The sequence below is a fragment of the Pseudorca crassidens genome, chromosome 10 (assembly GCF_039906515.1).
Source record: "Pseudorca crassidens isolate mPseCra1 chromosome 10, mPseCra1.hap1, whole genome shotgun sequence".
Lineage (NCBI taxonomy): Eukaryota > Metazoa > Chordata > Mammalia > Artiodactyla > Delphinidae > Pseudorca > Pseudorca crassidens.
Genome location: NC_090305.1, coordinates 95,588,940 through 96,165,655, shown reverse-complemented (window position 1 = coordinate 96,165,655; position 576,716 = coordinate 95,588,940). Strand labels below are relative to the sequence as shown.

The 576,716-nt window shown below is 43.0% G+C and overlaps 3 protein-coding genes and 1 long non-coding RNA gene across 16 annotated transcripts in view; 2 read left to right on the top strand and 2 right to left on the bottom strand.

The window, feature by feature from the left end:
* BHLHE40 (basic helix-loop-helix family member e40) overlaps window positions 1–600 on the bottom strand; it is a 5,673-nt gene extending 5,073 nt beyond the window's left edge. The window contains exons 1-2 of the mRNA XM_067755274.1: window positions 239–600; window positions 8–77 (exon numbers count right to left, since the gene is read on the bottom strand). Coding sequence (XP_067611375.1) covers window positions 8–77; window positions 239–318 — 150 coding nt within the window. The 5' untranslated portion in view covers window positions 319–600. The remainder of the gene's footprint in view (window positions 1–7; window positions 78–238) is intronic.
* A 117,167-nt stretch (window positions 601–117,767) lies between these two features.
* ITPR1 (inositol 1,4,5-trisphosphate receptor type 1) lies at window positions 117,768–437,390 on the bottom strand. 8 transcript variants are annotated; one of them, XM_067755266.1, is made up of 62 exons: window positions 437,152–437,390; window positions 436,207–436,283; window positions 412,295–412,402; window positions 407,921–407,991; window positions 319,400–319,515; window positions 310,735–310,821; window positions 308,574–308,732; window positions 306,321–306,419; window positions 305,101–305,184; window positions 304,857–305,003; window positions 300,695–300,790; window positions 298,980–299,024; window positions 295,249–295,403; window positions 288,933–289,032; window positions 287,783–287,943; window positions 287,121–287,262; window positions 284,368–284,526; window positions 282,086–282,258; window positions 280,093–280,212; window positions 278,892–279,086; window positions 276,554–276,805; window positions 275,893–276,034; window positions 275,010–275,163; window positions 273,792–273,979; window positions 269,927–270,065; window positions 269,359–269,417; window positions 268,282–268,443; window positions 268,003–268,173; window positions 267,429–267,494; window positions 266,345–266,482; window positions 262,786–262,911; window positions 260,436–260,636; window positions 258,579–258,830; window positions 255,659–255,784; window positions 253,542–253,670; window positions 248,093–248,213; window positions 245,636–245,820; window positions 241,599–241,747; window positions 240,541–240,652; window positions 236,297–236,329; window positions 228,223–228,258; window positions 226,959–227,009; window positions 221,430–221,562; window positions 219,552–219,742; window positions 190,185–190,365; window positions 188,511–188,764; window positions 182,058–182,258; window positions 180,442–180,552; window positions 178,128–178,223; window positions 175,479–175,601; window positions 174,395–174,499; window positions 171,293–171,485; window positions 166,490–166,612; window positions 160,936–161,111; window positions 156,323–156,487; window positions 150,286–150,481; window positions 148,845–148,937; window positions 147,544–147,683; window positions 146,809–146,974; window positions 143,828–143,988; window positions 127,146–127,307; window positions 117,768–119,127 (listed from the first exon to the last, which is right to left on the bottom strand). In XM_067755266.1, the coding sequence occupies exons 3-62, from the start codon at window positions 412,384–412,386 to the stop codon at window positions 119,041–119,043; spliced, it is 8,250 nt and encodes a 2,749-aa protein (XP_067611367.1). In that variant the 5' UTR covers window positions 412,387–412,402; window positions 436,207–436,283; window positions 437,152–437,390; the 3' UTR covers window positions 117,768–119,040. The 8 variants fall into 8 exon arrangements, with proteins under 8 accessions (XP_067611367.1, XP_067611368.1, XP_067611369.1 ...); XM_067755267.1 differs by having other exon boundaries at window positions 226,959–227,006; XM_067755268.1 differs by lacking the exon at window positions 298,980–299,024.
* Window positions 194,554–210,997, top strand: LOC137232682 (uncharacterized). 3 transcript variants are annotated; one of them, XR_010947138.1, is made up of 4 exons: window positions 194,554–194,673; window positions 199,260–199,420; window positions 204,230–204,531; window positions 204,623–210,997. It is a non-coding gene; the product is annotated as an uncharacterized lncRNA (long non-coding RNA). The 3 variants fall into 3 exon arrangements; XR_010947137.1 differs by lacking the exon at window positions 204,230–204,531; XR_010947136.1 differs by having other exon boundaries at window positions 204,230–210,997.
* Window positions 437,391–463,938: 26,548 nt separating the features above from the next.
* On the top strand, window positions 463,939–575,633 carry SUMF1 (sulfatase modifying factor 1). 4 transcript variants are annotated; one of them, XM_067755261.1, is made up of 9 exons: window positions 463,939–464,226; window positions 473,078–473,251; window positions 476,430–476,504; window positions 517,897–517,979; window positions 520,011–520,133; window positions 520,890–521,004; window positions 535,262–535,378; window positions 565,262–565,321; window positions 574,534–575,633. In XM_067755261.1, exons 1-9 carry the CDS (start codon window positions 463,957–463,959, stop codon window positions 574,642–574,644), a joined length of 1,128 nt encoding a protein of 375 aa, XP_067611362.1. In that variant the 5' UTR covers window positions 463,939–463,956; the 3' UTR covers window positions 574,645–575,633. The 4 variants fall into 4 exon arrangements, with proteins under 4 accessions (XP_067611362.1, XP_067611363.1, XP_067611365.1 ...); XM_067755262.1 differs by lacking the exon at window positions 574,534–575,633 and adding an exon at window positions 571,092–574,191; XM_067755264.1 differs by lacking the exon at window positions 473,078–473,251.
* The last annotated feature ends 1,083 nt before the right edge of the window (window positions 575,634–576,716 follow it).

Below are 576,716 nucleotides of genomic sequence, written 5' to 3'. Positions count from 1 at the left end.
CTCTTACCTTGCTATCCTCGCTCCGCTTTATTCCCCGCCGCGACTTGTACACTTGGTACATATGGGCAAAATCCATCCTGCAGGGAAAGGGACGAGGAATGGCTGTGACTTGCGCACCGGCTGCAGGAGCCCTGGTTGGCAAGAACCTCCGGATGCGCCCAGAACTATTCCGAGTTGCAAGCCGCGCACAACGCAGGGCTGGAATTGAGGCTTGAAAGGGCCGGGGGTGCCAACTTACCCTGGTAGGTCTCCGGGCTCCAGTCCTGGCGCTTTGGGCAGGCAAGCGGGGGGCGGTTGCGCACTGGGGATCCGCTCCATTGCGCGGCGAGCCGGGGCCACTGTGCGCCCCTGTCTGCAGCGGCAGAGTGTCGGGTGAGGACTGTTCTGGAGAGGGTTTCGGAGGTCTCTTCGCCGGGGTTCCTCGGACTCTGAGCTCCTTGAAATCCGTTGGGCTGCCGGGAGCTGCGGCTCTGAGGTGCGGCTTCAGTTGGGGGCGTGCATGGTGGACCCGCGGCCTCGGGCTCCGGCTCTGCGCACAGACTGGCAGTGTGTGCTCCCTGCGCCGTCTGCGCCGTGTGAGCCAAGTGAATGAGAAGTGGGGCGGGCGGGGAGGCGGGAGGGAGCGCGGTGGGGGGGGGGCCGGTTAGGGCGGGGTGGGGGGGGGGCGAGCCGAGGAGTAATGGAGAGGCTGCGGGCTGGGTTAAATGGGAACGAGTGGGTGGGTTGGAGCTACGTGTTCTACCCTGTGACTCCAGGCACGTCTGGCCGCTGCCGGGGAGGGAAGGAGCGACCTGCCCGCCCTCCCCCGGCTTCATCACATGAGTCTCACGTGTTGGACGACGCTCCCGCGGCTGCGAGGGAGCCCCCGCCTCCACCCCCGGCCCCCAGGTGTCTGCGGCTGCCTTTCCCCGAAGAGGGGGTGGCAGCGCAGACCGGGTCCTGCCCAGCCGGGTGGGGGGCGCGAAAACTGGAAGGGGCCGGAGAGGTGGGGGGAGGTTGGTAACGTGGGCGAACCTGCCCCAGGGAAATGAAGTAAGTTCCCGTCTCCTGGGAGGGAACGGGGGAGGACGGACCCGCCCGCGTCTGACTCAAGCCGGGAGAGGAATATCCCCTCGCTAGTTCCAGCCCAACCCTCTTCCTCCTCCCCCCGCGCGGCCCGCTCGGAGGAACCGGCGCACAGCGGAGGGAGTCGCCCGGCTCCCCCCCCCACCACCACCCCGGCGCCTTCCCCAGAGGCTGGGGTTTCTTTCTGTGCCGGCTTCCCTGCCCCCACCCCTCGGCCCCGCGTCCAGGAATCGCCCGCCGTGGGGAGGGGCCGAGGGGCGGGGCGGATGTCACCCCATGGGAAGCGGGCTGGCAGCCAAGCTCAGGGGCAGCCGAGGCCGCCGCCGAGCACGCTGCGCGCACCTGACCCGCGAGGCTGTGCGCCGCGGGCCCCTGGCTCCATCGGAGCTGCGTTCCCGGGCACAGCCCGCATGCCGGCGTGCACCCACTTAAGCACCCCCCAGGGTGCCCCAGTGCCCCCCCTCCCCGCCCCGCACTTGGGCTAGTCAAGCACAGAAAGATACAGGGCGCGGTGCCCTGCGTCCCCTCCCTCCTCTGCCCCCACCGGAGCAGGACGCATCCCCTCGGGCCGCAACGTTACACAACCGTAACCGCAGCGACGCGCCTGCCCTGCAGCAGCCCGGGGTGTGACACTTCACGTGGCCGGGGCTCGGGCCGCAGCGTTCCCGACTGCGAGCCCCTCTGCCCTGGCCGGGGGGCCGAGGCCCCCGGGCTGCGGTGTGCCCGCCAGGGTTGACCATCTCCCTCCTGCCGGGGACTTCGGGGGTGCTGTGTGCGGTCTGCGCTCGGAGGAGGAAGGAAGAGAGAGACTAGGACAAACTGCCCATCACAGTGACATCTTAGCGTTCATTCATTGGACACATATTGTTGAGCCCCCTACCCTGTGCCAGGCGTTGTGCCCGCTGCTAGATAAACTGTGGGCGAATCGAACACAGATTCTGCCCTTGAACTCACAGGAACGTCTGAGAAGAGGTTCCGCTGGGCAGTGAGGGGAAGGCAGCCCTGGGAAAATTATATCGGTGCCACCGACGGACAGAGGGGGAAAAAAAGAAAAGATAGGAAGTGTGTGTGGTTTTGTTTTTATTAAAAAATAATTTTTAAAAAATTTAATACGAACAAAGACGCCTGGGCAGAGGAGGAGAGGGGAGAAGTTAACCCATTGCCCGGAGCCTGGGGCAGAAAGGCCTCCTCCAAGCGGCCCCAGATCTCCGCAATCTCACTTGGGCCGCCGCCGGAGGCCCCCCCCCCCGCCCCACCTCCCCCGGAAAAGTCCGGCCTCTGTGACCTTCTAACTGCCTGGAGCAGGGAAAACAGCTGAAACTCTAAGCCCGCGGTGTGAGCAGCGCTGATGCAGTCAGAGGAGGGAGCCAGTGGAAATTCATGACTAAAATAAGGCCTGGCTGGGGATTTCACTGACCTCTGTGCTGCCCTGCCCTGCAAGATCGGGGAGTTGAGAGATGACTGTAAGCCTTTCCCACCACGCCTCGGGTCAGTCACCCCGCTGCGGAGTGACCTGGCTGTGGGAAAGATAGAAAAAAATGGGGTTAACGCTGGGCGCGGGTGAAAATTAGCCTCGGCTGCAGTTTGGGGGCTGGGGTGGGGGTCAGTCTTAATTGGCAGTGCCCTTGACAACCTAGAGAATTGGGATTCACACTTCGACCAAACTGGGAGTGGATTTCCTTCAGGTCGTTTTGGAGAGCTCCCACTTCCTGTTTATGTTTCACAAGCGTCAAACTCATTAGCAAGTGTGAGAAGTGCCTCCTTTTCTAACTGCTGACTGGCTTGACCTCACTTGGCGGTTCAGCATCCCTCCCTCCTGGAATGTACTTTTACTGGCTTTTGTTATCAACCGTCTCTCCGCAGGCTTCCTGCAGAGAGGTGGGCAGCAGGGCCACAGGCAGGAGGGGACTAGAGTCGCTCCTGGGTTTGTGCTTTCAGTCTAAGGGGACCTGCTCCATTGTGAGACTTTAATAGGGGTGAAGAGTTGTCATGACTGTGTCCAAACCACAGTTCCACAAGGAAATAAGTAGTGGAGAAGGAAGGAACATATGTCCCCACGGCTGTCACCACCACCCCCCCGGCCCCGCCCAAGCCAGGAGTGAACCCAAACAGTTCAGATTCCATGGCTCAGGGCTCAGTATCATTCCTAGAATGCTTTGAAGTTATCGATACTTTTTGCCCTTACCTGACCTACTATTGGAAATAACAAAATATATCATTTCCTACTTTTTGTTTGTTCCACATGTACTCTCAAGCATCAAGAATTCTCCCCACTTAACCAAAGTTCTACCATATCCAGCTTATGTTACTTTTTAAAAATAATTAATTAATTGGTTTTGGCTGCATTGGGTCTTCGTTGCTGCGCAGGGCTTTCTCTAGTTGTGGCGAGCGGGAGCTGCTCTTCATTGTGGGGCTCGGGCTTCTCTCTGCCGTGGCTTCTCTTGTTGCGGAGCACAGGCTCTAGGCGTGTGGGCTTCAGTAGTTGTGGCACACGTGCTCAGTAGTTGTGGCTGGCGGGCTCTAGAGCGCAGGCTCACTAGCTGTGGTGCATGGGCTTCATTGCTCCGCGGCATGTGGGATCTTCCCTGACCAGGGCTCGAACCCGTGTCCCCTGCATTGGCAGGCAGATTCTTAACCACTGTGCCACCAGGGAAGCCCCGCTTATATTACTTTTAATGTTTTTCTTTTCTCAATAGCTTATGATTATTTTTTATTGATTTAAATAAAATAACTCCTTCCCCTCATGCATCTTTCCATCCAGAAGAATCTTAATATTTCAGTCTGTCATCTTTTGTAGATAACTGTTTAGTGCTTACTGTGGACTAGTTTTTGGACTGTATGTAAAAACATTGCACATGTTAATTTACTTCTCACCACCACCTTATAGGGCAGGTATTAGCTCATTTTTGCATTCATTTAACACATATTTATTGAGAACCACTGTGTACCAGGCCCTGAACTAAGTCCTAGGAATATATAACATGTCCTCTTGAGGAAATTGAGGCTCAGGGAGGTTAAATTACCTGCCCCAGATTGTATAGCCTGAGAGTAGATCTGGAACTAGACCCCAGGTTTGTTGGGCTCCAAAGCTTGTGCTCTTAATCACTGTAGTTACGGCTGCCTGGTAGGGTTGTCTGGGTTGCACACTGCTCAACTCCAGGGGGAGCCATTCACATTGCAGTCTGTGTGAAAACATCCTCTAGAGTTGTGCAAGGCAGCACTGAGCAGCTGCTCTGAGTAATCCTGACATTTTGTAGCCCTCTCCTCTGTTTTGTTTCTTCTAAGTGTACAGAGAACATAATTTTGCACAAGGAAGGACGAGATTTTTCTTTTCTGTGCTAGTGAGGCTCAACATTTCGGTGGTCTGATGCTGTGTGTTGGGAAGAGTTAGGCAGGCCCTTCCTAGCAGGAAGTTAGAGCCCACAGCCCCCTCCCTGTACGTACCCACACCTTTCTTGCCCAGATATCTATCACTTTTTGCCTATTGATGAAGTCTCACAATCTATTTTATCACAGTTCACAGTAAGAAATACATTTTACATCATGACTAAACGCGTACACACACATGCACCCTCGTGTACGCGCGCGCGCGCGCGCACACACACACACACACACACACACACATCTGAAGCATGTTTAAACATAGAGCCGCCAAGACTTGGCTGGGCTATAGTAATAAGCGACCACTATTCTGTCTCTCACACTCTGAGCAACGATTGCTCACTTAAAGAAAAACTTAAACCGTTTAGGAAGAAGCCAACCCAATGTACTTCAGATGAAAAATTTACAAAATAGTATCTCTTTGATATATTCTTTCTGATATATTGTGGTCTTGTCTAGTAAATTTTAAAAAATATTTTGATCTTACTGAATTGATTTTTTAAATTAATTAATTTATTTTTGGCTGTGTTGGGTCTTCGTTGCTGCGTGCGGGCTTTCTTTAGTTGCGGCGAGCGGGGGCTACTCTTCATTGCAGTGGCTTCTCTTGTTGAGGAGCACAGGCTCTAGGCATGCAGACTTCAGTAGTTGTGGCACATGAGCTCAGCAGTTGTGGCTCGCAGGCTCTAGAGCGCAGACTCAGTAGTTGTGGTGCACGGGCTTCGTTGCTCCATGGCATGTGGGATCTTGCCAGACCAGAGCTCGAACCTGCGTTCCTCTGCACTGACAGGCGGATTCTTAACCACTGTGCCACCAGGGAAGCCCCTGACTTGATTTTTCAGTCCACCAATAAATCCCGATCTACAATTTGGAAATATGCTCTGCACTAGAGATAGTGCTGGAATTTGGGCTTGTCCCCACCAGAAAAACGTCAACAGCATCTATACACTTGCAGATCTTCCTAAGGTACTTATAGAAATGTTAAATAAGACTGCAGATTCAGGATGAATTCAACGGTATAGATGTCTCCTTTCAGGACATCTTTGCTTTATGCTCAATTGTAGGAGTAAAATATTCAGAGTTTTGTCAGTATGTATCATGTTATGTGTTGGTGAGACATAGTTCCTTCATCCAGTTGAGGAAGTTTTCTGCTGTTGCTAGTTTGCTGACAGAGATTATCATAAAAGGATGTTGAATTTGTCAGATACTTTGACTGCATCCAACGAGATAATCATGTGGCTTTTCTCTTTCATTCTGTTAATATCATGAATTACAATTTTTTTTAGCGTTCAGTCAACCTTGAATTCCTGAGGTAAGCCTCTCTTGATCAATGTAGTATTTTTATTGTGAGATTTAATTAGCTAATAATATATGTTAAGGATTTTCATGTCTATGATTGTGAAGGGTATTCATCTGTAGTTTTTCTTTTCTTGTAATCTTTGTCAGCTTTTAGTATCAAAGTAATGCTGGCCTCATAAAACAATTTGGGAAATATTCTATCTCTTTTCTGAAAGACCTTAAGTAGGACTGGTACCATTTCTTTCTTAAATATTAGGAGAAGCTACTTGGGCCTGGAGTTTTCTCTGGGGGAATGTTTTTGCCATGAATATATTTTAATAGATTTCAGCCTATTGAAAATTTTTATTTCTTCTTTTAACAGTTTTGGTAATTTTTGTTTTTCAAGAAATTTATCTCTTTCATTTAAAGTTGTGAATATATTGGTATAGTGTTATCCTTTTAATGTTTGTATAATCTATAGTGATAAACTCTTTTTACTTCTTTTAACATTTTTGTTAGGTTTTTTCTTTCTTTCTTTTTTTTTTCTTAATCATCTTGCCAAGAGGATTATCAGTTGTATTAATCTTTACAAATATCCAGTTTTGGATTTGTTGATTTTCTCTGCTGTCTGTTCATCTAATATTCCATCAATTTTCTCTCTTATTTTTCTTATTCCCTTTCTTCTGGTTATTTTATATTTAATTTGTTCTACTTTTTCTAGTTTCTTTTGATGCAAAGTAATATTGAGTTTAAATCTTTCTTCTTATTATAAGTATTTAAAGCTAAAGAATTTCCTCTAAGCCCTGCTTTCACAGCATCCCACAATATTTGGTATTTGTATTTTCCTTATCATTCAGGTCAAAATATGTTGTATTAGCCTTTGTGATTTTTCTTTGATTCATGGGTTATTTAGAAGGGTAATGTTTAATTACCAAATATTTCTGAATTTTCCAGATAACTTTTTCTTTTTCCTTTTGAAATAATTTTAGAATCACAGGAAGTTACGAAAATAACATAGAGAAGTTTCATGTATCCTTTACCCAATTTCCCCCAATGGTAACATCTTACATGACATGACACGATATTGAAACAAGGAAATTAGCATAGATATAATCTACAGAGAGTTTTCAGTTTTCACCAGTTTTACATGCACTCACTTATGTGTGTGTTTGCGTCTGTATGTGTAGAGTTCTATGGAGTTTTATCACGTGTGTAGATTAGTATAACAACCACCCCATCAAGATACAAAACTGTCCTATCACTATGAAGTCCCCTGTTGCTACCTCTTTATTGTCATACCTATTCCCTTCTCTTCTCCCATCTCTAATGTCTGGCAACCACTAAAATGTTCTCCATCTGTAGTATCATGTTAAGAATATTATAAAAATGGACTCATATATTATATAACTTTTTGAAGTTGAATTTTTTTTTCTGCTCAGCATAATTCTCTTGAGATCCATTCAAGTAGTTGTGTGTATCAATAGTGTTTCTTTTTTATTGATGAGTAGTATTCCATGATGTAGATGTACCACAAGTTGTTTTAACTATTCATCCGTTCAAGGACATTTGAGTTCTATTTTTTTTTTGGCTATTAGAAACAAACCTACCATGAACATTTTTCTACATGTTTTTATGTAGACAAAAAAAGCTTTCTTCTCTGGGGTAAATGCCCAGGAGTATAATTCCTGGTTCATATACTAATATATGTTTGTTTGTTTTTTTTTTTTACCGTTTTTTTGTTTTTTTTGGTACGCGGGCCTCTCACTGTTGTGGCCTCTCCCGTTGTGGAGCACAGGCTCCGGACGCGCAGGCTCAGCGGCCATGGCTCACAGGCGCAGCCGCTCCGCGGCATGTGGGATCTTCCCGGACTGGGGCACGAGCCCGTGTCCCCTGCATCGGCAGGCGGACTCTCAACCACTGCGCCACCAGGGAAGCCCTGTTTGTTTGTTCTTTAAGAAAATGACAAACTATTAGCCAGAGTAGCTGTACCATTTTATGTTCCCAGTGGCAATGTTTGAGAGATCTAGTTTCTCTGTATCCCAACCAGTATTTGGTATTGTCACAAAAAAAATTTTTTTTTTAGCTTGTCCAAAATAGGTGTGTAACGCCAGGTATCTTTTTATATTGGTTTCTAATTTATTACCATTGGGTCAGAAGACATACTCTATTTTATTTTAGTTCTTTGACATTCGTTAAGATACCTTTCATTGCCCAGCATATAGTCTGTGTTGATGAATATTTCCTGTGGGTTTGAAAAGAATGTGTATTCTGTAGTTCTTGGGTGCAATATTTTATCAAGTTATTTGGGTCAAATTGGTTGACAGTACTGTTCAAATATATCTCTCTACTGATTTTTTTGTCCATTGTCCTATAATTCGTGAAATAGGAGTATTAAAATCTCTCCAACTATGATTGTAGGTTTGTCCATTTCCGTCAACTTCTGTTTTATACATTTTGGAGCTCTGTTCTTAGTTGCGTACACATTTAGGATTAGATAGGTCTTCCTGATGATTTTATTCCCTTGTCATTAAAATTTTTCCTCTTCAGTAATATTATTGTTTTGAAGTATGCTTTGTCTGATATTAATATACCCACACTTGCTTTTTTATACTTAGTGTTTGCATGATATATGTTTTTCTACTCTTTTGCTTTCAACCTGTGTCTTTATAATTGAATTGTATGTTTGTAAACAGCATATTGTGGGATTTTGCTTTTATAGCAATCTGACAATCTCTGCCTTTTTATTGGAGTGTTTAAAATATTTATATTTGAAGTAATTATTAATATGGTTGGGTTTAAATCTCCCATATTGGTATTTATTTTCTACTTATCCCATTTGTTCTTTGTTTCTGCTCCTACTTTCCTGCCTCCTTTTAGATGTGTTGAATTTTTTAATCATTCCATTTTATCTCCTGTGTTTAAGTACGCTTCTAATTTATTTATTTGTTTGTTTGTTTATTTATTTATATTTTTAGCTGCCCTGGATCTTCGTTGCTGCTCATGGGCTTTCTCTAGTTGCGTCAAGCGGGGGCTACTGTTCGTTGTGGTGTGCGGGCTTCTCATTGCGGTGGCTTCTCTTGCTGTGGAGCACCAGCTCTAGGCACGCGGGCTTCAGTAGTTGCAGCACGCAGGCTCAGTAGTTGCGGCGCACAGGCTTAGTTGCTCTGCGGCATGTGGGATCTTCCCAGACCAGGACTCAAACCCCTGTCCCCTGCACTGGCAGGTGGATTCTTAACCACTGTGCCACCAGGGAAGCCCTAAGTACACTTCTTTATGGTATATTCTAGTAGCTGTTGTAGGGCAGTAGTTCTTAAACTTTACCTGCATTAGAAACAGCTGGAGGTCTTATTAAAACACAGATTTCTGGGCCATACCCCCATAGTTTCTTATTCTGTGATAGAGCTCAAAAATTTGCACTTGAGTTCTCAGATGCTGATGATATATATCTGGGAAGCATACTTTGGAAATCTCTGCTCTAGAGATTATGCTCTGTATCTTTAAGTTACGACAGTTTACCTTCAAATAGTATGCTAAAACTTGCTACTATACAACTTGACAGATGTATAAGAACCTCACAACAATATAATTCTATTTATTCCTCCTCTTGACCTTTGTGCCCTTGTTATCTTACACTTTACATATGCTATAACTGTCACAATATTTTGGGTTTGTTTTTATTGTTTCTTGTTTGCTTTAAATAGTCAATAGTCTTTTAAAATGTTATTCATTCACAGATAGATATAGACGTAGACATATTACTTTGAAAAGGTCTTTGCCATTTACCCATGTATGTATCCTCTCTGATGCTCTTCACTTCTTCCTGCAGTTCTGAGTTTCCTTCTGGTTTCCTTTCTGTTCATTCTGAAAAGTGAATGTTAGCTTTTCTTGAAGTGTTGGTCTGCTGGAGATGGAATTCTCCCAGATTTTCTGCCTGAAAATGACTTTATTTCATTTTTACTTTGGAAGTATATTTGAAATATAGTTTCACTGGATATGGAATTTGACAGTGTTTTTCTTTTAGCATTTTAAAGAGGTTCTATTTTCTGCTGGCCTCCATTGGTTCTACTGAAAAGTCACCTGTTCTTGGTATGTTAGCGGTAAATTTATGTCTTCTTTTCCCCTCTGGCTGCTTTGCAGATTTCCCACTTACTGTTGCTTTTCAGCAGTCTGGCTCAATTTATTTAGGTGTGGTTTTCTCTGTGTTTAGTCTATGTGGCATGTGCTGAGTTTCTTGGTTTTGTGAGTTGATATTTTTCATCAGTTTGTATAAGTCTTAGGCAATAAAACTTCAGTGATTTCTTCTGCCATGTTGCCCCTCTTCTCTTATTTCTGGGAAGCCATTTACATGTATGTTGGGTTGTTTGATATTAGTTCAAACATTGTCAGATGCTCAGTTTGCTCAGTTTCCTTTGCTGTTGAGTCAGCTACTAAGTTTATATAATGAATTTACTTGTGATTTTGTGTCTTTCATTTCCAGCATTCGCATGTGGTTCTTTTCTCTAGTTTCCACTACTCTGTTGAAATTCCCTATCTCTTCATGCATATTGCCTTCCTTTCCATGAGATCTTTTAATAGTTTTCTATCATAGGAATTTTGTATTTTAATACCCCAGTTTGATAATTTCAACCTCTGAGCTATTTCTGGATCTGGTTCTATTGTTTCTTTCTTATATGAACCATGAGACACATTTGCTTCCTTTTCCATAGGTCTTGAATTTCTCATTGCATGGTGAATATTTTGCAGGAAAGAGAAGTAAAATACAAAGTAAATAATATATACCTCCAAACAGAGCAAGCCTCTTCTCCCATGAGAGGCTGAGCCAATCTAACCTGTACTGGATCTGGATCTGGACTTAATTGTAGCTTGAATTTGATTCACTTGACGACTGCTTTCAAATGTTTTGAGGGTGAGGTAGGAGTTTCCCTTCAGCAGGGGCTGGGATCTGAGCACGGGCAAGATTTTTGAGATCTGCCTATTCTTCAAAACCAAGCTAACAGGTTTCAGACCTGTGGGAGGTCTCTCCCTGCTCTACTTACTGCCCCACGTGCCCGTTTTTATTTTTTATTTTTTTTAGTAGCTAGATTCCTGTATTGTGTGAAAATTTACATATGTTTTACATATGTGAACACTTACATAGTGAGTTTATATTCACGTGAGGTGAGTGTCCCAGTTCAAATTCATATTCCCTAAATAAACAAGGGGGTCTCTCCGAGAAACACTGACATGAGTCTTCACTGAGGAAAAATGAACAAATTAAAGCAATGAGTCTATTAAGGTAAATACCAAATACCGCCTCTGGGAAACAAGGGGGCGAGGAAGAGATGGTGGGGTGGGTAACACTTAGAAATACAGGTGGGGAGGGGAAGGAGGGAGTGGGTAGGAGGATGGGGGAGGGGAGTGAGAGGGGAGGGGAGAAGGTTAAGGGGGGCAGGGAGGGAGGAGACAGGAAGGGTGAACAGAGAGATGAAGGTAAGGGGGAGGGGAAAGAGTTGATGTAAGAGATGAGGAGGGAATTTTAGGGGAGAAGGCGGCAAAGCAGGGTCCAAAATGTTCAGCAAATTCCATGAAGATGTTTCTTAGGTCCTATCTGAATGGAACCATGTTAGACTGGATTTGCATTCTAATAAAAACTTGGCCCAAACCCAGAAAAAGCCTGTTTTAAGAAATGTATAGGGGCTTCCCTGGTGGCGCAGTGGTTGAGAGTCCACCTGCCAATGCAGGGGACACGGGTTCGTGCCCTGGTCTGGGAAGACCCCACATGCCGCGGAGCGACTGGGCCCGTGAGCCACAACTACTGAGCCTGCGCGTCTGGAGCCTGTGCTCCGCAACAAGAGAGGCCGCAGTAGTGAGAGGCCCGCGCACCGTGATGAAGAGTGGCTCCCGCTTGCCATAACTAGAGAAAGCCCGCGCACAGAAACGAAGACCCAACACAGCCATAAATAAATAAATAAATAAAATTCTTAAAAAAAAAAAAAAAAGAAATGTATAAGTTCCTCTGTCATCAGATGATCCACGTACTTAAGAGCTTTCGCCACAGGTACATGCGGTCTGCCTTACAGCTGATAGCTTTTTGATTTCTCTTTGACCTTTGTCCCCTGCTTTCTGCGCCCCCTGGAAATCTCTTCCAGACTTTTTGTTTGTTTGTTTGTTTTTGTTTTTTTTGTTTTTGCGTTATGCGGGCCTCTCACTGCTGTGGCCTCTCCCGTTGCGGACGCGCAGGCTCAGCGGCCATGGCTCACGGGCCCAGCCGCTCCGCGGCATGTGGGACCCTCCCGGACCGGGGCACGAACCTGTGTCCCCTGCATCGGCAGGTGGACTCTCAACCACTGCGCCACCAGGGAAGCCCTCTTCCAGACCTTTTGCTCCTTGCAGGCATTAGCAGCTCCCTAGACTCTGTGAAATGCCTCAAGGAGTCCTCCTCAGCCCTCCCTCCCTGCCCACAACTTTGGTGAACTACTTCCAACCCTGTGTGCGGGCTCCGAGGACAGGTTAGGTGCGTAGGTGCAGACTCGCTTTGTGGCTACGGCTCCTCGGCCCACAGGCAGCCGTTACAAGTTTGGTGAAACTTCAGCTGAGTTCATCTTATCCTCACGGATCACAAACTCTTCCTCCTGCCATTCCACCAGAGGCAAAAGTGGCTCTGGGTCTCTTTTCTCTTATGGAGAGCTTGTCACTTTGAGTTGAGTTCATTTAGATTTTTTGGTGCCCTCAGTTCTCTGATGGGTTTTAAAAGCCATTGATTATTTTGGGCTTACCTGGCTTGTTTCGGTTGTTAGGGTGAGAATGACAGTCTCTTGCAACTCTATACCTCTGACCTGTAAGCAGAAATCGCCCAGATAACTGCCTCTTATTAAAGATGAGAAGGTGTGTAGCGATCAGAAGGAAGAAACGAACTGGTAGTAACTGAAAATTTGAAAGATGAAGCCAGCGCAGGGAGCTGACAAAATAGGGGATAGTAAAGGTTTGCACTCAGATCTATCAAATAGGTGCTAAAGTGCTCATCTCACACACACACACACACACACACACACACACACGGACACACACAGGCTAAGGCAAAGAAGGAAGAGATGCTTTGGGCACCCAACAAGTGACATTATTTAGAAGAAGAGACTTGCAACGAAGTCTGTTGTTTCCTCTTCGGAGAACGTCCCCCTCCCTCCGATGTCTCTTAGGGCAGTGATTCTCACATTGCACTCTGCATACAGATCTCTTGAGCATCTTATTAAAATTCAGATTCTCTCCTTCTAGATCTGGCGCTGGGCTTGAGATTCTGCATTCCTCACAAAGCTCCCAGATCATACTGATGATATATGAATAGCAAGGTCCTAGAGAATGTACACCTTCATTTGTGGGTGGGAATAAAAATGGAACTTAGAGTCATGCAAGGTGCAGAGAAAAGTGACATTTTAGTATTGAGGAAACCTTGTGAGAGGCAGGCTTCTTTGGATGGGTTTTTTTTTTTTTTTAGATGTTGGGGGTAGGAGTTTATTAATTAATTAATTAATTTTTGCTGTGTTGGGTCTTCATTTCTGTGCAAGGGCTTTCTCTAGTTGTGGCAAGCGGGGGCCACTCTTCATCGCGGTGCACGGGCCGCTCACTATCACGGCCTCTCTTGTCGCGGAGCACAGGCTCCAGATGCGCAGGCTCAGTAGTTGTGGCTCACGGGCTTAGTTGCTCCGCAGCATGTGGGATCCTCCCAGACCAGGGCTCGAACCCGTGTCCCCTGCATTAGCAGGCAGATTCTCAACCACTGCGCCACCAGGGAAGCCCTGGATGGGGTTTTAAGTTTTTCTTGAAGTGGGCAGCTGCCATGCTGGGAGCTAGGGTCAGAGGTGGTTCATTGCCATAAGAAACTAGGCTTTTTACACCTCTGGGCTCAAACCTGCCTAAGTCCGTGGAGCACCACCTCCATGGGGAGAGAACGACGAGGAGAGGATATGGGGAGAGGGTTTGGGTAGCATTAGGGAACCCAGCCAAGTTTGGCTGGGTAGTGCCAGCACTGACAATTGCAAAGAACACTCATTGAATGGTTATAAATTAGCACCTGAATCCCACCTCCCCTTCCAGTGACCAGGTTTGTTTGTTTATTTCCACCAGAAGAGACTTACCCATTGAAATTTTATAGCTCTGATATTAGCTATTGGTCCTACGTTATATGCAGAACTAATTCATGCATCGTAAAAAGAGAGAATTAATTTTCCCTCATTTTCTGAACTTACCAATGCAGCGCTAATGTCAAACAAAGATGATTAGGGTCCAGACCACCTTTTAGGAAGAAAGCGTGGAGAAATCTAGAAAATAATGACAGACTAGCTGAAGATAAGGATTCAATTTAATAAAACTTTACCACTCACAGACATGCAGAGGGAGGTAGTCTGAGGTTTGAGTAGCAGCTAATTAAAGAAAATTTAAGGGGTTGTAGTATTTATTTAACCAAAACATTTACAGTCAGCCCTCTGTATCTGTGGGTTCCACATCTGCAGATTCAACCCCACCACCGAAAAAAAATTCCAGAAAGTTTCAAAAAGCAAAACTTGAATTTGCTCCTCACTTGCCACTGTTTACATAGCATTTACATTGTATTTGGTGTCACAAGTAATCTAGAGATGATTTAAAGTTTACAAGAAGATGTGCATAGGTTATATGCAAATACTACACCATTTTATATAAGGGACTTGAGCATCCTCAGATTTTAGTATCTGTGGGGGTGGGAGGTGTCCTAGAACCAATCCCCAGCGGATTCTGAGGGAGGATTGTACTGAGAGTTTTCCACGTACCAGACATAGGCTATGTGAACAAAATTCTCATGATTGGACTCTCGAGAAGCATACAGTTCTCATGGATGATTTTATTACTTTGAAGCATATAAGAAACTTGAACTAGGCTAAGTGAATATTGCATACATTTCCCTACGGCAACTGTTTAATGAGTAGATAAGAATTATTCAAAATTGTCATGCTTTTTTTTTCTCCTACAAACGGGCATTTTAACTGGAAAATAATTTGTTCTCTTAAGTACTTAAGCCAAGTTTTTTCAGACATCACTCACACTATTTGTTTTCTTGAGTAGGGCCCTTTCTTTTCTCCCATGGCAGGGACAAATTTAAGGCTGACCGGTAGCCAATTATCGCAGTGTTCTAGAAGGGTAAGACTTTCATTAAATGGGGATTGATAAATGAGGCTACGAGGTCCGAGAAAGCTGGATAATATTGTTAGAGGTTAGAGCCAGTACTTTGGTGCAGTGAGACTGACATGGATGAAAGTCTCTTGTGCGTTCCTTAAAGCCTTAGTTTGCTCATCTGTAAAATGGGGTAATGATAGTAGCTACCTCATAGGGTCGTTCTGAAGATCAAATAAGATCAGTGTTTAAAATCCTGATGACAGTGCCTGGCACATAGTAATGACTCTGTTAATATCTGTTGACACCGTGTATTTTTCTTGGTAGCGTGCCAGTAATAAGCTAGCATATCTAAGCCTTTAGGCCCATAGATGTAATTTGGATATTAATAGTACAATCATTCTCTCTGCAAAACGTACTGAAGGTGACCTCAGATTCTAAGACTGGGTGCGTGTTCTATACAAACTCTTGATTGCTCTTTGGACCAGCAAGCAGGGAAACAATTTCAGAGTCCTGAGCTTCTTGCCCAGAAAAAGATAACATTGACCTATGTCACCCTTCCCCAGCACAGTGATGTTGTCCAGAATAACCCACTAGACTTTTCTTTTAAATAAATAGGTAAAATCTTAAGTTTTAGATTTTAAAGTATATTAAAAGATAAATTGATGATTCTGAGGAATGTGAATGAATGTTTATAAGGATTGTGACGACTAGAAAAAAAGTAGACCCATTTTTAAACTATCTTCCCTTAGAATCTAAGGTAAGTCATGGAAATTTTTAGAATAAACCTGTATAAATTCATCCCACAAAGAATCATGCAGTTCCATGGAGGTGTTCAGAGCTCTGTGGTTTTGTCTACATGGTGCTGAAACTTTTGAACAATTCAAACAATGGCCCAGTATTTTTTTTTAATAAAATAAAATAAAAGCTCTTTGATGGATAAGCCTGGCTAGTGACAACATCTGATCTGGTAGCCAACTGTGCATATGGACTTTGCCTGGATGTATCTTTCAATAAAGTTTAGCAGTAACAGGAATTTGTGATAAGAGTAGCAAAGAAAGGTAGGCGTGTGTTTAATAAAGCTCCACATCACAATGGACTAAAAAAATAGAGTCTGAAACCCTGGCCAACTGACACTTTAAAAAATCATTCCAGGACCATTCAGATTATAAAATGTAGTTAACCGTTGATTACATACAGGAGATCATATATTCATTCATTCAGCAAAGATTTATTGAATGTTGTATTAGTCTTCTTGGACTGCCATAATAAAATACTATAGATTGGGTGACTTAAACAAGAGAAATTTATTTTCTCACAGTTCTGGAGGCTGGAAGGCCAAGATCAGGAAGCCAGCATGGTTGGTTCCCGGCATGAGCTCTCTTCCCGGCTTTCAGATAGGTGCCTTCTTACTGTGTCCTCACAAGGCAGAGAGAGAAAGAGAAAGAGAGAGAGAGTTAGTTCTCTGGTGTCTCTTCACATAAGGGCACTAATCCCATCATGAGGGCCCCACCCTCATGACCTCATCTAAACACTAATTACCTTGTAAAATCCCACCTCCAAATGCCATCACAGTGGGGGTTACAGCTTCAACATATGAATTTGGAAAGGACACAATTTAGCCCATAGCAAGCGCCTTCCTATGTTTGGTCCTGGAAATACAAATATGATCTCTGTGTTCCTGGAGGGAGGAAACAGACTATAAATTAGTAAACAAAGAAAGTCAATTAATTTCTGAATATGATGACTGCCATGAAGGAAATGAACAAGGCTCCTAGAAAAATAATGGGGCAAGAGATGAGGAGGCCACTGGCCCTTCTGATGATGGAATGTTTAGGCTGAGACCTAAGGAATGAGAGGGAGCCAGCCATTGGAGACTAGCCAGGAGAAGGGCATTCAACAGAAGGGACTGCAAGGGCAAAGGCCCTGAGATAGGAAGGGGCTTGCCATGTTCTAGGACCAGTTACAAGACCATTGTGATTCGAGGGTCATAACTAAAGGATGAGTGACACGAGAAGAGGTTGAATTGGTAGCCAAGGGCCAGATTATCTGCAGTTTATTTAATAGTAATACCTAGGTGTTTTTTGGTACCTTGGCATTTGTTATGAGTTAAACTCAATCATCTACAATGCTGTAGAATTTTGTTTGATAGTTCGGCTTCCTCAATTCACTTTGCCTAGAGGGATACCCTTTGAAACCAAACCGTACACCTGTGGTAATTTAGGAAGACGCAAGATGTGCAGTGCCATCACCAGCATGGGACAAGTTAAGCCAAGTCAATCACCTGAGGCGGTTTTTGTTATTGTATTAATACCAGATTCTTAGAACATCTGATACCACACTGAAATCACTTGAGGATAAACAGCCATGCAAAATGGTGTGACCAATTAAAAACTGCCCTTCTTGGATGGGAAACCAACCCTTATGAGTTAAGGTGCAATGTGACTCGTCAGAACTGAGTCAGCAAAGCAGCGCACGTGGGATTAAAACCCATGCTGTTTGCCTCCTTCCATAAACAAGTCAACTCAAACTCAAAGGGCATATTTCCCTCCTCATTTGGCACAAGAGCCCGAGGAGGTCCTTGTACACAGCCTTGATGTTACGCCAGCTACATTTTTGAGAGGTGGATAAGATTTGCTTCATGGGCTTTTGGTAAATTCATACTTTCACCCAATACCACCCATTGTTCAGGAGTAGAATCCAAGGTTCTTCTCACGCGGAAAGGTGCTTCCTTTCTCTCTGCTTCTATGTGTTGCTGTGAAAGGGTCCCTGAAAAATATGCAAAGATAAAATGCAAGAGCAGCATATAAAATGGACAACTTTTTGGGCTTCCCTGGTGGTGCAGTGGTTGAGAGTCCACCTGCCGATGCAGGGGACACGGGTTTGTGCCCCGGTCCGGGAAGATCCCACATGCCGCGGAGTGGCTGGGCCCGTGAGCCATGGCCGCTGAGCCTGTGCGTCTGCAGCCTGTGCTCCGCAACGGGAGAGGCCACAACAGTGAGAGGCCCGTGTACCGCAAAAAAAAAAAAAAGGACAACTTTTGATCTCCACTGTTTGCCGTTTGGAGGGTAAGGTTTAGTGACTTTTAAGGGCTGGGTATGTTGCATGTTTCCTCAGTGATTCAACCACGTGATTACAGAAGGTATTGAATATGTTACTAGCATCATAAGTGCTAGATGAAATGTTTAGTCACGGAGGGAAAATGTGTACTGTTACTTAAAAGAGTTTGATCTCATAAAATGCAAATACTGAAAAGAGAAGGAATATTAGAAAATTTATGAGGGGCAAGACAAAGTGATCATTTCATGTGACAACACAGGCATAGCCACCATTGACACCAATGAGTCAAATTAGGTCCTGAGAAGCACAGGGGTTCTTTCAGTTTTCTCGACCTGGAGTGTGAAAATCCTAATGGCACCCTCTCAGGAAACCCAAATTCCTGCCCAGGGAATATATAGATATTTAGTAAACGCAGTAGCTGTTTTAATTATACAGATATGCACTTTCTGCTTCTTAGTTCTTCCATGAACTGGACTATAATGTAGAACTATCTCCTATCACTTGCTTGTATTAGAGTCTAATTAGATTGATAACCAAGCAAAACTTTGTTTGTTACCTGATATTTCAGCATGCCGTTTGAAAAGCTATATATATTACTACATTTATTTGGATTGGGTTTCCCCTGAAGTTTTTTTACTTAAACCAAAAAAAAAAAAAAAAACAAAAAGAGGGTATAAGAGTTATAGTGACATTGAATTCACGAGTATCCTAAGTGCATCTGAGTGTATGCCACTGTGAAACTTTCAAGATGATTGTTTTCATGGGTTAAAAGAAACAGGAAGAAAGAAAATGGGAGAGGGAAGGAAAGTGAGTTTGTAGAATGTACACACTTTCTTGAACAAACAATTTGTTCTCAGGCTCTCTGCCCCAACCAGCTTTAGTCATTAGCTGTAAGATCAAACAGGGCTTTACCCTGGGAGGGACATTGAGGAGAGTGTACAAATGGAAAACAGCAAAGATCTAAGCAGAACATGTGGCTCAGAAGAGAGACTCTAAAAAGAAGGCAGGGGCCTCTATCTGATTCATATGTTCATACATTCATTTATTCACTCATTCATTCATTCTGTTTATTGAGCCCCAAACATTGTCCTAGTCATTAAGGAATCATTTATTGACTTTCTCTTCGTCTGCTGTTTTCAAGAATGAAAGAAACAGAGCAATCAGTGATTTCCGGTGTGTGGAACAGACCAGTTCCATTTGGACTTCCTTTCCCTGGACCAGCTCAAAGGGGCAGCCTGGCTCTGCTCAGAACACCATCTGGGTTCTGGTGCCCTTGGCCAGCCCTCCACAGAAGGCTCTGCCTCTTGGGCAGGGCCAGGAAAAGACTCCACAGCCCCTAAGCTGAGCCAGAATCACTATAGAACATGTGGAAGAAGGTCCAGAAATGTTTTTGTCATCTTTAAAATGATGACCCCTGACTAGATACTGCAAATGAGGAGTGGCCAGAGAACATTTCCCTAATCGTGTTTATGGCAGAGTCCTTTCAGTGGTCGTATCGGGCATTCTTTCTGTTGTGGGGCTTGGGTGAGGCAGTGAGGCACCTAGGGTGTGACACTGAGGGACGTGCTCACTCTTGGGTTGTGCAAGTGGTTTTGCACAGGCGGGGGCTTTCTTTTTTTTTTTTTATTGAAGTATAGTTGATTTACAATGTTGTGCTAATTTCTGCTGTACAGCAAAGTGATTTGGTTATGCACATATATACGTTCTTTTTTTTAAATAATTCTTTTCCATTATTGTTTTTCCCAGGATATTGGGTATAGTTCCCTGTGCTGTACAGTAGGACCTTGTTGTTTACCCATTCTAAATCTAATAGTTTGTATCTCCTAACCCCAAACTCCCAGTGCATCCCTCCCCCTCCTCTCCTCCCCCTTGGCAACCACAGGTCTGTTCTCTATGTCTGTGAGTTTGTTTCTATCTTATAGATAGGTTCATTTGTGCCATATTTTATTTTATTTTTTAAAATAAATTTATTTATTTATTTTTGGCTGAGTTGGGTCTTCGTTGCTGCACGCGAGCTTTCTCTCGTTGCGGTGAGCGGGGGCTGCTCTTCATTGCAGTGCGCGGGCTTCTCATTGCGGCGGCTTCTCTTGTTGCAGAGCACGGGCTCTAGGCGTGCGGGCTTCAGTAGTTGTAGCACCGGGCTCAGTAGTTGTGGCTCACGGGCTTGGTTGCTCCGCAGCATGTGGGAACTTCCTGGACCAGGGCTCGAACCCATGTCCCCTGCATTGTTAGGCGGATTCTTAACCACTGCACCATCAAGGAAGTCCTTGTGCCATATTTTAGATTCCACATATAAGCGATATCATATGGTGTTTGTGTTCCTCTTTCTGACTTACTTCACTTAGTATGATAATTTCTAGTTGCATCCATATTGCTGCAAGTGGCATTCTTTCTTTTTTTATGGCTTAGTATTCCACTGTATATATGTACCACATCTTCTTTATCCATTCATCTGCCAGTGGGCATTTAGGTTGTTTCCATGTCTTGGCTATTGTGAATAGTGCTGCTACGAACATAGGGGTGCATGTATCTTTTTGAATTATAGTTTTGTCCGGGTATATGCCCAGGAGTGGGATTGCTGAATCATATGGTAAATCTATTTCTAGTTTTCTGAGGAACCTCCATATTGTTTTGCACAGTGGCTGCACCAACTTACATTACAGGTAGGGGCTATCTTGAATGTTGTGCCCTAGGTGTCTCACTCACTTCACACTACTTCCAGCCCTGCAATTAACTCTTTTTTTACTCCCCTCACCCCTTCCTCCAAAGAACCTACTGTCAAAGAAATTTGGAAAATATTGCTTATCATATATGGTATATTCTTCATTTCCCCATCTGCATCTTTTGGTTTATACACAGTACACGGTACTCTATTATGGGCTCTGAGTATTCCTGCAGAAACGAAATCCTGTAATCCTACTGAGCCCTGCATTTCCCAGATGTATTTGACTGTGGAATTATTTTCTTTTTTAAGAAAAATGTATTAGCATCTCGTGGGACATTCAGGGAAGTTGGTTAAAAAGTACCTCAGAATGGTTGCATATGGAACATACTCATTATTTTGAAAACTTCTTTTGCTGAATAATAGCTGTGTTCTATTTTGGCTTTGGGTTCATTTGCAAGTTGCACGAAACCCTCCAGCCTCTGAATAAGGAAAGGGTTAGAATGTTCATTCATACCTTCCAACTCCCAGATGAACAGTTCATTGATTCAACCAACATTGATAAGACACCTACTTTGTGCTAGGAATACAAAGGTGAGTGAAATGGTTTTCCTAACCCCGAGGGGGCAAAGGAGGAGCAGAGACCTACACAACTACAAGTCCAAGTACTATTGCTGTAAAAGTGAAACACAGATAAAGAAAGTAGCTCACAAAAATATCCTTTTATGATTTTACCTCCAGACCAAATGAACTGCTTCTAAGGAGAGAGCTATTTATGATACTTTTCAATCTTTCCTATAACATCTAGCAGGGAACTAGGCACATAAGGGGTGCTCGATAAATATTTGTCAAATAAGTAATAGTTGAGGAAACATCTTGCAACTTAATTGATATACATTAGATTATAATATCTATTAAGGATCACTTACAAACACACTTCAACAACTCAAACAAAAGGTTGTACTAATGCTTCTAAGTTTCATTTCCCCATCTGTCGAGTAAGGATAATAGTACTGATTTCAGAGGGTTCTTGAGAGGATTAAATGAGAATTACAAAAAGCAGCTATTATGTTCCCTGGCATGTAACAATTTGGGCAATAAACTACAGTTATTATGATTACAACACACTGTGATTTTCATCCAGAAGGTTACCATAAGCGGCACACTCTGATTTGGCGAAAAGCTCACCTAGAGCTTTATGTGGTCCCATCAGCACTGTCCCCTTGCTGAGAACATATGGTTTTGAAAGGTTGTTGTGAACGCATGCAGGTCAAGAGCCCTAGGTAAGGCTGTACATGCACACACACTACAACACACCCACCGCACACTCACACTCCTCTGTCACCCCACATCTAGCTCCACCACAAGGCACCTGCAGCAGCTCCCTAAATGGCCTGATTTCCCCAGTTGCCAACGTGAACTTGTGAAATAGTCAGGCTGAGTCCTCCCTCTGAAGGCACTGTTTTGAGACACAAAGCAGGCATGATAACCAGAAGAGAGACCCCGCGAGCACCCATGAGCAAGAGCCCGCCGCACGTCGCTTGCGGTTAAGTTTAGATTCCTCCGCTGACGCTCTGCAGTGTTCGCTTTGGACGCCTCGCTGATTTCTGCTGCGTTCGTCCCCGCTAACCTAATGCCCCCTGAGAAAAAGCTCTGAGCCGCGTTCACCTGGGTTTCCCTGGCTCCCCCTGCAGTGTTTTCCAGACTGGAATAGGCATTGGGTGACTTGTTAAATACACACAGAGTGTCTCCAAAATCTCTAGGCGTGGGCCCCACAGAGCCGTGTTGATAAGCCTTTTGGGGGAGTTCTTGGCAATCAGGGTGGCGTTTGGGTCCCCGCCGTCGCACAGCGCTGCATTCCATGTCTGTTCACGGTTGGTCTTCTATGTTTATTGAAAGAATGAATGACCTATGAGAGGGTAGGGATTCGGCAAATAAGAAGGCGTTTTGCAGAGGAGTGTGTATGTGTGCTCACGTGTGCCCACATGCATATGTGCCGCGTGATCTATAAAATAGAGCTCAGTCTGTGGCATGAGATGCTGCCTGTATAGTAATCCCCCTTATCCTTAGGGGATACATCCCATGACTCCCAATGGATACCTGAAACCACAGATACATGGGTACCAAACCCTATATAAACTGTTTTTTCCCTGTACATACACACATGTGATAAAGTTTAATTTATAAATTAGGCACAGTAAGAGATTAACAACAATAACGAAAAATGGAACAATTATAACAATATACTGTAATAAACATGGTGTGAAGGTGGTTTCTTTCTCTCTCTCAAAATACCTTATTGTACAAATTTAAAGCCTTTTCCGTCTTAACTAAGCATTTATCATGCACTGTGGCTGTAACTTTTGCAGTTTGAGGTTTGAGACCCAAACTAGCATGAATTTCTTTTTCCTTCTTCACAGTTTCACCGATAGAAGAGTCATTCTTACCGTAGATCTTAGCAACCTCAGCAGATGATTTCTCTTCCTTTCCTCATTAAGTGGGGGACCTTTCACCTTTTCACTTAAAGGAAGAACTTTGTGGCGTCTCTTTGGCATTATCCGAATTGCCAGCATCATTACTTCTGCGCTTTGGGGCCATTATTAAGGAAGATAAGGGTCACTTGAACACAAGCACTGTGATACCTCAACAGTAGATCTGATAACTGAGAGGCCTGCTAAGTGGCTGACAGGCAAGATACGCTGGACAAAGGGATGGCTCGTGTCCTGGGAGAGATATCGCGAGATGGGGCGAGATGGCGTGAGATTTCATCACGCTACTCAGAAGGGCATGTGATTGAAAACTTATGAATTGTTGGGAAGTCCCTGGCGGTCCAGTGGTTAGGATTCGGTGCTTTCACTGCTGTGGCCTGGGTTCGATACCTGGTCAGAGAACTAAGATCCCACAAGCCACACGGTGCAGCAAAAACAAAAACAAAGCAAGAAACAACCCCCCCCCCCCAAACTTATGAATTGTTTACTTTGGGAATTTTCCACTTAATATTTTCAGACTGCGGTTGACTGAGGGTAACTGAAACAGTGGAAAACAAAACCGAGGGTAAGGTGAGACAACTCTAAATCAGGACCAGGTGACCCAGCAGTCACAAGGTCCACGAGGGAACAGTAATCATGGAGCTGCAGTGAGTTGAACGATGATGCCAAAGCAAAGCCAGCACCTCACTGTGCAGCACAGCACAGCAGCTGAGCGTGGTGGTCTCGACTCTTTTTGCTGCTGGAACAGACAGCTCCAGATTTTCATTATCCTGTCCAAAGGAACCCAGAGGAAGGTGAGCACCCATTAACAAAATATCAGGATAGGAGCCTGATGGACCCAGCTTAGGTCACATACCCTTCCCTGAGCTAATCTCTGTGGCCACGAGGCTGGGGTCTGTTTTGGCCAGTCTTGGATTACTTATTGATCCTTTGGCTAGGGAACAGGGTCCCATGGTTGGCATCTCCAACAGAAGCACGTGGAGTGCGAATCCCAGTTCCTCGAAGGAATAGTGGCTACTGCCAGAAGAACTGGAAGAGACGGCTGTGGAGATGAAACACAGGTTCACTCCCAGCAGTGACCTTGACCTATTCTAATGAACTGAGGCATCCAGCCAGCCCCAAAGGGATGCATCCTATCCCCACCCCCCACCCCCGACCAAGCTCCTTGAACCTCCCCATGGAAGGACTGTTCACCTTGAAGTGACCTTGAAGGTAGTGTTTATTTCCTGGGGGTCTAGGGTCTTAGCTCAAAGCAAGCATGGTCAGTCTAAACATCTTTTGGAAGTCTCCTGTTTGAAACGAAAAATAGTTTGTGACTTGTATTGAATCCATTTAGTTTAAAAATAATGTTCTTTCCCAAATGTTTATTTTGAACCTACAGAACAGTTAAAAAGAAAATAGTACAATCAACACCCATTTTCATCAGATGTGTTGTTAACATTTCGCCACATCCACTTTATTTCTCTCTCTTCACACATACCTATGGAAAGATACACACAAAAGAACCTAAAGATATTTCCCTTTTTTTCCCTCTAAACTAGTTAAGAGTTAGTTGCAGGTACAATGACACTTCATCCCTAAGTACTTAAGGTTATACCTCCAAAGAACAGAAACATTCTCTTATGTAACCACAGTTTAATTATTATACTCAAGAAATTTGACATTGATGCAATAATATTATCTAACATACAGCTTATATTCAAATTTCCCCAAGTATCTCAATAATGTCCTTTAAAGTGTTTGTTGTTTTTTTCTTCCCCTGCTCTGGGATCCAGTCAAGGATGACACATTGCATTTGGTTTTCCTATTTCTTTAGTCTCCTCTTTTTGTCTTTCATGCCATTGATATTTTTGGAGCCCAAGCTCCAGTTGCCAAACGTCCCTTAAATTGGAACTCTCTGATTCTTTCCTTATGATGAGATTCAACATTTTTGGATGGAATACTATGTACTTCTCAGTGCATCCCCTCAGGGACACATGATATCGGTGTGTGCAGTTATTGGCAGTGTTCACTTTGATCAGTTGGTTAATGTGGTGCCTGCTGGGTCCACCATTATAACAGTACATTTCCCCTGCATAATTAATAAGGAATTCATATGAGATCACGTAAATGTCCTGTTTTCCAGCAGCCTTCTACACTACGGTGATTTTTGTCTGAATCAGTTATTCCTCTGGTGATTATAAAATGGTGATTTTTCTATTTCTATCATTTCTTCTTACAGTTTTGAGTTGGTATTATTCTATCTTTTAAAAAACCTTTCCCTCTATGCAACATTTAGTTCTTATTTTTAGTAACAATAGGGACTTGTGGATTTTTAAAAATTTAATGTGTTATAATCTCTTCTTGTTTTTATGCATTTTGATGCTCACATTGTCTGAAGTTTGGCCAGAGAAAGTTCCTTCACACCACCTCCTCTGTCCTTTTGAGATAGCTACGTCAGTTTTTGAGAGTGCTCTTAATGTCTGGCAGAAGATATTCCAGACTGACCTTGTACTTTCTCTGCCTCAGCCCTGGAATCAGCCATTTCTCCAAAGGGCACTGATTGTTTTTCATGAAGGATGGTATTTAGAAACCAAGGCATAGGTGGTGGGTGTACTCATTACTATTGGTATGACACTGCTTCCATGCTGTCAGAGCCAGGGAATACATCTATGTATATACATGCACATACACACATATACCCACACATATTCTACATCTGTCTATACATATTCAAAGCTGTGAGTTCACACTGATAGCTCCAATTCCAATCAAACAGCCCAGGATTCATTCTATCCTTCTCCCTTTCCATATTTGCAACTCCATTCCTCAGCAATGAGAAACCATATGGAGGATAAAATTTAATTTTGCAAACATTGTGTTATATGCATAGAATGGAATTGTACTCAGTAATAAGCAGAAATGAACTAATGCTCAACATGGATTAATGGATGAATCAAAAAAATTATGTTACAGCAGAAACTAACACAACATGGTAAAGCAATTATATTCCAATAAAGATGTTAAAAAAATTACGTTTAGCAAAATAATCAGACACATATACAAAATAGATACACATAATGTATATTCCATTTACACAAAGTCCAAGAACAAGCAAAACTAATCTATGGTGATAGAAATCAGAAAGTGGTTGCCTCTGGAGCGGGTGGGAGGGCTGGCTGGAAAGGAACACAAGGGGATTTTCTGGGGTGATAGAAACATTCTAGATCTTGTTCTGAGTGGTGTGTACGCAGATGTATTCAATTGTCAAAGTTCATTGAACTGAACACTTTATATCTGTACATTTTACTGTATGTAAATTCCTTCATTAAAAAAGGAAGATATAAAAATATGCAAAATGCTCTTGAACAAATGAAAAGATTAAATTTCATTCATAATAAGAGGATGCAAATTAAAACTGCACTGAGATACCACTTTCATTTATCTAAGTGGCAAACATTCAAAACCTTGACAAGACACACTGTTGGTGAGCCCATGAGAAAATAAGCAATAATATCTAAAAGTATCTAAATATCTAAAAATAACTATATTTCCTCTCTGCCCCATCAATCTCACTTCTGGGTATTTATCCTGAATATATAGTCTAGTGCTAAATTTCCATATATACTTGGGTCTGTTTCTGGACTTCCTATTTTTTCTGCTAGTCTGTCTATATTATGCTCCAATATCACACAGCTTTAATTATAGAGGTTTTATAGTATGTTTCAATGCTATTAGAGCTAGTCTTCCCTCCTTGCCTTTATTTTTCAATTTTTCTACCTATTCTTTTGCACTTTATTTTTAAAAATATATATGAAGAGATACGGGAACATATGTATATGTATAACTGATTCACTTTGTTATAAAGCAGAAACTAACACACCATTGTAAAGCAATTATACCCCAATAAAAAAATATACATATAGATGAAGTTTAGAATCAACTTGTTCAGTGTCAGAAACAAAAACTTATTAGTATTTTTTTTGGAATTGCATTACATTTACAATTTAGGGGTAGGTGACACATTTATGATGGGTGATACTTCCCAAAAGCAAGGAATGTCTTTCCATGAAATATACTTTTACATGTTTCAGGAATGCTCATATGGGATTTCTTCTTATAACTTTTACACATTTCTTGTTAATATCTAAATATTTTATCTTTGTTGTTGTTGCTATTGTAAATGGGGTTTTGTTTTTGTTACCCCTTTTAGCTGGTCATTGTTTGTGTATATGTACCTATTGTTTTCTGTAGGTTAATTTTATATCCTGCTATATTATTGAACTGCTTTTTTTGTTTAAGTTAGTTTTATCTTTGGACCACTTGGCTTTTGCAAGTATAATATCATGTCATCTGCAAATGTAGTTTTACTTCTCAGTTTCCAATTTTTATAATTCAAATTGCTTCCTCCTGTCTAATTGCATTGGCTGATACCACACATATGGTGTTAAACATGTAGTAGTAGAGATAGTTGGCATCCTTGCCATATACCTGACTTTAGTGGGAATGTCTCTAGTGTTTCCCAATTAAATAGAAAGCTGGCTTTTGGACTTAGGTATTTTTTTATTGTGTTAAGGAAATATCCATCTTCCTATTTTATTTAGTATTGGAATGAGTGTTGAATTGTATCAAAAGCCTTTTCAGCATTTATTGAAAACAATCATACAAATATCCTTCTTATATTAATATGGTCAATTACATTAAAGGATTTCTTAATATCGAACCATTCTTGCACTCCTCATATAAATTCCACTCAATCATGTTATTGGATCCTGTTTGCTAACGTTTTATTTAGGTGTTTTTTTTTTTCGTATCAATATTAGTGAGACTGATCTTTAAGTTTGTGTATATGCTATACTTATTAGGCTTAAGTAGGAATGTTAATCTTGCTTTATACAAAAGTTAAACATTTCTGTTTTCTATGCTATGAAATAATTCACATAGCATTGCGATTACTCCAATTTTCAAGATTAGGTAGAATTCCTCTCTGAAACTATCTGAGTGTGATGATTTTTTTATGGGGTAGTTCTTTAAAATGTCCTTAAAAATTTTAATGGAAATATGTCTGCTTAAGAATTTTCTTTCTACTGGGGTCAATTTTTTAAAATTGTATTCCTAGAAAGTTATTCATTTTATCTAAGTTTTCAAATTTGTTTGTGTAACAATTGATTGTGCAATGTAGTCTTCCATGATTTTTAAAATTTCCTTCATGTTAAGACATTTCTCACTTTTCTTTTTTCTATATTTATGCTTTTTTTCTTTACGTTAGCCAGTGTGCCCCTCACCTCCAAAGAACCATTTTCATCTATTAATTAGTTCTCTTATTTTTCTGGGATTTTAATTTCTGCTTTAATATGTATTACTGCTTTCCTTAAGTTATTTGGTTGACTTTTTCTAGCTTTTTGAGCTGGGGTGTCATTCACTTGTTTTATCTTTATGGATATAAGTATTTGAGGTTATGAATTTCTCTTTGACCACTGCTCTAATGTCTGCCAAAAATTCTCATATATAGTGCTTTATTTTTTTAAGAAATACTCCTGTTGTGGTTTTTATTTCCACTTTCACCTGACTGTTTTTTAACCGAGATTGTTTTAATTTTCACCTGTAAAGGCCTTTAAAATATTTTGTCATTTCACTGTATTGTGATAAAAATTATAAAGTCCTCATCAGTTAAAATTTTTTCTCCCAAAATATTAAACTAAAATTGACACGGGGAAGATGAGATATGTTCACCTGGTAGTGTCTTGTTGCCCTGGCATACAACCACACATCCCTGACAGCATGTTTAGTAATTTTTGGTCATAGTTTTAAAGGGTAGAATCAGTTCTTCTCGTAGGTATTCAAGTATTATTTTCTTATCAATATAATGACAGTATTTGATTAAAGTAGTCTGGATACATCAAACCATATTGGTTCAGTAGAATATCAACCTAAAATTATGTATATGCACTCAGTTCTCCTGTGGTTCAAAAATTTTATGATAATTAAATTCCTCCCTTTTTTTTTCAGTCCCCTGGAAATTATCTGATTTCATGCAGTCTTTGTTTTACTGTATGCTCAAGGTTACCTAATAGGTTATCTGCCTGCGTTAAGAACAAGGTGATGGCTGTAATCACCACAACGCAGTAAAGATCTAACAGTTAATAAGTGTTCAAGAAATAATTTTTAAATTGATGAGAGAGTAAATGAATATTTATTCATATAGATTATAACATAACTTATGATTACATATAGAACATATAGATTATATGTTCTATATGCATGTTACATGATATATTACATATGAATATAATATATAGAACATATAGATTATAATTCACTTACTTTTGCAAAATAACATCACTCTGATAGATCTTCAAGTAGTTAAGTATGGATGTTTTCATCTTACTACTAATACCCCTTTTGTGTCATGCTCATCATCTAAGTTTAATGGGTTGTGCTTTATAGCTTAAGTACAGTGTGTTGGAAATTGCATTTTCAAGGGTGGGTGTCAGGAGACCTAGAGTTTCTCAGGCTAATGGAAAGGAAATAATTCCTCAGGCTGTCTTAAAATAATAAGTCATACAGTCTTTCAGTTGATGGTACAAAAAAAAATAAAGAACTCTTGAAAGGATTGATGATGGAAAGGATGGCTTTACAAGTCACCGAGTCTTTTCCTTAGGTGAGGGTCTCTAGATGGAATGTACAATGGAGCACAGCTTTAATAAGCAAAACTCTGCGAGTTGTGTGGTTGTCTGTTACATTTGGTAGCCTCCAGTGAACCATGCCTCCTGGTGTGAAAGTTCCAGGGCTAAACCTTAGAAGCCTTGTCAACGTCCGCTTTTCATTCTTGGAACCAGCCACCGTGCTGTAACAGCCCAAACCACATGCAGAAGCCACACTGAGGAGTAACAAGGCACTGCAGCAGTGAGCCGCCTTGGATGTGTCACCCTAGCTCAGCCCCTAAATCAAGGGTGAGAAAACTATGGCTTTCAGCCAAAAGTGGCTTGCCATCTGGTTCTGTAAATAAAGTTTTACTGGAACACAGCCATGCCCATTTGTTTATATATAATCTATGACTGCTTTCTCACTACAATGGCAGAGTAGAATAGCCATGACAGAGACCTTATGACCCGCAAAGCCTAAAATATTTACTATTTGGCCCTTTATAGCAAAGTTTGCTGACTGCTGCCTTAGATGACTGCAACCTCATCTGCCATCATGTGAAGCAGAAGAACCGCCTGGCTGAATCCAGCCAACTCACATCGTGAGTGATAATCTAATTGTTGCCGTCTTAAATCATTAAGTTTTGCGATGGTTTGTTATACATCAACAACTGAAACAAACTGTAAAATCTAATATCTGTATTTTATAAGCTTGATGATTTCATGGTTTAAATTTTTCTTTTCTTTTCTCTTAACTTTCAGTAAGCTCTGTTGAAATTTTTCCTATGTGTCTCAGCTACATGTCACTGAAATTTCTCTCTCCAAGGTGAACACATTCTATGTTACTAAATCCACTAGATGTCTTTCAGTCTTCATCTCATGTGACTCTTGGTCAGCATTTGACACTCTTGACCACCTCTTTGTTCTTGAAACATCTTCTCCCTTTTATTCATTTAAATCATAATCTCCTAATTTTCTTTTGTCTTTCAGGACATTTCTTGTCAATTTCTTTTGCGGGGAGTGGGAGGGGAGAGGTGCGTGCTGATCTTCTGCCTAACATTTAATGTTCAAGTCCTCAGGATTCTCTCTTAGATTTCATTTGACAGTCAACTAATATATATTGAGCCTACTGTATGCCAGGCATTATTCTAGGTACTTGGGACACATTAGCAAACAAAACTCCCTGCACTTGGAGAAATTTGTAAGTGTACACATAATAAAATAAATCATTACAAAACTAGACGTTAATAAGTGTTTCAGAAAAAATAAACAGAACAGGGGGGTAGGGAGTATAGGGTAGGGGGAGGTGGGAATTTAAAGAAAGAATAGATCAGAATAGGCATTTCTGAGATTATGATATTGGAGCAAAGCCTTAAAAAAGGGAAAGGAACTGACCTGTGGGTATCTAGAAAAGCATCCCTCTAATAATTAATGACGTTGAGCATCTTTTCATGTGCCTCTTGGCCATCTGTATGTCTTCTTTGGAGAAATGTCTATTTAGCTCTTCTGCCCATTTTTGTATTGGGTTGTTCCATGTTTTTGATATTGAGCTGCATGGGCTGTTTGTATATTTTGGAGGTTGATCCTATGTCCGTTGATTTGTTTGCAAATAATTTCTCCCATTCTGAGGGTTGTCTTTTCGTCTTGTTTATGGTTTCCTTTGCTGTGCAAAAGCTTTTAAGTTTCATTAGGTCCCATTTGTTTATTTTTGTTTTTATTTCCATTACTCTAGAATGTGGGTCAAAAAAGATCTTGCTGTGATTTAGGTGAAAGAGTATTCTTCCTATGTTTTCCTATAAGAGTTTTATAGAGTCCGGTCTCACATTTAGGTCTTTAATACATTTTGAGTTTTTTTTTTTTTTTTTGGCTGCGTTGGGTCTTCTTTGCTGTGCACGGGCTTTCTCTAGTTGCAGCAGGTGGGAGCTACTGTTGGTTGCGGTGCATGGGCTTCTCATTGCGGTGGCTTCTCTTGTTGTACAGCACAGGCTCTAGTTGTGTGGGCTTCAGTAGTTGCGGCACGTGGGCTCAGTAGTTGTAGCTCATGTGCTCTAGAGTGCAGGCTCAGTAGTTGTGGCATACAGGCTTAGTTGCTCCACGGCATGTGGGATCTTCCTGGACCAGGGCTCGAACCCATGTCCCCTGCATTGACAGGTGGATTCTTAACCACTGTGCCACCAGGGAAGCCCCTTGAGTTTATTTTTGGGTATGGTGTTAGGGAGTGTTCTAATTTCATTCTTTTACCTGTAGCTGTCCAGTTTTCCCAGCACCACTTATTGAAGAGACTGTCTTTTCTCTATTGTATATTCTTGCCTCCTTTGTCATAGATTAGTTGACCATAGGTGCGTGGGTTTATCTCTGGACTTTCTATCCTATTCCATTGATGTATATTTCTTTTTTTGTGCCAGTACCATACTGTCTTGATTACTGTAGTTTTGTAGTATAGTTTGAAGTCAGGGAGCCTGATCAAAACTACATGAGGTATCACCTCACACTGGTCAGAATGACCATCACCAAAAAATCTTCAAACATTAAATGCTGGAGAGGGTGTGGAGAAAAGGGAACCCTCTTGCATGGTTGGTGGGAACGTAAATTGATACAGCCACTATGGAGAACAGTATGGAGGTTCCTTAAAAAACTAAAAATAGAATTACCATATGACCCAGCAGTCCCACTACTGGACATATACCCAGAGAAAGCCATAACTCAAAAAGACACATGCACCCCATTATTCATTGTGGCACTGTTTACAGTAGCCAGGTCATGGAAGCAACCTAAATGCCCATAGACAGAGGAACGGATAAAGAAGATGTGGTACATATATACAATGGAATATTACTCAGCCATAAAAAGGAACGAAATGGGATCATTTGTAGAGACCTGGATGGACCTAGAGACTGTCATACAGAGTGAAGTAAGCCAGAAAGAGAAAAACAAATATCATATATTAATGCATATATGTGGAATCTAGAAATATGGTACAGATGAACCTGTTTGCAAGGCAGAAATAGAGACATAGACATAGAGAACAAATGTTTGGACACCAAAGGGGGAAAAGGGGGTGGGATGAATTGGGAGATTGGGATTGACATATATACAGTAATATGTATAAAATAGATAACTAATGAGAACCTGCTGTATAGCACAGGGAGCTGCACTTTGCTGTACAGTAGAAACTAACACAGCATTGTAAAACAACTATACCCCAATTAAAAAAAAAAAAGAGGACAAGTGAAAAGCATCCCGGGCAGAGAGCACAGAAGTGCAAAAACCCTAAGGCAAGGAGCGAGCCTGGGGTGTCTGAAGACAGGAAGAATGACCCCGGTGGTGGGATGCAGTGAACCCTAGGATGTGAGGTCAGAGAAGCAATGGGGTCCAGATCCTGTAGTCCTTGTAAGCCATTGTCAAGACTTGGTCTTTTCTCAGGGAGATGGGGGTGGACTTTGGGGAGTTTTGAGGAAAAGAATCAAGTCGTCAAAAGGACCACTCTTGCTGCTGAATTGAGAAAGAATGGAGGTGGCCGGCATGGCAGCAGGCTCTGGGAGAGAGGCAGACAAAAGGGTACCAGCAGAAGCCAAGAGGAGCGATTCTCTCCTCTAACTGGACACACTTTGCTTGGACAATCTGAGGTACTCATGCTGTCCTGGTTCCAGTGATCATTCATGGGCTGATGCTCCCAAGTCTGTTTTTTTCCAGCCCAAATCTCTCTCCTGAGACTCAGACTCACAAATCCAAAAGCCTACTGGTCATCTCCCCTTTCCGTGTTTTGTGGGTGCCGCAGGCTCTGCTTTTTCATCTAAAACCTTTGTCTCCTCTGGTGGTCCCTGGATTTCGCTACTGAAGCCATGCAGCCATGCCTTCTTATCAAGGCTTTGTCTTTAAGAGGCCACTGCTAACATATGTTAGTGGACAATCTGTGGTGGCACATAAATGCTTTGGGTTCCATTACCACATCGTTATGGTTTACCTTATCGGGTTTTCTGCCTATAGCGCTGGCTTGAAGGATTGGACATAGAATAAGTAGGTTTTAACTGGGACAAGATGATGGAATGCTGCCTTAGATGACACTTGAAGGCAGGGTGCCATAGTGGTAGGGCACTGAATACCCAGAGGATAGAGGATCGGAATTAGAGTGGATGCCTTACATTTTGCAGTTTTGACCAATAGGCGCCTTGCCATTGGGTAAGTAATTCTGAATTTGTCACTTTTGTTACAATAGTAAACTTACCGTGTAGCCAGAATGCAAGAGTGAAGGCTCCATAGATATTATAGAATTTTAATATGTGAATTCAGTTTTCTTCCATCTCTCTTGGGAATTTTTTTGTCTACTCCCCATTATAATTTTAGAATTTAGTATTCATTCTTTTGACTTTAAGCAAAGGAGTTATGGAAAATGTTTTATTAGAAGGGTGTGTGATTCCTTTTTCTATGATCTTTTTTAAAAATATATAATTTGTGTGTAAAGGAGCTTCAGAAATATCTTAATCTTTTTTGTCTAACTCTTATAAGTGGTTTTTAAAAAGCAATAATTTATACAAGGCAAATAAATCTTCCCAGATTATTTTTTTCCATATCACACTTGTATGTGGGAAAGAGTCTTGTAAAAATCATTAGTGTGAAGCTAGGCCAGTGAGAGCTATTATTTTTTATTAAAAAATCAACTTCAAAATGAATGTTTAAATGCAAGCTTAACGTAGTTAAAAATGCAATTAAGTCTCATTCCTTGACACTTGAGAGCTCTTTTTATTTATTTATCATAGTCAACAAATATTTTTCAAAGGCTTGCTCTGTACCAGGCAGTATGTTTGCGCTAGGGGTAGCCGGTAAGCAAAACAGAGAAGGAAGTCGCCACCGTGGAACTTACTTCCATTGGGGGAGGTAGACAAAAAAATAGTACAAGAGAATTACTGCCTGTGGTAAATGCTAGGAAGGAAATAAAGCATGGAGGAAGAGAGACAGACAGACCTACCTAAGAGGCTACCTAAGGAGGGTCTCTCTGAGAAGGTGAATTTGAGTTGAGGCTTGAAGGATGAGGCCGCGTCCACCAGGAGAACTGGGAAGCGCCTTGGAGGGAGGGACCAGCAGAAGCAAAGGCCTAGAGGCAGGAAAGGCTCAAGGTTCCAGAAGGAGGAAGGAGGCCAAAGTGACCAAGAATGGCAGAGGTGGAAAGACGGGCGGGAGCCAGATTCTGCAGGATGTTACAGGCCTTGGTGAGGAATTTGAATTTTATTCTCAGTGTAGTAGGAAGACAATGAAGGATTTATGCAAAGGAATGATGTGACCAGATGCTGTTCTTTGCTTTTTAAAAAATTGTGGCAAAATATACGTAACATAAAATTTACCATCGTAACCATTTTTTAAGTGTGCAATTCAGTAGCATTAAGTATATTCGTGATGTTTTGCAACCATCACCACTATCCGTTTCCAGAATTCTTCGTCATCCCAAACAGAAACTCTGGATCCAGTAAACAGTTACTACAGGCTGCCTTATATGGGAATCATTTTCTGTTCCTTTAAATTTTGCATGCCCGTGATGACTTTTCTTAGAAACTCTCCCTAGGGAGAAGTCTTTCCGCCCAGGGAAAGCTATCATGGTGACTCCAGCAGTTCTGTCCCTAACCCTTATTATCCTCACAGCTGTAATCCAGACTGAGGCTCACTGAAGGGCAGGCTAGTGCTTCTGGTTGAGTAGAAGGTAGCAGCTGGGTTTTAGACCAGTTCCGAGCAAATGATCTTCCTCGTCTCAAAAACCGGCCACACCACTTTGGAAGATAGTTTGGCAATTTTTCAAAAAGTTAAACATGAAACTACCATGTGCCCAGCAGTTCTACTCCTACGTGTCTACTCAGGAGAAATGGAAACATGTATCCACAGAAAGAATCCCACCTGAGTGTTCAGAGAAGCTTTGTTCATAATAGTCCCCAACTAGAAACAACCCGCTGTCCATCAACTGACGAATGTATGAACACAATGTGGCCGGTGCATGCGACAGAATACTTTTCAGCCCCAAAAAGGAACAAACTACGGACACGGGCTATGTCAGAACCTCAGAAACGTGATGCTAAGTGAAAGAAGCCACACACAGGCGAGCACATATTGTATGAACATGAAATAACCAGAAAATGCAAATTTCTAGACAGAAACTAGATTAGTGGTTGTCTGAGGCTAGGACTGGGAACAGAGATCACCCGTAAGTGGGCATGAGGGGGGTTCTTAGGGGAGATGAAACTATACTTAAACTGACTGATGATGATAGTTGCACCATTTGGTAAAGTTACTAAAAATCATTGAATTATACACTGAATACGAGTGAATTTTATGCTGTGTAAAACATACGTCATCAGGGGCTTCCCTGGTGGCGCAGTGGTTGAGAGTCCGCCCGCCGATGCAGGGGACACGGGTTCGTGCCTCGGTCCGGGAGGATCCCACATGCCGAAGAGCGGCTGGGTCCGTGAGCCATGGCCATTGAGCCTGTGCGTCCGGAGCCTGTGCTCCGCAATGGGAGAGGCCGCAACAGTGAGGGGCCCGCGTACCGCAAAAATAAAGACAAATAACCCGTGGTCGGGGTCAGCTCTCCCTATCAGAAAGTCAGCCCGCTGTTCTGGCAGCGACCCTTCCCTTAAAAAAACCAAAAAAAACAACAACAAAAAACCATACGTGATCAGTAGCTTGGATAGAGTCTGATACTCAATGCTCACTGGAAGACAGAAGGTTCACCTGGACCAATATAGAAACCTTTTAACTGAGCAGAATGGGAAGGAAAATCTGTCCTAGTATTGCTGATATGCCTTGCTTTATCTGTGACAATTCTATTTTGAATGGCTCTCAGTCTCTCTATTTTAAAGGGAATGAAAGTCTCTAAAGCCTTTTTCAAAAGCCATAATTACCTAAGGTTTTCCCTATAACTGTGCAATTCTTATTTCCTTCAGCTTTTCCTACTAGGACTTCAGATCTGAAATAATTTCTGTTCCCTGAACTGTTATGTCTGTTCCCAAGTAAACTGGTTGTATCAAAGATTACTACTGAATATTTCATTTTTGGTGGCTTTGAGGAATTTGAGGAATTTGTTTTTTAAATTCTCAGAGAAGCTTTTGGTCCTCAAATGGCTGAAAGTTTCTGATCGAGATAACTTCACAAGATAACTTGGCCAGTGTTTGTTCAAATCCTGTGCTTGGCTGTTTTTGGAAAAATATCTTCAAATTAATTTTTGTTTACAGGGTATGGTTAGGAAAAGAATAACTATGTTATAAACATCCTTTTGAAAAGTAGCAATTTAGGAAGAACCTAAGAATCAGGACCTGTGGCGTGACCCTGGGTAAGTCTCATTACCTCTGTTTTCCCTCTTTTCTCATCTTGTACCCTGGGGGCGGTATGTACCTTAAAGACAGCGACATAGAGAAGCACCTAGAACAGTGACCGCCAGCTAGGAAGCACTCCATAGGTGTTTTCTTTATTCTCGTGGAAAATGACCATCGGTAGTAGTTTGTATGGTATTTCTTTGGATGTTTTTATTTTTGCACGATCATTTCTTTTCAAGAAGCAGAATGAAAACCATTGTATATCTTGGGTTTTGAAAGAACAAAGCCATCATCACCATCTACATTATCATCAGCAGCAACAAACACTTATAAATGAAGGGTGGTGTTGTGGTTAAAAGAGTGGGAGCTGGGTCAGCCTACCTGGGTGTGAATGCCGGCTCTGCTGTTACCAGCTCAAGTGACCTTGGACAACTCTCTTAGCTTCCCTCGGCCTTGTTTTCATTAATAAATTGGGACTCATAATGGTACCTTTGTCATAGGACAGAGATTAAATGATAGAATATGTGAAAAGCACAACACTGTAAAAATGGGGCTAAATGATGACTCTTAGTAATTGTAGATGCTTCGACTCTGTATGAGAGACCATCCCCATTCTTGACCAGCCAGCAATCTCTGCACTTGAATGCTAAATTTTATGTGACTTTAATCAGTTTAGAGTTGCTAAGAGCTCAAATTTCCTTACTGGGAAATAGAAATTGCTATTGTAGATTTAATGAAAGGCAGAGACGTGTATTGTCTGGCTCTTCCGTCCTTTGGATTTAAGGAGGTGTGTACAGTAGGTGAGTCCAAGGAAAAGATCTGCATTGGGCAGTGTTCATGTCTTTGAACCTCCTCTTAGCAATATTCTCTCACTTCCCCTCATCAAATTTGAAGCCTCTTCTCTGAATGTCTAGGGTCTTCATATTGCCTCCTGTGGTAGATTGAAAAACGTGGCAAAGATATTTGACAGCTGCTCTCGTGAAAAAGGAGAGACTGTTTGTCCACACCTTGAATCTGGGCTGGTCTAGGCACTTGCACTGACCAGCAGAATGTTCCGGAAGTGACTGCAAGTTTAGGAGCCTTAAGAGGCCTTTCCTCTTCTGCCTTTGCCTCTTGGAACCCTGCCCCGCAACCACCATGCTATGAAGAATCCCAGAGTGAGAGATCATGAGAGGAGAGAGGCCCAGGACATTGCCCTGCTGAGCCCACTGGAGTCCAGTGCCAGCTGACCCCCCTGCTGACTGCAGCTGTGGGAGTGAGCTTAGGTGAGACCTGTATGAGCCACAGAGTTGTGAGAAATACTAAACCGTTCTTTTAAGCCACCAATTTTAGGGTGGTTTGTTACACAAAAAGTGTATAACTAATACTCCTGCAAACTTCCCAAGACGTCACCTCTACCCCACCCACAACGCCCCACGCACACTCACGAGCGTCTCTCTGACTTGCTGGGCTAAATCAATGATGCTTTGCTGTGACCCCATCCCTGTCTTAACCCCACAGTAAAACTTTCCTCTAATGTGTCCTGGCCTTTAGGAGCCTTGCAGTCAGTTAATGGGTTTGAAAGCAAACTCATACTGTAATTCATACTGAGACCCTAGGAACTGATGTTTGCTTAATGTTTTACCTTGCTTTTTTTTTTTTAAAAAAAAAAACAGGTTATTTATTTATTTACTTTAAAAAATTTATTTATTTACTTATTTATTTTTGGCCGCATTGGGTCTTCGCTGCTGCGCAAGGGTTTTCTCTAGTTGCTGTGAGCGGGGGCTTCTCTTTGTTGCGGTGCACAGGCTCTAGGCACGTGGGCTTCAGTAGTTGTGGCTCACAGGCTCAGTAGTTGTGGTGCGTGGGCTTAGTTGCTCTGCGGTACGTGGGATCCTCCCGGACCAGGGCTCAAACCCGTGTCCCCTGCATTGGCAGGCAGATTCTTAACCATTGTGCCACCAGGGAAGCCCCTGTTTTACCTTGCTTTAACCCACAGGAGTAGCTCCTTGCAATGAAGAAATTTAAGACCTGAGGCCGGCGAGGTCCTGGGAAAGATCCCTCTCGTACATGGCTGACTCCTTGTCCTAGAGGTAGAACCTTTAGGTATATGAAAGCTAAGTAAGGCACCTCCCACCTCTGGACTCTTTTCACCTGCTTCTAACATTGCTCTTCTTTTGAGTAGGACAGTGGTTTAAAATACCCATTCTTGGGTCCTGCCCACTGAGGTACTGAGATTCTGATTCAGTGGGTCTAGGTGTGGTCTAGGTGTCTGCATTTTCATTGATGTTTAGTGACTCTGAAAATCACACACACACACACACACGCACACGCACACGCACACACAGGGAGAGAATTCAGCCCAGTTCAGCTGAGGCATGAATGGGTACCAGTGGAAGCAGTCTGATTGATATTCACATCACATAGTAACATGGCAGAGGTAAATGGAGTTAACTTTTTTTTTTTTTTTTTTGGTGGTACGCGGGCCTCTCACTGTTGTGGCCTCTCCCATTGCGGAGCACAGGCTCAGCGGCCATGGCTCATGGACCCAGCCGCTCCGCGGCATGTGGGATCCTCCCGGACTGAGGCACGAACCCGCGTCCCCTGCATCAGCAGGCAGACTCTCAACCACTGCGCCACCAGGGAAGCCCTGGAGTTAACTTTATAAAGTGTAACTATCCTTTGTTATTGATTGAGGAAGGGAATTATACCACCCAGTCTCATCACTCAGAAATCTTGATCTTCTAGAATGTAGGATGGAAAGGGGCTTGGAGAGATGATCTGATCCATAGGCAGAAACAATCATGTCTACCTAGACACAGGAGAAGCTATCCTATTTCTAAAGGCTCTGGAAGTTGGCAATTTTAAAATCTGGTTTAATCATCCATGAATCCCCAGATCTGGAGTTTACTACCTTTTGTCAGTAAAAGTTGAAGCCCAGAAATTTATTTTTTAAATCTTTACATTTTTTGTGTGTTTTACAAATTCATGTCGTACAAAATTCAAAAGGGACAGGAGTGTACAAAGTGAATATTTCCCTCCTAGGCTTTTCCCCCCTTCATTCAGTTCCCTTCTCTGGGGCCCAATACTTTAAAAAAATTTTTTTAAATAAATTTATTTATTTTATCCTTTTTTTTTTAGATTTTTTTTTTATGTGGACCATTTTAAAACTCTTACTGAATTTGTTACAATATTGCTTCTGTTTTATGTTTTGGTTTCTTGGCCGAGAGGTATGTGGGATCTTAGCTCCTTGACCGGGGATCAAACCCACACCCCCTGTATTGGGAGGCAAAGTCTTAACCACTGGACTGCCAGGGAAGTCCCTTATCTCATTTATTGTATTGTTGGCTGTGTTGGGTCTTGTTGCTGCGTGTGGGCTTTTCTCTGGTTGCGGTGAGCGGGGGCTACTCTTCACTGTGATGTGCAGGCTTCTCATTGTGGTGGCTTCTCTTGTTGGGAGCATGGGCTCTAGGCGCATTGGCTTCAGTAGTTGTGGCACACAGGCTCAGTAGTTGTGGCACACGGGCTCTAGAGCGCAGGCACAGTAGTTGTGGTGCAGGGGCTTAGTTGCTCCGTGGCATGTGGGATCTTCCCGGACCAGGGCTCAAACCTGTGTCCCCTGCATTGGCAGGGGGATTCTTAATCACTGCTCCACCAGGGAAGCCACCTAATACTTAAAATTTTTTTTTTTAAATTGAAGTAAAACATATTTACATAAAACATAAAATTCATCATTTTAACCGTCTTAAAGTATATAATTCAGTGGTTTTTAGTATATTCACAGAGTTTTACAAACATCAACCCAATCTAATTTCAGAATACCCCATCACATCAAAATGAAACTTTATACACCTCCCAATTCCCCCTCCCCCAACTCCCTGGCAACCACTGCATTGGACATTTAATATAAATAGGATGATACGATGTGTGGCAACTTGTGTTTTTGGCTTCTCTCACTTAGCGTAATGTTTCCAAGGTTCATCCACGTTGTAGCGCGTATCAGACCTTCATTCCTTTTTATTACTCAGTAATATTCCATTGTGTGGATACACCACATTTTTTATCCATTCATCCACTGACGAACATTTGGGTTGTTTCCTGCTTTCAGCTATTATAAATAATGCTGCTGTGAATGCTCACGTGCAAGTTTGTGGTAGGTGAATATGTTCCTCGGAGTGGAATTGCTGGACCAATGGTACCTCATTAACTCTTTTTTTTTGGCCGCTTTGGTTCTTCGTTGCTGTGCAAGCTGTGTGCAGCTTTCTCTGGTTGTGGTGAGCAGGGGCTACTCTTCGTCGCGGTGCGTGGGCTTCTCATTGTGGTGGCTTTTCTTGTTGCGGAGTGTGGGCTCTTAGGTGCGCAGGCTTCAGTAGTTGTGGCACATGGGCTTAGTTGCTCCGTGGCATGTGAGATCTTCCCAGGCCAGGGGTTGAGCCCGTGTCCACTGCATTGGCAGGTGGATTCCTTACCACTGCGCCACCAGGGAAGCCCTATGTTTAACTTTTTGAGGAACTGCTAAGATGTTTTCCACAGTAACTGCACCATTTCCTGTTCCCACCACCAGTGTATGAAGGTTCCAATTTCTCTGTACCCTCACCAACACTCATTATTTTCTGTTTTTATTGCCTTCCTAGTGGGTGTTTGTTGCTAGTGTATGGAAATACAGTTGATTTTTGTATATTGATCTTGTATTCTGCAACTTTGCTGAACTTTTTTATTAGCTCCAATAGTTTTTCTGGTGGATTTTTTTTTTTTTTAGTGGTTTCAATATAAAACATCATGTTTTCTGTGAATAGATATAGTTTTACTTCTTGTTTTACAATCTGAATGTCTTTTATTGCTTTTCTGTGCCTAATTGCACTAGTTAGAACTTCTGGTACAATGTTGAATAGAAATGGTGAAAAGTGCGTATCATTTTCTTTTTCCTGATCTTAGGAGGAAAGCTTTCATTGAGTATGATCGTAGCTGTGGGTTTTTCACAGATGCAGTAGGAAGGTTTGGGTGTGTTCTTTCAGGGATAGTATATTCATATATTAGAAAATATATTAACATAACTTTTAGCCTATATACAGTGTCTGCACCTTGCATTTTTCAGCTAAAAATATATCTTGGAGATCTTTCTAAATTAGTACTTAAAGAATTTCTTCATTTAAACAAAAATGGTTGCTTGGTTTTTTCATTGTAGGAACACACCATCATTTATTGAATCAGCCCTCTATTGAAGGATAACCTAACTCTCAGCAGTGTTGGTCATATGAATTCAAAATCAGCAATCATTTATTTAATCCCTAATATTTATTTAACACCTACTATTGTGAAGGGCACAATAAAAGTTATTGAAGAAAGTAGAGTCTTTCATTCACCTCATTTTCCTATTTTTGTTATAGAAATACTTGAGCAAAAAAAAATAAAAAAGTTAGCCTAACCCTATTTCTTCCAACTTTCTAAATTTCAACCACATAGAAGAGTTGAAAGAGTTGTACAAGGTAACTCAAATAATAATTACCTAGAATAATCAATTGTTAACATTTTGCCATCTTTATCTATGATAATATGTTTATTTGCTCTGTTTGCTGAATCATGTGAAAGTAAGCTGTGGATTTCTGGACAATTCACCCCTAAAAATAAGGATGTTCTCCTACTTAACTACCATATTATATCACACAGAAACTTAACTGTTTATTCCTAAATATCATCAAATATCTGATCCATGTTCAGTTTTTAAAATTTGTCCCTGCAATGTCTTTTCAGTGTCTTTTTTTTTTTTCTTAATTAAGATCTAATCAAAGTCTACAGTGCATTTTGGTTGTTATCTCTGTTAAGTCTCTTTTATCTAGAACAGTTCCCGTATCTTTTTTTTTTTAAATAATATTGACTTTTTGAAGAGACTAAGCTAGTTGACTTTTAGAATGTCCCACATTCTAGCTTTGTCTGATTGTTTCCTCATGGTATTGTTTACCCTGTTCTTTTATTCCCAGTATTTTCTGTAAATTTAGAGGTTAATCCTAAAGTTTTGATAAGATACAGGTTATCTTTGGGACAACATTTAGTAAGTGAATCTATATACTGTTGCATCCTATCAGGAGGCATATGACGTCATTATTCTCCTATTAGTGATGTTAAGTTTGATCACTTGTTTTCGGTAATGTCCTCTAGAACTCTCCATTGAAAAGGTACAATTTCCCCTTTAAGCTCTGATAGTTACTCCTTTAATCATTAGAGAATGTCAAAGACTTGTATTTGGAGGAGAGGTGGTGGAAATCTATTTGCTTCTTTTCTTCCTTATATACCTCAATTCCAGCTAGTGGTTTAGACAACTTTTAGTTACAAATAGAAATCTAATGGCAGGCATGCAATAGATCAGGTGACAATCTATAACCTGGAATAGTAGGGCATGATCAGCCCCTTACTCTGGGATCAGTGGAAAGGTCACTGCATTAGAAATCAAAACCAGGGATCACAGTTTCAGTCTCTAATCTGCCACGAGCTAGCCATGTGACCTTAAATCATTTAACTTCTCTGGGCTCCAGTTTCTTCATCCTTGAATCCAGATGGTCTTTAGAGTTCCCTATGGCTCTGGTGATGCTATGCTTTTACTCCATTTCACTTAGTGAAAAATATTAGATCACATTTACTAGATGTACAATGTGGGAGCTTTTGTTTCTCTCAAAAATTAAAACACTTGGGAATTTCAATTAATTCCATGATTAGGGGGTGCCTACTCCATGTAGGTGTTCACTACATATTCTTGTGAATCAGGATACTAGTTTTGATGAGTGGACTTTTGGTTTTATTATTATGTTTTATTTTTATTTTTTCCTTTTCTTTTCCATGACCCAAGAAAATTGTTGGGCAGCTAGGTTACTTTTTCTTTGTCCTATCGGTTGAATTGTGTCCCTCCACCAAATTTATATGTTCAAGTCCTAACCCCCAGTACCTCAGAATGTGAACTTATTTGGAAATAGCATTGTTGTAGATGTAATTAGTCAAATTAAAATGAGATTATCAGGGTGGGCTCTAATCCAATATGACTGGTATCCTCATAAAAAGGGGAAATGTGGACAACAAAGACATACACACAGGGAGACTGCCATGTGAAGATGAAGGGAGAGATTGAGGTGATAAATCTATAAGCCAAGGAACACCTAAGATTGCCAGCAAACCACCAGAAGCTAGGAGAGAGACCTGGAACGAATTCTCCTTCATATCTTTCAGAAGGAACCATCCCTGCTGACACCTTGATGTTGGGCATGTAGCCTCCAGGACTGCAAGACAATACATTTCTGTGGTTTAAGCAAACTGATACACTTGGTATCCCTGATCTGGTAATCAATTCCTTGAGGAATTATAATAACCTACAGGGAAAGTAAAGAAATCACAAGCTTTTCTCTCTTTCCTTTAAACCATTTTTGAAAATTGAAGTATAGTTCATTTACAATGTTGTGTTAGTTTCAGGTGTACAGCAAAGTGATTCAGTTATACATACATATATACATATATATGTTCTTTTTCAGATTCTTTTGCATTATAGGTTATTACAAGATATTGAGTATAGTGCCCTGTGCTATACAGTAGGTCCTTGTTGGTTATCTATTTTACAGATAGTAGTGTGTATATATTAATCCCAAACTCCTAATTTATCACTCTCCCGACCTCCCACAGGCTTTTCTCTTGTACAGATGTCAGAACCCTTACCAGGCTGAAAAATATGTATGAATGTATGTATGTACGTATGTATGTATTCATGCAAATTCTGTATCAGACCAGACACATTTTCTGAACCGTTCATGGGGTAATTTGCTGCTATTGTGTCTCTGGTAGGTTTTGTGCATCTGTACATGTGCACATGTGTATATTCTCAGGCATGTATTTATAAATCTCAGCCTTATCTTTTCAATACATTCTGACTCTTGATACCAAGGAGACAGACTAGAACTCATTATTCTCCAACTGAATTTAAATATCTTAGTTGTTTCAGCATACATACGGTCACGTCCCCAACACAAAAAAAATTACAATCAGACTTTTGAGTAAAAATCTTAATAATTGCTCGCAATTCCTATATGTAGCAAGATACCAGCCATGGAAAGATATAAAGGAAGCCAGGTAAGTAGAAAATTCCTCTGAAGAATACAAATGATCTGCTAGAATTTTCCATGCATTTCCACGTTTCGCCAGAATCTTGGGATGTGGACCTCTCGATACATGTTATACTTCAATAGGTAATTTAAAAAGCACACAGATGCAAAAAATGCTTTTGTGTGGTTCAGATGAGTGGCTTCAGAAAGCTCTATATGTAGTGGTTTTATGAGCATTTCTTCATCTATTCTAATGGTATAATTTGTTCTGCTTTGGAGGAGTTTCCTCACCTGTGTCCTGATGACCACTATGGTTCCTTCCGCCTATAAAATGCTATCGGTCTAACATAAATGATAGCAGAAGTAATTAGTGCTAGCATGAATTTTTCAAATGTGACCTTTCAAGGTTGACGTTCTGACGTAAGCCTTCATCAGTGATTGTTACTTAACCACAAAATCATCTTGCAAACGTAACAAACAAATCTGGCTGTTGTTATAAAAAATTTAACTGTGTCTGATTATGTACTGTGATAAGAACAAAGTGCTTAACCAGAGAGTTGGTGGATATGAATTAAAAAAGGGACAATAATGGAATTTTTATACTTACTGATGAGAAGTTCAAGTATATCTGCATGTCTGCAATTAATGCCTTGTGTAAATGTAAGCAAAATGCATTTATCTACCTGAAAAGAAGCTCATCTTGCAAAAATAAAGATTTAGAATAGTTCTGTTTTGCAATAGAAAGACTGGTGATAAATGAGAAACGTGTTCATCATAAAGACGACTGTGGTTCAGACTAGTCCAGATGCCACAGGGTCACTACCAAACTCTTACACTCGTGGTTGAATTTAGAGTGGTTTGCTTAGGCACATGGTTTGGAGTGAACAATCATTACCCAGACGTTATACACATGTCTCAACTTCTGTAGTGGTATAGAAAGAACGGAGACCTCAGAATCTCTTCTTCCGATTCACAGTGTTACAAAGACAAACTAATGGAAACCAAAATGAACTCCTACGAGCCCAAAGAACATAACTTTGTCACTATCAGCCTAAAATACTGCCTTTACCTGGTCTCGTGGAAGTTCTAATAAACAGTGCAGGAGGCATTCATCCAGGGGTAAAACGTATTCCATAAAAATTGTCCTTTCTTTGGACTTGAGGATATGGGGAGGGGGAAGGGTGAGCTGTGACAAAGTGAGAGAGTGGCACGGACATATATACACTACCAAACGTAAAATAGATAGCTAGTGGGAAGCAGCCACATGGCACAGGGAGATGAGCTCGATGCTTTGTGGCCACCTAGAGGGGTGGGATAGGGAGAGTGGGAGGGAGGGAGACACAAGAGGGAAGAGATATGGGAACATATGTATATGTATAACTGATTCACTTTGTTATAAAGCAGAAACTAACACACCATTGTAAAGCAATTATACTCCAATAAAGATGTTAAAAAAATTGTCCTTTCTTTAGGGATACTTCTGGTATGATAAGCACTTATTTCACAAATCTTTCCAAAAATGACTCCATAGTCCATGATTTATCTTTTCAAGTGTGCATCCTAAGAGCCCAACCCTGGCAATTCCATTTTCAAACCCCAAAGAGACATAAGCAGGACTGTGAATTATGTCACCAACCTGATAATAACCGGTGATCCAATTTAATCTGTTTCCAGATTTTCTAATAATGATTCGATGTTACAATGTTTGGCTTCAAAAATGACATAAATAACATTTTTTACTGCCAGTGTTTTTATGGTCTCTTTTCATATCTGTCAGTTCCGATTATTCAAGATATCTATCAGTGTATATCACGCATTGAGCCACTTATTTGATTTTACTTAGATCCAACTGCTTCTTTGAAAACCTATGCTGAATTGGGTTCTTGAATTATGATAGTGAGTTTCTCAAGTTCACATATCTGGCAAACAGAATTGTTTTTGTATTCATTAATCCATTTTTTAAAAATAATTTTATGGCTGGTGTGGGCTGCCAAACACAAGCTCAGTGAAACTTTACAAAGATGGGGAAGGATTAACTATTTAATGTAATTAATTATTCCTGTTTTGTTCACAGTGACAATCTGTCTTAAGACACCCTAAGACATGCCCTGGGCGTAGGCTCTTTTCCGCCTAAACTCTCCAGTGTTAGCAGATGTGCAGGGACTCAGGAAGACAATTATTGATAAAGTACCAGCTAGTTCCCCAAAGACCCAAGGCTTGTATACATCCCAGCAGCCCATAAGCACATCCTTCTTCTGACCCAGCAATAGGAGAGCGCAGAGATGGGAGTGCTTCTTTGCCATCTACTCACTGGAGGATGTGCGTCCACACTTCTCCTTAAGGCTTGGGTGATGTTTGCAGTATGTGTGTGAATGCACCCTCCTGAACCTGGTGTGGATCTTCCAAATGATCTCCCCTTCCTTCCTTCAAACCTCAGCTTGAATATCCCTTCTGCTAGGAAGCCTTTCTCCATCAGCCTAACATGGGGCATGAGTTAGGGTTGCCACATTGCACAACTGTAGAATATATATATATTCTTTTTCAGGTTCTTTTTTCTTATAGGTTATTAAAAATATTAGGTATAGTTCCCTGTGCTATACGGTAGGTCCTTGTTGTTCATCTATTTTATATATAGTAGTGTGTATATGTTATTCCCCAATTCCTAATTTATCCCTTCCCCTGGACCTTTCCCCTTTGGTAACCATAAGTTTGTTTTCTATGTCTGTGAGTCTCTTTCTGTTTTGTAAATAAGTCCACTTGTATCATTTTTTTAGATTCCACGTATAAGTGATATCATATGATATTTGTCTTTCTCTGACTTACTTCACGTAGTATGATAATCTCTAGGTCCATCTGTGTTGCTGCAAATGGCATTATTTCATTTTTTTAATGGCTGAGTAATACTCCATCGTGTATATGTACCACATCTTCTTTATGCATTCCTCTGTCGATGGACATTTAGGTTGTTTCCATGTCTTGGCTACTATAAATAGTGCTGTAGTGAACACTGAGGTGCATGTATCTTTTCGAATTATGGTCTTCTCTGGATATATGTCCAGGAGTGGGATTGCAGGACCCACGTGCCCTTCTTATGTGCTACAGCTTCCACTGACTTTACCCTGCTGAACTGTAACTGTTTCCTTGTCCACCTTTCCTCCTGAAGAACAGGGACTGTATCTTAGGTGGCTGAACCTGGCAGAGTATGTGCTCAGTAAAGGGTAAACTGAGTTGTTAAGTTCTGTGGCTCTGGATCCCGTATCCCCCGATGTGTGGACCAGAGCAAGCAGTTGCCGTAGTCTTGTTTTGGAAGAGAGGTGCTACCCGCGTTAGAGGTCTCCCTATTCCTCGTCATTTATGAGCGTTACCTCCTGCCAGGCCCCAGTACCCTGTGTACCTTCTGAGAGAACAGGGCTGCTGGAGGGGTTGGAATGGGAGAGAGGGGCTGAATAAACCCAGGTGCTCCAGCCTTGGTTGGTACCATGGTTTTTTAAAAAAGCATGTCCACCCCCTTCCACACCCCTTATCTTTTCTAAGGTAGACCTGTCCGTTGTAAATTCGAGTTTTAGTGGCAGAGAATTATATAATCCATAAGGTCTGATTTGTTATTTATTCATTTATTATTTTATATATATATATATATATATATGGAAGAATCAAAATCATTGAAATCAAAAAAGATGGTTCTGCTTTGTGGAAAACAAATCCTTATGCTATAGTACATTTTTCTATTAAAAAAAAGAAAAACTGATTTTCAGAGTTCTGCCAACAACACTCTAAGTGCTAGATTTGCAAATAGGCTTATATTCGTCTTTAGAGAATATGCATATTCAGAGCCATATTATTCAGGAAATATTTGGTTATCTTCAGACTTAGTAAAACTTATGGCTAAAAATAAAAGGGGTAAAATATAAATAGTGGGGAAAGTTAGGGAAGAGGAACAGCAGCCATTACAAGAATAGAAAAGAGAGGAAGAGGTAAGGGGGACTGTGTGCTATTTTCTGTTTTGGTTTATGTCTTCACCACTATCTGAAGTTCAATTCAACTGAACAAATATTAACTAGGTACCCAGCATGCAGAGGGTCAGAAGATGCAATATCAGCCTCCATGTTCTTGGAGTTGAAGAGACAGGATATAATGACTGACTCCCCAAAATGCTTTCCTTCAGGTAATGAAACCATGATGTAGTTTAGGGTTTGGACTCAGTTCCATGGTAGCCCCGGCCCCTCACCAAAGAATTGTTCAGACACCCAGGCCTAAGCCTGAAATAAAATTCCTCCAGCCACAATGGTTGGTTCAGGAATGATTGTGTGACCCAATTTAGTCCAATTAGATGCCAAAGGAAGTTTTCTGAAGGCGCCAGGGAGAGTTTCCTGATTCCTAAAACAGAGAATAGACAGTAGGGTATTCTTCCCAGGGCCCCAACTGGGTATGAATAGGAGACCCACAAGCACTGCAGCATAAAAGTTGTGAACAGAGATCAGCAGAGTCAATAAAATCTCAGAGAAATGGGTGGAGAACACTGATCAGGCCTTGCCTGAATTTGCACTAATGCTTCATTTCATTTTAATTGTATGAATCAACAGATCTTTGTCGATTGCTTAGGGCAGTTGGAGTTGGCTCTTTGCATTCTAACCGATACACTTGGTAAGCACCCTGATATTTATAACGCTTGTCAGAATATGATCAGTGATATAAATTTTATGCTGAAGAACGAAGCAGAGTCCCTCGGGGAGGGGATCCCGTTACTAGTAATTGTGGAGTAAAATAATATGAATAGTATCAATTAGAAATTAAACTAGGTTTACAAGAAGGAATTAACACACGACAGAACAAATAACAAACGTTAAATAAGAGAAACCTAAGTTAGAAATGAATCATAGAATTTGAGAGTTAGAAGAGATCTCAAAGCTTAGATAGGAAAACCCCTAGATTTCCTGTGTACAAACAGGCCCCGAGAGGCTAAGTGACCTGCCCCAAGTCGCAGAACTGAGTTGCAAGGTTGAGAACCCAGTTTTCTTGAATTCCGAATGGGGTTCTTTCTGCTGCATTCACATAGTTCCCTCTCTAAAGATAGGAAAAGAAATAGGAAAATGGTATTTTAAAATGTCAGCATAGGAAGAAAAGTGAGGAAAATGCTGCATTTTCATTTAACGGGGATTTAGGAAGCTCATAATAGAAATTTTGGATATTTTATTTTTAAATAAGACCCTGGCCTTTACTAAAAGGTTGAGCATATGATACCGCGTGGAACCACCTGGGGTAGCAATGCTATGTGCTCCATGTAAAGCCAGGCGGGGCTGGTTCAACCCACTCTCACCCCAAACCCGTGACGCCCCGCCCCGCCCCCTGAGCTGTCAATCATCTGGCTCTTGATAGAGTTAGACTCTACATTCTTTTACAAGATCAAAACCCATTCCTTAAGAGGTCAGGACAGTAGTGTATTCAGCTTGGTGTCTTTGCGCTGTGGGACGTTTTTCTTTATTCTTCCCACATGTTAAGTGAGGTAGGAGATTCCAATAGAACTGTAAATGCTAAAACTGCAGTAACATGGATCTCTTGAGTTAGACCTGTGTTCTGGTCTCAGGTGTTCTATTTTAATTGCTCTAAGATCTTAAACACGTTGTGTAACCTCTGAGTTTCCATTTACTCGTCTGTTAAACTAACAACTGCCTTGCCTATCTTTCAGGGTTGTTATGAAGATCAAAAAAGCTCATGACTGAAAAGCAGAGGGTGATTTCTACAGCCTTTCATGCCCCTCAATTCAAAGATTAGGGAGCCGGGAGCAGCTGAGGGACTCCCAGGTCTGTTAGTGACAGACAGGTAGACCAACCCCTTCCTGAGAATGGTGAGATTCGACCTCCAGGATAGAGACTCATAATTACATTCAAAACAGCTACCAGATTTGCGAGATTTATTCAACAACCGCCTAACAAAGCTATATATGAACACTGGATTCTACCATTTCTCTTAAAATGATGCCCCAAACGTAATAAAACATTACGTAAAATGCCAAGAGAGATCGGTATGAACAATCTAGCAGAATGAAGCCCATTTTAAAATCAGTTTCTAGCACTGTTTTGCTTTTTTAGCTAAAGAAAAGAAAAAACACTCAGGGAGTGACTAGGAAGTTCAGTGAAGGAAAGGAAAATGATTTCTCGTGGACCTGTGTTAACAGTACAGACACTCAACACGGCATCGTCTTCTCCAGACCTTTCCCAAATTCTCCTTTTCCCTGAGTCTGTGAACCCTGCAACTTGAATACTCGAGGTCTTTACTCACATGTAGCCAGTCTCCTGCGTTAACAATTTAAACGATGTCTTTCCTCAGCCAGAATGACTGTGAGATCTTGTGATCTACCATATTGACATTCTTTCTATACTCTATGTGTTTGTCTGTTTGCCACTTTCACAGAAGGATTTGAAGCAATTTATACAAATATATGCTCTGTCCAAGAATAAAACAAAGTGGAGTGAGTTTGGGGAAAGAAAAAAAAATATGGATAAGGAAATGTGATGAACTGCCAGATATATATACACAGTAGCCCAGCTCAGTTGCCAGCAGTGTGGGGAAAAAAGAAAAAAAAAAAAAAGACTCTAAGCTTTTCGAGAAGCCAGAGCAAAGGCAAATCTTTGCTACCTGGTGATCGCCATTTGGTTTATAGTCGGCAGCCTGTGCCGGGCTGGAGAGAAGCAGCAGAAGGCAAGCTTGGCTTACAGCCAATGCAGCATACTCTTAGGGAACCATACTAGCGAAAGCATTAAATTGCACCCTGAACTCTAAATATTCACTTTTAAAACATCCATCTGTCCACCACCCACGAGCCCAGTGGAGTGGCTGCTTAACTTCTCCAGTGAGTAGCCCATCTACAGATTCTCCTACCCTGAGCAAATTGGGTTATATCCAAATTCAAAGGCTGCCTTTGCTCCCGCGGAAGCCACTTAAGCGTCTGCTGCCCTTGGTAAATTCACTGCCCTAGGCAACTGCTTGTTCCATCTCTGTTCTTTTCCCAGCCAGAGTCATTGTTCCAACTTATTTGTATGAGTCAATGCTTCTCAGATACCCAGAAGCCTATTCCCAGAGCTCACTCATTAGTCAAGTCTGTTTTTTCACTAATCAATTACATTCTTTTGTAAAACTAGCTAATCTGAAGAAAAGTGAGTTAGTTAATTTGAGAAAACAAGTGTTGAAATTGTTGTAGTATCATGTTTTCATAGAAAGTGCTTCTCTAAATTAGAGTTGAGGTATATATGTGAATGATGCAAGTGGTCATGGGATTTTAGGAACGGGTCTTTATCCTTGTGGCCATCTCCCTAGATTTTCTTCTCTCTTCCAGTGTACCTTTTTTAAAATTTTTTGTTTTATGTTGGAGTATAGTTGATTAATATCGTTCTGTCAGTTTCAGGTGTACAGGAAAGTGTTTCAGTTATACATATACATGTATCTATTCTTTTTCAAATTCTTTTCCCATTTAGGTTATTATAGAATATTGAGCAGAGTTCCCCATGCTATACAGTAGGTCCTTGCTGGTTATCTGTATTTTAAATATAGCAATGTGTACATGTCAATCCCAGACTCCCAGTCTATCCCTCCTCCCGACCTTTCCCCCCGGCAACCATAAGTTTCCAGTGTACCTTTTTGACAACAGTGCTATATAAACAACCTTGTTCCTAGTTGAAAGAAAGACCTGTGAAATGACAGGCCCGTGGGTGTGCATGGGAGGGTAAGATCGAGACACGGGAAGTAGACAAAGAATGGGTGACACTATTTGGGCAGCTTGATTTAGCTGTGTCTATAATCATTACTTTGTGATCATTTTTATCACCATCTGCCTAACTAATAGTGTTTTTAAAACCAGAGCCTTAATTCAGCCCCTGCAGAGTGTTTGTTTTAAACTATTTGGTCTATCTAACAACTGGTGACAAACTATCAGAAACTCGCAGAGAAGATTCTTTCATTCATTTACACAGACTTAAATGTTTCAATTGCATGAACACATCACTTTTATTTTAGTCACAGCTTTCTTCTCTCGTTTTGATCTGCTGTTTGACTTTTTGCCTTGCCAACCCAGATTCAACTGTCTTCAAAGATGTCTTTAGCGATCATTAAAAAAATCAGCTCTCTTTTCTTTGGCTAACTCTGCAACCTGGAGAATTAAAACAACATTGTCTAGTTGTGCTGTTGACTCATGTGCAATCTTCAGAAAAGTAAATCACTTTCCTGTGGCTGATTAGCTTTTGTAGCAAGGTTTCCATGAACATATGCTCTTTGGAGACTAGCAGTAATTCCATCTGTTTTTCTCTCCTATCCTTTGTAATACAGAATGTGGAGGATCTATAGGAGCTGTGAATTACTGAACTTCTCTATACCTTTAAGAATGCGTTTCCGATTCAAAAGATTTTCATTAGTTTTGATAAATGGTACAGTTTAGGAAAAGAGGCTATTTCTTAATCTGTAAAACTGATAGGTTTTATAGATTTGGATTTCTGTGGAGTCTATTTTTTTCTTGTCCATCTGTTGTCACAAACTCACAAATGAGAAATAGCAATTATTGTGAAAGCAGAGTAACCAGTATAATCATCTCCAGTTTTGGAACAGGTTGTACTACTTTGTATTTGTCTTCACCTGCACATGTCAATTTTAATGCTTCTCTGAGGTAGATAATTTTATGTTATTTTATAGATAAGGATAATGAGGTACTGAGAGGTTGATGGAGTCCTGGTGTCATATCACCATGCCACAAAGTAAGCTTTTAAAGCTCAGATTCAAGGATCAGAAGTACGATTTGCTGCCAAACCACATCAGAAAAGATTCCCAGATTTTGACACCAAGGTTGTGTCTATTTGACATAAGGATATGCAGGTTGACTGGGTCAACTTTTTCTCCGCCTCTCGGGTCCTCCTTCCACTTCATCAAATACAACATAGGCTCGAAAACAAGAGCCGTGACGCTCTCCCCAAAGTTTTATCTTTAAAACAGGGATTATAAGCCTAATACTTATAGAGTTGTTTTGAGGAGGAAATGAGAAGATGTACAGGCTTTGTTACAGACGCTGGTACTTAGTAGGTATTCAATAAATGTTAACTACTATTATCATTATGATCAGCTCGTAGAGGAAAGAAATGGAGGACTTCAAAATCCCTGACTCGGAGCAGGTTAAAAGAATGTTTGTAATAGGGTGTTTACTTTGAAAAAGAGAAAGTTTCAATTGTTTCTTCCAAAAGCTTGGACGAGCTAAGATACTCTTCTGTAGACGCACAATGCTTGGAGCCAGGAATTGTCTTGTATTACTTTCTACCTATTATCGATTCTTGTCGTCTACTCTCATCTATATATCTACTGTCTATCATTATCTATTGATTTTTCTGTCAGTTATCTATCATCTGTTATCATCTGTTATCCTATTACACAAGAATAAATTTTTATCCCATAACTCTCCCATTTACCCACAGCCAATTGACAAGGGTCAAAGACCTATCACAGGGATAATAAAGGAGAAATAGCAAAGTGGTAGCTAGCAACCACTTATGAAATTACCAATATTTGGTGATTTTTGACCTACATGAGTAGCAATTTCATATGATTCAACCTAATAGACTATGAATCCAGACGCACCCAGGCTACGAATTAAAACCTAAGAGACGATGTATTTTCTATTGTTTTTTTCTGACCTACTTCCAAAGCATATGAAACAAACATATAGCAAAAGATTAAAAAAAATTGAATAGGAAATAGTGATTCACCAGGGTTGTTCAACGTTTCGAAAGTACAAATGAATTCAGCACAATTTCAGTTTATTGCACTTGCCATCTTCAGAAGCCATTTTAGATACAGGAAATGGCATTTTCTAAATATAAAACAGAAGTAAACATTAACAAAAATTATGGCTATTTCTAGCATGAAAGCCCACTGTCTTTTAAATATTTCTTTTTAAATTTAAGTTTATTTATTTTTTAATTTATTTATTTTATTTATTTTACTTTCGTCTGCGTTGGGTCTTTGTTGCTGCGCGTGGGCTTTCTCTAGTTGCAGCGAGCCAGGGCCACTGTTCGTTGTGGTTTGTGGGCTTCTCATTGCGGTGGCTTCTTTTTGTTGCAGAGCACGGGCTCTAAGAGCTTGGGCTTCCGTAGTTGTGGCATGCGGGCTCGGTAGTTGTGGCTCACGGGCTCTAGAGTGCAGGCTCAGTAGTTGTGGCGCACGAGGTTAGCTGCTCCGCGGCATGTGGGATCTTCTGGGACCAGGGCTTGAACCCGTGTTCCCTGCATTGGCAGGCGGATTCTTAACCACTGAGCCACCAGGGAAGTCCCAGGACAGGGTTATTTTTAAAACCAAATTTTCTACTGCGTTAGACGCTATATTCTTATTATGTGTTAAATAGCTCTAATATTGAAGAGTATTTTTACAAGATAATTTTATACCTTCCTCCTTACTGTTTCCTGCTTCCTTAGTTGGTCACCTCGCTAATGGAACTCTCTCTCTGAAACATTGTGGCTTCCCTGTCAAAAGGGAGAGGCCAACAGGCTATGAGTAATGCTGTCTTCAAGGCTGGGATTATTATGCTTCCGTCCGTCTTCCTTTCCTATAAGCAGAGCTACCGTCCGTTATAGGCTATACACGCTCTCCCAGGACAGGCTGACCTTCAGCATGCTAATGAAATCAAGACACGTCTTTCAGCACGCAATTAAATTTCAGTGAAGTTCAGAGGTTTTCAGATGTGACATCTTAAAGACGATTTCATCTGCAAAAGTTTCACAAATCACAGGCTGGCAAATTATCAGCTGTACGGAGTCAACATTATCCTCAGCTGTATCTTCTCAGGAAAACAGGCTGAAGTATTATTAACAGGAGGTTTTCTGAAAGGCTCCCTATGGCACCTTTGTTGAAAAGATAGTAAACCAAACAGCTGCTGATACGGAAACTGGCTGTTTGAACTCTAACTCAGTATATGTTGACGGGGGAGCCTGTGAGGTCTGACAAACATGATGCAAGAGATGACTAAACATTTGATACTTATTACTCTGCAGTATTCCTGGGGCCAGGGAGGTAGCAGGGATGGCGTTGTGTGGTGCTAAACCGAGACCCAGGTCAGTGAGACTTGAAAGGAGCCATTCCTTTGTCCTCCTTTCTAGAGATTCAGGCATTATAAATATTAACTTGTCCAAGATCCTGCTTCAGAGCAATCCTTGACAGGACGAATGAAACATTTTGCAACACCTTAAAAAGAAACGATCTTATCACTGCTGCAGAGCTAGTTTTATTATCCCACTTCCTAAAAAAGCCAAGAGACCTCAATAGCTCTGGCAGAATCTTTGTAAAGGTGATGGAATTTGGCCTTTTAGTGACGCAAAAAGATGCACGTGTGGATTTTGCAAGGTCGTACTTCCTCGTACATAAACGCTGGGTTTCACCCATGTTTGAACTGTTCGGACTTTTAAAATACAATAAATACAGATACTATCGTATGGAATTTCTTTTAAAAGCACAAAAAGTTAAGAGTATAGAAGTGTATTTGGGTTATGTGGCACAGTTGGTCTTTCACAATTTTAGAAAAATGAAAGAAAGCATTCTCATTGCAAATACTGTTATTTTTAACCAGTACAAAAGTCATCAGTTGTGCTAAAATTTCCATAAATGCAAAACAAGTGTGTTCCAACATAATTCAAGACCATGGATGACAATCCAAGAAATACTTACTAAGCCAGCGGTCAGGCAGACCATGGCCAGAGGGTCACATCCAGCTCCCAGCTGATCTGGGAGCTTAGGATGGTTCTTATATTTTTAAAGACTTCTAACAAAGAAAGCAAAGAATAATCAATCGCTACTGTTCATGGCCGGCAAAGCCTAAAATATTTACTAACCAGTCCTTAGCAGAAAAACTTTGCCCACTCCTGTAATAAGCAGCTTGCTATGCTGTGAGCAGAACCTGCATCTTCCATCAGACCCTGCAAGATTGAGTAAAATCTTCCCTGCCCCTTAATAGTTTATAATCTACACATAAGGGGCGTAAGGCCAGTAAGCCCGATTGTAAAGTAAATGGAATCAGATAAGGGCCTCAAAGGAAGAGACACCAGGCTTGGTGGAGAAACAGGGAGTGGTTTCTGGGGAGGTGATTCAGATGAACGCTGCAGATAAGAGATTTTGAAGGAGAGAGGTGGGTGGAGTGAAGAGGGGGTCAGAGAAACCGAAATGCAGGGAGTGCTCTGGGACCTCAGGGCAAGTCACTTGCAGAAGCAAGTGGCCGGAGGGGTGGCCTCCCAGGCAGGAAACCCAGGCAAGGGTATAGCACAGGCCACGGGTAAGGAGTTGGTAGGGAATCTAGACATTCATCCTCTTAGAGGCCCAAAGGACGGCAATTCACGCTTTTACTTTGGTGTCTGGTGTAACTGTATTCTCCTATCCTGACAGGGAAGTGTTGGATTATACTCAGTGACAAACGAGAGAAACAGTCCCTCTTAGCCTGAGCATCTAGTAAATGAGTGGCTTTGGCTGTAAGTCAATGAATAACATTAATATATGCAGTTACCAAGTCACCATTAATAAAGCACTGCACAGTTTCAATCTGCTCATCAGAATTCTTAAAAGTCCTATTTTTAAGGCAGTTCAAACCGAGGCGAGGCAGCCGAGGCTGCCAGGAACACGGAGTCCTGCCTCTGAGGGCTTCCCTGACTCAGTGCGTGACCTTCGGCAAAGGGCTCAGCTCTATCTCGGCTGCCTTGGCGATAAAATGGGGGTAGCAGCTCTCGACCACCTCACGGGAGTGTGACGGAGAGCAATAGATGTCCACCAAAAGCTTTCAAGATCAGTGCTCCTGGGAACTGAGTTGTGAAAAGTTCTCTTTCGAGAGTTCAGGGGAGAAAAAAAAGATTTTAAAAATCAAAATAGGACGCTGTTTATAGCTTCTAAGAGTCAGGAGCTTTTCAACACAGAAATGATCGCTGATGGAAGATACAGAGCCTACAGATTGCTAAGGCTGCCCATAAACTACCAGGAGAGTTCTGTTCTGTAAGTTAATGTGAGGGAAGAAATTGTTTTCGTTTAAGGTGGGAGAGGATACTGAACATCAGACAGCACTGCCTTGCACAAGACAGCCACACGTGGCTGCATGATCTGTACTTCCAGAGCTTGGAATATTCTGCCCACTTCTCCTGTGTGTTATTCAGTTATGAAGGTACACTTTCTTTTCTCTTGAGACTTTCATAATGTGTCCTAGAGAGAGACTGTGGCCAGTCTAGGGACGGAAGGGCTGCCTCGTAGCTGGCAGTCTGTCACTGGCCCTTGGAGTTTGAGGGAGATGCTATCAGGTTGAAAATACTAACGTTTCAAAAGAACGTTGAAGAACCGACCCCTAGGTATGCCCACACCACAGCTAGAGCAGACTCCTGGGGGCAGAAGACCTGCTCTGCTCTGTAGGGTTCCCTGTGAAATATTTCTAGGATTCTGCCAAGAGCACGCTCCTCTTTTTGTTTTTTTTTTGTTTGGTTTTTTTTTTGCGGCACGCGGGCCTCTCACTGTTGTGGTCTCTCCCGTTGCGGAGCACAGGCTCCAGGCGCTCAGGCTCAGCGGCCATGGCTCACGGGCCCAGCCGCTCCGCGGCACGTGGGATCCTCCCGGACCGGGGCACGAACCCGTGTCCCCTGCATCGGCAGGCGGACTCTCAACCACTGCGCCACCAGGCAAGCCCGAACGCGCACCTTTCTATCCTCTCCTCCTCCTCTTCCTCCTTCCCTCCCCCATCTCTCCTCCCCCTCACTCTCTCTCTCTCTCTTCCTTTCTTGCTTAAAGAAATCTTGATCTTAGAGTTGACCAAACAGGAGAGATAGGCCAAAAGAATTCAACTTGCAATCTTGTTGGGAGGACAGCAGCTCAAAACCACAAAGCCCTGAGTTTGACCCTAGCACTCTGTGGCTACAGATGACTCATCTTGATAATTATCAGCCTGAGTCTTCTCTATTGGTTTGATAACACCTGAGGAGTGGAAAAAGAACTTCAGTCAAATATGCACCCCTAATAATCGCTCTCCTTATTGCCTGTATAGACTCGTTCTCTTAATTTTCCTGGTATGTATCAAACAATAAGATATCCATGCAATCCTTGGGTGCTGCTTGAAAAAAAAAGATAAACTGTTCTCAAATCTTTGGAGAATGTTGCCTGAGTGACGAAGGGAACAGCAAGGCAGAAGTACCAGTCGGGGGTGGCTGGAATAGGAGGAAGTACCCTTTAATGAAATCTTGATTTTCTATAGCTTTTTTAATAACAGGATTGCTAAGTAGGAAAGTCACTGGAACTCGGGTGCAGCAATTTTGCCCTTTTTTTTGGAGCTCTCAGTTTCCTGAGGCTCCCTGCCACCTCATCTGTCTATAACTTTTCATCACTTTTTCCTCAAAGTAAGGAATGTGTCCCAGAAAATGCACCTCTGTGACTTAGCAACGTGCCAAAGTGATCTGAGCCTTCCCAGTGTTCCAAAGGAAGCAATGATTTGAATTCATCTGCTCAAACAATTAGTCTCTAAGCAGGCAGCTTGAAAGTTCCTTAAAGTAATGGTGTAAGTTCTGGAGGGGAAATCAGCTTGTTGGTAATTGTTTTAATCTTTCAGTTAATTAATCGTTCGTTTGGTTGCGTACAGTCTTTTGAGGCTGATGCTCTGCTAAATTAATCTTGATGTTAAAGTAAGATGGGAACAATATTAATTTCTGTTCAGTGAAACTATGTACTTTCTGACATTGAATTGTACTTGCAGATCCATGGTAAAAATCACGTTTGAATGAACCACAATTGCACTCCACCAGTGTGTATAAGCTATACACATACACATATATAACATATACATAGATATCAATAACTTACATATGTAATGTATACACATGTCTATAATATATATTTAGGTGTATATATATGCACCAAATAATTACATTATTTACAGCAGCACTATTTATTATAGTCAACAATTGGAAACAACTCAAATGTCCATCAACTGTAGAATGGATAAATAAATTGTGACATACAATGACCTATTACATAGCAATGAGAATGAATGAACTACTGCTACAAAAACATAGAGGAATTTTACAAACAAAACACTGAGCAAAGGAAGTCAGATGCAAAAGGACACAACTATAAATCCACTTGCATGAAGCTCACAAACAGTTAAAATTAGTCTATGGGGATCTGTTCTAATAGAAATCTGAACAGTGGGTGTCTTTGGGGAGAGGGATACAGTGACTAAAGGGAGAACAAGGGAGCTTCTGAGTTTTGGTGATGATTACACAAGTATATTTGCTTTGCGAAAACTCATTGTGCGGTACAATAATGATTGTCAACTTTTATGTATGTGTGCTATACTTCAGTAGAAATTTACTCAAAAACCTGCAGAGTCATTATTATCTGTTTTGCTTTAGTGTAATTTCACTTTTCATCAGAATGAAAGAGATCAAAATTTTGTGAATGCTTTCAGGCTGCAAATAAGAGGAGACCCAACTCAAAATGGTTTAAACAGGGGTTGGCAAACTTTCTCTATAAAGGGAAAATAGGAAAGATTGCAGGTTTTTCAGGCCATGTGGCTTCTTGTCAAGACTACGCAGCTCTACTGCAGCGGAAGAGCCGTCACAGACAACACGTGAACAAGTGAGCGTGGCTTTGGTCTAACAAAATTTATGTGATCGTGGGGCCATCTCAGAATTCTGCCTGCCACGAGCTCTAACGTGAAAAATTAAATCAGGTAATAGAAATAGAATCAGGCAGTAGAAAATTACACATTCAGAAGAAATGGGCTTTCTTTGGCATTCTCCTTGCTTGGAGGATTTATATTTAAAACCCAACTCCATAAAAACAAAGATAACATGAAAGTCCTGAAAGATCTTTAGCTATTTGCTGTAGCAGGATTGTCAAAATACCAAGTAAAATACTGAACTGTTTTCAGAAAAACGATCAAAATGGCAAAGGCTTTTATTTAAAATTTTATCTATTTATTTCTGGACTGAGTGATACATTCACAGGGTTCACATTTCCGAAGATAAAGGGATGTGCAGTGACAATCTCTTTCCCAGTTGTCTCTTTTCTGTCTCATAACTGATGACTGCAGGTCCTCATTTACCTTTTTCTGTGCAATAGATCATGGAAATCATTTCACATCAGTACATAAAGGGCTTCCTCATCCCTTTTAACAGCTCCGTAATATTCCATTATATTCATGGAACCGATTTATTTATTTCCTATTAATATGCACTTAGATTATTCCTCATCTTTTGCTATTACAGAAAATTATGTATTAAATAACTTAGTATCCAGATTATTTCACACATGCTTGAGCACATAGGCAGGATAAATCCCTGCAAATGATATTGCTGTGGCATAGTATACGTCCATTTATAATTTTGATATATTTTGCCAAATTGCCTGTGATAGTGTTGTAACGATTTAAACTTTCAGCAGTAAGACTGGAGTACCTATTTGACCATGTTCTCTCCAACAATGAATTTTACTTAATCTTTCCCAATCTGATAGTTGAAAATGATATTTTATTATGAGTGAACTAGAGCTTTTTCCACTTATTTCTTTTTCTGCAAACTGTCTTTTTTAATGGAAACATTGATCTTTTTCTTATTAATTTGTAGGAATCCTTTATCTGTTATAAAAATGGAATTTTTTTAAAGTTTGTTGTTTGTCTTTCAACTTTGCCTGTGTTTGTTGTTTTGCCATACAGAAATATTTGACTTTATGTATAAATCAACTTTTTTTATGGATTCTGGCTTTTTTCTATATTTCAAAGGGCCTACTGTTCTCTAAGATTATATAAAAAATTATCTAACAATTTATTCTGGCATGCTCAGGATTTTCTTTATTTCTAAAAATGTTACATCACCTGGAATTTATCATGGCAAAAGGTATAAGGTTTGGATCCAACTTAAAATTCCCCGCCCAGAGGACTGCTCGGTTGTTTGCACACCATTTATTGGATAAGCCATCTCTCTCCACTGATAAAAGATGCCATTTTATCTCATACTAAATGTCTTTTTGTATCTGAGTCCATTTCTGTTCCACTGAGCTGCCTGTCTGTTCAGGTACCATGCCTTTTTAATTATTGTAGCTTTACATTTTACTATCTAACACAGCTAGGCAACCCTTGCTTCCCTTTTTCAGGATTTTCCTGCATACACCTGCTTGTTTATTTTTCCATATTAATGTTATAATCAACTTGTATCATTTTAAAAAAACCTTTTTTTTTTTACATGTATAGGTAATTTAAGAAGAATGACATTTTTATTTTATTTATTTTTTTAAAATTTATTTACTTATTTTTGTTTGCGTTGGGTCTTCTTTGCTGCACGTGGGTTTTCTCTAGTTGTGGCGAATGGGGGCTACTCTTGGTTACAGTGCACAGGCTTCTCGTTGTGGTGGTTTCTCTCGTTGTGGAGCACAGGCTCTAGGCGTGTGGGCTTCAGTAGTTGTGGCACGCAGGCTCAGTAGCTGTGGCTCGCGGGCTCTAGAGCGCAGACTCAGTAGTTGTGGTGCACGGGCTTAGTTGCTCCGCGGCATGTGGGATCTTCCCGGACCAGGGCTCGAACCCGTGTCCCCTGAATTGGCAGGCGGATTCTTAACCACTGTGCCACCAGGGAAGCCCAAGAGTGACATTTTTATAAAGCCTTTTTACCTAAAATCATGGATATCCTTCCCTCTGTTTAAGTCTTCTTTTTGAACCTCAGTAGCTTTAAAAGTTTATTCTTAGGAATTCAATCTTTTTGTTGCTAATACAAATGGGGTCCTTTTTTCCATTATATTTTCTAACTGTTGTTTCAAGGACTTTTAAAAGCCAAAGAAAAAATTTATTCTTATCTCAATAAATGGAATTTTCTAAACCATAGTAAGTAACCATAGCACTTGTAAATTAATTCTGTTCAAAATAGTTCAAAAGGAAAAAAAAATCACAAATTCATACAAGTGAAAGGATATTAGGAACAGACTAAAATATCTTTTAAAAACTGCTTATTGATTCACATATAAAATGAACAAATAGAATCCAATAATTTTCTTGTTCTCACAAATCACTCACTGTTCATCTTTTGCCCAGTAGGGCACGCAGATTGTTTTTGCTCAGTGCTGCTTACGGAGCTCTGCTAATTACTTACCTCTCCCCAGGTGTAGGCTGGCAGCTCAGCTATTCTGATTCTTTCTCACCTAGATCTTAAGAGACAAACACTGCTGGGGACTAGAGCTTGAAACTCAAGCAGAAGAGACAGATGATGCCTCCCTGCTTTCCCCACCTGCCAGTTCCCCTCAGCACAGCCTGGGGAAGGAACACGGAGCCAGGAAACCACAGTTCTACCCAAATCTGAGAACATTTCCAAGGTTAGCTGGAAAGAAGAAAGAGGGAAGTCTTTTTAGGGGACCTCCATTTTGGTAACCTGGGAGGATGCAGTGTGGACGAGCAAGTCGTTCTAAGAGGGGAGCCTGGAGCTGGGAGGTCGCTAGGCTGTGTAGCCTTAGGGTGGAGTTTTCCTTTAGTGAGTGGTCACATTCTAGTCTTGGGTCTCACTCTTAGAACCGAGTTGGCTGGCTCTCTGACTTTGGAAGAATCACAGATTGGGCTGCGAGAGGAAAGAGTAGGGTGACTTCTCACCTCTCCTTTCAGGCAGGGGAGGAACTGGAGGCCATAATTTCCCCTTTCTGACACCTGAACAGCGTTCTTATAGGCAGAAACCCTACCGATCCCATTGCTTGGGTTAACTGGTGGCCTCTGTATTTATTGAAAGTCAATCAAGAGGTCTTCTGCAGAATAACAAGGAGTAGAAAGGTTACGGAGTGTCCATCCCTGTCTCTGCCATGTACATGGATTCCCTTATTTTAATCCTTACCACAGCCCTGTAAGTTAAATATTTCTGTAATTTTCAACTCACAGATGAGGAAGGTCAGGTTCAGGGAAATTAACTAAGATGGCAAAAGACAGAGTCAGGATTTGAAATCAAGTGTCTGCCTTTGATGATCAAGCTTTGTACCACTATACTTGTGGGTCTTACGAAAATTAATGGTAAACCTCAATATTTGGAAGTAAGGATGAGCAAAGGAGTTAAAGTTGTTTCTATATACTGAATACTTCTTCCTATACTTTTACATATTAACATTTATTTTAACATGTGAGTTTTACATATACTGGCAGGGCTCCTGTCAATGAGAGTAGTTGTAAACTCCACTCAAAGGCATATAATATTTTGTTCAAGTGATAGATATACTCACAAAGACATTGAAACATAAATAACAGATCAGCTAGCATGTTTATTCTACAGTGCTCTGAAGACTGTTCTACTTGTGACTATAATTCTCTACTCATAGTTTATTACATTCTTCCAGAGATGTCAGATGTGTGTGTATGTGAGTGAGTGAGTGTGTGTGTATGTGAGTGAATGTGCGTGTTTATGAATAATATGATTTCCTTGTGGGTGAGAATTTCACCCTCTCTGTGATTCCTGTGCCCTAACCGTATTGCTAGGCAACACTAAGAAACACACAGCCCACATTCTCCTAACTCCTTTTGATGTTCCACAAATGGACTTTTGCTTTTCTGTGCAAGTAGAGTCACACCAGTGGGTTTAGAATTTCAGATTTTTAAGTCATCAGGTGTCCATGCAGATCTAGACCAAGTGACCGTAACTCTCAGAAACTGGCAGAAAAGAGGAAGAGCTGGCATAAGGGACGTGCACATATTTGTTTGAAGTCTTTAGCTGATAATTCATTAGTGAAATCAAATGTGATTCTTGTAGGTGACGTGAAGGAGAGAGAGGGTGCTGGCTTCCTTCTAAAGTACTCCTAGGACTTGGAGCGTAATTGTGTAAGGAATACTCTTCCTGATACTGGTGATGTCAACATACCCAATTCGCCAGATGCAAATCGGGTGCACATCTCCTCGGTCAACATAGAGACTAGTATTTTCAGGTCTGGCTCCAGAGCTTAGCAGAGCACAGTGAATGGATCCTGTGTCACAAGCTAAAGTCACTTAGAGCCCTTCTGCTCTCCATTTCTAGAGAAAGATCAGAGAGAGGCTTCAGTAGGCTGAAAAATGCCAGAACTGGGCCTGCCGTGGACAGATGCTTAGCACTTCATTAGCACATAGAAGATCTTTTGGGTTTTCCCCGTCCTCTCAAGCCACGTCTCAGGGAACCACAGGAGGCAGAATTTTCAGGTCTTTACACGGCTGACCGACATGACTGAAGAAGTAGCGCTGCCCAAGTCAGAAAGTCTGTGACGGCGCACTGAGCTGACACTCAGCCTGTGAAAGCAAGTATCACATTACAGTACCTTAGTTGTAGGCTTAAGAAACTGCAACATTTTTGCCAGTTGGGAGATAAAAATGAAATGGAAATGGGGCCACTGGTAAGAACTAAACGTATGGGAAAACATGGTTGTATTAGTCATCTAAGTCTGCGTAACGACTTCCCCCAAAGCTTAGCAGTTTAAAACAATAACAAACATTCCTACAGATGGTTTCAATAGGTCTGGAATGGAAGAGTGCCTTAGCTTGGTTCTGTGTCATGATCTCGTATGAGCTCGCAGTTAAGATGACAGCCAAGGCTGTAGTCGTCTGAAGGCTTGACTGAGGCTGGAAGATCCACTTTCAAGATGGTTTAATTGCATGAGCTGCAAGTCATTGCTGGATTTTAGCAAGAGGATTTACCAGCTAAACATGTGGCTTCCTACGTGTCCTCACAACATGGTAGCTGCCTTCTCCAGAGTGGATGACCCAAGAGAGAGCAAGACAGAAGCCATGATGTCTTTTATAACCTAGCATGAGAAGTCACACTCCACCATCTCCACAATATCCTACAGGTTACACAGGTCACTCCTATTCAGTATGGGCGGGGACAACATATGGGTGTGAACACCAGGAGGTGGGAATCACTGGGGCTGGCCATCAAGTGATAGAGACATTTCTGTGCATACAAGATTGAGAAGAAATTCATGTATTGATTGAGTGATTGACTGCGCTAGGGCAGTGGTCTCAATGCGAGCGGCAAGCAGTGCTATAACAGACCCACCTGAGGAGGTTTAGACATGGTTTCCCTGCCCCACCCTAACCCCCAATATTCTGATTAAATCAGAGATGATACCCAGATTTGGGAACTACTGGATTACATGACCACCAAGGTCAAGTCCCACCTTAATCCTGTTCGCCAAACTTTCCTGATCGTTTACCTAGTGTTACCTGGGGAGTTTGTTAAAAATACAGATTTCCATGCTCCACCTCTAGCTTCATGAATCAGAATCTCCAGGGAGGGGCCTAAAAATCTGTATTTCTGCATAATTTTTAAAATTCTTGACCAGGTCATATATTGAACATGATTAGAAATCCCAAAATATATAAAAGAATGTCATCGAAAAGTCTCCTTCCCAAGCTTGTCCTCCCCACACCCCAATTCCCCTTCTGGAGGAGGTGATCAGTGTTACTGGATTTTTTTGGTATGTGTATACTCCTCCAGCAATATGTGAATACATGATATATGTAAGGTAAATATATGCACTTTCCATTTATATGTGTGTGTGTGTGTGTGTGTGTGTGTGTGTACTTTTTAAAGAAAAATCCAAAGAGTAAACAGTGAAAAGCCAGTTCATTCCTGGTGCTGATCTCCATTTCTCTTCTTCAGAATCAGTCAGATTCAAACACTTTTCCCAGTGTTTTGTGTGTCTCTTTCAGAGATAGAACTCTGTCGTTTTAACAAGTGACTCAAGTCATTCTTATAATCTGGTGGGTTTGCGACACCCTGATCTTTCCAAGTAACTTGAAACAGCTAGAAAACTTCACTTGGTTACGCTTGAGTTGTATGAAATGCATTTAGTTGGATTCTATCCTGGATGTTATACTTAGTTTTGTGGATTTAACCATTATTTTAAAAGGCCTACTATGTGCCGGGCCCAGGCGGCGGTGAACAATGAACCCAGCTCACAGGCGCTCACAATCTGATAGAGGAAACAGCCACTTTCAGCCCGAGTGTTATGAGGAAGGTGTGTGTGGGGACCACAGCAGCTGCTGGCACTGGAGGTGAGGATGGCGTCCTGAAGGAAGGGCTTTCCACCCTGAGTCAAAAGGGATGATGAGGGGGTGCAGACCAAGCAAATGGAGAAGGAAAGTATTCCTGGCAGAGAAAAAAAGAAAGACGCCAAGGCTTTAAGTTTCGGTCCAGTCTGCTGCTCTCAGCAACCGAAAAGTAAAGCATCGTGGTGTTTGTGTGCAGGAGAAGTTCAAGATAAAATGAGGGAGGTAGGGACTTCCCTTGTGGCGCAGTGGTTAAGAATCCGCCTGCCAAGGCAGGGGACACAGGTCCGAGCCCTGGTCCGGGAAGATCCCACATGCTGCGGAGCAACTAAGCCCGTGCACCACAACTACTGAGCCTGAGCTCTAGAGCCCGCGAGCCACAACTACTGAAGCCCGCGTGCCTAAGGCCTGTGCTCCGCAGCAAGAGAAGGCACTGCAATGAGAAGCCCGCACACCACAATGAAGATTAGCCCCCGCTCGCCACAACTAGAGAAAGCCCGCGCACAGCAATGAAGACCCAACGCAGCCAAAAATAAATATATAAATAATTAATTTTAAATATATATATTAAAAAAATGAGGGAGGTAAACTGGGATCAAAATAAGATGGGAAAAAATATGACAGCTCTGAAAGTCAGGCATTAAGCTTGGGAATGATATAACCAATGTTTAAAAGAAATGAATTGGAAGAGGGTGCGAGTGGAGTCAGGGAGATAACTGAGGAGACCGTTGTCAAAAGAGACGGGACTGGCTTAAATTAGACGGCCATGGTAGGGAGGGAGAAGACCGCAGACGTTTTAAAGTTACTTAAAAGGCAGATTCAGCAAGAGTTGGTGATGGATTGAAAGGGCTGTAACTGGGACAGCCCCAGATTTCTACGATGGGCAGTCAGGTGTTTTCACTTCAACCGGGAACATAGGTGGGAAAGCACTTTGGGAAAAGGGATTTGGGAGAATGAAGGATCGAGTTTGACATTTTGAGTCTGAGGAAGAAAGGAGAGCTAAATTAAAGTCTGCAGTCCGACTGAGAAATGAGTCGTTTGGTGGTGGCTGGTGGCAGGACAGGCATCTCCTAATTCCTCTTTAAACCTTACTGAGTTTTCATCTCGGCCTCCACCCCTGCTTTTTCCCTGCCCCCCACACTCCCGACGCCCCTCCCAAAGCAGGCTGAGCCTAATGGCCTTTTCCTCCTCTCTGCATCTTCCAGAGTGGAGGGGTCCGAAGGGTGGTCCTGCGTTATAAGCTGCCGTGTTTACAAAATTCAGGAGCCCGCGTGTTAGGTTCTGTAAAAAGAAAATACTCTTCAGGTGCTTATAAACCATCACCTCATGGTTCCACGTTTACCAGAATAGTGTACAGCACGGATTCTGACTCTCTTTAGTTTCTCATTTACTCTGGGTACTAACGATATACCTCTTTAGTACTGCACTGGCCACCGATTGCAGTGTGGATGTGTTTGTAATAATGTAAGTCTGCAGTCATAGTTTCCTTTGCCATTTGCACTTATTAACTCCTTTCGCTGGAATTAATAGAGCTTAAGCAAGTTAGATATTGGAAAATACGCACCTTTGCTTTGTGCTGTGAACAACCAGCCAGAGGCATTTCAAATTGTGAGGGTGACTAAGAAAATAAGATCTTTGCTGTTGTGCAGAGAAATCTGAAGAATTTTATCCATCCTTCGGTTCTCTCTAAATGGCTCATTGTATGCTATCTGTAACGGCTCTAGGACAGATTTCTCTCTGAACTTCACAGCATGGGTGGAAGAGAGTAATTTGGCCTTTATTTTTTCCTGGCAGTCGGTGCCGGTCCATTTATATGGTATGTTCACAGGAGAGCTGACAAGTGTTGAAAAGTTTTATTCGATATGCATTTTTTTTTTTTAAGTAGAAACAAATCCGTAAAAATAGGTACGTTTAAGCTAGTTTTCCTAGTTATTCTTAAGAGCATAACCAGTTCGGTTTCATTAAGGAGTTCCACCTCAAATAGACTAACTAGCTATGTTAAACAGTCTGGGCTATGTTTAATATTCATGATAAAACCGTGTACTGTATGAACAGTTTTTAATGATATAAATGCAAAATCACATTATTTTTCTGTGTAACTTGTAAAAGCCATTCCTTCTAAAATGGGGCTGCTTATGCTAATTTGTTATAGTTAGTGAGTTGCAGGCAGCTCTGTGAATTTACTTTTCTTGGCAGTTCTAGAATATCCTGCCATAACACATACTGAAAAACTGTTTGATGGGTTATGAAAATCTGGATGTACTAAAGGTACATCTTGTGCAAACCATAAAATAAATACATGATTACATTTAAAAATCTGTTATCTTATCAGGTTAAGGAAATTGTCATTATAACAACCCAAGGAAAATTAAACCATTTTCAACGGAAGATATACTTTCCCTTTGTACATCCTGTAAATATTTTTAATATCCAATGCTGGCTCAATTTCGCTGGTCTTTCTGGAATAAAAACCCAAAAAACCTGCCAGCTGGAGGTAAAATGGATTCCATCTAGAACCTACTTTGGAGATAGGTAACACCTCATGGCTTTAGTTGATATTCTGAGTAAAGTGTAAGAAATGCTAGTTGTCAGGATTATTGGTATAAAATATAGTTTGAAATTTTCCGCATTATTTCTAAGCAAACCAGCCAAGTTCCATTATTTCAAGGATGTTGAATTCTGGGTCTGTCAATATTACTGTTGCCTCTGACACATGATTGCTTCATTAGTAATAAATGAATAAGCTATATAATTTGGTTTGGTGGTGTGCTAGCTATACCTTCCCAACTCCTCTGAGACAGCCTCGGCCTCCAGGAGCTTAGATTTCTAACACTTGAAAAGATGTCGGGGAGAAACAAAGGCAATTCATTTGTCCACTTATTCAACAAATGTATATTGAGAATGTACTATGTACAAGGCCCCTTGTTACACTTTCTTCCGGCCTGGGGAATACATCGTGGCAAACAGGAGAGATTTGGTTCATATCCTTGTATTCTATCGGGGAGACAAAACATGAAATGACACATCATACAATTAATTATTTAATAGTTACGGAAAGTGTTTCAAAAGATATCTGGAGGCGGCTGGAGGAACAGGCTTCTTTTTAAGGGAGTTCTTGAAGTTTAAATTGTGTTTGGAATGAACTGGGACAAAATCTTAATTGTGTCAGGTTAAAAAAGTTATTGTATTTAAAGGTAAAGAGTCAAAAGATCTCTAAGATAAATATGGTGTAGTTTGGTGATAATCTTATGTAGGCAGGAATATGTCCGTGCACATGCCAAAGACAATTTCCTATCACTTGAGGAAATGATTTTTAATCTTAGGGTAAAAGTAAGATATTATATTCCACTTAAGAAGGAGGAAAAATGGATAAGAAATGCAGATGGCCAATTAACTTCTTCAGTCAAACCTCATGCACATGATAAAAAAAGTAAAGTTTAATGTTAAAAAAAAAACCTTTAACATGCTTATATGTTTGTAAAAGCTTCAAATTGATTAAAATTCTTCAGTGATAAGGTTAGGTTCCTTGATCAGTGAACGTTCTCATATATTTCTAAGCAAAATGGAATGATTTTATTTGAAGCTGAGACGTAAGGACAGAGTTGTACAAGGAAATCCTAAATTGACTAAGAAAAGTCAAATATATAATTTAAATGATTTTTGCAATTTACTCTTTCAATAATAAAATTCAACCAAACCTAATTAATTTTCAATTTGTAGCACAATGTGCAGTTTTAGAAAATACGTCATTAAAGGCATCTACAACCAGGGACTTCCCCGGTGGCGCAGTGGTTAAGAATCTGCCTGCCAATGCAGGGGACACAGGTTCGAGAAGATCCCACATGCCACGCAGTAACTAAGCCCTTGTGCCACAACCGCTGAGCCTGCGCTCTAGAGCCTGTGAGCCACAACTCTTGAAGCCCTCGCACCTAGAGCCCGTGCTCTGCAACTAGGCAATGAGAAGCCCGTGCACTGCAACGAAAAGTAGCCCCCGCTCGCCGCAACCAGAGAAAGCCTGCGTGCAGCAATTAAGACCCAAGGCAGACAAAAATAAATTAATTTAAAAAAAAGAGAGAAATAACCAGAAGCAAAGTAAATGTAATCATCTACTAGGCTTAGATTGGGTAAAAAGATTAATTTACGCTTATTCAGTACTATTTGAATAGGTAATATGTACATTATTTTTTTTAAAACATGAATTGTACATTTATTTGGTGCAACAGACATTTTCTTGAGCATCTACTAAGTATTAGGTTTGATGAGGGGCACTGGGGATACATAACATCTGCCCTTGGAGAAGTCTCAAGCATAGCAAGTCAACTCTGTACCTTGTAATATTGTGGAGGGTGCAGAGCACTATGGGGGAGGAATTTTTAATCCAACTTTTAGGTAATAAGTACATTATTGAAAAAAAAATCAAGGAATCCAAAAATTAAATATCTCTCGTCCCATCCTGTTCTCCATCCACCTAATTCTCAACCATCCTAGACCGCGCACAGAGACGGCACATCCTGCAAGTTATTATTACTTGTGTGTGTGTATACATGAGTTCTTTAGCACATATGAGCAGATTTCGATATGGGCTTGTTTCTTTTTACACAAAAGGTAAAGTCCCGAGTACACTGTTGAGCCTTCACTTTTTTCTCACTTATTTCTTGGAGATCTTTTTGTATCAATATGCAAATCCTTTCACTTTTGTTTTTTCATGTACAGCTGTATCATATTACACTGTATGGATGTACCATAATTTGCTCGACATTCGTGTTGTTTTTAATAAACAGTTCTGCAGTGAACAACCTTATGGGTGGTTACTTCCCAAGTATACCCAGAAAGGTAGAATTGCTAGTCAAAGATACAGTCATTAGTCATTTTAGTAGCTGTTGCAAAAATGCCCTGTGTTTGCGCTAATTTAAAGATTGCACTCAATTACCCTTCCATCAGCAATATATGAGAATGTTTATTTTCCATTTGGTGTTATCGATCTTTTAGATTTTTTTGGTGAGTGATTGGAGAAAAACGGTATCTCCGTTTTTCATTGTTTATCTCTTTTAAGATTTTCTATTGGACTGTTAGTCCTTTTTTCCCCTTATTTGAAAAAGCTCTTTTATATTAGGAATGTAAGATCTTCATTAGTAATGTGAGTTGGAAATATTTTTATCTTACATTCTCATTTGTTTTTTGACTTGCTGGGGATGGCTTTTGACACAAAAGTTTTATTTTTATGTATTTGAATTTATCAGTATTTTCTTTTATGGCTTTTGGATTTGACTCATTGTTGGAAAGGGCAACTCTACTCCAACATCGTTAAGAGAGCATCCTGTTTTTCTTCTAGGGCTTGAGTACTTTTCATTGTGTGTCTTCAAATATTTTATCCATTTGGAATTTTTCCTGGAGTAAGATATGAATTTTCCCCCTAAAATGTTACCCAGTTGTCTCAATGTCAAGTATTGAATTGTCCATGTTTCCACACTGTTTTGTGATGTCATTTTCATCTCATATCTATTTGGATCAATTTATGAACTTTTAAAAATATACATATTTTTATACATTTCAACTCTCAAAAATGTTCCCATGCTGTTTCTGTGTTCAGGCTCCTTTTAGGTAACTTCAGGGTTTACTTTTTTTTTTTTTAATTTTAAATATGCTTTTTTCCTCTTAACAAAGCTTTGCATTAGTTGCTTCCTTGAGCAACATCTCTAGAAATTTACACAGAATAAAAAATGTGTTTGCAATTATGTGAAAATATTATTCGCATCAGAACTAATTCTGCAAAAGCTGAGTTCTTGCAAAAAAGAAAAATATTTCAAGTGAACTTCCCTCAGTCCCAGGGAACCTCCATATACTCAGGTCAGAAATATTTCTTTATTATGCATCATGTATTTTAAAGTATTTAAAGATGGATCAAATGGGCAAAGAGTTGGAAGAAAGGGTTTTAGATCTACCTCAGAATCTCTTGGTGAGGTTACTTGGAGACTTATCCTTAAATCACATTTATTGCAGGCTGGTTTTGTCACTTTTTAAAAATATTTTTAAATTGGAAACAACAGCGGGCTGGTTATATAATACTTGTAATGGCAGAATTTTAGGGAAAATATCAGGTCTGCAGGCTTTAGATAATCACATGCAAAGTCACGTGTGAAAGTAGGAAAGGGGGAAGAGCAGTGCTATGTCTGATTATTTACTTTCTGGGGGTGCACACAGATTATTTCTGGTTTAATCTGGAAGATTATATAGCCGAGAATAAAGATCCCGTAGACATTCTGCAGACGCCAGCATCTCACCAGTTGGTTTTAAACCTGGGGCACATAGGCTACATTAGACACTGGACCACCCGCTCATGTCCTATTCCTGACTTTCTTGAATCAAATAAGGTCTTTTTGAAAAGCTTGAAATTAGTATTCATATAAACAGGGAAATGCTGAAACCAGCTGGCATTCTGTAAATGAAATCACTAGAACAGGAACTTGGAATAGTTTTTCTTCCTGATGATTTTGCTAGGTCGTCACCATAAGTGGCCCCAACTTGGGTCAACCCTCGGACTCTTCCTGGGGAAGACATCCACCTAAGTATTTTACAGGGTTTATTAAATTATTTTAAAACATATACTGTGTTTAATATAGACATGGCTGTTTATAAAAATAAAACGTCTATTTGGCAATCAGGGAAGAATGACATCGAATGCTAGAAAAAAGAGGAAGCAGTTTCATTACTATCAGACGTGGAGTAGAACTTAGTCTCAGCTAGATCTCATTTAAGAAATGGAAACAAAAAAAGAAATCCAATTTACTTCCTAAGTTTGTATCAGAATATCTTTTCTTCTTCAGAATATTCATCCTGAAATTTAAATGAACACATCAAAAATGCAAGTCCAGTCTCCTCATCGGAAACTTAATATGATCGCTTGAGAAAAATATCTCATTAACTATACCCTGAATAGTTTTTGCCCATAACTAATAACATGTGTAAACAGAAATACAGGAAGTCAAAATTAATTTTAAACATACTCAGTAAATGTACCGCTCTCTATCTTTCATAATCTAAAGGGAGAAAAAGTAAAGCGTTACTGAGAAAATATCCAAATTTCTTTGAAAGGAAGTTTATTGCGTATTAGCACCGAACTCCTTTCTTGTGTGAAATGATTGACCAGTGTGTGAATTTTTTTCTGAGAGTAAGGATATAGGCATATCAAAATTGGGATTAGGAGGCTGGATGATTTAAGTGCGCTGTGTAATTAAATGTGCTTCTATGCTCTAAAAATAGCATTTTGTCGGGCTTACCGATACAATAGTGAGATAACCTATAGGAGGTAACTTGTGATGACGCTGTGGTCACTATGCAGTTGATAAGAAGCGTTGGTTGATGGTTACTATTGATGAATGAAGAAATTATTGGAAGAAGAGGGAAGGAGAGGACAGCTGTAAAGTTGCTAGGCAAAGAATGAATGAAGCAGTGGATAACAGCGATTATTTGGTGGTAAAGCACTGAAGGCAAGGATTACAGTTTATATTTCTTTTTTTAACCCTTAGCACCTCATAAGGCTTTCATTGTTTGCTAATTGTTTGCTAATTTTGCTGCCCGAGCAGTATAAATCTCCCTGTTTGATTCCTTTTTAGTGGTTCTTTATTAAAACTGCCTATGAGAAATGAAAATTGAAAAGGCTTTTTTTCTTTTTTCTTTTTTTTAAGGAAAGGAAGACTGGGATAAGGTCAAATTACTGTTTGGTTAGTGTATAATAGGAAATAATTACATTAATTGAAAACTTCCTTTCCTGATATTTCAGACATTCTAGGGTTTGTGTTGTTTAAATTAATGGATGTATTAAGCACCTTCTGTGCTTAAGGGGTGCCTGTTCTTTAAGCAAATTATTTCGTTTCAGTGACAAAGTTCATGCTCCCTTATGTGTAACGTAAGTGTAGTATAGTTAGGTCTATACTAAGTGTCTAAGAGGATTCAGGTCACAGAACTACATGAACTGTCAGCGCAGGAAAGTTTTCTTGAAAGAGATGAAGGTCAGTTCTTTCTCTGCTTCCACGTGTGGCCCATAACTGACCAGGAATCAGAGAACTGGATTGCTCGTGCTTACAAAAGAACAAAGGGTAGGATTAATGGGATTGGGGAACTTTGTTCACAATCTTGGGAAGAGTGCTTAACATGTCACTGGGGGCACTTTGAGGGTGTGGGGTGTTTGTGTGTGTGTACCCCACCACGATCATATTTTTTCCTGGAATTTTCCCTTTCCGAGTTAGTAGCTAAAGATGCCATAGAAAGAATCGAGGGGGGACAGAGATGGTTTCGGATTACGTTTGAATGAAAAAGTGGTGGTTTCAGAGGGTTCATTGCAGCCCCTGAACCTGGGGAAGGGCCTTCCCCCGGACCCTGTCTGGGGAAACCATATGAACATGTTATTCCTCTCAGTGTGAGTGAAGTGGACATTAGAAGGGAATTGAAGAGAGCTCAGGGAAAGACAAAACGGGCCTCCGTTTTTGATAGGAATGGAGATAGGGGCAGATACATTTGACGTCATTGGGAGATTCTTTCGCCTCTGAACACAATCTCGACCGGCTCCTTGGAAGTCTTTCCAGTCCTGTGGCATCCTCCAGCTCCTGCCTTAGATTTCTGCTTTCCAGCAGTTACCTAAAAGCACAGCCAGACATTCGCGACTGCTCATTTCTAGCAATAACCTCCTCCCTTGAAAGAGCCCCTCATGGCGAGAGTCCCGTCTCCTGCTTTCGACACACATGCCTGCCTCAAATGTCCTTCTGACATCCAAGGTACAACTCTGAATTGTAGGAATTCTCTGACCCTCTGCTCTGATCCCAGCATGAACACTCGCCTGAATCAACACTTAGGTCATTCTTTACAAATGAATACCTTCTGCATCACCCCATGCAGACTGCTATGCCACTGAAACCTTTCCCTTAGACCTGGAACTGCTAGGAATGAACGTTTCTTCAGGGATCTTGGCAAATCTAGAGCCTCCAGGGGTCTGCTAAATCCTACCTCTGTTGAATCATTTTGTTGCTTAGCATGCAATTCTATTAATTTGTCTGATCTAATGATAGCTGAAAACCTATGACAACTTGCCATGGTCAGTATGTCATCCTGACCCTTACTTAACAAATATCAGAGTTCTAACTACGGGCTGGTGCTAAAAGGCTCTCTTCTTCCTCCGAGAAGAGTGTTCTGATGGCCTTCTTTTTTGGGGAAATGAAGGTTGCTGCTATACCAACATGCTTCTATGTGTGACTTGCCATCACATTTGTACGTCTTAAGACTTTCCTTTATTTTCCAGATATTCTACACTGATCATATGTCACTGCCCTCTAAAAAGTCATCTGAATAGAAACATCATCCCTCCCCCAAATCGACAGATAGAAACTTATAAAAATAACATATGGAGATGTTCACATACACATACGTAACTTTTAAATAAAGATTCACAACTAGGAAGTTTTGATAATAGTGATGTTTGACACTGACCTAGTGTTTTACCGTTTAACAGCTGTTTTCGTATATCTTGTATTGGAGGTCAACTAGCTTAACAGTTAGAAGTCAGTTCACATCTTGATGTGGCGTGGGCTGGGCACTGAACCTCTCCAAGCCTCAGTCTGATCTCTGGGCCTATCTCATAAAGTCATTATGAGGATTTGGTGGGATGACGCTTGTAACGCATGAAGAGGATCTAGATCATGGGAAACGTTCAATTCACGTTCCTCGTTGTCTGATTTCTTTCCCCCCGCAAACATTCTTGTGCAAAAGTAGGGCATGGGGGATTCTCTTCATTTTACCAAGGAGGAAGATCGTGCTCCGAGAGATTTGCTGAAATGACAAGCAATTCTTTAGTTTTTAAACTGAGTTCCAATTGCAGTCTTATTGCCGGCCTGGAAAGGGCCATCAAGTGAGTCCCCAGGGACCTTTCTCTAGGGTGGAGCAAACACACAGGGAACCTGAAACACCCGTTGAACCACTCTTGTGGGGTTAAGAGAACCCCTACGGATCTGACCCTGTCAGATCCTCTATAGAGCCGCAGAGCTAATGGCCTCAGTTCAATTTGAGTCAGATGTTAAGAAGGCAGGTTCAAATCATTCTTTACTCTCTTTTGGGGGTGCAGGTGGGGGAAATGATGAAAAAAATTGTATTAATTTCAGTAACCTTCTCATTTCTAAATGAAACTTACTTGCCTGAGAATTTCTGTGTGTAGTTGCTTTCAAAACTCAGCTGCCTTAGAACACTCTATGACATAAATCACAGCAAGATCCTTTTTGACCCACCTCCTAGAGAAATGGAAATAAAACCAAAAATAAACAAATGGGACCTAATGAAACTTAACAGCTTTTGCACAGCAAAGGAAACCGTAAACAAGACCAAAAGACAACCCTCAGAATGGGAGAAAATATTTGCAGATGAAGCAACTGACAAAGGATTAATCTCCAAAACTTACAAGCAGCTCATGCAGCTCAACGTTAAAAAAAAAAAAAACCACCCGATCCAAAAATGGGCAGAAGACCTAAATAGACATTTCTCCAAAGAAGATATACAGATTGCCAACAGACACATGAAAGAATGCTCAACATCATTAATCATTAGAGAAATGCAAATCAAAACTACAATGAGATATCATCTCACACTGGTCAGAATGGCCATCATCAAAAAATCTAGAAACAATAAATGCTGGAGAGGGTGTGGAGAAATGGGAACCCTCTTGCACTGTTGGTGGGAATGTAAATTGATACAGCCACTATGGAGAACAGTATGGACGTTCCTTACAAAACTAAAAATAGAACTACCATACGACCCAGCAATCCCACTACTGCTACTGGGCATATACCCTGAGAAAACCATAATTCAAAAAGAGTCATGTACCAAAATGTTCATTGCAGCTCTATTTACAATAGCCAGGACATGGAAGCAACCCAAGTGTCCATTAACAGATGAATGGATAAAGAAGATGTGGCACATATATACAATGGAATATTACTCAGCCATAAAAAGGAATGAAACTGAGTTATTTGTAGTGAGGTGGATGGACCTAGAGTCTGTCATACAGAGTGAAGTAAGTCAGAAAGAGAAAAACAAATACCATATGCTAACACATATATATGGAATCTAAAAAATAAATGGTCATGAAGAACCTAGGGGCAAGATGGCAATAAAGATGCAGACTTACTAGAGAATGGACTTAAGGATACGGGGAGGGGGAAGGGTAAGCTGGGACGAATTGAGAGCGTGGCATGGACATATATACACTACCAAATGTAAAATAGATAGCTAGTGGGAAGCAGCCGCATAGCACAGGGAGATCAGCTCAGTGCTTTGTGACCACCTAGAAGGGTGGGATAGGGAGGGTGGGAGGGAGGGAGATGCAAGAGGGAGGTGATATGGGGACATATGTATACGTATAACTGATTCACTTTGTTATAAAGCGGAAACTAACACACCATTGTAAAGCAATTATACTCCAATAAAGATGTTAAAACAATAAAACAAACAAAGAAAACCCAGCTGCCTTGGTTAACGTGGCTTTGCAAAAGGGGCACACACAGAAGCTTGGAACCAACGGCGGGATGCTGGCTGGCCCCTGCCTTATTTGGGCAGGTGTGTTCATCCAGCAACTTTATGTGAGACAGGGCTCCTCTTCTTAAACTACTTGAAAAGTAATGCATCTCATCAGCTTGTGACAAAGATGCCCTCTGTGATTCTTCTTAGCAGTTTCACTTCTTTTACAAGATAAAAGTTAATGCCTCGCAGCACTTTTTGTGTTAACCATTCTTGGACAAGTAACCCAATTTTCTTTTTCCTAAAATATAGTTTTAAAAACAAATTCATTTCTTTTACAATGAACTGAAATGTTAAAATGTTTCGGCTAGAAACAGTGTCACCCGTCCTTCTGCTGTGTTTCTTGCAAAAGTATTCTTGGACCGCTCAGCTTTAAGAGAGATAGACTATGTCAGTGAAACGTTCCCCATAAGTAAAGGGTAATAACTCACTTTATTAAAGATATTTTGTTCACTGATGGATTCTGTTAGTGGTAACTTTAATTTATAGGAGTGAAATGTTAGGAGTCAGTTGACCAGCAAAATCTCTGAAATCACCTTGTTGAGAAGACTACCTGGTAAACTTCAAAGTGGAATCTACAGAGATAGTATGGAAAGCTAATGTTAAAAGCTTCATAAAATCATAGCTTTGAATTATGATGAAAACATAGTTTAGGAAAAGAAGCTGGAAAAACTAGGTTTAACGGTTGGACCACAGATAGAGAAGTATTTAATATAGGCATAATAATCTGCAAAGAATATATGGCTAATTTCTACTGGATATTTATTTTTACTTCTGACAATTTCAAAAGAACTACAAAATGCCATAGAAATATAACAGCTTTTCTCTGATTGGTACATGTCCCAGGGCATGTTTTTGCAGTAATAGAAATGTTAGTTTTGCTGTTCACACAAAAAACCTCAATTTGGCTAATTTAAGTCTTAGGCACAGAATGATGCCTACCAGAATTGCAGTGAGATACTGCACACATCGCTTCCTGTCCTGACCATTTGCGTGTTGCTAGGCAACAGTTAAAAAGGCACCACATACCTTTGGTGTGACATTGCCAGGTGTTAAAAAAAATGACACCAGGTTAGCTGAGCTGAGAAGCTAGAAATCCATTAGGAATAAAAGATTCCTGAACGAATCCACACTGAACGTGCCTGCAGGCACGTGGATGTAGAAACATAAGTTATTAGTAGTCATCCACAACTTGTTACAGAACAGACAAAACTAATTTTCTTTAAAATATGTGGTCACAAGAGCAACCTTGCCATGGATACCCTACTTGTTTCAACTGTAAGCAGTGAATCGATTTTTTTTAAGAGGTGAGGGGTTTACAAAACAGCCGTAATAGATTATTCATATCCTTCTCTCCCCAGTTCTGAAAAACCTGGGGAAGGAGATTAAACTGTAGCCTCCAAACTAACACATCTATAGGAAAAATGAATTAGCTCTCATAGGGGTTGCAAATTGAAATAACTTTTTTTTTTTTTTTTTTTTAAGCCAAAGCTCCTGGAATTAGTTTTTCTATCAAGATTTTATCCCTAGGGTGAAATTCAGATGCAGGGTTTAGAAGCTGAGGCGGGGTTGTGTTTTCCAAACACATGTCCTTCCCTCATGCCCTAACAGCGTGACGATGGCATCCCTCCATCAACAGGTGGGGCCTATGTCCCATTTCCTGGAATATGGGTGGGCTAATGACGGGGCCGAAGGGATGTCACCTGACTTCCAAAGCTAAGTCATGCAAAGTGACAAAGCTCCTGCTGGGATTCCTTTCTTACAACTTTGTCTTAGGATCCCTAAGACGCACCTGTGAGAGTACCAGCTAGCCTGAAGCCACCTTGCTGAAGAGACCACATGGGAGGCTCCTTAGCGACAGTTCTAGCCTCCAGCTGTTCAAGCCTTCTTCCCACCACCAACCTCCAGACACAGGAGAACCCGCCTTCAAACCATCCCTAGCTGATGCTGAGTGGAGCAGAGACCAGCTGTACCCGCTGAGCCCTGCCCAAATTGCAAAGTACTGAGCAAAGCAGTGTTATGCTACTAAGTTTTCTGGTGGTCTGGGATGCGTCATTAGAGAACATTAGGATTTGGAGAAAATTTTGTTAGAGTTAAATGCTAAGTAAAAGTTAATATACCCATAGCAAGGTTGTTTGACCAGCAAATTAATAAACTGTCATTTACAGTGTTAGTGTCAAGTTTGAAGCAGAAAACCACCTTGTCTTGATGAGAGCTGTTGACAAACATGGAACCGTTTGGTTGACGAGCTTCCTTGATATTCTTCTGAAGCCTAACCATAGTCTAATGTCTTGATTTCTTAATTATGATAATCGAGTGAACAGAGGAAGGCAGAGGATGTCGTGGTCTTTTAGTGTCTGCTTCTCGTGATTCTCTGGGTTAGGAATGGGGATAGTACTCAGCTGGGTAGATCTGCTCCATGTGATTTGGTGGGAGTCACTCACTCAGCTGCCTTCACCTTGTGGCTGGGCTGGGTTGGAAGGTCCAAGAAGGCCTCTCTTGCACGTTGCCTCACCACTCATGTGCTGTGTCTCATCACTCAGCAATGTAACCCAAGCTTCTTTAATGCATGGAGGCTGACTTCCCAGAGCAGAAGGCAGGAGCTGCCAGACCTCTTAGGGCTTGAGCGTGAAAGTCCGAGAATGTCGCTTCCACTGCATCCTACTGGTTAAATGAAGTCACAAACCAAGTCAAGGGGAGGAAAAAGAGACGCTACCTGTAGAAGGATGGCGTGTCGTGCACATACAGGGTGGGAAGAAATTGTTGGCCATTTAGGAGACAAACGGGAAGAGTAATTGGCTCTGAAGAGGGAGAGAGGGGTTCTAATCCTAGCTCTGCCACTAACTAGCTGTGTGGTTTTGGCCAAGTCACCTGTTAGTGCTTAACCTGTTTGTTCACATGCCAGGTGTGGAGAATGAGTCATGAGCTCCAAGATCCTGTCTAGTTCCAAAAATTTGCCTCTAATCAAGACAGAACCTACATTAGCCTAGAAAGTGAGGGGTGGGGGAGGGTATATAAACAGAAACACAATTAATGAATTATCCAATTGTTCTCCTCTGGGCTGTTGTTAGCCTGTGTTTAACCTTTAGCTCTGGACGGGGTAACTAATCAATCAGCTTAGGATCTCAGCTTTTGAGGCTTATTCTTCTATCTTCAGGACTTTGCTCCTGGTACAACCTACCTTCCCCTTCCACCTCTTCCTCCTTTTCAGCCTCACGGGGTGGGAAGTCAAAATGCTGTTCAGTTTTACAACTGAGTTTTTATCTTTTACAAGGAGCAGGAAGCATTAGGGCTCTGAAGGGAGCTGGAGTAGGGACCCTGGAACTAGGATTTGACAAAATAGTGTAGCCATTTGAATACCTCTCTGAATATTGTGTTGAACAATCTGCACCTGCTGCAAGATGAGACCTACCCCCTCACCCCCAAAGTGAACTGAAACAGGTTTTTTTGTGTTTTTAAAAATCTTCAACTATGGGCTTTATACTTGTGAAATATACAATTCCTTCAGCAAGCAGTCTCAAACCCTTGATTTCAGGAGAACTACAGGTTGCCACAAGGACCCCCCAAACTAGATCTTTGATCATTATTTGGGAGGTTCAGGATGGAAAAGATCTACAGTGGGTACACAGGGTCTTTACCTTAAGGAGCTCATCATTTAGTAAGTTATCAGGTGCCTTCCAATTTGAAGGCCTCAGTTAGACATAGCAGGTGAGCCCTTACTGGCTATACCTGCTCCAGGAATTTCCACAACAGCATCCAGGTACACGCAGAGCCCTGTGTATCCTACCCCGTTACTCCTTTACCCTAGTCCGTGATTTTTCAAGTTGGGGGTAGGGTGGGGACACTAAAGCAATGTGCACTGAGATCTGCTGGATCCCAGATGATCATTCTGGCACTAAACTCTCACCCCTCCCTACGTCTTTCTACTTTATTGCCAGAACTCTTAGGAGTCCTCAAATGAGAAAATAGTCATGTTTTTTGGTCACCATAAGCAATATACAAATCCTCATGCTCAAGAATGCAGCTTATCATTACTATCAGAATAATCTGCTAGATCTGCCACCCACTACATGTTTTTGGTCTTCATTCTTTCTCTAAGCTCTCTCTGTTATCTCCACCAACTAGGATCTTCTTATCCTCGCTTCCTTAATATCCCACACTGTCTCCCCTCACAACCCATTTCCAGTGCTTCCATTCTGTCAAAATTTCAGTTTAGGCCCCTACAAACCCAAATGCAGGAAGGATACTCTTTCAAATGTTATGAAGAAACATGTGATCAAAATCAATCCATGAACAGTCACCTTCTAAAATCTTTGGGGGAGAAGTGGCAAAGATGAACCAGAATTTTAAGACCTCAAAGCAGTAATGCTTTTTGTTATTGGTTCAATTCTCATTGTTCCTTAATCCTTCTCCTATTCTCTAGCAACCAGGAAATGAAATTTGGGGGTAGAGGAGCAGATCTGAAGCTATTTCCCCATTATATTTGCACCCAGGTTATCAACCTAAAAAAACTGTCCACGGGACAAATATGACAAATGGGGGACAGATGTTCACCTAAGTCCTGTATCAGGAATGCCCCAACTTAGGCCATGACAGCTTCTAAGTCGTGTTAAAAACAACAAAAAGCTAGTTCTCAAGGGACATATGTCTTAATCGAGGGACTCATGCCATAAGAGAATACACAACTGACATAAGGCACATATTTCAGGTTTTGAATCTAACATCACAGTCTACATCTAGCCTTGTATTTTTCTTCCTATGACCATACACAAGAAGGCTGCACAAGAACACCTGTCATTGGGTTACGTTGATGGAAGAAGTCTAAGTGTCACTAGAGTTGTATGCGTGACCTGGACAGGCCTCTAAGGCAGGCCGATGGCCGGGTGGGTGCCCTCGGAAGAGAGCGTCACTCTGAGCCTGCTACTCCTACTGGAAGAGACTCTGCCCACAGAATGCTCTAGAGATGATCATTACTAAAGGGTGTGCTGCTCTGAAGGAACTGTTGAGGTTCATGACATGAAGGAGTTAGTGAGGGTTCCAGAGATTTGCATTTAGACATGAAATGGGGAAATCTGGAGCAGTCCTTTCTGACCTTCGTCTGACAACCCCAAAAGGGCAGGGTGTGCAGCCCGTGACACCCACTTCCTTCCTTTTCCGAGTTAACGCCCCCTCCCCCATCCAGGCCTGCCCGGACGCCTCCGTCCCCCGCCTTCCAGTAGAGCTCGCGGCCTTGGCCGCGCAACAGTCTTCCGACCCCCTCCAAATCCCGACCTGGCGCACGCGCACACAGCACGCGGCCAAGTAGGCGCGGCCGGCTGGGCGAGAGGGGTAATGAATCGGCCAAGGCTGCAACGCTCCCTCGAGGGGGCTGGGCAGCGAGGGGGCGTGGTGAGCGCGAGGCCCCGCCTTTCCATTGTAGGCGGCGGGGCCAGGTGCAGGCCCACGTGAGCAGCCGGCCCACGGGCTCTAGGGCCCGGGCGCGCAGGCGCACAGCAGGGCTAGGGCGAGGTCGGAGGCGGCAAAGGGGTGAAGGCGGAGGAGGTAGTGCCTGGGAACAGGCAACCTGTGTCTGGCGCGGTGCCCTGCAGCTGGTGGCGGGTGGGGTCGGCGGGCGGGCTACCGCTTTCCCGTGTCGACGGAGGCTGCTGACGGGAAAACGATCCGGGAGGGAGCGCCTCGGCCCAGGTTCCTTCCCCTGAAAACCTGCGAGATTTCAGGGCCGAGTAAGCCAAGCAGAAGATCTGGGCAGTGTTAACAAACGGACGTTGAGATTCGCAGAGGTCAGCCTTCGAGGCCTCTGTCTGCCCGCCACCGGCTCTGTGACGTCTGGCGTGTCACAGCCTGGCCTCAGTTTCCCCACCCTTCTAGAGAGCTTGCAGCTTGCGAGTGGCCCCGAAGAAAAGAGTTAACGTCACAAATACTACCGGCCTAGTGAGTATTTAGAGCATCTGAGTCACGCCCTTGCCCTCATTTCAACAAGATGAGTTACACGGTGGTTTAGTGCCAGGGCCCCTGTGTGAGCTTGGGCCTCAGTTTCCTTTGTCAGCGCACAGAATGTGCTTCGAAGGTAACGAGAAGGGAGTGTGGAGCGTTGTCCCTGGCACATGGTGGGCACATAATGCTAGTTCCAGGTGTCAGGCAGAGCAAATGGCGTCGACGTAGAGTTTATTTTAGAGTAGCCAGGCCGTCTGGGGGATGCAACCACAGACCGTGCGAGCCAGGGTGCATACCTGCGGATAGCGGTCCGTTTCTACTCTGTCAGCTAGCCAGGGAGAAGGGGTACACTTAATAATTTATTAAGTACACTCCCATTTATCCCTGACTTAGAAAAGGCTTCCTTGGTCTAATTTTCCCGATCTCTCTAGTTCGTAGTGTTTTGGAAACGCTAAAGGAAACGCTTCATTGGTTGTTCTGAATTTGATGTTACATTTAGTTCTGTTCTTTTTATTTTTTTAAAATAATTCTTGGCTTTCGTGGCAGTGCGCAGGCTCTTCGTTGGGGGTGCGCTAGCTTCTCCCTAGTTGTGGCGCGCAGGCTCTCTAGTTGGCGTGTGTGCGGACTCTGTTGCCCTGCTTTATTGCCACTCGGCATGTGGGATCTTAGTTCCCTGACCAGGGATTGAACCTATGTCCCCTGCTTTGGAAGAGGGATTCTTAACCGCTGGACCACCAGGAACGTCCCCATTTAGCCCTCTTATGATGATGATGATGAAGGAAATGTGATTGATCTGTATTTGGCATGGTTATTAGTATACCGGATTAATTTGGGATAAAATTGTCAGTACTCAGCAGGAGAGCTGGCAAAACCTTATGTTCAGCTGTTACTGGGGCTCCATGTTGAAAGCTTAAAAAATATTCGTGTTCTGTGCTGTATTACCTCCGTCGTCTCAGTAATACCCCAGCTTCCATTGTCTCTAGGGTGGTCCTTGAAAGCTTTTGTTAATTTTTATTTTTCAGACATTTTGACCTCAATCTCACCTTTTCCTACCAGTAACCACTTAAAGATTCTGTTGCTGCAAGAGTTCAGGGAAAATCCATTTGTAATATTATTTGGAGAAGGGTGACCACACCCTGACTTCTACAGTGTTGAGTAAATCAAACTACTGTTCTTACTGGAAAAAAACCTGCAGCTGAAGCTGGGGTTAGGGATAAAGAAACCCAGCTGGATTTTGCCCCTCAGTACTAGTGAGAGTTTCTGTTTGTGGTGTGTTTATTCATAAAACCTGCTTTGCAAGAATGTGACTAGCTTTTTATAAGTCCACTGTGACTATACATGGTTCATGATGACTATACATGGTTTATGATGCCTAGCATCTAAGATATGTACAAATAACTAATAGATCCTGACCCCCTTAAATGACTGACAGGTGTTTGCAAAAGTCAGTATTCTGCCCACACAATAGCTTCTTGCTGGAAAAAGTATTTGGTTGATATTATCTATAACTGATACTTTTAAAATATAGTATTGAAAGCATATGAGAGATTTTGGGGTTTGACTTTTTCATTTATTTTCATCTTCTCATTGCAGTATTTTAAACAGTTGTAGAACTTATGTGCTGGTGTTAACAGCTTCTTGAATTTGGCTTAAAAGAGCTAGTTGTCCTTGGTCTCACTATTTCAGTTCAACATACATTATTTAACAGAGAGTATAATATGCTGAATAACTGAACTGCAACAATCATAATAAACATTCATTGAGAATGTACCATTTCCATTTATATTTATGTTTATCATATATATCCATTTATTTCACCATTTTGGACACTGGGGAATAAGACAATGTTTATTATATGTTTTCACCTCAGGGAATTTATGACTTTGTTTCCTCTCTTTTTTTTAAAAGAAAAGAATCTTTCTGAAAAGTGAAGCCTTTTAATTGTGGTAGAAATCCTGAATATAATGTTTCATTGAGAAACAGTACTCTCCTTTAAAATTTTTGTTGTTTTTTCTTTGTTTCAAATGAAATAACGAACTCTTACAATGTTAGTGTGGCCCTGAGCCAAAACCAATCATTTCTTACTTTAGTAAAGGGATCGAGAATTTTAATTTAATACATAGCAAGTATAATACTTAAGGATCTGCTCATAAAATTGATATTGGATGACAAAGGTTTTAAAACAAGGGTTTTAGACTTCAGAACAGGAAAGGTAAATTTGTGTTTAAACTGTGCCTTATTAAAATATTGGAAATTAATAGTAAAACGCAGTGATGGATTAAAAATAAGCCATTAGACTTTGGGCAACATGGGTTAGTCAGTGATACATATATGTATATAATGATATGTATGTATATGTACCATTGTTTGTTTTACAAAAGTCTTTCACTTTAATCTCCTCTCATCAGTTCTCCTATATCACTTTCATATAGGTATTGCTTAAGCCATTAAAGAAATGAAGAAAAAGTTTCAGAAAAGGAAAAAAAAAATTCAGAGAAGGTGAAAGGAAATTGCCTAAGGTCTTCTGAGTCCAAGTCCTATAATGCTCACACAATAAAAAAAGACATGGTGGGCAATGAATATTTTTGATTGAGCCCATTGTCAGTGCAGTCAGTATAGTGGAATTACAATTCTTTCACTGCGATTGACTCCTCTGTTCTAATTTTTACCCGTTTCTATTAACAAAATAAGGATTTCTGAATTTAACAGTAACAGGAATAGAGTGGTGAACAAGATGTAAAGCAGCCCCAGCTCTCATGAGAGTTACAATTTAGAGAGAGGTAACAGAGAGCAAAATAACTTCAGATTGTTAAGTGCTAAAGAGATAAAGAGCACATAACCCAGCTTAGGGTGTCATGGAAAGATCCCCAGGAAAAGGGTACCTTAATTGTTGTCTGAAGGATAAGTAAAAATCAGGTGAAGGCAGGAGGAGATGGACAGTCTCAGTAAAGGAACAGTGTGTGAAAAGACGTGATGCAGAAGAGTGCATCCATTGTTCAAGGACCTGGAAAGTACAATGTTAATCATTATAGATGTAGGGGTGTGTTGGGGGCAGTGGCTTTGGTGAAAGAAGAAAGTGTGAGAGATGAGGATAAATAAGGAAGAAGGAGTTCAAGGACTTTGAATCTGTGAGTAAAGGTTTTGGAAAGTAGGGTAGAAGAATGCTGGGAGCTTTGAGACTGTGAGTAGGAGGACCAACTATTAGGAGACCATTGCAGAAGTCCAGGTAGGAAATGATGGTTGCCTGGAAAAGGGTAGTGACACTGAAGATAAAATGAGGATGGAAAATGGAAGATAACTGAAAAAATATGTATGAGTAGAATTTTTTCTTCAAAGAATGGTTTATCGTCCTAGAACATAATTGGTAAAAACTCAAGTTGCATACTGCAGAACTTGCATCTTTTTAAAAAGATACTGAAGTATAGTTGATTTACAATATTATATTAGTTTCAGGTGTACAACATAGCATTTCAATATTTTTGTAAATTATACTCCATATAAAGTTATTATAAAATATTGACTGTATTCCCTGTGCTGTACAATATATCCTTGTAGCTAACTTATTTTACGTGTCGTATTTTGAACCTCTTAATCCCCTGACCCTATTTTGCCCCTCCTCCCTTCCCTCTCCTTACTGGTAACCAGTAGTTTGTTCTCTATATATGTAAATCTGTTTCTGTTTTTTTTTTAATTCATTCAGTTTTATTATTTTAGATTCCACATATAAGTGATAGCATACAGTATTTGTCTTTCTCTGTTGACTTACTTCACTAAACGTAATACCCTCCAGGTCCATGCATGTTGTTACAAATGGCAAATTTTCATTCTTTTTTTATAGCTGGGTAATATTCCACTGTGTATATGTATGTGTATTTATATATATGCCACATCTTCTTTATCCATTCATCTCTTCATGGACACTTTGGTTGCTTCCATATCTTGGCTATTCTAAATAATGCTGTGAACATTGGGGTACATGTATCTTTTTGAATTAGTGTTTTTGTTTTGATATAATTTCTATTCTGTTAAATTTTGGGGGACTTGTTCTGTGGCCTAGCATATGATCTGTCCTGGAGAACAGTTGAAAAGAATGTGTACTCTGCTGTTTTGGGATAGAATATCCTGTAGATATCTATTAAGTCCAGCTGGTCTAATGTGTCATACAAGACCACTGTTTCCTAATTGATTTTCTATCTGGACGATCTGTCCATTGATGTAAGTGGGGTGTTAAAGTCCCCTACTATTATTGTATTATTGTCAGTTTCTCCCTTTATGTCTGTTAATACTTGCTTTATATATTTAGGTGCTCCTATATTAGGTGCATATATTTTAATGAATGTTGTATGCTCTTCTTGTATTGATCCCCCATCATTATATAATGCCCTTCTTTGTCTTTTGTTACAGATTTTGTTTTAAAGTCTACTTTGTCTGATATGAGTATTTGTTACAGATTTTGTTTTAAAGTCTACTTTGTCTGATATGAATATTGCTACCCCAGCTTTCTTGTTGCTTCCATTTGCATGAAATTTCTCTTTCCATCCCCTCACTTTGAGAGTGTTTGTGTGTGTGTCTTTACGTCTGAAATGAGTCTCTTGTGAGCAGCATATAAATGGGTCTTGATTTTTCATCCAGTTAGCCACCCTATGTCTTTTGATCAGGGTGTTTAGTCCATTGGCATTTAAAGTGATTATTGATAGGTACGTAGTTATTGCCATTTTGTTACTTATTTTCTGGTTGTTTTTGTAGTTCTTCTCTGTTCTTTCCTTCTTTTAGTTTTTACCCTTGTAGTGTGATGGTTTTCTTTAGCTGTACGCTTGTGTTTCCTTCTCTCTAGTTCTTGGGTATCTATTGTAGGTGTTTGATTTGTAGTTACTATAGGGTTCATGTATGTTGACCTGTAACTATATCTGCTTGTTTCAAACTGATAGTCATTTAAGTTCAAACACATTCTAAAAGATATACTTTTTAAAATTCCCCTCCCCCACGTTTTGTGTTTTTGGTGTCATATTTACATCTTCATGTTTATCCCTTAACTGCTTATTGTGGTTGTAGTTGATTTACAGTTTTTTTCTTTTAATCTTCATACTAGCGTATTTAAGTGGTTGATCCACAGCCTTTACTGTATGTTTGCGTAGGTCCTGACCTTATCGCTTCTCTTGCCTTCCTACCTGAGTCCGTGTGGATCTTTCTTTATAGCCTTGCACATATAAGAGTCTTTATGCCTGTCTCCAGTTTGCTTTCAGTGATAATTGCTCTGCATGTAAATGTATTCTTGATGTGTTTGTGCAGGGAGGCAAGTCCAGTGTCCTCCTACTCTGCCATTTTGACCCCTTACATATGAGTAGAAGTAATGCAGTTTTGTGATAGCTTGGATGAAGGGAGACAAGAGAGTAACGCCTGGGTTTCTGTTTTGGCAATTGAGAGAATAGTAATACTGCTCACTGAGAGGAGGGATACAAAACAGGGGTACAAATTTGAGAGGAAGACTATGAGGGGAAAGATAAGAGTTCAGTTTTAGACAGATTGAGTCTAAACATCAAGCTGAAGATAATGACTTGGGAGGTTTGAGTGGAGGCCAGTGATTTGGAAATATTGGGGGGATAATATTTGCTTCTCATTACGATTGGGAGAAGATTAGAAATACTAAGAATACTTCAAGCTCTTTTTGAAGAAAGGAATTATGTTTAATTTACCTGACAAGTCTGTAAGCAACCTCTAGAACAAGGAAAAAATTGCATCACAAAGAATCAGAGCTAGTGGCTTGAAAAGTGCCTTAATGTGGAAAGACACCTAATTTTCTTTTAAAAAATGAGCACTGGGAGGGCCCGGTGGGATGGAGGCTGGGAGACTGGGGCAACTGGCATGCAGCTCAGCGGGAGGCAGGTGCCTGGAGATGTGACTGGGGCCCACATGGCCAGGTTGCCATCCCAGAGCAGGGCTGCCACACCCTGGCCCTGAGCCACCCTCATTCTGCATGAAAAACCAGCTCCATGACCCCCCAGCACAGGTGCATTTTTTAAAAAACAAGTACTTAGAGAATTACCTTTCAAAAAAGTACTGCAGAGATGGTTAGATTGGATTTAATAAAAATCAAGAACCAACTCTGTATGCTATCTACAACAAACTCACCTTAAATATAGAGACATAGATAAGTTAGAAGTAAAAAGATGGAAAAAACATATGCCATGCAAAACACTAATCAAAAGAAAGATGAGGTGGCTCTATTAATACCAAAGTAGACTTCAAGAAATACTGCCAAGGAAGAAGACGGGCATTACATAATGAATAAGGGGTCAGTTCGTCGAGAACACTTAACAGTCCCAAATGTGAATGCACCTAACACAACTGAAAGAACCAAAGGTGACATAGACAAAGTCACCGTCAAGAACACTTAACAGTCCCAAATGTGAATGCACCTAACACAACTGAAAGAACCAAAGGTGACATAGACAAAGTCACAGTTTTAGCTGGCAAGTTCAACTCTTCTTTTTCAGTAATCCATAGAACTAGTAGACAGAAAATGAGCAGGGATGTAGAGACCTAAACAGCCCTATTAGCCAACTTGATGTAACTGACTGTTAGAGGATACTCCATCCAGCAGTAGCAGAATACACATTCTCGTCAAGTGTATGTAGGAAATTCCCCACGTTAGATCATATTCTGGGCCATAAAACAAATTTCAACAAATTTAAGAAACCATATAAAATATGTTCTCTGATCCCAGGAGAATTAAGCTAGAAATTAATAAAAATATCGGCAATTTCCAACTATTTGGAAATTACACAACACACTTTTAAATAACCCTGAGTCAAAGAGGAAGGCATAAGGGCAATTAAAAACTACTTTGAATGGAATGACAGTTAAAATGCAGCACATGCTAAAGCAGTGCTTAGAGGGAAGTGTAGCGTAAAAGGCATATATTAGAAACAAAAAAGGCCTGAAATCAATCTTAGCCTCTTAAGGCTGATCTTAGCCTCCACCTTAAGAAACTAAAAAACAGAAGAGCAAATTAAATCCAAAACAAACAGAAAATAGGAAATAATAAAGATAAGGCCTTGAATAAAGTTGCAAACAAAAATAGAGAAAGTCACTAAAACCAAAAAGTGGTATTTGAAAGATAAATTTGATATACCTCTAGCTAGACTTATCAGGAGAAAAGCTAGACTTATCAAATCAATATCAAGAATGAAAAAGAGAACATCACTACAGACCCTACAGACATTAAAATGATAGTAGGGAATATTATCAACAATTTTCTATGTTAATAAATTTGATAAATTAGATGAAATGGGCAAATTCCTTGAAGGACTAACTACCAGAACTTACTTAAGAAGTAGTAAATAACCTAACAACTTTCCCACAGGAAAAATCTGGTGGCTTCACTGGTCAATTGTACAGGTATTTAAGGAAGAAATAATACCAATTCTACACAAACTCTTCCAGAAATAGAAAAGGAGAGAACACTTCCCAACTAATTTCATGAGGCCAGCAGTATACCTCACACTCATTAGGATGGCTACTATCAAAAGAACCAGAAAATAATAAGTATTGATGAGTATGTGGGGAAATTGGAACCATTGTGCAGTGTTGATGAGAATGTAAAAGGATGTAGCTGCTATGGAAAATAGTATGGTGATTCCTCAAAAAAATTAAAATTAGAGTTACCGTATGATCTAGCAATTCCACTTTTACATCACAGGGATGTAATACACATTATCTAACAAATAATACTGTAATAATTTTGTATGGTGATAGATGGTTACTAGACTTATTGTGGTGATCATTTCATAATGTATTTGATTGTCAAATCCCTATGTGTACACCTGAAACTAACATACTATTGTATGTCAACTGTATTTCAGTTAAAAAAAGGAGGGGTTTGAAGAGATATTTGTACACCCATGTTCATAGCATTATTCATGATAGGTAAAAGATGGATGCACCCCAAGTGTCCATTGATAGATGAATGGATAAGCAACATGTGGTATATGCATGCAAAGGAATATTACTCAGCCTTGAAAAGGAAGGAAATTCTGGTAATGCTACAGTATGGATAAAACTTGAGGGCCTTATGCTAAATGAAATAAGCCCCTCACTAAACAGCAAACACCATATGATTCCACTTATATGAGATACCTCGCATAGTCAAAGTCATAGAGGCAAAAAGTAGAATGATGATTTTGAGGGGCTAGGAACGGGGGAATGGGGAAATACTGTTTAATGGGTACAGAGTTTCAGTTTTCCAAGAAGAAAAGAGCTATGGAAATGGATAGTGGTGATGGTTGAACACATACTGAATATATTTAATACCACTAAACTGTACACTTAAAAGTGGTTAAGATGGTAAGTTTTCTGTTGTTTATTTTCTCACAGTAAACAAAACTGAACAAAATTGAGTATATAAAAAGAGTAGAAAATATATCGTGACCAAGTGGAGTTTATCATAAGGTGCAAGATTGGTTCACTATTCATAAATCAATCAATGCAATTCACCATATCAACAGACTAAAGAAGAAAAACCATATGATCATCTCAATAGATGCAGAAAAAGCATTTTAAGAAGCATTTATTATTCATTCCTGAAAAAACTCTCAGAAAACTAGGAATAAAAGTGAACTTCCACTACCTGATAAAGGCCATGGATGAAAAACCTACAGCTAATATCATACTTAATAGTGAAAGACTTGAATGCTTTCCCCCTAAAGTCAGAACAAAGCAAGGATGCTGGCTCTCACCACTCTTATTCGTCATTTTCCTGAAGGTCCTAGCTAGTGCAGTGAGGCAAGAAAAAGAGGCATACAGAGTGGAAAGGAAGAAATAAAAACGCCTTTATTTGTAGATACCATGATTGTCTGTGTAGAAAATCCCAAAGACTCTCCAAAAAACTCCTGGATATAGTAGGTAAAATTAGGAAGGTCACAAGATCCAAGGTCAATATATGAAAACTGTCGTACTTTTCTAACAGCAAACATTTGAACTTGAAGACTTTTTAAAGTGCTCTTTAAAATAGCATTCAGGGAATTCCAGTGGTCCAGTGGTTAGGACTTGGAGCTTTCACTGCAGTGACCTGTGTTCAGTCCCTGGTCGGGGAACTAAGATCCAACAAGCTTCAAGTTGTGGCCAAAAAAAAAAAAAAAAGCATCCAAACTATTTAAATACTTAGGGAAAATATAACAAAATATGTGTAAGATTTGTATGTTAAAAACTACAAAATTGATGAGAGAAATTAGAGAAGACCTAATATCAGTAGTGAGATATTTTGGGTTCATAAGTGGGGAGACTCAATATTATCAGAATGTAATTTCTTCCCAAAATGATGTGTAGATTCAATGAAATTACAACCACAATCTCAGCAGCCATTTTTTATGGAAATTAATAGGCTAGTTCTAAAATTTATATTGAGAGGCAAAGAACATAGAGTAGCCAAAACAATTTTTTAAATTTAATTTTTACTTTATATTGGATTATAGTTGATTTACAATGTTGTGTTAGTTTCAGGTGTGCAGCAAAGTGATTCAGTTATACATAAACGTTTATCCATTTTTTAAAAATTTATTTATTTTTGGCTGTGTTGGGTTTTCGTTTCTGTGCACGGGCTTTCTCTAGTTGCGGCAAGCGGGGTCTATTCTTCATCGCGGTGAGTGGGCTTCTCATTGTCGTGGCTTCTCTTGTTGCGGAGCACAGGCTCTAGACGTGCAGGCTCAGTAGTTGTGCCTCACGGGCTTAGTTGCTCTGCGGCATGTGGGATCTTCCCAGACCAGGGCTCGAACCCGTGTCCCCTGCATTGGCAGGCAGATTCTTAACCACTGCGCCACCAGGGAAGCCCTATCCATTCTTTTTTAGATATTTTTCTCATATAGGTTATTACAGAATATTAAGTAGAGTTCCCTGTGCTATACAGTAGGTCCTTGTTGATTATCTGTTTTATATATAGTAGTGTGTATATGTTAATCCCAAACTCCTAATTTATCCGTCCCTCCATGTTTCCCCTTTGGTAACCATAGGTTTGTTTTCGAAGTTTGTGAGTCTGTTTCTGTTTTGGAAATAAGTTCATTTGTATCATTGTTTTTTAGATTTCACATATAAGTGATATCATGATATTTGTCTTTCTCTTTTTGACTTACTTTGCTTAGTATGATAATCTCTAGGTCCATCCATGTTGCTGCAAATGGCATTATTTTATTCTTTTTTATGGCTGCATAATATTCCATTGTAGATATGTACCACATCTTCTTTATCCATTCTTCTGTCCATGGGCATTTCGGTTGCTTCCATGTCTTGGCTGTTGTAAGTAGTGCTGCAGTGATCATTATAGAGTGCATGTATCTTTTTGAATTATGGTTTTCTCTGGATCAGTGCTCAGGAGTTGGATTGCTGGGTTGTATGGTAGTTCTATATCTAGGGGTTTTTTTTTTGTTTTTTTTTGGTTGTGTTGGGTCTTCATTGCTGCACATGGGCTTTTCTGTAGTTGCCACGAGCAGGGGCTACTCTCTGTTGTGGTTCACGGGATTCTCATTGCGGTGGCTTCTCTTGTGGAGCATGGGCCCTAGGCGCGTGGGCTTCACTAGTTGCAGCATATGGGCTCTGTAGTTGTGGCTCATGGGCTCTAGAGCACAGGCTCAGTGGTTGTGGCACATGAGCCCAGTTGCTCCGCGGCATTTGGGATCTTCCTGGAGCAGGGCTTGAACCCATGTCCCCTGCATTGACAGGCGGATTCTCAACCACTGCGCCACCAGGGAAGTCCCCACTTTTAGCTTTTTAAAGAATCTCCATACTGTTCTCCATAGCGGTTGTACCAATTTACATTCCCACCAACAGTGTAGGAGGGTTCCCTTTTCCCCACACCTGCTCTAGTATTTGTTATTTGTAGACTTTTTGATGATGGCCATTCTGACCAGAGTGAGGTGGTACCTCCTTGTGGTTTTGATTTGCATCTCTCTAATAATGAGCAGTGTTGAGCATGTTTTCATGTGCTTTTTGGCCATCTGTATGTCTTCTTTAGAGAAATGTCTATTTAGATCTTCTGCCTATTTTTTGAATGGGTTGTTTGTTTTTTTGATATTAAGCTGCATGAGCTGTTTGTATATTTTGGAGATTAATCCTTTGTTGGTAGCTGCATTTGCAGATATTTTCTCCCATTCTGTGGGTTGTCTTTTCATGTTGTTTATGGTTTCCTTTGCTGTGCAAAAGCTTTTAAGTTTCATTAGGTCCCATTTGTTTATTTTTGTTTTTATTTTCATTACTGTAGGAGGTGGATCCAAAAAGATATTGCTGTGATTTACGTCATAAAGTATTCTGCCTATGTTTTCCTCTAAGAGTTTTATAGTATCTGGTCTTACATTTAGGTCTTTAATCCATTTTGAGCTTATTTTTGCGTATGGTGTTAGGAAGTGTTCTAATTTCATTCTTTTACACGTAGCTGTCCAGTTTACCCAGCACCACTTACTGAAGAGACTGTCTTTTCTCCGTTGTATAGTTTTGCCTCCTTTGTCATAGATTAATTGCCCATAGGTGTGTGGGTTTATTTCTGGGTTTTCTATCCTGTTCCATTGTTCTATATTTTATTTTTGTGCCAGTGCCATACTGTTTTGATGACTGTAGCCTTGTAGTATATTCTGAAGTCAGGGAGCCTGATTCCTCCAGCTCCGTTTTTCTTTCTCAGTATTGCTTTGGCTATTTGGGGTCTTTTGTTTATCCATACAAATTTTAAAAACTTTTTGTTCTAGTTTAGTTCTGTGAAAAATGCTGTTGGTAATTTGTAGGGATTGAATCTGTAGATTGCCTTGGGTAGTAGAGTCATTCTGACAGTAATGATTCTCCCAATCCAAGGACATGTTTGTGTCATCTTCTATTTCTTTCATCAGCACCTTACAGTTTTCAGATTACAGGTCTTTTGTCTTCTTAGGTAGGTTTATTCCAACGAATTTTATTCTTTTTGATGTGATGGTATATGGGATTGTTTTCCTTAATTTCTCTTTCTGATCTTTTGTCGTTAGTGTATAGAAGTGCAAGAGATTTCTGTGTATTAGTTTTGTATCCTGCAGCTTTACCAAATTTATTGATGAGCTCTAGTCGTTTTCTGGTAGCATCTTTAGGATTCTCTATGTACAGTATCATGTCATCTACAAACAGTGACAGCTTTACTTCTTCTTATCCAGTTTGGATTCCTTTTATTTATTTTTCTTCTCTGATTGCCGTGGCTGAGACTTGTAAAACCATGTTGAATATAAGTGGCGAGAGTGGACATCCTTGTCTTGTTTCTGATCTTAGAGGAAATGTTTTCAGCTTTTCACCATTGAGTGTGATGTTAGCTCTGGGTTTGTCATATATGGCCTTTATTATGTTGAGGTAGTTTCGCTCTGTGCTCACTTTCTGGGGAGAATTTATCATAATCGGGTGTTGAATTTTGTCAAAAGCTTTTTCTGCATCTATTGAGATGGTCATATGGTTTTTATTGTGTTTGTTAATGTGGTGTATCACATTGATTGATTTGCAGATATTGAAAAATTCTTGCATCCCTGGGATAAATCCCACTTGATCATGGTTTCTGATCCTTTGAATGTATTGTTGGATTACGTTTGCTAGTATTTTGTTGAGGATTTTTGCATCTGTGTTCATCATTCGTATTGGTCTGTAATTTTTGTGTGTGTGTGTGGTATCTTTGTCTGTTTTTGGTATCAGGATGATGGTTTTGGTATCAGAATGAGTTTGTAGATGTTCTTTCCTCTGCAATTTTTTGGAATAGATTCAAAAGGATAGGTGTTAACTCTTCTCTAAATGTTTGATAGAATTCTCTTGTGAAGCCATCTAGTCATGGACTTTTGTTTGTTTGAAGTTTTTAAATCCCAGTTTCAATTTCAGTACTTGTGATGGGTCTGTTCATATTTTCTATTTCTTCCTGGTTCAGTCTTCGAAGATTGTACTTTTCTAAGAATTTGTCCATTTTACTGGCGTAGGGTTGCTCATAGTAGTCTCTTATGATCCTTTGTATTTCTGTGGTGTCAGTTGTAACTTCTTTTTCATTTCTAATTTTATTTTATTTTTATTTTTTGGGAGGGGGGTTTAAAAATTTTTTTTAATTGAAGTATACTTGATTTACAATGTTGTGTTAGTTTCTGGTGTACAGCCAAGTGGTTCATATATATTTGTGATATATATATTATATATTATTTTTCATATTCTTTTCCATTATGGTTTATTACAGGATATAGAATATAGTTCCCTGTGCTATACAATAGGACCTTGTTGTTTATCTCTTTTTTTTTTCTTTTTTTTGCGGTATGCGGGCCTCTCACTGTTGTGGCCTCTCCCGTTGCGGAGCACAGGCTCCGGACGCGCAGGCTCAGCGGCCATGGCTCACGGGCCCAGCTGCTTCGCGGCATGTGGGATCTTCCTGGACTGCGGCACGAACCCGTGTCCCCTGCATCGGCAGGCGGACTCTCAACCACTGCACCACCAGGGAAGGCCCATGTTTATCTCTTTTATATATAGCAGTTTGTATCTGCTAATCCCAAACTCCTGATTTATTCCTCCCCCTCCCTTCCCCCTTTAGTAACCATAAGTTTACTTTCTATGTCTGTGAGTCTTCATTTCTAATTTTATTGATTTGAGCCTTCTACCTCTTTTTCTTGATGAAGCTGGCTAAAGGTTTATCAATTGTGTTTATCTTCTGAAAGAACCAGCTTTTAGTTTTATTGATCTTTGCTGTTGTTTTCTCTCATTCCTGTGAGAAAACCTCAGCAATGTAATTACTTTCCTGTTCGTGGGTTGCCCACCCAGCGGGCATGCGATTTGATTGTATTGCGAAGGCACCCCTCCTACTGTCTTGTTGTGGCTTCTTCTTTGTCTTTGGATGTAGAATATCTTTTTTGGGTAGGTTCTAGTCTTTTTTTGTTGATGGTTGTTCAGTAGTTAGTTGTGATTTTGGTGTTTTCATGAGAGGAGGTGAGCTCAAGTCCTTCTACTCTGCCATCTTGTCTCCAATCATGCTGTTATCTCAATCTCTAATTGCTTTTTATTAAATAAGCTCTTTCCAGTGTTTTTCAAACCCCCTGCTGGCTCATGATGAAGCTTTTTTGGGTCCTCTTTAAAGATGGGTGTCCGCTGTGGTCAATCAGAGCTACCTTGTTTCTTTTTTTTTAAATTAATTAATGAATTTATTTACTTGTTTGGTTGTGTCGGGTCTTAGTTGTGGCAGGCGGGCTCCTTAGTTGTGGCTCGCTGGCTCCTTAGTTATGGCAGTCAGGCTCCTTAGTTGCAGCAGGCGGTCTCCTTAGTTGTGGCATGTGAACTCTTAGTTGAGGCATGCACGTGGGATCTAGTTCCCAGACCAGCGATCGAACCCGGGCCCCCTGCCTTGGGAGCACGGAGTCTTAACCACTGTGCCACCAGGGAAGTCCCAACCTTGAGATTCTTCTATACTGGGAAGCTGGAGATCTGGGATGGCGCTGAGCATCAGGAACGGCCCAGAGTGAAGATTCCAGTAGGCTGCTCTGGATTTCTCATTATTTTTTGTGGACTCCATAGTTGAGCTTCTGTATCCACCACCCTAACCCAGGAGAAACTTCCCTGAATTCGCTGTACGAGCAGTGCAGAACAGTACACTTTCTCTACTCCTCGGAAAGCTGAGGTAAGATTTGCCATTGGAAAAATCAAAGCTTCTGGGCTGCTGTTTTTCTTTTTTTTTTAAAGTGTGGTAAGTACATAAAATACAGAAGATGAGATCTACTCTCTTAATAAATTAGTATACAGTATTGTTAACTACAAGCACAATGTCATGTAGCAGATCTGTAGAATTTTTTATCTTTTACTACTGGAAGTTTATACCCATGGAATAGCAACTCCCCATTTCCCCTTTCCTTCAGACCCTGGCTACCACCATTCTTCTTGTACTTTGATGACTGACTACTTTAGATAACTCATACAAGTGGAATAATGCAGTATTTGTCCTGGCTGGCTTATTTCATTTAGTATAAGGTCCTCAAATTTCATCCATGCTGTAGCACACAAAACAATATCCTTCTTTTTATGGCTGAATAATATTTCACTGTATGTATATGCCACATTTTCTTTATGCATTCATCTGTTGACTAATATTTAGATTGTTTCCACCTTTTAGCTCTTGTGAACAGCGCTTCAGTGAACATGGAAGTGTAGATATCTCTTTGATATCTTGAGTTCAGTTCTCTTGGATAAATACCCAGTAATTGGATTGCTGGATCATATGGTAGTTCTGTTTTTAATTTTTGAGAAACCGCCATACTATTCTCCATAGTGGCTGCACCATCTGACATTCTCACCATCAGGGTACCAGGCTTACAGTTTCTGTACAGCCGCACCAACACTTGTTATTTTGTTTTCTTGATAATGGTCATCCTGAGAGGCGTGAGGTGATATCTCATTGTGGTTTTTTGATTTGCATTTCCCTGATGATGAGCATCTTTTTGTATAACTGTTGGCTATTTGTAGATCTTCTTTGGAGAAATGTCTCCCCAAGTCTTTTGCCCATTTTTAACCAGTTTATTTGTTTTTTTGCTGTTGGGTAGTAGTAGTTCCTTATATGTTTTGAATATTAATCTCTTATCAGTTTGCAAATACTCTCTCCCTTTCCATAGGTTGCCTTTTCACTCTTGATTCTTTACTTTGCTGTGCAGAAGCTTTGTAGTTGGATGTAGCCCCACTTGTCTATTTTTGCTTTTGTTATGTATCCTTTTGGTGTTCAAATCAGTGCCAAGACCAGTGTCGTGAAGATTTTCCCCTATGTTTTCTTCTTGGAGTTTTAGAGTTTCAGGTCTTGTATTTAAATTTTTAGTACATTTTGAGTTGATATATATGTATGGTGTAAAATAAGGGTCCAGTTTCATCCTTTTGCATGTGGCTATCCAGTTTTCCCAGCATCGTTTGTTGAAGAGACTAACCTTTCCCCGTTATGTATTCTTGGTATGCTTGTCAAAGAGCAGTTGACCATATATGAAGACAATGAGAGATTGGTGAGTGGAAAGACACATAGGCCAATGGAATAGAATACAGAGTACAGGAACAGACCACACAAACATGGTCTGATTTTGGACAAAGATGCCAAGATAACTCTTTGGAGTAGAGATAGTCTTTTCAAAAACTTGGTGCCGGAATCATTGACATCCATATTTTTAAAAATGAACCTTGGGCTTCCTTGGTGGCGCAGTGGTTGAGAATCTGCCTGCTAATGCAGGGGACACGGGTTCGAGCCCTGGTCTGGGAGGATCCCACATGCCGCGGAGCAACTAGGCCCATGAGCCACAACTACTGAGCCTGCGCATCTGGAGCCTGTGCTCCGTAACAAGAGAGACCCGCACACCACGATGAAGACTGGCCCCCACTTGCCACAACTAGAGAAAGCCCTCGTACAGAAACGAAGACCCAACACAGCAAAAATAAATAAAATAAATTTTAAAAAGAAGAAAAAAACCTTAAAAAATTAAAAAAAAATGAACCTTGTATGTATACAAAAATTAACTAAAAATGTGTAATAGATCAAAATGTAAAATTTAAAACTACAGCCCTTCTAGAACTTCCTGTTGCATCTGTTAGCCACATGTGGCTATTTAAATTTAAATAATTAAAACTAAATACAGTGTGACAATTCAGCTGCTTAGTTGTTCTAGCCACGTGTCAAGTCCTCAGTGGCCATGGGTGGCTAACTGAAGGTGTATTGATTAGCTCAGATTACAGCATTTTTCTTTTCTTTTTTTTTTTTTGAGCTTGGTGGGAAAGGCTTTTCTGTTTTTTTAAAAGTATATTTCATTATTATTCTTTTACATCTTTATTGGATTATAATTGCTTTGTAATGTTGTGTTAGTTTCTGCTGTATAACAAAGTGAATCAGCTGTATGTATACCTGTACCCACTCTCTCTTGCACCTCCCTCCCACCCTCCCCATCCCACCCCTCTAGGTTGACACAGAGCACTGAGCTGGCCTCCCAGTGCTATACGGCAGCTTCCCACTAGCTCTCTGTTTCACACATGGTAGTGTATATATTGTCAGTGCTAGTCCCTCAGTTCGCCCCACGCTCCCCTTCCCTCCCTGTGTCCACAAGTCCATTCTCTATGTCTGCATCTCTATTCCTGTCCTGCCACTAGGTTCATCGGTACCATTTTTCTACATTCCATATATATACGTTAATACATGGTATTTGTTTTTCTCTTTCTGACTTACTTCACTCTGTATGACAGACTCTAAGTCCATCCACATCACTCCATATGACTCAATTTCTTTCCTTTTTATGGCTGAGTAATATTCCATTGTATATATGTGCCACATCTTCTTTATCCATTCATCAGTCGATGGACATTCAGGTTGATTCCATGTCCTGTCTATTGTAAATAGAGCTGCAGTGAACATTTTGGTACATGATTCTTTTTGAATTATGGTTTTCTCAGGGTATATGCCCAGTAGTGGGATTGCTGGGTCATATGGTAGTTCTATTTTTAGTTTTTTAAGGAATCTCCATACTGTTTTCCATAGTGGCTGTATCAATTTACATTCCCACCAACAGTGTGAGAGGGTTCCCTTTTCTCCACACCCTGTCCAGCATTTATTGCTTGTAGTTTTTTTGATGATGGCCATTCTGACCAGTGTGAGGTGTTACCTCATTGCGGTTTTGATTTGCATTTCTCTAATGATTAGTGATGTTGAGCATCTTTTCATGTGTTTGTTAGCCATCTGTATGTCTTCTTTGGAGAAATGTCTATTTAGGTCTTCTGCCCATTTTTGGATTAGGTTGTTTGTTTTTTTGATACTGAAATGCATGAGCTGCTTGTATATTTTGGAGATTAATCCTTTGTCAGTTGTTTCGTTTGCAAATATTTTCTCCCATTCTGAGGGTTGTCTTTTCATCTTGTTTATGGTTTCCTTTGCTGTGCAAAAGCTTTTAAGTTTCATTAGGTCCCATGTATTTATTTTTGTTTTTATTTTCATTACTCTAGGAGGTGGCTCAAAAAGGATCTTGCTGTCAAAGAGTGTTCTGCCTGTGTTTTCCTCTAAGAGTTTTATAGTGTCTGGCTTTACATTTAGGTCTTTAATCCATTTTGAGTATATTTTTGTGTATGGTGTTAGGAGGTGTTCTAATTTCGTTCTTTTACATGTAGCTGTCCTGTTTTCCTAGCACCACATGCTGAAGAGGCTGTCTTTTCTCCATTGTATATTCTTGCCTCCTTTGTCAAAGATAAGGTGACCATATGTGTGTGGGTTTATCTCTGGGCTTTCTATCCTGTTCCATTGATCTATATTTCTGTTTTTGTGCCAGTACCATACTGTCTTGATTACTCTAGCTTAGATTAGAGGATATTTCTATCATCACAGAAAACAGTCTTAGGCACTGCTGTTCTAGAAGAAAACATAGGAGAAAATCTTTGGGATCTTAGTTAGGCAAAGATTTCTTAGGACACAAAAATTGTGACCATAAAAAAAAAATGGATAAATTGGGTTTCATCAAAATTAAAAACGTAAGGTTTTTGAAAAGCTGTGCTAAGAAAATGAAAAGACAATCCACAGACCAGGAAAGAAATATTTTCTAAACATATATTTGATAAAGAATTGGCAACCAGAATATTAAAAAATTTTTCAAAATTCAATAATATCAAAGAAATTAAAAAGTGAGCAAAAAGTTTGAAAAAACATTTCACCAAAGAAGATATATGAATGGCATATTATTTAAAATTTCTAATCTTATATAGGTATGTTTTGTTGTATGTTTGTTTAATCAGCAGTGGTTATCTGGTTGGGAAGTTTTTGATCTACTTTTGTTTTCTTTGTACCTCACTGGATCTTAACTTTTTTTAAAAAATTAATTAATTATTTTTTATTGGAGTAAAATTGCTTTACAATGTTATGTTAGTTTCTGCTGTACAATGAACTGAGTCAGCTATATGTATACCTATATCCCCTCCCTCTTGGACCTCCCTCCCACTCCCCCCATCCCACCCACCTCGGTCGTCACAGAGCCCCAGGCTGAGCTTCGTGTGCTACACAGCAGGTTCCCACTAGCTGTCTATTTTACACATGGTAGTGTATGTCAAACCTAATTTCCCAATTTGTCCCACTCCCTCTTTCCTCCACTGTGTCCACATTTCTTTTCTCTACATCTGCGTCTCTATTCCTGCCCTACAGATAGGTTCATCTGTACCATTTTTCTAGATTCCACATATATGCCTTAATATATGATATTTGTTTTTCTCTTTCTGGCTTACTTCACTCTGTATGACAGACTCTAGGTCCATCCACATCTTTACAAATGACCCAGTTTCATTCCTTTTTATGGCTGAATAATATTCCATTGTAAATATGTACCACATCTTCTTTATCCATTCTTCTGTTGATGGACCATTTAGGTTGCTTCCATGTCCTGGCTATTGTAAATAATGCTGCAGTGAATATTGGTGTGCATGAATCTTTTCAAATTACGGTTTTCTCTGGGTATATGCCCAGTAGTGGGATTGCTGGGTCATATGGTAGTTCTATTTTTAGTTTTTTAGGAAACCTCCATACTGTTCTCCATAGTGGCTGTTCCAATTTACATTCCCACCAACAGTGCAGGAGGGTTCCCTTTTCTCCATACCCTGTCCAGCATTTATTGTTTGTAGATTTGTTGATGATGGCCATTCTGACCTGTGTGAGGTGATACCTCACTGTGGTTTTGATTTGCATTTCTCTAATGATTAGTGATGTTGAGCATGTTTTCATGTGCCTCTTGTACATCTGTATGTCTTCTTTGGAGAAATGTCTGTTTAGGTCTTTCGCCTGTTTTTTAATTGGGTTGTTTGTTTTTTTGATATTGAGCTGCATGAGCTGCTTGTGTATTTTGGAGATTAATCCTTTGTCCGTCGCTTCATTTTCAAATATATTCTCCCATTCTGTGGGTTGTCTTTTCGTCTTGTTTATGGTTTCCTTTGCTGTGCAAAAGCTTTTAAGTTTCATTAGGGCCCATTTGTTTATTTTTGTTTTTATTTTCATTACTCTAGGAGGTGGGTCAAAAAATATCTTGCTGTGGTTTATATCGAATAGTGTTTTTCCTATGTTTTCGTCTAGAGTTTTATAGTGTCCAGTGTTAACATTTAGGTCTTTAATCCATTTTGAGTTTATTTTTGTGTATGGTGTTAGGGAGTGTTCTAATTTTGTTATTTTAAATGTAGCTGTCCTGTTTTCCCAGCACCACTTATTGACGAGGCTGTCTTTTCTCCATTGTATGTTCTTGCCTCCTTTGTCATAACTTAGGTGACCATATGTGCATGGACTTATTTCTGGGCTTTCCATCCTGTGCCATTGATCTCTATTTCTGTTTTTGTGCTGGTGCCATACTGTGTTGATTGCTGTAGCTTTGTAGTAATAGTCTGAAGTCTGGGAGCCTGATTGCTCCAGCTCCATTTTTCTTTCTGAAGATTGCTTTGGCTATTCAGGGTCTTTTGTGTTTCCATATAAATTGTAAAATTTGTTGTTCTAATTCTGTGAATAATGCTATTGGTAGTTTGATAGGGATTGCATTGAATCTGTAGATTGCTTTGGATAGTATAGTCATTTTTACAATATTGATTTTTCCTATCCAAGAACGTGGTATATTTCTTCATCTGTTTATGTCATCTTTGATTTCATTCATAAGAATTTTATAGTTTTCTGAGTACAAGTCTTTTTTCTCCTTAGGTAGGTTTATTCCTAGGCATTTTATTCTTTTTGTTGCAGTGGTAAATGGGAGTGTCTCCTTAATTTCTTTTTATGATTTTTCATCGTTATTGTATAGGAATACCAGAGACTTGTGTGTATTAGTTTTGTATCCTGTAACCTTACCAAATTCATTGATTAGTTTTAGTAGTTTTCTGGTGGCATCTTTAGGATTCTCTATGTATAGTATCATGTCGTTTGCAAACAGTGACAGTTTTTATCTTGTTTTTCAATTTGGATTCCTTTTATTTCTTTTTCTTCTCTGATTGCCATGGCTAGGAATTCCAAAAGTGTGTTAAATAAGAGTGGTGAGAGTGGACATCCTTGTCTTGTTCCTGATCTTAGCGGAAATGCTTTCAGTTTTTCACCATTGAGTATGATGTTGGTTGTGGGTTTGTCAAATGTGGCCTTTATTACGTTGAGGTAGGTTCCCTCCCTGTCCATTTTCTGGAGAGTTCTTACCACAAAAGAATGTTAAATTTTGTCAAAAGCTTTTTCTGCATCTGTCGAGATGATCATATGGTTTTTATTCCTTGTTAATATCATGTATCACATTGATTGATTTGCATATATTGAAGAATCCTTGCCTTCTTGGGATAAATCCCACTTGATCATGGTGTAGATACTTTTAATGTGTTGTTGGATGCTGTTTGCTAGTATTTTGTTCAGGATATTTGCATCTGTGTTCATCAGTGATACTGGTATGTAATTTTCTTTTTTTGTGATATCTTTGGTTTTGGTGTCAGGGTCATGGTGTCTTCGTAGAACGAATTTGGGAGTGTTCCTCCCTCTGCAGTATTTTGGAAGAGTTTGAGAAGGATAGGGGTTAGCTCTTCTCTAAATGTTTGATAGAATTCACCTGTGAAGCCATCTGGTCCTGGACTTTAGTTTGTTGGAAGAGTTTTAATTACAGTTTCAATTTCATTACTTGTGATAGGTCTGTTTATATTTTATAATTCTTCCTGTTTCAGTCTTGGAAAATTGCACCTTTCCATGAGTTTGTGTATTTCTTCGTGGTTGTCCATTTCATTGGCATATAGTCGTTTGTAGTAGTCTTTTATAGTCCATTGTATTTCTGTGGTGTAAGTTGTGATTTCTCCTTTTTCGTTTCTCATTTTATTGATTTGTGTCCTCTCCCTTTTCTTCTTGATGAGTCTGGCTAAAGTTTTATCAATTTTGTTTATCTTCTCAAAGAACCAGCTGTTTTATTGATCTTTGCTGTTGTTTTCTTCGTTTCTCTTTCATTTATTTCTGCTCTGATCTTTATGATTTCTTTCCTTCTACTGACTTTGGGTTTTGTTTGTTCTTCTTTCTCTAGTTGCTTTAGGTGTAAGTTTAGATTGTTTGAGATTTTTCTTGTTTCTTGAGATGAGATTGAATTGCTGTAAACTTCCCTCTTAGAACTGCCTTTGCTGCATCCCATAGGTTTTGGGTTGTCGTGTTTTGGTGTCATTTGTTTCTATGTATTTTTGAAATTTATTCTTTGATTTCTTCAGTGCTCTCTTGGTTATTTATTAGCACACTGTTTATCCTTCATGTATTTGTGTTTTTCACAAATTTTTCCTGTAACTGATTTCCAGTCTCATAGCATTGTGGTCTGAAAAGATGCTTGATGTGATTTCAATTTTCTTAAATTTACCGAGGCTTGATTTGTGACCCAGGGTGTGATCTATCATGGAGAATGTTCTGTGTGCACTTGAGAAGAAAGTGTATTCTGCCACTTTCAGGTGGAATGTCCTATAGATATCAATTAAATCTATCTGGTCTGTTGTGTCATTTAAAGCTCATGTTTCCTTATTTACTTTCTGTTTAGATGATCTGTCCACTGGTGTAAGTGGGGTTGTTAAAGTCCCCTACTATTATTGTGTTACTGTCCATTTCCCCTTTTATGGTTGTTAGCATTTACTTTATGTACTGAGGTGCTCCTATGTTGGGTGCGTAAATATTTATAATTGTTATATCTTCTTCTTGGATTGATCCCTTGATCATTACATAGTGTCCTTCCTTATCTCTTGTAACAGTCTTTATTTCAAAGTCTATTTCATCTGATACAATTATTGCTACTCCAGCTTTCTTTTGATTTCCATTTGCACGGCATATCTTTTTCCATGCCTTCACTTTCAGTCTGTATGTATCCCTAGGTCTGAAGTGGGTCTCTTGTAGACAGCACATATATGTGTCTTGTTTTTGTATCCATTCAGCCAGTCTTTGTCTTTTGGTTGGAGTATTTAATCCATTTACATTCAAGGTTATTATTGATATGTATGTTCCTATTACCATTTTCTTAACTGTTTTGGGTTTGTTTCTGTGGGTCCTTTTTTTTCTCTTGTGTTCCCTGCCTAGAGAAGTTCCTTTAGCATTTGTTGTAAAGCTAGTTTGGTGGTGCTGAATTCTCATAGCTTTTGCTTGTCTGTGAAGCTTTTGGTTTCTCTGTGGAATCTGAATGAGATCAGTGCTGGGTAGAGTAATCTTTGTTGTAGGTTGTTCTCTCTCATCACTTGAAGTATATGCTGCCACTCCCTTCTGGCCTGCAGAGTTTCTGCTGAAAAATCAGCTGATAACCTTCTGGGCATTCCTTTGTATGTTATTTTTTGCTTTTCCTTTGCTGCTTTTAATATTTTTTCTGTTTTTAATTTTTGTTAGTTTTATTTATATGTGTTTTGTTGTGTTTCTCCTAGGGTTTATCCTGTATGGGACTCTGTGCTTCCTGGACTTGTGTAACTATTTCCTTTCCCATGTTAGGGAAGTTTTCGACTATAATCTCTTCAAATATTTTCTCAGACCCTTTCTTTTTCTCTTCTTCTTCTGCGACCCCTATAATTCGAATGTTGGTGCGTTTAGTGCTGTCCCAGAGGCCTCTGAGACTGTCCTCAGTTCTCTTCATTCTTTCTTCTGCTCCTCGGCGGTTATTTCTACCGTTCCGTCCTCCAGCTCACTTATTCGTTCTTCTGCCTCAGTTACTCTGTTATTGATTCCTTCTAGTGTATTTTTCATTTCAGTTACTGTGTTGTTCATCTGTATTTGTTTGTTCTTTAGTTCTTTTAGATCTTTGTTAAACATTTCTTTTATTTTCTCAATCCATGCCTCCATTCTGTTTCCATGATTTTGGATCATCTTTACTATCATTACTCTGAATTGTTTTTCAGGCAGATTGCATATTTCCTCTTCATTTATTTGGTCTTGTAGGTTTTAACCTTGCTCTTTCATCTGTGACATATTTTTTGTCATCTCATTTTTTTTTTTTTTTTTGATGGGTGGGTTTGTGATCCTGTCTTACTGGTTGTTTGGCCTGAGGCTTCCAACACTGGAGTTTTTAGGCTGTTGGGTAGAGCTGGGTCTTGTTGATTAGATGAGCACCTGTCGGAGACCTCACTCTGATGAATATTCCCTGGGGTCTGAGGTTCTCTGTTAGTCCAGTGGTTTGGACTTGGACTTTCTACCGCAGGAGCTCTGGCCCGACCCCTGGCTCAGAAACCAAGATCCTGTGAGCTGAAAAGGGTGGCAAAAAAGAAAAGAAAAGAAAAGAAAAAAGGAGCAGAACGATAACAAAGAGGAAAAAATAAAATAAGATTAGAAAACTAACAGATATGTTAGAAAGAATAGAAAAATAAAAATTTAGATAAAACAACAACCAGAAGGTAAAACAGAACCACAGTAGTTAAATTCAGGAGGGGGAAAAAAAAGCAGGAAAAGGCCTTGGCTGTGCTGGGTGGGGCTTAGGCAGGGGTGGGGTTTAGGCAGTGGGCAGGGCTTATGCTTAGGACCCACAGGGCCGGAAAAGGCCAGGTGGGGTGGGGGATGTTGGGGGGGTTTAGCCTTAATGCAGCAGGAGGGGCCCAGGAGTGCCTCTGGCCCTGGAGGGCGGAGGAGCAGGTCGAGGACCCCAGCAGGCTCACTGGGCCCGAGTGGGCAGGGGAAGTGCTAGGCCCGTTCCCCGCATCCTGCGATCTGGAGGGCCCCTCGCCGTTGACCTCTCTTCTTCCCCCCTCCTCCCTCCTATGCCCCTAGCACCTACGTGGCTGGAGGGAGCCTTGGAAATCAGGGGACCAGACCTGGAAGCCCAACAGTCTTCCCAGAGCCAGGTGGGTGGGGGAAACACCTGCGGTGCTTCCCCTGATCCCCTGGCCCAGGAGGGTCCCCCACATTTGCCTCTCCTCCTCTTCCCCCTCCTCCCTCCCTCCTCTGCCCCTAGGACCAACGTGGCCTGGAGGGGGCCTTGAAGGGCGGGGACCCAGCCTGGGAGTCCAGGCTTCCCGGGGCTGAGTGGGCCTGGGAGTCGCCCGCCACACCTCCCCGATCCTCCGGTCCTGGAGGCCCCCTCCCGCCCGCCTCCCTCCTATAGCCCTAGGACCAACACAGCCCACAGGGGGCCTCAGAGGGCCCGGCCCGGGAGCCCCGCAGGCTTCCTGGGCCTGATAGGGTAGGGGAAACGCCTTATCCTCCAAGCCCCCCAGGGTCTCTCCAGGCATGGGAACCCCTCCCGCCTCGAGCCACCCCTCAGGGGTGCTGGTCCCGTCCAGCCTCCATTTCCCCTCCCACCTCAGTGCTCCCATGTCCTACCCAGTCGCTCGGGGGTTCCTCCCCTCGGGCATAGATGTACCGCACCAGTGTCCGACAGGCACCCTAGTTGCGGAGAGACGCAAACTCTGCATCCTCACCTGCTACCATCTTGACTCTGCCCCCTCTTAACTTATTTTTGAAATGCTAATCCTTACAAGTAAAACCTGAGGTAATAAAAACTCTAATTAGGGGTGTGTGTGTGTGTGTGTGTGTGTGTGTGTGTGTGTGTGTTTGTATAAAAGTAAACACATTTTTAATAGCTGTTTCTGGTTCTCCAAGAGTATCAATAGTGAAAGTAAAAGGAAGCCGCAGACTGTCTTGGGTAAATGTAGCTTCATCATTCTATACGGTCATGTTAATTAACTGACTTGTTCAGCCTGTTTGGACCATAAGAAATTGTGACCTTTCCAACTGTATTCAAATCTGTCAAGCGTGAAAACAGGTGATTTGTTTTTCTTGTCTTAAACCTAAACAACTGCCTGGTTTCTGCTTAGGCAAATGTGGTAGGCAGAATAATGGGCCCCTTAAAGATGTCCAAGTCCTAATGCCCAGACCCTGGGAATGTATTACCTTACACGGCAGAAGGGATTTTGCGGTTGTGCTTATGTTAAGGATTTTGAAATGAGGAGATTTCCTGGTTTATTCAAGTGGGACCAATGTACTCACAAGGCTCCTCATAAGTAAAGGAGGGAGGCATAGCATCAGTGTGATAAAGGGTGTGAAGGGACTCGACTGGCCATTTCTAGCTTTACAGATGGGAGTAGGCAACGAGACAAGGAACACAGGCAGCCTCTAGAAGCTGAAAAAGGCAAGGAAGTAAATTCTCTACTAGGGCCTCCAGAAGGAATTCAACCCTGCCAACCCTTTTTTTTTTTAAGATTTTTTTATTTTTTTGATGAAGACCATTTCTAAAGTCTTTATTGAATTTGTTACAGTATTGCTTCTGTGTTTTTTTTTGTTTTTTGCGGTATGCGGGCCTCTCACTGCTGTGGCCTCTCCCGTTGCGGAGCACAGGCTCCGGACGCGCAGGCTCAGCGGCCATGGCTCACGGGCCCAGCCGCTCCGCGGCATGTGGGATCTTCCCGGACCGGGGCACGAACCCATGTCCCCTGCATCGGCAGGCGGACTCTGAACCACTGCGCCACCAGGGAAGCCCTGTGTTGTTTTTTATTTATGTTTTGTTTTTTTGGCAGGGAGGCACGTGGGATCTTAGCTCCCTGGCTAGGGATAGAACCTGCACCCCCTGCATGGAAGACAAAGTGTTAACTACTGGACCACCAGGGAAGTCCCCTGCCAACCCATTTTAGACTTTGATAGACAAGCCAGCACAGGTTTATCTGTTATAAGAATTGAAAGAAGGAAGAGCGATTGGGGTTGCCTAGTGAGAGGGAGGGGCAGTGGGGGTTGGTCTGGGGTTGTGAAGCAGGACTCCTGGGGCCAGAGGCATTATGGTTATCGGATAGTTATAAGATTAAATGGTCCGCAGCAAAAAGGGTAGTGACTGCCTGATCTTTGGTTGTCTGTGCAACTCCTTTTGGGCCACTGCTAAATAGTCCTTCCTTAGTGAAAGACTCCTAATTGGCCTTGGCTCCAAAACCCTCAAGCAGATTACGTGAAGGTTCGCAATCTTTTTTCCCCCTCAGGTGTTCTGAGCCCCTTTATTGGCAGGAATTGTGCTAGGTACTGAATGAAAAGAACTAGTTACAGACCTTACCCATAAGAACTCTTACTTTGCATCTCTTAGAACTCTTACCTGGTATTTACAGGTCTTCCCCAAACAGGTGGACAGGTGGAGGCCCTAGCACCTTATCGGCAGGATTGCACCTGGCGTAGTGAGGCGTTGGCCTGGAGAGGAAGGTATACGATACAGTCAGCCCTTCAGTCTTTGCATGTGGATCCTGTGGCTATGGAACCTGAGTAAACGGAGGGCCGATTGGACTCCTTACGTAAAGGACGTGAGCACCCGCGAATTTTGCTATCCAGGGGGGGTCCCCGTGGATATCGAAGGGTGAGTGTATACCGTCAGATGATCTGCCTTTGAATCCCAGGTCTGATGTTCTAGTTTGGCCAAATCACTTCACCTTTCTAAATTGATTTCTTCTTCTCTAAGATAGGGAGTTATCAGGAAGGGGAAAAAATAAAGCTATTTTAAAAGCTGGTTGCTCTTTGAGTTGAAAGCTAAAGACAGATGAATTATAGTCTTTTTTCGTTCTGTCAAGGTAAAGGGCTAATCTAGATGGGAGGGGTTGGGACCAGGGGGCTTAAATTGTTCTGTATAATAAAGAAACAAGAATTTTTAGCTTTTACTTGAAGCTGGAGGGAAATTTTTTTTTGTTTTTATTTTGCTTTTGTTTGGGCAGGGGTGGTGAGAGAAAGTGGGTCCTAGAATTAGGCTCGAGATGAGGCTACAAATGGCTACTCCACTGGCAGAAAAGGAAGGGGGTAGAGAGCTTCAGTGTCTGATTCTCAGTTTTAAATCGTTTCTTACTGTTTACTTGTTATTTATTTATTTGTTAAAATCTTCCTCTACTAAAGGTCTGCTTTTCACAACACCCAGGTGTTAATGTGTTTTGGAGACAGAGTAGAGATGGCTGTGTCTACACTAGTGTGGAGGGGAATAGAGAGAGGGGAGATGATGAGAATTAGGTTGCAGTCAGGATCTAGGATGAGTAAGTGACAAGGAATTATTAGGAAGTTGTAAGCACTCACCTTAGGATCCTTGAAATTATTAAGGAAAGTCCTGGGCTTCGTACCGTTATGTGAGATAACGGTCTAAAATTTGCATTTGAATGTTAAAGATGGTACAATTTAGGACCGTTTATATGTCAGGGATGATACCTGCTTAGCAGGGTTGGGAGACTTCTACCTAAATGAGAATGTAGGTAAAAGCACTTCATAAACTAAGGAAATACATCATCAGCCCTAAGATAAAGTGTCTTCCCATGAAGATTTTGTAAAAAGGAAGTCAGACGTAAATTCAACTCTGATGACAAATATGAGAATAATTATCCGGAAGTTATGAGCTCTATAATAGTCTTCTTTCTTTATGAATTCAGTTCAAACGGATAGTAAAAACAATTTGGATGTTAAAGATACAGTTTTTAAAAATGACTCGATATGTCCCAAACATATCATGTTAAGACTTGGGGGTTTAGGATCCCACTGTAATAACTTCAGGCCCATCTAGTAGGAACAGAAGTAGCTTTGGTCGTGCAGTATTTAGCTGACGTTGTGGATCGGCCTGAGCACAAGGAAATGATGATGTTGCCAAGGAATGGGAAATGACACGTGTCGGGTATATACTCGACACTTGACATACATTGTCTTTCATAAAGCTTACTGCTGCCCCAAAGAAGTGGTAGCATCTGCAGTCTTTAGATGGTGGTTGAGGGAACGGGCAGGGTGTGTGTGTGTTGGGGGGTGTGTGTGAAAATTACAGTGATTAAAGAACTTGCTTAAAATCATAGCGGTGAAGTGGTAGAGCTGGCATGAAGACTCTTGCCAGCCTCAGGGTCCAGTTCTTGCCCTCCCATCGTGCTGCCGTGGGGGCCCGGAAGTAAACTGACACTCGGCAGCCGAGCCTTGTGTGGTTCTGGTTCCTCGTCCCAGTGTCACACCGCATCTTAATTGATTTTCTTCTGTAGAGCATTTACAGAAAGCTTCTGACAAGACTTCATGAGATGTTATAGGTGACAGGTGTGTGGGAAAAAAGATGAAGTCATTAGCTGAATTAAGTTCTGGAGTGGACAGGTTAAGTTCCTGGATTGCCTCAAGTTTCATTTACATGGGACCAGTCGTCTTTCGTGAGGTCATGACAGAAATGCTGGCAAACTCTTTCCATTAGTGGGTCTTGCATGCAGTATGCACTTCTTCTGTTGTGGGACTCTTTTTCATGTTGTTGTTGTTCAGAATTCACCTTAGGGGTTTTCTCAAACTTGGCATTCTTAATCTATAGTGGTTTTTAGCTTTCTTTTTTCTTTCCAGACTGCGTGAATGATGCAGTTTCAGTTCTGGGTGTTAGGATTCTCTTTCACACTGGTTTGTCATGACCTTAAAGTATTTTAAGTTTCTCTTTGCGTTAATTTTTTTTTTTTTTTAATGTAGTACCCCAGTGAGCTAGAGATTTGTTTTACCAAGTGAGTTTAAATCACCAGCAGCCGGAGTTGTCCATGAGCGTTGTCAGACTTGACCACATGTAAAACCCTGCCAGTGGTCTTTTTCTTTTCTTCAACTTGGTAGGTTTTGGGGTCCAGACTCGAAGGCTAGTTACACTTCTGCATCAGCCTTTAGGTTGTTAAGAGTTGCCAAAGATGGCATACAGTACCAGGGATGGAGAGTTGTTCGTTACCGTGATCAGAATGGTCTTAGTTTATAGTTGCCATCCTAGCTCTCCCCTGTAGATAACTGACAAGTCCTAAGAGTTGTTCTGAGCTGCAGCCACCCACAAAAACCACATGCATGGCATTTTACTCAAAACTTTAACCACAGCTTTGTGATGCAAAACTGGTGGAATTTTGGGTACTTTCTGTAAAATCGAAATCTTTACGGGGGTTTTCCAACATTCTAGTTGATTGTTAACAAATGATCACTGTAACGAAGAGGAGAGAGCAGAGTTGGCTAATCAACACCGACTTCTGTGGTAGGTAGGATAGGATGCCAGTCTGTATGGAATCTTTCCACGTGGAGAAAGCCACGTTGACTGAGAGAACAGATTCTCCTTTTGAAAAATGCAATTAAATAAGAGATATTTATATGAGATTTGTAGTTGTAAAAGAGATTTTGGGAGCTTCTTATCTTTGCCACAAAGTTTTCAGTCTTGACAAAGTAATCATATTCAGGAGTTTCTAACTTGTAGATCCTCTTATGAAAGAGATTTGAAAAGAAAAAGAAATCCATTTGTATTGTAGGACAAAATACAGTTTTGCATAAGAACTTTCTGTAAAGTGAGAACTGTTATGGGAAACTGATTACGGATAAGATACTGTAGCCCGTTTCTGGAATGGGGATAGCAGGTGGAAGAGCTCTCTCCTGTTTCGCTGAGTCAGGAGTGCTTTGTTTATTCTGGAGGTAAGCCCTTGGGCAAGTCTCTTTACCACTGTGAGGCTCAGTTTCTTACCTTTAAAATGAAAGCTGCACTCCCATCTATGGTTTGGTAGATGAGAACATGTTGTCTCAGGAACCTTCAGTAGGAGTCCTTTGTTATTATATCCTGTCTTGTGTAAAGGTGACTTTTACTGTCATGTAAATTAAGCCTTCTATCAAGCACATTTTGTTTTTTAAAATCTGTGAAAACATTATTTTAGCAAAACTCAACTCTACTTGTGTAAGTATGTAGTTGTGATCCTTTTGTATTTAATAGTATTGAGGGACTAAACTTCCTTCTGTGTAGCCCAGAAGTCAGACTAATGGTCTCATGATTAGCCTTAAAATAACTATCAGAAACTTTCAGGCTGTTTCTCATTAGTGCATTATCCCAACCAACCGTAGGAGGAGGATACAGAAATCTATAATTGAGTTTTTTTTAAATTAATGAATTTATTTTTTAGTTTTGGTTGCATTGGGTCTTTGTTGCTGCACGCGGGCTTTCTCTAGTTGTGGTGAGCGGGGGCTACTCTTCGTTGTGGTGCGCGGGCTTCTCATGGCGGTGGCCTCTCTCGTTGCGGAGCACAGGCTCTAGGTGCACAGGCTTCAGTAGTTGTGGCACGTGGGCTCAGTAGTTACGGCTCGCGGGCTCTAGAGCGCAGGCTCAGTAGTTGTGGCACAAGGGCTTAGTTACTCCACGGCGTGTGGCATCTTCCTGGACCAGGGCTCGAACCCCTGTCCCCTGCATTGGCAGGCAAGTTCTTAACCACTGTGCCACCAGGGAAGCCCTATAATTGAGTTTTTAATGTGATAATTCCTTAGTTTACTGTGAAGATCGTGGTAATTTCTCACTAGCACATAAGTAAAGCTTTGTTTAGTTTGCTACTGCAAAGACTGAGTTGCTGGTTAGCTTCCACAAATAAGGTATGCTTGCTTTGTAATTTATGTTAGGAAATGTTTAAACAGGGTGAAAGAGCAGTTTTTACAGGAGCAAAATCAAGCAACCCATTTTCAGAAAGTAGAACCAAATAAAACTAAACTGACTGAAGAACAACCAGTAATGAGCTTGGGAACAGGTAGGTTGAATCAAATTTTTAAAAAACAAAGTGAAAAGCGTATTTTGTGTGCGTGTGTGAGGAGTCAGGGCGCACAGCTTTAAGAGTATTTGCGGGGTCTTCCCTGGTGGCACAGTGGTTGAGAGTCTGCCTGCCGATGCAGGGGACACGGGTTCGTGCCCCGGTCCGGGAAGATCCCACATGCCGCAGAGCGGCTGGGCCCGTGAGCCATGGCCGCTGAGCCGGCGCGTCCGGAGCCTGTGCTCCGCAACGGGAGAGGCCACAGCAGTGAGAGGCCCGCATACCGCAAAAAAAAAAAAAAAAAAAGAGTATTTGCGCTCTAGGGCTCAGCAGGGTGGAAGCTGTATCTGCAGGGGGAAACAAGGTTCATCACTACATAATTTCAGGGACATAAGTAGAAATGGGCCAGAAAATATAAATGTTAGAAAAGTGGAACGGAATTTCCCAGACCCTTTGACTTAACACGTGGTTTAGTTAAGGAAGTTGGCAAAATCTTCAAATATGAATCCGTGCTACAGAAAACTTTTAAAATTCAATAATCAGAGCTGAGAAGACTTTTTGCATGTTAGTAGTATGCTGTCACATTTGTTTCTTAGCCCGATAGCACTAATTCTTCACCTCCGTGAGTAACTTTGAAGGTGACTTGGACCTTGATCCTTGAAATAGAAGTGTTGAAAAAGCGATGTCTGGAGAAAGGTGAAATCACAATCACACATCAAAGGCTGTAGGAGTTATAACTTCAGATTTTATGTTTCAGTTGTACCAGCTTTGTGTTCACACTCAAACTCCAAGGGTAGGATCTACCGCTTGTAGGGTGGAGTGGCATTCTGATTCCATTTATTTTCTGCTGAAGCTGGCGAGTTGAATGAAGATTGTATCTCAAGTGATAGGATTCGAATGAAACAGGACAAACCTGTAAAAGCTGCAACCTGAACGTGTCATTGCAGAACTCTGCAGTGAACGAGATGGGACGGGGCTTGGGAGACAAACCACACACACTGCCTCTCCGTGCTGGGCAGCGCAGGAGATTGAAGGGAGATCCGAGGGGAGCAAGTCCTTGCTGGCTGGAGCTCACGTTCGGCGAGGGGTGGGGGGGTCGGCGTGGAGCGCCAGTTTGTTTATAGCTACAAGTACGTATCTGTCTTGGGCTTGCCTTATTATGGAAAAATTCTGTGGAGATACGCTGCACTGAATGGAAAATTACTCACTTTTTTAAAAAAGTTATCAATTATAAAGTAGAAGCATTGGTTTTGAAACTAGTCATTTAACTGGAATTTAATCACGACCTAGTTCCCAACATCGGATGGTAATTATCCTTATTTAGCAAAGCACAGAGAAAAATCAGTGTTTGTTAAAAGAGCAACCACGGTGGGCACTGCTCTCAGGAGGGGACAGGTTTCACTGCCTTTGGATAGACGAGTTAGCTTTTGTAAAACATTTTCAACTGTCTTGAAGGACTCTGACCGCTGGGCATGAGTGAGAACTAATCTCCCTGTTGGTGATTCCTTTGCACTGCAGGTAGCAAGATGCAGGTCCCCCAGGGAACGTGCAGGAGTGGGAGCCTTACCATGTGCTACAGTGCTCGTGACAGTCTGCTTGGCAGTCACTTACAGAGAAGAATGAACGGCTGGCTACTGTATGAACCCTCCCCCACATCTGTTCAGGTAGTTCTCCGTTATCATTAATCAGGTAAGCATTTTTGGAATTAATCTGGTAGGCAGACCAGTTATACTTTAAATTGGTCCTAAAGGAAATCTATAATTGGAATAGCTGTTGTTATGACGCAAAGAAATGTCTAAATGAAAGCCACCAGCCGGTCACTGTATTTTCTTCTGCATCATTTATTAAATATTATTTTTATATCTGCATTTACAAACTTTACTCATTTCAGAACTCTGCTTTCAATACATGTTTAACTTTTTTTGTAGAGAGATTCTCTTGTAAAATGAGATCCATGTACAAAACTAGGCAACAGATATAAAAGTTTCCTTTCATACTTTTTCATCCGTCAAGAAAAGAAATAATGTGACAAAGAAATAAAACCCAACTGTGGCTCTTTCACAAGAATAACATGTCAGTGTTCAAACTATGAGCTCTAATGGGCTAGATCATATTTCATCTTTATATGGATGGATATAGTTTAATACTTCTTAGCTACTGTAGCATGTTGGTTCAGATGAAGGAAAAAAAATCAGCTCTACTGTTTGGACTAGATAATCTAGAGCCCATCCATTACTCATTTCTTGATAACGTGACACCAGAATTCACCTAGGAGATGACATTGATTGGCTAGCAGTATGCATTTACCTCAAGCGTGGCATAAAAAGTTCCCTTTAAAAAATTCACTGACTTGGCAAACTAAAGTCTGAGCCGCTAATTCAGCTCTCTTACTTAAAGAAATAGTTTAAATGATCAATTCAGAAGCCTTAAAGTATCTTTGAAACTAAAGTTGCTTTTCTTAAAATGAATGCTGACTTGACAGTTCGTAGGCTTGGAGCACTGTCACTACGAGACAGAGGCACTGGTGCCGCTAGCAATGAGAAGTAGTATCACCACAGGCTAATTATATGGTACAAAATGCCCGGGGGCCTGAAACTCACTATTAATATGACTTTGGCAGCAGCATCATTTGATAGTTAACCATTTATTACATACTATGAACACACCAGCTTCAAAGATGTGCACTCCCCTTAGGATACTCAGGAGTTACAAATTTATTGTGATTGCATAATTGGTATTGCACAGTTCTATAAAAAACATAAATACTGGCTATTCTAGTTTTAAATACAAAATACATGTCATATACTTTTAAATCTATAATGTGGTTCAAGTGCAAATCAGGTGCTTTCTTTAGTCCTTCCAAAAAAGGCATTTTTAATATTTTTGGCACAAATGAAATTTCATTGTGCCAACAATTCTAATTACAATACATATATCCAAACCTTGAGAGTAGCAGTCATATACATACGGTATAAAACTGAGTATTTACAAATATACTAAGCATAAATGTAACCTCTGTGGGTGAATCAGAACGAATTAGCCACACCCACACTAAAAATAATTTAAAAAGGTAAGTACGATTCCTTTATTTCATTTGCTTATGCTGGTTGCTGTGGGTTGACGTTCATGTGAGGAGGATGTCCTAGAAGACCAATTCTTTGTTTCTGCTTCCTTTGTTCTGTCATCTGGAAAGTTAAAAAGTTTCATCATTAGACCCAGACACTTCCTGTACGTCAAATCATATACTCAACCATAGATTACCTCTGTGGTTATGGTTTATACTGAAACCCACTTTCTACAGTGTACTGTCAGTATATCAAACACAGAACTTCAAAAAGGACATCTTCCTAGGCAGAATGGGGAATTCTGTGCCTTAGGCAATGTGACATTCAGAAACTTTGCTTTCTACTTGTTTCATAAAGGAACAAAAAAACAGTTAAAGCACAAGATTCTTGATCGTTTCCCAAATCCACTTGCAACTGATAGCTTTGTATGACAGTAACAACACACTGAACTGTCAAGAAAAGCAGTGTGTTTAAAATCCTAGGTTTAAGAGAGATTAAGTCCACCGTCTTCAGGGGGTCTTGATTCCTCTCCAGTGACTGTTGGGCCGTTTTGATCTGCGAGAAAAAAAATCACACAGCATTTCTAGGGAGATGAGGAATGTCCTCTCCTCTGAGGTCCAGGGTGACTAAATAACATAATCATGGCCTGGCACTCAGTGGTGACTATTCCTTGCCACCTACAGACACTAAGGTCAGGAACGACCATTTCCTAAGGCTGGTCAAATGAAACGGTGCTTTCCAAACCCAGAGCAAGAGGCTGGTACCGTTTATTCCGGCTGCCGAACTAAATCAGTTCTCACATCGACAGGTATCCAGCTCTGTTCTGGCTATTTCGGGGCATAATTAATTCCCTGCATTCACATTTCTCATAACCCAGGTAGTCCTAGCTCAGGATTTGACGCTGGGCATCAAATATTTTGGTACAAAATATCCTGAGAACATAAAATAAGATTAACTTACCTAGGTTCAATTTTAACGCATAGCCGTTTTCCTTTCATATCAAAATACTATTTTTAGGCTCCTGTGAAATGCCTTCAGTTATATTTTAGAAGAGAAGATTTACAAGGAGTGAATATTTCCGAAAGGCAGCTTTTTATAAAGCCTTTTATAAAGAGTTGAATTAGGATATTCCAGCTAGCCTCTAAAGTTTCCTTGGATGAGTGACAAATCGTGAAGGGAGGTGTCACACCCTATACTACACAGATTCGGCTGCGGAAGCAGAACCTCACGTGACCCGTGGAATAAATTCACAAGTAGATGGTAACGCAATCAGTAATTCAGTCATCTCACTGCCTGATACTTCATGTTGCTTAGCCCCAGAGTCTCACCCCCTGACTAGCCCCTCGGCAGGTGGCCTTGAGAGGGAATCCAGTAAAACTTAACTAAATTTAATAATCGCCGCATTCTCACAGATTTAGGAACCTTGGTGCGCTCACCCCGTATTGACAGATACTTTATTTAAAGATGCTGTGATTTTTCTGCTGTTGAAGTTGGCCATTAAAGCTGTCCCTGAAAATTTTCCATAAATAACTACGTGCACTTGAGATGACCTTTTATGTACCTGCATCTTCACGCCTGTTTCTCGGATCACCTTTTTGTGACTTTTCAATCTGTTGGCTCTTCCTCCTCTTAAACTTAAGGGCTTCTAAACTGGGTTCCTTATAGCAAATGAGTCTTCAACTGAAGGCACACCTTCCTTCCCTCTTCGACAGGCTATCGCCTGAAAGCCCAGTGGAGGTCCGATTCTGATTTTCCAGGGTTGTCTTCTTAAAACAATGATTGCATCACTCTCCCTGCATCACAAACCTTCAAGCTCCCTACTGCTGTAGGTTAGTGGCCAAAACCTTCGTTCAGGCAGTCATATTCCTGGTAATTTCAAGAACCTAGTACATACCTATCTAATTTTGTTTTCTGTTTCCCTAGAATAATGGTTCTTAAACTTTGGCGTGCACCAGAAACACCTAGAAGGCTCCTTAAAACACAGATCCAAGGGCCCACAAACAGAGTTTCTGACTCAGCAGGCCCAGGGTAGGGCTGGTGAGTTTGCATTTGTAACAAGTTCCCCGGTGATACTGGTGTTACTGATCTGGGGCCGCTGCTGCTGTAGAAGAGCTCTTCACTGGTTATCTCAGAAACAGGCCAAGATCACTGTGGTTATATTTTCATATACTTGAATACTTAAAAAAAAGTATTTTGGGTAAATGTATTATTTTTCTCAAAATAAGACCTTGGAGAAGATTCTCTGCAGTTGAGCAGGTGGTCGGCACACAAATCTGACTGCCTGGATTCTGTTCTGATCGACCATGGCCTTTTTAGACAGAATGGCTACCATTTAAGTGAGTAATAAATAGTAAGGAATTGGGCAACTGCTTAAGTGTTGGTCCCTTTTGGCAAGGTCATCATCCAGTGATAATTATATGGGAACAGTAATGAAAACAAAACCCCCTAAAGGACTAAATCTGGCCTACAAGAAACCAAGCTCAACACTGCTGGCCAGTTAAGTTTCCCTGGCCCCTTAGTACATATTCTCACATAACTTCTGGCTTTATTAGCTCAATTCAACCTACTTACCTATTGGTCTTCATAGATTCACATGCACTATATATGTTATTTAAGGCATCACCATTTTCTGTTACTACTGTCTATATCAAAACAGAAATAATGACCAAAGTCTATCTATCCTTAGCATATTCTCACAATGTATTCTCTCTGGACATTTGAAACAAAACTGACTAGATAAAAATATCCATCCGGGGCTTCCCTGGTGGCACAGTGGTTAAGAAATCCGCCTGCCAATGCAGGGGACACGGGTTCGATCCCTGGTCCAGGAAGATCCCACAGGCCACGGAGCAACTAAGCCCGTGCGCCACAAGTACTGAGCCTGCGCTCTAGAGCCCGCGAGCCACAACTGCTGAGCCTGCATGCCACAACTACTGAAGCCCGCACGCCTAGAGCCCGTGCTCCGCAACAAGAGAAGCCACTGCTCGCCGCAACTGGAGAAAGCCCACGCACAGCAATGAAAACCCAACGTGGCCAAAAATAAACAAAATAAATTAAAAATATATATATATCCATCAGATTCATGTCTAAGGTGGTAACTTCAGTCAAAATTCTAATACAGAAAAAGCTACTTTGATTAGTGTGAAATGTCCCATTTGTAGTAGATACATTTAAAATCCTCAAAATCTACATTTAGCTAAGAATGAATACTTGAAGCAATATCCTCCTTCATAACCTATATACAGACTAACTTGAATTTCAGCATTCCTTCTTTTGACTCAGTCTAAACACGAAGCAAACGATATGGTAGCTTTACAAGTCAGATGTAGCCAAACATCTAAAAGATCTTCCATGAAAATACGGAGTGTTGAGTGCAAATGGGCAAAATTTACTCCACCACTATCGGCCTCCACACGACTAACGGCTGGCATAGCAGGGACGGTTCATCGACAGCACATGAAAGCCGCAACCTGCTTTCCTGTCACAGTGAGGTCGTGGCTACTCAGATTCTAAACAGCCCAGAAACTCCAGTCACCAGAATTGTGCTTCACAGTCCTATGAAATCAGCCACGCTCCTAACGAGGAGCCTAGGATATTCAGAAGTAAAACTGCAGCATCTCCTGAATGCAGTTATATTGGTTTAATATAAATATACAGATATCCACACTCCTGATCCTTAGTGGGCTGTTCCTCTCCAGTTCATCTGGCAAACGCTCAAGCTTTGAAACCAAGCTCCTGCATTCCCACCTCTGAGAGGGTTTCCGAGGCACTGACTCGAATCCTCTCCCTGTGGTCAGGCTGAATGAAGTGCTCCCTTTTCTCCACTCCCAGAGCAATCTGTTCAAACCTCTGTTACGTACTTACCATGTTGAATTATAATTTATTTGTTTACTTGTTTGTCTCCCACTCTAGGCTGTTAAGTTCCTTGAAGAAGGAGAATTGGTTCTATTCACCTTTGTAACCCCAGTACCTAGGGCTGCACCTGGCAAATAGGTGTTTCATAAATGATGGTTCGAAGAACAAATGACCCAGAGCACAGTGCCATTCCTCGAGCATGCCATGCGTTTTCATGCCTTTGCTCATGCTGATTCCTTTCCTGGGATGCCCCCTGCTGCATTTTTCAGCTAGCTCAGAAGTCACCTGCTCGTAGGACTGTAGAAGCTAAACTCCTCCGACCCTCTAAGGCCTCTCACGGGACTGCCTGCCTACTTCTCTGTGCTCCTTTGTTCACCAATGAAACTCACTTCGTTCCTCGGGCCGTGGAACTTCTCCTACTGTATCCTAACATTAGAGGTCTGCTGCTTTCTGGATCAGTTACAGTATCCTAGATGGCAGGTGTTACCAAAGGCCTCTCTTTTGTGGTTCCAACACAGTGTAAGGACCACAGACATTCAAGTAAGGCTTACTATTCCATTCTTCCAACTGTGGGGAATTATTCTATTCTTTTGTTCTTCCTTCCTTACTTACGCAGTTAATGTTAACAAGATGATAACACTCTTGTGTGAAAAATGCCAAACATGGGCTTCCCTGGTGGCGCAGTAGTTGAGAGTCCGCCTGCCGATGCAGGGGACACGGGTTCGTGCCCCGGTCCGGGAGGATCCCACATGCCGCGGAGCGGCTGGGCCCGTGAGCCATGGCCGCTGAGCCTGCGCGTCCGGAGCCTGTTGCTCCACAACGGGAGAGGCCACAACAGTGAGAGGCCCGCGTACCGCAAAAAACAAAACAAAACAAAACAAAAAACAAACAAACAAACAAAATGCCAAACACTCTCGCATGCTAATATGACATGAATTTCAAGCACTACTTCTTTTCCTACCAACTACAAATAAGGGTCACTGTCCTATAGGAAGCCAGTCACATTTTCAAGAAAGTGAACCCTTCTCTCAATATAAAGAAAACATGCAAAAAAAATTTAAGTTCTTACATTAGTTCTCCGCCTTGGAATAAGAATGTAAGAGAATCACATTTAGTATTCAGAATCTCTTGGGAGGGGAAACTTCAAGATGAGAAGCATCATTAAGTAACACTTAGAACAGCAATTTTAATTAACTGTTCTTGGCAGTAATAGAAAACCCACTAACCAGGATTTTACTAATATCCTTGATAAGAACTTTTTCTCCTCAAACTGGTATTTTAAGAAAACAACAACCAACGAGGTCAATAACAGTTAAGATTAAATCCCAAGACATTCAGCTGTCTTTGCTCCATTATGCTGGTTTTTGGACCATTAGATCTGCAAAAATATCTAAGTGATGAAGCAATTTTTGTATTTTCCAGCACTTGTACCAGTGAATGGTATTCTTTCATAGCTGTTTTAAAAAATATCTGTCACAGAGTTTCTTGTTCATTAATCATTCATGGAGTTTTTATTTTTTAATTCAGAATTTTTTTCCCTTTGGAGGGCAGGAATTCTCACAACGACCGTTTAAGAACCAGCAGTTCTCTGACCTGTCTGCATGGCTTTTTATGCAGAACAATTTAAGAAATCTTTAGGACTGGTACACACCAAGTTTAATAAAATTCAAATCTTTTCAACAAGTTGATTGTCAAACAAATGCCTTACAGTTTTGTTACAAAATCAAAAGAAAATGTTGACTAATTCCTTCTGAAAAAAGCAAATTTTCCCCAGCAAAAGCAACAATGCTGAATTTTTCCTGTGATTCTGGTCACCTTAAAACCTAAGCAGATCAATGCTGGTAAAGGCACTGGAGAATATAGTACTGGTTTCCTCCGATTTCTTCTTAGCCTATAACGTCTTACAAGAAAAAACGGTCCAATTTCAAATTCATTCGTAGGGGAAAGGTTTTCTGAAGGGTGGTTCTAACCGTTAACTTTAAAACCAAAATGTAAACAGAGCTGAAACCAAGCAGTTTAAACCACACTGGTTTTGATGTCACTTAATGAACCTTCGTCCATATGTAATCAAGTTTACATAGTTTGTTCAAGCCAAAATTTTGGCTTCAGAGAAACGATTCTAATGCCAAGTCTCTGATCAGTGGTGTAACATGGCAATGACTGTATCACTCCTTAACGTTTTAAGTGCGTGATGCGACTTCTGAAACTCTTTAACGTTCTTAAAAAAATGAATGAGAATTTAAACAGTCAACCACGAAAGGCAAACAGGGTACAGTGACAAAACGAAACAAGGGAAAATAAAAACACACGCACACAAAATCCAACCCAGACTGCAGGACCAGGAGTTCCAGCCTGACATTTTCAGGTAAAGTTGCATAAATTTCCTAAGAGCCTGCCGTGAACCTGAATGTCCTCACGAAATAAAACGAGGGAATTGGGTGCAATGCCATCTGTGGTCTTGGCTACCTCCTATACCTGTGATTCTCTGTGCAAATTCCTCAGCTTCAATTCGCTCCTTAGACCAGGTTCACTGGTTTGCACAGTGTGCATCACTGAAGCAACTTCAGAACCACCCTCAGGGAGCGATTCAACACACAGGATCCTAAGCATTGAAAGGACAGGCCCGGCCGACAGAGAAGGGCTCGAGCGGCATTTACTACCCCAGAATACCCAATAATAGTGTGCTTCAGACATGTTTACAAACGGCACTTTATAGAGCGCTAAATACTGCCTTTACTTAGGTCTGCATGAGATCAATTTTTTGTAAGATTTTTTGGCATCTAATTTAAAACATCTGATTTAATGGAGATTCTCGTAGCCACAGCTCTCTCAAAGGGAGAGGAAGGGAACTTGAGCATTGCTACATGCCTTACGGAGCTCGCCTCGCTCTTCAGGGGGGAAACAGAAGCAGCTGTAGCAGACAGTGTGCTCATGAATCAGTGTAGTCCTGTGGAACATTTGTCAAGTGTTTCACAGCGGGGGTAAAAAGTTAATAAAATAATAAGCAAAGTAATCTAGTTAGATCTTCATTAGTTTTACTTATTTAGGTTATTACTCATTTTAGGTGGCTACCAAGCTCAGTGCTGTAGACAGCCTTCATAAATAAGGTCTTCTGTTCCCATTAGTCTTCTTATTTGTATCTTAATACATGTGAAAGAAAAGAACTTGAGGCCAAATGGTACCTTGGGGCTCAGTTTGGAATAATTTAGTTGGAACAGAAATACAATTCAAAGTGGGATTGTTAAAGTGCCACGTAAACTACCTCCAGGAAGAGCTGACGCCAGCCAGGGCCTTCACTAGCTATTATGTACCTAAGAGGAACAAATCACCTGCGGGTAGACCTTACAACTTACCTCCAGGCCAGCCCTGCCTGATAACTACCGCTGTGCAAAATTTATAATCTTGTCTATGGAACTGATTAAAAGCTTTCAGCACCGCGTGCGGGAGGCTGAACTGTTGCCGCGTTTGTGCAGGATTATCCCGGTCAGCTACGGGCAGAGCACAGGTCCTCCCAGCAGGAGGTCACCACCTGGTAACTGTGAGTGCTCATTTGAAGGGGGTCAAGGGCGGGGCAGGGGGGCTCTGGAGTATACAGGGTTTGCTGCAGACTTGCCCCCTTCGCCCAGCTTAGTTACAGGGGCAAAGCATTTATCTTACGGACAGGGAGCAGGATGGGGCAGCGCATCTGTAGACGGGTGAGCTGGGTGAGTGCAGGGACGCGGCCGGCAGAGCGGTCACTGTTCACCCCCAGCACCCGCCACGCTGCCTGGACTATGGGAGCCCCTCAATAAGGATTTGGCCAATGAATGAACCAAAAGGGGCTCTTCCTTGACTGTGGTTTATCCCAGGATGCTGGATTTCAGTATCTGGGGCCGGGGGTCGATAGATCTGAGGGCTGAAAAGCAAAACCAGAAACAGCCTTTAATCTTTTGTCAGTGAAGAAGAGTCAGGAGTACAGCTTTGCACATTGTGTTTTTCTGTACAGCACTTCATTGAAGTAGTTTGCATTTTCTCATTTTCTGGTTTTGTTTTTCATATGAAAACCTCGTCCTGAGCGGCACTGAGAGTAGCGTCATGGGCTTATCCTGTCAAAGGGCAGTGAAGGGGGAGTGGAGGGGAAACTGATGGACTAAATGAGTTTGTCCTCTGTTGCCCGTTTCCTTTTCTATCCAGGTGATAAACTTCAGCATTTTAACATGAGCACTACTGATTTTCTCACCACACCTGGTGTGTATGGTAGTGGGTGTGTGTGGGTGTGTGTAGGCAGGTGGGGTTTCTTTTACCTGGTCCTTTAATTCTGACAGCTGCCCAGAAAGATTAGTGACCAGCTTCATGGTGGACTCCAGCTTCTCCTGCAGGCTCCTCAGCTCATTCTGTTCTCCTTCCGAATCGCTGCTGACCAGGGACATGGCTCTCATCCTTGGGAACCAGTCAAGGTTTCTTTCCTGGAATCCACATGAAAAAAAGAGGGAGTCACTTCGAAGAGGAGAGACGACAAAGGCAGTCTTATCACACCATCTTTTCTTTGTGCCGTCTTTCACCAGGCTCTTCCTGATTGCTGCAGAACTAATGTACTGTACTGTGTTTTTTTAAACCGTTCAGTAAATATCTTTTTAGTTGAATATAATTAAACTCTCTTAATTCCTAGAAGAAATCACTTTAACATATGAGGAAAAGTGGGTTTCCAAACAAGATTCCTAATCTCCAAATACGACTACTGCCACTCCATCTGTGATCTTTGCAAATGACACAGCTAATGAGATTGGAGTTTTAAAACTGTGTTAAAATATATGTAATAAAATTTACCATTTTAATCATTTAAGTTTACAGTTCAGGGGCATTAAGTGCATCCACATTGCTGTGAGCCATCACCACCGTCCATCTCGGGGATTCATCTTCCCCAACGTCAGCTCCATCCCCGCTGAACAGTAACTCTCCCGCCCCTTGGCAACTGCCTCCTGTTTGCAGTCTGCGGCTTTGACGACTCTACGTACCTCATACCGTGCTGTATATTTTTCAAAGCGTTATACTTGGAAAATCATCTGCAAACACTCTACAAGTACATGAATTTTAAGATCCCGAGTGTTCTGGGATCGACCAGATACGTGTATGGGTGTGTTTGCTTGGTAGAGGGTTGTTAAGAGGCTGAAAATGGGGAGCGGGTTCAGTTTCCCTCTTTGTGAACTTATGGACACCACCTCTCGACTCGTGTTTCCTTTTCCTTCGGGCCTGAAATGGCTGGTGGGTGCTGTCAGTTGGTATAAGAAAGACCCATTCAGTCTCCTTCCCTGTCTGTCTCCTCCCTTCGTTTTGATGCCTGTAGCTCACACCTGTAAACAGCATTTCTCACCGCTGGTTAACAGGATGGACAAGCCTCCTCCTCCCACCTCACTTCTTCCTGCCCACATATGCTTTTCTCATAAAAAGTACACCTCCTGGGTGAGTTCTGTACAGAGAGGCAGGAATGAACTGTAAGAAAAGCTTCATCAGCCGGAGGTAAGGGGAGGCACACTGACTCATTCCACACCCAGCTGGCGTCACATGTCACCTGGGCCATTCGGATCCTGTCGGGATGAATTCTAATAAACATCCTAACACAAATCACGCCCACCCCACCAACACACACACACACAGAATTTGCTGTTGTTGCTCTGTGTACCCCAGAGATCAGCAGAATTTTTCTGCATAGTAAACATTTTCTGATAGTAAATACCTTTGGCTTTCTGGACCATATGGTCTCTGTCACAGCAAATCTGCTATGTAGCCCCCAAACACCCATTTGTGTAGAGTATACACAAATGAACGGGGGTAGCTGTGTTCCGATAAAACTTTATTTACAAATGCTGGTGGAGTTGGCCAACCGCTGTCATATACAATAAAAGGCATCAACATACTCAAAATCAAGAACAAAATACCACAAGACGTCTAAATTTTAAAAAGCAACATAACTAAACCGTGTCTTGACCTAATGCAATCTAGCAATATAGAAGCCAAACAAGAACTAGTTGAAAATACTACAAAGAAGGCATACCACGGTGGCACGAGGTGTCCCATCTACTAGACAGCATTTGCTTAAGACGTGTGGGGGGGAGTCTAGTCGGGACTCACTAGCCTGCCAGCATCCTGAGAGCAGGAAACACCTTAGTACAGTGACTGGAACACAGCAGACCCTTGATAAATATCTGTGGAAGCAAGGAGTGATAAAGCCACTGTCTCCTAGGTGGGCCCTGCTAACTAATGCTTAAATGGTAAACCTCCATTGCTTAGAATGACTGCTGGAGGAGGGAAGTGATGCTGTTTACCTTGCTGTGCCACACACCCTGTGATCAACACTCCCTTCCCATGTGCCCCGATGTTAGCCTATACTCGTTCTCATCAGCCTCCCACTGCAGACAGAGCAGTGGGCAAAAGGATGTTTGACAAAACACCCCATTTCAAAGACGACCAGCCTAAAACCCTGGAGCGTTGCCACGTCTAATCAGTTTTCTGCTGTGTGTCTACAGCGAAGAGGAGAGAGCAGACATCTGAAAACATTTAAGCACAGTGGCGACACTGAAAGGCAGCTGAGGTCACCTGTCACTGATCATACCACTGCCCCATGTTAGTCCTTCACACGTCATCCCACCTTCCCACCGTGCCACTCTCAGGGAAGAAGCCCCTGACTGCTCGGGGCACACGGAGGGGACAGGTGGCTGGCGGTTACTCACTCTCACTAGGCAGCGTGGGCCCCGTGACAGAGGGAGAGATGGGTGGCCAGGCTGATGGGCCACGGGCACAGCTGCAGCAAGGCCGGCCGTGTACCCGAGACCGGATACCCACGGGGACGGCTGCAAATATCTGCACGCTGACCCCTGAGGAGAGCGAGGTGAAGAGGAAAGATCCAAAGTCCCACTTAAACCGTCAGACTCAGGAGCACGTGGACACACCACCAGTGGGGCTATGACAGAATGTGACGTAGCAGGGAGTTCAGAGACCGCTAAGGCCTACCCTGCATGGTAACGCAGGACACGGCCCCGGGAGGGAGGAAACAATCCCTACGTTTCAAAGGAGATTCCGCGGCTGATCTGGTGTTTACAAAGTGTAAACTCCTATTACTGAGTATATTTGGGGGGAGACATTTGATAGCTCTCTAGATTCAAGTCAGAAGTACAATAAGCACTCTCGGAAGAAAACATTTTAAAAAATACAGCATATTCAACGAATACTTAAGGAGCCCTTACCTTACATGCTTGGTTCTGGGGAAACAGCAGTGAGCCCCCTGCACTTGGTCACCGCCTCCTGGACCTCTTTAAAGTGGACATGGCTTTGAGACCTAAGTATGAGGTAGGGTTCCTGCCATCAGAGTGCTTGACTTTAGTTAAGGAGAGTGGACATTTCAGTTAAAAAAAGAAGAAACAAAGCAGCGAGGCCGTGTCAAATGAGCGGCAGGAAGAGAAGGGTCAACATAAGGACTGACTACAGTGGTTTTGCGTGGCTGGAATCCTCTTTGTGGAGGGCCTGAAGGAAGGTTATCACTTGGCCAGACGCGGGGCCAGCGTGAGGGCCTTCTCAGCAGAGCGGGGGCTGGCACAGCCCTGAAACCAGTGGGGCCGCAGTTGGGGCGGAGGGCAGACAGGCGGGGCAGCAGCCCAGACTGTGGAGCACGGGAGAGCCATGCCAGCTGGGCTGGGGAGGGAGAGGGACGGCGGTGACAGGAAGAGGCCTGGACACATGGGTGGCGGGGAAGGGGAGGAAGTGACCTGGAGCCCCTGCCTGACGAGGCGCTGGCAGAGAGAGGGGCCGTGTACGAGAAGGAGTGAGAGCTCACCTGCAGCCCACCGACTGCCGACATGCAGAGGAATGTACAACTGCCTAAAATGGGTAGAGAATTCGTCTCAGACCTGGCTCTCAAATTTTCATGTTCATTTGCTTAGCAAACCCTCCATAAAAATAGAAAACACAGATTTCCAAACAGAGTCCACATTAAACAGGTCTTCAAAAGAGAAGACAGAAAATCGATGCAAGATTCTGTACGTAGCTTAAGTTCCTTAAGTTTAAGGAACAGTTTCTTTTCCTTATTCTAACAGCAAGCGACCACATGACTATAGATGAAAAAGAATTTTTCCACGGCAGATTCCCACCCCCTTGCATGGTGTATGTGATTTGATCTCTGGACTCCCAGGCAGTGATTTCAGAAAGGTCTCTGACAAATGCAAAACGCACAGACCTCATCCAACAACCGTTTACTGAATACTTCTAATTTCTGTGCCTGGCACAGGGCTGAGTGCTGAGGGTCTAGAGATGAGGAAGACAAGGTCCCTGCCCCCAAGGGGTGGAATGCAGTACAAGGAAGGTGTAGTGCAGGGCTCAGGGCATGTCTCTTCGCTTTCGTGGACCCCACTGCAGCCCTACCTCCAAGTCCTGAGTGCCCAGTGAGTATCCGCTAGGCCATCGAATGGGGCCCACCGGCCTTAAAGTGGCTGCTACTGGCATCTTTGCTCCTCATGCAGTGGCCAGGAGATGCATCAGATGCTGTTCGTTTTCGCTTTATCTGTACTTCTGTAAGTGGGCTGCCACCTGTAATCCTGGGGCATGAAGGCCCTGCCCAAGGGGTACACAAAGCCATAGACAGAAATAATGCATCTTCTTAGAATGTCCATTTCAGTCAGTGGTGAACGATCCAAAATATTTTTATATTAAACTCAAAATATGCCCTGGAGAACATGAAACCCCAAGATTTTAAAGAAATGTCATACTTTTCACAGGCCACTCTGTACCACGTGCCCCAATCCTGGCGATACACCTTCGTTCTCCATTTCATGAGAGTCCTTCAGTACAAAGGGAGGAACAGGATTTCCTGGTCAAGATGTTTACCAATTACCACCTTAAAGGTTCTCCCTCACTGCCCTCCTCCAATAACAATGCAAAGCAGAGCTGGGGCCCCGTCCAAGCCTTAAACCACAGGAAACAAGGTATCCAAGTGCTCTCGATGGTGTGTGCCGGTAGCTCTTCTGCCCCGACATAGGTACGTACCCAAATTTGCGGTCCTAGGTGGTGCCAGTATTTTAATTAAATAATCATCCTGGGGGCTTCCCTGGTGGCGCAGTGGTTGAGAGTCCGCCTGCCGATGCAGGGGATACGGGTTCGTGCCCCGGTCTGGGAAGATCCCACATGCCGCGGAGCGGCTGGGCCCGTGAGCCATGGCCGCTGAGCCTGCGCGTCCGCAACGGGAGAGGCCACAACAGTGAGAGGCCCGCGTACCGCCAAAAAAACCAAACCAAACCAAAACAAAAAATCATCCTGGGCTGTTAAGTCTAATCTCAAATTACCAGGGAGCATCTAGTAGTTAAAATTAATGAACAATTCTGGCCACACTGTTCTGTTTCCATTCGGCTTTGCACCCTGCACTGTGGCATAAGCCCCGACGCGGCGTGGAGGCTGCTCACCAGCAGGACCCTCTGCACAGAGATCGAAACCTTTACAGGAAGATAGTTAGACTATCCCAGTCCTGGCCTTGGAGCGGAGAGAGAACACCTGAGTCCAGTCACTTTCTCTTTAGCTCAGACTTCCACAGCAAATGCTGAGTGCTCAGTGACTCCAGGGAAGCCTCCGCCCGTGGTTCCCCGGCCAGCCAGGGGCTGAAGGTCCATAAATGTTTGCAAAATCCTGCCTTTATGTCCATTCCAGATCAAAAACATATCTCAGTATCCTGGCTTCTCTTGCCTTTTTAAGAAAGTCATCAACGAAGGCACTTTTGTTTATACATGAATTCATCTTGGGCTCTGTGTGTGTGTGTGTATGTGTGTGCGTGTGTGTGCGCGTGCGTGTGCGTGTGTTCAGGAGGGTGGGTCTGGGGAGGCTCGTGGGTTCACTGCACGTCTCTCAGCCGCATCTGTCGCTCTGGGTCTGAGGGCCCCTGTGTGCTTCCCTTGCTTTCCTTGCTGCTGGTACCTCGCATACCAATGTCATTAGGCACTGTCTGCCCTGGTCCTCCTACAATCCAGCCAGTGCAGTTCCCGTCACAGCAAGCACTTCCTCGTCAGAGCAGACAAACCGACTCAAGCCACAGCCGGAAGCAGGCTGACCACAAGTGCTAAGGTTCTGGTTAGTTCTTTTCTAGGTAAAGTTGGAAAAGTCCCTGCAAAGGCAAACACTGAAGTTTTAGACACGGGGGCGGCACTGACCTCTTGAAATGTTCTTGACTGGAAAGAGGGAGGCTGTGTGTGTGAGAGAGAGAGAAACACAGAGAGAGAGGAGAGGAAGTTGGATTGTATGATGCAAATGCTCATCATTCTGAGAAGCGTTTTTTTTTTTTTCTTCTTCCCAGGTTCAACTGAAGAGGCTGTTCTAAGAAAGACAACTGAGATCATCAGTCACCTCCTCAGAGAAAGTCCACTGAGGTAGAGTTTTGTTTACCCTGTAAACAACGCAACATTTACTGTTGAATCCCTTATTCTTTTACAGTCAGACTAGAGAAATGCAATTTTTTTTTTTTTTTTTTGGTGGGGGCATGAGGGTCAAAGAAGGGGTCATGGTCGAGAAGATGGGTCCTGGGAAGATGGACCTGTAAGCCATAGAATCCCCTTGGGGAAGACTCAGGAAGGCAAAGACTGTCCTTTCAACTCAAGTGTCAAATGCGTTTCCACTTATCTTACCAAGCAAGACGACAAACAGGATTTTCGCAGAGTGCCTGGCGACGCTTAGGTGACAGGAGTGACTGAGGGGCAGGCCTGGAGACAGATCCTTGGCTGCCCCATGTATCCAAACCTCCCCATGTATCCAAACCCCCAGAAAATGCCTGGAAGAGAGTGGAAGGGGAGGATTGAAGATAATCCTTAACTTTTCTAAAGCAGGAATATATTACACTCAATAAACTTTAAATATTTGCCCCTCTTGTGAGTTAGGGTGACTATTTGCATTGAAGAGGAAGAAAATAATGTTTAGAGCTCATTTTTCTAAGATCATGGAAAACAAACAAACAAAACCCAGAATCCATTGCTTTGGGTGAAAAAACAGTGATAGTAACTCTAAGTACGCTCACTGACTCCAAAATTGTCATTATAGTATCTATTATATATTAAAAAAAAAACTAAATTGAAAAAATAGATTCCAAAGGTAAGAAGATTGAGGGTTGGGGGCTAGAGGGATGGACAGGTAGAGCACAGAGGACTTGGAGGACAGCGAACCTATTCTGTTTGCTGCTGTAATAGCGGATCCACGTCACACATTTGTCAAAAGCTACAGAACGTACAGCGCCAAGAGTGAATCCTAACGTAAACTACTGTCTTTGGTTAATAATGACGTATCTAGATTAGTTTATCAACTGTAGTAGCTACACCACAGTAATACAGAAGTTAGTAACGGGAACTGGCGGGTGAGGTGGGGAGAAGGGGGCATACGGAACTCAGTCCTTTCTGCTCAGTGTTTCCTGTACAAAATAAAACCTATTTAAAAAAATGGATCCCACACCTGGAATTTGTTGGCCAGCCTGAAATGAAATTCAAGGGTCCAGGTCCCTGTCTCTCACAGGTTTGTTTCCGTAGCAAGCCCACGCCGTCAGCGTGTCAGTGGGAAGAGCTGCGTCCTAGGATCCGGAGCTGAAGCCCTGACAGTCCAGAATGTTCACAGGACATGAGCTGGGGTAAGTCAGCCAACCAGCCTGGGTCTCTGCTCCTTTTTTTTTTTTTTTTTTGAGAGATTACTGGCTACTTCACAGGGTTAATGTGTGGATCCAATGGCTGTAAGAACGTGTCCCGTCAACTGGAAAGCGCTGTGCACAAGTTAGTTCTCCCCCTCCCGGGGGGAGGGTTTCGGTTTTAGAGGCACAGATTTCTCTTTTGCCGATGGAGCCACGGGAAGGGTGCCCACGCTGCTCGCAAGCGCAGGCGTCAGCGTGGTCTGCTGCTCTTGTCTCGGACGACATCACCCAGACAGGCCCCATTATATAATCTTCAGCTGGGATGGAATGACCACTCACCCTTCCAGACTCAGTTAATAGCTGTCCTTGGACGTTACTGTGTAAGAGAGACGGCCCCCGCCAGGGAGAGAACCGCACCCATTTCTGATGAAATCCCTAGGCAGAGTCAGCTGCAGAGTCACTGCCTCATGTCACTCTGGGCCCTCAGGTGAAGTGATGCCGGGCTCTCACTGGGGCCACGAGAAAGCAGCGCTCCCTACTTGGAGAGGTGCAGCTGGGTCCTGGGCCCCTGGGGTGGCGGGAGGAAGAAGCCTGAGGTCACAGAGGAGGGGAGAAAGGTGGGGGATGGCCTGTGCTGGAACAGGGCAGGGCGGGCGGGGCGGAGATTCCTGATGAAGAGCCCTCAGGCGAACTCGGCTTCTCCCAGGCTGGCTCAGGATGTTCTGCTCAGGCCACGTCCCCTGCACGTTCAGTTAGCTAAGCAATCTACCAGAATGTTCCTTGTGGTTACGTATGGGATTTTAACAGTGTTTCTTGGTTGGCCTCTATTCTTTTTTGCATTCCACGAGTTTTAAACTTTGATCTCTTTATACAATGATGGTTTTTTTGGTTGGTTTTTAGCCTACTTAAAAGGCTTTCCAAAGTTCTTTGCTGTTGTTTTGGGGAAAAAGACCTAGTGTTTGTCTTTGGACCTACAATCACGCACACCCACGTGCCACCCCGCTCGCTGCCTCACCTGCAGCAGGGCGCCGCGAGATAGCGTGTCGGCCTCTGGCTGCTGCGCTGGAAATCTCCTCCTGATTGAAATGGTTTTACTGAAGGCCAGCCCTGCCTAGACACCCTGAGAAACCGGTGATGGGAGGGTGTCATCTTTGTCACCGTCCGTACGACTTCAGTGAGAATTCAAGGGCGCGCCACCAGCGCCATCCTGACCTGAGAGGGGTTTGGAAGGCAAGGTGCCCACAGCCTGAACTCTTCCGGGAGAAAGTACAATTCTCCAGATTCCTCAGTCCTTTCCAACCGCCCCATTTTACCAACCTGCCCCTTGCACTCTGACCCACACACTCACTAGCTCGTTCACATGGGTCTCCTCTCTCCCTCCTGATACCTCCCTGCATCCACTCCTGACGCAGACCCTCGGTAGTCGTTTGAAAGTTGCTTCGTGGAACTGTAGAGCTAAAGGTGGCCTAAGAGACCCTCTGGTTCAACTTTCTCACTTTACAGGTGGTAACACGGGGGCCCTGTAAAAAAGTGCGTTTGTGAAAGGAGACACTGAGACCTTGTCCACGTCGTGACCTTTAAATACAAACAGCTGTACCTAAATGCTAGCATCTTTTCCTCATTCTCACATTCCCTAGACACACACTAGTAGGCCTCATTCTGAAGAAATACATTTTAAGAATCCTGAATATATGTACTCGATAAGAACGAATTCAGAACATTCTCATAAAAGCCAGGGGGTCACACACCTCTCAGTGGCATCGCGCACTACCGCCCGGCTCTGTCAGACGCAGCCCGTGTTCAGAGCAGAGAGGAAATGAAGGAGTGCAGGCCAGGGAGTTACCGGTGTGGCTATGGAGTCGGGGACCGAAGGGGCAGGGCGGGCGGCCCAGTGGGGTCTGCGGCGGGGGAGGGGCAGGAGGCGGGCTCAAGGTGTGGAAGGGAGGAAAGTGCATTTTGGGAGCTTAAAAAATCTGCTGAATTGGGAGAAATGTGCGTGTAAACAAATATTTTACATACGTGTACAAACACGTCAACCCCTACACACACCCTGGGGCTGATGAGCCAAGGGGAGACCCTAGCAGAGGCGGTGAACACGCCGGCAGCCGCGCTCATACTGCGCCCAGGCTCACGGACCCCACGCTCTGGCGGACCGAGTGCCGGGGCCCTGCGCGAGCAGTAAGTTCATGGCTCTGCTCCCCTCTCTGCTGCACACAGTGCCCTCGCACACCTTGGCGAAGGGCAGGCGTGGGAAACTCGGAAGAGAGGGCCGGGAGGGCCCTGCAGGCCCGGCTCCCATGCCCAGCGCTTCCGGACAGGAGGAAGCCGCCCATGAAGCGCGGCCGGGCAGGGGCGGCTTCGTACCTTCAGACTGGAGGGCGGGACGTGGTGTGAGCCTGGGTGGGGAAACCGAAGCTCTGCAGCTGCCATGGACACGAACCCCGGCTCAAGTGCAGAGGGCGGGGCGAGAGCGCGCCTGGCCGGCTGGGTGGCACGTCCAGTGATGCTGACGCGCTGTTTCCAGCCGCCAAGGGGCGAGTGCCAAATCCCTCTCCACTTCTCCCTCACTCCGACGTGCCTGAACTCTGGCGTGGTGTCAGCGAGCTTCAGAAAGCTTTCTGGGCCGGATGAGAGGGCGGCACAGCCTGTATCCCTACCCACCCACCGCTGAGGGCTGGCGGAGCCCAGCGGGCATCTTAAGCAACTCCGTGGCCTCCCGTCTTAGGCAGGAAAGCAGAAGACACATCTCGGGATCTTATCAACCACCCCCCCACCCCTGCCCCAGCATATCCTCACTGGAATTCCAGCATAAAAGCCCAAACCCGTTCCTGTACATCTGTGCAGAAGCAGAGGGTTTCCATGTCACAGTATCAGCAGCCAGGGCCCGCCTGCCAGGTACACAGTGAAGCACAGGTGAGGCGAGAACTCGGGAAAGGGGAGGTCGGGGAGCGCTAGGTGCACGCCCCTCCCTCCTGCACCCGAAGTCCGAGGAGGTCAAGTGACTGATACAAGATGGAACAAACTGGAAATCTCCAGTGGATCAGTGTGTGTGTGTGGGGGGGGGGGGGGTGGGAGTAGGGGGATGGGCAGGCAGGGGGAGAGAGCGGGCTGCTCTACCTGTGAGAAAAAGTCAGCGCCAGGCCTAAGGGAAGATGGATCAGAAGCTCTGACGTTTAATTTTCAGGGAGTTCTGTGCATTCACTTGAGTCCCCTGGGTGTGGGAGCCCAAGTCTGGCTGTGGCTCCGGTGAACCGTCCTTCCCCTTTAACCAACCCCTCTCTCTCCCCAAATGTGGTCACCAAAGGAAATATCATCCCCTGTTCCAAGCTTAGGTGAGGCCCACGAAGTTCATCACATTGTAGCAAGTCCGAATGAACACCTATTGCAGGTACGCCCTTTATAAGAGCTGTTCTCTGCCATTCCTGAGCTCCAGTCTTTTAAACAACCCCTGTAGCACCGGACTCAGGTGGCTGCCTGACTGGCGGTGCTGGCGGCAGCTCAGAGACTTAACCCCATCCTGTTACTTGTGCGCGTTCCCTAGGGGATCCTCTCTCCTGCTCTTCTCCCTACCCCCCTTTTTCCGGCCCTTGCCTCTTCTGAAGGCAGCTAATTCAGCACCGCAGCGGAGAGGAGGGGCCCGGGAGATGAGCCAGTCCTAGTCAGGAAAACCCACCACATCCAGAGCCCAACGGCTGCGGGTTCTCAACACTGAGGCATGTGTGCGAGCACAGATCGAGCCACGCTGAACGTGCATGCGTCAGGACCCCTCCAGGGTGGGCTAATCAGCGGACCTGGCTGTGAATCTCAGCCCGAGCACTTCTCAGCTGTGTGACCCTGGAGAAGCGGTTCGACCTTCCTGGGCTTTAGGTTCCCGTCTGGGAGATGGTGATGGTGCCACCTGCAGTGCTGTTACGGGGACCAAACAAGATCATACGCGCAAAGCATTTATCTCAGTACATACTGATTAAACGAGACCTATTACCACGGTATGATCCAGTCTGCTCGGGTCAGGGCGAAGCACGGCACAGCCCAGAGTTCACAGGAGCACCCTCTGTGCCCCAGGATCAGGCTGGCGTGGAAGAAGGTTCTCCCCCGCTAGTTCACCGTTCAGTTCCCTCGTCAATTCACACACTATCCTGGCAAAGAGGAGGGGCTGGAGCGGCCCCTGTGAACTACGGATGAGCAGTATCCCATCTGGTCACCCTGTCTCTAAAGGCAATTAACTCAAAAACACACCTCTGCAAATACACCTTATGTTGACAAGGTAGAATTCCAAGCTTCAGAAGGGAAATTTCTATTTTATTAGCAAAATAGATACCTTAATATTTAAGTTATTGTTTGGTCTTCTTTACCAACCTCTCCTCTTAATGCTTCTCGAGTTTCTAACTTTCAAGAATAACTTAGGTCTGCTTTTCAAGGACTGACTTTTATCCTGAGTTTGACTGTCATAGAAAATTGGGCTGCTGGGTCTTTGCTTGGAATCATACATTTGATCTTTTACCTACAACACGCCCACTGTGCAGTATTTAAATTCCTTCAGGCAAAGATACTCACAACTGATTTACCACTTATTCTGGTTAAATACACCAGACTGCATGGCCTGTCAAATCATCATGTATAGACTAACACAAATTCTCATTTCAGCTGGCAATGGCGAAAAGCCAAATAGCGCTAAACGTCATTCAAGCAAGGGCGTGTGGTACGTAAATTATAGTCCAGGGTTAAAAAAAACAGTCCACTTATTACAAAGGCTATCGCCAAAACTCTATGTGGTAGCACCAGACTTCAAGTTCATATGGGGAGAAGGGAACTCAGGGTTTTTTCCTCCTCCTTTGAACTGCCAGGGCTAAGTGAGGTCACTCTGTAGTCACATTTCTCTGAAAGTTCAGCCCTGTCTGGGGCCTGAGTCAACGAATCTGAGACCGGCTCTGCACTACCGGGTGGCGCTGGGAGTCCTGTAACTTAGAGAGTCACAGAAGAGGCTGAGCGTCCCGAAGTCACCTCCGCACAGTGCCACCTCCCATCATGTGCGCAAAGCCAAGAGACGAACCCACCAGCTAACCCAGTATAATCAGGATAGAATCTAACACACAGCACTCCGGGGGCGCTCCCCATGTTGCCGGAACCCCTGGTCCTGGGCAGTGAACCCGAGCGGAGGACAGCCCTAACCGCACAGACAAACGTCACAAGTATCCGTGACCGACTCAACGGAGAGACAGTGATAACGTCAGCCTGGTCCTGCTTCAACGTTTAAGGACACTTAACAGTTTCAAATTTAAGAGAGAGGAAGACACAGGAATTTTCCACTGGAGGATGCCTGTTCTGACTTTTCTCAGTAATAGCACGTCAACAGCCGAGACGCCTTACGCAGTCCTGGCACCTAGGAGTCGGTGTTCGCACCAGCTGTCCACGCTGCAGCCCTCTGCTTCCCGGCTGACGGCTCTGTGCCTGAGTGCTTACCACCTCTGTCCCCGGGCCCACACGTTCCTCTCCTTTCCGCCACCCCATGGACACGTGAGGGGACACTGACCCCGATTCATACATGGGTCAGGAAAGTCCAGGGACTTGCCCGGGGTTACCGGGCTCGGAAGGGCCGGAGCCAAAACGCACACCTTCCACGTTCTGCCCCCAGATCCCATTCTTAGGTGGTGATGACTGCCTGGGAGGCACCAGCCTGGGCCTGGCTTTGCCAGGAAAGGTCCCATCTCCAGTGAAAGGAAACGGGATGATCAGGAGAGGGAAACCATTCTCTGTTATGTTTAGATGAAAACTAATTTGTGGGTGAACATCCGGTTGCTAAGTTCTTGGCTGTGAGGCAGAGCATCAAATGCTCCTTCTTTCCAGATGTTTCCGTTTCCAGAGAGAGGTCCTGGCCCCCTGACCGTCGGCCAGTTCTCCAGGGAACTGCAGCCTCGGGAGCTGCCCTCTCAAAGTCAGCTTGGGCTTCTAAGAAGCCTTCTCCCATCAGAGCCCCTGGCAGAGTCCACTAAGCAGTTGGTTTTTGAGATGAAAACCTAGTTGCCATCCCTGACACCCCATCTGCAAGCAGTTATTTTCGGGGCATCTGCAAAGCTCCCCCACCCTCCGAGCGGCCACCCGGGGCCTCTTCCATTTGGTTCTGCAGGGTTGTCTTTTGGCAACTGTGACATCCCAGTTCCTTAGGAGTCTCTGGGATCTGAATGAACGGGCTAAAGGAGAGCTGAAGAAGAACTCAACACCCACCGCCTCGTGCCACGGAGCAAGAGGCGGTTTTCCCGAGGAACCCAAAGGGCCCGTCTCAGTCATTTCTTCTGGGACGTGATAAGCCAAAGGGCCTCACGGACTCCTGGCCGGCTTTTCCTTCCATCTCTGACACTGCTCGTCAGCTGCCCTTCTCCCTCCTGACGCTGGAGTATTTGCAGCCTCCCAGAGTTGGCTTCTTCGAGACATCTCCTGGCTTCTCCTCCCAGAGGCCCGCCTCGCGAGGAGGGATACTGAGGACTGCCGCACCGGCTGGGCTACATCTGGGGCTGCCTCTGTGGCATCTGACTAAGTGAGCCCATGCCCGGGGCAGGCCGGCGGGGGGAAGGAGCCTGCCCCACCGTGGCGGCTGAGTGCCCTCGGGCTGCCAGCCCCCATTGAGTGACTCAGCTGGGCACCCCCAGTTCCTAGCCCACTGTGGCTCTCCAGGGAGCCTGCCCGGCAAGGATTCATGTGGCTTCAGGGCGAGACACCGCCAGGAACGCTGTGGGCAAAATGGCATCGCCTTTCGGCTGGTGGATCGAACGCTTCCTGGGCCCTCGCCCAGCACACGAGACATCTGGTTCCTCAGCAACTTGGACATTCAGAGTTAAGAATTCTTTGATGCTACAGATTTTCAGGCTGTTTGACAAGAAGCTCTCACACAAAGGATGATGTAGATGGGAAAGCGCAGGGAACGCAGGGGGCTCTGAGCATGCTGGGTGGCCGGCGGGGGGGGACTTCCGGCTTTTAATCCTCAGCAGGTGACTGCTCACAAGGCTCCTGTTAAGTCTTCGTGACCGAGACAGAAACCCAGAAGTGCACCAGAGTTTTCTGTGACCGTAAAGCAAGGTGATTAACAGAAAACTTCAAAACTGGCCCCCGGAAGACTTAAAGACAGGGCACGTTCAGAGAGAGGCAAACGAAGTAAGGGGAGGAAAGGAATGTGTGATGAGGGTGAAAACTACAGGCTACCTCTTCTAAACATTAAAGGATTTAATGCAAAGGCAGGGTGGTTTACACAATGCAGACACGTTTGTGTCTGCATGAATGCCGATCAAACACGGTGTAACCTGGCACTGTCGACACGAGGAGGAAAAGGAAGGACCTGAAGACATTTCAGTTAATGTGTCCTGACCCCGGAAACCTCCCCTGTGAACATCTGCACCCGACAACCACCAGAATTCCCAGTCTCCCTCTCTAAGGACAGACCCTGCTCCCACCGGGCCCAGAGCTGCCAGCACCCTCCCCGTGTCCTCCCAATGCCAGGGTCATGGAGTGCAGTTCCGGGTCATTAAACCCGGGCTTGCATCCCAGCTTCTGAGCTCTTCCTGGGCAGCTTACTTAACCTTAAGCCTCCCTTTCATCTGTAAAAGAGGACATCCATCACCCGCATTCTGGGACTCGTGTCTTTTTCTCCCCCTTCTTTGTGTTATTTTGTCTCCTTGCCTTCTCCTGCTCTGATCGCTCTGGTCTCTCTACCCTTCTTTCTTTCTTTCTTTCTTTTTTTAATTTGGTTGCACATGTGGCGTGCGGGATCTTACTTCCCCGACCAGGGATCGAACCCGGGCCCCCTGCAGTGGAAGCGCGGAGTCCTAACCACTGGAACGCCAGGGAAGTACTGTACCTTCCCTCTTTTAAAACCTTTTAAAAAGTCATCTCTGTGGTGAAACCCCATCTATTTCTCCTCACCCCCAAAGTTCTCTCTTCCTGGCTCCCCACTTTGGGTGGTTTTCTTCCTTCGACACAGTAAGAGACGTGGAAGAGCTTCACAGACCACACAGACAGCTAAGTCCATACAGAAGAAGGAATACTTCTCCTCGGCAGTCACATAACCAGTTTGGATGATAATTTCTTAAAACAGTATCTGTTTTGTCTTCTCTGTTAGACTCTTACTATTCGGTTATGATTCACGAACCGGCAGCTTTGGCATCCCCTGGAAGCTTGTTGGAAATGCGGAATCTCAAGTTCTGCCAGTGCCTGCTGAATCAGAATCTGAATTCTAACCAGCTCTCGAGATGACTCATGTGTACATTAAATTATGAGAAGCACAGAATTAGACTTAAGGGCCTCCATGGTACAGACAGTACAGCATCCCCAGAAAGCCCCTCAGAACTGGGTGCTCAAGAACTAGGGCCCCGTGAGTACTGGCCTGCCTGTGTCCACCGCCAGTGACCAGCCCTCACCTGGGGTTCCTTTGCATAAAAAGCTTTAAAATCACATCTGCATAAAAAAACACAGAAGGGCTCATTTAGGATAACTTATACCTGGGCAGCGTGCTCAAGTCCTTGGCAACAGGAAGGAGATCAGTGAATCATGTAGTCTTTCTTCCCAGCTCACCGTCCCCTCTCCTCAGGGAGCTGATGTAAATCACAGACTCCCTGAACTTCACAATCCATGCCTCGTTGCTTTACCATACGCCCCTGAACGTTTCAATGAAGCTCAGAACCACAGGGATGAAAGGACAGCTGGCCCGGAACCCCCAGAGCACACGCCTGGTGCCTCTACAAAGCCCTGCCTGAGAAGAGCGCTCTGCAAACCTGCGGCAGCTTCCCCCTTCCCGGGCCACGGCGGCCACGGCGGTCACGCTCCCCGTCAGCAAGAAGATTAATTTGGGACTCAGATTCCTCCATCACGTGATCCCTTCCTGATGATTAGCAAATTGTCTCCCAGAAAGGCTAGGCTGAGGCCAAACGGACCAACCAGGCCGAACTACACCGAGTGATCATTTAAAAAATATACCGCTTAGAGACCAGGTCTTATATAAGGAGAAAAAAAACAGAAAGGGATCCATCATCAGGAAGAGAGGCCAAGTACATAGAGGTGGGAAGGCGGGCTACAGAGCGAGATCTAGGTTAGAAGCCCAGCCCCGGTTAGGGCGGCCGTGTGCTAATCTCGCTGAGCTGCAGTGCTTCCTCCTTTAACCTGGAGATGACACCCCCTGTCTGGGGCTTCTGAAGGTCACCTGCAAAGACTCACGAAGTTCCAGAGACTAGCGCCCGGTCCATGGTAAGGGATCAGTAGACGCTGGATGTTAGCTTCCCCGCTGGCTCCCGGTACCATGCTCCGAGCTGAAGCCGGGCTGGCAGGCCAGAGTGTGACCTGCCTCCAGGAGCTCTTTGCGCTCACCTTGATCATTTCCGCCACGTAACTCTCGGGCCCCGTGTACTCTGTGGAGTCCTTGACTTTCACCAGGACGATGAAGCACAGGTAGTGCCACATGTTGTGCTCCTCCTTGATGTGCTCTTCAAAGGTGACAGTCTTGTTGTCGAACTTGTCCCTTTCCAAGCCTAAAAAGAGACAGAAAGCCCCGAGTGAGCAGCCATGGGGCAGAAAAACCCACGAGAGAACCATCCATCCAGAGGAGGCTGTGGTTTCACTCCTGTCTTTATAAAGAGTTGGGCTCTGCTGGCCTTACAAATGCATTCACTTTTGCATCATAGCAGGAAAACACAGGCCGTGGGTCAGATGGACTTGGGCTTGAGTTCCACCTCTGCCACTGACCAGTCACTGTTTGGTCTCCACGTGCCTTAGCTGCCTTCTCAGGGGATGGGAAGGCACCATCTAGGTTCCAGGGGTGTGTGTGGGTTAAATGAGCATGGGTGTGACAGGTCCGTGCACATAGGCAACCAGGGAATGGGAAGTCCCTTCTCCCAGGTAAATGCCAAAAGGGAGACACGTTAAAAGGTTTGTGAGGAGACAGGGGAAGGACAAAAAGAACTAGACATACAGTTTAAATGACAGCTGGTAAGTTCATCTTTTGCAGAGGTATAGGTGAGCAATTCTGAAAACAGCTTCTGTGTATTCTTAGATTGAGCAAATAAATAAATATATGGTGATGCTGGGAGTCAGATATCTAACTGTCAAAGAAGGGAGCACAAAGATAGAAAGGGAGAGAGACAGAATAAACTCTGATTGTTGAATTGGAATTAGAGGTATGGGTGTGAACTCATCCTTTTTCATGTGTTTATGAAATAGATAGAGAACTCTGTGGATACATGTATCCTCTAGATTTGTACCCTAATTAGCCCTGGGAGCAGTGACACACCAAGAGGAATGAGCACACCCAGTCACCAGATCTTGGCTTCTAAATACCAGTCTCCACTAAACAGAACCAGAGCTCTTTGGAGAAATGGCTGATACCAGGGCTGGGTCAGGGAAGATGCAAGGTGAGCTTGCATCTAGAATACCTCATGGTGCTAAAAAAGTAAGAAAGTCCATAATAAATGATGGTGACGTGGCAAAAACACAGAAGCCTGCTTTGAAGGGGCTCTCAAAATCTGGGGCAATCTGAGCATCAGAATAAATTATGACAGTAAAGGGTTATACAACCCATCGAATTAACTAAAAACACACAAATCCATTGTGTTACAAATACAAAAGTACAAATATACACAGGGAAAAGAGAAAGTTATTTCTTAAAGTAAAAAACCAATTAACAAATGTAGAAAAAACAGTAAAGGAAGAAGATCATCATTTGGCAAACATCACAATCACAGACTCAGGAAAAAACTGGATGCAAAAACTGGTGCGTTAGCATTTAATTTGAGAAATAATGGGATATTTACGTTGCCTCAAAGTATCTCCTCATATAATGGTTCTCAATTACAAAGAGCAGAAAACTAACTTCAGTGGAGAAACAGGGCAATTACCAGCTTAACCAAGGGATCAGAGTTAATACAACCAGTTATAAGATGAACTGGCAGCATGTACCTCCTGATATGAGGCACTGAGGAGAATACAGCATTTCTTTGATGTTCCTATAAAAAAATGCATAATCTCAATCTTACCATGAGGAAACATCAGAAAATCCCAAACCAAGGGACATTCTACAAGATAACTAACTTTTATATTCTTCAAAAATGTCAATGGACTGAATTCAACACATGACCTGGGACTATCATTTGCTATAAAGGACATTATAGGCATAAAGTGTGAACTCTGACTAGGATCTGTAGATTAAGTAAGAGTATTACATCCTTGTTAACTTCCCAATTTTGATAATTATATTGCGTATATATAAGAGAAGGGTCCTATCTTTAGGAAATATATAGTATTAAAATAGGGATAAAGGGGCATTGTGCCAGCCACTCTCAAACTGTTCAGAAAAATAGTGTGTGTGTGAATATAGAAAATGAAGGAAAACTTTAACATGTGACAAACTGGAGGAAAGAGTATATAGAAATTCTCTGTACTATTCTTATGACTTCTGTAACTGGAATTCTGTCAAAAGGAGAAGTTTTAAATGGTTTTAAGGGGACAAAAATCTAAGCTCTTAAGTTTTTAAATGGAAAAATGATCATTCTTTGAGTAGACGCACCAGTAGGAAATTTATGTATTTAGTAACTACATTATGAACAATCTTGAAATGACTACTCAGCTCCCAGATTCCTACATGATGAATCTGCATTTACATGTATTTCCTTGTAGTTATACAGAAAATGATATCTCTGGCACCCCATGTACCTCCCTTATGTAGCAGTTTACTACTCATCATTAAGTGCCTACACAGTGCACGCGCTATGCTAGGCGTGTTTCATAAACTAGCTCTCCTAAGTCCCAAGATAAGGCAGAGAAGTACATATTATTGTACCCATTTTACAGATGAACAATAAAGGTTCAGAGAAGTGAAGTGACTATACCATGGTTACACAGCTAAGTGGCAGAGGTTTAATCAGAAACCAGGTCTGACTCCCAAGCCCAAGCTCTGAACATTTGCACTGTATGCTCTTAGAGGACTCTATTTCCACTTAAAACCTGTTACCATCTGCAGTAAAGCCATCCACAGGCTGGAGGTGGAGGCAGGATCTCCATTCTGGTTACTTAGAATGGGAACACGAGATGCTCTGGCAGCCCAACAACCATGAGACCCTGAGACACATACATTTCAAATGGTGTATGATGATGCTTCTGCGAGCCCAAGCTTATTGCTTAAAACCGACCGCCAAGTGCTGCACTAAGTCCATGGGCACTCCAGACGCTCCCCAGCAGAACAGATCAGGGGCCGCTCAGTGCCAAGGGCAGGGACGCTGGAGAACGGCAGCGGCCCTTCCCACGGAGAGTCTGGGCTCCCCCAGCCCCTCGGCACAAGCCAGGCTGCCACCACTCACCGCAGATAAAGCACGTGGTCTTTAAGATCTCTTCTTTCTTCTGCTTTTCGCTCCTCAGATCGGCAAAGGTGTCAATGATGACCCCGAAAATCAGATTGAGGACAATGATGATGACCATGAAGAAGAACAAGAGGTCATAGATCACTCGAGCAGCAAAGAGGGGCTCCTGGAACAGAGGCACCTCTGTCAGCGGGTTACCCCCTGTCCCCAGCACTCGGGTCTGCAGAGCTCAGGGCAGAAGGAGGGGACCGGATGCCTCCAAGTCAGACGTCCCAGCCCTCCTGGCCCACCCCAAACCCCAGCAGCGCCGTGTGCTTCGTTCGGCACGTTACATTGGGTGTCAAAGTGTAAGAGCCACAAATGCAGCTCTTTTCACACCCGCTGTGTATACTGTGAGTTCTCCAAGTGTCACGTGGCACGTGCCCGAGAGCAGCTTCCTGGGATCTAAGGGGTTTACGAATGTGTTCATGCAGGCCAGACCTGGCCCCCGAAGGAAGGAATCGCTTAAATACACAGAGGGGAGAGCAGAAGCTGCCCCCCTCCGCACTGGGGCTTCCTCCCAGGGCTGCAACTCGACGGTGACCAGAGAGGAAAGCAGCTGGCTCTGCACGCACGTCTCCTCACCACCGCTCCCAGCCCTGCCTGTGTGTCTTCGGTTTACACTGGAGCCCACTGCGTGGTGCTCTCACCACCCACCCCGCCCCCCTGCTCTTCCTTCCCCTGGGGCGCAGCTACCTCTTTGGACGGCTTCCTGAGCACATCTCCCACTCCGCCCCCGCTCCGCAGCCCGTGACTCAGCACTGTGACGATGCACATCAGCAGCGTCTCGCACGTGTGCTCTTTATCTTGCTCCGTCTCTTCTGCAGGGACCCGCTCTGCGAACAGGGCAAGTCAGGAGAGATTTGAAACGTGAGTGAAAAGAGATACCGGGATTTGGACATCATGATTCCCGAATGCCACCTCACCAGCGGACAGACAGGAGCCAGAAAGAATAAAAGAAAGGAATCGAGCATCCAAGGCTTTCTTTTTCATCACTGTTTTCATCACTAAAACTTGCTAATTTCTCAAGCCCAGAATTGCCCTGCCCTCTATTAAATCTAAAATATTCCCTATCGTTTTCAGATTTTAAACTACAGTGTCAGCTCCGAACAGGCGCTGACAGGACGCTGAGTGATAAGCATCTCTTCTCTCAGCTCAGGGCCCAGGTTCCTCACCGGGGATGCTGTAGGGCTAAGTCCAGCAACATTTTTACAGTTGGTCCGCTGAATGAATCGCCTTAAACTGGAAACTGTCCATTCTTACTGGTTTTTGGAGGAAGAACTTGCTGACCGCCCCCGGTAATGGTCTTGCTAAAACACCTATCTCATCATATCACTCCCCTCTCAACAACCTGGATCATCCTTTAAGTAAGCTTTGACCCCCTGAGCCTGACATGTAAGACCCTTCATGATCTGGCCCTCTGTTGACCTCTCTGGCTTCACTTCCTCCGGCTCTCCTTCCTCGTGATCGTTATCTCCCTAAACATGCCGTATTCTACGTCCAGGCCTTCAGGCACGCTGTTCCCTCCAACAGGAATACCGACCCCTCCTCCTTCGCCCAAGATTCTACTGTTTTCGTTCAGCTGTGACCTCCTGGGTGATACTCTTACTCCAGTACTAGGCTGGGTGCCTATCTTCTATATTCCATCCTTATTCTCAGCACTTAGCATCCTCTCTAGTAGTCACCTCTTTGCCCACCTCCCTCTCCCCCGGCCCCGACCCTGCCACTATAGTTTATTATATCTTAGAGTACAACACAGTCCCTGGCAAATAGTGGGCACTCAGTAAATACTGGCTGAATCAATGAAGCAGCTATTTTCTTCCCACATAGCCTTCTTTCCCTCGCTTCATCCCCCTCCTCTCTCCCAGCCCTTCCTCTTTGCTACTGGCCTTACTTCTGAGCAGTGAGTCTGCTTTCATCTGCTTCCAATGTCATGTGCACCATCTAAGCCTCTGGGGGGAGCCTGGCACTAACATGGTAACGCTGCGAGGTCCTACCTTCTTTGGGTGCCGGAGAGGAGCAGTTCTCCCCAGTCTCCACCCTACACACGTCAGAGTACAGGAACTCGCTTGCCAAACTCTCACTGGCTTCTGGAGAGAGAAGGAAATTTTATGATGAACAATCTGGCAACATATGGTTAAAATGTTTGAAGTCCCCAACTCACGGCTGATTAAACAATTCTTTACATAAATAACACCCGACAAGCCTGCATATAAATTCAAAGCAGAGATGCAATTTACACTTTCATTTGGTGATCTGTATGGGAAAAAAGCCAGAAATGTCAATTCCTGTAAGCTTACTAGAAATATCGCACTTAAATAGCACCTCTCCAACTTTGAAGACAAACAGCTGAAACTCTTCGACAAACACTACTGAACATACAGACTCCAGCAAGATTTATACCAAGTCTGCATGAGAAGCGGGAGTGGAAATCTGAGACCCAGATCAGTTTAGTTCAGAACCCTAAGATGGTTGGCAGTGAATGCCATTTTTAGTGTCAACTTGGAGGCTGGAGTTACATGCCAAGAATGCAGCATTTGGGAGGGAGAAAAAGGCTGCCTGGCTTAGTTACAATTCTAGTTTGTTCCTTGGACTCAGGGCGCCTGGCTACCAGATGAAAAACCAGTAATATTTCACTTACTAGTGTCAAGTATTTTAATTGAGGGAAAAGGCACTTGGGTATCACTCAAGAATATGTATCTCTCTCTCTCAAAAGAGGAAATCTCTTCTGTTTTTTCTATAAATGAAAATCATATAGGCTCACTGTAAAACGTGCACATTGTTTTAAAAAAAAAAAAAATGCCCCAGAGACAGCCACTGACTGCAGTTTGGGGGTATATTCTTCCATATTTTATAAGACATATATGAGCTTTTTAATTAAAAATAAAAATCTACACAGACCCTATTGTAGTTATTCTTCTGCAATTTCCTACCATATCCTGGGTACTCTTCCATGAAGGTTTATAAAGACATACCATATCTGCAGGTGTCACCACACCATGGATGAACCACACTCTAATGAAACACTCCCTTACGTTGAGATCGCTTCCAGTTTCACACTGCAATGAACATACTTCCGTACACATCTGTTTCTACATTTTTTTTTTTAAAGGATAAATTCCTAGGGGTAGATTTACCAAGCCAGAGGGATGCATACTCCTATACTTTCAATATACATGGTCAAACTGTTTTATGAAAATGTTGTACTAGTTTAAAATAGGACTTTAGTAAATAAATTCAACGTAGCATCTGGACACTCACACTTCGCACTGACACATCATACCGCCCTTTGAATGAAGTGAAAACTAAGCCCTGTATTCAGTTCACACTCTGAGTGTTAGGGAGATACCTACACTGCCAAAGTCATCATTTTTAGTTCAGTTGTAATCAGGAAATACTCTTTTAACATTAAAAAAGCTCAGAAGATCCCAAACCCACCTGGAAGAATGGTTTCATTGGGCAGCCTATCTACTTCCAAGATGAAGTCATCCTTGAAGAAAAGGTAGCCCACTATTGAGAACAGGTAAACCAGGATCAAAGCCAGGACCGCCGTCAAGATGATGGACCGTCCATTGCGAGTGACGCTTTTAATGACATTAAGCAGAGTCTCTTCTCTGTACACTAAGTCAAAAAGCTTTAAAAACAAATGAAAGGACAACAATGGGACCATTTTAAGAAGCCTCTATATTAGATGGACATCAGTATCCCCTAATGACAACTTTATAATGATTTATAAACAATTTACCCTTCCGGAAACTCAAAAGCATTATACCCTTAACGTGTTACCCTTGCCTGTCTTTACAGTGAAAACCGAGATGGTAAAAATAAGGAAAAACAAATATAAAAAAGGAGGGTGGGAAACAACAGCAATTTCAAGTTGTTTACATGTCGCTTAGAGGTCTTGGGAATAGAGAAGATACAGGCTGTGCCAGTGAGCTGCAGAGGACAAGGGAGGAAAGGGATGAGGGGCCTGGTATTCATTTAGGGATTATTCACTGAGCTTCTATTAAGGGCCAGCCACTCTGGATACGGGGCTGGCTGACCTGCAATGGGCCAGGCCAGGGAGCAGGGACTCTGGAGCGGACAAAGGTTCAAACCTCAGCTCAACCGCTTGCTACCACCAGGACCAGGCACTACCCCCTTCCTCTCAGAGCCTCAGTTTCATCATTTGCAGACCGGAGGAGAGAGACTTATTGTAAAGAATAAATAGACGATGTATATATAGTGCTTAGCATACAGTCATACTTATGTGCCGAGTAAGTCCACAATCGATGGTAATTATCATTAAATTCCTGACGAAGACACTGGGCCAAGGTCACACAGATAGTACACAGCAGGGATGAAGAGACTGGGCCAAGGTCACACAGATAGTACACAGCAGGGACGCTGGCGGTGGTAACACGCCAGGAAGCCTAAACCCTTCCCATGGCCCTGGTCGGGGCAGAGACCCCCTGCGGTTCACCGCGGGTTCACCATCTTGGTGCGCCCTCTGTCCAAGGGGCCTGCGCTTTGCAAGAGCTTGGCTTCATGAGAAATGGAGGCCCCCTGGAAGTACTTAGAGGTATGGGAGACCAGTAGCTGGTTTTCTAGGAACTACAATCTCAGATATTTGGCTGGAGGGTTGGCGGAGAGCCATGAGAGAAGAGATGCATGGTGTTATTCTGGACCTGGGTGGGGGCTAGCTTTAATATGGCCTCTGTGTGGACATCTGATCCTGTCCTGAAGGTCCTGCTTCCACCGTGGCTTTGGGGAATGACTGTGCACAGCCAAGTGAGTCAGGGGACAAGGGTGTGAATCCTGACTCTGCTTTTAATTCGTTGTAAGCTGTTGATCGGGCCATGAGACCTCTCTGGACCTCAGTTTCTGCACTGGTAAAATCAGTGGACTGAACTAGCTCATCTCCGAGTCCCTTCCAACTTAGAATTTTACGTCTGAGTTCATTTTCTGCTCAATTAGCCCCTCTGCCTCCATCAGGCCAGTCTGTGTCCTGAGACCAGTGTGAAGGGCACCGGGTAAAGGAGGACACTTAAAAGGAAGCAAGGAAGAGGCGTTTATTCGATATAAGAGTACAAAGGCTCATGTTGCTGTTAATGTTGGTTAAATATTTTCCAGCAACTCACCATGAAGCAGCAAGTAAGAGCAACTTCAGACAACAAACGCCACTTGTTTTCTGGGGCTAAGAACTGTAGACATTATACAGCCCCCAAATCACTGAAATGACAAGTAACTTTTTCCTTTTCATTTATCTATCATTTCTGATTTTAAAACAATGGACATGTATCACTTGATAAGGAAAAACTTTCTTCTAATTAGAAAATTAGACAAGTGCAATGGTGAAAACACAAAAAAGCACAAAGAAAAAACAAAAATCACTAATAACCCCAATATCTATAGACATTTACTCAACAAATTCTTTCCTTCTGACCTTACTACATAATTGAAAAAAGTGTAACGTATGCATACATATTTTTACATAAATATTATACCGTAAGCTGGCATATAGTCCGCTTGCTTGGTAAAAAGAATCATGAACATTTTCATGTCAAAAAGATCACCTAGTTAAAGTACCTGCCTGGATGATAGCCTGATTGACGAACTCAGAATCTCTGTGAGGGTGTGATCAAAATAGATATTTTTTCAAATCTAAGTCAATAACTATCATCACAGCTCTGGTTAAAAATAAGCAGTGGGCTTCCCTGGTGGCGCAGTGGTTGAGAGTCCGCCTGCCGATGCAGGGCACACGGGTTCGTGCCCTGGTCTGGGAGGATCCCACATGCTGCGGAGCGGCTGGGCCCGTGAGCCATGGCTGCTGAGCCTGCGTGTCCGGAGCCTGTGCTCCGCAACGGGAGAGGCCACAACAGTGAGAGGTCCGCGTACCGCAAAAAAAAAAAAAAAAGCAGTGGTCTGATTTTTTGGATAATACCTTTTCTCTCTTCCTTCTGGTACTCTCACTCATTTTAGATTAGAGATTATTTGAATATGGTCCTGAGGTATTTATAGTCTCTTGAATTTGGGCAATATAGCTGCCACCTGTGTCTATATTTAATAAAAAGAACAATTAGATCTATTTGGATTTCTGAGAGCTTTTTCATTTTATGTCCATGGATCTTTGTTAAGGAAAGTTTTACTTCATTATGTTTTTAAGCTTTGTTTCTGTTATAATGTTTTCTGAGGAAAAAAATAATAAACCTTATGTCAGTTTCAAAAAAAAAATGATCACCTAGTATTCCAGTGTATGGAAAAACCACAGTCTACTCAATCAATATCTTTTCCTTTTTTAAACAGTCAAGATGTTTTCAATTATATATCATTAAAAGTAATGCTGTGATGAACACCTCTGCACGTGCCTGAATATATACCTGTCCAGTTGTTTCTTTTTGGCAAGTTTCCAGAAATGGAACTGTTGGGTCAAACATAACACACAAGATTCACTCCACTGCTTTCCGGAAAGGCTGCACCAATTTATCCTTACCACTGTTAGAGAACGAGGCCCATTTTAGCTCACTCTCACTAGAAGTGGGCATGATCGTGCTTCTGAACCTTTCCCAACATTACAGGTACAACACGGGATCACGCTCGTGTTTTAATCAATATGTCACTGTTTGACATTAGAACACTTCCACGTTTACTGACCATGTGAATTTCTCCCTTTCTTACCCGCCTGCTAAGGAACTTTGTACACTTTCATCTTGGGATGTTAATAGTTTGCTAAGGACACAACTTGAATGCAGGCTTGGGACCAGGTTCAGCCAGTCTCAGGGTGAACTTCAATTAGGCCACAGTCGCCCACTCTGCCTTTCCGCCCTGCTGGTGTAGAGTTTTCACGTGACGTGTGGGTTTTCCCTGCTAGAGGTCTCTCTTCAATTCCTTCCTGTCACAGGCTTTCCTCATTTATGGAATAATGTGAACGGTTTCACTATTTTGTCTGTGGTTCCCAACAGACATGTTAAATACTGCTTTTGACACCAAAAGGAACGCATCACTTGAAGTCACAGAAAGTGACTTAGAAACCCTGCAGAAGCACCTACGAGAAGCGTCCAACCCCAGTCTCATTTGACCCTGGTCAGTCTTTCTCAAAGTGCACTGAGCCGAGGTAGCATCACCAGCAGCTCGGAGCCCCTCTGATCCTTCTGTGACAGGTGAGGGACGGGAAGGCAGGCATGCAGACTGCAATGTGAAATACCGGTTTCACCGAAGCAGGGACTTTTTCACAGGCTCAAATGAAAGGCAGCTCAGGGCTGTGCTTAAGCACTTAGACCCGGGAGTCAACGGAGCTGCGTCACTGTCGTGGTCTCTGCCCCTGACTTGCGGTGCGACTCCGGGCAGGTGACCTGCCTCACCAGGCTCCACCTGGCCAGTGGTGATTTGCAGAGTTCGTCCGCCTCAAAGGCGGTCGTGAGAGAGGACAGAAAGAGCACACAGGGAACAGTCAGTAAGTGACAGTAACTGTTCTTTTCTACACTATGAGGCCCGTGAGGGCTGGGACGACACTGCCTCGTCTCACCATGACACCCACCGCGTCTAGTTCTGGCACTGGCTGGCACTGCCAGTGACCAAAAGAAAAGAATCTTATGAACAGAAAAAGAAACAGAGCCAACGGGATATAGATGGTTGGAAAAGTCATTTTCTGCCAGGGCGAGATGGCACTGTCTGAAGGGGACTCCCCTACCTCGTGGGAGAGACCCCTCAGCAGGGGTGGGAGAGACCCCTCAGCAGGGGTGGGAGAGACCCCGATTCAACTCTGCCTCCCCACTGAGAGAGGACAGGAATTTGTCAGGTTCCGGACTTGGGCCTCCCAGACTCACAAACAGGAACCCCACCCAGGGGTGTCATTGCATGAGACAAAAAGGCTTAGAAATATACACAGAGCTCTAAAGATCTCTGATAGAGAGCGACCAAAATTGGGCACGTAATGGCCATCACAAGTGTATCCAGAGACCTCTTTGCCTAAAACCTCAAAGTACGGCCAGACCTATTTTAAAATGAGGGAAAGGAATCCGTATCTATATCCCTCAGTCTGCCAACATCCACCACTAATGGAAGGAGCTAATCCTGGAGGCCTAAACGGTGCATCCTCTATGGTGTATGGCTGGGAGAGGGGAGACGGGATGACAGAGACGGTAATGACAGCCGGCCATCGCTCAGCATTTCTGTGGCGGTGCTGTTCTCAGACCCTGACACGTGAAGTAGCAGAAAATCCCTATGATGGCCCTGCCAGGAAATGGACGGTTCTCCCCATTTCGTAGATGGGGAAACTGAGGCACAGAGCAGTTAAGTCACCAGCCTGGAGACCACATGGACGGCAACTCCTGGAAGTGCCTTCCTTGCTCTGCTTTTTGCAAGTAGATCCCTCGTCGTTTCTTTTTTTTGGCTGCACCACGCGGATTGCAGGATCTTAGTTCCCCAACCAGGGATCGGACCTGCACCCTTGGCAATGAAAGCGCACAGTCCTAACCACTGGACTGCCAGGGTATTCCCAAGTCCCTCGTCTTAAGTCAACACTTAGGCCTTGATCATTTTTTTTTTTTTTTTTTTGCGGTACGCGGGCCTCTCACTGTTGTGGCCTCTCCCATTGCGGAGCACAGGCTCCAGACGCACAGGCCCAGCGGCCATGGCTCACGGGCCCAGCCGCTCCGCGGCACGTGGGATCTTCCCGGACCGGGGCACGAACCTGTGTCCCCTGCATCGGCAGGCGGACTCTCAACCACTGCGCCACCAGGGAAGCCCTTGATCATTTTTTATCATCAGACACATTCTAATACTTCCTGTATTCCCTTTATGGATGGTTTCGCTCGCAGAAAGGTCAATTTTATGCTTCCTGTCATTTAACATAGGTACCATGAAGTGGTTTTTTATCTACAACCCTACAGGTCAAGATTCCCTGTAATGACAGGAGAATAAGCAGATAGAGGTCTGTCATTTAAAAACCTGCTCAGGGGGAAAATAATGGAAAATCAAGACATTTAACCACTCGGCTCAAACTGGAACACAACTTCTGCTAAAAAGGTCTCCTGGATCAATAAATCTATCAAGCTCATTGCCATGGGTCTTGGGTCTTTGAAAATACCTCCCGCTCTTACTGGCACTACATGTTTTCACTGGAAAATGGATCCCATGAGAACTGTCAGAAGGTGATAGTCGCAAAAACATTCTCCTTGTAAGCGCTGGCTGAGGCCAAGAAATAAGACAGACAAAGGTGCACATGGAGGCAACGTCTCCTGACCCAGATGGCGGGCATCATCTATCATCATGATCACGCACTGTGATCGCGCACCTCCTAGGCTCCTGATAGCTGACTTGCTCCCTGGGTAGCTTTCCTCTCCAGATGCCCCAAACGCTGCGTACAGGGCGGGCTATGACCTCGTAGACCAGGCACACCAGTCACCACGAAAAAGAGGGGTCCGTGAGGGGAGGAAGGACAGAGGATGCTCTCCTAGTTGCCCACATGTAAAATCTTTCAACACCAGCAACTCACCAGCAAACTGTAGAAGAATTCATGGACGAAGAGCCCCATGGCGCAGATCAGCAGATACAGCAAATGATAAAGGAACTCAACATCCAGAACCATGGCTCGGTAGCCTCTGGTGAATGTTCCACAGTTGCCCACAAAGCTCATCAGAAAGATGATTTTATTGCAGACCTGACAACAATGAGAGCAACAGTCAGATAAGCACGGACCACGTGCCGAACTCCAGACTCTTCACAAGAGCCGAGGGCAGTTTGCCCCCAGGCGTCTCTCGGCGCCTGTGCCCAAACAAAAGCTTCCTTTTGCACCCAGGGCCCACCGAAAGCGCGGAGAACTGTTCTGCGGATCAAAGTCATTTCATTACTTTGCTTTTCAGGCATATTGCAAGTTAACGTGACAGTCAAAAAACTTCATGGGCAACACTAATCAAGTGGCATTTGTAAGTGACAAAAACAAAATTAACACATACTGAAATTATGATTTTCAAGATGAGATATGAATCATTTCTAACATCCTTCCATGAGTTAGTCAAACACAGAAGTCACCTCAATCCACGAACCCTGTGATCAGCATGATTAAAAGTGTTTCTAACTTTGTTACATGCTTCGCATTAGAGGGTTGCAATTTAATGAGGAGCAGCCAGTTCTTGTCATCCATGGCTCCTAATCTTACAGGGAAAGTGAGAATTCTCTTGGGGTGGGCAGGGGAAAGTAAGTGACTTCAGGATGAGTTCTATTCCCCTGCCCCCCTTTCTGGGAATAACTTTTTTTAAAACTTTTTTTGGTGATGAAAGTTAAACTTATTGTGGTATTCATTTTGTAATTGATATACATATCAAATCAAAATGTCGTACACCTAAAACTAATATTATATGTCAATTACATCTCAATAAAAAGTTAAAAAACGATATATGAAAAGTATGTAACCTTATTAATAAGCAGAGAAATGTGATTTTCCCCATTTCTTCCTTTTCATAAACTCATATTTCATTGAAATAGTCATATATACATGGTAAAAGTAATAGCATTTTTTCCCAATAGCATAAAAGAGTATGAAGAATAAAGGAAGTCTCCCTCCCAACCTATACTATCAGATCCCCCCAACTCTCCAAGAAGACTAGTCTGATCCCCCAGAAGGAGCCACACTGGGACCTCGTAAAGTACCAACGCTTGGCCCTTCTTGGGTTGGGAGTAACTTCTGTTTTTCCTCTGGGGATCCATCCCTTCCCATGTATCGGTCCTTGAGGTCTGGGTGGGGCTCCATCCTGGCCGGTCGGAATTATGGCAATCCCCTGGCAACGACTGGTTCACGGATAGGCACGTGACCAAATGGAGTCAATGACACCCACTGAGATCCTTCCTGGGACTGCAGCGTAAGACAACTTTGTTCTTTACCCCTGACCTTGGACCTGACAGAAAGTGACCTCTGAGGCTGCTGGCATCCATCCTGCATTACCATGGAGCCCAAGGGTACCACCAGCGCAGAACCAAAAGAGAGGAACTGAGCCCTGACGCTACTGTCCAGCCTCCTGAATGCAGCTACACCTGAAGCCAGGCGCTAGGATTCTCAGTCACATTTTCTCCTTTGCTTCTATGAGCGTGGATTAGGTTTTCTGACCCCTGCAACTGAAGGCTGACCTACTGTATAACAGAGTCCCACCTCTGAGAGAAACCCCATGCCTGAAGTCTGCCTATAGCAACACGCTGCCAGAAAAACCTGAATCAGGAGAAAGGTGGAGAGAGTGCGCTTCGGCTGCACTTGGTAAAACCGTCTCCTGCTACCCGAGCTAGCCTGGCCACAGGTGCTGCGGAAGCAGTGCCAGTTAATCTGGGGGGTCAGTGCAAGCGAGCTTCTCGGCAATCAGATAAGGGGGGAAGCCGACACCCAGGGAGAAGGTTCGGCTTTCTCAGACAGGCTAACCTTTCAATCCACCAGGTCGTTTTCCTCTACTATTCTAACTTTTGCCAGTGTAGGATCTTTTTTAGGGTGAGAAAGCATCATTCGTTCTGAAAGAACTGTGTTGCTGGGGTTTCAGAGAGAAAAAAAAAAAATGGCCACGCTCTGCTCGACATTCCAGGACCTCACACAAGCCCAGGCACCTGCGGTATTAACAGAGCAGTCCACTTCACCTGAGTCCACTCTCCCCTTTAACTTCTGCCCCCGTTTTCTCTGTCGCTTCACCAGCAACTGTTTCCTATTCATGGTCTTAGTCTGCTGTCCCCACTTCCTACGGACCCCACTTTGGTTAGTGTCAGATGTGGCTTTTGGTCCCAGCTCTCTACTGCAGCGGCTCTCCCCACGTCCCCAGGGATTCTCCAGGGCACACACGGCCGTCTTGCCCTGTCCACTCCTAGCACCCAACCCCAGCTCCTGCAGCACCCTTCTCACCACCGTCCCTGCACGTGGCTGCCAGGATACCACCCTGGGCTGCTTCCCCAGCTCTTAGATCTCCAACATTCCTTCGCTGTGTGTCCACAGCCGCTATTCCTTCTCCCATGGCTGCATATGACATTCCTCTTTTGTTATCCCCTCTGAGTAATTGTTTACTGTTTCAGCTTCCCCCCCCCCCATGCCCCCGAGCTAATGGTATTATGAATGGTCATTAATTATCCAAACACCAACTGACTTATGTTAAAGAGAAAACTATGGAATGACCAAAGGCCAGAGAAACAAAAGAATTAACTCGCAGAAGACAACCTCTGAAATACTGAGTGTTTTTTCCTTTTATTTATTTGTTTCTCCAGTATTTCTTTCTTAAAAAGCTTCCTCTCACTGCAGGTGAAGCCTGTATTTCCTGCTTCAATGCTGATGTGGCTCTGTCACTCTGGTCATGGCCGATTTCCAAACATGAGGCCCAACATTAATAGCCTGTCTTGTTACCTCGAGCCCAGTGAGCCAACAGTTTTCGTCTATTTTCACCCCGAAAACCAGGTCTTGCGTGACTTCATTTTAGCTGGAGGCATCATTCTTCTCCCAGCCCCCCGTGACTAAAAATTTGGAGTTATACTTGCCTCCTTCATCACCCAGTCAAGACAGTGATACCTTCTTTGCCTGGAGAAAAGGACCCAGACCAAGCCCGGCACTAATTTCAGGCTTAAGGTTCAGACCCAACACCCACCACGTGTCACTGTTCCCCCCGAAGCTCTGACATCTGTACCTTCCTTCTTCTCCGTTATGACCAAGACGCAGGCTCGTCACACGTAATTGAAAGCCCTGCTAGAGGCCCTAAGTGGTCCCCCAACCCCCTGCACAAATCCGTGTACATTCATGCCACTACCAAGGGAATTTTCTCAACCACTGAATTGCTCAAAAACCCTGAATCATTTCCCACTATTGGGAATAGAATTTCCCAACCTGTATTCTATACAACACTAATTCCAAGTGATACTTTACCAAAAATGTGGGCAAATAAGTTCGGGAAACACAAATACCTGGTGTCCCTTTCTTCCAGATTCATAACCCGTATCAGCATGTTAAAGTCTCAGAAATGCTGCCGTGAAAAACCTTTCATGTTGCTTAACCCAGCATTTCGCACATGGATTTGACCAAGGAACGCTCTTTTCACCTAAGATTTATCAACTTAGAACATGCTGCCCTGGAGGATGAAGCCCCAGTGCGTCTTCCTGAAATGCAGGGCCCAGGTTCCCCGTACAGGATCAGGCCCTACATGTCAGTACGTGAGGCACAGAGGAGGCGAAGCGCAACGGGCGGCCATCTCCCGAGCAGGCCCGGGCTCCCCTCGCTGCTGTGGCCCGTGGGGAAGATGCTCTGCTCAACCCCTGCTTCCTGGCCCCACTGTCTCCATTCTTTAAGACAAAACTTCAGCCCTGTCCCCGTTCTCCCCTAGCGCCCTTGCTGCCTCTGCCATCTGAACAGCCACTGGGGGACATTTATGATTGCCCTCAATTACTGGATTCACCTTTTTTGCAGTATCACTTCCATTTCTGAACAGTGACCTCAGCTTCCTTATACACTCAGGGCAGAACCCTCTGGAAGGCAGTTTTAGATCCCCACATGTCCCAGTTCGTTCCTCTTTTTCAGCAGGAAACCTCTCCAATTTATGGCTTCATATCAGCTGCGTCCATTTCCTAGGAATTCTGCAGAGGCAGCTGGCATCTGCCCATCCACAGCGGTGAAAGAGCATTTCCAAATGTCACTACTTTGAGGTAACTCTCCTTGATTCTCTTCTTACCTCTCCACCTGCTCCATCTCTGTCAACAGTTCCTCTTGCTTCTCTGAGGTCCTCACCAGAAGTGGGTGCTGTGTTATTCCGTCATTTGACTTAACTGGCTAAAATCTCTTGTCCTAGCACACCTTTGACCTGATTGGCAAAACTAACCCAGATCTCAACTTCTCTCCCTTTGTCTGCCTAATTCTGAGAGGAATATTCCCTGAAAATGAGACTGTCGGTGCCCAGAGAGTACGTTAAGAGGTTCACCATCTTGTGACAAGGGGAAGAGGGAGACGGCCACCTGCAGCTCTCCTTTGCTTCTGCTATTTTAACAGTTGACCCAGATAATATTTTTCTGCACCGGAAGCACAGGCCAAGATTCTGGGGAGGATGGAAGGCATTCCTACTTGTATGTAAACAAAAAAGTGGCGATGAAGGTATTCATACTTACGTTGAAAGCTCCCAGAAGAAACAACGTGGGTTGTAATCCGACCGAAAATATCAACCGGAGAATTGTGGAAGCGATTAAGGCCCGGATGCCGTGGGGCTTGGGGAGGGCAATGACAATGGCCAGAGATATGAGCATGGCTGTCCACAGCAGCCCTGACCAGTGTGGCTCCAGGGTTCCTGGAAAGACAAGGCAGGGCTCTCAGAGATCAGAGCTTTCACCGGGTACAGGTGACAGACCAAAACAGGTTTAACGTCATTTTCTTCAACCACGTCTCTGGCCTTGTATGTCCCAACCCTCACGTCCAGTTCTCTGCCCCAGACGTAACCAATCACATCCATGTTTTCTTACCTGCAAGCCTTCTACTGATACATGTTCCTTCTACCTGGGAAATTCTCTCCCTTTCCCATTCATGTTAAGTCTTAGCTTAGATGTCACCTGTTCTAGGAAGTCTCCTCCTCACAAAACATGCCAGGTGCTCCTTCCTTCTCTGATTCTTGTACCCCTGGTCATCCCTATGGGACACTGTTCTCTAGCGGTCACTGCCCCCTCCCTAAACCCCATCCCCACCAGACTCCAAATTCCCCAAGGGAAGCACTGGGCACCCAGTAGGCACCCATCAAATGAGTTTGTTCCATGAGCAGAACTCATACATGTGTCACACTTCACTCTGAGGGGAGGCAAGCTGGAAGAATAAACTTCTAATTTCTATTAAAAGCAAGCTAAGGAAAAGTGCAGGTCCCCTGCCTGCATCAAATTTCTTCAAGGCAAGGAGGAAAGCAACTTCCGTATCATTAGCATCATCCTACAATTAGATTATCCTTGTAGTCAAAGAGCTTATACCAGTTTTTGTCATCTCTTGCTATTGCAAGTTCTATTTAGAGTGTCCCACGAGACGGCTTGGTTATGTAACATGAGCCAACAGGGCTAAAAATAAGGTTCTGCAAAACACTCATTAAAAAAAAAAAACACCCCTATTTCAAACGCTGTCACGTTTTGACTTTCCTTCAGATGTAAACAAGTAGCACTACATGATTAAGGCCACTTACATAAAGGAGTTTCGATTCTCCAGAACTGCTGGGACTGAAGCACCGCCAGGGAAAGAGACGCCCCGGCAGGTTCCAGCTCTTCCACGAGCCTGCTGGCTGCCCTAGTTCATTTCGTCCACACCTGCTGAGACTCACTTTCTCTCTGAAAACTGTCCCCCTACCCCCAGCCACCTACCTCTTCCCTCTGGATAGCCTTCAAAGGTAAACCTGATTAGGAATGGGCGCCAAGAGGCAGAAGCTTCTCAGAAATCCAGGAAGAGGTGCATGCTGGGGCCTAGGTGTCCCTTGCTGTGCATTTAACAGCTGTTAGATATTGTATGAAGCCATTTACGCGGATTATCACGTATTTAACCCTCTTGATCACCCTATGAGGTTGCTGTTATCATCTCCATTTTACTCCAGAGGAAACGGAATCTTGGGTTACGTATCTTGCCTAAGGTGCCACAGCATATACCAGGAGTATATACGCCCCTGGAGGAATGGGCCTTAACGATCATTAAAAAAAAAAAAAAAAATCCATCCGTTTTAAGTGCACACTTCGATGACTTCTGGCAGTGTATACAGTCATATGACCTCATGTAACTGCCAACACAATCAAGATATAAACAACTTTATCACCCTAAGAGGCTTCCTTGTGCCCTTTGCAACTGATGCCTTCCCCCATCTCCAATGCCAGGCAAATACGGACCTGCTTTCTACCACTGTAGCTCTGCATTTTCCAGAATTTCATGAAATGAGAAAAATAATCGTATTTGTAGGTAGTCTTTTTAATTCTTTCGCTTAACAAAATTTTTAAGATCCATTCAGGTTACTGTGTATATTAATAGTTTGTTCTCTCTATTGCTGAGTAGTATTCCGTAATATGAATACACCACCACTGATTTATCCATTTAATAATTAACGGATATGTGGGTTGTTTCCAGTTTGGAGTTGCTACAAATAACGCTACTGGAAACAACCAAGTACAAATCTTGGGGTAGGTGTATGTTCTCACTTCTCTTGGACAAAAACATGGAAGTAGATTTTGGGACCCTAAGTACATGCTTAACTTTAGAAGACCTAACCATACTGTTTTCCAAACTGATGGTACCATTCTCCCTTCCCATCAGTAATATACGGGAGTTCCACTTGCTCCACATCGTCACTAATACTTCGTATCGTCAGTTTTTCTAATTTTAGCCATTCTAGTAGGTTTCTAGTAACATGTCATGGTGGTTTTCATTTGCATTTCTCTAATAACTACTGATGTTGACTATCTTTTTCTGTGCTTCTTGGCCATTCATATGTCTTTTTTTGTGTGAAGTAACTGATCAAATCTTCTTCCCACTGTTTTAATTGGGTAATCTTTTTATTGTTGAGTTGTAAGAGTTCTTTATATATTCTGGATATAAGCCCTTTGTCTGATGTATGATTTGTAAGTATTTTCTCCCAGCCTGTGGCTTGCCTTTCATTTTCTTAAGCACTTGATTATCATAAACTGCTCTTAAGAGCTCAGTGTAATAAATGTGACCAGTACAACACATGTACTCAAATCCTGAAGGGGACAATATAAAAACCTGCTGTCTTCCCACTATAAAAACAGAGGTGATAATTAATGCTAGATTCCAAATAAACAATTATAGAAAGACTTCTTTGAGACAACTGGAGAAACATGAATATGGACAGGCTATGACATGATTTACTGTTAGTTTTGTTAGATATGATAATGGTATGGTGATTATACACATCTTAAAATATTCTTAGAAGTTAGAGATGCACAGTGAAATATCTATGGGCAAAATGACAAGATGTCAAGACTTCTTTAAAATCTTGCAGAAAATACAGTAGGAGTATAAATGAAACAAAATTGGCAAAATGTTGGTAATTGTTAAAGCTGGGCTTATGGGTATATGGCAGTTTATTATACTGTTCTTTCTACTTGTGTATATATTTGAAAATTTCAACAGTAAGAAAGTTTAAAAAGTAGTACTTTATGTGCTTTAATCATCATGCCATGTTTACAAATTCAGTATGAAACCTGAAGATGCCCAATTTTCATGCTGTTCAAAGACGCTGTGACTCATCAGTTCTGAAATAAAGGGGGAAAATGATACTTCTAAAAAGGAGCTTTTAAGGCCACAGTGTCCTTGGCAGCCACAAGCCTTGGAAGTCACAGAGCCATGTCGGCACACAGAGCAAGGTCATTACACACCTGAAAGAGGGACATTTTGGAAATCCTGGTTTCAGGATTCAATGAGCACAAATATTGCTCTCAAAGAAATACTTTCAGATAACCAATCAGATTTTGTTTCTAGACCGGGCTAACACAACCCTCCTCTTGAAGATGGTCAACAGTGACTATAGAAGATGCCCCCGACACATCTTCCAAAAGAAAAAAGTAAATCCCTCTGAGTGAGTGGATGTGTTTGAGGTGATCTCGGTCACTGCATAATGGAAAGGGCTTCCTTAGGTCAGATCAACCTTGTTCTCTCCAAGGACATCTAATTATGTTTTCTGTTGAGTCTATCTGCATGAAGTTCTAAAGCCAATGCTGCCAAAAAAGAAAGCCTGGACTTCTACAGATCAGCCAGGGGTGATGTCACCTTGAGTGCCACCCCTGTAAAGATGGAAGGACCTTTAAGAATCATTGCATCCAGTAGTTCTTGAACTCGGATGGGCAAGAAACAGGATGCTCCAGAGATCCTGACTAGGTCAGCAACTATCTTCTCCTGACCTCCACAGGAATTTCTAAATCCACACCTAGGTTTCACAACTACTGGCTCCATTTAAGCACCTCTTAAAAGAGAGGATAAGGAGAACTAATTGAAGTGGCTGACCCGGAGTCACGTGGCAGGTGAGTGGCAGAGCCAGGCCTAGACACGAAGTCTGGACTTTGTAAATCTAGCTGCTCCACTGGATGAGGCTTATCATGGAAGAGGAGAGAGGTGTCAGTGAACTGTCCCCAGCACTGGCCTCAAAACTGCCACAAGGGACCAGGGAAGAAAATGGCCAAGATATATTAAAAAAAAAAATCAATTTTAAATATTTTGAAAGAAGTGGAGGGTAAAACGAAAACACATCCAAAGTAATAGTTGAAGAATCTGCTATGATGTGCACAACAGCTCCCCAGAGGTGAAAAGAGGCCTGGGCTCTGTCCCCTCCACCTAAGCCCTGGGTTGACCACTTTGCGCTCTTACCTCTGCTGACTGGCACCCTGGTGAAGGCAGACGTTCCCCCCCAGGGGCAACACCCTGCAGCCCTGTGGACCTGCCCAACGTTGCAGCCAAGGACACTTATGATTCCTGATATTGCATTTTAAAGGAAAATGCCCCTTGGGCTGGTGTTTAAGTACGGCTTTTGGGGGGAAAAACATCACTTAAATGGAGCCTTCAACATAGCTTCAGGCCAAACAGAAAAGCTAACGCCTCAGATGAGTAAGTTAGACACATCACAGAACATATGACCACTTTCAAACCTGACCTTAAACTTACTTCCATTACGTTCGTGACATCTGCATTATTAAATCCAGAGCCGAGCCTGGAATTTACCTCTGCGCTGTTTCAGTTTTTTTTTGGTCTTACTTTTGGGCTCTTCATCCCATTATGTTTCACACAAGGTGGCTCCTGGCAGGTTGTGACATACATACGGGAGGTGATCTGCCAAAAAGCTCTGATGAGAAATTGAGCTGAAAAGCAGGCCTCCCAGGAGGCTGTAGCAGGTGTCAGAAAAGTAGGCCGTAGATGTTTAATAGAAAAGGAGCTTCCGCCAACCCCCAGAACCCCACACGCGTAAATGTCTCCAGAGAGCCGTCACGCAAACCGAGGAGCCCCAAACAGAAAAATGCCCCTCCTGAACGGCTTGCCTTTTCTCAGCAAAATGTGCAGGATGTGCATACAGGTGACTGGAAGGAGACGGTGGTGGGGGAAACCCAGCAAGACCATGGACAGCACGTTTCGTTATGTGAATAAGGGCATGTAGCTCTTAACAGACGAAAGTGCCAAGGATGTGCCGTCTGCAGTCACTCAAGCCCTGCCTCACCCTACCTCTTGTCAAAAAAAAAAAAAAAAATTTCAGAGATTTCCTACAAATTCTTTAGTCTGAAATCAATTTCACAAGTATGGCATGGGAAAAACACATCTACTGGACTGAGCATCAAAATATCTACGCGCTAGGGTTAGCTCGGTCGCTGACTGGCTGTGTGACTTTGGCTGAATCGCTCAGCTTCTCTGACAGTTTCCCAACATATAAAACAAGGAGGCTGACTAAGATGAACCCTTACAGATTTAATACAGTAAATAGCTTCTTCTCTTTCTTTCCTGGCAAATAAATACGGACACACAATTTGTATTATTTCAAGTTAGATTTAAAAATAAACCCGTGGTAAAAGCTACACTCTCATTTTGTCTGAAAATGGGTAACTGGGATCCCATAACTTGCACCAGTACTTCCAGGCATCACGTTTAAGATGCAAGTCACAGCCTTCCTGCTGCCTCTGGAATTTTCCTTGAAATTAAAGATATGGATGGTACCTCCTCGGACTCCTTTAAATGGGTAGAAAAAGGCCACAAGCAGATTCATCAGGACAGCCAGGTTGAATGAAATGCTGCTCCAGAAAGACATGTTGCGGGCACACCAATACAGAACGGGCTGGGCTGTGGAAACAAGGACAGAGCCCCGTGAGGTTCAAGACTGCAAGCCAGAACGCTGGGAATCCACACGGCCCTCCCGCTCCGCCCCTACAAGTCCACTTTTGTTCCCAGTTTTTACCACAACAGTAAAAACGATCGTTTGTTTTGAAGGTGACTCATAGGCTCAGAACGACACCAGATTGGTTTGTTTCTGTTTGGAGTACTTACTGGAACAGAAGATGTATTGGGGGCTAAGGAGGAGAAGAAAGGGGAAAAGTTGGAGCATCTAAAAACCCTGCATGCCCCTGTCAAAACCATCAGTTATGGAATCTTGGGGGTTATCCAGGGTTCACGCGCCGGGTCCTCAGTTCCCCCTGGGGCGCTGGGACTGGATGAGATGCCTAAGGAGAGCTGAAAATTCAATGAGACTTTGAGAAGTGGGGGGCACTGGTTGGGGTGGGGGGACACACAGCATTCAGAGTTGGCCCAGCTGGGCCCCAGGCTAGGAACAACGTTACCTCTTCCACACTCTTCCCTTGCTCGAAATTCTTCACCAACTCACTGGTGACTAAAAGCAAGATGATGATCCCTTTCCTAAAACCAGGTCATCTGCCAACTAGGAGTGGGAGTTCTGCCTGGACGGTCAGCAGTGGAGCTCCCATTTGCAAAGGCTACGGTAGAGAAAGGATGTGGAACCAAAGCCCTCACAAAGGGCGAGAGACCCTGTAGGCAGTGCTGCCATCTTAATCCGTTGTTACCGACAGGTGACACCGCACTGGCTGCATCTCAGCATTAGGAGAACAAGCCGGTGACCACACTGTGTGCACTCGTGCATCCTTTTCCTCTGAACTCTTCAGTGGTGCCTTACACTTAGGATAATGGCAGGAATAATTTCCATCTCCAGGCCAGAGGCAAAGTTTCCAAAAGACAGTCTCATTCAACATTATCCTCCTCCAAAGAAAAGTGTGGAGTATGTGAAAATGGATCTCTAGCATGTTATTTCTCTCTCCCAATGAAGTCATCATTTAACTTTAGGACAGCCGCCAGGGACACATCCAATGACTCTCGAACGATGCCTATAGCAGTAGCCAAGCCTCTGGAAACTTCTATCCAAAATAAAGTTATGGCATAATTAAACAGAGCCCTGGATAATTTAATAACTGCTCATCTCACGTTTGCACTTTTTAAGAGGCCATGTTTCCAAACTGTAGAGTTTTAGAGCTATAAGCATCATCTAGTTTAAAAGATCTCATTTTAGGGATGAGGGAAACTGAGGCCCAGCAGAGGATGGAAGGCATGGAGATCTCATTCCCCAGCTCAGAGACCTGCTGGGCTCAGTGACAGGGACAAAGTTAAGCGGCTCATGTCACCATTCAATGGAAGAGCCGACCAGGAGTCAGTCCCACCTATAGTTAATGAATGACTTTTTCATAAGTTAATTGCCAAAGCAAATTTAAGATGAGAAATCACCCGCTCTGTAGACAATGGCTATTGGTGTTTCTTCTGGGACTGAAGCCCATTTCTGATCTGAATATGAACATTCCAGAGAGCACAGAAGAGACACATGGCAAGGATGGCAAAGGGCTGAAAACTGTTGAAGTTGAGTGAGGGTTTCATGGGAATTTACAAAATCCTCCCCACATCAGTGTATGTGTAACAGGCTCATAAGAAGTTAAAAGACAAAAAGGCAGGAAATGGCAGGGCTCAGTGATGGGTAAGCCAGAATTCCCTTCAGAGCAGCTCTCAATACTAAGTGTGAGAGTAGCTGGTCTTCAACTATGGTCTTCAACGATGGTCTTCAACTATGGCAGACAGCTCACAAATCTTACTTTTATAAAACTAACACTGTACTTAAACTGTGGTGTCACTGAATATGAACAAACATTCCGTCCTTCAAGTCAACCGGGTATCTACGCAGGTGCAAGAAGACAGGGTACCATGATCCCAGATGGGCAGGGCGATTTAAATAACTGCACCTGGGGCATCTCTTGGTAACCCTCCTCCTTAGCTTGTTTGTTTGTTTTTAAGGAACTGGGGTTTGCTTGAGGACTTGGACTCCATGTGCATGTAGCAAGAGAATTTCCCACTCTACTCTGATGTGTGTAATAACCATGAGGGTAAACTCCATGTAATACCACATAACAAAGTGTCAGCATATGCAGCTCTGTCTCAATTTCCTCTCACTATCTCCTAGTTTTCCTAGCCCAGAGTTTTCTCTTCACTGGGGCCAGGATCTTCAGGAGAAGGTGTCAGAGAGGCACAGTGGACAGAGGATGTGAATGCACAGAATGGGTGTGTGTGTGTGTGTGTGTGTGTGTGTGTGTGTGTGTGTGTGTGTGTGTGTGTGTGTGTGTGTGTGTGTGTGTGTGTGTGTGTGTGTGTGTTTTGAGGAGAGCAGGGAAGAGGGTTTCAAGAGAGCACAGGACCTGAGTATCTTAATACTTGCAGAAGAAAAGATGAAGCAATCCGAGTCTCAGACAGACCTTACTGTGTACCTGAGCCCTAGCTACAGATTCTCCAAAGCACAGATGATTCTCTGTGATACTTTCAGGAAAAGGAAGAGGAGCTTCATGAATAAGCCAGAGAAATCTTTTCTGCAGACTTATTAGAAGAGGAATAAGCTACATAGAGAAGAAAATATATTTCATTTTAATTGCACTTCTGAGTACATTTCTCCCCTTCCTAAATATGCAAATCATGTTTAATTCCGTTATTACTTTCAATTTTTCTCTTACCAGCAGAAAGCTATGAAGCCAATTAAAATCTCTCAGTTGACAGCCATAGCTGTGTTTAAGCTTCACTGAAACAAAAACTGTTTTTGAAACAAAGACAGACTTAGTAAGAGAAGGTATTAGCTACAAGGCAACATAAATCTTGGAATGATGAGATGGCCATTCTGCAATCAATCAAACAATCAGGTAGTCTTAATTCCCCACTTTATAGGTGAGGGCCTAGAAGAAGTTAAGTCATCTGCCCAGAGCCACAGAGTCAGGGAGTGGCAGAAGGAGCATGGAATTCAGATCTCCCACCTCTTGGGGCTGAGGTCTTCCTATTATGCCCGGCTGACGACAACATCTCAGGGATGGCAAGGTATCTCCCCTCATCATAAAAGGTGAAAGACCTTTCTTTCAGTTCATAAGCCCCACTGGAGAGCCTATTTTATATACCTATTTGACAACACAATTCTGAGAGAATGAATGTATCTGACCAGTCTTAGTACTTAGTAGACCCGTACATTTGGTAAGGGTGAAATCACCATTTTAATAACTATTTTGGAGGTTTGGATACACGAATTCAGGATCATCCCTTGAAGTTGGAATTATGGACTATTTCAGTGAAGAGCAAAATCAACAAATAAGAGGAAGGTGCCTTCTATTTCATGGAATAGCTGAAAACACAAGAGTACACGACGGATGGGGTCTATGTCTACCTTTCTGGGTGTCTTTTTTATCCTACTGCCCAAGCATGGTGCTGTGTAGACATTCAACACTACTCACGATGCTTCAGCGGGAGGAGCTTGGGTCAAGCCCACAGCGGCTACGAGGACACACAGAGAGTGGGGCAGCTTGTCCTCTAGGTCTTCTGAGGGCCACACCAAGGAGGGCACGCCCGCTGTTCTGCTAAAGGTGGTCCAGACACCAAGCATGGGGCTGGGTGAGGAATGGGTTGGCTCAGCAAAACATATGATAATGCTTTAAAGTGCCGGACGATGAGGTGCCCCTTAGAGATCAGGGAGGATGGAGTGGGGGTGAGGTGAGAACAGCGCCTCCTGGCCAGCCTGCTTGCACAAGCCCCTCTGACACCAACCGAATCTGGGGAGGCAGGGAGCAAAGCAGTGCAGTGGAAGCAGTAGAGGAGGCTAGTCTGTGCCAGCCCAGGCTGGTAGGGGCGGAAGAGGACAAAAGCGTCCAGAAACTGACCTCTAGCCCAGCTTCCCCTCACCGCAGCAGGAGCCCCAGTGATCACAACTGCAGCTGGAATCCAGGAATTCAAATAAAAATCCTGGCTCCTGACTAACAGACAGGAATAAAGCACCGTCCTAAGTGGGTCGTAACAGTTGGTGCCTAGCGTACTGTTGGTACCGCAGGATCACGTTAAAACCCTAATGAAAACCGGGCGCGGAGAAGCCTTCCGGGAAAGCCCTATAAAAGTATTTTAGATGAGTAATTGCAGCCCGCCTGGCTGGGCTCCGCCACAGGACTCGCTGGTGGCCAGTGACGCATCTCAAGCGGTAAATGATTCCACTGCCTATAAAATGACACTAGGGTCTAAAATCCGAGCTACCCCATAAAAGGGGGAAGAGCGGCATCTTCCGAGCAGGTGGGCTAGTAAATGAGCAGTCAGGTGGGCTGTCTCCTGCTCAAATGCACCATCCTGTGAGCGCCGGGCCCGCCCGTTCTCCGCTCCTTTTATTTTCTACATCAAGATACCAAGAAAGGGCATGCCAAGTTCTCCCTGGAGCTCTGCAAGCGGATCAGATCAAAGGCGGCAGGAAGCCCCTTCAGGGGAGGCGCCACCCTAAGGCTGGAGCACACTTATCAGCTCCAAAGGTGCCCAGTCTTCTCGGTGCCCAGAGGGGGACAGAATCCTAACTCGCACCAGCTCTGCTCCTACTTGGAGGTCCACGTAGCCACCATCAAGCCCTGCTGTGTGAGACCCCAGAACCGCGTGTCTCTGTAGCTTCTGGAGGCGTTGCTGACCTACCTCGCAGCTTCTTTTGCCAATTCATCTCATTGAAGAGGTCCTCGGATCGCAGGAAGAAATCGTTGATCTTGCTGCCTTGTTCATCCCGCTCTGTAGTGTAGTATATTCGTAGCTTTGACTCGTTGGTCAGGAATTCACATATACTGGGCACGGGGAAAACAATCTGTTCCATGGTTCGGTCTAATCTGACGATCTAGGGGGAAAAAATGGATGAGGTTCAGTACTCATCAGCTTCAAAAACCAACACACAACTGAGGATCTCTGCACTGGCAACGGGCTCAGTACTGAAGACGCAGCACAACACAGACTTGATCTAGACTTCTGGGATTTTGCAGCTCCCAGACTGGGCTGTGCCTCTTAGATCTGTAAGAAAACAATTTTGGTAAGTCTGTTAAAGTATTTTTCTAACCTCAGACCCATTATTTTGACTAGTGACTAAGTTTTATCTGGAACAATTTAAAGCGCGTTTTGTGTACATATTCAGATGAGGCTCTGGGCTGGGGATATCCAGGAGAACTTTCTGTAATGATGGAACGGTTATGTGTCTGCGTGCCTGCCCCGTCCTAAAGGAGAGTCACGAGTCACACGTGGCCATTGAGAACTAGCACGTGTGGCTAGTACAACCGAGGGTCTGAGTTTAGTACTTAATTTTAAGTGGCCAGTGGCGAGCCTACTGCAGAGCTAGGCTGTGGTGCAAACCTCACCTAATAGCCTTCCTCAGATTGCAAAGTTGCGTTATTTTTCCTACACAGGAACTCTACAAGGGGATCCCTGGTTTACGCAGTTGCAGTGACCTCCTACCTCTGACTTGTCATGGCCTCTAACATGTGCGACGCATGAACCAATATGCCCATTTAACACTGGTATAGTAGAACTCACTGTTCTTTAAACTAGCTTTGTTGGGTCCCGGGGTGGACACCTCACAGATTTTCCCCGGGCCCTTCCTAGATGGGCTCAATCCCCAGAGAGAGTTGTCTGGTCGAGATTGTTCAAATTGTTCAACACTGCATTGTCACAGTCCTGGGGGGCAGAGATTTCCAAAGGGGTACGGGCTGCAGTATCATAGGGGCATGGTCTCCCTTTATCCTTCCTCCCCAGAGGCTGGACAAGTCAGGTGAGGCCCAGGGCCCACGCCCTCTACAAGAAGATCTGGTTCTCTCTCTCCCAACACTGTTCCCAACGCAGCAAGAGAGGTGACTCAGGTCAAGCTGTAGTGGGAAACTCTCAGAAACGAGACAGGTTCCCACAGCCCTGCCTCCATAAATTCTGGGAGACGTCATCTTGAGACCAACGGCTTGCAAAGTGAGTTGGAGATCAGGTTATGGAAGCTTCCTTATCATACTAATTGTGGTTCATAAGCCAGCCTCATTTAACTGGAATTGTAGTGCGGGGGTTGGTAACACGGGTGCACACACAGTCTGAAGTCTCCCACTGTCCAGAGCCGCCCTGCTTCACACCGTCAAGTGGGCTCTGGATCAGCCCCCCCTTACACGGCAGGAACATGATCTCAGAAGTGTGTCTGGGCTCAGGAGGCAACGGAGGAGGACACAGGAGGCCTCCTGGCAAGAACTGATTCCCAGACTCCAGGGCTACCCGGCCCGAGTGACCAGAGTGAACGCACAAGGGTCTGCAAGAGCCCCAGGGAGTGACAGCGCTATCCGCCTTGCATAGGTAATTCCCTGGGAGGCTGGAAGGTACGGGCAGCTGCCCAGGAAGAGGGTTTAAGAGCTCGGGACACCCTGCCTGGCCATTTCTCTCTATCCTTTAAGATTGATCCATGCCTCTTTATTTCAGTAAACTTACAGTTGGGAATCAGAACTCAGCCCTTCTGCCACCTCTAACAGGGTGGATGACCTCGTTCACACCTCTTAATCTGATCAAGCATCCGTCTGCTCCCCGGTGAGCCAAGGAGCTCGAGATGATCTCCAAGGCTCCTTCTCCTCTGACATTCCACACCGCAAACACCTGAAGCTCATCTTCTAAGGGCTCCAGAGCACAAACGTCCAGTCATCAACAATAAATCAAGAATATGAGCTTACACACACCGTCACGATCAACTCATCAGTGAAATGACACATTTTATTAGGACAGCCCAGAGACCCGAGGCAGCGCGTGAGAATATACTCTTACAAGACTCCATCCTGAACATTTCGCACGGCCCAAAGGGTCTGTGAGCCCTTCAAAAGCTTTGCCCCGACACTGATGCTGAATCTGTGCGTTTCCTCATTAGCCAGACAAGACAGACACACCACCGCTCACTGCCCACAGCCTGCACCCGTAGGTCTGCACTCTCTCGACTGTCAGGAGACAAGGCAGGTGACATAAAAAGCACCCATAGGCTCGGGGGTCAGCGCCAGACTTGGGTGAAAATTCCAGCCCTGACAGTGATAACTGGACAGATGACACAACCGCTCCGAGTCCTATTTCAGAGTTTTCCCAGCTGCGAAACGGAGAGGATCCTGTTTCTTGTGTGTGTTCTCTCTAAGGCGGATCTGGTCGTATCACTCCTCGGTGTACAACTCTCCAATGATTCCACACTGCTCTGAGGGCCAAGTCCAGACTTCTTCTGAGGATGGCGGACACGGTCCTGCAGGCTCTGGGCCCACCCGTCTTCCCTCTCTGATCGTGGGCTGCTCTCCCTCTAGCTCCCTACATCCTACCTCCTCACCTTCACCTCCCACCTCAGGGCCTCCCCGTGTCTGCCAAGCTCTTGCCTCCCAGCTCTGCCTGTTCATTCCCATCCTTCTGAAGGTCTGTGCTTCGATACCAATCTTCAGAGCAGGCCTCTCTGACCACCACGGTCCACAGCAGGTCCCTCCGGGGGACCGTCTCGTGATGCCTTGTTTGTCCTCACGGCCCTGTCAGAACGCATGGCGCGTCTCCTTGTGTGGACTCACCTGCCTTCTCGCCAGGCCTTACGCAGGCCTCGGGACCGGCTTGGCCATCACTGGCCGTTAGCACTGAGTGCAGGCCCTGGTGCACGGTAGCTTCCCACAACCTGTTTACCGCTCTGACCAATGACGGCGTGCCGGCCCCAGCCCAGGGCACCAACACCGGAGGCCCTCGACGCAGGCCCGGGCCCCGAGTTTACCCTGCCTTTACCTCTATCTGGGCCGTGTGCTTGGCGTAAAACTCCAGCGCTTCGTCTCCCTCCACCTGGCCACCAGGTTTCAGCATGCTCTGAAGTTCCTTGTTGTGCCGAGCCAACTAGAACACAAATACAGAAAACAGGGGAGTCACGTCTCTTTGCCACAGGAGCACACAGCTCCTTTCCAGCTCTGGGTATAAAAGACGCATAGTAACGAGCAGCAAGCTGGGGGGCGCAGGGGGCGAGGGCACCTCTCCTCCCCATCAAGGGTGTGCTGCACGGCAACTATACCGGGCTCTGGCAGAGCAGCGTGGAAAGCGCATGCCCACTCGAGGTCCCGCTGTGCCCCGATTCCTTTAGCCAGGCAGGAGGGAGATGGGGTTTATCCATCCAGCCCCACGGAGCCTGCATTCGGAATGGCCCGAGACCTCTCAGGGGCTAAATGCCAGGAATGGAGGAGAGAAGGGGCAGGGATCTATCAACCTCAGGCCCAATCCCATCACTGTTTTCTACCAAACTCCTCTACCTACGAGAGGTGAAAGGGACAGGAAATGCCAGCCTGCAGCAGAGTTCCCGGCTGCCCACACACATCAGCCTCCAGAAAGAGGAAGTGTCTGCAAAAGCCCAGCCACTTGGGAAGACAGTTACGAAACAGGGCCTCTTGGTGCCAGGGTAGGAAGTATTACTACATCCCCCAAAATGCAAACAAAAAGAAGTCATCATGACAAGTTCCCAAAGATTGCCAAGTGCGATCGGTCAGGCAGCTGACGTTTATTTCTTTAGATGGTTAAGACAGACTCATCAATATTTATGAAAAGACTAAGACTCCTTTCAACTGTCTTGAGACACAGTCATGAGCTATCCAAGTGTCACTGCTCAGCGCGAACGCTTTTAAGAAACGTGGGGTTTCCAAGGACGTGACCCTACGGGAATGGGCAATGGAAGCCGCCTGGACCTCGGCACATTTGGTCAGGTGGCTGGCAGCACCCGTTACCACGAACCCAAACAAGCTCAGGCTAAAACCTTAAAGGAAAAGTAAGTGTAAGGGCGCACAGCATGGAGTCCTGCCCAGCAGGTGGGCGTGGGGAGGCGTGGCACCTGATGAGCTAAGATGTAGATGTTGTGTCCCACGTTCCTGGGGGAAGCAGCTCCGTCCTCGCCATTCTCTCCATCCTCGAATTCCACTTCGCCTTGCATGTAGGCTTTCTTGATCACTTCCACCTGCAAGAAGGGCCAGGGAACAGAGTTCCTGCTTCAAGAAAGGCCCACGTAGGACTGGCAATGACAGCACACGTACTATCAGTCTCCCCTCCCGGGCAGACACGGTTCATCAGCCTCAGTACGCTCGGCCAGCAGGCGTGGACACAGCCTCAGAACCCTTCTCAATGTGATCGCAGGCAGTCAACACCAATCAGCCTTCAATGAAATGACAGGGGAACCCATTCGCTCTCGCTAGGCCACGAGACGTTCTGTGGCTGGTCCACGCCCTTCTCCTTTAGAACGGGACAATGGCTAAAACAAAAACCCAAAAAGCCTCCAAACAATGATACGATACAAACAAAGGCTAGAAGCCACGTTTTCCCCTTCTCTCCATTTCATTCTGCCAACTCTCCCCATCCCCTACCTTTGCCATTTCAGGAAAAACTAAAAAGGAAAGCATTTGCCTTTAGGAATAGCTGATGAAACTATTTTCTGACTCCAAATGTTTCCCTGTCTCCCACAGCCTACTCCATGTGAAGAAAATACCACTAACGGGCGACATCTACCAGCACTTTCTATGTGCCAAGCACTGTGCTCAGTATCTTCATTCTTTCAGAAACTTTACTGCTCATAAACATTTTATGAGATGTCAAAGATTCCTCCTGATTATGGACGAGGAAGCAGACGCAGAGGGGAAGGAGGCGTGCTGAAATTCGCACGGCTAGTGAGCTGAGCTTTGCCCCTGACTGTCTCAGGCCAAGAGCACGCTTCCCAGAGCGTTCCAGTGCCGGCCTTCCTGCTCCCAGCCACTGGCCTCAGCTCCCCAGGAACACGGCTGGCTCTGCCCATTTCTCAGTCCCTCCCTGGTGCCCAGCACGATGCCCTGGACGAAGCGGGGTCTGGCCAGTATTTATCAAATGAACCTATCATTCAAGATTTAATCATTCAATGATTAAGAACACAATGCTTTCAACCCTTAAGTGGTACTAAAAATTAATCATTTTCTTTGATGACTCAGAAGGCATTTCCGCCTCCTGCATCGCCTCGAGGCCATTACTCTGAATTATTTCTCGTTATCCAAGACCAAGCGCGGCAGAGGGACGCACATTTCTGTACTGACATCAGGTCAGGCCCTAGAAATAATAATGGAGACAAGACCCTCGCTCTCTCAGCTTGTCTTCCCTTCGCTTCTCTAAAACCAAACTGAACAGACAACGTGTTGCACGGGACGTGGGAGCCTGAACGCACATAGATATGCGTGTACACACACATGCGTGCACACACAAATGCACACACGTGTTCCGGACACGTGAGCGTCTTCGCTATGCGCGTGCTCAGAACCGTGTTTGCTCCGGGAAGCCTTTGCTGCTTCTCCGAGATTCGGGAATGAACCACAAGGGGGCGACCCGGGAGTCAGTGGCACCTACAGCCCGGGGTGCTGCCAGGTCCCCCACCCAAGACGGGGCGTGCTCTGGATTGATGGGAACTGGAGCGGGGTCTCTGCTAAGTCATCCTGTCCCCACTCAGGAGCGACAGATCCCAGCCTCCCCCACCCCGAGTTACATAAGCCATTATGTAAACTCGGAGAGGACTTCCATCTCAGGCTGAGAACTCACTCCTGACCTCAGAGATCAAAGAGCTGGGCTCGCTGTGAACTTTATTTAAAGGAACACATAAAGGGACTTCAGCCTGGCCCCGAGTGCACACTGGGTCACCGGGGGGCAGGAAAGTTTTAGTGCCCTCATTTAGGTCTGTCAGTTACAGTTCATCTGCGTGGGAAAAAGTCCAAATAGAGAGTTCCGTCCTCAGCTCGGTTCAGCATCTCTGAGAGCTGCTGTCTCGCAGTTTGCAGCACAGACTCCCAGCCTGGAAGTCACAGCCAATTGTGAATATCACCCCCCAAATATAAACAAGATTGTGTTTTCTTTTTTAAAAAACCCAAAACATCAGCACCCCCCAAAACACCCTTCTGTTGCCCAGACTACGGGCACCAAGGAGAAACGTGAATTCTTGAGCCCTGGAAGAAGACGCGGCACAAAGCGGCAGTGAATGAAGAATTAAGAGGAGACCGTGCATTCTCGAAGGGTTTACCGTGTGTGCGGGCACTGTGCGCAGGGCCCGGTGGGAATCATCTGTCTTGTCTCCAAAGCAACCCTCTGGACCAGCTGATACCATCATCTCCCTTTTAGGGAAGACGAAAGTGCAGCTCAGAGAGTCCAAGGGCCTCCCAAGGTGACCCAGCAAAGGGCAGAGCGACGGACGTGAATTCCAGTCCGCCGGCCTCCCAGACCTGTCCCGGTGCCACCTCCCCCAAGGGAAATAGGCCAGGGAGGCTTCCATGCGTGTTTGCGCTGAAGGCAGAGGACACTTACTCCACGCAGGGCTCACTTCCCTGCCCTAGGCAGGGGCCCGAATCAAACGTTCTCTCGGCACTTCTGATCGCCGGCATCGTAAAGAAAGCTCGAGGAGGCAGATGCCCTGCTCTGCCACCAGTGAAGCTCTGATGCTAGGCAGTGCTGCGGCCAGAGGCTCAGCCGTGCGACTCACCAGCTCCTTGGGCCTCATGTTATAGAGTATCCTCTCGGCATTTTCACTGTCGTGCCTGCTCTCCATGATGGCCAGGAGCAACTTGGATGCATTGTTCTAATTGGAGACACAAAGGGAGGAAGAAATGAAGAGGAGCTACTGGGGGCAGCTGGCCTGAACCATGGGCGACCAGCTGCCGCGTCCTGGCTACAGACACCCTGCCCCACGGCAGGGCATGCGTCAAGAGCATCACCAGACGGAGAATGTGTCACCTGACACCCCAAAAACATGTCCGTAGAAACTGACTGGGGTCAACGAGGCACCTCTTGGTTTGGGCCCAGTTTCCCCCTTAGGTCACTTGGTCCAAGTCCTAGCGGACATTTAAACATGGGTTCTGGGGGTACACTGGGACCCTCATGATGACAGTGGTCAGGAAGCACCTGGTACCTAGACCCACGACGCCTCCGGGGGAGTGGGGAGTGGTTATAAATACTGTGATTCAGCCTTGCAGGTCAGAGAAGGCAGGCAATTCAGGTAATTCCCCCGCCCTGTCCTAAAACAGTGCTATCAGCTCTCACGACCCCTACCGTTATCATGAGATACAGCAACGCCAGTTAACAAAAGTGACCCAACCGAGCACCATACTCATACCAAACCATAATTTCCCATTATAATCAAAGTTTTCGTGTGCCCACACCCTGTACTTCTTGACTTGAGCTCATTTTAGGCCCCGGGCCTATGATAATCCGTATGCTTCTTCGTGTGTAGGACTCGAAAGTTGTTTTGGTGAGAGGGGGCAGTATTTTTTTTTTCTCCCCAAGCACAGATCACAGCAGTTCCATCGGGTTGCTGTGCTATCAAAAGGTGGCTTTTCACAGGGCAGGAATTTCTATAATCACCTTCAGGTTACCGGATTAGTGGTTCAAAAAGCCACTGAAATGCTGATTAGGAATGCATGAAATTCTCAGTTTATTTCAGGCTCTCATCATATATATTCTGATACATGGTAGCCAGGGATGTGAGCCTGAATGATGTTCAAGTTACTTCTACAACACGATTTGTCAAAGGAGTTAAAAATAGTGAAAAATAGTCCCCCCCCCAAAAAAAAATCCACTTAAACCATACACCCAAACCATCTATTAGTTTGGACACTCATTTTGAAATACTAAAATAAAATAAAAGTAACTGTGCAATTCCTGTGGGCTTCTGTGTTACCACCTTCCCTAATGACCTTTCTGTCCTCCGGCACCACTGAAGCCATAACTACAGATCTGCTTTTCAGCTAAACCCTGTAGGTCCAGGCTCTCCTGTGACAGTGATGAAGTGGCCCAGTGCTGCAAACAGGGGCAAGCAACATGGGAACGGGTGAAAATGAAATGTGCTCAGTAAGGCTAACATTTCGAAAAATACTTTAGACACCAGGATGGAGCTGCAAGTCTGACTCTCAGGATTGAAACTTTGGACTCAGAGAATCTTTGGAAGCCCTAAGATAAGTGAGGGGCTTTTTGTTCATTTGGTTTTACTTTTTAATATTTTTTTAAAATTAATTTTCTTGGGACCCTCAAGAAATCCACATCAGAAGTAGTGGATCAGCTTCTCAAACACCCCAGAGGCTGGCTTGTAAGCCCAGCAGCTTAATCACCTTGAAGTCACTGCTGCAAGGTGCTTAAGCTTCGTCACCCCATAAAACTATTTTGGTATCAGAGGGAGTCAGCACGTCAAGGGTGCTTCTCCATCAGTCATCTGTCAGCCACTGTTTGTACACGATGCAAAGAAACTCATCAGAGGCCCAGAGGCACGATTCTGGACAGGTTAACTCTCCTTATTTTAACCCAACACTTACGAACCACCCTTCTGCTAAATCAACCACAGAACAGAAAAAGGTGTTGCCGGATAATATAAAAGTTCAACTTTTTGGGGGGTCCTAGATAGTTTTTAGCTGTACTATTCTTCAACTGGCCCTATGTCCTCAATGGGGGAAAGATGAGAGACCACAGAGGGAATGGAGTTTCCATTCTTTCTCCGTCTGCGGCTTTCAGAATCAAGGCTGCTAGTGCTTGGATGCGGTTCGAATTTGTTTCTCAGCTTTGAGCGATGATTTCTCATTCCATGTGACCTGTGAGTTGAAAAGCTGGTATCCTGTCCCAAGGCCTTATTTGGAAGGGAAAGACTGAAGTTCTGCCTTTTACTCAGAACCTGCAGCTTGGATCATTCATTTACTTTAAAAGAACTGTGTTTAGTATTTAGTTTCATGACAGTGACCACGTCGCGTGCACAGGCAATACACAGAAGGGTTTCCAGATGCTACTGTCTTTTGCTTTCAATTCCTACTTGCCTTCAGTTCTAATACGAGGTCCATCCTCTTCTTTCCCAGAGGGTTGATGTCATTGAGGATCAGGGCCGTGATGATGTCAATGCCATTGGATTCATGGGTGGCTATGCAGTTCTGAGGAAAGAGACACATGCAGACATTACACAAACGCTGGTCACAGAGCAGACGTCACAGGCCAACAGGCTCAACTGCTATTTCAGCACAATGCTCGCCAGTCCCAGTAATGTCTCTAGGGGAGAGCAGCAAATTTTCCGTGAGAAAGTGGTAAAAATAAAAGACAGATGAAAGTCTCTAGTTTCAGAATTAACAGTAAACAGTAGGAAAGTCCCCATGCACTGTAACTGATAAATTGGCCGTGTCTAATCCAAACAGTGCAGTGGGCTTTTGTTCTTAAGGGAAAATATGGTGTGTGACTGATTCCGGGTCCTGAGCGCTGTTTTCCCCTTTAGAGGTGTGTTGCATTCTCTCTACATCACTCGGTTTTCGTACTGCACACTTTTGCTTAAGGCTTAAGTTTGGAAAGCACGTTTTAATTCACGTAATATCAGAATTAATCACCTTCCTCCAGGTAAGAGCCCCACTTGCAGCAGAATTCACCCCAGTATGCTCCTTTGAACAGGCCTCTGTTTGGCAGAAAAGCCATCTTGAGGTTATAAAGAAGTTCACTTAGATAAAGCCTCTCCCCCAAAGCCTGCTGTAATTTTTCAGTTGTTCCTTTTCACTTTAACTCAAACTACCCCGTTGGTCCCATCAGGAAGCCTGGAGACGAAAGTGGATCTAACAAAATGCTAGCCTCGTAGTCATGGACAACTAAGGGCAGATTTTTTAATATACAGCAAGTGGTCCCTCTTGCAAGCCGTTCTTCTCTTCTGAGTCAAGGTTCTGGCCTTGCTTCCCAAGTAACACAGCATGTCATACCTTTCCTGGCCACTGGGTTTACAATGGGCTATTTAAGCACTGGCCTACCCCCTCCAGCCAGGATACAGCTATAATTTGAGCTAAAAATCATACTCATTCTAGCATCAGTGCAAAACCGCACAAAATCTGCAAGACGTCAGGGATAAGCAATGACTCTACTCAAGAAACGATTGGGTTCCACTCCAAAAATATACTTCTCGAGAAGCGTAAGTCAAGACTAACGGAGTCCTTCTCTCCTCTGAACGTCTGTGGTGTTAAAGTCTCAATCGTACATTGTCTCATGTTATTTTCAAGTTGTCTCATACACAGCAAGGTTTTTCTCTCTAGTTAGGTTTAAACCTCCTTCCATGAAGTAGCCCCTTTTTGAGTCTTTCCTAATATTTGAAATAGAGCCTAGTCTCCTGGTCATATTCATTTAACTCCAACTTTAATAGGTACCCCTAGTCAACTTCGAGTTGGGCCGTTCAAACCGAACCAAGCTGGGCACGATCACCCCGACAGCCCCTCGAGTGCCTGTGATTAGGTCACGTCCTGAAACATAATGCTCAGATGCTCCCTCCTCACTGCTTGGAAAAGGCCTCCAGGTCTACTGAATCCCTAGGTCCCTAGGTAGATGCTGTGCGACTTCTGAACTAGGCCCTGTCAACAATGCTTCAAAATGATGAACTTCTTTCTCCACCCCGAAATGCAAATGGATTTACCTGGTTCTCATGGCAAGGTCCTTGACAGTATTCGGTCAGACTTTCCAGGGTTTGGTTGATGAGGGCCACATTCTTTTCGTTGATATAGAGTCCGAGAAGACCAAGACCCCCGGTGGTACTTCCACAAATACAGTCCAGAAACTGTAGCGTCTCACATACCAAATTGTAGTTGGTCTTGTTATTTTGGCAACGAAGGAAGTTCTGCAATTGGGCAGTCCCCAGGTTGGGGGAACAAAGGCAAAGAGAAGAGGGAAAAGGTCACTCATTCTGCCCTTTTGATGGTATGTAATTGGTTGGGGCCTGGGATTGAGCAGCAATTACGCAGAGAGATGCAGTGTTGGATAGAAGGGTCAGCCAGCCCCCATGACGGTCAACCGTGGACATGGTCTATGGCAATGGCTGCAAACACTGTGGCCTGTTCTCCAAGGTGCTTTTGTACGGGATGCAGGGGAGGAGAGCTCCTCTCTGACGACCCAGTTCAGACTCCAGTAGCTTTTAAGTTCTCATTTCTTTCTTTTCCGCCCCAGCCCACCTCCCCATCCATCACATGTTCAGAGCCTTCTGACGTTTCCAAGGACACTAGTTAATGTTTAAAAGATGATGCTGTGGTCTGGATGCTGAATGCCCAGAACCTAACACTGAGGATAGTTCATCACAGAATGAAGTGTTACAGGCTGGGCTTAAGCCCACTGCCATGGAGGGAACCTGGCTTATCTTGTTTGGCCACTTCCGTTATTAAAGGAAGGAACAAAAGCGAGTAAATGTGTGTGTGCTTGTGTGCACGTGTCCGAGTATGTATCCTCCAGGTAAACTTGCAATGCTAACAAGAGACATAACAGCAGATAATTTCTCAACAAAGTCAAGCAAGCCACATTCAGCCACCTCATAACTCACAGTCTATTCTGATGCACAGGAGTTGCTTTTTGTTTTTTGTTTTCGTCATAGACTCCAGTAATCTCTTCTTAAAAAGAAGGGAAGATTAACCAGAGATATTCTTTTGGGCATAGTTATAAAAGTTACATGTTTACTGTAGAAAACTGTAGAAAAGTGTATCTTTTTAAAGTAAAAAGATATCATCAAAAGATAAAACGAATGTTAACTTTTGACCTGGTAATTCCACTTGTATCACTATTCACAAAGTACGTACTGGATGTCTGCTACAGCACTGTTTGAGATAGAGGGGAACTGGAAACAAGCTAAACGCCCGTCAGTTGGGAAGTAAACAAATGATAGTGTATCAACATCATTTAATATCACAAGTTGGAAACACTGAGGTAGGTCCATACGTGCCAATATGGAAAGATCTCTAGGACATACTGTTAAGTTAAACGAACAAAAAGGCAAATAGCAGATTAATATGTATCCAGTGCTTCCATCCAAATATACAGAAAAAGGACAGGAAGGATACAGCCCAAACCAACAGCAGTTCTCTCTGTGTAGAGACGTGGGAATGGGTAGACGGACTGTTTTCTTAAACCAAACACTTATTTTCATCTAAACCTTCATAGAATATATTCATGTATTCCTTGTGTAATTAAAACATCCATAAATGCCCAGATTAAAAGCTGGTAAGCAAGTTTATGCTCGACTCATCCTCTAGATAACCCCCCCTCACCCCCAGTTAACCTCAGGGCCTTCTGCGCAAGCCTTCCTGACTAGTCTAGAACTTGCACAGTCATTCAGGTCCGGGTGGAGGTGGAGGAAGGACAGGTGATTTGAGACCACGTGACCTTTCGTAAGATGACTATTTTTCTAAGGGTCACAGGAAGCCACAGGAGGGTTCTACAGCCATTTCTCGCCCCAGCCCCTCGGGGAAGATGCTACCTGTCCGAGGGCCTGGCTGAACCCCTCAGCATGCAGCGGTGGAGTGAAGGAGTATTCAGGGAGAGGGCAGGAGACAGCCAGGCTAACCTAGGCTCAAATTCACAGCATGGCTCTCGAGGCCCCTTTGCCTCTGCAACTCCTGTGTCATCATTCCTGCCACACCCTGCCCCTCCCCACCTCTGCTCAGGGATGTGGCCACTCCCGTCATGCCCCTTTCTGTTCACGGACATCATCTCTCCCGCCATGCTCCTCTGTCTGGCAGCAATGAACTTCTTCCTGCTCTTTAAGCACCCTCCATTCTCTCATCTCCTGGGCTTCAGCCCCACTATTCCCTCTGCCTGTCACTCCCCCCGTCCCTGTCTCCACCCTGATTAACTCCTCTTCCTTCAGGATGGCATCTCAAGTCACTTCTTTCAGTTAACCCTCCATCCTGACTCCAGTGAGATTGGGGCACCAGCACTGGTGACCGACAACTGGCCCAGGGACTGGCTCGTGCCATGGGCTTCGTAAACACTGGCTGAAGTATCTGGATTAAGTTGGATGAAGGAAAGGGGACTTGGGAACTCGTCAAGGCCAGCAGGTGACATGTTGCAGACTCCCCAGGAAGGACGGTGGGCTGCGCTTTCTTGAAAGCCTCTCCCATTTCTCATGGCCTTTGCAGAATGTCTAGCCAGAATGTCTCCTTCCTAACTCAGTTCCATTTTCTCTTGTTCTCTACCAAAACAGAGGCGTGCCACTCGCTAAAGGCCCATGGGAACTCTTTCTATGCTCGAGGAATAGAGCTCACCCATAGCACATCCCACCTACCCCACCTTGTCCAGGCTAGAGAAGTCCTGTTCTTTTTGTCGTCTTCCTTGGAGGGCCAGGGACCAAGTCAAGATGGGTAGACGAAGGAGATCAAAGACTTCTTAAACAGACTGCAGTGGAGTCTGTGCTTAAACAGACTGCAGTGGAGAAAGAGCAAGACCTGTATTCCTTAACCCAGGTGAAAGGCAAAGCCAGCCTCTCAGGGGAAGGTTCAAAAGCATACGGAAAATGGTTCAAAAACAGTCCTTCCCATCACGTGTCTCGCTACTGTGAACAAAGCTTGCTTAAGGCAGCAACTGCCCATTCAGCAAAGTCAAACTCAGTGGCTTTATCACTACTGAACATTTACCAACAGGAAAGTTAAGGTTCTAAATATGACAAGAAACTCCGGGCAACTTCAAAGGGCCAGAGTCCCTCTCTCTCTGGGCTCATCTGCACTTCCTTATACCAGGGAGCTGATAATTCTCTCCTCGCGAGAATGTCTTCTCCCTCGGAATCCACGAGGAAACCCTGACCCAGAGATCCACCATCGGTTCCAGAAAACTGCCAAGAGGGTGGCAGGCAGAGTAGTTGAATCCCACCTAAAACCATCACTGTGAGAACTGGATTCCTACAAATACCATCGTATCAGAGCAATGTTATTACCACCTCCGTGTGCCTGGCTTAGTGGGAGTCTGTAGATGGGTGCAGCCCTCATCCTTGGGAACCACTGGTCCAGATCACTGGTTTTCCAGCCACTCCCTGCAAAACCCCGGAGGAGCCCAGGAATGCCCCAGCTCTCAGGGCTCTTGCAGGTGAGGGAGGAAAGCAAAGTTCTGACACTCTGTCGTTTCTACTCTGAACAAAGCAGCTTTGTTCTCATCTCCTTTACCACGTACGTTTCTGCCTAAGATGTTCAAACGGAGGATTCTGCAGCCCCAAGCAGTTAACACCACTGGCGTTATAGAACCTTCAAAGGTTAAGTTGCTAAGCTTTAAATGTATGTATATTGAAATATACTGTACACTCCCTCTCCCTCCGATACCACTGTCTCTGGCAGAGTGGCGTATTAGAGAATGTTGTTTTGGAAGGACGCATTAAAAGGGGCTTCTGCCCATGGAGTTCTCAGGGAATTCGTTCAAAGCAGAGTTTTGCAAAGAGCTAAGGTACAAAACAAAAACTGTGAAGACTTCCCCAAAGGAAGTGGTGAATTCGTACCATGGGAGCCTCCCTCTGCTTTCCCAGTGGAGGCTGGGTGTGCTGTGAAGACGGCAGGTCAAGGGGGCGGAGAGAAGGTAGAACAGGTCCACGAAACCAGAGCCACGCCCGGGACACAAGCACACCAGGACCGCCCCTCTGACATTCACGGATGGACTCGACTCAAGGTAGCCTTGTGTTTTGTTTGCTCAGAACTCAGCAGACATCAGCTCCTCTGGGAAGCCTTCCTGGACCCAGTTTACTACTGTGTTGGTTCTCTTGCTCTGAACCCACAAAACCCCTAAGATGACACAACTGTAGCACTTATCACCCTGCACGGCAGCCTCCCGCTTGCCGAGTGGCTCCTGTCCTAGATGTGCAGCTCTGTGAGGGGAAGGTCGGCGGGGGGCGGTCTCCATCACCCCCAGGGCAGGGCACAGAGCAGGGTACTCGCCGAGATGAGATCAACACACATATGCATAGTCTCAACCTACTTTTCCTTTGGAGCCCGAGGTTGGTGGAAACCAGTAACACTGGTATAGGGGAACGATACAGGGCACCGGCCACCAAGTTCAGCCTAGAAATCGCCCCAGCAGCAGGGTAGGGCCCCCATCCACAAAGACACCGCAGTCGAGCTGTAGGCTTTGTTTCCTTACTGCTGGGACAGCGTGCTTTCCCAGGGCATCGCTCACACTCCCTCGGCCTGTCTCCCCGGTGATGAACGGTGTAGATATGCTTAGGTGGAGCAGACACAGTCCGCCTCCAGACAAATGCCAGCCAACGAGCCAGTAACCGGACCCCGGCCCTTTGGGTCATGAGGGCCTTGTCCACCCACTGATCTTGGCATCCACGCAAGTCAGGCCAGTGCATCAGGGGCCGACGTGTTCTATGTCCAAAGCAGGAATGTTTGAGCAACAGGCAAGAAAAACAGACTCACAGCCAAGATCCCACACTCAGACGTGGTCAGGGATGAAGCTGGAATGTCAGTGGAGGGAAGGAGTGGGCAGCAAAGCCTGAAGTCCCTGCGTGGCTGACAGTGGAGCTGATGGAAATCCGTTCATTTTGAAATACGTGGCTGGTTGACGACCTTGGATCTAAATGCTATTTTTTTTTAAATTTCATTTCATTTTTTATTTTTTTGGCCGTGCCACGCGGCATGTGGGATCTTAGCTCCCTGACCAGGGATGGAACCCGTGCCCCCTGCAGGGGAAGCACGGAGTCTTACCCGCTGGACTGCCAGGGAAGCCCCTCGATGCTTTTTCAAAGCCCAGGCTCTTCGGACCCATTTGATTGAAAACAAAAGTCGGCACAGTAAGTACTCATACTGCAGACTTCACCCACTTCATTAAATTGTTCTGTCTTTCTGCTTCACAATATAATTTCTTACTCAACTTATCCAGGCAGAGATTCTGCAGCAGATTTGAAGTGTTAGCGATCTCTGGTGGCACCGAATGGTCTGGCCACAGCTGACACGGGAAAGGCCATCAAATCACCTGGTGGGTAAACTCAGTTGTGCAAATATTTCAAGGCTGCATCTTCCCCTTGCGGCTAGAATTATTTTCTTTTCAAACCATCACAATTCAGATAAAACTACCCCCACCAATCTATCTATTTTAGGAGACAACACTCTACCTTAGAGGAGTTCAGACACGCTTTTCCTGTTCATCCTCGTCTGTTTTAGGCAGAGAGGGGTGTTTTCCCCAAGAGTCAGAAGCAAAACTAGGAGAAGGCCAAGGCCCCGGTGCTCTAGCATGCTTCTCCTGGGCAGAGACAGCTTCCACAGATCTGTGTCCACTCAGAACAAAGAGGGTATCTCTGGAACCCATCCTTGGCCCTTCCTGAAAAGCCTTTGCTGTTGGGAAAACTCTGCAAGGAAGGAAACGCCCTCTGTCTTAATGCGGTGGTTGACAGCACAGCCTCTCCCCACCAGACTGCCTGGGTTCAGTTCCAAGCTCTGTACTCCCTAACTGGGTCTTGTGCATCTTGGTTTCCTCATCTATAAAACAAGTGTTATAATACAGACAACACTTAGCATCCAGAATCATCTAAGTGCCCAATAAACCTGGCCATTGTTATTATCCCACGACAAAAAAAAAAAAGTGAACAAAGGATTTCTGGAATAATCAGTTCAACAAATATTTTTGAACATTTGTGTAAAACACCAGAAAGCCACTTCATTCATTCAACCAAGAAATATTTGATTAGAACATTCTATGCACCAGATTCTGTTAAGTCTAGTATATTTAATCATCCACTCCTCCACCCATTCAAGTTTTACCTGTACACCTATGTATCAAACGGTGGCAGGCTACCAGATACACACACACACAGAGGCATATACACACACACACAGGCACATACACACAGAGGCACACACACACACAGGCACATACACACACATAACAAACACATGTGGAGCAGGTGGCAACTACACTGCTGAGCGTGAGATCTGGTCCCTGTCCCTGTGGAGACAGTGGGGACGACAAGACAGAGAAACACTTCTAGTGCCCAGACATCGAGAACCATACAGGGTCCTCAGCTCGAAGAGATGGGCTGAAAGGAGAGGAGCTGAGATGTCACAGTAAGCGGCGGCAGCTGTGAGGACCTGGGACCCCCCCCCCCCCCGCCCCAGCCCCCGGCCCTCACCTGTAGGTCCCGGTTGTGGTTTTCGCACAGGAGTTGCAGGAAGCGGAGGATGGGCTGCATGATGGTGATGACTGCGCTCATCTCCAGGTCATCCTTGGTCTTGTCTGCCGTGGCCTGGGCGCCCTCCCCTGACTGGTAGTGATCGTCGGGGTCGGCCTCCCTTCTGAAGGTGGTGAAGGCTTTCCTGGTAGCGGCAGAGGCCTCCACAAGCTGATCCCGGGCCTCTTCCGTTATCTGTGTCGTGGGCTCTTTGGCTAGAACGCAAACGTACGATGGTCAGTGCTGCCGAATCCCAGGAACACTATTCACCACACCAAAGACGACGTGCAGAGATCTAAGTTCTGGAATTCACCCGAGAGTCTCTCAAGGTCGGCAAAACGCTCCAGGAAGCCACCATCTTCTCTCACCTCTTAGGATTAAAAGTAAGTTGAGCCCTTCCAGCTTGCTGGTGGCTCTAACATGTCACCTACACTTGCTCTGTGGTTTAGAGGAAAAGCAGTAGAGGTTCTGTCAACCTCATATATCTATGACTCTGGGCCTCAGCTTCCTCATCTGTAAAATGGGGAGAACATCAGTGACGTCTTCCTCTAGAATGTTCCTGAGACACTCAACATAAGCTAAACAAACTGTAATTACTGTTCTTATACAACAATTGATGGAGCCCTTTACTAAGCCCCAAGGCACCGTGATTAAGCACCTCATGTTTATTACCTCATCGACTCTTCAGAGTAACCCTGTAAGGTAACCAGGCACTAGAGCTAGAAGCATTAGACGCTGTAGCCAGACTCCCTGGGTTCAGATCCTGGCTCTAGTACTTACTAGCTCCATATCCTTACTAGCTCCATATCCTACAAGTTAATTACCATCCCTATGCCTCAGTTTCCTCATCTGTAAAATGGGGATAACGATTTTATCGATTTTACAATGTCCACTTGACTTCTAAATGAAGTCACACATGTAAAGGACTTTGGACAGTGCCTGGTTCATAGAAAGTCCTCAGTAAATGTTAGCCTTTCTTCTTTTTCTTCTCTTTATCCCCATTCTAGACCAGCGGTGATCAACTAGGGATGATTTTGACCCCATCTCCACCCAGGGGATGACAGGCAATGTCTGGAGAGATTTTAAGTTGGGGGTGGGCTACTGGTATCTACTGGGTCGAGGCCACATACGCTGCTAAAAAAACGAGACTCAGACCTATTCAAGGCCATTTGACTCCAACGCTTTCGGGTCTACCCACTCCCCAGTATAACTCCTCTTCAAAGGGGATAATGGATAAAAAGCTTTATGAACTTTCAAATATTTCAGAAAACAAGGGAGGATTAGCTGACAAAAGACGACAGCCAATTTAAAAGTGCGTATTCCACAACTTTCTCTAACATTAAATGGAAGTTACAGGAAAAGATTATTAATGGATTTCCTGCCAACAAAACCCTCAGCTTGACAAAGAAGAATGTATGTTAGTTTATTAAACAAGAGGAGCCTCCAAAGCAGCAGGAATTCAGTTCAGGTTACACAGGAAGAATTCTATCACAACCAGATTGGTTTTCTTCTTCTGAAAGCCCCAGTCAGAAAGTTTGGAGCCTAGAAGTCGTGTAAAAACTAAAGGAAAACCAGGGGTTCCTCCCATGTTTACAATCCAGCTGACTGAAGAGCTGCATGCAGGGGAACATTTACCTTTTTTCCGTGATGGGGCATCCCTGTCTACCTCATCATCTTTCTTTTTATTTCCCAAGTCACTGGTGTTCACGGTCACCGTTGCCTTGATTTCTTGCTGGGCCACCTTCATCCGGTCATAGAAGACCTTGAAGAATTTCTCCGACTTCTTATCTTCTGTCAACCGGCAGAAAAAGGAGTGCTGCCAAGGAAAACCCACAGCTTTTTCAACACTGGGACACACCAGTTACTGAATCCCACTCAGGACACCAAAACCTCGTGGAGACCAGAGCCAGACACAAAACCTCAAAAACGGTCTAACTTTGGACCAGGGTTAAACACCGTTCAATGCCCTCTCATCTTCTGGCTTCCCCAGCCTGAGGTTTTCTACACAGAGCCTCTAAAGCAAACCGCCAGTCCTTGTCTGAATCAGTCATATAGGCTTGGGAAGCATGCTAAGGGGTGGTGGGCAGATTTCAGCCAACGAAGCACAACCCCCTGCACACATATACATCAACTCCACGAACAATGGAAAAAGAATGTATTTTTGGCGATTGTTGCAGGGCCAGTCATGTGTTTAAGGACTTCTACGAGCCCCCCTCTTTGCAAAGCCTTGTGGATATATACAGATGAGTAAGACGTGCTACCTGCCCCTACAGGGCTCCACACCAGAAGCATGACACGCCCATGAGGAGGGCTTCAGTGTGTAAAACGTGCTCCAGAAGCTACACAGACGATTATATCATAGAAGCTCAGAGGTGGCAAGGATGACATCGGGCTGGAGTGATCCCAAAATCGTCGGGAAAAAAGTGATTTTCGAATCAGGTTTTGAAGGGCAGGTAAAGGGTGGTTAGATGAAAAAGCTAACAGTGAACAGGTAGCTCGCCTCTTGAATACACATTTGTTTCTTGGACCCACTGCAAGCAATAGTATACATTGTTGATATAAAAACACAATATGGTATCTCAACTTCATTTGTGAGCACTCTCTTTTCACCCCTTTGCAGATACCACGCTGTTGTGAATTCTTTACATAAAAATACAACACGGTCAGTTTCCAGAGGAATAAAACAAAGCTCCAAACCATATATTTGCTTCTCGCAGTGGGCGCTTTCTGCCAATTTCATATCCTCCCCCATTTGGAAAGACGGTACTTCCCTACAGAAGGTGACCCTAGGCTTGCAATCCCAGAGAAAAGCAACATCTTGCCAGCCTCATGAAGCCCCTTAACTGCTCCATCTCTCACCCCCCCACACCCAGTGCTGGATTCAGCGCCTGCCCCCGCCCCGAGAGCCGCCATGTTTCCAACTGCCAACACGCAACTTCAGTCACTGTGACCCTTCTTCTAGCCACTAGCCCATATGCTGCCCTGACAAATGTCTGCCTCATCTGCCCACCAAGCTCTTCTTGATTGTGCCCTTTCTTTTCCCTCTCCCTGTTCTTCTTTAGCTCTGGCTGTTTCTTACATACAGCACAGGATCCAGCCTTCCTACTTGTGCTCTCTGGTTCTGTCTTTTCTCTTCCAGCCACTCCCAAATGCCAGTTTACAAGTCACTGCCTGCCTCCATCCTGTGTGTCACTGAGTCCTCCAACACTCCCACTCTGGGAACCAAGCTCGAGCCTTCAGTGTGCTCCACTGCCCTTTGCTTCCTTCTGTTTTCTTTTAGGCTTCTAGTTCGTCCATCCATTCAACCGGCATTCCGTTTGTCCATCCGCCCATCCACTATTTACTGTGCGCCTGCCATGAGTCAGGGATTACGCCCATTATAGGAGAAACAATGCTCAGCAAAACGAGGCCTGCGCCCCATGAAACTGGCGGCTTGGTAGGAAAAAGACACAGTCATTCAATAGTCACGCTAATGACTTTCACTAAAGTAGCCTTTTAACCACTGAGTCCACAGAGTGCTGGCAAACAGCAGCAGACACTCAGCGCCACTGCCCGGTTCCTCCTGGCTCTTCCCATGGCTGGGTCCCCTCATCTGTCAGTCACAGCATTAACATCACCTCCTCCAGAGAACCACCCCTGACCATCCTACTAACAGCAGCCACGCCAGCTGTTTATCCTCACACGCTCTATTTTATTCTTCATAGCAACTGGCCCCTGAAACGACACCTGTATTTACTGTTCACCTACTTAACTGTCTGTCTTGGGCAGAGTGTAAGCTCTAAGAGGGCAGGAGCCTCGCCCACATGGCTCACAGCTGTCGTCAGAACACCCAGAAGAGGCCCAGCACATACAAGGCGCTCTGTAATGATTTGATGAAAGAATGAATACAACTTGACACTTCACGGTTCCTCTTGACTTGCTACACCCCCCCCATCAGATCCGGCCACGGGAGAAATAAATTCCCACCACACTGTAGATTCTTATTTTTCATATCCTCTAATGTGAGAAACCAAGTTCCAACTGTTCACTTCTTTGAGGGCCAGCGCTTCCGCAGACAAACAAGAGGAGGTGTGCGGGGGACGAAGACCTCAACCTAGAGCCACCCAAATACAGTGATTCCATTTTCCACCAAGAGGCGTCACACAGCATCTCACCCACACGGGGTCAGGAGGGGACTGCACAAGGAGGCGGCTGCTCGGGGCAATGAACTTCAGTTGCTGCCCCTTAAGTCTTCTCATGGCATGGAGGCAACTGAAAAAGCATCCTTGGACACTCCGGTCATTCAAGAAAACAAGTGCACTTTAATAAGTAAATAAATAAAGAGCCAAAGCCTGCCATGTGTCATCGGGAAGAGCGCAAGAGTACACACCCATCACCTGCTACAAATGCACTGCTTCAGGTCTAGCTGGTTAACCCAGCCTACGTCACCTGACAGGGTCAGGGCGAGGACACCTCTTATAAAACGAGGGAAAGGCAAGGCACTGAGGATTACAGGCTTCTACATACGTTTCTGCGATGGCCAGTGTATTTGTTTTGCACTGTTTATAACAGTCCCCATCCCTCAAGGATTTGAACCTGCTTTATAAACAGAACGTGGTCAATAAAACGACAGAGTGGACAGCGGGGTACGGTGACATGAGTAAGCACAGAAAAGCGACATCAAGCAAGGATGGGGGCTGGAGGATGGGAGAGGTGATTCCGGGAGTCTTGGGCTCGGCTCCGAGGCACCTGGCCACCCCGCTGAAATGAGAGGCCAACTCCATCACACCTCTTAGTAAGAAGCAAGAGGAGAGATACCACCAGTGCTTCGAAGCAAGGAAACATCTCTTCACGGAGGGGTTAGTGGGGCAGGCTTTCCAGTTGGACCTCCCGGGTTCAAGGCTGGGGTCCCTCATCCACTGGCTCTGTGACCGTGGGCAAATTACTCAACCTCTCTGAACCCATGTGGAAGGGCTGCCAGGGTGCATCAGGTGCTTAGCACAGTGCCCACTAAGTGTGTTGGTTTCACACCACCATGACATTAGTATCATGTGAAAACCCCACAGCAAAGGCATCACCCAAGCAGCTAAGTGGCGAGAACTGTCAGAAAGACCGGTCTTCAGCTCCACCGCTCACTAGCTGGGGTCACCTCAGAAAGGGACGACGCCTCTGAAACCCCAATCTTCTCATCTGCAAAATGGGCAACAGGGTGGACCCTTCACGGGTGGCTATGAAGACCCGAGATAATCACAGTAACACTCCCAACAGCTGACCTGACGAGGTCCCGGGAACCTGGGGTGAACCTGCGTGCGTCTCACCTCACACACAGCCCCTGATGAAGCAGTGGTTACTATTACTCCTTTTTGAGATCAGGAGACCCTTTTGGGTCTTTCAGATAATGTGCATCAGGTGTGGAGCATGCCCGAGAAGCCCACACTGTGACACACTGCGTCTTCCCAGGACGCTGTGAGAGGCACGGGCCTGGGAAGTGGCAGAGCAGCGAGGAGGGGTGACAGCGGGGCTGCAGGGGCCCCAACTGAGAAGCTCAGCAGACGCCCTAGAAGGAAGACAGCTGGGCTCCAGAGGGGAAGCACTGGTACCTCGTACGGGAGGAGAAGTGAAAACGGAGGCATGTGCAGGAACTAAGGACCCCCGGTCCCCAATCAGGGGCTGTGCCGGGGGAAGGCATAGGGGCCGTGTAGCAGGCCGGGGCCAGGGGCTCCTGGAGACCCTCGCTGCCCCTCCCTGGTGCCTGGTGTCATCTGGACTCGGTGAGACCAGGCCCTGAACATGGCTCACAGACCTGTTCATTCCACCTGCTTCCGTCACAATGTGCTCGGAGGACCTGCGGGCGGGAAGGGGGCGCCCTCCTCAGGACTGTTTCCCCAGAAGCGGGTGGGACCTCAGACCAGAGCAGGAGGGGACTCGGCCCTGACCCGCCTCAGGCTCTTCATGGGCACTGGTCTACCTCCCTCCATGGGCGTATTTCAGTGAATCACACCCCAACCTCCACCCCCAAAACCTAGAGCCAAGAGCCATGGAGAGACTGTTTCACTTCTCCAAACTTTTCACTCCACGCCACCCAGCAGGTTTGAGCACCGCCTTCCAAATAAACCTGGTCTAGAGCAGGCAACATTGGTCCCAGGTAAGAGGAAGCAAAACGGGGGGCGGGTGAATGGGAAGTGACTAAAAGGGAACCAAGAGAACTTTCTGGAGTGAAGAAAATGTCTTGATTGGGGTGGAATTCACACAGGTGTGGTAGAGAGAATAATACGCCCCCATCCCTGAAAAGATGTCCAGACCCTAATCCCTGGGACTTGGGAATATGTCACCTTACATGGCAAAGGGGAATAAGGTTGCAGATGGAATTAAGGTTGCTAACCTTAAAATAGGGAGATTATGCTGGATTATTCAGGGGCTAGTGTCATCACAAGCGTTCTTAAAAGCGGAAGAGGAGGGTAGAGTGATATGGTGTGAGAAGGACTCCACTCGGCGTTGCTGGCTTTGAACATGAGGAAGGGGCTATAGCCAAGGGGCCTCTAGAAAGTGGGAAAGGCGGGAAACGGATTCTGCCCCGGAGCCTCCGGAAAGGAATGCAGCCCCGCTGACACCTTGATTTTAGTCTAGTTAAGACTCATGTCGAACTTGTAAGATAAAAAGTCTGGCTGTCTCAAGCCACTAAGATTTTCGTAATTCATTACAGCAGCCAATGAAAACAAATACGATAGGTATACACATCTGTCAAATCTGATCAGAGTGTACACTTAAAATCTCTACGTATTATTGTATGTAAATAAAAAGGAAGAGAAGGGGGAAAACTGCTTTGTTACCCGAAGGCTAGAGAACTTTGTCAAGGCTGTCCAGACAAGGGGCCACCCTCAGAGGCCACCTCCCCCTGCAGAGGGGCCTGCGTCTGCCGCCCTCACGGCCCATCTTTCTTCACCCTCTGCTTATCTCCAAATCGCATGTGATTCCAAAGCCCTCTTCACATAAGCTGTCTCATCAGCGTTTTAGGAGATTGTCAAGACAGATATCACCATTCATAAATCCATCACGTTATGGACAGGAGAGCTGGGGTCAGGAGAGGTCAGCTGACGTGTGGCAGAGCCACGCCCGCTCCCTGCCTCTGCACTCAAGGCCCTGTGCACCGCCTGCCTTCTTAGTGATCACACGGAACACCAGCCCCGGTGATCGGCAGGCAACTCCGAAAAAACGAGGGTGGGTTTGGGGGCAGACACAGCGTCAATGCCAACATCACGGACAACAGGTCCATGTTTGGAGTGGCCTCAGGGAAGGAAGCCAGGGTCGGGCCAGATAAGAAAGTGACCACCTGCAGCGGCTACCTCCATGGAAGCTCTGGGGGACAGAGGTGGGAGGGGACCCAGGTATGGCCACGGTAAGCCAGGCTTAAAAACAATCCCCACAAAACAGAAAAGACGGATCCCAGAATGTTAAAGCTGGAAGCACTCTATTCCAGACACTTCCAGATGTTTTCCCCAGCAGGGAAACCCTGCTTCTCCTCCGTCCCCTAACACCACCTTCCGTAAGGACCCGGATACGAGAGAGATACAGGCAGAACTGCTCAGCCTGAAACACAGCAGGGAGCATGCCCCTCACATCACTGCAGCTCCTCCTTGCAACGCCAGGCTCCACAGGACGTTGTCTGGGAGCGTCCAGCCCTACACATTTCAGAGGAGGAAACTGAGGCCCAGAGGGGGAAACAGACATCTCAAGGCCACACAGAGCCCACGTCTCCTGCCTACTCGAGCCAGTCCCTTTGCCCAGGCCCGGTGGTGGCTGGCTGACACAGCAAGCAGCTCGGATTTCATTCCTGCTCTCGGCTAACTGCCAAGCGGACACAGTTTGCCCTCCTCGGGCTGCGTGAGCTGTATTGGGGACTTAAGAACTGAGGTCTTAGTTTAAAATAATAAGGAGACCACCCTTTCAGATCACTCTTGAAAATAACAAGATATCCCTTAGTTAGCCTGGCAGCCACCCTCTGTGCCCAGCCAAGTCCTTGCAAAGGAACAGAGCGTGATTTATGACAGGTCCACCCGGCTCCTGAAACCAGAGGCGGCCCGAAGTTAGGGACCAGCAGACAACTGGCAGCTCCTCTAAACGACAGGCCGGAAGTGTGCAGGATGGGGTGGGGGGACTCCTTTCTTTAGGTGCAAGAGGTCACACTGTGCAGGATGGGGTGTGGGGAGAAGGATGGGAGCCACGGGCCTTCGCCATGCGCTGGACACACAACAGGGAAGGTGAGCGAATGAGCACCTTATTGAAAAGCCATCTTCCCCAGAATTCAGAGACTTGGGGGAAGGAGGGCAAAGACAGTCTTGGAACCTCGGAACCCAGAGCCAGCCAGCCAGCCTGCACCTGCAGGGACACGGGAGGAGCCCTTTACGAGCATCTCAGATAAAGGAAGTGGCAGCAGCAGGAAGCAGAGGTGGATGTGATCCAGGGCAGGTCTGGCGGGAGAGGGGACGGTATGGGGGGAGCAGTCCCCAGCGCTCCTGGGACAGCTCTGAGACTTTGATCCTTCCCCAAAGGAAAGCATTTCACCCGGCAGCAGTCCACCTTCTAGAAACCCTCACACTGAGCCTTCAGAGACTCCAGAGAATGAGCTTTTCTATCTGACTGCCTGGTACACAGCCCATGACATTCACTCTGCGTGCTCACTTATCTGCTGCAGAATGAACTAAGTTCTCAGGCTAAATGCAAGAATTTGAAAAATGTGACTGCTGAACAGTGCTGAATCCTTGTGCTTCCAGGAGCAGATGAAAATTCCTCCCTGGAGTCTGACTTTTTCTCTTTTTACTCTGCCTCCGGCACACGGGGACCTCGGCCTCGGCCCTGGAGTCTCCAGGACTTGAAGGGATGTCTCCAAACAGACCAACCCATTCCTGTCCAGCTTGTTCAGAGGCTCTGCGGGTGACAGAGTGACAGCAATGGCTACCCAAGTGTGGGGCTTAGCTTGTGGGGCTCTCCTCCTATACCTGTGATTAACTGAGACTTCCATCACTTCCTGGGGACCCCTGATCTGTAAATTACAGTGAACAATAACTGAAGCCTTCTGATTTGCTTGCCACCTACCTAAGTGCTTTGTATGCAGTATCTCATTTAACCCTTCTAACTACCCCATGAGGTAGGGGCTACCACTATCCCCACTTCACAGATGAGGAAACTGAGACTCAAAGAGGTTAAATAACTTGCCAAGTCATACAGCTAGGAAGTGGTGGTGGTGCCCCAGGACTCAAGCCCCACTGGTGTGACACCTCAGCCCATGCTCTCAACGCCCCTGCTTTGTCCAACACCTCTCATCTAAGCAAGAGTGTGTCAAACTCCAAACACCTTTTGGCTTTTTATAATGCACTCCCTACCTGCCAGCCCAGGTCCCTCAGCTGCACAGCAGAGAGTCTCACAGACTCTTCTCACAGGAAAGAACAGCCATGGTAGGAACACATGTGAATGCCCCAACTTTCCTGCAAGGCCTGATGCTCTTGTTAACCTGGGCTCCCAAACAAGGCTCTTTTGCTAGTTGCCGGGGCTGGGAGTTACAGGTTGTTCACCGAACCACTGTCACTCAATGACCACCGTAGGTCTTGAGTCCCTTTCTTAGAAACCCATGACAACAATCAAAACCCAAAGATCATGTACCAGGAACCAGGTGATAAAACACACATGCTTTAGGCACAGGAGCCTGGAGAACTGCAAGTCTGGAAACCTGAATTTTAGCCATTGCTCCTCGATAACCAGCTACGTGAACTTGGGCAACTTGCTTAACTGGATTTGTGCCCTAGGTTCCTTATCTGAAAAACATGACTCTTACCACCTGCCCTGCGTGCATCACATGGAGGGGGTCCATCAAGGGTGCAGTTATGAAACACTATGTGAAACGCACTGTGATTACTACGGGAAGCTACTCAAATGCAGGGTGTATAATCTATCAATACCACTTTCAAAGGAAATCAGTTAGCGGGTAAGATAGGTGGATCGACTAATGTGCCGGGTGTTATGTGATGACCAAAGTCTAGTGTCCCCAAAACATCCAAAGATAAACAAGCCCTGCTCGTACTGGTAGGTCAAGACAGCCTGTAAATTGACAGCAAAAAACACACTGAAGAGCCTTTCCCAGTAACTGTCACAATGAAGGAAGTTAAAAAAAAAATCCAGCTGGAATTCCACTAGTTATAGACGCCATTCAGATTCCATTAGACACAGAGACAAATGTTATTGCTTCCACTTCTCAAAGTGTAATACACCCAAGGCAGAATGGTGTCAGACCCTCCCCCTGGACAGGCCCAAGCCTTTCAACATGAACTGTTTTTCCAATATTTTCAACTACTCTTGACTTCAGGAAAAGTATGATATTTGAAAAGAATCTAATAATTAGTAAAGAGGGCATTAAGAATCAAACACTCCCCTGGTATAAATGATCACTCACTCTAAGGGCATTTTTTTTAGCAAGGTTTGATGGGTTTCAACCAGTAAACATCTGCAAGTCTCAGCTCACCAGTGTCTCTGAGGATGTTGCCAGCTTTAATGAGTTCAGAAATAATATAAACTTTAAACAGAAAAGAAGGAAGTGATGAAGTGAACGAAGTATGGGTTGTAAAGGCACTGACATTTCAACTTCATTTTTCTGAAGAGTTCCTCCCTCATCCAAACTGTAGAGCCATCTCTTGATAACTCAGAAATAAACAGCATGCTTCATCTCCTCTTCCCTGCCAGGGCTGGACGGAGGCCACCGTCTGCTCATCGCTGATTCCCAAGGCCTGAGAGAGGGGCTGGAGGACGACGAAGACCAAATTAATCTGGGCACTGGGCTCCAGGGAAGGGCCTGAGCTCCAAGGTCAATACCAAAGCACTGTATCTTCATGATGCTTTTCAAGGTGAGTTAATTCTGGTTTTAGCAAGCAGCAAAGTCCCACCTGTTGCCTAAGAACCACTTTTCTTCTGAGACCTGAGAGCTTAACACCTCTCCTTACCTGTCCCCCGGGGCCCACAGGAAACAGCACTGGCCAGGAAAGTCTCCCCGATCTGGTAGGCAGGCTGGTCCCCCCTCTCCCGTGTGGATCAGAACATGGACAGCTTCTCACATACTCATCCATGACACCTCAACCAACAAACTGTACTTCCTAAAAAAATTTTTTTTGAAGGTGTTATCTTACAAAGCCCCTGTATGTGTAGGTAAACTGTCAGTAATAACATCTCTAGCAACATTTAAGACTAAAATCACACAGGTTTCAGGGAGGCAGCTCAGCCTTCATTCTAGTAGACCCAGGGACAAGAAGTTAAGGGGACTCCAAATTTTCTCTGGGTTCAATTCTCAAACCTCCTTACAGAAGCCAAAGGCCAGCATATATTGTGGGGTGCACGGGCACAGCCGTCTGTCCCTTCCAACCAAAGGCAGGAAAACAAAGAGCCTCCAGAGAAAAACAATGATGACCAGTAAAATGGGAAACAGAAGCAACCCCAAATGTGCCTGAAGTGATGGGAGATTGCGGCAGGGACCTCCTTGGGAAATTTCTTTAAGTACAAGGAGGTACTATGGTTGCTCTTCAAGCCAACATGAGGTTTATAAAAAAGAAAGGCACTGTGAAGCAGACGAGCCTTTGGTTAGACCTCAGGGATGATTTTTGTTCAAGTACTCAGGGAGGTTTTGGAATCTCGGTCTACAGACATCTACTCAACCAGAGAAGAAGAAAATCAGTATCAGTGAACGTCTGGGGCTGCTGGAGACGCACACTAGTCTCCAAGGGTGCCCTCCAGGACTGGTTCTATGATCTAACGAAAGTGCCTTCTGGTGGTTCAGGTGACACTCTCAGGTCTCGTGTCAGCTTGCCCACAGCCTTGCTGTGGGATCTGTGACAGGGGGACAGAGGCCTTCTCAGTGAGCCTCCAGTGTGTATCATGAGACCTGAAAGGGACGATGCAAGAGGTGCTGCAAAAACTCCATCAGCAAGAAACGCACCCCGGGCATCAGCAAAGGAGGGCTCAGGTGGCTCCCCTGCCCAGAGCCTAGGGGCGACGCGGCTGCTGTCCCTTCCCGCTTCACTTGGGGGTTCCATCCGCGTTATCAAGAAAGAACTGACACAGGAGTCGGAGGATAAGACCTTCGCTCTTTGGTCTTATTTCTATCCTGGGTACCCGAGGGCCAATCAATCAACACTGACGGACATTTTCTGCCCTAAAGTCACCAAGGTTCCCCGGGGCATCCAACTTGAGCTTTATGTCGACGTCAAGATGGATCCTTTGCACACCCATTCTCTGTGTTTGTACGGAGAGCAGCAGGGGTTCAGAGAAAGGGCTCCACGCCCTGCACACTCAGCAAGGTACAAACAGGTGGACAGGGGTGGCTGAGGACCTGGGCAGGTATGCACAGGGCATTTATTGACCTGCAGCCTCGGTTTCCTCATCTGTAACGGAGGAAGGAGGAGGGGAAGTGCTACCCAAGAGGCCTGGAGGATGGAATCAAGAAGGTAACACAGTGCAAGCCCAGCACAGGGCCTGCACCTGGTAGGTGTTCTGTACCAGATACTTTTCCTTCCCCACTCTCAACAAACCGCACTGTGACACGCCTGCTCGACGGATAACGTCCAAAAAGAAATAAATATACCCTGGCCTGTCGGGGGCAAGGACGTTGGCTGGCAAACGCAAAACATCAAGCAAAGCGAGCGCCTTCTGACAGAGGGCTCACCATCACCCGCTGTCCTCTGCTCGATCAGATGACCTCTCAGGTCTCAGTCCTGGTCTGAACCCCAAAGGACACGCTCCAGGACTTTCAGTCCTCCCAACCCAGCAGGTCCATTTCACTGGGTACTGGCCCATCAGGGGGCCCATATGGCTGCAGAGAACATCCTTGGGATCCAAGAGTAAAACGTACAGATGGCCAGACGGATGGAGATGGCGGATAAAATTACACAGCACTCATCTGTGTAAGTGCTGCTTAATAGATTATGGCTCTGACATCAGGAACGTGCATCCAAGTAGGTTACAGCCCGAGCCAACTTGGTGCCCTTTAGAAGCACTGACTAGGGCTTGGCAGGGGCCGTGGAGATCACCTAATTCAGCCTCCCACCTGACGAGAAGCTCAGTACCTGGGTCGAGCAGTGGTCTCATGCCCCGCGCCCCTGCCCCCGCCACCCCCCCCAGTGCTATGCTCCAACCACGCTGGCTTCCTTCAGCTCCTGCCAACCCGTCTGTCTGAACACTCCTGCCCTCTGCTCTTCACGCCACTCGTTCTCTTCTCGTCTGCTAAGTCTGGGCTTAAATGCATCTCCCTGGAGAAGCCTCCTCTGACCACCCTAAGTGGCCTCTCCATGACACTCTTCCCTCTTCACGCTTCTCCCTTATTTAATTGTTAACTGGCTTACGATCCATCTCCCCTGCTAGACTATAACCTCCTCGAGGGCAGGCCGTCTATGATCTCAGTCCGGACTGTGTCACGGCCACCTCATCCAGTGCCCGGCACCCAGCAGGGGCACCACCAATACCTGCTATCTTAATGAACGCACAATAGTCCTGAAGGACGTGCAATCCTGCAAAACTTAAATCGAGTCCAGCTTTGCATCTACGGCAGCTGAAGTTTAACTCAATAACCAGAAGATCCCTGTCCGTGAAAGCTCAAAATCCTGCCAAGCGGGGAAAACGCCGAACGCCAAAGGCCAGCTGAAGGAGGCTGATGTGGCGTTCTCACCTCTCAGAGGCTTATCAGGGTTGTGCCCAGGTCTCTGCGATGGGCTCAGGCTGGCTGGGGATCCTAATCCAACTAGTTCACTGTTAACTACTCTGGCCTGGCTGACACTTGCATTATTAAGGTGGGGCGGGAAGGACAATCATTCGTTGACCTTCCATCTCAGAACCTGGCTCACACCCCTGACTTGATAACTACAAGCTCGGGGCTTGTGTTGCAAGGAGGCTAATGAAAACACATTTTTCAAACACCGTATGGTGAGGGCAACTGAAGCACCCTCCTCCTCCAACAGCAATCTAAATTTTTAAGTCCTGATTTCAAAGGAAAACGAGTGGCTTGAAGATATCAGATGGTTTACAGGACTCTCCCCTTTGGCATCTAGGACATCTTGATGACAAATTTAAAACCCAGGCAAAGGTAACTGGGAGAAACATCAAGAGAGGCTCTGACACTTGCACAGAGGAACTTAGAGGACTCAGGAAATGCACGTGGGCATAGATTTCTCAGTAAGAAGGAGGGTCATGGCAGAGGTGCCGAGGCCAGCTGTGAATGTCACTTAGGTTCTCAGTGCGCAGGGTCCAGGCTTGTGAGTGACACGTCTTTAAGGCCCCCACGGCAGGACTCTAGCCGCTGACAGTTTCTAATGAGAAAGTATTCTCAACCATGAAGTTAGCTCGACTGGAAAAGTTCCAAAGGGGAAGTCCCTCCAGTTACTCAGAACGGGGGGAAATAAAGTTGCCTTCTTGGTCTGGAATCTGGGGATATTTTATGCAGATGGCTCTGACAGAAGTTACTAAGGGGAAGTCAGCTCGCCTTTGATTATTCAAACAGGCTACTGCTATTAAGAATTGCACAACTCTTGGGCAAGGCAGGGGTGGGTTTCGGCTTTGTTTTTTTTAAGCCTATCCTCACGGGAACTACTTATTCTTTTCGAAGAACATTTCATTATAACCTCCCTAACTCACGTCTTTTAAATGTCTCTGCTCTGGTGGGAATGTGACCGACAAGGCAAAGCCATCAGAGCAGCCAGGGTGCAGGTGGACACCCCCGGAGCTGCCACCGGGCTTCTCAGGAGGGCACTTCTGCTTCCCTGCTGAGAACTGGATGCCGCAGCCACTTTTTTTTTAGTGCAGGCTGAGTAATCCCGACCTGCAGCCTTCAGGTAACAGAAGTTGCCCAAGCTCCAGGAATGATCACTGTGGGACAAATGCCTTCCTTTGTTTTCATGTGGTTCCACCTTATAATGTGCTAGATGAGATAAGAGCTGTCACCCCACCCAGGGCAAGAGCACAAGGAGGATTATGGAAATGCCAACAGCCCTCCTTCTCTGGGGCAGAGCGATGGTCTGTCCAACGGGCAGTGGAATCCATCTAGCTCAGGGGCAACCCGAGAGCAAAGGGTAAGCTTCTATCGGATGAGCTTGAAGACTCCCAGGACAGGTCCCTATAATGAAGGGGCTGGTAATAAAGAAAATTATCCTAGGAAAAGAAATAGGTGAGGGCGGGAGGAAAGACACCTCAGGCGAAACCCTTCTGATGTCGTAGAGCTACACGATGGGGCACTCTTAGGGGGAAAAGGAAAATATTCTGTTTCTGGAGACAGCTCCAAGAATACTGAGCTAGGCGTGAGAAACAAGCAAGCTGATAGATTGGAGGGAAAAAAAGAAAGAAAAGAAAAGGTGGGGAGAAGAAGGAGTCAGGGAAGGGGGAGCGAGATGGCTGAGAGACAGGGGAATTAAAGAACACCATGGCAACAAGTCTGTCCACCTACCCTGGCCGCCCACCCACAGCCAGATTCTTTGCTGACGCACTTGAGAACAAGCTGGTTCCTACCAGCTCAGGAAGGTGAGCAAACCCGGAGAGCTCATTAAATCCCTTCTCAGCGACTCTTGTCTGCCTGCAGATAGTGAGCAAGGAGGATATAAATAGAAGTTATATAACATCTCTTTGTTGATTCCTGTGCTTACCAAAAAAAATGCAGCATGACCTTGTTTTTTTTTCTGCAGCGTTTTCTTCAGCCTGCGGGTTGAAGACTTTAAGCCAGTTAGGGATCATCTTAAAGTTTAAAGAGGAGGCTATAGATTTCCACATTAAGGACACTCAGGAGGATCACCCAAGCTCGGAACCCGCAGGATCAAGTCCTGCTCAGGTATATAAAAAAAAAAAAAATCTACTTGCTGTAGAATAAAACTTTAAGGAATCCTGTGGCGTCCTCGGAGGACATTTCTGATGATGCCAGGAGTTGTATTAACACCCAAGAGCAGAGAACCGTGTGAAACCAAATACATGACTTGGGTTTTCAAAGGAGGTCAGAGCACTCAAAATACATACATTTAAAGCCAACTGATGGTTTCTAAATACCTCCAGGAAGATTCAGTTGTCTTTTTCTTTCTCAACAGGCAAGACAGTAAGAGTCCAGTGGAGGGTTTCCCTGGTGGTGCAGTCGTTGGGAGTCCGCCTGCCGGTGCAGGGGACGCGGGTTCGTGCCCCGGTCCGGGAGGGTCCCGCATGCTGCGGAGCGGCTGGGCCCGTGAGCCGTGGCCACTGAGCCTGCGTGTCCGGAGCCTGTGCTCCGCAACGGGAGAGGCCACAACAGTGAGAGGCCCGTGTACCGCAAAAAAAAAAAAAAAAAAAAAATAGGCCTCCTCCTTCGGGAGGCCAACAGAGGTGAGAAGTGCAGAGGGAAACACCAACGGGAGGCCCTGAGATCTATCCCAACCCGGTCAGAGTCTCCAGCGCTGCCGGGGCTCCTGGACAGACTCTGGTTCTGACATCTTCACCGGGAAGTAGCTTTAAAGGAGCGTGTGCTTACAAGCTGTGCTGCTGAACCCCCATTACTCTGCTATCTTGTCTAACCTAGTGATGCCACAAGACTCTTTCAAAAAACTGTTACCATGGGAACTTTTCTCTCTCAAGCATTTTTCAAGAAATGTTACAGGTGCTGCAGAATTCAATGCCCTTGGTCTCAGTAAGCATTTTCTGAGTCTTTGAACGTGTGGCTTCAACCGAGAGGACTTTCAAACCCATGATGCAAGGGTTTTGAACACAAATCTCTTCAAGGGATGGGGTTAATCACACAGGGCATGGGTGCTATGATGGCCCGAGGCCCCACTAGGCACGCAAATTCTGAACCACAGGGCCTTTATCGCAGCCTATCCGCTAAACAGAAGACCCCATAGGGATATAAGCAGCTCAGAGGGTGACCCCAATAAGGGATGCTGTGGCTATCATCCCTACCATGGGATTTCCCTTCTCATCAGAACTGGGAGGTGGTCAACAACACAACAAGGCATCCATCCAGGCAGGGCAAGAGCCACCATCCCCCACTGAACCCCTGGTCCTAGGTCAGCACATCAGCTCATCTCTCAACTGAGCCTTATTAGCCCAAGCCTTCTCCTCTTCTAAATTCCTGTGACGAAAACACCATCGACCTTCTATAATATAAACAGCGCAGATCTGGTAGGAACCAATACATCTTCCTGTCCCGACGTGGCAATGTTGCCAGGTAACAATGTAGAAATACACTCAGAAAACTGTATGTGACAATATACAACCTCCGCTCCGCAGCTGATAACCGAGGGAGTGTTAAAACACCATGTTCTCTGAACACTTGGGCTCTTGGTGCGAAAAGAAAATTAAACGGGATATTTCCTCTTGTAAATATAAGACAGGCATACGACTCACACATGCAGCCACTAACTGCGAACGGTAGAGGGGTTTGCCGCAGCCATCTGCAATGCACCCCAGCTTTCACTCTCCTGCCCCTCCACTCCCCCCCAACATGGATTCCAGAAAACTAAGAGAAACGTAACCAAGCACGAGCCTCTCCTGTGTTAGGGACAAGTTCACCTCAGACCAGAGAAAGGACACCAGTGGCAACTACAGAAAAACTCATACCTTATTATAAAACTGGGCGTGCTTCCATCGTGTGGTTCCTAAGTTGACTTAGAGAATTCACTGCATGACCAAGCAGTGACCACTTGCTTCTCAGATCAAATAACTAGCGCGGCCTACCCGCTCCCAACAATGACGAGGAAGATGCAAAGCCACCACAGTGGATGTAGGGCACTGATTAACTCCCTGGCATTGGACCCATGCAACTTCAAGGCTGTCCAGCACGGTAGAAAGTCAAGAGGTTTTTGAGGGAGATAGACCCGGGTACCGAATCTCAGCTCTGCTAACTGGGTGACTTTGCGTAAGACCTCCCTCGATCTTTTGGGACTCAGTTTTCTTATCCAGAATTGGGGTTATCCCACCTAGCCCAGATCAAGTACACAGCAGCACCATGCGCTGTGCCTGCCCTGCAACGGGCACTTTATAAAGGCAACAAGTCCTTTCCTTTTCCTTCTGCAACACATAAACATTCTTCAACCTGCCCAAGACTCGAATATGGGGAGAATCCAGTGCATGGAGCTTCTTCATGTAAAATGGGCAAAAGATGAGCTCTAATAAGCCTCACATTAACCGAAGTACATATGCTCCTTTAGATGCAAGTGAAAATCAAAACTTCTGGCAATATAATCTAACTTTTCTTAGGAGCCCTAATTCAATGAGCTGCCCTCTGTCTCCACGGAGAGGAAGTTATGCAAGAGACCTTCCTTCCCATTAACTTTCATGGACCTGAGACCCTGGAACCCGCTAGAGGGGAAGCAGCGTGTGTGGCACATATAACTTTTATTTGGCAAATGAGATGCCCAGCCTGAAAGGTAAAGTCCTTCGTGCTTCTCTTCTCCGTCATGCACAGGCCGGTGATGCAACCAAAGCAAAGACACACAAGCCATCTCAGGACTTCTCTGGAAGGCAGACTGCCCTCCACAATGAGCCCACTAACAAAAAGAAGAACAAAGAGAGAGAAGCCACACATTCTGCAGAGGGGCTGAGAGCTCAGGCTCTTCTCTATATTTATTCATTATGTAGAGATCGAGTTACCTTTACCCAACACATGCAGAGACTTCCCTAGGGAACGTGGGGTTGAAACAAACCCTGATACAACTACCAGCTAGCTCTGTGACACTAAGCAAGCAACTTGACCTCTCAGATCCTCTATTTCCCGCTGAGTAGAAAGGGGTCCAGGCGGTACCTGCCTACACAGGACCACCACGCAGAGTAAATGAGATCGTGCAGAGAAAGCACCAGGCCTCGCTCCTGGCACGTGAGCGTTCAGACTCTGGTACTCATTATTATTACCACCAACTATAGTTACTATAAAGAAGAAAAGAAGAAGGAAGAGCTCCATCGAGAATCTCTGGCATCACAAGGAGATTCCTCCAAATTGACATTATATATTTCCCTTGGGTTCAGATAAACTTAACTCCTTCTCTCACCTAAAGAAAGTGCCTCTTTAAAATTGTGATAACCGTTCACAACACATTTCACATCCTCATGTTTATATTGGGAAAAGAACAAGATGACGAACGTAACATGGTGGCGACATACGGTCCAGACTTTGATTCATTCAGGGAACATTTATTGAGCACCCACCATGGTCCAGGTGCTGGGAAGTAAGACTGAGACTTGACCCTGGGAGAAATTACACTCTTGGGTGGGGGGAGGAGAGGAAGACATACAACCAAAAAGAAACTGTGAGCAATGACTACGTATTAGGCACCATTCTGAGCTGCTGTGTGCTTTCCATATATTATCTCATTTAATCCCCAGAGGAACCCTACAGAGCAGGATTCTCTACGTGTATTTGCTACGTACAGATTGACTTCCCTTCATCCAACACATGCAGAGACTTCTCTGGGGAGCCTGGGGGTGAGACTTGATCTCTGCCTCCTCGGGTCTTACAATGAGCCTCCATTTCAGGAGTGGTGATTGCTGAGTAAATGAACTGCCCAGACAAAGAGACCACTACTTCTGCCTCAGGGGATCAACAAGTTTCCAGAGCAGGAGGCAATTTAAACAGAGCTCAGGGAGCGTGCCAGGCAAAGGGAAAGAGGCACGTCCCACACGGAGCAGAGGCATCTGAGTACACGGCCAGGGCCGGGCAAACGAGCAGGTTGCAGCCACAGGACAATGAACGTGGGGGTGAGCGTGGGAACCCAGGCAGGGCCAGGCACGTGGGCACCAGTGGATCGCAGCAACAGGGCAGTGGATTTGATCTTCCGCAGAAGGCTGTTAGGACAGGGAATGAGGTGGTCCGGCCTTCATCTGGCGGGGTGGGGTGGGCATCACTGACAGCAGTATGGAAGAGAGAAATGTCCGGAGGCAGGGAGGCCTTGAAGAGCCCATCTCAGGCTCAGAACTCAGATGGCCCGTTCTGGCAGATGGTATAGGATGCTGGTCAGGGGCAGGAATTCTGAAGCCAGAGCGCCTCGTTTCCCACCCCAGCTCCCCCAGCCCCAGCCGGGTCACTTTGGGCACGTCATGTAGCCTCCAGGTGTCAACTGTCTGGCTCATTACAAGTCTGAACTAAGTCCTGACTATTAGAATACTGGGAGGTAGAGGAGACGCAGAATGAGTTCCTGATGAAAATCAAGAGGGAGGAGTTGATGACATCAAGGTTTCCAGCTCGGGTGACTGCACAGGTGGCGGTGGGAAGTCCACTGACCTAGATACAGAACACAAGAAGGCCAATGCGGTGGAGGACTGGAGGTGATGGGCACGCCTGGGGTCACGTGAACTGAGAGTTAACGCGGGTGGAGATGCCCAACAGGGATCTGCGCAGAAATCTGGAGATGATCACAGAGGTAGGGCCAGGAGCTGTTGGCATAAATGGTAGCTGGGAACCATGGGGATGGGTGAGGTCACCCAGGGAGCTTGGAGAAAAAGACGACAAATAGGCTGGAGACCAGGCGCCAGCATCTCACATATTTGAAGGTGAACTGTATGTGTGCCAAGGAGTCCCTTGTTCACCACAAGGAAAACCTCCAGAGGAAGCACAGAAATAGCACAGCGTCAGGCCATCAGGAAGTGACTGACGTAAAGTGTGGCACCCTGGGGTGGACGGTCAGACAGGGCTTCCAGATGAAAACTCTGGACTCCTGAGCCGTGTATACAGATCCCCTCGGGAAGGAGCTGCCCGAGGCTGCCTTCCAAATCTGCGTTAAAAAGTGCCAAGCAGGGCGATGGAATACATTCCCGCAGAGGCAGTAAAGGGAAAGGGGAGATCACCCCCCCAATCAAGAAAGGAAAGAAAAAGTAGAGGCCTCTCGTTCCCTGAATTTCCATTTATAAGCGGAGTAAGTGGCCAGACTCTCAGGGGACTTAGGGTATTAGTCATCTGGTGAATATTTACCACAAACCTATCACTGCTCTCTACCGGGGGTGAAGAAGACAGAACAGAGGGATTAAGACTCGGTTCTTTTCCTTAAGCAGCTTCATATCTCGACAGCAAAGATTCAACAAACACAGGGGCTGGCAGAGGTTTTCCATAAAGGTCCAAATGGTAAATATTCTAGGATTTGCCGGCCGTTCGGTCTGCGGTACAACCCCTCAGCTCTGCCCCAGCAGCGTGAGAACAGCCAAAGGCAACACTAAAGGTTATTGTAAGGCTGGCTGTGTTCCAGTAAAACTTTATTTACAAAAGCAGGCGTCGGGCTGGATTCGACCCACTGGCCATAGTTTGCCAATCCCTGGACCAAGGTATCATAAGCCAACAGAGGAGAATCTGGGGTCAGCTTAGAAGTTCATAAGAGGCACTCCATCCTCAGAAGTCACTAAGGAAAGTTAGGAAGAACACGGACCTCTTGCTAGAGCTGAAGGAAGAGAAAGAAAGAAGGACCATTTAGACTTGTGGATTTAATAGGATACAATGAAGGCACAGTGACAACAATCTTCCAGTCTTCTCTGACATTTTTTTTTGTTCCTCAGTCAAATTTTGGAGTTCATGGAAAACCCAAGGTTTCCTCTGAAGATATCTCTTCTTAGAAACTAATTCCTGCTTATGGGTTTTCTAGGAAGCAAGAAGATGAACACTTTGCATCCAAAGATCTCCCCCCAACTCCCTAACGACTGCAGTCCTGTTAGGGAAGGCCAGAAGAGCACATGTATGGAACCGTCCACTTCTGCCTACAGTGTTGGCTTTGCTACTCAGGAAAGAAGAAAAGTAACATTGGGTCTCCAGGTCCTCTACAGGCACGAGCCGGTGGGCACATCTTCCCCTCGGACCACCGCAACAGGACTGTGCTTCTCAAACCCAAGTGACAAAGAACACGCTGACCATCTTTGCAGTCATGTTCTGTCCTCAACTGCAGTAGGTCCGTGCATCATCCAGGGCTCCCATCACTTGGACAGCTGGGGGCGTTCATTCAAGTCTTATATTCCCAACAATGGGAACGACTTTTGGATTTTGAGTCTTCACTGCAAAACCTTGGTCTAGACCCATAATCCTAAAAGACTCTTGTTCAGTGACACACCAGTTTCCTGGGGATGGAGAGGAAGGGCCTATGTCCAAGGATGACTTAGACCAAAAAGTAAGAATAAAAATAAAAATACAGAGAAGGAAAGAAAAAGTCCTGGGTCAGGGAGCAGGTAACGACTGCCTGTTGCTTTCTGCTTCGCCCAGAATGTCCGTAAAAAACCAGTACCCGAAGCAATGAAGCCTCCCACCCTCCTGGACCTCTGATATTAGCTCAAATACAGAAAGAGTGAGAGGGACTTAGGTGAACAGTGTGTGAAAACAACATACGACAGCACACCCCCCAGGCCCACTGGATCATCAACCACTAGACAGGAGCAAATTATCAGAAGTTGGATTTTTGACGGAGAACAAATTGAAGAAAACAAAGCTCATTTTTAAATAATAAAGACTGTGTTAACACAAAAAATCACCACCTCGTTTTGAGATCCTTCTGTGACCTGGGTACCGAGTGAGGCACTTTCGGTGAATCACCCTGTCTGACCATCCCAGGAGCCCTGTGAGGTGGGGATGGACACCGTCCTGCTCCCCAGGCAGGAGCTGGCCTGGGGGGTCAAGGACTTTCCCTGAGCCCTGGGGTGGGAGGTGAGAGGCAGGGCTGGAGGCCTTCGTCCCTCCATCAAACCAGCCCCAGGGCAGCGGCTCATTCCTGCAGCCACGCCCTGTACCCCCCCTCCTCCATGTGACCCTGTTTCATCCTCTCAATAACTGCATAAGGAAGGGACTCAGGCTTCCTAACTCGTGGTTTACAGATGAGAAAACTGACTTTCAGAGCATCCTGAGAAAGTCCAAGGTCACCCCGATGGCAGGGGCAGGGCCGGAATTGTAGCCCAGGTGCTTCCACTCTAGAGGCCAAGCTCCCTCCCCTGCCACGCCTGCCCTTCTGGGCAGTGTCCCCCGAAGTCCCTGACCCCACGCTACCCGTTCTCCAAGGAGGGCCAACTGGCAGCGCCTGCAGCCCTCCTCCCTGAACCAAGCCGGGCAGCTTCGCCGTCCAGACCCCTGGTGGCTTCAGCCAAAGGGCACAGGGGGCGGGGCCACCAGCCTTCCTCTTATTGTCATGGCAATGGCTCCCACACCCCCCAGGCTGGGGAGAAAGCAGTCTCCTGACTCCACTGCTGGCCGTGCTCTTCTCCCACATGGATAAAACCCGAGGTCAGAAAACACCGCTCCCGAGTGACTCATTTCTGACTTGGCTGCCAAACACAACACCCTTTTACGTAACTCGCTTGCACACCAGTCTCCTCGTCCTCCGCCTCGGGGTAGCTGTCCTGTCAAACCAAGGCTGATCTGCCTCACCAGCTGGCCTCCCACCTCCCGCCAAGGCAAAGCAAAGCGCCCTGCCTGCCCCCCATCTCCGCTCACTGGGGTCGGGGTGGCCTCCAGTCCAGCGTGCTCCCCGCTCAGTGCCTTCTTGCGGCGACTTCTTCTGGAAGGGGTGGGAGATGTCCTATCGAATATTGGCTCTTGGGCTGCTGTCTTAAGCCAACCACAAAAAATAAGTGTGTGGCAAGGGAAAGGCCCCTGGACGAGGGACCTCTCTCTCTCTCAGCTGAATCCGCAGCCAGCTTCCTGACAGAGCACTTCTCACTTTTTCCAACTCGAGCTGTGTACGTGCGGAAAAGAAAATCCTTTCTGGGTGTGTCTGTAGGCTAGACTTGGCATGGGAAGAGCCGTGGGCAGCCATTTGATACATACAACTCACTGGGCTTCTGCAACCGGAAGCAATTAATCCACAAAAAATGTTCTTTTTCGATCTTTTCCCTACATTTGCTGTGAGGTTCTCTATGGTCGTGACAGCACGTACAGCCCCAAACATCTGTATGTGCTTAAAAAAGAAACCTAACACTGGGTATGTTCAAAGATACATTCTACTCCTCCCCTTCCCCCAGGTGAGAGCAGTCTCTGTCCTCCCGAAGCGAAGAGGAAGTGGAAGAACCTCCCCCGGGTGCTGGTGGGGACATGTCAGGAGGAAGAAACACAGAAATTGGCAAGGACACGAAGGACGGATATGCAAGTGGCATGAGGCTCGCTGAGCCCTGCGTTGCCAAAAATTAATTCAGAAGCAAATGCTTATTTGATAGTTTCCCACTTGCTACAAAACATCAAGCGGAAAGACTTCTTCTGGGGGCTGGCAGGAAGTGGGTGGCATGAGAGAGGGCAGAGAGAAGGCAGGAGTTACTCTTTTTTTTTTTTAATAGATCTTTACTGGAGTATAATTGCTTCACAATACTGTGTTAGTTACTGTTGCACAAGAAAGAGAATCAGCCCTATGCCACATGTTCCCATATCCCCTTCCTCATGAGCCTCCCTCCCACCCTCCCTATCTCACCCCACTAGGTCATCACGAAGCACCGAGCTGATCTCCCCGTGCTATGCGGCTGCTTCCCACCAGCCAACTATTTTACATTCGGTAGTGTGTATATGTCCATGCTACTCTCACTTCGCCCCAGCTTCGCCCTCCCACCCCATGTGATCAAGTCCATTCTCTTCGTCTACCTCTTTATTCCTGCCCTGCAACTAGGTTCCTCGGTACCAATTTTTTTTTTTTAGATTTCCTACATATGCATTAGCATACGGTATTTGTTTTTCTCTTTCTGACTTATTTCACTCTGTATGACAGACTCTAGGTCCATCCACCTCACTAAAAATAACTCAATTTCATTTCTTTTTATGGCTGAGTAACATTCCATTGTATACATGTGCCACATCTTCTTTATCCATTCATCTGTCGATGGACATTTAGGTTGGTTCCATGCAATCCCTATCAAACTACCAATGGCATTCTTCACAGAATTAGAACAAAAAATTTTACAATTCATATGGAAACAGAAAAGATGCCAAATAGCCAAAGCAATCTTGAAAAATAAAAACGGAGTTAGAGGAATCAGGTTCCCTGACTTCAAACTATACCACAAAGCTACAGTAATCAAGACAGTATGGTACTGGCACAGAAACAGAAATATTGATCAATGGTACAGGATAGAATGCCCAGAGATAAACCCACACACATATGGGCACCTAATTTACAACAAAGGAGGCAAGAACATACAATGGAGAAGACAGCCTCTTCAAAAAGTGGTGCTGGGAAAACTGGACAGCTACATGTAAAAGAAGGAGTTACTCTTAAAGAGAAGCTCGGTCCCATGGCTCAACGATGTCACCCATTCCTGGAGAACCCCAGGGTAGTGGTACCATCTCCTTGCTCCTATAAGCAGAGGGTTCACCATGAAGCCTGAGCCACTCTGACAGCACCCAGGTAGGAGAAGTTTTGGAGGCAGTATCTATCTTCAGAGAAGCCAGGGCAGGGACAGAAGATATGGGAAGACTTGGAGTCCACTATGCCAGGCCAGGAACTATCCCCAATTCAGCTTCCAGGCATTTCAGGGCTTAAGTGATGGTGTGACAGATTACAAGGTTTCAGAGTAAGGTCAATTCTCCATGTGAGGGTTCCTAGCGAGCATTGTAGGTCCTTAGTTTTGGACTGCTACAAATGGAATCCCTCTGAGGTCTGGATAATGAAGTTTAGAACTTCTGAAGAACTCTGGTCCCCAGTGACCTTACCCTCAGTACAAGGGTGAATTTTCACACACCATCAGAAGGGGAAGGACAGGAGTTGACACTTTTGCAAAAATGGGATTGAACTTCCAGAGAGAACTGAGCTCCTCCATTGCAGAGACAATAGTGTCTCCCTTTCTTGCCCAACTCAGGGGCTTGACCGACCCATGGCAGGTGCTCAATCAACGATAACAAGGGTGTGGGGGAGCCAGCCTCCCTCTCTCCTTAGTGCACAAGCTCTACCCACAGCAAGAGGTGCCCCTCCTCTCCCCTCCCTCTGGAGCCGAGCCGGTCTCACGACTGGCTTTGACCGGTAGAACATGGCAGAAGTGTTGTACCATGGATTCCAAGCCCAGGCCTTAAAACGACTGGTAGCTCCCACATCCTACTCCCCAAAACGCTGCTTCTCAGAACCTAGCCACCACGCTCTAAGAAGCCCAGACCACACAGAGAAGCCACATGGAGGAGAATCAAGGGCACAGTCCCCGCTCAGCAGCCAGCTGGGAGCTAGCACCAGTGCTACAGCCATACAAGTGGCCATCTTGGCCGTCCCAGCCCAATCAAGGCCCTGATGACTGCAGCCCCAGCCAGGATCACACACAGCAGAACTACTTACTGCTTGTATGATGAGGGGCGAGTTCCGTAACTATTCTGGGCTTTAGTCTCATCTGAAAAATGAGATAATCATGGCACCTACCTCTTAGGGAGACTGTAAGAATTAAATGAGATGATACGTGAGAAACCCGTAAGCATAGTTCCTGGTCCACAGTAAGCCCTTAATAAATGCTGGTTATCGTCATCATCATTACGGTTTTTACTTTCATTTTTTAATGATCATACAGTAAAACTGACGTTTTGGTGCGCAGTTCTACAAATTTTCACACATGTATAGATTTGTGTGTCCAAAGCAGGACACACAACAGTGGCATCACCCAAAAAACTCCTTTGTGCTATTCCCTTATGGTCGGATTCTCCCCTCAGCCCTATGCTGGAAAACACTGATCTGTTCTCCATCCCTACAGCCTTGTCCTTTGAGAATGTCATATAAACAGAAGCACCCAGGGCATCGCTTTCTGAAACTGGCTTCTTTCACTCAGCGTAATGCCTCTGAGGTGCAGCCACGTCATCGCATTTATCAATAGTTCATTCCCTTTTATTGTTGAGTAGGATGCTGTTGCATGGACGTCCCACAGACTATGCAATCACCGTACTTTAAATAATTATTTTCACAAGCCAGGGAAGAAAGACTTCAGAAATGGAGCCAGCCAGCCATCACTACTGGATTCTGAGTATTTCTGGAAAAACATCTAATAATCTCTAAAAAGTCCTGATTCAAAGAGGTAAGGAACCCAGGAGTCCACACGCATGTATGTCTCATGATAGATACACACAGGAACAGAAACCCAGGGATGACTTCCCGAATCCCACACAAAACTGGGTTGGAAAGCATGTCTCACTCCCCTTCCTCTCCACGTGAAGCCTGCTGCACATCTTGGGAGGAGGCGCTAGTAAAGCTAAGGGCTCTTCTGCAGCTGTCTCCTTGGAGAACCAGCACACAGCCCTGGAACTGTGCAGTGCTGCATGCCCCACAGTGACTGCCTTTTCTACCACCTGTCCCTGAGAAACAGGAGTCCAGGGGAGCCCACCTGGATTCCCTTCCTGGGACTGGGACACATCACGGTGAACAGGAAGGACGGCGGGCAGTGCGCTCCAGCTGGGACCCACCCCGCCTGTAATGGCCGACGGCCTTCGGCGACCATTAGCAGTCACAACTGCAGCCTTCACCCGACTCACGCTAACTTCCCAGCTGCTCTTTTAGTACTCTGAACCGGCTTCTCTAAAGCAAAACAAAACTGAATCACACTCCCCCTGGGACTGCAGGGTGTCTGTGCTTAGGTGGCCCCAGACAACTTGAATTCCACATCATTTTCTCTGGAGAAAGAGGAGCTCAGGGCCAAGTCAGCTGCAGGCTAGAATGAATTTTCCTGGAACCGCAGGGTTTTAACGAGGCAGTGGGTGAAATCCTCCCAGCAACCCCTGAAATCACAGGAGGAGAGAGAGATGGGGCACGGGCAGAGCCAGCACATGCTCCCTGCTGTGCCCTCCCAAGCTGGCAGGGGGCTCACAGGCCACCCTATCCAGGCCCACCCAGCCGTGAGCACACTGGCTCTTCCAACAGACAGCAGCTCCGCTCGCCGAGAGGCTGGGCCTGGAGCTCCACCGAGGCATTTCATCTGGAGCCTGAGCATATGAGTAATAAATGTGTGAAAACATGAAACTAATATTCGTAATTACTTTACAAGATAAAGAACTTGAAGGAAAAACAGCTTCTGTGTGCCTTGCCATCACCATCAGGGGTACACTGTGAAAAACACAGCATCTCGCCAGAAACTCAGACTGCGTCGTGCCAGCCAGGCTCAGCGCCGGCAGCCCTCAGTCTCCTCGAGCCCTCCCCGGGCTTCATTATTCCTTAATTAACGGTGTCTTCTTGTGTCCAGTCATCCAGACTCGGTAAAGCCTCCCGGGGCCAAGTGGGGGGCCCTCTGACCTTCTGGCTTCTGGCATCCAATCGGGCGACACTTTGGCCAACATGCATTAACTGTAAATGGGTCCAAGGCACCAGCCTTGAGGAGGGAGCGAGCGTTGGAGAGTCTCCATTCATGACGTCCTGTCCCCACCAGGCTCAGGATACTTTTCCTCCTTTATTGAAGTATAGCTTTTGTAGAGTAAAGCACACCAATTCTAACTGTATGGCTCCCAGAGATTGAAACAGATTTATACCCACGTAACTGCCAACACGTAGCCCATCGTTTCCAACACCCCAAAAGGCCTCCTATGCCCCTCCTAGAAAACATCCTGCCCTGTGAGCACGCCTTCCACTCTTGTGCCTCTGGGCCTTCTCGCCCTGCGGCATGGTCCAGCCTCCCCACCCCCCAGCTCTGTGCACAACTTTCTGACCCACACCCATCCTTCAAAACCCATGTCATCAAAAAACCTTTCACTGACTCTTCACGTGGCTGCCGTTACTTCTCCCTTGGGGGGTCCGCAGTATCTTTCCTACCTCTTGGATGGCACTACACATCATTCTTGAGACACAGCTTCCTATGTGCATGTATACTAAGTCTTATACCCTTGCTTCATTTTTAATTTCTTGAAGACTGGGATTAGCAAATTAGCAACTTTTTTTTTTTTTTTTTAAATTGAGGAGGGGAAGGAATAACCTAAGGTTTCTAACTTATTTGGCCAGTAGGGAAAAAACCCCAACCACTATCAACACCACTTCATTCAAGAAAAGATATCAGAGATTAAAAAAAAAAAAAAATTGGACAGGCTATAACCTCAGAATAAAATGGTCAGATGGTCCTTCAAACTGATACATTTGGTTTATGAAACACTGACCACATCACCCTGGTTTCCACACTTGGCTGTGCCTGGAGAAAATTCTCATAGACCGACCGGCCCCAGTGTCTGGAAACCACTGCCCTGAAGTCCCTAGTTCAGTGTCATGTACACAGCAAGTGCTCAATTAATGTTTAGTTTGACTGATCTAGTCCCTGGGAATCACATGGTTCAGAGACCAGGAGAGTTTCAGCCCTGCTTCCATGACAGCGCACATACCCAGACAGCAGGACCACGGCAGTGGGCGAGCGAATCCTTGTGAACAGAGGACCTGCAGGACCCATCCACGCGCACACGCATGGTCAGACTCACGCGGGACAAAATCAAACGGCAGCCCACATGTTACAGGTCACAGATGCCCGTGTGACAGTTCAGTCGTGCAGCGGACTCTCCCACCAGCACAAATCTCAACTGAGGGCAGCGCACATAAGAACGTCAGAAGTGTGTGTTGGGGTACTTGGGCTGGAGGCCGAAGAGACAGGGCCGCCGCAGTTGCCATGGGTGGGGAGGGCACAGGGCGCCTAGCTGCAGGAGCGAGTGGGGCTGAAACCCAGGTGCCCAGGAGAAGAAATGCCCTTTTTAAATTTGCACAAAGAAACAAAACTTCATTAATCCAGATTCTGAAATTAAATTCAAGACCAAGAATATATGGTCAGGGCTTCCCTGGTGGCGCAGTGGTTGAGGGCCCGCCTGCCAATGCAGGGGTCGCGGGTTCAAGTCCTGGTTCGGGAGGATCCCACATGCCGTGGAGCAGCTGGGCCCGTGTACCACGGCTGCTGAGCCTGCGCTCTGGAGCCCATGAGCCGCAGCTGCTGAGCCCGTGTGCTACAAATGCTGAAGCCTGCACACCTGGAGCCCGTGCTCTGCAACAGGGGAGGGCACCGTGGTGAGAGGCCCGCGCACCGCGGCGAGGACTGGCCCCCACTCGCCGCAGCTGGAGAGGGCCCATGAGCAGCAACGAAGACCCCACACAGCCAAAAATAAATAAATAAAATAAACTTATTTTTTTTAAAAAAGAAATAATACATTTAATTAGGGGACCAAACATCCCAGTGTACACCTGCTGACCTAGCATAATAATTAATGGCATAAAAAAAAAGAATATATAGTCAAGTCAAATATATACATAAGGGTGAACTTTATGATATATGAATTATATCTCAATTAAAAGCTGTTATCAAAATGTGTGTGTGTGTGTGTGTGTGTGTGTGTGTGTATGTATACACACACACACACAGCTAAGTAAACCCTTATTCAGAGCCAACAAAGAATGAAGAATGCATGAAGGGAGTATCCAAAGTATTTTAAAATATTTAAAGGAATCTTTTTAACTGCCGTGTCCATGTGAAAATTATGTATATATTATTAAAATTCATTAAAATTGCTTCTTTAAGGACTTCTACTCAGAATTCTACTTCCTATTATTATTTTAAAATATGCATCATAACAAGCCAACAAAAAGTCATCTATTTACCTTTGACTAAGCTAGCCTGGCTTTCCCCTATTAGCTCCTATTAGTTCACACTGGTTCAGTTTTATTGAGCTTTTCAGTTAAAAGAAAGAGAAATATATAGTTTGCAAGAGCTGCAAGGTCCACAGATGTAACAAATCTAAATAGCACACAGTCCAAACCCCTCTGGTCATCAGGTGACGGGATCCTCTATGATCCTGGATAAAAGCTGTAAACATAATTCACGCAATCATTCATGAACAAACATTCACGGATTATCTATTACGCTCCAAATCCTGGGCCAGGTTTCTTCACATATCCTCAGCATTTTATCAGTTTTTGAATGTAACTCACGTTTTAGAACCAAGTCTGAATTAGGACAGGATGAACACAGCAAGATAGCAAAAGAATTCGCTTTTCAGAACAATACGATTTTGTGCCCTAAAAATGAGCTGTCTCTCGTACAGGAGTCTCAGCACCGCCCAGTACCTGGTGCCCGGAACAAATCCTCCTCCTGTTCAGCAAGGACGCCCCATGAGCAGCAAAGCTGCCTTCTTACCTGTATGGTGGTGTTGCCTCCTTCCAGCAGGGCGATGGCCAGGAGAATGCTTTCATGGAACACTCGATCGCTGGATGCGTTCATTATGAGGTCGATGACTAGATTGGAGGCCCCCTCCTTGTCAAGATGGCACTGAACCTCAGCCAGGCTCATCTCCCCCCTGCTCATGGAGCTGGACCCGGAACCTCCCCCTAGGAAGATGGAACATTGCTCTTATCAACCACAATCAGAGCAGTTAACATTTATTGCATACTTACCGCGTACCAACACTTTGTGCACTCAACACTTTAGTGACGCTATCTTAACAAGCACAAAGGAAGGTACTCGTTATTAGCACAGAGATTAAGTCACTTGTCCAAGGACACCCAGTGCAGCTTGTAAGTAACAGAGGGAGCGGAGAGCAGGGGGTAGGGGAGTGAACCAAACAAAGTTCATCTCCTCACTGAGCTTCAGATGAGAATAATACACTTAGGAAGAGATGGCCTGTGCCATTTAGTGGAACAGATTCCAATCGTGTTGAGAAAGTGCCTATTTAAGAACTTGCACTATTATTGGCAAAACCCGAAATATTAATGTTCATGGGGAAATGGGGTGATTAAAAAAAACCACAAAAAACCCCAGAAAACCATCTATCAGCCCCTCCCTTCAGAGTTCAATTCAAATGCCACATCCTTCACATTGCTTTCCTTGACCTTCTAGAATCTATTGCATTTCTAGTACAAGGTAGACGCTGGCTGTCACATCTTCTCTCCAACAGCTTCTTAAAGCAGAACCTGTCTCTGATGCATTTCCAAACCCCCCTCCTGATATCGCTCCAGAGCCTCACATGTTTGTTGAATGACTGCACTTCGGCAAGTGAAGAGAAATAGTTTTGAGATGTTGTGGGAAGAACTTCTGCTTGACAATCACTGGGAACGTTTGGATGAGAAGCTAAGGTCTGTCTCTGGGGTGCTCTGCGGGCAGATCCGCTCTACACTTTCATTTGGCGAGAAGCCCAAGATCCCTCCCCAGAGATTGCCAGAATTACGTTACTAACCACTGAGTATTTCTGTGCCACCAGCAGAGTCCACCAAGGACTGAAGTGCTCAAGGGTCATCACCATAGCCTGGGAATCAGGCAACTCACATTTGTGCTTTGAGCACGGAACTACTGGCCCCTCTTAAAACCAACACCATCGCTCACAGTTGAATTCAACAGTTTTGGTAGCCTTTACCTGTAATTGTGCTTACAATGTTTTGGGACTCCTTTCAGGATGTGTTTTTAAGCAATTCTTTACTGGTTTTTTTTTTTTTTTTTCTTTTGCAGAAACCTAAGACTTTGGGGAGGCACAAAGTTTGGGCATTAGAATTAGATTTAATTAATTTAAAGCAGCTTTACATTACAGACCAGTCACTAACAAGCTCCCCTTTCCTCTGTTCAACAGGGATGACAGCAGTCCCTACCAGATAGTAACTCGGAGGAGAAAAGGAGATAAAGAAGGCAAAATGCTTGGGAAAGCCTTCGGCTCAGTAAGTGTATAATAAATGGTGGCTTTCGCCTCCTCACTGCCAACAGCATACTCATTTTACGGGAAAACATGAGTCCTCGTGGCCACGAGAAAATGTGCGATAAAGTCAAGTTCATTGAGTCATTCAAGTCTCACCAAGAGGGCTGCTGCATGGGAAAAAGGGGCAAAACACTCAGCCAATATCTAATTGCAGGGAAACATTTTTAGACACCAATTTGATGGTAGACCAGAGACAAAACAAGCTGCTAAAATAATACACTTGCAACCCAAATGCATCTGTTAGAGGTCCAACCTGCTAATCAGAAACACGCAGCTCTTGCGTGGCACACTCAGTTCACACGTGCAGCTAATTAGCACCCCACGTGGCCTACCTCCTCCCCCGGGCTTGCCGGGTCCTCCTGGTGACAGCGGGCCATTGCCAAAGCTGGTAAGGCTCTCTCTTCTTCCTGAAGGTCTGATGTTTCCATAGTAACGGTTGACCAAAATCTGCCTGAGGGCCTCACCCTTAATTCAAACAGGATAATGAAATCAGGTTCTGAATTTAATGCATGACTGAGCTACTAATATTAAAAAAAAACAACACAGAGGTACTCAGTTATAACTGGCTCAGTCTCACTCAGTGAAAAAATAAATTATTAATAAGAGCATTTGGAAACTCTGAAGTTAACTTCTTCAGTGTTTTCTCAGGAAACCACATCATAAAAAAGCATCAATCTAAAATATTAAATATCTGAAAGTACTCTCTCACACGGTGATAAAGACAGAACATTAATCTCGGAGGGTAACTAAGAGTAACAAAAAACAAAACAAAACAAGAGAAAATCCCTTTGGGATAAGCCAATAAAATTCAGACAAATTGAAAAATTCACAGGTCATCTTCCCCACAGCAATATGAAAATGTTACTCCAACCAGAGCATTCATCCCAAGGTCCAAAGAAAATCTCAACCTATCAGAGTAATAGAGTAAATAAAACAATAAGCTGAAAGTAAGCCTTTCTTACAGAAATAGTCAATGGGCCACATAGTGAAGAAAAAATAATGCAACAGAAAATAAATTTCTGGCAGAGATCAGATATGTCAATCAAAAAATAGGTAGCATGGATAAAGTGACATTTGGGATTTGCTTTGAAGTAATATGGGAGGAGGGTACTAGCTGGGTATAAATGAGACAAGAGTGGGCATGAGTTGATAGTCACCGAAGCTGAGTTATGAATGAGGGTTCTTGAAACTCTTCAAAATATGTATTTTGGATATTTTTAAACATTTCCATGATAAAAACTTAAAAATATACATAAATATCAAAGGACTCCTGGGCAGGGGATATAACAAACTGCCGCGATTCCAACCAAAAAAGAAAAAAAAACAAAAAATCCTAACCAAAAACACAACCTTGACTTATTCTCAAATACTAGGCACATTGGTAAAGCAGCACAAAGCAGTGGGATTTATTCTCAGCTCTACTCCTCGTGCAGTCTTACTGAGGGACTCCCAGACCACCTCCCAATCTGGAAGTTTCTACCAGTTAAAGGATATATGGATTTCCCCTGGACCCTTAAGTCCTGGAGTTCCTCTGGCACATCACTGAGAGGTAAGTGGGAAGTCTAGCAGAGAGAAGAGGTGCTGCAATACAGCAAGTCTCTAAAATAGAGACACAGGAGTTCTTCTGAAGAGACCTGCCACTGTAACGGGAGCCAGTGGAGCTTAAAGTGATTTGTTGAGAGGCTCTAAGAGCAGGACTGGAGACTTCAAGGAGGGTGTTTGCAAAACAAGATGGGAGGGAGAAGAGTGTCCTAAGGGTGGTGGGGAGGCAGGACCAGGGAAGAAGGACCAAGGCACAGAAACCTTTAGTTCAACTGTCAAAATGATGTGAGGTCCCAGAGCTACACAGCCTGGCTTTTCTCCTTTGTTAAACGCATGCTGCTGGTCAGACTCCAGGGAAAAATGGAGAGATGGGGTAAACAGGAGAGAGAGAAGGGGGGAAGGCAGTCCTGATTTTTAAATGAAAGTTCAGGCATGAAAAGAAATCTCAATTTTCCTCTCTCCATTCCATCCACAAATACGTCTCTCGTCGTAGTTAAGCAAGGGAGAATGCCTGTAACTAGGACATGAAACTCATTTCGTACTTCGACCACCAGTAAATTCAAGATTCCAAGAGTACTTTCAGTGAAGAAGCTATTTGTGATCTTTAAAAATACTTTCAGGGCTTCCCTGGTGGCGCAGTGGTTGAGAGTCCGCCTGCCGATGCAGGGGACACGGGTTCGTGCCCTGGTCCGGGAAGATCCCACATGCTGCGGAGCGGCTGGGCCCGTGAGCCATGGCCGCTGGGCCTGTGCGTCCGGAGCCTGTGCTCCGCAATGGGAGAGGCCACAACAGTGAGAGGCCCGTGTATCGCAAAAAAAAAAAAAAAAAAAAATACTTTCAAAGTAAGCTGTTTTCAGTATAATATTCTTTAATGGCTTAGGAAACCACATTTTTGTATAAAGATATAGCTTTGCACCAGAACAAACGTTATCAACGCTTTCCAAAGCAGTCATGGAGAGCATGGTGATTCTGAAAGGCTGACTTCACAAGAGAAACACATATTTCAAAGGAATGGTCAAGAAAGCTGACTAAGAAAGAAAAGGGGGAAAGGCAAGGCTACCGCCACATTGAATGTAACAGTACACTAAATACCATTTCCCTCTGTCAACACAATGATGCATCTACTTGATTTTGTTTCTGAAGATACAAACTCTGAGCTCCCCCAGAACGGAGGGTTGGCAGGAAACCATCCCGGTTTTCTATGGGATCCTCTTGGGCACCACAAGAACACTGTTTGAGAGGTAAATGGCTGATCTGAGACCTGTACGCTGCAGCCACAGAGAACAGCCAACATTGCCGCTGTGGCAAGAACCTGGAAGACCACAGGGTTGAATGGTCAAAGGCAGGGTGACTGTCACCAGCCAACAAACATGCCTCCTTTAAGGGAAGACTCGACCAGAGGCTTCACACTACGATTCCACCTAGGACTGGAGTGGCTCAGAGTTTCCGCTCCTCGGGGTTGTGAGGGTCTCATCAGCAAGACCCAGGTCTGTTTGCAATCGAGGAAGCAGGAAGTAGAGAAAGGAGCATATGCCGTCCGGGAACACGTGGACTCCAGGAACAGGAACTTCACATTTATGCAGCCTGGATGCCAACTGAAGTTACAAAGGGATCTCACATTACCATTTTGCCTCTCCTTGCACAGACAAACCCTAGCAGTTACCATAGCAACCAACACATCAAATGGTACCTTTTCCCCCATAAGAGGATATCATGAAATGTGTTCATTATGGAAAACACACACACACACGCTCCACCCTACAAACTTTTAATTTTTTCCCTCTTAATTGTAAGGTTTTTGGCACACATGCACCTCACCTTCACTCCACAAAAAATAAATTTTAAGGCAAGGAGAAAAAAGAGAACATGTGGGATTTGCTTTTTTTTAAAACAAAAAAATGAAAAAACAAGATAAGATTCATTCCCTTTCTGAAAGAATAAAGACTGAAAATTTTAGGTAAAAAAAAAGGGACAGAAAGAGAAAATGCATAAGCATTATTAAAAGTGATGCAAATCCTTAGTGTGAAAACTTAGGTTCAAGGAAAATTCTGTTTTTCTGAGCTCGTGGTTTAATTTAGGAAAAATTAAAATCTGCAGAGAAAAGCCTTCCTAATCATCTTGATATAAATTACTCAACAGCACTAAGCTGTTCACGGCGTACTGGGCTGAGAAAGCTGATTGCAGAGAAGGAAAAAAAAGTCACTTCCCAAAAAACATCACTTCCCCAGCTCTCATATTTGGCCATGCAGCCTTTTCTTCAAAAAGAATACTAGTTTTTCCCCAGCAGTTTATACCTACAGCATGCAAACCAATATCAGATGTTTGTCTCTGGTAAAAAAAATTCTACATTCCACACACATGATTACCTAAGACTGAGAAAAGACAAAGGCAAAGGTGAAGGTTAAGTGTCAGGTGAAAATGGTGAAAAAGGCAGGTCAGTGATGCGGAGTCAAGAAAACAAGCTCCTGCCTTGCAAGTCCGTTCACACGCGTTTCATTCCGTCAATGAAACTCGTGGCTAATGAACTGTGTGGGAACATAGCCCAGCGTTGAACACAGCACTAAGAGTTAAGATCGCAAAGGAGAGGAAAAGTGACCTTTGGGCTCCCAGGTTCCAGCCGCTTAAAAATCAGGTGCTTCAGGAAAGATTACCCTCTCACATGAGCAGTGAGCCTCTCACACCTTAGTCAGCACTAAGGCAGCACCTTGATTTAAAAATACCTTCCTTTTCCTACTCCGGTTGTCTGTCAAATCACTGCTGTGTCTCAGTGTGCAAGGCGACCATGATCATTAATATCCCTTCTCAGAGTCCAGCCACTGTGCTAAGTGCTTCAAGGGCACAGCTCTGGAGAACAGCCATAAGGGATGGAGACTATTACCCGCATTCTACAGCAGGAGAAACTGAGGTTAAATCATGTGCCCCAAATCACACAGCGCGGGCCTGGCAAAGGCAGGCTTGAACCGGTTTCTAATTCCAAAGCTCATGCACTGGAGCAAATCAAACTTAGGGCACGAGAGACAGCTATGTGCCTTTACCGGCTACTTCTAAGACCCAGGACAATTCTTGAAGGACAGGCAAGGATGGAAAAAACAGGAATGCAAGGTGCCCTTGATCAATGAACGGCAGGAGACACTGGAAGCTGGTGGGGAAGGGCTGAATGCCAACTTCCTAGAAGAGCTTCTTTGGTCATAGTCTGAGAAAGCACAATCGCAAGAAATAGGAAAGGACTCGAGATGTGCTGGGACTGAGGCAGGGACTGAAAGCACGTGAGCAGAACAAAGGTGCCCCGGGCACCCACTCATCTCAGACGCACATTCTCCAGGACACTGGTGAACACACTTTCAGGGCAGTACTCGCCACGACTGCCCATTTCCTAACCCTGTGACTTGTGAAATGGAGGGGAAGGCTCTCTTGGCAGGTCAACAGCAGCATTTATAAACATTTACGCGTTAACGCGTGTAAAAGTCTTAGCCTAGGGATCGGCATATGATAGGCACCCAGAAAACCAGGATATCTGGTATTTTCCAGAAATGGGTAACATGCAATCAGTGGTCAGCATGCTAACGATACACGTGGCCTTCTAGGAAATGGCTTAGCAATGCACAATCAGCACCTTAAGGAAGAATCTACCCTTTGGCCTAGAAATTCCCCTTTTTTGAATCTATACACATATGTACACACTTGTCCAGTTCCTCATCAAAGGAAAACATTACAAAGTACTCGTTAATTTGTGGAACTTTAGCCAGTTGTTAACTTTCAAAGACTATCCAAGAAAATGCTTAGATATATTAAAGGACAAAAGCAGGGAAGAAAAGTTATACACTTGGAAGAACCCCAATGACAATGAAAGTGTATCTGCGTGTGTTGCCACACATTCTCACGTGTGCAAAAAGGGGGGCAGAAGAAAATATTAAATCAAGAGCAGCTTTTATAGCTAGGTAGTATAATTATGAACATTTTTTCCATTATACTTGTTTTGTTTATTATACTTTACCCATGATGATCATCCGTTACTTATAGAAAAAAAAAATTTGTTTTTAAGGCTACACTTAAGGAAAAAGCCACTCCAGGAGAAGAAGAGAGGATGTGAAAAGCTGACTTGGTCGTTATTCGGGGACCGGCTGGGTGTAGTGCGCGAACAGGTAGTTTATGGGTAGAACCACCAGTCAGTTTCATTTCTGTAAATGGCTGTGATCGGTCCTGAGCCAATTAATGCTATGACAATGACAACCACCACCACCACCATCCGTCTTTAAGTCACAGCCTGTGGCTGTGGACAGTGCTGTGGTCATTAGCTCCCAACACCCAGGACTACGTACCCTTTTATGGTCCTCCAGTTGCCTCAGGGGTGGACTCGGTTCAACCTCCTGCTAAGCAGGCAGAAATTCCATTTAAGTACGTACAACACTAGGGAGACACTCCCATCTTCAGGATCAGCCACAAATAAAATACACGGAGCATGCGTACATAGCGAAGACTGACACAGAAGGAACACAGGCCTGTGTGAGGCTTTCCCCAGACAGATACCAACGCTCCATTACTTCGATGCCGCTTAACAACGCGCCCATCCCCGACCCTCGGGCACTGTTTAAGATGAACAGGCACATGACTAATACTTCTGGCCAATATTATTTTTTGCACAGATTATGAAAAGGAACTTGAATGTTAGGTACATTTACATGAACCCAAAAGGGGTCATGATGCAAGACTCAACCGGGCAGGTCCTTACATGACTCACACATGCATTACTGCACAGCACATGCGTGAGGACATCAATGCATACACTTCCAAGCAGACACATACATGAGACCTCAGCACTCCCCAGGCCACCAGCACACGGCATTCTAATCAAGGCTACTGATGCTGAAGAGCTCTGATTAGAATATTAGAGAATGGTCGTTCCAAAGCATCCCCACTGGAACTCAGCTATTTGATAAATCAATCTGTTTCATTTCTAAGATCTCCTTTCAGATAAACTACACTTCATTTTAGCTTTGACTCCTGTGATTCTATAACTGTTTCTGAAAGTAAATTTTGATCCTTGGAAATATGCCTCCCCAAAAAGCTTCTCTATAACTTTAGATGTCTTAATTAATTCCAGTCCCTCATTTAGCAAGCTGAGTTAGCGACAGGAAGAACAGAAACAGTGCGCTGTGAAACTACAACTTTATCAGCAGCTTCACCAAAACTATACATGATTATCCAGAACTTCAAACTCCCTTCGTCTCTGCGCAGAACCCAGAGTTCTATTTTGTGTCACAGCAGAAAGGCCTGGACGTTCCAGCATTTCTCAACTGAACATTTCAAGACAGAGATGAACGGTTTTGTGTGAAAACCTTTGGACAGTCACGTGCCCTCACCTGCAGGACCCTGTGGTTTAAGCTCCAGCAACTAAGAAGTTTCTTTCTATACCAAGAGCCACCCGATTACAGCAATGATCAGGCCCCAGGCAGACAAGAGACTTCCCTCCTTGCACCTACCAGCGGGACAGACATTTCCCCAGAACAACTCACACACTCAACCAGGAACACTGACAAGCACCCGTATTTGCTGGCGCTGCGAATACAGGTGAGCAGCACACACCTCGGTGGAGTTCTCAGGAGCCGGAGTTTGGGGCAGCTAGTTGGGAGTAAAATGAAGCATGTTAGTTACAGCACGTGCATCTCATGGGCCGCGAAAAGTCCAGAGACCAACACTCAAGGACGAAACATGGAGGGCAAGATCAATGATGAGGTGACAGAGCTGCCACATCCACTGAAAGGGGCTTCAGCCACTGAGGGCAGGAGACACCCTCCCTTTTGAACTGAACTGAATGTGCTTGTGTTGGGAGAGACAACTGGCCTGAGATGGGAAAACAGATTTAAATTAAGGTAAGAAAAAAGTCTACCACTGATCAAGAAGGAAGTATGCCTTAAAAAAAAAAAAAAAACGATGTCAAAGGAAGAACTACTGCACATCTACGTTTTGTTCGTCCACAGAGAGGAAAAGTGATAGAGCGTATCCCCACAGAGGCTCAGGGAGGGGAGAAGTGTGTGCGTAATGACAACAGGGGCCTCAGGTGCAGCCCCCTCCCCGGAGTCCCGAGGCCCTTGCAAAGTCTGTACCACCACTCGCCCGTGACAAGCTTCTTCCGTGGGCAGGTGCGTCCTCCTGGGTCTCTCCTTTCCCCACATCCCGGCCCTGAATCAGAGGGTAAGACCCGAGGCTCCAGCTTAGGGACTGAAAAAGCCTCTCTGCTCCAGCAGCTCTGGGAGGAGACAGGAAGGCTCCTGGCTGCAGGGTTACCTGGCTGGTCACTCGCCCCTCCACGTACTTCCCTCAGGGCTCCAGGGCCTGGGGTCCCCGGAGCCACCCCCACCATTCCATGTAGACAGCCCACTCCTCTGACTGCCCCTCAACTTCATTACACCCAACCCATACCTGAGAGACAAGATGATGGCCCTGAGGAAAATGAAAGGCAATTGCGAGGGTGCACGTGGCAGCTAAAAAGTCCACAGTTTCACGTGGCAGCAGCACCACGAATCTGTCCCCCGGAGGGCACGTGCTTGGAGGAGGGACTGACATCAGATGTAACCGCCAGACCCCACCCTGGGCTGCCCGGGACCAAAGTCACGCACCGGGCACGGCTGGCTGCTTCAAGGTGCGGTCTGGGGCCATGGAACGAAGCCAAGGCTCACGCTGCAACTGAGTGACCTTGGCCTCCTTCGGCGGGACTCCAGCAACACAGCACACCTCCCGGGAGGCCAAAGCGTGGCTGTCAGGTGTGAGCCAGCACAGGTGCTGAAAGCACGAGGTGGGGAGGCTGGAAGCTGTGAAATCTGGCGGGGTCTCAACCCAGCTCAACACTTGATACCCCTTTTCATGGTTTGATCCCCAAGATAGAAAAAAATGCTCTTCATATAAGACTGTTATTATGTAACCTAATGATTTCTCTTTTTTTTTTTTTTTTTTTTTTCTATTTGCCAACAGGTAAAATGAAGTAAAGATACAGGGGCTCTCTTTAAGGACAAAGATTAAACTAATTTAAGAAGGACAAGGAGGCATAGGTGGGGAGTTGCTCACTGGATTCCGGACAGAAGAGCTTTCAGACCTGAGCGCAGCTCCACTAGCCTCAGGGAGAAAATTTCCCTCCGACGTGCTTCGCTTCCTGTTGGGGTCGGGAAGCACAGAGTGGTAGCAAGGACTTGAGTGTGGTGAGGAAAATAAAACCAGAGCTCAGGCGTATGTGTTTTCCAGATAATATAAACAATATCACGATCCAAGAACGCACTTTAACTCTATCCTTACATCCTGTATGCTTTAGGCTAAAGAATTAAAACTGTGCAAACACTCGTGCCATCTGCTCTTAGTGCAAAAAGGACACATAAGAAAAAGTAGAACTAAAGCAACTTCCCATGCATTTTAGAGCAGTCAGAGATACAGATGGGAAAAGTACTATCTTTTACAATTGGCTTTGGCCACATTTCACCAACATATCCTTTATACTGATTCTGTATGATCAGAACAAAAGAATTATAGGCAGGGATTGACTGTAGGAAACTACAGAGCTATCCTCTTACTCCCTTGCCCATCAAAATAAAAGTTAAAGAAAAAGAAGACGACGGAATGGAAGGAAGTAGCGTGTCTTTTTAAAATTCTCGTCTGAGATCTCTTTGTCCAAAGAAGCACCTTGAATTCTTTCGGAATGTTCATGGGTAGTATACAGCTATTTCTTACACACTCAGAGATCAGTCGTTTCTGATATGTTTTATGATTGTACTGACACTCTATTGCCTCCCTCAACTGCTGTCATGTTAGTTTTCGTTTAATTTTTAGAACAAAAATTACAGTTACTGATCTTTTCCCTAGAACATTACAGAAAGACTTTTGAGACAACAGAAAATTTTTTGCTGCTTCAGGAATCACTATTTAAACAGAGGACAATTTTTTAACGCTATCCATTCAGGCAACAGAATAGAAAAACTGACAGCAGTGGACAGGTATCATGCGACCGTGGCTCATGCAGGCGCTGGCGCTCTGTGTGACCCTCAGGCAGTCACTGAACCTCTCTGGGCTTCCACTTCCTGACCTGTAGTTCAAGGAGACTTGAGCTTATTATTTAAGATTCCTTTCCAACTAAAACATTAAGTAATGCTTGGTATATTTTCAGTAAACTTCATTCCGTAAATATCTAACAGGCAAGTTCTCTAAATAATACAGCACAATAGGACATAAAATGATTTCAGGCATCGAAAAGGCCAAACCAAGCGTATAATTTGGTAAAATAACCAATGGCCTTTACCAGCACTGCTTCCTATGAGGATTTCACCTGTATTTCTGGGAGGATAGGCTCTTTTACGGCAGTAAGCCACACTTTTGAAAAAGATAAGCATATTAATAAGCTATATATGTTCAAATCAGATAACAGCTACATAAATACAATATATATGATCCAAAGCAAAAGATAATTTTGGTAAAAGAATGAAATGATTTTCTCAACATATTTTTAATATCAAAGTAACTTTTTTTTTTTACATGAAAGGTAATTCTCAGTGACCACATAGTAAGGGAGACTCTTCTGAGAAAATGAGTATTTCTACATTCCCCAGGTCTTGTCTTTCACGACCTCATCTCAGGATCAGTCACTATAATCAGATGCTGACACCTCCAGTCAAGGTGAAGTCTCCCCAAATGAACAGGTGACTGGCAGTGGTCCGATGCTGCCTGGTTTTGAACTTGGGAACCAACTATTGCCCTCTATTGCCTCTGCATATTTCTTCTTGGATCTTACGTCTTCTCAGTGCTTTTAGACAAGGTCAGCAAAATCAAACTTCACAGGAAAAAGATTTCAAATGACTGGCTTTGAAACAGAAATTCAAAATGAACCTCAAGGTCCAGAATCCCAAGTGTCCTTCCCAGATGAGGCCACGAATCAGGTCATCGTAACTACGGCACTTGAGTAGTAACTTGATTCGTGCAGGTAAGATGCTGAAACACTCGCTTTCTATACATAATGTACCTGACATTTTATCCGGGGATGGATTTCTACTACAAATGAAGGAAATTATACTTTGCCATTCTTAAAAAAAAACCCACAGACTTCTGAGGGTTCCTATTTGTGGTGTGTGTACAACGGCACATCCTCACATACGTCCATACCGTACGTACATACATATACACATCCGTTTCATGCGTGCCTGTTACAGGCCAACACAGAGCAGAGCCGCTTAAAACACACTGTTTCCTGCTGCCATCAACATGAATCCTTCTCCCCTGGGCTTCTAGAATTTTCCTTTGAAATAAGATGTCTCCTTCCATGGGCCACTCCTAGCAGAGGTTGAATATAGTTCAAGAAATGAGACTGTACTATAGATCTAATTATCAGCACAGCAAAGAGAATTTACCATCTCCAATCCCCTGAATCAGCCTTCAGTTCCTTTCACCCACTCCATCTCAGAGAAGGGAAAAAATAAATAAACAGCGAACGGCCTCGCAAATATGTTTGCTGGGTCCTGGCCTTCATGAGCCTTTGAAAACCCACATTAAGAGAACAGAATGCCTGAAAGAAAACTGAGCTAAAATAGCAGTTACCTAACGTTTTAGCAGGGCAATTTTAAATCTTCACATTTGCTAACACAATGCCGTTTACTAATGGCATTTGTTTTTAGAAACAAAGTAAGAAATACACATTATCTAGTTCCAACGATGAAGTTTCACCTGTATCTTATAGAACAAGATCACCTGAACCCAAAAGTAAAATTCATTTTCAAAAACCACATTCTGACTTGACTGAATTATACAACTTCTGTCATTATGGAATCATCTCAGCATTTAAAAAAAAAGGAAAAAAGAGAAAGAAAACAAAACTTCCCCAGATTCTGCAATAGCTCCTGTATGCTCCGACTTGAGCCCACTTGCTCTATGGCTGCCAGTGTCTAACAGTAAACAGCCCCGCTGCATTTATTGGCAATTACTGCTGAAGGTCACACATCAGCAGCGAGCCTAAATTCCAGGAAAAAGAGAAGCTCTTATGTAACTGCCGCCTGAATGTTGGCAGGTGCCCAACCCAGCAGTTCACAGCAATGTAAAAAAGTAGGACACCTCCACCCTGGGTTGGATGTCATGAGAACGCCCCCTGAAGGTGAAATTGAATAATTCTTGGGTTTCTCTTCTCTGTTTTCTACCCCCCCTCCCCGAATTTTACTGGCAGTGGCCTCCTTTGCTTGCAGACGCAGTTCTCGGTGGCAGAAGCTGAGGACTCAATATATAGGCAGATACAGGCAGGCTGCTGCCACCCTAACAAGCGGTAACACCAATCCTCCCACTTGCTTTTTTGCTGCAATGCAAGGAGCTGAAGTTGCCAGCTGCCACCAGTGGCTCTGGAGAGGTCAGGGTTCCAAGCGACAGTGATTAAATGGGGATCATATCTCAAATAGGAAGAAATGCAGCGTGTCCACTGAGCTACCGCACACACTTTCGAAACACGCCCTCCTTTCCAAAGACGCACACGTGAAAATGACGTAGGTTACCGTGCTGCCCACCGCCTCGGCCTGAAGTTGGAGTGCTGCATCAAAATCATCCCTTTGTTTAGTCCAGAAATGTACAGTTTAGAAAAGTGACAAACATGCTCACCTGCCAGTGGTCCTCACGGTGTGACCTGACCTCCTAAGCTGTTACCTGACCTCCCTGCTCAGGTACAAGTCTCTAAGTTACATGGTCTCATGACCCCAAGTGCTTCACCTTCCTGTATTTCTCATGGTTGATGGCTGTCACTTAGCATTAATTTGGATTATCGTCTGTCACCTCCACAGAACCGTAAACTCCAGAAGGGCAGACACTGTGCCTATTTGGACCCAACTTCCCTAGTCAACGCGCCTGGGATGGAACAGGCACTCAGGTATTAGTCACATGAACGAATGTCTCAAGCAGCCATCAGTGTCTGTTTAAAGCCAAGAATGGGTAGATGAGGGAACTTTCTGGGCGGATAGAAACAGTCCCCATCTTGATTTGTGTGTGTCTATAGGTAACAATTCGTCGAGATACAAACTTAAGAATAAGCTGAATGGACACTAATGGAAGCAGCTCCCTACGCTTCTCCCCTCATTCGCCCTCTCCCTGCCCCCTAAGGAAAAGGTAAAATCAGGAGGTAAGGATGGAGACCCCGCCTATTTGCAAAAACTGATAATAATAATAATAAAGAAAAGAAAGAAAACCCTCCTTTTCCTGGTTTCAAATGAAATTTTACTCCAGAAGACAGCTGGGAAGGCTCCCACCATGCACTTTTCTTGCAGGGACTCTGATTCTGTCCTCACTTCACCCTCTTTTCTCAGAGCACAGACAGAGACTCGGACAATGCTGTGCTTTTTTTCCAAGCCGTTCACTGCACATCTCCTCTCTCACGATGCTCAACAGGCCTTTGTCACTGAAGAGTGGTGGTCCTTCCCCAATCCAGGGACCATGGCTCTCCAGATATGCCGTACCCTGCTCAGGGGCTATTCCCCAGCACGTTTCAAGGTTGAAGTGCTGGTTTGCAATTTAGGTGGGAGGCCTTGCCCGTACCACGGGCCAGCGTGAACTCTCATTAAGTTTCTTAATGGAGTTTCTGCAGAACTCCAGCTGTGGGTTGCCGGTTTTCACCCACACACATGGACAAAAGGCTTGGTGGGAGAGAAACCTCAGGAGCTGCGGTTGTTTCCAGAACAGACATGGATAATAAAGGCCAATCAGGCATCTCTGCTTAGAGGGCCAGATCCGACAGGCTGAGGACCTGGGGACACTGTTGGTGCTCCAGGGCTCTGTGGGTTGCCAGGGATAACAACGGAGAGGGGATCCACAGTTGCTTCCTCAGGGAATTTTCAAAGAATCCAAGTGGCTGCCAGAACATTCTTCTTTTATAAACAGACAGTATTCTATTTCCTAGTGGATAATTATAAACACACCTGCTCCAACTGTGGAATCTTTCCATAAGCGAGCAGTAAACTCCCAGCCAGGAGACCCAAGTTCTATCTTGAGCAAAGCAAACACATCAAATGATTACTATGCTGCAAAACAGTATATTAATAACACTGCAGACTCCGATTAGGGAAGGTTTTCCTTTCCTGGCTTAATTTGTCTTTAAGCAAATAGAAACTCAACCTCAATATTTCAGAGGAAAAATTCAAATTAGAGAGGCATTTACAACTCTAGGGAGAAACAAGAGTGTCGAAGGGTGCCAACATGAAAATTCAGCATGAGACGTTCTGCTGGCATACAAATAACCCGGAAGACAGAAGACCAAACAGGAAGGAGCAAAAATCACTGTAGTTAAAGTAGTTAAACCCCTGTACAACCTTTTGTTTTTCTCACCCTCTCTCCATCCCAAAGAAGCACGGACTCCTCACCTGTTCATGCCGACCGATTTAAGGAAAAGTCTGCACTTACAGAATCTACCACGGCTGAACAGTAAGCGCTCCAGGCCAGCAGCTGAGCCAGCAGTACTAGTTCTGCTTTAGCCGCGATCTATCTGTGTGAGCTAGCACCACTCACTTAACCTCTCTGAGCTCTATGCCTGAGGGAACTGGACCAAATTTATAACCGCTTGTGTCACTTTCAGTTTTAAGTCTGTGATTCAAACTCTCCTTAGGTACACCTGAACCACCTCTTAGTATTTCTGAAATTATGGGGGTAGATATTAGAGCAGGCCTCATATTCTATTTGGTAGCTCTATCCCACCAAAATAAGGTATTAATCGTTCTACCAAAAGAATGAACAGATACTTAAAGAAGTAGACCAGAAAATTAATTTTTAAAAGTCAGATAAAAGTGTTTTCCAGTCTGCTTCAATTTACTAAGCAATTAAACTCCCTCAATTATATGCATTAATTCCCCTCATTAATCCTTTCTATTATCATTTACCAAACATGTATCACATCCTACAGATATGGCAAGAAATGTTGAAAAATATTCATAGGAGAGAAAATATTTAAGATACCCTCAAATCCCACACACAATGGCCACTCATCAGTCTCCCGGGTCATTCTGGGTAAATGAAACTAATTTGATACATAAGTATAGAAACCATCAGATGACATTTCAATTTCTTGATCTCTAGTTGGTTTTTCTAGAAGAGAACCCAGGGATATTGTACATTCCTAATCCCACCACAAGCCAGCAGCTGGCAAGTCTCAACCAGGGCTGTGGAATTTGCACGGCACTTTGACAAAATTTTATATGACCCCTCACACTTAACACTTCCAACATGGAGGCCAAGAGAGCAGTGGTTTGGTTTTTCTTTGACTACTTCCACACTATACCAATGTAGTTATTTCTTTTTGCATGGGTGCTTCACATATGGACAGAAAAGCTCCTCATGGTAATATCGACACTCAGTTTCAGAGATATGTTACTAGCCAGTGTCAACCACAAATTCAGTTGAGATTCTAGACAGTGAAGGACTGACATCTTATCACAGCTTAGAAAATCTTTATCTAGACTCAGATGGGATCTCCAAAGACAAATGGCAAACAAACTCATGGGAAATGCTAACACAAACACAAAGGACTCGACTCACTCCCAGAGGCAACACTACACAAAGTCAGATACTAGACGCTGCAGAGACTAGGGGACAGATCACAGAGTTCACTGGCAGAGGGTCATGGAAACATCACCATGGGACACTTAAAAAAAAATGAAATTAGGACCTCTGCATTTTCCAATTCATCAATGGAAATCAGCTGGAAAAGAAAAAGGGGGGGGGAGAAAAAGAAGGAAGTGTTAGAAAAGGAAATACGAGCGAGCTAAGTGTTAGAAACTTTGTCATTGTATTCTTATCACCGACTCAGGTTGAAGCATCATGACCATCTTAAGAGGCGCAGGCGTTCTCGACACCGGCGCACCTCACCCTGACATCTGCTCTGCAATGCTCTGCTCCGGAACAAACGGGCAGGGTGCTGCCACCCTTTGTTCACATGCCAGGTATCAAACCTCGCAGGTCACTTAACCAAGAGCCCAGGACAGCACCTTTGCACTCTCTTGTAGAGAGAACCCTTGAACTGAGCTGTGGGCAAGGGCAAGTTCCCCAATCAAGAACCATGTCCTTTCAGAAGAGGATGGCAAGGAGTAGAGTCAAAGGCTAAACACTGATCAACTCAGCTTAGGACAAAATTCTTTCTTTGGACTCATCTTCCCATTCAGTGGGGGAGGCGGGAGTCTGCGGTCCAAATTATCACTGGACTAAATCAGATCCAACTTCAATTTAAGTAGTAAGACCAACATATACCAAGCCAGAAGCTCCGAATCCTGATACTGTTGACGATTAAAGAGAACAGATTTCCCCTAAGGTGATTAGTGCCTACCCAAGTGATAGTAGTAACAAGTAAATGATTTATTAGCATCAAGTTCAAGAAAAAGAAAAAACAAAAGCACTAATCACCATTATGCTTGTTTGATGATAGATGGATGATCCACAAAATGTACTAAATGTTATGTTTCATTAACATTTAGTACATTTTGCAAATTTAAACTCCTATTAGCAACACTGGTAGCTGGAAATGTTAATAGTTTATTCACCTAGAGAAAAGAAGCACCGGTAATTAACAGGGGACTGACAATTCGTATGAAATGAAAACCCTGATGTTACTTAAGGTCAAAAGCTCTCTAGTAGTATAACAGCTACTATTATTCAGAAGAAAAAAATGGACTTTAAATAAATTGTCGGCCTTTCACATTAATTGTTGGCCTCTGAATTTCTTTCCAAATCCCTGTGACTAGTAACTTAAATAAAAAGTAGCTTAATAAAAATCCTACAGTAGATTACAGAGTAGCCAGTATATAAAATAATTACGCTTTCCTTTCAAGCAGGGTCTAAGAGCTTAAAGATGTTCTATGAGTTATAGAGAGATTCAGGTTAAATTTTAGAGATATTTAGCTACGGGAGGTTATTTTTTTTAATGGTTTAATCTGTAAATTAAAAGCAGAGTTTAGTAGGCACTGCACACACAGAATGGTTGCAAAGTCCTGATTTTAAAGTTGATTAACTTTGAATACATTGGACAGAAAAACACAAGAATCACACAAAAATGTATTCCATCGTTATTTTGGTGATCCTTTGAAACATTCCTTTATTTTACATTTGCCACTCTTTGGGAAATATGGCTGGTCCTTTGCATTTTAGAGACACAATAGTAAAAGAGGACTTATTTAATTCCTAAATGATCATGATTAAATTCTGTGACCATCTTCTTTGTCCAGCCCTTACCTTTCCATCATATGTCATACTTCTTGGATGGGCACATCTCAGGCAATGAACCAAGACAAGTGGACTGACCACTGGCTTCTCACGGATCTGACTCCTAGGGCCTGACGCAAACCACAGGTGATACCAGAGCCCAGTGGACCAGATCCATGACCATGAAGGCTCAGGACAGGGCAGGGAGGAGAACAGCCCTGGATGTCCCACGAGGGTGTTAGTCATGGGACAAGTTCCACTTAAGAAGCAACTAATAGAAAAATGGCGCCAAGAAGACAGAAACGGCATTCACGTTTGCCCTTGTGTCCCAAGCACGCAGTCCAAAGGACACCTCATTTGTTTTATCGACTAATGCCCACGGGTTCGCCTAAGAAAGGTTATTGCTTTGGGTCTGGGTTCCTTCCACCCTTGAAAGAGTCAGGCTGTCCCATACGTCACGCTTCTTTAGTCAAACAGGGGCAGCCAGCACACCATCAAAGGCATTTTCCAAAAGCCTTCGTGAAACTGGACAGAGTGGATACCAACAACCAAACTGGAAGAAACAGAAATCGTTTAACAGCCTCCACCCCCTTTTAAAGCGAATGGTTAAGGAGCCTTTTCCAGCAGTCGGAGCCTGGGCCCAGAAGCTTGGCACACACGTGCTGCCGGTCAGGAGCTGCTGACTAGCACGGGTTTCCAGAAGGTCTTCCTTGGTGGTAGAGCATTTCCCATACTTGCTTATAGTACTTTCACTCTCAACAAGGGGGACGACAGCTCCAATCAGACTGGAGAGAAATGTCATCCTGCCTCCCAGCCTCTATCTGCTAGGGTATGACTCATTTCTTCACCAGCTGAAAAGGGATTTGAGCTACAGCCTAAGAACCTCTTCTCAACTCTGATAACTCTTTGATAGTGACCTCCATCTGCTGCCCTCTTGAAGCCCTGGCTCCGTCACTCTCCATGAGCTTTCTCACAGGCAGTGGTACAACATCTCAGGTCTGCTGTCTCCCAGAGGCCCTGACGGTGTTCTCCCTGTTGGCACTACTGGGTAGTGAAAGGGAGCAGGGAAGCACACCTCTACACGGCCCCAAAGACCCCGGTGTACTTTTCTGTTCGGCAGCAAACACTTGACCAACTCCTAGTACTTCTACTTTCCATGTTATAAAAAAAAAACTTCAGAGAAATAAAAGTATAATCACAACTTGAAAAATTCACTGGAGCTGAGACACAGAGTTTACCTTAAGTACCTTGGGTATAGAAAGAAACAGATATTCTCAAGAAGAGAAAATTGTGGTCTCCACATTTTAAAATCAAGTTCTCTGCCCCAGAGGTGCTAATATATTCACAGCTGGTTAAGGTCCCTTTGGTGGATTTTATTGTATTATGGAGAGTGAATTTCTATAACTAGAGTCATATTTTTAAAACATTTCTTAAATCTCACCTTAAGAAAAATAAACATCTTGTGGAATAAATGGTTATTACTTACTTATTTGCTACGTGTATTCTCTATTACTGCCCACCCCCCGCCTTGTTTTAGTGCAAGACCTACCTAGCTGTCTACACAGGTGTTGTACGGACTGGTCATCTCATTACTTCCCACTTGTACCAGTGTTCTTTGCTTTTATATTTATAAACTCTTTTCTGGCAGGTTTCCTACACAAAATTCCTCCTGAGTTATAAACACTTATTTTCGAATTAAGCGACACTTATTCCAGTTTTAATTTATACATTGTACAAATTTAGAGTGACGTTTAAAAGCCTTGGGTTTGGGGGCAGTGGAGAAATGTATACCACAAAAAGGACTGCATACCTTTCACACATTAAATTGCTCTAATATTAATGACAGATGTTGCTTAGGTTAGAAAGCAAGATTCTGACACACTTTTACACTTGCAAAAATCTGGCTGTCACCATCCCTTTTGATGAGGACGACTGTGATTTAATTACCAAGGCTTCTTCACAGAGATGAATGAGTTACTGTGTATATGACAAGTCAGTGATATCAGCACATTTACATGCTAGGAAAATGCTGACAGAAGTGGCTTGAAGACAATGAACATTATTACCTTCAAATGAAGACTGGTGAGATTTAAACTCAGGCCCATGCTTTTTTGCTGGGGGCAGAAAGGAAGAGCAATGGGGCTCTTTTTACCCCACTTGGACCAAAATCGGGGGTGTGAGGGCTGTTCTCTGTACATCATTGCTCACTGCATGTGCTAAGAAGTCTCATGTCCTAGGGATGGTCCATTTCCCAATCTCAACTAGAAAAGGTGACATGTTTGTCCGTCTTCATTCCAGTTAGAACTGGAGGCAGTTTCTTCATACACTGGAAGGATTGTGTAACATCTCACCAGAAAGAAGCAAGTAAACCCACAGGTATGCTTAGCTGGAACCCAAAGTTCAGGAACACACACCTTGATACACAAGAGGCATTTGCATTCTCATTGGGAATTTAAACATACGGAAAATCTTGCTGTTGCTGTTTTTCTGATTATAGATTGTATGGCAAGCAGCCTGTAAGAGACAACTACGTATATATGGCTTTAAGGAGACAGTCGTACGATTTAGCTACCTTCAGGGCAGGATAAATAGCTTTAAAAAAAAAAAAATTAACCCCCTCAGTGAATATGCCTGAACTAAGGTGGATTTCTAACCGCTCCCACTCCACTTCAATTTAATAGCAAAACCTAGTTTTAACATGAAAATAAAATGCAGTACCTTTTCTCCATAGCCTCTATCTTTGGTCATCATTTCTCGGAGGGTCTGTAGGACCTTAATGCAGAGTTTCTCCTCATTCTCCTCTAGCAGCTGTTTAGTGTGCTTTATTAACCTGAATGGAGGGGAAAACCACGGATTACAGCCCTGAAATGATCTTTGAATTTAAAAAAAAAAAAACACACTTGACAATCAACTTATTGTAACTAGTCATTTAATGAACAAATATTTACCAAGGGCTCCCAGGTTAAACGGGCTTCCGGGCCTTCGCTGCACTAAGAACAGCCCGTTGGTGTCTCAATAGTGACACCTGCTGGTCGGTAACAGCAAACAGGCTCCCTGGGCACGGGTCGGCCCCACATAGTGGAGAAATGAGATAGAGGATGGAGAACAGAGACAGGGGCTCCCTCAAACCAGCTCATTTAGGAAGTGCAGCTATTTATCCACTGAGGATTGTCAGTAATGTGGCTAAAATATGCCAGGGGTGTAAAAAAACCTCAGGAGTACGATGGTTGCAGCAAACACACTGTTCTCTTGATCCAGTCTTATTCTTTGAGGGGCCCAGAAAAATAAGAAACTCAGGCAGAGCCCATGCTCAAGCTAAACAACCAACCAAACTTAGGGTGAAAATCAGATGGAGATTTCTGGTGACGGAACCAATCGCTTCTTCTAGATTTTGCCCCAAGGCACAAACTAACCAACTACGAAGCTGTTAGGAAAAGACTGTGAGGCCCTGGTAGGTGAGAGCTTTTTGAGGGCACAAAGGCCATGGCTTGTTGAGTCTGTACGGCAGCTCATGGTGGGCACCTTATCCACACGTGTTGAATGGAGATGAACAAATGGGCATGCAGTTCAAAGGAGAAATTTTCACCAAAACAAGTGTCAGTAAGTAGGACTGAACCTACACACTTACTTTGGGAAGGTCAGAACAGATCCCTAGCACGGGACCTTGTACTCATCAAAGTCAAAACTCAGGCCAGCCCCTCCTTCTTCAGGAACCAGTGCTGTGTCTGGCCAGTGGGATTCTGCCCCTGAGCTCCGCAGAGAAAGGGGCTGCTTACTTGCAAATGAAGCCACCGCTTTCACACTTTCTTCTGGCATCTGTGTTCTCCGGGAAGAGCAGCTCAGGCCTGTGGAGGACATCCACCAGCACAGATAACTCGGCCTGCACCAGTGGCCTGAGACGGTCCTCCAGGGCAGAGACGATGTCCTGGAATGGAAGCACAGCCTTGGTGAGCAGCTTGGGCCACAGCTGACTGCAGGAGGGTGAGAACATTCATTTCTGACCTAAAGCATGACCACAGACGAGACTGGGTTAGACTAACCTTAGCACCGTCTGGTATTTGCCTCAAATTATTAGACATTGCCCAACGGTTACCTGAAGCATTAGGCCCTGACACAGAAAACAAAGTGATAACAAGTCATCATTCCCACCCACCCTGTGAGATGGTCCTTATGCTACTTAAGGGATCATTCCACATATTTTAAAATATGATGCAAAAAGGACGTTTGACAACATGGAAAGGTGTCTACAATATGAGTGCAAAAAATGGTCAAACAATAGTATGGACTATATGATCCGCTTCTTATAAACAACATTAATATCTCAAGGATATGCAGCAAACATTATTAAAACATCATTAGTGGTTTTCTCTGGGTGGCGGAACTATGGGTGAGTCTAGTTTTCTTCTATGTATCGGTTCTTGTGAGTATTGTCAAATTACTTCCAATGAGCATGAATTATTCACATAATAAAAAGTCATATAAAAATGAGAACACAAATGAATGAACATGCTGTATCAACATGCTAAATACATGTACCCTGAGAGCATGATGGTCTTCAAATGCAAAACACATAGCTGTAGGAAAGGAAAACAGAGAGAAGTTGAAAGAGCAGCAAAACCAACACAACAAACACCGTATAAAGGCAAATGGCAGAAAACAGATGAGAAATTATCTTCAAAAGATGCTCAAGTCTGCTGTCTGGCTTGCTAACTCAGAACCAAGGCATCGGCATGCTGGCTAAGAAGAACAGAACGCAGCCTACTGGGTAAGGAGGAGCCGTTAACCAAGGAGATCTGCATGGAAAGGGCCACTTTCATTGCATTCGTCTCAACTGGGGACCCAAATTTCATAGGCCGAAAATTCATAAAGAATTGGGTGATCCAGACCACCCAATTTCTGGTGATCCAGAAACTAAAACTAAAACTTGTCAATACAAGTTTACTTAATCTTAGATTTAACAAAATCTGTAATCACGCAATAATATTTAGGATGCATTAAAGAATGCGTGAATGAATCAAACTATTTCTTGCGGGGAGGCGGGGGGACAATTTTCCCAACAAGTTTGTACGAGTACATTGCCCCATCCCTTAATTCAGAGTGACTTGCACACCGCTGTCAAAAAGAGGGCCGCTTTGGCAAAATTCTCTCAGGGTTTTGTCAGTTTCCCTACCAGTTTCCTCTTAGAAAGCACCCAATCTCCCCTTCTTCAAGAGTTACCGGTCCTAACTCTGGCAAAATGTTACTTGCCTCCAGCATCTGCTTGAGATTGAAGGAGTTCTTCGGCACCGTGTTCATGAAATCTTGCATCTTTTGCCAGGTTTGAACTTCACATTGCAATTGATTTGCATTGTATTGTCAAATGTGTAACATTCGGCAATCAGGGAAAGACCAACAAACAAGGATGGAGAAGCGATGGGCAGAGGGAGATGCTAGTGTTAAGTGAGGGGGTTATGTCTGAATGGGGGTTAATTATATAAGCGCGTCCTTTGCAACTTAATGTTCTCACATTATGACAACTTTTGCTGTTCTGGGCAATCTCGTAACTCCAGGGACTCAGACAGACAAGAATTCATTAGATAACGAGGATCCCTTTAGCCACTGGCCAAGTCTTTAAAACAAGCACTACCTAAACGTATGTATTTTATTCTATTCCCCAAGAGTATGCATAATAGATCTAAGAAGAGCCCTGGTATGTTTCTGCAGCCACAGATAATTGATTTAGTTTGAGCAGGAGAAAATACGGTGTGTTCATACAGTTATGAGTCTACAGTACAATAACTTTCCTCTTTCTAAAACATAGTGGGGTCGGGAAGCACTCCATGAGGAACCAAATTACCTTTGTTTAAGAAGCGGTTCTGTCACAACAAGGCTGAAATTCTTCCCTTGACCTGCGAAGCGCTGCCCACCTCCCCAGCTCCATGGGTTCTGGCCACACTAACCTTCCTGCGGTCTTTGTACACACATGCTCTCTCCTTCCCTTCCACTCCATTCTTTAAGTAAGTCCTACGGTTTCCTGGTCTCGGTTCCAATGCTACTTCCTCAGCAATGCCTTCCTTGACCACCAGCCCCAGTTCCAGGCAAGATTAACGTCCTCATCAGTGCCTTTCGTAGCACTACTCATTCCTCTGCAGTGTTTGCCCCTCCTGCCATTTTACTTTTATCTGTGTGATTAGTTGATTAATGTTTGTCTCCCTTCCAACACTTGAGAGTCTACGAGGGTTAAGGTTACTTCTGGTTTTGGTCATTGTATCCCCCGTGCCTAGGCTGGGGTTGATGAATGAAACAGTGAACTCATTCGTCTTTAGGTAACTTATGTAACCTTCAGAGGTTCATTTACTTCACCAAATGATAATAATTATTACAGTCATAACAATAATAAAAGTAATAAAAATTAGAAGAGCAGCTCACTGATCAAGTGCTCACTACATGCCAGGCTCTGTTCTGTGTGCTTTATGTGTATTGTATTTTCCAAAGATGGCCATCACAGTATAAACTATCTTGCACGCTCTTCTTACAATGAGTCACTGACATCCCTTCCATCACATGGGGGTCCATGTCCTCTCCCCTTGAACCTAAATGGACACATGTCACTGCCTTGACCAAGAGAATATGACAGAAGGGGTGCTATGTGATTTCTGAAGCCAGGTCATTAAGGCAAAACAGCTTTTACTTATCTCTCTCAAGAGAGACTTACTTTGGGACCCAGCTGCCATGTTGTGAGGAAGCCCAGACCACATGGGGAGACAATGTGTAGATATTTTAGGTGACAGCTGAGGTCCCAGCTGACAATCAGTATCAACTGTCAAACATGTGAGTGAGAGAGATTTCAAGATGCGTCCAAACAGAACCACCATCTGATTGCAACTGCATGAAAGGACTCAAGGAAGAAACACCTCACTGAGTCCAGTAACCTCCAACACTAAAAGAGCATAAAACAATTGCTGTTGTCCTTTGTTAGGCAGGCAAAGATAACCGCAACATCTTGACTCTCTTAATCTTCATATCAACCCCGTGACGTAGGCGTTACTATTATACTATTTTACAAGTTAGGAAACTGGAGAAGTTAAGTAACTTTCCCAAGGTTATGCACTTCTAAGCAGCAGAGCCACAATTTGAACCCAGGCACTGTCCTGAGATCACGCTCTTCACGACTGCACCATTGCACTGAGCTCATCTGAAGGATCTGTGACTCTCCAACTGTGGTCCAGGTACCATCTGTGAGAAAATCACCTGGGGTGCTTGTTCAAAGGAAGATGTTAATATTAAGATGTATGTTTAAGTGTTTAACATCATCTAATTCTCACTACTCTCCCTTTTAACAAAGGGAGAGCACATTTCTTCATAGGTACTAAGAAAAAAAAAAAAGTATATCCTAGCTAGAATTTAATAACACTTTTATTTTCATTTCGCTCATTTTGATATAAAACTCCTCTCTCAAGTCATGATTACACTTGTTTACCTACTAATTCAAGAGGCTAAAATCCCAAGGTGATGAACAAAAAGGAGCTGTTATGCCCTCATTCTAAGCATCTTCTTCTAACACTGATGTACTCCTTCCTAATAAGAGAGGAGGGACTTCTTCATAAAGAGATCTGTAAATCAATGAATAACCTCTAAAGACCATGACTTTGTCAGGAGCTTTTCTGGTCCCAAGTAGCTCTGCACTCCTAGCCCCACAAACATCATTGCATTTGACTGTCCACTCACCATACTGTGGCCAACCCTGGATTTTCTCTGGCTTCAGGAAGCACTTCTGTGTGGGGAACCGTCTTAGGCCAGGTTAAGGGTCGCTTCTGTCAGCACCAGGAATTACCTGCAATCGCTCGATGATGTTCCGGTAGTCTCTGGAGGCTGCCAGGACGGAGTCTCTGCGAGCTGCATTGCGGGCCGTCAGCCGCCAGTTCATGGCAGTTTTCTGCACGATGTTGTGGGACTTGAGGAAGAGGTTGTTGACCTGGCTGTCCAGGTCCACAGGGATGGCAATGGCCCGGCTCTTGGCTGTACAGGAGAAAGGGGACTCGTGAGCCTACAATTTTGATGGGAGACACCCTAGAGACAGACAACTCCCCCCCACCATCCAGCAGGCAGATGTGTCCACGCCTGTAACATGAGTGTGGACATGGAGTAGCTCAACTGAACTTCATAATCTGTTAGGTCGGGTTTTCCAATGTGACTTCTGAGGGGCAGCAGCTCTGAGAGAATTTATAATGCTCCAAGGTCATACAGTTCAGGGAACTCAAAGTCAAAGTTCAAGGGGCTTCCACAATGAATAGCTTCTTAGGGTCTCAGATGTGTTCATACACTTTAAGAATTATCAAGACAGGGAACTCAGTTGGCCAGTAAACTGCTTTTCTAAAAATCCTCCAGTTTGGTATCCTTTCAACAATCTACAAAATGCTGTTTCAAGCCAAACATAGTACAAAAGATAATATTTACAATGACATAAAGCTAGTCTTTCCATATAGGCTCTTGTATTTTTTTTTTTTTTTACTTCCTTCAAAAAAGGACAATTCCAGTCCCATCATGAGAAAAACATTAGTCAAATCCACAGTGGGGTATACTGCAATAAAGATGTTAAAAAAAAAAAAAAAGTAACCCGATGAGCAAGAAAAAAAACCACAATGGGGGACATTCTACAGACACCTGACTAGGACATCTCAAGACTGTCAAGGTCACAGAAAATAAGGAAGGTCTGAGAAACTGTCACAGACCACAGGAGACTGGGGAGGCATGACAACTAAATGCAATGTACCAGCCTACACTGAATCCTGGAGCAGAAAAAGGACAATAGTGGAAAAAAGTGGTGAAAACCAAATCAAGTCTGGAAGTTTAGTTCATAGCAATAGGCCAATGTCAGCTTCTTAGTTTTGACAAACGTAGCTGGTAATGGAAGATGTTGACAGCGGGGGAAACTGGGTGAGGGATATATGGGAACTCTTGTGTCATCTTGGCCACTTTCTTATAAATCTAAAATGACTGCAAAATAAAACAGTTAACTTAAGAAAGGAAAATAACTAGACGAACAATCCTTTTTTCCATATGCGAAATCCAACAACATGGAAAAAACTAAGACAACTGTTCCTTCTCTTCAAAACTTCATACCAGTAGAAGCAAAAAAAGTGCTGGGGTTAATGGGTTGTACAGTTTTCATGCTCTGCTGTTTCACAAATACCAGCCCTCCTTGCCTTTCCTCATCACGGCCAAGACTATGAAAACATTTCCTCTCTCTGATGATTACTGGGCTAGGAACTCAGAGATCTGCCCAAGTTTTAACCAACAACCTTAAGTTGCAGGATCATACATGGGCAGAATTTAGGGCTATCTGGGGAGCCCATCTCAGAACCCTATTTGAGAGATATCACACCACGAACCTATAATCTGTTACGTACACACTTTCAAAAGCCTAATCTCTTTCTGTGAAATAGTACCACGTAAATAATAAAAAAGACACGAATACCTTCCATATGAGTATAAAGGAAACCAGGCAGGGACGACTGAAATCGGGCAATGAGCCCTAGTAAACACAATCTATACTTGCTGGACAGCTACTCAACAGTGCTAAGAGCCCCGCTTGTCTTTTCTGGTGTCTGCAGAGATCTTAACAGCTACTAGAGACAGACAACCCTTCTCAATTTAGGCAGGAAGATTATCCCTTTGCATTGCATAGCATGTATGGGGAGGGGGTGGAACAGGGCAAAGCAACAGAGCCTGACAAGCTCCGGGTGAAGGGAGCAGTAATGGTTGTAACTTCCTTTCAAAGCTGCCTAGGAGAGGTGATACAAGGTTGCGGGGAGGGGAAGGAGAAGCATTTATCATCAAGAGGCAGAAGGGAGCAGTGCGCCATTTCTGAGAAAGGGCGTTCCACAGGATTGGACATGTGCTTTGCACGAAAAAAAGTTTCCATGTGGTCAAATATGTTTACCGGATTAAACAAATCACTTTCTTGAACAAGGGGCTTCCCAGGGCCTTGAATAAACTTGAGCTCTGTGACTTGCCAAGAGTTGCCTAACATTTAACCGTGGAATCTTGTTTTTCAAAGCCTATCTTTCTTCGGGACTTGCTGGCTCTGGACTTTGGCAGGTGCTGGCTTGGAAAGATGAAAAGGAGGTTTAAGAATCAAGAAGATCTCAGTTCCAGTTCTGGCTGTGCAGCCTCCCGGGTGCGGAAGCCTCACAGAGCTTTATAGCCACTGCTCCATCCAAGGTGGCCTTGATTACCACTGGGCAACGCATTTTCATCATGTTAAATCCAACCTGAGTTGGTGTCTTACCTACATCAGAGAGCACCCGAATGCAGCTCTCCACTGAGGCCTTCTGGCTCGGCATGAGCCAGTTGCAGTGGTAAACCCTGAACACACCTTGCAGCAGCTGCACAAAGACGGGCTGGCGAGTCTGCAAGAAAGAGAAGCCAAGAGGAAGGCGACGTGAAGACTTTTATTTGTGACCGATTGATACGCTGGTCAGAAACAGACACTGCCTTGAACCACGGGTTCATGGACCCTTATGCAAGAGTGGGAAGGGGTGACCAGTGATGAGCTGGATTCCAGAAGTGGCCTGGCCAAGGGAGAAAACGTCAGAAGCATTTTAAGGCAATGCACAAACTTCATGCTAAGTCTGACCACCAGAAGGCAAAGCAGAATATCACAGCCTGAAAACAGGTATTGTTGTCTAGCTACCAACTGGCTGTGTGACTGTAGGCAAATCACTTTAGTTCTCTGAGCTTTAACTTCGTGCAATATATAAACTACAGGGATTGAGGCCAATGAACCCCCAAAGTTGTTTCCAGATGTTATATTCCATGAGTAGAACCTATATATATATACTTTTTTTTTTTTTTTTGCGGTACGCGGGCCTCTTACTGTTGTGGCCTCTCCCGTTGCAGAGCACAGGCTCCGGACACGCAGGCTCAGCGGCCTTGGCTCACGGGCCCAGCCGCTCCGCGGCATGTGGGATCTTCCCAGACCAGGGCACGAACCCGCATCCCCTGCATCGGCAGGCGGACTCTCAACCACTGTGCCACCAGGGAAGCCATAGAACCTATAGTTTTAATCAGCATAAACAAACTGGTTAGTGAATCTCACCTAGAATGCTCCTTACTTCTTTATTTCTGGCCGTGTCTTCAATGACATAAGGAGAAGCTAGTTCTCATGGTTACTCTTCACAAGTGTTCATTTACTACAGATCAGTACTTACAAGTTAACTACAGAGTAGGATTTATTCCTCTCTATGATGGTATAAATTTGTACTCATTTTAAAATAAAGGAACTCAAACTACGACTTAATCAATTTGACATTGACTTCCTAAGTGCATTTGCAAATTATAATTTTGGCCTTCATCCAAAGCTACCTGGACCAGAGTAGCATTAGACCTGCAAGGCAAAGGTCACTGTGTATGGTAAGCTACTCCACTGGTCTTTAATTTTTAGGAGAAAGTACTTGCAGATCCCTTCCGAAAAACAGGAGGAGTTAATACAGCAACGAAAAAAAGTACAGAAAAAACTCTAGAGAAGTTTCTTAGATAAAAGAACAACAATTGAAAAGTGCTAGGGGAAAGGAAATTTATTGTAAGAAATTAAAACAGGTTATGATATCACTTTTATGTGGACTCTAAAAAAAATGATACAAATGAACTTATTTACAAAACAGAAATAGACTCACAGACATAGAAACAAACTTACGGTTACCAAAGAGGAAAGTGGGGAGGGATAAATTAGGAGTTTGGGAATAAACTATACACACTACTATATGTAAAGTAGATAACCAACAAGGACCTACTGTATAGTAGAGGCAACTATACTCAGTATCTTGTAATAACCTATAATGGAAAAGAATTTTAAAAAGAATACGTGTGTGTGTGTGTGTGTGTGTGTAGAACTGAATCACTCTGCTGTACACCTGCAACTAACACAACACTGTAAATCAACTATATTTCAATTAAAATTTTAAAAAATAAAACAGGTTAATAAAAATTCAGAACCTCCTCTATAAACACCGTTCAGATAACTTTCACTTATTAAGTACCACACACTTCACTTAAGAGCTCACTGGGGCCTTGGTAAGTATCCTATGACAGAGGAGTTACCTTAATAACACAAATGAAAAACAAAAGCTCAGAAAGGTTAAAATAAAGCATCCAAAAGAACGAAGTGATGGCCAAGCAGTGAGTCATCTTCAGGGCTCTCTGATGCCCCAAATCTGTGCTCTTTCTACTAAGTTCACCTACAAACCAGAATCTCATTACTTTCTTGAGGGAGTACTTTCTGTTCTGCACCTCACAGCCCACCAAGACAGTCATCTGTGTTACTAATAGAGGACAGGAACACAGGAAGCCTGAGAAATTGGCTGAGAAGCCCTGATACTGAGCTCCTGAGCCCAATGGGTCCACTGAGAGCAGCTATGTATTGAGAACACTTCTTCCCTGCCTGTCCCTGTGCTGAGTGCTTTACACACACCTCATCTGACCAACCCCTGACCCCATGAAGTAAGCAGTGGTATCAGCACCCACCCTATTGGCTAATGTGCATGGAGTTGGGATGGGAACTCAATGGCCTAACTCAAAGAAAACGAATCCTTCGACTAAATGAATTCAATTGAACCAATATTTATTGAGCATCTGCTCTATTCCCATCTGGCCTCTGAATAAACAAAAGACGAATAAATCGGCCAGAGGAGCTGCTTCTTAATTATCCATTTTAATGGACAACCTGGGGGCATCAGCTCACGCGACCTCTTGGGCTAATGAACATGGCTGCCCATCACCTTCTTCCTGAGATTCTTCCCTGCTTAGTTCTTAAGGCTCTGCGTTGCTCGTGAATCCCATTCTGACTGTAAGATAACCCCTTGATCTTCCTCTGTGGTCTCTTTAACAAACTGTCCTTAATTATCTGTGCTCTGCCCAGGTCCCTTCTAGTCAACCCCTTCATTTTCCCAGCTGAGACTTGAACTAGCCAATGTCTATATATGGACTTTACCACTTCCCTCTCCTGAGTCTCCCTGATTCATTTAACTCACTCAACAAATGAACATGTACCAGGGGCCAGGCACAGTGCTCGAGATAGAACAGTATCTGAGACACCTCTCTGCCCTCCCCACTGTAGCTTGCCGTCTAGCAGCACACAGTACAAGCTGCCAATTATTAGGCACCTACTGTGTACCAGGCACTATGCTATATTTTCATAAACATTAACTCTAATTCTCACAATAATCTGCAGGGTTGATACTATAACCCTGTTATAGTAAGAAATGGGGTTCTGAAGTTTCAACATCTACCCAAGTTCACAGAGCTGGGAAGGGGTGGAGTGAGGATTGGAACCCAGCTCTGACCTGCTATAAAAGCCTCCAAAGTTCTGTTGCTGCTCCCGGATCCCACATTTCCAGCTGCCTCACGGACATTCCACTGGCACCTTAAATGCAGCACAGCCCAATCCCAGGCCACCATTTTCCTCCCTCACAAATGTGGGTTAAAAGAAGGGAAGGAAGGAAACAAAACCAGGAAGGAAGGAAGGACGAAGGTACAAATCTACCTGGGGAGCAAGACATAGGCTTTTCAACAGATAAAGTAAGACATGTTAGGACAGCTTCAAAAATAGTATTCCTTGAAAATAAATATTCTAGAAATCCAGCTTGGACTTTGTATTTTAAATATGCTTAGACAAGCGCTTCCCTGGTGGGGAAGCGAGTCCGCCTGAGAGTCCGCCTGCCGATGCAGGGGACGCGGGTTTGTGCCCCGGTCCGGGAAGATCCCTCATGCCGCGGAGCAGCTGGGCCCGTGAGCCATGGCCGCTGAGCCTGCGCGTCCGGAGCCTGTGCTCTGCAACAGGAGAGACCACAACAGTGAGAGGCCCGCATACCAAAAAACAAAAACAAAACAAAAAACAAACAAACAAACAAAAAATATGCTTAGGCAACCTGGGCCTTGCTAGGGACTTACATAACATTTATGTTGAAGATTTATTTCTCTGACCACTCCTGCCTGTCAATTGGCTTAAAACTGGTTTCAGAGCAAGGCAGTGGAAGGAGACAGCAGGGGGACCAAGATGAAAAACCAAAAATACAAATTCCTGTTTAATGGATTCCATTAAATTAATTTGATTGGTTTACTTTGACATTTGGTTTTGCAATACTGTTTCACAGTCTCTAGGAGAATGGGTATTGCCATAGCAATGGCCGCTATGCAAGTCCAACCTGACGAACCAAAGCAGCTGGCTCTGTAGAACAGCACTTGGTAAGGAGCACGTTCTGGCCTCCAGCAGCTCATGTGCTTGGGATCTAACAAGTTCCTGTCGCCCAGTTACACAAAAACTATGTACAGATATTCTAAAAGTCGCATTCTAACTTTATGATACTTTAGAGCAGGGGTCCCCAACCCCCGGGCCACGGACCGGTACCTGTCCACGGCCTGTCAGGCACAGGGCCGCACGGCAGGAGGTGAGCGGCTGCAAGCCAGCGAAGCTTCATCTGCGGCTCCCCGTCGCTCCCATTACCGCCTGAACCATCCCAACCCCCCACCCCGTGGAAAAACTGTCTTCCACGAAACCAGTCCCTGGTGCCAAAAAGGTTGGGGAGCGCCGCTTTAGAGATAACTAAAAGCTAGCAGTGAAGCTCAATTAAATAGAGGGTTACCAACAGTCCCTAAGAAAACATATCTTACTAAAAATTCCGTAATTCAAGTTTCAGAGTCAGACAGGCCTGGGTTGAAATCATGGTTTTGCCAGTTAGTAGTTGTGACCATGGCTGAGCATGGTAATTAAATCCTCTGAGCTTCATTTTGCTCAGCTGCAAAATGGGGATAATACCACCTGTACTAAGCTAATATGAACTCCTTTATATAGGTAATGGCATATAGCAATATCTAGTAAATGTACCAGTGATATTATACTGACCATGAATCACTCTTCTCTTGGAGAATTTACCTTAAGATTATTTGTCTACGCTCCAACCACCCTAGGCCACCCATTAACCCCAGGACAGCCTCCATTTATTTGCATGACAAGGATGGTGACTCTTGCTCTTCTGACCACCTGAGACCAAGTCTTGCTTTCATTCTGCAGGCTGTACACACAGACCTGCAGCAAGACTCCCACAGCCACGGACCCAGACGTCAGTTCTAAAAAGAAGAGCGATTTTTCCAAGTAAAAGAATAATAAAAACACCTCCCAGATCCTTTGGAACTCTAACTACACTGACAATCAGCACGCAGGGCTGCTGCACTGCACGACTCCAGGGGACTCCATGAGAGCAGCACGTGCTGGGGCTGGTGTAACGTGGCAGCCCTGCTGTCAAGGCTAAAGGACTTCTCACTCCCACCTGCCACGTACCCCTTCTGGTGAACTCTAGGCACACACTTCAAGTTAAAATGGAGATTTCCAGACATATTTTTAAAAAGTGTTAATAACACGCTAGCATTTATTTGAAAGTTGCTTCTCTTTCTAAGATTGGAGGTAAGGAATCAACAAGATTAAAGGGGAGGGGGAGGGAAGAAGGCATTTTAAGGAGAAAATCAACAACCAGCAGAACCATCTGGTACAGAAAATCATTCTCAGGTACTTGATTATCCAAGGGATCCTGTAAAAACCACTCTTCACAAAGAGAAGAGCATCTGCAGCAATGCTTTGCAGAGCGGCTCATCTACAGCCGCTCAGTCCCGAATCCGCACCAGCTCCAGCTGCCAAATATCTATTGTGAATACCCTGCATCTATCAATACATTTGTATTTCCTACCTGCAAAGTCGTACTCTGGTCTGAGAAGGGAGAGCTGAAGAACGTGGTAACGATGCTCATGACAATCTCGGTGACATACCTCTCCAAAACTGAGTCTGCATGCTTCCTGTCACTTGTGTTGTTACAGGCCTGGAGGACAAATGGACACTTTAGACATTATACCAAAACCTGCACACCAGTTGTAAAATTAAGAAATCTGTGACTACTCCTGCTAATTACCCTTAACAAAGGAAAAGGAAAAGCCTGCAAGTCAGTACTTCTCCCCTTAAGAGACAGCAATGATAAAAAAATAAATCATGGAAGAAGAGAAACAGATCAACTTGGATATCATGGTGTGGCATCACAGAACATGAAAATTGGTGTGGGACCTACAAGGCCATCGCTTCCCAATTCCTACCAACTTGCGGCAAATCTAAAACCCAAAAGGTGGTAAGAGGCATCATAACTACAATTGTCTACATTGTCCCTAAAAGTAAACTGTTTAAGCCATTCATCTTCTCTAGGCCAGAGTTTCCTAAAGCATATAATTAAGATCCTGAATCAAATATTACCACTGAGGACCACTGTGCATGATATTCTCCAAACCTAGAACACTCTTCCATTCAATCAAAATTCTGCTGATATGCAGTACTGTTGAAAATAGTGGCCTGTGACTCAGGATAACTGTATACGTTTTCAGGTGAAGAGAGACTTCAGATTTCACCTGGACTCTACATAATTTCGCTGTGTAGAATAAGATTAGAGATTTATCAACAGAAGAACAGGTTTTAAAAATTCATTTTATTAAATCAAGTCTTATTACCAAATTCATTAGCCCTATAATTTGAGATATAAAATTGTATATAATAAAAAATTATGAAGTAAGGGGAAAAACAATCAAATTTTATTAGCTATCATGCTCTGAGCCCAGTGATGAGCAGTTTGTGGACACATCCAGAGAATGAAGGTGGCAACAGATTTTACAGCATTTTTGAACAATTTAAGGCAGGGGTCAGCCAAGTTAAGGGCTACTGGCTGTTTTTATAAATAAAGTTTTATTGGAACTCAGCCATGCCCATCTGTTTACAGACTGCTATGGCTGCTCTCATGCTAGCAGGGCAGAGTTGTAGTTGTGACAGAGACCGCATGGCCCACAAAGCCAAACATGATTACCATCTGGACCTTCACAGAAAACTTGTCGGAGTCCTGATCTAAAGGGGCAAAGCAGGCCTGCCATTTCAAGCCTGAACCCCCAGATTTATGGGATTAAAAGACTAGGAAGAATTTGAGATAAAAATATATACATATTTAAATAATACATCAATATATATATGTATCTGTGACACCAACACCAGGGTATTATTAAACATAGTCCTTCATTACAAGGAAAGTAAGTTCTTTCAGGCTCCTTGTCTCACACTGGGAATTGTACAGTCAGGAGAAAATACCACATTCTAGCGTTCTCCAATGCACCTTTTTTTTTTCTTTTTAGCATCACAACGTTTCTGAAATTGGTATTCATCTCACAATCATTCTCTCAAGGACTGAATTACTTTCCCCCCACGCGCCCTCCCCCCGAACCCTACCACCACAAAACTCATATGAAATCCATAAAGCGCCTTGTGAGGTCGCAGTCCCATAGCTTTAGAACCAATATTAAGCTCAGCGCAAAACCAAACCAAGAGTACTGAAGCCCACCCCAAAGGCTGGGTCAGGAAAGCAATAGACGGAAAGTGACATGCTTTGCAGTTTGCTCGACACCAGACTGTAGGAGATATCATAAACGCTCACACTCAAGAAGGTGTCCTTCGAGGAAAGACTTATTCTCAAAGAAACGAAAAGTTTATAAATTTGAGTTTAGTATGTCCCAGGTTATCATTCACAAATCAACCCATAAAGGATGAGATGAAAACCAGAAATAATCTACCTTACCTGAAGCTTGACGAGTAAAATCTATTCTCAGCTAGGAGTAAAAGGGTCAAGAGAAACGAGACATGTGGAAAGACGAGAGCCAGGTGCCTCCTTGTGCCACACATCAGCGAGGTGAAATTACATGACTGCGTCCTTATGTCTGCACAGGGTGACCCAGACACACACGTACCCCCTTACCCTGCCTCCTTAGCTCCAGAAAGACTTACCCTGCAGATGTCCACAAGGAAATTCTCAAACAATTTCCACATGTGATTACTGGTATAAATCTCCTTCATTTCCACCTCCGTATCCACATAGCAGTGATTCAGGAAGTTAATGTACGCAATTTTAACCTGGAAGAGAGAAACAGGCTTTTCTCAAAAACCAACTTAGTACATGCAGGATTGATTAGTTCCCTCATTTTAATAGTGACAAGGATGGACCATGATGGTCATTCCATTTTCCCCAGCACGCTTTAACTTCTATGATTTTTTGATATTCAAAATTCACTATTATAAAATTCAAAAACAAAGCTTTTGGAAGAGAATATGTTCATGACCTCAAGGTAAAGAATGGAACAAGGGCTTCCCTGGTGGCGCAGTGGTTGAGAGTCCGCCTGCCGATGCAGGGGACATGGGTTCATACCCCGGTCTGGGAAGATCCCACATGCCGTGGAGCGGCTGGGCCCGTGAGCCACGGCCACTGAGCCTGCGCGTCCAGAGGCTGTGCTCCGCAACGGGAGAGGCCACAACAATGAGAGGCCCGCGTACCACAAGAAACAAACAAACAAAAAGAATGCAACAAAAAACACTGATCAGAGAAGAGAAGATGGACACGTTTCACTACATTAAAATTAAGAATTTCTGGGACACCCATGGTGGGTCCAGTGGTTAACACTCCGTGCTTCCACTGCAGGGGACATGGGTTCGATCCCTCATCAAGGAACTAAGAAAAAAAAAAAAAAGAATATCTATGAAATGGCACTGTTACAAGAGTTAAATGACACGATTTGGAAGAAGCTGTTTGCAATGCATATCCCCACAGAGAATTCCTACAGATTTGTGCATATACGATGGCCACGCCAAAGGAAAAACAGGCAAAAAATCGGATCTGCTATTTACTTAAAGGAATATCAAATCTCAAAAACAACACACGGAAAGGGATTGAATCTCATTTAGGAATCAAGTGGATAGAAATTAAAACCACTATGAGATATCACTATACACCCACCAGATTGAAAACAAATATATACTAATAAAGGGTCTGATAACAGCAAGGGTTGGCAGGGTCTGGGAGCAACAAGAACTCTGGGGGAGGGGTGGCCACTGGAGTAACTGCTGGAAACCACTTCATATTACCGAGTCAAAGGGAAGAAATGCACCTTGTATGACCCAGCACTTCTAAGTATACCCCCTGCAGAGATGTGTACACGTGTGGGCCAGGACACACGCACTGGTCCTAACAGCCGAAAAGCAAAAATAACCCAAGTGAGCATCAACAGACGTACAGAAAATCATATTGTGGGACAATGACACAGAGCAATGCTCCAAAGCAAAGGAAATGAATACAGGTGCGTTATTTCAGGATGGATGAATCCTAACACCACATGGCGGAACAGGAAAAGGCACAAAATAGTGCATAAAGGAAGTTCAAAAGTGGGCAAAACTGAATTATACTGTTTAGGGATGTACAAAGAAAACTACATAAGAGCCACGTCACAACTATGCCTCCATGAGGGAGCCCTCTGGGGGAGGCTGGGGACTGGAAAAGGACACAGGCGGGGAATGAGGCACATTTCCTGACCTGGGTGGTGGTTACACAGCCGCTATCTTTGTAATTATTCTTATATTGCACAAGTCACGTTTATGTACTCTTCTGTACTTAGGTTGTATTTCAAACAAACATGGGCAAAAGCAAGCTATTATACCTCACTTATGCATAACAAGAGAAACGCAAAGTACAACTATATCGAAATACCACATCCATATATCAGGGATATGAGAACCCAAATATTTGATAATATACTGTATAAACCAGACTGTGAGAAAAATGTAGTATTTTATTTCCTTCTTCTTCTTATCACATTATATAATAAGCTGGTTCAACATTCATAGAAGACAATTATGGTACATCTGTACAATGAAATTTTATACAGCTATAAAAAAGGAATGTAGACTCTCTTTACGGACTGATATGAAAAAAGAATGTACCTGGAATGTCACCTTTTGTGTTAAAAGGGGGGGGGCGGAGAATAAAGTATATATATTTATAAATGTTTTTATGCAAAACTCCGGAAGGATACACAAGAACCTAATACATAATTTTCTGAGGGGTGTGGGGAACAGGCAAAGATTTTTCATAGTTTACTCCTTTATGGTCTTTGCTATTTGAATTTTTCTAAATGTATTAACTTTTCCAAACATTAATCTAAAAACAGTGCATATATTTAATATATACTACAGATGCTATATATATATAAATGTATGTATATTTAGTTTAAAATATAAACTAAGAGTATATATTTCAAAACATACAAAGATAAAATATATACTGTATGATCCATTTTTTGTTACTAGCTAATGTATATGAATAGGGAAACAGAAAGCTGGAAGAATTTACTTCAAAAACCTAAGAGGTATTTATTATGGGCAGTGAAATGGTAGATTACTTTCATTTTCTTATTGGTTACCTGTAGTTCCTGAATATTTTATAGTCGACATTCATTATTTTTGCAATACAAGTTTTTGTTTTAAAGAATACACTTAACAGAGTCAAGTTTTACATTGGTATGAACTGTGTCTCAATGCACCGTTCTTCTCATTTCTGAGAAGTTCATTCAGGTCAATGCTCTTTGCTCAACACGTGGAATCATTCATTACACAGAGCTGAAGCCCTCCAGCAGTTTCCCATTCTTCTTCAAGGAGACAGACGGAAAAATTTACTCCCCCATCATTCCTCTCACCCAAAACCAATGCTCAAGAAGATGCTGTTTCAGCCAATGCAAATCTCACGACAAAATGAGCTGCAGGTGTCAAAACTGTGAGGACCCACCTAGGTCAGCGGAAGACTCCCATCCAGCCACAGCCCCACACGCCACGAGGAGAGACGTGAGCACGGCCCACCCATCCTGGGGATAGAGTCGCTCACCTCGGGGATGCAGTCCTCGTGGGTCACCACGCGGACAATGTCATCCAGCGGGAGCAGGGAGTTGCACTTGATCTCCGTGTAGACGTTCTTGCCCTCTGTGCACACGGCCAAGAGCTCGACCAGGTGGATGTGGTACATGAGAGGGCTGTTCTCATCCATCCGGTCCCGTTCCGACCTCATCATCTGGATCAGAGTCTGGAAAGAGGCTCTGTCGTTGTAGAATACGAGGACATCCTCTCCTGAATTAACCAGCTATAATCAAAAGAACAAGACTTGCTTATAGCACAAGTTTGCAGGGATGGGGGAAGCATTAAACAAACAAATCTATTCACAAGGAAAGAGATGTTCTGTTAGCATTGGCCTTCCAAAACCAGTAGCACCTGTACTACTGAACTCACCTAGATTTCATTCATTTATATTACTAAACAACTACAAATCTTCAGCAGCATCATTTTCATGCACAGATATAAAAACATCACAACAGTCCTAAAAAACTATCAGGGGAAGAGAAAGTCTACATACCAGCATTCAGGTATCTGGTAAAAATGTAGATTTCAACCTTGCACTTGTATTTCCAAACTAATCATTAGGCAATGATTTTTGTTTTTAAAAATGTTTCCATCTCCTTTTCATGCCTTATAAGTACTCTTCTTACAACTCTTTCACACGCTGCCTTATTTCTTCACAATCACAAATTATCCAATCCTAATTAAGATACGCCTTCCTTTCAACACTCAAAGAGTCAAGGCATTCCTATTCGTAACTTGTCTCCCGGGGACTGGGGCTTTTCATAACTCTACTTAAGAATTAATCAATTTCACCACTGCATGAAATACAAAAGATCCAAAAAGGGCCGGCACAGAAGTCAAAATAAATATGGTCAATATTATTTACTTAATAATAACTAACCTTTATGAACTCTGATTATGTGCCAGATACCGTGATTACTTACAACAGCGACTAGAGTAGCACAGCAGACTTCCAATAAACGGTAGCTATTATTGTCATCATCATCTGATTTAACCTGCCTATCAGCTCCTCAAGTGAATACCGCCATGCCTTCATTTACAGAAACCCACACTGAGTGTTTGAGAAGTCAAATAACACATCCCGAATCACACAGCCAGGGACATGGTACAGCCAACATTCGCACCCCAGGTCGAGCCAACACTTTTAATGACACTACACCACCTTTCACTGAAATCATATATGTAGATAAGATGATAAACCCAAGTGTTAAGTGGACTTACTTGAGATTCCTTTTTTTTTTTTTTTTAAGGTGGAAGGATGGATGAAACCAAGCACATGCAGATGCCAAAGTTGCGGGAGTGACAGAGGACCTTCCTGGCCAGACAGCATACATGGGACACAGACGTCCCACAGAGAACCAAGGGGGACTTTGCCCCAATTCCACTGACCAGCTTCTCCTTGAGAATCATCAAGCAACAATTTTTCCAGCTAATTAATTTGGTGAATAATTTTTTTTTAAAAAAAGTCATATAATCTACAAGAAGGGATGCTCTGGCTCAAAAGGTTCTACCCACATTTAACCTCCACCCACTCTATTTTGGTTCAGTATTCCTGGGGGTGTTTTTCCCTCTCAGAAGAATCCAAGCCAATGATCCTTAAAATAAACAGAATTATTGCTACAAAATCCTAGATCAGACTCTCGCCTGTATCTATAGCTTAAGCTCACAAACACATGATTACACACACTTACACACACACACACACAATTACTTTCTGTCCCTTCCTATGGCTCCTGGACAGGGTGCCAGTTCATACTGATAAAATTAAATCATTTTTAAGCTCCTACAGAACACCAGAGGAAGATATATAGAAATCCACAGTTGTCACCTCAGCCATGACCATGTCCTGGCACTTTTTGATGAATTTCCCTTCGGCCTTGACGATCGTCTGCAAGAACTTGATGTACTGGACGTTTCGACCGTGAGTCTCGATGCAGTGAACAAAGTGCTGGACGACTCTCTCGTTGATCTCACTACACAGCTGGAAATTGTTCATGAAGATGTGCTGCATCGTGACCGCCTCCAGGATCTGGCACAAGAGTGAGGGCGGGGGCACAGGCACATGGTCAGAGGAAGGCCAGAGCAGTGGACCAAGTGAGAAAAAGAAGAGTCCATGACAAACACAGAGAGGGGGGCATTTAACCCCGCGAAAGCATCTTTCTCTGTGCTCGCTTCTGTACCGTCTTCCTTTTTACTCAACTTTTTCAATAAACACATAGGGCACTAAACTAATCATTAGTTTTCTGCTGAATGAATTCCAGAGGGACCATCAGCAGCCAGATCAAGAAATAAAACAGGCTGCCTTTATGGCCCACCCCCCACTTTTACCACTATTTTGACTTGCACAACCATAGATTTGTTTTGCCTGTTCTTGAACCTCATGCATCCTCTTCTACCTGGCTTCTTTTGTTCAACGTTACTTTTGCATGTTGTCATCCATGTTGTTGCATGTATTACTAGTTTGTTTCTTGTCACCGCTATGTACATTCCATTGCATGACTATACCACAATGTATTGATCTGTTCTATTGTTGATGGGCATCTGTGGGAGTACCTAATTTTAGGAGTAAGCAGTTACACAATTCTTACGACAAATACGATGAACAGTATTCATATAGTGAACGAATAATGAACAGTGAACAGTGCCGCTCTGAACATTCTTTTCAATGTCTTCTGATAAACACAGTGTATGCGTCTCTGTTGGCTTTATACCCAAGAGTCGAACTGCTGGGTTGCAGAGTTTAAATATGTTTGGCTTCGGAAGATACTTCCAAACAGCTTTGAAAGATGTTACCTATTTACATTCTACATCACAGCTACTCTGTGTCCTTGTCAACACTTAGTAATGTCAGTCTTTTCATTTTAGTCACATTTTGTTGCACGCATCTTGCTTGATTTACATTTCTCTGATGACTAACCATGTTGAGGGCCTTGTCATATTTATTGGCCATCTGGATAACCTCTACTGTGGAGTGTCCCACTGTTAAATTTTTTGTCCATTTAAAAAAGTGGGCTGTGAATTTCCTTATGGACTCTCCTGAGTTTGATACCTATTCTGGGTATGAACTCGTTGCTGGACTCGCACGCTGTGTCTTCTCCCACTCTTTGGCTTGTCTTTGCTAACTTAATGGTGTCATTTGATGAATAGAAGTTCTTAATTTTAAAGAAGTCCAATTTATTGATATTTTCCTTAATGACTAGTGCTCTTGGCATACTGTGTGAAAAAACTTCCCTTTCCACAAGGTCATGAAGGTATTTTCATGTTCTCTTCTAGAAGCTTAATTTTCTACTTTTTACCCAGACTTACTGAGTTATTGGGTTTTATGACTAGTATGAGGCAGGGGGCTTTAACCTTTTCATTTTTTGCCTTTTCTTTTTCTTAACATGACAAAGAGGGAACATTACCCTACAACGCAGTAGTCCTCCTCCTGGAAAGCTCCAGCAGTACAGATGAGTGAGTGTTTCTGTGTGTTTCTGTGTGTGTACGTGAGGGTGTGTTCATGTACAAAGATGTTCTTTGCAGTACTGTTCACAAGCCAAAATCAGACACTGCCTAATTGTCCATTAATACAGGAATGGTCTAAAAAAATTTACAGCCATTCTACAGAATGCCATTTAGCCATGAAAATGAATGAGCAAAGTTTATATATTTTTCACTTGCAAAGACAGCCAAGATGTGTTAAGTGAAAAAAGCAAAACGCAAAACAATGGGTGGAGTGTACCACCATCTTCTTTTAAAAAAAGCATATTACACATTTAATATATTTTTAAAAACATATTTAAAATGTAACATAATTATGTTTTACATGGATAGATGATGTTTTGTATAAACACAGAAAACCTGATGCATGACCTTAGGAGGTTGTGCCTGCACTGTGAGAATTAGCACTTTGCTATGGCTGGAGTTTGATGTAATGAGGACTGTTATTAAGAAAAAATATCAATTCATCTTACCTTTGCATCTACTACCTCTTCCCCCCTCCTTCTACCTTTTCTCCCAAAAGGATGGGGAGTATTTACATCCTCCTGAGTGTTGATCAAAATGTTCCCCGTTGGAATGAATGTTGCCTCATGACAAGTCCCAGCGGCCACAACAGCAAAAGAACAAGGTGTTCTTCTCGCTTCCTGCTTCCCCACCCGCCTCCCCACACAGATTTCCAGACAGGCCTCCAGTCTTACCCCTGGGTTGAGAAACAGGTTTATATGTTTGTGGAGCAAAGCCTGATTCTGCTGGTTGCCAGCACAGAAATTCTGCAGAAACTCGTGAGCCAGCCTCATTATCTCCTGCATCTTGGTGTCTTCGGCCTGTGTGGAGGGAGAGAGACAAAAAACAGGTTGAAAACAGGGCTATGCCTTTGACTAGAGAAGGTCGACAGGAGAAAGCACTGATCTCTAGGCCAGGAGGCCAGCTTGGATGACACCTCCATCCCCTTCGACTAATGTGGGGCTCTGGGGGTGTTTGCTGGGGGCGGGCTGTGTGAAAACATTGGGGGACTGCACTGCTGACCCTGCAAAGAAGCCAACAAGTTGTTTATACTTCATGGAGAAAAGTGAATTCTCTCCCACTAGCTTTGGGCAGAAATGAAATGATTTTATTGGGGAAAAGGGCAATAGAGAGTGAAAGCTAAGAGGAAGTGTCTGGAATTCCACTGTCTAGCAACAGCTGACATCTCTGAACCCCCTACTTCTGAAAATACGGACGGACAGCAGATGGGAGCCAACTTCCTCAATGGCCATAAACCCACACCTCCCCAACTCTCGGGCACACATTTTTAAGTTGCCTTAACCTGTGGACACACTAACTTTTGGCAGTAGCTAACATGGCACAGTGGAAATCTCTTTAGATTCTAAGTTAGGGCACAGGTATCTGTCTTAACTCCTTTCCCTGTCACTTCAGGCACATTATTTAACCTAAGACTTAGTTTTCCTACCTATAAAAATCAGGATAATGTGTGTCCCAGGCATTTCACATGGTTGATTACGATTTTCTCATTTCACATATCAAAAACACACACTCGATAAGCAACAAGGATATATTGTACAGCACAGGGAAGTACAGCCATTATCGTATAATAACTTTTAATGGAGCAAAATCTATAAAGGTAATAAATCCCTTTGCGGTACCCCTGAAACTAATATAATATTGTCAATCAACTATGCTTCAATTAAAAAAAACACACTCAGTATTTGTAAAGAGTTGGATGCCTATGACAAGACAATTATGTAAAACCTCTTGCCACTCTGCCCAGTTCTAAACAAGCCACCATTTACAACAGTAAAAAGGCCCCAAATGGAAATCATCCCTCAGATTCATAGAGCCCGCGTCATCTTCCTAAGTCATCGCACATACTTCGCCACATTTCAAGGGCCGGAAAGTGTAGCAGTTGGGAATGCAGGCCCCGAAACCAGGCTGCCTGGCCCTTATGCCAGGTCTACAACTTCCAAGCTGTGTGACCTTGGGCAGGTGACTTAACCTTTCAGTTTCCTCATCTGTAAAATGGAGCTAATAACACACACACACTTCCTACTGTGGTTACGACGATTAAATGAGAAAATTCATGTCAAGGGCTTAGACAGTAATGACTCAGTAAACGTTAGCTATTGGTACTGGTCTAGAATGAGTGTCAGCAAATTTTTTTCTTAGCGGTCCAGATACGTACTTTAAGGCTTTATGGGTCAAAAAGCAAAACGGAAGACATTACGCACGAACTTATATAACCCCTGAAAATTGAACTATTCAAAAACGTAGCAACCAGCCTTATCTCATATGCTGTATAAAAACAGGTGGTGGGCTGGAAGTGATCCATGTCTGCAGTTTGCCCACCCTGGTCTAGACAACAGCCCTGTGAGCAAACAGAAGACGTCTGCCGAGAACGCTGACGAAAGGAATCCGAGCTGTCAGTGAGACAATCGAACAAAGCAGGAGATTTAAAAGGACACTGTTAGCAAGTCTCAGAACAACAGAACGGGTATTACATTTGTCTCCCATTTACAGAGAGAGGGGCAAAGCTTCTAGCTCTAAGAAACAAGAGGGTTTTGGACAGACAGACACCGCAGCAACCTTGAACCACTCTGCATTCTTCCTCTTCTTCAGCTAAGAAAGGAATCTGCTGGTGCACAAGCTGACTGAAAAGCTTCTGGCCTTCGAAGCAGACTTCTACAGGGCAAGCAAGCAAGCTCATAAAGACATAACAAGAGGTTAGCTGTTGGTAGGAATCCGTCCACTGTTCTCACACACTAGGATGACTGTACCCATCCAAAAACCAGACAAATTACACACACACACACACACACACACACACACACACAATCTTCTGCCTTTGAGCCACCAATTCCAACCGAATCTGGTTCCTATAGATCGATTCAACACTGCTCTGTAAATGAACGTCTCTCATTAGGGAAACGTTATTATGAGGCAAAGCCGAGGCCGGCAAACTCCCTCCTCACATTCTTTACACAGAGGGAGGGAAATCCACCTGCTCTTTCTAGTCCAAATGTCAGCCACATTCGGATGACACCCACACCTGTCTACATTAATTCCACCGTAGTTAAGTATCTGACCTACTGGAGGGATTGAACTTGCGCTTTACTGGCGGCTGGTTTAAGGCCTGACGCATCTGATTCACACAGGCACCATGACTGAGGAGGAAGCCTTGGCAGGGAACTTCCTAAAGCGCAGGGCAGTAGGTAAAGGTGTGTTACCTACAAAGGCGAGGTACAGGTAAGGTGGAAGGCACAGAGGTCCAAGGCCCGGGCTCCACAGGTGAGCGGGGCTGACTCCACGAGGTGCAGCTGGGCCTTCCAGGCAAGTTACTAAACCTCTCTGGCCTCCGTTTTCTCATCTAAAATGGGGCTTCTAATAGTACCACCTATCTCATCTGGGTGTCCTGAGGGTTAAATGAGCAAATGACGTAAAGGCCTCAGCACAGTGCCTGGCACCCTGCAAGCACTAGGCAGTGAACCTTCTTCAGGCGACTCTTCACCAGCGAGTCTCTGGGAGCCACTGGCAACTCAAGAGACCGGCGTCTATGCCTTTGGACTCTTAACTTCCCCAAGCCTCAGTCTCTTCATCTATCACGTGGCAACACCAAGATCACCATAGTGGGTTTTAGAAGCTTGAATGAATGCTTCTGAAAGTGCCCTGTCAGGCCACACGGATGCAAATGTTATCCTCCTTCCCTCAATCCCATCACTAGTAATGCCAAACGCTAACATGAAAAATGGGAGACGCAGGGTAACGGCTAGCAACAGACCAGAAGACTTAGAGCCAAGCAGTATCTGATAGATCCAGCTCAACCAGCTGCCAGCATATGAGTGAGGACCTTGAGTGGGCGAGTCCCACGTCCCCACATGCATTTAGTAACTTGTAGCGCTTACATGCCTGAGTAACACTGCAGACGAAACTGTACAGCACAAGCCCATGTGCACAGACAGCTCTGTCATCAGGACTTTGTGTTCAGACCAAGCTGCCCCCATCCAGCATGGTACGGGAGTAAGGAGAGAATACACAGACTGCTCCTTCTTTATAGAATCTTCCAAGTGGAGGGAGGTTACGGGTGGTTTTGCTTCCTTGTTAGGATGCTCTGTTTGTTTCAATATAAATTACCGAAGACGGCTTTAGAGTGACAATCGTCACATCAGCTTCATTTCTTCACCGACCGCTCCCAAGTGCGAAGGGTTTGGGGAAACCCAGGAACCCGCCCCCCATGGGGCGGCAGCCGTGGATGTGGATGCCCACCTTCTCGTAGGGGATCTGCAGCAGCTCCAGCACCACGGCATGGGCGCCCATGTTCCGGAGCAGGCGTTGCTGTTGCTTCCTGCTCTTCCTCACAGAGGCGCCCTCTTGGACACAGAGTTTGCTGAGTCGAATCAAAATCTGGTACAAAGAAAGAATCAAAGTTTCTCCTCCGACCCCCATCTCAGTTCCGAGGACCTAACCTATAGCCTACTGACTACAGTTCATGATACCTCACTGTATACTTGGAATTTGCTAAGGGAGTAGATCTTAAGCATTCTTACCTCCCCCCACTGGCTCCCCCCAAAAACCTAACTATGTGACTGATGGATGTTTAATTAACTTGACTGGGGTAATCATTTCACAGTGCATATGTATATCAAATCATCACTTTGTCAAGTATGTTATAATTTTGTCAATTATACCTCAAAGTTGGAAAAAAATTTTGTTAAGAAAAAAGAAATGAATCTCAGAAAACTAGGAAGTGTAGTTGGAAAAAAGATTGCAGGGGGCGGTATGGACAGGAAGGCAAAAGGATCACAATATATTAAGAACATAAAACGAGGGAAACTCCTCTAACTTGTAGTATCCCTATTGATTGTATTAAACCAAATCCACATATGGCTAAGAACAAGTCTTCCAGAATAACCAATGGATTACGGCTCCATCAGCAAGTGGGATGGTTTCAGATCTCCTAAGATGATATGACTCAGCATCACTGCCAAGGACTTGGGAAGAATTTGCTCTAGGGTAAAAAACACCAAGCGCCACCCTCCCAACTTTGAACTAGCCTGTGCAAAGATTCCTAAAGAGACATGGTCCTCATTGGTGGGCACTACGTGCCAGCCGCTGAGGCAAGTCCTTGACAATTTCACCACTTAACTCTTCCTTCAACTGTAAACCTTCAGAAGTATAGGTGCTGGAGGCACCTCTACAAGGTGAGGAGACTGAAGACACACAAATAATAAGTGGCAGAGCTGGATCTGAACCAAGACCTGACACTAAAACCCATGCACTTCACCTCAGAGGTTTACTTTCTCCCTGTTCCACTTTCCATGAAGGGAAAAGCTCACAAGGGAGCACTTACCTCTTTGACCACCCTGTAGTTGTAGCTACTGGTGCTCTCATGCTTCTGGGACTTGTTGTTCCCCTCCTAGGAACCAAGATGAACATGAGTGCGGTTTGTACAACTCTTAGGTTCCTGTCTGTTTGTTAGCATTAGCATCACAATTTAGGAAAGAACAGGAGTTTTGCAGCGTTTTCTAGCCATCATGTGGGGTTTGTGCCTGTCATTCACTTGCTCACAACTCAGCTCCCCTCTGATGGGAGAGGATGCACATTATTGCACTGATGGGGGAGAAGATGACGGTCCAGGCATGGCTGGAGAACAGGTTCTTTCCCAAGTGCGTCTGCAAGGGACACCTGAGCTAGTTCACTCAAAGTCTGTTCTACATGGGCCACGGTGGCACGAGAGATGACGCTGAACTTGTATTTGTAGCTCACTTCCTGGAAGAATGGCTGTCACCCTGTTAACAAGCAGACCTCTTGAGAATCAAGCCCATCCTATAATCTGCATTTTTATCTAAAACCAGAGGAGGACGTTTACTTGTTCTGAGGACCCCATCCATCTCCTCCTGCAGCGTAACTTGTGTGTCACCCACCTCCGTTTTCTTATGTTCATTTTCACCAGATGCACCGTCCATGGCCTCGTCGGGGCCCTGCCCTTTGTACACCCAAAGCTCTGACTTCTCCACGATGGATCGCAGTTGGTCCAAGTCTTGTTTGATCTGTTTGTAGTTGTCGACATCTTGGCTGGTAACAAGCAGTTGAACCTGAACGAATGCAATTCAATAGTGACTCACAACAGACTCTCAGACACAATGCCAACAACACACACACACACACACACACACACACACACACACAGCAACCCGACCTACCTGTTTGAAGGCCTGCAGGACCTCCTGCCTCTGACTGAAGTGCCGAAAGAGGAGCTGCAGGGCCCCTGACACCAGGGGTGGGTAGTCGTGCATCGTCAAATGCAGCAGGACCCGGAGGAAGGTTCTGCCGCCGTGGTCGTCCAGGTCCAGTGGCGTGTTCTCCTCACTGAGGGGAAAGGCCAAATGAGCCAAGACGCCCTCTCCCATGCCCTTGGGCCCAGACACACCTCACCTAGTGAGATTCCTAACTCTGTATCCCCCCTCAGCCGACCCGGCTTTTCATTGCCTCATTTAACAACACACAACCTTATTTGCTCTTCAAATATATTCTGAGGTGAGGGGGCAGTTAAGCTGTCCCAACTGGGGACTTCCCTGGTGGTGCAGTGGTTAAGAATCCGCCTGCCAACGCAGGGGACATGGGTTCGATCCTTGGACCGGGAAGATCCCACATGCCGCGGAGCAACTAAGCCCGTGCACTGCAACTACTGAGCAATAGGTAACTCAACCAAGTGTGCATATTCTAAGAGTTATGCATAGAGGGTGTTTATACCAAGTTTGCCGGTGTTTGAGGCTTACAGGTATTTGAGTCTCGTAACAATGTTTTGAGTCAACACTGAGCAATCTCATCTTTTAGAAAGGGGTTCATACCTTAATCTCATGTTAGGGACAATGAAAGAACAGTATAGGTGTCTGTATCCTTTTCATCATTGCTTGGCTTCTAAAGGGCTCGGGGGTGACTGCAGCCCATTAGCAGCAATGACCTTGCTACACTCACTCTGTTTCGAGCGCCCCCTTTCTTTCAACTTTATTTCCTCACCATTTAAAAAAGTTTTGTAATGTGTGTGCTTTGGGAAACCTCCGTCAATTCTTTCTGTTGTAAGCAGGAAACACACACACACATGAACCCAACTAAGATCACTCTGACTGAGTACTGAGAGTTATAAAGAGAGCAGTCAAACAGCCTAAACCCAGAGACTAAACGTTTCCTAGAACAGTAAAGGAGAAGCCTTTGAGAGCTAGAAAAGAGAGGCCTCCCCCATCTTAGAACCACCTACAAAACAGAAACTGAAAATATACTTTCCTTCCTCCAAAGATGCCTTCGGCTTGCTCTTCAATGTGTTCAAAATCAAGAGCACCTGAAAAGCCAGAGAACAGAACTTCAGGTGCAGGAAGGGGTGGAAACGTGCCGCTCGTGAACTCCCCCCAAAACAGGCTCGCCCCTGCCCCTCAGGCCTTGATAGGTGGGGTTATTCCTACCACTACCCTTCTCCTTATCCATCACCACTATTTCCCGGGCAGGAAAAAGCATCCACCATGAGTAAAAGTTGGTAGTGGACAGTAAATTTTCTTGGGAGAGTTTTGCTTTTGTTTTCTGGTATTTCACCATAACACTAGAACCCTCAGCTGTCTTATGACTAAGACACTCCAAGACGGAAGGAAGTAAGATCTGTCCCAGAAGCGATCTGGGCCCTTTCAATTATCCCCCTGCCCCAAAAGGGTAACTCCCAGGGTCTCATTCTAAAATGCAGTCATCTTCAAAAACGTTCACATATTACCCTTGTTCTAGAACATACTCTTTGGACTTGCAGTTTTCATTAGACCCAGGCCCCATTTTATGGCGGAAACCCATTCCGGCATCACTAACCTGGTACATTACTTGGTCCCTCTTGGCTGCTGGTTCCGGAGGATGTTTCCGAAGTCTGGGAATTGCTTTCATCAAACTCCCGCTTAAATATACACAGGAGGCAGGAGATCCTATAATCCAGCCTCACATTCAAAATAAACTAAAGATTCAAGTGGAAATGGAAACAGACTGGTTACATTAGCAGACCACCTGGAACATTCTGCCAAGCCACCGCGCTCTGGCTGGGCCTGGCGTCTGCTGCATCAATTACCTTAAACGCTACGTGAGCCAGACATTTGGCTTAGATTTCAAACAGTCACTTTAACAGACTTCTAGGACTACATCAAGTTTGCCCACAGCACCTTAGCTTCTAGTGTAAACTCCAGCGTCCCGGCAATTAATTTAATGCTCAGGACAATAAATCACTCACTCTCCACTCCATCCTCTATAAAACATTGCTTTAGTTCAAGTACTGAATGCCAACTCTGGGCCTTAAGAAGGGTGAAGTTGGCTGCTTTTAAAAGAACTGACAGAGAAAAATGTGTTTTCAGTACTGAAAATTAGTTTGGTTCTTATTTTCTATTACTGATTGTTTTCTTTGATGTAGATACAATCCCTTGGGCTCCCTCTTCTTTCACTCCCTGTATTCCCTCCCAGTTCACTCCAACAGAAAGTCACTTTTTCCATGTTTGTGGCTGGAGCCAAAATGAAAGATCAAGCATCTGGCACTGTTTAAGGGCCTTACCGACATGCTCCCTTCCGTGCTCTCCTTATCTCTGCCTGGCCCTCCTGGCGACCTTACCCAGTGCCAGGGCTGTCACCTCTCCTGGACTGAAACAGATCCTTGGCTTATCTTCCAAGCTCTCGGTCCACGTTTCCTACTGACTGCTGGACATCCCCTTTGGTGCTTTCCCAGAGTCTCAAACTCAGTATTGTACCAAACTAACAGTGTCCATTCTGCCTGGGTTCTCCCACCCTCAGTCAACCTCAGGACCATCAACTCTTCCCTCCTTGATACACACATCTCATCAGTGACTAAGCCCTGCTGGTTCTACCTCTGCCACTCTCCACGGATCTCTCTCCCGCCGTCGTTTACCCCCACTCACAGCCTCTATCTCCCTCCTCGGCCATTACGGAAACAAGTTTACCAGATCCACATCTCAAAGGTGCTTATTCTTAGGTTAGCTCCCTGCTTCAAAAAGTTCAAAGGCTCCCCACAGAGTAAAGTCCTAATACTTCAGGCACCCAGAGCTCCCTAGAGCATAGCGCAGTCCGCCTTTCCAACCTCATTTCTGATAACTCCCCTTCAGCACACTCCACGTCCCTGTCCAAGGAGAACAGCTTACGGACCCATGCGTCATGATGCCCTGGTTCAACCTGCTCCATCCACCCAAGAACGTCCCCTTGTTTCTATACATATCCCGTCCAGGCCTAGAGGCTCCAAGAAAATCTTACCTCCTCTGGTCCTTACTAATTGGGACCACATGACCTACCCGTATCTCGGGACAACACTTTTCTCACGGTTTTATTTCCATGCACACACAGCTTCATCATACCTTATCTTCCTGTTAGACTATAAACCCCCTGTAGACATAGCCTGTGTCCAAATCATCTGTGCATTCCTCACAGAGCCCAGCAAAGTGCCTTGCATATGGTAAGGGATCAGTAAGTATTTGCTGAAAGAATGAATCCATCAACCAAATGTTCTCAGATTACTACAGTGAGTAGACCTCAAGATGTAACCAAGCTTCACACCGCATCGATTCTGACAAACATGCACGATATTCACATACTTGGGACCTGTAAGCCATGGCCTAAGAAAGCCTTGAAATCCTTCTCTATCTTTGGTCAGACATAAATTTAAGGAGTTTTCTTCTTTATTTAAATCACTCTTTATTGCCTTCAGTAATTATTCTGAGGAGTCCCAGGGATGTTTTCAAACCATTAGTTAACTGTGATTTCAGAATCGAAAAAAAATCCTCAAATCTGTAAACATTTATAGTTCTCTACTCCATGTTCCGGGGTTGAGATTAGACAGTGCGGGATGAAAGAGAAAGGTGATAGCAGTATTCTTGTCATGAAGGAACAGCTGGTTTCGTTGATGAATAAAAAATTACCAAGGAGCAGGAAGAGGAAACACACACTGTTGGCAGGCTGGGAGGTTCTCACATGGAAGATCACGTACGGCCTCTCCAGTAAACTGGCTCCCACCCCCTCTTGCCTAGGCCAGGACTTTGCTCCTACAATTATCCTCTCTCCCCTTCATCAGTAAGTCTTCCCTCTCTGCATGATCACTCCCATTCAGCATACAACCTTGCTGACATCTCCCAACTTAAATAGTACCAATAATCACCCTGCAGCCACCTTTCCACTTTTCTCTGTTCATCTTTACAGCAAATCCACCCAAGAGGTTGTATGTATTGACTCCCCACTTCATCTTCTCCCATTCTCTCTTGAACCTGACCTGTTCCCAGACTTGTCAAGTATGCTACCACCTCAGGTCTTGGCCTTTATTGTTCCCTCTTGGAGTCCCGGAGACTGTTTTCCTAGATACCCACATACTAGCTCCCTCACTGCTTTCAGGTCTCTGATCACGTAACCTTAATGGGGAGACCTTCTCTGACAACTCCATCAGAAACAGTACCCGTGGCCTTTACCCCCAACGGCCTCCAAACCATCTTGACTCTCTTTTATAGTTTAACATCCTTCGTATATACATTTTTATATATCTCTGCCTCCTATCAAAATGTAAGCAGGAATGATTCTGTTCATTGCAGGATCTTCAGTGCTTAAAAGTACTCGTCATGCTCTGACAAGTACAGGCTTCTGGTAACTGACTATACTGCTGGACTGAATGAACAAGCATTTTCAGAACTCTAATGGAAAACTGATGAACTCATAAAAGTGCTAACAAAAGATCAAGATAAAAAAAAAGCTAATTACGTGGGATTGAGTGAACTGATGAGGATGATTATAGTTTTTGTGACTTTTTGTTTGAATTAAAAAAAAAAATCCCACAAGGACTCAGAGGCAAAAAATATACAAATCAATTTTCACTGCAAAGTAGTGTTACGGTGGAGGATTACTGGACTGAATGTCAATATTATGACATAGTACGAGTGTGTTTCATGTTTGGTAATTGCAATCATTGTTGCTTTTGTTGTGATCATCCACTTACAATGCTTGGTGTTAATTTATTTATCTCTTGTAAAAATAAAATACAGTGTGTGTGTGTGAAAAAAAGACTAAATGAGATAACGCATATGAAAAAAAAAGTATTAGAAACAAATATGCTTTATTCTCATTGTTAACTGAAATGGTAGATGATGTTTAAATGGTATAATTATAATTAATTTGTAATGTGGTACTCAAAATTTAGACAAATATAACCCTCTCACAGTAACACTGTTAGAGGGAAAAGAAAAAAAAAACTACTCGGCATGGAATCAGTCTCTATAAATGTCTGTTGAATGAATGAATGAACGAATAAGGGAGGGAGGAAGGGAAGGATTATGGGAGGAGTTACAAACTTAATGGAACCTTGAATGAGTTATGAACAAAAAACAGGGAATTCAGCTATGTATAGAAGCGTAAGTGAGTTAATTCTAAGTGGGTGAAGACAGAGACCAATGACTAGGGAAACGTAAGGTAACTGCAGAAAGTGTGGCATGGTTGGAGGAACAGGGCATGCTGGGGAGGGACAGGAGATGACAGCACAGGGAGCAGAGGGCCAATTCAGAAACAGCACTTGAGGCTGAGCTAAGACTCTACCTCCACTCTCTTCCCAGAAAGCCTAGGGCTCCATAAAAGCAGGGACACTGGATGCAGATGGTCCCCTGGGAAGCACACTCCCGCCCACCCTGCACCCGCCCCGGCCCACGGTTACCTGGAGTATTTCAATGATCTTCAACTTGGTGTCCATCACCATGATGTCCTCCTTCTCCGGCTCTGCTTGCTTCACGTTGCCCTCAGGGGCGGCGGCCGTGGGAGTCATGGGCAGGAAGCCTCCTCCCCGGAGCACCACCTGGGTCATCAGCTCTCCAACCCCATGGATGGACCGCATCACGTTACTACCTAAGAAGGGCCAGGACAAACTTTGGTCATGACATCCCTGGTGTGCGCTCTGGGCACCTGGCCAGGGGCAGAGGCTCTTCGGGACAAATCACTTAACATGTGTCTATTCCAATATACTCTAAGAGCCTGGGAACCTGAAACGGTTAACAACCATCAGAAATGCAGGGCTTCAAGGAGTAGGGGAAAGAGTATGGCGCATTTATGTATGTTAATTCACCTGCCAAATTTTATTGGCCACCTACTACATGCTTGTTGCTGTGCACAGAACTAGGGATGCAGGAGCTAACAAGACACACATCTGGTGCCGCTACCGAAAGCCACTTGATCTTGAATACATTATGCTACCTCTGAGGGTCAGTTTCTTCCACGATAAAATGAGAATAACGGAGCCCAACGGACAGAGATTAAGTGGCAAAATGTATGCAAGTGACTGAGCAAGCACAGCCCCCAACAGACAGTAGGACGTAAGTAAACGTACTTTGTCTATTCTAGCTGTAGAGACCAGCTAAACGATAATCCACACGAGTACCTAGTGTGTGTCTGCTACGACCCTAAAACAGAGGGGAAAAAAACATATAAAGGCAGATTTTCCTATTTACAAATTGGAAATAGGATACCCAGACACAGTCTGGATTTCACGTACTCATATACTAATATAAACATCTGAGGACCTCATGACACATCAAGAACAATGACATGTATTTTTAAGACATAAGCATTAGGCAAGCGTTGGGCAACTTTCAAATGTTGCAGTGAAATGTACAGACTCATATATATAACTATAAAAATACAATAAAGTGTTAATAATCACTGACTCTAAGTCGTGGGTCTACAGGTGTCCACTGTACTATTCTTGCCGCCTTTATTTATATCTGAAAATGTTCATAATGAAAAGTTAAGAAAAGGACAAAGAAAGGACGCGTCATCACACAGTAGGTATGAGAAGAGCAGAAGGAGAGGCCGGGCAAGCATGTCCCGACCTATGGGCGCCATGAGACCTCCCTCCTCAGCTTCTCCATGTTATTCTCACCTTTATTCTCCTCTCCCTTTGCCATCTTGCTGATGGGGAAGATTGTGGTCACGTGCACACAGTCCAATATGGCCAGGAGGATTTTGGTTAATCGCAGGAGGTCAGAGAAGTTGTAGAAACCAAAGTATATGAGATTCCTAGCTAGGTTTACAACCTATTGTATTTAAAAAAGAGAGAGAGGAGGAATTAAATAAACAGTATCCTTCACTTGCATTTTAGGTTGACTATTTTATAAATGACTGACTCTGACCTTCTTTACAGTAAGAGAAGGCATGTATTTTACTTGCAGTTTCTGACCAAATTTCATGTTGTTTCATAAGGAGAAAAATAAGAAACAAAACCCTGCAAAGCTACTGATCTGCTCTGATGACTGGTTAATGAGAGACTGACCTCATCATTGGCTCTGTGCAGCTTCCCAGAGATAATACGGGGGAAGCCAAGGTATACAAATCAAGGATCCAGATAACACAGCAGTCCTTGGAAATCTAATTCCTCAAAAGGCAAAGTGATCTCAAAGGGAAACACTCAACTCAAAGGTGAGAAGGATTTATGCCCCTCAAATGATTCATCTGTGACAGATCCCGAGCACAGACTGTTTCTTTCCTGTCACTTTTAATATAATGTACAGATTATACATAACGTTCTATCCTTTTTACAGGATTCAGTTCACCAGATGTCTTTCTTCCAGGAGCATAACTGCCTTAAGGCAAGTGACTGGTATTCGTTCTATTTCACTCTGCAACAGAACTGAGCTGAATTCCTTTTTATTACAAAACCAGAGTATCATGATAAAAAAAAAACCACCACCTATTTTCTATTTACCCCATAGAAAAATGCTCAACACGAAGCAGACAAAACACACGATCACCGCACTGTGAGTTACCTCAAATGTAAGTTTATTTTTCTCCTTATCAGAGAAAGGGAACCTCTGACACACCACATCTCTTAAATACTCCTCCACAAATTCCATGGTCTGAGCAAACCTCTCCTTAATTTCATCTTTGGAAGTACCACTACTATCATAGCTAAAAGGAAAGGAGAAAGAAATCAAATGTCAAGTTCTGACCAGCGAGGCCTTCCCTGTTTGCTGAGCCCCCAAAGCTAACACCATCCACCCCAACGCTTCCCATCCTCCTGTCCCTACTTTTCCCTCCTCAGCACCCACCACACCGAGGTATACATTTTAGTCCTTTATCTTGGTTACTGTCTGTCTTTCCCCACTAGTGTACACACAGTTTTCTTGTTTGTTGCCAGATAGATTCCTTGTGCCTGGCATGCGGGAGACACTTAAACATTTGTTGAATAAAAGAGATATAAAAGGACAATCATGCCATCTTTTACATTCTTGAGGAAACAAATAACATTTGCCACCCTTAATTATATCTTAAGCTTAAAGAAAAAATGACTTATCTTTCCTCTCTGATTTAACCAGACTTATTAACCTGACCATAAGTGGTTTGTCTTCCACTACATAGAACACTATAACTAAGAAGTTTTAAAGCAACATGAATGAGGTCTTAACAGGGTGAAGGAGCCAGGCTCACTCATCAATGGCGATCTCGGAGGGAATCTCGGACCAGAGGCGGGCGTATTTCACGGGAGTGACTTGCTCCTGTGGGTCTCGGTCCACATGCATGTGGAGCATGAGACGGCAGAAGGACGCCCGCAGGTCATAGGGCAGGTTCTCATCAGACATGCAGCGGAGAATGAGATCCACGTCCAGCTGGCCTGAGATTTCGTTGATGGCGAGGTACTGGCGGTCCAGGCACATCCTCGCAAAGAGGTTCAGCTGGTACCTGGAGAAAAGGAAAGTTACACAGGGCTCACTCTCATGGAAGCACACAGCAGGAGAGTCACGGGGGGCCCCAACTCTCATAGGAGTGACAGGTGGCCACGGGAACTTACACATCAACACTCTTCACTTGCTTGTGTATGCAAACTCTGGCTTCTGTACCAAGCGGAAAAAGGAACAGTTCAAGCCACGCCAACAGTCACATGTGCCCACCCTGCTGTGTGGGAATAATTACATGGCTAGTTGATGCCGTTTTGCCCTTGTTTATTTTATAAAATGGCGGGGGGGAAGCATTAGGCTGAAAACGGTTGCCTGTTTCTTTAGTTCTGTTTTTATGCAGCACGTGAAAGACCGCAGAGGAAATGGTAAAGGTTTCAGACCCTTACTGAGTCTGCTTAGAAATTTTATGATACTTTCAGGGTCTTATCCCATAGAGCTCTCCCCTCTGACTTTTACACACATGTGAAAAACATGGTAGAAGAAATAGGGGGCTCCTCAAAATGTTACAGTTTCTTCCTCACCTAATTACATATGATCTCTGTTAACTTCCAAATCTGACCACTGAAACACTCTTCCTCATTCACTGTCAGCGGAAGACATAGCAAACATTAAAAGAGTAACCATTCCCATAATGTGAAATAAGAAAGCCATAAGGTTCCACAGTGGCAAATTCCAGCTTCTGACTTTAAAACTCTATTTATTACCAATAATCATGAGTTGGAAATATTCTCGACTGCACTAGATATCAGTGAAATGAGGATTAACCTATGTTCTATTTCATGCTCATAAGATTAACAAAAATTTAAAAAGCATCACAGTATTCAGAGATAGCAAAGACAAAGGGAAACAAAAGTTCTCTTTTGGTGGGAATGTACACCAAAATAGCCAATTTAGGATTGGTTGGTCAGTTTAAAATATGCATACCCCCCAATCTCGTAATTCCCTGGTATAGAATGGAAACTCCTACACATATGCACAAATTTGAACAAGGATATTTCCCGACATGAAAAACTAAATTGTGGCACACACTGAATATCAAAGAGCAATGAAAATGTGGCACAGTAATAAAATGGAATAGCATTCAGCAGTCAAAATGAAAGAAATGGACCTACCACCACTAGCATGAATCCACTTCAGAAACAATATGAAAAAATAAGGCAGATTTCAGAACGGAACTCAGACTCTGGAACCATTTATATAAAATTTTAAGAATCAACAAAATACTATGTATTATTTATGAATGTACAGAAATGTAAAATATAAACACACAGAGAGTGTGGAAGGTCACACACCATCTGCATGAATGGAGAGGAAGAATACAGGAGGTAACAAAGGGCATTGTAATTGCAAAGTTTTATTTATTTCTATTAAAAAATGCTGTAAGCACTTCCTCATCTTTCCTTCCCTCTTCTTTTATTTTAAAAGTATTTATTGAGTCAGCAGATCTCAGAGCTGGGACCGAGGTGACGCTGGGATGGAGGAGGTGACCGGCAGTGATGCAGACTGAGCAACACAGCGGGGACAGTGCCAGCCAGGTTCTCGCTGTCAGAGGAACGAGTTATGAATACAAAAGGGTGAAGGCTAGAATAACGCTACAGTGTTGGAACAGAATTGGAAGTACTGATGTGAACTCATGATTTTTATTACATTTATATAGGTCGATATAGAAATAGATATGTGTGTGTCTGCGTGGACAAACAGATGTGTGTACAGACACACACATTTCCTAGCTCTGTCTGCGAAAGTTCTATGACGTTGTAACTACTGTCTCTATTTTACAGATAAAGAAACTAGGACATAAAGAGGTGAATAACTTGACCAAAGTCAAAAAGCTACTATGTAGAGAGGTGACCCCGCAGCCTGACTCTTAACTACTACAAAATATATCCGTGTCGTGTGCCGCGCTATGTAGGGATCAACTGTAACTGGGGGCTGATGCAAACACTCAGCCTTCTTTTGACAGAGCCACACCCAGATAGCAACGTCCTACCTAAGGATCAATGAAACCTTACACTCTACAAACTCCTGAAGTACACATCCGTCTTTCTGACGGACGATCTCATCAGAGGACACCCATGCCGCCCTCGCACCTGTAGTAGCTGAGGACGTCTCGGTCTTCTTTCTGCCCCTCCTTAGCATCCTGCGCCAGTTCCCTCACACTCTTACTGCGAACCTCTTTGGTGCTGTCCCTCCAAAACAGCCACACCTCTTCCTCATCCTCTCCTGCCTCCAGAGCGTTCTCTCCAGTAGAAACACCTTCAAATTCGAAACGAGAGAGTACCAGCCTGGAAAATAAGAGGAGGGGGGAAACTCATTATGTCTGAAATCCTTGCTCATCACGGATCAACTGTATTAATGCGTTGAACTCTAGCTGCACTTTCAGCACAAAGACACACACAGAAAAGCCACTTTACTTCTCCCACCGGCAGAATCACAACGAACCGAACATTAACGTCTTCATACACTTTAGCCCAGGGGTTCTCCGCCAGGGTGACTGTGTCTCCCAGGGGACATTTAGCAATGTCTGGAGACATTTTTGTTTGTCCCAACCAAATAGGAGGGGTACTGTTGGCACCTAGCAGGTAGAAGCAGGGAGGCTGCTACACATCCTACAATGCAGAGAACAGAACCCACAGCAAAGAACTACGTGGCCCCGAACATCAAAAGGCCAAGGATGAGAAAGTCGGAATTAGCCCAAGCCCAAAATTAAGCTATGCATGAGAAACAAAAAAAAAATCGCTAGTGTAGAGCATAATTTAGTGTTTTTTAAATAAACTTCTTTTAAACATTGTTTTTAACATTTAAATATTACTGGCACTATGCTTCTCAGGAAAACTGCTCCCCTACTAAAAATGAATTGCTACTATTACCAAAACTTCTGTGGACCCATGAACCCTTTTTGAACAGTGATGCGTTAACAAGCTCTTCCCTACAATGACTTAATATCAATAATGAATTACCTCCTTTAAAACTTAAAACGGATGATCATAATTAGAGAATTTTAAACTCTTAAAATGAAACCAAAAGTGTGTAAAACGTTCCCTGGTGAGCTCACATTACTGTCAAAGTAGGTGACATCACCATGCAGAGGAGCCCACACCAAAAGCAAACTTGAAAATTCCTCTGATCGAGACCTTTGCAAGAGGACGATCAACAGCCAGCCAACCTGGCTTCAGAAATCAGGGAGCTGGGTTTCATTACCTCTGAGCACAGACATCCACGGAGCCACACATTCTCCATCTAAATCCCGTCCTCATCTTTCTTTACCTTAAACCCGCACGTCTCACTCACTTGGTCTCAATCAGAATGTCAGCGTTGGTTGGATTCAGCACAGCTTTACATATCAGTTCCTGGGTCACCGGAATGGATTTGTTCATGGACACGCAGAGATCAGAGAGGTAATCTAAGAATCTATCGAGAAAGAGAAACCAACTTAAACAGTTTCTGTACACAGAGCAGGGGCTGGGCTCTGGGAGCCTGGCTCTCCCTCAAGAGGACTGACCCAGCCTACCTTTAACACAAGTCAGAGACGCTTTGGGTTTTAGTGTCAGCATCCATGGAACGCCCAGAAACCCAGACACCAGAGGGAAGGAAGGATGGATGGATAGATAGATGGAAGGGAGAAAGGGAGGGAGGGAGGGAGGGAGGGAGGAGGAAGGAAGGAGGGAGGGAGGACGGAGGGAGGGAGGGAGGGAGGGAGGGAGGAAGGAAGGAAGGAGGGAAGGAGGGAGGGAGGGAGGGAGGGAGGGAGGGAGGGAGGGAGGGAGGGAGGGAGGGAGGGATGGAGAGAGGAAGGGAGGGAGAGCAAAGAAAGAAAAGCAAAAGAGGAAGGATGGCAGTGACTGTTGTGAGGAAGAGCTGACAAGGTAAAGATGAACAGAAGGAACCACCAAGTAAGAAGTTCACATACGGAAGACATGGTTAGGATGCAGGTACCCAGAGTGGTGAGGGGCAAGGCTCTGATGCTTGAGGCCCAAATCAGAACCCTGATTCTGGTTCTTATCCACTACGTTCTGATATGTACTGTTATTTGGGGGGAAATACTTAACCTCACTGTGGTTCAGTTTTCTCATCGACAAAAAAGGCTGATATAGAACCTCAGAGAGTTCTTCTGAGGATTAAATGAGCTAATTCATGCAAAGTGCTTACTTAGTTCACTCACTGGCACATGAGAATGGTCCATAAAATGTTATTTTATGGGTGGGGGCAGTCATTTTTATAAGAACACTTTCAGCTCTCCAGTGTCACCGTTCATGATACGCACATTGTAAACTATTTCCCACTTCACCTGAAATGGTGTGGATCTTAATTAATTAGAAGGAGAAAAAAAGAGAGAAGAGAGCGTAGGGGGAGGGGGAGATCTGTATGAATGCAACAGAATTGACAGAATTCACTAATGTAAATAAAAACACTCAAGTAACAACTATGTGTGCAAAAGACTAACTGATGATATTTGGGGGAGTTCTAACTGGTCACCACGGGGTGCTATGACGTGAATGAGTGGCCAACAGCTGTCATTTACTGTGCACCTACTAAGTGCCAGGCACTTCACATGTATTTATTCTCATTTAATTTTCGCAATGACCCACCTAGCAGATGAGGACGTTAATGCTCAAGGTAACCCAGCTGGTAAATGCTGCAGCTAGGATTCTACCCTGGTCTCATTCCCATACCAAGCTCTTTCCGCCGCTACTCATCAAAGAGCCTGTCAAAATCTGCCCAATCAAAACCCGTAGCTAGTGGGAAGCAGCCGCATAGCACAGGGAGATCAGCTCAGTGCTTTGTGACCACCTAGGGGGTGGGATAGGGAGACGCAAGAGGGAGGGAGACGCAAGAGGGAGGGGATATGGGGATATACGTATATGTATACCTGATTCACTTTGTTACAAAGCAGAAACTAACACACCATTGTAAAGCAATTACACTCCAATAAAGATGTTAAAAAATACATATACCGGGCTTCCCTGGTGGTGCAGTGGTTGAGAGTCCGCCTGCCGATGCAGGGGACACGGGTTCGTGCCCCGGTCCGAGAAGATCCCACATGCCGCGGAGCGGCTGGGCCCGTGAGCCATGGCCGCTGAGCCTGCGCTCCGCAACGGGAGAGGCCACAACAGTGAGAGGCTCACGTACCGCAAAAAAAAAAAAAATACTAATGGTAAAAAAAAAAACCTGTCCCTAACAGCCCCAAACAAAGGAAATCCAGGAAAAAGCACCATGACATGCTCAGTGCCTGCATCGGAAATGCAAATACACCTTCTGCCTATCAACCCCGCCCCCGCCTCACCTGGGCTCCCTGTTCTTTCGCACCAGACTGACGAAGGTGTCGATCTCTGCCGCGGTGATGTGTTTTTCCAGGAGTTTCCGATTATTGTGGAGCAGGGCAGTGATGGTGTCTTCAGCCAGCACATCATAGCCAATCTGCTTCTGCATGAAGCCAAACTGCTTGGCTATGTACTCCTTCGAAGGAAGGAAAGCAAGGTGAGGGGGGAGGACTGGAGACAATGGGATGAGGCTGGAAGTAAGGGAGGGGGCAGCAGCCCCTGAGGAGCATCACCGCCCGTGAGGGAAATCACAGGGGAGCATCTTTCCACAACTTTCTAATCCAGGGCGACAGCTGCAAACTCCCTTGCATCCTTTATTTTTACTAAACCTGCCACACAGATGTAATTAAGTAAAATATCCTGTATTTACAGATAGGCATTTTTATTAAGTCCACTGTATAAATGTTAATGTAGTGACTTATTTTTCGAAAGGTCAAAAGTTGTTTTTCAGCTCTGATTTTATTACTAATTGAAGAGGATTTAACTGTGCCTCACTGCTCTGTGTTGCTGAATAAACAGTCAAGCCTACCTGGATATTTAGAACGATGCTACCCCATGGCGTTTTCCTTGTCTGGGGTGAAAATACATTTTTAAAGTCAGTGGGTAGCAGAAACAAGTTAGGAATATGTAAGCCAGTCAATTATATTCGTAGAACATATGAAAACACCCCTGGCTTCTTTTTGGGATCAGACATGACATTCCATAGAAATATTTAAGAACTCCAGGAAGCCTCTTATGAATATTTGTTTGTTGCTATTCAAAGACATTTTTCCTGCCCAAAACAGACTATTGGCTTGCTCAAAGTTCAAACGGCCCTTGAAACTTGGTATAATTTGTTTTCATTAATTCCAAAATTCTAAAAGTGACTCAGGATGAACACAGCGGACATGGGCCACCTTTCAGCCCTCACTCCATAAGGATGCATGTTCGGGAATTCATCAGCCCCCAGGGATATACTACTGCCAGCTGGCACGGGGTCCATAAGCAACCAAGCAAGGACATCCAGAGTTGCAGCAAGAGGGACTGGTTTAGCCCCGTCATGTACAAGCAAAATGTTCTGGCACACACTACAGACTCTAACGTATCCTCATTGGAAGAGAATAAAATCACTTTGGCCCTAGTATGGTATGAGTATGGTATTCATGCACCGGAGGTAGATTTATAGCGACCATAAAACTAACAAACATAGCATCACGGGTCTGTGATGTTTTACATTTAAACAGTAGCAAAGGCAAAGTGAAAGGTTTAGAAATACTAGCTAACAAAGTTACATCTAACATTTTAGAGCACTGCTTAGGATCAACTCTATGTTTATGATGACACACAAAAAACTTTAACTACAGAGAACAGTTTAAATGTAAAGGCCAGATGTAGGGGCATTCAAAGTTTAAAAACAAAACCTTTTGTAACACAAGGCAGGGATTGGAGTTCCAGTTACGATAAGCATCACTCTGTGCACCTACAGTAGTTTACGGAGCGCAGGGTTTCTCAACCTCAGCACTACCTACTGACTTCTTGGGCCGCAAAATTCTTTGTTGCAGGGGGCTGTGCTGTGCATGGCTGGATGTTAATGGCATCCGTGGCCTCTGTCCCCTAGATGCCAGTAGCATCCCCAACTCACGACACTCAACAGGGTCTCCAGACATTTCCATATGTCCCCTGGGGGAAAAATTACTCCCAGTGAAGAACTACTGATACAGTGTTTCCTCAGAATCTCCAATTGTTAGGAACCCTCACAGAGGTTAAAACACCTAATTCACGGAGAGAATATATTGGTTGTGTGTGTTTACTGTCATCACACAGTTGATGAATTAGAATGTCATAAAACATGAGCCAGAACCAAAACAAAGAGAAAGTTACCAGCAGAGATGGAGGAGGTGGATGGGACAGGAAGAGAAGATTGCACTCCATCTTCAATATAAGCACATGGAATCAGTGTGCCCTTAAGTCTTACGGGAACGTGCCATGAGAAGTACTGTATATGTAATACCAATGTCAAGAAAAAGAACTCTCACTCCAAGGTGGCTATAGAAGGGGAATTTTCAGGTATCCTTCTCAAGTCTGTAATATATCTTCCCAGGCTTGCAAAACAAATCTGTGTTTCCTTTCTGAGAGCAAACTTAACAATGAACTACTACCTGGCCATTAAATAAACATACATGTGACACCTAAAACTCATTGAGGGAAGTACATGAACTTCAGGGAGGAAGCTGCCCCTCACTTCCCATTGGTCCTTAATCCCAACCTGGTTCTTCCTGTAGTCCTGCTGGGAGTGTCTCAGGACCCTGTAGCAGAGGCGGCAGATGTGTCTGAAGGGTGCATGCCGCTGGTCCCCCAGCTCCTCCAGACGTAGCATCGGGCCGTCACCACAGTCTGTGAATGGGGCCTGTAACAACTTGAAGATCTGTTTGCAGAAAGAAAAGAATAAGAACTACCATCACCTACTGTTTTAAGGGCCAACCTTTCCTTTGGAAGTAAGATAACCTCAAGGGTGGCTAAACTATACAGGAAAATCTCTCCATGCAAACAGTCATGAACCTGAAAACTGCATTCATTCCATCAATTGGGACTGGCTCCTCCCTGAATTCCGTCCTCCTGGACCTAAGTGGTCCTCAAATACTTGAAAATGCAGTGTTTCAAGCAGTGCCTGAGAGCACAGACTCTGGAATCAGCAGATTCTAGGTTGAAATTACACATCTTTATTACTTTCCTACAGGTACAGATCATGGTCAAGGTAACCTTCAGTTTTCTCAGCAGTAATATGGAAAGAGTAATACCTAGCTCACAAGGGTGTTGTAAGGATTAAAGTAGATAGTAAGTGTCAGGTCATAAGTGCAGTGCTCACACAAGTGCTCAACGAAGGCTCCTCCACAGTTTCAGACCCTCTAGGAATCACTGTTGTGGAAAAGAGCATGGGCATTTAGCCAGAGGTCTTAGTGGCAGTTATCACATCAAACGGCAGGGCATAATCTATTCTGGGACTTTAAACCCTTGTTGAAACAGGATGGAGTGTTAATAAATATCGTCTATCACAGTCCAAAAGGAGAAAGGATTCTCAAATCCAAGTTCCTAGGGAGAACTATGGGACTTGTAACTAACACGTTTTTCTTTTGGCTCCAGCGGCCCAGCCTCCAACAGCTTTAGAGAACTGTATGGCATACATTTCCATGTACTTCATCTACCCCGGACTTGTCACTTTTCTCCCTCTAATTTATTTCTACCCCAGTTTATTTAACTTTATACTAAATTACATCATCTCTGTATTTTCCGTGAGTTCATTTTATTTTCTACTCATTCTTCATTTACAGGAAGATCTTTTGGTGACTTATGCTGGTCCCCAGAAGCGCCTCTACAGGCCTTCTGAGTTTATCATATACTCCAAATCTTCCAGGTACATGAAATAACCTTAAGGATACACTGCACTTGATATTATTTGTGAGGAAAATAAAGTTGTCAACTGAATTCTTGTTGGGGTTCCTAACAGGTAAATTCTCACACGGCTGATATTCAACAAGTGTGTTAACCCTCAACTGAACGATCAAACCATGAAAAGATGCAGGAAACTTGAATGCATTTTACTAAGTGAAAGAAGTAAAATCTGAAAAAGGTACATACAGTATGATTCTAACTATAGGACATTCTGGAAAAGGCAAAACTATGAAGACAATAAAAAGATCAATGGGCCACCATCAAAAGATCTACAAACAATAAATGCTGCAGACGGTGTGGAGAAAAGGGAACCCTCTTGCACTGTTGGTGGGAATGTAAACTGATACAGCCACTATGGAGAACAGTATGGAGGTTCCTTAAAAAACTACAAATAGAACTACCATATGACCCAGCAATCCCACTACTGGGCATATACCCTGAGAAAACCATAATTCAAAAAGAGTCATGTACCACAGTGTTCATTGTAGCTCTATTTACAATAGCCAGGACATGGAAGCAACCTAAGTGTCCATCAAGAGATGAATGGATAAAGAAGATGGGGCACATATATACAATGGAATATTACTCAGCCATAAAAAGAAACGAAATTGAGTTATTTGTAGTGAGGTGGATGGACCTAGAGTCTCATACAGAGTGAAGTTAAGTCAAAAAGAGAAAAACAAATACCGTATGCTAACACATATGTATGGAATCTAAAGAAAAAAATGGTTCTGAAGAACCTAGGGGCAGGACAGGAATAAAGATGCAGATGTCGAGAAAGGAATTGAGGACACGAGGAGGGGGGAGGGTAAGCTGGGACAAAGTGAGAGAGCGGCATGGACATATATACACTACCAAATGTAAAAATAGATAGCTAGTGGGAAGCAGCCGCATAGCACAGGGAGATCAGCTCGGTGCTTTGTGTCCACCTAGAGGGGTGGGATAGGAAGGGTGGGAGGGAGACGCAAGAGGGAGGAGATATGGGGATATATGTATATGTATAGCTGATTCACTTTGTCATACAGCAGAAACTAACACACCATTGTAAAGCAATTATACTCCAATAAAGATGTTAAAAAAAAAAAGATCAGTGGTTGCTTGCAAAGGGTTGGGGGACAGGGAGGGACAAATAGGCAGAGCACAGAGGATTTTTAGGGCAATGCAACTACTCTGTATGACGTGATAATAATGGATACATGTGATTATACATTTGTTCAAACCCATAGCATGTACACCACCAAGAGTGAACCCTAATGTAAACTACAGACTTTGGACAATTATGATGTGTCAGTGTAGGTTCATCAGCTATAACAAACGTACTTCTCTGGTGGGGATGCTAATAACAGGGAAGGCTGTGGATGTGTGGAGGTATGAGGTACTTGGGGAATCTCTGTACTTTCCACTCACTTTTGCTGTGAACTTAAAACTTCTCTAAAAAATTAAGTCTATTTTTTTTTTTAAAGTCAATGGATCAAGCCTGCGAGGTGGAAATCATTCACATTCCTCTGTAAGAGCAGTGATACCACTGATTTCTTATAAAGTCAACCCAATATGTCACCACTCACTGACCTGCTTGAGAATATTCTGTTCTCTCATCAGCTTCTGCCGTTCTCTGTTGGGCTTAGAGAAGACCACTTCAAGAACATCTTGACCGGAATTAGTTCCACCAGTGACAAAGTAAACCAAGTCTTCCAGCAGCTTGGTTACAGATCTTAGGAGGAAAAAAACTATTAGATATGGGAAGTGTTCGATGTGCGACAGGCTGAAAGCTTCACCTTGGAAGCCTTCAGGCCAAAGGAACCAGTTAAGCAGAAGCAAACCCATTCTCCCAGTTTCCTTGAACTTGTCAGTTGAGGCCAATTACCAATAAGAGCGAAATAGAGACAATATCTAGTTGTCCACAAAAACATTATCACCTTCACAAAACATTAGACATTACATTTTATCTCAGAGTAACCTCAACCCCTGACACTCAGTAAGATAGTTCCAGAGACCAAGTTGGAGACAGGGCAACAGAGAAAGAAGGAGATATTTACAAGTTTAGAGACTTTCAGAACAGTGAAGGCAAAAGTAACTATTTCTTGAAAACCACAAGTTGAAGCCACCCACAAATGCTAAGGCCTGCTGCTCTCACACAGAGCTCTTCCAAGCACCCTCTCTCTCCACAAGGGATTTCAAAAACCCACAGGGGGTGAAGATGAGCACGTCTGGTTCTGGCAAGGAGCCTTCACCTTCTTTCATTCTGGGTGATGGTGCCCTTCTCCAGCTTCCCAGCTATGGAGCCCAGCACCTTGCTGGCATCGTTGGCAAAGTCCAGGTCCCGAACCTCAGCAGGAGAGACTGGAACTATGGCAAATGCTTCTTTGTCCTCCTTCACGGGAGAGGTTCCAATCTGAAAAGCAAGATGGTCTTTGTGGAACAGCCTCTTAGACTGAGAGGGTAAGACGTTAATCAAACACTGTATTTGTGGGACATGGGGCAATCCAAAAAGCCTAGAGCTCTCTTGTGGTTCAAATAAATGGACATAGAAAAACACCTGGAAAGATGTACCCCAAATCATCAACAGCTGTTACCTCTAGAGGTTGGTACTGTGGAGAAAAGTAAGGCAGGAAATGGGGCAGTACTATGATTTTATAGCTTCATTTGTTACAGGAAGCATCTGAGACTTTTGTAATTTAAAAACACACTTATAAATACATACGGAAAAAATCAAATGTACAAAATGGTAATTCTTGTTTCTGAGAGTATTATAAGGGTAGACACTGCACCGATCTTTTAGCTCTTCTAGATACCTGAAAATGTTCATTAAAGTAGAGGAAAAAATTCCAATAATCTTCCCCATCACCAAAAACTATTATGTGAGAGTATAATTCCATTTTTTAAAAAGAAAAACCCTGTGTCTGTGTATTTATGCTCTATGATCCTGAACAAGGTGAGCAAGGAGAGGTGGGCTTCAGGGAGAGAAATTAAAGAGGTTGGAAGGGCTTTCAAGAAATAAAAGTACACATTTAAATACAAAGAGAAATAAAGGAATAATAAAGATTGGGGGAAATCAACTAGGTATGTGATGTATGTCAAGGCACAAGCAAACATTCCCCCAGCCAAAATCAGCTTTCAGACAGATATGAGATCCAGACAATTGCTCAACCTTTAGGGCAGAAGCTAGGGAATAAAATAAAAGGTTCTAGTTATTTCAAAAGCCCTGGGCTTGCTTCAGCCAGGTCCCTTGGAAAGAATTCTTTCATCACATTCAAGTTTGTCCACCACCACGCTCCTGCCGAAGCAACAACGTCAGACCTCCATACGCCTCCATCTGCCCTCAAAGGAGCCCTTTTATCGGGAGCATGAGACCGAGGGAGGCAGCCAAGTTAGGGGACTTACTTTTAGCATCACGGGTTTTTCTTCTTCCTTGTCAATGGGGATATTTGTGCTGTGAACCCAGGTATTAGTACACAGGTGTCTGAGCCGGACATATGAGTTTCTAAAGGAAAAGCAAAAAAAGAAAAAGGATTTTAGGGACAGGGTTATTTAGGCTCTCTAGAGCCACTGGCCTAGAATACATCCTATAAGAATCGAAAAAGGATACCAAAATGGTTTTCCGCTACACACAGTGGACAGCATAAACTTAAGAGCAAACGGTTCTGGTCCAAGATACACTTTGACAGATCGACAGTGGCAAACCATTCAGAAACCACTCTAAGGTGACTGTCTCGTGCTGTATTTCTAAACGCAGCCACACCTCATTCTATCATGTTTGGCTCTACTGCCCTTAACACTGTTTTTTTGTTTTTTTAACAAATCAAAAGTTTGTTCATCATGCAAGTCTACAGGTTCCATTTTGGCAATAAAGTATTTTTAAATTAAACATGTACATTGTTTTTTAAGACATAATGCTAGTGCACACTTAACAGTTAACAGTGTACTGTAAACGTGACTTTCATATGCACTGTGAAACCCCCAGATTTGTGTGACTTGCTTCATTGTGATATTCGCTTTATTGCGATAGTCTGGAACTGAACCCACAGTATTTCTGAGGTATGCGTGTATAAAATTATACACTGTGAATGACTATCTCCGAACAAACCGAACATGAGACAGAGTAACAAAAAGTATTTACTGAGGACCTACTAGTGCTTATCATGAGAGATAAAGCAGTAATTGAAATTTTCATATGGATCAATATAGCAAAAAATAAAACCATAAAATGCCTGGAAGAAAATGTGAGTAAAAATTTAATAATCTTGTGAGAGGGAAAGCCTTTTGAAGCACATAACAAAATACAAGATTTCCAAATTTCAGAAGCAAAAGATGGATACATCTTATTACATAGTTTAAATTTTACATTTCCATACAGCAAAAGTAGAAAAAAGTTTAAAAACCATCATGAACAAAACTGAAAGAAAAATGACAACCTGGGAAAATAAAAGATTAATATATAGTATAAAAGGGTATTAATCCACATATATAGAGAGATCTTAAAAATCCGTAAGACAAACATCATGAATATTGGAAATGAAGATGGAACACGTACGCAAACCAGTAATTTAATAAAGAAACAGAAATGACCAATAAACATCCAAGTACATATTCAACTTCCTCAACTTATACAAATTAAAACAATATATCATTTTATTGTATCATATCCCAAAGATCCTGGAAACTGATACAACCCAGCACTTGGAGCTTAGAGAGCTTACAGAGCTTAGAGAAATGAGTTCTACACACTCATGGTAAGAGTGTCAACAGGTTAAACTCTGGAAGAGAGTCTGACACTTCGTATAACATGTAAAATGTATCTACCTTCTCATCTAGCAATCTCATTTTTATATTTCTTAAGAGATGACAGCACAGGTGCAAAATGAGGCAGAAAGATGTTCAACAAAGCATTATTTATAATAGTTAAAATCTTGCAAACAACCCAATGTCTCAGTAATGGGCTAGTTAATTATAGTATGTAAGACAGAAGAGTACAGAGTTCTTCAAAATGATTAAATCGATATTTATTCACTTGGAAGTATGTACAGGACATACTGTTCAGTGGAAAAAATGTTAAAAATAGCTTATGATTCATTTATGATAAATTATACACAGGTTATCTGTGTGCCCAGAGACGTGTCTGAAACTACAGAAAACCAAAATGTTTGTCGTAGTTACCTCCGAATGGTTAGATTTTATGTAATTTTTTACTTGTCTCTTTGTTCTCCGTGAGATTTTAAAATATTTTTGGTGTTGTTTCTTTTTATGATGAGCATAGATCATTTTACAATGTTTTTCAAATTTGCTTTTCTTTTAAAGAAGTAGTGACATAATACTTGCTCTTAAGGAATCTATCATTGCATTAGTGAGATGAAATGAATGCACGCCAAGCAAAAGTAACAGGAGACATACATTAGAAAGGCTTTAAGATGGGAGACAGTCAAGGTAAGTACTTTTAGAGGAGGAGATTAAGGAGGCTTCGGGGAGGCATGGAATATTTTTGTTACAGAAGACTTGAGCTGGAACTTTAAACACTGGTGGGACCAGAGCAGAAAGGACAGCATGGAAGTCATTTGCATTAAGAGGAATTCAAAACAACAGCATCCCAAGTTCATGGGAAAGGGGCACGGGGGAGGGCACATTAAACCAGGCACGTCTCTTCAGTAGATCCTCTAACTTCCTTCATTTTAATTGTCTTGAAAATTACAAGTGGTATTTACTCTGAATAGCACGAACATAAATTAAACAACATGAACAAGACATTTGACAGAGATTTGCATTTTTTCTTCTGAGGAACTTGGATTCATTTTCTTCTTTTCAAAGTATAACTGAAAGCTTGGAGCTTAACTTTTACTTGGCGGATTGACTACATTCTACAGAGTTCTATGTCAAAGTTCATTTAAAATACCAAGGGCATTCTGTCTATTCATCTGAAGTCTCATTCCCAACCCTTAGCTCAAGAGTCATGATATCAGGACAACTGCAAAAGAGCCACAAAGCTGGATGCTCTCCCAATGTTCATTTATTGCATCTAATTTGCATAAATTGCAATTTTACTATCTTGCTTATTATATCCAGGACTTGTCACTATCCCTTTCAGTTTGTCTTGAAAGCATTCTTTCAACCAACGACTATTACAGAAAAGTTCTTTGCTGGTAACATTTCAGGTACTTTCATGTATCTACCGCCAGACCTTCTGATCTTCAAAGAAGCAAAATTTAGCACAACTCTAAGATGGAGGGAAATGTGTGTACTCCCCCTAAAATTTTTATGACTCCACTGAATCAATGAATAAGAGGCCCTTTTCACTTCTGGCTCTGAGGTTGGTGGCCAAGGGCAAGAACAGATAAAAATTTAGAGAGCTAAGACCAAGTCCAAGATCATAACTAATAATAAACACATTGGTAAACCACGCCAGACACTTTCTCCAGGGTGAACACAAGGCTTCCCTTGCTTATGAGTTTACAATCAGTCTGTCTATGGACAACTGCCCACAAAGAATGTTTTCCAACAGAGAAACAGTAATGAATCAAGGGGATACAGAAGCAGGGCTCTACAGCCAACCAAAGCTGTTTGGCAAGCTGACCTAGGAATTCAAACTTCCCCTCCCCACGGGATCATGGGGATTTCCAACCCACTGGGGAATATGGCCAACTGGCACCTCATTCCTCTTCACCAAGGGAATGCCATGAAATATCTTCTGACAGATATTTTACATCACATGGTTCTGTTCTTTGCTAACCCTTACAAACAAAATACTTAGCAAATAAAACTAACGTCATTCCCTTGTCTTCTGGGAGCCTAAAAACAAAATCCATTAAAGAGCTTCCAGAATAGAGGACACACACAGGGAAAAGTACTTAAACCAAAGTGCAATTGGATTCTATAGTCCCTATGCCTGTCTAGGTAGTCAGTGAGAAAGGACGCTTTACAAAAGCAATCTACCCTACTTCAAACCGTATGTTTAAAAATGACCTCAAAATCGATCAAAGATCTAAGTGAAAAGAGCACAAACTACTAAAACTCTCAGAGGAAAACATTAGCATCAATCTTTGTGACCTTGGATTAGGCGACCGCTTCTTATAAAGCATAAGTGGCCAAAAGCAAAAATAGATAAACTGGACTTCAACAAAGTTAAAAACTTTTGTGGTTCACGAGACACCACCAAGAAAGTGCAGAAATCTACAGAAAGGGAGAAAATACTTGCAAATCATAACTGATAAGGAGTTCGTAATAAAGAACATTTAATACTCAATAATAAGACACATAACCCTTTTTTTAAGTGGCCAAAAAATAATGGGCAAAGGATCTGAAAAGATGTGTCTCCACAACTGATATACAAATGACCAATAAACACATAAGATCATCATCGTTAGCCATCAGAGAGATTCAAGTCAAAACTACAATGCGATACCACTGCACAGTTACTAGGATGGCTCAAATGTAAAAAAGACAAACAAGCATTGGAGAGAAATCAGAACTCTCATATACAGCTGGTGGGAATATAAAACTATAAATGTAAAACTGGCAGTTCCTCAAATGTTAGACATACAGTTATACCACATAACCCACTAATTCCACTCCTAGGTATAGACCCATGAGAAATGAAAATATATATCCACACAAAAATGTGTACACAAATGTTCACAGAAAAGCCAGAAAAAGGCAAATAACCCAAATGGCCATCAACTAATAAGTGAATAAATAAAATGGGACATAACCATACAGTGGAATCTTATTAAGGAATAAAATGAAATGAAGAATACATGCTACAAAACAGATGAATCTTACAAACAATGCTAAGTGAAAGAAGCCAGTCACAAAAAGCCATTCCATTTATATGAAATGTCCGGAACAGGCAGATCAATAGAGACAAAATGCAGATTAGCCTAAGGCTGAGGGTGGAGCCTGGGGAAATGAGAGCGACTGCCAATGGGTACGGTGCTCCTTCTTGGGGTGATGAAATTGTTCTAAAATCGATTGTGCTGATGGTTGCCCAACTCTGCTAATCTACTAAAAACCAATGAATTGAGCACTTCCAGTAGGTGAATTGTACGATACATGAATTATAGCTCAATATATCATTTTTTTTTTAAAAAGCAATCTACATCAGGACGAACTTGGAGTACGCGAAGCTGTGCCCATACTTAGGATTTAATAGAAGAACAATCTCCAGCTTTTCCCAGATTCTCAAGGGGTTAATGACCCAGCAGACGGTAAGAAGCAGCGATCATTGTGCTGAATGGCAATGAACAGCCTCCTTGTAAGGTTCTCTTCTTGTGAACGCTGCCTTCTGTTTATCACTCTGAGAGGGATAGGACGAGTATCCGGCACAAGAGAAGGTTCTCCTCTAATTCTTTTTTTTTTAAATTTCATGTTTTGGCATTTTTGTTAGCGTTAATCATTCCCTTCTCTGCCGTCTAATTTTATTAAGCACCTAAGTGTCTAGTGGATGCTAGACACTTGGATACGAACCTCTCCATAGCCATTACCTTCTTTACAATTCCTTTAATGTTTCCTATAATACAATATTTAAGAACATAGTCTTTTGTGTTACACAGACACTTCTGTGTTCTCCTCCGGTTGTAACAGCACCCAAGCTGCAGTTACCACTTTCACAGCCCAGCTCTGGCTGAGCAGGTAAACAGCAATGATATACAGGAACAATGAAACACAAAGGAATCCTCAGAGAGAGGGGCCCTGTGTAAAACCTCCCAGTGCCAGTGAGACTTCCACTACCCAAGGCTGTGTCCAAGAGTCAGAACTGCAAGAACAGCCCTATCTGGCTCTGCAACGGTGCTCGCTGACTTGTGATAAGTTGTTTAAATTCTCTGAGCCTCATTTCTTTACCTCTAGGAAAGGTCAAATGATAATACCTATCTCACAGGGGTTTTGGTGACGGTGAAATTATGTAACATGAGTATTTAGCATTATAGATGGCATGTAGTCAGCACTCAACAAGTGTTAGCCACTATTAATACTTTTGTTGATTTTTTGTTTTTTCAAGATTTTTTTTTTTAATGTGGACCATTTTGGAAGTCTTTATTGAATTTGTTACAATACTGCTTCTGTTTTATGTTTTGGGTTTTTGGTCCCGAGGCATGTAGGATCTTAGCTCCCCAACCAGGGATGGATCCTGCACCCCCTGCACTGGAAGGTGAAGTCTTAACCACTGGACCGCCAGGGGAAGTCCCTGTTGATTTTAAGAGTGAGCTTTCGTTCCATTTACGGTCTAGTAAATGCAAATGCTTTTTTATGCAACAAAACTAAAAGTCAAATTTAATAAAATAACCAAAGAAGACTGGTCTGATTTCTCAATACCTTTAATAAAACTTACTATGCACTGAGTGAATTTCAAACGTTCCATTTACTAGAATTTCTTTTCAATTGTTTATTCAATTGACCAGGAGAGCTCTCCGATTTGGAAAGGAGGGAGAGAGTAAAGGAAACTAGAAATATTGAGCTACTTAAGCTTAACGTTTGGTTTGCTCACCTAAACATAGCACGTCTTAGCTAACTACTGACTACTGAGAACTTACAACTGATAAGCATGGAAAAAAGAAAAATCAGATGTCATTTCAATGGGCAACCAGAACAAATCCTTTACCAAATCCTGTACAAGAGCTTCAAGAACGACAATGATGTTTTGGATTCCAAGAACCCCAGCCAGGCCGCATATACCACCCTGACTCACTTGAGATAAGCCGTTTTGGACTCATACCTTGGGACAAGGCTATCGCCTCCACGGAGGGTGGTGGGATCTAGCTCAAAGATGGAGGAGATGTCATTGCCTTCGGGCACAGAGACCAGGGAGTACACCATCTTTTCTTGGGCGTTTCGCAACCTGCTCCGGGAGGCATCCTGATCAGAGTCCAGCTGAGGAGGAAAAGTCATCACGTCAAGGATTGCACATGCCACGGCCTTCCCTCACTACAATCACTGCACAGTCCACAGGAACAGGGAAGAAACAATAGTGAGCGTCAGTAGCTGGCAGGAGAAGCACCACTGTTTCAGAGCAGTCATCAAAGATGATAGTTGGCCACCCGCACCAAGAATGTTTACACTCTACCTCCTGGTGTTGCAATAAAAATGCTTAAGCAACGTGGGGTTGCATTACTAGCTCTCCATGGGCAGAGTGCTACTGGCGGTACATCCCGGTGCAGCGGTCGGGAGAGAGGAAAAGCAGTGTGAGAAACTTCGCCTGTGGATTTTGTTATGGGCGGTTGTGTTAACCTACAGTGAAACTGTCTAGCAAGAATATGATACAGCTACTTCCCAGGAGAAAAAAACAATGCAATGAAATAAACCTGAATCCAAGTGTTTGTAAGCAGCTGTCCCCATGTGGCCAAGAAAAATATTTGAGAAGTCCGACTAGCCCTGAAAAAATGTTCCCAATTAATCAATTGCTGAGGACAATTCAGGGGAAAAGGGGCCCCTCCTGCTACGTGAGGGATTTGGCTGAGACTGAAGAAAATCTCTGACAGTGAAGGCTGAAGAACAAGCATGAAAGCTTTCCCAAGAAACTGTAAAAACACATCTAGTCTCCAAAGGCCATCTGCCTAAGAAGACGGAAGCTGCATGCCGAGCCTAGCGCCTGCTCTGACAGGCTCACGAGGTGGCTCTCCGCCGTGTGACTCTAGACGGGATCATTTCTCATGTTTAACATCCTTACAAGATGACAATATCCACCTGTATGTACTAGGAAAATCACATTTCCCTTGTCTCTATCTTGCTTTGCTTAGGCTGAGGCCCTGCTTCCTTTCCAAATGCAATGGAGAAAAGAAAAGCAAATCTAACAGGCGAAGGAGAGAGCGTTAAGACAATTTCATTCCATGGGGCCTGAGTTCTAGGACTGTAGGTAACAGCTTGCTTTTTCAGTTCATCAGCAGCCCCAGTCTTTGTCTAAAAAAAAAAAAGGAAGGAAGGGAGGGAGCAGAGCGACGGAAGAAAGAAAAGAAAATGCAAACAATTCTTCTGATACCCCAAACCTCTGTCTCCCCGCTCACACTCCCTCCTTCTCACACCCTGTACCTCTGGCTAAACAAACCCCCGTTCGTCATTCCACCTACACTAACGTAAGACTCCACTGGAGAGGTTCAGGACAGCTCCAAGAGCTCAGCTCGGGAGAAAGCACTCTGAACAGAATGTGTCCTCTTCTAACCACTGTTACCTGTAAAGGGTTGCACACACCACTTTCAAAATAAACCCTGCCCGGGTTCTGGTGTGAGACACGGGGCTCAGCTACAGACTGGCAGTTAAATTTCAGACCTGCCACACATCCGAAGAAAAATGCCAACTGCACTGAGTCCACTGCATCTGGACTGTGACTGAGCAAGGCGCCCTCATCCTCCCGAGTGCAGTCGGCGCTTGCCATCTAGTGGGAGGAAAGGCACACGTGCAGAAGGCCGTCAGACAACAGCCAGCCTCGGGTTGTTCTTTCTGTCCCTGTGGCGTCGAGCCCGTGGCTCAGGGGGGCTGCTGAATTGAGCAAGAGGAGAGCGACAAAGCCGAATGGGGTCCCAGGCAAAGCCACAGGCACTGGGCGCCAGTCTCAGGAAATACGCGACCAGGAAGCAGAGCAGAAAGAGAGGCTTCCTCTCCCACGCTCCTGAGGCTCCCAACCGAGAAGACGGTGAAGGGTGCAGGACCCTCCCAACGCTGACACCTTCCTCCCAGAGGCAGGAGCTGCGCTGCTGGCCTTGAGGGTGCGGGGTGAGCCCCCCCCACACACACACACCCCTCCTCCACGCGAGGACCACCACCCAAGCAACACCCCAAGTAGCGAGAGCAACGCGGCCCAGATCTGCAGCCAGACCCACTGGCACATGGCACTGCCCTGGCACGCAGAAGCACGAAAGAGTAGAAAGATGGCTGCACTCCCAGCGACCCTGAGGCCTGTGGCCAGTGAGGACCACGCTCTGCTTCTTCACCCGTCAAACAAAGATGGAGAGACCTGTCCCAATCCCTTCGTGCAACTGCTGTGCAGCCCAGAGGAACGGTGGATGGAAAGGCACTGAAAATGGTAACCATCCTCTGCACCTTACAAAAATGCCATTTATTAAGCGTTTACTATGGGCTAGGCACTTCATTTGCACAACATCTCACTTCGTCCTTACAACCAGCCCATTGTCCACAACTACAGATGAGGGAATTCAGTCTCAGAGAGGGCAAGTAACCTGTCCAGAGTCACACAGCTCATAAGCGGTGGGTCCGCTATTTAAACCCAAGTCTGTCTCTCTCTCGCCCTACTTTTAATCACTGTGTCCTTCCCCCTGCACTGCACGTGCCCGTCTTTCCCTCGCACGTGAACAGGCCAGGACAGCAGTCCCGTTCCACACAGAGTTCAAGGTTCACTTGGACATCAGCTCTCCCTGAAAGAAGCCATGGTTCTCCTTCCAAGTCACCACTGAGGGGAGCCTTAGTCCCCCAGCAAGTCCAGCAACTAATGGTGGGTCATCCTCAGCTAGAACTCTGCGTTTCTTCCAAAGCTAACATTCTGCCCAAACCTAATTAGCAGGTTCATGGCTGCTGCAGAATTCACAGCACTTTCGCTGACAATTACATTCTGTATCATCTCCACCCCAACTCCCTTCATTAATGTACCTATGTTAATGTCCAATTTTTTCAAAATCTTACAAAAAATAACACCCTCAATACCACCTAGCATATTCACCATCAAGATGTTCACATGGACACACAACGTCAAACAGAGCAGCAACCGTTTGGGTCTTTGTTTTGTTAATCCTACACCAGAATGAAGCACTCCACAAGAGAACTGCATGACTTACACCCATCACTTCCCTGTAACACAACCACTTCCCTCTTCAACCCGTAACTGTGGACACCTGAACCCCCAACCCAAGTGCCTCCCTATCAGCATTAATTGGCAATATGGCTTCCCAAGAAGGATCCAGCTGGCATTAAAATTCCAAACCACACAATAAGGTCTATTTCTGACTTTGCAGAAAGGACAGATGGTTAGACAACTGAGTGTCTAATCAGCAGTCATGCCTCATGTGCTACCTCCACACTCTAAATGACAGTGTCCACCTTATACACTCATTCCTTGAAGACATCCGAGTGAGTCATAGATTCAGGTCAACAGCAATGAGACGTTGGCATGTAAAAGGCTGGCTTCTACAGGGACCATCACCGTCTCCAACCTAGCAGTATTCCAAGAGATACCGTGAACTTCTGCAACTTAGAGATGGAGACCCCTTGACTAAGCACACAGAAAGAGCATCATGACCAACAGTCTCTTGGACCAACCAGGACACAAGGGGATATGACTGCCCTCCAGGGAAGCACAGAACAAGATCCTCTGTTAAGGCAGCGTAAGCTCTCCCCTTCCCCAGCACTCAGTGACCACAGGGGCAGTTTCGTACATGGGGTTCCAGATCACATGTCCTCACCCTACCAGAGGAAGACAAGAAGGCTCTTGTCCATACTTACTGAGGGCTGAAACTCCAGGCATTCTTCCTCAAAGTCAGGGTCTACCTGATGAAAAAGAATCATTAGGAAATTAAAACATCCATTGCTTTCTCAAGGACTTGGCCCCGCTAGCAGGAGACTTCAAGGCCTGCGAATATCTTTGGACAGCTAAGAACTTCTCCCTTCCCTCTGTTCACGAAACCAGCATGCCACAATCACAACACACGTCACATGAGTACAACACACATGGAACAATCTACCAGTCACCAATAGATGGCTCTCAAATGTAGACAGAGGAACACAAAGAATCCACTAGCAAAGCAACAGTTAAAAGCCTGAAATAAATAAAAGATCAGTACCCAGTGATTGATAATCCTGCTTATTTCTAGTTAGAAATAAAAAAAAATGTCTGGCTTCCAGCAAGAACTGCATTTGCCCCAGGACATAACAGATAATGCAACCGCCATTGATCTTTGGCAAACCATGTAATCAACGTTTCTCACAGCTGGTGGGCTGGGTCCATCATTTCCTATGGCTCCATTTCAAATTTCAACTTAGTCTTAATCTTCGGCTCTTCAATATTTCAAAACCATCAGTTCATACAAGTGTCAGGCATCCCGGGGGGGTTGGAACATTTAGATTCAGCCTTCCTTGGGGTCAGCTGCAGAAGCAACACTGACACCCAGGCATCACCTTGAAAATCTCTGAGCAGTCTCACCAGTGATACCAGATGACAGGAGGTGTCCCTTGATGTACGGCTAGAATCTGGTATGAATATGCATCGTACATCTTCCAGCAGATCAGAGTAAAACTCAACGTCTGTCACACAGTAACATGGCTCCTTAATTTAATACAAAAACTAAAACGGAAATTCCTCCCATCCTTCAGTGTTGAGTCTTGCCTTTCCTCAAAAACCCTTCACGGTCATTTAAAATACATTGCCTTGATTTTTTTACATTCCTGTAAGTAAAAGACCCTGTCTATCCACTAAAGCTCTGAGTAACCAGGCTGTATAAAATGACGTAATTCTTTATGGGCTTTAATGCTTCCAGCTTTACGTACCATGTTTCACTGCGGCCAAGTCTTGGTCATTCGTGTTAGGATCAGGATTGGTAAATAAGATGCGGTGAGAGCAGTCAACAAGAGCAAAATGGAAAGATCATCCTAAAACCCTGATTAGCATTATGTTTTTTAAGCTCGATCCTCTTAGCCACTGTCAAATACAGCTGACCCTTGAACGATGCGGGAGTTAACACGTGTATAAGTTATAGCTAGCCCTCCAAACCTGCGGCTCCCCATCTGCAGTTCTGCATTCTCGGATTCAACCAGCCACAGACCGCGTAGCACTGCAGTGTTTACTACTGAAAAACATCCACAGGTAACTGGACCCGTTCAGAGTTCAAACCCGCGTCGTTCAGAGTCAAATGTATACAACACAGTATTATTAAATAAAGTCACCAGGATGGACATTACATTCCCACCACAGCATTATTTTCTAACTGACCTTGTCCCCACAGCTTGATCAGAATCCCTGTCAAATACTAAAATGTGTTCACGATTTTTGCCTCTTCTTGTCTATAAGCAGGGAAATGAGGTGGAAGGAAACCGAAAAGCAGAAGGAAAAGCTAGGTAATGGAGCATTACCCTCAGCCCCTAACTACTCAATGGCTATAGGTAAGTGAGGAAAGAGCAGTACATCATCCTTGAAAGAGAAAAACTATGGGGCTGCCACTTACCTCTGCTGCTAAGTAATGCCCTGTAGCAAGATGCTTGAAACGGAAGAGGCTGTTCCAATATCCTGCTCCACCCCGACACGGGTCATGCTGGACCACCTGCAACAGGAGTGGAAGAAATGTCGATCCAAATGAGGGCGGCGCTGAATGTGAGACACCACCCAGAAGTCATAGTGCAGGAGCCGTATTTAAGCTGAAAAAAATCATTATCTTCCAACAAACGCGTAACAAGTATCATATGTATTGTTAAGCAATGTTTCTCCAAAGAAAAAAGAGTCCCCTAATTACCATGAAACGGTTGTAAGACAAAGTTCAGTGGTTTTCGGATTATTTGCCTTAATCATAAGGAAGAAGTTAAGATCCTGGACTTCATCCACAAAAGGCGAAACAAGCAACAAAAAAAGAATCTCATGGAAAACTGTAGCAATTTATCCATGCGCTCATGCACTATAATACATCCACACGCCTGAGCTTTGAAACTGGACACTCACAGTGCCTGGGCCAATTCAGCCTACAAATAAATGTAACCGTAGCTTCTGCTCATGATGGAATAACTGGCACTGGGAGTTGCTGCCATAAATAGGCACCTCACACAATACGTGAACATGCCATAGACAACGAGAAAACTGAGGAAGATGTGAGATACACAAAACAACTGGGTTCAGATGCTGGATGACAGGGAGCGCACAACTGTCATCTCTGAGGACAGGGACACAGGGTGATCTCCACGACTGCTCCAGCTTTCTGCTGGGAGGTCCCCTCTCTGGACAGTGGCATCGAGAAGAGGTATTCAAGCAGAGGAGACCAGTCTCACTGAGGTGAGGAGATATCAGAACTTAAGGAGGCTGAGGTGACTGGAATCTGTCAGGGCAGAATACAGAGCTCCCCAGAAAACAATTTCCAGAAATCTGCACAAGGGCCTCCTTTAGTCTTTGGCTAAATACCAAGCGGCATACGTGTAAGGTGAGACCCCACAAGGCCAAATAGAAAACGAGAGGGTAGTCGTAAGCTCAACGATCCAGGAGTTCACACAGGACTAGAAGGTGTTCTGATTCTAACAAGCCAGAGGAGAGGCCGGTTGAACACCTGGGGCATTCAGTATCGACATCAAAAGGCTCACACCTTAGTAGCTGGGCTAGTCTAGCCCTAAAAAAATGCTACAGTACACTTGACCCAATGACGCTTTAAAACAAACCTCCAAAGGGTCAAAGTGATCTGCAAGTAACTTTCTTTGTCTGGCAAAACAAAAGTCAATACTCTTTAAAGGAAGGCAGCAGATCCAGAGCGTCAACAAAGGAGCATCACAACATTGAGCATATTGTCATAATGCAGCGGACAGGCGAGAATCAGGAAAAGGCAGCCTGTCAGACAATATCGAATGACCCAGTGTGTCCATGTGGTTGGTGGAGGCTAGAGAAATACGTAACAGTGACCCCCAAATGTTCCCATTTTGATACATACCCACACATTCTGAGAATCTCAGTGGTTTCAAAGTAGGATAAACACACATACACACACTCACACGTGCATCAAGACACATCATAATGAGGTTAACGTAAACCAGAAAGAAAAAGAAAAAATTTTACAGTAGCTAGGGAAAAAAAGAGGCGCTATATGCAGGGAACAAAAGAAAACCACTGAATTCACATCAGAAAGTAATCTGTGCAAGACAACAATGGATGAACGCCTTCAAGTACAAAAAGAAATAACTGTCTATGTAAAATTCTACACTCAACAAAAATATCTTTCATGAATGAAGGCCATATGGAGAAATGAGAACCTTTAATACACTGCAGGTGGGGACATACAATAGTGCCTTCAAGACAGTCTGGCATTTCCTCAAAAAGTTAAACAAAGTAACCATATGACCCACAATTCCACTCCTGAGAGAACTGAAACTCCTCACAGAAACTTGTGCATGAATGTTCACAGCAGCATTATTCACAACAGCCAAAAAGCAGGAACAATCCAAATGCCCATGAATAGTAAATAAAATGTGGTATATCCATACAGTGGAATATTATTTGACAATAAAAAGAAATGAAATACAGATATGCATGGCAACATGGATAAACTTTGAAAATTTTATGCTAGGTAAGAGAAGTCAGGTACAAAGGACCACATATTGTAGGATACCATTTATATGAAATGTTCAACCCGGGCAAATCTACAGAGATAGAAAGTGGACCAGTTACCAGAGGTGGGGAGGGGCAAATCTGAAGAGAAATGAGCTGCGACTGCTATGGCTCAGGGATTCTTTTGGGTCAACTAAAAACCACTGAGAACTACACACTGTACATTTCTGAATTGTGTGACATATGAATTGTATCTCAATGAGGCTGTTATTTTCAAAAACGAAAAATAAACTGATCTTTTTAAATGAAGGTGAAATAAAGATATTCACGGACAAATATAAAGTTGTTTTCTTGTCTTCAAATGAGAGCTGAGAGAATTGGCCAGTGGCAGACTTGCACTACAGAAATGATAAGGGAGTTCTTTAGGCTGAAGGAAAATGATTCCAGATGAAAACTGAAATCTACACCAAAAAGTGAAGAGCTGGAGATGATGACTATGTGGGTAAAAGACTCCTGTCCTCTCGTTTTTCCATGTTTTTAAAATGCAAGTGACTCCTTAAACAAGGCAAAAAAAAAAAATAAAAACGCACTATGGAGTATATAGCATATATAGAATAAAATGCAAGAGAATATCACCACAAAGGACAGGAAGGGAGAAACAGAAGTGCAGCTGACCCTTGAAAAACACGACTTTGAACTATAAGGGTCCACTTACACGTGGATTTTTTTCAATATTAAATACTACAGTGCTACATGGTTGGATGAATCCACGAATACAGAGGAACCACGAACACCGAGGGCTAACTATTAGTTATACGTGGATTTTTAACCATGTGGAGGGTCAGTGCCCCTAACACCCGTGTTGTTCAAGATTCAACTGTATACTATCGTAAGGTTCTAACATCACGTGTAAAAAGTTATGACGATATGTAAAACTGACTGGCAATGAGGTGAAGACATATAATGAAAACCCTAAATCATGACCAGAAATATAAAACACATGGTGTTGCCTTCCTTCTTTTATTTGGAAGGGACACTTAAGTTTCTAAAATCCTCAAGAAGAAAATAAAAAAGGAAGACGTTCAGTGTTTCCCTAGAGTATTCAGAGGGAAAATTGGCAGGCAACAGTTTTGGGGGGGAGCAAAAATTAGACAGCTGTTGCTTCTCAGACGATAAAATATAGAAGATGGTCTACAGTGGACTTCTGGGTTAAGTGAGTCCATACTGCAAAAACTCTCCCCAAAAGGTTGACACGTTTAATTCATTTCAATCAGTTTGTGAGTGAAGAAGACATGGTACTTGCTTTTAAGGTTCTAAAGTCAGTCACGGTGACTTCGTAGGGTTCTGACATTTCTAATACTTTTTTCGTTTATGAATTAAGTTCCAAGTCCCTACAGCCTGGATATATCGCCCTTCAGGATCTGGTCTCCTAAAACAGTTTCTGTCTTATTTCGCATGACTATCCTCTGTTCCTCATCAAATGAGGTTACTGAGTTCTAACCCAAGGTTGCCTCACATTTCCAATTCCACGTTAGTATCTTATAGGAAGTGACTTACTCCATTCATCCCTTCCGTCTGAAATATAGGTCATCCCGTCAGCACCAGCTCGGATGCTACCTCCTTCAGGAAGTCTTCCTTGATCCCTTGCCCTCCCTCATCTACACATCCAGAGGACAGGGAATGTGCCTCTTTGTGCTTTGGAGGTGTAGATACTTCACCATCCACTATCTTTCCATCCTATCGCCAATGTGCAGTCACCTACACATTGTGATGGGTTAGGCACTTGATTACATATTGCTGTGATAGATAACTGAGCAAGGGAAAGAAAAAAACACAGAAGGAAGAGATGATCAGATGACCCAGAGAAAGAAATTTCTAACTTCAGTTGGGACTTGGCTTCCGAGGTAGCTATTCTTTTCCTCCACAGGAACATCTGGCATCCTTCAGATATGGCGTGATGTGTTTGTTTCTCTAAGTCATCCCAAGTCATCCATTGTTTTTGGAACAAGGTGGGTGTAAGTACCTGGATGTGACTTATTCCTATAAATCCATGAATCCTTTCTCCCTGCCCGCCCCACCCCATCCCTTACCTCCACCTCCCACAGGGCTTTGGAACTAGTGGCAGACGTGGCTGACTGCCGGCCGGTAGTTCTCAGGAAGACATGCTGCTTCTTCCTGTGCTCGTCACAGGTGAGAAACTTCTCCTGCTCGGCGTGGAACAGCCTCACCACGTCACCCTAAAAGTCAACACACGGAGGAATGAAGGAAAACGCATTTAAAAAGAGAACCAAAGAGGACCCAAGTGCTGCCCAGCCTGTAACGTATCAAACTTACCCCCTTTAATATGTCATCTTTGTTATCACTCCATTTCATGAAAAGGACTATTTTCCAGCTGGTATTGCAGTTGACGGAATTGACCTAGAAAACAAATTAGTTATTATTTCACATACCCCTCAACAACTGTGGTTTCCTGTGCCCAAATGCCTTATTTCTGCCCAAGAAGCAAGGCTGTGCTTCAGCCCTCCAAGCCTAAAGACTGACATCATGAAGATCATAGAACTTGCAAACTCAGTTGGCCTGATAGAAGTCTTTGGTAATAAATGGTTCATTTGTACCAGTCAGTATGTATGCTGCAACTCCGGCTAACAGAACCAAGCTTCCTGCCCCCCTGGAATGATATCTTCTTCTTCTTTTTTTTCCCCCAAGTCTCTTGTACTATAGCCAGACGTAAAGGCCCAGTGAAAACAAGTATGTATAAAATGAGATGAGCTACAAAGGCAAAAAAAAAAAAAAAAAAAGTCCAACGTATACATCCTAAAATGTTAATGATATAGCCATTGTTTGTAAACGAAATATATGCCAGGCACTGGGCTAACATTCACTAATATATTTTATCCTCAGCAACACCCTAAAAATAGCCATAACCATCATGCCCATTTCAGAGGTAGGAAAACTGATGCCCAGGGAGACTGGATAATGAACCTACAGTCACAGAGGTAGGGAAGGGCAGATTCAGGATTTGAATCCGTATCTGTCTGTTTCAGAGCTTGTGTCCTCCAAACAAACATTAGGCAAACATTTATGTCACCATCAAGTTATTGCCCTTGTGTCCTAAAATTGCCAATTAAGTTAAGTAGATGTACTGCCAAAAGTAAGATGTCACTCTCACAGGGCTGCCGATGGCCAGCAGTGTCCCCTTCTTATGAATTAGCACAAGACACACTCTTTAGAGAGACCAATTAGAAAAGGGTACCCCTCTGGCCAAAAACACTTGGTAAAGGGGGCCCTTCTCTCCTTAAAGAAATTAGAAAACAATCCCCCAGGGATACAAAGCTTAGCAAACTGAGCCCTCAGGTGACATCAGCCCCCACCCAATGAACAGGCTTATATAACCTCATGCGGCAGGCCTGGCTCTCAGTTTGTTCCCCTGCAGAATGGGTACACTGCCCCGAGTCACTACTCAAGTCGCTGTGAGCACGCACATGCTCTGGCCCCAGGAAGGTTTGCTCCTGCAGCATATGCCTGCCCACAAGCCATAACTTTATTTCCCTTACCTCGTTGCAGCCTGGGTTATCCACCAGCTGATGACTGCTGGCATGTAAGGGCTGGCCAGCATTCACGGGGTTCAGAACAACCTTGTCACCTATGACCACCTGGAAAGGAAAGGACCAATAGAGCATTTCACAAAACAGGTCAGGACTGCAGACTGACCAGTGGCTAGTTCTGGCAGGAGCTGTAAGAGCCTGCATAGAAGGCGGCCCAGCTTCCAGCAAGTAGAGTGATACAGCACAAATGCACAATTAACTCAGCTCAATATTCTATCATTACCTAAACGGGAAAAGAACTGGGAAAAGAATGGATACTTGTATGGGTATAACTAAATCACTTTGCTATACACCTGTAACTAACACATCATTGTTAATCAATTATACTCCAATATAAAATAAAAATTTTAAAATATATAAAGAATGGAATTTCAAAAAAAATAAAAATTAAAAAAAGATTTTAAAACCCCAAAGCCTGACCCTGACCAGGAAGAGGTGATGTTCACAAGCCTAAGGGTAAATTTTTGCCCACAACTGTCAATGATTATCCAAAGGCGATCTCCAAGTCAGTCAGAGCAGGAAGAAAAAAATCATATCTTCGTTAGCTTCAGTTAAGGCACTTGTACAAATAAGCTCTAACTAAATTTTAGGAGTAGAAGCAGATTATTGCCTGAAGTAAGTCTTTATCTTTGAAAGAATAAAGCTATAAATTTATATTTCTAAAGCAAAGGCTTTTATACTTTTTTGAAAAGTCGTATTAAGAAATACGTTTTCTATTATGACTCAGTCATACATAAAGAGTTTATGTGGCTATATGTGTATATACATATATGCATGTATATATAGAAAGATATAGAGATCTCTATTTATCTAAAAAAAAAAGTCACCCCCCCAAACAATCTTATCCCCATTATGTTTAACACAGCTTGATACTGCCTATTCTATTCCACTTTCTAAAATGAGTGTCCCAAGCTACTAAATTGATCTCTTGGCCCATGAGTAGATGAATACCTGTCCTTTGAAAGACACTACTCTACAAGTATTCAAGTCCATCTTACTTTCTCAACTAAGGCACAGCTAAACAGGTAAGCTTAAAGGACAGGAAAGCAAAGGACTTGCAAACATGAAGTTCAGAGCAAAGCACCCTTGTCTTTTATTATGGGAGTGGAAGGAAGAAGAATAGAAAGGATGGTTTCCTAAGGTGTAAAACACACCTATTCTCAGTTTGATACATTTGGGGAACACATACAACTAAATTTTCTCTAACTCAAAATATATGCAAGTTAAATATGTCAAAAAACCCAACCCTTTAGGTGAAACCTAAGCTTTACTGGACTTACTCTTCTATACTCAGTTGATGATCACTGTGCACTGTACACCCGCTGCGAGGGGGCTGCTCAGGTACTAGAGGCTTCACGTATATTGTACAGACTTTAATATGCACACAAACATATAAACTGAAACATATTTAAACGACCCAAAGCTTGTATACTTAAATATTAAAAAATGGGAAAACCCAGTTTCAGGTGAAGGCAAGTTAAGCTTTTTGACAAGATTTCACACTGTTTAAATACATATTTCTTTTTGGTGGAAAACAACTATTTCAGAATCTTAATGAGGTTGGAAATGCAGCTGATAGCATTGAAACATAGTCACTGTTAAGTATATGCCCACATAATGACTTACTAACGTAGCTAATAAGTATCAGAACTGTTCTAAGTCACCCTGGAAAGGATTTCTGGGGCTTTATAACTTAATCACCCCTCAGGAGAGGAGCCAGCTCGGGACCAACCACAGTCATTGAAATGGAAGCAAGAGCCTGCAGAGTTATCAAGAGCAACTGAGGATAATCCTAAAATCCACTCTCCTTCCCTGATCTACTTCCTTTCCATCCTTCTGTCCTAACTTTATTTCCGCAATAGAGAACCATTTCTTTTCCACTACTGATCTAGAAGGACAGGGACACTCCCCAGGACACTCATACATGATAGCTGCTTTTGTGGTAAAGTTACTCAAGTAATGGGCTCCTCATATGATTTTTTTCAGAAGCCCAGTAGGAAAAAAACAGAGCTACTGTATTTAGGTCACATTGCTCTCCAAACTTCCCTGTTTCCCAAACACTGGTTTCCATGGTGATTTCCTTCTCCTCATACGGGATAAGCCTCTGGCTCCAACTTTAAATTTCTCTTAGTTGACTCTAGTGTACAGTTATGGTTGGAGGCCTGGCACGGAGCACGCCCTGGGCTGGGCATGTGCACTTACACTGTCTCCGATGGATCGCAGCTTGTAGAATGGCTGAATGTAAAACCAGGACCCTTCGTTGCCAGCCTCGTCCAACGTTACTCTCATGGCATTCTTCTCCAGCAGAGCTGGAAGCCTCTTATTCACTGTTAGGTATTTATTACTTTTCAAATGCAAGAGCTGAAAACCACCAAGAGAATAAGGTGAGTGTTAGCACGTCCCCGAATCTCTACATTTCTCTCTCAGTCATACAAGATATGTATCAAACACTCCTCCCATCACTGAGCCACCTGTGAAGTTAGAGAACCACAGAAGTGGTTAAGGCAGGGAATGATTAGAAAAGAAGGAGGACCAAAGGGAGCAGAAGTAGAAGGAAGAGGAGAAGACATTTTTTTCCCCCCAACACAGCCCTGGACAAGATGGGTGTCGCTCAGGTCAAGTGCACCATCAGCTAGGAACATCACTCTGCCATTGGTTAGCAGCAAGGGGTCTAACCCCAGGTAAAGGGACTAAAGAACTGCAGTCTGAATATGCCCTGACATGAAGTTAAGGAGCTAAGGAAGGGCACTTCTGAACAAGAGAAACAGTTCAATTTAATAAGTGACCCCATCAGGGGACTGTCAATTCACTTGGAAAAAACACGGCTGCTATGGATTTCCACCTTGAATTTCTAAGCACTCTATTCTTAATTCTTGTGTAACGGTTACATGAAGGAGCTGGAAAGATGGAAGATCTAGATGCGAAACGTCTCATAGTAAGTCTAGACCAGGAAGAGCTGACCAAGGCTTCCCAACTCAACAGGCTGTAAGAGAAGATGGTGGGGAATAGGAAAGACCGTCCAATCCCTGGAGAAATGGTAAGACTAGCATGGGACACCACCTCCAACTGCCAGTATCTCCCTTTTCAGGTTAACAGATACAGTTTCTAGAACACTCCTAGGAGGCCCACAAATCTTCTTGTCTGATCTGTGAGTCCCTGACATCCCCTGGCCATGATACATAAGGCAATGCCTTCCCAAGCTTCCGTGGTACTCTGATGAGTAGTACCTCTGATCTTCCATGCACCTCTCCAAGGGCTGGACTTAGCTGGCTTATAACCTGGCATTACCTACAGGTGATCCTCAAGATCTAGGCTGGGAAAATAAGAAATATTAGGTCATAAGTATTCACAGCACACTCTGTGACAGGTACCTCTCAATCATCCTAGGCCGCACATACCATTATTATTCCCATTCTGCTAGTGAGCCAGCTGAACCATGGCAAGAATTCTTGCCCAATACCTACCAGGAAAAAAAGTGGGAAGGAACTCCTTTGTCATTTGTAAAGTTAATATTAGTATTAGTAAAGAGAGACAAATGAGGAGTTTGGGATTAACGTATACACACTATTCTATATATAAAATAGATGAACAACAAGGACCTACGGTATAGCACAGGGAACTATATTCAATATCTTGTAATAACCTATAATGCAAAATATCTGGAAAAGAATCGATATATGCACATATGTATAACCGAACCACTTTGCTATATACCTGAAACTAACACAACACTGTAAGGTAACTATACTTCAATTTTTAAAAATGGTTTTAAAAAAAGCCACATTTGGCACTGGACTTCTTCACACAGTTTTCTGCAAGGATAGACCTAGGTGGATTTTTTTTTTTTTTTTTTTAGCAAAACCTGCTGTAGCTGTTTCTTAAATGGTGTTTTATCCTGTCAAATTTGAAGGTACCAGATATAAACAAGTAAACCTCACAACCCGTGAGGTAAGACATGAGACCTATCATCAAATATTCTACCTGAAGGTACAGAATTGCTCTTCTTACTTCTGGTGACCAGCTCTTGAACCAACTTTTACCAAACATGAAGAACTTTCAAGCAATGCAAGTTACGCAAAAGCGCAACAGCCAGGCTCCTCTTCAGACAGGGAGCCTCCCATCTAAAAACTGTGGACAGATTTTAAATTAACAGTACAGGGGAGAGAAGTGGACCCTTGCACTGAGAGAGAACCAACTAAAAGCCCAAGAGTCCAGCCCACATCACAAGAAATGCTAGACCTTTTGCAATAAACTGGCTGTGTCCACAGAGTCCTATCTGTCCAAACCGGGTTTCGTGTGCTTGTTTTTCGATTCACTCTTTGTAAAGCTTCAGCTCCACGACAGAACAGCGGCTTTGACCCACCTGGATTACATTGCCATACTGGATCACGGTCCCCAGCAATTTCCTGTTTTCTGTCTCATTCTGCTTCTTTTCCAAGTCTGCGGCATGCTGTACATAGAGGAGGAAGATTGGTCACAAAGAGGAAACAATGGGTTATATATTTCTCTGCCGCAAGGCAAAAGCAATATAGCCAGTTCATACAAGAACCACAAAAATAAGCAAATACCTAAGTACACTCTGAGGCTAAGTGCAATGAGCAAGGGGTTCAAGAAACCAACCCACTATGCCTTGTTTGCTGGCCTTCTTGGTTTTTCAAACATGTATTCATTTTTTAAGGAATTCATGGACATCTGGTTAGGGTGAGACTAAGTCACAAGCTTATGTATTTTTAAAGAAAATAGGGTAGGGTTGGAAGGGAATTTGTATAGCCCTTTTATGATTTGTACAGGTCTTCTTTATAGCTTTGGAGTAAAATAAAACAGCATTTAAATACTGGTTTTGTGACCTGGAATGTGTTAGTTAACATCTTTGCAATCCTCAGTTTCCTCTTTTGTAAAATGAAAATAAAAATAGTACCTTCACCTCACAGGAATCACACAGCACGGTATCTCATCATTGTGGCATTCATGGAGTGTTAGTTATTATTGTTACATACCAATTATAATTTATTTAGTTTTCACAGTAGTTCCCTGAGGAGAAGATCATTATCTCAATTTCATAAAGAAGAAACAGAGAGATGAAAAAGTTTGGTCGACACTGCATAGCTAGTTGAGTGGGTACAAAAGGAGCACTGTTTTCTCTACTACTGTGTATATTTGAAATTTTGCTTAATAATGTCATTTTTTAAAAATTACACATCTATTAAGTAAGTAAGAGATAATCCTCAAACCCATATTTGGGTTAACTCCAGATTTACACATTCACAAATGAGGCTGGAGATATTACTAGTGCAGCTCTGGCAGGCCAGGGAACATGGTAAAACCAAATAGAGGGTTCCCATAACAGTTTGCCAAGGCCACCAACCCGCACAGTCATTTTTCCTTCGTTCACCTGTGTAGCTCTGCAAGTCTGTTAGCATATTATAACCACACTCAAGGGGAACTAGTTTCATCCTAGGCAATTAAACTGCCGTTCCAATCTCTGATTCCCAAACCCAGACTAAGTAAAACAAAAGAAAAATAACGGAAGAAATACGGCATCTAATCTGATGGGTGACAGAAGCATGATGATGACCAATGATGTACTTCGGAATTGCTTCCAACGTTCTCTTCGTAGAGTCTCCCCTTGCCTTGAGGCAAGATGCGACCAGATGCCAGTGGGTTAATGGGCTTCTTTCCCAGGGAGCACGTCCGCGTTTCCACACAACCCTTCTGGACTTGGTCTTGGTTCCACCACAGACCAGCTTTACCATCTTGGCCAGGTCGTTTAATCTCACCAAGCCTCATTCAGCATTCTCATCCACAAAATGAGGACAATACAAGCCTTTTTTCTCCCTAATCATAGACATTACAGAAAATGCATACCAGACACAAAATAGGCATTCAATAAATTTTAACCAATGTTATACACAAGTTTATGTAACTAAGAAACGTTCTAATGAAAATTTCAAAAGGTGAACTAAGGTGGGTGGGTGAAGAATCTTTCAGTTTCCTTCTAATTCAGCATTCGCTCCACCTCTACCTGGAGTATAGGTATTTTTAGGAAGGAACATCTTTTGAGAAAAATAAGCTGCAGGAAGCAACCCTAAACTAAAAAGAAACCACATTTATAGGAGGGTAAGGATTTGCCTAAGTTTGTGTGGCTGACTGCAAGTTTGCAGCATATGTCTCAATCCTTTAAAACAATGGTCTATTCAGAGGCTTCCCTCTTTCTGTTTCGGAATTAGTTACCAGTCTGCTATTCTCAGTTACAAAAAGGTAATATCCACTGGGTTCGAGACACATCCAGAAATAATACCAGCGCAGACACCATGGCAATCCTTGGCATCCAAACCGCCCTAGGCATGGCTCTCCCCAACTCTCTCTTCCCCTCCATAAACACCTTCCCATCCCCTCCTCCCACCTCCGTTCTCCCTATTTTCATGCCTGAGCTGTACCCTATCCAAAGAGCTCTACAGTACCCACAGGTTCTGCAGGTAGTTTTAAAAAAAAAAAACACACTGGACTGAATCCACTTGGAAGGCAGGTTTATACTTTGCAGAGAGCCACTTATTCTTTCTGCTAAGCAGTTCTCAGCTAATAAGGACAGGAAAGTTGAGAAAGCAAAAAAATGTCAAAGCGGGGGGAATCAAGGAATTCAGTAAAATAAAACAACATTTTCCAACAAACAAATACAAATGTTCTCTGCTCGAAACACCACACCAAAAGGATTCACCTTGAGAAAATTATAAAGTAGTGTTTCTTGAACTTAAATGATATAAGGGCTCCTGTTTAAGAGGGAAAATTCTCATGGGTATTCCTCTTACTCTCAAGAATTTCCAGTGGCTTCAATCTAAGAAATATTCATCTAAAATATTAAGTTCCTACCTACGCTCAGACTAAGTACACAAGTGGTAATCCAGTGGTCACTGGCATATCTAAAAGGAAAGGTCAGATTAGTCACCAAGAAGACACATATTTCATAGTTAAGACTAATTAAACACCAGCAGCTCTAAAGATTAAAGGTCATTCGTGTACAAACATACAAAAGATAAAATTAGAACAGAAAATACACAACTGGAGAATAAATATCTAAGAATATCAAATATCACATCTGAAAACTCCATTAAAAGGTTTAATGATGACCAAGCCTACATATAACTACTAAACAAACATTCCATGCATTAAGCTTACAGACCATTCTAAGAATTCACTTTTCCTATACGCACTCTTTGTTTAAGGAGAAAACTCTCCCACTCACTTCACTTTTTACTAAGTGTACAAATACTATATATGTGTTCATTTGAGTTCACAAATCAGTCTTTAGATAACTCCTCCACAAAACCAAATTTGTTCCCTTCCCTCAGTTTTACTGATATAACTGACATATAATTGGGCTTTCAGAAAAAAGAAAATTCATCATGATTTTTAGTTCAAAAGGTTGATTAAAAAGGAAGTAAAACTAACACATTTTAAATCAACTATACTCCAATAAAAAATTAATTTAAAAAAATAAAATTTAAAAAAAGGAAGGACAGTGCAGACAATACCTGGGCCCACTGATCAAGGCTGCTTTCACCCTTGAAAAAATTAAATCTGGTCTATTAAATCCCTCAAGTATATTCTAAAGAGGAGCCCACACTGTAGGACAGTGAATTTGGGGCTTCCCTGGTGGCGCAGTGGTTGAGAGTCTGCCTGCCGATGCAGGGGACACGGGTTCGTGCCCCGGTCCCGGAAGATCTCACATGCCGCGGAGCGGCTGGGCCCGTGAGCCATGGCCGCTGAGCCTGCGCGTCCGGAGCTTGTGCTCCACAACGGGAGGGGCCACAGCAGTGAGAGGCCCGAGTACCGCAAAAAAAAAAAAAAGACAGTGAATTTGTATAACCTTTCTGAAGAATAATCCAGCAATATCTACCAAAAAGTTGTTCAACGTGCATAACTTTGATTTAGCAATCCCATTTCTGGGAGTTTCTCTAAGATAATCTGGCATGTGCACAAGGCCATAACCATCATTTATTTTTGGGGGGAATGGCAAAAACTGTCAGAATCCTAAATACCTCCTCCCCCCATAGGGATTGGCTGTCTAAAATTACAGTACTGCTATATCATGGAGTAATCAAGTAGCCATTAAAAATACAGAGGTACCTATTTATTCATGACATATTAAGTGGGAAAAAAAGCAGGTGAAAGAAAGAGAAGGACTTCCCTGGCGGCCCAGTGGTTCAGACTCCACGCTTCCAGTGCAAGGGGCATGGGTTCAATCCCTGGCCAGGGAACTAAGATCTCACATGCCGCGTGGCACCGCCAAAAAAAAAAAAAGGAAGAAAGTGAGATGGCATGCCCCCTTTAATACTTTAAAATATAGAGATAAAGGAATAAAATAGGGGATGGGAGACTGGGGCACACACCAAGATTATCTTTGAGGATTAAGGTTTAGAGATCATTCTTTTTTTCCCTTTTCTTACTCATGTATACTTTGGAGCTCACTTCTTCCTACAATACTCACTTCAGAAACACCTTCATCGTACCTCTGTGGCAAGAAGCCTAGATTTTTAAAAAGCCATCTTAAATGTGTTATCTTTTCAATATTTAAAAATCCCAATAATTTAAGTACCTCTTGCTCTTTTCCCTTACACAATGGGCTGCGGACAGTTCTGAATTTCTAAGGGAGAAATCACGCTCTATGCTATGGTCTCTACCACCATGAATCACCACAGACATTACAATGTTCCCTAAGCAACATCAAGGTCAACCCCATCACAGTCACCTGTTATTTTATTTCAGAAATGGAGAAACCATTATTAAATTACTACAGAGACGTCACTGGAACAATGGGGAACCTTATTTAAGGTCAACAAGCTCTGAAGTATCTAACATAAATATTAAGGCTTCTGAAAACAAGCAAGGCAGGACCCAGGCTTCAGATGACAATAAAGACTCCTCACTCCTCTGGTTCCTCCTAGCTTGTAGAAGCTATGGCTTAAGGTAATGGACCATTTCTCAGAACCAAAACAATGTAGGTGCTGTTTCAAGGTAACAGGTAAAAATGCTGTCAGGAAACGGCAGTCGAGGGCTGTAGAACAAATTATGTGATTTGCAGATGGTGGAACCTCATTCTGCCAAGAGTCTTGGGAAATCACGACCAGGGGAGTTAGAACCCAGTTATTCTCTCAGAACGAACAGACACACATAGCAACCAGCCACTAGATGTCATTGTCCTTCAGGGAGTTGGTGGCATGTTGCTTATCCTAGTCAAAAGGAAGTCAACTGGTCTAGACGACTAATTCCTTAAATGGCATTAATTTAAAATAATCTGACCTTTGATTGGGGTGCTCCACAGTAGCTGACAAAAATAAAAATGAAAACCCACTGGAGACTGGCCGTCCGCCCCCAAAGGCAAGCGGCTGCCCAAAATACAACATTTTAATGACGGCACTAGAACATGTGCATGACTTTCAGACACAAGAGGGGGAAAGAAAGGTCCAGCCAAGCAGGAAAGCAGGAACTGCACAAAGTTAACAGCCAAGACCTGCAAGTCATGTCAGGGATCCTGAACCAGGAGACAGTGCTGGTTTCCTTTTAAAATTTATTTAAAACAGAAACAGCATGAAAGAGAGAATTTACTGTTTATTTTAGTAAGGAGTTCAAAGTTCTTGGTCACCTTTAGGATCGCCTTTTTCAACTCTGTGGCTTTTTCATGGTTCATTTGTGGGAAGGGGCGGGAAAAGGAACTGCTGATGAAACAACACACGTATCACAGGCTGAGAACAGTTGGCCAGAGGACGTCATCCTGCTGAGCCATTCCTGTACTGGTGTTGAGTGTTCCGTTTTAAACTTTAAGGGAAGTAGCTGCCAACATTTTTTAAAAACTGAGAGATGACACATCAAAGCACGGATTTTAGCTTCTCTTGAAGAAGCAGAAGATGCGGCGGCAGTTCCTGGCCCACCTTCCCACGCAGCAATGGCAGGGGAGCGGAGCTGCCCCCCAGACCCGCACACAGGCACACGCCCCTTAACAACCCAGCCCACCAAGGCCTCTTGGTTCCAACTGGCTTCCTGCTTGGCCATGAGGAATCTGAATTTACAACTACAGCTGTAAAGCGCGTAGGAGAAGAAAGGGTTTGAGACGGACTAAGAATACCTCAGTGGACAGAATCAATTTCATCCGAGAAAAGGGGCCGCAGGACTGCTAAGGCCACACTCCTTCCACCAAGATGACCCCACAGGCGTACGTGCTAAATGGCTCTCCCAAGAGACGTGCAGAATTGAGCAACCTTTCCTACCCATTTAACTCGATTCCCATGCTCCCAGTACAGACTTCGGGGGCGTCCTGGATCCTCACAGTGATTGGGGAAGGAGGGGATCGCTACTCATACTTCACGGACAAGAGCCAGGGATGCTGGATGCCCTGAAATGTATAGCACAGTCCTGTGCAAGGAAGAAGCATCGTTCCTCCCACACAATTTGGTATTCCGGTGGACAGTCACACGGCTTAAAAAGCTGCAACTTCTGAGCCAAACCCTTAACTCCACTTTACACATGAACACAAAGCATGGATCTGCATGGTTCAATTAATAATATTATTAACACCTTTTCCAAAACTGAGGGTGTTATTTAATAAAGAGAAGCGTGTACCTTGCATTCTTAGTAACATTACCAAGAGCGGCTGACCATTTTGGAACACATTATGGAAAACATGCTTTTTGGGTCACCAGTACTATAGACCTACATCGGCCACAGTCTTCAGCTGCCTCATTCACGGGGTCTATAGAAATAGGTAAAAGCATTTATTTCCTTACGTCCTCTAGAGTGACTGTGCAATTATAAAATTTATTACTTTCCCTTTATTTTGCCTTTATAATTCAGTTTCAAAACTTTGATATCTTGGGAGATTATATTATTTACAGATTTTATTTCCTATTTATATTTATAGTTACATAATATTTGCTATTCAGAGGGAGCAATGGGTCTGCTGAGGTTGAGAATATCTGCCCTAAAACCATTAAAATAATGATGCAATCCCAGAAGCCTTCAAAGCAATCTCTTTGCTTCTGTTGTTTTCTTTTTCTCTCCTACCCTCTTACTCCCACAGGATGCCTCACTCTGAGGCTTACCTGTCACCTCCTCTTCCTCCAGAAAGCCCTCCCTGACTACCATATCACCCATCCTTAAACTCAAAAGCGGATTTGACTGCCCCTTCTAGGTGCTCCCACAGCCTCAGTGGTTTGCCCTATAATAGAACTTGCTACAGTCGTGTCACTACCTCTTTACTCTTAATTAGCTATTAAGCTCCCAGAGGGTTACGATGCTGTCACAGTTTTATCACCATCACCTAGCACAGTGCTCACTCATTCATTCAAGAACTATTTCTTGAGCACCTACTATGTGCCAGACACTACTACAATGCACTGGGGATACAGTGGTGAACAAGACAGGCACTGCTCCTCATCTTGTGGTGTCGTCACTCTACTGAGTGACAGATGCTAATTAAGGGAACTTTTAAATATAACTGCAGACTTTGATCAGTGCAGAGAAAGATATAAACAGGGTGCTATGACGGAGGAAAGCAAGGAACACATGGCTTAGATAAGGAGATGGGGAGAGACCTCACTGAGATGACTTAAACTGAGAGATGAAGGAGGCAGAGGTCTTAGCTTAGGCAAAGTCAGGAGAAGACTGTTCTCAACAGGACAAATTGCAAGCGCTAAGCTCGTGAGACTGTTAGGAGTCTGTGGTGCTCAAAAAAATAAAACGAAAGGACACAGAGCAAGTCTAGCTGGTTCAGAAGCCTCAGAGGGAAAGCAGCGTCCAGCAGGCACAAAGTCTGCATTTCATTTTAAGGGCCATGAGTGCCTGTGTGTCTTCACACTGGAGGATCAGCTCATGGAGGTTAGGAACCTGGTCTTCTCATCATGCCTGGAGCCCCTCACCCCTGTCTAATATAGTATGTGCTGAATAAAGGAGTCCCTTCCATGGGCCCTACCTTACCCAGTGCAGCTGGCTGTGACTCTGTCATTTATTAGTCACAAAGAGAGCAAGCGTGAGCCCCATGTGCTCACAGATACCCCACATCCTCGGCTGCCATCACTGAGTCTCAAGAAACAGCTTTTTTTTTAAAATTAAGTTAGTAAATATTTGAGCGCCTACCACATGTTGTGGGCAAGAGGGAGACAGCAACGAGCAAACCTGACACAAACTTCTGCCTTTGAGTACTTTACATTCTAGTGGGGGTAGAGAGCTGATAAATAAATTAGAATGATCACGATAAGTGATGTGGAGAAAAATAAAGCAGAACAGGGAGATGGGGAACGGTCTGCAATTTCAATACCACCCTGGATATATGTCATGTCTTTCTTCGCCACATCTCAAAGAAATTCCACACAGATTAGCCTCACAGAAGAATTATATCATCTCGACACTAGAAGAATTATAGCATCATTTGACAGATGGAAAAACAGGCTCAGAAAGGCTCAAAAATTTGCTTATGGTCACAGAGCACATCAGCAGTAGAATGAGCATCTCTTTTATATGCCAAGTAATAGACAAGATAAATACAATGATAAAAGCTAAAATTTTCTGAGCACTTATCACATGCCAGGCATTGTTCATGTGCTTTTTATGTTTCATGTAATCCTCACAACAACCTCTTGATGTGTATATTATTACCATTCCCATTTTACAGATGAGGTAACAAGAGGCACAAAATGGCTAAGTAACTCACCCAAGATGTCCAGTTAGTGAGTGGTGAAGCTAGCATTCTAATCTAGGCAGTTGGCTTCCTGACCCTGTGCTCATAACCAGTACCGTACCTAAAGCCATCCCAGAAAGGGCATGGCTGAGAAAAAAGAAACTCTCAAGACATCTCAGGATGACTACGACCCACCTTTCCTTAGGGTCAGCTCCCTTTTAGCCCTTTATCAAAGACTGTATGAAAGCTGGTATCCAGAGCTAGAGGACCGCAAAACTCATCTTCCCGACCCATTCCACTCAGACACAACCCACACGGCCGCTCACGAGACCTCGCCATGGAGCGCCATCCCCATACGTACGTGTAGTTTGTTAAGTAGTACTGCGTCTGTCGTGCTGTTGGCTCCTGGCTTAGCAGCTTTCCAGAACTGCTTCTGGGCGGAGTAGCGATTCATGGGACATAGTTTAAAGAGGCAATCTAGAAGTGAAACAAACAAGTGAAAACTGTTACTGAGGACGCATATACACTCAACCTACGAAAAAAACTTTCCCCTTTTATTTCTATAACGCATTATAAATTACATGAAAGTGTAAATGGTAAGTTACAGGGCCCTTTTACAAACCTCTCCTCTGACCTTTAATTCTCACCACCATTAGGTGAGGTTAGAAATGAGGAAAATGAAACTTCTAGAAAGTTAAGTCAAATGTCCATTGTCACACAGCCAGTTAGGGGCAGAGCTGGGGCTCAGACTCCAAATTCAGAGCTCTCAATGCTGCCCCAGAGTTATCTCCTTTCCTTTATGATGGACAACTTTAAGGGCAGTAGTCTCACTGTATGCAATAGTACCTACAAACATTTCTGGATATAAATCCAACTCACTTCAATTTGACTACATTAAAAAAAACAACAACAACAGAAGCTTATTTGGAGACACCTCCTTGGGCAATGGTCTCTTGAGTGTTGTTTACCAGATGACTCTCTGGAGAGCAGGAAGAAAATAAATGAACTTGCAGAGACATCCTGTGTCTTCTCCCTCTCTCTCAGTGCATGGTGATGTGCTTCTGTTTAGGAATGCCTGGGGTCATGACTTTTTACATTGTTTTATGTAGTAGAACTAACTCACAAAATGGACTAGTGGCTTCAAAAGATGTCTGCAATGAAATCAAAACACCGAAGAGAGGAGTAATGCAAACCCCACAAACAAGAAAAAGGAAAAATGATGATGATCTAACGAGATGTGAAAAAAAAAGTCACCCAGATATTAAAAACTGTTTTAAAAAACACTTAAAATGTTGTCTCTAATGATGAACGTTGCCCTGAAAGCACCCATGTGCCTTAAGATATTCATGATAATATGCTAATCATGATTAAGAGGACACATTATTGTTTAATCTTAATCTTTTTCATCAACATATTTTCCTGCTTGCTTTTATAATGTATACAATCTATTAGTACAGTGACACATGTATATAACTTTTAAACACACACACACACACACAGAGTTTAGGGGTATTTTTGTCAAATTTTTTTGATAGGGATATGCCATGGAAAGAGTTTACAAATAACCGCTCTAAAAAACTAACACTAGGGCTTCCCTGGTGGCGCAGTGGTTGAGAGTCCGCGTGCTGATGCAGCAGACACGGGTTCATGCCCCGGTCTGGGAAGATCTCACATGCCGCGGAGCGGCTGGGCCCGTGAGCCATGGCCGCTGAGCCTGCGCTTCCAGAGCCTGTGCTCCGCAACGGGAGAGGCCACAACAGTGAGAGGCCCGCGTACCGCAAAAAAAAAAAAAACAACTAACACTAGAATTGATACTCACTCTCTGAAAATTTTACCTTTTGACATACAGGACTTTCAAATGGTATCTGTAGAGTAAAATTAATAAATTTGGAATGAACACCCAGATTTGGGAAAACTGCACCCTGAAAGTAGATCAGAGCAAGCTTTTATAAAAAACTTAATCTACTAACTGTACACTTATTCATATCTGTTCACTGAGACATTCCCTGAAAGGACACTGAACAGCTAAATACTGTTTTTGTCTTAGCCAAATAACTATCTCAAAGTAAAAAATATTCATTTACTGTCAAGGACACAGATACTAAGTCTTTCCTCTAATTCAGTTGGAATCAATGAACTTTTACGAAGTACAATGCATACTAATACTTGACACTGTTCAGAAAATAATTTTTAATCAATTAACTGCAGAAAAAAAGGTACTTTCCCATTTCAATAACCTCCTTCTTCACTAAATATTTCTACCTAGTCACAAGCAGCTACCAGACAAATATAAGATCACTGATATCCATCTTTATCAAGAATGTAATCCATCTACTGAAAGTAATTGTTAGTGCGCATGAAAGACGCTATCCAGGTCTTTAGAGAACAAAGGACATGGCAGGAAACTGGTTTAAAAGATAAAAGTTTCATCTCTAATGAAACTCACAGGTCATTGTTATTTACTGTATCAGTGGCAACTTCATGACGTCACTGAAAGACACAGTTTTTCTACCGCTTTGATATATGTGAACTCTCCATTCACCCTGAGAACAATCACACACAACCATGAGACTACCAGCCAGTGTTAAATGTCCTATCTTTGACACAAGACAGAAGGTGCCACTTGCGCAGGACCAGGGTGACTTCCTTGATAATCACAAGACTTAACACCAAAAAACCATTCAAAACACTTAAGTCACTGGTATTAATATCTGGTACACAACTTTTTATGGATTAAATGAGGTTAATAATTTCAATTTTCATCAATAAGAAGACATTGAGAAAAACTATTATTTTTCCCTCCAGCACAATTCATATGATGATGGCTAACTGGTATGCATTACCATCCCACCCCATCCCACCCATAACTTGACTTAAGTTGATTTAAGGATCCGGCTGGATCTATAATGCCAAGGGATTAACATGCAATGGAAAGTACCATTTTACAACTGTTGATGGTATTGTCAGTGGGTATAACCCACTTAACAAACCAATGGACTACAAACAGGCTCAAATTTCAGATAGCTTTCCATTGACCTAAGATGAGAGTGTGAATTGAAGCACTGTCAATCCAACCAAAGCCTTGCTGTAACTTCCACAACAACTATTTTTCTTGGGCAAAACAGCATTGTACTGGATTAAGCGTTTTTACAACCAACTGTCTATGTAAATATGAGATGCTAACATACTAGTAACAGAACCAAATTAGCCTTGCTGATTTTGTCCTGTCTTCCCAGTTGCTTAGCAACTGATTCAAAGTGAAAATTAGATTAAGCAATTCAAATATGATGTTAAAGTAACCTTCTGAAATTTTGTACTTCAGCGGCTCTACATTGCCCTTTGCTGTTTGGATGGCACAGCAGGACAAAGTTAAAGTTCTGCTGGATCCCAATACTGTGCTAAGTATAGAAATGCACAAATATAGGGAATCTGGTGGAAGAATTGTACCTATTTGGGGGAAGTATGTATGTGTGTATATATATGTGCATGTACACACACACACTGTGCTTTGATTTTGCCCCAAAGAAATGCCACAAAGATCTCTTATGTGACAAGTGATTTTTCAAGGCTTTTAAAAAATAAACTAAATTAAGCTTTCAAAAAATTACTTTGGAATATTCCTAAGCTTCAGCAGATGCCACACTGGGCTAGCAAAGGAGAAGTGAGCGGAATGGAGGGGCTGGGTTAAGTGTTAAAGGGCACGTGGGCTGAAAACAGGCCATAGCTGATTTTCCATGGTTTAAAGAGCATTCCAGGGACTTCCCTGGTGGCACAGTGGTTAAGAATCCGCCTGCCAATGCAGGGGACATGGGTTCGAGTCCTGGTCCGGGAAGATCCCACATGCTGCGGAGCAACTAAGCCCGTGCGCCATAACTACTGAGCCTGCGAGCCACAACTACTGAGGCTGTGAGCCACAACTACTGAAGCCCGCGAGCCTAGAGCCCAGACACCGCAACAAAGAGTAGCCCCCGCTCGCTGCAACCAGAGAAAGCCCACATGCAGCAACGAAGACCCAATGCAGCCGAAAATTAAATAAATAAATAAATTTATAAAAGTAAATAAATAAATAAAGAGCATTCCAGAACTTGGTTGAAGGGAGAACACTCAATTGCTTAGCAGCTGCATTAACCATGACCTTAGGACTTGTGGTGCTTGGTTAGGAAAAGACAGGAGGGGATTATCTGGTGGCACAGTGCTTAAGAATCTGCCTGCCGATGCAGGGGACATGGGTTCGTGCCCTGGTCCGAGAAGATCCCACATGCCATGGAGCAACTGAGCCCGTGCACCACAACTACTGAGCGTGCACTCTAGAGCCCACGAGCCACAACTACTGAGCCCACGTGCCACAACTACCGAAGCCCGCATGCCTAGAGCCCATGCTCCGCAACAACAGAAGCCACTGCAATGAGAAGCCCGCACACCGCAACGAAGAGTGGCCCCCGCTCACCACACCTAGAGAAAGCCCACGTGCAGCAACGAAGACCCAACACAGCCAAAGATAAATTAATTAATTAAAAAAGAAAAAAAAGAAAAAACAGGAGGAAGAGGAGCCACAGGTGTGCTTGGAGCCACCTTGATGGGGTTCCCAGCGGGGTGAGAAAGCAAGAAGCCGACGGAGCCACACATCAGGGACTCAGTGAGAGAATAAAGTCTGCCAGAAGAACGGCCGAAACCCCCCATCTCCTTGCTGTCCTCCATATCCTTAGAACTTTGAACTCTAGAAGGTAAAGTGCCTGATGGCAGGGACTCGTGTCTGTTCTGTACACTCCGGTAACCCAGGGGCTAGGAGTAATGTAGCGGCACAAAGATGGTTGTTGTATTAAGGATTTAAACATGCTGAAATCCCTAGGTCTCCAGAAGCGACATCAGGTTTGTCCTAAGTCACTTCCAGCTTTGAGCCCCCAGCAATCTATTCATGAATCCAATGACTACTTATTAAAGTGCCTACTATGTGCCGGGCACGGTACAGGGGGCTGAGACTGTAACAGTGAACCCAATGCACAAGTTTCTTAGTATAACCCTAGTGACAGCGAAAAACTAGTCAAATACACAACTTGAAGTATACAGCAGGTTAAAGGACTATGGAGACGAGAATTATCTATCAGCCCAATACGACTGGTGTGGAGGAGTACCACTTTATACGGGGTCATCACGAAAGGCATGTCCACGGCTTCTGAGCAGAGAGCTGCAGGGTGAGAAGGAGCCCGGCTCTGATAACAACGTAGAGGCAACGCCTTCCAGGCAGAGGGAACAGCAAGTGCGAAGGCTTCGAGTTGGAAGGAAATCTTCAGGAGGTTAAAAATGAGCACAGAAGGGCTGGAGGGAAGCGGACGCAGGGAGAGCTGCAGGAGACGTGTCTGGAGAAGCAAGCAGGGGGCCACATCACGCAGGGTTGTGTGGGTCACGGGGAGGCACTGCTTGTCCTTGCGGGAAGCTACCAAAGGGCTTTAAACAAAGAAGAACCTGGTTTTTGTTTCTACAGGAGCTTTCTTCTGGCGATGGTGCCTCCTAAGAAAGGGAAGGCCGGGAGGGGGTGGATTTAGAGGAGAATAGGAGAAATCAAGAATCTTATTTTGGCTTTGCTTGGTTTGAGATGCCTATGAAACAACCAAGCTGAAATGTTCAGTGGGCCATTGGTCAACTAGCAGGTTGAAAATACAGGACAGTCAGTAATTTAAGGGGTTAGGGGCAGAAGAAGAGGAAGGATGGGGGTACTGGAGAAGAGAGCTGAGGAAATCAGTACGACAAATGCAATGCAGCGACTCATCTTGGCTAGGGAGATCTAACCAAACCTGGAGAGTATGTTAATTGAGCCTTACAAAAGCTTGAACTTGATTCACAGTTTTCAGACGGCAGAATAAAGACCTTTCCTCTCCTTTTCCCCTCCCCCAACAAAAAACTCCAACACAATGAAAATTAAAAACAAAAAAATGCAACTTCATCTTCTGAGAAACTCAAATCCTTCTTTTGGAATAAATGAAGATGGGAAGAGGATGGAGAGGTAGAACTTGAGAGATGGAGGGAGGTATCTGCAGTGAGGGTACCAGTGAGAAGCAAGCTTATTTGCCCTACGGAACCCTGGAAAGGCTCAGGACCCCATGATGACACTGCACAGGGCATCACTGCCCAACCTGGAGCAGGGACAAAGGGCCCATGGGCTGAGACCCAGGAGTGATGGGTCATCCCCTCCGCCTGCCACATGGAAGCGTGATGAAGCCTGCAGAGGGAGAGAACACTAGTAAATGCTACAAAAGAGCTAATAGGCAAATGAGGACAAATGAGATGATTAAGAACTCCAGGGAAAAGCTGTGTACTATTGATAAAATGTAGTATGTGTTTAGCTCAATGGTGAACAATATTTACACAGTCATAAAAATCTAAGACTAACTATTAATTTAGCCAAAAAAAGTAATACAACTTTAATGGGAGGATGGAGGGGGAGGAGGAAAGTGTCGGAAGCCACCGTCATGTACAATAACAGGAAGTGAACAGGTGATATTTAAGATAAATTCATCTACAGATATGAAGAGACACACATCATCTAGAAATACAGTGGTAAATACCAGAATAAAATGTTAAAATGTTTTCAATTGTTGCCTCAAAAAAGTGGGAAAGCGTGAGGTGTCAGACATAAGACCGTTATTTTTATTCTGCATTTTATCAATCTTTGACTCTTTTAAGTTCAATGCACATAACATAAAATTAACCATTTTCAAATGAACAATTCTGTGGCATTTAGTACATTCCCAATGTTGTACAACCACCACCTCTATTTAGTTCCAAAACATTTTCTTCACTCCCACGAGTAAACCCTGTATCTATGAAGCAGTTCCCCCTCCAACCCATGTATCAATGAAAATCTGTAACTTTTAAACATGACCTTTTTATACTAAATCACTGTTCAACATCACAGTGAGATATCACTTTACACTACAGGGTGACAAAAGCCAACAAGCTGGATAATAACAAGGATCAGAAGGGATGTGGAAACCTTTCTGCACTATCGTTCAGTGTGGCTACAAAGGAATGCACACATAACCTCTAACATATAATTCAGCAGTTCTCTGCTGGGCAAACATTCCAAAGAAATCTCTCCCAGGTCGCCAGATCTCGCACTTCCACAGGTAGAAGGATGCTCTAGGAAAAAGGGCGATGAGAAGGCACATCTGCTCTTGAGCGCACTGGCCTGGAAGCAACATTAAACTTGTGCTCACAGACCATCAGTGATAACCAATCACATGATCCCCCCACCCCCATGATGCCAGGAGCTAAGAAATGCCCTTCAGTCGAGTGCCCAGGAAGAAGAAATGAGTTTGCTGTGGACCCAAGCAACCCGTGCTGCAATCTGTCCTCCAGGTTGCCAAGCGCCCATTTCACTGTCTCTTACCCCATCCACTGGCTGATGTGGCGGTAGTTAACTAGGCAAACACAGTCCCTCATGGCACAGAATTTGAGCTCTTCTAACCTACCTCACTGATCAAAGTGACGAACAGTCAACAAGCTATCATCTTTTTAAAATTCTTCATTCAGTGAGTATATATAAATGCAATTTTATATAGGGAGAAATCAAGAGTAGATTTACATGAGCTCAAATATGAAAAATTTAAGTGTTGATCGTACATATCTTGGCTTCTTTTGAAAAAGAGGCAACAGAGTAAAAATTTCAGAAGGAGCAGACAATATGATCAACAAAGAGAAAGGGGAATGTTAATTCCCCACCAAGGGAGTTAAGATTTCAAAGAAGCAATGAAAGGGGAAAACAAAATTGTTGGATTTTAAGGACTTTCCCAACTCATACTTACTGGACAAACAGCTTCACGAGGGTAGAGCTTATCTGCCTTCTGTATCATCCTGTCCCTGGTGCTTTCAGTAAATATGGGATCAGTGAATGAGTACTCAGTCCATGAGTGGGTACTCAAGGTGGAAGAATGCTCTTCAACGGCAGTTCACAAAAGGAAAACCTACTCCTATTTCCAACAAAAGCCTTCCATAAACAAGTAATTAAGTCCAGTTCAGTAAGAGGAAACCAGTACATCACACTGTTGTGTCTGTTGCATGCGAATCACATTTCCCCAAGCCAGAACAGAAGAAGCCCTTTGAAGTCCAGTGACATTTTCCAATAGGGACTGCCAAATCAACCTTCCATTACCTATCTACAGAAAACACAGACATTGTTCCTGAGAGACAAAGCACAACAAGGTAATTTTTTCCCATTAAGGTGACCAGATGCTTTTTCTGAGTAGAAAACTCAGACTGAGGACTCCCAAGGTTGCTCTCCTGTACCTTTATCATCTTACCTGGTTGCAGGACCATCATTCACAAACACATTAAAAACGAGAAATGTAGGGAGAAACTTCCCTTTTTGACCTACTTTAGCTTGGCCAATTAAATTTTTATTTACCTTTTTGAATATAGATCAGAGAAGTAAAAACTTAGTTGGGAAGGCAAGGACTCCTCCCATTGTGGAAGACAAACGGGCCCAGGAGTTCCTTCTACAGGCAGCCCCAACACAGGTATCTGCCTTCGCTTGGACAGCTGGAGCCTCTGCCCTGGACTCTGCACCGGAACAGATGGATACAAAGTCCCAGGGCCAGTTCAAGACTGCTCGTGGGAGCGGTGCCGGATGTGTCCACGGGAAATGTCCAGAGCCTGCCTCCCCCAGCACTGAGTCTGGTTCCCTGCTGAGTCTGCGAGTGACTGATAGCCTTTCAACAGTTTCCTCCTGGCTTAGGTGAGTCAGTTTCTGCTGTCTGCAACCCAAAGTCCGAGCTGACCCATAGAGTAACAAAAATGCCAAAAACAATAAGAGACAAGGAATCTGGAAACCCGGGTTCCAGCCCTGGCTCCACCACTCACTATCCAGGAAGCCACAGCCAGGTTACTAAAGCTCTCTGTGCCCACACATCTTCCCTGGAAAACAGATGATCCCCAAGGCACCCCAGAGCCCTAAGACCTGATGATGTTTGTGGAAGCTTATAGACCACGTCAGAGAAGTCACAGAAAACCCACATGTGGAAGCACTGAGGTGTACGCTGATCTGCCATCTGGAAGAATGGGTTTAAACCTCAGCTCTATTCTATGTTGTATGATCTTGGGGAAAATTATCTCATCTCTGTAGGTTTTCATTTCTTGCCTATAAAAGGGCAATAACCGCAATGGGTAACTCACAAATTAACCTAAAAGATTAACTACTTCACTTGAAGCACTGAGTACAGATTCTGGCACAGAGTAAACCAATATTAGCCACTAAGACAAAATGGATAAACGAATTGCATCTCATGCTCCACTTTAATGCTGGACAGCTACAGACGACTGTTACACATAACGACATGGATGCATTCCACAAACATTTTTTTTTAATTTATTTTATTTATTTATTTTTGGCTGTGTTGCATCTTCATTGCTGCACGCGGGCTTTCTCTAGTTGTGGCAAGTGGGGGCTACTCTTCATTGTGGTGCACGGGCTTCTCGTTGCGGTGGTTTCTCTTGCAGAGCACGGGCTCTAGGCACGTGGGCTTCAGTAGTTGTGGCTCGCGGGCTCAGTAGTTGTGGTTCGCGGGCTCTAGAGCGCAGGCTCAGTAGCTGTGGCACACGGGCTTAGTTGCTCCGTGGCATGCGGTATCCTTCCGGACCAGGGCTCGAACCCGCGTCCCCTGCATTGGCAGGCGGATTCTTAACCACTGTGCCACCAGGGAAGTCCCCACAAACACTATTTTGAGTGAAAGAAACCAAGGCAAAAAGAGTCCATTTATACCGAATGAATCCATTCACGTGACGTTCAAGAACAGGCAAAACTTTGCTAGAGCCACAGTCAAAATAGCAGTTACCTTTGGGGGCGGTATTTCCTGAGAAGGGGCACTTTCTGGGGTGCTGGAAATGTTCTCCTAGCTCAATCTGGGTGGGAGTCATGTGGGTATAAGTGTATTTAAAACATCAAGCAGTGCTCAAATTTAAGGTTTGTGCATCTTTGTGTGTGTGTGTGTGTGTGTGTGTGTGTGTGTGTGTGTGTGTGTAATACCTTAAGGAAAGAAAAAACTGAGATAGTACTTGTTCTCACAAAAAGGAGGATGATCTTGCTGATAACAGAAAAACAAATTTCCCCTTCATGTAAAAGGTTAACAATAGTGTCCGACTTCTGTGGCTGCGAAAACACACCTTGTTTTGTCAGGGTTTGGGTTGGGCGCTTACTGGTTCATAATGGAGAGGAGGAGGGGCAGAAGGGAGATGACATCACTGTCTCCCCAAAGGGCAGCCGTTCTTTGTTCACCGCAGGACACTCTGGGCAATAAGCATTCCCTGGCACCAAGCCCGATGCCCGGAGGTATTCTGACCGAGTCCCTTTTCCCCACTGATTCCCTGTTCTATCCAAACACCTTGAAACCATTAACAGGCAGCGGTTTTAAATCTGTAATGAAATGCCATGTTGTCTGACATTTGCTTCAAAATAACTGGGGAGGGCTTCCCTGGTGGCGCAGTGGTTGAGAGTCCGCCTGCCGATGCAGGGGACACGGGTTCGTGCCCCGGTCCGGGAGGATCCCACATGCCGCGGAGCGGCTGGGCCCGTGAGCCATGGCCGCTGGGCCTGCGCGTCCGGAGCCTGTGCTCTGCGATGGGAGAGGCCACAACAATGAGAGACCCGCGTACCAAAAAAATAATAATAATAATAAAAAATAACTGGGGAGAGAGAGATGGGAGGATATAGATGACTTGAGATTGGCCATGAGTTGCTAACAGTCAAGGTGCGTATTGGATACATGGAGGTTCGTTATACTATTATTCTTTCAATTTGTATACGTGCTTAAATTTTTGTATAATAAAAGATATTTCAATATCTTCAAAATCATCTATTAATTTATTTTCAAATGCGAAATTTTTATAAAAATCAATCAAATGTTCACCAAGTTCAAAAAAAGACTATTTTTAAAAGAGGAAGAAAGGAAAAAGGAAGAAAGGGAGAGAGGGAAGGAGGGGGGAAAAGGAAGAAAGGAAGGAAGGGAGGGAGAAAAGCATATTATTTATATCATCTGGTCCAATTTGCCAATCTACCTGAAAACCAATATACTCTAGAAAGGAGTAAATAGCTGGACAGACCTGTCAAATAAATCCAACAGTCACAAAAAATTGAGCTAGGATGCCCAGTTCTGTGTTAGATATACGAAGAGTAAACAAAATCGTGGACTTCAGGTTAAAAATCTTGCTGTGTAGAGCTCTACATGCTCAGTATCTCTCAACGCAAATCAAATCTCACAGTGCATAGCCGTGGCTATTTCAAACACTACAGCTCATGTGAACCTCTGAGGATATGTCACATCTTCTACAAAAGGGCATTCAGAAGGTCTGAAAAGACTTACATGAGCTATTGGGTTGGTTATCCCAAGATCCTCCTGGAAAAATACTTTTGCCATCAGAAACGCCCATTACACGAAGGAAACGTACACAGTTTCTCCTGCATTTGATTTCTCCTTCATTCAACAAACATTTCTTAAGCACATGTGTGCTGGAGACACAGTGTCAGTAGAACCTGGGCCCTGAGAGTCCTTGGGGAGACAGACGGAGCCAACAGGTAGCTCCAAGGTGTTTGGAGCAGAACATCTAAGCCAGCCCAGGGAGACATGGGAGAGACAGTGTCAGAGGCCTTCTCAGCTGAGCTTAACAGCATCTACTGCTCAAGCCAGTGGGTGGGGCAGGAAGAGGGATGGACGACATGGAAAGAATGAGAAGTTGGAGAAACCTGTTCCATTATATGCTGCACATCCTGCTTTTCTGTGACGTGGACCAGACCTCCTGATATGGCCCATGGTCTAGAAGAGAAAGGCTAATACTGCCAGCCTGCTGGCCCTCCTCTCACCCCTACCTAGGCAGGGCGGGGGCAGGGGCAGGGAGGAGGGCATCACCCTTTGACCCCATGAGTGCACTTCCCTCCCACGTTCTCCACGTGGTATTCAAGGCAACCTTGGCCAAGTGAGCAAAGCTGTCACTGCTGGTTTGTATTCACATCTCCATGGAGAGGCAAGAAGGCAAGCGGACAACAACGACCAAAGGAAGATGCAGCCCCATCTGTCCTGCTCTGTTCGTTTGTTTCCTGGTCTCCACTGAAGACCTAGTGACCCAACTCTGGGTCCTTCGGTGCTTCCAACCCAGGATTCCCCAACCAGCCCCTTTCATACATGATGTGGGCCACTCCCTATACATAGTTGTGATTTTTTCTTTTGCATACTAAGCACACCCTCAGTGAACAGATTACTTCCAAAGGGACCCTTTCACCAACCCTAACTCAGCGAAAAGGAACTAAGTAAACAAATCAGGAGTCACTCAAAGATGGCATATATTTACCCTGAATAAAAAGAAAAGTCATTTTCTTAATTTATTTCACGACTTAGGTTTCCTTTACTTACATTTGATTTTTAATCCTAGCAAACACAGTCTACCATCAAACAGCCTTTACAAAATATCTCTCAAGAAAAATGACTGTCAAGATTTTTCTCTCCTCCAGAACACGTATCTGAAAGACATGATACATTCCCACCCCAAACAGTGGCTTATCAGAGTAGCAACTCTCCAGGAAGGCACCTCAAGAATGACCCCTTGCTTCAGAATTATTATACCAGGGTTTCTCAGCACAGGCCCAACACTGTGGGCATCATCTATAATTCTTTCTTGGGGGGGCAGGTGCTGTCCTGTGCATTGTAGGAAGCCTGGCGGCATCCGCGGCCTTACATCTCAGGGGTCAGTAGCACCCAGGTATTACAATCAAAAATGCCCCCCACTGAGGACCTCAGGATTAAGCCTTCCTTCCCATTCTTCTCATGAATCAATGTCCTAAAGTTACCGAAATTGACACAATGGAGGGATAAAGACAATGGTAGGGGGTGAAAAGGGAAGCATTCCAGACCCTTCGGTACTACATCTCAAAACCACATTCTTTGTTTGCTGTATTTGCAACTCTACTTTATCACTACAGCTCTTGTTCTAAAACTGACTCCCCTGCCTAAAACCCTTTAGGGTTGTGATTCTCAGCCCTGGCTACTCCCCACGGCCACACAGGGAGTGTTCAAAATACTACTATGCTCTGGCCCCTCCCCAGGAGATTCTAACTCCTTGGAGGTGGGGTGTGAGCAATTTTCCCTCCCAAACTCCCCAGGAGATTTCAACTGAGAACCACTCCTTCAGGATTTCACACCACAGCAGTTGAGCTCAAATTCAGAAGTACAAATATCATAGTTGTCAGGGGATTTTATCAATACAAATTAATACAAATGCCTGAGTGGAGGGACAGGGCCTAGGAATTGTCATTTTTTTTAAATAAATAAATTTGTTTGTTTATTTTTGGCTGCATTGGGTCTTCGTTGCTGTGCACAGGCTTTCTCTAGTTGCAGTGAGCGGGGGCTACCCTTCGTTTTGGTGCATGGGCTTCTCATTGCGGTGGCTTCTTTTGTTGCGGAGCACAGGCTCTAGGTGCACGGGCTTCAGTAGTTGTGACTTGCAGGCTCTAGAGCTCGGGCTCAGTAGTTGTGGCGCACTGGCTTAGTTGCTCCGCAGCATGTGGGATCTTCCCGGACCTGGGCTCGAACCCGTGTCCCCTGCATTGGCAGGCGGATTCTTAACCACTGTGCCACCAGGGAAGTCCAGAATTGCCATTTTTAACAAGTTCTCCAGGTGATGTTTCTTTTTTTTTTTTTGCGGTATTGTTAATTTACAATGTGTGTTAGTTTCAAGTGTACAGCATAGTGATTCAGTTATACATACATATATATATTCTTTTCCAGAGTCTTTTCCTTTATAGGTTATTATAAGATGTTCCCTGTGCTATACAGTAGGTCCTTGTTGTTTACCTATTTTATATATAGTAGTGTGTATCTGCTAATCCCAAAGTCCTAGTTTATCCCTCCCCCCTTCCCCTTTGGTAACCATGTTTGTTTTCTATGTTTGTGAGTCTATTTCTGTTTTGTAAATAAGTTCATTTGTATCATTTTTTTGGACTCCACATATAAGTGATCTCATATGATATTTGTCTCTCTCTGTCTGACTTACTTCCATAAAAAAGAATGAAGTACTGCCATTTGCAGCAACCTGGATGGACCCAGAGATGATCATAGTAAGTGAAGTAAGTCAGGTGATTCTAATGTGAATTGGCCCCAGCCGCACTCAGAGAAACACTAACCTGCAGAATAAATGAATTCTAAGAACGGGACTTCTCAAACTTGAACATGTAGACCAATCATCTGAGGATCTTGTTAACAGGAAGGCACTGATTCAGCAGGTCTGGAGACAGGTCTGAGAAGCTGCATTCCTAACAAACTGTCAGGTCATCTGGAAGTTGCTGGCCTGGGGAACCACTCTGAGTAGCAACGTTCTAAGAAACTGAAGTCACTGCCAGCCACTTGGATTCCCCAGTCCTGTCAGACATACCTCAAAGAGCTTAACAAGCAAAGCGTTCAGATGCCTCAGATGACAGCGTGGTGCACAGAACATCAGCTGGGGATGCGTGGGCTGCCCACCTTCCCACCCACCTCTTGTTTCATTTCTTTAAAATGTTCCTCCACCAACACCCCGCTCCCACCATTCCAAAACACTTACAGTTCTCACAAACATGTGCCACACGTCACTCTTCTGTATTTTTACCAAGTTGTTCTCTCCGCCTGAAACTGTATTCCCAGGTCCCCACCTTGACCAGCACCATGGCTATTTGCTGCCTAGGCCACTCTTCATCTCTCACATGCTTTCAGCTCACCTCAAAGGCCAGGTCCCTAGAGAGGACCTCCCTGTTCCCCATCCTACCTGACTCTGCTACGATGCAGACTCATCACGCCCTCCTCCAGGATGCCAAACAGTGCCTTTCTCCCTTACGATGTATGTAATAGGTACGTGGACCATGAAGGCCTCATCTATTCAGTGGGAAAAATTACTTCCTCTGCCCCGGATTTAAAAAAACAAACAAACAAAAAACAGCAAGACACTGACTCCCCTAAGTTGCAAACAGTGCCAATTCAGAAATTTAAATTATCTAAACCCTTATAATGATCAAAGCTGCCAATGTTATTTCAAGCCAGGTTTCCACTCCTGCACTCCCTTCTGACATAAATCTCCATCCTCCCCACCGTACTCCCATCCTGCCTACTTCACTTCCAGGGATAAGGGAAGAGATGAGGGACAGGAGAACAGCAGAGTCCTTCCTTGGCTAGCTTCACACTCTAGCCCGGCATGACAGATACTTACAGCTGCTTCATTCACGAGCACTTGTTCTTAGATTTTTATTTGTAAATAATTGGAAACTTACAGAAAAGTTGCAAGAGTAATAATACGAAGACTACTCTTTACCCAATGTCACCTATTGTTAACATTTTGCCCATTTGCTTTACCATTCATGCTCTCTCTGTATGTACACATACAATATACAACACTTCATATGTATGATACATACATATGACATAATTTCCTTAACCACTTGGGAGTAAGTTGCACACATTATTGTCCTTTATATTTACTTCAGTGCCCATTTCCTAAGAACAAGGATATTCTCTAACGTAACGATGGTGCAGTTATCAACTTCAGTAAATTTAACATTGATACTATACTTTTATCTCAACTTTTATAGTCCAGATTTTCCTTTTGTCATTTGATCCAATAATGTCCTGTCTAGCACTTCCTGATCCAGTCTGGGATCCAATTTAGGATGAGGGAATGCATTTAGTTGTGATATGACTACAGCTGTTACACATCTTTTATGATCATGACATTTTTTTTAAGAACACAGTCCTTTTTAAAAAAAAAACAGAGCACTCCTCATGAGGGGTTTGTCTGATGTTTCCTCAAGGTTTGACTCCAGCTGGGATACTACGTAAGGGATGCTGTGTGCTTCTCGGGGCGTCACATCTGGAGGTGTACGGCATCCATCTGCTCTGGCTGGCACTTTAACAGGCATCTTGGAGGTGAGCCTGCCATGGCTAGATGTCCCTCCTCTGCATTCCCCCTTCAGGGGGAAAAGCATCTGTTCTGGCAGTCACAACCCCTCCGCAGCCAATGAAGGTCCGATCCAGCAACCCTAGGTTCTTCTCCATGGGGCGCCCTTCCTAGCTAAGAAAAGCCCCACACCAGCTCACCTACACCCATGGCCCTTATGTGCCCAGTGGAAAAATCACACATTCTTTGCCTGAGGAAATGGACGCCAATGTAGCAGAAATGCTCTTTTACTTTGCTGTCAACAGAGCTAGACAGCCTCTTTCATCCCCATATATTCCCTGGTTGGAATCAGACACCCTCATCCCTCCCCCAGCAGAGGAGACACATACCCAGATCTCCAGGTAATCCAGTAACTGTTTTCAGTGAATGCTTTTATAAAGACTGATCCCTCAACAGGAATGCATCATCCTCTGTGTCCTGGTGCCTCAGCAGAGACTTCTGACTTTATCCTACCTGACCTCCCTCCCACCTTCCACCTCCACAACTCTGCCCATGCCTGGAAACAGAAGTCTACGGTCTTATTCATCCCTGTGTTCCAAACAGCCTAGCAAACACATGAGCCTTCCCTAACTGTTGCTGAGCTATAATGTACCTCCCACCTAGAACGCACCGTCAGACGCATTCAAAAACTGTCATCTGAAAAACGGGTCTTGCCTTATTTCCGTCTCCTTTAGTTCTTTTTTTCACTTGTTTAGTCAAAAGTTGATGCTTTAGTATTTCAGTTAATGTTTCTGTTTTCTTTTCATGTTTTGTTACCCGTAAGCTTGAAATTTTTAATATGTACCCATTTTTTATGGATCTATCATTTACATCCAACAAAATTCACACTTTTAAAGTATACAGTTCAACAGTTTTTTAAAAAAATTCAGATATCACCACTATCTAATCCCAGAACACCCGCATCTTCCCCAAAAGAAACCCTGTACCTAGTAGCAGTCACTGCCTGTTCTCCTCTCCCCTCAGGACCTAGCAGCTTCTAATCTACTTTCTGTCTCTATGAATTCTGGACATTTCACATAAATGGAATCATAAAATACATGGCCTTTTGTGACTGGCTTCTTTCACTTAGCATGTTTGGAAGGTTGATCCATGTTGTGGCAGGTATCAGTACTTCATTCCTTTTTATGGCTGAATAATAGTCCATTTTGTGGATATACCACATTTTGTTTACCCATTAATCAGGTGATGGACATTTGAGTTATTCCTACTTTTTAGCTATTATGAATAATGCTGCTAGAAACGTTCACATACAAGGTTTTATGCAGATCTGTTTTTACTTCTCTTGGGCATGTACCTAGGAGCGGAACTGCTGGTAATATGGTAACTATATTCAACCTTTTGAGGAATTACCAAACTATTTTACAAAATGGTTGCGTGATTTTACGATCTCAGCCGTATGAGGGTCCCAATTTCTCCACATCCTCACCAACACTTATTACTGTCCACCTTTTTGACTCTAGTCATACTAGTGGTTTCTCATTGTGGTTTCCATTTGCATTTCTCTAACAACTGATGATAATGAGCATCTTTTCATGTGCCAATTGGCCGTTTGTATATTGCCTTTAGAGAAATGTCTATTCAAATCCTTTACCCATTTTCACACTGGAATTGTTGTGTAGTTCTAAGAGGTTTTGTGTGTGTGTGTGTGTAATTCTACAAGTTCCTAGACACTAGTCCTTAACAGAAAAAGGATTTGCAAATATTTTCTCCCTTTCTGTGAGTTGTCTCTTTACTTTCTTATTGAAGAGAAAGATACTGTCCTTTGAAGGTTTTAAGTTTCATGAAGTCCAATTTATCTATTTTTTGTTTTGTTGCTTATGCTTTTGGTGTCATATCAAATAACTACTGCCTGATCCAAGTTCATGAAGATTTATACCTATGTTTTCTTCTAGAAGATTTATATTTTAGCTCTTATCTTTAGATCTTTGATCCACTCTGTGTTAACTTTTGTGTATGGTGTGAGGTAGGGGTCCAACTTCATTCTTGTTCATCTGGGAATCCAGCTGTCCCAGCACCAGTTGCTGAAAAGACCATTTTCCCCTTTTAATTGTCTTGGTACCTATGTTGAAAATCAGTTGACTATAAATCATGGGTTTCCTTCCCCTTTGCTTCTAAGAGGCAATTAACTGTACACCCAACACTTCCCACACTCAACTATCAGCAACAAAAGGAAAAAAAAAGTCTATTAAAAAAAAAATGTTCTAGAAACTCACCAAGAAAGCCTACAACTATAATTAAACACATTTGAAAATGTAAAATTAGTATTATTTCTCTCAAAGTTAAACAAACATATATATAAGAACCAAAGCCACCATCTATACTGCACTCGAGTATGTAAGAATGTGTGGTGATGCAACTGGGTCTGAAAACCCAACTTTTCAAATACAGAAAGAAGACAGAAGGTCTTCAGAATGGGTTCTGTTGACATATAAGGCAGTGTGAGATTACATTCCAAGGCTACTTTACTGTCAATAACTTTTTAAACAATGGATATGACAACATACTTGGCAAAGTTAGCTTTGACGAAGTTCTCTTCCAGGAATAAATTCAGCTTGGAATACTGAATGAATTTCTCTAAAGACCACAAAATTAGGATGTGGTTTCATGAGCTGTACCACCCAACCAAGAAATTAAGTGGGACTCTTATTTCTCCATTCCTGTGTTGTGATGGCTACTGAGGTTCTGTTGAACTCCCATTCGGGAAGCAAATAAGTCTTAGAGGGACAGCCATAGAAATTAGCTTTTATGACACAATCTTGACCTTCTTCCAAGGAATGTGTCTACCACCATTAACTTTAAATTCTCAGAATACCAACCTTCACACCATAATCTCCACATTACAATTTCTAACCAGCCCACAGACTATCATTTTACGCAGAAGACACATAAACATTCACATATATTTGACAAATGCCAGGAAAGTGTTCTCAATTTAGAAGCCAAAAATTAAAGCTATTTAAACCCTTCTCAAAAAAACACAGAACAGGAAGGTCGGTAGAGACAGCCTTCTTTCTGAGCTCCAGCCTGTCAAAGAGCCCATCTGCATGTTCCCCAGCAAGGCCACCCAACAAGACCCAAGGTTGCCTTCGCCTCAGAATCACAGAATCATTTAAGACCTTAGAAATCCTAGATGCCAACCCCAATCCCTGGGGGAGCTTGAGAGAACATGACGAGTGGCCAGAAACCGGGGCCGTAATGTCCAAAAATCTGCCTTGAATGGATAAACAAACTGAGTTATGCAATGGAACTGTGCTCAGCAGTAAAAAAAAAAAGACCAGACTTTTGACAGAACCACCACATGAATGAATCTTAACATAAGTATGGTGCATGGAAAGAGGCCGGACAAAAGAGAGTGCATGCTGTATGATGCCATTTAAATATAAAATTCTAGGAAATGCACACTAATCTATAATGATGAAGCAGATCAGGGTTCCCTTGGGTAGGGGTGGCAGTGGGGTAAAGAAGGAGGGAATAGGGGTTAAAAGGGGGCAGGATGAGACTTTTAGGGTGGTGAATATCTTAATTATGGTGATGATTTCACAGGTATATACATGTGTTAAAACTTACCGAAGTGTACACTTTTTAAATGTGGAGGTTATTGTATACCAATTATATTCAATACCTCAATAAAACAATTTTAAACAACAGTAACACAAAACTACATCCACCACCTCACAACAGGGCATATTGACGTGCGAACCGGACACTGTCAAGCCCAAGACCAATTCAGTGCAGAGGAGATCCGACTTGTGCTAGTGCCACGGAAGGAGAGCCATGACCCCAAGGACCCCAACTGTAAAAATGCCATCACTGGGTGGGTGAGGGCTTCAGCCAATTACTTTCATTCAACGATTTTCATTTTTAGAGTTCATTACTTCTCTTGACCCCAGTTTTATGAATCAAGTACAGCATCACAAATCCAACTGGCTGCAGCAGCCACTCAAGAATTTTAAGAAGGTGAGGACCACAGGAAACGAAGGGATGTTAGCAAACTGTAGAGTGCTTGCCCTCTGAAAAACTGTCAGTTTCTGACCATTTTGCCACCTAAGAACACTAATCCAAAGTGGCTGGATCTTCTGAATTTTCCCCCAAAGCCAGAATTTTGTGTTTTTATGTAAAGTATACAATTTTAAAGGGTGAACCAACTAACTCAATTTTTAAAACATCGTGCAGGTTAAAACAAAAACTAGGGAGAGAAGGAGTCAGCCCATGGGCTGATGATCTGCAAATGTGGACAGAGAGGCTATGAACACAGGCTCTGGGTTCAAGACCAGCTCTATCCCTCCCTGCTCTGCAACCTCAGGTAACTTAACCTAAGATCCCATATCCTCACCAGTAAAATGGGGCTATTCATAAAGGACCTACATCTGAGGGTTGCAGTCAAGACGAAATGTTTAACACCTAGAAAACCCCCAGTACATATCGCCAATAGTATTCTCCAAATGAGAGCATGCCTCACTTCAACAGACTTCTCCAAAAATAGATGTGTCTTTTGTATTGAAGCTGCAGATGGCATGAAGCTTGGAGTGATCTTAAGAACACTGGTGAAGCAAACAGGCTTCAACAGCCCAGAGGAAGGAGACAAAACCAACCACATCACACAGGTTCAACAGTAAACTTCTGCGTGCTGAGGAGCAAATCCTAACTCACTAAGGAAGATACAGGCAATATGCAACTCGGAAGGACTTGGAGGGATGTGAGTAGAACGTGTCAGCGTTTTATGGCAACAAAACATGGCGGGGAAGAGGGCAACGCATTACTCATGATCCTGTGCACTAATCAGACCACAAGTGAATACGACATCTAGTTTTGGAAGCCACGCTGTAGGAGACACAGTGAACGGGATACAGCCAGAGAGAGGCACCAGGACACCCAGTGGACTCGACAATGTTTCTGGAGGAAAGTAAGGCTCGGTGAAGTTAAGTACCTTACGTGAGATCATACCTGAACTGAGATGCTCCAAATCCAGAGCCACACTTCTAGACATACTTTTGGAAAACTTCATTTGGAAAAAGTTAAAACGATTTACCGTACGACTTGATAGAGCCTTTACTATGTTCCCATGCTTTACGAGCACCTTAAAACATGGACCACAACTGAGTGTCCTAAAACGTCTCTACCTTTGTTTTTATTTATTTATTTTTCACCTTTGTTATTATGTTTTAATCCTCTGGTCAAACTAGGGTTTCCCAAAACAGACCCAGATAACCAAGTAGGGAGAAGACCTCCTTGCTGCCCTCAAGAATAACAGGACCCTGTTATAAAGGGATTGGACTGCCACAGGCAGTGTGCAGAACAAGGGCAATGACCGGTCGTAGTCAGGAGAGCTTGCTTCCTTTCAACCAGGGGTGATGAGGGCAGTAACACACCTTAACCGGGAGGAGGGCCGAAGCTTAGCACTCCTCGCTATCCAGAGCCACACGGGGCTGTGTAGACCTAGGACAGGCGCTGAAAGTTAGTGCCATTTGATAAGAAAATTCAGTGGGAAACAGTCACAGAAGCACACAGCAGGCGAGCTCCAGGATGGTTTATAGAAACAGCTCTCTGAATCTGAAAGTCAACTAACGCTAACAGCCTCCCAATGCGCAGGTCTCTGCAGATGTTTGCAAAACCAACCACAGGGATTAACACGAGGGAGATGACCACTGTGACTCTGTGTACTTTAGAGCCTGACCACACAGCCGGGAATGGCCCAACAAGCGAGGAGGGGCAGCCTGCAATGAGCACAGCTAAACAGGATCCCATATCATGCCAGTCAGAACCCCCAGACAAAAATTAACCAGGACTTGACCTCTAGCCAAACCCAGTTATGGACCTGAACAGAGCTTGCTCTCACTTCCACGACTTTCCTTGGGCTCCTCAGTACCTAGAATGACCCCCTGATCCATCATCTTCCCGACAGAACGCAAATGCCCCCCTTCCTTGGTGATGCCAGCCAGAAGTCATCTCTCCAGCCTGGAAACCCTGCGGCACTTCTGCCGCCCTCCTCTTACAATGCTTCTCAGGTACGGCCCTGGATTACGGCCTCATTTATCTACAGCACTGTGAGCTCCACGGGGGCTCAAGCGGCATCCTCATCACCTACCTAGACCCCCAGCCCCAGAAAACCTTGCTCACTGCTCTGACATAAAGACACATTCAATGAATCAACAGTGGCTTCACTTAAGAGCATTATCCTAAGCGAAGTTGCCAGCTGGTGGACTTCAGGCCGCATCAGCTCACAGCCAACGTTCTATCTGGCCAGCTCACTGTTCCAAACACTCATATTAATTGCCACTATTTAAAAAGCAGGCAATTTCACATTAAAATCCTCCTCTCCAGCTTTTTATTAAAAGACAAACAAAAACAGGAATTGGCAATGCTGGGCTCCTATCTCTGCATGGCAGCAAGTTGCTGGAGGTGAGTGAGAGGACCCCTGGCGACAGGACATACACACTTACTTCCTCATCTGCCCTCATCCTCTCTGAGCTCATTTACTCACTTACTGCTCTCTGCAGGCCTCACTCATGCTTGCTGAACACAGTAAGTAAGGGCAAACCCCTGTTGACATATCAACACACTGAGAAAATCAGCCTCTAAAAGTTACATCCTTTTACTGACCCAGAGAAACACTGTGAAGTCAAGTTGCTTTAAAGTGAATTGCAACCACATTCCCATCTCCCCATAGGGTGACTTCTGTTTTGTCCTGTGTAATAAGCATGTAGTTGCTGGGTTTCAACACTGCCAGGGTACACAAATGAAAGGTGACTCTGGAAAGACCGAGCAGCTAATGAGGAGTTCTGATCATAAGAAGCTGTCTAAGACTGCAGGGAGGAGAGAGACTTCCATTTATCAAAATTTAAAGGATTCTAGCAAAGAGGCAGTCATTTAACCCACATAACCCAAAACCGGAAAGGTGACACTTCACACCTTCATTAGGGTAACAACCTGCTTTGGAGAATTGCAAACCCATCTGTGACCAGTTACTAAACCCTTCTGAACATAAATAAACGCCATGTTCCACTTCTGCCATCTATAAACAAGGGATCAGCAGAGTACAAACACCACTTAACACGAATGGTAGATTATTACTTCACTTGACTACTAAGTCTGAGATTTGGAATCAAAGATGATGAAATATAGGGCAGTTATAAATATTATTAAAATCAATATTTTAAAAGCAGGAATGAAAACTCATGCAAAGATTTTATCTATTTGTTTATGAACTTGGTTTTCAACCACAAAGGTAGACTCTTCAAAACAAACCCTAAAGAACGTCGTTCTCAATTCTTGGCTCATCAGGGAATTTTACTGTAGAGACTCACCTACAAGCAAGATGCAGATGCCAGTGCCAACTTCAGGGATTAAACTGGCATTCTAGTGAGGCGCTCATAAGCAGGGGATCTGGATTTAATTTCTGGTTTCACCATAATCATTGTGGGGTGAGGAGGCTGGGGGTGGCAGGGCAGGGTGTGCTTAAGCAAATCCCAAAGAAAAACACACAAAAACCATAGTTCTTCATCTATGAAATGAGGGCCATGCCTGGCCGCCTTTCTGATTTCATGAGAACATTCTTCCCCAGGCATGTTTCTAAAATTCTCCCAAAGGTCATCAATGACCTAGATGCTATAAAGTCAACAGACTTGGGACTTCCCTGGTGGCGCAGTGGTTAAGAATCCGCCTGCCAATGCAGGGGACACAGGTTCGAGCCCTGGTCTGGGAAGATCTCACAGGCCGCGGAGCACCTAAGCCCACGCGCCACAACTACTGAGCCCGCACTCTAGAGCCCGCGCGCCACAACTACTGAGCCCACGTGCCACAACTACTGAAGCCCACGTGCCTAGAGCCCGTGCTCCACAACAAGAGAAGCCACCGCAATGAGAAGCCCGTGCATCACAACGAAGAGTAGCCCCCACTAGCCCCCACTAGGGAAAGCCGGCATGCAGCAACGAAGACCCAAGGCAGCCAAAAATAAAAATAAAGAAATAAATTTATTTAAAAATAAATAACTAAAGTCAACTGACTTTTCAGATCTCATCCTCCCAATCTCGGCGCCGTCTGACACTCTTCATCACCCTCCCCTGCAATTTCCAAGTTCCCTCCCTCCGTCTCGTTGCTCCTCTTTAGGCCTCTCTTCACTAACAGCTCCTTCTCTGCTCTTAAAAACATCCGTAAGCCAAGGCCCCTGCTCCTCGCATATGCTGCCCCAAAATAACTGATATATACCAGGTACTATGTGAAGAGCTTCATACACAGTATCTACTTCAGCAAATTCTCACAACTGCCTTTTTAGCTAGATTCCATTATTATCGCCCTCCTCATTTTTCAGAAGAGGAAACAGAGGCTTAGCAATTGGCCCAAGTTATACATCATGTAAACAAGAGAGCAGGGGAGGGGTTTATAAACCAGGTCTAAATCCAGAGCCCAAATCCTTAACCTCCCTGCTCTATTTCCTCCTCCTCAGCCAGGCTTCCAAAAGCAACACTGTCTGCATGCTCAGTTTTGAATTTAATTTCTGCAGCAGAGACTGTTTGCTGCTTACTCAGTACCCATTCCCCCTTCTTCTCACCAATAGAACATTTTATCATTGGGGTGGCAATGGGCCCAGATTCAAATAAACACACAAAGCCACACACAGACATTTCCCAGCCTCCCAGTGAGATGGTCCTAGGGAGGGCCTTTTGGCTGAGGGTTTTAAACAAGGCTCAATCAGTGGGCAGGTGCATCCTTTTGCCCTTTCCTCTTTCCCATTTCCTGGAATGTGACTGTGATGGTTGGAGCAAGAGTAGCCATCTTATGATGAAGAGACAACCTGAGGACAGGCACACACGAGGGATGGGAGAGCAGAAAGACACAAGGGTCTGCCTCTCGATAACCACACGGCTGCCACAGCAGACCTGGAACACCTCTACCTGGACTTCATTTACCTGAGATAAAGATGAATCCCTATCTTGGGCTGACTGGGAGTAGGATTCATATACAAATGATTTATTAAGGAAGCGCGGGCTTCTCTGGTGGCACAGTGGTTAAGAATCCGCCTACCAATGCAGGGGACACGGGTTCGAGCCCTGATCTGGGAAGATCCCACATGCCGCGGAGCAACTAAGCCCATGCGCCACAACTACTGAGCCTGTGCTCTACAGCCCGCGTGCCACAACTACGGAAGCCCACACGCCTAGAGCCTGTGCTCCGCAGTAAGAGAAGCCACTGCAATGAGAAGCCCGTGCACCACAATGAAGAGCAGCCCCCGTTCGCCACAACTAGACAAAGCCTGATTGCAGCAAAGACCCAACGCAGCCAAATAAAAAAATAAATTTTTTTCAAAAAGGAAATGCTCCCAAAATAAACCCATAAGGAAGTGGGTGAAGCAAGACAGGGAAGAGAGAAAAGCTCATCAGAGTGGACTGTTAGGTACAGTTCTACAGAGGATGACTTCAGCCTGATCCTACGAGGAGCCCCGGAGTATAAACAATGCCTCCTGTTTTCCCGTCCTGAGGTTGAGTTTTCATTCTTCTGTATCAGTCAGTCCCTGGTGAAGGTGGGAAACTTCAGAGACTCCCAGATACTCTGGGCTCTCCATGTTTTATGGCACAGTGGTTCCCGCAGCCTGAGGGCTATCTTCCCATGATGAGCTGCGTGCTCTTGGGCTTTAGGACGCAAATGCCCCAAAACTGAGGAAGAACACATAGGGATCCCAGGGGGCCCAGGCCAAGCGCTGACTGCTGCCACTACAGCATCCATTCGGTTGAAAGCTCTGCGATTTATATTTCTGTTCTGTAACAGCCAGACCTAATCCCGAGTGATGCAGATTCTTGGCTGAAGACGTCCGCATTTGCATCTCCAGCTCTAACGGCTCTCCTGAACTCCAGCCAAGAATGTAAGTGCCAGGTATGTCTCTCCACATCTGTTCACACATACCGCATCTGGCTCCTTCAAGGAGACAGGCAGCTGACATCTGCCTCATGGCCATGGTGACACGAACCAGAGTCAAACCATTCTCTGCCCCTCTCACCACCCGAAATCCTTTCCTCCTCCTAACCACTGGCAGTGATTCACGGCGCCACTACCTTCCTGGTAAATCAGGAAAGAACACTTAGATGATCTCAACGTACCTCCCTCCCTCACATCTCCCAAAGCCTGCGAGCAGGTCCTAGTGAATCTACCTTCTACGTACGGCCACCCCACCTTTAGTGCTGCCTCTGCCTTGGTTTTTAATCCTGTCATCTGCCACAGGGACTCTCCTGGTAGCCTCTCTGGCTCCAGTCTCCCACTTCTCCACGAGGGGTGACCTTCTGCAACACTTGCTGACCATAGCCTTCCCAACCCAGCAGTCTTCAGAGGCCAAGAATAAAGATCTGAGCACCTGAAGCCAGCACCCAAGTGATGGGGCCTCCAGCCACGCTTCCGGTTTCATCTCCCACCTCATCCTGCGCATCTTTAACAGCACATCTCACACTTTCTGTCACTCTGGGCTCCCCTGGAATATTACACGAGTCTGTTTATATAAATACAAAGGTGTATTTATTTTCTCACGACTTATAATAGAACTATGATAGAATACAGTTGCCCTCTCTCTCCTACAGTGTTCTCTATGCCCGCATGGAAGCATGGCCATCTTATTCACTTTTATATTCCCCCAAGGAACTAGCATCGGAAATTTAAACGGAATTATTCGATTTATAATGCTGAATCAAATTCAAGGCTATAAGGCAAAAAATCTGTCATCACCCCCCACACACACTGCTGTGTTCACTTCTTTCTAATCTCAGCTCTTAAAATGTAACCCAGACTCTGCCAGTAGCTCCAAGCACTCACCTGGACTCTCACATTCCTCCTCTTAAAATGGAGGGAGGGGCCTATCGGACATCATGAAGCTTGAGAGTGAAGAGTGGACCTTGTTTAAGCCTCCCATTTACAAATAACGGTAACACTTACTCAAAGGAGGGAAATGACATGTCTCGGTTCACAAACGTGCAAACAAAATCCACACGTGGAAGCTATGGGTAAAGCATCGCCGACAGATACTGTTAGACGGGGTACCAAGTGCCGAGGCAAGGGTCGCCTGACAAGAGCTGAGGTCGCCTGGCTTTGAGCAAGTTCTTGCCCCAGCACACAGCATGTTCTGTGCTATCAGACCATGGGTCACTTCCCAATGATGACACCAGAGAAGCCAGTGGTTCGTAGGGTGCCCAGCTAAGCCCAATTCCCTATTCTTCCAGTGACATGACTCATTCTACAGGGAACCAACCTCCAGCCACACCCAACTGCAGTGTTTGGGTGGAGCTCACTCAACCTCCCTGCTCCGCAGGTGGGCCCGTGACCCACCCTGGTCAAATACGGGATTGCCTCCCCAGGCCACAGCGCTAGGAGCCCAGGGCCTCTGAGTCGGTGGGATTTAACTGGCTGGAGAAAACAGGAGGAGACATCTTCCTTCCCCTAGCCTGGCTGACAAGAGCGTGCAAATCCAGAGCTGCACACCACAGTCTGGATACCACAAAGGGAAAGGCTGCCTGAGAAAGGAGCCCAGCCACAGAGAAGCAGAGACAAAACACGGAGAAAGCAGCAAGTACAGCCCCTGAAGACACATCATTTCAGTCCCTGGGCTCCAGCCGGTAACATCAGCCAACAAATCCCTGCATGAGTGAGGCTTCCAGCTGTCTGTACCCTAAGGGATTGTGATTCATATAAAAGCCACGAAGGGAAAGCAAGAGGAACTGCTTCACGTAAACAGCCAGAAATGTATCTCACAGTAGACAAAAGGCTTTATGCTTTACAAGTAATGAGCAAAATACGATGCAAACACTTAATGTACAAAGAATATCACCAATGTGTTGAGACGAAGAGACAAAAAGCATAACAGAGGCCAACAGTGACTAGATATGTAACATAAAACAGGACAGTCAACCTAAGTACACGGAGTGACTCTTGCACCTTCCCAGCATTCCCAGGTATGACAGGTAAGGCACCAGCCACACTTACACAAGAGAGCGACACAGTCCCCTCCTTCAACTCAAATGGTGTCGTTATTACACACAGACATTATTCTCACTGCCCTCTGTTTTCAGTTGAAGAACCCTTCAGAACCCAGCTCTGAATTAACCTACTGAAGGAGGGATCAAGGGAAAAAGATCAAAAGCAGGAAGACCAACCCTTAACGTGTGTAACATAAAAGAAGTTCTAAACCCTAACTGCAATGCCTTTTCAATTTGCATCTTTAAAAAGTCTGATTATATAAGAGAGTTATATCAGATCTGACTAGTAAACTGACACTGCTCCAAACGAGGACTTAAAAAGAATCAAGTCGAGGGAAGCCATCATTTAAATAAATACCTCACAACCAAACCCAAGCCAGAGTAACCACTGACATTTAATACTCTGGTATCAGTCCTAAGTGCTGAAGGTTTCTGTAATTCTAGCATAAGCTTCTCTTCAAAAAAAATTTTAAATGCCCAGGTTAAATGAAAAGCTCTTTCAAACATTCCCCCCAAACTGGAACCAGTTCAAGGCAAAGATCTAGTGATCTGAACACAGTCAAGTCACTTGAGGAAAATAATCAGGTTATCCTGCCATTCGTTCTTTTTCTCCTTTACATTCTTCCCTTAGGAGGGATCGAGGAAACACCATCCTGAATCAAAATACATGGAGAGGACCAGAGTTAGAGGGATGAGGCATTCCTCCTGCCTCGTGGTCTTGAAAGAGCGAGGGCAGATTCAGGGGTAAATGCCACAAAAACCATAATACGGTCATCCAGTTACCCTGCTGACTCCCATTCATTCATAAATGCTGATTCGGCATCTCCTTTGGGCCAGACACTGGTCTAGGTACTAGGGATACCTAGTGTCTTGGTGACCAAGACAGAGAGGGCCTCTATCCTCACATAGCTTAAAGTTTAGAGAGGGAGACAAAGAATAAGAAAACAATAAAAAAAAAAAACCATAGTATTGGGAATAATAACTGCTATGAAGAAGAATGAAGCATGGTGGAGGGACAAAAAGGGATGAAGCAGCCAAAGGGATCAAGGCGATACGGCAGGAAGGTCAGGGGAGGTCTCTCTGAGGTGGTGACATCTGTGCAGACACATGAGGGAAGTGAGGGTACGAGTCCTGTGGGGTGGGGGGACGAAAATTCCAGGCCAGACAACGGCTCTGGGGCAGAAATTAGCTACGTGCACAGAACTGTCAAGCAGCCCATATGGTTAGAGTTGAGCCAGCCGGGAGAGCAACACGTAGGCAGGAGCCAGGTCACGTTCAACAGCAGTTCTCAATCCTGGTCGCATGTGCAGATATTCTGATCCAACTCCTCTGTGATGTATCCTGGGCACTATGGTTTTTTGTTGTTGTTTAATTCCTCTAGGTGATCTTAACGTACAGCCAGCCAAGGCTGAGAACCTGGCTTGACAGAACGTCCTATAGGATTTTACTATAAGTGACCTGGGAATTAGTGGTCAGCATATTTAACCTCGCAGGACTGGGTGAGATCATCTAGAGAATGAACATAGGTAGAGAGGAGATGAGGGCTGAGAACAAGGGCTGGGACCAGACTAAGGTAGCAAGAAAGAGGGAGAGATAGGGAGGCCCAGAAGGTGTAGCCAGGGAGGTTCTGGAGAGCCAGCAGGGTAGGGTGTGTGCAAAGCCAGGTGAAAAAGGGACTTCACTGCTGCTTTGAATAGAGGTTAATAAAAACCCACTGTAATGTTAAAATACACACTCAATAATAGCCTTCTTTTCAAAAAAGGTATACACACAGGTGAATAAATGCAGAGGAAAAAACCTGCAAGATTACTGCACCATCGATAATAGTAGTCACGTAGGGTCAGGAAGGGGATAAGAGGAGACAAGCCTTTGCATCAATGCCTTACGTGTTTACGGAGAGACTGTAGTTACCTATTTCTTATAGAATGGAAAGCTCTTAAATGATTCTGCGGGCAGCCAGGGCTAGGGATCCCGGGGTGGGGACACTCGAGGGGACACACTCCAGCATTAAATATCCTATGGAACCAAACATCTTGGAGGGCTTTCAGATTTCCTATGACTGATTTCACATCAAGGAAGAAATCCACACAGAGCATGCCTGGCAGCCGAGGTATGCTTAGGGAGACTCTCCCTACACAGCTTCTATTTTGGATTCCAGTAGATACTTAACAAAGTCAGATGAGAGGTGTTAAAAACCTCTGCAGCTAGAAGCTGTCTTCAAGAAGACTCCAGGCAGCTTCATTTGCAGCCCTCAGTGACAAAGATTAGATCCTAAGCTACTAATTAAGAATACCTGCCTTTTTAACAAGTCCTTTCCAAACGGAGGCCGCTTCTTTCTTTCTTTCTTTTTTTTTCCTGGCTGTGCCGCACGGCTTGCAGGATCTTAGTTCTCCAATCAGGGATTGAACGCAGGTCCCAGCAGTGAAAGAGCGGAGTCCTAACCACTGGACCACCAGGGAATTCCCCAGTTTCTCTTTCAACACCCTTCCATGTTGCTCCTTTTTCTCACTTTATCCCAGAAGCAATTACATCCAGTAGGTTGTTGGAAGCCACCCATTCCAGCCACTAGGAGATACAAGTCACTTAATTGATTTGAAAAGGAAAGGAAGCAGAGTCAAGATGCACCATCTCAGCACCATTTACTTAAAATAAAAACTGTGAACCATTAGCTTCGGCATCACCTGTGCTCTTGTTAGAAATGCAGGATCGTGGGTAGAGAGACAGCAATCAGAGGCCAGACGGATTCCGAATCTGCATTTTAACAAGATCACCACGTACTTCAGCAGTAAAGTTTGAGAAACCGCCTGAAAGCCAAGTTAGCTGATCATCATCATCTCCAGGTAAATGTTAAAAAAAAAAAAATATATATATATATATATATACACATATATATATATATACACATGGATTGCCAAGACCTATCCCAACAGCAAGGATGGAGCCCTCCAATCTCATATTTTCGTTCTCCTAGGTGATTCCAAGGCACAGTCAAGGTTGGGAACCAACGCCTTTAGAGGACCCACAGGTCTGAGACCTACCTGAGTAGCAAAGGAACCAAAGTCAGAGGCGAATGGAACAGGGTAAGAAGAGAGATGAAGTTTAAGAGAGAACATGGCAGCAAAGCAGGGCAGAGGGCTGAGCGTGTTAAAGACACAGTCATCTCGACAACTTACTGATGTGCATTTAGTCTAGTCAGTCCTTGCACCACGATCTCCAGAAACTACTTAAAGAAGCACTCGAGGCTCTGGGCAGCGGGACAATGACGTAAACAGGGCTAGGAGGCAACAGAGCGAAGCAGCTGGCAGGACCGTGCTTTCCAGTTAACTGCACTGCTTTGGGCGTGTTCATTCTGTAAGCCTCGGTTCCCTCAAGAGTCAAACAAAGAGTTAATCGGCACCAGCCTCTCAGTGCCGCTGTGAGGAAGAAATGGGGAAATGGGGTTAAAGCTTTCGGTCGAGACCGCTAGCTACCGTTAAGCCTTCCTGTCAGTAGTAATCATTATTGTTAGTGTGACAAAGAGTTATGTGCCCCAGGACAGATAAGAATGAGTAAGGAGGATCAAAGAACGAATCCAGCCAAGAGACATTAATCTCTACTGTAGAAGGAGTAGCGGTAGTGAGATCAAAATATTCCTGTGTATCCTGTACGGGCACATGATTGGGTTTACACGCTTAACCCAGCATGAGGCAAACTTGTTCATTTACACACCTAGCGCATTGCTTCCAACCTTCTCAAACTTGTTTGTTATTTTCTAAAAGGGAAACAGAAACACTCAAGACCTGATAGGGCTGAACTGAGTATTCAAAACAAGTGGCTGGTCAGAGAACAGCCCAGAATTCATACCCGAGGAGAGTGGGGGACACTCGTGTGCCTCTAACAGGTTTGGGTAGCAGAGTAATACATTGTCAGAGGTCAGGTCAGGTTTAACTCTGGTGCTTAACTTTCAGAGGCTGCCCTTCTGTTTTCCTCCTTCTGGCTTTTCTGTCCCAATAAATGTCTAGATGGCCCATCTGTGCCTGTCCATTAGCGTTTTGGGGATGCCTGGTGATGTTAAGCATCCCTTAACTTCACACACACCCCCAAAATGAACTGCAGGGTAAGGAAGAAAAAGAGGGAGCCTTTCTTTCTGCAGCAAAGATGAAAAAATGCTCCACAAGAGGCCCTTGAAAATGAAAGTGAGCTCAGTTCAGGAGTTTCGCTGCTTCTCCTACTGAGGGGCAGCCTCTGTGTTCTGGGAGGTTAAAAAGAAAAAATGTTTCCTTTGCCCCCTCCCTCCAAACTCTTAATGAAATCAACTTCCTTGTACTTTATAAAACAACAACAACAGTTGACTGTTCTTTTGGCAAAGAGTGAAGGATCAGGTTACATCAACCTCACTTCCTCTCCTCCCCCCTCTCCATCCTCATCTTTTATCAGAAATAATATAACTATCTTTTTGAGGATTAGGGGTCTACAAACTTCCTTTTTATGCTAAAGCAGAAAACAAATTTAAGCCCCAAGAAATAAGGCCCACCTTCTCATCTCTCTAAAAGTTATGCTAATTATTTTTAAAAGCAATGCTCCTTAGAAACAAGAGAAGGGTGTGTAGTCAGAAAGGTGGTGTGGGTGTGCTAAGAACATGGCTTCATATACCACAAACATGATAAGAATACGTTTTCCTATAAATAACATCAAAAGAGGTACTTACCGAATATTAAACCGTGAGCTCTATTAAAACCTGGGATGTGGAGCTCTCATATGAGCAAAATTATCGGTTCCTTAAAAGGGATAGGAAAAAGCCCCCAAAGTAGTAGGGAGAAAGCAGAACCGGAAATAATAATTGGGGGAAAGGTAATCTAGATAACAAGATACAGGGAAAAGGGAGAAGGGCACGCCCATTCCAGGCCCTGGACAAAGCAAAAAAGCCGGCATCTTTCATGAGTCCCAGTTTCAAAAGGAAGTTTACACTGCACTATATATATTACGTGCCAACCTCTCACTAGGGAGGGATACATCACCGTCAGCCCTGTATACATTGAGGATTCTTAAGGCTACTCCAACCCTGCAATTGCCCCAGCTCGGAACAGACACCACAGAGCGACCAGCGAGCTCTGGTTCCCAGCTCCGAACTAGATGCAAGTGGGAAATAGTCCTTGAAACTGGTGAAACAGCCCTTTCCAGGAACAACGAAGCCCACAGCTTTACCAAATAAGGCAAGTGAAAGCGAAAAGCCAAGGAAGAACAGGCTCAAGCTGTATCTTTCCTAAAACTAGCCAGCTGGATCATAGAAATTTGAGTATCCCGATTCTACCGGCATGGATTGCAAATTCAAAGAGAAAATGTGAAGAAACCACAAAGGAAAGAATATTTTGCCAAAGAGAGGCCCGGAATGCACGGATCCCAGCCCGTGCAACTTTCAGGAAGTTTCAAACCCACTGGGCTGCCCAAACGTTCTCTTGTGAAACACGTAACTCAGACTGGAACAAGGCTTTGCTATGATTCAAATCCTAACTCTTTCTCAATGTCATACATGAACAGCTTCAGAGTAAACAGTTCAGATATAACATATAGTTAGATGTTATTATATCAATAGATAAGGTTATCCAATGAATTTTTTTCAAAGGAAATATTTATGAGACTACCTGCATTTAAATATTAAAAAAAAAATTATTTAACTCTATTTTCTTCTCTTCCAAAGAAGTTCCACATCCAATTTCCTCTTTTAGCCCATCTCCTTGATAGGAGAAATGGGTTGATTTTTATAAATCAACTTTTCTTTCCCCCCTTATGCCATGAGTCTTTTACATGCCAGAGATGAAATTGGAGACAAAGGTTGCTAAAATAAAGGCTGGGGGTAAAAAAAATCTCTCTAGGGTTGTGATTTAGACTTTGACACTGTCTTCTGCAGCTTTTGAGACAAACCACCAGCCCAAAGAGTACAGACTTCTTACAGCAAAGGAGGCATTTTCGCTAAAGCACACACATCACTGGGAGAAGAATGACACATTCCATAAATTTTTCCAGAAAGTCTAGTATTGCTTTCACTTTCCTTGAGTCATTTAGGTTTCTGAAAGTTAATCATCTCACAGGAAAATCGAACAGATGGTAAGAAACTTTCACAGCCATGAAGGGATGCACTGAAAAGGTTAAGAGGCTCAGAGAAAATGTAATGTCCAGTCAACTGCCAGTAGCTTGAAACGCAGAACGTGATTCCTCTGTGTCCACGTCCTGCTAATGCAACCTGGACAATCACTTACCATCCTGGATCTTTTTTTTTTTTTCTTTCTTGAAGTTTGGAGATGAAAACACATATCACAATGCTACAGAGAAACGCTCAAGTCTACGTCTGTCTGTAACTGCACCTCTGCTGGCGGGTGGGACACGGAGTTGGTGACTATCCATTCTCCACAGCACACAGGAGAAGTGGGTCAACTGGGCTCCCCTTGGACATAGTCAGACTGTGGGGCTGGGGGGTTGGGTGGGGGGAGCATTGTCCTATAGACGCAGCAGGAACAGGCTTGAGGCATTAAAATAACCAGCTGTTCCTTTGGCACGCGCCGACGTTTCTGGATCAGAAAGCTTGTGTATGTGCTAGGGGGATAGGGAACTTGCCTATCTGATAAAAATCAGAAGCCTCTATCTTTTGAATGCAGAACTTGATTTCTGATGCTGGTTTGAGAACACTGGCAAACACACTCCTTGGGAGTACAATGCAGGCCAGGATGGGCGCTCCGGAGTCTGCAAGCCTCATGCGTGGCATAGCTTAAGAAACAGCGTCATCTACATCTCTCACTCTATTGAGACTAACACAACGTTGTGAATCTACTATACTCCAATAAAAATTTTTTTAAAAAAAGAAAAGGGGCTTCCCTGGTGGCGCAGTGGTTGAGAGTCCGCCTGCCGATGCAGCGGACACGGGTTCGTGCCCCAGTCCAGGAAGATCTCACATGCCGCAGAGCGGCTGGGCCCGTGAGCCATGGCCGCTGAGCCTGCACGTCCGGAGCCTGTGTTCCGCAATGGGAGAGGCCACAACAGTGAGAGGCCCGCATACCACCAAAAAAAAAAAAGAAAAAGCCTTCCTCTCTAAATTATTTTCAGTTTCCTTCACAGTTTGTGTGGACAAGAGGACATTTCAGGTCCACAGGAAAAACTGCAGGTTCCTCCAATACCAGAAAAAACCTTGGAATGACCTAGCAAAACTGGTTCTAGAGGGCACAATTTATGACCTATACTAGTTAGTCATAACCAGGGCAGCAAAAAACACGGTTCCCCCTACGGTCATTTTTTGCATTACAAATGGTGTCTGAGCATTTGGTTATTTTCAGCCCTTCATATAGTAGAGTCTGCACAAAGCAAAAATAGATGTTTGCTTCATAAAAATCTTGTAATGGGGTGGGCGTTGCCCGTTGTCCCAGACTCATTTAATACTGAGAAGGGATGGTTCCCAATATAGACTGCCACTACCAAGCTAAATTTTCCTAAACCGAGGTTTATATAGAATACGGCAAGCAACCTAAAATTATGTAAAAATGACCAATGTATACAACACTGGTCTGGGAACAACAAAGAAATCTTTCCTGGGAGTTTTGAAGCCCCCAAAACAGAGCTAACCTCACGACGTAAGACCACAGAGTCACCGTCCATGTGTCTCATCCGTACAGACAGCCCCCTTAGGCAGGAACCTCATGGCCTCTCGGTAGCTCAGAAGGGACGGACACTTGACATTTCTCCTGCGCCCTACTCATGCTGCCTCAGCAAAAACACTCTGCAAGATGGCTGGGCTATCAGAACAGATCTGGGTGGCTTCTAAGTGTTTCTTAGGGCAATTACTTTGAATTTTTACCAGTACCTGAAACAGGGAGTATTTGAAACTTCTGAAATATTTCAGTTTGGTGCCTGGGGGGTGTGGGGATTGGTTTATATCCCCAGGGTCAATACAGTTAAGCCCTAAGGGTTACGGAGTCCAGCGGTACAGAGTTTCATTAACTGCTCTGGCACGGAACGTACTGCTTGGTATTTAGAGAACCAATAAGTATTTGCTGGACAAGGCGGGAATCTTCATTCTTCTTGCCTGAGGGTAGGGGCATCTTCCCAAGGGTGACACTGGTAGCTTCTCTCCAGTCCCCCTCAATCCCTCTTCCTGGCAGGAGGAAGCCCCCCTCAGGAATTGAAGGACTGGGAGAAGCTGGGCATGCTTAGTTCAGTCCCTGTGGCTTGTCCACTGAGAGGATCTGTTCTGATCCGTTCAGCCGGGGAAACTCTGTCCCTGCAAGGGGCTGGGGATAAGGACGGTTGTGGGGTACTACTAACAAGCCTGTGGGATAGCAAGGCGAAAACCACATCCTTCACTTGCAAAATCAGTGAGCTTGTAGAACCCCAGAGCAGCAAGCTCTCCGCTCTGCTCATCTATAACCTCCCTGTAATACGTGTTCAAATTACATAACTATGGTGCTTTGAATAACTGGCTTGGTAATTTTTACAATGTGGGGAATTTGTGGGGTTCTCTTGTTCTGACTCCCCTTCGAAAGGGTGACATGGGTCCTAAGAAGTAGCTGGATGAGTAAATTTGAAAACCACTTCTCTGAACCATCAACCAACCAATTCCTTATTTAACAAACTTGAACCCTTATCCTTCCTCCTCACTTAATGTTATTACTGTTAAGATTCTCCATCGGGGGTCTTCCAACATATCCTAAGGGGAAAAAAGGCTTGATTTAACATTCACAATGCAGTTATATCTAATTATCCAATCCAGATAATATATGCTTATAAACTGCAGATGGTGGGATGTGCTTTAAAGACAAAGCAATGAGGGCAAATAATTCCACTTAAAGTCTATGTCCAACCTCATCTTATACAGCACCAAAAAGAACCTACCATGCCTTCTGAGAATAACACTTTTCAATTCTCTATCATTAAACACAAACTCAAGCTCAGTGCCACTGTCTAAAATGAACTTTCCTACAGAAAGGAACCCAGATCAGTAATAGACTTTCTACTAAAGGGAAACCACCAAAGAAGGACGTACTCAGTGACTGACCAATATTTCCTCTCTCTAAGCACCTCCAAGCCAAGCACCAACCTTAGTCCACAACCATTCATCCCCAAAGGAAAAAACACTTTTCCATGGTGACAGCTCTGGTCAAGTTACAGGATCAACATGATCTAATAGATGCTGATCTATTATTCTAAACATTTAAGCTATAGAATATATATAATATATAACATTTATTATATATAATATATAAAACAAGGATTTAAAGTATATATTGATGTTAGTGAGGTATCATGATCATTATTATATGAAAAAGAATGTAGAGCTCAACAAATGTTCGATTGTACTACTATTATTAAGTGTTTACAATGTTCTATTTGCTATTTAAGTACTTTGCAATATCATCTCATTTCATCATCAGAGGGACACATCCTTTAGAAGGCTGTGAGAGGTTAAGTAATCTTCCCAATATCACATAGCTGATGAGCTATGGGCTAGAAATCAAACCCAGGCAATCTGACCCCAAGTCACCTGAAGTCACTGCACAAATGGACCTTCCTCGTATCAAAATGCTCAGGTCATAACAGCCATGGAATAACATAAAGTTGGTTGGGTAGAACCAAATGAAATACTTTGATAGTCAAAATTGGCAGCAACACGTGGGTCAAATTTTTGTTCTAGTCAGAACTGTAGAAGCCTCAAAATTACAAGACAAAAGATGCCTTGACCCCTTGAGTCCTACCCTCTTGACGACACTGTCAAGTTCACTGTTATCTACCTCATTTGGTCTATCTCTATACAAACCAGTAACAAGGACTCTGTGCTCACACAGACAAAATGTAAAAGGCACCAAAAAAAAAAAAAAAAGAAACGACTACAATAAGAAAAGCTTCTCGATGTGTAGTCATTTTATAACTCTTCCGTTGTTCCTTGGAACCTACACATTTCATTACGGCCATCAGGATAGCCATCAACGGCCAGATCTCATGCACAAATGTTGACTGGAAGACTACTAAGCACAGACATCCTTAAAGAAGGGGGATTCGAACGATGGTAACTCCACAGCTGAGCCCGCCGCAGAATGCAGAACCACTGGGCCAGGTTAAGTACCAAGGTCCTTTCTCATTCTAAAGATAACACAAACTCCACAAGTTTAAGTGGCAAAGGAACCTAGAATAACAACTGGATTAATGCTTTTGTTGTCAGCCATGGAAATTTCTAATTTGAACAAGGAGGCCAATACACAATGGAAGGAAATTAATCAAGGAGGTCGAACTGAAATTCTCCCTCCTGTGATTTTCTGTATTTTCCGATATTGTCACTCAAAAGATGGGAAAATCGCTCTTTAAAAAAAAAAAAAAAAAAAAAAGTGGCAGAGAGAATCTATTTTCTATAGAAGCTTATGTAATTAAGTTTTTAACCTCATATCAAACAATTTAAAAAAAGAAACATGCCTACACAAAAGCTCGATTTATTCACTTACAACCTTTAAAAAGCCCAATAGTGTAAAGCATTATAGCAATCTGAAAGTAATAATTTTTCTCCTTCCGCTTGCTATAAACAAACGATGAGCCGGAAATGAAAGGGCTGATATTTGGAGATGTGTATAGAATGTGCAGTTTCACTGGCTTTAGCTACTGGAAGAGCTTCAGGTAATAATGCTACCCCCCTTCAAGATTTTCTGTTCCGGGATATACTATCTTATGTACTAATGTAAGATTGGGGTGAGTGAGCAGAAAAAAAAACAGTGTGACTTCTATCCAAACGTACTGCAGCTAGAACACCCCAATACAGATATCCTAGCATCCTTCCCAGTTCCTTTATAATATTTGTCACACTTGTAATTACAGTCTGTTCTGCTATAATGTGATAGTTGGTGAATTCAAGAAACCTGCTTTATCCAAAATGATGTTATAATGTTTTCAATGAAAATGGGTTAGAAAGGACTTGCAATCATGAAGTTGTTCTTCTGGATGAATTTCAACAGCAAAGGTAATTTTGTAGTTACAACGGACCTTGTTATTTTTACAAGCTGAAAAAAAAAAATCAGTTGATCCAAACTAACGAAAAGCCAATGGCTTATCACAGGAGAGATCTTCAGTGACTCAGAAGATCCTCTAATATCTCCAGGTTTCTAGATTCTTGCTGTTCAGTGTGGTCCACCTGCTGCCAGCATCAGCACCCTTGGGAGTTTGCTGAAAACGCAGGACCTCAGCCCTCACTTTAAACCCACAGAATCTGCATTTTTAACAAGACACCTAGGGGATAGCCTTGCACAGTAAATGTCAAGTAGCACAGCTGTACACTATCCAAATAAATCATAAAAGCTTGCATTAAATAAAATAACTCAGGGCCAAGGAGCAGCCTGCCACTCAAACAGTGCAGCTATGTAGAGAGCTGCACAGCTAATCATGTACCCAGGTCCTCATTTCAATAGTATTGTAATCAGCAGGGGGCTGCAAAGTGCAAAGCTTGTTTCCTAATAAAACAACCTTACTGTACTTAACTGGCATCCTGGGAGAAAGAACTCACAGTAGGAGAAATTCCTGTACTTGTTCTACAACTGACTCTCCTTCCTTAGACTATAAACTCCACGAGGGCAAAGGCTGTATCATTTTTTTCTTTTACGGCAGAATCTCAGGGCCCAGCCCAGAACTGAGCATATGGTAGGGGCTCATCAAGTGTCTGATAAGTGAACAAATAAGTGGAATGGTTACTCATCAGGAGATTCCTGAATTTCAGCCAAAGCTCTGCTGACCCCTCACAACTTACTTCCCTGGCTCTGGGGCTCCCAGTCTTTTCAGCCCTTCAATGACAGGTTAGAACAAAAAGCTACTCTGAGATTGGTTTCAGCTCTGACGTCTTAAGGCACAAATTCCTCTCGAGTTGACATTTTCACTTAAATATTAACCTCATTCTTAAGCCACCTTCAAATAAAATCAGCAAGTATAGATCATAGCATCCTATGGCTAAGAGGTTCAACCGCTATTATCTGTTCTGGCGTCAGTCCCTCCAAAGCTAGAGACTGCCCGCCACGCTTGTTCCTTCTCAGACACAGTCTCTGTTTCTATCTTGGGAATCAGCCTGCCTCCTCACTGAATGCTATCGTTTTTCACTTCCAAGCACTTGCCTTTCACCCATCCTCCTCTCACCCCCTACCTTCACTTCCCATCATCACTTCTCACAGCATCCTCTGTGAGCCACCCACACTTTCACAACAGTAGGCTTCCTTCCCCCAGACCCACGGAACATGGGGGCAGGACCTAGGAATCTACACTTTAAACTTGTTAACAAGGTATTTCTTCTGCACCCGCATGTGTGGAACCCACTGTTCAAAGACCAGTTTGGGTGCTATCTACACTAAGGACTTCTACTGCCCGACAGTTCCAATCCCTGCCCATCAGTTCCTGCTATGAGCTCAATGCGCTTACACTAGAGAAATTAGCTTTATAGCACCTTGCAAGGCTTGCTAATTATTGCCTATTATGATTCTGTTCAATCATTATGATGAAGAGAAACAATAAAACCATTTTGTCTCATCAGATTCTTTCACAGTGAGCAACATTTTAAAAAATAATTATGTCATGTTTTTAACCATGTAACATGTAACACCAACTGACACATGTAACACCATGTAACACCTGACACGGTAACACCAACACCACTTTCCTCCAATATAGCGTCACTGCTGGTCATTAATAGTAATAAATATCTCACAGTAACGAAACACATCAATGGACCACCCATAATCATGTGTTTCAACACTCATTCATTCATCCATCTAGTCACCCATGCCAATAGTGAGGTAGGTCTGGGGAGACGATCATCAACAAGTTCCCTGAGGGCAATGATATTCTGAACATGTTTTTTGCTTTTTTAACCAATATTTTATCTTCTAAGCATGCTATCACAGAATTAGAATCTAACCTACTTATTCTGGTTTTCTCTGTATAAATCCTATCGTGTATGGAGGAAGCCAGGAAAAGGTGATAAATTCCCTTTAAATCTTCTCTCAGATTTTCCTCCATCCCATTAAAAGATGAGTTTGATCCCTTTTATTTGTGCTCCTCTAATAGGGCTTTCTTTAATCCTAGTAGTAATCTGAGTATGTGATCTTCTATTTGACCACCTCCACCAGGAGGAGATCTTTTTGCAGACAGGAATTATGGTTGGTTTGTTTTCTTCAGAAAGCCTTTTTACTGAAGTATAACATACAGAAAAGAACACACATCGTAAGCAGAGAAGCTGAATTTTCAGAAAGTGAACATGCTGTGTAAGTAGCACCCAAATTGAGAAACTAGAAACTATGTTTGCAATCATCTTTCAACTTCTTGCAATTTATAAACCCCCTGGTTACCTATCCAAAGACCCCAGGAGTCTACGGACCATTTTGACTATCACTGTCTCTAACAGACTAGTAAGACTGAAAGAGACTTCTCAAAGCCGCGAGGAGGCGTGAACAGACAAAGATGATGTTCCAGCCCTATGACACTGTCACTGTGATGATGCACCAGAAGCTCTCTTCCACAGCATGGAAGACCATTTAAGGTAGAAGCACTCTGCTCAACAAGCACGTGCAGATCCTTTAGAATTAACTGAGCGTTCCCATCGGAATAGCTTCATCACAAACCCAGCTGGGGGAAAACAAAGGTACTACACATAATTCTAATCCCCGAGCCCCTAAAGTATAGGATGGCAGGAGTGCCAGGAATATCCCAAACAAACTGGGAAGAAAAGCCCATTGTTTTGGATACTTCGGTATCTTTTATAATGACAGTAAGAGGAGATTCCATTATGTAATTCAAAGACTTGTCAAACTACCATGTCCCCTGCAGGAGGAATTTCTGGCTTTGCTTTATGCTTTAAAGCCCATTTTCAGCATTCACTGTGCAAATGAGGCATTGCCCTCACATTACAACAGGAAATGTGATTGCAGGTAATAAAGAGCAAGCAAAACTCATTTAGGAAGGGTAATTTGGGGCCAAGAGGACAGAGGCAAACAATGCCCATCAATTCTTGAATTGTTCTTCCATAAGAGTCTGGGTGAGGCATCTATCTATACTTTCCCACTCAGATCCCTTGAGCAACAGCCCACAAGTGAATAAGAGCTGGTGAAATCAGCTGGAGGAGGGAGAAAAACTAAAGTCATTCTCCTTAGAAGTCCCCCACCTAGGACACCATGTGTACACTAGGTATCTCTGTCACCATGACCAAAGTTGTTTAAATACATGAGTACAAAGTATTCTTTTATTCATTCAACAATTATTGATTGACCATCTTTTACGTGCAAGACACTCTTGCAGATGCTGAGAGAATTCATAGTGCTGAAATTCTCTTGGAGGAGAAAGCCAATAATAATGCCACAAGTAAGTACAGTACGACGTCAGAGAGTGGTAAGTGCTCAACAAATGTTGACAATGAGCTCCCCTTTTGATCAGGTAGTTTGAGAGGCCTCTCCGAATAGGTCACAACTGAGCAGACACCTGAATTAAGGAGGAAGTCAATCAAGAAACTGTCCATGAATAAAGCCACCCGGGTTGAGGTACAACAAATGCAAAAGCTCTGAGGCAGGAACAATCTTAGTGTGTTTAAGGCACAGTAGGAGGTCAGCGTGTCTGAAGCCACATAAGTAAAGGGATGAACATTTTTAGGACATTATACACCAAGGAAGAGACTTTGGATTTTATCCTCAGTGTGATGGAAGCCATGAAAATGTTTCGAGAAGGAAGGTGATAAAACCTGGCTTATGTTTTAAAATTATCACTAGCTGCTCTGTGGAGAACAGACTGTAGGGGGTAAACGTGGAAACAGGGAGACCAGTTAGAAGACTATGGGAGTGGTCCAGACAAGAGCCAGTGGTGATTAGGGAAAAAGTGACAGTGATGGACAGGTGAGAAGCAGTCAGACGGGGCATATATTTTGAGCACAAGTCAGGAGGATTTGCAGATGGATTTCATTAGGTATCTAATCTAAATTTAAAAAAGAGGAGTTACAAGACTCCAGATGTTGGATGTGGAGAAACTGGAACCCTTGTGTACTGTGGGTGAAATTGTAAAATGGTGCAACTGCTGTGGTAAACAGTATGGGGGTGCTTCAAAAAATTAAAAATAGAACTACCATATGATCCAACAATCCCACTTCTGGGTATATACACCCAAAAGAACTGAAAGAGATATTTGCACACCCATGTTCACAGCAGCACTATTCACAATATGCAAGAGGTGAAGGCAACTATATACCCAAGGACAGATGAACAAAATGTGGTCTGTACACACAAGGGCATATGATTCAACCTTAAAAAGGAAGGAATTCCTGCCACATGCTACAACATGAACGAACTTTGAGAACATTATGCTAAGAAGCCAGTCACAAAAAGACCAATACTGTACGATTCCTCTTTTATGAGTTAAATAAAGTAATCAAATTCATAGAAACAAAGCAGAATGGTGGTTACCAGAGGCTGGGGGGAGGAGGAAAAGGCGAGTTTTTGTCTAATGGATACAGAGTTTCAGATTTGCTAAATGAAAAAGTTCTGGAGGTCTCTTTCACGATAATGCGAATATACTTAACAGTTCTGAATTGTTACCCATAAAAATGGTTAAGAGGGTAAACTTTACATTAAGCATTTTTTACCACAATAAAAAATGAAACTCATGTTTAAGGCACCATTTAAGCATCTACTGTGTTTAAGATATTCGTAAATGAAAATACGAAGCATCCTAAAGAAGAAGACTTTTAATATCTACAGATTTCATCTGTATCATATTAAGTTTTCAAATTTGCTTCCTTTTATAATGTACATACTATATGTATTAGAACTGTAGTATATGCGTATCATTTTAAAATAAATATATAACCAAATGTAAAAGAAAAGACTCCAACAAGAGTCTTAAACAAATGGGAAACTGGAATTACCATTTACTGAGGAAAAAACTGAGAAGTGCAGGTTTATGAGGGGGAAATCAAGTGGTCTAAGTTTGAGATGCCTGTGAGATATATCCAAGGGGAAATGTGCAATAAGATATAGCATATGTGAGTCTGGAGTTCAAGGGAGAAGTCTAGGCTGGCGACAGTAATGTCTGAGTCATCAGCGTTGTGGTAACATTTAAAGTCATGGGACTAGACCAGCTCAGTAAGTGAGGGAGTAAATAAAGAGAGGAAATCTGAGAACTCAGCCCTGGGAGACACAAAGAGTAGACCCAAGAATGACCAATCATTGAGCACGAGGCTGGGACAGGAATTTGAGACAAACAGATCCAGACAGTTGAGATGTGGTGGGTGCTTGAGCTGAAAGGCCACATAGAATTGGGACGCAGGAGGCCATGATGGGTCAAGAGCAAGAGAGAAGAAATAGAAAGAAGCAGAGGGGAATTCCCTGGCGGTCCAGCGGTTAGGACTCCGCACTCTCACTGCCAAGGACCCAGGATCAATCCCTGGTCACGGAACTAAGATCCCACAAGCCACAAGGCGTGGCAAAATAAAAAAAGGAAAGAAAAGGAAAAAAAAAAAGAAAGAAGCAGAGATGAGAGAAGCCATTCAGACTCTCACAGACAGAAGAGCCTCAAACTCTGTTCAGCCATCTCAGTACCAGTGAGAACTGCTTATTCTTGGTTTCCTATTGATACTTTTACGTGTCTGTGAGCCTGCCTGTTCTGTTTACAGTAACCTTCAAGGCAACTTGAGTGTTGAGTCTTTACCAACAAAGAATCCCTCATGTAATCCTAAAGGAAGGAGACAAGGTATGTGATGGGCAAGAAGTGAAACCAACTGGTCTCAATCAAAATTCTCTATTTTACTTGATGGACTGCAACATTTGGCCCCAGTTCTTCACTTCTCCCTGCATCCACGCCCTTTGCCTTGTAACTCTGCAGTGCCGGTCTTCCATGCGTGGGGTGGCCTGCTCTGCCTCTTGACTTTGGCCTCAGCCCAGAGTGACAAGCTTTGGTCAAGCAGACATGATGCAAGCAGAGGCTTCATGGGTTTGTACACTGGGGCTGGCTCTCTAGAGCCACTGCCAAGACTGACGGAGAAGGAGAGACGTGTGTAGCAGAGCCAAGTCACCCCATCACCTCACCCCATCCTACAGCCAGCCAAGCCTAGACACGTGGGCGTGCTCGCCCACAATCAGCAGAACCTCAGCGACCCCAGACACATGAGCAAAAAACACTTACCTGTGTGCACCCCTAATGTTTTGTAATTGGTATGTTGCCAGTCACTATGTAGCAAAGATAACTGATACATCATCGATTAAAAACACTGATGGGGGGCTTCCCTGGTGGCACAGTGGTTGAGAGTCTGCCTGCCGATGCAGGGGACACGGGTTCGTGCCCTGGTCCGGGAGGATCCCACATGCCGCGGAGCGGCTGGGCCTGGGGGCCATGGCCACTGAGCCTGTGCGTCTGGAGCCTGTGCTCCGCAATGGGAGAGGCCACAACAGTGAGAGGCCCGCGTACCGAAAAAAAAAAAACACTGATGGGATTTGATTGACTTACTTCCTATTCACAGTTATCACCACTGGTAAGTGAGGACAAACTTGTCCCCCCAAAACTGCGAAATACAGACAAAACATAATTGACAGAACAAAAAAGGAACTTCAAAAATATCTAGGTGATGCGTGATCTGACTGATCTACCCCCAACTACTGTAGAACTACCTATAATTTTAAGGTTTATGGTAAAATAAATAAGCAAATAAACAGACAAACAAGCAAGTAAAATAATATGAAAGACTATGAGGCATTCAGACTCTTCTACTTGTGATCTGCTATACGGTGTCTGGAAACTCAAGAAGACAGTCTTATTCTTTCAGCATAAAAACATCATTTATATTCAGTGAGTGGTTACACGGTCTATTTGTACTGTTAGGTCAAACTACACGTAGGTTCCAAAAACATTAGAGAATGATTTTAGGGGAACTCAAGCTAGTACCGCTCTCATAAATGATATTCATAGACTGTAAGAAACTGCAAACAATTAATATTTCAATAGTCCATACTTTTATTTTGATAATATCATGAGGCTGAGGAGCTTACGAAGACTGAAAGAAGCCCAACTAACAACTTCCTATTTGCCTCTGATCAAGTTTGAAATTTTGTCATTTTCCCTCAGCAACTGTATTTGTATCGTACATTGAAATAGTAAGCCTCAAAGTTGGAGTGTGAAAACATGCAATGGTCCAAAATTGAAGGGTAGCTCAATTGCAGAGCTGGGAGAAGAGAGGAAATGAACAGCAACATAACCCTTAGCTGTTATACTTGGGACTCCTGGAGTCAAGAATATCAGTAAATACCAGTCCTTGGTCAGCCCACAGTTTAAAAATATTAAATTCCCACAGGAAGTCCTTTCCTTGAACCTGAGTATAATTGTCTTAAGATCTTTAATAGCCATTCAAAAAACTTAATTAAATATGCGTGAACGCAGTCAGCCGCTGGTCTTTAAAAAACACATTATTCTAGAGTTCAATGTGAGCCAAGTTTAAGGTTAAAAACTGGTTTCCAAAACTATGCGCTCCCATGACAAGCTCAAAGACCTATTCCTTAAATACCAAAACATACACGCACCCTTTGAAAGACATCTATAAAACAGCTGTGTTACCTACGTAGGCAAACACAGGGAATCATAGGTTTCCACTTCGGGGATCATGAGTTCTGGGATTTCTCATCGTACACAAAAAGAAAGGTAAGCATTTTTAAAAGACACCAGAGATCTGAGCTTAGGATCTTTTAGCTTATAATTCTCACACGCTAAGTTCTGTCCTTTGACATTCAATATTCATTTTTCTATAGAAAAAGGGTGGTCACAAAAATGACCTTACTTATGGGAACTTAAAATATCATTTAAAAATGTATAAAAGTATTGCTATAATGTCAGACTGCTACACTGTTAGAAATACATTTTATATACATGTATACAGAAATATATATACTGTTATAATGCTAGAAACTAAGCATTTTTAAAATCAAATTTTAAATTTTATATGAAAGACTGGATGTAAGACAACATGTCTTCCACACTATCACCAGAATTAACTTTCTTTTTAAAAAAAAAAAAAGCCAAATTGTAATGATTTTTAAGTCATGCTCTGGCTGACAAACTTTCGTGTTTTTAAGGATTCTTCCAAACTCCTTATGCCTTGAAGAGAGCATAAAAGAACTTGCCCCATACAGCCCCCATCAGCATTTCCAGCCTCATCTGGAACCACTCCTGATGTCAAGAGCCAAGCACCCTGTACTCCGGCCACACAACTATGTGCATTCTTCACTCAAGCTATGGCCTCTCATCTTGCAGGCTCTACTCCCTTTGCTGAAGTGCTTTGGTCAACATCTACCCAAGTTGCAAGACCCACCTCAACTGAAGCCATCCCCAACCTTCTTAGCCCAAGACACACTTGGGACATTGCCATTAATTCACACCACTACCTTCCCCCTCAGGGGAGATGACCTCCAGGGGAGGGATATAATCTTTACCCAGCCTGTCAGCCCCTAGGGCCTAGCATATAATAGGTATTCAACAAAGCTCTGTGGAATGGGAGGAAGTAGAAGGAAAGAGAAGAGAAATCGAAGCAGATAAAAGCGAGCACAGGTCCCGAAGGACCGTAAGGATCTTAGCAGTAGAGTATGACTAGTTTTCACTATGTCTCAGTTCACTACAAAGCTTATTATGTTTTTTGCTTTCTGTATTTCTCTAAAACATCACTAGCACCCAAAAGTTTTACCATAAAACTCTACAGTAAGTACCATCAGTTCACGGCCCAATTTTGGAAAAACAGACTTTTTTTTTTCTTTACGTCCTCCTCTCCTCGGGTCCCTGGGTTCGAGCTCCCTCACCCCCATGCCCTGCAATGGCTTTGGCATAGACTCCCAGTGACCACACATCTGCTAGATCCAATGAGAAGCTCTCTTACCTTAACATATTTGATTTGTTGGGGGTGATGATAGTGTTGAATCTTCATTACTGAACCTCTAGTCCCGCTTGGCATCCAGGACAGCCTCCTCTCCCAGATGTTCTGCATTTTCCTCCCACTGCACCTGCCCCTGGGTTTTCTCCCTTCCCTTTACTTTCCCCCAAATGCTGGTGTTTCTTGAGTTTCCAGGCTTTAGTCTTTTGCCCTTCTTTTTTCTACGCCATCTCATCCATCCCCAAAGTTTTTTTTCTTTTTTTTGCGGTACGCGGGCCTCTCACTGTTGTGGTCTCTCCCGTTGCGGAGCACAGGCTCCGGACGCGCAGCCTCAGCGGCCATGGCTCACGGGCGCAGCCGCTCCGCAGCGTGTGGGATCTTCCCGGACCGGGGCAGGAACCCGTGTCCCCTGCATCGGCAGGCGGACTCTCAACCACTGCGCCACCAAGGAAGCTCCATTCCCAAAGTTTTTAAGTACCATCTGCTACTGACTTCTAAACATGTATCTAAATTCAACCACATCTCACCGCTGGACCCTTTTTCCCTGCCCACTGGGTACTGAACATACCCGACACTGAACCCAACACAACTTCATCTTCTCCTCCCATGCTCTCTATCGCGGTTAACTGCACACCATTCCAGTAAGCTCTAAGGGCAGAAACCTGGGAAATGTTCCCAGAGGCTCCTTCTCCATCAGCACTCACATCCATCAGATACTAAGTCCTGTCAAAGCACTTCTTAGATTTCTCTCCTCTCCAGCCCCACAGCCCAGGTTCCTCACCATCTCTCACCTATAGTGTAGAATAACTCGTCTTCGGCTTTCTCCATCACCCCTTCCCACACAACCCATCTTACGTGTAATGCTAGCACGGCTGTCCACCTAAAATGCAAATATACCAGACTCACTCCTCTGCCAAAGCCCTTTAATCACATCCCTGACTAAAGGTAAAGGCCGAGTGGCTTCACTGCCCATAAGACTCTCCATGACTTGGGTGTCTTGTTCATCCAGCCTCACCTTCTGTGCAGCATGACCTCTCAACACCCCCTCCAGCCCCAGTGAACCTCTTGCACGGTCCTCCCAATGCTCTGGTATCTCCACTGTTTTACTTATGAGGTTATTTCTTCCTGGAATTCTTCTTCCCATCTTGTATGACTGGAAAATGCCTCTTCATCCTTTAAGAACTAGCTCAAGTGTCACCTCCTCGGGGAAGCCCTCCATGACCAACCCTTGCTCCCAAGACTCCTCCATATAGTTGAATGATGTCTTCCTTCGTCCTACCTCTAATCTTGGTTTGTACTTGGGGTCTAGCACTTTCTACACTATACTGTTATCCTCTGTTGGCATATCTCGTCTCCTGGTACCCTAAGTTACAAAAGAGAATTTATCTTATTGTGCTTTATCTTTTCACTTTCAACCTGGAGTATTTCAAGAATTCAACAAGGAACTGATCCATCAGCAATTAGGTCCTTTCTTCTTATCTCTAGTGCTACAGGAATGAGTAAGAAAGAGAAAGAACTAAAGCAAAACAGATAGGGATTGTCCAATGTTACCTAGGTAAGAATTGAAGGGCAGAAAGAGGACAATTCACTTCCTCTTCAATTTACATTAATTGAACACATTCCGGGCCACATCCTAAGACTTTAACACATTATCTCATCTAATCCTCAAAATATTGTGATCAAATAGGTATTATTATTATCCCCATTTTACCGATGAGGAAACTGAGGCAAAGAGAGGCTAAATAACTTCCCCAAGATCTACACATAGGTTTAAAGTGGCAGAGCCGGGATTCAAACTCAGGCAGTCTTAACCCACCCTGTGTTACCTCTCAAGATACACGTCGAGGAGAAAGAGAGCTGAAGTGGGAATGGAGGAAGGCAGAGGAAATGAAAGGAAAGCAATCTAATATGCACTCAACTCTCCTGAGGAGAGATTAAGAGAAGGAAAACGTCTCAGCTGCTCTGGGTGCCAGGAGAATATCTAGCAGTGGCCAAGGCTAGGGCAGGTGGGTAACTGTCCAGAGTCATATGGGGTAGACAGGTGGAAAAATGCAGGGGAAGAAAGGGGGAGGCATCCTTATTGCGTTCAGGAGGTCAAGAACCTGGGAAACAGCTCTACTTTTGCAGTGAGTATGTGTGTGTCTATCTGTCTGTCTCCTGGGCCAAATATTCCTGGCTATTTCTCTCCACTCCCAACTCTGACCTGGCTCTGGACTCTGAGCTTATCCAGCCTCACTCTTGGCCAAACTGACTCACCGATTCCCCACCTTACCTATTTCTTCATTCCGAGCTGAGGTTCTAGGAGCTGAATTCGACAGACAGACGTTTGCTCATAGGGAAGAGCAGAATAAATGTCAATATATTCTGGGAAAACAGCTCCTGGGCAACAAAAAATTGCTGATATATAGAGTCAGGGTTAATTAAATAAACCGTCCTTTTGAAAAGCAATTGTTAAACACATAAGTTGAGGGGAGTGCTTAGAAGATCTATCCAACAGGAGAAGGAAAGAACAGTCTTTAAAAGTCCAAGATTCAGTTTCCAATTTGGCTCCTAATTTAGCTTAAATTCTTAAGCCAAATAAATTCTTACGAGTCATGAATTTTTTATAGTTATTTGTTCTGTGAATTCATCTTCTCCTCCATCTCCAAACACACTTTGACAAAGTTTATTTGAGGATATGTTACAGCTCACTGCACAGGGATCTGGCCACCAGGAAGGGCAACAGGCAAGGCAGAGCCAACACTGTGCCACTCAGATCATTAAGAGTGAGACATCGTAACTTCCTGGCACAAACCTCAGGCCAAAGTGGTAACAAATGAAAAGGAGAAAGAAATAACGGCAGACTTGTGTTCTGAAACGTCAGTATCACTTCCAGAGTTAATATACTTAGTCAGAAGTCAGAACCACTCTTCAAACTACTTCATCTCTGAATTTCTGGGGTTGTACTCAACGGAATTCCCTAGAAGTTAAAACTTAAAACCTGTTTCAATATCAATCACCTTTCTATTTCCCAGAGGGTCAACTGTTCAATAGCCTGCAGAATCCAATCTAGGTTAAAAGAGAATTGAGTACCATTCAGATCTTCCCCTTGGGTGGGTAATCAATACAGCCTACTCCCTGTGAGGACAGGCTCTCCTGCACCCTAAGGCAAGCTCTTGACCCCAAGCAGGAAAGAAAAAACTTTATTTCTTGGCACCAGGAGACCAAATTTAATTCTACTTAGCGTTCATGAGCTTTTCATCTTCAAAGTGCTTCACAAATATTAACTAATTAATCTTCGCAGCACTGCTGCACAATGACATAAGATCTCCCAAGGATAAAGACCAAGGGAGGCACTGAACAGCCACAGAATAGAATTAGGAAGATAAGAAATTCCTTTTACCTAGAGGTGCTGTTAGTGGTAATGGTAGCCCCCAGTACCCCACCAAGGCTAAGCCGTTTGAGATGAGTATGAAAAATAGTGTCGCAACGAGAGCTGCTGTGGTGACAGAGCCCAAGGTTCCTTACAGAACTAAGTCAGTTCCCTCAAGGGTAAGTGAGGTTGATGACAGAATCATCTCCAGAGGGTGCATACACGGATTCAACAAGGCAACACGTGTCAAGACCTTAGCACAGAGGACCCTAGTAAGTCCTCAATAAACACTAAGCTGTTATTAACTGACAGGGAGCCATGGCTTCCCGGTGCCTGAACTGAAAAAAATGGGTTAAACAGCTTCAAGAAATCTGCAGGCATTGTTCATTTTTCTGTTTGTGGGAAACAATGAATTCAGCCAAATTATATATATTTCTCTTAAGGATTGAATTGTGTTCCCCCTCCCCCAAAATTCATATGTTGAAAGCCTAACCCCCCAGTACCTCTGAATGTGACCTTTTTTGCAAACAGGATTACTGCAGAGATGAGGTCATACTGGAGCAGGGTAGGCCCTAATTCAGTGTGACTGGTGCCTTATAAAAAGGGGATATTTGGGCGCGCGCGCGCGCACACACACACACACACACACACACACACACACACACACACACAGAGAACGCCATGTGGTGAAGGCAGAGATCAGGGTGATACAATAGAAGCCAAGGAATGCCAGAGATCATCCGCAAACCACCAGAAGCCAGCAGAGAGAGACCATGGCCACAGATCTCTTCCTCGCAGCTTTCAGAAAGCTGCCAACACCTTAATTTAGGTGAGACAACAGAATTCTACTGATTTAAGCCACATGGCTTGTGGCGCTTTGTTCCAGCAGCTCTAGCAAACTAATATACCCTCTGAATAAAGTCATATTTGTTTAATAAACAAGCATGAACCCACCAGTTCCAAAAGCAAATATGTTGGTCTGTCGATTCACAGACACCCCAAGCATCCTGAACAGACAAATCCAATGCAGTCTCCTCTCCTCGCCAAAGAAAGAGTAAGCAAAATAGGAAACAGGGTGCTGGAAATCCACACAATTTGGGGTACTGGGGGCAAAAGCGCCTGCATTTTGGTAGGAAATCAAACTTTTGTCACCTGAACTTTGCAAGGCTTAGCAAAACCCAAGTTACATAATACTTCTCAACATCTGCATAGAGACCAAATTACTTCTTGCAGGGTCTTGAGCACTGCCTATAGTGGGAACGGTTTAGGACAAGGTGACGGGCTCCCCGCCATCCAGCTTTCTTTCTCTTTCTCCAACACTCCTTGTACCCACATTGCGGTTTCACCCTCGGTGTTCCGGGTGCCTGGCACACCATCCCCCAGAGGCTCGCAGGGCTGGCTCCTCTTAGACTTTTAAGAATCAACCCACACATTACCTTCTCTAGAAGATTCCCCCACCTCTCTACTTAGGGCTGGCCACACCACTCTACCCCAGCCAAACTGCATCCCACCATCTTACTTGATACTTTTCACAGCATTTATCATTCTCTGGTGCACCTTACTATGTACTGTTTACTTGCTTGGTGTTAGTCTCACCCCACTAGACTGAAAGTTCTATGCGGGCAGAGGTTTCATTTGTCTCATTCAGTACTGCAGCCCCAGCGGTAAACATCGTGCATAGTGTGTTGCAGGCACTTTTTTTTTTTTTTGAAAGAATGAGTATCACCTTCAAAGGGGAGCTATCTTCAGCGAGGTGCAAAGTCCTGCAGTTTATTCAAGGGAGAACCACTAGCTGGTACAATTATAAGACTCTGGAAAGTCTCAACATATATCGAGTTGGCAAATCTAAAACCTAAGATATTGGAAATGTGTACTTAAATGATCCCTGCTATAAACAATTTGCTGAGTGTAATATAAACATGTCACATATCCTTTCCTAAGTAATTTCAGCATAAATAATTAGTCCAACTGCTTCACCCACTCAGTATTTTTTTCCACACACTATCAGCTAAAAAAAAAAAAAAAAATCTATGATTACCACAAAACAAGCTTTTAATAAAATTGGGGACTATTATCACCCAAAAGGCAAAGCTACGTGTTGAAACTTAACATTTCAATCTAACAATTTTTCTTATACAAAAACACAAATCAAAAGAATTTAGCACATCAAGATATCTTGATAAGATGTATCTAAATGCCAATGTTCTATACAATCAGAAACTAAACAAGCATTAAAAACAAAGTTGAATAAATGTCAGTGACCTAGGAACTTTTCATTTCAGCTCGTCTAAATCATTCTCCTAAGAAACCCAGCCATCCTGAGAGTCGCAAGCTCTGAATCCTCAACGTAACCTTTATAGCAAAACAAAGTTATCTGTTTGTATTTTAAAATAGTTATTGGCACGTCTATTACTCATGTTCTTTTATCCCACATCCAAAAAAATTAATAAACCTTTAAGTCATTTAGGGTAAATCATAACTGTTACAAACCAATGCCATGAATAAAAAAATAAAGAAGTCCCTAGGCAAGCATAACACTGTCCAAAATCCATTCCAGATCCAAAAATCAGAGATAAAGTTGATATACTTTCTTCTTATTTTCTCCTTTTTTTTTTTTTCCTTTTGGTCAGTTTATCACACTGGACCCAAATAAGTAAGTTTGAAAATATAAATGTACTTGGATAAGTACACAAATTCTAAACAATTATGTATCACCAAAGTTCAAAAGGTTAAAAAAAAAAACAGTCAAGCCAACCTAGGATTTCTGGAGCCAACTTTAACTACTCAGTCACAGTATCATTCCAGTCACGAGAATTGCTCATACGTCATTTGGAGAAAAAAGGAAGACAATGGGAAATTCCACATCGTCCTTCTCAATTAAGTCAGTTGTTGCCATCCTTAAGATGGAATTTCACTCACATCATTACCAATTACAGGAACAATCAGCTACTAGGCCAAGCAGATCATCTCCTTCCATCTGACACTACTTACCCAAAACTACTTGGCGTGTACTAACACCTATTACACAAATGTAATCAGCACATCACAGCCAACCAGGTCAGCTGCTGAAAATGGATCAGGAGGCATTGAATACAAAATCCTTCACCTCATTCCACGGACATCTCCAGCAGAATCCATATATGACCTAAAGTCCTACCAGCGTACATCCTCAAAACAGCAGAGTGCCATCTAGAAGTAATTCATTGGTCTCCAAGTTGCTCTAGTCTCCTAGATTATAAATAATTATGCTTTAGCCCAGTTCAAAAGGTTAAAAAAAAATCAGTCAAACCGAGCAAGGAGTTCGGGAGCCATCTTTAACTGCTCAGTCACATTATAATCCACTTCTCCCCTCTACTTCCCTTCATGAGACCTTGGGGATAGATTATGTGGCAGAGGCTAAGTGACTACATCTACTAGCCAGCACTAAAACTTATCTGCCCCTCCAGAACCTTTTGAGATTTCAACTGTGTAATGTGACTAACATTTTTTTTTCCTTTCTCCTTGAAAGGAAAGCCTAAACCCAGCTCTCTCTCCTTCCACGGAAAGCTTAACATGAGAGTTGTTTTTTATGCTTCCTGATTATTCAAATGATTTGAAGTAACAAGACAAAAACAAAACAAAAAGGAATGGTTAGAAAAGTTGATCTGAACATTAAGTATCAAGAAATCTACCAACAAAATATTATGAGCCTGATGGAGAATTTTATTACATTAAGAGATTTCTTTCACTCATAAGATACTATAAGAAGACACTGCCTACTATCTGCTTCTACTTTTTCTTATTTGTCCGTCACCTGCCCATCAATCCACACATATGGCAGTCACAGTGTTTCCAGCTGCAGCTATTTAAATCATTTTTTTGTTTATGTATGTGCCACAGGCTGTTCCATGGTCTTTACAAATAAGAAGTCATTCAATCTCATAATGCCCTATGAAGCAGGACTATTATCCTCATTTCACAGATGGGGAAACTGAGACACAAAAAGATTATGTAACTCACCCAAGGTCACAGAGCTACTAAGTGTCAGAGCCAAGATGGAAACCAGGCAGTCTGGCTCCACAGCCCATATTTTGAACCAATACAGGATGCTGTTTGTTAGGAGAGATGACCAGCGCATCAAAACTGAGAGGTTTAGTGATTAAGAGCTCAGGGTCCAGCATCAGAAAGACTTTGTTCATATACAGGCTGAGTCACATACTAACCTAGATGACCCCACACAAAGTTACTCAGTCCCCTTGGGTCTCAGGTCCCTTGTCTGTACACTGGGGATTCTCCCATAGGGTATGATAAGGATTAAATAAAATAATACATTTAAAGCACTTAGTGGCTGGCACCTAGTAAGGGATCCATTAGCTGTTAGCTTAAAAAAATAATTAAAATTCCATATGGCAAAATGCCTCAGCAGGGACATCCACAAACTGCCCTCTATGACTAAACTGAAAAATCCTTGTGAAGAAAACGATTATTTTTATTCACCTTTGTAAGCAAAGAATCCTGCCCAAAATAGTTGATAATTGAATGCTTCTGCATTAGAGATGTTTAAATTTAAGCATTAAAAAGGAATTTTTATTAAAATATACTTAAAGTTAAGGAGAACATAAGGCTTTTCAAAATATATAAAGCTTTGGGCTTCCCTGGTGGCACAGTGGTTAAGAGCCCACCTGCCGATGCAGGGGACACGGGTTCGTGCCCCGGTCCGGGAGGATCCCAGATGCCGCGGAGCGGCTGGGCCCGTGAGCCATGGCAACTGAGCCTGCGCGTCTGGAGCCTGTGCTCCGCAACGGGAGAGACCACAACAGTGAGAGGCCCACATACCGCAAAAAAAATATATATATATATATATATATATATATATATATAAAGCTTTGAAGTTTTTAATCAAATTAAACTTTTTAATCAAATTAATGCAAGCACATATTTTCAATATCAAATATTGTTCATTAAGTCAATTGCATGATAAAAAGCAAAAGGGAACTAGTCTAGATTAAAAGGGACTTAAAAGAGATTGAAGAGATCTATGCCTATGTACAAGAGGAGGCCTTGTTTGGAAACTCATTTGAACATTTTAATTATTCAAACTTTTTTTTTCAGATAATCAGAGAAAATTCAATGTGGTAATGATAGAAATTGTTAGTTGTATTGGCTATGATAATAGTATAGTGCTTATCTAAGATGTCTTTTCTATTTTGAGACGCATTCAGAAGTATTAAGAGTTGAAACAGCGTGACATTTTTTTTTTAAGTATCCTAGCCAAAAAAAAAAAACAAGATAAATGAAACAAAAATGGTAAAACATAGAGTGTTGTTGAATCTTGCAGACAGGTTCATGGGGGTTCACTGTATCTATTTTGCGGGTATTTGGAAATTTCCATCAGAAAAAAGTTTTAAAAATCAAATTAACTTAAAATGAAAAGCAACAGTCCCTTGTCCTGTAATAGAAGCCACTTTCCCCAAATGCCTCTCCAGAGAGGATGCACTCTTAATTCTTTTCTCTGTTACTTCTTAGTATTTATTTTCTTCTCGTAAAAAGATTAGTTTGGTATTTTCTTGCCCATGGATTTTTATCTTTTTTTTTTTTTTTTTTTTTTTTGCGGTACGCGGGCCTCTCACTGCCGTGGCCCCTCCCGCCGCGGAGCACAGGCTCCGGACGCGCAGGCTCAGCGGCCATGGCTCACGGGCCCAGCCGCTCCGGGGCATGTGGGATCTTCCCGGGCCGGGGCACGAACCCGCGTCCCCTGCATCGGCAGGCGGACTCTCAACCACTGCGCCACCAGGGAAGCCCTATCTTATTTTTTAAATGTAGTCCCTTTTAACTCCTGTTCCACCACCTTCAGTAGCTCTTATCTGCCCTACTTTGATATTACTGTCTCCTCCTTCACTTCTCCATGTCTTTCCATCTCTTATCATCTACTTTATATAATTTCACTTTTGCATCATCAAGATTGATTAGTGATAATGTTTTCTAACCATGAGCTTTCTATTTTGCCTATAAATTGACTTTGTGTTTCTATTATTATGACCATGTAAATATTGCTCAAAACATATCATATAATCTAATATGAATATACTTCCTTTTTAGTTCAGTTTTAGTTTCTCCTGGAGTTTCTACCTGCTTTTCTTTTTTCTTTCACTATTTGCCTTTAGCATATCCTCGACTTTCTTCAAACTCTTCATCATATCAAGCATTCAACTGGATGGCTTTAATTCCAATTAACATTGTTTCCCCTCCTATGTTTTTTTTTGGTTTTTTTTTTGTTTTTTTTGTTTTTTTTTGCGGTACGCGGGCCTCTCACTGCTGTGGCCTCTCCCATTGTGGAGCACAGGCTCCAGACATGCAGGCTCAGTGGCCATGGCTCACGGGCCCAGCCGCTCCGTGGCATGTGGGATCTTCCCGGACCGGGGCACGAACCCGTGTCCCCTGCATCAGCAGGTGGACTCTCAACCACTGCGCCACCAGGGAAGCCCCCCCTCCTATGTTTTAAACATACTAAACCTGTCACATGACAGAAGAAATTCTCACTCAGAAAATATATTCCGAAGCCTATTTTCCCTGTGTTTCAACTGAGCTGAGAAGACATCCAAACACATCTATAAACTTATTCAGAGTGGGCAGAGAATGTTCTTGTAGGAAAGGAGGTGGAGGGTAGGGGTAGCAGCTTATGCAGTTCTAATAAAGCTTATGATCAAACTCAATGGAGTCACACCATGAATTTATGAACATCAGTGAATTTACAATGAATGCTAAAATCGCTGCATTTTTAGAGAAGTGAGGTATGCATCCACATGAATCCTGATTCATGTTTACATTTAGAATAACTGGGAACAATCCTACCCTCATCCCAGCTTCTGAGTCATATCCATGCACTATAACTTTGCTAGAGGGAGAAAAAATACTGAATCTGCAAGAGGAGAGTTACTCTACTTCGTAAGCTTAATTCCAAACGCTAAAAAAAGAAACAAACTTTAAGCTAAAAAGCCACAGATGACTATTTAGAAGTCCAGTCAAAGCTTTAGCCAAAATATTTCATCATACGGAGGTCCAACTGACAGAGTCAAAAGGAAATTAAACAGTATTAAGAATTGAGGCTCTGGAGTTGGAGAAACCTGGGTTCAAGTCACCAACTGCCACTCACTAAATGGGTGATCTCAGCTGACAGGAATGTAAATTGGTGCGGCCACTATAGAAAACAGTATGGTGATTCTTCAAAAAGTTTAAACTAGAACTACCGCATGATCCAGTAATGGTACCTCTGAGTATATATGCAAAGGAACCAAAATTACTATCTTTAAGAGATACCTTTAAAAAAAAAAAAGATACATTTACACCCATGTTCACTGCAGCATTACTCACAATAGCCAAGATATGGAAACAATCTAAGTGTCCATCAACCTTTGAATGGATAAAAATGATGTGGGGTGTGTGTGTGTGTGTGTGTGTGTGTGCACGCACGCACACATGTGTGTATTTACTTATATATTTATATTTACATAAACAATGGAGTATTATTCAGCCATGAAAAAGAAAGGTGTCCTGCCATTTGGGACAACATGGATGGACCTGGAGGGCATTATATTAAGTGAAGTAAGTCAGACGAAGAAAGACAAACACCGTATGATATGACTTATACGTGGAATCTAAAAAAAGCTGAACTTGTAGAAACAGACACCAGAATGGTGGTTACTAGGGGCTAAGGGATGGAGAAAAAGGGGAGATGTTGGTCAAAGAGTACCAACTTCCAGTTGTTAAGATGAATAAGTTCTGGGGATCTAATGTATAGCGTGGTGATTATAGTTAACAATACCGTGTTATATACTGGAGAGCTGCTAGGAAAGAAGATCTTAAATGTTCTCACTACAAAAAAGAAAGAGTAGGGCTTCCCTGGTGGCGCAGTGGTTGAGAATCCGCCTGCAGATGCAGGGGACATGGGTTCGTGCCCTCGTCCGGGAAGATCCCACATGCTGCAGAGCCGCTGGGCCCGGCCGCGCGTCCGGAGCCTGTGCTCCACAATGGGAGAGGCCACAACAGTGAGAGGCCCGCGTACCGCAAAAAAAAAAAAAAAAAAAAAAAAAAAAAAAAGAAAGAGTAGTCATGCAAAGTGATGCAGGTGTTAGGTAACGCTACGGCGGTGATCAGTTTGTAATATATAAATCTATCAAGCCAAAAGGCTGTACAACTTAAACTTACACACCTTAAACTTACACAGTGTTATACGCCAGTTATAAGTCAACAAAGCTGAAAAAATAAAGGAAGGAGGGAGGGAGGAAGTGTGTGAGTGATCTGGGGACATAAAAACCAGACCACATTGTAGTTCCCTTAACGTAAGAGATTCCGTCTGGCCAGGTGTGGGGACTATGTGTGATAAGGCATAACAAGCATTTAGCACAGTGTTGATAAAGGCTAGTCACTGATATTATTATCAACTCAGAAGCCATCTTGTGTCCGAATGCTTGGCCATTTCTCCATAAAAAAGTTTCTTTGATAATTCTCTTTCTATGCTACCTATTGCACAGAAATATTTGCATTCGTGAACGCAGAGCTATGTAAGCTAAAAAGCAGCACAGTGCAGTGGTTAAGAATTCAGGCTCTGGAGCTGGACTGCGTGCATTCAAATGCTGGCTTTAAGCCATGTGGTGCTAAGCAAAATTATTTAATTTCTTCCCTATCTCAGTTTCCTCATCTGTAAGACAGGTAAGTCTCATTAGGCACTTATACGGATTAACTTAATTTTAGCACACCATGTGACACAGAGTGGGGGCTATACAAATTTTTGATAAATCACTTACAATATTGTTCATGATAGAAAAAAAAACTTGTATGTTTATCATTCACCAAATGCCTACTTATGCTCTGACATATCCATACTATGGAACAATCCTCTATAGATGAAAAGAACTAGGCACTGGCTTTCTTTAAAAAAAAAAGGGTTAAAGAAATACTTCCAGGTGAAAAACATCAAGTTGCAGAAGAATAATTTTAAGTTTAAGAGGACTCATAAAAATGTACACGTTTATATACCTGTATATGCCTTCCAATGAATAGGAAACATTCTGGAAAGATAGACACCAAACTGCTGGAAGTGACCCATTACCTCTGAGGATCTAGGTTCTTGTCTAGGCTCTATAATAATTAGCTGTACCACCTTGGCTATGTCACGTAACTCAGTAAACACTCAAGGATAGCTTCCTCAGCTTAAAAGACAGGGAGAGGTAGGGATGACTAGATTCAGCAATCCCTCCAATCAATTCCAACCCCCCAAATTCCCTGACTTTGATTATGGGATTCTGGTGCTTTCTATAAATAATAACACTGAGTTCTCCAACACTCCACTCTGCTCAGTATTTATCAAAAGCCCTATGGAACAGGGAGCATTGTTTCAAAAGCACGGCCCGTACCAGATCGAAACACATTCCACGTGGGTACACTTCCATCCACAGATCATGCTCTCAGTAATAAACTCTTTCTTCACTCTCAGCCGCCACACCGGTGCCATGTGTTCTTACAGAAGAGAGAGTTGTTTTACCAATTGATATATGAGCAACGGTTCCCTTATTGCCATTTTTACTTTTTCTCTGGATTATCATCAGAAACGTATTTATACTACCATTCATAGACATATGTAACCCAATTAATCTACCCACAAGCAGGAAGACAAGAAACTGCTGTTTCAAAATCAGGGTCATGTTTCCATCATTCGCCCAATGACCAATGACAGAGACTCTCTGTCACTGACACCAGTCATGATTCTTGGTCACCATCTTCTCTCACTGATTAGACCTACAACCTCACCTCACTGCTTCCCATCTGGCCTTCCTACCTCCCTACAGCCTCTATTCCTCCAGCCCAGCCCACCAACGAGCTCACCACTCTACGTCCCCAGCACCTACCATGGTGCCTAACACACAGCAAGCATCAAATATCTTAATTCAATGCATTCATCACACACACACACACACACACACACACACACACACACACATCTGTTAACTCAGCCAATACATACTATTACCAGACTAATGTTCGTAAAGGAAAGTACCAATTACATCTACTTATAGATGCAAAAATTTATTCTCAAACCCTGGAACACCTGTATGTTGCCAAGTTGTGCTCACTTCTAATGATATAAAGAATGATATGTTGCTCCCCCACTCACTGAGAAACGTTAGGCTCACAGACATCAGTGGGTCTCTGTTCCTACCAAAGAGAATTGAATTTATCACCAACTCTGCTGCTCACGGATTACCACAGTCTGAATGTTTGTGTCCCCCCAAAATTATATGTTGAAACCTAATGCCCGATGTTGACAGTACTAGGAGACAGGGTCTTTGTGGAGGTGGGGGGATTAGGTCATGAGGCAGAGCCCTGAAGAAGGGGATTTGCGCCCTTACGAGAGAGTTGAGAGAGCTCGCCACCTTCCACCACGAGGACACAGCTAGAAGGCACCTCTATGAAGAGAAAGCAAGCTCTCACCAGACTCCGGGTCTGCCTTCTTCTTGGACTTCCCAGCCTCCAGAACCATGAGAAAGACATCTTTTGTTTATGAGCTACCCAGTCCATGGTATTTTTGTTATAGCAGCCTGAACAGACAAAAGCAATGTGTGGTCTTGGGAAAGTCACTTAAACTCTCCAAGTGTCAGTTTACTCATCTACAAGATGGGGATACCATCACTATACTATACGGGATTGACCTAAAAAATGAGGTAAGGTATAAAATGCATTCAGCATAGCAAGAAACTAATAAATGTTCTTTTTTACTAGTAACAATATTATTAACAAAATCAGAATGCCCTAAGTCTAGCAAGGGCTTCAAAATCTGGCACTGATCAACCACTTCAGCCTTAACTTCAAACACTTTGTCCCAAGTCAAAAAAGATACCTCTGGACTCTGCCCGTCTATAGTTTTGGTCCTATAAGTCAGTGCATAGGAATGTCCCTCCCCTCATGTACCCCAATGCCTCTCATTCCATTCATCCCTAACTCCCATCCATCCTTCATGGCCCAGCTTTATATGTCTTCTTTCAAAGTTTCCCTACTCCTCTCTACAACCCCTTCCCCAACAGACTTCATCTACACTCCCACGGCACTTTACGTACTGATAAAACAAAACCTAATCTGCTCTTTATAGATTCAATAAGATTTTGTTGAGCACCTGTTTTGTACTTCATTTTGAGTTGGGAATCCTGAGGTCAACAGGAAAGACACAACCCCTGCCCACGGTATAGGAGGGGAGATACATAGAGAATAACTCGTTACCCAAATAATTTCCTCACTAAAATTGTGATAAGCACCCTTAAAATAAAACAGATAAAAATACAAATAGGATTGCTTCTGCTATATTGAGACCCAGATTAACAGCAAGTCTGTTTTAACATGGTACCTCCAGAATGTACTTCATAAATGTTCACTGTAGTCAACCAAATTATCTTTTCTATTAAAAGTTGAGTTGATTGAGAGTAGGGAGCATGTCTTAGAAGAGAAAAAGAACTAGATAGTTAGTTGCAGCTATAACTCTTTGACTTACCAGTGATATAACCTCGGCCTGACCCCTCTGATTTTCAAATTCCTCACTGGTATAAAAGAATAATTCTTTAGAAACTATTAAAAGCACTGCACATGAAGTATTATCTTTTTCTCTACCCCAATGCAATTAGCGCATATTATTAACATAGCAAGAATTTGGAAGTATTTATTGAATGAGTGCTAAATCACTGGCCAAGGCCGGGGCTACCTCTCTTATGACCTTGTCTCACAGGCAAGGACCAACGTCAATACTGAAACATCTACTCAACCCTTTATAATTAAGACATGGAATAAACTCTCTAGATAAGAAGCATAGGCACTTCTTGGCAATGCTTGAGAGATCAGAAAGATCTGTCCTAATAAAAAGCATTATACAGTGAAGCTATGAGAAGATGGTGTTTTCTAAGGAAATATTTCTGAATTGTTCCAGGATCTCACATCTTTCGATCTCAGCACCAACAGTGAGGGGCAAGTAAAAGAGATCACCCCATGAACACGATGATGCTGGATGATTCTGACATACTCTCCCCATTCCCATTACTTTTCACTTCTAGACTCCAGCAGCTGGTCTCTGTCTTTTTTTCTTTCCTTTCCTTCTCTCTTTTTTTTTGGTTACACGTAGACCAAGACCAGAATGAAATGAACAAAACATATGTTGTAGTAGAGGGAGTTCCCTGCAGCCCCGTCCTTGGCCTCCAAACCTCTGCTGTGAGAAGCCACAGCTGGCATCTTCTCTTCCAAGTCGCCACGCCCTTACATACATACACACAAGCACTTCAGCTCTGTCTGCTCCATGCAGTGGGAAAAACAGCTCCGTGTAAGATGTAAACACAAAGCCAGACAGCCCTATTCTGGTCTGTCCTCTTTTACTCCAGCCATTTTGGTTCCCAGGGGAGTCATCTTCATCTTTCACAAATCAATGTTTTGCATTTACTTCTTCAAGCCCGTGTTAGCAAAGTATGTCACTTGTATCTGGATAAAATCTAACTCAAAGATAATTGGCTAAGGATGTGCTCAGGTTTTTTGTTTTGTCTTTTAACAGTTTAGGAATATTTATTACATGCCAGGTGTAAGAAACACAAAGTTTCAATTGTTTATTATGTACCAGGCACTAAATGATTATCTGAAACAGCCAATAAAATCATCATCACAACCCTGTCAGGTAGGTGCCAGTGTGTCAGTGGGACAGATGGTTACCATGCACTTGCGTGGCAGACATGTACTGACATGTCCTACTGTATGGAAGGAGCCGGCTGTGGCCCTTTGGAGCAGGGTCTGAAAAGCACAGGTACTGGAAATCGTCAATATGGCCCTACTCAGAGAATTACGGGGTCTTGGGAAATTTTTAAGAGCCAGAAATCAACCCCTTCCCCCAAGAACAGCTTTCTTTCTGGCATGTGCAAGTTGTTAGCAGATTCAATGACAGGTGAATGTTATAACTATAAAGAAAGAGATGGAAAGCACAGGAAATGCTGCAGACACTGATTTCATCAGCAAAAACAGCCTAGCAAAGAAAACACGGGCAATTGAAGTGATGTCTCAAGAAGAAAATCTTGTTTTTTTCCTTGGGGGCAGGGAAAAAACACCACCTCTGACTTTCCAGTTAGTAGAAATAGCCACCTCCTTTCTCTTCTCCCATTTCTTTCCTCGGAGTGCCCACATGGTGCGGGGCATTGACTAGACCAGATTCAACCCCACGGGAGAAAATGCAGAGAAATGGTCCAGAGAAAGAAAGTAATAGTTAACACTGACAATTTGCTACCTCTCAGCAATCCAAGTTATAGTTTGGGGAAACAAAGAATCAGAATGTTTCAGGCTTTTTAAAAAAAAAAAAAAAAACGCTCAAACTTCAAGACAGATGTTTGTGGGAGATGAACAAAGCCCTTGAATCCTTTATGCACAGTGGAGCTGTCAGGATTTTAGAAACTTGGAAATCCTTTTTCTATTTTTTGCAAGAGAAAGATAATTTCAAGCCCCTCTGCTTTAAACAGCCCTGGTGAGGCTTTAAGTTATCTTTGACTTCAATTTTAAATAGTCTTGTGATAAAACAGAAAGGAGGATGACTAAATAGCCATGTCAGTGCATTTACTGATTATGAAAAAGCAAAGCATCATACTTATTTAAACATTAACTATAGAGAGTTAGTATGTGAAAGTTTTTTTTTAATATTTTCATGTTATAATTCTCTTATTAACCAATCATTTCTAAAAATCAGAAAATCAAGAGGAACTAAGATTTCTTTCCTACTAACCGGACAACCAAGGGTGCTCTGTGTTACTTGCCCTCTGTAACCAAGAAGAAAAGCAAGCCATGCTCTCCTGAAAAGTGATTCCTTAGAAACATGAGAACCACCCATCAGCTTTCCACTTCAAGAAGACTTTTTTTTTTTTTCTTGCTGAGAAAGGCGAGTTAACAACCCAGATTTTCTTAATACGGTTTACAGGTTAGGTGAGAACTGGAGCAGTTTTACTCTAAGTGTAAAATGCAAACACTTAAATTTGTGCCTCTGACTGACAGAGAATGTGGGGTCCTGGGCAGTTCTTTAAAAGATCTCTTAGGGCTTCCCTGGTGGCGCAGTGGTTGAGAGTCTGCCTGCCGATGCAGGGGACACGGGTTCGTGCCCCGGTCCGGGAAGATCCCACATGCCACGGAGCGGCTGGGCCCGTGAGTCATGGCCGCTAAGCCTGCGTATCTGGAGCCTGTGCTCCGCAGCGGGAGAGGCCACAACAGTGAGAGGCCCGCGTACCGCAAAAAAAAAAAAAAAAAAAAAAAATCTCTTAGCCATTAGCCCCAAAATTTAGCCCCTAAATGAAACTTATGACTTGAGCGAGACACGCCTGCTCTTCCTCCCCCAATAACATATCTTTGGTGTCACCTTGAAAGAACGGAAGTGATCAGTGTAAAGGGTCAGTGGCACAATTCCAATCAACAGGACAAAGGGTTCCTTCATCACTACCTGTACATTTCAAGAGGAAACATACGGGCTTTAGGAAAAGGTGCTGAGATTTATTTTCTGCATGAAGGAAATCAAACAGCTGCGAAACCTGATGAACTTAGACGCCATCAGATGGCATCTTAAACTTAGATGCCATCCAAGAAATGAGAAATAAAGTACTGAGTATTTACTAGGAAGATGAGAATGTCCTAGTTTCACACACACGCATACCCTTCTCCTTTTACTTCACAAGTTCTTGGATGACGTGGCTAGAAAATGCCATGAAAAAGGAAATCCAAACATGTAAACAATCCAAACTTGGTTTTTTTGTTTATTTGTTTTTGTGGTACGCGGGCCTCTCACTGCTGTGGCCTCTCCCGCTGCGGAGCACAGGCTCCGGACGCGCAGGCTCAGCGGCCACGGCTCACAGGCCCAGCCGCTCCGTGGCATGTGGGATCTTCCCGGACCGGGGCACGAACCCGTGTCCCCTGCATCGGCAGGCGGACTCTCAACCACTGCGCCACCAGGGAAGCCCCAAACTTGGTTTTGGACAGCAGCACAGAGGCGAAAAACTGAAGATGAACACTGACTGAGACGTAATTCTCAATTAACTAACCAGACTCAATTCCGCTGGTTTTAATTCAACTGCAATTGAATCTTGGCAGTGTCTGGCTATTTACAGTCAGACTGAGGTCTTACTAACTTTATCTACTACTGAAGACAAACCTAAGCAGGACAGGGGACAGACTCCATTCAGAGGAACAAAAAGATGATGTTTTCTAACAACCCCACGGCCAGTGCTCACTCAATCACCCTACATAACCCTGACCAGTGCTTGGAGTTAAGAGAGGGTTTGATTATTAATTCAGCGTGGGAAATAAGAAGTAGGATGGCTTAGTCACAGGTAGGCACCCAGACGGAGCCAGGCTTGTAACTGTGCTTCAGAAGTGGGTACAGAAGAAAATGTGAATTAGAGTGAAATAAAACGATCTAAATGATATCTAAGGCCCTTTTGCCAAGAAACAGTCTGGTACCTGTTTCATATCCCACCTACCACACTACAAGTCTAAGCCTTTGCAGGGTAGGAAGGAGGAAAATGATTCTGGTGCATGTGAAGCTCAACCCCCTGGATCTGGGTAAGTGACTTATATCCCAATGTGATTGGGTAGGAAGGGGGCTGGAAATTAACATTTACTATGTGCCTATGATATGCACAATAGACCATCTTTTTGACGGGGATAGTATTTTATAGCTTAAGTCACTGAGCTTCTGAGATACTAACAAGTAGTAAATGGCAAAACTAATATTTGAACCCAAGTTCCACCATAAAGTCTCTGATATCACCACCATATACCACCACTCCACCATGGACCAACATGCCCAACTCCTTTGAAGCCATACTGGACCAGGGCACAATTAAGAAAGGCAAATCCATGTCATCAATTGGGACATGGAGGTAGGGAACCCAGCAGCATAATACAAGGAATGGCTGCAGATCTGTCTTTTCATTGCTTGCATTAAGGCTTTCCATTTGGGGTAATTTTAGACACTGTTATCACTTCTTGGCCAAATTTTTTTTAAATGCATACATGGGGTTTATCCATATTAAGTAACTACAGGTGATAAACTGGAGGGATTGGTATGTGCTTCTTACAACTGAGATGCAAGAACAAAATGTCAAACCTAATCTTTCATAAACTAGAGATTAAAATCAATCAGAGACACAGAGCGGACCTGAGTGATTTAAGAGACTGTAAATACACTTGTAATACAAACTGTGCCTAGCTCAGGCCTTGCATGGGATCAACACTTAATAAAATTCTGTTATGTTTCATTATCCAGGCCAGCATTCTCACGTCACAGATGACGAAGCAAAGGCCCAGACTGGTCAAGAGCATTGCTCGAGGTCACGTTGCTAGTCAGGGGCAAAACAAAGGCTGGGACTCGGGTCCTTCAGCTCCCAAACCTGGACTGACATCTGGACACTCCAAGTCAGCCCTCTCATTTTCCCCTTGTTATGTCTTATGTGCCCACACTTCTTCACATGACATGAACTCCAGAAAGGTCTGTCAAGATCTACTGCAGAATGCAGCACACTGTCATTCCAAAGGGGAAAAAGCCGAAGTTCTCCTAATGCTTGGTTTAGTTCATTGAGTCTTAAGCATCACCCTGTCCCTCTGTCACTGAATTATTTGTCCCATCTTAAGACAGACACACGACCCTTTTATGTAAATGAAGAAGAAACAACAAAGAGTATAATACAGTTTTCAGATTCATGGACTGAAGGCCGAACGCACATTTGCTACCGAGTGGACAGAAGAACCCAGTTTGAGCACGAGCCTGAGCTAAGGCAGAGCCTTGAGGCAAGAACTTCCAAGAGGAGGAAAAGTTCAGGAGCTCTCTCTTAGTGGCAAGTCTTGCTCTATCGTGTACCAGAATTATGAGTTTGGGCAAGTTTCATAACCTACACAGTCATCTTCCCTCGACTAGAAAATGGTTATAAGGCACCAACTTCACCGAACTGAGGTAAGGATCAGACAATATAAAAGTGAATGAGGGCTTCCCTGGTGGCGCAGTGGTTGAGAGTCCGCCTGCCGATGCAGGGGACACGGGTTCGTGCCCCGGTCCGGGAAGATCCCACATGCTGCGGAGCGGCTGCGCCTGTGAGCTATGGCCGCTGAGCCTGCGCGTCCATAGCCTGTGCTGCACGACGGGAGAGGCCACAGCAGTGAGAGGCCCGCGTACCGCAAAAAAAAAAAAAAAAAAGTGAATGAAAGGTTTTTGTATATACACACTCTCAGGCGCCAGCAACCCGAATGTCTTCTTACGGTGCCCTTAGAAGATACTTTCTGCTCCCCAACTCTATCTTCCTAAAGAAAAGAACTCCTTTTCCAACTCAGAAGCATAACTGAGAAAGGAGGAAAAAGAATGTACATGCCTATCATCATCATGATAATACTGTTGAGCACTAACTACATGCTTACAGTGTCCTTGGCTTTGCTCTCAGAGCCCTTCTTACACCCCTTAGTCCCCTAAACCCTCTAAAGTTGTAACCATTTTACTTAGGAGCGAATCAAGACAGAAGAATGAAATACTTTGCCCAAGATCACACACTCATCAGGATTTGAACCCAATAAAGATGCTTCCAGAGCCAAATTCTTTTTTTATACCATATGCAGCCTCCATACACAAGTACTAGAAATAGGAAAGATTTCCCTACCACTTTCCAAGAAAAACTACTTCCTCCTTAAGACGAAAAAGGAAAACACATTGAATTTGAAGAAGATCATCTAATTTATTTTAGGTTTTTCTCTCAAGCTTCATCTTTTTGGGGAACCGAAACCAAACTGTTTTTGATACCGCGAGTAAGCTCTTGATTCTTAAGAAGCTGTTCCAATGAAAGCAAATCAAAGGGCAAGCTCACAGAATGACCCTCCGACATCGTCATCACAGAAAAGTCCATTGCGCTTTGCAAACTGGCACTGTTGTTCCAAAATAACTGAGATGGGTGGCCCCCAGACTTGGTCAATGGAAACCCAGTCACGTGTATGAAAGGCTCTTCTTCACCTAGTCCCATTCATCTAGCCAAACCGAGGAATTACAAACAAAATGCAGAAATTATTCACTTGGGGCATACCTCTCATATGCCAGCCAATAAAACAAATCAGGTGGCTATTACTAAGTTACCTGCTTTCACCAACAGTCATACTATTAATGGCAGATACTGGCATCTGGTGAACATATAGCATCCATTTAAGATGACTTTACATGTTTAACTTCAACTGGGGGAAAAAAAAAATTCTTCTTGTTCTTATAGATAGGTACCTTAAAGTATTTATCCTTGATAAAAGCCAGTATTCTTTAATCACCAAAACACTAAAAATGAGACAGCAGGAAAACCACGTGCAGTCCTCCACTGCAATCAGCGTACCGCATTATGGAGGTCCTAATGTCTACCCTAGCTATTTCTAACACCTTTTCCCTGGCCGCTTCCCCCAAATTCCCTGCAGCTAAGAACAGTATGGAACCCAGTATTGACCAATGAAACAAAAATAGGATCCTGGGGATAAGCTTTTGTTGCCTTATTTAAAAGGACAAGAATGAGAGCAGAAAGCTCACTGTGTTGCCCCCATCCCTTTAATCTTGCCATGAATGCAAACAGGATATCTGATGCCACAACCGTCAATCTGTAACCAAGATGTGACAAGAGCATGAAAAGAAAAGTCCATACCCGGAGTATGTGGAGCAAAAAGACAGGACACTTTAGAGTCCTTCGCTAAACCTGAGACTGCCCATTCTCTGGATTTCTAATTAAGTAAACAACAAATGTACTTACATTTTAAGCCACTATTAGACGGACCTTTCTCTTATTCAAAGTCAAAATCATTCCTAACAGACTCAAGTATCATTATTTATTCCCTGATAAGCACCACAGCAGACCAGTACCCAATACCTCCATTTTTAGGAACTGATTCTAGCCCAGGTGGTTTTCTTGGGAGCTTCCATGTCAACACAGGTAACCCTAAGCCCCTAGTCTCATCCCCCTAAGCTTTTTCTGATCCAGAGGAAGACATCTGACTGAAGCTCTTCCTGGAATTTTTGATCATTAAAACAACAGAGATCAGTCTCTCTCCAACGATTAAAACTGTAAAATTCTAAATTTCAGGAGCTATTGGCAGCCGTGTTTTCCAACACCCAGAAAATGACACTTTGCAGGAGGTAAAAAGCCAAGATTGTGCACATCTATTTTTTTTACAGTGTGACCAATTCTGAATGAGCCTCTCAATCAAAACACAAAAAAAGCTAGACGAAATACTGAAACACATTTCAAGGCACCTACTGAAGTATCTACTGAAGTAGATAGCTAGTTGGGAATCCAAAGAACCCAATAAAGAAGTGAAAGCAAGACCCCTGGGTGGTGCATGAGTCCTAAAGCTAGCATTCACCCTGTGGTTATCTGGAAAACCTGCTGACCTCAGGCTTCCATTTTGATAGCTGTACTGGATACAGGAGATAAAGCTTTGAGTCTAATCAAGGTCAGAAGTCTTCTAGGAGACTCTTGCATAAAGCCTGGACTCCCAAGGAGTTACACCTCCAAAGCAATGACGAATAACAAAGAAACCTGCTCTGGTAATTTGTCTCTCTTGACTTCGGCACTAGATACAGGAGAGGAAACTCTCCTATAATTCGTAACCACAAGTGGGCTCTCATACTTGTTTGTTACCCAGATTCATACTATACAGGAAATCTTTAAACTCTAAGCAGAAAACAAAACAAAATTAAAGAAAACCTTAGGCCGAGAATTTGATTTAAAGAAGTCCTGAGCTGTGGCATCTCAGGCAATTGGCGAAAGGAAACACTTTTCTCTGGAGGAACAGAGCTTTACCGCAGTCCTCAAAGAATTCCCACAGATGAAAATCCACGAAACACAAGCAATAGTCAGAATCACAAAACACATAGGGAAATAAGACACCAGTTTTAGAGCAAGCCACTACAGAAAATAGAGTCAGATCTGTAGAGAACTGGAATTTTTAGAGATAGAATATTTTAACACTATGTTTTGTTTCGTTTTATGCAACAAGAAGTAAAACAGAGGCTTGACAATATGGAGGAATACGGAAGAATGACCAAACGTTTTTAGAAGATACAAAGAGAATTTTAGAAATGAAAAACAGAATTGAAATTAAACTCTCAAAGAATAAACAGCAGTTTAGAATAAAACAGAATTAGTAAACAAAGACAGAGTTGAAAATCTATCCAGAGCACAGGCTAGAGAGCAAAGATGGAAAAGATGAAGAAGTTAAGAAGCATAACCTAACTAAAGTTCCAAAAGACAACAGACAGACTGGGAAGGGAAGTATTCCAATAGATAATGGCTCAGAACTCTCCACTATTGTTATAAAAAAAAAAAAAAAAAACGCTCAATCTAGGAATCTAACAAATATCATTTAGGATAAATGAAAAGAAATCAACACCTGGAATCATACCGATAAAACTGCAGATAAGCAAAAGCATAGAGCAGATCCTAAAATCAACCAGAGAGAAAAATACAAACTTTCTGCCAATTGCTTTTAACAGCAAAAATGGAACCCCAAAAAAGAGCAATGCTGAGACAAAGTACCCATCCACCTACAATTCTATACCAAGCAAAACTATCACTCGAGAATAAAAGTCAAATTTGCAGACAAACAAAATAGAACAAATATTTTCAAAGAAAAAAAGAGAATTTACCACTAGCAGACCCTCTAAATTCTATAGGGCATTTCTGAGGTGGAAAGACAATTATCCCAGATAGTCTGATAAATTCTAATGTGTTAAGTCAATTTTTAAAAAAAGACAATATAAAAAATCATATCTAATATGTAAGCTTAAATATAAAATAAAGTACTAACAAGAGCATATACTCAGAGAGGGTGACAGGAATCAAAATGTTTTAAGGTCGTTATATTGTATGTTATGCTTAATTAAATACACATTAAAATATCTTGAGTAACTGCTATAGTAAACATATAAAGTATAACCTTCAAGCTGGTAGAGGGGAAAAAAATGGAATGGAGAACAACAACAAAAAAAGCCTTCAATGAAATTTAAAGAAGGAAAAAAATAAAGAAAAAAATGAGGTAAAGAAAGAAAAACACAAGCTAAGTTTGTAAATCCAAAAACATCAGTAATTACAACAAATATGTATGGAGTAAACATTCCAATTAATAGACAAAGATGGTCAGAATAGTTTTAAAAATCTGGTTATGTGCAGCTTATGAGAGACATCTCCAAAGCATAAAGACATAATTTAAAAGAACAAGTTATACCAAATATATACTAACTAAAACAATTCTGGTGTGGGTTTATTAATAACAGACAACAACAGACTTCAAGACATAAAACAGATAAAAATGTTCCTTGCATAATAATAAAACACTTAGTACATCAGGAAGTTATAAACAATTTTACAAGTGTTAGCCTTTACTGACATAACTTCAATAAACTAAAAACTAAAAAAACTAACCACAAAAACGTAAAAATTACAAGACAAAATTACAAATCCACTGTAACAGTGGGAACTTTTTAAACCTTTAAAAAATCTTTACATACAGTTAAATTCACCTTTTTCTTTGGTACACAGATGTACGAGTTTTAACACATACATGTATTGTATAATCACCAACACAACTAGGATATAGAAGAGTTCCATAACCTCAGAAAATTAACAGTGGGAAATTTTAAGAAATGTCTTGATAGTTCCAGCATACAAAAAAACAGCAACAAAAAAAGACCCTAATGAACTCATATATAGGATATTGCACCCCAGGCTGGAAAAAGCATATTCTTTCCAGCACAGTGGAATATGCATAAAAACAGGTCACCTGCTAAGCCATAAAGCAAGTTGCTCCAGTTTTAAAGAACTGATAGGATACAGACCATATGGTCTGACCAAAATACAACTAAGTCATAAAAAAAATTTTTTAAGACAGAACCAGAAATCCCCCATACAACTGAAAACGTGAAATACTTCTAAATAACTCATAGATAATAAGAAATGATAGTAGATATAAGAAAGTATTTAAAATTTAATAAGAATAAAAATAATACATGTCAAAATAGGTAGGATGCAACTAAAGCAATATTAAAAGAAATTCACAAATTTAGATGCTCGAATTACAAGGTGAGAAGGGCTCAATATTTGGAATTGATTATCCAACTTAAGAGAGTAGGAAAGGAAGGGCAGAATAAATCCAAAGAAGGTAGAAGGAATAAAATAAAAGGCAAAAATTAATGAACTTCAAAACCAACCTACAAGAGAATCAATAAAGCCAAAATTTGTTCCTTTGAACACTAACAAGACAGAAAAATGTGCCAACACTTATCCAGAAAAAAAGAACAAATAATATTCAGATTATTATTAGAATAATCCTGTTGATGCTGTAACAAATTACCAAAGTTTAGGAGCTTAAAGCAATACAAAGCTATGCTCTCAATGTCATGAAATCTAAAATTAAACTGTCAGCAGGGCTGCACCCCTTCCAGAGGCTTCAGGGGAGAATCCATTACCTTGCTTTTTCCAGCTTCCTGTACTCCCTGGCTCATGGCCACATCACCCAACTTGTTGCCTCCATCCTCACATCGCCTACTACTAACCCTACTCCCCCTGCTTCTCTCCTATAAGGACCTTTGTGATTACATTAGGCACCTCCCAAAATCCAAGATAATCTTCCCATCTCAAGATCCTTAATTTAATCACATCTGTGAAGCTCCTTTTACCAAATAAGGTAATATATTCACAGGTTCTGGGGGTTTAAAAGTGGACACCACGAGGGAGAGGGAGACTCTTAAACTTACCACAGGGCCCACACCAGACACTTCTGGGATTAACAAGATAATAGAAGGATATTATAGGTTTGAAAACTTAGACGGCATGGCTACCTTCCTAGAAAAAGACAACTTACAAAACTGACCCAAGAAGAAATAGCCCTTTAAGGACATAAGAAAACTGTCTACTGATAAGTAGTATATCTTGCTATAAAGAGAACATATAGGTTTTTATAGTTTCCAGGAAGAGCTAATTCCAATGCTACACAAACTCTCCCAAAGAACAGAAAAACAGGGAACATGGCACAACTCCTTTTAGGAGTGTAGTATAACCTTGACACCAAAACTAGATGAGAACGGGAGAACACAAAGTAGCAGATGTGCAGGGAGAGGAAGAGACCAGAGATGGACACAGGCCGCTGAAGGTACTCAGTGCCTGAATGGGTCTCTTCCTGAGCCGCTGTTGCATCCCTGCCCATCATGCAATTCAGCTGTTCAGCCAGTGCTGTTTGAGCCAATAAAAGCCCCTTTATGTTGCGCTAGTTCAAGCTGGCTGTTACCCACAACCAAGAGTCCTGACTAGTGCACCATTCCACCAACCAACTGGACACACGCAATCTCTTCAATGATACTTGCTAAGTATCATTAATTCAATTAACCACATTAATGCACGGGCCTGAGGACACAAAGGTAGTGAAAGCCAGGCCAACCGGACACTTTAAAATGTGTGCTGTCACTTTTCAACAAGCTCTCTAACTGCATTTTTTCTTAAGCTATTATTATTATTTTTCTAACATCTTTATTGGAGTATAATTGCTTTACAACGGTGTGCTAGTTTCTGCTGTATAACAAAGGGAATCAACTATATGTATATGTATATCCCCATATCTCCTCTCTCTTGCGTCTCCCTCCCACCCCCCTAGGTGGTCACAAAGCACCGAGCTGATCTCCCCGTGCTATGCGGCTGCTTCCCACTAGCTATTTTACATTTGGTAGTGTATATATGTCCACGCCACTCTCTCACTTCGTCCCAGCTTACCCTTCCCCCTCCCCATGTCCTCACGTCCATTCTCTACATCTGCGTCTTTATTCCTGTCCTGCCCCTAGGTTCATCAGAACCATTTTTGTTTTTTAGATTCCATATATATGTGTTAGCATATGGCATTTGTTTTTCTCTTTCTGACTTACTTCACTCTGTATGACAGACTCTAGGTCCACCCACCTCACTGCAGTTAAGCTATTATTAAGATGAATTCAAATGATTTGGGCACAGTGACCTGATGGAATACATGGAAACAATGAACATCAGGGAAATAAAACCATGTCTAGGATTCAACATTCTCTAAGAATAATCCTCAAAGTAGTTCTCACTCATCTCTTCTCGTAAGATTGCAAATTCCTTAAGGGCAGAGACCATTTCTATTTGTTCAGGTAGGTGACCTTGTAAATAGTCAAGAAGCTTGCACAGTCCAACGACCTTTCAGACTGTTTCTAAGAGTCTCGCCAAGCACATATTTTCCATTGCAATAGTTAAGATGCCAATACAGAAACATGCAAAATGGTGAAAAAATCAAATGGAGAAAGTTTATAGCCCCTTAAATATAGCCCACACTTCAAATTCTATGAAAGAATTGTTTATGGGTAAAAGAGAAAAAGCTGAAATCACAATGCAATTGAGAGAGAACATTTATCATGATGTTATTGATAAGAAGATACAACAGTGGACGTTCCAGAAAATCCTGAGTCATGTTTTCAAACAGTAATAAACTTGGCAAAGAGACGAACTCAATTACACCTCTGCAGCATCCATGGAAGGCAGTGGAAAGATTAGACAAGAATGTCAGCTAGGGATCTGACTACATGTCCTGAAACCACAGAGGCTGAAACCTTCCTCGCTCCAGAAATGTTAACACAGCTTTCTGGATTGATGCAACACTGGTAACATTTCAAGCCATCGCCAAAAAGATGACCTACTGCAGGCAGGGCGTCTCAATAGACAGATGACAAGAGATACCAAATTCTGCGTAATCTACATACGGGTCATTTTCTTGGCGCTCAGTCAGCGCTCAGTGACCAGCTAACTGTGGGGTTGAGGGAAGAACACAGCTGTACTCAGAACTCGGAATAAGGGGACAACAAAGGGGCACTGGCCCCTTCATCACACATTCAGCATTCAAAGGAACTAAAGTCTAGAACCTAGCTGCTAAGATTTCAGACAGGAAATAGCTTTCCAAATGCCTCTCCTTCTCCCCAAGCCGACTAAGACACCACCACCAAGTGTCCTTGTGAGAATCGCGGCCCAACATCATTTTCAGCTCTTGCCTTGTGAGTCTGTACCCAGCAAGGGACAACTGGAAATAATGCTGAATGTTGTTTTGTTCTCTCAGCAAGCTTTGTGTATCCATTCCTGACAGATCTGAAAATAAAGTCAATGCTAACATTAAAAAAAAAAGAAAAGTTCTTCTAGCTTGCAAGAGACCAGTGAAGGACAGTTATGGGTTTCCTTCCTCCCCCTGACCGGATCAAGGGACTGCATTCCCCTGGGCTTTTATATCCTTGTGTAATAGTTAATTAAATACTCTGTGCTTACTGGTTTATGTACTAGAGAACACTAATTTTAGAAAACCGATTAGCTAGTTCTTTCTAACTGTATGTTATTGTAGCTAAGGTCAAATTTTTCACTGAAACTATGGCAACAAAACCCCAGTATTCTTTGTCAACAAGACCAAAGCAAAGTTCTCAAGAGCAGGCCTCTACGTGATGGCTAAACCTAGGCTGAATTATTCTATTTTCTACCTTTACCTGAAATGCCATGTTTCTGAGAATGGATATGGGGGAGGGGGTGACTTCAGTCTCAGCAGCGTGCTAGCAGTAAGTCCAAGTGAGCTTATACTTAAGTGTCATCACTGATAACATTTTTAGACACATATAATTTTAGCAGCACAAAATATCCAGACATTTCAGAAGCACCCAAATTGGAACTCACATGTACCTGGAAAAATACCAGACGAAAAAAGGCACTTCTAAATGTCAATAAGAGAAATAATTGTCCAACTGATTTTCTCAATTACTGCAACTGCTCTAATTGGAGTTTTTCTGCCCTGGCCTCCAGCTATTGCTTTGTCAGGGAGAAAAGACAGACTCTTTGAAGGGACACATTCTTCTCCCCACACCTGTGGCCACTCTCCACTTTTCTCCCCAAACCAGTGGACACAAGCACAATTCTTGCCTTCTCTAGGAGCCACGAGGGCTTCTGCCTTGGCCAACAGTACCAAGGAAGCAGCCGCTGGATATCCCTTCTCCTGGAAGCTCAACTGTCCTCAGTCAGGTACAGAATGTCACTCTGCAGGCCAACTGGCAGGCACCCCTCTGAACTTACAAAAAACACACAGCAGGGTGGGGGGTTTCAGGAAAAGAGCAGATTGGCAATATCTGTCTCCTGTCTGTCAAGAGTGGTCGGAGTGCCTGCTGCTTGGGTTAAGATAAACACAACTTCCTCTCTCGGCTGGGCCTGTAATTCTATACATAAGGCAGGATTGCCATCTCAAGTGAACGCCCCATCAGTGAGTGAGGCCCTGATCAAGGCTTGTGTAAGTAGAGAAAGGCCTTTGGTTTCTCTTCAAAAGGTTGCAAGCTCTCGAGCTCCCTCTTGTTCATGAACTCGCTCAGTAAAGTATAAGAAATGCAGCGAGGTTAAAGTGTGTCTGGCCATGGATATCTTTGTACACGCCACATACTGAAGTTTTAAAACGGACATATCAACGTCTGAAGGGCAATGTCTGATGTTCCTAAGAGATGTCCTGAAAGCTGTTAATTGCAAATTGAGCCACAACAGCTACTCAGCTACCACATATTAAGTGCTTAGGTTGTGCAAGGCATGCTGCCAACGGTGTTACACACATGCATCACCTCACCCTAAAATAATCCCATCAGTTCCATGCTACTATTAACCACAGTTACCAGCTGGGGAGACTAAGGTGTAGAGAGGTTAAGTAATTTGCCCACGGTCACACAGCTAATGAGAGGTGGGGCAGGGACCTGAGCCTGAGTCTGACTCCAGAGCCAGCACTCTCAACCACTATGCCCATGGCCTCCCCAATACATCTTACCTATTCATTTAAACCAGATCTGGCAGGATCTTGATTCAGAAAGGTTTTTGGATTTTTATATTTGCTCACCTTTTCAAATATTCAATAATTCCATCTTTCCACTACTACCTATTGTTTTCTACCCATTGAACTGAACATACTTGGTTCCCTGAGAGCTACTCATGTGGACAGCGTGTCTGTAACTCTCCCCAGCTGTTTGCTGACCCAATGCCCCCAAACACAGGAAGCAAAACAGAAGAAACAGCTGGGTCCTTTGGTGGGAAAACACAGACACTTACGGTCAGATGGGATCATCTACCTAACCTCTGTCCCAGAGCAGAAATCGTCTCCAAGATCCCTGACAGATGTTCAGACCCTTATGAATGAGAGGAAACTCAGTAATTTGAAGCAGGCCTCTTCCCTAAGCAATGGCTCAGTATTTATTACAGTCAGAAGCACATTCCTAAAATCGAGAACTCTGCCTCTGGTCACTTTCCTCTGCTGGCCCTAATTCTCTATTGTTCTGGGCTCAGCACATCCCTCCCTATGACAGCCTCACAGTGAGAGGAGACAACTGTCAGTTGTCCCTTCGGGCCTTGCATCAGCATGGCGGTTTGTCAGAAATGCAGAATCTCAAACCTCACCCAGACCTACTGAATTCGAATCTGCATTGTAACAAGATCCCCAGGTGCCCATTCAAGTTTCAGAAGCCATGCCTTAGAGGTTTTTCTTCATTCATTCTACAAATATGCAAGAGCCTGCCACAGGCCAGGGCCTGTGCAAAGCCTTAGAGGGAGACAGGCACAGCTTCCGAGCTCACGATGAATGGAGTGGGTAACAGTGAAGTCATCCGCCAGCAAGAGCAGCTCACCGTTTTAGGGCATTTAGTGCGGGCCAGGCACTCCTTTAAGTGCTTCACGTGGACTGGCTCCTTTGACCCTCACAAAAACACCATGAGGTGCATATAAGAATCTTCCCATTTTCAAGATGAGGAAATGGAGATACTGAGAGGTTCAAGCTGACATGACCAGCATAAAACAGAGCTGAGAGTCAAGCCCTAGCAGTCTGGCTCCAGGGTCCGGGCTGACAAGGAGCAGCCTATGTGTACACAGGGTCGGCAAAGAACCTCCACAGGGGATGCCTGAGGTCTGAAGGATGAGTGGGCATGACAAAGACTAGGGGGTCCCAGGAGGAGTGACAGAGATGGGGAGATCATTTCAGACAGAAGATAAAGGACACGCAAAGGCCCAGAGCGCAGAGCGAGTACCCTGACTGCCAGGACGAAATGCCTCGGTGTGGCAGGAACACAGAATGTGGAGGTGGCGGGGGGGACGGCAGCTGAGGCCGAGAGGGAAGCAGGGAGACTCATGCAGGGCCCTGTGAACCCCGAAAGCATGTCCTTTATCCTAAGCACAACTAGGGAACCACCAAGGGCACCAAGCAACCAAGTGATATCATGAGACCTGCGCTGATTCCTCTAGGCGCAGGGAATGGATGGGAGGGGCCCCAACGCTCAGGCCCAAAGGAGACAGAGAGGAAAATGCAGAAACCTGCAAGGAGACCACTGCAGCAACTTAGGTGAGAACTGCTGTTGCCCGGTTAGTCTAAAACGTCTCAAGTTCTCTCAGCTACTCACCGTTCAGCACGAACGTCATCACTTTGGGACCTATCCTCCTGGTTACCCCTCCTTTAGCTTTATTCCCATTGAGCAGTATGACTCTTAAATGTGGAACCCAGGATGTGATAAGAGCCCCCAGATGCTTCTTGAGAAGCACAACTCTATTAATTCACTTGAATGGTTGAGTAGAGACATTGTCAAGAACACTCCAGACATGGGTTCAAATCCCAGCTTGGTCCAGACTGGTTACTGACCCTCTCCAGGTTCAGGGTACCCAACTGTAAAGTGGGGATAATACACCACCACACCACAGGAATGCTCCAACATTCAAGAGCAAAGGCACACCATGACTCTGCCAGAAGACCAGGCACAAAGGAGGAAGGGCATTAATTATTGTTTGTTTTTCATGATCATGTATTGAATGAGGCCAAGGAATCGCAAAACTGTGGGCGTAACAGAGAAAAAAGATCAAACACTGGGGGAGGTCAAGGAGAAGACACCCTCAGAGGATGAAGCCAGTCCACATTCCAGGGAAAAGACAAGTCAACTATAAGAAATCTGTTCAGAAATCTTTCCAGACTCAGGTAGTTTGGAGAGAGGTTATAGCACAGCATCAGGCATCCATGTAGGAAAAAAATTAGCCTTCAGTTAACCTAAAATGTCATCAGCAAAAAACGCTGCAAGAACCGGGAACAGTGAAAACCATTTTAGAACAAGCACTAATTCCTTTTCAACCAGCTTTTAACTAAGGACCATCATTATGCCGGGCACTGGGCCACGAGGGCAGGGCAAGATCTGGTCCCTCCAGGTGCTCCAAAATCTAGCTGGGGAGACAAAAATAGAAGACAGCTGTGATACACACTACACTGAAGGTTGTGAAGTAGGCAGTTAGCATGTACCTCTAGCATGCAGACATTGGCTCCTGTGCAATGCATTTCAGAACGCCATATTTCGGGGCAGTAGAGGAAGAAGGTGATTAAGAAGGAATCCAGTAATTTGGCAAAGGAATACTCAAAGGCCCGTCTCCTTCTAAAGCAGTTTAGAGGAGGTATTATAAGGAAGGCTGCTGATGTCAGACTGTCTGGGTTCAAATCCTGGCTCTGCCACTTCGCGCTGTGCAACTTGGACCCACCACTCAACGTCTTGTACGTTAGTTCCTCATCTATAAAAGGAGGGCAAGACTTCATAGCTCTGTAGCTGCCTTATGGGGTTGTATGAGGGTTAAATAAATTAACGTATGTAAAGTAAACTATACAAATTAAATAGATTAAATTTCATTAACATATGTAAGCACTATACATGGTATTCACTATTATCTGCATGTATGGAAAACACATTATCATTAAGTACACAAGGTGATAGGATAAAAAAAAAATTTTTTTTTAAATCCATTGTTCAAACACAGCAGCCTAAAAGATAGTGTGGGTGGGGACCCAGGGTGTGTCCCAATCCCAATTTTGACACAGAATTGCTTTCTGAGCCCAGGAGACGACCTAAATCTCTCTAATTTCCTCATCTGTCAAAAAAGGGAGGGAAAGAATTATCATAAACTCAAGTGATTCACCACATAACTTCATCAGTGCTCTGAAGACAGGATTATAAAAGCCTTCACCAAAAGAAGAAGTCCTTCATCAACCACTACGTTCTGCTTTCAGGAGAACCATATAACAGTATGATGCAATTACACATGCTCTCTGTCCAAATCAATTTTGCCCTCAATGGAGGAAGCCACAACGGCAATACTGAGATTCAATCAGATGACAAAGAGAACACATCCCTTACACTGGAAGCACTTTATGCATATAGAGCTGAAATTTGCTCTCCATTAGCAAATGAATTATTATGAGTAAATGAATAGAAAACAGGGGTCTGGGGTCTACTCTCCCATGGGTGACTCAGCTATTCAGAAAGGAAGCTATCCAAGGCAACGGAGTATAAAGCTCTCCTGTGTCCGTGTGCAGGATGCCCAGCACCTTCAGACACGCATCTCAAAGCTTTGAGCAAGTAGGCAGGAATCCAGCGAGGGCCACTTGTAGTGTGTGGGACTCCAGTCTAATCACGCAGCAGGCATCACCTCAGTGACCGTGGAACATGCTGTGACCCTTCTATGGTGTCCGGGGAATTGAATTACAGTGTTGCGCCCTTTAGATGGAGTCTGTTGGTTCAAGATTGGGATAAGCGGGTAAATCTGAAATGAAGATTATAAAAAAACCTACTAATCTTTTTATTAAATTTGAATTGATTTTGTGAATACGGAACACGATGCAAGAGACGTTCCCACAAAGCAGCTGCTCGCACACACAAAACCTTGAATACGCTTCAAGGCATATACATGACAAGCACCTTAAATAGACTGATTTTTCTGCCTTATTTATAACAAGACAGGCAGAAAACTCAGTCCCACTGCGAAAGGCCCATCGTGGATTAGAATCAAAAGAACAAACAAAATTTAAGGGAGGACCTCCCCTTCGCATGTGGGTATTTAAAACTAAGTAAGATATGGGTTCATTCCTTCGAGGCCTTGCCAAAAGAAAAAAAAAGGAGAAATAATGTTGCTTAGCAACAATTAGAGAACGGGCAGGGAAGGAGAGCGGGGGTGAACGAAAGCTGAGCCTATGAGTTCGTTATGGCCACCCTAGTCCAGATGACCTCTGTGACCCAAGATCCAGGCCGTGTCCCCATTTGGCCTCAGAATAAGGCCTGGCTGTTTCCATCCATTCGTCTTATCTTGACGAAGAAGACCTGTAATCCCAAAGAAATAGAAACCTACTTCTGGACAGCACGAGGCTCCTGGACAACAATGCTGCCTTGTGAAAAGCTAACCGGCCTATTTCTGGCGCTGATCACAGTTTCAAGCTAAACTCCATTGAGCAGATGGGAAAACGGAGGCCTGGAGAGATGCAGTGACTCCCCCACGGCGTCACAGTGGTCGGTGGCAGAGCCTGGGCGGGGCGCTAGCTCTCAGGTCAGCTGGGGCTCTCTACTCCAGGGCTAGCAGTTTTCCCACATCTGCGAAGAACCATCCCCCACCTCAGCCTAAATGGGAGGTAAGACTGTGATCAGATAAGCAGGTTGCTGGTACTCAAATACTTCTCATCGCTGGATCATGAAAAATGCCATTCTTATTTGAGGCTCCCTTCAAAACTGCTGGGAGATCCCAGGCCAGTTCACAAAGAGCTTGCATGAGATGGGAAACACTTCTTTCTCTCTCTCAAACAAGCCATCTTACTAAATCCACAAGCCCCCTAATAGGTGGGCTGACACAGTGCAAGCATTCTGGGGCTGCAGAAAAAGAAGAGTCCAAAAAAATGAAAAGACCCTAAGTCTGATCCTCAAATTCACAGCCATGCTTCAGACCCAGAGTGGTTTGTCACCGCCAACCAGCACACTCCTCATCCCAGTATCATCCTGAGACCATGATTCCTAGGCTGTCAATCTTTTAAAGGGGACACGTGCTGAGCAAGCAGGAGTCTTCAGCCAACATGTTACTCAGGAGATGCCCGGAGGCAGGGTTATACTGCCCCAGACCAGACCCTCATTTGCATTACAAATAGGATTCAAATAATGTTGCAGGTCACAGACAGAGTACCCCACACCTTGTTAAAAACGCATTAAGGTAAAGGGTCCAAGTGGTTTTCTATCTTGCAGTGGGCTTTCTTCCTCATTTATATGGTCCTAACTTAATGCTAGAAAGAGTGTGGGCAGACAGCAGAAAAGTAATAACCTAGTCCATTCCCATTTAGAGACTGCAGGTGACACGGCTTGAAGGAACTCTGTGCTTTACACGGGGAAGGGTCCATAGGGCAGAGGGAAGACAAACCACTGGGTCCAGGCCTTTGCAAGACTGTTCTGGCCTGACTCTGACACTCACACATCATGTGATGCTGGGCCAGATCCTCAACCTTGTCAGCCAAAATGGCATCAGGGGTAAAACAGACACACCCTGGGCTGAGAAGGTGTGGCAAACCTCAAGGAGAGAGAACACGTGAAAAGTGTCATCATCTACTTTGCTCCAACAAACTACTAGATTACAGGGGCAACTTTCCTACTTTATAGAAAGATATTTCACCTGCTGGGCCTCTACTTGCATATAAACAGCTGTCACGTGGACAACAAATTACTCTCAACACAGCCCTGAAAAATTTTAACGGTGTATTGGCGTTGACTTCCTTGTCAATGTCTCTATCTTTCCTCCCTGGGACACAAGTGGCTGGTGCACAGGAGGCAACCAATAAACGTTTGTGTAATGATAATAATCATTCTAAGAAGGGACATTTAAGTGACTATGGGCAAGTTACTCAATTTCTTAGGGCCTCAATTTCCTCATCTGCATGATGGGAACACTGATACCTACACCTCACAGGAAGGTTACCAGACTAAAAGAGAGAATCCACGGGAAATGCTTTGCACAACTAAATGCTCTATTACTGTCGGCTACTGTTATTTATAATGTGGGTCTGTTTCTGCAAGACACCTTAAGACTCTCAAAAAGCCAGGGGGACTGTGTTCAACTCATCCTGCCTTCCCTTATCACCAAAACCAGCAGCTGAAACACAGTAGGACCTCAGTGCTTGTTGAGCTGAACACTCATTTTCATAATACATCCACCTAGTGGATTATTACGCTTGAAACCAACTTGATTAGGGGAGAAGGCGAAGCACAGGGCACAAGGGCGATACTTACCTAAAACACCCACACTTTCAGCCTGATCTCTGAGCTCTTCCCCAATCCACATGAAGCACTGAACGACATCAGAACGCTTCCTTTCTCCTCACCTTTCCCTGCCCAAACTAAATTCCTCCCCATCTTCCACTGTGAGTTTTCTTTCAAACAGCTTTTCTTCTGAAAGTAAAGGTTCAACTACAAGGTTAAAAACCTCTCACACCTTGGTGACACTGATATGATAGCATCTGTACAAGATCAAGGATTTGGGGCCAAGATTGGCCTCTTGACATAAATGGAAAAGATCAAGTTTTGAGGGCAAGAACTGGACCACTGCCCCAGTCTGAAAAAGGAGATTACACAATAAACCGCATCAACACCAAAGCCTATCTTATTTCCCAGAAGCCCCAGTTCTTATTTCCACTCGAACAGTGCTGAAGGTTATACTTAAAACAGCAGAGATTCTAGGATCAAAATGGACGATGGTTGTTAGTTTCCATCTTTTCTTTGCAGAAGATGCCGGTATATTTACTAGGGGGAAGGGATGGGTGGGAGTGAAAAGGAAAAGATAACATAGAGAAAGGAAATCACTAACCACAAAGCTTCTATTCCCAGTTTCAATCTGATGTTTGCCTTCCCTATTCTTTTAAGATTATGGGCAAAGCAACACAAATCAGGAAGAAAAGAGATTCTGCCTTCCCTTCTATGGACACTGGTGCTTTAAAATGGTACCACATTAACAAAAGGACGAAAGTAACAATTATTCTACATCTCAGATCTTCTCATCACCTAGAGGGCAGGGACACGGTCCAATATTCATTCGGATAATGAAAAAGCCTTGGCTTATGTGAAACAGATGTGCAGCCAATCTTTTCTTCCTACAGACAACGTTAGGGGCAGGAGATATAGTCCAAGGAATCACAAAAAAAGCAATTCCCTTGGAAATGTACTTTGACTCATCAGAAAGAAGCAAGTGTGTTCAGTAGTTTCAACCAGTCACTGAGCAAGCCTTGTGTACCCAACTACTCTGTTTGGCTATTTACCCATATTATCTTCAATCCTATTATCTTTATGAGGAAGGAATTCTTTTTCCCCCATTGCATAAGTAAGGAAACAAGCTTAGATATTTAAGTCATCTATCAAGATCACTCAGCTTGTATATGGGAACACCTGGGCCTCAAATCTAGGCCCACGGGGTCCATGTACACACCCCTAACCACAGAAGCATTTAAAGACAAAAAGTGGAACCATATATAAGAATTCACATATAGTTCCTTTCCCTTCTGCCACCATATATGAGTATCAGGCTCTGTACTAAGAACTGGGAACAAAAAGACAGGGATAACTAAGGCTTCCTGAGCCCTTAACTAAGGGCCAGGCTCCCTCAGTACTAAATGCGGAACACACATTTCATCGTCACCATAACCTTATGAGGGAGGGGCTAATACCATCTTGCATTTTGCAGATGAGAAAACCAAGGTTCACGGAGGTTAAGCCATTTGTCCAGGGTCACATAGCTAAGAATGAGTAGAACTTGGATTTGAACCCAGGAAGCCTGATACCACAGCCTATGCTATTAACCACTAGGGTAGCAGATTTCAAGAGGAGCTCACAAAATGAAAAACCCAAAGTCAGAAGCCACAGGGAGTATTAGATAAATAGGCCTTTGGCTTCCATTTACTTAAGAACAGGTTATGATGGTTCTCAATATAGGAAACAACTTGGCAAGGAAACAATGGAAGCGACAGCAAACCCAAATGACTAAATGTAGCTCTGCTGACTGCCTGGATAAAGACTCCATCATCCTATGCGGCCGCTTGCCAGCACCTCACTTTTCCATATGTGTTTGTTAAACTTTGAGGTGCAGTGGCACAGCAAGGAAATGGACTAGAAATGCCTCCAAATTGCCCAACTGCCCTATGCACCATTTCTAAACATCAAAATGACTTCAACTTCAAAATAGACTAGTATTTGGAGAGGCAGTCATCCCTTTCTAAAGAGAGATCTTTCTCTTCATTTTAGAGGAAAATGTTTCAAAGTACGCTACACCAGAACTGAAAGGCTGCTTTGGAAAAGGTCGCCCGGGTTCCAAGGTGGAAGAGACCTTCCTGGCATGGCAGTGGCTGCGAAGGGAGATGGGCCTGGGCCCCTCACCTGTGTGCAAAGGACCTCCGGCTCACCACAAGGAATTTAGGCAGCCCTGACCTACATTCACAAAGCCTGCAGCAAAGCTTGTTTTGAACCAGATTTCCCACAAGTACAAAGCACCTCACAACCTAGAAACCTTTATTTTTAATTTATGGGAAAAGACAGTCAACAAATTAAGTCACTGTCACGTGACCACCTGTAGAACCAGGCCAGGCCATAAATGGAATTTGGTTCTTTCTAAATGGCCTCTCTCGGACTGTCACTTTTATCTCAGAACAATCCCTTTCAATCAGCCACCAGGTATACATCTAAGCAGCAGGCACTTTTACCCTAGTGCCAGGAAAACATGTATCTCTCCCGAGTTCCCCTGGCTATGGTCCTGTTTATTTTAACGTTCTAAACCTGTATTCAAATAGCCACTGGTTAACTTTGTACAGTACAGTAACATCTTTCTCAGCTTCCTTTCCCAACTCCCAGAGCCTGGGTGTAGAATGGGATAAGAGCTCACATCGGACCCAAGCAATAAGCTTCTCATCCCTTCGCTTGGTCCCTGCTGCAAAAGCAACGTGTGGGCCAGCTCCCTGCTACGTAGTAAAGCCGGGAATTTATAGCTCAGGCTCTATTAGCAGTGGTTCTTAACCTAGGCTGCACGGAAGACTCACCCAGGGAGCTTTCAAAATATCTCAAACGCCCAATTAAATGAGAATCTCTGGAAGTGGAGCTCATACGTGATATTTCTGAATGTCCCCCAGGTGATTTCTCTGTGCAGCCCAAGTTGACAAGCCCAGCTCCTACTGCACCCATCACCAGCTCTGTGACTCCAGACAAGGTGCTAAACCTCTACCTATGAGGGCTTCAATCCCCTCCCAGGGAGAACAGAACCCTCCAAGAGCTAAAAATGCTTGCAGAGCCCTAAGCACATTATCTGTCCGTCACTCTTGGCTCAAGTCTATCACTCTTGGCTCTTTTAAAAGATAAACTGCAGCACATTATATAATTCAGAGGAGGGAATTAATTCTATGAGTGAGTGACTGGATTAGGATCACTGAATCCAATCTTTCTGTTGCACTCAGGATTCTGTTTTGGAAGATGACATGGAACAGGAACTGAGAAGAAAAAGGCAACAGAGGCAACAGGAACCTCAGGTTCCTGTCACATCAGGCTTACGCCAACAATTTTTTTTTTTTTTTTTTTTTTTTTGCGGTACGTGGGCCTCTCACTGCTGTGGCCTCTGCCGTTGTGGAGCACAGGCTCCGGACGCGCAGGCTCAGCGGCCATGGCTCACGGGCCCAGCCGCTCCACGGCATGTGGGATCCTCCCGGACCAGGGCACGAACCCGTGTCCCCTGCATCAGCAGGCGGACTCTCAACCACTGCGCCGCCAGGGAAGCCCCACGCCAACAATTTTTCTTTTTAACAGTCTCCCACCAGCACCCCCCAGGTGAAAACATTCTGCTGGCACACTCATGCCAACTGGATGCAGCTCAACACTGAACGTCTTCCAAATGGTTTCTCCCCATCTGAACGTCTGCCTCCTATTTTATTCTAATTTCTTTAGCTTTTATCCAAAAAACTCAAACAGTTTCTAAATCACCTAACAATGAGAACTTATAACTCAAAGGATACAATCTGCAAACAGCAAGGTTTAAACTCTTTGGGACTGAAGCCATCAGTCAAATACCTAACCCAGTGGGTTCTCAGCCCTGGCTGCATATAAAAATCACACGGAAAGCCTTAAAAATGCCACTGCCTAGGCTGCAACCTTAAGAGATTCTTTAATTGGGCTGCAGTGGGGCCCTGGGCAGCCGTTTAATTAAAATTTCTCCCAGATAATTCTACTACACAGCCAGAGCTGAGAACCACTACTAACCACAGCAACAGCAAAAAACTTAAAAAAAAAGTTTCTCACTTTAAGATAACAACAATATTTTAAACACCTCCTGGAATAAACGAAGCTACCTTCCAAGGAAGGCATCAAACGCAAGAGGCCTACTAAGAAAGACAAAACTGCTAGGCTACCAGCAAGAAAGCCGTCCCACCTATGCCTTTTAACTCAAAAAGTAAGTAACAATCGAGAACTTCTCACTCCAAGGCAAGGTATCTAAGGATATCAAACCCCCAAAGGGACAGCAAGATCTGCTGAAATAACACTTGTTCCTTGTGACTCAATCCAGAAATCGTTTGTTTGGCCATATCTGCACAAGTGTGAGGCTTTAAACTGAATTAGCACTTACCAACATGTATTCAAGAGACAAATGAAGGCCCTAATACAAGCCATCCCAATCTTGACACTGAACTTATTTATGCATTTTCAAGAGGTCAGAAAGCTTGAAATTGGTATCATACTTTTAAATAATATGTAAGCAAATAAACCTATGACTGCTTTAAAAAAAAAACTAAATCCACACAGAGCAACACACTTCATGAATTTTCAAATGAGTCAAGGGACCCGCTCTGGGAAGGTCACCAACTTACCTCTGAATTTCTTGGGTGGATTGTTAAGGTCCCCAGCTTCTGGCTGTACAACACAACGATCATCAACCAGGCTGCAAAGAAAATAAAGATAAATGTTGTACCAAGCCGAGTCTAAGAAAATAAAACCCTAAGCACTATGCAAAACTCAAATACTCAGGGCTGTTCCTGCACAAAACTTAGGCTGCCCTATTCTCCTGCCAGGGAACTGTTGACACTAGAGGTTTCCTATGTAGGGAGCTAAACCTCATCCAAACACCCAAGACTCTGCTTCTGCAACGGACACATTCAGCTACTGTTTTCTGTGGCTCTTTTCTCTTACCCGCAGCCACGAGAGATGTGAGCACAGCACGCACTAATGCTCAAGTCGGGGGCATAGCAAGGGATCCGCGCTCAACCAACGGTAGCTGAGGGGCCCACCCCATGCCAGGCACTGAGCTAGGTCCTGGGATGTGAGGATGAGTAGAAGCCAGGCCCCTGCCCTTAGGGAGCTCAAGGCTAGTTTGTGCAGGAGCCACAAAGACAAACTGATAACAAGAATATAAACCAAAGGCTGTAAGGGAAGAGAACAAAATACAGCCAGAAACTAACTGTGCCTGAGGCCATCTGAAAAGCTGCTGGTGGAAGAGGGAAAACTGGAGCTATTGGAAACTGAAGTCAAGGTGGGGGATGAAGAAGAGGGGAGCGTTTTCAGGGGGAGGGAACCCCACGTACAAAAGCATCGAAGTAAGAAAGGACTTTGGAGCTTCAAAAGCAACTAGTGCAAAAATTACAGATAGATAACCAGCCCCAAATTATATATAAAGGCCCCGTGTTTAAAGTCCCAACTGAGGGCTTCCCTGTTGGCGCAGTGGTTGAGAGTCTACCTGCCAATGCAGGGGACACGGGTTCGTGCCCCGGTCCGGGAAGATATCCCACATGCCGCGGAGCGGCTGGGCCTGTGAGCCATGGCCGCTGAGCCTGCGCGTCCGGAGCCTGTGCTCCGCAGCGGGAGAGGCCACGACAGTGAGAGGCCCGCGTACCGCAAAAAAAAAAAAAAAAAAAAAAAGTCCCAACTGAACAATCTGACTTGTACAATGCTTTTAGAAGAACCGATTTTAAAACAGTATTTTTGTTTGAACAGATGAGGAAATTGAAGCTCTGAGGAGTTTAACTGACTTTTCCAAGTTCCTAAAAGTGGTATCAGTAAGATTGGCTCATTTTCCAAGTGACCACAGAATTTGCTCCCAGTTAATATGGTTTTCCAGGGTTTCTTCCATTAATCTGTGTCTTATCCCAAAGGCAAGGTACCGTTAAATACCCGGCCTTAAATCTTACTGCTCCTTCCTCCAAAATTCCCTGACAACTCCTAAAGTCCTGCACGTCTTTCAAGACCCTGATTCAGCCCCCATCTTCTCCATGAAGGCCCTCAAGTCTTTCCTGCCCCAGACCCTCTCTGCCTCTCCTCTGTCACCCCAATATCACTGGGCTGAAACACAAATGGTGCACTAGGCTACGAACTCCACGAGGGCAGAGATCTGCCGGCTTTGTGGCCCAGAAGGTGCCCGGGGCCAGCACACTTCCTGTCCAGGCTGGGTGCTCAGTATTTACTTGGTGGATGAATCAAAAGTGTCCCACCAGCAATTTGCCTCCTTCAGCTCCAAGACACAAGAGCCCTCTGCATCAACAAGAGGGACAGTGTGGTGACAGCCTGAACTGTAATGCAAAAATCAAGAGCAGAAAGTCAAGAATCACTGAGCCTCTGTGAGTATAAATAAGGTAATGCCACCAGATCAAATATAATATGTGTATGCAGGGGCCGGGGGGAATGCCTTGGAATCCAATGCAGGACTGGGTTAATTTATCATCAAGCTCTCAAACAAGCGGGAAGAGGTAGGAGAAAGGGCCCCAGCCTAGGCTAGAAGAAAGTGAATTGTAGATGGCACTCGGCCACCTACTAGCAGCACGACGCTAACTCCATCACTTCACTCCTCCTGGTCTCAGTTTCTTCATGTGTAAAATCGAAGAGTAGGTCTCAAGGATTCTCAAGTAGGCAGATGTTCCTAAGACTTTTTGTGTTTTAAATATATTGATACCCGGTGCCCATCCTCCCCAGGCCTCCTAAAGTCGTGTTCCAGGATGGGACTCAAGAACCTTTATTTTTAACAAGTTCTGCAGGTGATTCAGAAGCACTTCTCTGACAGTGCATGTCATACGCTTGGGCTGTCCAAGGTCCTAGTTGAGTTCTAAAGTTCAGTGAGTCAATAAAGCCATTTGGAGGTAACCACCATCTATGTAAGTGGAACTGGGCAACATAAATGGAGCTGGAGGCTGATTCCACAAAAACTGGCAGTCACTCATCATCAACCAAGACTGCTGCTCCATAAATGTAAGAAATATGAGAAGGAAAAAGGTCACACTTTATTTTCCAAATCCATTTTTATACCAATTATCCTCAAATATGTGCAGGGAACCAAGGGAATAAAATATTCATCTAAAGGAAGGACTAGGGCCCAAAATTCATACAAGAGCCATCCTCATGTTAAAGGGGGAGACCTTATCATTAATTTGTTCATAATACTTGAGGAAAACGCATAGAAAGCTCTGCACTTCATACGAAATCTAAGAACAGATGTTCTGGAAGAAAAGGAGGTATTAACATTATAGGGGCTGGCACAGTAGACTGAGCAAGTGACAGGAAGCGTGCCCAGGTGACTGGAAGGGCAGTGGCACCATTAAAAGAAACTGGGGCCAAAGAGGAGGGATGGGGCATAGAGTGGGGTCGAGGTTTAACAAGGCATCCAGGTAAGAGCTCTGGGCAGACAGTTAGGAGGGTGGTGAGCCAATTCAGCCAGAGAGGGGTGGTCAGCAAAGGCAGGAAGGAAAAGTCTGCCCTGTCAAGGGCAACCGTTAGGAGCGCTGGTCTTAGAGTCCTGAGTCTTCGCAACTGTGAAACCCCGGGGCAGGTGGTTTCACCTCTCTGATGCTCAGAGGTTTTGCCCCCATAAATAGCCATAACGACAGTCCTCACTGTAAAAAGCTGTTTGGGGATTAAAGGGATGGTGTATGTACAGTACGCAGCACTGAGCTGTAAACACCCATAGGATTCGTGGAAGGAGTTACCATTCCTACTTATTATTGGTGCTGTTATGGGTGAAAAATAAGAAGAGGACTCAAGATTCAACCACGGATGGAAAAAGCAAGGAGTCAGCCAAGAAGAAAAAAGGGACAACAGAGAGGCAAAGCAGCAGGGCTCTTTGCCAAAAGCCACAGAAGGTAAAATGTGAAGGGTGGGTCTTTAGAGAAGTTAAAAAAAAAAAGGTAAGGACTGAGAAAAAAAAAAAAATCACTTGATTTGGTGATCAGGCAGTCGTGGATGACTTGTTTTTATCAGATGACTCTTGAAAATAAAATCTTTATTCAGAGAGGTCCAGTTGAGCGATAGAATTCTTTACCTGACATAACTTGCTCTTTGAGGCTGGAGTAACTGAAAGAGAGCCTGAGAGTCCTCACTCTGCACAAATACCAGAGAACAAGCATACTTTAAGAAGTATGATTAAAAGGAAGGTTCTGGCTGCTGTAAGAATGAGAAGCTGTTGCCTTCCTTCGCCCCATCTATTTGAGATCAGCTCTCGCCAAATACAACAATGCCACCCACTACTCCTTTCCAGCAAAGACATTATAGGCCATTTGTGACTCTTCTGCAGTTAACCATCTTCACTCCCCATTCTGCTTGTGTCTGCCTTTGGGGCTAATTCACCTCTCATTTCCTCTTCTAGACAACAGGAGTAGGGAAAGAAGGGAGAAGATAATCAAATGAGTACATTAGGGAATGTATTTATACCCTTAAGAGTTGGGGGAAAAAAAAAACTGAAGAAAGCACAAAAGACCAAGAATCTGATTTAAAGAACTTTGTGCAATTTGTAACTTTCAGATGCACACAGCAACTTGAAGTAGGAAAAGTTCTGCTTCGAAGAAGAGAGATAAGCATCTGATAAGTTCTGGTCTTTGCTTGTACAACAAATAAGTCACCATTTAAAAATAAGAGCTCTTACGAAGCTAAAGCACTTCCTTGGGGTCTGTAAATATTAATCTTAAAATTCATCCCATATACTTAACACTTTCCCCTTGACATGTGAAAAAAGAGGAAATTATAATAAATTCTGAATTAACAGAGTCCTAACTAATGATGTTTCACTCTTGCAGAACTGACAAGAAAACAGTACTTTTGTGTAAGATGTTATACTTGGTTAACGTGAGATTTGATATTCATGATTCCAACCACTGCTGGAAAAGCCAGTAAAATGGAAACATTCTTGTCCTAGAAAAATCAGTTTTTAAGCTGATGTTATGATGTCTTAAACCAATCCTGCCACACAAGAAACCAAGTGCTCTTACCCCAAGGTGCTAATAAATCCATTGGTCGATCCCTCGGCGTACAGAGAACAAATGTCTCCGATATGAAGGAAACTAGACATCTTGTCAGACATGGCTTTCTTGAGAATCCTAGACAAAGTAAAATATGCAACATTATTAGAAGGAAAGAAATGCTCGGGGGTGGGGGGGTGGGGGGGTGGGAAAGTCACTGAAAATTGGCTTCGCTCAATTTTCCAAAGCGGCCTACTTAAAAGTCAAATTTAAATGGGAGTGTGACCGGCAGGCAATTCACTGAGCCAAGCAGGACATCTGCAACCACATTTTTCCCACATATTCTTTAATTTCAGGATATTCCAACCACAGTAATGCTTGTTTCTAACAAAACCATGCCTGGATCCAATTCTCCAAGTTGAAGACCCTCGATAATAAATAGTGAATATTAAGAGAGCAGGAAGTCAGCCAAGAACGCTGCAGTGCTGAGGAGCTGGAAAGTCTGACTTATGAAACATTAACATATTCAATCTGCCTCAGGGAATGTTCAGTCAGAAGGAAACACCTGGTATAAAACTTGGGTCCAGTAGTGCCTGGGCTGAGGTGCCAAAGCAACAAAATGAAATTAATAAGAGGAAACCTAGTAATAAATACCACAAAGCTCTGGCAGCCTTTTAAGAATTCAACAACCTACACACTTCACCCAAATGCTATTCCAGGGTCCTTCCTTCTCACACTTCACCAAGAAACACTTGCAGAGGGAGAAAGAATCTTAGCACCTGGTCCAAACCCTTCCCAATGCAATTAAGAAGAGTAAGGTTGAGGTCGCTTAAGAACCTTGGTCAGGAACGCACACAGCTAGTTAAGGGGCAGTCCTAGAAAATGCTCTTAAATTCAGGAAATCTCTACACAGCCTAGTAGACACACACACACACACACACAAATATCAAAGAAAATATTGACATGACTCATAGAAACAGCTTTCATCAGAGCCAGAAATATTGAGGAGTGGGAGCCAATTGTAAAAAACTAAATTGACATCTAAGAAACAATCTCAGGGGCTTCCCTAGTGGCACAGTGGCTGAGAGCCCGCCTGCCGATGCAAGGGACACGGGTTCGTGCCCCGCTCCGGGAGGATCCCACATGCCGCGGAGCGGCTGGGCCCGTGAGCCATGGCCACTGAGCCTGCACGTCCGGAGCCTGTGCTCCACAACGGGAGAGGCCACAACAGTGAGAGGGCCGTGTACCACAAAAAAAAAAGAAAAAAGAAACAATCTCAGTTTTGTGGGAAGAGTGTGTGCTGGTGTGGACCGCAGTACCTCCCCACCATTTCCTCAGGCACCTGGTGTGTAAACGTTCAGGGTCACCTAGGTCTTCCCCAGACCTCTCCTCCAAACCCAGACCCCCTTAAACATCTTTGCCCATCTCTTTACTCAAGATTCCTTGCCAGAAAGCATTCCTCCCGCAAAGGCACAAGAGTTGTAAGGGCGTGGAAAAGCATACTCTCCCGAAATTGCTTTCTGGGTGCCAAGTTTTCTTTTCAGAATTAGTATGCAGCAATGATGAGCAGGAAACCTCAGGAAGCATTTCTCCTACCTTAGCAGGAGCGGCAGGTAAGAAAACAAACCATTAAAGAACCTCAGTTCACTGCTTCTGAGAAACAGCAAGGAAAAACTCATGTATCCCCCCAACAACCAAGATGTTACAAGAGAGATAAAGAGCACTGCCTTGAACTTATGTATAAAGAGAGACAGCAGCTGAGAACACAAACTCTCAAACAGAAGAGCCAGCATCTCTGGACCTTGGGGAAAGACAGACAACATGCAAGAGGGACAGATTGCCAAGTCCCCCTCTCCAGAATCGAGGCTATCATCCTGTCATTTCTTCCTAACTGGATATTTTATACCTAAAGGCAAACCAATGTTTTAAACAACATCCCCCAAAGCTGCACAAATGAAAACCACTAAGGGGCATTAATATTTCCCTTATGTGCTTATATATAAAAGTTTCATCATAAAGGGTCAGGAAGTCAGTGTACTTCTGGAACTGATTACTGGGAAACAAGTTCTGTTTGAATTTTGAGTCAGACCAAATTTGTGTCTGCACACTTCGACCTCCCAGAAGGACACTGGGAAGTTGCTGAACGCAGGAGAGCAGGTACGTGCTCAGGCAAGAGGGCAAGGGGCCTTGTCTGCTGTGACTGACTCTCCTTTCGGGCTTGGCCTTTGAATGAGTATTTGGCCCCAGTGGAGACCAGGCCAGGAAATAGGAGTATGACTGTTATTCACTGAACTTTCAGCACCACCTGGTCACCTTACTAAAAGTTTCAGGCCCTTAATGGGAAGAAGTGGACAAAATTCAGTGTTCTGGAATGACAAAGCATGACATACTCAACGTTGCCTGCAGCTGATAATTGCAGTAGATGTCTGGACCACACTCGTGCAGCAAGGTTCTGCATTACGACCGTTTCCAATAATAATGGCTAGCATTTGGCAAGCATTATCATGCCCACCATTGTACTGAGAGCTTTACAAATGTTCTCAAATCCTCAGGACCACAGCATGAGGCAGGCGCTACCATTATTCCCATTTTGCTGTTGGGAAACTGAGCTACAAAGAGGTTAAGATGGCCAAGCCACACATAATTAACAAGCAGGAAGGCCCAGGTTATAATCCTGGTCTACATGACTGGTAAACAGAACTGTTCAATGGTGATACCTGGAACATGGATTAAAATGTTAACCATTCTTATTCTTTGGGTGACAAGACTATGGAGAACTGATTTTCTTTTATGTGCACAATTCTATTTGCTCATTTTTCTACTTTGGTATTTCCTAATTTTTCTACCATCGCCACATAATATTTTGATAGGGAAAAAATTTAAGTATCTTCTTCCTCATCAACATGCTTATTAAGTAGATAGTTGAACTAATAAACTTTAGGCATACTTTACATTTCCCCCAGAAAACGCAGGCCAATACATCCACACAGTTAATGATCCTCTACTGAGCAATCTGCCAGGGGTCCCAATTTAAAAAAGGCCGGGGGCGGGGGGGAGGCGAGGGCAGGGACAGATTCTTCCCCAGAGTCTCAAACAATAAGTACCGTCACAAAGGACCAGGCAGAGCCTCCCTGGTCTGGCTGGAAATCTTTGGAGGTTTCCTGTCACCTACCATTAGTCAAGTGGAGGGAGAGGAGAAGGGCGAGGGAGGGGGAGGAAAGGGAGGAGGAGGAGGAGGAGGGGGAGGAGGGGGAGGAGGGGGAGGAGGGGGAGGAGGGGGAGGAGGGGGAGGAGGAGGGGAGGATGGGGAGGAGTTGGGGAGGGGGAGGGGAGGAAGGGGAGGGGAGGGGGAGGAGGGGAGGGAGGAGGGGAGGGGAGGGGGAGGGGAGGAGGGGAGGGGGAGGGGAGGAGGGGAGAAGAGGGAGGAGGAGGGGAGGAGGCAGAGGAGGGGGAGGGGGGGGAGGGGAGGAGAGGTTCTGGTGCAATCATCACTGATGTCCTGGAAGTAAAAACAATGGCCACGATAGTCAACAGAACAGGCCTCTGGGGCCTGGAGGGGAGGAGGTGGAAAGTCAGCCGGTGCCATGGCCTGGGAGCAATCTTATGGAAGACTTCCTGTTGTTTAGAAGCAGGGTGGGAGAGCCTGCCTCTTTATCTGATCCTGGACCACTTGTGCCTGCAATCTCTTCACAGCTGTACCCAGGGCTCCTGTGTCACTCACACAGTGGCTGGGGATCACCTAAGGGAAAAACAGAGCCAGGGCCAACCTGCAGTTCAGCTGCATGACCCTGGTACATCAAACACTATATGGACACCTAGGGCTCTTTGCTAACAAACTCTGAATTGGTCACCAGACATCTATGAAAACAAGCCCAGGTGGTCAGCTCCAGAGCTCCAACTGTCTCTTGGCCTACTAACTATTATTTTTAGTCCACCACTGTCATCCAGGGCACTTAAACCTCTCTGTTTTCCTTTCCCCATCTGTAAAATGGGGATAATATATACTTCAAGGAGTTGAGGAATAGATGAAATGGTACATGCAAAGTGCCCAGTACAGGGGCTGGCGGACTTTCACTGCTCAATGCTAGCTATTTTTCATTATTTTTTTAATGAGGTGAGGTGGAATTCTGGATGATTCTTGGGCTTCAAAATTATGAATCACTATATTGTATAAATGAAACTTATATAATATTATAAATTTACTATAACTCAATTTAAAAAATAAAAAGGGGCTTCCCTGGTGGCGCAGTGGTTGAGAGTCCACCTGCTGATGCAGGGGACATGGGTTCGTGACCCGGTCCGGGAGGATCCCACATGCCGCGGAGCGGCTGGGCCCATGAGCCATGGCCCCTGAGCCTGCGCTCCACAATGGGAGAGGCCACAACAGTGAGAGGCCCGCATACCGCAAAAAAATAAATAAATAAATAAAAAGAATTCTTTATATTAAACTTTCTCTGTTCATTATGTAAGTTCTGGGCATATAATGTACAACATGACAACTACAGTTAACAATAGTGTATTGTATATTTGAAAGTTGCTAAGAGAGTAGATCTTAAAAGTTCTTATCACAAGGAAAAAATGTTTTAACTATGTATGGAGACAGATATTAACTAAATTTATTGTGGTAATCATTTCACAAAATATACATATATCATTATGTTGTACCCCTTAAACTTATACAATATTATATGTCAAGTATCTCAATAAAACTGGAAAATTAATAAATTTTTTAAAAATTTAAACTCAGCAAAGGAAAGGATCCCCTGCATAAAAAGTCAGCTGGGTATCAACAAATGAACTCCTGTATGACCCATGATGATACATTTCACTTTAGGGAAGATAATTATCCTCCCTAATTCACCCCTTGAGAAAAAGCTGAACAATGCAGAATTATACTCAACTCCCAACCACAGAACATTCTGGCCTTTCCAAATACACAGAATCATAGAATAAATGGCGGAAGCAACCCTGCAAAGCCTGTAATTCCATTTCTTGCCCAATAATAGAACTCCCCCCGTCCCATCCCACCCCCCATCTCGCCTAGGTATAGTCTGCGCTTCTGCTTGAACACCTGGCAATGAGGTCTACCCTAGGTTCAAACAGCCTAGTCAGAAGACACTCCTGACCTCGTCCCCCCCGACACAAGGACAAACGCCTCCCAGAATTTTTCCTATTGATCTGTCTTCTGATGCTCAAAGACCTCTGAATACGTGAATGCTCCCTATCTGATTTCTCCTTAAGACATGGCTTCTGATTGCAAAGCATCAGCATCCTCCCCTGTTCCTGACAGCACCTGGCCTCAAGAGCCAGGGTTCCAACCCCAGCTCTGCCAGCTCATCACTGCACGGCTTCAGGCCAGATCCATAACTTCCCCAAGCCTCGCTTTTCCCATCTATAAAAGGGGGATAGTAGGAGTACCTCCCTCAGCAGGTGGTCAGGGGCTCAATACGATTGTGTTTATAAAGCACCCACCAAAGTACTCTGCAGGAAGTAAATCATGCAATCTACAGAAGCCATCTCTAGACCACCTCCGCCTCCTACCACTGCTCTAACCAGCTGATGCACCTTCTAAAACAGGATCCCCCCAGGGAGGCTCGACCACGGTGGAGAAAGGTGGATTACTACTGCCTCTGTGACATCCTCAGGCAGATGGAGCCGTGGTGGCTTTGCTGAGCCTCACATCACCTGCTGGCCCAGCTTCAATTCACTGTCCTCTGAAACTGTTCCCTGAGCAAACTATAAAGAAAAGGGATGTCGGATTCTATTGGTAAGCAAGGTGGGAATAAAAATGCGCCAATTCAATACTCAAAAGCATTGAATTGTATACTTTTTTTTTCCCTTGGCCGTGCCACATGGCATGTGGGATCTTAGTTCCCAGACCGGGGATCAAACCCGTGCCCCCTGCAGTGGAAGCACGGAGTCTTAGCCACTGGACTGCCAGGGAAGTCCTACTGAATTGTATACTTTAAAAGGGTTATCATTTTTCGTATGTGAATCATACTTCAATTAAAAAAATCAATGTGAGTTCACAGAAAAGCAGACATACCAAGCTTTCCACAAATATAAAGAACACTGTAAAGCCTGAAAAAAAAAAAATGCACCAATTCAGAGATCTCCTTGGAGAAGAGAAACCAGAGGTGGTGGCCTTCCAAATCCATGGTCACAGAATCTGTGCTGCTCTTTGCCTTTTCTATACCTGCCTGGTCATCTTGTCCACTCTGCTGGCTCCAGTGGTTTCTCCAGGATGAGGATTCCCAAATCTGTCTCATGACCAAGAGCTACTGGGATTCAGCTCCTAAATGCCCACAGCATCTCAATGTACCAAAAAAACTCACCTGTCTGCCCAACCCGCTTCTCCTCCTCCATACTCACATCATCTACCTCCACAGAGTTTGGTGACATCTCCTGTCTCCCCTCTCTCCTTTTCCCTGTCACAGGGCCTTTGCCCATGCTGTTCCCTTGGGCCTAGAATACACGCATCCCTATCTCATCCCTTGCCCTACTTAAATCCCAGATCTGTCTGGGATCTGTTTTGCATACCCACTGCATTCCCATCACCAGTGCCTACCACATGGTAGGTGCTTAGTAAGTATGTCAAATATATGAATGAAGAAGTTTAATGGGCATCAAATCTTACAGAGTTTAAGCTTTAATATATTTCTTGACTCCCCCAATTCTTTTGAACTCCTCTTCCCCCACCCAACTGCAGCCATTACCATTTCTCAAGTGGGCTCCATAAACCCTTCCTATTCATCTCTCTGAATCTGTCTTTCTCCCTGCATCTATTCTACACGCACAGCCAGTATGACCTTCTAGAAGCATAAACCAGACCATGTCATTCCTCTACTTAAAACCTTCCCAAATCTCTTCAGGGCTCTCCATAATCTGGTCCCTGTCTACCTCTCCTTCCTCGTCTCTCTGTACTCTCCACACTGCTTTTACACTCCAGCCATGATGAACTCTTCCAGATTCCCCAACATGCTGTATGCCTCCCTGTTCCCCAGGCCTTGGCATATGCCGTTCCTGCTGCCTGACACTCCTCCCCTCGCCTCCCCACCACCCCCTGTGGCTAACTCCCAGTCACCTTTACAGTCCCAGTTTGATGTCACTGCCTCTGGGAGGCCCTCTCGGACTCCCCAAATCTGGGTTATATGTTGGCAATACGCTTCTCTATATAGCACCCCAATTACCCCATCTGGGCCCACTACCACTGTCCTAAAATCACCTGTTCACTTGGTTGCTTGTTTACCTGTCTTCACCATTAGACTGTGAGTCCATGAGAGTAAGAACAGCAAAATTATTCTTCCCCACTGCCTCCCAGTCCCTAGTACAGTGCCTGGGACACGGCAAGCAGTCGAACTTGGGTTCAACGTACTACAGTATCAACTTGTCTGCTGCCTAAAAGAAATTACACTGGTTTTTAGGGGGCTGTTTTCCTAAAACTAATTAAAGCCAAGTTCATACTGTTGGATCAAGAATGGAGAATACAGGCCTGCTGGCCCTTTTCAACAGATTTCTATAAGAAATCTGGAGAGCCAGAAACAAAATATCTAACTTCCATCCCTGAAAAGAAGTACCCCTCTCCCACTGACCATCCCTTAATATGTCCAGAAAGGCTAGAAACACTGACTCAGAACACCTGGATTCAAATCCCAGCATCATCAGTTAGCTGCTGTGTGTTTTTTGTTTTTTGTTTTTTTTTAAGAAGATGTTGGGGGTAGGAGTTTATTAATTTATTTATTTATTTTTGGCTGTGTTGGGTCTTCGTTTCTGTGCGAGGGCTTTCTCTAGTTGTGGCAAGCGGGCGCCACTCTTCATCGCGGTGCGCGGGCCTCTCACTATCGCGGCCTCTCTTGTTGCGGAGCACAGGCTCCAGACGTGCAGGCTCAGTAGTTGTGGCTCACGGGCCTAGTTGCTCCGCGGCATGCGGGATCCTCCCAGACCAGGGCTCGAACCCGTGTCCCCTGCATTAGCAGGCAGATTCTCAACCACTGCGCCACCACGGAAGCCCTGCTGTGTGTTCTTAAGCAATTTACATAACTTCTGAATTTCAACTCCCTCGTGCATATAAAAAAAGGTGGGGTGGGGGCTTCCCTGGTGGTGCAGTGGTTGAGAGTCCACCTACCGATGCAGGGGACACGGGTTCGTGCCTCGGTCCGGGAAGATCCCACATGCCGCAGAGCGGCTGGGCCCGTGAGCCATGGCCGCTGAGCCTGCGCGTCCGGAGCCTGTGCTCCGCAACAGGAGAGGCCACAGCAGTGAGAGGCCCGCGTACCGCAAAAAAAAAAAAGGTGCGGTGAACACCCTTCCTATCTCGCAGGGTCATCATGAGGGGAGAACCAGATAATCCACACCAAGTGCTCAGCCCAGTACCTGGCCCTTACTAAGGGCTCACTTTTTTATTTTCAAGTGAGACTGAAATGAAGACGTTCCCTTTTCTTCCTTCAAAGTCTTCACTCACTTCTGTCCATAACTTGTGATTCTTCTATTGGATAGATCCTTCTTACTTTGTCAGCACTGCTGGAAACACACTCAAATAAACAAAGTTCCCAGAAATGTTTCAGTCCTCTGCAGGCCCGTTAAGTGGCCGACAGCAGGACAAGTCATCCAAGGTACTGCTTCTCAGCCCCCAGATTCAAAATACCCAAGACAGCCAGACTTCATCTCCACTTTCCCTTCTTCTAACATCAAACCAGGCCCCTGCTGGAAGGCGGGGGTGGAGGGTGGAAACCTCTTCAAAGGAATGATAATTCAATATTTAGAACCTCTTCCACTTGGGTGTGAAGACAGGCTAAAGCACAGCCTCATGGAAAAAGAAGTTATGTTCATTTCATTTTAAACAGCTCAAGACAGGAAAGAAATCCAATTTTTTTTTTTTTTTTGCTAAAAGCTTTGTGGCAGAACCTCACTGATTGTCATTTTTCCCATCTATTTTTCCTGCACATACTTAACTAATTGCATTATATTCGTTTTTCTAAAAAAAAAACCTCAACTTTCGCCTACACACAATTCAGAATTTAAAAGTTAGCAACTCCTGAAATGAGACCAAGTTAGAACACTTTCATTAACCAAGAAGTTAACTAAGGTATCACTTAATCCTCAAGGGTGGACGAACAAGGGAAGAAATCAGAATCATTACTTTATGGCAGTGAATAGACCCCAAAACCACAGACTCACACATTTTTATTAACATGTAGAAGCAAGCCTCTTGTATTTCATTAAGATGAAGCCACCTGGCCCTTAGGGCTGAACAGTCTGACTTTCAGTAATCAGGGGACAAAAAGAAACCCACTGACACTGCCCTCTTAAATTCGGCCCTTCCAAGCCCTGGTGTCAGGCACTGAAGACCCCTGTCATGCCTGTCCCTGGTGCATCACCCACTTCCTGATGACCAACTGCCCCATGTGTTTTCCCACCCACTTACTTTAATGTTGACAATTGTATACATCACCCAAGACACATGCAAAATACTCCCCAGAGACCTGGATTTGCACTCACTTACCCTACTTAAACACTTAAACTGACTAACATGGAATACCTCATCTACTTTTCTTTTTGGCCATGCCACGAGGCATGTGGGATCTTAGTTCCCCAACCAGGGATCAAACCCATGCCCCCTGCAGTGGAAGTGCAGAGTCCTAACTACTGGACCGCCAGGAATTTCCCTCATCTACTTCTAATAGCTTCCACGTTGATGCTTTTAACACTAGTTGTGACAGAACCCGAGGAAAATAATGCTTCGAGACAATCTAATTTCTATCACAGAACACAACTTCATCCAAGGCCAACAGTTGCAAGAACCACCAATGTAAGGGGTTGTAGAGTAACAGCCATTAAGGAAGTTGCATTTGAAGTGACTGTTTTCAGACATGGAGAGGAGAGGAACCTGCGCTTTACCATTTTTTAATGACCCCTCCCACTGCAGAACTCCTGGACTGGTTGGTGTAATCCTGCTCATCTGAAAAAGATGAACACAAGTACCATTGGCTTCCAAGTTCTCAGTGTTCCTTTGCAATGCAGGAGGAGCTTTAGCTGCGCAGCAATTTTGTTCTGCAAGAACAGCTTAAACGCATTAACATGCATATATTTCCGAACAGAAAGCTTTCCTCTCCCAAATGTTCCATGCCACCATGCAAGCTTCCAAATTACCTACCTATCCTATAAGCCAGTGGCTCTTAATGGTACCCCTGGGAGCTCCCAAGACCCTTTTGGAGAATCTTCAAAGTCAAAACTATTTTCATACGAACATCAAGGTGTCATTTGCCTTTTCACTCAGTCTGTCATACATGTACAGTGGAATTTTCCAGAGGCTGCAAGACATGTGATGTCACAAGAGACTCAAGGCAGAGGCAGGTATGTGAGTCCAGGTATCTTCTATTAAGCCAGATCTCAAAGCAATTTTCAAAAATGTAAAACAATGCCACTCTTCTCACTGAATTTTTTTTGTTTTGGAAAACATAGTTATTGTCTATTAAAAATATATGTTACTGTGTTAATATGCAATAGGTCTATTTCTTATATTTTCTGTGTTAATTTTCTCAGGGTTCATTCTGAATATGATAAATACAGATTGGTATAACTCATGTCAACAGAAGTTCTTTGAGGTCCTCAGTAATTTTTAAGCATGTAAAGAGCTCTTGAGGCCCAACAGTTTGAAAAAACTGCTGCTACAAATTTTCTTTAAGATTTACTCTGGCACTGTCTGGTCGTGTACTTAGGACTCATATCATATAAATATAAAAAACTGAATAGAATAGGATTAAAATGCAAACCATACAACTTAATAGCCAGGGCTTTAGAGAGGACCCCTTGATTCGAAACTTAAATCCTTTTTATTGGACACATTGAGTACCTACTATGTATTACCCCTACTCCAGGTGCCGAGGATGTAGGTCAAATAAGACAGTCCTGGTCCCTGCTCTCATGATACACATATTCTAGTGAAGACAGGAAACAAACAAAAAAGATAAAACAATCAAGTCAGACAATGATAAGTACTATGCCGAGAATTAAAACTGTCACCCAATCATATCAGTTATGGCTGGTCAGGGAACAAGTTGAGACATGTAAATAAGACCTGAAAGTCAAGACAGAGGCAGTCATGCAAAAGAAATCAGGCGGAAGGGCATTTTAGGCAGAGCAAAGAGCCAGTACAAAGGCCCTACAGCAAAAAAGGGCCTTGGCAAGTTCAAGAAACAGAAAACCAGTGCAAAGTCGGGAGAATTCATGGGGAAAGGAAGAAAGTACTGGGCAAGGTCAGAGAAAAGAGAAGCCTGTGCCAGTGGGACTTCACAAGGGTAAAATGCATGGCTTTTATTATAACTGTGATGGGAAGTCCGGAACCTTGACCAAGGCACTTACTCTTTCTGGGCCTCAAACTACTGATCTGCAGAATGGGGATCCTGAGAGTTTATCTCATAAAGTTGTGTTGAGGATTAAACACAAAGAAAGGAAATAACGGACTTAGCACACAGGAGACAAGACACAGGAAACATTCCTGTGTGCTGTTATTCTACCTTCCGATCTGCTCTCTTTTCTGCTCTCATAAGCTACTCGTATTGAGGGCTTATGGGCTTATGATCAGTTGAAGATCAGTCTATCAACCAGCAAGTCCCAATGAATGCAGACAAGGGACACACTGTGACATGCGTTTACCTGAACATGCCAACACCAACTCCTACAGAATGTTCTCCCCAAGTAAGACCCAAACCACCCAAGCACCGCCAAGTGAAGAATAGATGACTGCACGACACCTATGGAACCCCAAGTTTTGCTACTTGGCCTGAAAGCACCGTACGCTTGGAAAGTCATTCTTCTGCTGAAAAACGTAGCCAATGGAAATCCATCAGCTTTTCCTGCTCTTTCTTGGCATAGCCACATCACCTCCAGCCCCTACAAAACAAAGGGCTTTCGCCAAAGTCTTTCAGCGCTGGTTTTATTGCTGCTCGCTTTAAAAATGACTGTTTAAAAAGAATGAAATCATAAAGCACCCTTTAAAGTTAGGCTGCAAAGAAGCGGGCTTATGCACAGAGACTTACAAGTGCCTGGAGGTCCAAGAGACCTCAGGGACTTGGGAGGGGACACACGGGGGGGACCATAGCCGCCACCAACACAAAATGGCATCACTTCACTTTTAGGTCAAGCAGCCCCCGGTGGGCAAAGCCAGGCAAAACCACGAGGCCTTTTAGAGGGAAAACAAGAGTATGCCCAGGAAAAGGAAGAGCTGCCAGCATTTGATCAATGTCCTGGCTGGAGGCCAAGGACACTCCCTCCAGAGAAGCACACGCCTCAGTAAGACGCCCTAGCCCAGGCACATATATGGTAACACGGCTGTAAATACGGGGGAGAGAAAACCCATCCTTTTCATGGTTGACTCTGCCAACAGAAGGAGAAAAGGTTCTCTTTCTAACCGTCTCTGCTTACTGGGGACTCTCACGGTTAATTCTGGAACTTCCTTTGAGCAAAGACACTTTGACGATATCATCTTCGTTGTGAAACGAGGACGAGCAGCAGCACATTTTGCAGTCGGACACCCGGCTAGATGCTCCCACCCCCACTGCCATCCACGTCTCTGTGCAGCCCCCTCCTTGCCTTCTGGTTCCTCTAGAGTGTAATCAGACTGTCCTCAGAAATGCAGTGCGTCCCCATCAAGAGATAATTTATTTGACTGCACAAAGCACTTCTCTCTGGAGCTCAGAAGATCGCATTCTGCTTTCGTTTTCAGCCAGTGGCAAAGAAAGTCATCAATTCAGAAGTTTCAACTTTAAGCAGGGCCCTCTGTTACAATCTCAGAAATAATAATCGTAAATCTGAAGTTCGGAGCGATCCTCTGGTTTAAACTGTTGCTCCTTTTAGACATCTCACACACACACACAGAGATAAACTGCTTGCCTTTTCACAAACACATCCGCTAAATAAGCTACTCTTGAAACAGGTACATGGTCTACAGAGTTATTTCTCAGAAAAGATGTCAGTATGACACGTGCTCCTGGCCTACTCCTAAAGGCCAACGTAAGAGAAGCCCATCAAAGTTGGCAGTCAGAGCACTTTACATTTGGTGGGGAGAGATCATTTAGCCAAAAGTCCTCATTTTGTAGGTGGAAACAAACAAACATCCTCTGAGTGACTTCTTGGAGGTCACACAAACCAACTGGTGGCCAAAGCCTGCAGACCACAGGGCTCCAGGAACCAAGACCAACGCTTGGAGGGATGGGGAGGGTGTTTGTTTTGTTAAAAAGTTAAAGTCAGTCCCGACCTAAGAAGACTCCCCTCCGCGCCCCCATAGTCTGAACCACAAAAAAATAAATAAATAAATAATTTTAGAAAGCACGTTAGGTTAATATCCTCAGAGAGAGAGAAAAGTCTCACTAAGTTTGGGAAAAACACTCTAGGCTTTCTCAGCCTCAGGGTTACTGTCACTGGGGGGCAGAAAATTCTTTGCTGTGGGGGACCATTCCTGTGCACTGTAGGATGTTTAGCTGCATCCCTGGCCTCAACTCACTAGGTGCCACTAGCACCCTCTTCCCCTCAGCTGTGAGGACAAAAAAAAAAAAAAACATCTCTAGCCACTGCCTAACGGCCCCTGGGGGACCAAATCACCCCGCTGGAGAGGCCTGGTTGTTTTGATCTGAGACCTTTGGCTAGCATCTATTATTCTCTACAACTTGGCAGCAATGCCCCAAAGCAGGTATTTTTATACCTATTCTACAGAAGAGGAAACAGATGCACGTATGTTACATGTTTTGCCTGGACTGAACACGCAGGCAACACCCAGTTCTCGGGAGTCCCCATCCTGCGGCTCAGCAGGACAACACCATTTCAACCTGAGAGCAGCTCATTCACTACCACATTCCTACCTCCACTCCCTCTCAGTAACCATCACCAACTTTCCAAGCCGAACGCTCTCCAGAGAGCTGTGCTGAGAAAGCACCTCAAAAGCAACCATGAGGAACTGCTGAAGACCTTTCTACCCGGTTCTCACTTCATTCTCCACGGCAAACGGGCAAAGCAACAGGCCAACTCAGGAAATAGGTCACTGGGACAGGGGTACAAAAAATTAGATGAAGAAGTAGCCTACAGACTTCAATGGGAGATAAAACGTAGATAAATAACCTCATTCATGAGTATCTGTGAGCACTTACTATGTGCCAGGTACTCCTACGAGGGAAAAATCAAAAAGGTCTATAGATACGAAGTGTCACGGCGATTCAGATGACAAAGACTTTTAAGGTTCAGGAAAGGTTTCCCAGAAAGAAGAAGACCCGGCTGGGAAGAGAAGCACTTGGCAAGGTGGATACAGAGGGGATGAGGATGGGGTCGGCAGGCAGAAAGCACACGTGCAAAGGTACAGAGACAGAACATGATCACACACGTGGCTGGGAAGTACATGAATGTCCCCAAGTCTAGGTGTTTTTGTACGCTTTTTCTGTTCAGAAATATGTGCATGTGAAGGGGGTATGAGGAGCTTTTCAAGCTGTTTTTGCAAAACAAAATCACTTCCCAAAGAGAGCTGCTCCTGAAATGCAAACGGACACCGAGGAATTTGGAGGCTGTGATATTTTTTTCTTCTGTTCATCTTTTTCTGATGAGCAACGCTATACCAAGCAGTCCAGAAGTTCTGCTGACTTGAAGGGTCATAGAACATTATAAAACGTAACTTCCTCAAAGTGTCTGACAACAGGCTAAAATGCAGCTTTCTGTATGTCTGTGGCTTCACAATCCTTAGTAGGCTTTACATGTAGATTTTGGTCTCTTTCTACCTCTATCCGAACAGCCAATTTAAAAAAATCCCTCAATGTAAGCATGAAAGCTCTCATTTTTATCAGAGAGAATCCTGCCAGACTTTTTTTTTTTATCTTTATTGGAGTATAATTGCTTTACAATGGTGTGTTAGTTTCCGCTTTATAACAAAGTGAATCAGCTATACATATACATATATCCCCATATCTCCTCTCTCTTGCGTCTCCCTCCCTCCCACCCTCCCTATCCCCTCTAGGTGGTCACAAAGCACAAGCTGATCTCCCTATGCGATGCAGCTGCTTCCCACTATCTATTTTACATTTGGTACTGTATATATGTCCATGCCACTCTCTCACTTCGTCCCAGCTTACCCTTCCCCCTCCCCGTGTCCTCAATTCCATTCTTTATGGCTGCATCTTTATTCCTGTCCTGCCCCTAGGTTCTTCATAACCATTTTTTTAAATTTTATTTTATTTATTTTTTTGTACAGCAGGTTCTTATTAGTCATCCATTTTATACACATCAGTGTATACATATCAATCCCAACCTCCCAATTCACTAATGATGAACAATCTGAAAGAGAAATTAAGGAAACTCCCATGTACCACTGCAACAGAAAGAATAAAATACCTAGGAATAAACCTACCTAGGGAGACAAGAGACCTGTATGCAGAAAACTGTAAGACACTGATGAAAGAAATTAAGGATGATACCAACAGATGGAGAGATATACCATGTTCTTGGATTGGAAGAATCCTGCCAGACTTCTATACCCTCACCTTAGTTGGTGATTTCGCCTACCTTTCCTCTTAATTGAACATGAGAAGGCTGCTAGGGGAAAGTACAAAGGTCAGTTTCAAGAGGTGACAGCTAGCCATGAAAAAACAAACTATAAAAATAAGTTCTGGGGGCTTCCCTGGTGGTGCAGTGGTTGAGAGTCCGCCTGCCGATGCAGGGGACACGGGTTCGTGCCCCAGTTCGGGAGGATCCCACGGGCCGCGGAGCGGCTGGGCCCGTGAGCCATGGCCGCTGAGCCTGCGCGTCCGGAGCCTGTGCTCCGCAGTGGGAGAGGCCGCAGCAGCGAGAGGCCCACGTACCGGGGGAAAAAAAAAAAAGTTCTGAAAAAGCACAGGGGCAAGCACCCTCCAGCACAGATATCACACTTTCACACGCATTAAGAACCCCCTGGGGACCTTGCTAAAACGCAGTTTCAGCTTCAGTGGATCTGGGGTGGGACCCGAGAGTCTGCATTTCTAACAAGCTCTCAGTTTGAAGCCACTGATGCTGGTCTGGTGACCACAAATGGAGTAGTAAAGATGTAGAACAAGGTTTCTCAAATTTTTGGCTGTGACCCACAGTAAGAAATACACTGAACTTACAATCCAATGTTTACTCTGTGTGTGTGTGTCCGGGGGGGGGAGGGAGAGAGAGAGAGAAAGATTGAGAAAAGTTGTTGCAGCATACACAGTTCTCTTAAGTATCCATGTGATATACTGTGACGTTTTCTATTCTGGTCTACTTTATCAAAAAATCATCTATCAAGGTCCACCAAACTGATTTCACAACTTCTTAATGGCCTGCCACACAGTTTGAAAAGCATGGCTATAGAACAAGAGTAACATTCCTGCTTGACTGGGGAGAACTCCTACATCCTAACCCCAGCCTACTAAAGCTAAAACTGAGACCAACTTGAAAAGTTAAGAGTATGTTCAGGGCTTCCCTGGTGGCGCAGTGGTTGAGAGTCCGCCTGCCAATGCAGGGGACACGGGTTCGTGCCCCGGTCCGGGAAAGATCCCACATGCTGCAGAGCGGCGAGGCCCGTGAGCCATGGCCGCTGAGCCTGCGCGTCGGGAGCCTGTGCTCCGCAACGGGAGAGGCCACAGCAGTGAGAGGCCCGCGTACCACACACACACACACACACACACACACAAAAAAAAGAGTATGTTCAGAATTTTTTTTTCAAAGGCAAGGATGTATCGATTACATTCTGGACAAGCTTTCATGAAAAATGTTCAGGTTTCACATTTCCTTCATTTTAATTTATTTTCTGACCCACAGGATGAGAGTGAGAAGAGTACCTATCTGGCCCTGAGCTCAGCTCTCTAAGTACCATCTCCCACTCAAAAGAACTAGGGCTTCTTGGAGAAAAGACTGAACTCAGGTCTGCGTCAAGAAATATAGAAGATGAGCCTGGAACATCTTGTCATACAAGAAGCAGGAAGTCTAAGACCACTGGGGTTGTGTCTTTTGAATCAACGTGAGTAGCCTCTCTCTGAGCAGAGATGGACAATTTGAACATCAGTAAGGATGACTACACAAAATGAAACATAGAAAATACGTCTAAAGCCATGAGTTCATAATGATATTAAAAGACCATACCCGTTGGTCATCTCGGTACAGGGTTTCTCAACAGTGGCACTGCTGATGCTCTGGAATGGATTATTCTGGGTTGGAGAGCTGTGAGATGTATGGAAGGCTATTTAGCAACACCCCTGGCCTCTAACCATTGGATGCCAGTAGCACCCTCTCCCCAGTTGTGACAACCAAAAATGTCCCCAGATATCGTCCAATGTCCCCCACTTGAGATCCATTGCCATGGATCATGCAAGGGGATCAACGTGTTATTTCTGAAAACTGATAAAACACAGAGAGAGACTCAAGTATTGATCCTGTCTTTTGTTTATATCTATGAAACTTTACCCCAGGAAACCAAACACTAAGTGGAGGAAATTTCATGTCATAAAATATTCCAGCTAATAAATGAACCAGAAATAGAATTAGGAGTGTTACAAGTCCAGCTGAACTAATGGATTGAGGCAATCAGCATCCCTGGATGCTAATCACAAGAAAGCATGTCCAGACATACCACACACGCCCGTGAGTGAAGCTCACAGTAGACTTGGGGGAAAAAAAGCGTGACTCTGATGAAGCCTCTGCATCTAACTATCAAATTAAACACAAATATAATAAATACAGAGGACAGAGGAACATGTTCAACTACACCACACTGATGCAGTCAGCAAAATGCAGACTGTAGGAAAAGATATCACCCAGTTTCTTTAATAACAACCAAAAAATGCATGGAAAGAAAAGAGGGGTCGAGGAAATACGTAGATTAAAAGACACAGTGACCATTTGCAATGTATCGACCTTATTTGGTTCCTAATTCAAACAAACTGCTGAAGTATGCATATCTGTTATTATTATATATATGTTGAAATAATAAATTTATTTAAATTAAGGAAGTGAGAACACAGATGCAATTTTAAAATTTGCTTTTTTTCCCCTTGAGATGGACAACAGTATCGTGATTGTTTGTTTTTTTTTAAAGAATCCCAATACTAGAGATATATACTAAAATATAGATGAACTGGTATATCTGAGATTTGTTTCAATACCATCCAAGAAGAGAGGGAAGAGTATATGAGAATGTGGATAAAACAATATGGGTCATGAACTGATAACCATGGAGGGTGAGTAAGGAGTAAAGAGGGGTTCATAATACTAAGATCGCTACTACTTCATGTATTTCCAATTTTCTAGAGTAAAGTTTTCCTGTTAAGTGCAAACAAAAGAGTGCCTGGCCCTAACGCCTCAGGGGATTAGGTTACTTTGCAGAACCAATGAGAAATTTTTTATTTAAATACATGATAACTAGGCTTTACCCCTGTAATGTGGTTACTGACATTTGAATAGTGTTTTACCTTCCATTTCGTTTTCTTTTTTTATTCTTTTCTCCTTATTTCTTTTTGATTTATAGTTGATTTATAATGTGTTTCATGTGTACAGCAAAGTGAATCAGTTATACATATACACATATCCACTCTTTTTTACATTCTTAAAAACAGTACAAACTGAATGAGAAAACCTGGACTCTATGACAGTGATGAAACCTGAATGATATACTTTTTTTTTTTACCCTAGTGATTCCATACATGTCCTCATTCCAATGAAATCCCATCAAACGTACAGGCCCCTCTGGATAAATGACTCAGATGTCTATTTATTAAGAAGAAAATATGTTCACAATATAGAATGCAAAACGCAAGGAATCAAACAGGAGGTATGAGTCCCTTTTCACAAAATTTAAACATACGTGTAATTTTTATATGTCTATACATAGAGGGAAAGTTTGAAACCCTAATCTTAGATGGTAGGATTGGAAGTGACTGCTTTTGTTTTGTTGCCTATATTTCCTAAGGTTTTACAACTGAATACGTACATCTTACACAATAAGTAACAAAATGTATTTTTGTTACACGTTTGTACACATTGAGGGGTCCACTCCACTCATCAGGGAGAATCACTTAGAAGGAACTTCATATCCCCAAAGGATATTAGATAGCAGAGCATGAGTGCTCTTTGTGTAATTCCTTAAAATGAGACTAGACAGACTGCAGGGTAGCCACAGGGCACAAAAGGTTTGTGTTGAAGATAAACCCCCAGGAATATCATTAGGTTCTTAGAATTTGTTTTGTTATCCAAGCTAACAGTACGTTCACCTCTTTTATCAAAGATGCCTTTCCTCCTGAAGTGAATTACAATCCCAAGTAAATCAGGTGATTAACCAGACAGTCTAGAAATCTGGGTTTTATCCCCCAGCAGGTTCCAAGCTGGTATGTGATCCTGCCAGCCTCACCAAAGCCTCTTTGGAAAGGACAAGGTGGTTTAGTGATGCCGAGAACCAGAGAATTCTGTGCAAGTTTACAAATCTTCGGGGAAACAAATCATTGCATACCGGCAAACACCTGGCCCCTGCACAATCTTCCCGATTCCCTCTCCCACCTGAACACCTGGCACTCTCCCTCAGCTGCAGCCATCCTGGCCTCCTTGTCCTTCCTCTAACAGGCCCCACCTGCTCCCATCTCAGGGCCTTTACACTGGCTGCTCTGGCCCTTTGGAACATCCACCCCCCAGACACCTACATGGCTCACCCACCCACTTCCTTCAGATCTCTGCTGAAATGCCACCGTGTTAAACAGCCCTTCCCTAACACAACATGGCAAATCAACAAAAATTTTTTAAAAAAATAAGAGAGAGAGACAAGGAGGCATAATAGGTAAATGAGTACAGTTTGAGCTGACCAATTAACAATCGATTTCCCTATTACCACAACCATAAACAGAGATGAGAAACTGATCACAACGTTTTCGCATTGCAGGTATAAATAACAAAACGCAAACTGAAAATAAAAAGAGACTGACTGAAGTCAAAAGAAGAAAAAAAAAAAAGACCTTCCATGACTCCTGATCTCCCAGAGTACTCCCTTATCCCCTTTACTGTTCTGTTGCTGTTATCATTTTTTTCTTTTTATTGTGGCAAGATATACATATATAACACAAATTTTACCATTTTAGCCATTTTTAAGTGTATGATTCAGAGGCATTAAGTACATTCACATTATTCTGCAACCATCACGACAATCCATTTCCAGAACTTTGTCATCTTCCCAAAAGGAAACTGTACCCAATAAACACATTCCCCATTCCCCAGCAGCCCCGCCCAGGGCAACCCCTATTCTGCCTCTTGTCTCTAAGAACTTGATGCTCTAGAAACCTCTTCTAAGCAGAACCATACACTATTTGTTCTTTTGCATCTGACTTGTTTCACTTAATAGAATGTTTTCAAGGTTCACCTATGTTATAGCATGTATCAGAACTTCATTCCTTTTTAAGGCCAAATAATACTCCACTGTACAGATATACCACATTTTGTTTATCCGTTCATGGGTCAATGGGCATTTGGGTTGTTTCCATCTTTTGCCTATAGTGAATAACGCTGCTATGAACATGGGTATACAAAAATGTTTGAATCCCTGCTTTCAACTCTTTGGGGTATATACCCAGAAGTGGAATTGTTGGGTTACCTAGTAATTCTACATTTAATTTTTTGAGGAACAGCCATACTGTCTTCCACAGTGGCTGCACCATTTTACATTCCTACCAACAGTGCACAAAGGTCCCAATTTCTCCACTTCCTCACCAACACTGTTGTCTTCCGTTACCCCTCACTCAGCTTTATTCTTCTCCATAGCATTTACTACGTATCACACTACAACACTTACTTATTATATTGGCTGCCTACCCCCAGTTAGGATTTAAGCCTCTTAGGAATAGGACTCTCATCGCTGCATCCCCAGCATCTAGAACACACCCTGGCACACAGCAGGTACTCAAAGTTTGTTGAATGAAGGAATAAAATATTTGAACCACAACTTAAACAGGCATTAGAGTTTCTAGAATAGATTTATCATACCAAGTGCCTTAAATAATGTCCAGTTTAGGGAGGAACCTGGACATAGTTGACAGGAGGAATAGCTCAGTGGGTGATGGTTTCAGCTCATCCTCATTAGCAATAACCTCAGAACCACAAACACTATGACAATTGGTAGGAATCATGGAAATTATGTCATTCCTGTCCCTGACTTCAAGCCTTAATTCATTTCATCAAAAGAGCCGGGCAGGGCTTCCCTAGTGGCGCAGTGGTTGAGGGTCCGCCTGCTGATGCAGGGGACACGGCTTCGTGCCCCTGTCTGCGAAGATCCCACATGCCGCGGAGCGGCTGGGCCCGTGCGCCATGGCCGCTGAGCCTGCGCATCCGGAGCCCGTGCTCCGCAACGGGAGAGGCCACAACAGTGAGAGGCCCGCGTACCGAAAAAAAAAAGAGCTGGGCAAAAACTTAGTGAACTAAAAACTCGCGTGTACTTCCAGTTACTAAAGAAAGAGCCTGTGAAAGCAATGTGTTTTATTTTAAAAGATCAAACCAACAGCAAAAAGATGGGGCACTGGCCTTGGGTAGACTCCTTAATTAGACGTGCCCAAGAGCAGCTTGACCTAAAAACCTAACTCCAGGCCTAATTTTAATTCTTTGACTTTTTTCTGTTGTTCAAATTTGGTGTTTGTTGCTTCATTTTGGTTTGTTTTTTAAGAGCTGCTTGTAAAGAAATCAGATTTTCCATGAAATCATTACAAATGAGCTAAAAAGCCATTTGGGTTTTTGCTGTGGAAGTCAGTTGTTAGTATACCATTGTATTAGAAGTTTCTTTCTCTCTTTAAGACTACGGTCTTCCTCAGCTGAAAATATTTTGAGATAAAAGGCAACAGATCTGTCTTTAGTTCGCCTATTTCTTCTCTAAGCAAACATTCCATCTCTCCTTCCTCAAGAAAAGGTGCTAACTCCCTCCAAAAGGCAACCGCTGTGTTTAAATGGATAACACCACTGTCAACCCCAAACAACTTCCATGAGTACCAAACTGGAGGCCAGGAGTAATTCATTACGAGCATGAAGAACTTTCCCTGCCTGATAAGGAAATCTTGATAGGATATTCTGTTCCAATTTGAATTATTCAAAAAGCAGATTATACTTTCAACACACACACACGCAAGCGAAAGAAACGAAAAAGAAAAGTGTTCTTACACAACTGGCCACAAAGCAAACTGAAGGATACATGAAAAGACATCAACATTTCACAGTTTAGACTCACTGCAATTTAAACTTTCGAAGTATTCAAATGGAGAAACACCTGATTCTTGTAACCTGCTCAGATGCCTTGATGTAGACAATCAAGATGGATTTCAGGTGTGAGATAAACCCAATGATGAACTTAAGCAACGTTCCTTGTGGTTTGGTTTCTTTTATTCTCCTCATGCAGACTTGCAGCACACAGCTTACCAAAACGAACTCAGTACAACACCTAAGACCTCCTCAAATAGCCACAGTCTTTTATTCCTACATCTATGGCTACATCGTTTTCTTCTTACATCAAGGTCACTTTGTTCCTTCATCGTTTGGTGGGACACAAGCAAAAGTTATTCATCGACAGCAATAAGTTTACCACTTTTCCCAGGTACCCCCTTATCGCCCCACAAACCTAGATGCATTTGTGGGAAGCAGCAGAGTCCCAAACCTTGGGGTTATATCTTGCATCCACTGGGTGCTAGTTACCGGACAAGTGATTTCACTTTCTGCACCTCAGCTTCTTCACCTGTACCTGACTCACAGGGTTTCTGTGATGTATGGCTCTGGACCTGGCTTACAAGTACTTAATGGGCATTATTATTTTTAGCAACCAGAGAAGAGACCACTTTCTCCCTGCCTGCACCTTACTCTGAAGAGGGGACCTGAACCCAATCCTTGGCCTTATGAGTGCCCACGTAGCCATACGAGTCAAGAAAACTCCAAGAAGGAAGTAGACCTCACACATCCAAATCCTTCCCACTCCACGAGCACTCCTGAGGAGCTTATCAACAGGAAACAAAAGCACAATACTACTATAATGAAATGTCTGACTTTTCTTTTCTAATTAGCAAAGCCCGAAGATTGTAGCCCAGGGAACAGCTAAATATTTAGAATGTTAAAGAAGTTACGAAGACCCAGGCCCCCCACCCATATTACCCTATCGTTTACCCTCTTCCTGACCATTTCAGAAGAAAAAACTTGTGATGCTCAAATCTGCAGCAATGAGGATGTAAGTGCACCCGTTGAAACCTCCCTCTCGTGAAGTGCAGTCTGAACATTTGGGGAGGAAAAAAATAGGAGCTGCTTGCGTTTACAGTTAAATGCTGCTCTAAGCTCATATCCCATGACAGGCACCTAAACCATAGGAATCCACCAGATTCCTTGATGTTCAAGTGGCTTCAAGTCAAGGGCTGGATGCTATTATCTTATGTTTCAAGAACTTCCCTTTTTAAAGTTCTAATTCTTTCAGTTTGCCAGCAACCACTTTCATTTCTTGGAACCCAATCTACTCTGATTAAACACACGTTCACAGTAAGAAAAAAGAAAGTGACTATTTTGAAAGAGAGAAGCAGATAATTTTCGCTTACATATCTTGGCAGATGAAATACACTGAATCCTTCAGAATTTAAATCATCAGCACACCACCTGGCAAGTTCAAGTCTCACGTCACCAATGGGCATCCCTTCTACTGGTCCGTTTAATGTTTTTCTTTTTTTCCCCTCCTCTCATAAACCTTCAGGCTGCTTCACTTCTGAGCTAGGGCCAAAAGTACTAGGCAGGACTGCCCTCTGGATCTCATCCGCTCCCTAAAGCCCTCACCAAAGGCAGTGACAAATTTTGGAGACTGAGCTATGAAGTTTCCTTTTATTTCCTACTCCCCATCTCCATGACTCTTTAGAGGGAACTTAAATAGGCTTAGGACAAAAACTCCTTATTGATTACAGCTCTCAGGCTTCCACACTCACCTGACCCGGGTCAGGCACTCTGTTGCCAAAACACGCCCAGCCAGGAGTGCGAGTCTGGCTCCCCCCGTAGTCAGCTCCTAAATAATGAGAAAGAAGGAAGACAATATGAGATTGGCCAGATGTGGGTGCCTAAGAGAAATTTTCAAATTCCACACTTCCACTTTCGTTAGACTCCTTCCTGGAGAGACAACCCCGCTGCCCCCGCAACACACACACACACACACACACACACACACACACACACACACACACGACCACCACCACCAAATCTGACAGGTAGGTTGGTGGGATCACTTAAGTGAGGATTACAGGTAACTTCGCTTATTTGTTTCCAATATATAACTGACAGGTGAGACTAAGTGCGCACAAACTTCGAACGCGCCGAGGGGCTGAAACTAAGCGAAGTGTTTGGCAGATCCCAAAGCACTTGTTTCCCAGAGCGGAGGCCAAGTATCCTCATCGGGCGTGAGCTTCGTCCACACTTCATCCCTCACCGCTCCCGGGGTTTTCTTCCGTTTTTTAAAACCTCCCCACTGGGGCCCCAGTACACGCATTATTCTCCCAACCGTGCAGCACGAGGGACGGCTACATTTTAAGAAAGATTGTTTCCTGCAGCGGACTCACACAGGACACCCCCGCACACACCTCCCAAAAAACAAAACAAAACAAAACAAAACAACTGTTTCCTGCAGCAGCTGCAACAGTTTCCAACTTGGGGGAATGCCATTCCAATCCAGAATGGGCAGCCCTCAAAGCCAGTCGATGGAGTTCAGAATTTTTTTAACCTCAGATGAACCCCCCCAAAATGCCCTCTGTAAAAGAACCTCTAAATGCATGCAAGTGCGTGCAAATCCACCAAGAACTCCCAGAGAGCGAGGCAAAAACTTCTGCCCCCGGGGGAACAGTACCAACTCCCCGCGCCCTCTGCCCGGCCCCAGCCGCTACCTTGGTGCCCGGGGAGCCACGCCGCTTTGGGGGAGGAGGGCGAGGAGAGGGGTTAGCAGCCGCTGGGTAATCCCATGTCCGCGAAGAGGGAGCTCGTTCCGCGAGGATGGAAGCGGAACACCCACACCTCCTCTCGGCGTGGGCTTTCTCTCTCCACCCTCTGCCTCCTCCTCCACCACCACCTCCTCCTCCTCTCCTCCCACCCCAGCAAGCCTGAGGAAGCGCCTCAGCAGCTCATCCACATGGTTACTGCACTGAGAAGCGGCTCCTGGCAGCTTATATAGGCCGGGAAGCTCCCTGGGCAATGTAGTCCGAGTCCGGGGTCGCGGCGGCGCCTGGGGCAGGGAGGATGAACTACAAGTCCCAGAATCCTATGGGCTCCCGGGCTGGGCTCTAAATAGACGCACGCCGGGACAGGGAGGGGCGTCCGGCCGAGAGTCCGGGCTTCAAAACGAGCTCGGGTCTGAGAGGCGGCTGGGTTTGGAGCCCGCGACCCAAAACCATCTCTGGGGGCGCCCCCAACCCTTGGGGACTCTCCTCCTTCGGCTGCCCCCTTTCCCTAGAATCCAGGTGTCACTGGGAGCAGAGGGCGGGGAGGAGCTCGGATTTCTGCTTTGGGAAGTTTTTACAAGCTGTTACCCACCCTTCCCCCGCTTTGAGTCCCCGAGCCAAGAATTTCAGAAATCCAGGGCACAAAAACGCCAGTGTTTGCGGTCAAGGATTAAAGGCGCGAGGTTGTCTTTATTTAATCTGCTCTGCCCTGTTCGGGTTTGCACAGAAAACTAAGTCTGGGAGCAGTGCAAGCGGGGACACAGGCAAGTGGCTTGAGAACACTTTCCTGAGCCCGAGCTGCTTGTGTGTTTCCTCGCCCCGCAGGAGGTAAAGAAACGCAAGCCTCTCGGTGCACAAATAAAGGAGCCGGGTTGTGACTTGCCAGCGCTGAGATTGAGAGGCAGAAAATAAATACAAACCGCGACCTCGGTCCTGACCCTGCTACAGGCAGCCCCTCTGCTCCCGGGAGCTGTAAATGCTTAAGTAAATAAACCGCAAACCAGAAAAATAAGGGCTGTGGAGAGAGAAGCTCATACAAAGATGCGCGTCCAGGCGGGGCGCCCTCCAGCAGCTCCGACAGGGGCTTCAGGGACAAGGTGGCTTTCAGCTCACTCACTGCTAAGTGATGCCTGGCTATAAGCTTCTGGCTGCGGCTTTTACAGGGAGGGCAAGTCAGCCTCAGAAGATGTGCGTTCATTCCTCAAACGTTTCCTCAGAGTCTACTGGGTACCAGGCGCTGTGCCAGGCACTGGAGTATGGTGGTGAGCCAAAACACATCGCAGTGTTCCGGACAGGCACTGCCTACTGCCGCATAGGATCTGCTACAACAGCAATAGCAATAATAATAATTGGGGAGACTGATTTTGAGCCCAGCCCACATGCACTTGTCATCAGTTTTAACAACCCTAGGCATATTTATTATCCCTATTTGACAGACGCGCAACTGAGGGCTCAAAGAAATCAAGTAACTTCCCAAGATGACGCCGTCAATTAAGTAGTGCAGCCTGGATTCCAAGTCCAGCCTGTAAGTGTACTAAGTCCTTGTCTTTCGGGAAATCCATCACAACTGCCTTCAACGGCCTCCCTCCCCATTTTGGGAGCAGCCTCTGAGCCCTTGGGCAAGTCATTTTTATCTCTTTGCCCGAGTTTTGCCATCTTGGAGGGAGAAAATCATTAGAATTTGCCAACTTTCTGTCAAGTTTGCTTGATACAGAGTCAACAGTCTTATGAAACTTCAGAAACAAATTAGGGGAGCAGCATAGCTGATAATTATTACTGACATAATAATGCCAAAACTAATAATAATTACTGACATTTATTGGGTACAGGCCATGTGCCAGGCATTACTCTAAACTCTTTATGTACATTACCTCATCAAATCCTATTAATGAACCTTTTTTTACTTATGAGAAAATTGAGGCACAGAGAGGTTAAGTAACTTCCCCAAAGTCACACAGGGAGTAGGCTGTCTGACTCCCAAACCTTGGTTTTTTACTACTGCCCTCCACAGCTTCCCCAATGTAAACATATGTGTTGTATTTGTGCATATAAGCGTTTAATCATCCAGGAATAGTTATCACATTCACCTTTGTCCCCTCCTCTCTTTCAGCATCATCCTCTGGTTGCTGGACACCACAGGCTTCTGCCTAATGCCTCAAGCTACCCCTCCCATCAGCAGGAAGCTCCCCCATCTTGTCACAACAAAGGGGTTCGCACCTTTCCCATCTGTCCCCTCTCTTCCTCCATGAAAACAATCTGTTCTATTTCTAAAGGGTTTTTTGTTCTGCTTTTCATATTCAACAAATCGCTCTATGCTGACATAACTGGTAAATAACTGGTAAATACTAAAGCACCCTACCCTGTGCTTCTAATTCAGAAACACAGTGGGATTTTAACGTGGATTTTCTGAAGGAAATTTGCTCAAGTCTGAGGGCTGGAGTTGGGTGATTTTCATCCTCACCATATAGTGGACACTTGACCTTTAACTGCTTTCTCCACTGTCTTCCCACCCAGACCACAAGTTTCATTAAAGGCACGGACCGTATTTTATTTACGCTTGTATTCCCTACCACTCCTAATGCAGCAGGCCTTAGTCCTCTGTCTGCGCATTTTTTTAGATATGCAAAAAAAAATGTTCATTTTAAAAAGGTGTTTTGACAGGAGGTGTGGCAGGCATGTGGAAAGCTAGATGAACATATTTTTTGAGCACACATACCTTGTAGCCCATTTGCGTCATAGACTGTTTCCTCTACCTGTGTGTATGAATGGTCCTATTCAACATTTTGCAACTGGCCTCAGGTTCTGGAAGCTACTAGATCACTAGAAAGTAGTTTTGCGAAATTTGCTATGCTGCACAGAGGTTCTCTATGATGGAGTATGACTGATGATTGAATTCCCGATAAAAGGACCACAGCCCATTTCATTCTCCATTATCCATAGAGGGAAGGGGGCTTCTTTGTCTTTGCTGTATTTTTTTTCCTGGTAGAAGTTTCTAGATCTGTGCTTTCCAATACAGTACCCACTAGGCATTCGGGCACTTACGATGTGACTACTTGTAACTGAGATGTGAAGTAGGTATAAAATACACACTGAACTTTAAAGACTTAGGACAAAAAAATCAAAATATCTCATTAATAATTTTTATATTGATCACGTGGTGAAATGATAATATTTTGGATATATTGAGATAAGTAGATTATAAAAATCAATTTCACCTGCTTCTTTTTACTTTTTTATGGTATTACCGCAATATTCAAAATTACATATATGGCTTATATTATATGCTACGGGACAGTGCTGGTCTAGAACACCAAGAATCTGATTCTTGAGATCCAACTTGAGAAGATGACCAGCCCTGAAAGTTGCCATTTATGACTTTGCCCTTGAAAATGCCCTATGCAGGGAAGTAGGAGAGCTTTACAGTCAGGATACTATCACAGATTGAGCAGAAGTCTGAAGAACGTCCAAAACTAGCACACCAGCCTACCCCAGGGAAACCCCGCAAATAGAAACAGGTTCTCGTCAGCGGTATTTAGCTGAAAACTGCAACTGAATTAATCTTCTGAGAAGCCCACCCTCAAATGCTACCCTGATTAACACAGCAAGATATGCTGGAGAAAGCAAAGAATGGAAAAAAAATGGGTGTGACACCCAGGTGCACCATTAATATCCATGTAGCTGTGGCCAGTCACCTAACTGTGCAGAGGCTCAGTGTTTTTGATGAGTAAAGCCAATAATCCTTGCCCTGCCAAGTTCACCAGATCAAATGAGTCATTGGACATGATTGGCGTTGCAAGCTCACCGTAGCTGTACCAAGAGAGCCTTATCGACAAGCATGGGGAAAATGTTGATGCGTCATGATATAGTACTCAGTTCCAAACCAAACTTCAGATTATTAGGGCAGCATTAGTCCCAGTTTTCTCCCAGGCAAATGTCACAGTGAGCCTTGAGTACTTTCATTAATAGCTCTCCAAATCACTCTTAAATGGCAACACAGAATGACTGACGCTGAAGTCAGAGAATTTGATGTATTTTTTCGGGCCCTGTTGTGTTACCTACATGTGTACTACATTTACTATCAGTAAAGAGAACTAGCTACTATATAGCCAATCTTCCAACTGTTCTCTCTTGGTCATTGGTCATTATTCACTTTTTGTGGTGGAAGGATGGAGTCACAGTCCTCTTTGAGAATCTTATAAAACCCATGGACATTTGCCCCAGCACAACACAGATGCTCACAATTTTAGCACCAGTTCTTGAAATTTCTTGTGCCAACACCCCCAGTCTCATTCATAGATACCCCTACAAGACTAGATTGTCTTTTAGCTCCGTCTTTTTGTAATGTTGTCTCTCCAACCAGATACACTGTTTGAAGGTAGCGACCAGGTCCTATATTTGTGTAGCATGTAGCTCAGCTTTGTATACAGAGTAGGTGCACAGCATTTATTGGCTAATTCACTGTCGAAACTGTAAGGATGGCCAGAAGAAATGATGCACAAACACATAGCAGCCCTACCTGAGATGGAAAAAGTGCAGTCGGCATTTGGACAAGAGCAGAAGAGAGACCAATTTGGCATGGAGCTAGGAAAAGTAAGGTGTTTTTCCTGAGCCCAGGCTCTGGGCATCCTCTGAGGCTAGGAAAAGGCATGAACAGGGAGAGGCCCTATATTTGCTGTCCCATCTCTGGAATTTAAAAGAGAATCCTGGTCAGTAACCTTGCATGTGGAGGGAATCTGGGTAAATTGTCAATGATATAAAATCGGGGAGGCAGCATAATAGCCACAGAAGAATGCAAAAATTAAGCTCTCACTACCACTTTAAACTATATGAAAGTGACAGCTATACCATCTCTGATTATCGCTGCCAACATTATCAAGAACCACGTAAGCAAATCAAGAGCACTATTGCTTTCTTACCCATTATCTTCCTGTGACACATGCAGAACCAGGGCTTTATTACCATCACAGACATTTCCCCCATCTCCTGCCTCCCATCTGTAGGACTATCACCCTCAACTACTCTGGTAGCCAAGCTAGACCTAGGGACTTGAAGAAATCTTGGGAAAGTCCTCATTATTTTACCCCAGTGTTTGAAATGAAAGGCAATCTGTCAAAAGAAAAACAGAAAGCTTTTCCTTACAGAAGATTTCAGCTAATACATGTAGAAGGAATAATAAAATTAGAAAATCACCGTTTTGCAGCTTCTGCTGTAAACATGTGTTTAGGCAGATATCAATAAATGCCAAACCTCCTGGGCGAAATGTTGATGGGAAGAAAGATATTCATATGGTCCTTAAAAATCACCTCCCACACTACTCACTAATTACGAAGTGGAAAGTGGACCTTTACGGTGAAGAAATATGTCAATCACCCACATTAACCAAGTAGTCAAATTTACCATCAAGAATACTGGAACAAGCAGAAACTATTTACATGCTGATATGATTCTATAAGAAACCCACAATATCACATGTGAAACGATCTTGCCCAAAGTGTTTCAGCATACAGTCAGACAAACCCAGAATATGGGGCATTCCACAAGACCACTGGTCTGGATGCTTCAAAGAAATCCGTGTCATGGAAAAACTAAATGGCAGGAGGACAATCTAGTTTTAAAGGACTAAAACAAACATTACAACTAAATGCAACATGTGACCAGTGATTGGATCCTGAATTGGAAGAAATAAGAGAATATATCTATGGAAGACATTTTTCAGCAACTGGAAAAATTTGAATCTAGATTGTATATTAAAGAATATTATGGAATTATTCATTTTCTTGGGTGCAATAATGGTATTGTGGTTCTGTAGGAGAGTGCCCTTGTCCTTAGGAGGCATACCCTAAAGCAGCGGTCCTCGATGGTTTTGGCACCAGGGACTGGTTTTGTGGAAGAATTTTTCCACGGAGTGGGGGAGGCGATGGGTCAGGCTGTAATGCGAGGGATGGGGGGATGGGGAGTGGCAGATGAAGCTTTCCTCGCCTACTGCCATTCACCTCCTGCTGTGCGGCTCGGTGCCTAACAGGCTGGTGGACAGGAACCCGGCTGCAGCCGGGGGGGTGGGGACCCCTGCCCTAAAAAAGTATTTAGAAGTGGAATCTCCTGGTGTCTGAAAATCACTCTTAAAAAATGCATATGTATTTAATCTGAAAAAATTGTTTATGTATTTGTACTTGTCTACTTCCTCAAAAAACGATCTAAAATCTTGCCACATTTATAGATATTTCTATGACCATTTCTGTGATCATTTCACAGTTACGCTGGAGAATTATTTCATACCTTTTGAAGGTGATAGTTAAGTGCAATAAATTATTTTAAAATTTCCATTTAAGTTTCTCGGTAAAATGTAAAACAAGCTAGTTCCTGTAACTAGGCATATTTGTGTCAAAGGTGTCCAAGTTATGAGTAATTCATTGCAATTACTTAAGGTCTTTTCAAGGCAACCAGAAAAGCAAAGCAAATGACGCATGAGAAAAGGGAAACGGAAAACTTGAGAATTTTTACAGACTTCATTTTTCCCTTCTCCTGGGCAAGTTATTTAATGATCAATAGACCTGGTCACTAAAGCAAGTACTGAAATCTACTTAATTCAGTTACCAATCAAGCAGAACCTGCAGCTTTTTCACTTCGCGTGTTATGTCAGTGTATCCAGACTCAAGAGAGTTAACTGCTTCCTTTTGTTCCCACTTAATTTTGTTCCCAGATGAAAGTAGTATTTCCCTCTAATTGTAGTTTTAGGACATGGGTAATCTGCATCATGAGTTCAACCCAGATGGAGACTTTGAGTTTAATCCTTCACGAAACAGATCAGTGAGGTGGGGTCAGCCCAGGGAAGTGGGGTTGGAGAGGTGGGGAGTAGAGTAGAGGGATTTATATAAGAACACTTTATTGGCTACTTAAGTACCTGGCTGTCAGTATTAAACTGATATTTAATGGGTACCTACATACTCTACCACGTGCTTAGCTGGGCACCGGGAAGCGTGGAAAAGACTGAGTAGAACGCAAAGTGTTTTGCTGTCCGCTTTTTCTGTATCATTACCTTCCTTCCAAAGGAATTTCAGACTTTCAAATGTGGTGTTTAGAGGGTAACAAAGAGGAAGATTGGCTGCTTTTTAATGGTTAAGTTGTAGCCCTTAGATGGTCTTTCATCCCATTTCCTTCATTGTCCTTCTTTCCAGTAATATTATGCAGACCTAGCAGCTGTGACCTAGGAAATCGCCCAGATGTTGTCCAGGTCCTCCGGCCTTCTTTAATTACTTCAGCCACCATCTAGGGTGATGAAGTAGTTAAAGAACGGAATATTTCTCCGTTAAAGATACACATTATCAAGATGATTCTTTGTCATGGAAACACTTATATTGAATATAATATAGCAAGTGAAGGAGAGGAATAGCTTCTTGTGAGTAGTTTCTCTATTCAACTCTCCCTCAAACAAGCCCTTTTAATTACACTTATAGCTGTGCTACCTCTCAGGGGTAGGAGGAGGAAGCAGAAAGTACATCTATTTTAAAGGCAAAGTCTCACTCAGCACCTGAGATGCCTCGAGAAGTAGATGAAGTTGGCAATCCTTGATGCAAATGAGCAATTCTATGCAGATAAGTGTTCACTAGAAAAAAAAATTAAACAAGCAAATTGTACTCTCATTATCAAAAATAAAGATATTTGGAAGAGAAAGATTGTTTCAAAAGAATCCCATTCATAGGAAAAGCAAGGCCTTTCTTTCTGAGTTTTTGAATATACTGTTTTCTACCTGAATGAAAAAAACTCATAGTAAGGCTCAATGAAAATAATTCCATGTAGTAACAAATAAACAGAGCTGGTCCTTCCAAAAAATGATTCCAGTAAGAATTTACTAATTATTTTTAACTTGTGCATAATTGAATGATCATTTGACCTTCAGAAAAAGCAAACTATTTCAGATCATGTGGTTTTGGAAAACTACACTTGGCTTGAGAAGTAGGGTGAAAAGCTGTTATTAGATAGATCTTTGTATTATGTCTGTTGCCCTTGCTTTCAAAAAAAGAAGTGTACATTCTGACCCCAAATCAGTGTTAGAAATTAGGTTCTCAGGGCTTCCCTGGTTGCACAGTGGTTAACAATCCGCCTGCCAAGGCAGGGGACTCAGGTTCAAGCCCTGGTCCGGGAAGATCCCACATGCCGCAGAGCAACTAAGCCTGTGCACCACAACTACTGAGCCTGTGATCTAGAGCCCGTGAGCCGCAACTACTGAGCCCATGTGTCACAACTACTGAGCCTGCGCTCTGGAGCCCATGCTCCGCAACAAGACAAGCCACTGCTATGAGAAGCCCACGCACCGCAAGGAAGAGTAGCCCCCTCTCTCCGCAACTAGAGAAATCCCACGCACAGCAACGAAGACCCAATGCAGCCAAAAATAAATAAATAAAACTTTTTTTAAAAAAGAAAAGAAATTAGGTTCTCAGATTAATAGCCTTTATTTCTCTTCCACTTAGCTTATTTTCAGAACATTATCACAAGGGAAGAGGCACCAATATTAAAAAAGAAAAGGGCAAAAAAAAAGGCTTCTTATAATGCTAACCTATTTTGGAACCATGTTTTGAAGCAATAGAGTGGCACTTGGTGACATGTCAATGCACATTCAAAGTAAAAGAGGGAAAACACTGTCATGTATTTCATGGAATAATTCTTAATCAGCAAGTAATTAAATTTTGATTAATTGCAGCCATTCAATTATAATCTTATTTTTTTGTCTCTATCTCATTTAAAATGTAGTAAAAGCAGAAACATCTTGAAGAAATGAGGAAACAGTGGAATTTGCCTTAAAAGTCTATTTTGGAGGGGGGAAGAGGTCATACATTTCTATCATTCCCCCATAGGGAAGAAGCCTGTTCGGGAAGTTTAGGAAACTTTTTGTACATAGGATGGAACACCCTGCTAGAGACATGTCACTGGCAAATGTTGGCATCCATAAAGCACACAACAGCAAAGAGAGCTGGCAGATTTGGGTAGAATTTTGAACACTTGGGTTGTTTTCAGAGTATTTGCCAATGCTACGTTCTCTGATTCCATGGGTTCCCCAGTCCCTCCACAGCGCCTGGCAGATGGTGGATACTTGGCATCTGTTTATTATATAAACATATGAAGTCAATCTATTTCTTAACATTATGTATATGCCTGTGATATCTGGGTCTCTAAGGATCAGTTAAAGTGGTACTGGAGATCCCTAAAGTATCATAAACAAACTAGGTAGCCCTGGTTATTTAATATTCATTTACATGTATTAAGAAAAGTGTACTCATTTAAAATTTTCTATTAAATTAAAATACAGCCAATACTAACTAGTAAGTTATCCTAGATAAGTCAACCACGCCTGCAAGTAGAGTCGAGTCAAAATGCCTAGATTTTTCCACTCCTAGTTATCTGTCTACCCAAGGAAAAGGAAGACATACATCCATACAAAAACTTGTGCACAAACGTCCATAGCAGCATTACTCATCATTGGCAAAAGTGGAAACAACCCAAACATCCATCAACTGAAAAAATGATAAACAGAACACAGACTATCTATACAATGGAGTATTATTCAGCCATAAAAATTAATGAATTACTGGCACATGCTATAAGACAGATGAACCTTGAAAACATTATGCTAAATCACAAAAGGCTGCATATTATATGATTCTATTTATATAAAACATCCAGAATGGACAAATCTATAGAGACTATGTAGATCATTGTTTCCCGAGGCCTGGCAGGGAATGGGGGTGCTGGGACGGAATGGAGGGGACTGCTAAATGGTATGGAATTTCTTACTGAGGTGGTGAAAATGTGCCAAAATTGAATGTGATTATATGCCTCTGTGGTTATGCAAAAAGCCACGGAACTGTACACTTTAAAAGGGTCTATTGTATAGTAGATGAATGATTTCTCAATAAAGGTATTACAAGAGAAAAATGCTGGGTTTGAAACCTGGGACCCTGCCACTTACTAACTTAGGTAAATTACTTATCCGAAAAGGGGCCAATATAGTGTCTCCCTCATGGGGTTGTTGTTATAATGATTAAAGGAGATAATTCTAGGGAAAAGCCTCAAATATAGCAAGCACGTAAGTGGTAGTATCAGTCGTTATTATAGGACATTGGCTGATCCACTGCCCTTGCTGCTGTGTTTTGAACCATTTAGTGGACACCACAGGACCATAGCCAGCAGTACAGCTGGCTGTAATTAATTAACTAACTGACTTATTTTTATGTTTAGCTTAGTTCTATTTTCTTCTTCCAGTTTTATAATTGACTTAAAGCACTGTATAAGTTTAAAGTGCACAGCATAATGACTTTTACACACATCATGAAATGATTACCACAATGTTTAGTGAACATCCATCATCACATATAGATACAAAATTAAAGAAAGAGGAAAAAAAAGTTTTTCCTTGTGATGCCAACTCTTAGAATTCACTCTCTTAACAACTTTCATACATAACATACAGGAGTACTAATTATATTTATCATGTTGTACATTACATCCCTAGCACAATAGTTATTTATCTTATAACTGGAAGTTTGTGTTTTTTGACTGCCTTCATCCAATTCCCTCTCCACTCCCCTCTGGTAACTACACATCTGATTGTTTTTCTTCTGAGTTAGTTAGTTAGTTACTGAATTACTTAGTCTGTTTTTGGAGGATAATTGGCCTACAGCACTGTGTTAGTTCCTGGTACACAGTATAGTGATTCCATATTTCTATACATGGAATGTATTTCAAAATGATCACCACAATAAGTCTAGTTATGATCTGTCACCATACAAAGATACTAGACGATTATTGACTACACTCCCCGCACTATACATTTGGTACCTGTGACTCATTTATTTTGCAGCTGGAAGTCTGTACCTCTTAACCTCCCTCACTAATTTCTCTCCCTGACCTAACCTCTCGCCTCTGTCAACCACCTGTTTATTCTCTGTATCTATGACTCTTTCTGTTTTGTTTTGTTTGTTCATTTCTTTTGATTTTTTAGATTACACATATAAGTGAAATCATACAGTATTTGTCTTTCTCTGACATTTCACTTAGCATAATAATATACAATGGGGAAAAGACGGCCCCTTCAATAAATGATGTTGGGAAAATTGGACCACTCCAATCAAAAGAAAGAAACTGAACTAGTCTCTCACACAGTTATAAAAATAACTGCAGGTCCCTCCATGTTGCTGCAAAAGGCAAGAATTCATTTTTTACGGCTGAATAATATTCCACTGTATTCGCCACTTTCTTTATCCATTCATGTGTTGTTGGACACTTAGGTTGCTTCCATATCTTGGCTGTTGTAAATAATGCTGCAATGAACATAGGGGTGCATGTATCTTTTTGAATTTGTGTTTTCGTTTTCTTCGGACAAATACCCAAAGTGGAATTGCTGGATTGTAGTGTAGTTCTATTTTTTATTTTTTGAGGAACTTCCATACTCTTTCCCATAGTAGCCACACCAGTTCCATTCCCACCAACAGTGCACGAGAGTTCCTTTTTCTCCACATCCTCGCCAACGCTTGTTATTTGTTGTCTTTTTTATTACAGCCATTCTGGCAGGTGTGAGGTGACATCTCATCGTTTTTTTTTTTTTTTTTTTGATTTGCATTTCCCTGATGATTGGTGTTGCTGAGCATCATTTTGTGTCTGTTGGTCATCTCTATGTCTTCTTTGGAAAAATGTCTTTTTAGATTCTCTACCCATTTTTTTTAAATCACTTTATTTCATTTTTTGATGTTGAGTTGTATGAATTCTTTGTATTTTTAGATATTAACTCCTTATCAGATATATAATTTGCAAATATCTTCTCCCATTCAGTAGTCTGCCTTTTCATTTTATTGATTATTTCCTTCACTGAGCAAAATGTTGTTAGTTCGATGTAGTCCCATTTGTTGAGATTTGCTTTAGTTTCCCTTATCTGAGGAGACATATCTAGAAAAAATATTACTAAGACTTATGTCAGAGAGTGTACTGCCTAGGTTTTCTTCTAGAAGTTTTATGGTTTCAGGTCTTACATTTAAGTCTTTAATCCATTTTGAGCTTATTTTTATAACTGTGTGAGAGACTAGTTCAGTTTCATTCTTTTGCATGGAGCAGTCAAATTTCCCCAACACCATTTATTGAAGGGGCCGTCTTTTTCCCATTTTATATTCTTCCTTCCTTTGTTGTGGATTAATTGCCCATATAAGTGTAGGTTCATTTCTGGGCTCTCTATTCTATTCCATTAATCTATGTGCCTGTTTTTGTGTCAGTACCTTACTGTTTTGATTACTGTAGCTTTGCAGTGTAGTTTGAAATGAGGGAACATGATACCTCCAGCTTTATTCTTCTTTATTTTGATAGAGAGTACACTGAATCTGTAGATTGCCTTGGAGAGTATGGTCATTTTAATAATGTTAATTCTTCCAATACATGAGCCTAATATACCTTTCCTCTGTTTGTGTTGTCTTCAATGTCCTTCATCAATGTCTTACAGTTTTCCAAGTACAGGTCTTCTACCTCCTTATATGGATTTATTCCTCATTATTTTATTCTTTTTGATACTATGGGAAATGTGATTGTTTTATTAATTTCTCTGACAGTTCACTGTTAGTGTATAGAAATGCAACAGATTTCTATATATTGATTTAGTATCCTGCAACTTTACTGAAATTGATGTTCTTTAGATTTAAATAAAGAAACAGAGAGACTAGAGTAACTGACTGTGAGGCCTAAATTTTCAAGGTCACAGGGGCTGGACAAGCCCTGTGCAAATCAAAGTGATGAGGGAGCAGAAATAACTGTGAGGGAACAGAGAGGAACACAGAGGAGATGCCCACCAGAAGGTGAGATGCTGGGAGTAAAGTTGAGTTTGGCCAATACCCAGAACCGTCTGAAGTCCTGGTAATTTCCTTGTCTAATTCCAAGCCATTCATAGCCATGCAGTGTGCCACCACCACTGTGTGAGGCAGTGTAACCGAGTACTAAATAGTAGAGATACTGCCATCACATTGCAGAAGTCCAAGTCCCACTTTCCAATCTCAGCATTCCACTTACCAGCCCCATGACTGGGCAAGACCTACATTGGCCTCTTTTCAGGTAAGTAATTTACCTAAACTCTCTGAGCCTCAATCTCCTCATCAGCCAAATTGGTATCATTATAGAACTTCCCTCACTGCCTTGTTAAAGGAATGAAATGAGACAATGCATCTAAGTGCTCAGCACGTAGTAAATGCTCAATAAATGAGAGACTATTAGCTAACACTACAGTCTTTATTATTATTACTATTAATGCAACTTTGCTCCTTGCACGCAAAGGCATTTAATCAAATAGCTGGTTACGCAAAGCTGTTTACACAGTGAAGTCCTTTAACTGAAAAGTAGTTTGTATAAAAGGATACTTGAAAGCGGAAATTTTTTTGGTGGGGGGGGGGCATGTCACAAGGCTTGCGGGACCTTAGTTCCCCAACCAAGGATTGAACCCGGGCCCTCAGCAGTGAGAGCATGGAATCCTAACCACTGGACCACCAGGGAATTCCCAATAGTAGAAATTTTATAAAGGAGTTATTTACTCAGTCCTTTCTTTTGCTGATGAAGGAACAGACATCTAAAGATTCAGTGGTTCTTCCAGTTCACAGAGACACAAAAAGGCTATGTGGGGTTGAGAAACCAGGCTTCCTGACCCTAGGCAGGAGGTAAGTCCACTGACTCTCAGATCTTTGGGATTGAAACTACTAAATTAAAGTAGCAAACTTTTCTACCTAGTCTCTTAACCAGCTCTTTATTTTTAGTTTTTAAATGGAAGTCAAGATTAAAATCCTAATGCTATGTACTTTTTATTATATCAATTTTTATTTCTGTAAATTTTATTATATACATTATAATAAATTAAATCCATTTATTTCAGTTAGGTTTTATTCCACTGAGCTTTTGGCTGATCCATCAATATAGCCAAGTTCCAACAGGAAAGAGACACTTTTCCGTGGTGAAATCACAAGAATGTCCTGGGTTCCCAGTGACCTAACCTGTTCTTCTGTTGCTGTGACCCAGAGAAAAAATTCCTGAAAGAGGAGCAACAGTGGAGCCATTCCATGGTTGACTTATTTTTTTTCACATGACAGTAATACCAATTATCCTAGAAATGGGAGGGGGGAAAAACCCAAAATCCTTACTTTTTTTGTCAGATTTCCCAGAGGAGCAAGCATGGCACAGTTCCTTTTTCTTTTCTGCAATTATTTTCAAATTAATTTGCTCCTGGCCCAGTTTACTTTTATTCATTTCTATAGCCATTGAATCACACCCAAATGAGCTTCCTCTTTCTATTGTTAGACAAATTTTCTCAAAATATTTTAAAACTTTCTGCTTCCTCTCCATTCTGTTTTGTGGGTGAAGCATTTTATTCAGACTCTTTCCTCTGAGTCCTCTTGAGTTACAAAGTTAAATGATAATCTGTGGGTTGGAGACTTTGAGAAAGTTTTGATAATCGTAGGAAGACAGTTTGTGAGATAACATTTATTGTCTCTCATTGGCTTATCTATGGATGTGCCTGTGGTGTCTTGTATGTTACACTTAGTAAGTTGTCATTAATAATAATGATGATGATGATAAACACATTATATTAGAGACCGTTTATTGAGATCTTACTATGTGTTAAGTGCTTTACATAGGTCATTCTATTTAATCCTCATCGCAGTCCTAAAGGGTGGATTTTATTAACCCTATTTGATAGATGAATTCCAAAATTTAAGTAAGTTGCCCAAGATCATTCAACTTGTAAGCAGCAAGGGTTCTCTGAATCCTAAGCTCTTATTCATTCTATCCATGCTTCTCAAACTGTGGTCGTCAGACCAGCAGCAAGAGCAATACCTAGGAAATTGTTAGAAATGCAAATTCTCACACTGCATCCCAGATCTGCTGAAACAAATTCAGGGAGTGGGGCCCAGCAATCTGTGTTTTAATCAGCTCTCTGAATGATTCTGACAGATGATGAAATTAGAGAAACAGCTGCAGCATGCTATGCTTTATAGGCACAAAGGCATCACACCTGTAAGGAGGGAACTGGGAAGTTTTCTGGGAAATGACTCCAGGAACTTTGCCTGGCCAGGGACTGGCTGGGACCTGTGGCTTCCTGTCTCGCACAGGGAGGTGCAAGACTTCCCCTGGTTCCAAAGGCCCACAGATCTCCAGGGGTTGGGCGGTTGGCCTTTCTCTGAATTCCCCTGAACAGCTAGCATATGAGCTCTGTCTGTGCCTGAACCCTAAGTGGTTATCATCACCCTCCAATTCCTCCATGACCCCATGCAAGACCACTCTCATACTTTTCCAGAGACAAGGGAGAACAGTGAGTGCTGAGGTTGAGGTGCAGAGTCCCCCTCTGGTGCTTAGACTCACCATGGTCCAGCTGTGCCCCCAGCCAAAGCACATCGTCTGACACTGCAAAGGATGCTCGGTACATCTGCTGACCTTCTGCTGTGAATCCCAGCCTGCCTCTAGTGATAATGCTGGAACTGAAAGATGTATTTATTAGTTTCCTATTGCTGCCATAAAAAATGATCAGAAAGTTAATGACTTAACAAACACAGATTTATTATCTTATGGTTCTATAGGTCAGAAGACCAACATGGGTCTCATTGAGCCAAAACCAAGGTACATTCCTTCCTTTCTGGGGACTCTAGAGGAGAATCTGTTTCCTTGCCTCTTCAATCTTCCAGAGGCTGCCCACATTCCTTGGCTTGTGGACCCTTTCTCCATCTACAACATCAATAATGTTGCATCTCTCTGACCATTCTTCAATAGTGACATCTCCCTCTGACCACAGCCAAGAGGTGTTCTGCTCACCTACGTAATTAGATTGAGCAGGGCAATCTCCCCATCTCAAGGACTTTAACTTAATCACATCTGCAAAACTCCTTTTGCCACATAAGGTAATGTATTTATAGATTCTGAAATTAGGACGTGGACGTCTCTGGAGCCATTATTCTGCCTACCAGAGTCTTCTCTCGTAGCACAGAGCACAGCATTCTTTTTCGGAGACTATAATTGCAAATTCCAAGAGATAGGAACAAGAAGAGAAAATGAATTCATATATTATTTGTTATTTAGAGGACCATACAAAGCCATGTTTCCTTGATTCCAAGACCATTTACTGAAATATATACCCTGCTTTGAAAAAAAAGCTTTTTGAGGGAAAAGGAAGCACTACGATACTATACGTATCCCTAGCTCACAAGATACAACCAGAATTCAGAAACAATACAATGAGATATGGAAATGTGTTGCAGAATCAAAGTGATACCATAGTAAAACCAGCTAGTGTTTATTTCCTTTCTTATACCTATATATTTGGTCTCAATAAAATATGATTATGAAGTAGGCAAGGTAGGAGACTCAGCCGCGTAGAAGCTTAATTACTAAACCTAAAGTTTCCTAAATAAATGCTGGGACCCAAAGCTAATCTTTGAGACTGATGCCAGGACCTCTCTACTACGTGAGGCACATCTTCCCAGAGAGACATTACTTCCTCAGTGATCTCCAATCTTTGGGCCACAGACCCCTGGGGAACCAGTGATTACAAGTATTGGGAGTTCATTCAAATGTTAAGCATTGCCTGAAGCCCAAAAATGTAATATATTTCTAAACCTTTCAAATATATACAGGAACTGATGTGATGTAATACACAGTTTCCTTTGCTAATGTACTGCCTTCAAAGCAGCATCTTGATGTTTCATTTTCCAAATAAGTGGATATTAAAAGTAAAACTTCTATTGTAGGAGCATCTGAAATATAAATGTATGTTTATACTATATATATATTTATATATATATTTATTTCTATTTTCCAATTGACTTCTTGTTGAAAAATTTGGGAATCATTGTTCTCCATCATTTCATTTGATTTTCCATCTTTACAGCCAGGAGGGTCAGCCAGATGGATATAACAGCACCTCCATCCAGTGGTTATGTGATGATCCACTTTAATTCATCCAGCAAGTATTTATTGTGTATCCACTAGGTGCTGAGCACAATTCCAGGCACCGAAGATACAATAGAGAAGAAAACAGATGAAGATTCTTGCTCTTGTAGAACTGACATTAAATAATTTAAAACATGTGAAATACTTAGAACATTGCTTGGTACCTAGGAATAGCTCGAGAATTATTAGTTCTTATGATTATTATAATTATCAACTTATGTAATATCTAAAATGAGCATTCCAGAGTATTTTTTAAAAATAGGACACATTCCTCTGTATATTTAGAGAGTAAAAATGAGAAGTCCAAAGAGGCAGAAACATTTTGCCACGGGGTTCTTTCATTAGGCATTCTTTAGCTTCATTGTGTGGTGAAATCACTGGTTTGGAAAGCCTGCTAACTGCTGCTTTTTAATTTTTGTGTGTGTGTGTGTGGCCATGCAGAGCAGCTTGCAGGGATCTTACCTTCCCAACCAGGGACTGAACCTGGGCCCCGGCAGTGGAAGCACCAAGTCCTAACCACTGGACCGCCAGGGAATTCCCTAACTGAGCCTTTTTAGTTTTGCTAGTTTGTGCTGCAGTCAATGAGAAAAATTTATACCGAGAGAAATTTTCATTTTGTTTGCTTTTTTCTTTTCCTCTTATTCAGATAGTTTTATCTTGCTTCTCTCCCACCTTCAGAGCCGAATAGATGTTGTGCACTAGTGTTGAGGTCGTGGACACTAGCCTTCTCAGGACACTTCGTGGCCTCACCACTGTGGCACAGCCCTTGTCCAGCTTTGACGGCTGCTGACACTCAGGGTATCACTGCTTCCCGTTCAGCTGTCACAGAGAGGAAACCTGGTTTCCCCAGCTCCTCTCTCTTTCCCCACAGCCCACCGCAGCCCCACAGAAGCCTATGGTTTAGCTGTGCTTGAGTCACATTGCCATCCCTGGTCCAATCAACTGTAACTGGAAGTTCAGGCAAAACCGGCTTGTGCATCAGAACCACTTAAAGCAATGCTTGGTGGGCCCACCCTGAGACTCAGGAGGTCTTGGGGTGGGGCCCAAGAATTTGCACTTTTAACAGGTTCCCCAATGCTACTGATGCTGCTGATTGAGACACTTTATAAATGCCGGCTCTTGTAAAGCAAGCCGCTAGCTGTACTCCTTTGTACCTGTGCCGGGAGGGACATTTTTCTCTTAGCAATGCTGGAGGCAGGCATGGCAAGCTCCGTGACAATTCCAGTACAGCCTACCATTTTCCTTTCTCCAAACTTACCGTCCATTCATATTCCCGATGTTCCTGAACAGTGGTGATTGGAGAGAAAGATGGGAAGAAGCTAGAGTGCACTGAAAGAAGTTCAGGGCAAGTAAAAGATGCTTTATGGGCCTTTGGGAAGAGAAAGGAAGGAATAACATAAAAAATCACCGTCCTAGCTTCTCTTCTAAATCCTAACATTGATGCCCACCCACCCTGGAGAGGGCTTTACTCAGTCCACCAATTCAAATACACGAGACAGAGAGGTTTTCCTGCTCAATCACCTTCCTGCCTCCTTCCTTTCACAGGTTTCAAATATGTATTACGGTCTGGAGGCTTTCAATGCCTGTTCCTTTGTATTCCCTTGTCCCTTTAGTTTTCACAGGTGTTACCAACAATCAATCTCTTGCATTTCTGATTACATCTTGGCATCTGTTTGTTTTTAAGTTAATTTCTATTGGACTATAGTTGTTTTACAATGTTGTGTTAGTTTCTGCTGTACAGCAAAGTGAATCGGCTATACATATACATATACCCCCTCTCTTTTGGATTTCCTTTCCATTTAGGTCACCACAGAGCACCGAATAGTGTTCCCTGTGCTATACAGTAGGTTCTCATTAGTTATCTATTTTATACACAGTAGTGTATATATGTCAAATCAATCTCCCAATTCATCCCACCCCCCTTTCCCCACCTGGTCTGCATACGTCTGTTCTCTACATCTGTGTCTCTATTTCTGCTTTGCAAATAAGATCATCTGTATTGTTTTTCTAGATTCCACATATAAGTGATATTATGTAATATTCGTTTTTCTCTTTCTGACTTACTTCACTTAGTATGACAGTCTCTAGCTCTATCCACGTCTCTGCAAATGGCACAATTTTGTTCCTTTTTATGGCTGAGTAATATTCCATTGCATATATGTACCACATCTTCTGTATCCATTCTTCCGTCGAGGGACATTTAGGTTGCTTCCAGATCCTGGCTATTGTAAATAGTGCTGCAGTGAATATTGGGGCACATGTATCTTTTGAATCATGGTTTTCTCTAGGTATATGCCCAGGAGTGGGATTGCTGATTCATATGGTAGGTTTATTTTTAGATTTTTAGGGAACCTCCATACTGTTCTCCATAGTGGCCGTATTAATTTACATTCCCACCAGCAGAGTAAGAGGGTTCCATTTTTTTCTCCACACCCTCTCCAGCATTTATTGTTTGTGGATTTTTTTGGTGATGGCCATTCTGACTGGTGTGAGGTGATACCTCATTGTAGTTTTGACTTGCATTTCTCTAATGATTCTGTAATAATTTGGTTGGATTGTTTGTTTTGTTGATATTGAGCTGCATGAGCTGTTTGTATATTTTGGAGATTAATCCCTTGTCAGTTGCTTCACCTGCAAATATTTTCTCCCATTCTGAAGGTTGTCTTTTCGTCTTGTTTATGGTTTCCTTTGCTGTGCAAAAGCTTTGAAGTTTCATTAGGTCCCATTTGTTTATTTTTGCTTTTATTTTCATTACTCTAGGAGGTGGGTCAAAAAAGATCTTGCTGCGATTTATGTCCCAGAGTGTTCTACCTATGCTTTCCTCTAAGAGTTTTAAAGTGTCCGGCGTTACATTTAGGTCTCTAATCCATTTTGAGTTTACTTTTGTGTATGCTGTTTATTTGCTTTGGGAGAGTTTCTAATTTCATTCTTTTACATGTAGCTGTCCAGTTTTCCCAGCACCACTTATTGAAGAGACTGTCTTTTCCCCATTGTTTATTCTTCCCTCCTTTGTCATAGATTGGGTGACCATAGGTGCATGGGTTTATCTCTGGGCTTTCTATCCTCTTCCATTGATCTATATTTCTGGTTTTGGAGGCATCTCTTTTTGACGTGAACCACACTGACAGAGTTGGTACTAGAAGCGGTCTGAGAAAGCAGGTGATAAGATGAGATTTGAGGATTGGGTCATCCACTGCCTGGCTGGCAATGAGGATGCCCACCTTTTTTTAATGAGATAGAGTTGATATACAATATTATATAAATTACAGGTGTACAACATAGTGATTCACAATTTTTAAAGGTTATACTCAATTTATAGTTATTATAAAATAGTGGCTGTTTTCCCTGTGTTGTACAATATATCCTTGTATCTTCTTTATTTTATACATGGTAGTTTGCCCCTCCTCCTTCCCTCTCACCACTGGTAACCACTACTTTGTTCTCTATATCTGTGAGTCTGTTTCCTTTTAGTTATATTCACTAGTTTGTTTTAGTTTTTAGATTCCACATATAAGTGATATCATACAGTATTTGTCTCTGACTTATTTCACTTAGTATAATATCCCCCAAGTACATCCATGTTGTTGCAAATGGCAAAATTTCATTCTTTTCTATGGCTGAGTAGTATTCCATTACATATGTGTGTGCACATATATATATATATATATATATATACACACATATATATATGTATGTGTATATATATATATATCTTCTTTATCCACTATTGATGGACACTTAGGTTGCTTCCATATCTCAGCTACTGTAAATAATGCTGCTATGAACATTGGGGTGCATGTATCTTTCTGAATTAGTATTTTCATTGTTTTTCCAGATGTATACCCAGGAGTGGAATTGCTGGGTCATATCGTAATTGTATTTTTAGTTTTCTGAGAACCCTCCATACTATTTTCCACAATGGTTGCACCAATTCACATTCCCATCAACTGTGTATGAGGGTGCCATTTTCTCCATATCCTCACCAACATTACTATTTGTGTTCTTTTTGATGATAGCCATTCTAACAAGTGTGTGGTGATATCATTTTGTAGGTTTTTTTTTTTTTTTTCTGCAGTACACGGGCCTCTCACTGTTGTGGCCTCTCCCGTTGTGGAGCACAGGCTCCGGACGCGCAGGCTCAGCGGCCATGGCTCACGGGCCCAGCCGTTCCACAGCATGTGGGATCCTCCCGGACCGGGGCATGAACCCGTGTCCCCTGCATCGGCAGGCGGACTCTCAACCACTGCGCCACCAGGGGAACCCCTTTTTGTGGTTTTAATTTGCATTTCTCTGATGATTAATGATGTTGAGAATCTTTTCATGTGCCTGTTGGCTATCTGCATGTCTTCTTTGGAAAAGTGTCTGTTCAGGTCTTCTGCCCATTTTTTAATTGAGTTGCTTGTTTTTTTTGCTGTTGAGTTGTTTGAGTTGTTTATATATTTTGGATATTAACCCCTTATTGGTCATATCATTAGAAGATATTTTCTCCCATTCAGTAAGTTGTCTTTTCCTTTTGTTGATGGTTTCCTTTGCTGTGCAAATACTTTCAAGCCTAATTAGGTCCCACTTGTTTATTTTTGCTTTTACTTCCTTTGCTTTAGGAGACAGATTCCCCCCCCCCCAAAACACTGCTGCGATTTATGTCAAAGAGTGTTCTGCCTATGTTTTCTTCTAGGGGTTTTATGGTTTCCAGTCTTACATTTAGATCTTAATCCATTTTGAGTTTATTTTTGTATATGGTATTAGAGAATGTTCTAATTTCGTTCTTTTACATGTAGCTGTCCAGTTTTCCCAGCACTCCTTATTGAAGAGACTGTCTTTTCTCATTGTATATTCCTACCTCCTTTGTTGTAGATTAATTGACCATACGTGTGTGGATTTACTTCTGGGCTTTCTATCCTTTTCCATTGATCTATGTGTCTGTTTTTGTGCCAGTACCATACTGTTTTGAATCCTGTAGTTTTGCAGTACAGTCTGAAGTCAGTGAACATGATTCCTCCAGCTCTGTTCTTCCTCCTCAGAGGACCCCCATCTTGAGTGGTATGTGGGGTATGGACAGCCCCTGGCACAAGGTGGCAGCCCAACTGGTAAAATGTTTACTGGTGCTGACCTGGGAAAATGTCCATGTGGAAAGGAACGTCTACACCAGTGTGCTGATTTGGGGAATTTGAAAGATGTAGAGGAACAATGGATCCAAGAATAATGGGATTGGCTGGTTATTACCAAGTGGCATTGACATCCTACAGAGAGACAAAGAGAAACAAAGGCAGCTAAAAAAACAGTTAAAAAGTACATGTGAGACCCAAAGGGGCTCTTTGGTAGCTGTTTAAGAGCAGGTCGAGCTGAGTGTCAGGTTAATGATCTGATTGTTAGAATCCAGAGCTCCAGAGATGTTTGGATGCTCAGCCACGGCAGGTTTCCTATGCTAAAGTCAGGGATCAGACTGGAAAAACCTGGGACCCAAAACATGGGGCAGGAACATGTAGGTGGAGGCCCCTGAGAAATGTGGCTCTGCAGACTTCTCTGAGCCCCAGAGCCTGCAGAGAACTAGTATTGAGTTTGGAGAACTAGCAGTTCCTCCACGTGGGAAGAAGCTGAAGGTCCCCCTCACCCCAGGCAGTGCCCTCACCTCCTCTGTGCCTGCCAGGCTATAAGGAGAGTTAAATCCCAGTATAGCCAAACTGAGGAAATGCTGGGCCTCAGAAAGGAGAAAAGACATTTTACTCTAAAGGAAATGCAAGAATTAACTAGCATGATGGAGAAAGTAGATCCCCTCAGGCATTGTTGATGGGAACGTAAACTGGTACAGGCACTTTGGGAAACAGTTTGGTAGCTCCTGCAAGAGGTTAGACACAGAGTTACCATGTAACCAAACAATTCCACCCCTAGTTTATACCCAAGAAAAATGAAACATATGTCCACACAAAACTTGTAGACAAATGTTCATACGCTGTCCATAGCTGCATTATTCATCATAGCTAAAAAGTGGAAACAATCCAAATGTCCATCAACTGATGAACGGATGAATTAAATTTGGTATTTTGGCCATAAAAAGGAAAGAAGTGCTGATTTGTGCTACAACATGGATGAATCTCAGAAATATTCCAAGTGAAAGAAGCAGACACAAAAAGCCATATATTTTATGATTTCATTTACAAGAAATGTCCAGAATAGGCAAGGCTATGGAGACAGAAAGTCGAGTGGGTGTTACCCGGGGCAGGGTTGGGGGGATGAGGGAATGAAGAGTGACTGTTAATGAGGTTTGGAGTTTCTTCGGGAGGGATAATAAAAATGTTCCAAAGTTAGATGGTGGTGATGGTTGTATAATAATGTGAGTATATGTAAAATCATTGAATTATATACTTTAAAAGGGTAGATTGTATGGTGTGTGAATTATATCTCAGTAAAGCTGTTTTACAAAGGAATTAACTAGCACATATGAACCAAAGCCAGGGGAGTAACCTTGGGCCTGAACTGTGTGGGTATTTGATTAAGGGCCCAAAACACAAGAATGGATGGACAAGAATGTATTGACTTGGAAGTTCTCGCTTAGGACTTGGGATTTCATACCTTGGCAAGGACCCCAGGGAAAGGGGCAGACTCATTGCTAGTGTGGATCTAGAAGCTGGGAGAAAGCAGTGGCTTACTCTAAATGAAGGTGAAATGCATGGGTTGCTGAGGCAGATAGAAGAAAGGACTTGATAGTTCAGGGAACTAAAAATGCTGTTTGGATTTATTCTGAGAGGCCAGAAGACCCACTGAGGACTGTATTCCCTGGGAGGGCCCTCATGAGATGCTAGGTGCCAAGGCTGTCAGGCATGCACGGGGCAGAGGGGCACCAGCATTACTCAGCAATTCGACAGAGGCTTGCCTTGTCCTGGTCCTCAAAGGAGTACACTCTTGCTGCGCACAGGAATGATCCCATTGAACTACAAGCCATGACTGCTATCAGGGCTCTTTGGACTCCTTGTGTTCAGGGACCTCCAGGCAAGACAAGGAGCCTATAACTTGGCAGGGAAACTGACCCTGATTAGCAGGAAAAGTGTGAGATGTCTTCTCACAACTGTGTAGGGCTTCCCTGGTGACACAATGGTTGAGAGTTCGCCTGCCAATGCAAGGAACACGGGTTCGTGCCCTGGTCTGGGAAGATCCCACATGCCCCGGAGCGGCTAGGTCCGTGAGCCATGGCCACTGAGCCTGCGCGTCCGGAGCCTGTGCTCCGCAACGGAAGAGGCCACAACAGTGAGAGGCCCGCATACCGCAAAAAAACCAACCAAACAAAAAACTATGTAATGACATTGCCTTTCAGTTAGAGTAAAAGCTTACTAGATCCTACATAATCTGGCCCCCTGTTACTTTCTGACCTCCTTTGTTTTCCCCCCCTCCCTTGTTCATTCTACTGCAGTCACATTGGTCTTGCTGTTTAGTGAACACAGAAGTCACTGTCAGGTCTGAGGTCTTTCATCTAGCTTCATTAGATGGAAGGGGCAAGAAGACCAGCAGAAGGAACTTAAGTGGGAGTCAGAGCGTGAGGGAAAGTCTAGATAAATTGCCCTAATTGGTGTAGAGTTGATTGCTGAGCTGTACTTTTAACTCTGATTCCTAGCATGGCCTTCTCACCTATGGATTTCTCATCACTTTTTCCCACTTACTCATTGATTAGTGAGTGACCAATAAGAAATTATTTAATGAATTGAGAGAGAAGGTTGATACTTCCTGGAGAATCAACGAAGTTTCCATCTTTGATAATGATGGCTAATAATAGCAAACATTTTTTTTGAGGTATTGTGAAATGCTAAGACTTTTACAACGCTATCTCACTTAATCTTCATAAAATCTGTAAGAAGGTGCTATTATTATCCCCGTTTCACATATGAAGAAATAGTGGCTTAGAAAGGTGAATGCTTCTTGTAATTGGCCGGCTTTAAACACAGCTCTTTCTGAGTCTAAAATCTGTATTATTTTCTCAACAATTTGCTTCTCTTTAAGGGAAAGAGGTCATGATTACTGCCATTCATTTTTCCATTAACTCAATAAATACTCACTAAGAGTTTATTAAGTGCCAGGTCTTGGCCTAATTTTGCAGATACAATGGTGAACAAATAGGCAGGATCCTTGCCTTCATGAAGCTTATCGCCTAATAGTGTAGCAGGACCATCAATCAAAGGAATTCAGGGCTCGGTAGGGCAGCAGGCTTGTGCTGAGATTGAACACTTGCAAAGAGACTGACAAAGATTATCTCTGACCTGGAATCTATATTTGTGCACAGCTAACATGTAAAACCTTGGTTAAAGCATTGATCTTTTAGCCTCATCAGTTGTAAAATGGGTATAGTAATAGTAGATTTCTTGCCAAGGGGTTGTGATGTTAAATGAGAAAATGTGTGAAAGCTCTTGGCAAACTGTAAAATAGCAAGTATGGAAGGACTTAAAATTTTTTTCACCTGTTTTTTTCATTTGAGATATAGTTGACATATTAGATTAGTTTCAGGTGTACAACAGAATGATTCCCTATTTGTATGTATTGCAAAATGATCACCACGGACTTTCCTTTATACTAAAAAAACTTCAAACATAAACTAGAAAGAATAGGACAAAAAACACTGAAAAATCCATAAACCAGCTTTAACAATGACCAACTCATGGCCGATTGTGTTTCATCTCTAGCCATCACCCCATTCACCATATTTTGAGAAGCAACTCCTTGGCAACAGCATGTCTTTTTATCTATCTATCTATCTATCATCTATTTCAATACATATATCTCAAAGGAAGGGATTCTTTTAAAAAACATACCCACAAATACCATTATCACTCTTAAAAAACTAAAAACAAAATTGACAGTAATTCTTAATTTTATCAAATATCATAACTTGATTTAGTGGCCATATTTCTCTGATTATCCTAAAAAATTTGAGATCAGTAGGTTTGAATCACTTTTTAGATAAGATTCATATATACTACAATTGTGTGAGATGTCATATTTAATCTATAGGTCCCCCCTCTTTCTGGTTTTTGTTTTGCCTTTTATTTCCCCCTGAAGAGATTGGGTCTTATGAAACAGTGGTTCTCAAACTTTAGTGTGCATCAGTATGCTTTAGAATCATCTGGAGAACTTGTTAAACGCACAGATTGATGTGTCCTGTCCCCAGACATTCTGAGTATTGAATTTCTAACAAGTTCTCGGGTCATGCTCATGCTGCTGGTCTGGGACGACACTTTGAGAGCCACAGTAGGGATTTCTCTAACTGTATCCCTTGGTGAGGTGTCCTTCAACACGTTCACCTTCCCTTTTCCTGTTAAGGGAAGCTTATTGAATTGCCTGCATTACAGCATAATGATTTAAAACTCAGGGTTTGAAGGTATGTGTTAGAGACGCAGTGTGGCTGGGTTTAAATCTCGTCTTTTGACATTTATTTGCCTTGTGACCTTGGGCAGATCACTTAATTGTTCTGTGCACTCAACATTCAGGGTCCTCGTGAGGATTAAATGAGATTTCAAAAAATAAAGTGCTCGCCTAGTGTATTGCCTGGCACACAACAAATGCTCAATAAACTCGATTATAATTTTTTCAACCTAAAAATAATAATGGGGCGCACAGGCTGCGGAAGGCCAAGACTTTTTGGGTTTTCTTGTTTTCACGTCAGGAGAGCCAAGGAGGAAGGCTCTAAAGGAGAGGTACCTGGAGAGAGGTGGAAAGAGGGCAACTCTTAAGGACACTGAAGTCAGCCTAGGGCTTGGCCCCTTTAAGGAGGGCGGGGCCACGTGACCCAAAGGGTCACATGGCTAGTGGGAAAACATGGCTGCGCCCGCGCTAGGGCCGGCTGGAGGACGAGGCGCCGGGCTCGGTCTCGTTCTCTCTTTGCCTCTGGTCTTGCTGCTGGGCCGGGCGGCGGGGGGCGAAGAGGTCGGGGCCGAGGCGGGCGCGGCGTCCCTCGCGGGCTCGTGCGGTTGTGGCACTCCCCAGCGGCCCGGGGCCCATGGCAGCTCGGCGGCCGCGCACCGATACTCGCGGGAGGCGAACGCCCCAGGCTCGGTAGCCGGAGAGCGACCGTTCCCGCCCACCAAGGTGCTCTCTTGGTTCCTTAACGACGGGTGGGGGGCGCCGGGTTCCTCGACAGGGTTGGGATGGGTAAGGCCAGGGGTTGGAGGAAGGCAAGTAAAGATTGTCATTACATTGCCAAATCGCGCACTTGCAGATCCAGTTTGTTGAGAAGTTCTTCCGCCCTCCGAAACGGGTGGGTCTTGGGGCTCTGCGTAATGCTGAGCATTAGGGAGTTTGGTTTGAGGACAGTTGTCTTTCCTTTTCTTACCTCTTATCTCCTGCTTCCTCGTTCTTGCACCCTGTGTTTTTGATGAGGTTCTCAGAATTTTAAGTCAGATAGATGTGGGTTTAAGTCCTGCGTTCCTCTCATTAATTGTGAAGGAATCAGGACACTGGGTGTCAGTGTCTCTAACCTTGTTGTTTACTTATCAGTAGTCTCTGACAGTAGACTCTGCTTCTTGACGACAAGGACTTGTTTTATTTATTCTGCTATTCCTAGCACTTTAGTACATGGGAAAGACTAAGTAAACAGTAGTTGTTTTATTACTATCGTTTATCTATACCTTGCACAGTGCCTGAATGTTTTATGTGCTAGGATATGTAAATAATAACATTAATAATAACTATTATTTAGTTCTTAGTTAAAACAAAAAATCAGTAACTGTTCCTTAGTTCTTACCATTCCAGGTATTTTGCATATTGGTATGGTTGTGAAAACAACTTAGATCTGCTGACTCCCAAAGTTCTTCTTGAATACTAGTACACCCTTTCCAGCTTTTTCTGTCCAAGTTTTTTTTTTTCCTGTGGGTTAATTCTGACCAATTTTCAGCTCTTAGGTGAGAGGTAACATCCTCCTGCAGGCCTTACCTGACCTCTTTCCTTCCTTCCCCTTCAGTATTTCCATATGCTGCCGCAGTTGTACCTGTTTGCTCTGACATAACCATTACTGAAGATATTTGTCTGTTGGTGTCTCTCCCCAGCTAGGTTGTGAGAGGGAGGGGAGTCAGGACTATAATTTTGTGACTTGGGTATAGAGTGTTAGGAGGTTGGTAGCTGGACTTCTCATTGTTTCTCCATCCTGTATAATTACTGGCCTTTAAAATGTTTCCTGTTGTTCCTCAGAGGATTCCCTGCATTATTAGTGTTTATCTTTTGTGTTGTGGGGAGCCTTGGTTACAGTTGTAGTGTGTGTTGGCCATACTTGATTTTAGTTCCTCTATAACTTGAATGGTAATTGATAATCAGTTTCTCCCTCCTCCTGCAGGGAAAGCCCTCTGGTTATCTGCTTTGTAACTAACAGGGGGGCTGTCTTATTTGCATGTACATTGGTCTGTGTCAAACTTTTGCCGAGAACCTTCTGGCCAGTACTGAACATTCCTCATTTTAAATGCTCCAATGTCCTATTGATTCCAGAATCTGATGTACGTATCATTATAAGATATCCATTTTTCATCCCTTTAGAGTGGGTTCACGTCCGGACTGAGTATTGTGTGGGTCATCTTTGGCCATATCTTGCATTCATTTTATAAAGGGAAAAATATATAATTAATTAACTTATATTTTGTATATGTGCATTTATTTTATGTTTGTCTTCCCTTGCACTCAGTTTCTATAATGTTTGGCAGCATCCCAAGTTATTAGTAAACTAGCAGTTGTTGAGAACACAGCTCACAAGCCTTCAAGGACTCTTAAACTTAATGCTTGAACCTGAAGTAGACTTCTTATCAAGACAAAGGAATTCCTAGGAGGCTGTTCTTTGTCTCTCTGTTTTCCTTGGTTTCAGATGTTTTAGTTCATGTGCAGATGACTTTGGTCTAATTCTGACACTTAGCCATTTATTCTGAATTCAGGAAGTCCAATATTACGTGAGATACATGGTCGTAGTGATAACCTTTTATTTTCTTAATTTTCTTTCTTTTTTTAAATAAAAGGATTATTTTTTTGAGCAGTTTTAGGTTCACAACAAAATTGAGAGGAAGGTAAAGAGATTTCCCATATACCTACTGCCCCAACACAGGCATAGCCTTGCCCATTATCAAGATCCTCCACCACAGTGGTACATTTGTTACAATTGATAAACCTACACCGACATATCATAATCACCCAAAGTCTGTGCAGTTGACCCTTGAAAAACATGTGGGTTAGGGGCACTGGCCCCCTGCGTGGTCAAAAATCCTAGTATAACTTTACAGTTGGCCTTCCATACCTGTGGTTCTGCATTCCAGGATTCAACAAAGTGCAGATCATGTAGTACTGAAGTATGTATCTATTGAAAAAATCTATGTATAAGTTGACCCTCGCAGTTCAAATCCGTGTTGTTCAGGAGTCAACTGTAATTTACATTAGGGTTCACTGTTGGTGTTGAACATTTTATGGGTTTGGATGAATGTACAGCGACATACGTCCATCACTATAGTATCATACAGAATATTTTTATTGCCCTAAGAATCTTATGTGCTCTGCCTCTTCATCCCTCTCCCTCCTCCCAAGTGGCCACCACTGATCTTTTTACTGTCTCCGTAAGTTTTGCCTTTTCCAGAATGTCTTATAGTTGGAATCATATAGTATGTAGGCTCTTCAGATTGGCTTCCTTCACTTAGTAATATTCATTTAAGTTTCCTATGTGTCTTTTCATAGCTTGATAGTTCATTTATTTTTCATGCTGAATAATAATGTATTGTCTGGATGTACCACAGTTTATCCATTCACCTACTGAGAGGCATCTTGCTTGTTTCTGAGTTTTGGCAATTATGAATAAAGCTGCTATAAAAATCTGGGTGCAGGTTTTTTGTGTGGACATAAAATTTTCAACACCTTTGAGTAAATACCAAGGAATGTGATTGTTGGATCATATAGCAAGAGTATGCTTAGTTTTGTAAGAAACCACCAAACTGTCTTCCAAAGAGGCTGTACCGTTGTGCATTCCTACTAGCAAGGCATGAGAATTCCTGTTGCTCCACACCCTTGTCAGCATTTGGTGTTGTCAGTGTTTCAGATTTTGGCCATTCTAAGGTATGTAATGGTATGTTGTTTTAAGTTTGCATTTTTTGGTTGACATACTGAGCATCTTTGCCACCTGTATATCTTCTTTGGAAGGTCCTTGGCCCATTTTTAATTGTATTATTTGTTTTCTTATTGTTGAGTTTTAAGAATTGTTTATTTTGGATAACAGTCCTTTATCAGATGTGTCATCAGCAACTATTTTCTCCCAGTCTGTTGCTTGTCTTCTCAATCTCTTGACATTGTCTTTTGAAGAGTGGTCTCTGTCTAGATTCTTTTTTTTTTTTTTTTTGCACGTGGATGTCCAGTTGTACCAGCATTTGTTGAAGAGACTGCCTTAGCTCCATTGTATTGTCTTTGCTCCTTTGTCAAAGATCATTTGATTTTATTTATGGAGGTCTATTTCTGGTCCCTCTCCGCTGTTCCATTAATATGTTTGGGTGTTCTTTAACTAATACATGTCTTGGCTACTGTAGTTTTATAGTAAGTTGCATAGTGTCTTTCCTCCAACTTCGTTTTTCTCATCAATATTGTGTTGGTTCTTCTGGGTCTTTTGCCTCTCCATATAAACTTGAGTATCGTATTGTTCATATTGATCAAATAACTTGCTGGGATTTGGATTGAGGTTGTACTGAATCTATTTTTGTTTTCCGTTTATTTAGTTTAATTCAATAAATACTTATTTGGTACACGTATTATATAAGACTCTGTCCTGTGTTCTGGGCTTATAGAAAAGAAAGACCTATGCCCTACCCTCAAGGCATTGACTTGTTGGTAGACCTCTCTCTCTCTCTCTCTGTCTCTCTCTGTCTCTCTGTCTGTCTGTCTGTCTGTCTGTCTCTCTCTCTCTCTCACTCTCTCTCTCTCTCTCACACACACACACACACACACAATCACAGTTATATGCAAGCATCATTTTTCTATAGTGACAGTCCTATAGGAGGAGTATGTACAAAGCACTTGGAGAAGAAGAAAGGATTCTTGTTTCCTGGACAAGTCAGGAAGTGCTCAAAGAAAAGACCACATTAGGCTAGGCCTTGGAGGAGACATTTTCAGGAGTTAGGGATGGAAGGGCAGATTGAAGGACATTGCGAGAAGGAGAATAGCATGGGTACAAATGAAGCATTGTACAAGTGCATGGTGTGTTCCGGGATATGTAAGTAGTTTAAGGTTTCTGGGGGTGACATTTTCACCCTTTTTAATGTAACACTTTTTAGGTGTGAGTCTTTTTTAAAAAATATTTTAATCAATTTAATGAACACTTGCCAAGTGCTATTTACAGAGAAGTAAATAGCACTGGGCTTTACCCTCAAGGAATTTAGGTTTCACCAGAAAGTTATGGCAGTAAGAATTGTCTGGGAAACAATATAGATATTTTCAAATTTTACTTAACTTCCCTCTGGTTAAAAACTATACAATGCTCCTTGAGAAAACTATTCTAACAATGTTCTGTACAGCTTATTATTTTATAAAAAGGTATCAAAATGTTTTAATCTCCATGTATCTTTTAAAAGAGTTGTTTGAAAAGGCATTGAAGATCATGAGACAATAAAATTGTACGTGGTATCTCTGTATATGTGGGTAAAGTCAGTCAGTTTCCTGTCTGAGGATGGTTTGATCGGGTAATGCTTACCCAGGTGTCAAGACACGATTGAATACCATCTCTTCTATGACCCCTTTCCTCCAGGAAGAAGTGGTGTTTCTATCCTCTAAATTCTCATAGCATTTTGTCAATGTCTGATGGAAACTTGTATATTTTCTGTAAAGTAGTGTTATTTGTGTAATTGTCTGATATCTCTTTCTACACGGGAAGCAATTTTTTAGACCTGTTTTAATAGTCTGTATCCTCCAAGCGCTTTACACATTTAGGCATCGTGTAACAATTTCTGGAATGATCTTTTACCTTTTTTTGTTGGTTACAATATTGAGAAACTGCCAGGGGAATTAAGGGTATGAGTTACTTTTTAAAGAAACCTTTGGAAAGCAGTCTTTTTGCTGTATCTTATCCTCTCCAGGATCCTGTGAGATATTATCCCCCACTTTACAGATGTGACAACTGAGGCTGAATAGAATCATGAAATCCCCGGGCTTGAAGGAACTTTAATGCCATTTCATCTATGATTAGTGTCAGTAGAGTGACAGGATGATATAGGTAGGTAAGCCCTGCATAGATAGATAAGACAGCAGCTTGTGGGCAGATCCAGGGAGCTTGCGTCTCTTGTTATTCACCCAGCTTTCTGCGGAGCCTTTACTTTTTTACTTAGGTTTGAGGAGAGGAAAGAAGGAAAAAGGAGAAGTGCTACACAAAAGAGTTGCCTGTAAACTTATTTCATTTTTGTGTGTAAAACAAAAGTCCCACAGAAGCAAGTGAAAGAAGAGATTCTTAAAACTAGCTTAGTAGGCTGATAAAGAAGTGTGGGTAGGGACGTTTATGGGCTCTCATGGCTGGGCAGTTCACGTGCAGATATGGTCCCAGACACAGCTGGATGCAGGGCCTCAGGCAGCATCTCCAGATCTCTCTTTTTGGCTCTCTCGGCAGCTCCTCTTTCTTCTATGTTGGCTTCATTTTTAGGTAGTATTCCTTCTAATGATCAAAGAGCTGGAAGAGAAAGAGTTTTCTTTCCCTCATAGCTCCAGCAAAAGTTCTGAGATTAACTTTGATTGGGTCGTGGGCCTATCCCTGATTACATCTCTGTGGTCAAAAGAATGTGGTAATTGGCTAGGCCTGAGTCATGGGGCAGGGGCGGGGTGTGTGTGTGGCAGGGGGGAGTGGGGGGCATGCAGCAGTGTCATCCAGCTCCACCTGAGACATGTACTTAGTTGAAGAAGTGGTTTTCAAAGAGATGTCACTTGCTCTTACAAGAACAGGAGGGAATGGGTGCCAGGTGGGCAAAAATCATAGATGTCCACTGCACCTGGCCAGAGTGTGTAGCTCAGATATGGTCCTAGTGATAAGAGAGTTGCTTTGACTCACCTGTCCTTTTGGCTTGCTTGGCAGTGGCAGAAACTGATGTGCCAGAAGGGGTTTTAACTTACCTCCAAGGACGAATGGATTGTTTGAATCTGGACCTTCATGAAGGTCCACACTGATCAAAACGGTTCTTTGTATTTGGTTTAGGAGTGTGAGACCTGATGCTCTGGATTTCACTAGAACGACATTCTACATTTGTAGGACAGAGACTTCATCAGTGAAAATTGGGAATTATGATACAGTCAGAGCCATGCAGGCTATTTTTATCTATAGCCTCCAGAATGGAAACTTGGCTTATTCATTGCTGGCTATCTCTGATGGTTAATGAAAGAAAAAAAATTAGACCTGGAGTCCACAGTGGAAGTTGTGATTGTATTAGCATTGTTGGTGCTCACCTTGAGGGAGAGTGGGATGAAAAACAGATAATTGTAAAACTTCATTGGGAACAATGGGCATAGTTTCCTATAGGCCTTGTGTTTGCACCTTGGGATGAACAGCCGTTCTGAGAAAAGGACCTACTTGTCTGCTGCTGGAAAGCTTTTTTTTTTTCTTAAAGTCCTTTAGGAAATATGAAACCTTTTATTAGATCATTTTAATAATCATTTTAAGCTTTCGTCTGCAGGCTTCTATTTTTCTTCTTCTTTGCAGAGCTGCTTGAAATTCTGACTTCTCATCTCGATTGAGGAATCTTGTGTCCCAGATGCTTGGAGAATAATGAGAATAATGTGGGAACCTAGTTCAGTCTTTGAGCAGAGTCTCTTAAACAGGTTTCACTGTGATGCAGGCATGCTATCCATGTCTGGGATGGTGTTATAAAAGAAAGAGAATTTTTATAATTAGGAATAATTCAACTGATACATTTTTCATTGTATCCGTGATGTCACTCTTTCAGTCAACGAAGTTTCTTCATCCATCCATCCCCCCCACTCCCTTCCTTCCTTCCTTACTTCCTTCTTTCCTTACTTGCCGTGCACCGTACTAGGAGCTGGGGACATAGAAGTGAAAACTTTATTTCTGGTCCCCAAGGAGCCTGGGATCTAGGGCAGGTAAAAACAAGCCATTAAAGTATGTACAGTGTGTGTCGGTTGTTTAGAGAGGTGTTTATCAGAGGATCCCAAATGAGGGGGATATGCCCAGCCAGCAGAGGGAAATGTAGGCAGGAAAGGCCTTCTGTAGGAGGTGATCGTTGAGCATTGATGTTATTCACAAGAGATGAAGTGCAGGTGGAGTACAGGGTGAGAGAGGTGGGGAGAGATTAGGCTCTGATGCTGAGATATTTAACCCTCAAAGGTGCTTGGGATCCCTGAAGAATTTAAGTAGGAAAGAGGTATAATCAGATTGACACTTTATTGTTTGTTATTTTGAATAGAGTACATGGTTTTAAAATTACAAAAAAAATTCTGTAGAAGGGTGTATAGTGAAAAATTTTCCACTTTCGTAATAACCTTCCCCTCAGACAACCACTGCATGAGTTTCTTGAATACCTTCCCAGAGCCGTGTTCTGCAAATGTAAGCAAATACAAAAAAATATGTGAATCTATGTTCTCCTGCCCACCTCCTTTTCATGCAAATGATAACACACCATGCTTTCTAGGGTGCACCTTGCTTTGTTCACTTTGCTCTTCATCGTGGTGAGATCTCTCCATATCAATATATTAAAAGTGTCTTTTTATTCCTGGTGTTTTCCTTCTTTTCCTTTTCTTATGGCTGCCTAATTTTCCATTTTCTGGGTGGCCCACAATTTAGTTAATCATTCCAATATTGAAAAATATTTAGGTCGTTTCCAGTCTTTTTCTGTTCCAAGCAGAGCCTCAGTAAGTTGTGTGGGATACAGAAGACAGATATTTTGAAAAGTTCAGTAGGGGCTTAAATACTTGTATGAATGATTGAAAGGAAGGTTGATGGCTTAGAGAGGAGCCGGGAGAAATGTGAAGGGATGAGACTGGAGGCAAGGAGACAATTGTGAGGCTACAGCATTAATCGAGGAAAAGAAAAGGGGAGAGGACAGAGGGATATATATTTAGGATACCCAGTAAAACTGGATGACTGCTGTAATGTTGGATTTCCCAAGTGATGCTGAGGATGGACCTGTGTTTCTTAACTGAAAATTTTCGGTGTGATCCTCAGATCTTATGTTTAGTGCTAGGAAAACATGTGAACAAAGCAGCCTCGGTTGCTACCCTCTTGGTGTTTAGAGGTTATGTGAAACAGTAGATAGGAACAATTAGAGTTTTAATAAGGTATTAAATAAGGACAAGACATGGTCCTCTAGTAAACCTTTTAGATTTTCCATTTCAATGATTTGTCTTTTCCATTATCATTGGGAACCTAGATTCACTCAGTGGGTTTTTTAATATATTATATATGGGGACTTCCCTGGTGGTCCAGTGGTTAAGACTGCGCTTCTACTGCAGGGGGCGCGGGTTGCCCTGGTCGGGGAACTAAGATCCCACATGCCGTGTGGCCAAAAAAAAAAAAAAAAGTTAAAAAAAAATATTGTATTTGGCATTTTTATATTTGCTTTTAAAAATAATTTAAAAGAAATATGGACATAATAAAGGACAAAAATGCACAAATGTATAAAGAAGTGGAATATTCTCCCTGCCTCTGCACTGCAGCCATTAGCAGCTTGGTGACTGTTGCTCCAGACCTGTTTCCATGGCGTGTGCAGATGTGTATTATGTAGTGTTTTTCCTAAAGAAATCACTACCCTAAAGAATTTTCACTTCTTTTTGTGACTAATCATTCATTGGAGTACGCCATGATTTTACTTACTTCACAGTGGCTTTTGTGGCGGAGGTTGGCTCGCTGTTGGGTGCTTACTGTGTGCTGGCGCTCTACACTTGACCCAGGTTCACTCTGGCGGTGACGGCCTGACTTCCCGTGTTTCCCCTTTTGCTGCAGATGGTCCCCATCCCTGCCGGAGTATTTACAATGGGCACAGATGATCCTCAGATAAAGCAGGATGGGGAAGCACCTGCGAGGAGAGTTGCTATTGATGCCTTTTACATGGATGCCTATGAAGTCAGTAATGCTGAATTTGAGAAGTTTGTGAACTCAACTGGCTATTTGACAGAGGTAATGGGGTTGGAATGGGGAGGAAGAACTTTATCAGTTGACCGCTTTTTCCTATGTGCCCAGTGCTGTGACAGGCATTTTCTGTATATTTCATGTAATTTTTGTTCTCATAGCAACCCAGTGAGGCAGCTTAGTTTTCAGGTGGCAAACTGGGGATTAGCAAAGTGATTTGCCCCGAGTCCCACAGCTGGTTAGTGGCGGAGCTGGGATTCAGGCCTGGCCAGTGTGACCCCAGGAGCTGTCTTCTTAACCGTTATGCTCTAGTGTGTCAGTGCTTTAATCTTCCAAAGAGCGTCACTGTCCTCTCAGGCTTTTTGAGATGATAGCATGTAAAGTAAGGCCACTTCTCCCTCTCAAAAAATTATAGTTTGGATGTTCCAGAAGCATTGCATAATTCATAAGTAATAGATGCAGAAGTGCAGCTTTTCATTTTTGTGGTTTTACTCCAGTGCCTGACGACTTATAAGCTTTCCTTTGGCAGTTCCAGGCTTTATCCTGTGGTCACTGAATCACAGAGCAAGGTTCTGCAAGTGGATGTTTGTCCTAAACGGGAATAGGAAGAGAGAGGCTTTCTAGTTTATGAAAGTTTCTGTGAGTGTCTAAAATATCCTTGTTATGTAGGTTTCCCATTTTTTTCTTACCAAAGGACTCTACCCTACCCTTGCCTTCAGTTTGTGGAGTCCCTGTCCTTGTTTTTGTTTTTTTCCAGGCCAGAACATCTTCCTTTCTTTAAAAAAAAAATTTCAGAGCGAATGCTGAAAGCAAAACAGCATCCAAATTTGGTTTTGCATTTCTTTGGAATTTCTTAAAATTTACAAAGTAGTTGTCTTTTTGGACCTATTTGTAGTAAGAAGTTGCTGTTCCTTTTGTTTCATGAGGATACTCTCAGATCAGGTTCCTCAGTAGTCTGATGAAGTTAGAAGTGGGCTTCAAAGGCAAGAAGCTTCCCTTAGACTAGGGTTCCCATCAAGACTAGATAGAATAAGCAGAGTTTAGGGCATCTAGGAGCATGGATGGGGAAATACTGCATCTGGATTTCTATTACCCTCTAACTGAAGTTCAGCATTTCCTTCAGTTAGGAATAGACAACGTACCACAGTAGTGGCAGCAGTACCTATGACTTTATCACCAATAGAAATCACAGACATTTTGTATCCCATTATTGTTGTTGCAGAGATCATAAAATATTGTTTGTATTCATCCTCACTTTAGAAATGATAATTATGAGGCCTGCCACTAGATCTTATTTAATGTATTATTTATACATATTTATATTTAATGTATAGATATATATAACATATATGTATATGTTACTATAGCACAAATTTGTTTTACTAATATTTCGATATAACTAGTTTTCTTTGTAATTGTATTGATTTTATTTTATACACGTAAACATTTCATTCTGAGAAGGAGATCCTTAAGCTTCACCATACTGCCAAAGGGGTCCAGGGCACAAAAAGGGTTAAAACCCCTGCTTTGGATAAAATACTTCATATTATTATGGCATTCATGTTTCTTTTCTTCCATTTCTCCAACTTCATTTTATATCACATTTCCCTTGCTCACCATGTTCTAGCCCTGCTGTTCTTGGTTCTATTCCTTGCAGACTTGACACTCTTTCCCATCTTAGGGGTGCAGCCCATACTTTCCCCCTGCTTGGAATTTCCTGACCCCGTTGCCTGTCCCCCTTTTGCGTGGCTGGCTCCTTCTCATTCTCGAGTCATCTCAGCTTAAATATCCCTCTCAGGGAGGCTTCCTCTGCCCACCCTATCAAAAGGAGGCTTCTCTCTATACTCTCTGCCTTACAGGGTCAAGTAAAGTTGTAATTATATTCTTCCTTTCTTTGTTTGACTTGACTTTTGTTTGTGGCCCCATATGTGAGTGCTCTAAGGACAGAGACCATGCCTCTGTAATACTGACCTTGTATCTCTGTCATTTAGCCCAAAGCCAGGCTTCTGATAGGTGTTTGGTACATGTTGTTGAGTGAAGGAATGGTCTGGGTTCTCAGGCATGGTGATGCTACAAGGGAATACAGAAATAAGAGCTGGGGTGGAGAAAAGATGATGAGCTCTAATCAGCAAAAGGAGTTTGAGGTGCTCATAAAGCTGGAAATACAGGGATCTAGTAGGCCGTTAATATCATGTGGTGAGGAGAGGAGAGGACTGGAGGTGGAGATACGAACATCATTTGAAATGCCGGTGGTGATTAAAATCATGGGATTTCAAGAGTTTGTCCAGCAGCAGGTCGGTGTATCTCATCGTGTGATCTCTTAGACCACCTGTATTAGAATCACCAGCTTATCTGTACACACGGGCAGGTTCCTTGGCCTCACCCCAGACCTACAGAATCAGAACCTCTGGGCTTGGGGAGCAGTGCTGTGTAGCTATAACAAGCTGGCCAGGTGATCTCAACTGCACAAAGCCTGAGGGCCACTGGTGTAGAGTAAGAAGAGCAGAGAGCCGGGGCAGAGTGCTGGGGAGGAACAGTGTCTTGGGGCAAGAAGAAGTGCCCATGTATTTCAGGAGATGAGAAGGAGTCTGAAATGGAGGAAGAAAACTAGAAGAGTAGAATCATGGAGACCAAGAGACTACATTGGGTGTTTCCAGAACTGGGGTCATATGCAACAAAGAAAACCAGGTAGATATGGACTTGAGACAGTAATGGTAAATAAAAATGATTAAAATACAGATTTCCATCTGGTGCTTGAATTGGCCACTTGAGATGTATAAGCACAGTGGACACGTCAGTGGAGTGTGTCAGAATATCAACAAACAGGGCCATTTACTTCTTTTAGCTAGGTTCCAGGAGCAGAACAAAGGACAAAGGTTGATTATGTAATCTGACATGTAAAGAATCCTGTTATTTTCCAAAGTCATTTGTAATACTTGGGGAGATGTGTTTCCATCAACAGAAACAATCACAGTCTCAGTAGCTAATCTCTTCCAGTCTGCCTTCTTATCAGCTAAATGAGCCTTAAATAAAAATGGTCTCTCTAAGTGACAGTAACCTGTTTTAACAGGAAGCCACATGCTTTTAGGTCATTTGGGAGGTTATAAGACAAATCTAAGTTCATTTGGACAAGAAGAACCCCTTTAGTAGTGTACAGAGAAAATGGCACATGTGAAATATGTTACTACAACCTTTTCTGGATTTTTATTTCCTTCTTTTCCTTTAGGCTGAGAAGTTTGGTGACTCCTTTGTCTTTGAAGGCATGTTGAGTGAGCAAGTGAAGTCTGATATCCAACAGGCAGTAAGTAATGTTTAAACAGGCTCTCATATTTCTCTGTTGCTCATTGGAAAGGGCTTGGGTGAAAAATCCAAACTACCAGCCCCGCCACCCCCCCCCCCCCAAAATAAACGCCTCACCATTTTCCTGCTATAGATTTGACCGTAGAACAGGCCTATGGGACCAGGGCACCTTATCTTGAGGAAAATGGCACAAACCTGGGACAGTATCTGAAGTGTTAGGTCTGACGTGAGCTTCTGTCTTGTGCACCTGAGTATAAGTGGAGCTCAGCTGGGCTTTAGACACTTCTGGGTTTCTTTTGCTCATAGCCATTTCTAGAATGGAGGGTTAAATGTGCATGTTTTTTACTTCTAGTCTTAAAGTCTTGGTCTCATCAGGTTCTGGTATGGAGAGAGAGCTTCCTATTTAAACATTCCTGAATTCACTTGATCAGAGTAGTAGTTATGAAAGGGGCCCTTTGCTGTGGATGTACACAGGAAATTGAACCCAGGACCTGGTCCTTACCATCCACGGTGTACCTTCTCTCATAAAGGGATCCAGGGAAATCATGGAGACTGGACTAGGTCTCCATAAGCCCCTGTGTGGTGAGTGGAACTTGGGATTTCTGTTCCAGACATTTTAGTAGGCTTGTGTATATTTGAGAATTTGTCTACTCACATGTCTCATGAGAAAGCAAAATATACAAGGAAAGGAGTGTGGGTAAGCTGGGAAGCTGAGGGTTCACAAAACAAGGATGGCTGAGGACACAGAAGAAGCAGGAGGTGGGAAGAGAGGAAGGGAAACGGGGTCAGCTGACCCAAGGGAGACTGATTAAGATACAGACATCGAAGACAGGAATTCAGCACTAATCTTCCTTTGTTATACAAGTTCCCTTTTAGCTCCTGCCTGAATCTCATCTTTATGTGTTGGGGTCACTATTCTCTGGTGAGCAGCAGTGCCAGAAAAATTAAACATTCCTGGCTCGGGTTTGCTTTCTCTTCAAACTCGTAGCAAAACTTGGGGGGGGAAAAGATGAGGTAGAAGCAGATTTGCTCTCAAGTCGTTTATAGGAGAATCAGGCCACTTTTATGTATGTATTTTAGAAAAATGTTTTAAAAACATGACTGAATTCCATCTGAATTTCAGAGTTTTCTTGGCTTGCTACAAGTTTATATTATAAGTCTATTATATAACCTGATTACCCCCCCGCCGTTTTTTTTAAAGGGCTTTGAGGTCAGATTGGCTTAGTGCTGATGAGCCAGTAGCTCAGGATGTGGTGCCTTGTTTTATGATGGGGAGTTCAGCTGGGGGAGGGCCTTTGCACTTATTTTTGTAATTTGTGCTTTCCGATACAAGGCCTCCTGTCACTTGAGAACCTCTGAGCACATTAGGCATAAAGGCAGAGGCAGAGGATTACTGGGCTCTGACGGTGCCCTTTTAAGTCCATAGTGAAGTGTGTGTGCTGGTAACTAGGATGAAGATAAGCAGCTCTTACCGGGTCGTAGTGTTGGTCTCTTGCTTAAATGCTCATAATGGAAAAGCAGACCTTTTAAGCATGTTTAGAAAGGGTTGGAACAAGTGAAATGAATCTGTTGGTGATCCGAGAGAGCTAAGTTTTTGTTTTTAGGTCTTGGCCTACCCTAATGCACCAGATCTGTTTTTAACCCAGTGTTTCCAGAAGTGTAGGATAGGAGATGGTCCATGCGGTGACTTGAAGTGAAGCAGGTGACTTAAGCTGGTACATGGCCAAACGTAAGAGAATCCTGAATCACATTGTCTCAGGGCTCTTTCAAGGCCTGATTAAGTTGAGAAGAAAGTCTCATTTGAGCGCTGGCCTGTCACTAGCACTCAGCGGCACTTGTTAATCTCCTTTTTAACACAGAAAATAGGCCTCAGAACCTTCCTCAGGCTTCAGTGGCTGGCTGGAATTTAATAATACGGTTTATGTTTGTGTACATTTTATTTACTTTTAAAATTTTTGTTGGAGTATGGTTGCCTTACAGTGTTGTGTTAGTTTCTGCTGTACAGCCAAGTGAATCAGCTACACGTACACATATATCGCCTCTTTTTTGGATTTCCTTCCTATTTAGATCTCCACACAGCATTGAGTAGAGCTCCCTGTGCTATACCGTAGGTTATCATTAGTTATCTATTTTATACATAGTAGTGTATATATGTCAATCCCAATCTCCCAATTCATCCCACCCTCCCTTTCCCCCCTTGGTGTCCATATGTTTGTTGCCTACATCCGTGTCTCTATTTCTGTTTTGCAAATAGGTTCATCTGTATGTACATTTTAAATGTGATTATTTTATAAGATTGGTTACTTTCACATAGTTGTTTTACATGTTTACTATCGTATAATTATTTTAAATGTTTCATATAATTATTTAAAATAAATGTCATTATTTTAAATGTCATAAATGTTCTCTTATGATAGGTAACACTAGTGATATAACTTTTCCTTATTAGAAAAAGCCTTTTTATTGTAAAAGAAAAGTCAAATACAGAACATCAGGCAAAGCAAATGTGTAGCTTTACTGTGTTATTTTTAAACAAACATGATCGTAACCTTCCCTTAAGTCAAGAATTAGGATTTTGCTCCCTGCCCCAGCGATCCCATCCACGAGCCACATTCTTAGCATCACCCCCTCTGTCCCTGAAGTAGCCACTGTCTTGCTTTTTAAAGTAGATGCTTCCCTGCCTTTCTTTATAGTAATATTGCGAGGTGTGCCTCTCAAGACTACCAATGTTTATTCTTGTCTATTTAAAGGAAATTTGTGTCTTTTAAGACTCTTTTAATCAATGGATTTCCCTTCCATTACTCTGCTCCTCCCCAGCCCCTGGCCCTTGCCCCCCTTTTTTTCCCTAACAATTTATCTGTGGAAGAATCCAGGTTGTTTTAGCGGTAGGCTTTCCCACAGTCTGAATTTTGCTGCCTGCACTGTCCCAGTACAGCTCACCTTTCCTCTCTGTCCTGCAAGTTGGTAGCTGGATCGCCAGACCTGATCAGACTCATGTTTGGACCCTGTGGCAAGACCTCAGATAGTGACGTGTTCTTTCACTACGAGGCACCTAATGTCTTCTTCTTCCTCTTTTTGTGATGTTACCTGCTGTTAGTGCTCAGTGCCTAGACCCATTAATTCACTGGGAGTGGGAAGATTCTGATAATCTAATAGTTTTTTTTTCATTTATTAATTGAGATACTTTTATAAAGAGATGGTTGCCTCGTCTGCTCTTTTCTTTTTTTTTTTTAAGTGACCAATTAGGTTTCTTTTTTAAAAAATTAAACATTTAAAGAATATTGTAAATTACATACAGTTGTAAGAAATAATACAGAGATCCTGTGTACCTTCCCCCCAGTTTCCTTCAATGATAACATCTTGTATAACTATAGTACAGCTTTACAACCAGGAAACTGACAATTGACACAACCCACTTACCTTTGTCTGGTTTTAGCAGTTTTATATGTATTCATTTGTATGTGTGTATTTAGTTGTATGCAGTTTTATCACAAATGTAGATTTGTATAATCACCGGATTAAAAAATTATCTTCATGAACCTATGGATTTAAAAATATTTTACGGGTTTTGTTCACTTGGAATCATGATACCTTTTGAATGTCAAATTTTCCTATTTTGGGGTATTGAGTGCCTCTTTAAGTTCTTGTGAGTTCTTTTTTTCTTCTCTTTTTAAAACAGCTTTATTGAGATATTTATTATCCCACAGAATTCACCATTTAAGTGCACAATTTATTCAGCTTTTTCTGGTGCATTTATAGAGTCGTGCAGCCGTCACCACCATCCCAGTGCAAAACATATCCACCAGCCCAAAAGGAACCATGTGCCCATTTGCAGTCCCTCCTCATTCCCACCCCGAGCCTTAAGCAACTGTCCTGAGTCCTTTTGGAGTAACCCTAGTCGTCAGTGCTTCCTTGCTTTCTGTAATGACCCCCTGGCCTGGAATCAGCCATTTATTTAAGAAACACTAGCACCTTTTAGTAGAAAATAGTATTCCAGGACCCTGTCTAGGTTCTAGGTGTGCTCATTGCCTAAGGTTGGTCATTGTTTCTAGGCCTCTTCAGTGGGCAGAGCTATGATAAAATGCTCTATGAGTTCATACCGATGTTTCTAGGTTAGGGTTTATAACTTAGCCGGTTTTTGTATTACCTGTATCTTCTTCCTTCCACATCAAGAATCCTGGTTCTCAAGGACACAGGGGATGATAGAATCAGAATAACCTATAATTACTCATTTATTTTATCCCAGCTCTTATACATGGCAGTCTCAAAATAACAAGACTAATGCTACCATCACCAATGGAATTACTGAGACCAGGTCAAAAAAAAAAAAAAAGCTTTTACATTTGCATTTCCTGTTTCTCTCCCAGTTTTAAAATTGTTGTACTATTTCTGTATTATCAGAGCATGTGTCCATTACATAGAGTACTCACTTCCACAAGTAACTATATGTTTAATGCTTTCTATGTTCAATGTCTCTCTAGTCATTTGGATTAATGAAGCTTTTTCTCTTCTAGATTCTTAAGGAAATGGTCTTGGGGACAGTATTGCCTAGTTTTTGCATATTGTTGACAGTTTGTTATTGCCCGTTAGACTTTGAAGTCAATTTTGCTGGATGTGAAATCTGGTTCACTTTTGTTTTTCTTGAGTATGTTATATATGTTATTTTGTTTTCTCTTGGAATAGGCATTACTGTTGAAAGTCTGATGATAGTCAAATTTTCTTTCCCTTGAAAGCTACTTGTTGTTTCTGCCTAGATACCCAAGGATTTTTTTTTTCTTTTTCTTTAGTATCTAGTGATTTTACCAGAATATATCTTGGTGTTTCTTTGTGGGTCAGTATTCTCAGGTATGGGGTGTGTTCTTTTTTTAATATGTAGCTTCAAAAATTTTTTTTCTAATTTCAGGAAATTTTTCTTCAAGTTTTTGCTATTTTTTTCTGTGCCCTTACTTTTTTTTTCTTCTTTAGGAATTCTTAATATATCTGTTTGTAGGATTCATTTTCAGTGTTTATCACTTTTGAATATTTCTATCTCTTTTTTTTAAATTAAATTCTTCCTTTTCATCTTCTTTCTCTCTTAAGTATTCTTGTATTCATTTCTGAACTGACTTTTTCTTTTGTTTTAGTTGTTTCTTGAGTTCTCTACCTCATCTGAGTTTGCTGATTCTGATTTATTCTCATGAATCATTTTCTTAATTCCGCTGACCTCATTTTTTTTTTTTTTTTTTTGCGGTACGCGGGCCTCTCACCGCTGTGGCCTCTCCCGCCGCGGAGCACAGGCTCCGGACGCTCAGGCCCAGCGGCCACGGCCCACGGGCCCAGCCACTCCGCGGCATGTGGGATCCTCCCGGACCGGGGCACGAACCCGTGTTCCCTGCATCGGCAGGCGGACCCTCAACCACTGCGCCACCAGGAAAGCCCCCTGACCTCATGTTGAAATGGCCAGCTGCAGGCTTATTTTGAGCATGACTTAACCTTTAGAAGGAGGTGTGGCCCAGGGTAGCTTCTGTAACTTCACAGAACTCTTTCTTCAGTTGTACTCATGTAGGCTTCAAAAATATGGCCTCCTGGGACTTCCCTGGTCGTCCAGTGGTTAAGACTCCGTGCTTCCACTGCAGGGGGCACAAGTTCGATCCCTGGTTGGGGAACTAAGATCCCACATGCCCTGCGTCCAAAAAAAAAAAAAAAAAGTCCTGCTTCCTCAGATTGCCGGCATCTCTCCCCCTCCACTCCTTCTCCTTTTCTCTCTTGTCCCTTGTTTTCTGGAGTTTGATTTCATTCTCTGAGGTTTCTCCTTGGTGGGTCTCTTTTCTGGAAGGGAACCCTGGCAGGTCAGTGTAAAGAATTCATAGGGCAAGACTGTTCGAAGGCCTTTATACTCTCTCACTGCGGGCCCCTTACATACACTCACCAGCAGAGTGGGCAGAATTCCTTCCCGTTTTCAGTGCTTTCTCACACTGTAATTCTCTGCTTTCCGGTGATACCCATTGGCTACTTTGGGATTTTCCTCGTCACATCTCTGATGACTTGCTGTTTCTTCTGCTTTCTCCTGCCCAGCCATAGGCATCATGCAGGTTGTATGGCTATTGGCAGGTTTTCCTCACGTACTTGTATTCTGGCTTTGATTAAGTACCCTGTCACATAGATTGACTCTGCATGTTGTTCTTGGGTTTTTGGTGGTGTTATCCAGTGGTTATCTAGTTGCTCTGTCTTGTTTTTTTTTTTTTTTTCTTTTCTGTACGCGGGCCTCTCACTGTTGTGGCCTCTCCCGTTGTGGAGCACAGGCTCTGGAAGCGCAGGCTCAGCGGCCATGGCTCACGGGCCCAGCCGCTCAGCGGCATGTGGGATCTTCCCAGACCGGGACACGAACCCGTGTCCCCTGCATCGGCAGGCGGACTCTCAACCACTGCGCCACCAGGGAAGCCCTGTTTTTTAATGTATACAGTTTTGAGGCAAAACATGGATCTGGCTCTCAGGGTTTGCTTGTAAAGATAAACTGTGAATTTAATGGTTAAAAATAGAGTACATGTGCATGCTGGAATTTTCTTATTCGTGATTATTCTTTGGATGCTGAATTTGAAACAGGGTCTTAAAAGCTATAGATATCAAATCCTAGAAAGGATTAAGGTTGTCGTGTTGTTGATTTTGTTGGTTTGGGGGTATTTTACCCTAGAAAACTTATTGTTGAAAAGGATGGTATTTAAAATATTTAATTTCTAAAAAGTATGTTTCATTTTTTTACTTGTGTCATTAATGTATCTCATAAATCTTTGACAGAGGAATGGCTGTGGGGTAGGAGAAAACAGTTCCTCTTGATGGAATCCTGAGAAACAATGATCACCTATTGGTTTGTAATTTTGTACTTTCAAAGTTGTTAACAGTTTAAGGAAACAAATTCCTGAATAAGTGTCCTCCATAAAGGAGGATGGGAGGCTATTTTGAGATGTTATTTTCAATTGAAAGCCAATTTCAGTGAGGATTCAGAATTACCAAGGCTGCTGCTGCTTTTTCTTCTTTCTTGAGTAAAAAAAAAAAATGTGTAAAAAAACAATGTCTCTTCTACCTAAAGGATATCCTTTGGTAAATGTTTTTGTTATTAATTGTCTTAAAATATCTTTATTTTGCTTCATTACTGAAAGATATTTTCACCAAGTAAAAATTTTAGGTTGGCAGTTATTTCCTGTCAGTACACCGTAGGGCTTATTTCACTGTCTTCTGGCTTTTGTTGTTGCCATTCAAAAGTCAGCCATCAGGAACATCTATTGCTCTTCCCCTGTAGGTGATTGGGCTCTGCCTGCTTTTAAAACTGTCTCCTGTCTTTACTATTCTACAGTTTCACTATGGTATGTCTAGGTGTTGATTTCTTTCATTTTTCCTGCTTGAGTTTTATTGGGCTTCCTGGGTCTGAGGAGTGGTGTTTTTAAAACAAATCTGGATTATTCTTTTTTTTTTTAATTTATTTTTTAGGCCACGCCATGCGGCATGTGGGATCTTAGTTCCCTGACCAGGGATCGAACCTGTGCCCCCTGCAGTGGAAGTGCAGAGTCCTAACCACTGGACCGCCTGGGAATTCCCTGGATTATTCTTTTTTTGGGGAGGGAGAAAAGAATGTTGTCTTTTTTTTAATTTTTATTTTTATACAGCAGGTTCTTATTAGTCATCAGTTTTATACACATCAGTGTATACATGTCAATCCCAATCGCCCAATTCATCACACCACGACCCTCACCCCCCTGCGGCTTTCCCCCCGTGGTGTCCATATGTTTGTTCTCTACATCTGTGTTTCAATTTCTGCCCCGAAAACTGGTTCATCTGTACCATTTTTCAAGGTTCCACATATATGCATTAATATACGATATTTGTTTTTCTCTTTCTGACTTACCTCACTCTGTATGACAGTCTCTAGATCCATTCACGTCTCTACACATTACCCAATTTCATTCCTTTTTATGGCCGAGTAATATTCCATTGTATATATGTACCACATCTTCTGTATCCATTCGTCTGTCGAGGGGCATTTAGGTTGCTTCCATGACCTGGCTATTGTACATAGTGCTGCAATGAACATTGGGATTCATGTGTCTTTTTGAATTATGGTTTTCTCTGGGTATATGCCCAGTAGTGGGATTGCTGGATCATATGGTAATTCTATTTTTAGTTTTTTAAGGAACCCTCCATACTGTTCTCCATAGTGGCTGTATCAGTTTACATTCCCACCAACAGTGCAAGAGGGTACCCTTTTCTCCACACCCTCTCCAGCATTTGTTGTTTGTAGATTTTCTAATGAAGCCCATTCTAACTAGTATAAGGTGATACCTCATTGTAGTTTTGATTTGCATTTCTCTAATAATTAGTGATGTTGAGCAGCTTTCATGTGCTGCTTGGCCATATGTATGTCTTCCGTGGAGAAATGTCTATTTAGGCCTTCTGCCCATTTTTTGATTGGGTTGTTTGTTTTTTTAATATTGAGCTGCATGAGCTGTTTATATATTTTGGAGATTAATCCTTTGCCCATTGATTCGTTTGCAAATATGTTCTCCCATTCTGAGGGTTGTCTTTTCATCTTGTTTATGGTTTCCTTTGCTGTGCAAAAGCTTTGAAGTTTCATTAGGTCCCATTTGTTTATTTTTGTTTTTATTTTCATTACTCTAGGAGGTGGATCAAAAAAGATCTTGCTGTGATTTATGTCAAAGAGTGTTCTGCCTATGTTTTCCTCTAAGAGTTTGATAGTGTCCAGTGTTACATTTATGTCTCTAATCCGTTTTGAGTTTATTTTTGTGTATGGTGTTAGGGAGTGTCTAATTTCATTCTTTTACATGTAGCTATCCAGTTTTCTCAGCACCACTTATTGAAGAGACTGTCTTTTCTCCATTTTATATCTTTACCTCCTTTGTCATAGATTAGTTTACCATATGTGCGTGGGTTTATCTCTGGGCTTTCCATCTTGTTCCATTGATCTGTGTTTCTGTTTTTGTGCCAGTACCATATTGTCTTGATTACTGAAGCTTTGTAGTATAGTCTGAACTCAGGGAGTCTTATTCCTCCAGCTCCATTTTTTTCCCTAAAGACTGCTTTGGCTATTCGGGGTTTTTTGTATCTCCATACAAATTTTAAGGTTTTTTGTTCTGGTTCCATAAAAAATGCCATTGGTAATTTGATAGGGATTGCATTGAATCTGTAGATTGCTTTGGGTAGTATAGTCATTTTCACAATATTGATTCTTCCAATCCAAAAACATGGTATATCTCTGCATCTGTTGGTATCATCTTTAATTTCTTTCATCAGTGTCTTACAGTTTTCTGCATACAGGTCTTTTGTCTCCCTAGGTAGCTTTATTCCTAGGTATTTTGTTCTTTTTGTTGCAATGGTAAATGGGAGTGTTGCCTTAATTTCCCTTTCAGATATTTCATCATTAGTGTATAGGAATGCAGGAGATTTCTATGCAATAATTTTGTATCCTTCAACTTTACTGAATTCACTGATTAGCTGTAGTAGTTTTCTGGTGGCATCTTTAGGATTCTCTATGTATAGTATCATGTCATCTGCAAACAGTGACAGTTTTACCTCTTCTTTTCCAATTTGTATTCCTTTTATTTCTTTTACTTCTCTGATTGCCGTGGCTAGGACTTCCAAAACTATGTTGAATAATAGTGGTGAGAGTGGACATCCTTGTCTTGTTCCTGATCTCATAGGAAGTGCTTTCAGTTTTTCACCATTGAGAATGATGTTTGCCGTGGGTTTGTCGTATATGGCCTTTATTATGTTGAGGTAGATTCCCTCTATGCCCACTTTCTGGAGAGTTTTTATCATAAATGGGTGTGGAATTTTGTCAAAAGCTTTTTTTGCATCTATTGAGATGACCATATGGTTTTTATTCTTCAATTTGTTAATATGGTGTATCACATTGATTGATTTGCGTATATTGAAGAATCCTTGCATCCCTGGGATAAATCCCACTTGATCATGATGTATGATCCTTTTAATGTGTTGTTGGATTCTGTTTGCTAGTATTTTGTTGAGGATTTTTGCATCTATATTCATGAGTGATATTGGTCTGTAATTTTCTTTTTTTGTAGTATCTTTGTGTGGTTTTGGTATCAGGGTGATGGTGGCCTCATAGAATGAGTTTGGGAGTATTCCTTCCTCTGCAATTTTTTGGAAGAGTTTGAGAAGGGTGGGTGTTAGCTCTTCTCTAAATGTTCGGTAGAATTCGCCTGTGAAGCCATCTGGGCCTGGACTTTTGTTTGCTGGAAGACTTTTAATCACAGTTTCAATTTCATTACTTGTGATTGGTCTGTTCATATTTTCTATTTCTTCCTGGTTCAGTCTTGGAAGGTTATACCTTTCTAAGAATTTGTCCATTTCTTCCAGATTGTCCATTTTATTGGCATAGAGTTGCTTGTAATAGTCTCTTAGGATGCTTTGTATTTCTGCGGTGTCGGTTGTAACTTCTTTTTCATTTCTAATTTTATTGATTTGAGTCCTCTCCCTCTTTTTCTTCATGAGTCTGGCTAATGGTTTATCAATTTGTTTATCTCCTCAAAGAACCAGCTTTTAGTTTTATTGATCTTTGCTATTGTTTTCTTTGTTTCTATGTCATTTATTTCCGCTCTGATCTTTATGATTTCTTTCCTTCTGCTAACTTTGGGTTTTGTTTGTCCTTCTTTCTCTAGTTCCTTTAAGTGCAAGGTTAGATTTTTTCTTTGAGATTTTTCTTGGTTCTTGAGGTAGGCTTGTACAGCTATAAACTTTCCTCTTAGAACTGCTTTTGCCGAATCCCGTAGATTTTGGAATGTCGTGTTTTCATTGTCATTTGTTTCTAGGTATTTTTTGATTTCCTCTTTGATTTCTTCAGTGATCTCTTGGTTATTTAGTAACATAGTGTTTAGCCTCCATGTGTTTGTTTTTTTTACATTTTTTCCCCTATAATTCATTTCTAATCTCATAGCGTTGTGGTCAGACAAGATGCTTGATATGATTTCAATTTTCTTAAATTTACTGAGGCTTGATTTGTGACCCAAGATGGGATCTGTCCTGGAGAATGTTCCGTGCGCACTTGAGGTGGAAGCGTAATCTGCTGTTTTTCGATGGAATATCCTATAAATATCAATTAAATCTATCTGGTCTATTGTGTCATGTAAAGCTCCTGTTTCCTTATTTATTTTCATTTTGGATGATCTGTCCATTGGTGTAAGTGAGGTGTTAAAGTCCCCCACTATTATTGTGTTACTGCTGATTTCCTCTTTTATACGTGTTAGCATTTGCCTTATGTATTCAGCTTCTCTTATGTTGGGTGCATATATATTTATAAGTGTTATATCTTCTTCTTGGATTGACCCCCTGATCATTTTGTAGTATCCTTCCTTGTCTCTTGTAACATTCTTTATTTTAAAGTCTATTTTTTCTGATATGAGTATTGCTACTTGAGCTTTCTTTTGATTTCCATTTGCATGGAATATCTTTTTCCATCCCCTCACTTGCAGTCTGAATGTGTCCCTAGGTCTGAAGTGGGTCTCTTGTAGACAGCATATATATGGGTCTTGTTTTTGTATCCATTCAGCAAGCCTGTGTCTTTTGGTTGGAGCATTTAATCCAGTCACGTTTAAGGTAATTATCAATATGTATGTTCCTATTACCATTTTCTTAATTGTTTTGCATTTGTTTTTGTAGGTTGTTTTCTTCTCTTGTGTTTCCCACTTAGAGAAATTCCTTTAGCTTTTGTTGTAGAGCTGGTTTGGTGGTGCTGAATTCTCTTAGCTTTTGCTTGTCTGTAAAGCTTGTTTTTTTTTTTTTTTTTGTGGTACGCGGGCCTCTCACTGTTGTGGCCTCTCCCATTGTGGAACACAGGCTCCGGACGCGCAGGCCCAGCGGCCATGACTCACGGGCCCAGCCGCTCTGCGGCATGTGGGACCTTCCCGGACCGGGGCACAAACCCATGTCCCCTGCATTGGCAGGCGGACTCTCAACCACTGCGCCACCAGGGAAGCCCTGTAAAGCTTTTGATTTCTCTGTCGAATCTGAATGAGATCCTTGCTGGGTAGAGTAATCTTGGTTGTAGGTTCTTCCATATCATCACTTTAAGTATATCATGCCACCCCCTTCTGGCTTGTAGAGTTTCTGCTGAGAAATCAGCTGTTAACCTTATGGGAGTTCCCTTGTATTTTATTTGTCCTTTTTCCCTTGCTGCTTTCAGTAATTTTTCTTTGTCTTTAATTTTTGCCAATTACATTACTATGTGTCTTGGCGTGTTTCTCCTTGGGTTTATCCTGTATGGGACTCACTGCGCTTCCTGGACTTGGGTGGCTATTTCCTTTCCCATGTTAGGGAAGTTTTCAACTATAATCTCTTCAAATATTTTCTCGGGTCCTTTCTCTCTCTTCTCCTTCTGGGACCCCTATGATGTGAATGTTGTTGCGTTTAATGTTGTCCCAGAGGTCTCTTAGGCTGTCTTCATTTCTTTTCATTCTTTTTTCTTTATTCTGTTCCACAGCACTGAATTCCACCATTCTGTCTTCAGGGTCACTTGTCCATTCTTGTGCGTCAGTTATTCTGCTATTGATTCCTTCTAGTGTAGTTTTCATTTCATTTATTGTATTGTTCATCTCTGTTTGTTTGTTCTTTAATTCTTCTAGGTCTTTGTTAAATATTTCTTGCATCTTCTCGATCTTTGCCTCCATTGTTTTTCTGAGGTCCTGGATCATCTTCACTATCATTATTCTGAGTTCTTTTTCTGGAAGGTTGCCTATCTCCACTTCATTTAGTCGTTTTTCTGCGGTTTTATCTTGTTCCTTCATCTGGTACATAGCCCTCTGCCTTTTCATGTTGTCTATCTTTCTGTGAATGTGTTTTTTTGTGTGTGTGTGTGAATGTGGTTTTTGTTCCACAGGCTGCAGGATTGTAGTTCTTCTTGCTTCTGCTGTCTGTCCTCTGGTCGATCTCTGGATTATTCTTAACACTCATGTTTTTTGTTTTTTGTGTTTTTTTTAAGTAGTTCGGCTTTAAAAGAATTTTTTTAATGTTTTTTAAAAAGTTTTTATTTATTTATTTTTGGCTGCATTGGGTCTTTATTGCTGCGTGTGGGCTTTCTCCAGTTGCATTGAGCAGGGGCTGCTCTTCATTTCAGCGCGTGAGCTTCTTACTCTGGTGACTTCTCTTGTTGTGAAGCACAGGCTCTAGGTGTGCGGGCTTCAGTAATTGTGGCATGCAGGCTCAGTAGTTGTGGCTTGCAGGCTCTAGAGCGCAGGCTCAGTAGTTGTGGCCTGCATATAATTTTTGCTTGCAGCACTCATACATATGTTTTATAATTTAAAGGAGAAAGCAATCTATTATATTTACCCAAACCATTTCTGTTGCTCTTCCTTCATTCCTGAAGTTCCACGTTTCCCTTCACCTTAAAAAACTTCTTTTAGTGTTTGTTTTAGAGCAAGTCTTATGGTGATGAATTCTCTTAGTTTCTCTTCATCTGCAAATGTCTTTATTTCACCTTCATTCTTGAATGCTATTTTCACTGGATACACAGTCCTGGGTTGACAGTTCTTTGCTTTCATCACTTCAAAAATATTTCACTCTTTTCTGTTCATGTGGTTTCTAATAACAGTCATTTGAATCACTGTTCTCTCATATGTATTGTGTCATTTTTTTTTTCCTGGCTTCTTTCAAGATTTAAAAATTGTTTTGTCTGCAGTAGTTTGATTATGCTTTTGGACATTGTTTTCTTAGAGATTATCCTGTTTGGGGTTTGTTGAGATACTTGTGTCTGTAAATTTGTGTCTTTAACCATATTTGGGGGAGTTTTTAGCCATGATTCCAAATATTTTTTCAACACCAATGTCGCCTCTCATTTTGGGATACCAATGCATGAATGTTAGACCTTTGATTATCCGAGAGATGCCTTAGGCTTTGTTCACTGTTTAAAATTTTTTTTTCTCTATTCTTAGTTTGTGTACTTTCTTTTGATATGTCTTCAAGTTTCCTATTTTTTCTGTCATTTTCATTCTGCTCTTGAGCCTGTCCAGTGAATTTTGATTTTCATATATTGTATTTTGCAATTCTAAAGTTTCCTTTTTAAAAATAGCTCCTGCTTCTCTGTTGAGAATGAATGCCTGTCTTTTCATTCATTTCAAGAGCATTCATCTTTACCTCATAGCTGATGGTTATAATAGCTGCTTTGGTCTTTGTCTGATAATTCCAATATCTGGGTCATCTTGGGTTTGACACCTGTTCATTTTCTTTTCCCTTCAGTATTGGGACTCTGGGTCCTGTTATAATGCTGTGGAGAAAGTTGACTTTTTTTGAGGCAATCAACCTGATAACCTCGTTAAGTACAGATCTGAAGTTTTGTCTTGCCTACTGCTGGTAGTGATTTTGTAGCTCTGTTCATTCATCCCTTTCATGCTAGGATAGCACTGTAGTTATTTTTTTCTTTGTCGTAACTAGCATTTTACTTTTTTTAATTGAATTATATTTGATTTACAATGTTGTGTTAACTTCTGCTGTCCAGCAAAGTGATTCAGTTATACATATATATATATATATTGCTTTTCATATTCTTTTCCATTATGGTTTATCACATTTTACTTGTTTAATCAATTTCTTGCAGTTGATTAAAGGCATAATAACGCCTACCTAGTAGAGTATTGTAAAGACCAAATGAAATAATATACACAGAATCACCTAGTAGTACAATATCTAGCACATACAGAGCCTTTTAATAAATGTTGTTATTCTCGTCTCTTCAAATGCACTGTCTCTTTGCCTGGCCTAATTGAAAATTTATTTAAATCTTCTTTGCTTCACTCTTGCCCATTTTCATGAATTGGAAATGCCACATAAAGTGTTCTACCAAATTACAATGATATTTTCAAAGGATTTGCTATTGTGGAATAAAGCCTCTTGGATTGTCTCAGAGTCCTTGACTGGAGGAATATACAAGTGATAAATCTGTTTTTGGTGGGGGAGGGAGGTAAAATATATATATAACATAAAATTTATCATTTTAATTATTTTTAAACGGGTAATTCATTGACATCATGTACATTCCCAATGTTGTGCAACCCTCAATCACCACTGTGCCTTTCCCGAGCTTGTTCACCATCCCAAACAGAAACTCTGTACCATTAAACGATAATTTTTCATTCTCTCCTCCCCTAGCCCCTGGTAACCTTTTTTCTACTTTGTGTCTCTTTTAATTACTCTATTCTAAGTGCCTCATAGATGGAATCATACAATATTTGTCCTTTTATGATTGGCTTATTTCACTTACCATAATGTCTTCAAGGTTCATTCGTGTTGTAGCATGTATCAGAATTTCATTTCTTGATAAACAACAAGGTCCTGCTGATTAGCACAGGGAAACGTATTCACTATTCTGTGATAAACCATAATGAAAATGAATATAAAAAAAGAATGTATATATATGTATAACTGAATCACTTTGCTGTACAGTAGAAATTAACACAACTTTGTAAATCAACTATACTTCAATAAAAAAAAGAATTTCATTCCTTTTTAAGGCTGAATAATATTCCAGTGTTTCTGTATACCGCATTTTGTTTAATCATCTGTCAGTGGATGTTTGGGTTGTTTTCAGCTTTTGTGTATTGTGAATAATGCTGCCATGAGCATTGGTGTACAAGTATCTGGCTGAGTCCCTGCTTCCAATTCTTTTGGGTATATACAGTAACATATCTTTTTTTTGGATTCATGCCTCCTTGATTGTCTGCCATCCATCAGTGGGGTCTGTTTTTTGACTTCTTCTAGTGATAGAAATGAGTCTAGCTCCCTCTGTTTGAAGATTTGCTTTCTGGCATAAAATATGGGCTGTTTGTTTAGCAAACCATCAGAAATGTCCTGCTGTCTTCTAGGTACTGTGCTATTCCTGAGAATACAGCGATGAAACATAACTTCCCTGTCTTTTAGCTGTGCAAAGTCTAAGAGATACAGTGACATCAACTCTGAACTGATATGAGGTGTTTTTATTGTTTTGTTTTGTTTTTTGTGGTATGTGGGCCTCTCATTGTTGTGGCCTCTCCCGTTGCGGAGCACAGGCTCTGGACGCGCAGGCTCAGCGGCCATGGCTCGCGGGCCCAGCCGCTCTGCGGCATGTGGGATCTTTCCAGACCAGGGCACGAACCCACGTCCCCTGCATCGGCAGGCGGACTCTCAACCACTGCGCCATCAGGGAAGCCCGAGGTGTCTTTTTTTTTTTTTTTTCTGATTTATGACTTTTTAATAGAGAAATAAAAATGAAAACACATATATCATCTGTTTAAAAATTCTTGGAAAGAATGAGAGTATATGAAGTCCATCCTATTCTGTAGTGGAAGTACATCAGCAGGTGCTGTGATAAAGAGAAGTGGTGAGGAGTTGGGGTAGATGCCAGGAAAGCTGAATTTGCTAGGTTGATCAGAGAAGGCCTGTGTGAGGAAGAGCCATTTTAGGGAAGCCTTGCAGGTGAGGAAGAACTCATCTTGGGACGAACTAGAGCACAGTGTCTGGTGGAGGGCCTACTATGTCCGGATGTGTTGACCATCCGCCTTCAGCTTTACATGGTCAGGACTCAGCTAAGCTTACTCTGGGAAGTCCATTTGAAATGCCCTTCCGTTGTCCCACATTCCAGATTTAGATGCTTCCATTTATTTGTTCTTATGGCTTCTTGTGCCTTCCTTTTATGTCATTTACCTCCCCTGTAATTATTTGTGTAGGTATTTGTTGAATGCCCTTTGCTTTACCTGATATGTCCTGTGATGGTGGGTGGGGATGCTTCTGTATTATTCACAATATCCCCAGCCTAGTAACTGTCACTTAATAAGCACTTAATAAACATTTGTCGAAAAATGAAAGAACGCCATTTGGGTATCACCTGGGGGAGCATTAGTTTTTGAGGGCTGAGGGGCTCAGACCTAGTATGACCTGTCTTATGTTGGAAAGGCAGCTTTTCCTTGGCACGAGAACACTGATCCAATCAACAGGGTTAAGGTCGGTTCACAGTAACTGAAGAGTTTTGGCAAGAGCGATCCAGGGCTGGCTGATTGGATAAGAAGGGAACATGGTCAGACAACCGTATTTTATGTTTGTTTTTGAAAGGAGTAGTTGTCCACCTGTCTTAGGAGTCAGTGTGTGGTGTAGGCTCAGGAAGCAAAGCATGTTAACCCTGGAAACTGAGAACCCAATATAATAAGATAACAGGGCACAATATTTTATTCCAGCCTGCTCCAAAACAAGGCACCTGATCAGAATGAGTGTGAGTGAGGTGTGTTGGGGTCCCAGGGGCTCAGATTCCAAATATCTGTTTAAGGTGTTCTTAAGTGTCTTTTCAAGTCATGGGTCTTTTGAGGTCTGTCTTGGATTAAGAAATAAAAATGATTCTCACATCCCCCCTACCTCCCAGCTGTTGGCGTTTGCGCCATAAAATCTCCTTGGTGAGACAAAGACAGACTATCTAGTAGGGAGTCCTGCTCAGGGGATATCCAGCATTAAGAAAAATTTATGCAAAAATGAAGGTTTAGAATGGAGGGAGCTTCCAAAATATTCAGGCAAAAACCCTTCCTCTTGTAGATGAGGCAGCCATGGCCCAGGAGGGGAAATGGCTCCCCTCAGTTCTCAGTAATGTTTGAGGGGGGCCACGAAATAGTACCTGAGAACTAGTATAGTACCTTTCCCCTTACGGACCCCTGTGCAAAACCCATAAGACAACGGCTGATTCTCTCTCTCTTTAAAAGTATATCCCACTGAAAAAGCATATCCCACTGATAGACTATATTTAAAATTGGTGTTTATCCAGAAGATGGTCACACAAGGTGCTGAGGGCTTTGGAAACCATGGAAACCTCAGGAAAAGGTGAACTTATTTGTTAAATAAATGTTGATCCTGTGTATGCTATGGGCCTGGCAGTGCCAGACGGCTGGCAGAAGACCTCAGACATCCCAAAAGTCAAGAATTTCCCATGTATCTAGGGAGGGCAAAAGAAAGAAGAAAAAATGGAGACAAAAGAACAGGGACAGGACCTGCACCTAGGGGAGGGAACTGTGAAGGAGGAAAGGTTTTCACACACTAGGAAGCCCCTTCACTGGCAGAGATAGGGGTGGGGGCAGGTGGGAAGCTTCGGAGCCATGGAGGAGAGCGCAGCCACAGGGTTGCGGAGGGCAAAGCAGAGAGATTCCCACAAAGAGGATCGGTGCCGACCAGCACTCACCAGACTGAGAGGCTTATGTGCTCACCCGCCAGGGTGGGCGGGGTTGGGAGCTGAGGCTCAGGCTTCGGAGGTCGGATCCCAGGGAGAGGACTGGGGTTGGCTGCGTGAACACAGCCTGAAGGGGGCTAGTGCCCCACAGCTAGCCAGAAGAGTCCAGGAAAAAGCCTGGACTTGCCTAAGGGGCAAGAGACCATTGCTTAAGGGTGTGCGAGGAGAGGGGATTCAGAGTGCCCCCTAACCGAGCTCCAGAGATGGGTGTGAGCCGTGGCTGTCAGTGCAGACACCAGAGACGGGCATGAGACTCTAAGGCTGCTGCTGCAGCCGCCAAGAAGCCTGTGTGCAAACACAGGTCACTATCCACACCGCCCCTCCCGGAAGCCTGTGCAGCCCGCCACTGCCAGGATCCTGTGATCCAGGGACAACTTGCCCAGGAGAATGCACAGCGCGCCTCAGGCTGGTGCAATGTCACACTGGCCTTTGCCGCCGCAGGCTTGCCCCGCTTTCCGTACCCCTCCCTTCCCCCCGGCCTGAGTGAGCCAGAGCCCCCTAATCAGCTGCTCCTTTAACCCCGTACTGTCTGAGTGAAGAACAGACACCCTCAGGTGACCTACACGCAGAGGTGAGTCCAAATCCAAAGCTGAACCCCAGGAGCTGTGCGAACAAAGAAGAGAAAGGGAAATCCCTCCCAGCAGCCTCAGGAGAAGCGGATTAAACCTCCACAATGAACTGGATGTACCCTGCATCTGTGGAATACCGGAATAGACAACGAATCATCCCAAAGTTGAGGTGGTGGACTTTGGGAGCAACTGTGGACTTGGTGTTTGCTTTCTGCATCTAATTTCTTCCTGGCTTTATGTTTATCTTAGTTTAGTATTTAGAGTTTATTATCATTCGTAGATTTATTTATTGATTTGGTTGCTCTCTTCCTCCTTTTATATATATATATATATTTTTTTTTTCTTTTTCTCTTTTTGTGAGTGTGTATGTGTATGCTTGTTTGTGTGATTTTGTCTGTATAGCTTTGCTTTTACCATTTGTCCTAGGGTTCTGTCTGTCCTTTTTTTTTTTTTTTAGTATAGTTTTTAGCTCTTGTTATAATTGGTGGATTTGTTTTTTGGTTTGGTTGCTATCTCCTTTCTTTTTTTTATTACGTTTAATTAAAAAATTTTTAATAATGATTTTTTATTGTTTATTTTAATAACTTTATTTTATTTTATTTTATTTCTTTCTTTTTTTTCTCCCTTTTCTTCTGAGCTGTATGACTGACAGGGTCTTGCTGCTCTGGCCGGGTGTCAGGCCTGTGCCTCTGAGGTGGGAGAGCCGAGATCAGGACATTGGTCCACCAGAGACCTCCCAGCTCCCCATAATATCAAGTGGCGAAAGCTCTCCCAGAGATCTTCATCTCAACGCTAAGACCCAGCTCCACTCAACAACCAGCAAGCTACAGTGCTGGACACCCTATGCCAAACAACTAGCAAGACAGGAACACAACACCACCCACTAGGAGAGAGGCTGCCTAAATTCATAATAAGGTCACAGACACCCCAAAACACACCACCCGACGTGGTCCTGCCCACCAGAAAGACAAGATCCAGCCTCATCCACCAGAACACAGGCACTAGTCCCCTCCACCAGGAAGCCTACACAACCCACTGAACCAACCTTAGCCACTGGGGGCAGACACCCAAAACAACAGGAATTACGAACCTGCAGCCTGCAAAAAGGAGACCTCAAACACAGTAAGTTAAGCAAAATGAGAAGACAGAGGAACAAACAGCAGATGAAGGAGAAAGATAAAAACCCACCAGACCAGACAAATGAAGAGGAAATAGGCAGTCTACCTGAAAAAGAATTCAGAATAATGTTAGTCAGGATGATCCATAATCTTGGTAGAATGGAGAAAATACAAGAAACTTTTAACAAGAACCTAGAAGAACTAAAGAGCAAACAAACAGTGATGAACAACACAATAAATGAAATTAAAAATTCCCTAGAAGGAATCAATAGCAGAATAACTGAGGTAGAAGAACAGATAAGTGACCTGGAAGATAAAATAGTGGAAATAACTACTGCAGAGCAGAATATAGAAAAATGAATGAAAAGAATTGAGGACAGTCATAGAGACCTCTGGGACAACATTAAACACACCAACAGTCAAATTATATTATAGGGGTCCCAGAAGAAGAAGAGAAAAAGAAAGGGATTGAGAAAATATTTGAAGAGATTATAGTTGAAAACTTCTCTAATATGGGAAAGGAAATAGTCAATCAAGTCCAGGAAGGGCATAGAGTCCCATACAGGATATTTTCAAGGAGAAACAAGTGAAGACACATATTAATCAAACTATAAAAATTAAATACAGGGGCTTCCCTGGTGGCACAATGGTTAAGAATCCGCCTGCCAATGCAGGGAAAATGGGTTCGAGCCCTGGTCTGGGAATATCCCACATGCCACGGAGCAACTAAGCCTGTGTGCCACAGCTACTGAGCCTGTGCTCTAGAGCCTGCAAGCCATAACTACTGAGCCCATGTACCACAATTACTTAAGCCTGCACACCTAGAGCCCGTGCTCCGCAACAAGAGAAGTCACCACAATGAGAAGCCTGCGCACCGCAACAAACAGTAGCTCCCGCTCGCCAGAACTAGAGAAAGCCTGTGCACAGCAACGAAGACCCAATGCAGGCAAAAATAAATAAATAAATAATAAAAAAATTAAATACAAAGAAAAAATATTAAGAGCAGCAGGGAAAAACAACAAATAACATACAAGGGAATCCCCATAAGGTTAACAGCTGATCTTTCAGCACAAACTCTGCAGGCCAGAAGGGAGTTGCAGGACATATTCAAAGTGATGAAAGGGAAAAACCTACAACCAAGATTACTCTACCCAGCAAGGATCTCATTCAGATTTGACAGAGAAATTAAAACCTTTACAGACAAGAAGAAACTAAGAGAATTTAGCACCACCAAACCAGCTTTACACCAAATGCCACAGGAACTTCTCTAGGCAGGAAACACAAGAGAAGGAAAAGACCTAGAACAAGAAATCCAAAACAATTAAGAAAATGGTAATAAGAACATGTATGTTGATAACTACCTTAAATGTAAATGGATTAAATGCTCCAACCAAAAGACATAGACTGCCTGAATGGATACAAAAACAAGACCCGTATACATGCTGTCTACAAGAGACCCACTTCAGACCTAGGGACACATACAGACTGAAAGTGAGGGGATAGAAAAAGGTATTCCATGCAAATGGAAATCAAAAGAAAGCTGGAGTAGCAATTCTCATATCAGACAAAAGAGACTTTAAAATAAAGACTATTACAAGAGACAAAGAAGGACACTACATAATGATCAAGGGATCAATCCAAGAAGAAGATATAACAATTGTAAATATTTATGAATCCAACATAGGAGCACCTCTACATAAGGGAAATGCTAACAGCTATAAAACGGGAAATCAACAGTAACACAATCATAGTGAAAGTGAACACCTCACTTTCACCAGTGGACAGATCATCTGAAATGAAAATATATAAGGAAACACAAGCTTTAAATGATACATTAAACAAGATGGACTTAATTGATTTTTATAGGATATTCCATCCAAAAACAACAGAATACACTTTCTTCTCAAGTGCTTATGGAACATTCTCCAGGATAAATCATATCTTGAGTCACAAATCTAGCCATGGTAAATTTAAGAAAATTGAAATCATATCAAGTATCTTTTCCAACCGCAACGTTGTGAGACTAGATATCAATTACAGGAAAAAAATCTGTACAAATACAAACACATGGAGGCTAAACAATACACTACTTAATAACCAACAGATCACTGAAGAAATCAAAGAGGAAATCCAAAAATACCTAGAAACAAATGACAATGAAAACACGACGACCCCAAACCTATGGGATGCAGCAAAAGCAGTTCTAAGAGGGAAGATTATAGCAATACAATCCTACCTCAAGAAACAAGAAACATCTCAAGTAAACAACCTAACCTTACACCTAAAGCAATTATAGAAAGAAGAACAAAAAACCCCAAAGTTAGCAGAAGGAAGGAAATCATAAAGATCAGATCAGAAATAAATGAAAAAGAAATGAAGTAAACGATAGCAAATATCAATAAAACTAAAAGCTGGTTCTTTGAGAAGATCAACAAAATTGAGAAACCATTAGCCAGACTCATCAAGAAAAAAAAGGAAGAGGACTCAAATCAATAGAATCAGAAATGAAAAAGGAGAAGTAACAACTGACACTGCAGAAATACAAAGGATCATGAGAGATCACTACAAGAAACTGTATGCCAATAAAATGGAGAACCTGAAAGAAATGGACAAATTCTTAGGGAGACCCCAAATAGCCAAAGCAATCTTGAGAAAGAAAAATGGAGCTAGAGGAATCAGGCTCCCAGACTTCAGAGTATACTACAAATCTACAGTAATCAAGACAGTATGGTACTGGCACAAAAACAGAAGTATAGATCAATGGAACAGGCTAGAAAGCCCAGAGATAAACCTACACACATATGGTCATCTTATTTTTGATGAAGGAGGCAAGAATATACAATGGAGAAAAGACAGTCTCTTCAATAAGTGGTGCTGGGAAAACTGGACAGCTACATGTAAAATAATGAAATTAGAACACTCCTTAACACCATACACAAAAATAAACTCCAAATGGATTAAAGACCTAAATGTACGGCCAGATACTATAAAACTCTTACAGGAAAACATAGGCAGAACACTGACATAAATCACAGTGAGATCCTTTGACCTAATGAAACTTAAAAGCTTTCTCACAGCAAGGGAAAACATAAACAAGAAGAAAAGACAACCGTCAGAATGGGAGAAGAAATTTGCAAATGAAGGATTAAATGACGAAGGAATAATCTCCAAAATTTACAAGCAGCTCATGCAGCTTAATATCAATAAAACAAACAACCCAATCCAGAAATGGGCAGAAGACCTAAATAGACATTTCTCCAAAGAAGATGTACAGATTGCCAACAAACACATGAAAGAATGCTGAACATCGGTAATCATTAGAGAAATGCAAATCAAAACTACAATGAGGTATCACCTCACTCCAGTCAGAATGGCCATCATCAAAAAATCTACAAACTATAAATGCTGGAGAGGATGTGGAGAAAAGAGAACCCTCTTGCACTGTTGGTGGGAATGTAAATTGATACAGTCACTATGCAGAACAGTTTGGAGGTTGTTTAAAAAACTAAAAATAGACGTACCATACGACCCAGCCGTCCCTCTATTGGACATATACCCTGAGAAAACCATAATTCAAAAAGAGTCATGTACCACAATGTTCATTGCAGCTTTATTTACAATAGCCATGACATGGAAGCAACCTAAGTGTCCATCAACAGATGAATGGATAAAGAAGATGTGGCACACATATACAATGGAATATTACTCAGCCATAAAAAGAAATGAAATTGAGTTATTTGTAGTGAGGTGCATGGACGTTGAGTCTGTCATACAGAGTGAAGTAAGTCAGAAAGAGAAAAGCAAATACCATATGCTAACACATATATATGGAATCTAAAAATAAAAGGTTCTGAAGAACCTATGGGCAGGACAGGAATAAAGACGCAGATGTAGAGAATGGACTTGAGGACATGGGGAGGGCAAAGGGTAAGCTGGGACGAAGTGAGAGAGTGGTATGGACATATATACACTGCCAAATGTAAAATAGATAGCTAGTGGGAAGCCGCTGCATAGCACAGGGAGATCAGCTCAGTGCTTTGTGACCACCTAGAGGGGTGGTATAGGGAGGTTGGGAGGGAGACTCAAGAGGGAGGAGATATGGGGATGTATGTATATGTATAGCTGATTCACTTTGTTATGAAGCAGAAACTCACACACCATTGTTAAGCAATTATACTCCAATAAGGATGTTAAAAAAAAAAACCTCCCCTTACTTAGAACTTAACCATAACCGTTACGTTAGCAGTTCAAAGATTTTGAGAAGTTCTGCAATTAAAAACTAGTATAAATTGATTAACTCGGTGCTTTCCTGGCTAGTTTGAATGCTTTGATTATGTTACTTTTTCTCCCCCCTGTACGTTCTAAAGTCATGTGGAAGACTTGGGAAACAGCCACTGGGAAATGCTTGGATAGTAGAACAGAGTTATAAATTGAATATCTGCGGCTGTAGGTTCTTTTCCTGGCTCTGTCACTACCTGCCACATTTCAAGGCTTATTTTTCCATCCTTAAAATGAGGGAATTTAAATACACGACCTCCCTGATCCTTCCCATCTTTAAAATCCTGCAGCACTATAATCCTGCGTCTGTTAACTATGCAGCCAGGCTGGGAAAGCATCTTATATGCCTTTTCTATATTCTGTCTTTTGTTTGACCTTTTTTCTCAGAAGCCTCAGAACTTGTAAGCCATGAAAAAAAAGTACAGAAACAATCAAATGGTATTCAGACTTTCTGTAATTTCCCTGTTTTATACATTGAAAAAATGTCTGTAGTTAAGCCAGTAGCAATATAAGGAACCTAAATGGAGCCTTCTTGTGAAGAGTTGTAATAAAAACCTCTCTCTGGGGTGCCATGATTTTTACATATACTCATCCCTCTTTCCAGAGGGAAACTAGCCACACCATGTATTAATATTGGTAGATTTTTAAAAATCCGTTGTTGATTTTTTTTAAAAAAACACGATTTTTAGCAAGAGCCACAGAAACACACTCTTAGCTACAGTGATGCCAGTTCTAGAAATTTGGGAAAAGCAAAAACTAAATGAACATGTTTGAAGATGTTCACTGTAGTGTTATCTATAATAGTAAAAAAAGCAACAAAGTTGAATATAACCTGAGTGGTTCAATGTTAGGAGATTGGTTGGTAAATTACAGTACATCAACATGAGAAAATATTGTGCATCCTCTAAAAATGTTTGTTGTGAAGTTCAGATAAAGCATAAGAAAATATTTTATAAAGTAAATGAAAACAATCAATACATATAAATTTGGAAAAAATATGTAAAAATGTGTATGCTTATTGATGAAACTGGAAGCTGAATATAAAAACAAAGTTTATAGAGAATGGTGAATATGTTATTTTAATTAAATTAATAAATAATTATTTAATATTGCTTACTTTTTTTTCAATGTAAATTAACTCTCAGCTCTGTTAGCAGAACAAACTTAGAAAATCTGAATAAAAAATGTATTCACTGTAGATAATTTAGAAAAGAAAAATGACACAAAAAAGACCATTAAATATCACCCATCATCTCACCACCCAGAAATAATCATTGCAGACATTTCAGTATATATACCAGTAATCTTTTCTTGGTGGGACGGGGGTGTGTCTGTGTGTGTCTCTTTCTAGACATATTTTTAAGCAGATTTGTACAGCCATACGTGCAACTGGCTTTTTTCACTTTAAATTGTGAACATTTATCCAAGTAGTTACGTTTTTTTCCTGCATATCATTTTTAGTTATTACGTTGTATTCCTTCATACAGATGCACAGTAAGGGACTCAGCCAGTCTCCCCTATGGGTATGCATGTGATGTAGCCTTTTGCTGAGTATTGTCAAATTGATTTCAAGATAGGTTATATCAATTTACTTGGTCACCTTGCCTAAAGAAGTAAAAAATTACTTAAAAAAAATAAAACGTTGTTTTGTCTTGTTTTTATGAATTTTTTAAAAAGCCCCAGATCCTGGACCTAGACAGCATTATGCTAAGTGAAATAAGTGAGAGAGAGACAAATACTGTATTTTATCACGTATATAGAATCCAGAAAGTAAAGCAAACAAATACATATAATGAAACAGAAACAGATTCACAGATACAGAGAACAATATAGTGCTTACCAGTGGGGAGAGGAAAGGGAGGAAAGGCAAGATACGGGTAGGGGAATAAGAGATACAAACTACTATGTGCAAAATAGGTAGGGAATGAGGATATGTTGTACAGCACAGGGAAATAGAGCTATTGTAATAACTTTAAGTGGAGTATATGTTGTACACCTGAAACGAATACAATATTATAAATCAACTATGCTTCAATAAAAAAATTGTAGTAAAAAGCTGCAAATCTACTTTTCCCATGTTTATGGAGTTCTCAACTGAGAATGAGTCAACTAGATCACTTTTAAAGGGTTTTTTGATGCTAAAGAACTCTTAGGCCGTTTTTCTTTTTTTTTATTTTTAAATTTAATTTAATTTATTTATTTATACAGCAGGTTCTTATTAGTCATCAATTTTATACACATCAGTGTATACATGTCAATCCCAATCACCCAATTCATCACACCACCACCACCACCACCACCACCCCCGCCGCTTTCCCTGCTTGGTGTCCATATGTTTCTCCTCTATATCTGTGTCTCTATTTCTGCCGTGCAAACTGGTTCATCTGTACCATTTTTCTAGGCTCCACATATATGTGTTCATATACGATATTTGTTTTTCTCTTTCTGACTTACTTCACTCTGTATGACAGTTTCTAGATCCATCCATGTCTCCACAAATGACCCAGTTTCATTCCTTTTTGTGGCTGAGTAATATTCCATTGTATATATGTACCACATCTTCTTTATCCATTCATCTGTCGATGGGCATTTAGGTTGCTTCCATAACCTGGCTATTGTAAATAGTGCTGCAATGAACATTGGGGTGCATGTGTCTTTTTGAATTGTGGTTTTCTCTGTGTATATGCCCAGTAGTGGGATTCACTACTGGGCATATACACAGAGCTGGATCATATGGTAATTCTATTTTTAGTTTTTAAAGGAACCTCCATACTGTTCTCCATAGTGGCTGTATCAGTTTACATTCCCACCAACAGTGCAAGAGGGTTCCCTTTTCTCCACACCCTCTCCAGCATTTGCTGTTTGTAGATTTTCTGTTGAGGCCCATTCTAGCTGGTGTGAAGTGATACCTCACTGTAAGTTTGATTTGCATTTCTCTAATAATTAGAGATGTTGAGCAGCTTTTCATGTGCTTCTTGGCCATCTGTATGTCTTCTTTGGAGAAATGTCTGTTTAGGTCTTCTGCCCATTTTTTGATTGGGTTGTTTGTTTTTTTAATGTTGGACTGCATGAGCTGTTTATATATTTTGGAGATTAATCCTTTGTCCGTTGAATCGTTTGCAGATATTTTCTCCCATTCTGAGGGTTGTCTTTTCATCTTGTTTATGGTTTCCTTTGCTGTGCAAAAGCTTTGAAGTTTCATTAGGTCCCATTTGTTTACTTTTGTTTTTATTTCCATTACTCTAGGAGGTGGATCAAAACAGATCTTTCTGTGATTTATGTCAAAGAGTGTTCTGCCTATGTTTTCCTCTAAGAATTTTATAGTTTCCAGTCTTACATTTATGTCTCTAATCCATTTTGAGTTTATTTTTGAGTATGGTGTTAGGGAGTGTCTAATTTCATTCTTTTACATGTAGCTGTCCAGTTTTCCCAGCACCACTTATTGAAGAGACTGTCTTTTCTCCATTTTATATCTTTGCCTCCTTTGTCATAGATTAGTTGACCATAGGTGCGTGGGTATATCTTTGGGCTTTCTATCTTGTTCCATTGATCTATGTTTCTGCTTTTGTGCCAGTACCATATTGTCTTGATTACTGTAGCTTTGTAGTATAGTCTGAAGACAGGGAGTCTGATTCCTCCAGCTCTGTTTTTTTCCCTCAGAACTGCTTTGGCTATTCGGGGTCCTTTGTGTCTCCATACAAATTTTAATATTTTTTGTTTCAGTTCCATAAAAAATGCCATTGGTAGTTTGTTAGGGATGCATTGAATCTGTAGATTGCTTTGGGTACTATAGTCATTTTCACAATATTGATTCTTCCAACCCAAGAACATGATATATCTCTGCATCTGTTGGTATCATCTTTAATTTCTTTCATCAGTGTCTTATAGATTTCTGCATACAGGTCTTTTGTGTCCCTAGGTAGCTTTATTCCTAGGTATTTTATTCTTTCTGTTGCAATGTTAAATGGGAGTGTTTCCTTAATTTCTCTTTCAGATATTTCATTAGTGTATAGGAATACAGGAGATTTCTATGCAATAATTTTGTATCCTTCAACTTTACCAAATTCATTGATTAGCTATAGTAGTTTTCTGGTGGCAACTTTAGGATTCTCTATGTATAGTATCATGTCATCTGCCAACAGTGACAGTTTTACCTCTTCTTTTCCAATTTGTATTCCTTTTATTTCTTTTACTTCTCTGATTGCCATGGCTAGGACTCCCAAAACTATGTTGAATAATAGTGGTGAGAGTGGACATCCTTGTCTTGTTCCTGATCTCATAGGAAGTGCTTTCAGTTTTTCACCATTGAGAATGATGTTTGCCGTGGGTTTGTCGTATATGGCCTTTATTATGTTGAGGTAGATTCCCTCTATGCCCACTTTCTGGAGAGTTTTTATCATAAATGGGTGTGGAATTTTGTCAAAAGCTTTTTTTGCATCTATTGAGATGACCATATGGTTTTTATTCTTCAATTTGTTAATATGGTGTATCACATTGATTGATTTGCGTATATTGAAGAATCCTTGCATCCCTGGGATAAATCCCACTTGATCATGATGTATGATCCTTTTAATGTGCTGTTGGATTCTGTTTGCTAGTATTTTGTTGAGGATTTTTGCATCTATATTCATGAGTGATATTGGTCTGTAATTTTCTTTTTTTGTAGTATCTTTGTGTGGTTTTGGTATCAGGGTGATGGTGGCCTCATAGAATGAGTTTGGGAGTGTTCCTTCCTCTGCAATTTTTTGGAAGAGTTTGAGAAGGGTGAGTGTTAGCTCTTCTCTAAAGGTTTGGTAGAATTCGCCTGTGAAGCCATCTGGTCCTGGACTTTAGTTTGCTGGAAGACTTTTAATCACAGTTTCAATTTCATTACTTGTGATTGGTCTGTTCATATTTTCTATTTCTTCCTGGTTCAGTCTTGAAAGGTTATACCTTTCTAAGAATTTGTCCATTTCTTCCAGATTGTCCATTTTATTGGCATAGAGTTGCTTGTAGTAGTCTCTTAGGATGCTTTGTATTTCTGCGGTGTCTGTTGTAACTTCTTTTTCATTTCTAATTTTACTGATTTGAGTCCTCTCCCTCTTTTTCTTCATGAGTCTGGCTAATGATTTATCAATTTTGTTTATCTCCTCAAAGAACCAGCTTTTAGTTTTATTGATCTTTGCTATTGTATTCTTTGTTTCTATTTCATTTATTTTTGCTCTGATCTTTATGATTTCTTTCCTTCTGCTAACGTTGGGTTTTGTTTGTTCTTTTTTCTCTAGTTCCTTTAGGTGTAAGGTTACATGGTTTATTTGAGATGTTTCTTGTTTCTTGAGGTAGGTTTGTCTAGCTCTAACCTTCCCTCTTAGAACTGCTTTTGCTGCATCCCATAGGTTTTGGATCACCGTGTTTTCATTGTCATTTGTTTCTCTGTATTTTTTGATTTCCTCTTTGATTTCTTCAGTGATCTCTTGGTTATTTAGTAACGTATTATTTAGCCTCCATGCGTTTGTGGTTTTTACGTTTATTTGCCTGTAATTCATTTCTAATCTCATAGCGTTGTGGTCAGACAAGATGCTGGATATGATTTCAATTTTCTTAAATTTACTGAGGCTTGATTTGTGACCCAAGATGTGATCTGTCCTGTGGAATGTTCCGTGTGCACTTGAGAAGAAAGTGTAATCTGCTGTTTTTGGATGGAATATCCTATAAATATGAATTAAATCTATGTGGTCCATTGTGTCATTTAAAGCTTCTGTTTCCTTATTTATTTTCATTTTGTATGATCTATCCATTCGTGTAAGTGAGGTGTTAAAGTCCCCCACTATTATTGTGTTACTGCCGATTTCCTCTTTTATACGTGTTAGCATTTGCCTTATGTATTCAGCTTCTCTTATGTTGGGTGCATATATATTTATAAGTGTTATATCTTCTTCTTGGATTGACCCCCTGATCATTTTGTAGTATTCTTTCTTGTCTCTTGTAACATTCTTTATTTTAAAGTCTATTTTATCTGATATGAGTATTGCTACTTGAGCTTTCTTTTGATTTCCATTTGCATGGAATATCTTTTTCCATCCCCTCACTTGCAGTCTGAATGTGTCCCTAGGTCTGAAGTGGGTCTCTTGTAGACAGCATATATATGGGTCTTGTTTTTGTATCCATTCAGCAAGCCTGTGTCTTTTGGTTGGAGCATTTAATCCATTTACGTTTAAGGTAATTATCGATTTGTATGTTCCTATTACCATTTTCTTAATTGTTTTGGATTTGTTTTTGTAGGTCGTTTTCTTCTCTTGTGTTTCCCACTTAGAGAAGTTCCTTTAGCATTTGTTGTAGAGCTGGTTTGGTGGTGCTGAATTCTCTTAGCGTTTGCTTGTCTGTAACGCTTTTGATTTCTCCATCGAATCTGAATGAGATCCTTGCTGGGTAGAGTAATCTTCGTTGTAGTTTCTTCCATTTCATCACTTTAACTATATCATGCCTCGCCCTTCTGGCTTGTAGAATTTTTGCTGAGAAATCAGCTGTTAACCTTATGGGCGTGCCCTTTTATGTTATTTGTTGTTTTTCCTTTGCTGCTTTCAATAATTTTTCTTTGTCTTTAGTTTTTGCCAGTTTGATTACTATGTGTCTCAGTGTGTTTCTCCTTGGTTTATCCTGTATGGGACTCTCTGCACTTCCTGGTCTTGGGTGGCTATTTCCTCTCCCATGTTACGGAAGTTTTCGACTATAATCTCTTCAAATATTTTCTTGCGTCCTTTCTCTCTCTCTTCTCCTTTTGGGACCCCTATGATGTGAATGTTGTTGCGTTTAATGTTGTCCCAGAGGTCTCTTAGGCTGTCTTCATTTCTTTTCATTCTTTTTTCTTTATTCTATTCCACAGCACTGATTTCCACCATTCTGTCTTCCAGGTCACTTATCTGTTCTTCTGCCTCAGTTGTTCTGCTATTGAACCCTTCTAGTGTAGTTTTCATTTCAGTTACTGTATCGTTCATCTCTGTTTGTTTGTTCTTTAATTCTTGTATTCCTTTGTAAAACATTTTTTGCGTCTTCTCGATCTTTGCCTCTATTGTTTTTCCAAGGTCCTGGATCATCTTTACTATCATTATTCTGAATTATTTTTCTGGAAGGTTGCCTATCTCCACTTCATTTAGTTGTTTTTCTGGGGTTTTATATTGTTCCTTCATCTGGTACGTATCCCTCTGCTTTTTCTTGTTGTCTATCTTTCTGTGAATGTGGTTGTTGTTCCACAGGCTGCAGGATTGTATTTTTTCTTTCTTCTGCTGTCTGCCTGCTCCCTTAGGCTATTTTTTACGCATTGTCTATAATGAGTGAGTCTATAGGATTTCTGCTACTCTCTTAAGGAAACGTAATGAATGTTTAGAGTATACCGATTGGTGTCATGGAATGCAGTGTATTCTAGCATGAGGAATTTCACTACAAACTGAAGCAAAAAGTATTGAGACATTTCAGATCTGCCTTAAATTTCTTAAATATTTGTACTCTGTTTGAAAAAGCATGGATTTTTCACTCTAATGTGTTCTATTAAGTAGTCGAGGTACCTGCTTTAGGATTTAATTTGAAATAAGCTGTCAGACTTGAGTACCTATCTATTTTCATGATGAATTTGTTTTTAGTCTTTATTTAAGCCTAGTTCTCAATTTTCTACATTTGTGTTAGGTGTTGAAGAAAGAGATTTTTACTCATTGTGTGCCTTCTATTCCATTTTATTCCTTTAGTTGCATTTGATTCTCATCCAGTTTTATTTATACTTCATGAATTTGAACAGATCTGTGATTTCTCATTGTTTCCTGGTGCCAGTTGAAAAATTCTCCCAGGCTCTTTTTATGGGGTAACTGTCATGTTTATACTGCGTTTCAAGAAATGTCCATCTTTTTAATTCTCTTGTCTAAATGCATTCAATTTTTAAAAGAACAGTTGTAAAGTCGTGAACTTGACATCTTTACACTTGAATGTGCATAATTACACAGTGCTCTTTTTCCTGTGCTGACTTCAATCTAGGCTGTGTGTGTATGAGAAGCATAATTTACCACTTGGCAAGAATAAAGGCACCTTTGCTGTCTTCCCCTTTTCTTTTCTTTAAGCTGTTACTACATGTATGGTTATGTCCCTAGGGAGAGGTGGGAAAAGATGTCTTTGCTCTCTGAAGTCCATTTCTCAAGGGGATATCAATACGCACAAGGATCCTATTTACATTGTAATTGGTTTCTGGCTGTCTGGTACAGCTGTTTCAACTTAAACCCAAGACAGTCACTATGGAGATGGTTGACTTGAAATAGGTCAAGTTAAGTCCTTTTCTCCCTGGATATGAGGGAGTGCTGTAACTCAGCTAGAAATGTCTCAGTTGAACAGAATATATGTAGATGGGCAACCACATTCCCCACCCCCCCAACACCCAAATTTCTCTTTTTAGGCTGAGGCTTGTCACATATGCTAGTCCGATCATGTTGCTGCTGTGAATCTGGAAACAACACACCTGAAGACTATTTCTGTTAAAGAAAAGGAATGAGAGATGTCATAATTTGCAACGTAACCTTGAATTAACTGGCTCATATGACTCTCAAAAGGTGCTTATTTCATAAGTTCCTAGACATAGTAGAATAGCATTTATTTTCAAGACATGACCAGGCGTTCAAGAACAGTTTTTAAAAACATGGAGTTGAGGGGGACCTTCAAGATGGCAGAGGAGTAAGACGTGGAGATCACCTTCCTCCCCACAAATATATCAGAGATACATCTACATGTGGAACAACTCCTACAGAACATCTACTGAACGCTGGCAGAAGACCTCAGACCTCCCAAAAGGCAAGAAACTCCCCACGTGTCTGGGGAGGGCAAAAGAAAAATGAAAAAACAGACAAAAAACAGGGACAGGACCTGCACCTCTGGGAGGGAGCTGTAAAGGAGGAAAAGCTTCCACACACTAGGAAGCCCCTTAACTGGTGGAGACGGGGGGTGGTGGGGTGGGGAGCTTCAGAGCCACGGAGGATAGTGCAGCAACAGGGGTGCAGAGGGCAAAGCGGAGAGATTCCCGCACAAAGGATCGGTGCCAACCAGCACTCACCAGACCGAGAGGCTTGTCTGCTTACCCACTGGGGCAGGTGGGGGCTGGGAGCTGAGGCTCATGCTTTGGAGGTCAAATCCCAGGGAGAGGACTGGGGTTGGCTGCATGAACACAGCCTGCAGGGGGCTAGTGCACCACAGCTAGCCGGGAGGGAGTCCGGGAAAAAGTCTGGAGCTGCTGAAGAGGCAAGAGACAGTTGTTTCCAGGTGCGTGAGAAGAGGGGATTCAGAGCACCACCTAAAGGAGCTCTGGAGACGGGCACGAGCCACAGCTATCAGCATGGACCCCAGAGACGGGCATGAAGTGCTAAGGCTGCTGTTGCAGCCAGCAAGCCTGTGTGCAAGCACAGGTTACTATCCACACCTCTCCTCCCGGGAGCCTGTGCAGCACACCACTGCCAGGGTCCCGGGATCCAGGGACAACTTCCCTGGGAGAACACACAGCATACCTCAGGCTGTTGCAACATTATGGCAGTCTCTGCTGCCGCAGGCTTGCCCCACATTCCATACCCCTCGCTCACCCTGGTCTGAGTGAGCCAGAGCCCCCTAATCAGCTGCTCCTTTAACCCCGACCTGTCTGGGCAAAGAACAGACGCCCTCAGGTGACCTACATGCAGAGTTGAGGCCAAATCCAAAGCTGAACCCCAGGAGCTGTGCGAACAAAGAAGAGAAAGGGAAATCTCTCCCAGCAGCCTCAGGAGCAGCAGATTAAATCTCCACAATCAACTTGATGTACCCTACATCTGTGGAATATGTGAATAGACAACAAATCATCCCAACTTGCGGTGGTGGACTTTGGGAGCAACTGTGGACTTGTGGTTTGCTTTCTGCATCTAATTTGTTCCTGGTTTTATGTTTGTCTTAGTTTAGTATTTAGAGTTTATTATCATTGGTAGATTTGTTTATTGATTTGGTAGGTCTCTTATTTTTATATATACATATATATATATTTTTTTTCCTTTTTCTCTTTTTGTGAGTGTGTATGTCTATGCTTATTTGTGTGATTTTGTCTGTGTAGCTTTTCTTTTACCATTTTTCCTAGCGTTCTGTCTGTCCTTTTTCTTTTTTTTTTTTCTAAGTATAGTTTTTAGCACTTGTTATTGGTGGATTTGTTTTTTGGTTTGGTTGCTCTCTTCTTTCTTTCTTGTGTTCTTTTTTTTATTACTTTTTAATTTTTAATAATTTAAAAAATTTTAATTTTAATAACTTTACTTTATTTTTCTTTCTTTTTTTCTCCCTTTTCTTCTAAGCCATTTGGCTGACAGGAGCTTGGTGCTCTGGCCAGGTGTCAGGCCTGTGCCTCTGAGGTAGGAGAGCCGAGTTCAGGACACTGGTCTACCAGAGACCTCCCAGCTCCATGTAATATCAAACAGCAAAAGCTCTCCCAGAGATCTCCATCTCATGGCTAAGACCCAGCTCCCCTCAATAACCAGCAAGCTACAGTGCTGGACACCATCTGCCAAACAACTAGCAAGACAGGAACACAACCCCACCCGTTAGCAGAGAGGCTGCCTAAAATCATAATAAGGTCACAGACACCCCAAAACACACCACTGAACGTTGTACTGTCCAACAGAAAGACAAGATCCAGCCTCATCCACCAGAACACAGGCACTAGTCCCCTCCACCAGGAAGCCTACACAGCCCACTGAACCAACGTTAGCCACTGGGGGCGGACATAAAAAACAATGGGAACTATGAACCTGCAGCCTGCGAAAAGGAGACCCCAAACACAGTAAGTTAAGCAAAATGAGAAGACAGAGGAACACACAGCAGATGAAGGAGCAAGATAAAAACCCACCAGACCTAACAAATGAAGAGGAAATAGGCAGTCTACCTGAAAAAGAATTCAGAGTAATGATAGTAAAGATGATCCAAAATATTGGAAATAGAATGGAGAAAATACAAGAAATGTTTAATGACAATGTAGAAGAACTAAAGAGCAAACAAACAATGATGAACAACACAATAAATGAAATTAAAACTTCTCTAGAAGGAATCAGTAGCAGAATAACTGAGGGCGAAGAACGGATAAGTGACCTGGAAGATAAAATAATGGAAATAACTACTGCAGAGCAAAATAAAGAAAAAAGAATGAAAAGAAGTGAGGACAGTCTCAGAGACCTCTGGGACAACATTAAATGCACCAACATTCAAATTATAGGGGTCCCAGAAGAAGAAGAGAAAAAGAAAGGGACTGAGAAAATATTTGAAGAGATTATAGTTGAAAAGTTCCCTAATATGGGAAAGGAAGCAGTCAATCAAGTCCAGGACGTGCAGAGAGTCCCATGCAGGGTAAATCCAAGGAGAAACACGCCAAGACACATATTAGTCAAACTATCAAACATTAAATACAAAGAAAAAATATTAAAAGCAGCAGGGAAAAACAACAAATAACATGCAAGAGAATCCCCATAATATTAACAGCTGATCTTTCAGCAGAAACTCTGCAAGCCAGAAGGGAGTGGCAGGACATATTTAAAGTGATGAAAGGGAAAAACCTACAACCAAGATTACTCTACCCAGCAAGGATCTCATTCAGATTCGACGGAGAAATTGAAACCTTTACAGACAAGCAGAAGCTAAGAGAATTCAGCACCACCAAACCAGCTTTACAACAAATGCTAAAGGAACTACTCTAGGCAGGAAACACAAGAGAAGGAAGAAGACCTACAATAACAAACTGAAAACAATTAAGAAAATGGTAATAGGAACACACATGTCAATAACTACCTTAAATGTAAATGGATTAAATGCTCCAACCAAAAGACATAGACTGGCTGAAGGGATACAAAAACAAGACCCATATATATGCTGTCTACAAGAGACCCACTTCAGACCTAGGGACACATTCACACTGCAAGTGAGGGGATGGAAAAAGATATTCCATGCAAATGGAAATCAAAAGAAAGCTGGAGTAGCAATTCTCATATCAGACAAAATACACTTTAAATTAAAGACTATTACAAGAGACAAAAAAGGACACTATATAATGATCAAGGGATCAATCCAAGAAGAAGATATAACAGCTGTAAATATTTATGCATCCAACATAGGAGCACCTCAATACATAAGGCAAATACTAACAGCCATAAAAGGGGAAATCAAAAGTAATACAATCATAATACTGGGGGACTTTAACACCCCACTTTCACCAATGGACAGCTCATCCAAAATGAACATCAATAAGGAAACACAAGCTTTAAATGATACATTAAACAAGATGGACTTAATTGATATTTATAGGACATTCCATCCAAAAACAACAGAACACACTTTCTTCTCAAGTGTTCATGGAACATGCTCCAGGATAGGTCATATCTTGGGTCACAAATTAAGCCCTGGTAAATTTAAGAAAATTGAAGTTATATCAAGTATCTTTTCCGTCCACAACACTATGAAACTAGATATCAATTACAGGAAAAAAATCTGTACAAAACACAAACACATGGAGGCTAAACAATACACTACTTAATAACCAAGATATCACTGAAGAAATCAAAGAGGAAATCGGACAATACCTAGAAACAAATGACAATGGAAACACGATGGCCCAAAACCTATGGGATGCAGCAAAGGCAGTTCTAAGAGGGAAGTTTATAGCAATACAATCCTACCTGCTTTTGCACAGCAAAGGAAAACGTAAACAAGGAGAAACGGCAACCCTCAGAATGGGAGAAAATATTTGCAAATGAAGCAACTGACAGAGGATTAATGTCCGAAATTTACAAGCAGCTCATGTAGCTCCATATCAAAAAAACAAACAACCCAATCCAAAAATGGGCAGAAGACCTAAATAGACATTTCTCCAAAGAAGATGTACAGATTGCCAACAAACACATGAAAGGATGCTCAACATCACTAATCATTAGAGAAATGCAAACCAAAACTACAATGAGATATCACGTCACACTGGTCAGAATGGCCATCATCAAAAAATCTAGAAACAATAAATGCCGGAGAGGGTGTGGAGAAAAGGGAACCGTCTTGCACTGTTGGTGGGAATGTAAATTGATACAGCCACTGTGGAGAACAGTATGGAGGTTCCTTAAAAAACTAAAAATAGAACTACCATATGACCCACCAATCCCACTACTGGGCATATACCCTCAGAAAACCATAATTCAAAAAGAGTCATGTACCACAGTGTTCATTGCAGCTCTATTTACAATAGCCAGGATATGTAAGCAATCTAAGTGTCCATCAACAGATGAATGGATAAAGAAGATGTGGCCCATATATACAATGGAATATTACTCAGCCATAAAAAGAAACGAAATTGAGTTATTTGTAGTGAGGTGGATGGACGTTGAGTCTGTCATACAGAGTGAAGTAAGTCAGAAAGAGAAAAACAAATACCTTATGCTAACACGTGTATTTGGAATCTAAAAAAGAAAATGGTTCTGAAGAACCTATGGGCAGGACAGGAATAAAGACGCAAATGTAGAGAATGAACTTGAGGACAGGGGGAGGGGGAAGGGTAAGCTGGGACGAAGTGAGAGAGTGGCATGGACATTATACACTACCAAATGTAAAATAGATGGCTAGTGGGAAGTAGCCACATAGCACTGGGAGATCAGCTTGGTGCTTTGTGACCTCCTAGTGGTGGGATAGGGAGGGTGGGAGGGAGACTCAAGAGGGAGGAGATATTGGGATATATGTTTATGTATAGCTGATTCACTTTGTTATAAAGCAGAAACTAACACACCATTGTAAAGCAATTATACTCAAAGATGCTAATAAATAAATAAATAAATAAATAAAAACATGGAGTTAACAGTGATATTTGGAAGAAGGCACCTGGTGACACTTGATGGGATTTGCCATTAGTTTGGCCAGAAAGCATGGCTTTCCCAGGAAAACTTGGCTATGTTCTGTTGTGGGTGACTTTGATTACTTACCTTTCCTTCTTCATGTGTCCTATGTGGAAATGGTTCCTGACTCTGCATCTGACCATTACAATGGGGACTTACAGTCTTTCTGACAGGTGGCGATGCCGTTAGGTTCCCTTATAGGACCCGTAGCTTTGTCTTGTTTGGGGCATGGTGAATATGGGTACAGTTTTGGTTGTCATAGTTGGGTTGCGGGTAGGATGTTACTGGCATCTAGTGGGGAGGGGTCTGCGATGCGGCTGAGCATCCTACAACGCACGGGACAGCACCCCTCCAACAAGGAATTATGTGGCCTAATAAGTCAGTAGTGCTGCGGTGGTCTGTTTTCGATGGGTTGCTAAGAAATGTGAAAGATTTCATTCAAGAGTGATAGTGGGAGAAATGAAAAGCAGATATCTAGAAGGAGAGGCAAGTTTGTGTATATGACAGGGAGGAAGTTGAGTAGGAGCTATAGAAGTGATGTTTGTAAGGTGGTACCCGGACCCACCAATTTGAGTTTTGTAGATATTTTTGGAAGAAAATAAAATGCCTAGGTTCACACTTTGTATCCTGCTTTGTGTAGTTAACCATGTAAGATAAATATGTGCAATAAATAATTGAAAAACTCTCAATATACCGACTGTCTTAAGTCATACTCAGAGGATTCTGGGAGTTGAAGATCCCCTTTAGGAATTAGGCTTAGCTCCAGGCAGATAGTAGGTGCTCAGTAAATATATGCAACCAGAGTGAGTTAAGGGGAAGAGGAGAGGGAAAGGGAATGGACTCAGAGGCCACTGGAGCAGCTGCCCTGGGTCTACCGCACACAAGCCAACTCCATGGAAGTTCCCTGTTGAAGAAGGTTGGGAACCGTGGAGGACTTCTGCCATTAAGGCTTGTGTTCAGCTGTCTTTACTAAAGCTGTGCCTGTGTCTACCCTGGGATCCAGCAGTTCCACTCCACAGTATGCAATCAGCAGAAATGCTTATGCATATTTACTAAGTCATGAGCTTTCAAGAATGTTCACAGAAGTAGTACCAGTCATAGTAGCCAAACTGGAAGCTACCCAAATGCCCATCAGTAATAGAATAGATAAATAAATCTATTTTAAAAATTGCTAATGGACTTGAGGACATGGGGAGGGGAAAGGGTAAGCTGGGATGAAGTGAGAGAGTGGCATGGACATATATACACTACCAAATGTAAAACTGATAGCTAGTGGGAAGCAGCCGCATAGCACAGGGAGAGCCGCTCGGTGCTTTGTGTCCACCTAGAGGGGTGGGATAGGGAGGGTGGGAGGGAGACGCAAGGGGGAGGAGATATGGGGATATATGTATATGTATAGCTGATTCACTTTGTTATACAGCAGAAACTAACACACCATTGTGTTAGCAATTATACTCCAATAAAGATGTTAAAAAAATTGCTAATGATGAAATATTTCAAAGCACAATAGGGTATAAGAAAAATAGGCATTCTAGTTCCTACCACCCAGATTTAACAAAGGTTAACATTTTTCCTGTTTGTTTTTTTTTTCTTCTTCTCTTTTTTTAAAATTTTTTATTTTTTATTTGAGAAATAGAACCTTCTGGTGGCCTTAGTGTTGGGGGTAGGGTAGAGGTGGGTGAGTGATGTAAAGATACTGGAATGTAAGAGTGGGATGACCTGGGCTTTCTCTGCAGGTCTTCCCTTGACATGGAATGAGTTACCTGTCACTGGCACCTAAACATCAAGCAGAGTAGTCAGCGAGAACATCTCCCCATTAAAGATTCCGCAGTACTACAGAAGGAATAGGAAGAAGCCATGCCGTTCACCTCTCCTGCTCTCTGAAAAATAAAACACTTTGCAGTAGTGTCCTTTAAGGACACAATGCCTCTTTCGTTGAAATATAAAAGAATTTGGCTTTTTCCATCAAATTGTGATTGGAATACCATGAATGTTTTGATTGCGCTGATGTGAAAAAAGAACAAGACAGGGTTTGGTGTTTTCAGTGATTGCTGTAATTGTTAGCAGGAACACATTCCCCCTTCTCTTCCACTCAGGCTGGCTCATCAGGACGCAGAGGATTGAGAGTAACATTGTCATGGGGATAACCTTGAGTCTGCTCTGGTTTATATTAGAAGAAACATTTGCAAACTTCTTTACTTAGTATTAGCATCATTGATGATGGTAATTTTTTTGTAACTCTCTTCCTGTCATGAGGCCCCTAGTTGAGACTGGTTCCCTTTACTGAGTGCTTGCTAAGTGCTAGGCATAGTCCTAAGCCCTGTGTGTATGTTCTGTTTCCTCCTTGTAATAACCCCTGAGGTAGGCATTGTTACTGTCTTCACCTACAAATGAGAAAACAGGTGTGGGGAGGTTGATTAGGTTACCAGGGGTCACCGTAGGAGTGGCAGAGCCATGAGTCACATCTCATTTTGCCTGACTCCAAAGCCACGTTCTCAATCAATCACTAAATGAGGGCCACTTGATTTTGGTATTTGGGTTAACAGAACTGTAAAGTAGGAGGTAAGGTTCTGGGAACAGGATCTGGGCTGACCACTTCCCAGTCCTATCTAATGCAGCCTCCTTTGAGTCTGAGGTAGGTGAGGCAGGCGGGCCTGCTCCCATTTCACAGATGAGGACTCTGGGGCCAGGCAAGCAGTGAACTTGCCCAGAGCCATACAACTATTGTTGGGCTGGAGATTAACCAGGGTCTTTTGAAAACACACTCCAGCTCTTTATGCTATGCTTCAGCTTGGTCTCTGGCTACCTCGGTTGACCTTCAGCCCGGCACTTAACTATAAGATTGATGCTGTTTCACCATCTTTTAAATAGGAGGAGTACTACCTGTCTCACTTGTTAGAGATTATAGAGGCTGAGCTAGCAGTGTGTCTTTTAAAATTCTTGGAGACACACACCATTTAGATACGTATTTATTTAATCACTGTGGTGCTTTATGATGGGAGATAATGCTTTTGTTTTTTTTGGCCACAGCGTGTGGCTTGCTGGATCTTAGTTCCCCAACCAGGGACTGAACCTGGACCACAGCAGTGAAACATCGAGTCCTAACCAGTGGACCGCCAGAGAATTCCCGAGATAATGCTTATTTGTTAGCTTTAGTTACATATAAATCTTTATTTTTGATATTCTGGTAAAGTTATTTGGTAAGTCAACTGGAAGTTGAAGACCTTAAGAGAGATATTTTTCTGCAGAGACTGAGTCAGTGTTTTTCTAGAGGCATCATAGCTAACCTCAGCTTATTCTGGGTTGCTTTGAGGTGGCAGCTGCTCCCTGGTGGTTACCTGTTAAAGGCGCTAACTGGAGACACCCAGAAGGGCCCGACTCTACTGTCCTGCACAGGTGAGGCTGGTGGGTCTTTCCCCAGATGACATGTTTCATTCCAAAATAGGTTCCTATGCTGTTGAAAAGAAACTCAGTGGCCGTCTTGTATAAAAGAGTGAGTATGAAAAACTCTACTGACTTGGTCGGTAGGAAAATAGGATGGCAGGAAATACTGTATGTACAGACCCAAACATAGCACCTAGCTCACAGAGAGCTCTTAATAAGTGGCCTTCCTCCTCCCTCATTTGGCCTGTCAGAGGGTTCCCTCTTGGAGATTTTTTCCCCCTTTGACAGGCCTATTACAAATCTCATGACATGTTTAACCTTTACAACTTGTCTGTTTGCTCTCCCTCATGAGTGGGTCATTGAGAGGAAGGAGACCATCTGTCTTACAGATAAGTGGTGGTGTCCTGCCAGGTGGCCGCGGTAGAAGCTCATCCCTTGGGTTTAGGACTCATGTTGTCTCCAGTCCTGGACTGACATACTTTGAAGCCACCGTCTGACCGAAAAACCACAGAGCTGCAAGTCGGTCAGCAAGTCTCCAGGGTGGCAAAGAAATAATTATCTCAAGCAAAAATGGATAGCACTTTAAGCCCTGAAGACGCAGAAAGGTTTGGGTCAGGACTCAGCATCTCAACAGCCCAAGAAAACTGTTCTCCTAACCCAATTTTTCAGATGGGATTTTCGAGCTTCTATTTTTGACAACATTCCCGGTTATTGACCTCATTGTCAGGAATCTGGAAGTGCATGAAGTTCAGCTTTAGGGATATAGCCCCTTGAAAACATCAGAAATCTTTCAAAGCCTGAGGTGGTAGCCTCTGTGGTAGAAATAGGCCATGAGGTGGAAAGTTGTAGGATTCTTGGGTACCTCAGGTTGACGGCCTCTTAGGTCCCAATTATTATCTTCTTTCCTGAATTTAATAGTAGAAGAAAAAGTGAAGGGTAGAAGGGAAAGTGAGAGTGGAATGTATTATATCCACTGAGTGAGTCCTTCTTCTGAGAAAAGTGCATGTCTTAATATCAGTGTTGAAAACAGTGACTGGCATGTAATAGGTACTCAATAAACGCTTTTAAAGAATAAGTGAAAGTTGTGTAATTACTGTAGGGAATTCAAAGATGCTTAAGAAATAGCCTAGGAATGTAGAGTCCACCTGAGAAAGAGTGAGCAGGGAATTAAAGTTATCTGGTGCTGGGTAAATATGTTTATCCCCTTACTCTCAAACTTTCCCCCTAACCTTCCCTACCCCTCTATACTTTCAGAAAAAATAAAGATTTATTTGGAATCTGCTAGATTCCTCACTTGCTAGAGTGAGGCACATATAGCTGACTCATCTGTAGCAGAAAGACACAAAGTTTAAGGCCAAGTATCACAGATTGGATTCTCTGGAAACAGATGCTTAGATAGAGCTTGGTGTGAAGAATATTTGTATAAGGGGATCCACACCTGTGGAAGGGATGGGGAGGAAACAGGATTGGGCAGAGGGAGAAGCCAAGACTACAGTGCAGGTCCAGGACATCCCACCCAGTCCTTGGGGCTCTGGGGTATAAATGACACGTAGGATTTAGCTATGGTGAATTCACACGGCTGCGCCTTTATGCCCCTGCCGTGGTTGGTCCTCGCTGACTGTAAGGCGGCTCTTTGCAGCTCTCCTAAAGGAGCCGAGAGCTGGAAGCTTCTGCTGATGCCACGCCCAGCAGCTGGAAAATCATTCCTTCCTCATAGGGGGATCTGACTGGTGCGTCTCCACACCTACTGCACCAAGTGAGATTCTCTGGGGGTCCAGGCCTGCATGCAAAGTGAAGAAATGTTTTGAGTCTTGTTCCAAGCGGGATCATAACCTCTTTGGGAGCCTTGGATGTCAGAAACCCGTGGTCGAGGGTGACAGATGTGACCCGGCTGGGGCTGGATTTGGGGACCAGGCTCACCTCAGCATCACAGATTGAGGTGAAGGTGCTGATGGGCACTTTGCTGAAGCCGGTCCTGCCGGTTCCTGTTCCTGTTCCTGTTCTGGTTCCTGCCCTGCTCACTCTGCTCTCGCTGTTCCCCAGGCCAGATCACCCGGTTCTTCACGTCTCCTGGAACGATGCCGTCGCCTACTGCACATGGGCCGGGAAGCGGTTGCCCACGGAAGCCGAGTGGGAGTACAGCTGTCGAGGAGGCCTGCAAAATAGGTACTTGGAGGGTCTCGTCTTTGCCTAACAGTATGTGGACCTTTTTCTAAATATACGGAACTTACTTTGGCTGGACAGTTGGTTTAAAACCACAGCCAGATCGCAGCTTACTCCTGCTGGGCTTTCTTCCTGCCCGTGAAGTTACTTAGGAAATATGGATGCAGGGATCACCACCCCCTGACAGTCTCCCAAAGCCATGTGTGTGGTGAGGTGGGCTACGGCAATTGAGCCGCCATCCCCGTGTCACATAGTCCTCCTTAGAGCCTCCTGGCAGGCTGCCTTGCTTTTTGGATTTTCTTATTTTAGGCATCTCCTGAAGCAGCAATATATCTTTTGCTTCCAGAGCCATGAGACAGAAAACTCATGTTTGGGTCACATCTAGGAAAGGTTCCTTAAAATAACGAAGGCTTTATAAAAAAGTGCAGTGTGATGTTGCCTGATCATGCTTCCATATAAGTCCAGGATGATGTCTGCTTTCCCAGCCTCCTATAAACCCTTCTTTTAGTTCTGTGATTTATTTCAGGCCTCCTGAGTCCTCGGGAGAGACCAAGGTTGTTGTGAACTTGACATGAACTGGTTGTGCGGAAGTTAAAAAAAAATCCTGATTAAAAGCTTTATGTATTTTTTTTTTTTTTTAAAAATAGCTCACTCGGAACAAGCAAGCAATGTTCTCTCTTTCACTGCCTTCCTCCTCTTGACTTTCGTCCAGAAGCCTGTGTCTGTTTGACAGGCTGATGCCTGTGTCTCTTCTGACAGACTCTTCCCCTGGGGCAACAGACTGCAGCCGAAGGGCCAACATTATGCCAACATTTGGCAGGGCGAGTTTCCTGTGACCAACACCGGAGAGGACGGCTTTCGAGGGACTGCGCCTGTGAGTAGCGAGGCTTGTGACGGATGGCGGCGGCTGCAGCGCACCGAGAAACCACCAGCAATGAGTGAAAGCGCTGCTCGCTCTCTGCCCCACGTGCTGCCCCCTTCCTGCCTCCGTCCACCACCGCACGTAGCAAATACTAATAATTAACCAGACGTTCTTTTTCTGTAACACCTTTTTCCTTCCGATTCCATAACACTTGTTGTGGAAACTTTGAAAAAACAAGAAGTGTACAGAGGAGAAAATTGAAAGGATCTGGAATCCTACCCCCCAGAGATAGGTAACCCCTGTTAACGTTTAGGTGCATTTCCCCCCATTCGTCTCCTATGTTGATGATGCTCCTAATGGCTAGTAGTTAGTGAGCACTTGCAGAGTGCCAGGCATGTTGCTGAGCCATTTGCATGAATTATCTCATTTAATGTCTCTTCAGCTCTGTAAGGTAGGTACTGTTATCCCCATTTTCCAGGTGAGCATTCTGAGGCACACAGAGGTTAACTAACTTGCCCAAGGTTATACAGCTGGAAAGCAGCACAGCTGGGATTTGAACCAGGTCGGTTTGTTTTCAAAGGCCATGCTCTTAACTACCATAGATGCCAGCATAAATGTTTCTGGTGTATATGTGCCTATATATTTTTTACATATTGCTTTTGGGTCATACTATAATATTTAAAATCCTACTGTTTTTCCCTGTGTAATATCAGCAACATTTTATCTGTCATTAGCAGTTCTTCACAAATACATGTCTTTTAGCAGCTGGATAACTTGTCATTTGAATGAACCCTAATTTATTTACCTCTTATTTTTGCAAATTTATATCTGTTTTTCTGCTAAACAACAATGAACATCTTATGCATAGATATTAAATTGTATCTCTGATGATTTTTTAAAACATTATTATTGGAATATAGTTGATTTACAATGTTGTGTTAGTTTCTGCTATACAGCAGAGTGAATCAATTATACATATACATATATCCACTCTTTTTTAGATTTGTTTTCCACGTAGGTCATTACAGAGTATTGAGAAGAGTTCCCTGTGCTATACAGTAGGTCCTTATTAGTCTGATGATTTTTTAAAAGATAGATTCCTAACAGTGAAATTAGTGAGTCAAAGACTAGAAAACTTTCTTCATAAGGGTTTCAGATATATAACCAAACTCTTTTCCAGACTGTGTATCGCAAGTTTCCCTCCATGAGTGTTCCTTTCTTTCTGCTCTTTTGTCAGCAAAACCATACATTAATGAAGCAATGTTAAAAGCATTTCGTTTTCTCTCTCTTTTTTTTTAAACATCTTTATTGGAGTATAATTGCTTTACAATGGTGTGTTAGTTTCTGCTTTATAACATAGTGAATCAGCTATACATTTACATATATCCCCATATCACCTCCCTCTTGCATCTCTCTCCCACCCTCCCTATCCCACCCCTCTAGGTGGACACAAAGCACTGAGCTGATCTCCCTGTGCTATGTGGCTGCTTCCCACTAGCCATCTGTTTTACATTTGGTAGTATATATAAGTCCATGCCACTCTCTCACTTCGTCACAGTTTACCCTTTCCCCTCCCCATGTCCTCAAGTCCATTCTCTACGTCTGCGTCTTTATTCCAGTACTGCCCCTCGGTTTTTCAGAACCTTTTTTTTTTTTTTAGATTCCATATATATATATGTTAGCATATGGTATTTGTCTTTCTCTTTCTGACTTACTTCACTTTGTATGACAGACTCTAGGTCCATCCACCTCATTACAAATAGCTCAATTTCGTTTCTTTTTATGGCTGAGTAATATTCCATTGTATATATGTGCCACATCTTCTTTATCTGTTCATCTGTCGATGGACACTTAGGTTGTTTCCATCTCTGGGCTATTTTAAATAGAGCTGCAATGAACATTGTGGTACATGACTCTTTTTGAATTATGGTTTTCTCAGGGTATATGCCCAGGAGTGGGATTGCTGGGTCGTATGGTAGTTGTATTTGTAGTTTTTAAAGGAACCTCCTTACTGTTCTCCGTAGTGGCTGTACCAGTTCACATTCCCACCAGCAGTGCAAGAGGGTTCCCTTTTCTCCACACCCTCTCCAGATTTATTGTTTCTAGATTTTTTGATGATGGCCATTCTGACTGTTGTGAGATGATATCTCATTGTAGTTTTGATTTGCATTTCGCTAATGATTAATGATGTTGAGCATTCTTTCATGTGTTTGTTGGCAGTCTGTATATCTTCTTTGGAGAAATGTCTATTTAGGTCTTCTGCCCATTTTTGGATTGGGTTGTTTGTTTTTTTGTTATTGAGCTGCATGAGCTGCTTATAAATTTTGGAAATTAATCCTTTGTCAGTTGCTTCATTTGAAAATATTTTCTCCCATTCTGAGGGTTGTCTTTTGGTCTTGTTAATGGTTTCCTTTGCTGTGCAAAAGCTTTGAAGTTTCATTAGGTCCCATTTGTTTATTTTTGTTTTTATTTCCATTTCTCTAGGAGGTGGGTCAAAAAGGATCTTGTTGTGATTTATGTCATAGAGTGTTCTGCCTATATTTTCCTCTAAGAGTTTGATAGTTTCTGGCCTTAAATTTAGGTCTTTAATCCATTTTGAGCTTATTTTTGTGTATGGTGTTAGGGAGTGATCTAATCTCATACTTTTACATGTACCTGTCCAGTTTTCCCAGAACCACTTATTGAAGAGGCTGTCCTTTCTCCACTGTACATTCCTGCCTCCTTTATCAAAGATAAGGTGACCATATGTGTGTGGGTTTATCTCTGGGCTTTCTAGCCTGTTCCATTGATCTATCTTTCTGTTTTTGTGCCAGTACCATACTGTCTTGATTACTGTAGCTGTGTAGTATAGTCTGAAGTCCGGGAACCTGATTCCTCCAGCTCCGTTTTTCGTTCTCAAGATTGCTTTGGCTATTCGGGGTCTTTTGTGTTTCCATACAAATTGTGAAATTTTTTGTTCTAGTTCTGTGAAAAATGCCATTGGTAGTTTGATAGGGATTGCACTGAATCTGTAGATTGCTTTGGGTAGTAGAGTCATTTTCACAATGTTGATTCTTCCAATCCAAAAACATGGTATATCTCTGCATCTATTTGTATCACCTTTAATTTCTTTCATCAGTGTCTTATAGTTTTCGGCGTACAGGTCTTTTGTCTCCTTAGGTAGGTTTATTCCTAGATATTTTATTCTTTTTGTTGCAATGGTAAGTGGCAGTATTTTCTTGATTTCACTTTCAGATTTTTCATCATTAGTGTATAGGAATGTAAGAGATTTCTGTGCATTAATTTTGTATCCTGCTACTTTACCAAATTCATTGATTAGTTCTAGTAGTTTTCTGGTAGCATCTTTAGGATTCTCTATGTATAGTATCATGTCATCTGCAAACAGTGACAGCTTTACTTCTTCTTTTCCGATTTGGATTCCTTTTATTTCCTTTTCTTCTCTGATTGCTGTGGCTAAAACTTCCAAAGCTATGTTGAATAAGAGTGGTGAGAGTGGGCAACCTTGTCTTGTTCCTGATCTTAGTGGAATGGTTTCAGTTTTTCACCATTGAGGAAGATGTTGGCTGTGGATTTGTCATATATGGCCTTTATTATGTTGAGGAAAGTTCCCTCTATGCCTACTTTCTGCAGAGTTTTTATCATAAATGGGTGTTGGATTTTGTCAAAAGCTTTTTCTGCATCTATTGAGATGATCATATGGTTTTTCTCCTTCAATTTGTGAATATGGTGTATCATGTTGATTGATTTGCGTATATTGAAGAATCCTTGCATTCCTGGAATAAACCCCACTTGATCATGGTGTATGATCCTTTTAATGTGCTGTTGGATTCTGTTTGCTAGTATTTTATTGAGGAATTTTGCATCTGTGTTCATCAGTAATATTGGCCTGTAGTTTTCTTTCTTTGTGACATCCTTGTCTGGTTTTGGTATCAGGGTGATGGTGGCCTCATAGAATGAGTTTGGGAGTGTTCCTCCCTCTGCTATATTTTGAAAGAATTTGAGAAGGATAGGTGTTAGCTCTTCTCTAAATGTTTGATAGAATTTGCCTGTGAAGCCATCTGGTCCTGGGCTTTTGTTTGTTGGAAGATTTTTAATCACAGTTTCAATTTCAGTGCTTGTGATTGGTCTGTTCATATTTTCTATTTCTTCCTGATTCAGTCTTAGCAGGTTGTGCATTTCTAAGAATTCGTTCATTTCTTCCAGGTTGTCCATTTTATTGGCAATGAGTTGCTTGTAGTAATCTCTCATGATCTTTTGTATTTCTGCAGTGTCAGTTGTTACTTCCTCTTTTTCATTTCTAATTCTATTGATTTGAGTCTTTTCCCTTTTTTTCTTGATGAGTCTGGCTAATGATTTATCAATTTTGTTTATCTTCTCAAACAACCAGCTTTTAGTTTTATTTATCTTTGCTATCGTTTCCTTCATTTCTTTTTCATTTATTTCTTATCTGATTTTTATGATTTCTTTCCTTCTGCTAACTTTGGGGGTTTTTTGTTCTTCTTTCTCTAATTGCTTTAGGTGCAAGGTTAGGTTGTTTATTCGAGATGTTTCCTGTTTCTTATGGTAGGATTGTATTGCTATAAACTTCCCTCTTAGAACTGCTTTTGCTGCATCCCATAGGTTTTGGGTCGTCGTGTCTCCATTGTCATTTGTTTCTAGGTATTTTTGGATTTTCTCTTTGATTTCTTCAGTGATCACTTTGTTATTAAGTAGTGTATTGTTTAGCCTCCATGTGTTTGTATTTTTTACAGATCTTTTCCTGTAATTGATATCTAGTCTCAGAGCATTGTGGTCGGAAAAGATACTTGATACAATTTCAAATTTCTTAAATTTACCAAGGCTTAATTTGTGACCCAAGATATGATGTATCCTGGAGGATGTTCCATGAGCACTTGAGAAAAATGTGTATTCTGTTGTTTTTGGATGGAATGTCCTTAAATATCAATTAAGTCCATCTTGTTTAATGTATCATTTAAAGCTTGTGTTTCCTTATTTATTTTTATTTGGATGATCTGTCCATTGGTGAAAGTGGGGTGTTAAAGTCCCCAACTATGAATGTGTTACTGTCCATTTCCCCTTTTATGGCTGTTAGTATTTGCCTTATGTATTGAGGTGCTCCTATGTTGGGTGCATAAATATTTACAATTGTTATATCTTCTTCTTGGATCGATCCCTTGATCATTATGGAGTGTCCTTCTTTGTCTCTTCTGATAGTCTTTATTTTAAAGTCTATTTTGTCTGATATGAGAATTGCTACTCCAGCTTTCTTTTGATTTCCATTTGCATGGAATATCTTTTTCCATACCCTTACTTTCAGTCTGTATGTGTCTCTAGGTTTGAAGTGGGTTTCTTGTAGACAGCATATATATGGGTCTTGTTTTTGTATCCATTCAGGCAGTCTGTGTCTTTTGGTGGGAGCATTTAGTCCATTTACATTTAAGGTAATTATCGATATGTATGTTCCTATTCCCATTTGCTTAACTGTTTTGGGTTCGTTATTGTAGGTCTTTTCCTTCTCTTGTGTTTCTTGCCTAGGGAAGTTCCTTTAGCATTTGTTGTAAAGCTGGTTTGGTGGTGCTGAACTCTCTCTCCTTTTGCTTGTCTGTAAAGGTTTTAATTTCTCCATCAAATCTGAATGAGATCCTTGCTGGGTAGAGTAATCTTGGTTTCAGGTTTTTCTCCTTCATCACTTTATATTAGTCCTGCCAGTCCCTTCTGGTTTGCAGAGTTTGTGCTGAAAGATCAGCTGTTAACCTCATGGGGATTCCCTTGTGTGTTATTTATTGTTTTTCCCTGCTGCTTTTAATATGTTTTCTTTGTATTTAATTTTTGACAGTTTGATTAATATGTGTCTTGGTGTCTTTCTCCTTGGATTTATCCTGTATGGGACTCTCTGTGCTTCCTGGACTTGATTAACTATTTCCTTTCCCATATTAGGGAAGTTTTCAACTATAATCTCTTCAAATATTTTCTGAGTTCCTTTCTTTTTCTCTTCTTCTTCTGGAACCCCTGTAATTCAAATGTTGGTGCGTTTAATGTTGTCCCAGAGGTCTCTGAGACTGTCCTCACTTCTTTTCATTCTTTTTTCTTTATTCTGCTCTGCAGTTGTTATTTCCACTATTTTATCTTCCAGGTCACTTATCCATTCTTCTGCCTCAGTTATTCTGCTATTGATCCCATCTAGAGTATTTTTAATTTCATTTATTGTGTTGTTCATCATTCCTTGTTTCATCTTTAGTTCTTCTACGTCCTTGTTAAATGTTTCTTGCACTTAGTCTATTCTATTTCCAAGACTTTGGATCATCTTGACTATCATTATTCTGAATTCTTTTTCAGGTAGACTGCCTATTTCCTCTTCATTTGTTAGGTCTGGCGGGTTTTTATCTTGCTCCTTCATCTGCTGTGAGTTTTTCTGTCTTCTCCTTTTCTTATCTTACTGTTTTTGGGGTCTTGGGGTCTCCTTTTTGCAGGCTGCGGGTTCGTAGTTCCTGTTGTTTTTGGTGTCTGTCCCCAGTGGCTAAAGTTGTTTCAGTGGGTTGTGTAAGCTTCCTGGTGGAGGGGACTAGTGCCTGTGTTCTGGTGGATGAGGCTGGATCTTGTCTTTCTGGTGGGCAGGTCCACGTCTGGTGGTGTGTTTTGGGGTGTCTGTGGACTTAGTATGATTTTAGGCAGCCTCTCTGCTAATGGGTGGGGTTGTGTTCCTGTTTTGCTAGTTGTTTGGCATAGGGTGTCCAGCACTGTAGCCTGTTGGTTGTTGTGTGAAGCTGGGTGCTGGTGTAGAGATGGAGATCTCTGGGAGATTTTTGCTGTTTGATATTACGTGGAGCTGGGAGGTCTCTTGTGGACCACTGTCCTGAAGTTGGCTCTCCCACCTCAGATGCACAGCACTGACTTCTGGCTGCAGCACCAAGAGCCTTTCATCCACACGGCTCAGAATAAAAGGGACAAAAAGTAGAAAGAATGAAAGGCAGAAAGAAAGACACAAAGAAAGGAAGAAAGAAAGGAAGAAAGAAGGGATGGAGGGAGGGAGGGAGGGAGGGAGGAAGGAGGGAAGGAAGGAAAGAAAGAAAGAAAGAAAGAAGATAAAATAAAGTAAGATTAAATAAAGTTATTAAAATAAAAAATAATTGTTAAGAAAAAAATTTTTATTAAAAAGAAAAAAAAAATGGACGGATAGAACCCTAGGATAAATGGTGGAAGCAAAGCTATACAGACAAAACTCACACAGAAGCATATACATACTCACAAAAAGAGGAAAAGGGGAAAAAGTAATAAATCTTGCTCTCAAAGTCCACCTCCTCAATCTGGGATGATTTGTAGTCTATTCATGTACTCCACAGATGCAGGGTACATCAAGTTGATTGTGGAGTTTTAATCCACTGCTTCTGAGGCTGCTGGGAGAGATTTCCCTTTGTTTTCTTTGTTCTCACAGCACCCGTGGCTCAGCTTTGGATTTGGCCCCGCCTCTGCCTGTAGGTGGCCGGAGGGCATCAGTTCTTCGCTCAGACAGGACGGGGTTAAAAGAGCAGCTGCTTCGGGGACTCTGGCTCACTCAGGCCGGGGGGAAGAGAGGGGTACGGAGTGCGGGGCGAGCCCGCGGGGGCAGAGGCTGGCGTGACGTCGCACCAGCCTGAGGCGCGCTGTGCGTTCTCCCGGGGAAGTTGTCCCTGGATCCCAGGACCCTGGCAGTGGCGGGCTGCACAGGCTCCCCGGAAGGGGGGTGTGGAGCGTAACCTGTGCTCGCACACAGGCTTCTTGGTGGCGGCAGCAGCAGCCTTAGCGTCTCATGCGTGTCTCTGGGGTCCGCGCTTTTAGCCCCGGCTCGCGCCCGTCTCTGGAGCTCCTTTAAGCAGCGCTCTTAATCCCCTCTCCTTGCGCACCAGGAAACAAAGAGGGAAGAAAAAGTCTCTTGCCTCTTAGGCAGGTCCAGACTTTTCTCCGGACTCCCTCCCGGCTAGCCGTGGTGCACTAATCCCCTGCAGGCTGTGTTCACGCCGCCAACCCCAGTCCTCTCCCTGCGCTCCGACCGAAGCCCGAGCCTCAGCTCCCAGCCCCGCCCGCCCCGGCGGGTGAACAGACAAGCCTGTCGGCCTGGTAAGTGCTGGTCGGCCCCTATCCTCTGCGGGAATCTCTCTGCTTTGCCCTCGGCATCCCTGTTGCTGTGCTCTCCTCCATGTTTCCGAAGCTTTCCCCCTCCGCCACCCACAGTCTCCACCCACGAAGGGGCTTCCTAGTGTGTGGAAAGCTTTCCTCCTTCACGGCTCCCTCCCACTGGTGTAGGTCCCGTCCCTATCCTTTTACCTCTGTTTATTCTTTTTCCCTACCCAGGTACGTGGGGACTTTCTTGCCTTTTGGGAGGTCTGAGGTCTTCTGCTATCGTTCAGTAGGTGTTCTGTAGGAGTTGTTTCATGTGTAGATGTATTTCTGGTGTATCTGTGGGGAGGAAGGTGATCTCTGCGTCTTACTCTTCCGCCATCTTCCCCTCATCCGCCTGTTTGTAGATTTTTTGATGATGGCCATTCTGACTGGTGTGAGGTGATACCTCATTGTAGTTTTGATTTGCATTTCTCTAATGATTAGGGATGTTCAGCATTCTTTCATGTGTTTGTTGGCAGTCTGTATATATTCTTTGGAGAAATGTCTATTTAGGTCTTCTGCCCATTTTTGGATTGGGTTGTTTGGTTTTTTGTTATTGAGCTGCATGAGCTGCTTGTAAATTTTGGAGATTAATCCTTTGTCAGTTGCTTCATTTGCATATATTTTCTCCCACTCTGAGGGTTGCCTTTTCTTCTTGTTTATGTTTTCCTTTGCAAAAGCTTTTAAGTTTCATTAGGTCCCATTTGTTTATTTTTGTTTTTATTTCCATTTCTCTAAGACGTGGGTCAAAAAGGATATTGTTGTGATTTATGTCATAGAGTGTTTTGCCTTTGTTTTCCTCTAAGAGTTTGATAGTTTCTGGCCTTACATTTAGGTCTTTAATCCATTTGGAGTTTATTTTTGTGTATGGTGTTAGGGAGTGTTCTAATTTCATTCTTTTACATGTAGCTGTCCAGTTTTCCCAGCACCACTTATTGAAGGGGCTGTCTTTTCTCCATTGTATATTCTTACCTCCTTTATCAAAAATAAGGTGACCATAGGTGCATAGGTGTATGTGTGGGCTTTCTATCCTGTTCCATTGATCTATCTTTCTGTTTTTGTGCCAGTACCATACTGTCTTGATTACTGTAGCTTTGTAGTATAGTCTGAAGTCCAGGAACCTGATTCCTCCAGCTCTATTTTTCTTTCTCAAGATTGCTTTGGCTATTCAGGGTCTTCTGTGTTTCCATACAAATTGTGAAATTTTTTGTTCTAGTTCTGTCAAAAATGCCATTGGTAGTTTGATAGGGATTGCACTGAATCTCTAGATTGCTTTGGGTAGTATAGTCATTTTCACAATGTTGATTCTTCCAATCCAAAAACATGGTATATCTCTTCATCTGTTTGTGTCATCTTTAATTTCTTTCATCAGTGTCTTATAGTTTTCGGCGTACAGGTCTTTTGTCTCCTTAGGTAGGTTTATTCCCAGGTTTTTTTTTTTTTTTTTTTGCAGTACGCGGGCCTCTCACTGTTGTGGCCTCTCCCATTGCGGAGCACAGACTCCGGACGCGCAGGCTCAGCGGCCATGGCTCACGGGCCCAGCCGCTCCGTGGCATGTGGGATCTTCCCGGACCGGGGCACGAACCCATGTCCCCTGCATCGGCAGGCGGACTCCCAACCACTGCGCCACCAGGGAAGCCCGTATTCCTAGGTATTTTATTCTTTTTGTTGCAGTGGTAAATGGGAGTGTTTTCTTGATTTCACTTTCAGATTTTTCATCATTAGTGTATAGAAATGCAAGAGATTTCTGTGCATTAATTTTGTATCCTGCTACTTTACCAAATTCATTGATTAGCTTGAGTAGTTTTCTGGTAGTGTCTTTAGGATTCTTTATGTATAGTATCATGTCATCTGCAAGCAGTGACAGCTTTACTTCTTTTCCGATTTTATTTTTATTTTTTTTATTTCTTTTTCTTCTCTGATTGCTGTGGCTAAAACTTCCAAAACTATGTTGAATAAGAGTGGTGAGAGTGGGCAACCTTGTCTTGTTCCTGATCTTAGTGGAAATGGTTTCAGGTTTTCATCATTGAGAACGATGATGGCTGTGGGTTTGTCATATATGGCCTTTATTATGTTAAAGAAAGTTCCATCTATGCCTACTTTGTGGAGGGTTTTTATCATAAATCAGTGTTGAATTTTGTCGAAAGCTTTTTCTGCATCTATTGTGATGATCGTATGGTTTTTATCCTTCAGTTAGTTAATATGGTTTATCACATTGACTGATTTGCATATATTGAAGAATCCTTGCATTCCTGGGATAAACCCCACTTGATCATGGTGCATGATCCTTTTAATGTGGTGTTGGATTCTGTTTGCTAGTATTTTGTTGAGGATTTTTGCATCTGTGTTCATCAGTGATACTGGCCTGTAGTTTTCTTTCTTTGTGACATCTTTGTCTGGTGTTGGTATCAGGGTGCTGGTGGCCTCATAGAATGAATTTGGGAATGTTCCTCCCTCTGCTATATTTTGGAAGAGTTTGAAAAGGATATGTGTCGTTTTCTCTTAACACAGTCAGGAAAGATGTCTTGTGGCGAGGAAGTAGCACCTTACTGGGTTTGTTGTTACAGAGAATAATTTTCTTTCAACAATCTTTCAAACAGTTGTCCTTTTTAAAATATTTGTATTTTTGTTTCAGACAAATATGATTCTTCCAAAATTTATTTATGAATGTAGCACACATATGTTATTTGGAACATGACCAAATGATTCCAGAATTTCAACTGAAATAATAAACAAGTGAGAAAGACTGAGACACTGGAAAAGATGAAGGGTTAGGAGACACTTGACCTATGAGAACTTTTAAAATATTTTGAGCCATATAGTTGTTTTTTTTTTTTGCAGAGTTAATGTAAAAAAAAAAGTTGCATGAGAATATGTTGCCCTTAAATAGGCACATAGGTGCATATGTGTGTGCTTCTAAAATTCTATATATATGAGTTAGGTATATGATAAAGGTACCGACACAAACCAGTGGGAACTGGATGTATTATTCAACAGGCAAAAGGCTAATCAGGCCATCTAGAAGTTGATTCTTCTCAAGTTTCCTTCAAGATAGCTTGTGCTCTCATGGGTGCATAATTTTTTAGTCAGTAAAATGAGTGATTAGAGACCTTGGGGTCTAAACTATCTCAACCTGTTCTCAACCATTTCCTGGGTAAGAAGCCCAGCCAGTATCTCATGGGCCACCTTTTGTTGGCAGAACCGTGCTGCAGGATGAACAGAATAAGGTGCCGGATGAGGTTGCTCATGACACCCCAGGAAAGATGATAGTTGGTGCAGAAGCTGCACAGTGGCCATCACGTGGTTTGGGAAGGGCCTCGGCAGCCTGGAGGTCCCTCTTCAATGGGAGTCTGTGTGAAGTAGGGCCACTGCCCTTAGCCTTGAGGCCTACGGCATGGGCTTCTGGTGGACCACACAAATTATACTAGCGCCTGCCAGTGTTCATAAAAGGCCATGAGCAGCTGTACTGGACAGTTATGAATATTTTACAGCACTTAATGGCTACAGAATTTCTTGTCATTATTTAAGCACATGAGCCTCCAAGGAAAATAGTCATTTATTCTCAAGTCAGTGCACCTTTTCAGAAAACACCAGTTTCCGTATAAAATAAGGATACTTTACAGATATTTCGAGTTGGAACATTTAACTGTGGGTTCAACAGATGTCTGTTTGGAGTATATTCAACAGAACTTACCTGAAGAAGTTGCCATAGAAGTTCCTAAGACAAAATTAGAACAGTTACCAGGAGCCCGCAAATAATCAATTGGAGAAACAGGACCCGTGGAGAAAAAAAGCAGCAAGTTATACAGAGGCCACTTCCACCTGTGTTTGGAATGAGACTTGACGAGATCTATACCTTTAAATTGGGACTGTTTACTCAGAGAATTATCTCAAGTCCTCCGTAGCTGCCTTGTTGTGTCCACAGGCCCTGGTCAGTTGAGAGCAGGAATTGAACTTTAATGATAGGATGGACTGCAGTGAAATAGCTCCCTCCCCTGCTATTTTATGTATTTTATTATTTTCACTCTGGTTGTAAACTGAGCAGACTATTCTGACCACAGTGAATTTGAAGAATTGGATTTGTATTTGGTTAGGCCTCTGTTGTACAGTTGTTAGTATGTTTTGGTTTTCATGCCTATCAGCTCATTCACCTGAAAATAAGCATGTTTGAAGTATTTCTCATGTACATTTGTCTTTTAATGAGCTTTCTGGAAGGAAGCTTTGGTTGGTGTGATTAATTTAACCATGAGCGTTTAAAATTTTTATACTCTCGTGGTAATTTTGGGGGTGGTGACCTCCTGATTTTACCTCACTTAAACGTCATTTTGTTTAAAGAGGGAAAACCCCTCAAACCTTTGAGTAGATACTCTTATTTCCTCATGTTATGGTTTAACCGGTCCAGATAGGCTAACTTGCTTGCCCAGTGGTTGCTGCGTGTTGGCACATAAAGGGGACCTCAGGCTGACTGACCTGAGAGCCCCTCCACTCGTCTGCTCTCTGAGCCTGAGAAATGATTCCTTCTTCCAGAACGTTCGTTCCATCTCACTTGCTCTCGCGTCCCTTGCTCCTTCCCTTCTTTCCCTGAAACAACTTATTTTCTCCTTTTCCTTCCTTCTCTTTCAGCTGTTATTCTGTCTTGCTGTTCCTGATCATCTCCAAATTCTTGAAAGGACATTGTATCCTCTGGCCTTTCCTCCTTTACTGTCTCTCTGTCTTTTGAACTCTGACCTCAATTCCCACAAGGCACTTCTACCTTTGTTGAAGAGGGTTCACCTTCAGCCCGAAATCTCTCCCTCTTGGGAGTTCCTGCACCTTTTCTTTCATTATCTTACCTTACTCATCCCACCCTGCCTTTCAGGATTGGATTTTTAATTTTTGGTATCCTCCTCCTTTCTCCCTCATTAAAGCTCATTCATGTCTATGTCATCAAACCCTTCCTGCTTTCATTCGACACTCATGGAATTACTGAATGAAGCAATGAATAGGTACCACTGTTTCCATAATGAATGCTGAGTGAGGAAGCAGAGTGGTAAACGTTTTCAGCTTTCCACCTCGCCTGGATTAAGTTTTTTTTTCGGAGTAGCTTCATAACTTTGAAGTGCTCTGAATTGCCCAAGTGTGAGATGCTTCCATATTTATGTGTCAGTCTAAAACCTTCTGAAGCCAAGTAGAAGTGAATGGTATTCCTTTTAGTTCTATCTCATTAATTGGGAAAAAAAACATGGATTTAAAAAAATACTTTAAAAAAAAGAACCCCAAAGATAACAGTATTTTTTTCATTTAAAAAATAAAAGTTTTCTTCATGTATGAGAATTTCTATTACAATATGTTAGGAAAAATTTTGCGTCCCTAAAATAGCATAACTGTTCTGTACATATTTACTATTCAGTCAAAGATTTTTCTCTCCTCCTCCCCACCCTCCTTCTTACACAAGTGTTGCACTTTGGTACCATGTCTGTGACAGTATTATGTGGCAGACTGTCTGGTCTGCCTTTGAAATGTGATCAAACTACTTGCTGAAGAGCCTGTGCAGCTTACCTCATACTTCCACGTGCCAGAGATTGCAAACCCTCTATGTATTACAAATACGCTCGGTAATGAATTCACATTTTCTTTATAAAAACAAGTCCCCTCAGTGTTGCGATGATAACGACTGAGGCGTAAAGATAAGCTGGTGAGTTGGAAGGGGCTGGTGGAGAGGATAGAATCGGCTTGGGGTCTCTCAGTGCTAAAAAGACATCATGGCCAGCAGAGCTCAGCTCTGATGACAAGACTGATACCGGGTCTAATATGGTGTTTCTGTTATGCTTTTGAAGGTCTGAAGATGGTTTACCCCTCACTCCCCAGTCAGATACAGATTTGACTTATGACCAGTACTAGTCTCTCTATTAGGAATAATTTCATTGACTGTCCTACTATGTAATGTGAACTCTTCTTAGGTTTCTAAACTCCCTTTGAGAGCTCAAAGCTGAAGAATATCTTTGTTTCTACATTGGCCAGATTGTATTTTCACTGTTGGAATGAGAATTAATATTCATACTTTAAAGTAAGAGTTCTTTGTACATGTTTGTACCAAAGAGGTTTTCTAGACAAGATGAGTACTTTGACATTTCCCCCTTTTTTTAATTTTTAGGTTGACGCCTTTCCTCCCAATGGTTACGGCTTATACAATATAGTAGGGAATGCCTGGGAGTGGACTTCAGACTGGTGGACCATTCACCATTCTGTTGAAGAAACGATCATTAACCCAGTGAGTATCAGTCTCAGAGTATGTATTGTGAAGAGGTTACATCCATCCCCTGGGCAGGCTGTGGCAGCAATTTCATGTGTTTCGGGTATTTCTTTTCTATTGACGTTAATCTTGGAATTTCCCCAAAGGGATACTAAGCACTTGTCTCTCATTTCAACCTTAAAGCATTGTGTAGACATGTCTATGGACATTTCATATGCTGCTGGATTGCAATGGTATTAATGATTTGAGGGAATCTGTCTATAACTTTAGAAATTATTTCAGCCTCATAAATGTGATCAAAGTGAGATATATAAATAAGTATGCAAGATGCATTAATGTTTATTAATAACTAGTGAGATCCGGTAGATGGTATTTATCATCCAGCTAATTGCCTGAGTTTTCATTGGTTGAAATTTTGATTGAAGAGCATTGTTTGGAGAAAATGAGAAAGGATGTTTTCTGGGTGAATGTTGAATCAGGAAGTTGAGTCATTTCATGATTATTTGCTGAACTCCACAGTATGAACTCCACAGTTCAGTGCATCATAAACCTTGGGAATTGAGACAACCATGTTTAAGTTTTACCTTTTCTGGCATGGGAGGAATGTTGACTGCAGTTAGTGGACTACTGTGCCTCTAAAACCAAGCTCTCCCAGCAGAATATACAAAAATTGAGATGCTACAAAAACTGGGCATGTGGGTGGGAAGTACTTCCTTTAAAAAGAACATGACTGAATATTTCTTGTGTAAACAGATTGGGGGGAAAATACCATTTAAAAATCCTATCTCTAGCAAACTAGACATTCATAAGTCAGATCCAAGAATCTATATTTATACCCAAACTAGCTAGACTGGGAACTTAATATGTTTAATTTTAAACCTTAACCTCTTGAAAAGGCATGAAAGGTAGTGATAAAGAAAATTAATTCTTTGATCTCTTCTCAGTAGAGTGTTGAACAGCTCAGAGTAATTGAAGAAATTGTCAGACTCTGCCTCGGGCCATTTTTCAGAATACGGGGATAAATTTGTGTGATATGCTTGATTTTTCTTCACAGAATAACACGTGGATTGCTCATGAATAATCTAGAGACAGAAATCTACTTTCTTGGGGGCAGATGAAAAAGCTGAGTTTTTCGGAAACTGTCATTTCCTCCTTGTTTTCCTTGTACTTTCTGGCAGGACTGGTGGAAGTAGTGGTCAAAGACAACCCATCTCTCCAAAATGAGAATAAGGTTGTGAAGTTCTCAGTGGGTTTGTGGTTGGGAGACGCCATTCTCTACTGGCAAGATGTGACTTGGCGTTTGCTGTCAGAATCAGAAATAGAATTTTTTTCCCCCTCAGATTAAAGCATCTGCATGTTTGGAAGGGGGTGCACGAGGCTTCAAAATGCTGGCAAGTTGTGAATGTATCTCTCTGACCATCTGTTGTTGAGCTGAGTGCTTATTGGTTTCAGTTTTATAATTGCTTGTGTTTCTTCTAAGGATTTACAGAAAAATCCATATTTTTCTTGTTTTCCCCAGTCCCGGGCTCTATCTCAGATGTTGTCTTTGGTCTATAAATCATTCTCCTTGTAGGTTTATTCTCTGTCACAGAGGCCTCATTTGCTTCCTTATTTGACTGGGATAAAATTCAACAGTTTTGAGAACTAAATCCCAACTCCCTTGCAAACTCAGACTCTTTCATTGAAATCTTCACAGCTCTCCTTCATTCGTAGAGCCACTGCCTGTCTCTCATCTGCATTACTGCATCAGCTTCCCAGCTGGGCTCCCTGCAGTCACTCTTTCTGCTCTACTGCAGCTGTAATGATCTTTATAGAGGACACACTTAATGCTGTCACTCCTCTGTTTAAAATAAAGTACAAACTCTTGAACATGACTTCTGAAGGCTAAAATAATTTAGCCCTTGCTGATCTCTCAATGGCCACAGCTTTTTCTTCTTCTTTCAACATTTAATTATGAAATGTTACAAAAATTTGGACAAGTACAGAAAATAGCATAACAGATACCTATGATATCGACCATTTTGATTTAACGTATATTGACAGTATATTGTATTTACTATATTTCTTTTAGCTAAAGAACAAGAACAAAAACTAGTCAACACTTGATATTTGTCAGTATTTTTAATTTAAGCTATTCTGGTCAGTGTATAGTGCTATCTCACTGTGGTTTTTTAGTCATTGTATATGTATATTAAAATTTATTTTGGTGAAGTACAGTTGATTTACAGTGTTGTGTTAACTTCTGCTGTACAGCAGAGTGATTCAGTTACACATAAATATACACATTCTTTTTCATATTCATTTCTGTTATGGTTTATCACAGGATACTGAATATAGTTCCCTGTGCTATACAGTGGGACCTTGTTTATCCATTCGAGATATACTAGTTTGCATTTAGTCATCATATATTAAAGTCTGTATCTGACAACTCTCATATCTGGTCACTCTGTTGATCTGCTTCTGTTGTCTGTTGTTCTTGAATTTTGGTCACATCTTGTTTTCTCACATGCCTTGCTATTTTTGATTGAGTACCAGATGTTGTTTAAGAAAAACTGTGGTGATTATTTGAGATCTGGATAGTGGGATCTTTCTCTAGAGTGGACTTACCTTTGCTTCTGGAAACTTCTATTTCATATTAGCTTATTCCAATCACGAATTGAGATGATTTGAAGCTGAGCTTCAGTCCCTGTGAGGGCTAGTTGGGTATAGTTCTTCAGGGTACCAACGAACAGTCTAGGGGTTTTCCATGACTTTTCTTCCTTGTAGGGCGCCGAGCTCCAGGTTTTTCTTCCTTGGTCTATAAGTCTATGCAAAGTTCTTTTCAGCTTCTCAGCATTATAGCTGCTGCCATTGGAATCAATAGACCTCTGGGAAAATAGGCTCGTCTCTCTGGGCTTCCCTTCTCTCTGGGATTTGAGCCCTGCAGTTCCTCACAGCCCTGATAGTTCTCATCTGATCTGTTTAAACTCCCAATTGTCTTTGAGGTCTTTTTTCTTTTTTTAATTAATTAATTAATTTTGGCTGCGTTGGGTCTTCGTTGTTGCGTGTGGGCTTTCTCTAGTTGCGGGGAGTGGGGGCTACTCTTTGTTGCGGTGCGTGGGCTTCTCATTGTGGTGGCTTCTCTTGTTGTGGAGCACGGGCGCTAGGTGTGCAGGCTTCAGTAGTTGTGGCACACACGCTCAGTAGTTATGGCTCGCGGGCTCTAGAGCGCAGCCTCAGTAGTTGTGGCGCACGGGCTTAGTTGCTCTACAGCATGTGGGATCTTCCTGGACCAGGGTTCGAACCCATGTCGCCTGCGTTGGCAGGCGTATTTTTAACCAGTGCGCCACCAGGCAAGTCCCCTCTTTGAGGTCTTAATTTATTTGCCTTCCTTCCCTGATGGCCTGTGTATTACCAGTGCCTAGCAGAGAACCTGGTACATAATAACTGGTCCTATAATAAAGCCAATTCCAGATACCTAGAATCAAGAGAGTTTGGTTACTCTTCATACTCCAGGTGTTTCAAAAGCAAAGGCTAGTTAAAAACAGATATTTTCAGGAAAAGCTTTGGACCAAAATACCCATGTGATTAGTAAACATTTCAACCCAGGAACTGACCTCTTCAGTGTCATGTGTATCTTTTAGTTCCAAGACTAAATCATAATGGCAAATCATTTTAAATCTTCTTTGGAGAGCTTAGGAAAAGTCAGTGCTCTGTATGCAGAGGCTATTCGGGGATTATCTTTTTCTTGTTCAGTGACTTCCAGGGAGCAAATGTTAATCATTAGTGTTTATTTTATTGGGTAGTCATTTATGGCAAAATCAGGTGGTGGGAACACCTTGTGTGCTTTGTACACACAATCCTAGGAGAGACTGAGCTATTTGGCCATATGGAGTGAGGGTCAGTTTGGTCTTACCTGGTAGAAGGTTCTTGGGAGTGTGCATGCATGTGTGTGTGTGTTTTCTGGAACTACTTAGGGTGGCATCACCTCTTCCCACACAGATACAATCCAGAGTGTGGCTGTTGATACTACTGTTTTTTTTCACCCAATAATTATAATAATAAAAGATGATTTGTCGTTTTTTTCCTTTTCACTTACCTAACCCGGAGACCCTTATTAATCTGTGGCAGTGTGTGCTGCTTTCAATAAAAGACTATGTAGAGCTTATATAGCATCCTGATTTCCCACACCTGCATCCTCACTCGCACTACCCTGGTATCATGCTGACTTGTTCGCTGATGATGTGAAAGGATGGAGTGATCTATAATATCTTTCCCACTCTTAGAGGTACACGGTTTCATTCAGGCAGCTTTTTTTCCCTAAGGGAAAGAATTCTAGTCTTAGAATTAGTCACAGTAACTTGGATTATAGCTCTGCCACTTAATAGTAAAGGAATCTCTCTAAACTTAGAATATATCTTAAGTTTCCTTATCTACAAGCTGGGAATAACTATACCTATCTCATGAAATTGTTGGGAAGTTAGATTTGATAATGTTGTATATAAAAATACTTTATACCCCAAAAGTACTATTGTGGTGGTGGTTTACTCTTTTTGTTTAAATTATTTTTGGGTACCTAATTGGGATATTGTATGCTTCTGTTCAGCAGAATTAATGAGGAATGTTGACCTTTGGAAGCAGAGGGGGAGAAAATGATGTTTATAAATAATGAATGCGTAATATTCCTCCTATCCTTATCTTTTGTTACCATAGTCATCCTTACAATGAAAATCTCACTTCACGGCCCATTAAAGTCCAATGGGAATAAAGTTTTCTAAAAAGTATTCCTCCTCTGAATGAATCCCTGCTGCTTGCCAAATTCTGTTAGCCAGAGATTCTGTTTGTTTTGTTTTTGTCAACGTGGAGTTTGGTTGTTCAGTTAGATTGTATAGCTCTAGACATTTTGGGAAGTGTGTTCTGTTTTGCAAGTGTGCATTGTTGTGGCTGGGAATTGACCAGGAGGCTGTAAGCCCTCCTTGTGTGCCAGCCGTGGTTTGCAGTTTGCACTCTGCTCATTTTGAAGGACACACATCTGAGCCCTTGCCCATCTCACAGGGCACATGCCAACCCTCTGACCTGAGGTGCTGGCAGGTGCCTAATGGCCAGTCCTGCTTTTGCCATTGGGTGACTGGACTTGGGGCTTGGACTTGCGTTTGCCCGTCCTCTAAACCAGCGATCCCCATCCTTTTTGGCACCAGGGACCGGTTTTGTGGAAGACAGTTTTTCCACGGACGGGGTGGGGGGCGGGGGGTGAGGGATGGTTCAGGTGGTGACACGAGCGATGGGGAGCCGAAGATGAAGCTTCGCTCGCTGGCCTGCCGCTCACCTCCTGCCGTGCGGCCCGGTTCCTAACAGGCCGCGGACCGGTATCGGTCTGTGCCCCAGGGGTCGCGGACCCCTGCTCTAAACTCCACATTTGGTTGTTTCTCTTCCCAATAACCCCTCCTCTGGCCTCCCACCACTACATGGATCAATGAATTTTGTACAGCAAAAATGTTAGACCCCTGGGGCTTCCCTGGTGGTGCAGGGGTTAAGAATCCACCTGCTGATGCAGGGGACATGAGTTCGAGCCCTGTCCGGGAAGATCCCACATGCTGCGGAGCAACTAAGCCCGTGTGCCACAACTACTGAGCCTGCGCTCTAGAGCCCGTGAGCCACAACTACTGAGCCCGTGAGCCACAACTACTGAAGCCCGCGCATCTAGAGCCCGTGCTCCACAACAAGAGAAGCCACCCAATGAGAAGCCCGTGCACTGCAGTGAAGAGTAGCCCCCGCTCTCCACAGCTAGAGAAAAGCCCGTGCACAGCAACAAAGACTCAACGCAGACAAAAAGATAAAAATAAATAAACTTAAAAAAAAATGTTAGACCCCTGCTTAGCCTGTCTCCTAGCCCTCCTCTGCCTATGGCGTGAGCCTGTCCTTGTCTCAGCTGGGCAAGAAACAGTAAATACCACATCATCCTTAGTTGAGATTGCCCCACCCATCGGCAGCCTAATCAGTGGAGCAGGCATACCCAGGATGTGCTAGGAGGAGGAGTTCACTGAGGATTTTTATTTGCCGTAAGGCCTTCATTCACGTATTTTCAATGAGGACAGTTTAGAATAAATCAGTTTGATGTAGAAGTGACCTGGTATTCAAAATGAAAAAGGCATGAAAGTGTTAAGGAAGTTGATTTAAACTTGATAATAAATTACTGTGGTTGTAAATTATATTTAATAAATCCCAAAGGGAAAGCAGGGCAGTCAAAAATCATCAGTCTCTAGAGGCTATGCTTATGAAAAGAATTTTATCTTCTTCTCCCTAGTGGAAGATGAAAATCATTCTGGAGGAAAAGCTAATGTTTATCCATTGCCACTGTTCTTCGTGGTTCTGGAGCAAGGTTGATCATTCAACAACAATAACAAAAAAAACTGTTGAAAAATAGAAGGAATAAGCTTGAATGTATATGGCTCAGATATTTAGATCCTGTGAACACATTTTCAAACACGTTATCCAAACACATGCTTCTTGCTTGAAAAGAGTGAATGCTAATTCCAATTGCTATTTGGAAGGTGGTAAAAATGCTATTCACAATAATATTACCTTCACAATCTCATGTTACATCTCTGGACTCTTCCTGTTCAAATAGAGTGGGACACCCAAATGTACTGTGGCCTCCTCTCTTAGTTTGGAGGATCAGTGGATCTTGGAGGGAAGTGAAAACTTCCAGCTTCTACCCCTGCAGGAACCCTTTCTTTGGTACCCATGACAGCTATGGTCCTGCAGCCTCGAGCTTCAAACTTCCTGGGGCCAAGAATGCCCTAAGGTCTGGGGCATCTAGTTGTGTTATCAGATGTTCTCATTGTTTGATGTTCTCCCACGGACAACCAAATATTCCATCCCTGGAGTTTCAGCTCACTGGTACTCCTTCTGCAGTTGGTGGAATACAGAACACAGCTTCTGTCTTGTGCATGAAAGCTTTTCAGATACCTGAAGAGAGTCATAGCCTGTGCCCCCTTGTCTTTCTCTTTCTTGATAAACATCCCCACTCCTTCAGCTGCACCTTGAATAACTTGGTTTCCAATCCAGGGCAACCCACGTTACGTTCCTCTGAATAATATGAGTGGTTAAAAAAGTCCCATTTTCTAAATGGGCATCTGGAAATGTACACAGCATTCTAGATGTTCCCTGATAGATGCAAATAATAGTGTGGCTGTCCTTTTTCCTCCTTGTGTGTCTTCAGGTCCCAGATTGTGGTAGGAGTTAAAGGTTGAGCCAGTGGAATTCAGCAGAGCCAGGTTTGGACTTTATTACTGTCACTTTGGTTTACCAGGTGTGTGACCCTGGGCAAGTCACTTAACTACTCTGGGACTCAGGTTTCCCTCTTTCGTAAAGGGGGATATAGATTCCTACTTCATAGAGTTGTTGTGAGGAACTGAGAGAGTGTTTGTAGCCACTTAGCACAATGTTTGGCAAATAGCAAGCATACAATACATGGCAGCTTCTGTTTTCAGCGTGACCGGTTCTGTCCTCCACTGCTGGTTCCTCTCACTACTATGTGTAGTAGTGGGAGTAGCAACAGGAGGAGCAGCTTGTAGTAGCCAAATAAGACTTCCCTTTCTTCCCCAGCATATTGATTTTAGGCTGGGTCTCCCTAAATATTGTTGTTATGCAGCTGTGTTTTTTTTGTTTTTTTTTTTTTTTTGCGATACGCGGGCCTCTCACTGCTGTGGCCTCTCCCACTGCGGAGCACAGGCTCCGGACGCGCAGGCTTAGCGGCCATGGCTCACGGGCCCAGCCGCTCCGCGGCATGGGGGATCCTCCCGAACCGGGGCACAAACCCGTGTCCCCTGCATCGGCAGGCAGACTCTCAACCACTGTGCCACCAGGGAAGCCCTGCAGCTGTGTTTTATGCATTTATTTTTTAAAGTAGTTTTCAAACTTCTTTGAATCTTCTCTTTATGTTATGTAGCTGTTTTTTTAAAAAATTGATTTATTTTATTTATTCTTTTTTTTTTTTTGGCTGTGTTGGGTCTTCATTGCTGCGTACGGGCTTTCTCTAGTTGTGGAGAGCGGGGCTACTCTTCATTGCGGTGCGCGGGCTTCTCACTGCGGTGGCTTCTCTTGTTGCAGAGCACGGGCTCTAGGCACGCAGGCTTCAGTAGTTGTGGCACATGGGCTCTAGAGCGCAGGCTCAGTAGTTGTGGCGCACGGGTTTAGTTGCTCTCTGGCATGTGGGATCTTCCCGGACCAGGGCTTGAACCTGTGTCCCCTGCATTGGCAGGCGGATTCTTAACCACTGCGCCACCAGGGCAGCCCCATGTAGCTGTGTTTTGAAATGTAATGAGGAGCCTATCTTTTCTGTCCATCAAATTCCATTTTTTTTTTAATGGGTTTCAACCTTCAGAGACTGCTTACAGACCTCATTGTGACTATCAGCTCTGTCATTTATGGTAGTGGTTTTCCCTTCCAGCTTCTTATAATCAACCAATTTGGCTGTGGTTTTGTCAGTGATACCACGTGAATGGGACGAGGCTCAAGGCAGAGGTCAGCCCCGGGGTCAGGCCGCATTTCCTGAAGACTTATACTGTATCATGGGGCCGTATCGGCTCTCGGGGATGCAAGGTGCATGAGACGGGCTGGCTATTAGGGAGCGCATAGGCCAGGGAGAGGGTGGGTAGTGATCAGGTACATCACGATGTGCTGCGGTGAGATTTGCTGCTGATGTGGTTGAGGTACGGCCTCCCTGAGCTCTTTTCTCTGCCAGTTGGAGCCGTGAAGCCTTCTCTGAGGAGGTGCCCTTAGAAAGGACGGCAGCAGTTGTGTGCCAGGTCCTTGGCATCCAGACACAGGAAGGACATGGCATGGCCTTGTGAGGAATTCATGGTAAGCAGAGAAAGGGTGTTCATTCCTTTATTTTCCTGCTGCTTTCAGTTTCTTGAAGCCTTGCCTTTTCCATACTTACGGTGAAAGTAAAAGTAAAAGCAGTGAGAGGGGTGTGTGTGTGTTTCTTTTAGTTTTGCCGCAGTGTATTTTTCTTCTCCTTATGGGCACAGTCGAGCTGTTTCAAGAATTTCTGTTAGCTAACCAACTAGGGGCTTTGGAGAGTGACTTGTGAATTGCTTTCCTAGTTTGGCATGCCCTGTAAAAGGGCTTTTCTGAGCTGTCTTTTTCACAGTGTAGAGCACTCCTGGGAGGGGGGAGCCATATGCTCTAAGATTGGGATGACAGAAGGTCGGCATAATGGGTTGGGGTTATAACAAAAACGTGACAGGCAAAGAGCAAAGCGTTTGCTGTCCTCAGTCAGGTTCTTCCTGCTGCACTGAATAACAGAACCGTGGCCTCGTGATGGAAGCACAGGTCAGCAGCCTGGGTTTCCGTCTGAGATTTAGCTTTAACATGTCAAGGGGCCTTAGGTGAGTCGTCGTGCCCTTGTCTGGCTTACTGCTTCATCTGTAAATTTTGCTGGGGATGTAGCAAGCCGTTCCTAGGGTACAGTAAATCTGGACAGCAGCCCTGGAGTCTCGTGCTGGCCTGGAAAACAGGCAGCGATGGATGAAGAAGCTGGTAGGAACATGGTTAAGAGGACAGGTTTAAAAATGATTCACACCTCGTTCTACATCCTAGTTTTGCCACTGATGGCATGGTGGCCGTGGGAGAAGGGGGTGACATCTTTTGATTTTGTTTCCTCATCTATAAAGTGGGAGTAACGATACAATTTAAGGACATTGGGTTGTTCTGAGAATTCACAAGAGATTCAAGCACATGGCACTGTACCTGCATGGTAAGCACTACGTAAACGAGAGCTGATTACTTTCCAAGCACCCCGCAGTTGGAACATTTCCATTTTGAAAATCCTTTCCCCTTTAGCACATCCTCTTGTTTATTATACCAGATTATGTTCTTTTCTTCCATTTGTTTAATAAGCATTTATTGAGCACTTGCTTTGTCCTAGGGGCAGACATAAATGTCACACCATCCTTGCCTACAGAGAGTTTGAGTTTCACAGTCCTTAATTACGGTTCCTTTCTCCCATGATACTAGGAAGGCTTTGCCCCACTGACACTTAGGAAATCAGAACTGAAGCCCAGGTTTTTGGCTTCCTTTCAGAGGTTGTTTATTCCTTCTCTGCCCTTCTGTTTACCTGGAAGCGGCCACGGGGAAAGGAGGGTGGGGGCTTGCAGAGTCTCTGTCACTTGGGTCCCTTATTTATTTGGGTCCACAGCTATCAGGCCAAGTCTGAGCAGCATTTCTGGACAGAGGCGAGTACTTGCCAAATGGAAGAAGCCTCCATTATGGGTCTGTTGCACAAGGTTTTTCTGTCCTTTCCTGGTGTGGTTTGCAGAATGAATCGACAGCCGGAAGTGCAGGCGCTGTATCCAGAGCCAGAGCCTCTGCATCAGGCTTGGCATCCTGGCTTCCACCTCCGTGGGCCTCCCTTCCCATCTCCTTCCTGCTCTAGGCCTTCCTGGACAGATCGTTTTTCTTGGTTGCAGTGACTCCCTCAACACTCCCCCAGGTATCTCAGCCCCTAATTTATGCTTAACATTTTCGGCTAAGGCCTGTCTCATCATGCTCGACAGTCAGCAAAGGTCAGTGCATGTGTCTATTCTGGCACACAGAATAATTCTCTTCTTCACCATTTTTCACATACGACAGTCTATAGTTGTAAACACGTTGACCACAGCACTCCTAAACCAGAGGTGGAATCATTGCACACTGTTTGGGAAGAAAAAGTGTGGTCTCTGTCAACCTGGAGACAGTCCCCCAAGCCCTTGTGCACTCTAGCTTTCTAGATTATTACAGTAAAATGTTTGGGTTGCAGAAGAAGAGGTATGCCTCAGACCCTTGTCCGCAGCCTGAATTTACCCCAGGGCTGCCCAGTGCTTTTGTGAGGATCCAAGTCAACGTTCTTTATACTTTACATTTATATTTGGGTTTTTTCTCCTTGAAGAACTCAGAGTCGTCTCTGTCTCCCTCCCTCCCTCTTTCTCAGAGGCTCTTCTGTATTTCTCATACCCGCAAAATATTCCTGATTGTGGAAAAGGAGACATGTGGTTTTAGTCTCATTTCTTATGATAATTCAGGGAGTGGAAGAGAGGTTCTCGCTTTGCCCCAGATTTGGAATTTGATTTGCAGAGTCAGGATTAAATCCCAGGTCTTCTGATCTTGAGACTCATACAATATTTACCAGACTCCAGATGTTACTTGAAATACAAAACTTGAAAGGCTACTTACTTCCTTATAGTATCTTACCACAAACTCCATACACTAAGTCAGGAATTTCAGAAAGTGTTATAAATATGAAAGTTAATTTAAGAGATGTGAATTGCTGTGTCATACAGTGGCTTCTTCCAGAGCAAGGGAGAGGCAGTGAATTATGCCTATGGTTTTTTATATCTTGAGATTTAAATCAGTTCCTTGTCCTTTTTACCTTCCTAATCTCTTATTTCCACTAAATTGTTCTTTAAAAGTCTTGATTCGGCGAGTCAGTTTTTGCACTGAACATTTAACCTGTTAATGAATTGTGAAGTAATGTTGCGTCATCTTCCACTTCTATAGCTTCACCTTTCATGCCTTTTCCTATGCCATAGTGTGACTCATTTGTTCTTTCCCTAAGGATCTGGAAATAAAAACATGTTATTGAGAAGAGAAAAAAAGAACAGTTCAATCATCTTTTATATCAGGTTATTCTGGGGACTTCTTTCATGTGGATATGTGGACATATTGATAGTATAGGTACATATATATCCACATGTGTGATTTCTATATAAATATATACTTTTATTCTTTCAGCAAAATTTATTGGCAATCTATTGAATACCAGACTTATGTGCTGGGTTCTGGGAATCCCACAGACCTGATCCGCTTGCCCGCGTGTAACCTGCAGATGTTAAGCAGTCAAGCAAACACACCTCGTTATATATATGTGCTTATGTATTTAACTATATGTGAGGAGGGAGTATAGCATGATGGTTAAACTCAGGCAGTTTTGGAGTCCGACCTGGTTTCCTATCTTAGCCACTTACCAGCTGATTAACCTGGGGCAAGACACTTAAATTCTCACTCAGCTTCCTCATCTATAAGTGAGACAATAGTAGTTACCCCTTGTAGAGTTACTGAGAGATTTCAATGAGATACCACAAAGAAAATGTTTAGTGCAGTGACTGGTATGTGGTAAGCACTTGATAAATCTTAATTGTGGCTACTGTTTTTATGTGTAATGAAAATTCAAACACAATAAGCTAACAAGCTATGAAATGACACCTCACTCTGAAATCTAATTCATGAAAGACATTTATTCTGGACCTTTTTAGGGATGTGGAAAGGAGATAAGACATCTGATAACATGCAGGTGTAAATAACACTTCTTTCTGTGGACAATCTCTGCTTTATACTCACTAAAAAAAGTGAACACTACTTCTAACGAAGTGACAGGACTTACAGAATTGGGCACTTAGTGCTTGTCTACTTTTGCAATGTACAAAATAAAATCATGGAAGTGTTCAAGTATTCTTTGCAAAAAAAATGTTTAAAAATACTATTTGGTATAAACTAATTATACTCTCTCATAACTTGCTAATGAGTTGTCACTGAAGAACACAGTAGATTGTGAGTGTAAGAGAATGTAATAAATGAAATCCTCAGGAACACTAAACCGTTTTTCTTATTTCTCACAATGCTTTAGAGCCATATCTGGCTTTGCAAGCAGGACTGAATGGTTTCACACCATTATTCTGAGAGATGGAAGTGACTGAACCTGGAGTAGATCTTTCAGAAGATGTAGCTGGTACCCTGTGATCTTGGTGGCTTGGTTTTCATTGACCCAGAAGTCACCTTTCTTTAGGATCATGCTACTATATACCTTGCCTTGTTTAGGATGAAACAAACTGATTTCTCTATACTTTAGAACCAACCCCTCCAGGATTGGATAGACCATGAATATTCTTTTGTGTAGTACATTAGCATATTAAGCTTTCAGAACTTAAAGAACCATCTGCGTTATTAGACAACAAATATCATTTAACAGTGTACACCTATTAGCAGATGATAAGAAAGTTAGCTCTTCGTTGCAGAAATCCAATGTGCTACTTATTTTCTCTTAATAGTTGCTTCTTCTGTGTTTAGATGGACTGGTTTTTAGCACTTAGATATTTCATGGCCTTGTGTTGAAGACTACTGCTTATTTGCTCAATTATTATGGTCTATATCTCTGAAACCATATGTATCTACCGTTGTATAAGTCAGAGTATTAACCATTTTCCTGGACTTTGCTGCTCTTTTTTCTCTCTTTCCTTTCTACCTAGAAGTTTCTACCTAGAAGGTGTAGAAGTTGAGGCCCTTGGCCACCTCATACCCACTAGGATGCCTACTATTTAAAAAAATAGAAAATAACAAGTGTGGGTAAGGATGTGAAGAAATTGGAACCCTTGTGCACTGTTGGTAGGAAAGTAAAATGGTGCAGCTTCTTGGAAAAACAGCATAGTGGTTCTTCAGAATGTTAAAAATAGAACTCTGATCCAGCAGTGCCACTTCTGGGTATATGCCCAAAAGAATTGAAAGCAGGATCTTATTTTTTAAAATTTATTTTATTTTATATTTTTTTAAATTGGAGCATAGTTGATTTACAATATTGTGTTAGGTTCAGGTGTACAGTAAAGTGATTCAGTTATACATATATATTCTTTTTCAGATTCTTATCCTTTACAGGTTATTATGAAATATTGAGTATAGTTCCCTATGCTATACAGTAGGTCCTTGTTGATTTTCTATTTTATATATAGTAATATGTATATGTTGATCCCAAACTCCTTATTTATCCCTCCTCCTCTTTTCCACTTTGGTAACCATGAATTTGTTTTCTGTGTCTGTGGGTCTATTTCTGTTTTGTATATAAGTTCATCTGTATCCTTTTTTTTTTTTTTTTTTTTTTTTAGTTTCCGCACTTAAGTGATATCATATGATGTTTGTCTTTCTCTGTCTGACTTACTTCACTTAGTAGGATAATCTCTAGGTCCATCCACATTGCTGCAAATGGCATTATTTATTCTTTTTTATGGCTGAGTAATATTCCATTGTATATATGTATCACATCTTCTTTATCCATTCATCTGTCAGTGGACATTTAGGTTGCTTCCATGTCTTGTCTATTGTAAATAGTGCCGCAGTGAACATTGGGGTGCATGAATCTTTTCGAATTATGGTTTTCTCTGGATATATGTCCAGGAGTGGGATTGCAGGATCATATGGTAGCTCTGTTTTTAGTTTTTTAAGGAACCTCTATACTGTTCTCCATAGTGGCTGTACCAATTTACATTTCCACCAACAGTGTAGGAGGGTTCCTTTTTCTCCACACCCTCTCCAGCATTTATTATTTATAGGCTTTTTGATGATGGCCATTCTGACCGATGTGAGGTGATACCTCATTGTAGTTTTGATTTGCTTTTCTCTAATGATTAGCGATGTTGAACATCTTTTCATGTGCCTTTTGACCATCTGTATGTCTTCTTTGGAGAAATGTCTATTTAGATCTTCTGCCCACTTTTTGATTGGGTTGGTTGTTTTTTGATATTGAGCTGTATGAGCTGTTTGTATATTTGGGAGGTTAATCTCTTGTCAGTCGCATCATTTGCAGATATTTTTCTCCTATAGGGTGTCTTTTCATTTTGTTTATGGTTTTGTTTGCTGTGCAAAAGCTTTTGAGTTGAATTAGGTCCCATTTGTTTATTTTTGTTTTTATTCCCATTACTGTAGGAGATGAATCCAAAAAGATCTTGCTGCGATTTATGTCAGAGTGTTCTTCCTGTGTTTTCCTCTAAGAGTTTTATAGTGTCCAGTCTTACATTTAGGTCTTTAATCCATTTTGAGTTTATTTTTGTGTATGGTGTTAGAGAGTGTTCTATTCTCTTTCTTGTACGTGTAGCTGTTCAGTTTTCCCAGCATCACTTATTGAAGAGCCTGTCTTTTCTCCATTGTATATTCTTGCCTCCTTTGTCACAGATTAATTGCCTATGTAAGTTTGGGTTTATTTCTGGGCTCACTATCCTGTTCCATTGATCTGTGTGTCTGTTTGTGTGCCAGTACCATACTGTGTTGACTACTGTAGCTTTGTAGTATAGTCTGAAGTCAGGGAGCATGATTTCTCCAGCTCCATTCTTTCTCAAGATTGTTTTGGCTGTTTAGGGTTTTTGTGTTTCCATACAAATTAAAAACAAAAATTTTATTCTAGTTCTGTGAAAAGTGCCACAACACTTCTGACACTAAATGTATAGGTTTTTTTCCATACCAACAGCCAAGTCCAATTCTCTGGACACCAACCGAGTGTCCTTCGATTCAATTTAGTCTGACAGTAACCACCTGGAGTCAGCACAGACTCCAAGGTTTAAGGGCTCAGTCCCACAAGTCTGCTGCCACTTCACATGCCAGTCCAAGTATTGGGCGCTCTGGTACCCACACTTCTGCCTGAGCTGGCTCCTCAGTCAGGAGTTCCCACAGCTCCCCTCTTTCAGGTTTGATAATTTTCTAGAACAGCTCACAGATCACTTAACTTACTATCACGGGTTTATTATAAAGGATACAAATGAACAACCAGATGAAGAGGTACATAGGGTGGGGTCCAGAAGAGTCCCATGCACAGGAGCTTCTATGCTTGTGAAGTTGGGGTGTACCACCCTGCTGGCATGTGGATGTGTTCACCATCTCTGAAGCTCTCCAACCTCATTGTCTGGGTTTTTTATGGAAGTTTCATTACATGGGTATAATTGATTAAATCATTGGCCGTTGGCGATTAGCTCCAATTACCGGCCCTTCCCCCTCCCCAGTGATCAGGGAGTGGAGCTGAAAGTTCCAACTCGATAATAATGCCTGGGTCTTTCTGACTGACCAGCTCTCATCCTGAAGCTCTCTAGGGCTCTCCAGCTACCAGTCATCTTATTAGCACACAGAAGCCACTCATCACTCTGGAGAACCAGTACAAAGACCAAATATATATTTCCCATTGTATCACAGGGGGCTCTCCCATCTTACTCTTCTTTCTAACCTTCTCGCCTCTTTTTTTTTGGTGACTCTCTACTTTGGCCAAGAGTTATTACATAGAAGCTTAAGTGCAGGGTGATGATCTACTAGTTCAAATAGTGTTGATATCTACAATCCCAGCCACTATTTAAGGCTCAAATGATAAAGCAGTGAACAGAGCAAAGTCCATGCTGTCAAGGTGTCTGCTTTCTAGTAGGAGAAGGAAAGCAATTTGTAATTTGTCACCAAGTGGTAAGCGCTGGTGTATTTAATTTTTTTAGCACTGTTCTGACACCAAATGTGTGTGTTTTTTTCTGACAGCAAATACGTGTCATTTTTCCACACCAATTCTCCAGCACCAGTTGGATGTCCAGAAATTCAATCCAGTTCTGATACTAACTCTTAGAGTTATCTCAGACACCGCAGATTAAGGGCTCAGTCCTTCAAGACTCGTCCACTTCAGATGCCAGCTGCAAATGGGGTACCCAGGCTAGCCACACTTCTGCCTGGAAGACTGTGAATTTGGGGGTTCACATGACCCCTTCCTCAGGTTTGATAATTTACCAGAACAACTCACAGAACTCAGGAAAGCACTTTACTTATGATTGCTGGTTAATTATAACGTATACAACTCAGGAATAGCCAAAAGAAAGACACATCTTTTCCAAGGGTTTCAGCTCTGTATCAGGAACTGGGGACAAAGACCAGATATTTTTGTTTTGATACCACAGTGAGGAAGAAGGGGGATATATATAGGGTATGAAGAGAGAGAGTGATGGTAGGTGGAGGAGGGTATGATCTTTCAGCCTGTCTGGAAGCTTGTCATTTGACAGAGACACTAAATGGAGTGTGAAGTCTGAGGGAAGAGGCAGAAAGAACTGTAAGTGCAAAGGACAGTGATGTCACGAGGGACCCAAGGAAAGGGATAATGGGAAACAGACCAACATCATGTTGCCTTAGGAAGCATGTCCACACGCAGTCTTGTGTGTGCCTAAAGACACTTTCTACCGACCTGACATTGTGGCTCATTGAGGTCTCATGGCACCTGTAGTTTATTTTGTAATGAAAGGAAGATGTTGGATTTCCTCCTTATCCCTTTATTTCTGGGGTGTGATTTTTCCTTGGAGGTTTTTGAAAACCATTCCAGTCATACACAAGGGAAGATGAGACTTGACAAAGTAGGTCTATGAAATGGAACAGTTGCTTCCATGGTATGAGGTTGAGACCCCCAAACCCAGGGGGGTTTGAGCCAGTGAAACCACTGAAGGCATCTGCAGTATCAATCTAAGTACAGATGTCTGTTTAAATGGTAAGTGTGGCTACTTTAAATGTGTATTTATTCCTAAGTGAAAGAAGCAGATGTCATATGCCAAGAGAAGTACTTTAGGAGAGGCACATCTAACAAGGGGAGTTTTTTCAGCTCTATCCCAAAGCTAATGAATGTCTTTTATTTTTTAACACTGTGAACTCTCGACTCACAGTTTCCCACGGGTTTTAGCCATTTTCTTGCAGTGAGCTTGTGAAATACGGACAGCTTTGTGCTCTTCAAACTGGAACAGTGGAATAATTTATTAAAAGAATATGATACCACTTCAGCTCATAAGGGGCACATGGCCGAGTTGGCTGAGTGTGAGCCTGGAACCATACGGCCTGGGCTTGACTCCTGGCTCCTCCACCTACTAGCTGTGTGTCGTTGGACAGGCAGTTTAACCTTTCTGTTCTTTATTTCTCCATTTGTACTTACTCTTCTTTCTAACCTTCTGAAAGTGGGATCAGGAAATTTTATAATCCACCATCACTGTGAGTTTGCTCTGGGATGGTGCAAGCATGGCCTGTGAAAGGGGCTTAGAGGTATGATAGCTCCTGTCTGAAGAATGGGTCCCTTGGGCATGGGACTCATGTTACCTAAGTGCCCCCAAACCAAGTGTTTTTTCAACTTCTTGCCCACATAATCATGACTAGAGGTTTCAAGGAGAAGACAAGAGCAAGTACTATTTAGCTTTGACTTTTGAGCAGATGTAACTCCAGCTCTTCATCCTCGGCTAAAGACAGGTCTGTATCCAAAGGCTCTGAGGTTTCTCACTTGGTTTTCTTTCTGTCATGACTTGTGGGTCCCACATCTTCCACTTCACTGTCGTTCTTTTTCCTCATTGCCTGCTTCTTCTTGGTATCACTAATGGGGCTAATGATGGGGTGTCCAAACATTCCTAGCCTGTGCTCATGCCTGGCACAGTTGTTAATAGCAGCCGTGTTCACTCCCCAAAGTATCCTTATTTGGACAATAAATTATATAACTGCCCTACCAATAATAGAACCTACATCAAAATACCTTTTTAAAGATGAAAAACATTAAAACAGTACCTGACTCTAATATGTGCTCAGTAAATATTAGCTGCTATTATTAGCTGCTACAACTGGCATCAGTGTTTTTAAATATCCAGTTTTATGTATTATCCCCCAAAGCAAGAATTGTTACTGTAGTCCTTGGGCTGTGAAAGTGACATCTTTTTTTGGAACATGAAGGACCATGGACACTGAGAGCGAGTTAATACAGCTTTGCGAATTCTCTTCTTTTTTACCCTAGATTGGGTGAAACAAGTAGCATGGAGGAAATGACTGTTTTCATTCATTTCTCTAACAGGGTAATCACCATACAGCACATGCTGATTTTACAGAGAAAATACTGCAGGGGTTGTTAACTTGGACTGTGTGTTTAATGTGCTTTTCTTTCCAGTCTGATCTCTAGTTTCCTTTCTTTGACCTTTCTCTGGGTGTCACCCTCCTTTTTCTCTCCTCATGCAAGGTCTAAAGCTAATTGCAGTCCCTTCTGTTGGACCTTATGCTGGGGGATGAATAAAATTACACATAATTGAAAAAGCTTTATTTGAAATACCGGTTTCAGCTACCCACTCTTAAAATCCCTTGTTATGTTCGACATCAGGTAAACAAAGTGAGTTGGTCACAGATGCAGCTAGCCTGGAAGAGATTTGAGCTGGACAGGCACAGATGTGGGAGGGACCTTGACTCCTGGCCTTGTCACTTGCTAGCTGGGTGACCTGGGGCTCTCCATTTTTCCTGTGTCTCTGAGTTTCACTATTCCTCATCCCTAAAATGGGGATCATGACACTTCCTGCTTCCCAGGGTTATTGTGAGGATCAAATGAGAGAAGAGGTATTAGCCTGCTCTAAGCAAATGTGGGCAGAGTTCCTTTCTTTAAAAATGGTTGAGGTGATTGAAAAGAGATCCGTTTTAGGAGACACATGAGCAGAGGCTTGAAGGAAGAGATTGAAAAGGCTGCTGCTGTGTGTTTCTGAGCTGCCTGTTGCTATAGTACCTGGTGAGTTAACAAGGGCGCTGTTTTAGCATGCATGAAGTGCTTCAAATGGGCAGCAAGATCATTTTTGTTTAATCCTAAACTTCAGGCTGCCAGAACCATGCCTGTGGGAGCCCGGGTGATAAGATAGCTTGAAGGCTTGACTAGAAGTCAAGCGTGCAGAGAGCCCAGCTTTTAGCCAATCAGGGCGAGGATGACTTAGCTCTCAAGGGAAGATGCACACTTCTCAGGGTCCGAGAGTGGAGAATGAAATCTGTCCTTTTAAACTCCAAACCTCCTATACGTAAACTTCTAAGGAAACCTTTGACTCCTAGCATTTGGGGGCTCTGGAACAAGATTAGCCAACTCATGGCTAATCTTGTTTCATTTATATTTCCGTCTACTCATCCCCGCTCCCCTCTCTCCTGGATTATTTGAAGCCAATCCCACTCCTCATATTTTATTTAAAATACCATCATTTAAAAAATTGGTTTACTTTCATTAAAAATAGTTTTATTGTGATATAATTGGCATAAATTGTACATTTCTAAAATGTACAGTTTGATCAGTTTGTATATGTATATATACGTAATTATAAATATATATACTGATCAAAAAATAAATATATAATCACACACATATCCATGAAACCACCATAGTCTAGATAGTGAACATGTCCAACACCCCAGAATTTCCTTGTGCCCCTTAGTAATCCCTCCATTTTGCCTTCTCTACCTCTCACACGCAAGCAACTACTCATCTGCTTCGTGTCATAGTAAATTAGTTTGTAGTTTTTAGAGTTTTAGATAAATGGACTCATACAGTGTGTACTTTTTTTTCTTTTTTTTTTTTGTCTAGCTTCTTTCACAATGGCATAGTCTTTTATTCATTCAACAAATATTATTGTGCTCCTCCTACTAGGTACCATTTTGGAAGCTGCAGGACGTCTTAGGAGGCTATTGTAGTAGTCCAGGGGAGAAGTGGTGGTTTGGAGCCAGGGTGGTTACTATGGAGATGGTAGCTGCCACCCATTAGCCATCTGCCTTGGAGGTAGAGCTCATCAGACCAGCTGGATGTTGGGGTGGGAAGAGGGAGGAGCTGAGAATTGCTCCTCAGGCTTCTGGCTTGAGCAAACGGGTAGGGAGGAAGCAAACGGGAAATGGAGGAAGACTCAGTGAGAAATAGGTCTGACCTTCCCCAATTTGATCCTTTACTGGGTGTCCGTTGCTTCTTCAGAGTTACTCTTGTTATCATTTGTTGGTCTTAAGGGGTATCTAATATGCAGATGAAAACAATATTTAAAACACTTTAAGGTATTCACGAGATTTCTGGGTCTTCTCACAAATGTTATTAAAATAAAGGCTAGCTGCCGTTGTCAAATTGAAAATAGTGAATCTCAGTTTTCTCCTCAGGTGTTTGTGGTATCTGTTGTACCAGGCAAGGGAAAGAGAAAGCGCAAAGTCAAATAATATTTTCAGACTTTTAAAAGTTTCTTGAGGAGAAGTTCTCTCCACTCTTTATCTGGCCCCCAGAATGTTTTTGTTTGGGTTTTACCATTAAAAATGTTAACGTTTTGCTAAGTCGGATGCTGTGGTGACAGCCTCTGCATGCTGCGACCAGCTATGTGAATTTCATTGTACTATACAATAGTCTGTCTTCCTTCTGCAGTGTTAGTAACAGGTCAGCTATTTTATTAGAACTTAGACTCCTTTTGGGGGTTTTGGCCTTAGAAATAATGGGTCAAGTTATCACTGTGGTTTTGGAATTTTGGAGGTTACACGCCACCTGGTTTATGGGCACCTTCGGGAAGTCTGAGTTAGTCATGAACTAATAATGTGTAATAGTAAACAATAATGACTGCACATTTATTGTGTATTATTTGCTCAGTGCTTTCTATGCAGTCTCTCTTTTAATCCCCACATCATTCCAGTGAGGGGATTTTATATGTGTATGTGTGTGTGTATAAATAACCTAAATGTCTTCTTTTCACCTAAAAATCAATAAACATGCAAACAGGAAACTGTGACCAATACCAAGGAAAAAGATTAGTTAAATAGAAACCGAGTAATCACAGATACTGGATTTAACAAAGACTTAAAAGCAGCTATTATGTTTAAAGGATTAAGGGAAAATATATTCAGAGAATTGATAAAAAATACAATGTGAATCAACAAATCACAGACAAACACAACAGACAAATGGAAATGATAGAAGAAGAACCAAGTGAAATTTCTAGAATTGAAATTATAATAACCGAAATGAAGAGTTCCCTAGATGAACCTGATAGCAGATTAGAAATGGTAGGATGGCAGAATTAGTGAACTTGAAGGTAAATCAAGAGAAAATTTCCAAACCAAAGCACAGAGAGGAAAAAGAATTGGAGACAGATCAACAGAGGCCTGTGTGACAGTGTCAAACATTTCAACATAATTTCAACACGTGTAATAGGAGTCCCAGATGGAGAGGGGAGAGAAAGGGACAAAACATTTTTGTAGAAATGATCTAAATACTTACCAAACTTGATGAAAATTATCTATAGTTCCAAGAAATTCAGTGAACTTCAACTAGGATAAACACAAATGAGAAATATACCTAGACATGTCATAGTCCCAGTGCTGAAAGACAAAGAGAAAATCTTGAAAACAGCAAGAGAAAAGCACTTTATCACATACAGGACAACAATGATGTGATTAATGACTGCTTTCTCATCAGAAACAGTGGAAGTCAGAAAATGGTGGAATGATACAGTCAAAGGGCTGGAAAAAAACAACTATCAGCTAAGACTTCTATATGTAGCAAAACTATCGTTTAAAAATGAATGTGAAGGAAGTCTGACTTGATTCTGGGAAAATGGAGTAGACATACATTTCCCTCTTCTTCTCGCTAAATACAATTAAAACTCCGGATGCTACCTAGAAAAGGAACATAAGTCCCTGAAGAGCAAAAAGAAGGCAGAGTAGCTGCAGACCTTGGGACCCCAGGAATGACATGGTGGTGAGTTCCATGGATTTTCTTTTGGCCTCATATATCCCAGACTTGGAGCTGAAGAAGCCAGCAAATGCCAGGGAATGTAAACCAAAAAAGTCCCAAGAAAAGCCTGCTCTCTCTAGCCAAAGGGGAAATAGGAAATGGACAGTCTAGCAATACTGAAAACTTCTAGTCAGTAAACCACCCTACTCCATCTAAGCATGACAGAAAAAAACTGTGTTTTCTCATGCCTGCAAAGGCCAGGGTGGGGAGCCTATACTTGCACCCTCGTGAGGCTGTATTGAGGTGACATAATACCTCTGCCAGGGTGGTGTCAGAGAAGGCCAGGTGGGGTGCCAGGCCTTTCATAGTTGCCTGGCAGTAATGAGGCCACCCCTCTCCATGGTGTAAGTGGCTACCATGTGGGGAGCCGAAACTCTCACCTTCTCTAGTAATGAGCATCCCTCATGAGGTGTCAGTGGAGGCTGAGTGGGGAACCCAGACTTCTGCTTCCACCTGGCAGTAACGAGATGGCTCCCTCCCTTCCCCTGCCAATGTGGTGTCAAAGAAAGCCAGGGGAACAGAATATTTAAATAAGAGCCAGAGTCTTGTAACATAAACATTATCCAGGTTTCAAGTGAATAATGACTTGTCATATCAAGAACCAGGGAGACACCAAACGAGATGAAAAAAAGACAATCGATACTAACACTAATGACAGAGATGTTAGAATTACCCATTTAGCTAAAGATTTTAAAGCAGCCATGATAAAAATACTTAAGTGAGCAATTATGAACATTCTTGAAACAATTGAAAACAGAGAATAAAAACTTCAGAAAAGGGCTTCCCTGGTGGCGCAGTGGTTGAGAGTCCGCCTGCCAATGCAGGGGACATGGGTTCGTGCCCCGGTCCGGGAGGATCCCACGTGCTGCGGAGCGGCTGGGCCCGTGAGCCATGGCCGCTGGGCCTGCGCGTTCGGAGCCTGTGCTCTGCAACGGGAGAGGCCACAGCGGTGAGAGGCCCGTGTACTGAGCAAAAAAAAAAAAAAAAAAACAAAAAAAAAACCAACTTCAGAAAAGAAATAGAGAGTATAAATGGGAACTAAGGGCAAATTTTAGAACTGAAAAATAGAATAACCAAAATAAAGCTTTGTGAATTGGTTCAGCAGCATAATAGAAGGGACAGAGGGGGAAAAAAATCAGAGGGGGAAAGAAAACAGAAACAAATTATTCAATCTGAATGATGGAGAGAAAATAGAAAATGAATGAATGAATGACGCCTCAGGGACCTTTGTGACTGTAAAAAGATCATCTAACATTTTTTTTCTTATTTTATTTTTTAAACTTAAAATTTTTTTTTAACATCTTTATTGGAGTATAATTGCTTTACAATGGTATGTTAGTTTCTGCTTTATAACAAAGTGAATCAGCTATACATATACATATATCCCCAAGTCTCCTCCCTCTTGCATCTCCCTCCCACCCTCCCTATCCTACCCCTCTAGGTGGTCATTTGTGTTGCGGGAGTCTCAGTGGAGAGGGCCAAGAGCATGGGGCTGAAAGAGTACTCAAAGAAATAATGGCTGACAACTTCCCAAATTTGGGAGGAGATTAAACCTGTAGTCAAGAGGCTAAGTGAACCTTAAATAGGATCATCCCAAAGAAACCCATACCAAGACATATCATAATTAAACGTCTGAAAACAGGAGACAGAGAGAAATCTTGAAAGCAGCCAGAGAAAACTGATACCTTATCTATAGGGGAAAGGCCAATGTGAATGACAGTGGGTTTCTCATCAGAGACCCTAATAAAGGGCAGAAGAAATGGCATGATACTTTTCCCCTGTATTCCCTATGGGCATGATATTTTTTAAGTGTTGAAAGAACTGCCAACCCAGAATGCTTTATCTAGTGAAATGTCTTTTACGAATAGGAGGAAATCAAGACATTTTCAAATGAAAGAAAACGGGAGAATTTGTCACCAGCAGACCTATCCTAAATGAATGTCTAAAGGAAGTTCACTAAACAGAAAGGAAATGATTAAAGAAAGAACCTTTGAACATCAGGATGGAAGAAGGAACATAGTAAGGAGAAATACGGGTGCATACAGTAGGCTGTTCTTCTCTCGAGATTTTTAGGTTTTGTTTGATGGTTGAAGCAGAAATTATAACGTTGATGTGTTTCTAAATGTATTTAGAGGAAGTTTTTTAATGCAATTATAAACAGGGGATGCTAGAGGGTTGTGAAGGGAGGTAAATTTTCTATACTTCACTGGAATTGGTAAAATAATACCAGTAGACATATCTTATCACAGTTATATGTATATATATAAATGTAAATATATATAAAATATATATAAACATAATATTATATATATAACTATATAAAATATATCCACATACTTTAATAAAAATATAAAATGTGTTTTATATATTTAATATTTATATATTAATATATTATATATATTTGTTAATATATTTATAAATATATTGTGTATGTATTTTTATATATATAAAACTGTGATAAAGCATTATAGGTAAATAAAAATGAATTTCTTTAAAAAAAATGTTCAGGTAACCCACAGGAAGGCAGAAAAAAGAAAACAAAAAAAAAATAGAGAACAGACAAAAACCAAAACATAAAATGACAGTCTTAAGTGCTTAGATATCAATAATTTCATTAAAAGCTCAATGGTCTAAATACATCAATTAAAAGACATTGGCAGAGTGGATTAAAAAACATAACTAACTGTATATGGTCTACAACAAACTCACTTCAAGTATAATGATAAATAGGTTGAAAACAAAATGATGGGAAAAGATGTTTTAGGTAAACATTAATCAGAAAAAAGCAGGAATGGCTGTATTAATGTCATATAAAGTAGACTGCAAAGCAAAGAAAATCACCAGAGTCAGAGAAGGACATTGTGTAATGATAAAATGGTTAATCTACCAAGAGGACATAGTAATACTAAATATATATGCCCCAATGAAAAGAGCTGAAACATATGAGACAAAAACTAATAAAATTGAAAGGAGAAATAGACTAACCTGCAATTGTAGGTGGAGACTATAATGCTCCTTTCAACAATTGATGGTACAATTATATAGAAAACCAGCAAGGATATAGAAGAACTCAACAATATCATCAACCAATGAGATCTAATTGACATTTGTAGAACAATCTACCATACAACAGCAGAATACCCCTTCTTTTCAAGTACTCATGGAACATATGCCAAGATAGACCGTATCCTGCACCATCAAATAAAATTTTGAAAAATTGAAGTCACACAGAGTGTGTTCTCCAACTGCAGTGGAATCAAACTAGAAATCAGTAACAGAAATAAAATAGGAAAATGTCCAACACTTGGACAATAAACACACTTCTAAATAATCCATGGGTCAAACCATACGCTGAAGTGAATGAAAATGAGCACATAGGGACGAGTGCATGCCTGACCCGTGTGGGGTGAGGCACCCTCCTGTGCCCCAGGGCCAGATGCTCACTCCAGGTAATCAACTCCCCACTGGGGCACAACGTATAAGAAAATCAGAATAAATGCTTGATTCCATGTCATTTTCTAAGTGAAAGTGACAGTACAATATACTCATACAGAAGTGCCTCGTTCTTATTAACAGCTGCTTAGTATTCCTCACTATGGATTTCATCACACATGGTTTAAAAGAAGTGCTGTTTGTCCCTTTGCTGACTGATGAAAATTTGTCAGACGCTCTCTTCCCTCTTTTGCTGTCCTTGTTGTTGTATTACATATGACACGGAGGGAAAGGGAAGCGTATCTCTTGACTACATAAAATGTCGTTGTTTATGCTCCTGTGAAGAACGACCTGGCCAGCCCCAGCACATTGGTCAGCCCTCTTCCTGCAGGCTTACTCCTCATTCAACAAGCCAGTCTTGCTGAGGAGTGGTTCTGTGGCATCTACTGTGGATTTGTTTCATCACTAAGGACTTCTGTGCCTTCCGAGGTGTTTTAGATGAGGCTCTATTCCCCTGCACTAGCACTCGGAGCATTACTCCTTCAGCTCTTGTCCTGAGAACTTGAGATGCACCTTGCTTAGCCTTTTGACATTATTGGGGCTAACATTTAGAAACCTGCTTTTTAAATTTTTTTTCTTGCTGTCCTTGCAATCATCCAAGCATTAGAGACCTGTTCGTATTTTGCTGTCTGGGAGTAGAGCAGTTATGGGTAGTAGTCCCTTTGGAGACAACATTCACATGGGTTCTTGTCTGTTTCTGATCAGGGTCTCTGTGTTCAGTGTGTATTTTTACTTAGATTCTTGAGTACTGGTGGTGCAGGTTGTGTGGCACGGCAGCCTCTCTTCTTGCCAAGTATACAGGCAGAGAGGTGAGGTATTGACACTACCGTCGGTAGCTTCTCAAGTTGTTTTATTTTTTTTTTATTTTTTCTGCGGTACGCAGGCCTCTCACTGTCGTGGCCTCTCCTGTTGCGGAGCACAGGCTCCGGACGTGCAGGCTCAGCGGCCATGGCTCACGGGCCCAGCCGCTCCATAGCACGTGCGATCTTCCCGGACCGGGGCACGAACCCGTGTCCCCTGCATCGGCAGGCGGACTCTCAACCACTGTGCCACCAGGGAAGCCCTCTCAAGTTGTTTTAACCTGCAGTAGCAAACTTGATCATGAGAGACAACGTTAATTTTGACTTATCGATCCTTTCCTTAATGAAAAGAAATGGAGACATTTCCCCCTTATATTAGTTTCCTAGGGCTTCCATAACAAATGACCACAAACTTGGTGGCTTGAAACAACAGAAATTTATTCTTTTAGTTCTGGAGGCTAGAAGTCTGAGACCAAGGTCCTGGCTGGGCCATACTCACTTCAGAGTTTCTCGAATCCTTCCTTGTCTCGTCCTAGCTTCTGGCAGTTCCCCGGAATCCTTGGCATTCTTTGACTTGTAGCTGCATCACTCCAGTCTCTGCGTCCATCTTTACATGGCCTTCTCTGTGTCCTCTCCTCCTGTTATAGGGACACCAGTCATTGGATTTAGGGCTCACCCTAATCCAGTATGACCTCATCTTAACTAATACAGAAAATTACAAATCTGCAAAGTTCCTATTTCCAAATAAGGTCACATTCTGAGGCTCTGAGTGAACATGAATTTGGGGGGACACTATTCAACCCACTACACACTCCGAGTAATTTTTCTGGGTTTTTTTTGCAAAGTGGTAAGCATTTCAAACAGATGTAGCTGATCCTACATCATGTTGTCTTCTGGCAAGAATAGTTTTATTTATAAGGACCAGATGAGCAGCCACCTAGAGGACTGTGTTAACTGCTGCGGTCATATCAGCCCGGCATGACTCTCATGAGTGCTTGGGTCACTTTGATGAGTGTCACTTTTATTGGTTGTAGACTTCCTTCATTGGAGATGGTGGTGAAAGGGAACTGTTCTGTTCTCCTTCCTGCTGGCAAATCAGCTCCTTTTTCTTGTTCTTGGATCTAACTTGACAAAAGAATAATCTTGCATGATAGCAGATACTGTAATCAGCATTTAAACTGTCATTTTTTCCATTGTAACCCAGCATGCAGAGACCCCCCCTGAAGCGGTGTAACGCAAGGATCCCCAAGCAAGAAATTTAATGTAGGAGAGAGCAGCCATTCTATGGGATAGCTACACAGCTTTACATGCTTTCATTTCTGCTTCAGTGAATTCTTGGTGATTATGCTGCTTTTACAGAATGATAAACTCACCCAGCAGATTCTGTTGTAATGGCTGTCAGATTCCAGTTACTCCTGGGAAGGATGCTGTTTTGTGAAGTCATTATTTTCACATGTAGCTCCTGTCAATTATAGCTTGCCCATTTCTAATCAATAAAAGTTTGTTAATGTAACATAAAACATTGAAGGCCATGGAAATACTGTGGCCTTGCAGTGGAATGAAAAATAACCAGTGGCTTGGTCTTTGACAGCTTTTAAGTACCTGGCTTAGAAGAAAACATGAACTTGTGCCCACAAGTTGACATTTGCGAGTCAGTGTGTTAGCCATGCTTGGAGAAAACATGGTTCTTTTAACTTCTGCCACTGACGTCTGGGCCTTTGACAAGCAAAAGGAAAACTAAGATAGGAGGCTCTGTTCAACCTTCTCTTATTTTCAGTAAGCAAAGAACAGGCAGCTGTATGATTAGTTGACTTCTTGCATAACAAAGGAAAAGCAAAAAATTCTTATCCCCCTCAGACTTCCCAGATGTGGCTCTGGTTTGTAGGAGTTTACTGGTAACTCTCAAATACTCTTTGCATGGCTTACCTGATGATGAGGCTTTTGTCCTGGCAGCTTTACGGTGTTCATTTGCATTGCACATTTATCCAGAGCCCTCTCTAGAAGTAATAGTCTTACCTCTTGGCTGGCTTTTTCTGCCTCCAGTTCTCATTGCAGTGGTAGCCACTGTTCCTTCTTTTTTTTTTTTGGCCTGCGTTGGGTTTTCGTTGCTGTGTGTGGGCTTCCTCTAGTTGTAGTGAGTGGGGGCTACTCTTTGTTGAGGTGCATGGGCTTCTCATTGTGGTGGCTTCTCTTGTTGCAGAGCACGGGCTCTCGGCGCACAGGTTTCAGTAGTTGTAGCACGCGGGCTCAGTAGCTGTGGCACATGGGCCCTAAAGCGCATGGGCTTCAGTAATCGCGGCGCATGGGCTCAGTAGTTGTGGCTCAAGGGCTCTAGAGTGCAAACTCAATAGCTGTGGCGCACAGGCTTAGTTGCTCCGCGGCATGTGTGATCTTCCTGGACCAGGGCTCGAACCCGTGTCCCCTGCATTGGCAGGCGGATTCTTAATGACTGAGCCACCAGGAAAGTCCCGCCACTGTTCCTTCTTGCTTTCTTTTAGGCCTTGCCCAATTTCCTATACTCTTGGTCTCTAAACTCTTGAGCCAGGCTGCCTCGGTGTGAATCCTCGTTCTCGCATTTGCTTAATCTCAGAAGTTGTTACAGAAATTACATGAGTTAATATTTGCAGAATACTTAGAACCCTACTTGGTTCATAATAAATACTGTATGAATCTTTTTGAAAAAGATAAACTATGTTCTATATCTTGATTGTGGTGGTGGTTATACACTTGTCAAAACTTATCAGAAGTGTGCATTTAAAAGTTTTAAAAGTATAAAAGTTTACTGTAGATAAAGTATACCTCAGTAAACCTGACCTAAAATTTTTTTAAAGGTAAAAAGCATATCCGTTTATTCAGTCAGCAAAGGGTTTATTAGGTGTTGCACAGTAGGATTTTAAAAACATAATTCAAAGAGGCTTGCCAGTCTAGTTGAGCTGGCCGGTTATAATGCAGGATAAATTTGCCCATCAGTGTGAGAAGGTGATGTAAGAGGTGCTGCAAAGCAGCTTATTAGTCATCTAGGTAGGAAACACTGTAGGGGTTTGGATTGCTTAAGGCAGTCCCAAAGAGTTCACCAAATAGTAGGAACTTGAGCTGGACCTCAGAAGATGTAGGATTTGGAAAGATGGGCATTCGAGAAGGTGCATGGGTGCAGGTGCAAGACCCAGGGGCAGAAATGCATGTGGAGACTTTAGGCAACCATGTGAGAGCTGGTTGGATTAAAATAGACCCTCTGACTGTGGGAGGGACAGCTGTGCCTTATGGACTAACGAGTTCTCTTCTCTTCATCCACAGAAAGGCCCCCCTTCTGGCAAAGACCGGGTGAAGAAAGGTGGATCCTACATGTGCCATAAGGTAAGTCAAGTCACTAAACTCTGTTTTGGTGTTCTAACAGCAGGTTTATGGATCCATTGTAAACATTAGCCCCAAGATGTCTCATCCACTTCTGTTAATACATACCTATCTCCATCAACGCCAGAAAAAAAGAAGTTTGTGCACAGGCATGGGGAAAAGTGGTTCAAGAAGCAGAGGTTGTAAATGATCTGTTGTCAACCATATTCCATCTGTTGTATCTTGACCCTTTGAGACACCTTTGTTGTCCCATGAATCAGGGTGAGCTGTATATCTGGTTTCCAGCATGTAAGTCTGGAAGCACACCCTTAATTTATTTGAGACTCCTGTAAATTTCTGGCTTGTCTGTTGAGATTAAGTTGAGTTATAAATGGAGGGTAGTTTGTGGTATACTGGAATGGAAACATCCCAAGTGTTCTAGGTATATAGTGTGTGCTTTGTGGAATAAACATCTCTCTCAGACAATGATTCTTCTCTTTGGGCTATAATTTCAGTGTCAGAGTTGGTTGTTCTTGGCGAGTAGAAGTAACTCAGTGTTTCATGAGTAACCTTTTTAAGGAGTTCAGAAATCGAATACCAGTTCTCTCCCTTTTTTTCTTTAAATCATATATTTTTAGTATATCTAGGACTTCAACTTCTATCTCTATGTAAACATGGCATTTTGCAGATTGTTATTACAAGAAGCTTCCCATGGTAATTCAGTCAGTCTAGGCAGTTAGAGACTTAAAACTGTAATGGCTCCAAATTAAGTTATTAATTTGATAATGGAGGCATTGTCAAACTTTGCCTTAAAATAATAGTTCTCAAACTTTATTGTACATTAGAATCATCTGGGATCTATAAAAGATATTGATGCCTATTTCCTCACTCACCTCATTCTGACTTGATATTTCTGGATTGTGACCTGGGCATCAGGATTTTAAAGCTCTCAAGGTGATCATAACATACATCAAAGTTTGGGAGCCACTGGCCTAAAGAGAACCTATTTAAATTATGTATATCTGTGAGTTCGTAGGGGTGTGTGTCTTCTGCATTTCTTAGAATCTTTAGTGTAGTTATTTAGGTGGCAGTTCATAGAGTTGAGTTCACTTTATGCTTTACACTTACCTTTATAACAAGATGTGGACAAATTTATCTTTAAAATTCTAACTTTAATTTTAAATTAAAAGCATTGCCCTACGTTTTCCCAGTACTTTTAAGTGTTCATATACCCATCTGTCTGTAGTCCAAGATTTTTTTCCTTTGATTCAAGCTGTTGCTGCAGGTGTATCTGAATCCTCTTGCTGGGAAACCAGACTTTCATGAAAAACAGGTGAATCTCTTTTTGCACAAGAGCATCTCAAAACCCTAATTACCACCAGTTATGTGTCTGACATATGGCACTTTTCATAATTGGGAGTCCATTTACTCTGTAAGAATTAAAGACCATAAGATTTTTTTTGCACAAATAAGTGGAGAAAATGAATCCTGTAAAAAACATTTTAAGCATGAACACCAAAATATTCCAGTGCCATGCATATGAATGTGTCTACTTTAACATTTCATTTTTCTTGCTTATTTTAAATGTTTAAAATTTTTATAAGCTTCTTAATTTATTCTTTTAAAATATCTTTTAACATGTTTTGTGTGTGTGTGTGTGTGTGTGTATATATATATATATATATATATATATATATATATTTTTTTTTTTTTTTTTGGCGTATGCGGGCCTCTCACTGTTGTGGCCTCTCCCGTTGTGGAGCACAGGCTCCAGACCTGCAGGCTTAGCGGCCCTGGCTCACGGGCCCAGCTGCTCCGCGGCATGTGGGATCTTCCCGGACCGGGGCACGAACCCGTGTCCCCTGCATCAGCAGGTGGACTCTCAACCACTGTGCCACCAGGGAAGCCCTATATTTTTAATAAATACATTTTTATGGTGCAGTTGGTTTTTGTATATTTATGTTGTGTCCTGTAACCTTGTTAAACTCATCTGTATAAGTGATGTTTTTGTAGATTCTTTATATATATATATATATCTTTACTGGAGTATAATTGCTTTACAATGTTGTGTTAGTTTCTGTTGTACAACAAAGTGAATCAGCTCTAAGTATATATATATCCCCATATCTCCTCCCTCTTGAGCCTCCCTCCCATCCTCCCTATCCCATCTCTCTAGGTCGTCAGAAAGCATCGAGTTGATCTCCCTGTTGTTTTTGTAGATTGTGTTGTATTTTCTATGTAAGTGGTTATACCATCTGTGAGTATAGACAATTTTACCTCTTCCTTTTTAATCTGGATATCTTTTATTGCTTTTTCTTACTGTATTGTGTTGGCTAGAACCTCAGTATATCGTTGAATAGGAGTGGTAAGAACAGACAGTCTTACCTAATTTTTGATCTTAGGGGAAAAACATTTGACTTTTCAAAATTAGGTATGATATAAGCTGTAGTGTTTTCAAAGATGCCCTTTATCAGCTTGAGCAAGTCTCCTTCTAGTCCTAGATTTCTGAGAATTTTTTTTATCAGAAATGGATGTGGATTTTGCCAGATGCTTTTTCTAAAGCTATTGAGATGTTTATGTGGTTTTTCTTTTTCAGCCTGTTAATATGGTGAATTATAGTCATTGATTTTCTGTTTTCAAATGTTAAACCATCCTTGGCTTCCTGGAATACATCCACTTAGTTATGATGTATTATCCTTTGTATATGTTTTGGATGCAGTTTGCTAAAATATGTTCGTGATTGGTATCGGTCTCTTGTTTTTTTGTTTTTGTTTTTTTTTCTGTCTGATATTAGTATCAGTGTATTGCTGGCTTCATAGATTGATTTGGGAAATATTCCCTCATCTTGAATTTTTTGGGGAAGAGTTCATGTAGAGTTAGCATTTTTCTTCCTTAAATGTCTGATAGAATTTCCCCAGGAAAACCATTTGGGCCTAGAGTTGTAACCATACATTTAATTTAGTTAATAGCTACAGGGTTGTGCAGATTATCTGTTTGTTCTTGATTAAGCTCTGGGAGTTTGTGTCTTTCAAGGAATTTGTCCATTTCAGCTGAGTTAATGAATTTATTGACATAAACTTTGCCTTTTCACTTACTGTTTAGACCATTTATATTTAATGTGATTGTTGATATGGCTGGATTTAAATTTGTTGTCTTGATATTTGTTTTTCTCTTTGTCTCATTTGTTCTTTTCCTTTTGCTTTTTTTTTTCTTTTTTTGGATTAAGTGGTTTTTTTATCACTTCATTGTCTCTCCTTTGGCTTATTAGCTATAACTCTTTATTTAAAAATTTTGTGGCTGATTTAGAGTTTATATTATACATCTTTAACTTTTCTTAGTCACCCTGAAGGATAAGTTTTAATTTAGTCAGGCTCAGAGTGATGGAGAGAGTATTCCAGAAAACAGAATAGCAGAGTGACAAAAACTGAGTGGGATCCACAAGATTTTCCAGAGAGAAACGGCAGCTCTAGGATCTTTGGTCAAGTTAATTGTAGATGATGTAGGTTTTTAACCTCAGCCTGGTTATTTTGGTGTAGTCAAGAAAACAGCGCAGTGTTGGCTGTGAATTACTTTCAGTGCTTGTTCTTTACACTAGATTAAGAGTGGCAGTTTTAACTGCCACTAAGTATATTAAGATGTGGACTCTAGAATTAGATCTGGGTTGGAGTTCTGTAACTGTTCTTTGCTAGTCTTTGCCTGTAACATTAGGCAAATTACTTAACCTTTCTAAGCCTCAGTTTTCACACTTGTAAAATGTACATCATAACTGCACGTATTGTAAGGTTCTTACGAGGAATAAATGCAGCAAAGTAAATAAGCACTTGGTACAGTGCCTAGCTCATGGTAAAGTCTCCATAAGTTAGTTGCTGCTAACACCATCATTCTTAATCATCATCTTTATTATAATAAGATTATTTTCTCCCATTTTCTCTTTTGAATAAAAACCAACTAATGAACTGCTAACTAGACAGGCAGAATCCTGGAAATGATTACTGTAGCACAGGTAAAAATCAGTAAAAGAAAGAAAATCAATAAAAAGAGAAAAGAATAATGTAATTCATTTTGGAAAAAAAATCATCTTGCTTAGAAGGTAACTTACTTTTGATCATGGCCCAGGGCCAGTTTGCATGACTAAAGTAAGCTCTGATTATTATTTTTGATTTTTTGAAAGTCCATCCAAAGTATAGCTTCAGTAAGGAGACGAGGCACAGAAAGAACAACTATGAGTCAACATGGTGTTAAGAGCACAGATTCTGGAATGGGACTGAAAAGACTGTAATCCTGGATTCACAGTTACAAACCATGTGACCTTAGGCACACTATTACCACACCTGTGTGTCGGTTTTTTCCTTGTGTATACATATATATATATTATTGTGTATACAATAATACCTACCTCAGGATTATTGAGAGGATTAAGTCACTTAATACATGTGAAGTTCTTAGAACAGTTCACATGGTAAGTACTCAAGAAATACTAGTCTTTCTTGAAGTTGTTAGATTAATCTCTGTGGGATGTTTAGCCCAACCTACAACATTGACGAAATCCTCACTCCCCTACCCCCTCAACCCCACCATTTTACATCAAGATTAGTAGCAAAAGGAGTTGTCCAAGTGTCAGTGGCAAGAGCAATGGATGGGAAATTGAGAGACCTGAGTTCTGCTGTGTCATTTTTCTATAATCATTTTGTTCATAATGAGCTACAATTACCTTAAAACTGTTCTTTATCCCTAAAAGTCTTCCTCTCATAAAAACCATATTGCCATCCCACTTGACTTCAGAGCCCCAAGGCTGGTAAGCCATTATCTTAAATGAATTGTTCTTGAATCCAGGATCATATTCTTAGTGCAGATATCGAGGTCAGTTTCACAAAGTAATTAGCCATTTTGATGAAATGGGGCTAAAATAGGCCCTCTCTACTACCTCTGTTCTTAATTAATAAAATGACCCATATTTCAACCACTCAAAGACCTAACATCATTAATAACCATTTTTAGTGCTAAAAGTAGAGTTGGAAAAAAAGAAAGAGCAATGAGGACATATGAAATCAGGCCATTTTTCTCTTTAATTACGTATTTCATTAGTTGCCGATTACTGGAATTTAAAATGAACTGCTTATTAATAAATGTTTGCTGAGTGAATGAGTGCATTTGCAGTGGAATGATAATGTGAATTGACTGTTTTCTCATGTGATGGTCCTGACCTTTCAACACTAACTTGTAGTGAGACTTGCTTTTTAGTGTTTAGTTCTTCATCATTTAGGTTAATGGAAGACTTTAGGTACTGCTATGATCCAAAAAAGGACTAGCTCTTTTTGTTGTCACTGATTTTAAGCTTTTTTGTTATGTAAGCAAAACATTTTCATGGCATAAAAATTAGAAAATAAATAATAAACAGAAAAATGAAAAAAATCGTTCACGCTGCTTTCTGAAGAAAACTGTTAATAGCATTCTACCAAACTCTTCGGTGCACTTTTATTTTTTCTTCCCAAAATGGAATTATGCTGTATGTACCAGGGCCTTCAAATATGACTATGGTCAATAATCTCTTATACATCATGGATCTCTTTTCTGATCACAGTGCTCCAGGCAGGCACAATTCGTCACAGTTGCTACAGCCTGCATTTTGTGGCATATGAAAACCAAATTTTAAAACAGTTTGTTATAGAATTTGAGAGACAAGTTGCATATTGAACTATGCCATCGGACAAAGACCTCAGTCCTATGCCTTGTCACCAGAGATACCCCTTCATCTTTTCCATTTATATAACAAATAATTTTCCTATTTTTGTAGCAAATGCGTAACCGTATTCAGATGCTGGCAAGGAATCATCTTCCCAACACAAGATCACTAAGACCTGCAGAGAAGCTGCTTTTGTTTTAGTAAGGAAGCAGGTTAACCCAAGGAGGTCAGATAAGACAGGCAAAGTGAGTTCTTTTAATTAAGAGTGTTGTGTTCATTATAAAGTAACAATTACAATAATCTCCACATGTCTACTGCTTTACTTTTTCATGTAAAGATAAGATGAAGCATTTTGACATTATTCCATTAATAGCCCCATTTTATCGGAAGAGGGAGCAGATTCAGAAAGGCTTTGCCTAAGGTTAAATAGCTAATGAGTCTTGGATTTTGCCTTTTCAGGTGAGTAAATTAGTAAAATGTTTGTCACAATTTCCACCTGTGTCAAGCCCAACCTCTTTCTGCCAAGTAGACCACCTTTAATGTGACTCCATCCTATTTATCCACCCACGTTTCCTGCTTTTTATCATTTATCCTCTCTGTGCCACTCATTGCTTTTGCCTGGAATTCTCATTCTCTGAATCTTTGGGCAGCTCAGCTCTCGCAGCGCCTCATCAGAGGAGCCTTCCCAGGCCACCTTATCTAAGTAGCACCTAGTCACGTCTAGTCCTCTCTCCCTATGTGACTTTCTTCCAAGCTGACCACTGCCAGAAGCACTCTTGAATTTATCCGTTTATTTATTGTCTGACTACTTAACTCCTTGTTGAATGTGAGCTTCCCGATAACGGGTACATTGTTTTGTTCCGCATTGCTTCTCTCGTGCCCAGAATAGCATCTAGCATGTTGTAAACTCTCAAATATTCAATGAATAAATAAACCATGCTCTGACACTCTCAGGCTGTGGCCTTGCTATCCTCTTCACTTGCCTGAATTTTTCCATTTTTATGCCTCTGATGTTATTGTTTTCTCCACTTAACATACCTTCTTTCCTTGTTTCTAAGTCCTGTAAATCAGTGCTACTCAGTTTGTGGTCCATGGGCCCGTAGCATTAGCAGCGCCTGTAAGCTGGTTAGAAATGCAGATTCTTGGAACCCACACCAGACTTACTGAATCAGGATCTCTGGGTTTGTGGCCTAGGAATAGGTATTTACATGAGCTCTCCAGGCTATTCTTCTGTATACTCAAGTCGGAAGGCCACTGCCATAATCACGTAAATCCTGCTCTGGCCAAGTTCTGCCTTCAAAAGTCTTTCCTAAAAAATTAGACATTTAGTGACTATTTCCTCCCCTGAATTAATAGTAGCCTCAGAATTTTTTAATCCTAGCTTGTTTTGTAGCTTTTTGATGTGTAATCATTGTTTCCTCAACCAGCCTGTGATCTCCAGCGGGACAGTGCGCACAGGAGGCGATCAGGAAACGCTTGATTGTTTTTTGTCATGTGTGGTCCAGTTATGGAACAAGAATGTCCCTGTCTGACTGCCTGCCCCCCTGCCCCAAGCTCGATTCTTGCTCCAATGTAGAATTCACTGCACACACTGAGAGCATGGGGCCCTGCATTATCCACAGGAGCTTGATTCTAAAAATACCAAAGCACCTTGCTTCACAGCAGCCCAGTGAGTAGGCCCTACATGGAACAAAGCTTCTGCCGTGTCTTTCTGCATGGTCACCTCTAGTCATTTTAGAGCTTCCGTTGCATCCCAATCACAGGTAGTAGCAGATGCCATCACATCTTTCATTATTTCAGGCATATTTTTTTATTCATTTTCCCTCTGCCTGCCTGAATGTTGGTAATAGTGTTACATTCTTCACTGGCCACAGGGAAAATGAGAAAATTGGTTGCTACTGTTTTGCTATCTATAAAAGACAGAGCACCATGTGTTTTTCGTTTTTTTCATGGTGGAAGTGCTCCAGAGAATTCCTTTGTCAGCTCTAGAGATAATTTTTATGAAGATTAGAAACATTCAACTTTCGTGAGAGAAAGGAGAATAATAAGAATTAAGGAAAAAAAAAACATCTTTCATACTGCCCTATTTTGCCCCTCCACAAATTCTCTCTGCTTCATGAGTTCCAAAGTTACTCTACACGATTCTTTGTGCAGTTTCTTTAACCAGCGGCGGGGACTTGAGTTTCCCAGCGCCCACTCAGAGTTGATGCTCTTGGTACACAGGGTAACTAGTTTATTTTCATTGTCTGTTATTTTTGATCAAAGATCTTAGGACATAAGAGTTCCATGCATGGTTATTTTTGGAACGTGGAAGCTTTTGAAGTGTTTGAATCAAGTCATCTGTGGTTATTCACTGACTATCTAGTAGGTGACCAGGGATATGTGTTAGGTTTTCCCTGGTGTGTACATGCAGGGGGCTATAACAGGGGTGGAACAGAATCATGAGTTGTGATGCCTTTCCATCTACGAGTATCGACTGTTGCTAGGCAGGCAAGCACACCACAGTTAGACCTGGGTTCGAATTCTACTTCTTTTAACAACTGTGTCATCTAGGGTAACTCATTTAATTCCTCTGGCCATTATGATCAAATCAAATAAGTGATGAAGGCGCCTAGCACCATGCCTGGAGAGCTTGATGTCTGTGTGTTTGTGCATATGTATATACCATACTCTGCTCTTATAAAATAAAACAATACCAAACAAGTCCCCCACACAAAGATACATAGCTTTATGAATTACTGTGATTTAAACTCCAAAAGCAATGTATTAAGAAAAAATGTTTTCCACAGCCTTTCCTACTCTTGATGTTCCTGGGCTTGCTGTTCAATTTTTTGCCAACCTGTTGGATAGTAAATAATATCTTAATGTTGCTCTTAATTAATATTTTCTCAATTGCCATTTAGCTTTATTACTTGGTTTCTTGTCTACTTCTCAAATGCTATTCTAAATGTGCAAACGTGCAAATAACTTTTTAAATTATAAAAGTAATACATAGTTATCATCGGAAATTTGAAACCCCACTGCCTGAGGATAACTACGGTTCGGATTATGGTGCATTTTGAATCTTCCAGTCTGCTTTTCTTTGGCGTACGTGATTATCTAGATTGAGATCATAGCACATATACAGTTTTGTATTCTGACTTTTTCATTTAAGATTGTATCCTGATAAATTCCTATGTCATTAAATGTTACATGAAAACATGCCTTTTAATGGCTGCTTACTAGTCTAAATTATGGATGCGCCATAACTTATGTAACCATTGGTTGTTACATTTTTTTAAACTGTTCTAAGTAATACTCACACCAACATCTTTGTACTCTATCTAGTCACGTTTATAACAGACCACTGGATAATGTGGTGAGCTCGCAACGCGCTACCCTTTTCGGAAACATAGCTGCTAAATGTGCAGGAGGCGGGTGCCTGTAGGCAGGCACTGTCTGCAGATAGGCATAACTCTCTACAGTTGGTACTTGGGTACAACGTCAATCTGACAGTTGAGAGCCTTCAGCCCAGACTCCAAGAGCACTCATGTGTCTGGTTCTCTCCGCAAAGTCCTACTGCTACAGGTATCGCTGTGCTGCTCGAAGCCAGAACACACCTGACAGCTCCGCTTCGAATCTGGGATTCCGCTGTGCAGCCGACCACCTGCCCACCACAGGCTAACAGCCACGAAGAGCCTTCCTGAATCGGAGAAGTCGTGTCTAACCTGCACGCGGCTTCCCTCAGAAGGCTGAACAACCTCGTGTGAAGAATTCCCACCCCCAGGTGGGTTACCTACCTGCCCAATGGCCAAAGGAACCGTGTGGCGAGACCAAATAGCTGACCTGCATCAGCAAGTGTGCTTTATTGTGTGGTGCATTTCATGTTTTACTTTTGGAGTCTTTTAAAGAGGAAGGCGGTGGAGGGCACCCAGAACTAGGCCTCAGGAGGTCTGCGTTCTACCCAGGCTCTGCCCCTGGGTTAGACCCCAGGGTCCCACACTTGACCTTCCTGGGCCTCAGTGACCTCATCTGTCCAGTGAGGGGATGCACAACATGATCTCTGAGGCTGTCTCCCAACTCGCAGATTGTCTGAATATATCAGATTCTATTGTGATTTCATAGTGAGAGTTTATGGCAGGTTGTTTTTTAGCTGTTTTTTCCCATGTGTGAACCTTGGGTAATATTAATCATGTAAAATAATCGTTCTCTTGTATATTATTTTCAGAAAAGAATGAGGGGGGTGGCGGTGATGGGTCTTTATATTCGTACTGCACTTTGTTTTTTCAAGGAAATCAGTGTCTTTTACATTGTTATAATGAATCCCACTTGGGCCAGTGATGGTGCGCTCAAGTTCAGCAGTCCGAACACGCAGGGATGTCTGTGAGGTGACTTTACTGTGCTTTATATTTTAACATTAAGTGCCTTTGGTTCAGGGGGGCAGTTACAAGCCCTATTTCCCCCTCTCCCCAAAGCCTTTGGTGAATGTGAAATGTTTGCTACATGGAGAAACCTGTTTAATTCTAAATGTAGGAGAAAAAAACCAAGAACCTTGAATTAACTGTATTCAGGGTATCCAGTATTTTGTAATAGGGAAGTAGGAAACCTTGTTGGCTGTGGAGTGTCAGATGCTTCAGATCATGCACTGAGTCGAATAAAGTGGTATCTGCTAAATCAGGCTTCACTCATTGTTTCCTTTTCTCTTTCCCTCCATTATGTTTTCTTTTAAAGAAATGACTTTGTGATATGTATGTGTTTTGTTTGCTAGACAACTTTCTTGTTGTTTAGCTATTTGATAACTTGGATATTTGAGCAGTTTGTGGGAATTTTTATTCCAAAAAGCAAGGCTGTTCTGCCAGGAACCTAATTATGACCGTGCTTCTTCGTGCCTCAGTAGATGAGACAAGGTCAAGGGCGGCGCCTCCATCCTGTGAAACGCAACAGCTGCTTCACATGCCGGGAAAGCACCTTGACTTAGAGTGATGGCTTCCAGCCAGAAGTCCCTGTCATCACGATCCCAGCCTGATTCCCCAGTCCTCAAAGACCCCACATTTGCTTCTAGCATGTCATTTGAAAGGAGAGTCTTGTCTTTATGTTGGTTGTTCAAAAGCTAAGTCACAGAGTATTCTTAAGTGTTCAGCCAACTCTTGATTGCTACGTTTGCACCTGGCCTCCTAATGTTAAAACATTTATCCTGAGAAACAGTTGTGTTGCTGGGGTGTTTGGCCACATTTGTTAGTCTGTCACTTTGCGGATATAAAATGTTTCTTTACACGCTCTCATCAGTTGATGATTAATTTGGGCAAAACCAACAACAAAAAAGCATTTGGTTCATTGAAAAGGCTAATGGAGGAAATAAGGTATTTTATTCTTAAGTCACCAGTACTCAAGCACAGTTTTTGTTTTTACTTGTTACCTCCCACTTACTTACATTTTTCACTTGGTTATACTTTTAGTGTGTGTATTTTGGATTCTTTTCTTGGTAATTAATGTTATATAGCATAAATATTTTGGGGTGTGTTTTGGCTTAGTCTTTAGAATTGCATTTTTAGCAGCAGCATAATGTTAGAAAGCATTTAAAGTGAAATCCTAACAAGCCCTTCATTTAAGAACCACATTTCTAGGTTACTGACTGCAGAGCGTGCCAGACTACAGACAGCTGTGGCTACTGCGCTTTATAAAATTGTGTGTTGACTTAGGAACAGACTGACAGGATCGTAGTATACGAACTGCAGCTTTAATGCTGTATATGCATTT

Bases quoted from the DNA above. Each gene is read 5' to 3' on its own strand.
- ITPR1 (XM_067755266.1), bottom strand. From the start codon at position 412,386: ATGTCTGACAAGATGTCTAGTTTCCTTCATATCGGAGACATTTGTTCT. The intron at 300,791-304,856 runs GTAAGGGATGGG...CTCCTGTTGCAG, and splicing joins AAGCCCTGTGGGAGGTGGAG to GTGGTCCAGCATGACCCGTG. The intron at 240,653-241,598 runs GTAAGCAGCCCC...CCCTCCATTCAG, and splicing joins AGCGGTGGCTTCATTTGCAA to GTTAATAAAGCACACTAAAC.
- SUMF1 (XM_067755261.1), top strand. From the start codon at position 463,957: ATGGCTGCGCCCGCGCTAGGGCCGGCTGGAGGACGAGGCGCCGGGCTC. The intron at 464,227-473,077 runs GTGCTCTCTTGG...CTTTTGCTGCAG, and splicing joins GACCGTTCCCGCCCACCAAG to ATGGTCCCCATCCCTGCCGG. The intron at 517,980-520,010 runs GTGAGGCTGGTG...GCTGTTCCCCAG, and splicing joins GACTCTACTGTCCTGCACAG to GCCAGATCACCCGGTTCTTC.